Below are 503718 nucleotides of genomic sequence, written 5' to 3' on the forward strand. Positions count from 1 at the left end.
TACTTTTTTACTTTTTTAATGTTTATTTTTGAGAGAGAGGGAGAGACAGAGCATGAGCAGGGGAGGGGCAGAGAGAGAGAGGGAGACACAGAATCCGAAGTAGGCTCCAGGCTCTGAGCTGTCAGCACAGAGCCTGACGCGGGACTCATAGGAACCGCGAGATCATGACCTGAGCCAAAGTCGGACATTCAGCAGACTGAGCCACACAGGCACCCCTTTAAGTTTTATTTTTATTTTTGAGAGATAGAGAGAGGGAGAGCACAGGGGAAGGGCAGAGAAAGAGGGAGACAGAGGATCCGAAGCGGACTCTGTGCTGACAGCAGAGAGCCGGGTTTGGGCTCAAACTTGTGAACCGTGAGATCATGAGACTTGAGAGGAAGTTGGATGCTTAACCGAGACACCCAGGCATCCTAAGAATGCATTTTTTAAATGTAAGCAAAGTTCAGAGGCAGATTTAAATTCAGTGTATTTGCTTGACATACAATTTCACTTACTAATGTTAATCATGAGAATGCCCATCAGAAATCATACAGTGATGACTCTTAAAGCAGATGCCTTTCCTCTCAGAGTGGACAAACTACAGATGCATTCTGTAGGTTTGTGGGTCTGAATGCATGGGTTCCGGAGGCCACACAGAGGGTCTGACTCTCAGCTCAGCTGACCATGGATTGTGAGGCATCTGAGAAGGTGCCTGGCCTCCCTGCTCCTCCACTTTCCCATCAGTAAAACAGTACAAGAGTGTTTGTGTGCAGGGAGCTAATAAAATTAAATGAGATCACTGGTAATATGCTCAGTGCTCAGTCATTGACAGCTAAGATCATGTGTAATGCTAAAAAGGGGAGGATAGTAAATGCTCGCCTCCCTCTAGGGTTATATTATTTATCAGGAGAAATAGCTTTGTATGCAGTTCTTGTATCAGGGTTAGAAACAGATATGTACTAGATAGATTGAAACTAGAAAAATAACACAATTGCCATATTTTTTCTTTTTTTTTCAATATATGAAGTTTATTGTCAAATTGGTTTCCATACAACACCCAGTGCTCATCCCAAAAGGTGCCCTCCTCAATACCCATCACCCACCCTCCCCTCCCTCCCACCCCCCATCAACCCTCAGTTTTTAAGAGTCTCTTATGCTTTGGCTCTCTCCCACTCTAACCTCTTTTTTTTTCCTTACCTTCCCCCATGGGTTTCTGTTAAGTTTCTCAGGATCCACATAAGAGTGAACACATATGGTATCTTTCTCTGTATGGCTTATTTCACTTAGCATAACATTCTCCAGTTCCATCCATGTTGCTACGAAGGGCCATATTTCATTCTTTCTCATTGTCACATAGTACTCCATTGTGTATATAAACCACAATTTCTTTATCCATTCATCAGTTGATGGACATTTAGGCTCTTTCCATAATTTGGCTATTGTTGAGAGTGCTGCTATAAACATTGGGGTACAAGTGCCCCTATGCATCAGTACTCCTGTATTTCTTGGGTAAATTCCTAGCAGTGCTATTGCTGGGTCATAGGGTAGGTCTATTTTTAATTTTTTGAGGAACCTCCACACTACCACATTTTTTTCTATCCTGAGGGTTATTTGTTAGGGACTCTGATGAGGCCAATTAGAGACACAAACTGTTGGGTTGAGAACATGGTCATAGACCAGGCACAGCTCAGTGGAGCAGCCCCTTGGCAGCAGGACCTCAGTGTATCAGTCCACTCCATTTTTTTTTTTAAATTTTTTTTCAACATTTTTATTTATTTTTGGGACAGAGAGAGACAGAGCATGAACGGAGGAGGGGCAGAGAGAGAGGGAGACACAGAATCGGAAACAGGCTCCAGGCTCTGAGCCATCAGCCCAGAGCCTGACGTGGGGCTCGAACTCACGGACCGCGAGATCGTGACCTGGCTGAAGTCGGACACTTAACCGACTGCGCCACCCAGGCGCCCCAGTCCACTCCATTTTTAACTGCATTTGCCTCTCTGAAGTTATAGCATGAGACCCAGTGCCAGTGTCCTTTGATCCAGTCTTCCTCAACTTCCCTTAGGAGAAGGGAAGCATTCCCTTAGGAGAAGGAATGCTCAACCAGCATTCACAGATTGTGGAGCTGCAACCATGCAACTGCCCCAAAGAATCTGAGACCTGCCCCATGAGTTCACTCCAGACATGGCACAATTTGTGTGGAGCATTTGTGAATCTGTCCCTGGGGCTGCTGTATGTATGCAGTGAGTGTCAACCTGAGTTGCACATTAGGTCATCTGGGATGCTTCCACCTCAGACCCCTTGTTTTAGAAGCTCAGGCAAGGAACCAGTGTTGGGACCTTGGGAAGCTTCCATGTGATTCCAGTGTATGGCACGGTGCAAAATCAGTGAGTGAGCAGACAGGTCCCAGGTCCCAAGGGTACTGTGGATCACACCTCCCTTACAGCCCACAGGTGGGGCTGGAGAAGGAGTAGAGCCACAGACCTGTCGAAGCCTGCCTCCTCCAAACCCTCTAATGCACTTCAAAAGAGCAAATGGCCAGAACCTCCACATTGTGGGCACCAAACCTGTGGGTTTTCAGTTTCCATTGACCTGTCTGGCCTTCCTTGTTGAGGTAACACTGAAGATGTGAGGAAAAATATTCCAGCAGAGGTCCCTACAAGGCCTCAGATCAACCTATTGATAATCAGTGAGCCTATCAAGCTTTTACTAAGCATGAACTACATTCCAGGCACTGGGTGTTCCCCTGATGAAGAGGGTGGCAGACAGAGAAACAAAAGGGGACACAGATAACTTCTGGGGCAGGGTGGACTGGGTAAGCCTAGGCAGGGGAGGTGGGCTGCAGGGGCACCAGCTTCCAGAGGAAGGGTGGGATCATTGGGGCCTCTGTAGCTCTTTGCATATGAGGGTCAGTCACCCTTTCCAAAGCAAGGCAGAGTGATTCTGGCTGGATCTGGGCCTGAGAGGCCAGGGGTAGGGCTGGCATTCCTGGAAGGTCCTTGCTGGGGAAGTCAGCTCAGTGGTGTCTGCCACCACTATTCACTGAATCATGAATGTCAGGGGCCAGGCTTCCACTCATTAAGTCGAGGCCAAACACTTGGAGGTGGGGGTGGGCATGCTGCCCACACCACCCATAGCAACCAGCATCCATTTTGACTGAAGAGGAGAAATGGTGAACTATTTTTTGCACTGCAAAAAGTTATGGGATAATAATTGGACTGTCTGTTTTGGAAAATGCAACCATTGTTGAGGAGATCTTCATCTGAAGGCAGGAGACAAGGAAATTTGCATTATTTACTGGTGAGCTGTGAGCCAGCTCTTGCGCTGCTGTTAGCTGTGCCTCATACTCCCTGCCCTCTTTCGAAGCTTGGGGGCTCCTGTAGCGGCCAGCCATGGTTTTCACTTGCAGGACAGCTTCGCCTCATTTCTGCTGCCTTGATGTGGTAATGAAAGCCTTATCCCTGAGCTGTCTTGGGGGCGGGCCCTGGGGCGACCAAGCAGTAGATACAAGCTGCAGGCTGCCACCCCCAGATGCAGACATCAGGCATCTTCTCTCCTAAGGAGGGGCCAGGGTCTCTATGCACACAGCGGCCAGAGCCTGTGAGCCTAATTCTTCACATCTGATGAGTTTCTGTTCTAGGCCTGAATTTCTGTTCAGCCCCAACTGGGGGTTCCATGGTCCTTGTTCTGAGAAGAATCAGAAGGGCCTGGGAGGCCTCTCCTGCATGAGGCACTTTGCAAAGATTGTTCCACTTCATCCTTAAACTTAAGAATAGGTCTGCTGTATCTGCCATATCCATGTTTTCTAGATGAACAACCTATGACCTGAGATCTCATTGTCAGTAGGGACTCAGCACTTGAACCTCACTCTAACCTAGGAAACACCTGTGAAGTGAGCTCTGAAGGCCAAACCATGCAGGCTGGGAGCCCCTGCATGATAGGGATGCTGGGAGGCCAAGTGGGATCAGCAGCCTGTGGCCCAGAGTCTGCATCCCAAGATGCTTGTCATCCTCTGCAGGGGAGGAGGAGGTGTCCAGTGGGAAGCAGGGAGGCCACCTGCAGCCTGGCTCAGATGATTGCTTCCACGTCCGTGAGCCTTAGGGGAGGTCTGTAAATCAGAATTTCAGCTAGAGATCTTGGAGCTGAGGGTGTGGAGCATGAACAGGTGGATTAACCAAAGTATACCTTGCCCTGAGTAGGGATGTCTCTGCTGCCAATGGCCACATGGAGGTGCTGGGAATGTGGGCCTCTTGGGGGACTCCAGTCTTCCCAAGTCCCACAGTGAGGATGTGGGCATGAGATCAGCACTGCGGGAGAGGATGGGAAGGCTGTGCCATGCTGCTAGTTGCTCCTGTCATCCCGGGAGTGGTCATCTCCACTTGGGCTTGCTGGCGAGGGCGTGGCAGCTCACCAAGTGCAGGCAGTTAGCAGTGGGCAGTGTGAATCCCCACTCCACACCCACGGAGGAGGCCCCAGCATTGTCCCTGTGCCTGCTGACTGCATCAGCCCCCTTCTCTCAGCCGCTGCCTCCAAATCTTTAATTCTACATTTAAATGGTCTGAGGCATACAGTATGCAGTCACAGTTTGTGCCAAGCTCACAGTCACTGGCTGGTAGATGCTGCCGAGTTTCCATTAAGGCTGCTTCCTAAACTTAGAGAACATCTCCTGCCTCAAGCCACCACACTGAGCCAAATGCCAAGGCTGAGCACAGATCTTAGCCCAGGGGCACAGGCATTCAGTCTTGGAGGCTACAGGTGATTTACAGGGTGCACGTCATCCTTGGACTCACATTCTGCCACCAGGCAGAGCACTGGGTGCGGGAACTGCCCAGAAGTGGTCAGATCTACATCCTGGGTCTCTCTGGGAGAAGGTGTATGTAAGAGGGAGGGGAACTGAGAACTGGGGAGGAAAGGTGGTGCCTTGTCACAAGACTGGAGAGGAGGAGGTCAGCTGAAGAGGTTACAGCAGCATTTCTGCAAGCAGCCGGGTTCAGGCTGCCTAGGGCTCAGGGTGGGAGTAGACCTCCTCCTCCCACAGGCCCATGGCCTGCATTGCAACTTCACACAATGCAGCAAAACTGAAAGAGGACTTCTGGATGCCAATTGGTCCCATGGTGACCAGAAGTGGAAAGTGTGGGGAAGAAAGTGCCAGTCCTGCTGTGACCACGCACAAGTCCACTGTGGGATGCCCATGCTTGTCCACTCTGGCTGGGAGTGCAGATTCTGGGCCTGGATGGGAAGTATGAAGTATGTTCAATGTCCAAGGCCTGTGGGTAGAGGGAGCTGTACATCATGGGGAAAGGCCCACCTTGAAGGACAGGTCCTGTGACCTGCACCTTCCCCCCCAGCTACCTGGCTGGCCTGGATACAGGCTGGTCTCCAGACATAGGCATTTGTCCTGAACGTAATCATTATAGTTCCCTGAGTGTTGGCCTTTCACCAAGGAGGTCAGAGCTGTTTTCAAGTCTTAATTCACTGAAATTGGGGGTGGCAGGGATGGATGGGCGGCTGTGGGCAGCTGACACACCCAGAGCTACCTCTTCTTATTAGCTCTGGTTGGTGCTTTATAACATGACTCTCTGAGTCCAAGGAAGATGCTCTGTACTTACCAGCTCAGAGCTGCATTGAGGCTCTGCATCTGGAACCAAGTTATGAATCATAATAAGATTCTAGGAAGAGCCAGCCCAATACATGGGAATTCCCAGGGAGTTACATAAGCTCAGAATCTAGCCCAGGGAGCTTGATGCAGAGTTTAAGTTTCAAACCAAATCTCAGAGCCCTGAAAGTATTTGATGGAGGAGACAGAAACCGGGCTGGCTGCCTTCCTGAGGGACATGGGGACATGTCTATTTGAAGGCCCTTTTCTTGTTCTTTTTCCAGGTAGAGCTGAGAACTCTGACGGGGGGGACAAAGATATCCTGGGATAAGCAGGCCCACCAGCCCTGAGGCTGCCAGGGCCTCAGATGGGCTGCCAGCATCCAGGCATCCTTGGGCACCCGGGGTGGGGAGGAAGTGACCACAGGATGGGCTGTGAGTACAGGCTTGATCTGCTAATGATGCCTCCTTCCCTATACCTCCAACCACATCCTTTGCAGCTCTGGGCTGGCCCTGGGCAGGGGAGGGGCACAGACTACAACCTCCATGGTTGCCCTGCCTCTCCTCCTACTACATGATCCTCTTTCTGCTAATCTTCATCTAATACAGGAGTGGTGAAAGGAGATAGGGCTGTGTGTGTGTGTGTGTGTGTGTGTGTGTGTGTGTGTTGGGCAGATGTAAACAAAATAAGGCTTCGTTCTGAGATGGGGCAATGGTGTAAGAAAGTTACTGCTTTCTTTTGGGCAGTAACTCAAGGGAAAAAGAGTGGAAGACACGGACAGCCGGCCAGGGGAGGAGGGATGTCTCAAAAGCGTCTCCCAGAAAGGGAGTTTCCATGGGACATCTGTCCAAATGTCCCCTTCCACCTCTAGTTTTCTGTGCATTAAGTGGCCTCTAGGCTCCCTTACTGGGGTGACAGAAAAACTTCTGAACACAGAGGTGCAGCCAATGGGAGGCACAGCCTGGTGGCATCACCAAAGCTGGTTGCCATGGCAATGGCTGCAGTAAGTGGTAGACCTAGAGGATGCAAGGTGAGGCCCAGAGGACTATTTAGCTTTCAAGAAGCGGACAGCCACCCTGGTTGCTGAGGAAAAGAGACAAGGGTGGGACGGGCAGGGGTCTTGTCAATAGGTGGGTCTCAGGGGCATCCATGGGTACATGTCCTCAGAGAGAGGCACACCTTGGGAGCTGGAGAGTCAGAGAGTGTGAGCCTGAAGGATCCCTAGGTGTCCACCTTGCTCACCACTTCCTGCAGGGCTGGCTCCTCAATATCTCTCAATCGACCTCTGCATACTCACACATGGCCCAGCACACCTACTCCTGCCTCACCTCAGCACAGCCCTACAGTCAAGGATTCTCAGAAAACACTTGACATGGAGATAAAGAGACACACAGCAGAGGATAAGGAGACCTGGTAGGGTGATTGTAACAGACCAGGAGAGAGGCTGTGCAGAGGTGATACAAAAAATCCTTAGAGACCAGGCACAGTGCCCTGACCCCACACCATGCTGTGTATGCCTGGTGGGAGTGGCGGCTGTGGGTTAGAAGGCATAAGTGCCAGCGGAACGTGGAGATTGGCTGGACTTTAGGACGAGGAGGAAGGATGTGTGGAGGGCAGCCCCTGGACCCTGCCTTGACCCCACTACCTGAGACTGGGTTGTGCAGGGTGCCTGTGCCATGGAGAGAGGACATGTCCCGCCAGCAGTCAAATCCTGCAGTGAGGTTCAGAAGAGGGGACAAGTGTGAGAGCCCCTTAGTCACAGGAGCCCTTCAGATAGCAAAAGCACACAAGGCCATGATGAATACAACAGGGAGAGAGGAGCTAGGGGAACCCAGGGACCCTTGGCAGAGAGTTTCACAGCCAGAGCCAAAGGGAGAGAGAGTTTCCAGAACAAGGGGGGCACCTGACAGAGCCAAATGAGCAGAGCAGACTGAAGGAAGGCAGGGCAACTCCACCTAGAACCGGTCCGTATGTTGAGACTCACATCACCCCACTTTATTATCATAGGAGATGGGGCTTTCTGGAGGCACAGGGTGGGCACGGGCTCTCACACAGCCAGGAGGTGGGGATGTGCAGAAGGCATCCTCTCTGTTTCTGCAGGGCTTGGCAGCAGTAAGGCCAAAGTGGCCATGGGCACTAGTTCATAAATCAGCCTCAGACTGAGGCTGTGTTGCCTAGAATAGGCCTACTTCTTCTTTTGCCCTTGGCACCTGGAGACCCAAAACCTGACCTATGCCCTCAGAAAGGCCTTCCCTGGAAGCCTCGGGGAACCTCATACCTAGTGTTCTATGGCACAAGTGGTCACAAGACCTCTGCGTGGAAAGCCAAGACCTAAGGGGATGAGGGTTCAACCTCTGCTTCTCTCTCCCGTGTCACCCCTTAGCTGGGCTGACTGACTTGGGATGTTGTCCTGCTTTCTAGACAGAGTACTGACATGCAGATGGACAGCCAGTGTCCATGTGGGCTGTGTGCTCTGAAGAGTGTGCTCTGAAGAGCAGCTGGAGCCCAGTGCTCCCTCAGGGCATCCGATGGAGTGAGAGGGTACAAGTATGAAGTAGGAGCCAACGGGAGTCCTCCAGGCTCTTTGAAGAAAGCAGGGTGGGCTTCTTGGAGGAGGGTGGAGGGCCCACCTCTGCAGACAGCTGCTCACCTCCAGGGCCTCACTCTGGTCTCCAAGGCGATGATGGGATGACTGTGCCTTGCGCTAGCCTGACAGTAGGGCAGAAATGCTGTGAGCAGGGGATTCTTCCAGCATATATGAATCTCTCTGGCCACTCTCCTTATCTGAGGCGAAGGGAAGCAGGCATCCACATACAAAGTGGCAATTAGGATGTTTGGTCAATTCAACAAAAGACAAACAGCCAATGAGGAGTCCTGGCCCCAGCCTCACCCAGAGTCACAATGTGGAGGCAGATGTGGGTCTAGAACTGGGCCCCTGACCCCCAGGCTTCCTCACTTCTGTCTTCTCTCCCCTAAGGGCCCTACTTCCATGTGGGTGCCTTAGCCTTGTGTCAGTCCTGAGCCCCAGCAGAGCGGTGGCTGGCCTGAACTTCTTTAGGCATGGGGAGCGGTTTCTCTCAGGCTGGTTGTAAGGATACCACTCCCAGGCCACTAAGCACCAGCCTGTGGGCCTGAACAGAGGCACACCTGCAGTGGGGAGGAATTTTCAATGCCACCCAAGTGGGGTCCCATGACCCATGGGTCATTTGGGGCTCTGACACCAGAGACCGCAGAGGGACAGCTGAAAGCCCACTGTGACTGTGGGGCACATCATTCTCCAGCCCCGAGTCAGGCTTCAGAAAGCAAAGAGACACATGTGAAGGTCTCCAGTTAATGCTTGTGTGTTGTTACAGTACATGGGAAGTCAGATGGGAAGGCTGCCAACTGCCACTCAGCCAGGTCTCTCTGGGTTTAGAATGTGGTCTTTGGAGCCAGACTGCCCGGGTTTGAACCACAGCAGCACTGCTTTGCCACAGCCTCAACAGAGTTGTTTGCTCTCTGCCTCAGTTTTCCCACCTGTGAAACGGTCATGTAACAGTTCCTGCCACATAAGGCTGACGTGGGGACAAAAATGAGAAAATGTGTCTAAAGCACTCTATGTGGGCCCAGCTGAGCAAGCACTTGTACTTCATATGCACTCACTGTCACCACGGACGAGGACACAGAATTCTAGGACCCAGGTGTCCACACCGCTGCGTCAAACCTTTCTCCACCTTTGTTCTTGTGTGCTTCCCTGACGGCCACCATCTCCGTCTTGCATTCAGTGTCCCCCAGAGGGAAACTTCTTGGTGGTTTGCAAGTATTGAGCACCTGCTTGGCTTGTCTGTGGACAGAACTTTGGCCCCTGCTATTGCCAGAAGGGCCCAGCTCCCGGTCAGACGGGCTGGGGTTGGGTTGGTGAGAGGTGTCACATGGCACACAGCAGTGCGACCACTGTGTATGCTTTGCTAGCTGCTTTGCTCAGAAGGGGCTGTGGGAAGTCAGAGCCTCTGTCCTGGCCAGGAATAGCAATGAAGCCTCGGATCACCATCGGCATCTGAGCCAAAGCATGACCCAGATGAGGCGCAGGTGAGAGGCAGAGGCTGCAGGATGGAGTCTGGCCTCTCATTTCAGCAAACGCCCTCCCCGGTGTTTGAGCCCCTTGGGGCTGCTAACCAGGGGATACTGATGGACTATGATAGCTGGGATGATTAATGTCATGTGTCACCTCGACCGGGTGAAAGGATGCCCAAATAGCTGATAAAATCTTATTTCTGGTTGTGTCTGTGAGGGTGTTTCTGGAAGAGATTAGCATTTGAATCAGTAGATGAGTAAAGTAGATGTACTCTCACCAGTGTGGGTGGGTGTCATCCAATCTGTTGAGATTGAAGAGAACAAAGAGGCAAAGAAAGCGTGAATTCTCTTTCTTCTTGACCTGGACATTTATCTTCTCTTGCCCTCAGACACTGGAGCTCCTGGTTCTCAGGCCTTCAGACTCAGGCTGAATTACACCACAGACTTTCCTGGTTTTCCAACTTGCAGACAGCAGATCACAGGACTTCTCAGCCTCCATAATTGTGTGAGCCAATTCCTGTAATAAACCTCCCCTTATATGTCTATATATACCCTGCTGGCTTTGTTTCTTTGACTAATACATAGGCCCATTAGTTGGGAAGCTTCCCAGGCATCCTCCCTTCTCTCCCCACCATCCCCCACCCCTGCCACCTCCACTAGTTTTCTTCACAGTCTTGTAAAGAAATAACTGCAAATAGAAGAGTTACCTCAGAATGGTCTCCTTCTGGAACATATGGACAGCCTCCTCCCTCCTCGGCCTCCACCATGGCTCGGCTTATTCAAGAGGCCTTTCTGGTTTGCCCGTTTCTTTCTATGTCATTGCCTCCACCCTATGCAAGGACACCACCACACCACCACCTCTTTCCTGGAACTTTGCTGTAGCTTCTTCCCTGCCTTCCCCACATTCATATGATCCACTCACTACCTTGCCCACAGAGGGAGCTTTAAAGCACAGATATGATTGTGCCACACTCCTTACAACTCTTCAAAGGGAGTAATCTTGCCTTTGGCCTAGAAGGCTCACCTCTGCTTGCCTGCCCATTCTCATCTCAGTCCCTCCTCTGCCCCCCACTCCTCTCCTCTCTCCTGCCTCACTCGTCTCTCTCTCCTCCCCTCCCCACAGCTTAGCTAAGCTCTTTCCTGCACCTCTGGGTACTTGTATATGCTGGCCATCCACCTGAACAGTCTTCCCTCTCTCTAAAAGACACCTGCCATGCTGCTCCCCCTGCAACTAGATGCACTTCTCCTTGTGATCCCTCTGTACTTTGTACAGAGCTTATAATTTTTTGTCTATTGCCTAATTGTTTAATTTTGACTATTTCATAACAACATGATCTCCATGAGCATAGGCACTGTTACAGGCTGAGTTGTGTCCCCCCTCCCAAATTCATATGGGAGAGAGAATCCTTAAAGAGGTAATTAAGTTAAAATGAGTTTGTGAGGGTGGGCCATACTCCAGTATGACTGTGTCCTTATAAAAAGAGGAAATTTGGACATACACACACAGAGGAAGACCATGTGAAGGCACAGGGAGAAGGTGGCCATCTACAAGCCAAGGAGAGAGGTCACAGGAGAAACCACCCTGCTGACACCTAAGACCTCCAGCCTCCAGAATGGTGAGGAAATAAATGTGTAAGCCACCCACTCTGCAGTAGTCTGTATGGCAGCCCTAGCAAATTAACACAGGCATCGTGGGTTTGTTCACTGTTTCCATAGTACCAAACAGTATTTTCTGACTGACGCACCAGGGCTCCACCAGGCAGAAATTCCAGGGATGCTTGGCATCTTGCGCAGGATTGTCTTACCTCCATTCTTCTCTGTGATGCTGGTGCCTGGCACAAGGAATCTTAGGAAACAGCCATTGAAAAAATGAGTACAAGTGGGAGGGATGGAGAGTAGGGGCACATATGTAGAGCAAATGTCCTGAAATGGCTGTGACAAAATGGGCCACATCCTCAGATTTCTATTGGCAGAAATGTGCTTACCCCCTTTACAGGCAGTAGGGAGCTCCTTCCTGGCTATCTTGGCATTGCTCATTCTTGCCAAGAATCTGCAGACAGGAAGCAGCTTGAATCTCATCCTTGAGTGTGCTGGATCCCTCTGACATGTGCTAACAATGCCTGTTCTCAGGCACAGGGATTTACATGTTTCTAGTCACTCCCTCAATGCTGGCCTTCCTCTTCAGATTGTAAACTCCATCCTTCATATACCCTTCCTCAGGCTGGAGGTGCAGCCTGGCACCTGTGAATGCTCCATTGACATGCATGTCCCAGTGAATGGATGGATGAAGACTGGAACCAGCAAAGGTACACAGATGGATGAACTTCCTCCATGACACTTCCTTTCTGCATCTGGTTCTACTTTTTAGGGCATTGAAGGATGTGACTTCCTCCAAACTAAGAATTTTAGTCCATACTTATGTCCAACTCTGTTGATATTTCCTATTGTACTTTCTTGAGATCTGGTATTTACATCTCACCTTCAGAAATATGGTGCCCTCTGATGGTCCATTTTCTCAGATTTTGCTGGGCTGTTTCTAGGGCCAGTGTCCTGGGGGTTGGGAGAGATGTAGCCCTGTGGAGTGGGCACCTGCTGGTTTGGGTTGGCCAGTCACAATCTCCTTCAATTTTGCCACCAGCACTATAGGGGTGTCTTCTTGCCTCCATCTTTAATCCATGGGGTTTGGCTGGGTGAGAGTTCAGGGACAGCCTTTATCTCAGGTCCCACCAGTTAGCAAATTCCTGCCCTCTGTTCACAATGGCTGAGTCAGGGAGATAAGCATGGGCCCACAATGAACCTGTGGGGTCAAGCCCAGGATTTTGTCTGGGGCCACTGAGAATAAGAAGCTCTCTTTCTGCAAGAGTGGCTAAGGTATTAGTAATCCCAAACCTGAGGGTGGTGTAGAGAGAGCCTGCTGAGAAGGGAGTAAACATGGAGAACAAGACAGCCAAGAGATACCCAAGAACAGCATATGAGAACCTGGATCCAGTTGTACCTGAAGTAAAATATACCTAAACTAGTTTCTTAATGGATATATGATTGGCATTTTGGGCATGAAATTCTACACATTGTAAGATGTTCACCATCCCCAGTTCCCACCAGCAAAATGAAGGAAGTTTCCCTAGTCATTAAAACAACCAGAACAACCCCCATTACTTTCATTTATCCCAGATGGCTGCCCTTGGCTTTTCAGTTACTTGAGTCAAGAATTTCCCCCTTTTTATTTATTCCAGTGGGTTTTCTGACATTTTCAAATAATGACTGACAGTCTGTCAACATTTTTGGGTGTCAGGGATTTAATCCTCAGCATACCAGTTGATCTTGATGTAGCCTGTCAGAGCACAGGACTAGTTCTGAGGAGCCAATGGCTAGCACAGGCAACCAGCAACATGGACAAATGAAAAATTGCCCAATTCTGGTTCTGGAAAATGGCACTGAGGGATAGACCACAGCATATCAGGGCCAGCCTTGGATGTTGGGGCAACATCTTGACCTGAATCAGGACACCTCTAGCTCACAAGCCCAAGAGGGACTCCCTTGTAGGCAGCCAAACATGGCCTCCTTTGGGAGATTAAGATAACCACTTACAAGGGCAATATCAAGTGAAAATGAGAACTCCCAACATGTTCAAATCAATAAGGATCATTACAAGATCCATAAAGATGGTGACAGGGTCTGTGAGGCCAAGCCAGTGGTGGAAGGCTGGCCTGAAGGAGAAGGGATTCAGGCCTTAGCATTTTTCTGAGCACCACAAGCTTTATGAGGGATTGCTGTGTCCTGCCTCTGCATGTTGGGTCTAAGCAAGAGAGAAGCACTTATCTCAGCATTAGAAGGGACCTCGAGATGCTCTAGTCCTTCCTTGTCTCTAGTATGGGCCTAGGGTGTGTTTTCTTAGGCACAGTTTAGAGTAACCAATAACCATCAATGACTCCCACACCTATAGGACAGAGCACAGACTTCTCCCAGCATTCAAGCCAGAGTCAACCATGGCTCCCCCATGTCCTAGTGTGTGGTCTTACAGCAGGCATCAGGCCTTGTGTTGCCTCTGATTCTCCATCTATAAATAGTACAATAGCAGCACTCACTTGATAGCAGAGTAAGTGTTGGCTGCTACAACCATCATTTTTAGAATTTCTGCTGCATTCAAGAAAGAGTCAGAGTATTGGATGTCAGAAGTCCTGGCTCTGCCACTCATTTAACTCAGAGCTAATAATATAATTTCTTAGAGTCTTAATTTCTTCATTTATGAAATGGGACTAAGGATCATACCTCAATGAGATGTTGTAAATAAAAGATTTTGAGTAGTATGTCAGTCCTTCTGTTTGGAAGGGCCCCAGGCCCTGGCCTCCCCTACCCTCTAAAAAGCACAGTTTAGGGGCACCTGGGTGGCGCAGTCGGTTAAGCGTCCGACTTCAGCCAGGTCACGATCTCGCGGTCCGTGAGTTCGAGCCCCGCGTCGGGCTCTGGGCTGATGGCTCAGAGCCTGGAGCCTGTTTCCGATTCTGTGTCTCCCTCTCTCTCTGCCCCTCCCCCGTTCATGCTCTGTCTCTCTCTGTCCCAAAAATAAATAAATGTTGAAAAAAAAATTTAAAAAGCACAGTTTAGGGAGAGATTCACAGAGAGGTCTCTAAGGGGCTTGGCTTCCTCTCCCATGAATCTTCACACAACTCTGGGCACCTCTACCAGATTAGCCCATCTTGTTACTGGCCAGTTTTCTGCTGAGGGCTGGCTGCTCAGTCCCTATCGCTTGCTCTGCAGCAGCCAGTATGTCTCTTCATGCAGACATTTATTTTTTATTTTTTTATATGAAATTTATTGTCAAATTGGTTTCTATACAACACCCAGTGCTCATCCCAACAGGTGCCCTCCTCAATGCCCATCACCCACTTCCCCTCCTTCCCACCCCCCATCAACCCTCAGTTTATTCTCAGTCTTTAAGAGTCTCTTATGATTTGCCTCCCTCCCTCTCTAACTTTTTCCCCCCTTCCCCTCCCCCATGGTATTCTGCAAGTTTCTCAGGATCCACATATGAGTGAAAACATATGGTATCTGTCTTTCTCTGTATGACTTATTTCACTTTGCATAACACTTTCCAGTTCCATCCATGTTGCTACAAAAGGCCATATTTCATTCTTTCTCATTGCCGAGTAGTATTCCATTGTATATATAAGATATAAAATATATCTTTATTATATACATATATATAATATGTATGGTGGGCATATTATATATATATATATAATATATATATATATATATATATATACCCCACTCATAACCTGTGCTCATTTAATTTTTATAGAAGAGTAAAATGGCTCCTTGCTAAGCTTTCTTCCAGCTCAGGTATATATGTGATAGTCAAAGAATACGGGTGGGTGTCTTGGTTAAGAAGTCAGTGAAAGCCTATTTCAGGAAGTGCCCTGTCATGTTTTAGGCTGGTGGGGCAGCCTTCTACCAGGCATTGGTCCGTCTGGCTGATTTAGGACAGGCCCACTTTTCTAGAGGTCAGTGGTCTCCTGAAGCCACTCCTGCTGGTGGATTCCAGGCACTTTTCTCCTTGTGCTTCAGAGAACAGCTCCCCACAGCCTGGGTACTCTGAGGGCCAGACAGACAAGGGCAGGGCCATGAATATGCTGGGCTTGGAGGCCAATTCTAGGCACTTCTGGAATTGATGGACTTGAATAACCACCAACACAAAATGCTTTCCCACAAGATAGGAAGTTGAGTCATCTGCAGAAAGTCACTCTACCTTCCAGGCAAATGAGCCACTGGAGGGGAGCTAGAGGTCCTGCACACCCACCAGCCTGTGGCTCAATACTTACTGTCTAGCCAGTGGATCTCCGGCATGTGTTGCAGATAGCTGTCTGGACAACCCTGGTCTCCTTAATGGCCCACCACCCTGCATTCTGCACATAGAAGCTCTCTGAGGTGGTGGAGGTGTAAGCCAATGGAATGGCCAGCAGAGGGATGCAGGGTGACACCTTCCCTGTTATGCTCCTATCCACTTGGGCATTTCTGCTCAGACCCTCTCAGCTTCTGCCCCAACCTCACTGCTCCCATCATCCAGACAAAAGACCTCTCCATGTTCATTTTTATTTAAAGACTCAGAAACACAGGTATCATAGTTTGTCATCACTGTCAAATTCATCCAAAATCACACACTGACATTTGTAACAAAAACATTGGTGTGTGTGTGTGTGTGTGTGTGTGTGTGAACTGTGCAAAGTACAAAGAACTTCTCAGCCAGGAAGCTGAGCTTGTTTGGGGTGCCAGAGTCTGGAATTCATAATGAGGCTGCCAGGGAAGTGCCTGCCCACTGTCTCCCCACTCTGCTTCTGTGGCCCTTTGGTGGACCAGTTGTCCTCATCCACTGACCTTGCTCAATGGTGCCTATGAACTCTACTGCATTCCTCAAAGCAAGTCACCTTGGCTGCCAAATGCCACTGATAACCAAGATGTGTAAGTTGCTGGGCCAGGGTAGACAGTGAGGGTTCAGGTAAGGTGTTGGTTTCATCTTAGTAGCCAAAATGAGTTTGTCCATTAGGGCAAGATATCCCAAAGGGTCTAATTCTGCTCTTGCCCTTGTCTGTGGGCCAAATGGTCATGAAGGCTGATGGATTTGGCTGAATATGTTTGAAAACAGCCCAAAGCACCAGGGCTGGTTGTGTACTTCCCTGCTCTCTGGGAGCCCCACCCGAAAGGATGTCCTGGTGATGGCTGGCCTATGGCATCCCTTCCTTCCCAAAGTCATACCAATACCTGACCCAACTCTGACACAAGAAGGTCCAGTTGATGCCTTGCAAAGGCACTGGATACTCGCCCAGCTCTCTGTTGTGAGGGGTGCTGGGCCCTGGTGGGGGGCTGCCTCACCCACAGTCACTAGGCTGTTTATCAATTCCTACCTACCACGAGCATTGTGTGGGTGGTGGCTGAGAGAGGAAAGAAGGTCCAAGTTAGTCTATTCTGTTGCTTGGTAACTGCCTTCGTTAAAAAAAAAAAATAAAAACGCTTTCCTTATTATCTGGGGATGTGAGTTAGTTCTGGTCTCACTGAGGAACACGTGTCTCCCTCAGTGTGTTAATCCATGCACATTTTTGGTGATGGCATGATTTTAAACAAGCACATGATTTTTGTGCATGGCAGACAACTAATTTGGCACCAATGGCAAATGGATACCTTCTGGTTGTCATTAACTCATGTAGGGCTCCCTGGGTTTAAGTTGGATTTCATCTTTCTTTGATTCAGAACAAATTTCTCAAGTCTATTAAATCTATGATTATCTGGAGAGAGGAGAAGAGCTTTTGTCTAGGTGTGATCCCACCGTCATGGTAGCCACCTGGCAGTAACAAATAGCCAAGTCACATCCCCAAATAGGAGCTCTGAAAATAAGTGTTTTTTATTTCAAAGGCATTCCACCAGGCAAGGGAATGTGTTTCTGGATTTTGTTGCATCCTTGAAAACCAGGGAGATCCTATGTTACCAAAGGCTAATTTAGTCAGCCTAATTTAAACTTGAGTCGCTTTATAAAAATAAAGAGAGAGGGAGTTTATGAATTGTGACTCTGAACTGACAAGAATGTATTCTTAAGGTGTGAATCTCTTGAGAACAAGACTGCCTGCATGACAGGACTTCTCCAGTCTGTTTCTATGGCAGGTCTGGGCTGCTGGGCTCATGAAGAGGCCTCAATGGACTCCACCCAGGGCAAGGTCCCAGGATCAAAGGTATTCTTCATCCTGTCTCTTCTCCCAGCTCCCTTGAATTCTTCAAATCTGCAGCAATGCCTCAAATCCCTTGTTCTCCTCATTGTACTTCCAGTCTCTAGACCAATATTTGTACTGCCTGATAGGGACACATTTATTAAAAAAAAAAAAAAAGACAAACCCATCATAGGGTGGGAAATCTGAATTGTGGTTAAAAACTACACATTTCAGTAGTGAGAAATCATACTTTGATAATGCTAATTGTAGTCATTTTCTCTAAAGCAATAAAAGAAAAATTCTGCCTTCCTAGGCTGGGGTTGACCTTCATGTTCTTTTTACTGCCACACAAAAGGCAATTATAGTGACCCTTACTTGAAATGCTTCCAGTTCTTGAATAATAATTACCACTGTCTAGACATAGCATGGGGCTTTGGTAAAGGTTTAAAGAAATTGGCTTTTTCTAAACTCCCTCCAACCACTTAAATGGATTCCCTCTTATCCACAGAATAGTAGCCAACACTGATATTGAGTGCGTGGACTTTTCAGTTTTCCAAAATTCACATGGTACATATAAAAATTCTGCCCACTTGATTATCATCTCAGACATTTTTTCTTTCAAGCTCAACCAAGTCATTATTGGTTTTACAAAAAGGCAGCACCAGATGTATGAAAAATAGGCAATGTATGACCTATTAGAAATATAGAAAGTCTAACAGCTTTACTTTAAAAAGATGTTGTAAGAAAGAAGCAATGCAAAGGGACAGTGGCGGCAAAACGAAACATGTGGCTTATAATACGATGGGCAGGAAACAAAGCCAAGTGCGATCTTGCGCCTCCAACAGGAGCTGCATGCTGGGCTTCCCCAGGGACTCTGGGGACCCAGCAAAGGCCCTGGGCCAGGAACACCCTTGCTGAGTGGCCAGGTGGCAGGTGACTGAGGTATATAGAGAGGTGATGGAGCAATCTGGACCCCCCCCCCCCAAGAAGCCCAGGGCAACCCATAAAGACAATCTTCAAACGCCCTGGGCGCCATGCCCACCGCCCAACCCCCACAGCCCTTCTGCAGCTTTCGGCCTTGCATAGGCAGCAAACAAGAATGCTGCAGCTTAGCAGTAAGTCACAGAGCAAATCAACCCGCATCAGCAGCTTCTCTTTTCAAAGATATTTCTTTACAGTTTACGCAGAGGGAAGCATTTTGTCAGAGAACAACCCCAGGGTGTGCTCTTGGTTGGGGGTTATGGGCTCCCACCCCCATCCAGGGTGGCCATGTCAGGAGCCTTGAAAGGGACCTGGGACCCTCAGGACAGCCTTGACTTCCCTTGTTGTGCCCTGGGGATCCCAGGGAGCCTTCATGCCTGGGGAGTGGGGTGTGGAGAGTGTGTCCTCAGAAGCTCTCTACGAAGCTTCCCGGGAAGAGACCGGTGCGGCCATTCCTCTGCAGGGTCCCCTTGTACCAGCCGTCCTCACGCTTCTTGTGCACAAAGACAATGTCACCTTCCTTCAGCTCGATCTCTGCCTCGCTCTGGGGAGGGTAAGAGACCACCACGCGGTACCTGGTGGGGGGGGAAACAGATACCACATTGGGTGAGTCTGACCCTAGGCTGGAGGATGACACCCCAGGGCCTGCTTGCAAGGTCTCTCTCTTTGTTCTTCCTTTCCTTTTCCCCATCTGGTGTAATTATTATAATTTGGGGTTACTTCCCCCACTTTTAAAAATTTCTACTTTGATTTTAATTTTTACACCACCTTTTCATTTTTTAATTAAAATTAAAAAATAATTTCCCCTCCGTGTCCTTTTGGAGCCCGATCTATGCAGCTGGAACATTTTTGCCTGAGAGACAGTCTCTCCCTCCAGCCCATTTTGGACAGTGGCCTCCTCTGAGGTGGGGCCTGGGACAGCCACTTCAGTCCTGGGGCAGGCACTGGGGTATGGGCGGGACACTTAGTTGTGTCCTCAGTTCTGTCCTGTCCTGGCTGCATGATGCCAGGCTAGTTGTCCTGACCTCCGGAGTGTCAGCTTCTTTGTCTGAGGAATAGGGAGGGTGGGGGACGCCTCTTAAATGGATGTCCCACACGATGTGTGAAAGTGTTCTGGACCTTGTATGGTAAAATGGTCACTCTTTTTAAATGTGCTCCAAAAATCTTACCTTAGCACCTGAACTGGATGAAATCACATCATAAATGAAGCCCAATTTTTTACACATCTCATTTCCGAAAAACCTGGGTGCTTCCCTGCAGCCTCTGAGGCCTCTGTGGAACCTCATTTCAGACCAACATGACATAAAATCCAACTGGAGACATAATTGTTCCCATAGGGGACTCAAAGTGGAGCTGTGGGCCTGAGCTCTAACTTAGCACAGACCCCTGAACACCCCTCATGGCTACGGCAGGTCCAGGGCATGGGTGGGGGCACTGGGTGCTGCCACGCACAGCTCCCTGAATCTGAGACAAATCTGACCCTCTGGCTGGCAGCTGGCTGGGGATCCAGAGCCCCAGGATCAAGCACACATCCCACACCACACACCTGTCCACCGGGCCTCAGAGGAAGGTTAAAAAGAAGTTGTGCTCACTCTGAGGGTCAATGTTCTAAAACACCACCAAAGACAAACCAGCATGTGCCCTGATGCCCATGTTCCTCGCTGCTGCTCAGCCTGTCTGGAATCTTCTGTCCCCACCCTCCAGCCAGCTGTGCCTCCCTGCCCCCTCAGGGAACTCCTCAGGGGCAGGTGTGCTCAACACTAGACTGGGCCTGCACCTCAATGCTGAGGGGGAGGAGGGAGGAGCTGAGAGGGACATGCCCACCCCACTGGGCACGTGAAGTGAAGCTTCTCTGCAATGTCCAAGTCCTAACTGTGGGTGGGTTTTATAGCCGGGAGGATGCAACCACTCTCAATCCCTGAAAACCCCTAGCTGGAAGTCGCTCCAGAGCCTACATCTGGAGAGTTACACCCACATCTGGAGGGTTCCTCTCTGGTCATGGAGGCTGCCCCACTTAGGACCCCTGCTGGACCCTTGCTCCACTCCAGGTTCTCTGCAGTCAGCAACCACACAGTGAAAACATAGGCAGACCACAGCCTTCCTCTGCTCAGAACAGAAGCCAAAGTTGGGGAAAGGCTTCTATGTTCTCTTTGCTCTCTGAGCACATGTGCACTCCTCAATCTCCCCCAGCTCAGGACTCCCTTGCCCGGGCTGCTCTTGCCTGCCACTTCCCTGATGCTCTCTCTGGAGCAATCTCGCCTTCCACAAGCCAGCTGGGCCCTATTCACCATGCTTAGTGCTTAGCACAGGTCTCCCACACTAGCATGCAAGCCCCCAGAGCAGCAATTGTTACCCTGTGCTCCCTGCAGTGTGCCCAGTGCCTAGGACAAGACTTGCACACAGGAGCACTATTCATACATGCAGGAGGGCACCTGGAGGCCGGGGGGTGGTGCTGTCAGTCAGGTGGAGCTGCTGGGGAGCCAGAGTAACCGGGCAGGCGGAGGCGCAAAGGTGTCAGTGGCTGGTGGCAGCTGGCGCAGAGAGGTCCAGTGGTGCCTGTATCTGGGCCTGCAGCTCCATAGCAACCACCCAGCAAACAATGCCTCCCCCCAGCCCACAGTGTACACTTCAGCTCCTGCTGTCAGCCACTGGCCATAGGAGGGGAACGTTGGCCAGACTAATGGCCCAGGAGCAGGATGACCAGCAGGCCTTAAGGGACTGGGTCATCCATCCATGCATAGGAGATGAACCTGGGAGGAACCACATACTGGGTGGTTGGCAATGCTGGGACTCAGAGGTCCAGGGCCTGACCTGGACTAGAAAGGCCACCCCCAGGAGGCACTGTCCTGCTGCTCCCCTCTTCCCTGGCAGTGCCTGGCTGTGGTCCTGGCCCACTGGCTGGGGCAAGAAGGTGGGGTATTCCTTTTCCCTCAGTCTTCCTTGGGCTGTCGGCTGTGAAGGCCTGTCCCCTGGGTCGTGCCTCCCCCATAAGCCACAGCCATACACATGGCCTCTGAAAGAGATCATCCAGGTGTCCCAAGCAGCTGGCTGTCCTGAGGATCCTCAAGGGGCTCTAAATGTGAAGCCTCTGACCTGTACATTCTGCTTTTGGAAAACCAGGACATTATAACCAAAAGAGTTCCTATGTCAGCATTTCTTCAAATGTGGCCGTAGACTTCAGGGCCTCTAGGTCAGAATCCTGGCTCTGTGCCAGACCTACTTGATGAAACTGTGGGAATGGGGCCAGGAGTGTGGATTTTCAGCAAGTTCTGTGGGTGAATGTTTAACTTGCTATTGTTTGAGAATTAAGGTGAAAGCTCTAGGCAAGTCTTCGTTCTTCAACCACCTGCTCAGAGGGGTTGGGGTGCTGGCCCATTGGGGTTAGGACAGGGAAGCCATGGTTTGGGGCATCTGGGATTGGTGCTGTGAAGGCTGAGGAGACAATGCACAGGCAGAGAAGACCCAGGCTCCACTCTGGGGAGCTCACGGTCCCAGTTTATTCCAGGCTGTTCAGACCAGGGGGGAGAGAGAAAGGTGACTCCTGAGTCTGACTTAGCAGGCAAGCAGGGTTCCTACTGCTTAGGGACCAGTGCTGGCCAGGCATGCTGAGTGCTTTGGAAGGGCTGCAGGTTTAGGAGGGTTGGGCCAGTTCTCATAACTCTCTAGGCTCTAGATGCTGGCTTTGGGGGTATAAAGGAGAGAGAAAATACAGTATGCCTCTCGCTTTCCTCTCAGCCCAGAATCTCTGCAAACGGCTGCGTGCTGGCCACTCCCCGATGACAGATGGCCTTGAGGAGGTAGGAATAGTCTGTAAAATAAGTTCCCATATGTCCGGCACTCAGGCCGTGTGTGCAGCTACAGAGACCAGCACCAGCCCTATCTGTGGCTCTCTGCCACCCTCCACCTTTTCTCCAAACACCTGCCTCCTTCTCTTCCCCAAGGATGAGAAGGCAAAGAGTGAGATGATTTCTCAGACTTCAAACACAAGTTTTGGCTTTTGCCTCAACTGCCAGATGTGAAGCAAACAAGCAACTCTGAAAATGTAATTTGCTAGGAAAAAAAAAAAGTAATTTGGTGCTTCTGAGTAATTCAATGATTTAATGAGCCCAGATGGATGATGTGGGCCTAATGTATAAGAGTCGAGCATTTAACGTTCTTGTCCAGATCATTCCAAGACTCTGAGCTATTTTTCCTGCTGCATGAAAGTAATTGATACTCCCTGTTATAGACACAAAGGGCCAAATGAACAGTTAAGGACAGCAGCTACTCCTGTGTTATGACTGTGGCGTCATAAATTATAAGAGACTGCCTTGTGCTGAGCTAAGGTTAGGTCAACCACAACTAATTTTCAGACATAAGATTCAGGAAATCAAAAGGCTCAAAATCAGAATGAATTCTTACCACTGCATATTGCAATTAGCTTTATGTGTGAGGTTTGGCATGTCCTCCTCCTGTGTCATCTGCTCTCCTCCTGACAACAGGGGTCACCGGGAGGCCCTCTGAGTGGCAGGCTTTTCAGAGCATTTGCTTCAGTGCCTACTGAGGGCGAGTGACCCTCGAGATGGTGGATGTGATCATCACAGAGCAGTTTCCCTCTAGGAACTTGGAAATAAGAGTATGCCTAAACCCCAAACACTAAGCTATAATATCAGCACATGTATTAGGTGCTTGTTGCTGTTATAACAAATTTCCACAAACTTAGTGGCATAATTTCTTATCTTACAGTTAAGTCAGACATCCAATGTAGTCACCCAGAGTGCATTCCTTTTGAAGGCTCTGGGAGTAATGCACTCCCCTGCTTTTTGCAGCTCTTAGAAGCTGTCTACATTCCTGGCCAAAGGCCCCTTCCTCCATCTTCAGAGCCAGCAATGGCCAGTTGAGTCCTCACACTGCATCACTTTGACCCTCTCTGCTGCCTTCCTCTTCTCCTTAGAGGGACTCTGTGATCACACTGGGCCCGCCTGGATAATCCAGGATAATCTCTCCATTTTAGAGTCAGCTGGTTAGCAACTTCTATCATGCCTGCAGCCTTCATTCCTCTAGGCCATGTAAGTCCCCCATGTAAGTCACAGTTTGGGGGATCAGGGCACAGACATCTTTGGGAAGCCATTGTTCTGCCTACCATGACACATAATAGATCAAAAAAACTTAAATCCTAACAAAGCCAAACAACTCACAGGCCAGTAAGAGGTGAGGATAAATAGACTGAGTGTGTGAACATATGGGAGAAAAGATTGTGCCAATAAAAAGTAGAGGAAGGGGTGCCAGGCAACATTGGGGGCACCACCATCTTATTATTGTATATGTCATACCATTTCATATAATCATATATGTCATTTAATATGTTATTATTGCTCTTATTATGAATTCATAATTTCCCAGGTATTGATCTATGCATTTTACAAATATTATAACTATCAGATAGGTATTAATATCCCCACTTTGTATATGGGGAACTGGGACTCGAAGAAATGAAGATGCCTATTTGGGTGAAATGGATGATAAGAGGTAAGTGTGCCGATATTTCAGAGCCACTCTGCAACTTCTCCGAGGTTCAAGAGAGCCAGGAGGCAGGCATCCAGAGGATGGGTGCAGGGCGGCTGGCCCAAGAACTCAGCCAGACCTGCCCAGGGTCAGCATATCCCTGCTGGGGAGATGGGACGTTAGACAGTACTACTGGATCCCATAACTATACTGCTGTTATGAGTTCCCCAAGTAACCTCCAGAAATGTGGCTCCCTGCACATTGTCCATAGGGCATAACATGTCCAGATGGTCCAAGGATTAGGTTCCCGAGGAAGGGTTAGTAATCGGCACTCTGGTTTACACATCAGGCCTGTGAGTTTGGCTGTTATAGATTTCCTGAGAGCTGAACCTGCCTCTAGTGAGCTGACGTGCAGGCCTGGCCAACCAGACCTGGGGGAGTTCTCCATGGTTCACTCCTCTGGGCGGCCCAAACTTCCTTCCTCTGGGAACAGTTAGGAGAGACGCTCCCAGTGTCTTCCTGAATCCTCAGGAGGGAAATTGTTACATCCCAGGGAGTTTGTACATAGGAGACACTCAGAACATGCAAGAGGCAGCCTTGTAGCACCCAGAGCCTAGCCACTCCAGGTGAGAGATGCCCCTTCCTCAGTGAGCTAGTGGTGGAAGCCTTGAATCTGAGCCCCACCTGCCCTTTGCTGCTCTCCCCCCTTCAAACCTTAAAGTGGCCTTGCACACGGCAGGCACTCTGCAGATACGTGGCTTGCAAGTGAGTGCCCAGGGCCTCCATAGCAGGGATTCCTGTAACAGCTGCTCCCCTCCAGCTGTGAGCTAAGTTTTATTCACAAGCCTGCAGGGCCCAAGGCCAAGCACTTTCTGGAGCTGTCCCAGCCTGAAGACTAAGCCTTTCCACTGTTACACCCTTGCTCCAACATGCTGGGGCTTCCTAGGACACAAGGCAGCCTAGGGACTGCACGGGGCGAGAGAAGGGGGCATTTGGGGGCTCATTAGGCAGCAGTTTCATTTCAGGCTGTATTTTGAAAACTCTCATCACTAATGAGCTTCACAGAGTGCTGGGGACAAGCAGGGTGCCAAAAGTCTCTGGGTACAATAAGCCCTGATTAGATGGAATATTCACAGAATGAGAGTAATTCTCTGATCTTTTTAGTTAATCATGACTTCCATGGTTTAGTAGAACAGGGTATTTTAAGACCTTTTATTAAGGAGTCTGGAAGTTGAGGGATCTAGGGAGAACAGAAACTTAGGGGAGACATGAGAACAGCTTTGAAATATCTCGGCCTATCTTTCTCAGGAGCCACCAACTTTGTTACCTGGGGCAGAGGGACTGGGAACCACATTAAGAAATCATAGGCATCTGGGGGTTGGTCTTATGGAAGGATGAAGGTTCTGACATGAAAGAGCTGCCCAAAGTTGGAGGAGGCTCCTTGGAGGGAAATGGAGAAAGAAAGAGAACATGTGTGTCTGTGTGTGTGTCTGTGTGTGTGCCTGTGTGTGTGTGTGTGTGTGTGTGTGTGGTGTTTGTGTGAGATGTGAGGTGTCTGTGGTATATGGTGTGTGTGAAGTGTGTGTGTGGTGTGTATGTGTGTGTGGTGTGTGTGTGTATGGTATATGGTGTGTGTGCATGTGTGGTGTGGTATGTGTTTGGTGTGTGAGTATGGTATTTGTGTGAGATGTATGTTAAGTGTGTATGTGGTATGTGTGTGTGTGTGGTGTGTATATGTGTGTGGTGTGGTATGAGGTGTGTGGTGAATGTGTGATATGTGGTATGCGTGGTGTCTGTGTGGTATTTCTGTGAGATGTGTGGTATATGTTGTGCATGTGTGTATGTCTGAGGATGTGCGTGTGTGTGGTATGTGCTATATGTGCACATGTGGTGTGGTGTCGTGTTTGCTGTGTGTGGGGTGTGGTATGGGTGTGGTGGTGGGGGGGTGTGTATGTGTGTATGTGTGATGTGAGGTAAGGTGTGAATCCAGTCTCCTCAGGGCCTGGGGGTTTGCTGTGGGGAACGCACCTCACAGTAATGGATCCTGCTGTGACGGAGTTTGGACAGCAAGTATATCTTGCACCAACAAGGGGGTGGTGATCAATTGCTGAGGATCCAGAGGCAGATGCTGATATCCTGGCAAGGCTGTGATATGGTCCATACTGTTTTAAAGCCAGAGACACCCAGATCCCTTTGTGGGCAAGTTGCACCTTGGGCAGCTGCTGACCATGCTCCTCAAAGTGGTTCAGAGACCAGGCTCTGTGGCTGGAAAGCCTTGAATTCAATCTCTGGCTTGGCTAATTACTTTTAGCTGTGTGATCTCGAGCAAGTTACTTAGCCTTTCAAGAAGATGAGGATACTAAATTCGTAGGGTTGTTACAAGAATCACCTGAGGTAACACACACAAGGCACCTAGAACAATGCCAGCAGATGCTAAGCTGCATACACAGCATGGCCATTCTGGGTGTTTATGGCCCAAGTCCATACTGATTGTTGAGTGTCTGAATCTCCCCCTGCACAGAGCACAGAGCTTTCATTCTAAAAACAGGTGTAAATATGGACTGACATGACAACTGCTTGTCGGAAATACGTAACCAGCTCATGTTGTCCCTCCGCTGCCCGTGGAGACTGTTCTCTCAGTGGCGCTGGATCTCAACACCACAGCATCAACCCAGCCCTGAAGCCCATCATCTGGGTATGCCTTGGCAAAGTGGACTGCAGCTTATTTGTGTGGTCTGAGAGCTAAGAATGCTGTTACAATTTTAAATGGTTGAAAAAGAAATCAAAATAAGAAAAATATTTCATGACACAAGAAAATTAAATGAAATTAAAATTTTGGTGTCCATAAGTAGAGTTTTACTGGAGTGCCCACGCCCATTGCTTCCATATTGTCTATGGCTGCCTTCATGCCGGCACAGCAGAGGTGAGAGTTGTGACAGAGACCTGCAGTGTCTGCAGAATTTACTATCTAGGCCTTGACAGAAAAGGCGTGTCACCCCCCATTTAGACAGAACTTAACTAGCCCTGCATTGGCACTGGGGGTTAGTGGATGCGCAGGACAGTGGTGCCCTTCTCAGGCTTCAGCACTGGGGTCCATGGGGAGGAGCTGGCCATCAGGCAGTGAGTCCGAGGTGAGGGAGGATTCAGACAGAAATGCCAGGACTGTTTCCTGAGGAGACTGCTCGCATGTTTACTATTTAAGCAGCGTTCCAACAAAGAAGGCACATGGAAGGGAAAGTACTTCTGTGCTATCCAGATTGGACACCATCACCTCTCACTGGAGTGCCTTCAGCCCTTATCTGAAGCTCTCTAAGGACTAACTCAAATGGGCCCATCAGCTGAGCAAGATGCCAGCCTCTGACCCCTTATAAAAGTCAAGCACGTGAGGGCCCTCAGTGGACTCAGTTTACTGCTCTGTATAACTCTAGGCTGAACTCTATGAAATTTCTGGTTTTGGTAAAAAAAAAAATGAATGTTGTCACTTTTGTATGGTTTAACCCAACAGACTATATACCTTGAGGCCAATTTGGGGGTAATGTTTTATAATTCTAACATGTCAGAGTGGGTTGAGCCTCAAGAAAAGCTGCCTCTGGGGTGGGGTACACAGGCCATGGGACTCAGTCCAGGGGTCCACTCCAGGTTTCCCACAGGGTTGAGGGGAGACAGTCCTCTCACTAGCATCATTGCTCACTCTCTGGGCTCAGTGCCCCATCAGTTCTGCCAAGTTTCCTGATGAATCCCTTGCAAATCCCAAACTCAGGACCCATATGGATTCAGAACATGAAATAGGCTCCTCTTCATTCCCAAATGCTTTTTATCTTTTTTTTAATGTTTATTTTTTATTTTTAAGGGAGACAGAGAGAGAAAGAGCAAGCGAGCAGGGGAGGGGCAGAGAGAGAGAGGGAGACACTGAACCCGAAGCAGGCTTCAGGCTCAGACATGTCAGCAGAGAGCCCGAGGTGGGGCTCGAACTCATGAACTGCGAGATCATGACCTGAGCTAAAGTCAGATGCTCAACCAACTGAGCCACCCAGGCGCCCCCCGCTAATGCCTTTTATCTGATGCTCACCATTCAAGCTCAGGAACTGAGTAGATGTGGGTAAGAGGGACATTTGGTAAATTTAATCCTCAGAAAATCCCTATTGTCACTGCTCCCCCAAAATGACTCCAATCTCAGAGACCAGCCCATACCAAGGCCCCAGAAGATACGAGCCCACCCTCCCTGCCCTTACCTCTCCCTGGACAAAGGCTTGGGCTCCGGACGGATGGCAGCCATGGAGAGAGGCGCTTGCCTGGAGGGAGATGAGGAGAAGTTCAGATCCAAGGAGCCTGCCTTTCTGTGCAGTGGCTCCATCCCCACTGCACCCTGCATCTCGCTCTCTATGGGGCAGGACCCTGCCCTGCCATGGATGGACAGTGAGGATACTTCGGGTCCCACGGCACCCTGGAGTGAGGTGTCCACTGCCACCAGGGCATCGTGGGTTGGAGAAATGGATGGTGGGGAGCGAGATTTCTTCTTGGTAGACGCCCCAGCAAGAAGCTTCAGCAGCCCACTTTTCTTCTCTTTCTGGAAAGACACACAGAATTGAAATCCAGTGGGTTAATACTCCTAAATGCCCTTGTTGGAGGAGGGAAGTATAATCTTGTTTGGAAACTTTAAACATAATCTTGTTAAGCAGGTTAGAGGAAGAAAACAAAGCTAAGACTGAAAGGTTTTCCAACTCTTGTTTTCTTTCCTTTCCCCAAATCTGGTGCAAGTGCCCAGAACAGACCCAGGAGGCCCTGGGGCAGACCAGAAGGTGCTATTCCCAGGAGAGGGTGCTGTTCCCAGGAGAGAGTGCTGCAGGAATAGGGAGGTGGGGGGGCGGGGGGGCCCTCCCGACAACACACCTCCTCACCATCACAGGACCGTCCCAGACTGGTAAGACTCTAAGGAGCCAGGAGTCAACATCATTTGTCTCTCTTTACCTGGGAGAAGTGTGTAATTATTTTACATCAGGCTGAGATTAGCTTCCTCAACCCACACCGGGTTTATAGAAGCAAAGGTCATGTATCCTAGACACAGCTTCATTGGGAAACTGGGCAACACTGTATTCAAACTTTTCTGGCACAAAATTATTTATACCACACAAGAAACCTGCAGTGTGTGTGTGCGCGCGAGCACATGTGTGCATCACATATATTCCCCAAGAAAGCCATTTGAAGGCAGGGAGGACCCGAGCTGAGGTCTCAGAGCTGAAGCAGCCCCCCATGGGGGCAACTTCTCCTCATGCCCTGAATTCTGTCAATGGGAAACACCCTGATAAAACTGCTTCACTCAGCAGGTGGCTTCCTTATCTTAAGAGAGCTATTACAGGATATGACAACATTCAGGTCGTGGCTCCTTACATACAAAACTAATGAGATAATCAGAAGAATCTGCCCTTATAATCATGAGGCTATCGATATGCTCCCCTACTAGGATGTGTAGACACCTCTCCTGCTCCATAGTTCACTCCCAGTTCTCATGGAGGACTCCCCACCACACACCCCACACCAGTGGCAGGCACGACCAGTATAGGGTCTTCATCAGAGGCCCCATTTAGTACTCTCTTGGCCCTGAAGGAGCTTCTCTCCTTAGTCTCACATCCTGGGAGCTCAAAGCAGACTCTCAATATGTAAATGAGAGCCAGGTTGGGGTGGCAACACAGACCTGGAGAAAGAAAAGATCCAGGCAGTGTCCTTGGGTGGCCTGGACCAGCCACCATGTTTGCTCTGAATTCTGCATATCACTGTCAGTGAAGGAGCACCTCAGCCTCCCTCAGCATGTGCTGATTACACTGAAGCACATAAGGAAACATGATAAACATTGCTATCTAGAGAGTTGTTTGTGAAAGAGAAAGTGTGTACATGCAGAGGTGCTTTTAGAACAACACGCTTGCCTTGGAATCTGACCATTTTTATGGCTTTAATAGAGTTCAGTTTTTTAATGTTCAATGGAAATTAGGTGGCAGGGCACATGGCGTAAAACAATGGCAGCACACGGAAGTCTGAAAGTATAGCCACTGAGTCAGTGATGCCTATCAAAGAGTCTGCTTTGGTCACAGGGCTCAGTAGACCCTGAGGTGGACAGAAGGCAGACATCCTCTTCTCACCTTCCTGTCTGCAGGGTTAGAGGCTACTGGGGGATGATTTCAGCATCACCACACTGATGCTGAAATCTTCTTAAAATTCACATATTAGGGATATGCATATCCTTAAGCTAAGTCAATAACACTTTAGTATGAACAAGTCCATGTTTTTTTTTCCTCTACTGTTAGCACTGATATTGACAGAAAGAAGGGAAGTAGATGTTCTGAAGACTGTACATAGTGAGGAATTTCTGGCATGGGTGATCCCAAGGCTGGTGGGGAGCAGGTTGGTGTGGGGTAATGCAGCAAAGGGCAACCCTCTCTGTTTATGTTTCCTAGCTCTGTCCTGCTTCAACATCCATAAAGGAGTTCTGTGACACACTTAGGAGAGTTTCACTAGTTTGGCCACGAGGGGGCACCACATATCTGGCTCAGAGGGATCCCTGTCTCCCAAGTAGCTGGGGCTCCTGAGGCCACTGCCATTGAGAGGTGCTGGTGGGTGGCAGTGTGTGTCTGGTTCCTCATGATGACAGTCTCCTAACCTGAGACCATGAAGGGGAGGGCACTAGAGGTAGGAGGACACAGTGTAGGCGTGAGGGGTGGTGTCTGATGGTTCACGGCCCTCTGGGGGCTCCGGAAGGATGAGCCTGCCCAGTGAGTCTAGGGAGCCATGTGTACACCCAAACTAAACACCCAGATGCACAGAATGCAGGTCGAATATCACAAAAGCTACATGCTATCAAATTCTCAAATTCCAGTTATTAATCCAATGGGATGGTGAAGCTGGAGACTGTACAACTTCAAGAACTGTATACATACATAAGCATATGCACTTACATAAAATTATGCATGGCATGAAATGGATCTGCAGCCCAGCCAAAGCCCTGAGGGGACAGGAGCCACTGCCTGGCATAGTCTGTAGTCCCTGAAGGGCTGTGGGTTGACCTGCCTTTGCTGCTGCCATCTTGGGCTGGGCCTAGCTCATAGAGATCAATAGGAAAGGGTGCAGGCCAGCCCTGGCATCAGGCCATGTAGTCTTCTGGAACCAGAGTGTGAAGCCTGGACACTCGGCCAGCAAACATGTGTGGAGCAATTTGACAGCGCAGGGACCGCCCCTCTGGGCCATGATGCTGGAGTGTCGGCTGGTCCTGCCAACAATCCATAAGTCAGGGTGCACGTGCCCAGTGGGGGAGCACCTGTGTGCAAGATGTGGCCAGTGTCCCAGTCAAAGGGGCTCCATGTGGGAAAGCGTTTTCAGAGTGACTGTCCCCATGCCCCTGGGACAAGTGTTGGCTGCACCATATCCACCTACCTCACCTATATTCAGAGCTAGTGTCCCTGGCCTCTTCTACATATGAATTAAAGGTGGAAGGAGATAGAATGAGGACGTGCCCAGGGCAGGTAGGGAGCCTCCTGTTAGAAGTTTCAGGGGTAAAGGGCGCCTGGGTGGCTCAGTCAGCTGAGTGTCTGACTTCGGCTCAGGTCATGATCTCATGGTTTGTGGGTTTGAGCCCCACGTCGGGCTCTGTGCTGACAGCTCAGAGCCTGGAGCCTGCTTCGGATTCTGTGTCTCCCTCTCTCTCTGTCCCTCTCGACTAGTGCTCTGTCTCTGTCTCTCAAAAATTAAATAAATGTAAAAAAAAAAAAAAAAGAAGTTTCAGGAGTGAAACCATGGCCCTTCTTGGGACATCCCAGCAGGTTAAAAAGATAAAAGGAACTGACCAGGGCCCAGTTGTCAGCCAGCATGACAGCTCTTGTGGTCCATATGGTGGTGTCCTGCCTCATGAGCAAAGAAAAGGTCTGATCAACAAACACTCTGTTGCAAGACACAGGACAGAAAGCCCTGGAGCCACAGGCTGTGCCACAGTAGGGTGTGTTGTGAGGGGAAGATAAAGCCACTGGTCTGCTTAGCATGTTTGCATGGAAATCCAGCCTTAGCTGTGGTTTGGAAAGAGGTGCATGAATGTGATGGATAATTTTCCTGTCTCAGTTTTCCAGGATTAAGTATGACTGATCACTTTCTTAATTTGACTTTGGCAAATACTTATGTCATGACTGGAATACCCTCTCCTTTGCTGTCCATGATAGAATTCTGCTAATGCCTTCAGGATCCAGTTACTAAACGTTGCTGTGAAATTTGGTGAACTATCATGCACACAGAATTCATGGAATATGGATGTAGATATTCCAAGCCCTTCCCCTGGTGGCTGCCCTATTCTGGGTGATGTATGTTAGAATCAGCTAATGGGCACTTTGAAGGTGGTGGGAAAAGGCTCACCAATCAATATAGGGGCAACACCATTGGACAATAAGAGGTTTTAGAGGATACAATTTTGGGTTAATGTGGGCTAAAAGTTTATCAAAGAACGATGGGTTTGTTGGGGTTTCTCCAGGGACCAGGACTAAATTAGGGACTTTTATGAGCCCAGTGAGATGCAGAGAATGGTATCCCCTTTATATTTTTGGAGCTCATTTTAGGTATGTTTTAGAGGAGTCACTGCTTTCCTACACAACTTTCTGTCAGCATTCTGCTGTCTCCATCTGTGGCCTAAGTTCCCCTCTCCTGAGGAGGGTCACTTTCCATCCCTAGGTTGCTCTGAATGGCCATGGTGCAGCCATTTCAGCCTTGTGGGGGTCCTCCAGTCTGAACTGTGGGAACAAAATGCCTGCCTCCCTCTCATCTTCTGTCTTCTCCCCAAATGAGTGATAAGCTACTTACTGCTTGTCCTCTGTGAGGCCGTTCACAGCTCCCCATGCAGACAACCTGCCCTTGCTGCCTGCCTCCTCTTCCTCTGTCAATGGAACAGGATAGGAGCACAGGGGCAGCCCAGGCTGGTGCATGAATACCTAGCTCTGAGTCCTGATTCCACCGACACCAAGTTGTTAAGATGACAAATGGAAGAGTGCTTTTTAAACTATGAATGCATGTTACAAATACTTGATTGTGTGGCTGTTTTTATGACGTGTTTATATGATGTGCTATTTTTAGGTTTTTGCAAAACACCTACAACCTAGTTAGCTCACAGTACATTTTTGTTAAAGGAATAAAATCCATTTCACTTCCACCTGAGGCAGTTGTGTCACTGTTAACCCTCAGATTGCCTTGAGAGATCTCCACAGGCCAACACAGGGTCTCTTGGCTCTCCAACTTTAGGCACAAAGAACCAACCAGAGAGTTGGATAGAATGTAAATGTTAGCCCCACTCTCAAAGATTCTAATTCAGCAGGTCTGATATGGGGGCAAAAAAAGTGATTCTGATCCAGAACCCAGGAAGGGATCAATTATAAGCCAACGGTCATGTGTCAACCTGTTAATGATTTCAGAAGACTACAGATAGTGCTGTAAAAACCCAGATAAGGGACCAGCTGCATGGGAAGGTGACAAAACAAGGAAATAGGTTCACTGAGCACCTACTAAATTCCCAGTCCAGGGGACTTGCATGGGTTTTAAAGCTGTGTTTTGGAATATTGGTGTGGATTTATGTGCTGATTCTGATCTGAGGGTCTGAGCTGTCCACCAGCTCCCAGGTGGGGTCGGCCTCCCCAGTTGTACTTTGAGTGGCAAGGGCTAGTGAATGAGTAGAGGTTCAGCAAGCAAGGCAGGTCACATCAGGCAGAGGCTCAAGCCAAGGACTGCAGGCACCAGATGAGGCTATTACAGAAGTGCTGGCTCTCAAGATACACAAGTACTTTTGAAAAGCCTCCCTCAGCATATAAACAGAGCACAGTCATGTTAGAGAAGAGCTTATGAGTTACATTAAAAAATGTATGTGTGATGCAGTGCCTGGGTGGCTCAGTCAGTTAAGCATCCAACTTTGGCTCAGGTCATGATCTCATGGTTGGTGAGTTCGAGCCCTGCATTGGGCTCTATGCTGACAGCCAGGAGCCTGGAGCCTGCTTCAGATTCTGTGTCTCCTTCTCTCTCTTTCCCTCCCCTGCTCATGTTCTGTCTCTGTCTCTCTCTCAAAAATAAACATTAAAAAAAATTGTGTGTACACACACACACATATATATATACACACACACACTAAAATAAAGTCATATCTTACTTTAAAAGAACCATTTGGTAACCTAATATTAAAAAAAGAGACATATTTGAAGGTGTTCCTTCATTATAGGAAAACTATAAAACATTTTACATAATAGAATAATAGTTTTTCTGTTATGATAAAAATAGGGGTCTCCCTAGGGGCCTTAATTGTTTTATAGAACATCAATGTAAAAACTTGGCAAAAGGAAAAAGAAATCTAAAGCTTAAATTAAGAACTGCTGGGAGTTAAGAGTCAACCAAAATTATGGAAAATTCTCTGTGAAATTATAAGAAGCCAAGGGCTTTTATAAATTTGATTTATAAATGTGATGTTAAAATTTTCAGAGATACAATTCATTTCATTAGAATGAAGTAAATATGTAAACGTGACCTATTGTGCCACATTTTTTTTTAATCAGGTTGTCTCCTTTGTTAATGTATGCTAAAGAAGGTGGCCACAGTTCCTCTCAAACAGACTTACCTTCTTAACTCTTTTTTGCTTAGGGCAACATTTACAATCACTGGTCGGGCACACACAGAACACTGGACTACATACGGTGGGTAGCACATAGACTCAGAATTGATTGCTTAGCTCTGATAATCTGGAAAAACCTCAGCCTGAAAAATCCCCAAATGTTTGTGCCCGTGGATGAGTATATGCTCTGTTCAAAGTCAAAGGGGCAGTTGAGAACTCTTTACCTTTGAGAACAAAAGATCAAACATAATCACACATTTTCACTCTGCATTTGCATGAACTGAGATCCAGGCAACAATGGTCATAGGTCATGGGTCATGTTCAGATCTTGTGTCAACACTCAGTGATCTGGGAGCATCTGAAGACTCTCTGAGAAAAGCATAGAGATATTCCTCCAGACTGTTAATATCAGTTATTAACAGGGATGATCAGGCATAGGAAGGAGGATCTGGGCTTTTGTGAGACACTTTCATATTTGAGTCATTAAGTCAAATGTGTATTTCTTTTTAGTTTAAGAGGGGGAACATAATAAAGGCAAAAACTGCAACCTATTGCTTTGAACATAATAGTTCACATCTAGTGATGTGATGAACCAGAGAGAATTTTTGTTATTAGCTTATGGAGAAGATTGTCCTATAAGACGGAACAGTAGGGGTGGCCTCGAGGCTTGGGCAGATTGGATATAATGATGGGGGTGGACTGATGGGTGATTTGGTCTGGCTGAGGGATCAGAAGGTGTGAGGCAGATCTCGCCAAAAGGAGGGGTGAGGTGTGCCTGTGAGATGAGAAAGGAAGCGGGACAGCACATTTTGGTGGCTGAGAGGGCCAGCTGAGGGGTCTAAAGTCAGCTTGGCAGACACTGGGAGCTGCACGAAGCAGGGGAGTGAGTGACTCTGGATTGGCAAGGTAAACAGTTTGCGGTCATGGGTAAGGGGACTGAGTGGGGACCGTGGGGCAACAGACAGTGATGGTGACAGTCACAGGGCATTTAAAGGGAAGGTGATGCCAACTCCTACCAGCTGGAGACAGGAGGTGGGGGATATGTGCCCTGCAGCAGTGAACCTGCTCTGTGTGAGCATGTCCCTGGCAAACTCTGGCTCACACAACAGATAAAGAAAGCAAAATGAGTTTAGGAAGATGGTCAAATAATTCTCAGATGCTACATCAACCTATGGGCAGTCAGGAAAATCATGTGGCCTCTGGGAAGGCCAGAGCTCAGAGAAGTGGGGGTGTCAATCCTCACAGCTGTTACAATGACCTGAAGCTGTCTGTACATTTAGGAAGGAGCTGGTGAGACTAAAGCATGGTCAGAGGCCTGATGCGCATGGATTTGTCATGACAAATAGTGCGGGGCCTTCAAGGAGCCTCTAGATAGTCAAACAAGGAACACGGTGCATCCTTATCTTAATATATTGAGATGGGCTCCTAGGTAGCAAGTTATACTCAGAAGTCTTTTGATTAGAATTTTATGTTTGGAAAGTTTCCTATTGGAGATGGGGAAAGGGTAGTTAAAAGCTATGCCCTGTTAAAATTTTGATGGGGAAAAGCACATCTCAGGTTATGCCTGAACACACAGTTACTGTAAGAGCAGAGAAGGGTTTTTAACAATGTAAATATGCAATGTGTCTTCATAAAGGGAAGAGGAATTAAAGATCTATCATAAATAAAGTGGAAGAAGTTAACAAGCTAATTAAAAGAGACATAAAAATTGTGTATTTAGCTATCGGCTATTTTAAACATTAAAACACATCTTCAAAAATGCTGCCCTCACAAAAGACCAAAGATGAAAATTGATTCACGAAAATAACGAAGAAGGGAAACAGCAGATAACAGCATGCCAACCTAATTGTGCTTTCTCCAGCTTTTGTTTTTGATGGGAGGGATGCCTGCTGCAGCATGCTGCTTCTCTTGCCCTTCCTGAGGATTGAAACCATTAAGTGAAGCCTTAGTTCAGTGCTCTGCATGTGGCACTATGCTAGGCACTCTGAAAAGGGAGCTGAATGGACAGAAGAAAAAGCAGGGGTTGGATTTGTGTCCTTCGAAGCAGAGCCACAGGCATTGTGATCACAGCAATTTGTCAGACTCAGAAACAGAAGAAGAATACTCAAGAGCTGGGCCTGGCAAGTGGTTTTAGGTGACCAGCCAAGTTCAATGCAGCAGGAAAGAAAGAGTTCCTGAAGTGGAGGATACTGTCTCCCTGAGGAACTTCAAGCAGATATTCAGCCACATCATGACAGCCTTGGAGACAGATAGAGCTGGGTGTCACTGTCATTTATCAGTTGACTGATCTTGAACAAGTCACTTAACTGCTCATATGCAAAATGGACAACATAATTACATATATAACTAATTACACTGCAAATTCTTTCTCGAGAACTCACTATGAACCAGGCACTGTTCTAAGTCTTGGACATAATTAGCTCTTAGGTTCTTAAAACAGCTCAATAGAAAAACATAGTCTCTGAGATTCTAAACCACAGATGCAGGGTAATCAACCAGAAAGTTGCACAATCTGGATTTGAACCCAGGACTCGATTCCAAATTTTAATGCCAGCTGTAACTGCTTTGCCCTGAGAACTAATCCCAATATGGCACCAATAAGTGGGAGGCACCCTGCAATACACTGTTGAGGTTTTTGTGTGTTTAAGTCACTTCACAGAAGGGCACTGAAGTACACACATAGAGCGATGATTACAGAACTCTAATGAGGGCTGCATCATGATGAAATACAGGGTTGCCAGTTACCCACCACCCTTGTGACACAGGCAACGCTTTGCTCTCCTGGGCTGCTTCTTCAGGATGGGATATTGACAATACCCTCAGCACTGATAGGAGGACTGAATGAGGACAGCAGGTAAAGCACCTAGCAGAGCGCCCTGCACATAGTAGGCTTTCAACAAGGAATGGCTGTTATGAATCTCAGCTATGGTGGTGGTATATGCCAGCACTGTTCATGCATTCATCTGGCCCTCAGCCAGCATTCATTTCCTGGTAGCATGGGCTGAGGTCAGAGGAATGACGACAGCACATCCGGTTATGCACCCACAAAGGAAGATCAAATAGGACTGAAGTGCCAGCTACATGTCTCAGATCCTCCGGAAGCCTCTTGTGCAACGATAGGCTGAGAATACCCTCTCAGTCCCTGAAACAGCGCACCCAGGCTCCAAACATGAAGGAACCCCCTGGTCTCTGGTCTAGGGCAGGAATGCTGCAAGCAACAAAACCACACTAACCATGTTGTTTTTCCTTGTTTTTTTCACACTCAGCTCACTTGGTGCAAAGCACAAGGTACCCTTTCCAGCTCCCAGCAGAGTAAATAAATACAGTGACAATAAGGTGGGGACTAGAGCTATGAACCCACCTCGGTTGGGCCCCTTGTTACCCTGAACCTGACCTGTCCAGGGCACTGACATTCCTCATCTCCCATTGAGAAAGGCCCTCTCTTGGGCTCCTCCACCCTGTATTATGGCTTCTTTTCCTGCCTTTCTGCACAGCTGCTGGATTCTTCCCACCAGCACCACGCCTTCCCCCCCACACCCCCCTACCCTGCCCCTCTCCTCAGGTGCAAACGCTCCTAGACTCGGTTTCTTGCTTCACTCCTTAATGTTCTCTTGCTGGAAGCTTTGACACAGGATTGGCTCTTGAATTCTCTCTTCTGCGGTGAAAGTATCTCTAGTGCCAAAGTCTCAAGTGAGCTCTAGGTCTTTTATCTGCAACTTCATCTAGACATTCTTTTAAGACTGAAATCACATGAATAAAACCATCAAAAGATGCCTGAAGTTCTGAGCTGGAGAACTGGGGAGCCTCCCTCTGCCCAGCCCTGATTAGAGAGAGCCAGAGGTGATCATGTCCCCCATGCCTGTGCCCAGTTGAGTGGCCAAGTGACCCGAGGGGACTGAGGGGCAAAGATGGAGGGAGTGAGTCTGAGAGAGGTGCTGGGAGCTTGTGCTCTCAGCACAGTGTACAAGCTGGTACCCTGGCACTGTGCCATTTGTCCCTGTCCTCCTCTACAGAGGGCAGCAGCCTGAGGGCACCCCAGCTACTCAGGACTGTCATGTCCACACTTGGATGGGGGCTGTTTTTCCAAACTTGCAAATGAAGGCAGCCTGTGCTCATCCTCCCCCAACCTCTTCATTCATCACTCGTTCATGTGGCAGGTCCTGCCCCTTTTCACAGGTCTGACTCTCACTCTCTTATCTCCTTCTCATCAGATTGGCAATGACACCAGCATCCCCACAACTTGTTTTATTGAGCAGGACAGAAAGCCAAGCAAATGAACAAGGAGAGCACTGACCATATGCCTGGTGTTTTGTATACTATTTCAATTTTAATGTACCTTAGTTGGCTCAAGCTTCCATAAAAAATACCAAAGACTGGGTGGTTTAAACAGCAGAAACTTATTTTCTCATAGTCTAGATGCTGGAAGCCCATGATCGGGGTGCCAACATGGGCAGGTTCTTGGTGAGGGTTCTTATCCTGGCTGTGGATGGCACCTTCTTGCTGATTCCTTATGTGGCCTTTCCTCACTGCAGGTGCAATGCCTCTTCTTATAAGGCCACTAATCCCATCATGGGGTCTCACCCTCATGACCTCATCTAATAATTACCTCCCCAAGGTCTCATCTCCAAATGCCACTGCACTGGGGGTTCATCATATGAATTTGGGTGGCAGCGGACACAGGTGTTCAGTTCATAACATTCTGCTCTTACCGCCCCCCCCAAATTCACATCCTTCTCATGTACAAAGTTCATTCATTCCATCCCAATGACCCCAAAGTCTTAATTAATTCAGGCTTCCACTCCAAAGTCTAAAGTCCAAAGTTTTATCTCAATAATCATCAAAATCAGACACAAGTGAGAGTGGAGCTGTGGTTCTTCTCTGACTGGGAGCCTGTGAAGCCAGACACACCATGGGCCTCCAAAGCACAGTGGTGGCACAGCCCTAAAGTAGACATTCCCATTCCAAATGGGAGTAATGGGGAGAAGGGGCAATAGGTCCCAAGCAAGTCCAAAACTTAGTAAGACAAACCCCACTGGATCCTGAAGTTTGAGAATAATCCTGTTTGGTTAGTGCCTCTCTGGTAGACCTACCTCCAAGGCTTCAGTCAGAAGCTACCTGCATGTTGGAACTGAGGTGGTGGCCCCAAAGATCTCTGAATCACCTTAGGGGTTCTTCCTCCCTTTCCTCAAAGAATAGCACATATTTGCAGCCTGAGAGCTCCATGGTCCGGGCTTGTAGGATCTAAGAAGTCCTAGAGCCACCCTTCATTCCATCCTGCTTGCTCTGTCCCCATTTGTTCAAAGTGGCAGTGTCCTTGCTGATAGTCCCATCTCCACTCCTGGCCTCTGTGGAGACTGCTGGTCACTTCCCTGAGTCACAGGCATCATCTCTTCATCAAATTATTGTTCAGCCTCACCCTTGCATTCTCCTCAGAACATGCTCTCTCATGTTTCTGCAATATGGATAGACTAAGAATTTTCCAAATATCCAAGTTCTGGTTCTTTTTTGGTTAACAATTCCTTCTTCAGTTTATTCTTTCCTCTTACATTTTGCTGTAAGCAGTCAGGAACCAGGCCTTCAAAACTTTGCTTAATCTCCTCCACTAACTATTCAACAATATCATGGCTTGAAAGTCCTATCTTCTATAGAACATGAGAACACAGTTCAGCTAAATTCTTTGCCACTTTAAAACAAGAAATGGACTCCTTCCAGTTTCCAATAACATGTTCCTCATTTCCATATGAGACCCAAAATGCACTTCCTTAACATTCATATTTCCATCAGCGTTCTGTTCATGATTATTTACGAACTAAGAAAATAGAAGCTCGTTCTCTCCTGCTTTCCTCTCTTCTTTCTGAACCCTTACCAGAACTGCCTGTAATGTCCATTAAGCAGGTACCTCAAAACTCTCCCAGGCTCAGCCCACTGCCTGGTTCCACTGCTGCACCCACATTTTTAGGTATTTGTAAGAGCACCATCCCACTTCCTGGTACCAAAATCTGTGTGGGTTTGCTCAGGTTGTCCATAACAAAATACCATACACAGGGTGACTTAAGTAACACAAACTTATTTTCTCATAGTCTGAAAGCTGAAGGCCCAAGGTCAGACTACCAGCATGGTGAGGACTCCCTTCCAGGCTTGTAGACAGCGCCTCCTCTCGTGTGCTCATGTGGCTTTTCCACAGGCTCTTTCTCCATGTGGAGAGAGAGATCTCTCTCTCTTCCTCTTCTTCTAGGGCCACTGACCCCATCATGAGGGTCCCACCTTCAAGACCTCATCTAATCCCAATTACCCACCAAGAGCTCCATCTCACACTGAGGGATAGTGCTTTAACTTATGAATTTTAGGGGGACATAAACATTCAATCTAAAACAGTCCTCTACACAGTAGCTGTGTAAGGGTCATAGTCACCTCATTTACAGATGAGGAAATTCAAGTTCAGAGAGATGAAGTGGGTGGGATTAGGCTTTGGATCCAGGTTTCCATGTTGAATCCCAGGCCTTCTCTACCTGTCATACCACCTGCCATTCCCATTGCACTTGGTGAATGAGTAAACGGAGGGAGGGTTTATTGTTCCTTCATTCCTGATATCACCATGGCCTCTGTCCTGGGCCTTCCCATCCCTGATCTGCCCCAGCCACCAGGGCCTGGCTAAAGTTCTGGAGTATTACTCAGTGTCCGATGATAACCAGTCTTTACATACTGCCCCTGAACACACCTCCAGGGATGAACTGGCCTGAACAACCCCACAGGTCCTGCAGCTCCATGAACCAGCCTCCACACAGTGAAACTATCTGAGTAACAGATATTGGGTGCCATCCCTAGATCTAATACAGCAGATCTGGGTGGGTCAGCTGAGTCACATCACAGGGACAGAGCACTGGCATCCCCAGTTCCTCTCCTTGCTATTCTCTTTCTTCTCACCCTACTGCCACCAAAGCCTTCCCCAGGGTCCCAGGCTCAGCTCAGGACAGCACTCCACTGAGGTGCTGAACAAGGAGGATCAGAGCCTGGTGGGCTATGGCGGCCTCACTTTAACCTTTTTCATTGTGGTCCCATGACACTGTCACTCCACACAGTAGGTGAAGCCGGGGTCATGGCACCCTGGGCAGGTGCAGTCCACCAATGGTGGGTGCTGAGTGAAAGAGGGATGTGCATGGCTTGGAAAACATGGAGTAGGTTTGTTGGGTGTGCACTGGGAAATTACGGGTCATAGGGAACTGGGATGCTCATTCTGAAGCTAAGATACCAGACTAAGACTGAACAAAGTAGGGGAAAATAAGCAAGGCAGGATGGCAGCAAAGAGCAGGATGCAGACTACCTGGCTTTACTCCAGCTCCTACTACTTACCAACGATAACACCTTGAACAAGCAACCTAAATTTTCTGTGCCTCAGAAATGGGGTAACAGTAGTACCTACCACAGAGAGTTGTTATAGGGACCAAATGAAACCATATAAGCTAGATGCCTGATACCTGAGAGATGCACATTTGCCTGTGGTCACCATCACCACCACTGTCAATATGGTTACTACATGGATGTTTGGTACCATGCAGATACTGGACACAATACCTTCTTTCTGCAAGAATAAGTCTTGGTATGAATGATCCTTAAGTGTCACTCCATAGCTGCTGTTTACTATGTTGGAAAAGAAAATATCACCTCTCAGCCAAAGGAACAGTGCAGGATCTAGTCTTCTAAAGCAATGGTATTCACAGGTAGCAATGCTGAAGTCACCCTTCCTATAGGTTGTGATGACATGTTTGGCCCAAGCTACAGGGGGTATCAGGTTCTCAAAGCAGTCCATGCCCGTCTTCCTAATATTAAGAAACTGATGATCTATTTCAACTGAAAAATGAGGAGGCAGGGGAGCATGTGTAGGTGCCCAGCACTAACAGGTGGCAGGCTTGGATGGGGCCATAGAGTTTGGTAGGACTCCCAGCACCCCAGGCCACTGCCTCCTCTGCCAGTGACATCACTGGGAGCTGGAAAGCAATACTCTATGGGATGACATATTCAACAGAATTTATTTTTGCACTTAATTAAAAAGTAGTAGGGGAGCATGTGGGTGGCTCAGTCAGTTGAGCATCCAACTTCAGCTCAGGTCATGATCTTGTGGTTCATGACTTCAAGCCCCACATTGGGCTTGCTGCTCTCAGCCTGTTAGTGCATAGCCTTCTTTGGATCTTCTGTCCCTCTCTCTCTACCCCTCCCCTGCTTGTCTTCCATCAAAAACAAACATTAAAAAAAAGTAATGAGCTGGAGGTAGCTACAACAGACACGTAATTTTCTGGCTGAATGCAAGGAAAGAATGAGAGGTCACAGAGCTAGATCTTGGGTGATATAACAGATTGAATTTTGTAAATATGGCCACAACACTGTCTCTCCTCCCACCCACCTTCCTTGCAAAGTGACTTCAATACTCCCCTTGATAAAGTGATAGGAGTCATGTCTCATTCCCATGTGTTGGAGACCTTGTGATAGCCTCCACTGACAGAGCACACTGGAAAGGTCACTTATGATCCAAGACATGAAGATGTCATGCACTCAGTCTCAGAACCCAGCCGCCATGCTGCAAAGAAGCCCAAGCTCTCCCACATACAGAAACCATGGGAAGGCCACAGCTGGTGTTTGAAGAACAGCCTCACAGAGGTTCCATTCAACTGCCAGCATCAACTGCCAAACATTTGAGCAAGCAGGCCTGCAGGTGGCTCTGGTCCCAGCCAGTACACCCTTCACAACCTTCATACACTCAGCTGAGGTCCCAGATGTGGGGGAGTAGAGACAGCCTTATGGGTGTGACGTGCCGAAGGTCCTGACCCACAGAACATGAGACAAGAATATCAAAGTGTTGTTTTACACCATAGAGTTTTGGGGTGATTTGCTATGTAGCAAGAGTAACTGGGGCAGATTTCACTTTGACCTGTCATGAGATTTCCTAGTCCAGACCACGCCTAAACAATAAAAGTGTTGGCACTGCTATCATTGGGTATAAAGATCTCACACATGAACTACACACACACACACACACACACACACACACACACACACACACAGACACACACACACACACACTGCATTTGTGATAAACAAGTATGGGATGAAAAGACTAAAACATATCCCAGCAGACTTCTTTGGAAAATGTTATAGAAATATTGGAAACATGTACAATTGAAGGCTAACCAGGCATCCAAATAATAGATGAGAAGAATTTTGTCAGGAAAGATGCCAAGATCTGAACTTCAATATATTTTTACTGGAAATATCAAGAGCTCTAGATAACCTAATACAGTCAAACCAAATAGCAGGGTCATAAAAACCAACAAGATGGGGTGTTCAGAAGTTCGGATTTCCAAGCATAACTAAGAATTTGGGTAGAAGGGTTTTACCCAGAGGATGCATTGTTTTAGACAGCCCACAGAATTCAATTCATGCAAGTGTGAATATATTAAATAGGTGACTTTACAGAAGCCAAGAAAGAGAGAAGAAATAAAAAATAGATAGAAGGTGAAACTTAACAAGATTGTGAGGGCATAAAAGCATTTAAATTGCTTGCCCAAAATTCTGCCTCCAACCTGGCAGCTCATTTTCCTCTGTAAAGACACTGCTCAGCTTTCTTAGAGCCCTTGGTGGGCCCTTTTGTCACTGTCAGTGGACAGGATGCTTAGGGGACCTTTTCCCCAAGGGACTCTCTAAACCTTATAATCACTCAAGTGGTATTTCATTAGCTGGGTGGGGAGTGTGAGGAGGCAGACATGCAGGGACCTTGCAGCAGGGGAGAGATCTCCTTTGTGCAGGTCTACACTGAAGAGAGGATTCTATGGAGCTATGAGCTAATCACTTCAAATCCCTATCTACTGCTGGGAGATACCTCAAGTAGGGGGTAGCTCTCTCCTACCCACACATATCTGGTTGGGAGAAGGACTCTCTGATCTATTGCACCCCTTTTAGGGACTTCAGGATTCGGTGACATGCAGCTGACTGCATATGGCTTGTTGTTTCTTCTTTGGAGAGCAGAGATGACATGGTCTTTGGAGGTGAAGGCTGTGCCTTTGTAGAGATGTGAGGAGAAATTTTCTCTTCTCTGGGTCAGTTTCTAACAGTCATCATCTGATGTAAGATTTATACAACCAGAGAGTCCTCTGCTCAGGGGGAAGGAAGTGTAAGCTTCAAAAATTTCCAGTGTTCACCAAGGTTATGGCCATTCAGGGTCAATGTCTCCATAATCACCTGTTGAGGCTCATGAAGAGGCCAAGGGCACTTTAAGAGAGCATCCAAAAGACCAGTATCTCTTAGTCCTTGACATAGTAGATCCCAGCTTGACAAGAAAGTTCAAATGTTTTGTATATCACATCTCATTGTAAGACCTGTTTGAAGAGTGTAAGATGGTCTGAGTATGGGTACCTCATCTTGGGGCTGTGGCACAATTAAAGGCTCACATGAACGTGATCTTCACATGCATGTGATATTTGATCTTCACCCAATCCCAAGAGGCACTGTGCCAGCACCGCTGGTGTCCCTTATGAATGTCACACTGTAGGACGTTAGCAGGTCTGGTGTGGGCAAAGCAAAGGAAACAACAGGCTTCTTGACTAGGCTAGGATATTCTTGAGCCTTCACTGTGCTAATAAGTTAAATTTTTAAAAATTTAATTTTATCTTGATAATAACACTTAACACTGTACCCTCTTAACTTAAAATTTTAAGTATCCAGTACAGAACTGTGTACAACATAATATTGATGACCACAGGTACAAGGTTGTACAGGAGATGTCCAGAATGAATTCATCCTGCTTAATGGGAATGTTATCATCAGGCATATGTTTCAGTTAACCATGATGAATAAGTTTTAATAAGCTAAATATTACTGCAGTAATGTTTTTGATAGGCCTAAGACTCTTGAAAATGAAGAAAGGATTCTGAAGATTTGGAAAGATAATGAGTTGCCAGGACAATATCAACATAACCAAGGGGGCAGAGCCAGGCCTGGGCCCCAGTAGTCCAACCCTTGATTTGTGGTTCTAGGCACACTGCTAGTTTATATACCAGTGGTTCTCAACTAGGGAATATTCTGTTCCACAGGAGACATGGGAGAAATTTCTGGTTGTCACAACTGGGGTACATCATGCTACTGGGATCTAGTGGGTAGAAACCAGGGGTGCTGCTCAACACCCACAATGCACATGAAAGTCCCCACAATAAAGAATTGTCTGGCGCAAAGAATGTGAAGGCTGCAAAGCCTTTGTTGATATGGCAGGTGGCAGGCTCTCCCTGAGGGTCTATCCCTGTCCCTTGCTGACAGCCATTGTGGGAGAATGAATGCAGACGCTGGCTGTGGTCTGGCTGTACCCTGGTTGCCACTCAGCATCACACTCCTCTCCGTGCTTTGGCTCTGAGATCCAGGCAGCTGCAGGAACTGAGCTTGGACCAGCTCTTGGGAGGAAGCAGGGCCAGCTGCCATGTTGTGTGGGTTTGCTTTGGGGAGCTAGGAGGTGGAGGGATGATGAGGAGTGTGTTTGGTAGACAGGATGATCCACAAGCACTTGGAGATTCACAGATAACACTGAAAGGTACTATTTCAGCTTCTGTGATCTGGGGAGGGGGTTGCTGCCCTTCTTGGTGCTCAAGTGGGCAGGGTGAAACTGGCTCCTGGAAGGCTGCTAAATTCTCCAGCCAAGAGGGCACACTTATGCTCCCATATTAAAGCATTAGGGATGGCAGACCTCCAGAACCATCAGTATTGCCCCCAGTATGCTGTGATGCAAAGAAGTATCTGTGGCATTTTGGACAGTGGACAGGGCCTGGCCCTGATGCTGCCCAAGGAAGGCCAATAAGAAGCTTCCTTGCCTCCTGGCTTCCATGTGTGGCCCCCTTCCAGCAGGTGGCCCATGGTTCTGAAGACAATATACACACACACACAGGTGTGGCTGTGAGCCTTGGTGCTATTCTGACTGTAACTCCACCCCCAGGCTGATGTGGGCCTCACACATTACTGCCACGTGTTCCCAGAGGGTTGTGCCCTATTCTTGGTCATGCCCATGTTTCCCTTCAACAGGGTGCCACGTCCATAGTGGAAAGGGCCCCCTTCCTCTCCCAGACCTCTGCTGGGACATCAGTAGGCAAACATCTGTGGTCAGAGCATGTTTGTAGCCAAAGAGCACACAGAAGACCAAGGGCTTTCTTTTTTCAACTGATCTGACCCATAACTATCAAAGTCATAACTCAATCTCTTCTTAATCTGAAAGAACAGATACAGAGAGCTGGACCCATACCCACTTCCCCAGGGAGAGGTCACAGGCCTGCACCTGTGTGCATACACGCATGTGTTCTTGTGCAACTGTGCATCCAACCTCCCTGGCACCTGTACCTTCTGAACACCTGCCAGTTCTGAAAAATGCCACCCCAAGCACCTCGTTCTATGTCTCAAGTGTCTTAAGTGCAAGCCATGACCCCAAAACCAAGGTGATGAGGCCAAACAGGCATGGAACATTTCTCCCAGTGCCACAGCCCACTCCATGACCATGGTCTCCTGCACCTTTGAAGGAAAGAGAGTATCTACATGGACTTTCTGACCCTAAGTGGGGGCTGCATTCATGTGTGGGGATGTGTCACTCTAGGAGTAAGGACAACTCTGCTGATGAGAGGGAGCAGCACAAGAGAGCAGGTAGGAGACACAGCAGGAGAGAGACTGCAGGAGGACAAGGCTGCACGGATATCCAGTGGGAGCCTCTTAGACAGGCTCATTCCAGCTCACCCTGGGGCAGGGTCAGCAGTGAGAGGGGGCCATGGTTGGGGGGAGCAGGCAAGGTAGGGGGTACATGGACAGGCCTGGAAGCTGCAGCAGGATGTGGGCATTCCCCTCCCTCCCCCACCATGAGCCCTATTCATGCTTTTAGGCTCCATTTAGAAAACATCTCTCCTCTGAAAGTCTGATGAGCACTTTCAGAAGAGTTTATTGCTCTGCCCTGTCACATGTCTCTTGTTTAAGGCCCTCTTTGGCCTCTATACTCACTGCTTTTAACTCCCCCTACAAAGAACCACAAGGGCACAAAGCTCATCATATTCACCCTGTGTCCAGTGCCGAATGCTGGCGGTGCCCCCAGAGCACCCCATATCTGGAATGTGGAGCCAGCCTGCACTTGATAAGCGGCCACAGGCCCAGTGTGCAGTTGCTCTCATGGCCAAAGGGGAGGCCCAGGCATAGGCAGGGCCAAGTCCTTGGGGGAACCTGGATGCAGAACAGGGACCAGACCAGACCTCTGGGTAGCACTCATACTTCCAGGCAAGCAGTTGTTCTCCTGAGGCAAACTATTGCAGAGTGGAGACGGAGTTCACTGGGTTTAATATAGTTAAATGAGGGAGGGACACAATGCTGAGGCTGCAGTTCTTTACAGATTCTTCTGGACTCAGTACCTGAGAAGCTGCAGCAACGTGTGACCCTGAGCCTTTGACACCTCATCCAATGCCATAATCTCTTCACAGAAGTAGGAAGGGACCTTTAACTCAGTAGAATTTATAGCGTCACATTCCTTTCTTTAAAATTGCTTTAGGAGATCAGGCCAAAAGGCAGATGGGCAGGGACAGGAAACTGGAACAGCCCTGCTTGCTCTAGGACATCTAGGCTATGCTGTGGTTTTGTCCTGTTAGGACAGCTTTGCCTCACATTTGGATTTCCAACAGGCCTCTGGCTCATTTTCTACAGAACCATTACAGAACTATCAAAATTATTAGATTACATAAAATGAATTTGGATGAGATCTCTGTAAAATCTGGCATCCTTCTGAAAGATTTCTGGAATGGAACAAGAAAGATGAAACACTTTATTATTTACTCAGGTATGCCAAGCTCATGTGCTTTCTGAATTGTTTTTAAACAAAACAGAGGGATAGAAATAACTTTGCCCAGCCTGAAAGGCAGCAGCAGGGTGGTCAGTTATGTGTGGAAGTAGCAGCATGCTTCATCAAGGGGATGCAGGGTTTCTAAGGCTCAGTTATGAGTCAAAGCTATTACTGCCATTAGTGCTGACCATTGGCGACAGCATCCTGGCACTGACAGGCAAGCTCTACAGGATGATCTGAATTTCCTTCCTGTATCTGTGTGCTTCTTAAGACAGACTGCTTCCAGGAAATGTGAGATGCACACCCTGTCAGGGACTACCCTCAGAGATGCAGATGAGGAAGGGCTCAGAGGCCTGCTGGCAGGAGTCCTCTCCTGCTACCTCCCTGACACTACCCTGCCACTGCCCCACTGGGAGCAGCCAGGCCCTGGCCAGGCAGAACCTCCCTGAGCAGGGGCCCAAATCTGGGCTCTCTTCCACGTCCAGTCTTCAGTTGGCAAAAGCTACTAACTTCCTCTAAGGAGCCACTGTCATGAGGCCATGTGTGGCTGTTATTATTACACTAAAATGATTAGAAAAGGAAATCTGGGAGAAGCTGGCAGAATGCAGGTGTACTCAGTTCTACAAGTCCATCTGTCCTGGGGGCCCACCGCTCTGCTCTTGCCTGAATTACTGGTCTCATTGTGGAAGAAAATGGCTCACCTCCCAGACCAACTGTCCACACAGGCGTAACTTCCGGAGAGTTGCCAAGCTTCTACTTCACCTGTGGCTGAGGAGTCTTAGCAAAGGAGAATGTGGGAACAGTTTAGTAAGAAGTGCTTCATGCGGAAGGGCAGGATTAAGTTAGTCATGCACTGTGGGTTAGTTTATCTTCTGATTTAACTCTGGGCACTGTTTCCTATTGTGGATGTGGAAGCTGAGGTGGAGTGGGGGGTGGGGAGTCTGTGGAAAAAGAAGACCCATCCCAGCATGTGTCCTGGAACAGGTGACTCAGACAGCAGCACTGCCCCCACAAAGTTCCAAGCATTGGCCTCCAAGCACCACCAGGGTGGATGAGGAAGGTAGTCAAAGACCCTGGCCCTACACGGGCTAATTCTAGGATGGGTGCTGTTACTACCCCACCTCAAGTGTTTTCTTATAATCAGCAAAGAGGAGTGAAATAATATCCTTTACTTGCTCTGAGCTTCTTATTAGAATAAAGACTTCTCTGCAAAGGGTGTCCCTAAGCTACAGCCTATGGAGCAGGGGAGACAGCTCAGAGCCTCCTCTTCCAGCCATTTTGCCTACATGTCTGCCCTCCCGCCCTACAGATGGGGGCTCTGCTCTGGGTTTCCATGGAGCCCCGTACGTGCACTATCAGATCAGTCCACACAGCTCGGTGAGGCTGCCTGTGCAAAGGTATGTCTCCTCTAGACTCCCTTGTTCAGCTCTGGGCCTGGAGCAAAGAGCCAGGGCTCATGGCAGCATAGCTCCACAAGTAGTTTGTTGTCGATGGATGAAAAAATAAATGAATGGCCCGAGGGCAACTGCACTAAAGGTGGGCAGTGTCTCCCCAGATTTGTAATGAGGAAAACAGTGAATTCTGGAGCCACATATTGATAAGGTGTTTTCTAGGGATTTCTTGTGGGGATTCAGCAAAGCTCTGGAAAAAGTGATCTTACAGATGGGATGTGACTAGGTGAGAGTCAATTGAAAACACATTCCTGGGTTCACAGCTCCTATCCTTGGAGCTGGAGAGGGCTTTGCAGGGCTCCCTTTCAAATCCTCCATTCACTGATGAGGAGGTAAGTCATCCCAAAGGAAGCATATTTTGTTTTCTGTGGTAAGGTCCCTGGATTTTTTGATGAAGGGAAGTCATTAGCCTGTCAGACATGGCCCTCCCATGCCAGATGAGACAGGAAGACTCCTAATGTGTGAGAATGTGGATTTGCCTTGACTAACTAGAAGACAGTTCTGAAGACTGCCTATTGCCAGCAAGGGCTCAGCTACAATAACCACCTAATATGGGACTCTCTAACATTAAAATTAACAGCATTAAGTAAGTTCACCTAGCAGAATAATTCATATATCTGCTCACGGGTTCATTCTGATGCTTACACTTCCACAAAATGCTTTCAGAACTCTTGTTGTCTAGGCACAGATACTCCATGGAAACACAAATGAGACTGTCTACAGTCACAGTGGACAAGTGTCTGTCCCCAAATTCACACATAAGCAACTGCTGGAGGCCGTTCAGATGTGCTTCTGAGTAAAGGCACAGGTCACTCCTGATCTGCTCTCTGAGCCCCCCGAGCAAGGGGCATATAAGACAAATTGCCAGTAGTTTTAGAATGCCTTGAAAGTTACATGCATCTGGTAGTTCAGGAGGCCACCCCTAAGGGGGAAGAAAGTGCCAAGATCACAGCCATAGAGGGTTAGGGTCACCAGAGGAAACAGCTTTGAATTCTGTTTCTTTGTTATTTTGTGAGGTAATCTTTTGTGCTCTCTGCTTTCCAGGCAGGTGGTAACATTTTCCTTCCTGGCCCCTTCGGGATTGGGTGGGGCCACGTGTCTAGTTCTGAGCAATGAGTTGTGGGAAAATTTGTGAGCAAATGTGATGCATGTCACTTCTGGGCTGAAACACTTAATTGCTCGCGGGAGACCTTCCAGGCATCTCTTTCCCTCTTTTAGCAGCCAGCAACTGCGGTGGTGGCAGATCCATCAGCCCTAGTCCTGAGACTGGGGGGACCTGGATTAGTGATTCTAGCCAAATGGCAAAGCAGACGAGGTTTGCACGAGAAATGATCTGCTGTTGAGAAAGCTCATGTTTTGGATTTGTTCCATCACATGGTGGATACAAAGACAGACTGTATAATGGTCAGATGAGGAAGGGACGTGGTATATCATATTAGATGCACTGTTTCTGAAACAGATATGAAAATCACGCTCACTCTTCTGGCTCTAAAATGTGTACTTTCACAAAAATACACTAAGTTCTGTTTTTAAATGGAGTGCTGTCTTAACTCTTTTTTAATAACTTGGATAAATTTTGACATATACATACACCTGTGAAACATCACCACAATCAAGGTAACATGTGCTCCCATTACCCCTAAATGTTTGCTCATGCCCCTCTCTAGTCCTTTGTTTGCTTAGCCCCTGGCCCCAGGAAACCGCTGATCTGCTTTCTGTCACTAAAAATTAGTTTGCATTTTTTAAACTTTTATATAAATGAAATGGTCCAATATGTGTTTTTTTCTATCTTGCTTCTTTAATGATCTTGTGATTCATCTATATCACTGTGTGTATCAATAGCTCATTTGTTTTTATTGCTGATTTAATATCCACTGTATGGCTGCACCAAGTTGTTCCCCTATTCAGCAGTTGATTGACATTCAGGTTGATTCCAGTTTAGAGTTGTTAAAAATAAAGCTGCTATGAATGCTCATGTAGTAGTCTTTGTAAAGCCCATGTTTCCATCTCTCTTGAGTAAATACCTAGGGGTAGAATGGCTGGGTACCATTTTATATTTCCACCAGCAGCAGATGAGAGTTCCCTGTCTAATCCTTGAAATACCCTGCCTCTCTCTCCCTCACTTACTGAAAATGAATACTTATGTACACACACACACACACACACACACACACACACACACGAGTTAGTTTCTACCTAAACATAAGTCCTGTAGAAAAAATTCTAGCCTTGTCTTCATTACAAAATAACTTTCTAGTCTCTATGGTCAAGCCACTTACCTTGCTACCTCTCTTCTCTCCATCTTTAACAGTAATGTAATATTTACATCCCATAGCAGAACAAAAAGAGTCTATCCTGTTCCACACTGCCTTCATATTTCTCTGAGACCTTTACCTACTTGCATCACTGCCTACCTCCCCCAGTGGACCCACTGATCTTTCGAAAAGCATACATAAGACTGTAACCCTCTCAAGTTCAAAATCACCAAAGTACTCAGTCCTGAATTTCCATTAGGATCCAGATTCCCCACTGTGGTTCATGAGGTCTCCTTAGATAGCCTACTGATCTCCTGTACCACTGTTACCTCCCATTCACCTGGTTCTGGCCACACTAGTCTTTCTGGCCTTCTTCAAATATGCCACACTCGTCCTCAGGTCCCTGGTTCTTGCAGTCTCCTGGTCTAAACACACTCTTCTCCCTTGCCTGGCTGCCTCCTTTCTTAACGTAGGCTTCTGTCTAAAACACCATACCCCTCCCCTGTTACCCAGCTTATTTCTCGTCATTCTGCTTAAAGGACCTGTAAGGATATTTATTAATTCTTTTCTTACATGTTTATCTTTCCCCCGCCACGACGTCAACTCCAGAAGGGCAATGACCTTGCTTGCCTTGTTCACCACTGGGTCCTGATGCCCAGAAACACACCTGAGACATAGTACTCACGAAACAATTCTGGGATAAATAAATGTCTAGGTTGCGAGGTCCACTGCGTTAGGATCGTTTTGTGATCCGTATTTGTTTAATCTAGATTTTGAACAGTCTTTAGTTAGAAACTTCCGTACACCCCTATCAGTAACTGACAGACCCAGCATGCAGAAAATCAGTAAGGACACAGTTGAATTCAACACCATCATCCATCAACTGGATCTAATGGATATCTATAGACTACTTCATCCAACAACAGCAGAATATACATTCCTTTTAAGCTCACATGGAACATTCACCAAAATAGATCACATTCTGGGCTCTAAAACACACGTGAACAAACTTAAAATAAAAATCATACAATGTCTGCTCTCAGACCACAATGAAATTAAAGTAGAAATTAATAACAGAAAGATAACTGGAAAATCCCCAAATACTTGGAGATTAAGCAACTCACTTCTAAACAAAACACAGGTCAAAGAAATCCCAAGAGAAATTTAAAAATATTTTCATTAAATGAAAATTAAATTATAACTTATCAAAATTTGTGGGATTTAGTGACAGCAGGGCTTAGAGGGAAATTTATAGCATTGATTGCACATATTAGAAAAGAAGATCTAAAATCTAGGTGCACCTAGGTGGCTCAGTCATTTAAACATCTGACTCTTGATTTTGGCTCAGGTCATGATCTCATTGTCAGGAGATCAAACCCTGTGTTGGGCTCCGTGCTGAGCACGGAGCCTACTTAAGGTTCTCTCCCTCCATCTTCCTCTTTCCCTCACCTGCTTGCACACATGCAAGTGTGCTCAGGCTCTCTCAAGAAATAAAAATAAATAAAATAAAAATTGAAAATAAAATCAATGATCTAAGCTTCTACCTTAGGAAACTAGAAAAAGAAGAACAAATTGAATTCAAAGTAAGCAGAAGAAAAGAAATTAAAAAAATATAGAGCAGAAATCAGTGAAATTGAAAATAGGAAATTGATAAGCCCCTGGCTGAGCAAACTAAGAAAAGAAGAGAAGACACAAAATACTAATGTCAGAAATGAAAGAGGGGATATCACTACAGATCCTGTGGACATTACAAAGTAATAAGGAAATATTATGAATCCTTTTATGCTTACAAGCGATGAACCAACTCCTTAAAAGACACAATATGCTAAAACTTACCCAAGAAGAAACAGATAATCTGAATAGGCCTACACCTATTAAAGTGATTGAATCATTCATTGGTAACCTTCCAAAACAGAAAGCACCAGCCCAGATGGGCTCATTGGTGAATTCTGCCAAACATTTAAGGAAGCACTATATCAATTCACTACCATTTCTTCCAGAAGATAGACGCAGAGGGGATATTTCCCAAGGGGATATTTTCACATTCTTCAAGACCAGCATTATCCAAATAACAAAACTAGATTTAAAAATATACAAGAAAACTATAGGCCAATATTTCTGATGATCATTTATGTAAAAATTCTCAACAAAATATTAGTCAATAGAATATAACAAGGTATAAAAAGAATTATATACCATGACCAAGTGGGATTTATCCCAGGTATGCAAGGCTGGCTCAACATTAAAAAATCAGTTAATGCAGGATGCTGGGTGGCTCAGTGGGTTAAGTGTCTGACTTCAGCTCAGGTCATGGTCTTGTGGCTCTGGAGTTTGAGCCCTGCATCAGGCTCTCTGCTGTCAGCACAGAGCCTGCTTCAGATCCTCTGTTCCCCTCTATCTCTGACCCTCCCCCGCTGGTTTGTTCTCTCTCTCTCTCTCTGTCTCAAAATAAATAAATAAACTTAAAAAAATCAATTAATGCAATCCATCACATCAACAGGCTAAAGAAAAAAAATCACATGATCATATCGATAGATGCAGAAAAAAAAACATTTGACAAAATCTAATACCTATCAGGATTAAAACTCTTAGAAAACTAGGAATAGAGGGGAATTTATTCAACCTGAAAAAAGCACATTTACCAAAGTACCTTACCTGTTAGCTGTAAGTACAATGTTAGCATTATATGCTGAGAAACTATAAGCGTTTCTGCTGAGATCAGGAACAAAGTGAGAATGGAAGGGTGTCTTCTCTTACCACTCTTCTTCCACATCAAACTGGAAGTCCAAGCTAATGCAGTAAGATGAGACCAGGAAATGGGAGGTATACAGATTGAGAAGGAAGTAATAAAACTGTATTGTTCACTGATGACATGATTATCTACATAGAAAAATTGAAAGAATTGACAGAAAAACTCCTGGAACTAAGAGGCAGGTTTGCAGGATCCTACGTTAATTCCTTTCCTATATACCAGCACTGAACAACTGAAATTTTAAATTAAAAGCACCATACATTTACAGTAGCACCTCCCAAAATGAAATACCTAGGTATAAATCTAACAAAATATGTACAAGGTCTATGAGGACAACTACAAAATTCTGATGAATGAAATCAAAGAACTAAATAATTGGAGATATATCCATGTTCACAAATAGGAAAACTCAGTATTGCCAAGATGTCAATTCTTCCCAACTTCACATATAGATTCAACACAGTCCTGACCAATATTCCAGAAAGTTATTTTGTGCATATTGACATATTCTAAAGTTTATATAAAGAAGCAAAAGATCCAGAATATCCAACACAATATTGAAGAAGAAAATTGTTGGAGGACCGATACTACCAATGTCAAGACTTACTGTAAAGCTACAGTAATCAAGATAAATTGTTGGCAAGAGAACAGACAAATATATCAGTGGAACAGAATACAGAGCCCCAAAATAGACCCATATAAATATAGCCCACTGACCTCTGACAAAGTAACAAATGTAGTACAATGGAGAAAACATGGTCTTTTCAACCAATGGTGCTGGAACAACTGGACATCCATGTGCCAGAAAAAAAATAATAATCCAGACAAAGCATTATGCTTCAGAAAAATTAACTCAAAATGGATTACAGACTTACATGTGAAGGACAAAACTACACAACTAGAAGATAACATAAGAGAGAATCAAGATGACCTTCAGTTTGGTGATGACTTTTTTGATACAACACTCAACGCATGATTCACGCAAGAAATAATTGAGAAGTTGAATTTCATTAAAATTAAAAACTTCTGCTCTGCAAAAGACACTGAAGAGAAAGAGAAGACAAGCTGCAAACTGGGAGAAAATATTTGCAAAAGACAAATATGATAAAGGGCTGTTATCTAAAATATACAAAGAACACTTAAAACTCAACAGTAAGAAAACAAGTAACCTGATTAAAAAGTGGGCAAAAGATCTGACCACTTCACCAAAGAAAATATACAGAAGTCAAATAAACATATGAAGATATGTTCAACATCCTAAGTTATCATGGTATTGTAAATTAAAATGATAAGAGGATACCACTACACACCTATTAGAATGGTGAAAATCCAAAACACTGATGACACCAGGTGATGGTGAGAATGTGGAGCAACAGAAACTCTCACTTATGGCTTGGTGGGAATGTAAAATGGTTCAGTCTGCTTTGTTTTTGTTTTCTGTTTTTAAGTTTATTAAGTTTTTAATTTTAATTCCAGTATAGTTAACATAGTGTTATATGAGTTTCAGGTGTAAAAATAGTGATTCAATAATTCTATACATCATTCAGCACATTATTTATAATACCCAAATTATGGAAGCAGCCCAAGTGTCCATTGAAGGATGAATGGATACAGAAGATGTGGTATGTATATATAATGGCACAGCCACTCTGAAAGATAGTTTTGACAGTTTACAAAACTAAACATGTTCTTACCATATGATCCAGCAATCACACCCCTTGGTATTTACCCAAATGAGTTGAAAACTTATGTCCACACAAAACCTGCACATGGTGTTTACAGCAGCTTCATTTGTAATTGCCAAAACTTGGAAGCAATCAAGAATCCCTCAGTAGGTGAATGGATAAAAAACTGTGGTACATCCATACAATGAAATCTTATTCTAAAATGAGCTATCAAGCCATAGTAAGACACAGAGGAACCTTAAATGTGTATTACTAAGTGAAAGAAGCCAGTCTGAAAAATGTCACATAGTATATGATTCCAACTATATAACATTCTGAAAAAAGCAAAACCATGGAGACAGTAGAAGAATCAGCGGTTGCCATGGCTTGGGGGAGGAGGGATGAGTAGGTGGAGCACAGAGGATTTTTAGGGCAGTGAAACTATTCTATATGGTAGATACATGTCTATACATTTGTCTAGACCCAAAGAATGTACAGCACCAAGAGCAAAACTTAGCGTAAACTATGGACTTTGGGTGATTATGATGTGTCCATCTAGATTCAACAGTTGTAACAAAGGGACCATCTGGGGAGGGTATTGATAATTGAGGATGTACATGGGTGTAATGGGAAATATTTGTACCACCTGTTCAATTTTGCTGTGAACCTAAAACAGATGTACAAAATAAAGTCTATTAAAAAAATATTTGGGAGGGTGACTTATAATACCAGAGGGGCTATTTTTAGAAGAGGAAATGGACTGTGAGGTGGCAGAACTACACCCATGGATCAACTCCACAAGATGTGTATTTATGTATGTGAGTGCATATATATGTATGTATGTTTATGTTACTGCATGTACAAGTGTGTGCATGTGCACACATGTGCACATGTGTAACTGCGTGTGCATGTGTGTTAGTGTGTTTGTGTGTGTGCATGTGTACATATCTGTGTGCATGTAGGTGTCCATATATGTGTGTATATTTACATGCATGTGAATGTGTGTATGCATGTGCATATATTGTGTATTTATATCTGCGAAAAGTGTTTGGACTCTGTAGATTGTGACTCAACAAGAAGATGGGGTTTTTAGCAACAGGTCAGTTCAGTCATAGAACAGGTTTCTTCCTTCAATAGTAAGTACCCTGTTCCTAGAGGTGTTTTAGCAGAACCCGAGTGATCCCTCTTAAGTAATTTGCAGATAGGATTGCTGGGTTAGTTAGGGCTGGTGGGTCCTTTTAACTCAGATGACACATAAGCTCCCTTCTAGTGCTAAGTCTGTGAACCTGGGGCACTTCTACACGAGGCTGTCTGTATCTGCTCTTAGTGACCTCTTTCCAGGAACACTTTATACAGGTTTCTTTTCCTGAGAGAAGACTGTGAATGTTCACTTCCTGCCTTATCTATGTTCACCTCCAGCTCTGAGAATCCTGAAAGCCCAGCTCAGGGAATCAGAGAGTGCTGAGGGAGCCCAGGGGCCCCAATCTGGGAACAAGAAGCTGTCTAGGCTGAGAAATGGACAATTTTCTTGCATCTCTCAAGTAACCCTTTGGGCATCCTTGTTAATGATCTTTGTATTTTCCTAATATAAATATTTGAAGCAGTGTCTCTCTAAGGTACTGAGTGGTTTAAACAGCTTGATCGCCGTGGAAACCAATAGTGACACCATCCTTTTCTGTAAGCCCTGGGAAATTTATGGCTTCCTCCCCATTGCTTCCTAAGTATAGATTTGTTACCAAGTTACACAATAATCAGAAATCTGAAGTGATTTATATCTCCCTGCCCCCACAGGATGCATTTTACTTTACTTGTAGCTTCACATAATAAGTTTAAGCCCTAGTTCCCAAATCACTCAGTGATGACTCTGTGTAGAGCTATAAATAAGAAATAGCTGTTATCAACATATTCATTGTGAAATCTTGGAAAATAAAGCACCAGCCTTGGCAACATCTTTCATACTTTTATTTAAATAATACTATCCTTGGACATTTTTAGTAATGGTTCACCTAATCAGTTAATAGTTTTCCACTGCTATTAACAGTTATGGATACTTTTGGGTGTCAACTTGGCTAGACTCTAGTGTAAATAGCTGTTAGGTAAAATGCTAACACAATGTTGCCATGAAAGTATTTGTGAATGGGGTTAACATTTACAATCATTTGACTCTAAATGAAGGAGGTTACCCTCCATAATGTAGATGGGCCTCATCCATTCAGCTGAGGGCTTTTAAGAGAAAAAACTGAGGTTTTCTGGGGAGGAAGAAATTCTGCCTCAAGGCTGAAGCATCAGCTCTTCCCAAACTTACAGTCTGTTGGCCTGTTCAAAAGATTGCAGACATGCCAGTTCCCACAATCACGAGCCAACTCCTTTGGTTCTAATTCTCTGGAGAACCCTGAATGACAGAGATTTTGGTACCAAGAGTGGTGTTAGAGGAATAGAATCTTAAATATGACTTTTCTGAGTTAGTTCTGTGTTTTCTAGAATTGGTTCTTTAATCTGACATATTCAAAGCCCTATGACTCTATTTCAGTGGTAAAGAGGATAGTGACCGACCATCCATGGTATGATGTGCCAACAGAGATACACAAAATATCACCATTGGACACTCCTAACAAATACTTTTAAAAGGCAAGGTTCTGGGTGATAATGTATATGATACCTTAGAAAATTGTTGTCAAACTCATGATTTTAATACGATTGGCCAATTACTCTTAACTGGCCTTGCTCTTAACTGCTCTTAACTGGCTGGACAAATGAGTCTAGGATTTCAAATTCCTAGGTCAAGCGACACATAGATAACCTGACAGTTTCTATGTCTGCCCTGAAAGGAACCCTGATCCCCTGTAGCCCCAGAGCTGAGATTTCTGTAGCCCCAGAGTTTCATCCTGTGAGTGACTGAATTACTGTGCAGATTGAATGCCCAACTTTACAGTATGTCCACTGTTAAAGTGAGGACATTGAATGGAAAGGAATGGGATCCTGAAAATTGGAACAGGAACACATGGTTAGATTCTGATAAAGCTTGGGACACTGAACCCCTAAATTCTTCCAAGTCTTCTCTGCCAGTAGAAGAGCCCTTCCAGTCCTGAGGAGGTTAACCTTCCTTTCACTGAGGAGTCCATTACAGCTTCCCCTGAGGCAGTTGCCTTGCAAGAAGACACTGCTGATCCTCAGAACCCACCTCTACCACCTCTCTTTACTTCTAGACTTATAACGACACTCAAGTCTGAGAAGGCCCCAAAGACTGAGGTGCTAAGTTTGATCGATGAGGAAGTATGCTACACTCTGACAGAACTGCATGAGTTTTACAATTTATACAGAAATAAATCTGAGGAATATGTGTGGGGATTCATATTAAGGGTGTAGGATAATGGTGAAAGAAACATAAAATTAATGCTGAATTTATTCATGTGGGACAACTGAACAGAAGTTCTGGACTTAATATTGTAGCCCATGGCATTAGAAAGGGCTCTAACAGTTTGGTTGGCTGGCTGAAACATGGACCAAAAGATGGCAAACAGTAAATTAGGTTGAAATGCCTCCTGCCTTGATATAATGTAGAGAAAGGTACCTAAAAGTTTAAGGAGACTGGAGTGTTGAGTGGATTTGTCATGTAAGACCTGCTCACCCATCCCAGGATGACACACCTTCCACACCCACTGTGAGGAACATATTTGTGATAAAAGCTTCAGGATTCTCGAAGAACTCTGGCCACTTTTCCACATTGACCAAACCTTACAGTGAGAAGTATGGCACAGAATTAGGAAGCCTGATCAATGGGATGACATGGATCCTGAGTGGGCAGAAGCCATGTGGCAGCACTTAACTGACAAAAACAAGATGGCCATCGTTGCCATGATGGATGGTGGAGTCCAATCATCAGTCAGAATAGTCTGACTTGCACAGACCTGTGGCAAGATCATGGATGGCAGTAGCCCCAGCAGAGGAGGAGCAGGAAAATCTACTAAATCCTGACTTGAGATGTATAAACAGAAGTGTTCTGAAGTTTAACTAGAGTCATGACTTCTCTATCAATTCCCAGACTGAGGGTTTGGAGACCCAGAACTCCTTCAATGAAGGGCAAGTTGGGTCTTCTTGAGGAAGAACCCCACTATGCTGTGACTCTTTCTCCCAGATCTCACCGAAAGGACCTTTTCACCAGGATAATCATGCACTGGGGAAAAGGAGACAATCAGACCTGTTAGGGACTATTAGACACTGGCTCTGAACAGACATTGGCTCCAGGAGACCCCAAGTATCACTGTGGTCCCCCAGTCAGAGTAGGGGCTTATGGAGGTCTGGTGATCGATGGAGTTTTAGCTCAAGTCTGTCTTATAGTGAGTCCAGTGGGTCCTCAAACCTGTCCTGTGGTTATTTCCCCAGTTCTGGAGTGCATAATAGAAATACACATACTCAGCAGCTGGCAGAATCCATCCACATGTTTGTTCCTGACCTGTAGAGTGAGGGCTATTATGGTGGGAAAGGCCAAGTGGAAGCCCCTAGAACTGCCTCCACCCAGGAAAAGAGTAAACCTGGAGCAACACCACATTCCTGGAGACACTGCAGAGATTAATGTCACCATGAAGGACCGGAGGGATGCAGTCCCACTACATCCCCATTCAACTCTCCTATTTGGCCTGTGCTGAAGACAGATGGAGCTTGGAGAATGACATGGATTTTTGTCAAGTTCAATCAGGTATTAACTCTAATTGCAGCTGCTGTACCAGATGTGGTCTCCTTGCCTGAGCATATTAATGCATTGCTGGTACCTGGTATGCAGCTATTGACCATGCCAATGCTTTTTCCTCCATATCTGTTCATAGAGACCACCAGCACTTTTGCTTTCAGTGGGCAAGGCTGGCAATACACCTTCACTGTCCTACCTCTGGGGTACATCAGCTCTCCAGCTCTATGTCATAATTGATCACCTTTCTGTTTCACAAGATATCACATGGATCAATTACATTGGTGATATTATGCTGATTGGAACTATTGAGCACTAGGCTTATTGGATATTAGACATATTGGCAAGATGTTTGCATGTCACATGGTGTGAAATAAATCCAACAAAAATTCAGTGGCCTTCTACTTCAGTGAAACTGCTAGGGGCCCAATAGTGCAGGGCATGTTGAGAAACCCTTCTAAAGTAAAGGATAAGTTGTTGCACCTAGCCCTTCCCACAACCAAGAGTCCCAGTGCTTAGGATGCCTCTTTGGATTTGTTGGCAGCATATTCCCCACTTAGGTGTGCTACTCCAGCCCATTTACTGTGTGATCTGACAAAGCTGCTAGTTTTGAGTGGGGTCCAGAACAAGAGAAGGCTCTACAGCAGGTCCAGACTACTGTGCAAGCTGCTCTGCCACTTGGGCCATGTGATCCAGCAGATCCAATGGTACTTGGAGTGGCAGTGGCAGAGAGGGATGCTGTTCAGAGCATCTGATGGGCTCCTACAGGTGAAATACAGCCCTTAGGATTTTGGAGTGAAGCCTTGCCAAGCTCTTCAAATAACTACTCATCTTGAGAAACAACTCTTGGCCTGTTATTGTGTCTTAGTAGAGACTGAACACTTAACCCTGAGCTGCCAAGTTATCACGTGGCCTGAGCTGCCCATCAGGAATTGGGTGTTACCTGACCCACCAAATTATAAAACTGGGTGTGCACAGCAGCACTCCATCATCAGATGGAGGTGGTATATACATGAACAAGCCCAAGCAGGCCCTTAGGCACGAGTAAGTTACATGAAGTGGCTCCAATACCCATGGTCTGGCTCCTGCTACATGGTCTTCTCTCTCCCAGCCTGCACCTGTGGCCTCACAGGGAGTTCCTATGATCAGTCGACAGAGGAAGAGAAGACTCAGTTCTGTAAGATATGCAGGCTCCATGTAAGCGTGGACAGTTGTGTGCTGTAGCCCCTTTATGGGGCATCCTTGAAGGACAGTGGTGAAGAGAAATCCTTCCAGTGGGCAGAATTTTGAGAAGTGCATCCAATTGCTCATTTTGCTTGGAAGGAGAGATAGCTAGAGGTGTTACTGTGTACTGATTCATAGGCTATAGTTAATGGTTTGGCTGGATGGTGATGACTTAGAAGAAACATGATTAGAAAATTGGTGACAAGGGGATCTGGGAAAGTGGTAAATGGATAGAGCTCTATGAATGGGCAAAAAATGTGAAAAGAATGTGTGTCCTGTGTGAATGTTCACCAAAGGCTGACCTCAGCAGAGGAGGATTTTAATGACCCATTCTCTGGATACCAGTCATCCTCTTTCCCTAGCCAGCCCTGTCAAATGACTATTGTTATAGGGTGGAGGTCATGTATGGGTCCAGTATTGTGGACTTCCGCTCATCAGGGACAACTTGGTTATAGGCACTGCAAATGCCCATTCTGCCAGCAGTAGAGATCAGCACTGAGCTCCTGATATGGAACCATTCTCTGGAGTGAACAGCCAGCTACCTGGTTACGATACTGGTTACAGGGTTACGATACTGGTCTCCTTCCATCATGAGATGGGCAGCATTTTGTCCCTACTGAAACACTTATTCTGAATATGGACTTGCCTTCCCTGCATGCAATTCTGCCCAAACTACTATCTGTGGATTTCAGAATGGCTTATCCGTCATTGTCATATTCCACACAGCGATTGCTTCTGATCAAGGAACTCACTTCACAACAAAGGAAGTGTGGCAACAGGTCCAGACTCATGGAATTCACTGGTCTCACTTTGTTCCTATCTTAAAGAAGTTGGCTTGACAGAATGGCCTTCTGAAGATCCAGTTACAATACCAGCTGGGTGGCAATACCTTGCAGGTTTGGGGGCAAGGTTCTCCAGGAGGCTGTATGTGCTCCAAGTCAGCACCCAATTGATGGTGCTGTTTCTCCTATAGCCGGGAATCAGGAGGGTGGAAATAGGAATGGCACCATACGCTGTTACACCTGGAGGCCCACTAGCAAAAGTTTCTATTTTTGTCCCCATGACTCTATGCTGTGTGGGCCTAGAGGTCTTAGATTCTAAGGTAGGAGTGCTTCCATCACGAGGCACAACAACAATCCTATTGAACTGGAAGTTAAGACTCCCATTTGACCATTTTGGACTCCTCATGACTGAATAAACAGGCAAAGAAAGTAGTTATTTTACTGGCTTCAGTGACTGATCCTTACTGTAACTATTTCAGTCAGATGTAGGGTTTAGTTTAGGGAAAACTGGGCTGTACTGCACAATAGAGGTGTATCTCTTAGTATTACAATGTCCTGTGACTATGGTCAATGGAAAGCTACAACAACCCAGTTCAGTCAGTACTGCTAAGAGCCCAGACCCTTCAGGAATGAATATTTGGGTCACCCTACAGATAAGGAATGACAACTTACTGAGGTGCTTGCTGAAGGCAAAGGGAATATGGGGTGCATCATGGAAGAAGGTAGTTATAAATACCAGATATGACCAGTTACAGAAACAATGACTGTAATAGTCATGAGCATTTTCTCTGTTTTGTTTTGAATATGTTTGTGTGTGTGTGTGTGTGTGTATAATCTTTTTCTTCCCTCTCTTATACCCTTATCATATAAGTTGTACTGACTTCATATTATAGTATTCAAATATTTTTAACTTTATATCACAGTATTTAAGTTACAGGATATCAAGGAGAAAAGTGAACATTGCCTAAGGACTTTACATCCTCTTCTGGGGTAAGGGCTAGTGCATTTTCAGTTGTATACAGGATAGATGTATCATATTAGGCAGAAGCATAACTTCACTGTTGTATTTATTTGGATACTAAGTATGGTTTACAGAGATGGCTACAAGTGCCAAGTTGAGGGAGGGTGAATAGTAATGGTTAGTTCTAAGTGTCAACTTGGTTGGCTACATTGCCCAGTGGTTTAGTCAAGCACTAGTCCATACATTGCTGTGAAAATATGTTGTAGATGTGATCACCAGTTGACTTTAAGTAAAAGAGATTAATTAGACTATGTGCCTGGATATATGGGTGGGCCTCTTGTAATCCACTGAAGGCCTTAAGAGTAATCTGAGGCTTCCTAGGGAAGAAAAATTTATGCCTCAAGACTACAGAATCAACTCTTGCCTGAGTTTTCAGCCTGTGGCATTCCCCACAGGTGGGCTTGCCAGCCTCCACATTCAACATGTGAGCCAATTACTAAAACAAATATTTATAGCTATATTTCATATTGGTTCTATTCCTCTAGGGAATTCTGACTGATACAAACCAATAATTAATATTTTAATAGCAGAAGATATTATTCCCATCTTAATATTAAGCAAACTGAAGTCTAAGGGATTTGTCTAGGGTGATACAAAGTGAAGGAGAGAACTAAGAGTCTGAAGGCAGTTGATGCAAGCCAGTAATCTAGCCATTACTGCTGGTATTACAAAGATCAGAAAGCAGTAACGTTTTCATTAAGTTGACCCATTAGGTCTGCTTGAGATGGACAGAAAGACTGTGAATCTTCTAAAAAGATTAATGAACTTCATTCTCATGCTATATGCAGATGTGTCTTGTAATTTATTAAGATATGGCCTGGAAATAAGCACATAAAACACCAGGTAAACAAAAATCAAGTCTGCCCCAAGAGTCACTTTACCCCAGAGGGAAAAAATGGTATAAAGTTGTCTTATCTGGAAGTGATGGCACAATTCCCTCGCCTCTACCACCACTGTCTGTGTGGGAGCACCAACAAAACCAAATAAAATCACAGCAAACAAAATGATGACACCAGCACTCTGTTCTTTCTCATCATTGCTCTCAGTTATGTGACAAGATGGAAAAGCACTCACAAGTTCTCTAGAATATTAGAGATGCCCCATCAAGCTGACACTGTCTACCTTCTGGGAAGGGCATCCTATTGCGTCTACTCTGTAAGCACTACCTTCTGGTGTGGCTTATGGGGTATGTGTATATGTTTTACTTTTTAACTGATTCCATCAGCTGAGTTTTTCCCTAGGCAGGGAAGACTATGAAAAAAACACCTTGTCTTTATGAGCAATATGAAGATATGTCATGAAGAGGGAGGCGATAATAATGGTAGAATTTTGTACGGTAGAATACAAACTTGCTATGGGAATCAAGTGCGTTCCATGGCTCTCGGCCACTTGCACGCCTACAATCTACATCGCTGACCTTGCTGCCACAGTCATCTCTTTGTGTCTGGGAGGGCTACATCATGTGCCACTAGAGTGTAAAATCCCCCAACAATCTTAATGAGTTATGGTGAACTTTGCCCTCTGGGGAGAATGACAGAACCCCCGTGGCTATTACTGGTAATCACAAATTCTTTTCCATTGCTAGTTTATTACAATTTTAAAAACGAATTTTGGTTTCATGCTTTGCAGTTGACATTGTTTAGGCTAAATGTCAGGTACAAAATTGACACCTAAGAAAACCCTTTATATCTATGTTTCTCAGTGGTCACAGGAAAAATAAACCAGAAAATGGAACCTCCAGTGGCTGAGGAGATGAATAATTACCATTTTACTAATAGATTACACCAATCAATTGAGGTTCATTTTGGAGCAGCCTACATCTCTCCATTTGGCAATGTTAAGTGTCTTTTTTTCTAAAACTGCAAAATCAAATGCCCTTTTCATCTTTTATCAGAAGCGCCAGGGATACAAGTTTTACATCTATATCTATCTCATAATTCTTACGGAATCTGACCATCAATTATACCAAATTCTTATTAATCATTTACAATATTTTTATTCCAAATACTAGGCTGAGCATTTGTGAAATTAACTAATTTACTCCTCCCCAAAAGTCAGGGTGGTAGGTGCTATCATCCTCATTTTACAGATGAGGAAATGGAGGCACAGAAAGGTGAGGGAACTTGCTCAAGGTCACATGATTGATATATAGAAGGGCCCTGATTCACACTTGACAGCTGTGCCCCAGGCACACCCTCTGTGCTCATTAATCAGTCTGTGCATTCTTTCATGCCCACATACCCTGGGGTCCCAATAGGAGAAGCTGTCCAATAGAGGCAGAGGAGAGGAAGTGGCCCTCTCCTGAACACCAAGGGGCTGGCTTTATTCCCACTGATGATGAGGTGCATGGCCTTGTGCAGGCCACCTGGCTACCTGGACTTCCATGTCCACATCTGTGCCCTGCAAGGGTCCCCAGTGCCCCACTAAGAAGACACCTGGAAGTGCACTGGATTGAGTCTCACCTCAGAACAAAAGCTGGGGGTTTCTATGGGAAAGTTGGGGGAATGGCCTGGCCCTGTGGTGCCTTCCTGGGAGACAGCCAACCCCCAAGAAGGCCTCAGGCTTCCTCTGAGCTCTCCAAGACCAGGGTGAGGCCACTGTCCTGTCCCACCTGGGGGCCTGTGCCCTGATGCGCATGAGGAAGAAGTTGTCATCTTGTCAAGTTGCCCTTGTCATCAGGGAAGTGACACTCTAGCAGCATGCCCTCTTCCAAAAATAAGTTTCTTATAAAACTTCAGAGTGTTTTGACAGCTGGGGTTCATGCTTTCAGGATGCGTTCATTTTCAGCCTAAAGATTACTCATAAGCTACATGCCAGCTTTCCTCATCCCACAGAAGGCAGCCAAACCCCAGGGAAAAGAGGAGAAGGTCTGAAGTTGTTGGGGCTCTAGTTGCCCACAGCAGTCAGAAAGGGACTCCCTGCCCAGCCAGAGTGCCAATGCCAGTGCAAGGGTGATCAGAGCTGCCCAGCATGAGAGTCCCTAGAAGGAAGTGCGTTCCCATAGCCCAGAGCCGACCAACTGACCACCAGACTCATCAGTGACTCATTTTTGAGGCAGCCAAGGTCCCCAAAGCCCATGATGATGTGCCACATGGGTCTGTGGGCCCAGCCATGCTTCATGAGTCACCCTCTTCCCCTGTGGCCACACCTGAGACACAGCACTGCTCTGAGGGTCTCTGCATATTGGGGCCTGACCTGTAAGCAAGCCAGGTGCTACTCTTTCCCTATCAGTGGGAGAACCAGGCCTACAGTGCAATTCAGATCTGGTGAGGTCAGCCCCCTACCCCCACCTCTGATAAGTGTCAACTGACGCAGCAGGACACCTCCTCACCACTGGCTTGGTTGCTGGGGCCCATGCAGCTAGTGTGTGACAGCAGGAGAGCCTCTGCCTATCTCAAAATTGAAAACACACTGGCAGCAACTGATATGTTGGTTATGGAGATTACAGCAGCCCCCCTTCCAGTCTGCATTTCAGAAACAGTACAAGTAAAGGCTTGCTTATTGCAGTAAGCCTAATGGAGAGAAAGTGATTCATAAACCAGTGATTCTTCAATTTAGAAAAAACTGCCTGGTTGTTCTAAAGAGCTTCACCCTCAAGATTTCCTTTATATTTCATATTCCTGGGTTTTCATTGAAAATATAACTGTAACCCTATGTAATATATGTCTTATTATCAGCATATATATATATATATATATATATATACACACACATATATATGCTTTTAAATGAGTGGGATATAGATAATAAAGAACAAGTTCAAAGTTCATCTGCAACACACTTCCCATACTGGCTCTGCTACTGGCCAGGCCTAGCTGCCGCTGTTATCGGTCATCCTGTCAGATTTGCTGTTCCTTTCAGACCAGCTCCCCAAAGCCTTAATTAGAAAGGTCATGCTATCCATCTGGATTTGACCAAGTGGTTCACTGTCACATGGGCTCTGGCTGCAGTTGAGTCCAGTGTGGAAAACAAGGCAGAGCCTCACACTCCCCTTTCCTGGGCAGACCCTACAGCCTCCTCCCATAGCTACCCCTGTCCTCTCACTGTGGGACTCCTGGACAAGCCCAAACCACCCGAGGCCTCGGCCTCATGAGACTGGAGAGACCACCACAAGTCAGCACAACAGAGCCTGGCAGAACTGACACAGGGGTCGGGAAACCAGAGTCCTTGGACTGGCTGCACTACTGATGCCATGTAACACCTGGTGAGCCTCTCAACATCCCTGAGCCTCAGCAGCATAATCAAAAAAGAGGAGTTTAATGAAAAGATCTTTAGAGTCTCTTTCTGGTTCTAATATTCTATTACTGTGTGGAACTGAAGCTGTTTCATCCATATGCAGAAAGTTAACTTTCTTCTGACCTATAAAGTAAAGAATTTCATATAGTCATGGGAATGAAAACTCATTGGAAACAGTTTTCCCAATTACTTTTAGTTTACAAATATCCCTTTAGTCTACAAATATCACCAGAGGCTTTCTAGAAGGAAGGTACTCTTCAGGGTCTGTTGATCAGGGCTCTGAGACTTTTTGGAAATGTCAGGACTCAGCACACAACAACCACCATTTTCCCCCAAATATACTGATTCCTACCGTGTGCTATGCATGCTGATCTAGTCTATTCTATTTCATTCTGTGCATTCTATTTGATATAAAAAAAATGTTCATCCAAATCCACTAAATTGGTTTGGTGATTCATGAGTGGGTCACTTTTGAACATGTGGTTTGAAAAATACTGCTGTAGCCAGTGATCACAAAGGTATGCTGACACCAAGGATAGTATTAAATGGACATATGGCACCAGTTAGAGGGGCTGTCACAAAGTGGGATTCAGTTACCTGAGTAGGAAGAAGAAGACTGAGGGGCTCACAACTCAGAGAAGGGAAGGAACACAGCTAACCTCCTTTGATTAAATCTTAAACCCTATCTTCTTGCCTAATACCAGACTCCTCAATATGCTGAGCAGTGCCTAACTGATCTCAAGGCCCTTCCAGAGCTGTCTTGCTATCTCCCACCTGCTCCTGGGCTCCTCACCCTTGGACCACATCCCTCAGATTAGAAGGTCCTTCTACCTGTCAGGCAGAACTCCTCCAGGAAGCTTCCCTGTCCCCAGACCTATCATACTCTTTTGCAGTTGTCTGTTTCCCAGTCTGCATCTTGGTACTAGACTCAGTGTTCCTTCAGGCTGGGGTGGAATCTTCCTTTGCTATAGACCCTCAGGACCCAGCACTCTGGCTGGGCCACACAAATCTTCCTTGTAATACACCAAAGAGAGAGGGGTGAATACACCGAAGAGAGAGGGGTGAGTGAGTGACTTCTAGCCAGGTGGCCAGGGAAAGCTTCATGGCTTCAGGAGGGCCACAATCTTCCACTTACTTCCTCAGTACATCATTGCTGCTAGTCACTGACTGTGCCTCTATGCCTCCAGATAGATGACTTTCCCCCAGAGTCAACCCGTAGGGATAACTGATCCATATCATCTGGTGCCAAGTGTTCATGAGGCCTCAGAAATAGAAAACAGTCATGGATGGACATGATAGGTGATATTTGATGGTTGTTTCAACCACAAAAAGGGATTTTTTTAAATTAAAAGGGGTTAACTTAAATATTATACATCATTCTTAAAATTCTCCCAAGATTTTCTTTCCACTCTGTGATCTGTGGGCACCAAAAGATGACTCCTCAAGTTGTATCCAGTCCCTTCTTCAGAAATACTAGACCCAGGTCTTTGGATGGGAAGACCTCCAATGACACTCCCCAGATGATCGTAACCTTTATGACTTCCATATGCTAGGGTCTTTCTCATGTCTTGGGGTCTTCTCTGTGTCCTAAGGTTTCCCCCATGGCCTGGCTGCCTCTACTGTTTCCAATCTGGGAGAGTAGGAAGGAATCCATCCATCTTGGGGTACCCTGTGATTTCACAGTATACATCCTTCTCAGGTCTTCTTGGAGGGGGGACACTCTTCATGCAGGGCCATCCCTGGTAGATCTGTCCCATGGCAGAACAGATCCCTGGTCAGCCCAAATGGCCCAAGGTGCTTGGAAGAGTTCCTAGTGCTGTCCAGACCTCTGAATGAATCCTTAGATCAGAACTCCCTCATCTCAGGCCTGTCCTCTATCTACCCTTTGACTCAAGTGTCAGGGAGCACTCCAGTCTTTAGCACTGTGGGCTCCAGGGCTGTGGCATAAGGGCACACTGCTGGACTGGGCACCACTGGAGGAAGTGGGAAGCTCTCCAGGAGGATGGAGCTGCTGTTATATGGCAGCCCAGCCACAGTACAGCCCCTGTAGGAAGCCATAATACCAGGAAGATGGTCAGGAAGAGGCTCTGAGAGAGAGGCTGGAGGATGCACACTGTGACAAAAGCCCTGGGCCCAGAGAGGAACTCTGGCTCAGGATCCAGTCTATAGAAAGAGTCCCCACCCTGGCAGCACTTGAGTCTCTCTAGAGGCCTCAACTCAACAGTAGGCCAAGCAGGGCTGATGTGCAAGGCCTGCCTGCAGCAGGGCTGAGAAGCCCAATCCCAGAGGGTAGAACTAGCAAAGGGCCAGCTGCCCAAGGATCTCTGCACAGCAGTCAGCACACACGAGCCAGGTTCGGGGCCTCTTTGTACCCTACATGTGGGGACACCTGGGAATAAATCTCCCATGTTCCTAGGAGAGAATCACCCTGCCCCTATCTCAGGCACCAGGAGCCCCATAAGCCATGGTGTTCTCTCTTGTGCACATGCTTGGAAGGGCCTGGATCGAATTCCAGAACAACTCAGCACTGTGAAAACATGTAGGTGCTATGGTCTCTGTGGACAGCAGGGCTAGGAGCTCCATCTTTTTCAAAGGAAAATTCACTAACAGAAACAACCTGGAGAATACTGCAAATTACTCTTAAAAAATCCTTTCACCATAATTAGACATATGCACATCTGTGATGGGGTTACCCCAGAAACAGACCTGAGGCCAAGTGTTGTGTTTTCAAAGTTGGTGACATCTGCTCAGTTGTGGCCCTGGCGGGGGAGGGGGTGCAGCACGAGGGTGCCAGGCCCTAGCCCCAGCACACTTGACCAGCTTGGAGCACACCAGACAGGTTCAGGTGAACAGCCACTGTCTTGGCTCTTCCACTAGAAACCACAACTGTGGATTTTTGCTCTTTACTATAAAATAGGAGAAATTCAACTGGGAATACAGAAGGGATTTTTTTTCAGACCAGTGTTTTTTTTGTTTTTTTTTTGTGTTTTTTTTTTTGCTTTGAGAGGTGAGAAATGAAAATCACACATGACATGTGGAAGAACAATATATAGTATTTCTCTACCAGGGTTTGATGCTGACGATTGCTGCTGTACCTACGAACATATGCTCACTTAAGCCCACAAAGTCCATTTCACTTCCTACTTGGGAGCACAGCATGAACAGCACCCCCATGCTGTGAGTCGTCTGTGCCCAGCCCTGAGCCTAGCTGGATACAGGCTGGTGTAGGCCAGTGCATTTCTGCTGCCAGAGCTAAGTGGACATATCTGCTGCATTTCTTCTGGGAGTGGGGCTTCCTTCAAAGGTACCTTTCATCAAGAGGGTCCCTCTGGGTGTCTCCTGGACTCACTCTTGTTTGCTGATGGCGAAGAATTGTTAGTAGAGAGTAAACCTTGAGTGAAGATAAAATACCTGATAAATGTCTAACAGGCTGGGAATGTGGAGAGTAGGTCGAGCGCTGGTTTTCCTTAGCAACATGCTTAGGAGGTCAAGACGGCAAACAGTATCTTTCTCAGTGTAGATTCCTACTAGTTTGGCTCTACTGTCATGAGTCAGACTTAAGTTAGCCCTTTGTTTTGCAAACCAGACAGAGAGAATTTTTTGTCAAAGAACCAGAAATGTTTACAGAACTATTATTGTCCTTCCCTTTCCAAGTCCATCCCCTGTTTAAGGCCTGGAGGATAGAGTCTTCCAGGGAGAGTGTTCAAGTAAGAGGGTGGGCTTGTACACCTACTTCTGCCTCCTGATGAGACCCAGCTACCTCTCCTAACCAGGCTGCAAGGTGGAAGGGAGCAGGCCAAGACCTAAGGGATTTGCAAACAGACATGGACGCAAAACACAGAACAACCATTTCTCTTCATGCCTGGGAACTCTGTTGATCTCAAGGGGACTTGAGCTTTGCTGGCTGAAAGCACAGCAGCAGTGGCTGTTACTGAGACCTCTTCCATACTTCTGAGTGTGAGAATAACACTCCTCCGGACCTGATGAGACAGGCGGTAAGGAGGCCTGAGCACTGATCTGGTGGCCCCGAGGAGTCTGGTGTGCACATATCTGAGAGGTATCCGGGCTCCTGCCAAACATAGCAGGTGAGCTGGTGGGCATGCCTTTGGGGCACTCTGGGCATGTGGACTGGACAGTCAACACTGGTTTTGGTACTGTCCCCAAAGGACAGGAAAGGCTGTCCTTGCCTTGAATATACCCTCTAGTGTTGTGGGGCTCACCAAAACCCTGGCAAGCACACTTTAGTCAAAAGACTAGTTTTATATAGAAAGGTTTTAAAAGAACTACACAATGTGGTGAAGCCAGGAGGGAATGAGAATAAATCATTCATACAGCAAGGCCAATGAAGAGAATAGTTTCCAGCTGAAGGTGTGGGTCTGAACTGTCTAATACAGCAATGGGCAGTGCAGTGGCCCATAAGCACTGGAGATGTCTCACTGGATTTCAAAAACTGAATGTGAAAAATGGCAAATACCTCATCAAAAATATTTTAGTATAAATTACATGTTGAAATGATATTATTTTTGGATATTGGCTTTAATAGATCATACCATTAAAATGAATTTTGCCTTTCAATTTTATTGGCCACTAGAAGATTTTAAATTAGATATGTGACTTGATTTATAGTTTCGTCAGGCAGCACTGATTTGAAATCTGGATTCTAATCTTGGTTAATCCAGTGTCTAGCTGGGTAGCAACAGCAAGCTCATTGGACTTGGATTTCTTTTGTGAAATAAGCTCAATATTCTTCACAGTTAAAAGAATAGCTGAGGGACACCTGGGTGGCTCAGTTGATTGGGCGTCTGACTTTGGCCCATGGATACAAGTCCTGAATCAGACTCTGTGCTGACAGCTCAGAGCCTGGAGACTGATTTTCATTCTGTCTCCCTCTCTCTCTGCTTCTCCCTCCTGCCCTCCCCCCACCCCCCCAAAATAAATAAACATTAAAAAATTTTTTTTAAATAGCTGAAAATGCTGTCTACACCAACTATGAGACCAGCATCCCCCTCTTGTTTCTCCATAGAAAACAAGTCTGTCCCATGTGGTTGAACAGGCTGTGGATTGCATAGAGATCATACGTTGAAGGGAGGGGGTGCTGTTCACAGTGCATATAAGTAGATTTGTATATTTAATATAATAATAACCTGGTACTTGGCAATAAATATCTTGTTCTAACAAAATGAATATATTACAGTGATTTTCCAACAGATAGAGCAAAGGCATCTTGAGGAAGTGATATCTTTTCTATAGTTGGGCCTGCGTCAGTCCTACCAGAACCTGAGGCCAGCCTGAATTCCACTCCAAGGACAGCTGCTCTGCTGGTATGACCTCCATCTCTGTCATAGGCCTGATGCATCCGAGGGCAGGAACCTGGCGCCCTAATCCAAGCCTTCATTTTACAAAATGTCATTGGTGTCTGGTGCCAAAGAGCTACAATAACCAGCTGGGCCATGGCCAGGGCTTGCCCATGATGGGCCACTTACCTTCTCATTTTTTTTCTCATCTGGTCTGCATCCTGTGTTGGTGGGGCTGGATGTCGACAGGCCACTGACAGGCCCCCCTCCAGCCTCCCCGTTGAGGTTGGCGGCATTGACATTGGGAGGTGTGACGGCTGACGCTGCAGACGTAAGCGGGATGGCCGGCCGGGGGCACTGGGCCCCGATGACCGTCTGCACCTGGGGCTGGTGGATGTGCTGTGGGGACACCACGGAGTGGGGCCTGAGGCTGGCGGTGGGCAGGCGGGACGGGGAGTTCTGGGTGCGCAGGGGCGACACGGTGGCTGTTGGTCGGTCCTGAGCCTGGGCTGAGGAGTGGGCAGCTGGAGCACGGGATTGGAAAGAGAGTGGGGTTGGAAGGTTAGTTTGCAACTGCAATGCAATCGCAGCAGACTCTTTCCTTGGGCTCGTCTTCCCAGGGCTCACCACCTCTCTCTGTGGTCTCTCCAGACCTGGCCACACTCCACGGGTAGAGAGACTAAGGCTGAGCAATGGGGAAAACACATCCCATCTTCCCAAAGCCCTGCCATGGCACAAAACAGCCTGCCTGCAGGAGGAGTGAGAACATCTTTTCCAAGGTTGCCACAAGCATGGGCATGTTCCCAGTCTCCTATAAAGCCATCTACATGGTTTTCTCTGCTGCGATGAACTAAGACACTCAGAAGGTTTTTTAAAAATGCCCTTGTTAAAATGTTCGTGAAAGTAAAGCATGACAGAATCCTGAAGAAGCCCCAAGATGCCCCAGAACTCTTAGATACCACTGCATATAAGGTGATCATTGCCAAGAGCACAATTCTGATTCATCTCCACCCCAGAACTATAACCCAGTCTTTTGTGCACACTTGGTACTTGACTTGGCTGAGCTACAGCCAAGTGTGTGAGGCAGCTTTAGCTGGTGACAGGCACATCAGAAAGGCAGCTGCAGCCTTGGGGAGAACCATCACTCTGCCCCCTTCAATCTGCCTGAGCTTGTTGCCTTGCCTATACATGGAAGGAACAGTTTATAGATTCACACATGAGGAACCACACAATGACAAATCTGCCCCCTACTGCCAGCAAAAATGCCTCCTAAGGATGTTAGGGGTCTAAAGGCATAACATTTGTAAAACTTTGCCATTTGAAAACATAAAGTCCCTTCTAAACACAACACCAAATTAAAATTAATCCTGCTGTAGCCTGTGCTAGTGATTTTGAAGAACTGTCTCCTTACTAATTACAGAAGAAACCTACAGGAGGACAGAATGAGCCACACCAGAGGAACGGTGACTTGTGGGCTGGGCTGGTGATCCAAAGGGAGACACAGGTTGTGGCAGCCAACACCACTTCTCACCATGGGTCCCATGCAACATCATGCAAGTCAGATTCAGTCATTTTTGCACTGTCGCCCAGAGAACAATTACACATCACACTGTCCTTATTTTCTACCATCAGAATTCGTGGCATTCATGGTTTTAGCAACATGAAAAAACACATGCGATAAAACAATATTCTCAGTGCCCAAATATGCCTTGAATAGATAATCTACTCATAAATCCTAACAGTGCTTCCCTGGCATATGAAGTAACTCAGCTCGACAAATGACAGCCCTCCACATGCAAGCCAGGCCTCTTCCTTCTGACAGCACTGCGTGGGAAAAGTGGGTGAGATCTGATTATGTGATCCCGGGTTCTTCACCGGGAGATCCCAGAGGACTCTCACCGTGTCCTCTGTTTCTAGGAGGTAAAATATATAAAGACTGATTTATGGTTTTAAAAGTATTCAGGGTTTGGGGTGGGTTTAAATCCTCATTCAACATGGCCCCACATTTCAAAAGACCAACTTAGGTAACTATGCAGATCGATGAAGCCACTGGGGTCACTTAATCAGCCTGAGGTAACCCGTGACTTGGACAATGCTCCTGGGGCCATTTGTCTGCCTCTCCCCAGCTGTCTGAACTCTCCTTCACCCCAGCCCCCTGGCCTTGGAATGAGAAGTGGTGGCTTGGCGAGGAAAGAACAATCACTTGGGCCCGAAAGACTGCAGGGGCTGCTCTAGATTCTTCTACCAAGTCCCACACAACTCCCCTCCACCTCTGGCTTGCTTCCACATGCCTGCCACATTGCCCTGCCAAACCCAATGTAAGAGGACAGGGTGTTCCAGAAAGTTCTAAGCCTGTCTGCCAGGCAATCTCTTTGACACCCTTCCCAGTTCTCTCCCTTGTTCCTCTTCTCAGCCACTCCAGCCTCCTGGCTGCTCCCTCCAACACAGGCTCTCTGTCACCTCAGAGACTGCTGTATATACCACTCTCTTCTCCCCCAGAGAGCCACATGGCCCCTTGGTTGCTTCGGGCTGCTTCTGATCACCTCAGACACCGCCTTCCCATGGAAACCTGTCCTTGCGAACCCACCAAAAAGTGCAGGCTGCCACTCTGTGATCCCAGACCCACTTCCCCTGCTTTAATTTCCCTTTCCTCCCATGGCACTATCTGCTCTTAACAGTTTGTATGATGCACTCTTCATTATGTGTTCACTGCCCATTGCCTGTCTCCCCCCACTACAAGGTAAGCTTCACGAAGGTGGGACATTTGCTGTGTAGTTCACTGATATTTTCCAAACAGCTGGATTGGTGCCCAGAATGCAGTAGATGCTTGATAAATTTCTTAAATGAATGAACAAGTTTTTGAGAAAAGAGAACCTCAGCTAAAACATCTCTACAGATTTCACAGAATTGAACCACTGGAGAAGAAAAAAAAAAAAAAAAACTCCATGAGAAAGAGGAGCATGACTCATCACACTGGCTCATAGAAGAAAGTAGGGTTTCATTCATGATCAGTGGGATTTAACCTCAATTTTACCCACCCTGTGTCACCCAACCTCAGACTGACCTAGACTGCTATCTCTCTAGTCATCCTACTAGTTAGCAATGTCAAAGCAACCTGTACAACAGAGGCAAGCAGCTTGAGAAAATGCTATTATTGCACAATCTCTGTTAGTCTTTGCCTCTCCTCTTTAAAGCTTTGGCAGGCTCCAGCAATTCTGGAGTGCCTAAATCCCATTGGGCCTCACTCAGTTCACTGCTATGTCATCCTGTAGGTGATTTAAAAAGAGTAGTTGAATGAATAAATGACCTATCTTACCATCAACATTGTCCATTTCTTATTCTCAAGTTTATCATTTCCAACTTCATGGATGAAATAGAACACTGGCAACTCCCCAAACTTCAGCCCAGCCTCTCTCTCAACTCATCCACATCTATACCCACCTCGCCTTCTAATCTCAAGGATATATGGTCCCAACAGGTCTACCCATTCATGCTCATCTCAGTCCTTTCTCCTGGCTCATCCCCTTCTTGCTTGTATTAAATTTATTAACTTTCCTCCTGTAATTTAATAAGCAAGTTACAGCTCTAATTTCAAAAATAGTCCTTCTACTAGCCAGTACCTCCTTTTCCTGTTTTTCTTTATACCTAGTGTCCTTGCATAGTGTCTGCTTTGGTTCCTACTTTTCACTCATTTCTTTGCATGATCTGTATTTGCTCTCATGGAAGTTTTCATCTCTGCTTTGTGTTCTGGATAAATTCCCATGTATGCCTTCCAGTGTCACTAATTCCATCTTTGACTGTGTCTACACTTGTTCTTTCTTACTTTTACTCATTCTTTTGTATGATTTGTATTTGCTGTCATGGAAGTTTTCGTCTCTGCTCTGTGTTCTAGTGTCACTACTATCCATCTTTGACTGTGTCCAATCTAGAAATTATGTCACCTATAAGGATTTTGTATTTTAAATATATATTTTTTCCCTTTCCAAAATTTCAAGTTTTTTTTTCATATTCATCAGTTTCAGATTCATAGCTATCCATCTAATTTTTCCCCTTCATACACCCTGTTTTTTCTTTGTTTTTTTGGGGGGGGGATGGTTAGATGTTATTCTTTATTTTTCCTTTTAGAGGATCTTAAATATACTGATATCAAAGACTTTTTCAGATTTCTTTCTCATTTCTCTCCTATTTCTTCAGTTTATTGGCTATCTTTTATGTTTTTTTTGGGGGGGGATGGTTAGATGTTATTCTTTATTTTTCCTTTTAGAGGATCTTAAATATACTGGTATCAAAGACTTTTTCAGATTTCTTTCTCATTTCTCTCCCATTTCTTCAGTTTATTGGCTATCTTTTATGCATTAGTGTTCCCCCTGTGCTTTGAGACTTCAGTATGCACACTCGTCTTGTGTATGACATTCTTATTGCTATTTTTTCCTCAGTCTGAAGCTTCTGAATGGTACTCTGGGACCTCCCCCTCAGAACCAGCTGTAACAGGATGGTTTGAACTCTGGTCCTGTAGGAATGGTGCAGATCTTGTCTTCAGGCCAGAGCCAAACTCAGCTCTATGCCCAAGTAGCACTCTCTATTCTCTCCCATACCCCAGAGAGTAGTTCAGTAGTAACCATTCTCGAAGAAGAGACTGTAGCTGTTCAAACAATTGCACCTAGCTCTGATCCCCTGATACTCACTCACCAGGGACTTCCTGTCTATTTTCTCCTGCAGGAGTTGAAAGTTAGCCAACACTGCCTGCTTTTCACTCCAGTTAGCCAATGCTTCAATCCCACTTAATATTGTGTGTTCCATTTTGTTTAGATCCATAAAATTCATTTGTAAAAAATTAAAAAAAACCCATTTCTGTGTTTAAAATAGAGAGAATAGGGGATTTCCACATGAACTCACTCTCCTATACTATCCAGGAGTCCTTCATTCACTTCTCAGTCTACTAAAATATGGTTTCTTACCTTCATTCCATCAAATATTATCTGAACAAGATCAATTATGACTCCACCTGGCAGCAAATTTAATGGACACTTTTCTGTTTTCAGAAAAAAGTATCCAATGATCTAGTGGCTTACTTTTATACCAGTATCACACTAACTTGGTTACTATCGTTTTATAATATGTCTTGAAATCAGTGTGGCCTTCCAACTTTGTTGTTCTTTTCAAGGCTGTTTTGGCTATTCTAGGTCCTTTGTATGCCTGTGTGAATTTGAAAAACAGATTACCAATTTCTACAAAAAAGTTGAGTGAGATCATGATTAGTATTCCATTGAATCTATAGGTCAAATTTTTGAAGAATAATTACTTTGACAAATTAAGTCCTCTCACTCATAAATGAAGTATATTTCTCTGCTTATTTCAGTCTTATTCAATTTCTTTCAGCAATATTTCGTAGTTTTCAGCAGACAGGATGTCCTCTTCTCTTATCAGATGTATCCCTAACTAACTTATATTTTTCATGTTATTAAAATTGCTGTCATTTTTTAAAACATCAATTTGCAATTATTCACTGGTACTATGTAAACATAAAATTGATTTTTGTATATTAATCTTGTTTCCTGGAACCTTGCTGAACTAATTTATTAGCTCTAAAGAAAGCTTTTTGTGTGAGTGTGGGTTCCCCAGGGTTTTCTATATACAAGATCATGTTATCAGCAAATAGACATAATTTTCTCCCTTCTTTCTGATCTACATGCTTTTTATAGTTTTGTCTTGACTAACTGCTCTGACTAGAACATACAGTACAATATTGAATAGAAATGACAAGAGTGGATATCCTTGTTTAATCTTGATCTCAGAGGGAAAGTTTTTAGTCTCTCGCCATTAAGTCTGAGGTTAGCTATGGTTTTCATGGATGCCCTTTATCAGGTCAAGAAGCTCAGTTCTATTTTCTCATTTTCTGACAGTTTTTAATCAGGAATGAGCATTAGATTTAAAAAAAAAACCCACATCTATTAAACTGACCATGTTATTTTTATTCTTTAGTTTGTTAATACAGTAAATTATATTGATCATTAAATGTTAATAAAAACTTGAATTCCTAGGAGAAACTCTACTTGGTCCTGATACATTATCTATTTGATTGCTTAAATTTTATTTAGTGTTTTTACATCTATATTTATGAGTGATATTGGTCTGTAGTTTTATTTTCTTTTAATGTCTTTGTCTGATTTGGGTATGAGGGTAAAGTTGGCCTTACAGAAAAAGTTAGGAAATGTTCTCCCTTCTTTTCAATTTTCTGGAAGTTTCCATAGAATGAATTGTATTTTTTCCCTTAACCATTAGACATAACTTAACAATGAAGCTACTAAGGCCTGGAGATTTCTTTGTGGAAAGTTTTTAACTAACTCAATTTCTTTAATAAATACAGGCCCATTAAGGTCATTTACTTTTTTAAGTTTGTTAATTTATGTTTTTTAAGAAATTTATCCATTTTGTCTAATTTGTTGAGTTTATTGGCGTAATTTTTTATAAGCCCTTATTATTCCGTAAAATCTGAAGTGATGTGACTTCTATTATTCCTGGTATTGATAATCTGTGTATCCTCTCTTTATTCTTTATCCCTCTGGCTAGATGTTTACCAGTTTTATTACTGATCTTTTCAATGAACCAAATTTTGTTTCATTGACTTTCTCAACTGTTTTTACATTTTCTATTTCATTTATTTCCACACTGATTATTTCTGGTTCTTTTATGGTTTCTTTGCTCTTTTTATTCTAGTTTCTTAAAGTAAAACTGAGGAGATTGATTTGAGATATTTTTTTTTCCTAACATAGGTGTTTAGTGCTACAAATTTTCTCTTAAGTACTGCTTCAGTGGCATTCCACAAATTTTGATATGCTGTGTTTTCATTTTCATTCATTTCAAAATGTTTTCCAATATCACTTTTGATTCCTTCTTTCATCCATGGGTTACTTTTAAGTGTGCCATTTAGTTTCAAATATTTGGGGATATCATTGTGTTATTAATTTCTAATTCATCTGTATTTTGGTCAGGGAATGTATTATGAAACCTGAATTCTTTTAAATTTAGAGATTTAAATATTATGGCCCAGAATGTGGTACATCTTGGTAAATATTCTGTGTGCACTTTAAAAGAATGTGTGTTTGGCTGTTGTTAGTGTAGTACTCCATAAATGTTAATTAAGTCAAGTTGGTTATAGCTTGCTATAGTGTTCTGTATTCTTACCAATATTGTCTACTTGTTCTGTCAATTATCAAGGGAAGTATTGAAATCTCTGACTATAATTGCAGATTTGTCTATTTCTCCTTGCATCTTTATCAGTAATTGCTTATACATTCTGAAGTTCTGTTATTTGGACATAAGCACTTAGTCCTCTTAATGAACTGACCCCTTTATCATTATGGAATTGCCTTTTATTTTAGTAATAATATTCTTTGTTATAAATTCTACCATGATATTAATATAAGCATTTCAGACTTATTTTTAGTAGTATTAGCATGGTACATAGATCTCATTATTCATAGATGCTATATGTGCAAATTCATCTACCAGCTAAAATTGATTTGTAACCCCCAAATCAGTACCTGTGGTGCTTTTGTAGTCATTTGCAGACATGCATATACTAGCAAAAATTTTGAGTCACATTTTCCCTGCTGAAGTGCAACAGGATGAGGCTCTGCCCAGGGACAGAGATGGGAGGGAGCAGGGCAGTGCAGTGCAAGAAGCTCTGGCTCTGGGACTAACTGGACATGTTTGAATCCTGCTTATCACCTGTTAGTGGGGTGGCCTCAGGCAGTTCACCTCTGAACCTGATTTTCTCTTTTGTAAAATAAATAGAATCTACCAGAATGACTTTTTAAAAATATTTAAGATTATAATCTTTGTGAGATATACACACATATATGCATTTCACTTAGGAGCAATGGTTCAGGATTCACTAATAGAGTGTCCATGGAAAATTTATAAAGTATAGCTACTGTGAATAATGAAAATCAACTGTTTTTCTTGATCCTTTTACTTTTTATTGTTTTACTTATTTGTGTTTATGTATTTAAGTATTAAAATATGTTTTCTGTTCACAGCATATGGTTAGGTTTTGTTTTTGTTTTGTTTTTTAAAGAATACTTGACAATCTCTGCATTCTATTTAAAGTTGCTTAGACCATTTACATTTATTTATATGATCAGGTTTAAACCTACACTTTACTAAATGTTTGCCATTTTACCCATGCATCTTTATTTCTTTTCCTCTCTTTTTGTGTCTTCTTTTGAATTAATTGGAAGTTTTTGTGGTTCCATTTTACCTCCTTTGTCAGTTTATTTGCTGCAACTCTGTTTTGATATTTAGTGCTTGCTTACATCTTTAATTTATTATAGTCTTCCTACAAGTGATTCCATAACTCTTCACACATAGTATAAAAACATACTTATCATAGTATAATAGTATATAATAGTTTAGTATAATAGTATATTCCTCCATTCTGGTACCTTTAACATTATACATTTTACTTTTACATGTGTTTTAAATCCTTCACTGCATTGTTTTTATTTTTGTTTAAACAGTCTGTTATAGTTTAAAGGTATTTAAATAATGAGAAAAAACATATATTTATATATACAGTTTCCATTTCTTGTGTCCTTCACTCCCTTCCTACATTCACTCCCTTCACTGTATTTCCATCTGATACCATTTTCCTTCTTCCTCAAGAATTTTGCCTAGCATTTGTCATAGTGTGGGTCTGTTGGTAATGAAATCTTTTAGCTTTACTATGTGTGAATAATTATTTTGCTTTCATTTTGAAAGAAACTTCCCTGGGTATAGAATGCTAACTTGGCAGATATATTTCTTTCAGTACTTCTTTCAGTTACTACACTATTTTCTCACTTAAGTGTTCCCAACAAGAAGTATATAGTCATCCTTATTCTTTCCTACTTTATGTAATGTAGCTTTTTTTCCCCCTTGTTGCTTTTTAAGATTTTATCACAGATTTTGAACAATATGATTATCATTTTCCTTGGTGTAGTTTTCCCCATGTTTCTTGTGCTCAAGGCCCACCAGCTATCTTTGATCTGTGAATTTGCAGTTTAAATCAAATTTAGAATAATTTTATCTTTTATTTCTTCAAATAATCTTTCTATCTCACCCCTTTCTCCTTTACTTTGGAGATTACACATACATAAAGCCACTTGAAGTTGTCACTGCTCTATGATGCTCATTTTTAAAGTTTCTCTTTTATGTTTGTTTTTCATTTTTCATGTTTTTATTGCTATACCTTCAAGTTCATTAATATTTTTTTCAGCAATGTCTAATCTGCCACTAATTTTATTCACTGTATTCTTGATCTCACTGTAGTTTTTATATATAGAAGTTTGACTTGGGTCTTTAAGATATCTTCTAAGCGTCTACTTAATTTTCTGAGCACGTTATAATCTATGAGCACATAATAATAAATGCAATTATAATATCTGTTTTAATCTCTGCTAATTCTAATATCTGGGTCAGTTCTGATTGGTTTATCTTGTCATTGTGGGTCATACTTCCATCTGTGTGCCTAAGAATTTTTTATTGGTATCAGATGTTGTTATTTTTATGTTGAGAGCTGGGTATTTTTGCAGTCTTAAAGATACTCTTGATCTTAGTCCTGCAACACTGTTAAATTAATTGGAAACAGTCTGATCTTTTTGAGTTTGCTTTTAAGACTAGTTGGGTGGAACTAGAGCAGTGCTTAGTCTAGGGACTGGGGCAAGGTCCTTCTGCATAGATGACTCAATACCCCGCAAACTGTTTTTCCATCTGGCTTGTGGAGCAGGCACTATTTCCAGTACTTTGTGAATGCTGGACACTGATAGCACTGATCCTTGCTCTCATAGTTTCCCTGGCTTTGTATAGTTTCTTCACATGCATATGCTGATTACTTCTCAGCAAACTACTCAAGAGGACACACCCTGCATCCTTTGAGGTTTTCTTCCTATGCAGCCCTCTCTCCTCTCTAGGTTTTGACCTTCAAACTCCAACCACCTTCATCATCCAGACTCTCACTCCACATCCTCACTTCAGGAAGCCCTCTGGGCTCCATGTTGTTACCACTCCCTGTGCCACAGTCTGGAACTTCTCTCCAGGCAATAAGCTGGGGCACACCTCATGTCCCATTATCATGGATGATTTTCCAATGTCTGACATCTTGCAAACGGTTGTTCTTATAAATTGTTTCTGGTAGAAGGGCAAATCCTGTCCTCACTACATTAGGTCGGTCATAAGCAGAAGTTTAGCTTTATCCTTTAGATACAAAACTTTGATTCTATCTATTATTTAAAACCCTCTAATGTGCCCCAATGGCCTTAGCATAAAAACTGAAATTCCATGATATGTTCTAAAGGAATCTCCATGATCTTCCTCTGCTTACCTTTCAGCTCTGTCACAGGCACTCATCCTCTTTCTTTGTCCTTCCACACACTTCCACCTCACCTCACCCCCTGCTTCATGCTAAGCTCTACCTAGCTTTAAGATCTAAAATTAAATTTTGCCTCCTCAGAGAAAATGTCACTAACACCCTAGTCTTCTCCTTCCATGCCTTTTGTTTTAGTCACATCAAAACAAATAAAGTTACCCAAAATAGAAACTCCGGTATTTCTCATTGCCATGTCTTTGTCCTTGCTAGAATTCTATTTGTGCTTTGTCTGCTCAGATAGTTCCTATTTGTACTTTAAGAATCAAGGCAGGATCACCACCTCTTGAAAACTTTCCATTCTCTCATTTTCCTCCCCAGTCTGAATTACATATCTCCCCCCATGCTTTCTTAATACCCTCTGGATACCTCCACTACAGTGCTTTTCAAACTCTATGGAAAGAATTTGTTTCCTTGCCCTTCTAACTGGGTGTAAAAATAGGGTCTATAGGTTCTTCTCTGTACTCCCAGAGCCTAGCAGAGTGCCTTGCATGTATCTACCTCTCTTTCATCTTTTTGTTTGTTGGTTGGTTGGTTTTTTGTTTTTGTTTTTGTTTTTGTTTTTGTTTTTTTTTGCTAATGAATAAATGGCTGTACAAGGCTCTTGCCCCTGCTAAACACTGATATGAGGTTGTGTGGACACTGGCACTTTACAGGGAGAGCTCTGCCCTTGGAAAAAAGAGTCACATTAATCAAGCAGAACAAATCATATTGGATGCTATGGCCAATGCAATTAAGCCTTTGTCAAACTGCCTGACTTTGGCTCAAGATGAGAACATTGATGAAACGCCTCTCAACTGCCTGGGTTGGGGTCTGCTGAAATGGGCAATTACTGCAGTGAACAATCCATTACTTGTACTGCCAACAGTGTGCTTTTTCTCTCTAAATGCAGAATGAAGTGGAAAATGCTATGGAAACTCAGTGGCATTTAATTTACTGATATGATGTGGTAGGAGCCATTCTTTAACCTGACTGTAACAGCAATAGTGTGGGGATAAGTATGAGGTTGGAATGCATTGAGGAAACCGTTCTAAACATCCTGTGCCTCACTTTTCCCGTATGTAAAATTAGTCTGATGGAAGAGAATGCTTGTCACACCATGGTGGTTACTATGGTGATCAATGACTGAGATGCAACATTGTACTGCCCCTAGCCATGCCAATTTCTTTCAATTCTGCTTGTTATTCCATAGAGGGAGAAATGACTGGCAGGTCTCATTTTATTCTTTAAATTGGGAAAGTTGCTAGCAAGGCATGGCTTAGAAAGGACATCATACTGGGGCACCTAGGCAACTCAGTTGGTTGGGTGTGTGACTCTTAATTTTGGTTCAGGTCATGATCTCGCAGTTGTGAGTTCGAGCCTGGTGTAGGGCTCTGCGCTGACAGCATGGAGCTTGCTTGGGATTTTCTCTCCCTTGCTCTCTGCCCCTCCCCCTCCACACTCTCTTTCTCCCCTTCTCTCTCTAAAATAAATAAATAAACGTAAAAAAGAAAGACCATCATACTGGCATTTTGTGCAAATAACCCTGGGCTGCCGTGCTAGGATATTCATTCTCAGTGAGGAACAGGGCTCCTCAACCTCTCTATATTGTGGTGCACATAGAAACATGTGTAGTGCACACTGGGGTTAGTGGATGAGATGCTTATAGCCAGAAGGGACATGGCCTGGGACTTTAGCTGCCCCAGGTCCTGCCCGGGTGCTCCAAGGCTCAAGGAGGTCAGAATCTTGGTATACTTTTGACCTGTCTGGCACATCAGTTAGGAAGTTCTGCTGTGGGCTCAGTCAACCACTGCGCCACTACAGTGGCTGTGTCTCTAGCTAGAGGCTACCAATAAACACCATCAGATGAACTTAAACCATTCTATGAGTATACTTGCTTGGGAGGTAATTGTTGGGGGCAAGAGGGCTGGCACCAGATAATATTGCTGCAGAGCTCCTTTAGTATAAAGACAACTAGTTATTCACCATGGGGCAGAGTTGTAAAAACAGAACTTATCTTGGTTAACTTAAGCAAACTCTTAAGCACTTACAGAGTCTCTGGGATGGCAGAGTCAGTCTTGGAGGCTCAATAGCCAAGGCAGTGCCAACCCCACCCACGAGGCTCCCTTGGTGCAGATCTCATTGCTGCTGGAAATAAACACTATCCAGAATGAGGCTGTACACTGGACACCAGATTTCCACCTTATACTTACTGATGACTGGGCTCTGGGCACCATAAATCTACCCTGCACCCACCGATGACTGGCACTGGACACTAGAAGTCTACTCAGCACCCACTGATGACAGGGCACTAGACACCAGATGTCCACCCTCCTGCCCCTGAAAAGCTGGATGTTTTCACCACTATCTTCTCTCTTAAAAAGGATCCACACAGCCCCTCATGTTTGTGGCTTCTGAATGTAAGTCACATGCAAGCATGACTACCCCAGGATTTTGGTCATATGTCTGCCCCTTATCTACAAGGTGAGCTGGACTGGCAGGGCCAGCCTTCTACCATGATGAGGTGGGATTCATACACGAGATAAAAGCCCCATGTAATGATGCTGATCCAAATCAGCCTGTGGGTCACAGTGTGCCAGCATCCACTGCACTTTGCAAAACTACATGTCATTGTCTTCCACCATAAGCCAGTCCCTTCTGGTTTCTTCTAGACCAGGGCATGTCATCGTCATTCTCCCAGTCACTAGTCCAGAAACTTGGTAGCTGGACTTGGTTCCTTCTTCTGCCTGAGCATCAGCCCATTTCCAAGTCATAACCATACTGACTCCTAAATGTCTTGTCATTTGCTTCAATTCTGCATCTCCCTGTGACCTCTCACCTGAGGACAGCAACACCTTTCTAGTGGCTCCCAGCCTCAGGCTGCCCCACACCAGCTCTTCCTCCCTACCATGCCTGGTAATATTTGGTCAAGTTCCATCCCTCTCATGTAAAAGCTCTTGGGGGGTCCCCACTGCCTTCATGAGAAAATTCAATCCCCTGGATCCTTTGGTAATAATTTATATTTACTTTTTGGACCCTCATACATTGAATACTCTATTAACATTCTTATTCTCTAACAGAAGAATAAAAGTAGCTACAGGTACTGAATACACACTAGATATGCCATGCTAGACAATCCTCATTGTCCCTGGAGGTAGGTGCCATTTTACAGAGGAAGAAACTGAGGCAAGCAATCATAATGGCAGCCCAGCATTCAAACACAGATCTCAATCTCAAGCCTTAAATCAGACATGTGTTTACTCTGTCTTCACTGAACTGCTTGCAGCTGGTTGCACAAGATGTGCTCTCTGTCACTTCTGTTCACTTGACTATTCCTTTCTTCCTGCTTCAAATGGCACCCTTCTTTGTTTCCCTACCCAAGTGTTACTTTGCTGCCTCCTCTGAGGATCTTTTCCCAGTCTCCCACCTTGTCATCACCAAGTGTGCATGCTGAACCCTCCATCAGCACCCAAATCCTTCCTAGCACCACTATTCCCTGATGGTCCATGAGAGCTGAGAGCAGGGACAGCATCCTGTTCTGTCAGTGGGCATGCTGAACGAATCAGACTGTCCTGTAAAACACTCAGTAGTGCATATCTCATTCTAGGATTGTAGCATGGTCTTGATAGCTCTTGCTGCCACACACAAGCCCGGACTGGCACCAGTACGGGAACGTGCAGGCCAACTTCCCCAAAGAGTAAGCAGGTTGGTGGGTGGACAGCCACCCTCTTGTTCCGTTAGCCTTCCCACCCTCTTGTTCTATTAGCCATGACTCGGAAGAAAATATGGCCCCTGCTGTGCTAAGTATTATCCCCACTTTACCACTTGAGAAGATGCCTCCTAGAGCACTTTTAATGGGCCATCTCCTGGCTGGCTAGATTCTAAAAAATCATGTATTTTATTGCTCCAAAGAATTTACATATTTCGTCCTTTAAGCCTTACTTTGAGAGGAAGATAGATGGTTTCTGAGAGAGTAAAACTGGGGTGGAGCAGGAATTCTGTGTCATTTAAATGAAAAGTCAGAGTTACACTCTCTCATCCTGGGTTCCTTCACTGCACAGTGAAGGGAAGGTGACTGGGGTGGGCTCCAGTTCCTAATGGCTCAGTGCTAAGCTTCCAAGCAAGAGTGTTTACCTTCTTTCTGCCTATAAGATCCACCTCATAACTTTTTCTTCATCTCACACCATACTAAGATTTTCCTTAAATGATGTCAGCCTGGCTATTGATAAAGTTGGCATGAAGGTGAAGGGTCAGTGACCATCACTGCTTCTAGCTTCAAAGCATTTCAGAAAAAGGGCACTCTGGCTCTGCATGGTAAGAAGCTGCCTAGCTGGAAAGCCCCCGATCAGGTGTCCTGCACGTGGAAGGCCCGTGCAGCTGGCCCAGCCACCTCATAGGGGCCGTCCAAAGGTGCCAGTGCTCATCTTATTAGTTCATGCACTCCTCTTGCTACAATGAAATGTATAAATATTTGTGAACTCTCTAACCCATTTTTTTTTTGCCAGGACAGGGTAATATAAGTCAATACTACATTTCCTAAAGATTAGCAGAAGCTTAGGATTATGATAAGCAAATACGACTTGTCCCATGTTGGACTGCTTAAAACCTAGGTCGTAATGTTCTTTACAAGAACCACTTGTCAAATTTTCCCGCAGAGTGAGGTCTCAGGAGCCTGGCACGTACCTGTGGGGACGGTGCCCCGGGCTTGGCTGGTGGCCGGCTGGGCTGTGTGCCGCAGACAACTGCCCACTGGGGGGGCGACCGCCTGGTGCTGGGCCTGGGGTGTGGTGAGGGGAAGGGCCGGCCTCGTGGCAGTGGCTGGGCTGCTCAGGCTTCCACCACCTGGGTGGATGGTTGTGGCCATCCCTTTGGCCAGTGGAGACCCTCCAACAACATTATTCCGGGGTGTCCCAGCCCCTCCTACCGGAGCCCTGAGGAAATAAAGCAGAATCCAGTCAGGTGAAGTCACAGATGAAACCACACAATATAGGCCATCAATAAAGGCCCACTCATACCTCCTGGCTGTGAGAGGTGAAGCCACATAGCCCAGGGCACAAACACTAAAACAATGCTGAGATAATCCCCTAAGCGATGCCCAGAGCTCAAACTTGGCAGTGGGGGACCCTTTGTAAAACCTTCATGGGGGTTCACTTTCAATATAAATAGTTAAGAAACAGCAAAAGAACCCTAAGAACCAGTGATGATCCCAATCAATCAAATATTTTGTACCAGAACTACTGCCTTGATTCATTTTAGTAAACAGCTGTGTCTGTCCCCAAATACATCCAGAAAGAGTGACTGAGCTGGCCACAGCCAAGGCTTGGACACATCTGGCATGTGGTGGGATGGCAAGGACCCATCTCCCTCTGGACATGGCCACTTTCTTGTTTCTGCTGGCTTCTGGGAAAGAGCACAGACAAACCACATCCTTCTGAGAGATGTCAGGGAACTTGCAGTTTCATACCAGAAATAGATGCCCTTTCACCTCAGTTTCCAGATGAAATGAGTTTCCAGTGTTTAAGAAATACAAGAGAAACACAGCCACTCTGAAAATGGGCTTTAGCCCTTTGACCTCTGAGTACTTGCACCAAACTCACGCACTGGCAGTGAGCGTGAAAGATATGGCAGAATCTGGGAACTCGGAAGCTGCTCTGGGTTCAGTTTCAGGGATCAAATGTCTTCCATTTGTTTAAGATCTGGGTAAACTCCCCTTATGTCCTCTCAGAGTCTCATTCGTGAGGGTCAGAACAGGCACTGCCAGGCCCGTCACCAGGTGGGGGTGCTTCACTCCTTGAGGCTCAGTACCACTGGGCCATGACTTCGGTCAGGGATGGGCTGAGCCACCACTAAGTCAGGGCTTCCGTGAGAAGAAAGGCCTCCTGGAAAAGGACTCAGCTGTCCAGGGACCGACAGCACCTTTCTTTCTTAGCCCCTATAGCTGCCATGAAATTAGCCTCTAGCAAGGAACTCCGTCAGTGAGCCAGTCAAAGCCACAAATTTTTTTTTAAAATTCACATCAGCTACCTGTTGAACTCACTTTTACCCTAGGGTAAAAACTGTAAAAATTGAATAAAGTGGGCTCACAAATTATGGGTCTTTCCAAGAAGGGCCATCAGATGATGTGACAAGCAAGCCTATGTCATGGCCAGCACTGCTCCTCTGGGTGCCCTGGAAAGTATGAATCAGTCTAGTGATCAGTGCAAGGTCTAGGCATTATTTGATTATTTTAATGGCAGTCTTTTCCCCGAGAGAGAAGGAATCCAGGGCTGTGCCCAGGAACGGTTTCCACAACTGAGATTGACAAATGAAATCAACAGTGGACCCCTTATCTTAATGGAAAAATCTCAGACAACTCCAGGTAACCTCTTGAGCAAAATTTTTAATTCCATTATCTGTTTTATAAAAATGATATAACAGGAAATCTGTAAATGACAGGAAAGCACAAGAAGAAAAGTTTGAATTACTCTTAATACCATCACTCAATAACAACTGTTAGCTTTTGAGAATATGTTTTTCCCTTGTGTATATACATAGGTGTGTGAGTTTTATGTATACCAGGTTTATGTGTGTGACACACACACGCGCACACACACACACACACACACACACACACACACACCAGTTGTACAGACAGTGTATTCACAGGCACAGGTACATGTGTGCACACACACACAAGATCTCATTCTCCTGGGGACCTTCCAATTTCACTTTGTGCTGCTGCCCTGAGTCCAGCTCATTCTGCTGGCATCTTCTCCCCTCACAACCAGTGCCTGCTGAAGGAATGACAAGCAAAACCTAATTCGTAAGGTGAAAAGCTGGCCATGTAGAACCCTTGCTCAAGGGGAGTTCTGAGCTCACGGGGCAAAACCTTGTGGGCAGGGGCACCCTTGCTGACTTCTGGACTGTGTTTTTGGCTTGCCCAGACCACAGCATGATTTTCAGGCAGTAACCAGCTGGAGGGGAATGTGGGTAGTGTGTTCCCCCCTCTCCCAGGCAGTGACACCTGCCTCACCTGGAGACGGGCGTCACGTAGTTTCCTGGGAACACCCCAGACACTCCAGTCCTCAGGGATGTCCCCTTGAACCAGCCGTCCTGACACTTCTCTAGGACGCGGTACATCTCGCCCTTTCGCAGCTCCAGCTCGTCGTTCTTCTGGGGCTTGTAAGCATAGAGCGCCAAGTACCTATGGGCAGAAGAGTAGGGCCAAGGATAAATGATGGCTGGGAGGGGTGGTTATAGGCCATCTTGTATCACCTGGGTCACATGTGGGCTCATCTTTGGATGAACCCAAACTGAAAAAGGACTAGCTGATGCCTGCGGGGGCTTGTGCACACCGTGCCCAACCTACTCTTTGTGATAAACCATGGTCAGGGAAGGCGGTGTACTCAGCACTGCTACTGCACACTTAGAGAACCAGGTCCTGAGAGGTACATGCAGGAAGGAGACAGACTTTGCCTCTTGTGCCTAAAACCCAGGTCACCCCACAGCCCTGCAGTGGCTGACCTGGGCAGGCAGGTATGTGATACCACCTTCCAGTCCTACAGCTCAGTGAGCCTCCATGACTCATCCAAGGCTGAGGGATACACCAGAGGATGTGCCAGAACAAGACCACAGGTCTTTGGGTCCCAATTTTTTCTTCTATTCTGCATACTATTTCTAAAGCCTAATGTTCTGAGCAGGAGAAAACTAAGAATGAAGCAGTTAAGTCTTGGGCTGGGTTCCCTCATTTCATCTAACTGGGTCCTGGCTTAACCTGCCTGGTCCATTCAATCAGTCTGAGCTGGAAGATACCTCAAAGGTCCTTTTAGTGAGGAGAGGAATGAAAAGGAGAAGCAGAGGGTGTACAACAGGGCAAGATGGCAGAGAGAGCTGAGTCCAACCAGGAGAGAGCTGAGCTGCCCTGGAAGAACCTGGATAGACAGAAGCAAGCAGAGAAGGCAGTGAGACGGGGGAGGGAGGGAAACAACTGAGGCACAAGGCATGCGAAGGGGTGAGAGGTGAGTCAAAGAGGGAAGTAGAAACTGGAGTCAAACAACTTCTATTAACAGAGTTTCCAAACCAGCTAGTCCAGCCCTTGGGGGGTGAAGGAGCCATCTAAACAGGGCACTGTGGGCGGCCTAGACAAAGGTAGCTTTGATAGGGTGGGGGGACTTTCTCTTTGCTCTTTAATCTATCTTTGAAGCCCCTGGGTCCAGGATGACTTCCATGTGCCACCTGCACTGTTCATCTGCTCAGTGGAGTTTGAAGCTATGGGGGGGGGGGGCAGGGGACACCTGCCCAATTGTGAGCTGGCCCTGCCAGAGAGAGGATAGACTCCAGGTGAGTGTGTAAGGTTCATGTTGGCACAGCAGCCCAAGGACCAGGACCTGCACTTGCCCACACCTGGCTCAGTGAGTGATGTCCATTATCACCCAACCTCCACAGCAGGAGTTGGATACACACCCGATTTAAAAAAGAAAGCAATGTTACCAAGTGTGACAAACACTCCATGAACCATATGAACTGCCTGGTAGTGATGTTTGTGATCTTAGGGGACTGGACCTCAAATAATTGAAATTTAATTGTCTTTAGGGAAGGAGCCGATTATCCTTCCCTCAATATTTGAGGATCCCCATGTCATTTAGTGGAACAAAGACTTTGAATTCACTTCTTAGCACAAAAGGGGAGTTGAAATGAAAAAAAAAAGAAAAATGAAGAAAAATTTTAGATTATGAGCTTCAAGCTATCCTGATTAAGACTTTTAAGTCAGAAAAGTCTTCTTTCAAAATTCCATTTTTATCTTAGAGAAACACAGACATGGGTCCGGTGAAATAATAAAAGCAGGAAAATGAGCAACCTAGAGGTGAACATGGCTAAACACTGCTGGTCCACTGAGCGGGGACACCAGTGCCTTCCCCACTGCTGGAATCACGTCCTCTGGCACAGGACACACTGAGAAACAGTGTCACTGCAGTTAGTTTGCAAACATAGACAGACTTGGATTTTATGCCACATCATGCCCCTTCACAGGGCAGGTCTGGATTCTTAACAGTGGGAAGTCAATATTCCTTTCATGGTTTCATGTATTCTACTCAATAAATGCTCAGTGACACAGACACCCCTTGGATGCTAACAATGGGCAGTACAAAGGATGTCATTTCCAGGGATGCCATCACCCCCAAGGGAATGACACACCCTCCCCTTCAAAACACAGCTCTAAACTCTAAATTGTCCCTCACAAACTCTAATGGTATCTTATTTCTAAGTAGCTCATATCTGTGCCTAAGAACAGTGGTGCAGAGCTCCACCCCCACCACAGGCTTGTGGGCCACTGGCTAAGGAAGGACAGGGCAGAAGCACAGAGAACTGGCATCTTTCAGGTGCCAACCTCTCCCAGGGCCTTGCCTAAGCCCCACATGAACTCTGAGGCTGGGATTACCCCTTATTTCACAGTTGAGGAAACTAAGGTTGAGAATCTGTGTTTCAGCAACAAGTTAGAAGCAGATGGGGCTCTGTGGCCACAGGGACAGGGCAAGGCATTGTGAGAGGCTGTGGAGGAGGCTGGCAGGCCCTGCTGAGGTCGGCCTGAAGGTGAGGCTGAGTTCCGGGGTCAGGGAGCCCGTGTGGTCCCCTGCATCAGGAGGTGCTGCACTGGTTTGCACCAGGGCACTGATGCATTTGCTCTCCTCATCTTTACTTCAAATTTGTGTTGTTGATGAGTAATATCTCCTCTGGTCTCAATACTTCAAGTCTGGCCTCTAGGTGTGCGTTGCTGGGGGAACTGGAATGCAAATAAATCTGACTTCACCTTGAAAAATCTCTGCCCCTCCCACTTATATTTCCTTTGGGTGCCTCAGAGAGAAAACCAGAAGCAGATGGCTCTGTGGGTCATTTTGCTGCATGTGTGTCTGCAGATCTGGCATGTGGCTCGTGCTGGGGAGGGGCGCTGGCCTAGGGTGGGGGAATATGTCATTCAGCATCTGCTTTCTTTAGGAATGACCCAAGAAAAAGCATGAATGGATCACACTTGAACAGAGGATGGCCCAGCCCACTGTCAGCCTGATGCCTGCAGACCTCCTGGTCCCTGCTTTATGCACCAGACAGCCACAGCAGTGCTACCTTGTCACTCCCTCTCCACCCATGTCCCCTCTGCTGCACTCAGCCAGAATTGCATTGCTGACAGTCTCTGAGCAAGCTGGACGGCACCTTCTGTGCTCAGAGCTGCAGGCTGGTACTCATGGAGCCTGCCGGGGCCTCGCATGCCTGGCATGAAATAGGCAGCACCTGCATGGTCCTCTTCCTCATGGTTCCCAGGGCCCCATTCTCCTTATTCCTTCAAAAGGCCTCTTCAGCTCAAAACAAGCTTCCACAGGTGGCTCGGTCATCTCAAAAACACATATAGATCAGACAGGGGCTGCTGCTTGCGGCCCCAATTTCACCTCTGTGGATTCACATACAAAAGCTGGTACTAGCATTAAAATTTTTTAAAAAAGGGGGTGCCTGGGTGGCTTAGTTGGTTAAGTGGCCAACTTTGGCTCAGGTCATGATCTCACAGTCTGTGGGTTCGAGCCCCGTGTTGGGTTCTGTGCTGACACCTCAGAGCCTGGAGCCTGCTTCAGATTCTGTGTTTTTCTCTCTCTCTCCCCCTCCCACCTGTCTCTCTCTCTCAAAAATGAATAAAACATTAAAAAATATTTTTTAAAGCTGGTACTAAAAATAAGGCAATAGTAGGAAATTTGGTTTTTTCTTCCCCACTGTCTTGTAGACTACATGGGGCTTTCAAGCTGTAAGGTGCCCCCTCCACCAGCCTGAAGCAGTCCTGCAAGTGTGAGTCTGGGATAGAGGGTCAGGCCCCATGCCCCCTCCCTGGGTGCCCTTGCATGGATGGTGTACACACAGAAGCGGCTGACTGCTGTGGCCTGGCATCATGCTTTTACAAGCAGCCTATGGGATATTTCCGAGGACACCAATCACTCACCCATATTACTTGCTCATTTCTACAGCAAGATGTTCACTTGTGTTAATTATCTACACAGTTCTTTTCAGCTCTAAGCAAGGAGTGAACTGAAGTATTTTAGTGCCTTCATTAATTTCACACCCTTTCTCCTCTATATGATGGTTTGCTCATGTTTCTTCTAGAATAAGTAAAAGATTCTTTTCAATTATTCCCGTTGAAGTGTTTGCTCCTGTTCTCCTGGATACCAGGGTCACACTAGCTGACATGTGCCCACACATTGATGGTTCCATTCAATGGATGTCTACTGAATGATAGCTAGGTGCAGCCAGGTGGTAGAGAAGCCTGCCCCAGGAGCACCCACTCTGGGGAAGGGGGAGACAACACAGGTGCATGTCAGGGTCTGCACAGGATGTTACGGGGTCTGGGAGGGCACTACCCAGCCTCAGAAAGCCAAGTAAGTCTTCCTGAAGGAGGTGGCAGCTGAGCTGGAGGGGTGAGCTGATGCAGGGCTGTGGACAGAGCTGACTCCCTGGGTGCAGATGTTCAGAGGGAGAGAATGGGGAGCACTTGGGGAACTGTCATGAGGCCATGAAGTGGCCAGCCCCTCACCCAGGCCTTCCAGTGGTCCTGATTTCCCAAGAACCGCAGGCAGCTGGCACTCCATTGGATGAGGTATCGGCTACAGCCCAGAAGGAAGGAGCTGGGAGTGGCTTGGCTGCCAGTCCTGTGTGGGAGCTGGCATCCTTCCCACACTGAGCTCACAGAAAACTGGTCTGCAGAGGCATTTGTGCAGTGACCCACAAAAGGAAGTCCTGGACCAGCAGCAAAAGCATCACCTAGGGACTTGTTAGAGAGGTACATTCTGGGGCCTCACTCCAGAGCTACTAGGGTAAGACCCAGCAATCTGTTTCAATAAGCCCTCCAGCTACTTCTGCTACATTCTGAAGTTAAAGACCCACCTATGTACTGTGTCTGGTGATGTCCAGTCAAGATCTACACTCAAGGGCTATGGTACCATCTCCCAGAGTGGGCCAGGCTGCTGATGGCTCACCATAATGGTCCTCAGTGGGAATTTCCCAGCCATGTGCAGCTGCACTAGAGACTGTGTCTCTCCCAGGGGTCACCTGAAGCCCACATGGGCTCGCTTCATCTTGGGAAAACTAAGGTCTATTCAGGCTCTAGAGTTGCCCTGAGGATCACCAGGCTTCCCTTCCAGCACAGCTCAGCCCCCGCTTCCTCACAGGCATGGCTCCTGAGAGCAGCCATCAATGGGCCTTAGCCTCAGAGTCTGCTTCCAGGAAATCCAATCCAGACAAGGCCGCTGCTGCTTGGGGACCCTACATCCCCCTGGGCTTAAGGCCAGCTCATAGGGGCAGGTCTTTCTGTCCACTGCAGGTGGCCCTGCCGGCACCTTTGCAAATCTCCAACTCTGCCCGCCAAGCCTTCTACTCTGCTCTAGAGAATTCTCTCAAGATGGTTCTTGTGCTTTTCCCACATACGTTGCTCACCATTCGATAGTGCTGCTCACCCTCAGGCAGGGCTGCAGGCAGGGGCACCTTATCCATACCCTGAGGGCAGGTGCTGTGACTATCTGGAATCACTGTCTGAAAGACTGAGCACTGCCATAGAAGGCTGGTTGGTGGGTTCACCCCTTCCAGGCCTTTGCCCCCACTTCAGCAGGGACTTAGGTTACCAGATCCTGGTGTATTAAATTCACACTAATCAAGCCCATCACAGATTGAAGCCCAGAACCACCCTCTGTATTACAGATTTGTGGTGGGGCCTGGTCTGGTCACCAGTTCCTTTACCAACATTACGGAACATGGTGGCTGTGTAGTCATTAGAAGGTAGGCTCAGCGACTTCTCGACACTCAGGACAAATAGGTGGGTCCCAAGGAGAATTATGCCTATGAGATTGCATCCACCACAAACGGATCTGGTGGGGACAGCTTTGACCCCCCCCCCCCACCACCAGGTACAAGGTGCCTCCTGCTGTCTGTTGTCCCTTTGGGTTTCCTTTCTCCAGTCTGCAGGCAACCCCCAGTCCCTCTGCTCCACCCCTTGGTCTTTCTCTGGCCCCCACAACAAGACTCCCAGACCTCACAGGTGGCATGCAGATTGTCACACACTTCAAGAGGCTCTTGGTTTTCTCCCAGGGATGAACTGCACCCATCTGTCTGTGGAAGTTTCATTCCCAGATGGCAAGCTGCACTCAGGACCCTGAGTGAGGCTCTCAGAACCCACTGCCATGCTCTGGGGTAAGGCAGATAGACAGAGGGCCTATTCATGTCTTAGGGCAGAGCAGAGATGGAAGGAGAGGGAGGTCACTCCATGCTCTGCACCACATTAAAAAGCCCTCCACAATATGGAAGATCTGTGCATGGTTGAAACCTCCAGTCTGTATTCACAACTCTTGGGGAGTAATATTCTTGGACGGTATTAATAACCTTTTGGGTCTCAAAGACAGAGCAGCTTTCTTGGCGGCTGATCTGATGTGTAAGAGCTGAGGGCTTTAGGCCAATACCAGAAGCACTCTGTACCCATGATGAGGAAGGTTTTGGTCATCAGAACACGTCCAAAATTATAGGGAGCCTGTGTGCCAGGCATTCATCTGGGGGTACACCTGGGGCTTGTTCTTGAAGAGCTCACTGTGTCCTGCCTCTCATTTAGGCAACCACATTAGGGAATAAGAGTCTCCTGTGGATACCAGTCAACTTCCTCAGGGACAGGGCCCTGCATCTAGTTCTTCAGAAAAAGCAAGGCTATTACTACCCATCCTGTCCTATATGCTTCTTTGCTCCCAGGTTTGAGTGGAAGCCACTGGAGCTTATCTAGGACAGCAGGTCAGAAGAAGAGCATGTCTTCTGTCTAGTGCTGGTGAAAACTTGAATTTCGGCCAAAGACACCTAAATGTAGCTGATTAATCTACATTCCCCTCAGGACACTAGGTACAAAATAGGTACATCTTAATGTCCTTTTGTTTAGTTGGTTGTTAATGATGCAATCAGAGCAGTGGGCAGATAAAGGGAGATGTTCAAGGATTTCCAATGTGCCACCAAGTAAAGACAAACATTTTGATTGGGTGTAAAGAGGTAGCTGAACATGTTCCAGTATATTTACACCTTTAGGAGACCTTTTGGAGCTCAGCAACTTGCTTTTTTCAAAAGGCTTTTTTTTTGGCTTGGAATACCTTTTGTTCTGCAATAATGTAGGTTCTAAGTGTCCCTTTGACCTTCGTCGGATCTGTGGAACGTTCTATTTCACCACATTGTTTGCCAAATTCATATTCTCCACCTCAAAAGATTCATTCGAGTAACTGAGCTCATTGCCAAATAAAAGAGTAGAAGGCAGTCTAATTTTTCAGAACTATTTAAATGGGGAATTTTTTAAACTGCACGTATCTCTTAAGAGCTGTAATTTAACAAGAGCAAATCTTCTAAACAAGATAAGCATCTTGCTTCCTGGCAATGATTCATCTGGTTATATTTGAGGATGATATGCAGCTGTTATGATATAAGCTACCATAACTGTAGGGCAGTTGTGGCTGTTCAAATATTGAGTTACTTCTGAACACGTGGTGACTAGCTACTTCCCCATGCTCACAAGACCACCCGCAGCTCTGGCCCCCTCCACCCTCCAGAGCCCTCCCCCCCCCCAATACACACCTTCTCATGGGCCTCCAGGGTCTTCTCCGTGCTATGGCTGGTCCTTTCCTGATTGGCCTGTGCCATCAAATATTTTGAATATCACCCTGCTTATAAATGTCCTGGAGACACTGACATGAAAGAACCAGCTAGACTTTGTTTTCCATACTCTCTTATCAGCAGTGTTACTGATGCACATAACTAGACTGATTGGCTGGTAACAATTTAGAAAACCTATGGAAACCACATGTTTATATGCTAGCAGAGGTGGGAGGGAGGTGCTGAAGGCACAGGACCCCAAAAACATAAATGGCAGCTCACACGTTGAGGGGCAGCTGGACTTTGGGAGCTGTGCCTTGCTGTTCAGCCGCTGGGGCGGGTCCGGCCGAGGAGGAGGAGTCCTGGAAACACACAAGAGACAGGAGTGAGTTGACAGGAGGCTCCTGCCTCAAGAAAGAGAAAAGCATGATCAGGCTGGAGTCCAGAGTCACCTGTTCTCCCCTCACTGGCCTGACCCTCCAGCCTCTAAAATTCTCAGGTTCCACTTGCCTGGGTTGTTTGTCAATAACTTTTTTTTCAGCTCATTGAAGGGAGCTTAGCAGCCACTGACACTCTTCCAGAAGCAGCTTCCAAGTGCCTTCCGGGAGCGGCTTGGAAAGTCACTCTTCCAGCCTGCATCTGGGTTGGGCAGCATCGCACTGTGTTTAACATGGAAGAAGGCAGTGGAGGGAGGCCTGTTTTTATTCTTAGAACTTGAATTACTTGTTCTTGTGTTTGTCCAAGAAAACCCAGACAAAATGTTTCATGTGACAAAGCATGAGCTTATTTAAAAGCTGCTTTCCCAGGAGAAGATTAACCCCTAAGGAAAACTGATCCTTTGGCAGTGACAGGGGACAGGCATCAGGAGAACAAGCATCTCCCACATCAGACTCCAGGACCTCAAGGCTCCAAGGGTTTATTATGTGGGGATATGGCTGGAGGGGTGGTCCACTTTGAGATGCTTCCTGTTTAGCCTGTGGTGCATGTTAAACCCACCGAGGGAAGGAGTTAAGGGCCAAAAGAGGGATCCGGGCCACAAAATGATCTTGCTGAGGTGATTTCTGCACAGAGAATCCTACAGACCTAGCCATAGGGGCAATACTGTCCCAAGCCCCTCATCACTCACCTTGCCCCTCCTGCCCCAGCCCTCCCCAGGGAAGCATGCTTCTTCCTGGTCAGAGGTATCAGATGCCACAGGGAGTTAAACAACATACCCCCAAAAGAAATGCCCAAGCTGTAGCCCCTGATATCTGTGAAGGTGACCTTGTTTGGAATAAAGGTCTTTGCAAATATAGTATAAGGTAGGGGTCCTGAGATGAAATGACCTTTTATTACAGTGGGCCCTAATTCCAGTGACGAGTGTCCTTATAAGAGACAGAAGAGGAGAAGAGAGACACCCAGAGGGGAAGCAAGGCCATGTGAAGACAAGCTGATAGCAGAGTGATGTAAGGAATCCAGGCAGCTGCCAGAAGCTGGGAGAGATTCTCCTTCAGTCTCCAGAAGCAACCAATCCTTGCAACACCTTAATTTTGACCTTCTGACCTCAGAACTGACAGAGAATAACTTCATGTTGCTTTGAGCCACATGTACCACTTTGTGGTACAGTTACAGCAGTCCCAGGAAACTGACACAGATGGGGATGCCTAGGGGTATCTGGAGGAGGGTGGCATCTATGCCCCTCAAAGTCAAGAGAGCCAGGGCTCTCCTCCCTTCCTTGAGGGTCCCCTCTAGGCTTCCCACCAAGGGACAGGACAGGGATCCTAGAGGAAACTGGATGCAGATGAACAGGGAGCCAGGCAGGCTTGAGAAGAACCCTCAGGAGCTGCTAGTGCCTTGGCAGAGGCAGGCGGGGAAGCAGGACACAGGGGGGCTGCCCACGGCTCTGGCTGGCAATGATGGACATGTCACCACGTGTGGTCCTCGGATGGGTGAAGGTCACTAGAAGCGGAAATTACAAAAATGGAATGAGAGATGCACCTGGAACACATTCCAGGAAGGCAGAACAACCCTACCAGTCAAGTGACCACCACGTCCCTTGCATGCTTGCATGGAGGGGTGAGGGGAGCATTTCTCCTCAACCCCCTGACCAGTTCTGACCTTGCTCAGCTCTGTGTGCTCCCGGCGACCTGTCGCTACCCCTCTAGGCAGTCAGCTTCCCTCCTCTAGCAGGGACCAGGAAAGGTGCCAGAGACCACACCACATCTGCAACCTCTAACAAGGCAGAAAGGCTACTTCTTGTTTGGACAACGGGGTGCCTGGCAGAATGAAAACATGTAGGCAGGAGCAGACCTTTCCTTGTGTCTCCCAGGTAACTCCAGGTCTCAAAGGACTTCCTATTCCTGCAAGAGGGAACTTGGATTTTCAAAGACAGCCCCTCTACAGATTGTGTCCCTGTGGCTGACCCATAGACCGGCGTTTCCAGAGTGATGTATGGGAGCCAGGCTGAACAGAGGGAGACTTCTGCCTGCTCATCACACCTGCCCTCCCTTGGAAGGGAGACAGAGACCATCAAGGCTCAGGATTGTTTCCCTTTGGGATAGTTGTCAGTGGAGTTCACTGCAGCTGGCCAGACCGTCCTCCACAGAGCTTCAGGCAGGAGCCAGAGAGTGCCCTCCATGGGTGTGGCCACCCGGCTCCAGGCACCCTCAGAGTATGGAGGACCCACAGCTCTCCTTGTATGGTCACGGGAGAAAGGTTAGGGCCCTTCACTCACTCACTGTAGCAGGTGTGGGGCAGGAGTGGCACCACATCGGAGGTAGTTGGCAGATGTTGGTATACATGTCCAGCGGGCAGCTCATCAACTGAGCAAGGTCACAACTGGTGAGTCAATGGGGAATGCCCCCCTTGCCCCTCATGCAGGCAGGGCAGTGTGTGACAGGCAGTCAAGTTGTAGAGTTGTTTTGCCCGGGTGGGTCATGTTCTAGGTGCTCACTGACCTCTGCTGATCACCCAACTTGTCAGGACTGGCTCAGGGCACAAACATGCGCTCTGACCCCAGTGTGGGGTTCACTGTGGGGGATAAGCATTGCACATGTCACTATAGATGTGGGGGTCCCAGAAAATGCAGCAACATACTGCAGGGATGTCACCTGGGGGCCAGAGAGGGCTTTATAAGCAGTAGACAGGCCTGTTTGGTGAGGTGGTGAGGGTTGGCAGGTGAGGAAGGAGCACAGAGGCCTGCCCAGCAAAGGCTGAGAGAAGCAAGCTTGGCATGCTTGAAACACTGGACAGAAAGGAAAGGCTGGGATGACAAGGGGGAAGCACCCAAGTGCTATAGAGCCAGGCCATTCATGGCCCCCTGGGCCACTATGTGAATTCTGGTCTTTGCCTTGAGGGCAGAGATGCCCTGGAAGGTGATGGGAGGAGGGTGGTGAGAGCAGACCTGCACTTTACAGGGGGACCACAATGTCTCAGCCATGCAGAATGCTGCCGAAAGGCCAAGTCAGTTGAAGGGCAGGAGGATCCCTTCAACATGGGGATGTAGGCATGCACATTGTGTTTATAGGGCTGGTGGCTGGTGCTGCTGGGTGACCCAGGTGGTTCATGCTCCCTGCCCCCACTTCCCAGGACACACACAAATGATATGGGTGTGTGCAGGATTCACATTCCCTGCAGCCCTCTGCCCTAGGCCCAAGCAGGTTGACCCTTGATCACTCCCTGCTATCCTGTTGTGTCATAAAGCAAATCCTGCTTGGCTGTGGCCCTTGTGACATGGCCGTGCAGTGTGGATGTCCTGAGTGGGGCTGCCCAGCTTACAAATTGGGGAAAGCAACTGGATGGGATAAGGAGCTTGTGGGCCAGAGCACTTCCTACACAGCCCCCCCGTCCTAATTTGGGCTTATGGACAAAGCTCAGTTCTGCAGAGGGAGGTGGGGGGGTGAGGGAGGAAGCCTGGTGACCCAGCAGTTTCCTGTTGGTAATGAATACAAAAACATCTGAACGAGGCAGAATGAAGGCACAGACAAGGATCTCACAGCCATGTTTTTTATAATATGTAAAACCTGAACTATGAAGCAGCTCAAATGTCCCTCCGTAGAGGCTTTGGTGGCAGATGATGGCATGGGCCCCACAGAGCCATATGATGGGAGGATGTGTAGGGTCCATCAAAAGATGCATGTACTGGGGCACCTGGGTGGTTCAATTGGTTAAGCGTTGACTCTTGGTTTCAGCTCAGATTATGATATTGCGGTTTATGATCTGAGCCTGACAATGAGGTCTGTGCTGACAGCATGGAGCCTGCTTGGGATTCTCTCTCTCTCTCTCTCTCTCTCTCTCTCTCTCTCTCTCTCTCTCTCTCACCATCCTCTGCTTGCTGTGCTCTATCTCTCTGTCTCAAAATAAAGATTAATTTTTTTAATGTTTATTATTTTTCAGACAGAGAGATACAGAGAGCAAGTGGGGTAGGGGCAGAGAGAGAGAGAGAGAGAGAAACACAGAATCTGAAGCAGGCTCCAGGCTCTGAGCTGTAAGCACAGAGTCCGATGCAGAGCTCGAACCCACAAACCTGATCATGACCTGAGTCATGCTTAACCGACTGAGCCACCCAGGTGCCCTGAAATAAATAAACATTAAAAACAAGATGCATGTATTTCCTTGAAAAAAGGTCTGGAAATTTATATATCAAATGATAATACTGGTAATTAGGGTATTTGGAATTTGGGGTAATTTTTTTAAAATCTGTAAGTTCAAGTTTTTCATTTTAATATCAATAAGTGGCCATGATTTTCTGATACATTTTCTGATACATATAAAAAGAATAACAGGGCTGGCTTAAGATCACACTCTGGTTGATGGTGATTCCATGCTTTCCTGGATTCCACACATGCCATCTTTGTAGCGATGCCAGGAGCCTTCAGATCCGCAGGGTGACCCTTCAAATTGCCCACCAGGTGACTATTGGCAGCAGCGCGTAGGCAGAGGGCATCTGCTGGGCAGCAGGAGCCACAAGGACACAAGGTAACTGACTTAGAGCCCAAACCCATGACCCTGCTTTCATCAACATGCCTCCTGTCCAAATAAACTCTCCTGAAACAGCTAAACCAGTCTAAACCAGCCCCTCACATGCAAAGCACTGCTGACCCAAAGTGGGGACAGCTCTGAGTCTTGCTGTGCCTGTAAAACAACCTGCCTGGGGTCTCTACTGCCCAGTGTCCTTAAGGCACTCAAGCCAAAATCCAGCAGAAGGCAATAATGTCTGTGGCCAGGAGAGATGGAGAAGATTGACTTCCACCTGCTGGGCAGTGGGAAAGGCTGGCTGGGACTGTGGGCTGGGCCAGAGCTTGTGGCCTTGGGACTCCAGACCCCATCTTTGCTGGCATCTGCCAGCTCCTCTGGACCACACACAGGACACTCCATATGGCAGAGTGTCAAGAGGCCCAGGGAGACTATGGGGCTGCCCAGGCATGTGAAGCTACCTGAGATGCAGGACTGCACCTAAATAAAGCTGGAGGGGAAAGGCCTTCTGACAGCTTTGCTGGAAACCTGGCCTCCAGGTGAAACTTGGTATGTCTGATGCTACAAAGAAAATACATGGGATTGCACAGCAAAACATTACGTGGAGCTGGAATGGAGGTGTAGAGAGAGGTAACCCTTGTGAAAGTGTTTTTTCCCAAAGGTCAAGATGGAGAATAGCCAACACTGATGCTCTGCAGAGTGTGTGTTCCCATCTTGCTCCTCTATGCAGTGCAGCGCAGGGCCCAAGGCAAAGGCCTTTCGGGACATCTGCTGAGTAGTGGCTACACCAGGCAGGGATCTACCCTCAGGAACCTAAAAACCGAAAAGTGTGACTTTCTGATGAAGACGGGGTATTCACCCATCCTGCTCTGAATCAGGCCTTTGTTTTTGTTACTATCAGTAGGAGGTGATGAGAAATGTTGCTGGTGGCAGCAGGTGGACAGGGTGACCCCATTAACAGCCCAGCTGTGCACAACTGAGGACCACATGCCCAGCTGAGGAGAGCATAACCGATGAGATCGTGGTGCCTCTTGAGGAGCCCTGAGGGGTAGCCAGGGAGCTGCTAACCCCTGGGCAGGTATCACAGCATGAAAGGTGCTCTCCTTTAAGTGATTTTGATTAAAAATTCATGAGTACAATGCATCCCACCAGGTTCCGTATCATTAGCATCCTGCCAAGGCCTAGGAGGCACTGTGCTGATGAAGGCACTGCTACACCCTTACTGCATCACTCCCAGAACACACGGAACAAGCAGAGTTTAGTTTGAGGTAGATCTAACGCAACACTAGGGTGTCTTGTGCCCCTTGCCCTCTAGCTCTGACCATGCTGGATGGGGCTTTCTGGGCCTTAGGACTGGGGCCTGTTTCCTCCTGCCGAGAGCCATGTTGCTGATAACTGCTTTGATTTTTCATGGCTTAATTTTAAATGATTCTGGGCCTTAAGGGATTAGTGAAGCCTTGGCAGGAGTGAGAGAAATCAGGCAGGGATAAAAATAAGGAAGGAGAAGCAGCGACAGCCACTTTCAGATAAAAATAATTGGGAATGAGGCCCTCAAACAGATATTCTCCCTGTCTCCGAGGTCAGCAGGTGGACATCTCTGCCCTGACTTCATAGCCCAGCCCAGCCCTGTGTACCATGGAGCTGCACCACTGGTCTGTCACAAAGAAGGTCTTTGACTCTGATAAAGCAGGTTCATATCATACTCTTTTTGGATGACTCTATATCAGACAAAAGCTGGGGTTCATCCCAGGCAGGTGAGCACACATCGATCTGGGGGAGCCAGCCAACAAGAGGATCCTTGGAGCCACTGACCCTACAGAATTTATGACTCCAGAAATCCCTTTGGACCTAATGTTCAAAAATACAGTCCACAAGCTTTTAACAGGAGGCAAGTATATGTGGGGTCAGCTGGCTGGGTCAGAGGTCAGAGGTGATGCCCCATCAAATAAAACTGACCACAGTATTAGCAAACAGGGGGATAGCATGCCAAGGAGCCTAGTAATGCTGCTCCCTGGTGCCACTCATACCCACTGCCCTCCAAGGACATGCATGGGTCAGGAGGCTGCAGCACAGGCAGGCTATGTAATCCTACGATCAAGGCAAACTGCCTTTGATCTTCCAGGCCTCCTTTTCCCACCTATAAAAGACAGAGCCACCAAGACAGCACGGGTGAGTGGTTCATACACCCCTGGAGTGGGCTATCACTTCTTGTGGTGGCCTGTATATCTCTTCATAGTATTCTGGCCTCTGCTGGTGGGAAGCCCAGCGTCAGTTTCTGGCTGCAGTGTGGAGGCCATGGACCCCTGATTCCAAATTGTCAGGTTGTTACCAGACACCAGAGGCCCAGAGGTGCATTTTAATGGGGCCCCTGAGTGGTACTGGAAAACAGGCCATTTTATTTTCCTGCTGGGATTAGTAAGAGGGAAAAAGGGGGTCTGTGGTTGGCAGGCTGTATGGGGGCTCCAAGGCACTTTCCTGGATACACTGGCACAGACTAATACCCTGAGAAAAACATCTCCTTGTTTTAATTTTTAATATGAGTCCAGAAAACACTGTCATCACCCCAAGGAGCAGTGAAATGAGCATGTTTTATTCATCACACACTACCACTCTGTAACACAGAGTGTAAATCATACTCTTAGGAACGTGCTGCCTAAAGAAAACTTTAGAATGAAACATTTTGGCCTGATTCTTCTGCTTGTCTCAAAAAAGAACCATAAACAGCTTGCAGGGCCAGAGGGTCCAGGGATGCCTCCCACACCCTGGCCCAGGGGATTTGGGCTGGGGGGCCCAGCAGGGCTGGGAAGGGCAGGGGCCTGGGCTGGATGTGCTCGTGCTGATAGCTTGAGGTCAAGGGCCAAGGAGCTTGAACAAGATGGTCTGTCCCAGGAGAGAGAACGGGCCATGCTTTGTGCCCACATAACCTTCACTGCTCTCTTGTCGGCACTCAGGAAAGCTGGCTGACTGCCCAGAATGGAGTCCTCAAGGAGGCCTCCATTCAACTCGAATACTGCCCCCTACCCATTCTCCTCCCTGCAGGAACTTGGATTTGCTCACCAGCATCTGACCCTAGCATCTGAGCTACTGACTCCAGGTCTTCATGAACAGGCCCCTCACTTAGTCTCCATGGTCTTCTCAGGGGTTGACAGACTCACCTGCCGCTCAAATCTGGCTATCCCCTTCTTTTGTAAATAAAGTGTTAATGGCATCCAACCACACCACCCATTTGCTGCTTTCACCCACAAGGGCCTAAGTGAGGAGCTGTGACAGAGATCACATTGCCCACAAAGTCTAAAATATTTATTATCTATCTGGCCCTTTACTGAAAAGAGTTTGCCAACCCCTGCTGTAGGTGTCTATAGTGAAAGGATGAACTTCCAGCGTCTGCTCTCATCTTACTGGATCAAAAAGCCACAGCTGTGCCAAAACCTCTTAACAAGGCATCCCCAGAACATTCTTAACCAGAATGGCCAAAAAAGAGGGGTAGGATATTGGAGAACAGTATCCGCAAAGTGGCTCTAGGTTAGGAGATAAAAATCAGCTTGCTTGATGGTCTCAACTGCAGGAAGGTGCCAGGAGCTCCTGTGGACCACCCCGCCCCCCACTTCTTTGTGTGAGCCTGTAAGACCCAAGGCATCTTCATCCGGCTTTGCACAAAACGTATATTAGTCATATCCCAACAACCTATCTGTTCTGCCTTCAAACAGAAGGTGCCTCCAATACAGTGAGAAGCTGCAAGAGGGACAAGCTTTGAGAAACTCTTCTCCTCAACTCTAATTCCGTGTTTCTGTCCATCAACCATGCTTCTGAAAGCCCCCTTCACAGAGGCTCCACACCAGGCACTAAGGGTGCAAAAGGGGCAAACAGACCTGTCTTAGTGAAACTCACAGGCTGTGGTAACATTTTGAGAGCTGGTGGCTCTCCTGGCCCAGTTGTACAAGCTTAAGGGACAAGCGGGAGGGCTGATCAGGGAAGGCTGCAAGAGTTTCCCACTCCTCACTGCATCCAGATGATGACTGGGGAGTGGGGGCAGGGAAAGGGCAGCAGGGTATGCTCTGGCAAGTGGCTGTGGCTGGCTAGGGCAGGGGGTAGGTACCTAGGAGATCAGGGGCAGGTGGCAAAGTTCTGAACCTCCTCATGGCCCTCCTACCAAGAAACAATGTACCTTTGTGCCTGAGCCTTGATGGAAAGTGGAAGACCCAGGAGGATGCCAACCTCAGTGATCCTTGGTGACCATTCTTGCCTCCTTTCCTCGTTTCCTTCCAGAAGCAAAGCCACCCTTCTTCTTCTGATCTGCCATGGCCCTTCCTTTGTGCTCATCTATGGAGCTTCCTACTTTCTACCTTCCATGGCATGGATCTATGTTCTTGTCTCCTGATGGCTGTGTGGGTCCTAGAGGCTGGGGTCTATGAGGAAACCCTTTTTATATCTGCCACAGGCTGCTGTTTTTGTTGCTCTTATTTGTTTGCTTATTTTTGAGAGAGAGAGAGAGAGAGAGAGAGAGAGAGAGAGAGAGAGAATCTTAAGCAGGCTACATTCTCAGTACAGAGCCCAACACAGGGCTCCATCCCACAGCCCTGGCTGAGATCATGACCTCAGCCAAAATCAAGAGGTGGTCACCCAGGTGCCCCCACAGGCTGCTGCTTTAACAAAAGCTCACCAAACTTGAGAGGCTGGATGGAGGGAACCAGTAGCTCACCTGCATTTCTGGGCCAGCACATGCCCACCCAGAGCCCCTGGGTGCTTACCAGGTGCCAAGGTGACACCAGAGACCTTCCCTGATGTGTCCCTCCCTCATCCACCAGCAGATGGTCCAAGGCACAGAAAGAAACTGTGGATATGGAAGCTTCTGTCTTGTCATAGCAGCAAAAGAAACATGGTTGGCACTTGATACCACAGATGAAGAGCCTGGAAGCTGATGAAAACAGCCAGGCCACAGTTCTCTGTCCCTACCTTGAAGGCACAGCTGGTAAGTCAGGGACACACAGCAATTCCCAGATTTGCAAAAGAAAGCACTCCTTGCACAAGGTCCTCAGGATGGGATTTTTTATTTCATCCCATCTTCACTTGGTACTGTTTTTTTTCTTGGCTCCTTCTAAAAGCATGGAGTTAAATCTGTAACTTTCTGAAAATGCTAACAATAAGCATGAGCGCTCTGCCCTGCAGGTGAGTGACAGAGCCTGGGGGCTGCAAGGCCATTAGCACAGAGCCACCATCACTTCCATCAGTGCTGCCCCCTGAGCTTCTTCCCCGTCAGAGCTGTGTCCCGTGGTAGAGATAAGATCCAGCCTGTAAGAGCAGCTTTGCGGAGAACCCCTGGTGCGTGCCCCTCTGATGGCAGGTGGTAGCGGGGGGGGGGGGGGGGGGGGCGGATCTTAAAGATGCCCTGGAAGCTTCCAAGTGGAGTTCTCCTAATTACTTCTCAGATGCAGGAAGACACTCGAGGGGTGTTCCCTTTTGATGTTTTCCCTGAATGTCAAATACATCCCCTTCCATTGATTTCGAAGGGCATTTTCCTAATCTCAAGGGTTTCTGTTTGCTTATGGGAAGTTGATTTGTAAGCCATCGGGCTCTGACACCACACATGGGGTCTGATGAAGGAATCTATTCTTGGCTCAATGGGGTTAGCCTGAGTGTGACGCTGGCCCCTTCACAGAGAGCGCCCAGAACTGGAGAGCCCTTCCCAAACGTGGAGTGCTCCATCCCACAGAACCAGTGTGCACCACACGGACAGTCCAACAACCACCAGCATCAAAACGTGGCCTGCGGGCTTTATAAGTGTCAGCCCCTCCTGTTGTCCAGTTCTGCCTCTTCAAGCCTCCCAGCCCCTGTGGTAAGCAGTTAAACACTCACAAACAGATACACTGCTGGGCTCAGTGGTGTCATGGGGCTGTTCACCTCTCCACCCCACAGGTACCCACTGGACTCCACCTCCCCATCCTCTGCAAGTAGAGCAGGGCCGCTGCGAATTTCCCTCCCCTGCCACAGTGATGAGACACTCTAGACCATAGGTCAGCAAACGTGTTCTGTACTGGGCCAGAAAAAGTCATATAATCTCTGTTACAGCAACACAGCTCCTCTGTGTGGCTTGAAACCAGCTACAGATGATGTGTGATTGAGCAGGGGGCGCCATGTTCTACAGAAAACTTTATTTACCAGTTTTGGCCTGTGGGTGTCTGCTGGTGTCCCGGGAAGAGAAGAGAGCGCCATGGGTCAGCTAGACACGCAGAGTGGGTGGGAAGTAAGCCTCCGAGGGTTTGGGGCTGCTTGTTACCGTAGCATGACCTGGTTCACACTGGCTGATACCGGGCCACTCCAGAGCTATGTGAGCCCTTGGAGGTCCCTCAGGCAGTCTGGTGGTGACTTTACTCACTTACTTGGATTCCTGTTTGGTTTATGAGGGAATAGTTCTAAAATGTGACTAATCACCTCCTAATGTGATCCAATGATCTCTATGAGCAAATAATTGGATTTTAAAAATTGGAGTTGGCCTGAATAGCTTCCTTTCTGTCCTCTCCTCTGATAACCCTCCCTCTCCCAGCAGAAAGGAGACACATGAGTGCTGCTTCATTATTCACGAGGAACTGAGCTGACCCTCTGACCTCTCCAAATGGCAGGGAGAAATAATTCATAAAGGGTGCAAATGTGAGCAGGGCAGGCCATCTGAGGCTCAGCCGACCACGTACCCCTGGGAGTCCCTCAGCTGGTCACCTTGCAGCTGTACCTCTCTGCAGCTGACATGGATCGTGAGCCTTCAGGGAGCTGGTAGCAGTGGTGGGGAGGGGGGCACATGGCATTTCTGGCATTACATTAAGTGTGAAAGATCGCTCAGTATACAGTGCAGCTGGCACAGGCCCTATGCCCACCCAAGGAAAAACCATATGGGTATGAACTCTGCTACAGGCCAGGTACCACGATACAGAAGTGAATGACAACCAGTCCCCACCCTAAAAGACTTGAAGCTAAGGGGAGCAGCCATATACACAAATGAAGGCCACAACTTCCATGATAAATGTATGCAAAAGTCCTGCAGGCACAGAGGAAATGATTGGGGGAAGGTGTCCTGGAGCCACGGGAAGCTATGGAGGGGAAGTGACTGTTTCAGATGGCTACAAAGGGTGAGCAGGAATTTCCCATCCAGGGCTGTGTCTGGGTGTTGTGTTGGGGGCAGGATGAGAGGGGAAGAGGGTGAGCAGGAAGCAGACAGGACGGGCATAGGTATCAGTCTTGGTGGGGGGTGAGCCTGAGCTTGCCAGTGTGTGGTGCACAGGCTGCAGGTCTGGGCAGCCAGCATGGGAGTGGACAGTTAACTGAGCAGGGGAGGCTGGAAAGACAATCTGGGGCTAAGTCTGAATGGCTCTGCAGGCCAAGCTAAGAACTTGGAGTTTATCCTAAGGCAATGCACAGTCTCCAGAAGCATTTGTGGAAAGATCAGCCCAATTACATATGGATTCCAGAGGGAATCCCAGAAGCAGGGAGTTAGGAATCAGTTGATGCCAAGTTGGTGAGGGCTCAGAGAAGCCTGAACCAAGGCAGAGTGGGTGCCATGGAGAGAAGGACCCCAGTGGTGGGGCTGGGACTGCTGGGCTTGCCCGACATCCACGTGCTTCTCCACATGTCCCAGCCTCTTGAAGTTAATCTGGGGCTGAGTGTCCAGTTCTAGTGAATGAACTGAGAGGGGAGGTGATGAGTATTATCTCCAGGCTGAGGCAGTTAAGTGCACAAGGGCTTCCTCTCTAGGCCCCTCTTCCTGCTGGAGGCCATGTGCTGTAGAAGACACAGCTACAAGAGGAAGCAGGCTGGACACCATGAGCATGCCATTCAGGAGGGCCGCCTGACCCACTGCACAAATGCATGATAAATGCTCCCTGGGTTAAACCACACCAGCATCAGGAATTGTTTGTAACAGTGGATGGTCTACTTCATCCTGACTAATGGCATGAGAGAAATACTTCAGAATTGGAGCTGACACCTCCTTGGATGGCAGAGGTGACAGGGAGAGCAGAGTTTGGAGGACACAGGGTCTTAGCTTCAGGAATTTGGAGAAGAGAACAAAGAGAAGGAAATAGGTGTGAGGACAGAAGAGAATAGTTATTCTCTCCTGACATGGATTGATATGGAGTACCTCTCCAGGGGAAGCTGGCAGGTAGCAGGAGGAAAGAATCTATAGTTGAATAAGGTCTGGGGAGGCAGAGTTTAAACAGTTTGGGGGTTAGCTGTTGGCTGGATGAGAACCCCCGGGTATGTGTGTGGGACAGGAAGAAAAGGCCAGGGGAGCACTGATGTTCACATGGGAGTTGGAGGAAGAGGGTCCAAGGGTGAGCAAAGTGCTCAGAATTTCAAGAAGGGTCCCAGAAGCAAAGTGAAGAGAGGCTCAGGAGGGGAGTATTGCCCACAGTGTCCGAAGCTGCTGGATGCCAGCTGGGGATGTGGCACAGGGACATAGGACCTGCTGGTGGTCTTGCAGGCCACAGGCTGGGTGTGGGCAGCAGGGGTGGAGGTAGAGGTCAGACTGCAGAGCTGAGTGCATCCACTGTGAGATGGAAGAAGTGTGTTCCCAGAGGAGGGAAGAATGAGAGGCATTTAGAGGAGATAGCCATGCTCCTTCCCTTAATGGTTTCAACGTACTGATTCTATAGGTCAGTTGGGGAATCTGAAGCCTAGCATCCTTGTTATTTAGGCCATTCTTTTGTTTTGGGTCTGAAGGAAGCATTTATATCAGGTGGCCATCCATCCCTATGCAAGATCCTATGATAATTTTTTGCTAGACATAAGCCTGCATTTCCTGAACTGGAGCTAACCACAGTGGTCTTAGACAATTGAAGGCAGGAAGAAATAAATGCATTACTTGTAATGATAATAACGACAAATAAGAGTCAACAAGGCCGCCAACAGTCACTGAGAGAAGACCAGCAGGAAGGAGAAGGGCCGACCCTCTTCTACCTTACCTGCTGCGGCCATAGCCTGGCTCTGCACCTCCAGGAGGGGGAGGGCCGGGTACAGGCAGTCACCTGGACACTATCCTTCCAGTCCCTGCTTGCTGTGCCTCGTCCCTGTGCCCCAGCTCTCCAGAACTAACCTCTGGGGCCGAGTCTAGAGCCTCAGGATTCCCACATGGTTCACAGAAACCTCACGAGAAGGCTGCTGTCTGACAGCACACTTCACGGTGAGAAAGGTGCACAAATTCCAGAACCTCCCACGTTCCAACCCTCCTATCAAGTTCCAGACTGGGGGAGGATGTGGAATTGGTGCCTTTCAACTTGGGCCAGAGTCAAAACATTCTTCCTGTTCTACTTGAGGACTCCCTCCTCTGACCTGACCTGACCCTACATAACCACTAGGTTTCTCTTTTTCTTCTCATCATGGCCTTTTCTGCCTTTACAGGGTCAGCATCAAAATAACCTCAGCCACAAGTCTCTTTTTGTAAAGGGCCAGAGAGTCCACACTTCAGGCTCTGGGCTATTTGTTCCTCTCCTTTTCCTGTCCATCCTCTTCATTTCCTTTTTGAAAACAATCCTTAAAAACATGCAGATTATTCTTAGCGCCAGAGCCATACAGAAGCAGCCCTACCAGGCACAGTTTGCCAGCCTCGGGCCCAGTACAGCATCCTGCAGAGCTTTAAAGATCTCCAGGGGCAACATGACACCTTTTTTGGCCTTCCCTCCACCAGCATAGGAGTATGCATCCCCTGTCTGTTGCTGTGACAGCACACTGGGCCCTCGTCTTGGCTTTGAGAAGGGAAGAAAGTTCCTCAAACTCCAGGGAAACACTGCCTCTCTGGGTGGGGCATCTGAATGAGGCCCTTGAGCAGACCTGAGCCCACCTGGCCTGGGGGCCTAGTGTGGCTCCCAGGCCCCAGTGACTTACATAGCATCCCTGCACAGTGACTGTTACACAGTATCCCTGTACATAGACCTGGCCAACCCTCCCTCTCTGACTCAGGGGTGGGTCCCGGATTGGAAGGTTTTAAAAGCCTCCTCAGGTGGCATGGCACACACCAAATAGGAATCCAGGCAACCAGGGTCCATAGCTCTGTCCCATAGCAAAGCCTCACAGCCTCCTTTATGTCTTCTCCACTGTCCCCCTCAGGAGCAGGGACCTGGCCTTCCCTGCTGATGGGCCTCTGGTACTGCACACAGGTCCTGCACAGAGACGACCATACCACATTTTCTGTAGAAAGCCTCCAGACACCACCCTCTGCAGCTCAGTGAAGGGAAATATTGTGGGGTGACCAGCTATCCTTCTGTGCCTGGATGGTCCTGGTTTTAGCACTTAAGTCCTGTGTCCTGGGAATCCTGCAGCACCATGTGCAATGGGACGCTGGTCACCCTGTATAGACTTAGGGTCCAGGTCTAGGCATGGCCTGTGACACATCCTGGAGTGTGAGAAAAGGGCTGTTGCTGGTGTCTGAGGTCCTGGTTCTTCTCGCTGCACGCAGTGGGCCAGGAAGCTCTCAAGTCCCCAGACCCAGGCCACACCCCAGACCAGCCACCTCAATGCTGTGGGGCCAGGGCTGTGCTGGGGGCACGTTCAGACCTCTGGGTGACAGTGACTGGAACATATTTCACCAGATTCTGGGAGGGATGCTTGGTTTCTCTGGTGGGTTCACGACACAAGGGACCACACCCTGCCTGGTCTGGTTGTCACTGGGGACAGACCACTGAGCGGCTGACAGTCGGGGGGACATAGGCTCATGGGGATGCTAATCAAGCCCAGACTTCCTAGAAAGGAGGTTTGGCTGCAGGCAGTCTTGGCGTCACCCACCCTTTCATCTACCTGTGGCCTCCCAGCACCTCCAGGGTCCAGCAAAGTACACAGCACAGGGAGAATTTCAGAGCAGAGCAATGGCCAGAATACATGAGGCCGGGAGCCCTGGGAGCCCTATCTGATGTCTTGGGGCTGGTGATCCATTCCACGATTCTCTGAGAAGCAGGGAGAACCACCACAGCCAATAACATGCCCACTGAGAAAAGGCAATCTGGTGCTCTCATTTTACCCTCTCAACACCTGCACCATTGCTCCATTTAATACACGAGAAAACTGAGGCTCTGGGAGAAGAGATGGGACAGCTTTTCTAGGGTCAAGAGGACAGTGTTGAACCTGGCTCTCTCTAGTGGCAGCTCTCTAGGCTCAGAGAGGTTCAGCAACTCTCCTAGGTGCACAGCTAGTGAGCAGGGCCCCTGGTCCTCCCCCTGAAATGTCACCCTAGACTGCATGACACCAGGTCCCAGGCTGAAAGAGAAAGGGGAGGAGAGAGGTGGACAGCCTTTATAGAGCACCAGCCGCTCTCAGCAGGGACTGCCTGGCATTTTCCCTCTTCATCTCCTTGGGCCTGAGGTCAGCCCCATACATTTACAGAAGGGAAAGCTGAGGGGTTACGTGATGTCCATGTCCTAGACTCATGTCCATGCCAGTCCCGATGGGAGCTGGGGTGCAGTGAGGGCTGTCAGAGGAGCACAGCACTGAGATATTACTTATGCCCTCTGGGCCTCAGTTTCCGCACATGTGACTGAAAATAATTCAATCTCACTGGCTCTCCTGATGGTGGCATGTGCCATGAAGCCCAGTCAAGGGAGGTGAGATCAGTACAGAGGAGGAGGTAAGGATGGAACAGGGCTGCCAGGGGGTGTGGAAGTGAGCCCCAGACCACACACACCCCGGACATCACTCCACGGACAGCCATGCACCTTGTACTCTGCTGGGACCCCATAGCTTCAGGCTTAATGGTGCTCACCACATTCCGTCTCAAAAGCAGGGAAACAGCTACCATATTTTAGAGCCATTTCTATAGAAACCACAGCCCCCACACTTCCGTTCCACTTTAAAAAGGAACACAAAAGGGAGAGAAAAGAGTCAGTGATGTTGGCAAGCCCCAACTCAGCTACTGAGGTGCTCCCTTGTCCATGTATCTCACCTCTTCAGAGCATATCACCCACACTGATGTGTGTGTGTGTGTGTGTGTGTGTGTGTGTGTGTGTGTGTGTGTTTGCATTTGGTTCATTTTCCTCCACAGGTTTAGAATCAAGTCAATTATACAAAGAGCAGAGCAGTCATCTCACATTGGGTGGCCCCTTCTCATCTGAGTTACTTCTACACAAGGTAGCATGTCACCTTGGGAGCCTGTCTTGCAGACGCACTCAGCTGGAGCTGCTGACCCAAGGCCACACATGCCAGCCTGCCTGGAAGCAGGGACATAGGTCCAGCCGCCCCTTGTCCATCCAGTTGGCTGCTCTTCCAGGACACACAGGCTTGATGCTACAAACTTTCTATACAACACTGTGCCGTGTTCAACCAGGGTTTAATAATTGCTGTTTGACAACAGCTACTCTTGTTCTCCAGAAGAAAATTCTCTGGGACCCATGACCTAAAGTCATAAAACCTCTGCTCTTGCAGCCCAAGAAGCCCTGGGTGTGCAGGTGAGGGGTGCATACATGTGGGCAGAACTGGCCTGGGTTCTTGATGACCAGCCTTTGTTCTACTCACAGGGGCTAAGAGTTCATCTTGTCAGTAAAGACAGTCTATGCCACAACCTGGATGGCATATTGAGTCTGGAGGGGCCTGAGGGGTCTGGGACCTGACTGGACGCCTGCTGGGGCCAGCACTGCTCTAGGTCCCTGGGCACCAAGGAGTCCAGGTGCTCCTGCTCTGCCATCCTGGAGCCCATCCCCTTATGCCAGCCTGGCACGTGGAGGCCTCTGTTTGTGGATGGAGACATACCCGCAATGATGCTGGATTTCTCCAGGTGCATGATCACAAAGCTCAAGTCTGCTCCCCAAGCACAGAACTCTGGGACTGGGTCCACCTCCTAGAGTGTGCCTGGCATGGTGGGGAGGAGGTGCCATGTGGAGCTGTGGCCATCTGCAGGATCTGCGCCTAGCACACTACAGCAGCCTGAGTGGTCCTCAGGTGGACCAGGGATGGCTGTCCTGGTGTGACCCATGAGGCCAGCAAAGCCATACCGAGCCTGGAAGGCAGCAGGGTAGGTGGCAGAGTGGGGGTTGGTCTCTGGGTGCAGCTGACCGAGGACAGCAGGCTGGTGCCTGCAAGTCACAGTATGTGGTGGCTCACCCTTAACCCATAGCTGCTCAGTGCTACCCCTTATGTGGGATGGGAGTTAAGTTAATTTGGGATGGGAGATAGGTGGAAACTGCTTTGCTTGACCTCTCACCCTTTCCAACGATCTTTATGAAGGTCTAGAGCCTGCCCACGACTTTTACTTCAAGTGTAACTGTTGGAAAATGAGACCCAGGGTCCCAGCCCTCTCTATCAATAAGTGAATTCGGCACCTAAGTCCTTGTGGAACAATGCCAAACACAAATTCTAAAAAATCTGTTCCCTTCCTGCCCTGGGACCTGTCTATAGTAGACTGCAGAGTCCGGGAACTTTCCCTCTGCTCCTGTTAACTGACAAGCTGTGAACAGGAGGGCTGAGAGCAGGTAAGGATAAAGGAAAGGTAGAGAGAACACCAAACCCTGCACTCAGGCATGCAGAGCCCATGTTGTGGGGCAGGAGGAAAGTGCCAGAGAGCTCTGCTGACATCCATTCAGAACCTCCAGGGAACACTGGGGAAGCCTGAGCCTTGGACTTATTGCCCATGAATTACAGGACATAGAGACCAGGATGTATGTAGAGACTAGTATGTAGGGTATGAGACAAGCACTGGCCTGATGGATTGAGAGTAAGTCCCTCCCCTTGCCTTTATCTTACTAGTGTAATGAGACCAGGGACAAATCTAGAAATAGAAGGTATCTGTAAAAGTAAGAAGAATGTAACCAAATAATATAGTTAATTCTGATTCTGAGGTCTGTTGAAAGGGAACAAGGTTAGCAAGTGTTAGAGATGCCAAAAAGATACTAGCACTGAAAATAAACTAAAACCAGACCTACTGCAAGACACAATCAGATGGCACTGAATGCACACTGACAAAGGATAACTTTGAGTAATGCGCCAATGTTAATCAAAGGCCATGTCACGGGCCATTGAGAAGCACCTCACACACCTTCTAGATCATCTTCCAGACACTGAGTACCATTCATATGTTTACCAAAGCTTAGGAGGTCCCTGAGGCCAGGCGGGAAGAAGGAAGCCATGATGACCCCAAAGGGCACTGCTGCCACTGTCTTCCTCATGCTGGTTTGGGGATGGGATACGGAGCATACAGCTGACGATGAAGTCATCAGACCTCAGGGCTAGACACCTGGCACCTCCCTGTCCATGCACCGAGGACGTTACCTGGGCAGGAGCACTGCAGGACAGATGAGCCAGGTCACCAATCCTGGCTGCAGCCCGGGGATCGCTGGAGCTGATCAAGACCGGAGCACTAATTTCCATGGAGTGCCTGTGGCTGGTGGCCTGGGAGGACTTGTGTGTCACACTGAGCGCAGTGAAGGAGTGGCGCTTCTTGGCATTCTTCTTGCTGTCCACACGCCGCTGAAAGGCACTGACTGCCCCAGTGCTGCTTAACGTGGGTCCTGGGGCCACACTGGCTGCCGCGCCAGGGTCAGAGGGCAAGGAGGCATGGCAGCCAGATGCAGCAGCTGGGCACGGCTTGTCCATCTCAATGAGCTGCTTGGCTGAGTCATTGAGCTAGGTGAGAAAGACAGAGGAAGGCTTCATTAAATAGAAGTCACACACTTGGTCCTGCTCTCCATGCTCTCAGCCTGTGTCCCTAGTTCAACCCGACAACATATTCATAATCACATAGATCTTTCCAACAGGGCATTCCTGTGAATGGTGCCAGAAACAAACAGAGGCTGCAGGTTACATCTACAGATTTTATTGAGAAGGTTTCTGGAGCAGCTGTCTTTGTCTGCCCCTATGTAGCCCCAACCCTCTCCCAGGCTGCCCATTTCTGGGGTGTGAGGTGCAGATTTGCAGAGGGCATGGGACAGAGGGAGAAGAAGAAGGAACACAGCCATGCACCCCACACTCCCTACGGCAACAGGTTCCAGCCTGCCTTGCACAGTTCTGGCCAGGCTGGCAGGAAAATGCAAGGTGTATGACCAGAATGCACTTCTTAACTGCTGGTGACTGTGCATGGATGCTCTTTGCAGTACCTCCACCGCAGTACCTCTTTGCAGCCTCCACTCAGGCTGTCAAGACCCAGAGCTGATGTGACTCCCAGTGCATGAGGAGGCAATACTATATTGTTTTCCGCAATTCCGTAAGGTACTGCTCCTTCCCTTATCTCCTGACCTGTTCCATAAAATAGAAGGGGCTTTTACAGGGAAGAGTTTGCCTTTGACAAAGTTGGATCCTGGGTGGTGCTCATCAGGAAAGGTGGGACGGGCTGGAGTCCATGAGCAGCCGGTGGTAACTGGGAGTCAGCACTCCATGCCGGCTAACACAGGGCTGTGCTGTGGCACCGGAGCCCAGAGGGGCCCTGTGCTCATGGTGGCCTGGGGATCTCAGGTCAGTTACCCTCTATGAGCCAAATTGACCCCGGACTCCACACTTGGAGGAAGTTTTTCATTCCAGGTGTACAATGGAGCTCTTCCTTCTTGGTCTGCACTTGGCTCAAACTAAAGTTGTACTAATGGGGGAGCATGCACTGATGGAAAGAATGAAGGATGGGGAGCGGGTTACTGTGTATACAGAGTGGCCAGGAAGAAGGTATGACATGAGAGAATCAGCTTGGGAGCATCTCCACAAGGTGGGTTAAATAAGTATCATTACCTAATGCCTGTAAAATCCCATTCCTTTTTCCTCATCTTTTCATATGTGGCATAAGAAATTGAGCCAATGCCAACTAGCCCTCTGGGGAACCTACGGTCGGGAAGTGCAGAGTAAGTCATAAAGGAACACAAGCCTTTGCTTTTTGCTTGCTCCTTAGCAAACAGAAACAGCTACAGGTGTCATGGGCTTGGGCAGGCCTGACACACAGCTTCTGCTAGCACGATGCAGCTCTGCTGGTGCTGGGGAGCAGCAGCCACAGAGACACCTACACCAGTGGGCATGGGTGCCCTAGTCCAGCTTCTTGACCATGAGGCAGCAGCACACGGCTGGATCCTGGCTGCGGCTGAGAGCAGAGAGGACAGAGCTCCTGCTGGCTTTCCAAGGCCAGCTGGGGCTTCATCCCTGCCTGCTCAGTCCTTTCTCTCCACATATCATATTCCAAATTTCCAGCCTATAGACATTAGCTGTGTGTAATTCCTAGGGGCAAAGGCCCTGAGGACAGTCACTGCCAAGCTCCAGTCTGCTTTCTGAATGTGTTCCAAGCACACCTCTCTGGCCTGACATAGAACGGGTAGAAATAGCCAGGAGCCTGCTGTGTTCTTGCAGGTGGACAGTGATGTCCCCAGCCCATCCATTTCTTCTTAATGGTCTCAAAGGTGAAAAGGTCCCACCACTCTGAAGAAGTTTTCATAAAATTTACTTCAAGATCTGGGCCTTGGCCAGGGTTTTTTCTGTGTGACCACTGAGGCAAGCACAGGCGTGCCTGTCCCTGAGAGATGGGCAAGGAGAGGTCTCCAGTGGCTCATGAGGTGTGGGCAGGGGTTGAGGGAAGGATGCTTTCATGGGCAAGCTATCCCCGGGCAGGCCAGTGCTGACCGGTGGCGTAGTGCCCTGGATGTGCTCCTGCACGTTGCCCTTGTCACTGCAATAAAACTAGAAAAGAGAATTAGAAAAGGAGAAAGGAGGATCAGAAAGAAAAATGTGCAGCGTCAGACCATCCAGAAGGCTGAGTGGGACCCACCACCCCCTGGGATTTGAGATGCCGGCAGCAGGGTGTCCCCACAGTTCTGCCACAATGCAGTGGGGGTAGGCTTCAGATGTCAGCCATGCACAGGAGGTACAGATAACATTCCCACAACAGACAGAATGTCAGGGGTCAGTGGGGCTGAGCTGACCAAAAAGCCTTAGGGTCTTGGAGCCCAGAGTTTCAGGGTGTCCAGGCAGAGCAAGCCACCCCATGCTAGGCCCAGTAGGTCTCACATGAGTGCCATGGGGACAGAGGTCGCCCTAGAGTCGATATCCTAGTTAGGGCCTGGGACAGGACTTGGCTTGGTCAGGACTGTCCACCAAGTCTTTCACTAGGGATGGACTATGACATAGGGTGTCCAAGGGAGGGGCCACAAAGGCAGAGATAAGGAACACTGAAAGAGGAAGGGGTACACCAAAGACAAATCTCCCTTCTCCACATTTTGGTCCAGCTCTGCTGCCCCGAGGGAGGGAGCTCCCAGAGTCTAAATGGCACCCCATGTGCCCCCCTGCCTCATGCACTGGCAGGGCACAGCCTCCCCTGCACCAGGGCCACTTCCCAGGCTGAATGGACTTCAGAGGGAGAGAGTCTCCTGCCTGAGAGGTCAGGGGAGGAGGCAGAACACAGGGCCCTCTTGGAACATGAACACAGCTGCAAAACAGGTGGGGGACAGAGAAGGTTGCAGTGAAGCCAAAGTAAAGAACCTGGAGTGCGCAGAGTTCAGTGCTCATGGTAAGGCGCAATCTGAGGTGCCAGTTTAGGGAAGAGGTGAGTCAGCAGAGGCCACTGGGGCAACCCACAGGGAAGAATAGAACTGAGCAGGGTCTTGGTGGCTGCATAGGGCTCAGATAGGAGTGGGGGCAGGGGAGGGAATGGGAAGAGCACATCCAGGAAATCCACAAAGGTGGGAGGTCCTCAAAGGCAGGGGGAGGCAAACTGGAACCAGCTGTGGATCTGCACGTCCCTGGTGCAGGAGCCACACACATGTCATAGGCTGAGCCTGGAATGTGGGCTGGATCAAGGGGAGGGAGGGCCATGCCAGAAAGACAGGCCATGCCTGTTCCCACCTGCCATGAAGTCTGACTTCAGGCCTGGGTTAGGAAACCCCCAGCCCTGGGATGGCGGAGGAAATCACTAGGCTCTCCCTCAGCACACACTACTAGGGTTTGCAGCTGATAGCATCTTGATGAGTTAAAAAAAAAAAAAAAGCCCCACTGAATTTAAACAGTCAGAGCAGGGGATGCTTCATGTCCACAATGCCGAGTAGATCACACAAGCAGCAGCGGTGGATGTCCAGCTGCCTACAGACAGCCCAGGAACAGGGCCGCAGGCCTGTCAGCATTTCCATTACGAATACCTGCCTTTCAGAGGGAGGTTTTGAAAAACTCACTGTAGGCCCCAAAATGTGTGATCTAAATCCAGGATTATTTCCTTTGAAATGTTTCTTCCAACCAGGCTCAGCTGTTTTTGCTCTATTTTATGACTTTATTCATTTGCTTCCTCAACGGTGTTAGCTCACAGAACAAACCAGTGGCTGCTGCCTTCCATGGCCCTCCATGGCCCTCCATGGGGTTGGCCTCCTGGAGTCCAGCGTTCTGCACCCATGCTGAAGGGCCAAGAGGAACACAGAGAAGCAGGAAGTACCAGAGACAATGACTTTCATTTACCAGCATCAGAGCACAGCCTCAACGCTTTCTGCCGTGTGTCTCCATGTAGCATGTTATTATGCAGACATAACGGCACCAATAATGCCCAAGGCTGGGCTAAAATAACTCTGTTCTTCCCCAGAGCAGCTGATCTGGAGTGTCTCACTTAGCTGCCCCATGATTCTGCTGAGTATTAGAAACTCCAGGATATCCGGGCACTGACAGAGCAGGTGGGTGCATGTCCTAAACACACAGAGCCATGATGTGAGGTGATGTCACAGCCAGCAGCACCACAGGGGCTGGCCCTGGCAGTACCCTGCTCACCAGCAGCCGTATGGCTCATCCCAATGCTGGCCGGTCCTCAAGACGTCTGCCTAGCAGTCTGCTCACAGCCAACCATGCTGCCCTCCTTCTTGATGGCGACTAGGGTGTGGGGGTAGCATGCCTCTCTCACTCATGCCCACCGTGGGCACTGAAAGGGAGGGCCGATAAATGTCCATCAAAGAGGGGTTCTTAGTAAGCTGAAGGAGCAGGGAGGGCTACTTCCAAGTGGTGAGTTCTCCACACATCACCAGCAGCCTTAGGGTCCCTGACATCTCTGCAGTAGGCAAGGGACGTACCAATGAAAGACCCTCCTGATGAAGAGAGACAGTTCAGATTTATCTTCTTTACTGAATCTTTGCTTTTGTGACAAGTGGCTTCTTTTTGGATCCATATATACATAGGATTAACCAGTACTTGGCCACCCTCAACTGGACAGCCTGGCTTACAAGGCTTAGACAGTGCAGTGGCCAGTAGACTGTGCACTGGCAGAGGCCACACTGATTGCTGCAGCTGGGTGACCCGGTCCAGGAGGCGAAGCTCAGTGTTGGGGGGAGCTGCCATCATCTTCCCAATAAGCTCCAATTAGTCATGTCACGAGGTGCTCAGGTGCTAGTGCCACCAATGCCACCAATGCCACCAATGCCATCCCAGTCCACATGGGGCCATTATTGCAGGACACCCTCACCTGCCAGCATCTGCCCGGGACAGCAGCTCCTGCATCAAACCCCTTAGGTGCAGCCATGATTTCCCATTTCCTCAGACTCCCAAGTGGGGGCAGTGTCTGCTGGCCTGCCTGTACCCTCCACACTGCAAGAAATCGATGGCTCTGCCCTCCCCTGAGCAGGTGCTGCGGCCTGCCTTGTCAACCTGTAGGATCCCGTCTGGTTACTGGGGGTCCTAGGGGAGGGCCAAGGAGGGGGTGAACACTGAAGCCAGCCCCCTCGCTCCCCCGCACAATCAGAATGCTATAACACTCTGTGAGTGGCTGTGAAGGGTGGTGTGTGGGGACAATGAGTGCTTCCTGGGATTGTGCCCAAAGATTGCTCCCTGCTCCCTTCCGAGCCCCCCACTCCAAGATGCTCATCTGGAAATGAAAGAGCTCTGCTTCTCCATCTGCATGTGGCTGGTCACCTCATCTATTTCTCCAACCTACAGAGACAGGAATACACAGGCATAGACTGCACTGTTTTCATCCATACCCCCCCCAATTGGTGATTAGCCAATGTACCCAATAATTCCCATTTTGACTGGTTTTGGATGGGAATAGAAGATATCTCCAAATTCCATACAAAATGGAAACAAAGTAGTGGCACCAACACGTGTAAGCCTTGATGGGTCTGCTCACGTATCATGAGGACAGTCACTGGCACCTGGAAAAGAGGGCACCCATGGCAGGCCTGCCCCTTCCTGCTCTGCAGGAGGCCCTCTACAGGAGCCAGCCCAAAATCCAAACGCTTAACCACCACACACATTTCCTCTTCATGGAGTCCAGTCTTGAGGGTGGGACATACCAGTCAGCCGCACCCCCATCACAGACTGTACATCCTCTTGTGGCTTAGGACCCTCTTCCCAGGATGCTTCCTCACCAACTTTGTCAGCTCAGATGTGGTCTTTCTCTATACCACTCTTCCCTCCAGCCACAGAAACACCTGCAAATGTAAGAACTGAAGGGTCTCTTCTTTCCATTGTTCAAAAAATTCCATAGGAAGGCCTCTTAGAGTCAGTGGTAGAATTCTAGCTGCATGTGAATTTGGGGACCAGGTTAAGTAAAAAAGGCTCTCACCGGCAGGCTTACATGAGCCCTGAGGGCCCTTTGGTGAGTCCAAGACTAGCAATGGACTTTGGCACTTGGTCCAGGAAAGTGCCAGAGATGGGGGCCTGGGCACAGCATGGTTACCCAGAAATCACCAGTTCTAATCAAGAGGACTTTATACTGAAGTATACTGTGGGAAGTATTTTTTTTTTTTAAAGAGAGAATAGGATTGGAAAACCAGACATACAAGCTGATATCAGATGTAACATGAAAGGAAGGACAATGGGTGAAGGGTTCCCTGCTCAAGCAAAAGAACAGAGAAAACCCTCCATCCTAACCCAGAGGTAGGAAGTACAGCCTCAACACATTGACAGCATGGAGCGAGGGGCTTGTGATGAAGACCTGAGGGAGGAAAGTGTCTTCCCTCTCTCAGAAATCCAGGAAACCAAAGAGGTGATCATGCTGGAAGGCAGCCATCACAATTTAAAACAAAGGCCACCAATCAATGCATGCACACAACAGATAGCTTCTGAGCACCTGCCTGTCCTGAGCTCCTAGGTGCCGGGATGCTGTAGGGAACAAGAGAGGCTGCTCTGATAAAGCTTATACTTCAGTGTGGGGTGAATAACCGGGGCGGGGGGGGGGTGCTTTTTAAAGATGCGCATTTTGGTTCGATAGATCTGGGATGGCACCCAAGTTTCTGCATGTCTACAAACTCCCAGGAGATATCGCTGTTGCTCTCACCAGACCCTCTTTGACTAGAACACAGACTGCTTTGCAACCTTGGCTTCACAATGAAGCACTCTCCCCACAAAAGAGCCACATGGCCAGAAACAGCAGCTTTTGCTTGGCATTTGCCTTTAATGCACTGCTCCCACCCCTGGTGGGCTCAGTAGACCATAGGTCACCATGCCTGGTAGTTGGCCTATTATTCCTGAGAGCTTCACAAACTCAGGAGTGGATGAAGAATGGCCTTTACGCACCCGAAACTTCTGTTAGGAAAAATCTCAGGAGCCTCCTGCTTCACTGAGGTGGGCAGGCAGAGATGGCCGGCTGCATTTTGATCTGTGCTTATTTGTAAAACACTCCATTCTTTACGAGGCTAAATCATCAGTAGGGGCAGGTGAGAACAGAATGGTTTCTTTTCAGCTCTGGCACACCTCACCCTCCTCCCCAAAGGCTGTGTCTGGAATACAGCTCGGGCCTTTGATGAGAAAGGCTGCCAAAATGAGGGCTCTCGACCATTGACTGAGCAGGTCAAAGCAAGAGGCCTGGTGATGACCACCAGCCAAGCACATCCAAGACCCACCTTCATCTCCACAAGGCTCGTCTCACCCTTGTATCCACCATCCAAGGTCGACACGGCCATTTTACAGATGAGAAAACTAAGGCTCCAAATAAAAGTTTAAGTGTCTTGTTCTGAATCACACAGTTAACAAGCAGCAGGATCACAATTGCTCACACCCTTTCTAACACAGCTCACTGGATCTTCCATCGTTCACTTTTTACTACAGAGTGTGGGGATGCTTTTCTGGTATGGATACATCCTTGGGTTAAAAAATTGTTATAGTTATTGAGGTGTATCTATGCATTTGGCCATTAGAGGAGGTTGGGTTCATTTTAGAGATTCAAATGGTTCTTTAAAAACCAGAACTTTTTGGGAGCATGGAAATTAGGTCGGGCAAATTCTCATACTAGGAGGACCCCAGCTGCAGTCATCAAAGGTGGGAGGATATTTCTGTTCCCTTCCTATTTATTTCAAATGGGCAGTGACTTCACAGGCCTGTTAACAATGCCGAACTTTTTTACCGGGAACATTGAACTCTAGACATCTGTAATACCATGTGCCAACACTCTGGACAGACATTCTCCCATATGCTGAACAATATCTGTTGTGCACCTGCTACAGGAGAGGCTTATTTACCCTGAAGGGGGTCCCCATCCTTAGAATTAAACATAAGAATTAGACATAGAATTAGACATAAGAATTAAACATAGAATTAGAATTAGAATAAGTGCTGTGGTTATGTGCTGGAAGCCATTATCCCTGTGTGTGACCCACACGCATAGGGCAGCTGCCTCTTTTCTATCCTCTTCTCTCATGTTCCCTTCCTAAGATGGCTGAGGTGGACAGGTGAGGCTGTAGTTGCCAAAGTCGGCTGGTGAACTGAAGCCATTATTCAGACAACTGAGGTTTAAAACAAGAAATATGCAGCAACTAAGACAAAGGTGTAGACAATGGCCTCATCTTGCATATAAAAACTGAGCACAGGCAAGGATTTTGAAAGACATGATCCTAAGAATTAATGTGAAAGGTGGGGAATGGTGTTAATTTCAACATCCCATTATCACAGACTGGATAAAAGCCAGGGCACTTCCTGTGAGTGGTGGACTACACCATTCTGCCAGTTCCTGGGAAAGCTTGTAGAGCAGGGGCTGTTTCACATGCCTCCATGGGCTAGCAGCTCAGGGTACGGGCAGCTGGGCTAACTGAGGACTGTTTTGGCAAATCTGCCCCACCCCTTGCCCTCTCGCAGACCATAGTGACATTCACTTTGTAACCCTCTGTGGCTGCTATGCTGCCCTGACAGCACCTTCCTGAGGTCAGAGGGGCCCCTGGTCCTCTACAGACACCTGCAACATGGCGGTAAGCCCAGGCAATAACCTCACTGCCACTACCATGCCCATGTGCACCTCCCAAGTTGCCCCGAGATAGAAAATCAGTGTGTCCCTACTTGGTGAGCGGGTCCCTCCACTGCACAGAAACTACACACCCCACTCCTTCCCCCTCAGCCTCTGCCCCAAGTTGTCATCCTTTCCTTCTTGGGCGCTCACCCCAATTACCACAGGGAATGAGGCTTCCCCTTCTTTGAATTCAGCCTCTTAATAGTGGGTTATGTTTCCTGCCTGTGCCAGCAATTACACTCTTGATTTGGTAGCAAAGCCCCCACAAAAAGGAAGATTCCAAGAAGAGTCTGATAAATTAAAGTAAGAAAACGAAACTTCACTCATTCGTTAAGAATGTGCAAAACTCAGAAAAAAACTCATAAGCAGCTAACAGTTATGAAAGCACCTTAGTAGTGTATGTCCTGTAAGCAAAAGGACCATTTATTGGAAGTTTTGTGATCAGTGTAGGGACTCCGTCATAATTCTTTCTGAAGATAAAACTTAAAAGGAAAAAAAAATGGTTGTTTTCCAACTGAGAAGGGGAACACAAAGGCACCATTTATTCTCTGTTTTCTGCAAGAAGCCCCCACGGGGACGTCTCTCTGCTGGGATGGTGGCAAGACCTCTAACTGTCCCAGCAGGGGCACATATGGCCTCCTGCAGAGATGCTCCAGTTGCAGGAGAGCGCCCTGCCTGGGGTGTGCTTACACATGCCTTTCTGACCATTTTAGACCAGCACCGGAGTAAATAATCTCACAGAAGTCACAGATCTGAGGCAGCTAAGAAAGGAGGAGGAGGGAACTATAAAGAGATGGGGCTGGTCCAGAATTCAGAAGGCAGGTGGCAGCTTCACTAATGGGTCCCAGGGCCAGGCCAGCAGAGTGACCCAGTCAAGGGCCCTGTAACCTTTATCCCCAGCAGTAAAGAATTTCTGGGCACACAGCTCCAGTAAATTACATCTATTTTCTAGTCTACCACTATATTATATACACCATAAAACATACACATAATAGAAACTGAAATTTATAACTCAAAAAATTTAAATAATAAATTTGAAAAAAGTTCTAATATTTCCTTTCCTTACAGAGCTTCATGTGCCCTACTTTGAAGATCTCTCGCTAAGAGTAGTGGTTTTTAAACTATCAATTCAGTGGACCCTGATCAGTGTTTTTTAAAAGATGAATCAGATTAAAAGAGAAAATACCAGAATGCATCACATGCACTAAGGGTAAAAGTAGTTCCAGGACACATTGGTTTAGTTTCAACATACACACCACTGTATACTCCAGGTCAGGATGTAAAATGCATTTCTCATTGTGAGTCACAATCTAAAAACATTGAAAGCCACTGGCATCAAGGGGAACAGAGAACTATCTCCCCATCAAGAAATAAAAGTCCTCCTTCCCCCATCTGCACAGGTTGAAGGTGTGGTGTGGCACCCAGGACTGCCACATGGTGCTCTCTATGGACATCCAGAGAGCCTTTCTGGGGGCACCCCAGGCACCACAGGCTTCCTGCAGAGGACACAGGTTTAGAAACACCGCTTGCCTCTGAATCCATCCAACCCTTTCTAGTCCCCTCTGGCAACACGCATCCTTGAACACACACACCAGCTGTGCATGGGTTTATGGCCACAAGGGAGGCACTGATGGCCCTATCTGACAGAGCTTGGGTGCCTATGCATCCAAAGTGGGGCCCTGCCCTACATGGAACATCTCTGGGACTGGAAATCAACTCCCAAGGGCAAAAAACAGAATCTATGTGGCCAGGAGATCCAGGATACTGCAGCAAGCTCCCAGTGTGGCAAGGGACTGAGAAATGGAAGACGGGCCAGGCCATCACTGAATTATTCTGCTGCAGCCTTTACATTCTGACTGCTACTTCCTCACCACTTTAAATTTTTTTTTAATGTTTATTTATTTTTGAGAGAGAGAGAGAGAGAGAGCACGAGCAGGGGAGGGGCAGAGAGAGAGGGAGACACAGAATCCAAAGCAAGATCTAGGCTCTGAGCTGTAAGCACAGAGCCCGAAGTGGGGCTCAAACCCACATACCATGAGATCATGATCTGAGCCGAAGTCAGCCGCTCAACCGACTGAGCCACCTAGGTGCCCCTCCTCACCAATTTTAAACAGGCTTCAACCATTTACAAAGCCTCCAGATAGCATGTATCTCCTCCCCCACCCTCCCTCTCTTTCTGTCTCTGTCCTTCTCTCTCTCTCTCTCTCTCTCTCTCTCTCTCTCTCTCTCTCTCTCGATCTCAGGGCAATCTCTGTAACAAGACCATCAAGATCTGAGAGCCGATACAGAGTTTTGAGATTTAGAGACTACTTCTTCCTCTTGTAAACATTCATCTCACTTAACAGATGGTTAATGAGCTTTGTGCCAGGCACGCAATAGGTGCTCAACAAACACCTAATCAATGAAAGTATACAGCTAACATGAGCATTTGTATGCAATAACGTCTACTTATTGAGTATGATCTAAATGCTGTGTTCTGCACTTTGACCTATGTCCTTATCAACCCCTCTGGGGAGGTAAAATTCATACCCCACTTTGCACATGCCCACCTAGTGGCTAAGAGAAGAGGGAGTGCTGGAGCTAGCACGCCAAACATTCTTGTGAACCCGGAGCCTGAGCTCCCAGTTACAGCCCACTTGGTTCACATCAGTCACCCACTGGCTGTCATGTGTGAGCTGTACACAGCAACATGTGGCTGGGGAAGCTTTTTCACGGAAAGAACTTTCCTTAGGGATATATTTCACAGTCACAAAAGGGGTATAAGAATATTTGGAATTAATAAATGCAAACTGAATGAAAGATCAATTAGAGAAAGACTGGTATAAGTGAGGAAGGAACTTAATTTCAATGGTTACAGGCAGTGGCCAAAAGTGACATGAGTATTTGAAGGTAGGGGAGAGGCACAGGCAGGAATACAAACACACGTGTGTGTTTTTGTGCTGTGTGCACAGGGCCTCAAGTCAGTGCTCATGTCATAGGGATTTCAGGCCAAATGGGAGTGAGAATTGTGACCTGAAGCCTCTGTAGATTCCTGAACAGGGAACGGATAGCTCTGTGGAGCTGGTACAGAAGTTTTGAGGGAGATCTGGGCAGGGCTGTTGGAGACTCCTGGGTCAGTAGGCAGTGGGGGACATGCCTAGATGGACTGACTGGGGGAGGAGAGACACCCAAGCCACCTGGGTTTGGTGCTACATAAGAAGGGGATCTGATTACTGAGCACACATGTATTAGACGCCTGCTGCATGAGGGGGGTTTTGCTTGGCATCAGTGAAAAAAAACAGATAAAACCCCTGCCTTCACGGAGACCCAGCCAATAAACAAGTAAACACATAGGTATATTTAGTATGTCGGATGGTGAGGAGTATATGGAGAAAGAAATAGGAGAGAAGGCATGGTGGGTGGGGAGGGTGAAGAAAACCTCCGATATAACACCTGAAGGAGGATAGTAATGTTGACACTGAGGGGAAATGTGATGGGCATGGGAACCGCAGGTGCAAAGGCCCTGTGGTGGGAGTGGGGCTGGAGTGTCTGAGGAGGAAGACGGAAGCCAGGATGACTGGAGCAGCCTTATGGGTAGAAATGAGGTCAGAGATGACAAGGATCAGTGGGGCAGTCCTGGCTCTCCTCTGAGTGAAATGGGGGAGGTCTAAAGCAGCAGAGAGACATCTGATATGCATGCAACAGGATCCCCTGACTACTGGGCTGACAGCAGACTATAGGGCCAACGGGCTTTGAAGCTATTGCCACAACATCAGTGGAAAATTCTCACAATTTAATGAAAAAAGTAAGATGGAAATACTGATATAGCATAATCCCAGACTTGTTCACAATATATGTAAATTTATACATAGAAAAGAATAAAGGAAATAAAATAATATGCTAACAACATTTCATTTTTTTCCTACACACATATTTATATTTACTGGTAGGATTATAGGGGATCTTAATTTCCTTGCTTCTATCTTTCTGAATTTCCCTGTTTTGAACAATAGCCTGGTATTATTTTTATAATCACAAAGTGATTAAAAACAAAACAAAAGAGAAGATTAGGCTGGATTATTGATCAACCTATGGTGAGATTTCATGAGTTGTGGCACTATTACATTTTTTCCATTTTGTAAAAAATGGGCAAGGTACCATAAAAGACTTAGGTGCTTTTTAGTTGAGTGAGATGCAATATTTCTTAGGAGCAGGACATTTCAGGGAAGGGCTAGCAAAGGTTCCCTCCTCCTTGATGGCTTGGCTTCCAGCCCTATCTGCGTGGTGTCTTGGTATGGGAACACAGACCTGGCTGTCACACTACACAGCCTTTAGGGAGCTTCTTCTGGCAGTATTCCCGTGGGAGTCTGCCAAGAGGGCATCAACAGGTGGAAAGGAATCAAAATGAAAGGAAAATGGAAACCTAGAGAGGTTAAACAGAGGATGGAGCAGAGGCCAGCAAACCAGCCCCATAGGCCAAGTCCAGCTACTGCTTGCTGCTGTATGTAGTTTGGGGACACAGTCACACCAGCTTACCTGTTGTTTCTGACTGCTTCTGCCTTACAAATTAGAGTTGAGAAAAAAATGTGCCAACGCTGCACTGGGATGGCACACTTGCCTGGCCTCTGCTCCTGTCTCCTCCCCATCTGACTTCTGGGAAGGCAGGTCTGACACAGCATTTAACTTTTTAACAGACATAAAATTTGAAGGATGAAACCCCATCATCCAGTTCTAGCAACCACCACCATTCTGCTGTTCCTGTTTCTTGTGAGGCCTGCCCCCTCTCCTGATTTTCTGGAGTATTTTAAAGCAAATTGCAGAAACCATGTAATTTCATCTGTGACTGCTCAGTGTGCGTCTCTAGCAGATGGAGATATCCAGTGTCACTGGTCCATCTGCAGGGACTAGGTGGAGGTACTCTGTTCTGAAGCTGTAGGCTCTGGGGGTGGGAGCAGCAATTCTAGGCAGGGGTGTTGGCTTTTCAGTCTCCACGCTGGTGGGTGGAGGTCCCAAGGTCTAGCTTGGAGGCCGAGGAACTAGCAGGTTCCCTTACCTCCAGATCTGATCTATGTTCTTACATTGAGATTTAGCTATAATGAAGTTAACCTTTCAACTTCCATCTCTCAGACACTCATCTTTTTCTCAGCTGGATCCAAGAACAGGAGGCGAACACTTACTATGACAGAAAAACCCAATGATAACACAACAAATTCTCCCCAAAATTTATATATTTAAGAACACGTTAACATATGAACTGTGTTACCAATTCAGCAGTGAGAAATGCAAACAAGGGCAGAGTTTCAACTAAGCATTCATCCCCCTTCTGAACACGAAAAGGTTTATAGAAGCGTTAATTGACCCCCTGGGGATTATTCTTCCGTACCTGATGCTGGGCCTGGCTTCTTGATTGGTGAGCATGCACCCAGCTCCCAGCCTGCTCAGGACAGGGCTCCTGCACAGGGAGTAAGCTGGGAAGGCTGGGGTGCCTCCAGTGCAGCGCTGGGATTGGAGCCGCCTGCTCTGCAGGTGACTGACTGGTGCAGTCCCCCAAGGGCCTGTGCTACCCTGCTGCTCCCACATTAAAGTATTGACCTTAGATTCTGTTAACCCTTTTCTGAAAGCTTGAGTGTTCCAGACAACAGATAATCCAGTCCATGGATACCCATTCTCCAAATGACTATCTTCCTTTACTCCGAATGAAAGAGAAGACTATTCCAAATAATTTTTTAAGGCACTGAAGTTGTTTTTCCTTATTCATATGATAGGACTGAAACACAATACACTAACAGTAACACAATTTTGCAATAAGACCTTGTCTGCTTCCTCTTCCTGCTCTCTACACAGGGGGGTCTAACAATAATGTGAAAGGTAATGTTATTTTCTAACTCCTAGGTCTCACTCTGTGCCAGCCAGTGCTGTATGCACTTTACTTATATTACTGACTTAATCCTCACCAGAGCCCAGTGAGGTAGGCAAGTGTATTATGCCCAGTGAAGGCATTATGCTCAGTGTATTATGCCCAGAATACAGTGTATTATGGTGAGTGTATTATACCCAGAATACAGATGAGGAAACTAGAGGCCAAGGAGGGGGAAGTTTGGTAGGTGACAGAGTGGGGCTGAGCCCAGTGGATTGGTGCTGTGACTCTGCTTGATGCCAAGGCAGGAAGGGGCAGCAGGGCAGTGAGCAGGGCAGGGGTGAGGCCCGGTGGGTCTGCATCCTGTGGTGAGGAGTCTGGATTGATTCTAAGAGTTACAGGCTCCACAGGAGGCCTATCAGGAGTAAGGCCACCCAACTTACCTTGGGGATGGTTCTGGTCACTGTGTGAGATGACTCTTAGAGACATCACCTTAGAGTGCAGACTGTCTGGGAGAGGGTGAGAGGTAGCATTCCATGTACTAAGGGGCCCAAGAGCCCATGGGGTCTAACCATTGCAACTTAAAACCTTTTAGTTGAGAAGGTTCTTTCTACATTCATGTTACACTAACAAAGCTTCCTAGATCAAAGCAGGGATGGGCTTGTGAATGACAAGGACATGGTCAGGGAGAGTCAGTGGACTTGGGGATAAAGGTTGTGTGTAATGAGCAGCAGGAGGGTCTAGGGGAGAGATGGACCCAAACTCAGACTCACCTACTCACAGCAAACAGCAACATCCTCAAAGTGGCCTCTGAGACCCTGTAAAATCTGCCTCCCACTGCCTGCTCCACCTCACCCTACTTGGACTGGTCTGTCACTCTGGCCACCGCTACCCCTCAGTCATGAGCCAGCTTAGGCCACCACCTGGAACCTGAACTGCTCACTCAGAGATCGCTTCCTCACTGGGGCCTTCCAAACATGCTAATTAAAATTACAGACCCCTCTACCTCACTTCGCTCCCCTCCTTTGTCAGCTTTATTTTTCTCCATAGAGAATATACTACCCTCTAGAATTTGTTTTTCTCTACTATTTGTCTTCTCCCGCTACAATGTGGGTTTCAAGACGTTTCTCTTCTGCGGTGCTATCAGCTGCATCTCCAGGGCCTGGCACATGGCAGGTGCTCCATGAATACATGAATGAATGAAGGGATGGGTGAATGAGGAAACAAATGGTGGTTTGAAAGGTATAATCCACACAGCGCCATAGTAGTCAAAACATGCCATTTCAGCCAAGGGCTAAGACATGCTCACAGAAACCTAATGCAGAAGGAACAAACAAATCTCCAGCTCTTGACAACCACTCTGGCATTGGCAGGTGTATCTCTATTTTACAGGTGAAGTCGCCCAAACTGAACGTGGCTGCATTCGCTCTCCTTGGAGACACCGGCCAGTGTACTTCTCCCAGCAGGGCAGTGGCACACAGGATAGGCTGTCTTCATCTACGAGGGGCGAGCCCGGAGTACAAGTGTTTATGGAAACTTGGACACCTCTAGGATCTCATTAAGATGGTTTCCCAAAAAGGCCAACATAGCTCTGCAGTGTGCTGAGGGTCTATGGGCAGGGAGGCAGGCAGGAAAATCACTGAAAACAGAGACATCTGGGAAAGTGTGGTCAACAAACCAAGTCTTTGTCCCTGCTTGCAACAGAAGGAGAGTCCTCAGTAGCTTCAAACTGTAATTCTTAATTGCTCTCACTTTGAATATTTGAAAGAAATAAAAGTAACAGAGAATAGCTTTGAGTTTCTCTGAGTAAGTCAAGCAGAAATAAGATGAAGCCAGAATTAGCCACATTTTCTCATTTTGTAATAATCGGTTGAATTGCGGTAGCTATAGAAAGTCTCTCAATATGCACATGCACCGTTTGAGCATTCTACCTGAATCTTAAAAATGTCTAGGCCACCAAAAACTTTATATCCCTTCTTTTCCAAACAGGAAACGATAATAAAAGGTAAGAGGAAAGAGCTGTATAACGACATGTGAGGTATTTTCCAACTGGCATACAGGGTCAATTTTGGTAATAATTCATTGTCAAATTTCTGAACTAATGGTGAGGCAGCAGCTTGGACCAGCCGGGCAGATCTCTCCACTAAAGCTTGGTCAACTCTGGGAGGAAGACGCCGGAGTCCCCCGATGACCCCAGTGACTCCAGATGGATGTGTTTGCTTCCAGCTGTACAACCAGACATGCTGTTCCTTCTGCACTAAACACAGGTCCTGAACCTCAGCCAAGAAATATTCCACTGTCACCTTATTAACACCCAGAGTTAAATCTCTCCACAGCTAAATATGCTTTCACCATCACATCTGAAAAATAGCTACCACCACCATGGCCTGCCCAAGGGGAAGAGGGGGCTTCATAAGCAGGACTCTGCCTGGGTGGGTGGCTCCCCCATTGATGGCCAAGGCCCACCCTTAGGACTAAGTGGAATCTAACAAAACAAAGTTTCCTCCCTAAGTTCTATCTTAGACTTGGGCCCACGCAGACCTGCTGCATAAAGCTCTCTGGGACTGCGACCTGGAGTGTTCAGATGATTCTAATGTTCACTGAAGTTTCTGAGCCACTGGCCCAGGCTACCCCAAATGGAAAGGGAGAAATGAAGAGACAGGAAAGGAATGTGAAAAGCCGAGGAAAGGCAGCGTATTGTAGCATGGTGGAGGAAGGGCAGGCGGGAGTGGACAGTTCAGGACAGCCTGTGGGGAGCAGTGCGAGGCATCTATCTCCCTGAGTAACAGGAAGATGAAGACAGAAGCAGTCTGAGGTCACAAAGGGCTCAGTGGAGGGTGCTCCAGTTTGGTGAAAAGAGAACCCATCCTTCACCTACTCCATACGCTGGATCATGACTGCCCATGGGAGTGACATGTGAGGGGAAAGAAGAAGAGCAGGGGGAGCCAGAGGCAGAAATGGCCATGCAAGTACATGGTGGGCACGTTTTGTTTCCCACTGGACAAACTTGAGGCTAGGACACAGGTGAGAGGCTTGGACACAGCGGGCATGAATGCCAGTTCTTTGCCAATGTCACCTGCATTTTCAGCTGATCCTAGATGGAGACATTTTTAGTCCCTACTTGTCTCTTGAAGATGGAAAATCATGTAAGCCTTTTCTTGCTTTCTTCTTGGCCTGCTAGCAGCTGCACCTCTCAGTCTTGGGCAAGACAGTGAGGCTCCTCCTTATCCCCATAGACCCTCTGGGTGAGACCAGTGAGCGAGGACAGGTGGTTTCCCAGGGACCTCATAAGTCCTACGTTCTGAAAGCATCCCAGCCAAGATCTTTCCAGAATTGGCCTATTTTGTGCCATCAAATGTCAAGACCAAGATGGGAAAAAATTATGCATTATAGGGTTTGCCTTCTTACATTTGTAGTTAGGGATAAAACAACAACAACAAACCCAGAAATTATGGAATGTACAATAGTGTATTACAAAGATGTTAACTTTCCAAGTAATTAAAGCAGGGTGAGTTGGTATCTATGCACTTTTCCATTTTTGTTGGGGGAAAAATCCCAATGATCACACATATATGTGCATGCATCATGCCTTGGGATGCAGATGCTGGCAGGAAAACATGGAGACCCAGATAGTGGCTGGGCCAAATGCACGAAACTAAAGTCTTACTTTCCTATGGAATTGTCTCATTTCTTTATGTGATTCCTCCAGCAGTAAAGTAAGGGAAACTGGTGAAGGCAAGGCACATTGCCTGTTCTCCTGATGGGTCCAGGACTTTGCCTCCCAGACCACTTTGCTCAGATGCAAAGAAAACACAGGATGCCAGGAGCTGTCCTGCCTGGCTCCTGCCCAGTCCCATCTGCTCCCCCCTCCCTCAGCTTGCTCAGCCAGTGCTCTCTTTGGTGACTAGAGTTGCCTGTTAAGTGCATTAAGTTTTCATGAAGGCACTGTCCACATCTGGACACAGAAATGCAGGCAAAACTTGGTAGTCAAGTCAAGACATGGGGGGATCCCCACTGCTGCCAGCTGCCCACTGCTGTGGAAGCTTGTAAGAAATGGGCCAGGCAAAAAGAAAAAATAAAACAAACTTTAAACAAAATGGCACCCCCTCCATTCAATGGCAGAAATCTCTGAGAAGTTTCTTTCCTGTGCCCTTCCTGAGGTCTTTTTTTCTACATTGCTTCTGATGCAGTGAGCTCAGGTATCCTGAGCTTCCCTCAGGGCAAGCAGGGGCACATTAGAAGGGAGGAAATAGAGGGAGAGCACGTGACAGTGTTTGGAACTTGGTCATCACCAATATCCATAGTACATAATTGCCTCAAAGGCTTTCCACCAGTTCCTCATCTCTCTAAAAAGTCCTTGATTACTTATTCTTGGCACTGGAGTTGGGGACAAGCAGCACAGGAGACCACAGCTGACCTGCAGCTTTCCTGTTCTGCCAAAAATACCCCCTGTGGTTCTAACTTTCTCATCCCTATTTACTTTTCCCCAAATTTTACTGAGATACAGTTGACATATAACACTGTACTAGTTTATGGTGTATAGCATAATGACTTGTCACCCTTATTTCAAAATTCCTGAACCATCACAGGTTAACACTCATTTAGCCAAGATGGGATAATATAGACCTGACATGCTGAGAACAGATCTATGAAACATAGCTTTCAGACATGGGGGGGGGGTGGGCATCAGCAGCTCAGGGCAGTAACTGATGAGAGAGGTGAAGCCTGCCACCTGAAGCCTCAGGTTCCCCTGGAATTGAGAAGATGGAGTTTGGGTTCTGGGGAGGCCACAGTAACTGGTATCTGTGGGCTCAAGTCCTAGAAAGGAGAGATCTGCACAGCTCCACCCACAAAGTCTACAGCTGAGTATTGATGAGAACATTCATAGGAAGAAATTACCCAGAGCTGGGGAAAGAACCACCAAAAGGGGAAGACAGAACAATACCTGAGGCTCACACAAAGCTGGGAACAGTTTGCATTCCCACTTTTGAGAATGAAAACCTCTTAAATCATGGGGCATGGATGGAGAAGATTATAGCTTTGGAAGTGGGGATAATTAGCTCTACATTAGAGGTGCCCTAGTCCTTCGGAACAAAGCTTAAAAGCAAGGCTCAAAAGCATCAAACTGTTTGTAAGTGACCTAGTGACATCCCAGAACAAAGCTTAAGAATATCTGTAGGAACAAAAAAACATCTAGCACCGGAAAAGGCAAAATTCACAAAGTTGGTACCCAATTAAAAATATCAGGCATGCAAAGAAGCAGGAAAATGCAATCTATAAATCTAATTTATAAATATTTAGAGAGGAGAAAAATCAGTTAGTAGAAATAGAACCAGAAACAACACAAAACATGGGATTTATAGATGAGCATGTCGGAATATTTACTATGATTATACTTCTAAGCATGGGTGGGTAGAGATACAGAGGACATAAGAAAAACTCCAATTAAACTACTAGAGATGGAAACACAGTGTCTGAGATAAACTCCCCAAGACACTCCAACCGGCCACCCAAATGCCCCGAAGTCAGGGGGGGTAAGCTGCTTCTATCTGTCTGTGCTTCTCACTTGCCAGTTCCCTTCACTGAGCCTGCTTTTCATCTCCTTCCACAGACAGCAGGAATTCCAGCAGCATGCTTCAAACAAAATCTCTCTGCAGGAAAGAATGGGTGAGGTTTGGTAAAATGTGCTGCATACACAAGATGTGCCACCTCTGTGGAAAGTTCTGGGGTCAGGCCCGCCCACCAGCCCCCACAGCAGCAGACCTGGCTCTGAGGGAGGCTCTGAGGGCAGGAGAGCCGTGGGTAAAGAGCTGCAGCCACATGAAGTCACCTCATTGGCTTTGCAGTGAAACATGAAGACACAGCTGCACGTCATTGGTTTTAAAAGTGCACCAGGGTGCAATGTTACTAAAGCCTTATAAGGCTACTAACCTGGTGCTTGGGGCGGGGAGGTTCCTGGGTCCCCTGTGAGTACCTGGCATCAGCATCACTACTTCCAGACCCCACCTGTCTGCACACAGTGAGCTTCTAACAGCCCTGACAGTAACCCGTGGGGAAAGAGAAGCCAAGTCAGGGAGACAAAATCCATCTCTATGTTAGCACCAGGACGTTTCTGCCAACACTGCATACAAGTTAGCAGAGCTGATTTGTAGGCTGTAAAGAATGATAAAGGAAAATAAATAAAAGCAGGTAGATGATACCCTTTATCCAGGAGACCCCTTAGGCTGGGAGCCACTGCCCCCACTCACTGGGCTGCTGAGAATGTGGGGAATGGCCAGCTGAGTCCTCGGCAACTGTCAAGAACCTTCCACCTTCTCCAGAGGCCTCTGTCTCCCTGAAAAGTGCTTAGACACAGATGCCAGTGGCTGTAGAACCATTTGTTTCATTTGTGTGATGTGGAACCGCCCACATGGGGCTCCCACCTATTACCTCATTGGATCCTCCTGACAGGACTTTCTGATGTGGTGCCATCCACATTGTGAGGCAGGGGGGATGTTCAATGCAAAAGCTTCAAACAGAGGGATAAAGCCCATGTAAGCCTCTGCTTCCAAAGCCCTTACCTGGAGCACCAGGCCTTCCAACTCCATGCCCCACATTCCCAGATGGGAGGGAGGGGCAGGTCAAGCGGGTGCAGGAAATGAGAAGCCCCCTTTTCCCTCTCACTGTCCATATTACTTCCTGACATGTTGGCTTTCCCTCTGAGGAGAGGAGGGAGTCCATAGAAGGAGAAGGGGGCCATAGAGACCAGGACTGATGACTAAGAATGAGACCCCCAACCAGAAACACAGCTGCAAATCTGCCCACCCAGGATCCCACATATAGTGCAGGGTCTGTGGAGGGTGCTGAAGGGGAGAAAGAGGTCCTTGAGCCCCTGTCTATGCTGCTTTCCCCAAGAACCTGGGTGTGGGCATTCCCTTAGAAGCCATATACACTCCTCATCTTCACCCCTGAAAACACACTGCCTGCCCCAGTCAAGGAGGCTGGAAAACCAAGACAAATTTGATGAAATCATGAGCAATCTTTTCTTTGCATCAGTAGGTGGCAAATCCAATGGGTAGAAGGGCTGCCCACAACTTCAGAACAGTACAGAGCATGTACAATTAAAAACCTCAGATGGGGTGCCTGGGTGGCTCAGTCGGTTAAGCATCCGACTTCGGCTCAGGTCATGATCTCGCAGTCCATGAGTTCGAGCCCCGCGTCAGGCTCTGTGCTGACAGCTCAGAGCCTGGAGCCTGCTTCAAATTCTGTGTCTCCCTCTTGCTCTGACCCTCCCCCGTTCATGCTGTCTCTCCCTGTCTCAAAAATAAATAAACGTTAAAAAAATTAAAAAAAAAAACAACTCAGAATTATTTTGTTCCCAATGAAAGCTGTCAGTTGTGCCAATGAGTTATTACCAAATGTTTTAATACCATATTTAGAGATGGAGGTTCAAAATAATATTCTCTTTTTGTAAAATCTGAAGTGACAAGGAGACAAGTGTGTTACATGAGCAAGACGAGCTGAGTTCAACATTGTAATCAACTGAAGCTTAGAAGCAAACTGTCTAACAACGTACACTGTAATTATTGTGCTGAAGACAAGGACTCCCAAATGGGAAACAGTTGTCATTAGTAACTACCACTGCAGTTTTTGGTACTTCATTTATTTGGCTAACTCAAGATTTTCATTTCTGCCTCCACCAGTTTTCCAGGATCTAGAAACAGCATCACATCGACAGTTTTCCCTAACATCACATAGGATTCTTTCAACACCAGGACTGGGGCTTATGGGTCCTGACACCAACAGAGGGCTGGGGTCTGGTTCCTCAAAGTCAGAATTCTCTGGGCTCCCGCTGGTCCTGGGATGAGGTTGCCCCCCACCTCACTTTCCAGAGCCTGGCCCCATTCCCCCATCTCTCGCACGGTCCAGAATACAGCTCCCCTGGGATGTGCCTGCAGACGCTCCAGGCCTCCAGTGCCCCAAGGACATGGGGCTCCTTCCCTCAGGTTGGTGAGGACCAGGCACAGTTGTGGGAGGTTATGAAGGATTCACCTGGGAGCAGAAGGGCAGGAAACAGGACAGGGCTGTGCTGTCCTAGAACAGCAGGAGCCAGAGGACAGATCCACCATGTGCCCATGCTTCGGCTCCAGGCTTGAGAAACAGGCTTCCTGCAGAAGCCACTCTGGGGTACATACAGCTAAGTGTGGGGTGTTGAATGACAGAGCTGTCTTTGATGCATTTGGGGTGTCAGAGGTAAATTAAATGGACTTCAGCATGTGCTCAACTTTCGAATTTCATCTTTCAGCCCCTCAGACCTGTTTGGACCTGGGCTTCCTCCCATCATTACCCATAGCCCAGGAACCTTCTCTCTCCTGAGCCATCTCTTCTTTCCAAACTGTCCTCCCAGGTCACCATCCAGCTCCACAGCCAGTGGCCAGCACCTTCAGCCTCCAGCAGTGCCCCAAAGCCCAGCACTCATGTCCCACTAGCACCCCCATATGGCTGGGTCCCCAAACCAGGAGTCCTTTGCCCACCTTTCACATCCTCCCTCAGCTCTTGCATCTCTTCCACACACCCCCACCATCTTCCCTGGCAAAGTCCCACATGGCCTCCGTTCTCAAGTCCTGAACTTTGTCATTCACAACAAATAATGTGCCAAGTGGCTGAGACCAGAACAACTCGGCATAAACTCTGAACATCCGCCCAGGCCTCAGTGTGCCTCAGAACCTTTCCCATTCACTTCCTCCTCCCTCTGAAGGGTGGGTTTCTCTCCTGTCCATCAAGGTGGGCCCTTATCCTCTCCTGTCTCTGTCTCTGTCTCTTCTCTAGGTGCCAATTAGCAATTACCCCCTGCTATCCCTTGGGTTTTATTGTTCCCCTCTCCTACCCTCCCCTGAGGGTGCCCCATCCAATATACCGCTGAGCAGCATTCCTTTGACTCTGATAACTGCTTAAGATGTGCCCCTTTCCTGGTTTTTCACCAGAGACCTCATGTCTCTGCCCACTCGTCCCTCCTGGTTTATCTTTGTTCGACCACACAACTGAATGCCTTCACAGGTTGGTGGGCAAGAGATGCTTCCACAGAGGAGAGATTTTCCTTAGGGACTTTCCTCTGAACATGGCCTGTCATTTCCTGTCATTGCCTTCTTAGTGTTAATGAAACATGCACAGGACAAAACTAAAAATCACCATAAATGGGCAGGCCCTCCTGTTTGGAGGATCTACTTTTTCCCCCACCTCCTGGGTCCCCAGTGGCTTGTGGTCAGGCAGCTGTGTGACTGAGTCCTGGCCACAGCCTGTGGGTGGTGGTCTGATGTCCACTGCCAGGCCCAGCTCATGAAATTCCCACTTTAGCCTCACTCCCACGTGTTAAAGATGGTAGAGCCCCATTGGCTGGGTCTCCCTGGTGCCTATGAGAGCCTGGCTGACCAGAACAGCCAGATGTGACCCTCTACTGCAGTTAAGCCCTAGGATCTCAGGGTTCACCTGTCACAGCAGGTACTGACACCTCAACTAATATGCTCAAATCCCTCCTCTCAGCTTCTTCCCTTCCTGAACCACACCTTGCTTTCAGACACCCCCTCCTCTAGACTCAAACCCCCAAGGATCTATCTGCTCCTTTCACCTATGGAATGTGGGGGTAAAGGATGTTCCCAGGTAAAGGCACAGGAAAGGCACCTGCGAGTGTCAGAGTCAACCTGCACCCTTTCAGGTTGTGGCCAAAGGCAGCCACTGTCCTTCCACGTGAGTCAAATAAATTACCATCAAGAACACAGGAAAGCCCGCTTCAATGGGCTTGCTTACCCATGCCTCCAAGGGACCCTAGGGCCATCTCCTTACCTACAGGTTTACATGTAACAGCACAAAACAAGGAAATGCATTAAAATGTATATGTTAAATAAAGGTTGACATATGACATATAAGAGGGAAGGAAAGACTTCCCTTCCAACCCAAAAGTTCCGTCAGCCTGCAGGAAGACGAAATAGTTCTTCCCTGGCATCTGTGGCCAGCGTCTGGGCCTGGGTGTGCTCAGTGCTCCCTCTACCAGATGTCACCACCTGTCCATAGGACAAACAGCCATCACCTGTGCATCTGCTTAGTTGATACAGCACAGAGCACATGAGACCCAGTTTTCAGGGGTGGGTGGCTCACCCTCCCACTGAAACCTGCAACTGCACCTTATCTGAGTGTCAAGAGATCTGGGGATGCGAAGGGGAAGGAGATGGATGGAATCCTGCCTACCAGGTGCTCTCCAGCTGAGTGCATGTCAACGGTTCCTATACCTGGGTGAGCGAAGAACCTGGTGGGAATAAGGAGGAAGCCCTTACCCCAGCAGGGGCAGAGGCCTCTCACAGAGGGGTGGTGTGGGAGCTAGCCAAGACAGTGTGGGGCTCAGCCTCAGGAGCTATGAGAGTGAAGACTGGAAGTGAGACAAAGTGGTGACCATCCTTCCTCAACTGTGTCCTCAGCCTGGTGGGAGTTGGGCCCACGCAGCCATGGAGTCCAGGGCAAGTGGGACAGGCAATGGCACGCAGCTGTGAGGGGACAAGTGTGTGTGTTCCGCACACCCTGCAGTCCGTTGAAGGAAGTCAGACCCAGAAAAGGCACATAGCTATGAAGGGAAGTGCTGGTCAGCCTGGGACAGCACCAATAAAGGGAGATCTGGGCAACTTCCAAAATCCAGGAACAAGGCAACCACATTCTTCCTGGTGCTTCCAGACAGCCAGCCCCCATGACAAGCCCCCTCTAAACATCACGTGGTTTGTCCTGAAAGTTAAAAACCAGTCCAGTCCTATTTTCCCCCATGCCCTACCTCTCGGTTGTGCCTCCAAATTCCCCAAACAGCCTCTGGCTCTGGATAATCACTGCATGTTTCTGGATCCAGAAAATGGCTCCTGGCTAATTTTCATGCTGATCTCCTGATAAGCTGTCACTCCCACAGTCATACATTTATTAAGCACCCACTGTGTGCACTTTGCTAAGAGCTAGGGATATTAAAAAGGAACAAAAAGAGGTCCCTGACTTAAAGGATCCCAGTCCTTTAAGGATTGCAGGGGACTGAAGAAGTTTAAGAAATGCTGGAAGCCCTGTGCCTTGACATAAACAGGGTCTTAGGGCTCAGGGAATGGCTCCATGGAGTGAGTGCCATTTGAGTTGGGTTTCAAAGGATGAAGAAGAGCTCTATGGGTCCTTGCACAGAGGCCCTGAGCTAGGAAAGGCACCGTCAAAGTTTGGGTGGCTGGAATCTCCGGTGCCTAGAGACAGCCTGGTGCCACCATGCTAGGTGGAAGTTGCAAAGTCCAGTCTCGGCATCTCACGGCAGGTTTGGAGATCACTACCCTGGAGACCACTGAGCCCAGGCTGGGAAGGAAGGAGGAGGGTGGGGGCTGGGGCAGAGGGTAGGGCAGGGTGGATTTGAGAGAAACGCTGTTCAGATATGGTGTGGAGGACAGACTAGTGATGGGGAGGCTGGTGTCAGGCACAGGACCAGACATGCCCCGAACTAGGGGAGGACTCTGCTCTTGGACCCTTCCCAGCCTATACTCATTCCCACAGTGGCCCATCTACATGCCAAAGACACCAAATTAGCATCTCCAACACAGACCTCTGTCTTGAACTTGACCCCTGCATACCTGTTGCCTATCTGATAAGCCACTCAGATGTTTAACAGATACCCCAGGCCCAACCTTCTGTGAACTGGCCTCTTGGTCTCCATGTACCCCAGCCCACTTCACCCTTCACGTCCATGGTGATTTCATTCCTCCAGCTGCTCAGGCCAAAACTGGATGTTTTACACTTCGCAGCCTCACATCGGCACTTCCTGCTGGTTCTACTAGCTACAGCAGCTGATGCTTTTTGCCACCTCTGTGACTACCACCGTGGCCTGTGCTGGCAATAGCTTCACAATCTATTTCCATTCTTGCCACACATGCTCCCATCCCCCTATACTCAATCGATGCTCAACAGTGGTGCCAAAGTGATTCACATAAAACTTATGTCAGATCATCAAGCTCAAAAGTTCTTCACCGGTTTCCTATTTCACGTAAAACAAAAGCCAATTTTATTAAATAGGCCTTCAAGGGCCTATGTGATCTGACCCTCTTCACCTTACCTTATCTCCTACTACTTACCCCCTTGCCCACTGGGTTCCAGCCACTCAGCCTTTCCTGCTGTTCCTCAAGCAGGCCTGGCACATTCCTGCCTCAGGAACTTTGCACTGGCTGTCCCCTCTGTCTAGAATGCTCACCCAACACTCCTCTCTCCCGTTTTATTTTTTTCTCCATTTCAGTTATCATTTTCTGAGGCGTTTATATAATGGACTTGCATATTATCTGCCCCCCACACCAGAAAGTGAGTTCCATAAGAGAGTTTCATAAAGACAGGAATATTTTGTTTGCTGATATGTTGAGTGGCGAGAGCAGTTGTCTGACAAGCACTAATGGTGTGTTATACTTTAAATTATACTATATATTTGTTATACTTGAGAAGGATTTTCAGAGATAGAACTGCTGAGAACTGACTGCAGAGTGGATTGGGAAGTGAGGGAGAAAAGGGGACCAGAGAGAACCCGGGCTTGGTTTGGGAAACTGAGTGGTACCATCCAGTGTGGTGGGTAGCAGAGGGTCTGAGACAGGAGTGGGGTCTGTCTCAGGGGGTCTGAGACAGGTGATGCCAGAGGGACACGAGACCTGAGGGGCTGGAGGTCTTAGCGCCCCATCAGCCAGTTGCAGACCTGAGGCAAATCTCAGGGCAGTGGCGGCCTGGAAAGCCTACCTGGGAGCCACAGGCCCAGGCTGTTCTTGAGGAGCTTCCTGGAACCTTCCCTGGTGACACCACCCACATGGTCTCCAGGGGAAAAGAAGCCACAGACCTGGCTCACCCACAGCCATGCCTGCCACAGCCCATGGAGGGCACACGGTGGCCATACCTGAGAATGGGCTCTCAGAAGAGAGACTGCTGCACACGTGTGAAAATTCCTACCAGGCCTCCATTCCTTTCAACTGGGCCCTGTGAGAATGTCTGCCCATGCACCCAAGACCTCATATCCCCTCAGAGGTATCTCATGCCCATATCCCATGGGCCAGCTTCAGGGTAAACTGTGCTTTACTGCCACTGAAATTCTATTTTGCTTCTATACCCAAAGCATGGAGTTGACTAGCCACAGAGAGGGAACCTAGAAACTCTTGGATCTCCACACCTAGCAAGGAGAGGAGAGAGGGGCTGAGTGACTCATGTCTATGGTAAACCTGGGGCACCAGCCAGGACATCATGGTACCTTGTATTCCCACAGCCATGGTCACAGAAGGTAGGAGAAAACCACCCAGCTCTTTCTTTCTGGGTCTTGGGGTTATCTTATGAGACAGACCCACTGGTGCAACTGCTCTCTCTGAATTAGCAGACCCTTGTGGACCCAGCAGCTCTGCCAGTTATTCTGTGCCCCTACTTGCACTCCCCATTTCTAAGTCTGGCAGAGGCAGCCTGACACACGGCTCACCGCATGCTTCACCCTCTGCCGTCTCAGGCAGATTCTATTTGTGTGCAGATGTACACACATGCCCGCTCAGCTAAGCAAGAGCTTTCAGGTTATTTGATGTTCATAAGAGTTTTCCCTGAATTTTGTTTTTTCAGAAGAGCCCTCAGGCATTTCACAGCCCCAAGCCATGCCTCCTTTGGGAATGTAAAAACTCCCCTCCCCTTCAGTGTATGCCTGCCCACACCAGGGAAGAGTCAAGGCAGGGGTCAGGCAGCTGAGCCCCAGTGCCCCAGTGCATGGTACCATTTAATCAGGCTTAACATTTCTTATCAGCTGAATAGGGAGGATGGCTGTAATACCACTGAAAAGCTATGCAAATATAAGCAGTCAATGGAATCGATGATAGCACCTAGGAATAATTAGTTACACATCTAATCACCCACTGGTCAATGCCATGAGGTGAGAGCTTCCCTTGGAGAACCTGCTACTCATCTCTTCTCCCATGCCAAATCCAAAGGCAGCAAAGAGGCTCCCTCCTCTGTCCAGAACAGCACCCTGGGCAGTGTGTGCTGGCTGTTGGGACAGGCGTTGCACACCCTCTTCCTTCTCTGCCTGTCCTCACGCCACAGACTCAGGCCCATCTTCAGCACAGAATGGCCACCCTTCACCCTCCTCACCGTGGATAGTTAAGGGAAGTTGGAAGGGATTCCCCCCACCTTGCCCCAGAACCTTCCCCACTTGCTGCCAGAGGAGGTGAAGCATCTGTTTCTGTGTGCACATGTAGGGTGGGGCATACGAGCGAGCATGAGGGTGGACCCCCCCCACCTGAGACCATGTCACCTGGGAAGCCAACCACACAACACCAACCATGAAGAGCGGCTAGTAAGTTTAGACATCGTACTCAGCAGAAGTAAAGCGCCATCACATTATCTGGTAATTCTGGAAGTCTTTGTCAGTTAACTGCTGGTGATGCAGGTCTCCCCCTCATTCTGCCTCGACAACTGATTTTCAGAGTGCGAAGGCAGAACCTGACACTTGTGCTCACTGCATGTTCATTCTTTTCAACTGTGTCTGCAGCTTATTATAGATGTTGGGTCTTAGCGCCAGTCCCACGGACAGGCTTTCCTCACAGACAAGCATCACAGGCAGATTACCTAATGTTCCTTCTATGTCTCCACGCAAACCCCCCACTGAGGCAGAACACAGTCCTGTGTCCTGTCTCGGTGTCTCTCCAGACTGAAGCTGATTCCCAGGAATGCACTTCAAGAATAGCCTTCTAGGGGCACCTGGGTGGCTCAGTCAGTTGAGCTTCTGACTTCAGCTCAGGTCACGATCTCACAGTCTGTGAGTTGGAGCCCCGTGTCGGGCTCTGTGCTGACAGCTCAGAGCCTGGAGCCTGCTTTGGATTCTGTGTCTCCCTCTCTCTCTGCTCCTCCCCTGCTCAAGCTCTGTTTCTCTCGGTCTCAAAAATAAATAAAAACATTAAAATTTTTTTTAAATAAAATAAAATAAAATAAAATAAAATAAAATAAAAGAATAGCTTTCTAGCAAGCAACCTCTCCTATCATGCAGCATGGGAATATCTGCACCACTTGTCTTGTTGACCAGGGTGGGGCTGTTGTACCTGCACAGAAATAGGGGCACACCTACCTTCAAAAAGCTCCCACCCCTGCTGAGGAGTGAAAATGAGCACTTGTGAGAAAACTCTCAGAAATATGAGGCCAAATATGGTCAATGCTCAGGAATGACACAGAGATCTTCAGTAAACACATGAATGGACCAATGTGCAATTATTCATTCAACAAACAATAGCAGAGCAACAACACAGATGGCCCTTGCCAACCTACCTAATGCCAGGTCTGGTCTGTGCACTCTGTTATTGTTCTTGAAGCCTTGAAACTATCCCCATGAGGTCCATGTTATTGCCCTCAGATGAGCAAGGAAACAGGCTCAGAAATGTTAAGAAATATGCCAAAATTCACATGTCTAATGCATGGTGTTGAGCCCAGTGGGGTCTACCTCTGAAGCCCATGATGCTCTGAGCTGCCTTGAGTCCCAGTCACGTCCTGCCACTAGGGTTGCCATGGCCCGTGAGAAATAGGCCCTGCTCTACAGGGATGACCTGAGGTCCATACTAAGGGCAAATGCCAAGCATGCCATCTTGGAGCCTATGGAAAAGGAGAATGCAGGATCCCCATTTGGGGTACTCATGCTGCAGGGTGGAACAGCAAAGCCAGACCCAGCCATGCCAGGATGTGAGAAGGGCAGAGTGCCACGTGTGTTCCTACAGTACATTTACCTACAGCAGGCAATGCTGAGCCCCCACCTAGAGGAGGAGGGTCCCCCTGGGCCTGAGGAACTCTCTGAGATTGAACCATTCTGAAAAATGAAAATGATGACAATTATTCTGCCTCCTCAAGGACTTGAGGCACATAAGGAAGGCCACGTCACTGTCATGTTTTGGGGTTTATTCCCCAAGGGCAAGAGCAATGTCAGCTCCTCTCTCTGTCCTGGATAGACACCAGTGAGAGTGCCCTGCCCAGCAGTCATCCTAACAAAGAGGCAGGTGTCTGACATGTGCTGTTGTCCCGGTGTGAAGATGGCTGCTGGACAGTGATTGTTCATGGAACAAAGGGGGAGAAAAGAACATGGAGGCAGGTTCAAGATGCAGGACCAGTGGCGGGGAAAGTAGGAAGAGGAGCTGGAAAGGCATCAAGGAGGTCAAAGTTGGGGAAGGGAAGTCGCACAGGAGTGGTGAGGAGTTGAGGGTGAAGGAGCCAGGTGCAGGCAGTCAGTGCCTGAGACCAGCGGGCCCAGGTCACCAATGGGGATACAGTGGCAGCCAGGCCTCTGGGCACTATGGGGAGTGTGGGTGACAGGGTTATTTCTGCAGTACACCAGAGGTATAGATATTTCCAAAGACAGGACCACCTTCTCAGAAGACAGGCTGCCAGTAGCTCAAGGCCAGGCCAGCTGCACCCGGGTTTTATACCATCCATCCCACTGTGCCTACTTGGCAAGCCCAGGGTGAAGAAACAGTCCTGGTTAAGAGAAGACTGTATAATCTACAGAGCAAAAGTGCTCGTTCACTTATTACAGATCCATCTGGGTCAAGCATGAGGGCAGGAACTGCCCCAATAGGAAGCTCAGGTTCAAACCCTGCAGAAGACTGGAGTTCCAATCACTCAGATCTCAAAGGCCTGCTCAGCCTCCTGGAGAGAAGACAGCCTGAACTCTGCAAGCCCTGGAATCTACCTCCAAGGCTATGATGGGGCCAGAGCCACTCAAGTACTTTAAAAGGGAATTGATATAGAAACAGTGAAACACCATCTCAGGAAATATCCATTTGGGGCATCTTGTCTTCACTGGTTGCTGAGTGAGAAGCCAGGAGTCTGTTCCAGAGCAGTTCAGGGGTGTTGTGGCTGGGGCTCCTTAGGGACATGGTGAGGGGATAGGCTCTGCACAGGCCACAGTGCTGTCCAGAAAGGAGCACGACCCAGAGGAGCAAGTCCCCTGCCCATGGCTACTCCAGGCATGCTCTGCTACTGCTCCTGGGAAGAGCCTAGCACTGGAGCCTCAAGGGACCTCAGGGCATCCTATCTGAGGAAACACACAAAGGAGTAAGACAGCCATGTTCAGAGTAGAGGCAGGACTGTCACTGGAGGTGTGGGGCATGGAGGGCTTCTGAGCCAGAAGGATGCAGGAGCCTACCTATGTCCTCAAGGGAGAAGTATTTGAAAGCGTGTCTCTTGTGGCTGGGCCTCAGGAAGTCTGCCCTTTGAGTAAGTCTTTGGAACTAAGGAGAACACTCAGAGAGCCCCACTGATTGGTTTCCCAGTCCTGAGCCCAAGCTCTCAACCTCCCTGACAATGCCTGAGCCCTTCCAGAGGGTGGAAGCTGCTGGGGCTAACCTGGCCTTCTGCAGGGGGTGCCAGTGTGACCTGCCTTGGGGCTCCTTATGAGGTTTTATCTTAGTTTCTTAAACCGTGCTTTAAAGAAAAATGCACAAATGTTAACTGTGCGTCACTCTACGGCTGCACATAACTGTTAACCTCCTGAGATGAAGATTTCAAACACCTCCACATCCCAGAGGCCTCCTTCTCCCTGCTTCCCATAAGTCTCCCCACAGAGGCCCAGCTGCTCTGCTTTCTGTCACCCTGGAGTAGTTCTACCTGCTTTTGAACTTCCTAAAAGCAAAAATCATATGTACTCTTTTGTGTCTGGCTTCTTTCAAAAGATCTGTCTGTGAGATTCAGCCATGCTTTTAAATGCAGTAGTCTTTTGTTCATTTTCTCTGCTGGATAGTATTCCATCATATGGACATACCATCCTTCATTTATCCATCCCACTGCTGAGGGACATCTGCATTGTTTCCAGTTTGGGGCCATCATAACAAAGTTTCTGTAAGCATTTCTGCATATGTTTTTGAGCATCCTTAGAAGTCTGCCTGGGGAAAAATAGTTCCACTGCTACAGATGTCTGAGAGGCCAAGTTTTTCACTGCTAGACTGCACTATAAGTGTTACTCATGCATCAGGTTCTTTGATCTTAAGCTGCAGGATAAAGAAGAACATCCCCCTGAAAACTGAAGCGAATGCACAAATGGAAGCTTACAAGGTGTTTGGGGAATTTTGACTCTTAGAGTGTACTAGGGAGAGGTGTGGATGTGTGTGTGAGAGTGTGTGTCAAAGTGTGTATGAGTCCATGTATATTTGAGTGTGGGCTCTGTGTGTGTGTGTGTGTGTGTGTGTGTGTGTACGTGTGTGGGCTTACTGTTATTGCATAAGATGGCCTCAGAATCTCCTGGGCAGTCTATTCAAAATTAACGTGAGAGAACCACTAGTCCAGAGCATTTAGGGAAAGGAGAGGAAATGACCAGAGATGAGGCTAGCAAAACATCTAGCCTTTGCAGGCTATGAATCATGAATGCCTTACAATAGCATTTGAACTTTATCCTATATGAAAAAGGAATCAGCAGATGTGTTTAACAAACACCTAGTGGCACCCACACACAGCTCAGTAGGTGTGGCAAAGCTAGATGTGCCACCTACCAGCACATGGAGCCCCACAACAGGCTGAGTGAACTACAGTTTGCTAGTGGGGGGCATTCAGGGGCAGGGCAGTGAAGGGCTAAGTCTAGAGCAACCGGCCTGTGCTCATGTTCCACTTAGCAGCTGGGAGAACTTTCTGTCTCTATTGGCTCATCTGTAAAGTGGGGACATTCCTGGCTTTCATATGCCTAGGGTGTTGAGAAAATTAAATGAGAAAGTACTTAGAAGTGTTTCGCATGCAGCGAGCACGCAGTATGCATTAGCTGAAAGAACTGTATGGATAACTGCAGTGATTAATAGATGAAGGGTATGTTGGCTCATGGGCGTACACACGTGACTTGTACTGACAAACAGCACACTCGCACATGATGGGCAAATACTCCTGCACATACACAAATAGCCCACAGCAAACAGGGGTTTCCAGGGCAAACATTCTAAGATGCTCCCGGCTCAGCCACTGCCCATAACTTATGCACTGGAAACAAAGTGTTCCTTAGTTACGGAAAGGAGACAGGAAATTAACAGGCCCCAAATCATCTCTGCTTTAAGGACTCCCAGTTGGACAAGCTGCCCAGTCACGCGAGTCCTATGAGGACCACAAACGGCCCACCAGAGCCAGCATTCTTCAGCTATGTTTGCAGTGACAGGGGAATGCTGTCTTCTCCTCTGGGGCTGGGGAGACCCTCCTTCCCTGCCCACACAGTAAGACAGTCTGCAGCCAGGCCTGGGACACACAACCTGAGGGACTGAGACAATTCTCATAGCACTGGCACAGAAGTCCAATGCAGTCCCCATCTTCTTCTCTTGGGAAAGGGGTCCTAGGCCAGGAGTCCACCCCCACAACCCCACCTGTCTAGTGAAACAGACAGCAGGGTGGAAGAGGAAGTGTATCTGAGAGCATGACCTTACCTCCACATACAGCAGGGGGAAGATCCCAATCTTGTCTCCCAGCATGCCTTCTGCCCAGTTGTCATCCACTCTTCTGATGACAGTCAGGATCTCATCCTGGGGTCGCCGCACACATGCACGTGGACACGCAACAAAACACACACAACAAAAATGGAGACCAGTCAGTACTGCTGAAGCTCAGAAAAGATCCTAAGCAAGGATGCAAAGAATGGTTTATTATCCATTCTGGGATCTGACATATGAAAACAGTCTGCCCTTACATCTTCACCCAGGACCTCCCTCTTTCTCTCTTATATATTGATTATAGTTGCAAAAATCTGCAAATGGAAGAGCTTGGCAATTTATAATATAGCTAGTATTTTAAAATTCATGTTCCTATTATTTATTTACTGAAATAAAATTATTTTGAATAAAAATAAATTCAGCGAAGTATAAAGCTTTTTAAGTTTCTGGCACCATCCATGAACAAAAAATGACTGAATACAGTTCCGTTTATTTAGAGTCGTGTACAAAAAGCTTTGGATAACCCTCTTAAATTCTTTGGCAATGCAGACAATGCCAAGTATAGATGCACAAAGTGGAAACAGATGGAAAGAGAAAGGAAGAGGCATGAAGCACAGAGGAAGAGGAGCTTTCTGGGAAGACTGGCAGACTAGTAGTTGTGAGGAAGGACATGACCAGGGTGGCTTCACAGGTGCCAGGAGCTACAGGGACAAATGACAGGGGGTGCAGAGAAGAGGGTGAGAGAAAGAAAGCATGGAGCAGTGATGAAGAGCAAAAGGTGGAAGCCATCAGGAAAGAAGACTGGGGAAAAGAGACAACATGGGCAGCGGCTAGCGTCAAGAAGGCCGGACAGGGATGCCACAGGCAAAACTGGCACCTACACCAAGGATCTGTGGTCAGCTTCTGTTCCCTTTCCAATATCCATCCTTCCTTCAATACATAGGATATATAATAGAACACTCCACAGACTGTTGGCCTAACCACCCTCTCCCCCTGCCCCTCCACATCAAACCTCCCTGTCATTTGTCTCTCAACAATCTGCTAGGAGACCAGCTGGACTATCTGGGACTTGTGCTAAGGAGATGATGGCCAGCCTAATGGGGTAACCCCTACTGAATCTGAAGGTACCATCTGCCTTTCCAATGAGTCTTCAATATTTTAATGTGAAGCAATAATACAGGACTTGTAGGCTTCTCTCAGGTCAGAGGGACATTTTAGGCCAGTACACTTCATGGAATTACCAGAAAAGCTGGCTTCCCTATAAGCTAAGGGACCACACAGTTTTGGGATATTCATCTAGGTCAAGGTGGAGTGATCTAATGTGAATGGAATGTGCCTTTCATGGAACACAGATAGGGGAAAAGCAAGGATAAGTGTCTGTCATGGGACACTCCCCCATGGTCTGTTCGAAACCTCTCCTCACCTAGGGTTATAGAGTAGAGTCTAAGAGTGATCATACCCCTCATTTTCTCTCTCCTCATTCCCAAATAACAGCTTTGAAAAATTCCAAATAACAAAATGATCTGTGACTTTAGAATATTTTTTCTCCTAACTTATACAAGCCAGAATAATGCAATAAGGGAATTATATCATTGCACGTGTTTCAGGGTAGTTGGTTCTCAGGCTACAGAATGGTATTAATAAGGGAAGAATGTATGGGATTTCCTGGTAACCATTAGGGACAAAGTGGCCACCTGGCTTGAGGAGAGATGTACAGAGAGTGCCCCTAAAATCCCATGCCTTGCTCACCTTACAAATTCACAACCAAGAGAGTCATGAGCCTGTGATGAACTCAACTCAGATTCAGCCAAAGGGAGGCTCCTAATACTTTGCTGATCATGCAAAGGGAAAGGTAATTGAAGGCTTCATACATGTCAGAGCTTTTGCAACAACAAAATAACACACAAAAAAAGACATTTCATTTTTTAAAATTAAAAAGAAGATAATACCAGGTTAATTTTTGTTTTTTTAAAAAAGAAAATACTGTATTATCCATACTATTACTTAGAACTGGTCTAGAAATTGGAGCCAAAGACATAAAAGAATATAAAACAGAAAACATAAATACTAGAAAGGTATGCAATTCTTTACCTAGAAAAAACAGTATCAACTAAAAATTAGAATAAGTAAATTTGAGAAATACTGCTAATTTTAAAATAAATACATAAAAATCATTGGTTCACTTATCTACCAGGAATAGTAAGTTAGAAAATGTGATTAAAATTGGCTATTTTAAAAAAAGTTTTCTGATACACTACATATGCCAAAATTAATTACATAAATATTAAAAATTTAAATGTTAGAAAAAAGTCTTGAATGCCCAAGAGGAAATATGAATAGATGTGTAATCTTGAGCTGGGGAAGTTCTTTTGAAGTATGATAACAAAAATTTGGCTACAGAAAAATGAAATCCTCTATGATAAAAACAGCAAAAACAAAAACGAAAATAAGCTAGCAAAATACTTGGAGGATATATGACAAAGACTTAATATTAATATTATATAAAGACTTAAATACACAATAGAACAAAAAGACAAATGTCTTAAAAGAAAAATAGGCTAAGAGCAATACATCTCACAAAAAAAGAAAAGCAAATTGCCATTAAACATATTTTAAAAAGTTGGGGCGCCTGGGTGGCTCAGTCGGTTAAGCGGCCAACTTCAGCTCAGGTCACGATCTCCCGGTCCGTGAGTTCAAGCCCCACGTCAGGCTCTGGGCTGATGGCTCAGAGCCTGGAGCCTGCTTCCGATTCTGTGTCTCCCTCTCTCTCTGCCCCTCCCCCGTTCATGCTCTGTCTCTCTCTGTCTCAAAAATAAATAAAACTTTAAAAAAATTTTTTTTAAAAATAAAAAGTTATACCTCACAAATAAAAAAATACAACTGTAAACAACAAGAGCTCTCTCTTTCTTCTTTGTTCTATTTTGCTTATCAAATTAGCAAACAAAGAACATAAAGCCAACTCACAGTGCTGGTCAGCATGCACGGAATAGGCACTTAATTATTTTGGGTGGAGATATACATTTATGGCAGGCAGTTTGGCAATTTCTAAGATCAAAGCCTGCATACCCACTGATCTAACTCTACCCTAGGAAAATCAGAGATGTGCAAAAAGATTTAGCTTTGAGAATGTTCATTATAGTGTTTGTTCAATTAGATAGAAACTAAAGATAAATGTACAGCAAAAGAGGTTTGGTTAAATAAATTATGGTATTGTGCTCCAATACTATTCCCAACTCCAGCACTCTCTAGCCATCCTGTCCTACCTAAGGAGGAAAGGGGAAAATGGAGACACACATACAGAGTTCACAATCTAGAAGTACAGCCTCCTGAAAGGACTGAGACCCTATAATAGGATCATAGGACTATACACTGCTTCCCTTTTCCCCAAACCATACCAAAACATAACTAAAGGCCAATTTATAGCAATTCCTTTTACCTGGTACATCATGTCTGGCTATCAAAAAAAAATTACTACATATGCCAAAGGCAAAACAAAACAAAAATCAAAAATATAGTTTGAAGAGACAGAGTAGGCATCAGAACCAGACTCAGGCATAGAGGGATGCTGGAACTAATTAATACACTAAAGGCTCTAATGGATTAAGCAGACAGAAGGTAAGAACAGAGAACAGATGGGCAATGTAAGTAGAGAGATAGAAAGTCTAAGAAAGAACCAAAAAGTAATGCTAGAGTACAAAGACACCATCATAGAAATGAAAAATAATTTGATAGGCTAATTAGTACTCTGAACATGGCTGAGGAAGGAATCTCTGACCTTAAGGATTTCTATAGAAACCTCCAAAACTGAAAAGCAAAGAGAACAAAGACTGAGGGAAAAAAAAGAACAGGATATTCAAGGGCTGTAAGATAACTACAGAACTACAAAAGGTGTAACATATGTATAATGGGAATATCAGATGAAGAAGAAAGAAAGGAACAGAAGAAATATTTGACACAATAACAACTGAGAATTTCTCTAAATTAATGTCAGACATCAAACCACAGATGCAGGAAGTTCAGACAACACTAAGATAAATGCCGAAAAATAAATAAATAAATAAATAAAAAACTACCTACGCATATCAAACTGCTGAAAATCAAAGATAAAAAAACAGTGAAAGAGACCAGAGGGAGAAAATATCATACTTACAGAGGAGCAAAAATAAGAATCACACCTGACTTCTCAAAAACCATGCCAGCAAGAAGAGAGTGGAGTGAAATATGCCAAGTATGGAGAGGAAAAAAAAAAAACAAAATCCACCAGCCTAGAATTAAGTATACTGAAAAATTATCCTTCAATAATGAGGGAGAAATAAAGACTTTCTCAGACAAACAAAAACTGAGGGAATTTATTGCCAGTGGACCTGCCCTTGTGAGAAGTTCTTTAGAGAAAAGTATGTAGGTCAAAAACTGAAATCTATATAAAGAAAAGAACATGGGTGAAGAAATAACTGAAGGTAAAATAAAACTTTTATTTTTCTTATTCCTAATTTATCTAACTGAATAGTTTGTTCAAAATCAAAATAGCAACACTGTATTTGATTACATATGCTTATGTACATATGTGTGTGTGTGTGTGTGTGTGTATATCATGTATATACTTATGTATAAATGAAAGGAATGACAGAATGATATAAGGGACAGGAGAGAAGAGTTATGATTATTTTGTTATTACAGAGTATTCATACTACCTGTGAAATAGTGTGATATTTTTTGAAAGTTTTTTTATTTTCTTAAAATATTTTTAATGTTTCTTTTAGAGAGAGAGAGAGAGCACGTGAACATGGGGGAGGGGCAGAGAGAGAGGGAGACATAGAGTCTGAAGCAGGTTCCAGGCTCTGAGCTGTCAGCACAGAGCCCAATGCAGGGCTTAAACTCATGAACCATGAGATCATGATCTGAGCTGAAGTCAGACCGACTGAGGCACCCAGGTGCCCCTGAAAGTGAACATGATTAATTGAAAATATATATTGCAAACTCTAGGGCAACTACTAACAATTTTTTTAAGGTATAATTGACATGCTAAGAAAGGAGAGAAAATAGAATCAATTAAATCCACAGAAAGGAAAAAAAATAGAAGACAAAAATAGGAACAAAAATCAAAGGCAACAAATAGAAAACAGAAATAAATATGGTAAAAATTATTTCAAAAATATCAAATAATCACTCTGAAAGTCAATGGTTTAAATTCACAAACTGAAAGATAAAGATTATCACAGTGGATCAAAATGCAAGACCCAACTAGATGTTGTTTACAATAAACCCAGTTTAAATATAAAGATACATGTGAATTAAAGGTAAATGTATGGAGAAAGATATACCATGATAATACTAATCAAAAGAAAGTGGGAATAGCTACATTAATTTTGAACAAAGCATAATTCAGAGCAAGTACTGTTGTTTGGGATAAAGAAGGGGATTACATAATGAGAAAGGAGTCAATTCTCCAAGAAGACATAACAAACCTTAATGTATATGCATTTAACAACAGAAAGTCAAAATATATCAGGCAAGACTAACTTAACTGCAAGGAGAAATAGATAAATCCGCTATTATATTTGGAGACTTCAATGTCCCTCTATCAGAAATGGACATATCCAGCAGGCAGAAAAATCACTAAAGACATAGTTGAAGGCAACAACACCTATCAATCAACTGAATATAATAGACATCTATAAACTACTTCATCTAAGAACAGTAAAAAATACATTCTTCTCAAGCTCACATGGAGCATTCACCAAGATAGATCACATTTGGGGCCATAAAATATACCTTAACAAAGTTAAAAGAATAGAAACCATACAATGTTGGTTCTCAGACCACAGTGGAATTAAACTAGAATCAATAACAGAAAGGTAACTGGAAAATCACAAAATACTTGGGAATTAAACAATACAATACTAAATAACACTTGGTTCAAAGAAAAAGTATCAGGGGAAATTTAAAATTTTTTTTAAATAAATGAAAATAAAAACGCAACTTGTCAAAATTGTGGGCTGAGGGAAATTTATAACATTGAATGCATATATCAGAAAAAAAGAAAGATCTAAAATCAATAATCGAACCTTCCACCTTAGAAAACTAGAACAAGAAAAAGCAAATTCAATCCAAAGCAAGTAAAAGAAAAGAAATTATAGATATTAGAACAGAAATCAATGAAATTAAAAATAGGAAATCAATAAATTAAATCAACAAAACCAAGAGCTGGTTATTTGAAAAGATCAATAAAATTGATAAACCTCTAACCAGGCTAATAAAAAAAGAGAGGAGACACAAACTATTAATATCAATAATGAAAGAGAGGACATTATTATAGATCCTCGACATTAAAGGGATAATAAAGTAATATTATGAACAATTCCATGCCCACAAATTTGATAACCTAAATGAAATGAACTAATTCCTTTAATGACATAATCTGCTAAAATTTATACAAGAAATAGACAATCTGAATAGGCCTGTATCTTTTAAAGAAATTGAATCAATAATTAATAAATTTCCAAAACAGAAAGCACCAGGCCCAGATGAAGTGACTAGTGAATTCTCCCAAAAATTTAAAGAAGAAATTATACCAAATTATCTACTAATCTCTTCCAGAAGTAGAAGCATAAGGGGCTACTTCCTAATTCATTTTATGAAGCTACCGTTACACTAATACTGAAACCAGACAAAGACACCACAGGTAAAGAAAACCACAGATCAATATTTCTCATAAGCGTAGATGCAAAAATCCTCAACAAAATATTAGTAAACTGAATCCAATGAAGTATAAAAAGAATTATGCAGCATGACCATGGGATTTATCCTAGATATGCAACTCTGGTTCAACATTCAAAAATCAATTAATGCAATTCATCACATAAACAAGCTAAAGAAGAAAAATCACATCTTCACATCAATAGATGCAGAAAAAGCATTTGACAAAATCAAACACTGATTCATAATAAGAAAAATAGCTCTCAGCAAGTTAGGAATGGAGTGAAATTTTCCTCAGCTTCTGAAGAACATTTACAAAAAACCTACAGCTGACATCACAGTGGTGAGAAACAAGAAGCTTTCCCACAAAGTTCAGGTATAAGGCAAAATATTTTCCCCCTCACCACGGCCTTTCAATATCATACTGGAAATCCTACCTAATGCAATAAGATATGAAGGGCATACAAATTGGGAAGGAAGAAATAAAGCTGTCTTAGTTCACAGATGATATAATTGTCTAAGTAAAAAATTTGAAAGAATCAACAAAAAAACCCTCTTGGAACTAATAAGCAATTATAGCAAGGTTGCAGGATAGAAGATTAATATACAAAAATTAAACACTTTTCTACATACTAGTAACAAGTGGAATTTGACACTAAAAACACAACACTATTTACATTAGCACCTAAAAAAATGAAATGCTAAGGTATAAATCTAACAAAATACCTACAAGAGCTATATGAGGAAAACTGTAAAACTCTGATGAATAAAATTAAATAACAAAATAGATGTTCCATGTTCATGGATAGGAAGACTCAACACTGTCAAGATGTCAGTTTTTCTCAACTTCTAGATTTAATGCAATTCCATTCAAAATCTCAGCAAGTTATTTTGTGGATATTGACAAGCTAATTCTAAAATTCATATGAAAAAGCAAAAGACCCAAATAGCCAACACAATTTGAAAGAGAAGAACAAAGATTGACACTATACAACTTCAAGACTTACTTAAAGCTATAGTACTGAAGACAGGGTGGTATTGGTAACAGAATAAAAAAGTAGATCAGTGGAACATAATACAGCATCCAGAATTAGACTGACATAAATACAGTCAACAGATCTTTGACAAAGGAACAAGACAACATAATGGAGAAAAGACAGTCTTTTCAACAAATGGTGCTGAAACAATTGGACACTTGCATGTGAAAAATGAATCTAGACACAGACCTTACACACTTCACAAAAATTAACTCAAAATGAACCACAGAATAAACGTAAAACACAAAAATATAAAACGCTTAGAAGATAACATAGGAGAATATCCAAATGACCTTGGGGTTTGGTGATGAGTTTTTGGATACAACATCAAAGACCAGACTCTGGAAGAATTGATAAGCTGGGCATCATTAAAATTAAAAATTTATGTTCTGCAAAATACACTGTGAAGAGAATAAAAAATAAGACATGGACTCATGAAAATATTTCCAAAGTACATATCTGATAAAGGACTATTATTCAAAAAATACAAAGAACTCTTAAAACTCAACAATAAGAAAACAAGGGCACCTGGCTGGCTCAGTTGGTAGAGCATATGACACTTGATCTCAGGGTTGTGAGTTCAAGCCCCACACTGGGTGTGGAGCCTACTCAAAAACATAAGAAAACAAACAATCCAATTTAAAAATGGACCAAAGACCTAACAGACACTTCACCAAAGAAGATATAAGATGGCAAATACAAATATGAAAAAATGCTCCATGTCAAATGTCACTAGGGCAATGCAAATTAAAACAACAACGAGATGTCACTACACACCTATGAGAATGGCCAAAATCCAGAACACTGACAACACCAAATGCTGACAAGGATGTGGATTAACATGAATAGTCATTCACGGCTGATGGGAGAACAAAATCATACAGCCACTTCAGAAGACAGTTTGGTGGTTTCTTACAGAACTAAACATACTCTTACCTTAAAATCCAGCAGTATTTACCCAAAGGAGTTGAAAACTTATGTCCATACAAAAACTTGCATAAGATATTTATAGCAGCTTATTCATAATTGCTAACAGTTGGAAATAGTCAAGTGATGTCCTTCAGTAGGTGAATGGATAAATAAACTGGTACATAAAGACAACAGAGTATTATCCAGTGCTAAAAAGAAGTGAGTTACGTAGCAGTGAAAGGACACAGAAGAAATGTAAGTCCATATTATTATGTGAAAGAAGCCAATCTGAAAAATTTACATATTAAGTGATTCCAACTATGTGACATTGTGGAAAAGGCAAAACTATGGAGACAATAAAAAGATCAATAGTTGCCAAGGATTGGGGAGTAGGGAGGAAAGGGGTGAATAGGTGGAGTACAGAAGATTTTTAGGGTAGTGAAAATACTCTATTTGATACCATAATGATAGATACATGTCATTATAAATTTGTCCAAACCCACAGAATGTACAACCCCAAGAGTTAACCCTAATGTAAACTATGGACTCTGGGTGATTATGATGTATCAGTAGAGGTTCATTAACGGGAACACATGTACCTCTCTGGTGAAAGATGCTGATAGTGGAGAAGGCAGTCCATGTGTGAGGCTAGGGTTGTATGGGAAATCTCTGTATCTTCTGCTCAGTTCAGGAGTAAAACTAAAATTGCTCTACAAATTAAGTCTATTAAAAAAAAAAACAAACTAATAGCACCACAGAGAAATGAACATGAACAAACTATAGCACCCTACAACACTACAGATGGAGTGTACAAATGTAATGTTGAGAGAACACAAAACTGGACTCAAAAATATACTCTGCATGTTTCATTTATTTGACTTTCAAGAACAGACATGACTCATCCATGATGTTAGGGCCATGGGAAGAGGGAAGGACTGGGATGCCAATATCCCACCATCTCTCCACTAGGTAGTGAGTATAAGGATTTTCTTTCCAACCATCAAGCTGCACAATTTTGATTAGTGGACTTACTGTTGCAATATGCTTTATTTAGGTTAAAAGGTTTTTTTTAAGTATAGACAAGTTACAACACACCTTGAGTACTGCATTTGGTCTTAACACATCCCTAAAGGGACTTCACATACTGAGGAAGCCAACCATTATGTGAACACTCTGAAATCAAGTCACAGAAAGCCAGAGAAGAAAGTGGGATCACTGAGCCTGAGACATGAGAAAGCTGGGTGGGGGGCATGGTTACTGTCTTCCAGCTTTGGCATCATTACCACACTGAAAAGCTGGACTCATTTTGAGTCACCTGGGAGGGTAGAATACACACCAAGGGCTCCAAGTTACTGAGAAGCCAACACAGCTCCACATAAGGGAGAGCTATTCCCAAATGAGTGCCCTCTCTCTGGCCAGGGGCTTTGTCATCATTCCAAGTGTTACACAGTGCCAACCTGTTTCTCATGTGGCTACCAATATGCAAGCATCCCCTAAGAGCCAGGCATGAGGAAGAAGCTGACCCTTCCCAAGAAAAGATCGGCACTTGGTGGAGGAGGTCTGCTTATAAAGAGATGGACAGTATCCAATAAAATGTACATACAGTGAAATCCCAGCATAATGCAGTAAGTGGGGTCAAAATCCAACTCTGTCAGTGTGCTACTGTGAGGTTAGTGGAACCTGCATAGCCCCATTTTCCCATCAGATGCCAATTCAATGTAGTCCCAGCTCTGGTTTGGTGGTACCTTGTGGCAGGTCTCTGACCTGGCTCAAATATTGATGTGGCTGGGTGGGGGGCGGGGGGGGGTGCAATTCTTGGTCCTGCAGCTGGCTGGGATTTCATGGCAGTGGAAGGATCCATAACACTCTTATTTAGCTGGCATAAATCTTGTTGGGGATACTGGGCTGGGAGAATAGAGGGTTCAGGGAGCCAGTCACTCTCCGTACACACAAAAAACTAAAACTTTGCCTAGGAGTGCTGAGAAAGGTTTCCCACAGCTCTGCCTCTAAACCAAACTCTCACGATGGAGACAACCTCCAAAGAGTAACATATGAGTGCTGGACAATGAGAAAATTCACTCTAGCATGCCAGAGCTACCAGCACGAGATCGGGTGTGTTTTGGAAACAGAAATAACTTCTCTTGCCACCAATGCAGGACGAGGGTAACAATGACCATTTTTTCATGCGTAGATCACATCAGGTCTCTGATTTACTGTCATATTTCAAAAAGCTGGAGCCAGTGCTTTAGGAAGGACAAGAAAAGGGTGAAATCCCTGCTCTGTGGCCTCTTTGGAATATAGAGAATTACTCCATCCTTAAACACTACAAGGGCTTTTCATAGGACAATGGCAAGACTGATCTACATGGTTTGGACCTGAGTTTTCATTTGCTGTTTTGTAAAGAATGGCATCCCCTGCATGTCACACTCAATGTGGTGGGATGCTGGTGGCCTCAGAACAAAGCCATGCTGAGTGGGATGCACAAGGAACCACTGTGTGCTTGGTCTCCATAGTGCTGTGCTCTATGTCATAGGTCAGAAAACCTTTCTAAGGGCCATATCACCAATATTTCAGGATTTTGAGACTGTACTGTGTCTGTCACACATTCAACCCCTCTGTTTTGGAATGAAAGCAGCCAGAGACAACATGTAAATGAGGGAGTCTGGTTGTGTGGCAATACAACTTTATTTACACAAACGGCAGCAGGTGGGTAGGATTTGACCTGCAAGCACTGGTTTATCAACCCTTGTTCGATGTAGATGAGTAAACGAAATCTATACCATTGATAGTCAGGAGGGGCAGACAAGTTTTGGGCCAATATGGCAGCATCTGAGGATTTTAAGGAGAAAAAGTTGTTCCCACCACATCATTTCACTTTCAGATTCATGACTCAATTTCATTTACATGTTTCGTGTGAGGTGCTTATTACTTGCTGTGGGGCACTGTACTTCCACATGCTGTTTTCACTCTTCTCTCTAAGTTTCCAAGCTTTAAAAATACACCAAATGCCATTTTCATACGACAGTGGCTCTCCTTTGCATTCAGGCGGTCTCGGGGTGGTCCTAAATGATGTCAAGGCTGGGCTATGAACATAACATAATTATTAAAAAAGTATATCACTTTTCTTCCCAAGGCTCAGGGGGTAATACATATGTAAAGGATTCAGGTACCATGGTAGTCATGCCATCTAAAAGGGGCCTTCAAACTGCATTTCTACTTCATTTACCTAATTTGCCCAAAGTCTGCTATCTATAGGCATAGGGGCTCTGTTAAGAACAGAAGCTGTGTAGCAGAGCAGGGAGAGTGGTATGCCTGTGTCCACACAGAAGCCCTCTGGATGCCACTGAAGGTGACTGGCTGAGCACATTGTCCTTCAATACTGTTTCAGAAATACAACTCCATAAATGTCATAGCTTACACATCAGGGGCTCAGCCTGAAATATCATGTCCACTGAAAACCTTAGAGAGTTCCTTCAGCAAGTCTGGATAAACCAACCTCTGAGGACCTAATATTTTCCTCTCCTAAATAACCAGTGTGGCAACAACACATATAAAGCAGCTAGAAACATCCTGAAGGGCCATGAATAGCAAGCAGGTACTTCTGGAGTGCCACTCGAGTGCTTCCACTCTCCTTTCACTCACACTCAAAGTGGTTTCTGAGAAGCAGTGTGAGCCAGACCAGAGGGAGCCCTTCCTTTCATCCTTTCACCGCTGGCTGCCTGCTCAGCCGGCCACGGGCATAGCCACCTCTCACCGCAGCATGACTGGGGACCCTGTCATTGAGTCCTTCCCTGTCAGAACGCAAGCCAGCCATAGATAGGGTGCCAAAATCACTGCTTCTCAGAAAAAATGGAAATTAAAAAGGGAAAAGTTCAAAAACTCCCTCAGCCTTTCGTTGTAGAAATAATACAAAATTGTTCCTCTGGGCAGTTCTAGGTGAGGCTCTTAACAGACTCATTGCTGCCATTAACCCCCTGATGTGCTGTTGAGGACTTAGGGAGCCATGATGTTCCAGAAGTCAGGGGGCCTTCTCCCATTGTCCCGTCTTGCTCACCCCATCTCAATTCCAGAGGCTGCCAGCGGCCTGGAACCACTCACAGAAAGGCAAAGCTCCAGGACAGAGATGCACACTTCGAGGAAGTCTGGCCTGCAGCCACAGGGTGGGCCCAGGTGGAAGTGGAGAGGCCAGAGGTCAGATGTCACACCCTCCTCAGTGCTTGCAGCTCTCCCCATCATGCACCACCCCACACACATGCACACACATCCCGGGCACAGACACTACATGCACACACACGCACACCACACCCACATACATCAGGGGCACACATACCACATGCACACATACACACTCTCTCCAGCAGGGCAGAGGCTCAGGTGCTGTGATGATCCCTCTCCTGGTCTTCCCACTATGGGCTGTGAGCATTTGAAGGTGGGACTCTGTTCCCACACATTGGCCCACCCGGAACACAATCTAGTGTCAATAAACATCTGATGAATGAATGAATGGACCAAGGAGGCTGGACAAAAATAAATTTATACTATCCATAGCAAGTACAGCTTACCTCTTGCTCAGGCCAAGCCAGAGTGCTTGTACTCAGCCTGTCAAATATGTATTCAAAGTCCTATGTGCCCTTCACTGTCCCAAGATGGGGATAGGCAGTTAGTAAATGCAGGATGGCTACCCTCAGGGAGCCTGCACTCCAGCCAGGAGACCATGAGACAGACAACTGTCTGTAGTATATACACACTACCTTGTCAGGAGGAGAAAATGGGGGTGTGGAGTAGTAGTTGAGGGCACTCCATCAGCAGGGGCCACTCTGAGGGATGTGATGACAGGTCGGGAGGGCATTCAGGCCATGGGGAGAGCTACAGAGGCCCTGGGGGAGCCAGCAGGATCAGATGGAGGGACAGGGGCTGGGAGGTCAGCATGGCTGGGAGTGGAGTGAGCCAGAGGCAGACTGGAACTAAGTCTGGGAAGGAGGTGGGCACTGGGTCAGGTAGGATCTTGCAGGCAGTATAGACTCTGATGTTGGCTCTGAGGAGACTAGAAGCCAAGGGGGTTTCTGAGCAGAGGTGGGGTACATACACTCCAGCCACTGAGGGTACAAAAGTTGGGGGTGCCCACAGTGAGCCAGATAGGGCATACTGGTTGGGAGGCTAGTCCTGAGGGAAGAGCTCACATTTTGCAGGGGTCTGAAGATATCTCCTGACAAAGCTTCAGACACACCCCATGTTCCACCTCAAATATATAAGATTCCCTGTCAGTTTCTCTGACCCCTGCCTGGATGTCCAAACAAGGGCTTGGGCAAGGACATCCCTCAGCAGCTCCTAGGCTGCCACTGCCCTCCTAGCCACCTCCTCCATATGCAGGTTTGGTCCCCTTAGTAAAGGGGCCTCCTCTACCCAGGTGGAGCTGACATTCAGAGGTGACTATAGGGCTACTGCTCAACCGGAAGGAGGGAGCCAGGAGCCATGAAGGTAACGGACATTGTTTGGTAACTTCTGAGGAAGGGTGCACGGAGGCTCATCCCATTTAGCTTCCTGAGTCTTTCTAGCCCTGAAAGCTTTTCAGATTGCCCCTCAGGAGAAAGCAGATATGCCAAGGCCCAGGTGCCCAGCAATGGGGACAGCAGTCTTGACCCAGGGCCGAGATTTCACACCCCCTTGAGATTGAGCCACCAAAATATAAGTGTCTAACCCACTAGACAAATTCTCAGCTTTCCAAGTAGTGTGTGTCTTAGGGTGTTTTTTTTTCCTGTGCGCATTCTGGGCTAACATAGAAAGTGATAAGTATCTGACCAAACTTCACCTTTTCCTGAAACGGGAGTAAGCAGAGCACAGAAAGCAAATATTTATCGAATGCCTATTTTGAGCTCAGTTCTCTAATGCCTTTGCTCATTGAATCCTATTATCAACTCCACTGTACAGTTAAAAAAGGAGACTCACAGACTAAGCAAATGTCCCAAAGCTACCATGTAATAATAAAAAAGTGTTATGATTTGTATCCTTGTTTACCTGACTTTACAGCCCAAACTTTCTACACTTAATTTTTATCTAAGCCTATCTCCTGTATCAGAAGAACACAGTTTAGGATTAATGCTGGCTTCATTCTCATAAAAGAGAAGTCCCACACTTTTGGGAAGTGATGATTAAATATTCAGCAGAATAAGATCATACGGAAGGGTCTTGTGGTGACCTCAACAGTGTGGCAGTGTTTTACACAACTCTTTGCCAACTCAGAGCATCCCTGAGGCCCTGGAGGAGGGTGTGAGGTGAGGCATGGAAGGGAACTGTTCCCTTGTCCACTGTCCTGTGGCCTCATGTGGCCACACCCACATGGGGTTTGGTCCAACACAGAGAACCTCAAGTTCCCACTGTAAGCCGGGTGCAAAAGTGACTCTGGGGTCAGCCAGGCACCACCTGAGAAAATCTCACGGCCTCTCAGAATTCCTGAGCATTACAGAGTGAATTCACCAAAGGGCAGCCCCAGGCCCTTTACATCCAGCACAGCTCCCTGGTAGGGTGAGGAAAATGTTCTCATGTAAACTGGAATTTACATAGCATAGTCAGGGCTCCATGCATATTTGCTGAATTTTGCAGTTGACTGAAAATAAGGTAATATGGAGTAAGCTTCCATAAAAAGAAAGGAGTTCAAGGTCCCCTCTTGTCTGCTGCCCTAAGCTTAGCTCTTTACTTAGATCACTTAGCCCTCAGCAGCCCCCTATAGGTATCTGTGTCCTGGCCCTGAAGATGAAGTGGCCCAGCAAGGTTGAGTGTTTTCTTAAGGTCACACGTGGGATCCCTAATTGCACCAAGGGTGCACCAGGTGTGGGATCCCTGCACCCAGCTTGCCTCCCCAGCAAACCCATTCCCTCTCTGTGCACGTGGAAGGCAGCACGCATTAAAGCCTCACGTGAGAGCTTGGAAGAGAGCAGCCAGCAGAGCTTCGCTGGGCACAGTGCACTTCTTTCCTTTAGTCTCTATTTGCACGTGCCCAGCTTTTTGGAGTGAGACTACTAAGAAGTTATCAAATATGCTTTTTATAGCTGATTTACAAAAGGTAATTATTCATTTTCTTCTTAAATGAAACAAGGACTTTGGTTTTAGAATGACTTTAATTAATGCAATTTTAACAGGACTGTTCAAAAGCCAACGCCGAGGGTGAAAATCTTTTGATCCAGCTGCTTCCTGCCTTTTAAAACCCAACCAATCCCATCACAATGATGCTTTTGAAAGGTAAGCTAGCACCATCCATGGATTTTAGAGACCCCACTTTCTTTGCTGACTGCAGAGGGGAACACACACAAACAACAAAGCATTCCACGCAGGCAAAACCAAACTGGTCTGAAGCAGCGACGCCAAGCCCAGAGGACGCCAAGCCCTGAGTTACTTGAGGTGTGATATGAACGGAGGCTGTCAGAAATGGAACCAGCATCCTGGGCATGGGAAAAAATGAGCTGGTCATATGCACATGGAAGGAAAATGTCAGGCAAGCAGCGTGGGTAAGAGGAAATATGAACTGAGTAGAAGAGAGTCATGATTCATCACCCATGTCCTTTGGAGGCTTTGTCTGAAGATGTTTAGAGGTGAGAGCTGCAAATAGAACAGGTACTTGGTAGGCGTGGTTGTGCCCTAATCCAAGTAGGAGGGCAAAAGTGGGGGCTCCTGAAAAGGTTATGTGAACATAGTAGGGGGTGGATGTCACAGAACAATTTTCGTTGGGAGTCACGCCTGGGTATCTTTAACTGTCCACCTTAATCCACAGGATTCAAGGGATAAAAGCTCATGAAAAACACCCTGAGTGCTTCGTACTTGGCTTCCTGTGGGACCAGCATCACATTACGTAGCCAGAGACCCCCAGACCCTCTTGTTCCTAGCACCTTTGCTCCTCAATCTCAACTCAAATATCATCTCCCCAGAAGCCCTCACAGCAGCTACCTCAACAGTGATGCCTGCTCACACCCCAGACACAATCATCATAACTAAGAACAGTGCCAACCACAGAATGAGTCTAAGGAGGCCTGAGTTCTAATTTTCCCCATGAGGACTACACTTTACTATTTCTTTTGAAATACCAAACATTAAGCTCTATCATTGAATATTTTGGAGACTTCACTAAATACCTAGTTGGGCTCCTGGGTTACCAGCATTGCTCTCTGAGGCTGACTTTTGAACACTTATTTCTTGACTTGCTACTGCCTGCCTCTTCCACTACACTTGAGGCTCTAGAGGGCAGCGGGTCTGTCTGTGTCCCCTGCGTATAGCACAGTGCCCTGCAGAGTTGGAGGCTGACACATCTTGTTGATAGGTGGGCAAATGCCTATCCTCTTGTGCAGTGGGCTCTGGTATTCACCCTGGAGTCAAGTGTCCCAGGCAGAGGCTCATTGAACACAGCAAGTTATGATGGTGGTGTGAAGGTAGGCCTTTGCTCACATCAAAGGAGGCTGGGGGCTTTAGGGCTCTGCAGAGGTCAATGCAAATTGACCTCTCCTAGCTCAAATAGCCTCCTCTAATGTTATTCTGTAAGGATGGCTGTGTCTGTCCCTGGAGCAAGCTGAGCTCAGAGAAGCCTAGAGCTGTAACAGAGTCTGTCTCCTTAGCAAAGCCCAACCAGAACCCAAGAGGTTGAGGGGGGTCCCTACTCGTGGTCACTAGTGAGAGTACAGAGCATCACAGGCCTCCAGGGCATTCTCCTCCTTGGGCACGTTGTCCAGAGTCCACTGGGCAGAGAAGTGAGCAAAGCAGGGGCTCTGTCTGCCATTGCACTCCAGACAGCCTGCCACTCTAGGTCTCAGACTGAGATGGATGGAGAGGGAGAGAAGGGGGGAGAGGGGGAAAAAGGTCTGGATACAGCTTCCCAGGAAGCTGCATCAGCCAGATGACAATCAGAATTAACATTAGAACACCTTGATGAAAGAAAGGAAGAAAGAGTTGAATCCGTGAATGAAAAATAGATTATTCACTGTCAGTCTGAACAATGGAACAAGACATAAATAGCAGCCATGCACAGGACATGCCAATTTTGCTCAAAAATGGTGTGCACAGCACTCCAGCAGCCCTCCAGAGAGCTCAGTACCACAGCCAAGTTCTGTACCAAGCAGATGGGGAGAAAGAAAATAACAATGGCCTCTCAGAAGTGGGAAGGACGTGGGCTTTAAAGTCAAAGATTCATAGTTCTAGCTGCTGTTTACAACTGTGTACACACTCACAAGGTTAGGGTGGAGGGAGGGAAGCAGGACAGATGGGAAACAGAACACAGAAAGCAGAAGGAGAGGCCCAGGCCACCATCCTCAGGTGAGTGACATTCAGCCTCATGGAGCTTTGGTTCCAACATCAGCAAGATTGGCTCCAACCACCTTGCAGTTGAGATACAGCATGAGTGTGTTGGGAAAGCTGTAAAGAGCAACTGCTATTACTGACATTGGGTAGAAATAAGTGCTTCAGGAGTTCCTGCCTTGCCCAGCACAGAGAGGAGTATGTGTAAGAGTGAAAACAAGAAAGGAGGCATGCCCACAGATGAGAATGGAGCTTGTCAGTTGTGGTTGGGAAGGGAACATCAAGGTGTAGAGGGCCCCACCTCAGGTCTCTCTATGCTTTACAACCTCAGAGGCCAGGGATGACTAACAACCAGGCCCCTCCGCATCTCACTGGGCTCTGCTAGGACAATCCTGCTGGTAAATGCTATTTAGTTTGTCACCAACCAGAGTCCCTCTCTCCAAGACAATCCTGGCCCTAAGCACACCTGCTCACCTGCCCTCTGGTGCTCCAGAGGATGCAGCTGTGGCATGCTGGTTTCCGGGTCCTACCACCACGTTCCTGTGAGCCAAAAGGGATCTCTGCAGCAGCCTTCCTTGATAAGCCTCCTCTCCCAGGGCCTGCAAGTCCTGGAGAGACTTCATGCCTTTGTACCTGAGTTGTCACTGAGACACCATGACTCAGGTGACAGAGGGTCCTGTGTCTGTTACCCAGAGAGCCCCCTGTCAGCTCTCAGATGGAGCTACCTATCAGGCTGCATGCCATCTCTTTCCACTGAACAAAAACTCAGGAAGTAGGAACAACTGTTCTCCCCACTTACAGAGGCACAGCAGAGAGAGTGTGTCTCGGGAAGGAGCCAGAATTCAAATCAGCAGAAAGGTGGGAATTGAGAAGGGTGGGTGGCAGTGTTCACAGAGACCTCCCTTACCTTGGTGAAGGTCAAACAGTCCTTGTCCTGGTCTCTGTCCTTCATCTCGAAATCATAAAGTGCTTTGCCCTGGGGCGGGGTCTGTGGCAAGGGCCGGATGCACTGGATGTAGCTGGCCGGCAGGAAGCCATGAGCCCCGTGCAGCTCCCCATGGTACCAGTGCTCATCCACCCTGCGCCGCAGGATGATGATGTCGCCCTTGCTGAACTTGAGGTCGCCGGGTTCTTTCCCCTCATAACTGTAGAGAGCTTTCCCATAGGGAAGCTGGGAAAGAGTCTGAAAGCAAAACATAGCATCTGGTTACTCAACGTGGCCTTCCTGCTGCCAGGTTAGATCTGCCTAGGTTAGGAGCTCCCATGCAGTGTGGACACATATAGAATGCTCTAGAGTGGGAAGTACTTCAAAGGAACAGATGCCCTGTATGGGAATACTCAAGCCCATGGTCCTGCCAAGACAAGATGGTCCCTGTAATGGCAGTCCCCCCTCAAATAGTACACATGAGAGGGGGGCCTTCCACAGGAACTAACTCACTCTGCCAAAAAGAACTCTGAAGGAGGAGCTAAATTGTCATGAATTACAGGTGAGGGAACTGAGGCAGAGAGAGAGAGAAGGTAACTGGCTCAAAACCTCACCTCCGTAAGGGTTGCAGAATTCCCACTCAGGTGGCTGGCTCTGGAATATTCTCATCTACTACTCTATGTTGAACTGTCCTCCACTGAGTGCTATTTCTAGCTGCCAGACTTCCAACAATTATTGTCCAATAAGATTTTCCAGACTGCACCTCTGAACCTTCACAACTCAGAATATGTGTCAAGGGGGTTCCCGGGTCAAGGGGACGGACCCACACTGACTGTGGGACTTTCCCACTCACAGCCTTACAACCAATGGCATACACCTGTGATGTCAAGCCCAGAGGGACAGTCTGGCCATGGAAGGTGGAGGCCAACCCTGGGACATTGGTCCCTAATGCACTAGAAGTTCTAACAAGTGGTCCCTGGCTGTCACAAACATCCCTGCCCCGGCCCTATACACACACCAATGACAAATAGCTTTTTGATGCATATGGCAGTCTGGTCCAGAAGTACAATTTCAAGACCATAAAACAGTATCTTCTTAATGTCAAGGGATGTTCTTGTCATCCTGTCAAAGATGAACCAACCATTTCAAAAGTGATCTGCCATCTTTGGCCTTAAATGGTGAGTTACAGGCTCTGAAGCCAAAATGAATTTGTGGCAATCTTCTGCTTCTCTGAAATAAGGAGTCAGTCAAACTACCCTGAAACTTGAACTCGATGTCACCATCCACTTCCTGGGGTCTTCCAACTTAACCGGACTTGTCTCATAAAGACCAGTGACTGCCCTTCTGTGTGGGCAGGCAACACCCATCAACTGAGTAAGCTCTTCCAGAAGCCAAGTCTCTGCCAGAGGAAAACCAAAGGAAAACCCACCACTGTCCCTGTGTCAATACCCAACAATTTCCCTGACAGAAGCTGCATTTTCTTACCAGGGCTGTCTATGCCAAGGATTTCTTTAGTATTCGAATCAATCAATAGAACCACAAAAGCCTGAAGCAGTAGTACATCGAAAAGCTCTTTGTAGGGGACTTAATAGCATGTTGGCAACTCAATCACTCTGCATTTATGTTTCAGCAATGTCAAATGACAGCAGTTAAGAGAGAACCTGCTGGCAAATTGACAAACAGCCACCACTAACCAATTAAACAGTAACACCAGAGGATTTTTCGTTGCAGAACTCAATGAGGGGAAAAAAAAATCAGTTTGCTTCCAATAATACTCATCCTGGCTAGCTTTGTACTCTAAGCACAATAGCCCATAACAGGCCCCGATTTCACAGGGCTGAAGCAAAGGGGTGATTTGCAGCACAAGTACTGTGATGAGACAAGAATGGAAAGGGCTACTGGCTGTGAATCACCAGAAGAACTTCACTGCCACACAAAGGCCAGTCATCCCCTGGCCCAGGGGTCATCAACTGGGGAGAGTTTTGTCCCCCCGGGAACATGTGGCAACATGTAAAGACATTTTTGGTTGTCACAACTGGGAGGTGGGGTGCTATTGGCATCTAATGTGTAGAGGCCAGAGAGGAGGCTAAACGTCCTACAAGCACAGGGCAGCCCCGACAGCAAATAATTACCCCTACCAGAATCCCTGCCGCAACCCGTGAGGTTAAATTTACAAAAAGACAGAGTAGCTTTCTTGTTCTATTTAAACTTAGTCCATCACAACTTTAAAAGTTAAATATTACATTGATTTCCATGACAGGAGTCTGTTCACTATTGAGCACATGGAGAAGCTGAGATACCCACTGAGAGGTAAGAGGTGTTAAGGGGGCAGTAAGGAGAGAACCCACAGTCACACTTGAAAATGGGCCTCAGTTCAGTGCAGAAAAGAAACCTTCACTTTGCCGCAGACTCTGTTTCCTTTCACCACCACCCCCCGCCCCCCCTCCCCGCCGACTAAGAGGGCAGTGCTCAAAAGCAGTATTTGGAGAGCCACACACACTGAGGTTGCTGGTCATTTTTGCTACTCGTGATAATGAAGAAGAGCAAGAACGGCCAGATTCACACTTTTGTTTCTATGGGCTGTACCTCCATCTGTGCACCGCCATGCTGTTTGAACATGCGCAGCTCCCCGTCCTCCCATGCACAGGGGACGCCAGCATCCACACTCTGGCCCACTTAAGACCAGCTCTACCACTCAGTTGAAACAAACACTGCTCATGCATGCTGTGCAATCCTGGCCCCGACCTGCCTGGGGTGCACGGAAGGGCCTGAGAGTAGTGACAAGAACCTGAGGCTGTTCTCACCTAGGTGGCCTGGCTCCAGGCCTGGTGTTTGTGAGTAGTGTGTCTTTTTGGCTGTGTAAGGAATGTACTGCTGATGTCCAGGGGCCCTGGTCTCTCAAGGACTCTCTAAAATCGGCATGTCCCCATCCATCCGGGCACTGTGACCCCAGACCTCCTGGGCCCAATGCCTTTCACGGCCCAGATCTACCTGCCTCTCTCTGTACTTTCAACTTCTCTTCCAAGTTCCAAGGGAACTTAGTTCCAATCTAATTGCTTACTTGACTTCTCAAAATGGACATCCCATGGCTGTCCCTGGAGCCTACACTCCCTGCATTCCTCACTCTGGTCAGGGACTGCTGGCCCACTGCCAGTCCTGTACCCTGCCCCCCCCCCCACCGTGCCCATCTTCTCCCTTTAGGGAGAAGGACTTTAGCACTAGTCCTCAAGTTCTACTGACCCCACTGGAAGGCTCTCAGGGAGGCACCAGGCATGCCTCTACCCCCATGGCTGGGTCCTTCCTCTCTCTCACCTACACCACTGCAAACCTCCAGCAGCAAGTCCCTGGCCTCAGGCAGGCTAGATGCCCAAACAGAGCTGATCCTGTCACCCTGGGGCTCATGAGCTTTCAGGGGCTACCTACTACCCAGAGGAAGGGGCACCAAGCTCCTCGGCATAGTATTCAGGATGCCCCAACACTGGCCTCAACACAGCTTCCAGCCACAGCTCCCGATGCTCTTCCCCACTCCCTGTGCCAGCCACGGGGCCAGCATCCTTGCACACAAACAGCACATGCTTCTGGAACCTCTGGAGCTTCTCTCTCCTTGGATCCAGGCTCTCCCTCCCAAACCCAGAGGCAGCAGGCTGTGCTCTCCAATGTCTGGGAGCCTCTACTCCATCACACCCCTAGCCCCTATTAAACCGAGGCCTCAGGATAGGAAAGTTCCTGGCACATGGCAGGTATCCCATGCATGTCTGTTCATTTAACTAGGCTCAGTTTATTCCTGAGATAGGGACTGGATGAGGACCAGAAGTGGGGAAAGTCAGAAATGACAGACAGATCTGACATGGCACCACTTGTAAACCAGCATGCCTCACAGAGATCCAGGATAAGGGTGCCGATCCCAGCTCTGCGCAGAGGAGCAAAAGAACAGTTGTTCTAGTGGGTGAATCAGGGAAACAGAGGGGCCAGAGGCATCTGAAGCCACAGAAGCAGGGCAGGAGTGGTCTACACACATCCTCACCATGGCTGCAGTGGAGGCCCAGTCAGGACCAACCACCTGATGACCTGAGGTCAGATCACGGGGCTCAGAGCACACAGCACAGCCTGGCTGGCTCAGCCATGCTCCGGTGTGCACCCATGGGTAGGCAAGGAGAGGGAGAGGGGAAAGAGAGAGCCATACAGAAGGGAAGTGGGAGAGAGAGCCCATCTAAGAATCCCCTCTCCAGGCTGCCAAAGATCAGCACCTAAGGGAGCAAAACTGAGACACAGGACACATTTCTGAGGGCAACAATAAAAGTCAGGGATGGTACCAAGAGGAGGTTTATTCAGGGGGACAGAGCAGCAGGAACCTGCTGGTTCTCACTGTTAGGACTCTCAGACCTCCAAGGCGCCTTTCATCTTCAAAGCTCTTTATAAGATTAACTAATTAGTCCATGACAGGGCCTGGAGGCAGCACCCGCGAGGACTCTCCCAGGCCAAGGAAATTGAGTGGGTTTCTGTGTGGCCATTTCCTCTCTGCTCCTTATAACCTTTCAACTGTGTGCTTCCCTTTGGAGGAATCCTATTCAAACGTTGTCACTGAGCCAGCATTCTATGGGCTCAAGACATTAAGGAAAAGAAATAAAAGGAAAATGGAAATGCATCTGGGATGCCTACAGGATAATTAACACCAGCAACCCCTGCAAGGCATTAATAATAATTAAAACTTATAATGTCAATTTCATGGCTCATTACTCAGATGTAGCACACAAATCTTACTGTGGGCTTAATGCTCTACCCTGTGGAGACATGGGTGCTCACACATGCACAGCAGCACCATCTCCATCTTTTATGGAGATCACCGCAGCAGCAGGCTTTGACAAATGTGCCTCCATTACACCACGTTGCTGACTAGGCTCTAAGTCACGCTGGCTTCCCTGGGAGTGGGGCCTGGAGCATAGGAGGAGGGCAGTGTGGCAGGGAGGGCCAGGTCTTTCTCTTCCAGATTCCAGCAAGCTGGGGTGAAGAATGTGGACAAACAACTCATCTGTGTTTTTTAGACTCTAAGGACTAAACCATTCTCTCTTATTCAGAGCTTCCCAGGCAACACTTGTGGTTAGCACAGGTTCTAATTACATGTTACCAGTGGAGGGCCCCCTGGACTATCAGACCCATGAGGACAGATACTGTGCCTGTTTTTGTTCAGATGCTGCATCCCTGACCTCTAGCCTGATATACATCACATGCTCAAAAGACCTACTGAACGAATGAACATATGGACCAATCAAACCAACTCCCTAGGATTGGGCCTGGGCTAAGCCCCTGGCTGGAAGAGCTTCCCCTGCACATTATTTTTCCCAGGATATGAGGTTCAGGGTCCACATAGTCAAAAATCCTATTGCTAGGAGTGGCTGGGCCCAGATAAATGGGGAAAATCCCAATGACTACTCTAAGAGGAGAGCATTACAACTGGAGGAACCAGGCCAAGCAAAGGCATAGAGTTGGACACAGACACAGTTGTTGGACACAGACACAGAGCTGGAGTTGGGCACAGTTGGACACAGACATGGGCCTGGCTCACACAGACATGGCAAAGTTGACAGTCATTGGGGAAATACATCCTGGCATGTTGTAGGGTTGGTGAGTGGGCCATAGGGGAGGCTGCCTGACCATAAATGTGCCAAGCCTCGCAGGGCCTACAAAGGTGGCAAAGAAAGCTAATTACACCCCAATATCCACTTGCTCCTTCTTCTGGACAGTGAAAATACTCCAAGTTTCAACTGGGGTCAAGGTCACCCAGCTAAACACTTCATTTCCCAGCCTCACGTGTATATAGCCATGGCCATGTGTCATAACAGTCATCAGAATGCATGTGAAAGTAACTTGTGCAATTCTGGACCCCATTTCATAATGACATTTGAGAAGAAATCCTAATTCCTGTTTCTCCCTTCCATAGCCTGAATGGCAGAGGGGTGGAGATGAGCCAGCTTTTTCCACTCCAAGGTCCCACTCAGAGCAAAAGGAGGAACCTGCTCCTTGAATGACCATGTAAAACAGATCTCTGTACTGTGACGTGAGGAAAAGGAACTGTACCCTACTTAAGCCACCATATTGGGGGAGCTCGGCCTGTATCCTGACTAATTCAGAGGATCAGAGGTGTGACTTACGATTTCAACAGCTTATAAGCAGTTTTCAAGGCAAAGTGTTTATTCTGTACCACTGTAGAAGTTACCATTCATGTATTTCCTATTAGAACATAGACACTCTCAGGTTTGGAATTACTTGAAAAGCCATGATTTCCTTGGCCTTATCAGGTATTAAATCCTGAAACAGAATGTCCCCACCTTCTAGTTCACAAATTAAATTTGTGATAGAGATGTCACTACATCACACGTCAACCAGGACATTCCGGGTTTTATTTTAAAGCAATTCAAGTTCCTTTTTCCATTTTTATCATCACAAGCTTGGCATTGCGTCCTGTACTTTTGTTCCTTTCACTCTGCTATTCTGATGATTTTTTTCTTTCTGGTATTTGCATACTCGTGCTTCCAAGAATTTATGGAACACTGCAACGTGCTAGACCCTGCAGCAGGTTACGGACAAGTAAGACACATCCCTTTATTCAGAGGGTCACCAAACAGGGCAACCAAAGAGAAATGCACAGTTTGTTCCCAGGTACAGGTGGGGTGAGGACACCCCTCAGCAGTTACCATGTGATGCAGACATAAACTCTCCACTGCCAAGAACAGCCTTGAGCCGCTTCATGTTCAGCACACGTTTCATGTTTCAGCAAGATTAGTGAGGATTAAAAAGAAATTGTATCTCTCTCTCTCTCTCTCTCTTTTTTTTTTGTTTTTTTCTTTTACTTTTCCAAGAATTTGTCAAAGACCCCTTCTCAAGTTTGTGTGTATATTGCATTTTGGCAGTCAATTCGCTAATGTTAGTGGTAATTTGCTAGAAGGTGGTAGGGCTTAACTTCTCATTCTGAGCTATTAGGAGAAGTGAAATTTAAGGAAGGCCACATTCTGCCTGAGTGACACCTGGTGACTTTGGGTGGATGAAATCATTTGTATGCAGAAGGTGTGAAGCCCCTGGGGTTCCTCCAGATGAATGGTGCTACATAAAGCAATGCTGTGCTTATGCCATTAAAGGGATGTGGCTCTTTGAACCTCTTCTCAAATTAGCTGATATAACTTTGTAATAAAACCACCATGGCATAAGAAATAAAACTTTTCCATAACAGCCCACTCCTCTTCAAAGAAGTTACGCTTAAAAAACTTCCGTCACCCTTCTGAGGGTCTGAAGCCACTTCTAAGCTACTTGCGTATGTTACTCTGGAAAAAACGAGAGACACCAGGATCAAATAAAGTGCAGTAGAGAGAAGGTAGGATCCAGATTAAGGTCTTCTGAAAGCAGACTAAGAAACCAGTCACATAAAACGTTGCTCCTAACAATGACATAGCTCAGTTAGGTTTTTTTGTTTTTTTCTATTTGGGGAGATTTATAGCCAACATTAATGAAAATACTGAGAGTGAAGATAATTCTGGGGAAGCTGTATGTACACATGTGTGTGCACACACACTGACATGCTCACAGGCAGGGCCTTGGCTCAGCATTCACACTGAGGAAGGTTTCAGACAGTTAGCTTGCTCCCAAGTGATAGAGAGTCCCATGTGTGATGATCAGATCTCCTAGCATTCTCCTCCCTGTCCTCAGGGAATACACAGCACCAGCAGCTCATTTTTTACTACTCACATGAAGAGGAATAAAGAGTACCCCCAGCATCACCAAAACATGAGTGCCTCTGCTGGCCCCCAGGACAAGATCACCACTGGTGCCCACTGGGCCGGCTCACGTGGGTGCCAGGGAGCTTCCTACCATCTGTCAGCACAGGCTAGGGGAGTCGAGCATGCGTGCCTGCGTGTGTGCCCTTTCTCCCTTCAAGACCCATGCATTCTTTGAAGTCTGAGCAGCTTCTGACCATGCACACCTGCATTTCTGAACACCAGGTTTTTCAAAGTTGGCTGGTTTTACAGAGTTTCCATAGGAATGCTACAATGTGCTGTTGCATTCTAGTCGAACAACGGCTTCACAAAGTTCTGTTTCATCAGCAATCTCTGCTTCACAAAGTTCTGTTTCATCAGCAATCTCTCTATTTCTGTTTTGCAAAGATAAAGACACCCTCCGTGAAGCTCCTCAGGAATGCTTGTGCTGTCCAACCCCAGATTATCTACATTCTGGCAGGGGTGAGGGAGCATTGATTGCTCTTTAACATATGCTTCAGCCCCCCTAACTGTGCCCCTCAGAGGGCCTTGGACACACAGTGACTGAGCTATCCCCACATGGGGTCCTGGACTACCTCCTCACTCTGGAGAGGAGGAAAGAAAGGAGCAGTGGGACATGAAGGTTGGGAATGAAAACCAGAAGGTTCTATGAAAGGGAGAGCAAAGAGACCTGAAGACCAAGGTCCCTGGCCAGAATTCCATGGGTTCTCTGGTCCAGTGTTGTGTGTGCCATCAGGCAGACAGCCACACAAGAAGACTCCCAGGAGCTGCAAAGGAGGCCACCACCAAGAGGTATGGCCGGGAAGGGGACAAGGAATGGCCTCCTTTCACTAAAATCAAAATGCACATGCCCAGAGTCTCCTCGAGTGCAGAAACAGCCTGCCCTCCCACTTGGCTGGGAGAGGCAAAATGTAACTGTGTAAATGGCCTGGCCAGCCAGCTGAAGGGCAGGGAGCAAGGCCCCCTGTGGGAGGAGACAGGCTTACTGTGCCCCCTTGGTTTCCAAATTGCTCTGGCCCAGCACCCAGCATGATCCCTCAGACAACAGTGTACGCCCCAGTCCCCAACCTCCAAAGCTGCCATGCCAGTCTGCTCTCCTTTATTTCCATAACACATTTCCACTCAAGAGCTTGCAAAGGTTCAAAGGCTAACAAAATGAGGTTCTCAACCCCTGTGAGAAGCCTGTTGTACACACATGTACCTACGTTCTGTCCGACATCTCCCAACTCTCCGTGGACCTCCTCCCCTGCCTGCTCGCCGCCCCTGCCACCCGCGAGCCAGGCCCTCTCCTCACCATCTGCCTCTGCGACCTCATGGTGCTCTAGAGGTCCTGCCGCTCTGGGAGCTGTGACAGCCCATTTGTCTGTGCTTCATTCTATGACCTACCCAAAGTGTGAAGAATGCCCTGTAACATCTGGTTCATAAAGGAAATCAAAAGTAATTCTGTTCTGACAATCATGAAAACATGAGATAATTAGATTGCCTGGAGAAGTTTTAACCCTAGGCTTGGCAGTCTTATATCTAGGCTAGGCAGTCTTGTATCTAGTAAGTATTGTAGGTATTTGTTTAGAGACTAGAACACCTAGTTCAGTCTCCTGAGACCCCCTTTCACACTATGTACAGAAAGAGGCATGTTTGGATAGCATGCATGTATGTACGCAAGCACATCCACAGGTATACACACTCAAACTGTTCCTCAAACATAAACCGCCCACTGCATACCTGGGTTTCTTGCTCTGAAGTCAGAGAGGAGAAAGGGAAGGTGAACATCTAATATTAGCATAGATTAGGAGCTGGCACACCATGGCCCTGGGGCCAAATCTATCCTGCCTGCTGCCTTTGTAAATCAAGCTTTATGGGGATGTGGCCACACCCATCCATTTACAACAGCAGAGCTGAGTAGTTCTAACAGTCCCTATGGGTCACAAAGCCAAAAGCATTTGCTATCTGGCCCTTTACAGAAAAAGCCTGCAGCCCCCTGGAATGGAACTTCAAAGCTAGCAATGGCCCAAGGTCAGATGCTTGCATGGTTTCCACTAATTCCAGGGAAAAGGTGTGGGCAGCTGCAAGTCCCCTCTGTGTAGCAGGGAATGAGCTACATTTAAGAGTGGCATTGACATTTCCACGGTCAAAGCAGTGATTTGGGAGTTGGGGACAGCTCTGGCTTGGTGGTGGCCTTGTGCTGTGCCTTTTGACAAAGCGCCCCCATATGCAGGGCCTCATTTTCCCATACACCAGAGATAATCAAATCTGTCCTTCTAAACTTCCTAGTAATGTCAAGAGAATAAAATTGATGGCATGTAACGAATTTTTGGTTTCTTAATGAAGAAGGTGCTATAAAAATGATTATCGTAGACTGTTTGCTGAGGCAAACAAATGTTCCAGGATCCCGGATGCTGGTGCTAGAAAAGGCACCAATAACGACCCCTAAATGTAGACTGGAAGTAGTATCAGATGGAGGTGGTGAGGACAACGCCCTGCCTGGCACCTGTGCACACACTGGGTGAAAGTAAAACGGGCAAACGTCTAGGTGTCCTCCTCAGGTGTGACATCCTCTCTTTCCCTTCTCATGGGTCTCTGGACACTGCTCAGGGTCCCAGGAGTCCCTTCCACCTTGATTCCAAAGGGATGTTCTTCATCCTGACATCCACAGTTCCTGCTACCCCTTCATCATAAGGACTGGCCGCTTTCCCCTGAGCTTTTGGGATGTCGTGTGCTGCTTCCTGAACTCTCCCAGTGTGTCCAGCCAATTCCTCACAGCCACCCTACAGGTTGGTATTATATTGCTGACACTCTACAGATGGGAAACAGGCACAATGGAATTCAGTAATTTGCCCAAAGTCCCAGCTGTGCTAGGAAACAGCACACCAGGGTTGGAACCCCAACAGTCTGACTTCCAAAGCCAAGCATCAACCCACCACTTACGCCACCTTCTAAAAATAATGTGACCATTTATTTAGTGGCTACTCCATGCCAGACACTCCAGGTAACTTGATTATTGCTCACAGGAACCTTGTGAAGTAGGAATTGTTATTGCCATTTTATAACTGAGGAAAACTCAGAAAGGCAAGGATGTTCCTCAGTGTCATGGGACCCACTTCCAGCTCATAACCCCAGCCTGCCTCCTCATGCTCCTAAAGCAGGAGAGGAGACCTCATGGGAGCCAATGATTACCTGGAAGGAAACGTGGAAGGAAAAGGAAAGGGGTGGACTGATTATCCATGAGGCCAGAAGGGTTCATATCTTTACATTTCACCAATTTGGAGAAGCACTCATTTTCCCATTTTCTGGCAAGACCACATCAATAATCCTCACTGATGTCAAAATGTTCCTAGAAGCATTCTGGACAATGGTTACCTACAGGAGCACGTGGCTGAGTCCTGCAGCATGCCCTGGCATGAGGACTATGGTCTGTACCTTGAAAAGTGGTCTCTGTCTGGCAGCTTCCCAGACAGGGAATATAATCCTTCCCAGGGAATGAAGGGGTCACTGCCTGCAACCCTAGCCCCTCCACTCCAGCCACTGTTGGGGCCTGAATCCCAGGATGTCCTGGCCAGTGCTATGTCTGACATATTACACCAAGGTTCCTAAGAGAAAGACACTAACCAAAGTCACCTTTATGGGTCAAAAGGGCTTCACACTGTGTACCAGGATCTCCAACTACCTCAGAAGGTCAGGAGGTCAGGAAGGAAAGCAAAGGCTTCAACATCTGTTGTTTTTCAGAAGGAAAATAGGGGTAGATGGTTCCTTGCAGGTTCTTATTTCAACCAAAACTAACCATCACATCACCTTTAAATATTTTTTTACACATTATTGTTTTAATGCTACCCTCCTCCACAAAAAAAAAAAAAAAAAAAAAAGAAAAAGTAATACAAGCAAGTAAGGGAAAAATAGGTATTTGTAAATATCCATGCAGAAAAATTAGTTTCCCTAAGAATCCAGCTTTATTTAAGGGCAAAGAGTTAGAGTCCTCAACCCTCGAGGGGTTTGAAGGTGGCTGTGCTGCAATGTACTTGACTGTCACACACTGGATGCCCTGTGCCTCAGTGTCCTCATCTGTAAAATGGGTATCATCAAGTACTTCTCTCCAAGGGACCTTGTGAGAATAAATAAGGTAACAGCTATCAGTCCCTCATACCAACACCCAGAACCTGGTTTGTACCACAGTTTCCATTTGTGTTAAATAACTTCCCAATGATAACACTATCAGAAAGGAGCATATCGCCTGTTTGTTCAGATGTCCACATCAGAACATCACATGCCACAGATACAGGAACATTTTGTGAAAACAAAGACCTGAGCAAAACAAACTTGACCATGATACTACATTAGTCAGTTATAAAAAGAAAAGTTGTCCCATTGACAGAAGGATGAGTGCCATGCTCCACGAGGCCCCACACATCCCCTTGGCAGCGTTTAAGGGCAGCACCTCAAGAACCATTCCTGCTTTCCTTCTCCCCATCCTTCACTACCACGTGAGTAGCACATTTTGCCATGTGGGAGGTGGGGGCCACGATGCCAGGCGGCATGGCCCCTGGCCACAGGGAAGTCACAGGGCAGATGGGGGCAGGGCCAGAAGGGAGACAAACACACCAAACTCCCTGTGGGCTCTGAGCCTGGGGTCCTAGGCAGGGCGGGTCTGGTCTTCTTGTGAGCAGAAGGGGGTCACAAGACCACTGGGGGTCCTCTCACTACAGATAGGCCCTGAGGTTCTTAGAAATCTTTACATTGTGCGGCCAACCTCAGAAAAAAAACATCCCATAGACCCTTTTGTAGATTTTCTCTGCCCTCTATAAATGCTTCAGGCACTTAGATATATGATAGAAAAGTATGTAAACTTCAAGCCCTGAATTAACATTTTGAACGTTAACATTTTGAAAAATAGGGTTTGTTATTAGGTTTTAAAAAATTAAGCATGAATCAAAGGATAGCTAATGGTTTGGGCTTAATTCACATATATATTGAATCTGCCTGCTTTATACTAATTCTGCAATTTGTGATCTACACAGGATAGAGGTCTGGGTGTGCGGGGCTCAGACCACAGTGTGTCCTGGGACAGGCAGACGCTGGGGCAGAATTCCTCACTGCAGCCACGTAGGCTGAGCCTTGATGAACGTGGCTGGAGCCAGAGGGGATCCCTTGGTTATTTCCATGTTGACTTACAGAAATAATTAACTACAGATATTTATTTACAAAATGCTGGGCTAACTTTGTAATGGAAATCACCACAAAATTAGATGTCAGAGTCACTTTTATAGACTTCAGGTGAACTTCATAAATCAATGATTAATGCAAATACTCTCACTAAGGAGAAGCAAACAAATGGTCTCCAGAGTCACTGCCATAGTGTGTGTTTAAGCGTGGCGGACCACTGCCAGGGCTGGCATCCTCCCCTCACGCAGGGGCTGGTTCATGCAACAGCAGCTTGCAAACTACAAGGGAGGTGCACAGCCAGCCCTTTGCATTTGTTAGCCGTGTACTTGAGGGAGAAATGTACTGGCGGCAGCTTTGCTCTGAAATGTATGCTGGAGAATCACCCCGTTACTACCTATTCTATCTATGAGAAACTCTTTCTTGAAGCCTTCATGCTTTAGTGTGATTTTGTAAACCCATTTTAAAGTGCAAACAGGGTCTCTAGTCATCCTCTCACCCCACCTAAAAAGACCATCTCTCCAGCATGGAACCTCTTTGCCCACATAAGGGAGGGTCTTTCTCCTGCTGGCCGGCTTCCTGGCCGAGTAGTGATTTCTGGCCTGCCTGAAATGCTCAATATTTTACTAAAATATTAAAAAGCTTACTTGGCCTGCCTGAATTTTCAAAAAATAGGAGGAGGAACACCATCTACGCTAAACATTTTCTGATAGGTAGTGAACAAAACATAACAAGTCCCTGCCCTTATGGAGTTTATGTTCCAGCAAAGGGACAAGCAAGGAAATAGTAAGCAAAATTGAGAGATTAGAAAGTTAAGTGCTAAGGGGCAAACAAATCAGGGAAAGGGACAAGAAAATGTGGGAAGGGGGCAGGTAGAAATCTTAGAGGGGTGTCACTGAGAAGGTAACCCTGGGCAGCCCTGAGTTGGGGGCACGGGGCCTTGGAAGGGTGAGAGGGAGCCAGGGGAGGCCATGCAGCTCCAGGAGTTCCAGGGGGTCCCTGAATGAGATGGGTGCAGTCAGGAGCTTTGCATTTGCAAACTGAGGCACAGGAAGAGGATAAAGAGGGACACAGAAATTTCCTTCTTACAGGGAACATTGTAGGAAGAGATGAGCTGTTTGTTTGGGGCAGGTGAGAGGCTGCACCTAGCCCCTATAGCTCCAGCTTCAAGACAGTCAAGTCCAGCATTCTGGATCAGGCTGAGGGACAGAGTGACGCCAAAGGCTGGCAGAGATGGCATTCTCACTGCCATGAGGCTGTAGAACATCGTGATGAGTCTGCACTGAGAACACACAAGTTTTACTTCTGAAGCAAGTAGTGGTGTAATTATTATTATTCTGTGCAGAAACAAAACCGTAACTTGAATGATAAACAAGTATATGAGCCATCAGTGCTGTGATACAAACCATGTTCCCCAAGCCCCAAATCGGGAAACATGGCCTGGGAGGGCATAAAAAATAACTAAACACAGAACTTCCAAAGAAAATCCAGCCTAAAACACAGAAAAGAGAACAGGGACCAAGAGACTTCTCAATAAAAATGCTGGGCTCGCCAAACATGTAGTCAGTCTGCCTGCTTTCCAAGCACTCTGCCTCCAAAGTGCTACCTAGAAGCAGGTGGCATAGAACATTCTGACTGAGGCAGCAAAGAGAAATGAGTGGGAAAAAGTGGCCTTCTTGTTGCTTCGTCGTTTTGGTCCTGCTGGATTCCCTGCCTCTTTCACTGGAACTGTGGCTGCCTCACGGGCCCTTGCCACCATTGGGAAGGGGTGGGGTGGGTGTTGCACACACATCCCCTACTCATTCTCTGCACCAGCTGCTACCCTTCCTCCAGACAATCAAGTCTTTACCCCTATTTTCCTGGAAAAGTCATCTAAGGGCAAAGTCAGACAGGAAACTATCAGACCCACAGAGCAGCCTTCTTTAACATCAGGAGGCCTCAAGGGGCAGGGGCAGGGGGGACAGACGTATCTGAACAACGAAGTGGTCTTTAAAAGTTCAGTGTACAAATGAAGAGTTGGCTGAGATTTAAATGAGTGGCTGGACTTTTTGAAAATCTTAGAAACATGCTCCTATCTTTAAAATTTAACAAATTTACTACCCTTCAGAAGTTATTCTAAGAGGCTACAATTATTAATTCATTTATTCTACATAACATTAATAGTTGAATATTGTAACTGTCTCCATTTTATAGATGAGGAAACTGAGTCACAAAAAAATTAAGAAACTTGCTCAAGGTCACATAGCCAGGCTTTATCCTCTATGCCAAGAATCAGCAAACTTCTTCTATAAAAAGCCAGATAGTAAATATTTTAGGTTTGCAGGCCAGAGGGTCTCCTGACAAAGCTACTCCATTCTGCCATTGTAGCATGAAAGCGGCCCTAGATTCCATAGATTATACCTCAGTGAATGAGTGTGGTTATGTTCCAATAAAACTTTATTTACAAAAACAGGCAAAGGGTGTCTTTGGTCTTCAGGCTGGGATTTGCTGCTCAAAATACATTTTCTCACTTTGTGTCCAACAAAATGTGATCACTCTCAAATTGTCCTCAAGTCTGTGTTAATGGAGAATCAGGCTCTGTTTTATTTTGTGTTTTTTGAAAGCAAAATAACAACGGATTGACTTTCTTAAAATCTGATGCCCAAACTGATGTATCAAATTGGTCACTTACAGTTTCTTAGACATTTCAATGATACAAGACATGTCCAATGAGGAGAAGCCAGGGATTTTTAAAGGTAAAATTAATCACCCTAACTTGAATTTTCAACTGCAGGCAGGAGAATGCCTGAATTGGACAAACATAGGCAATGCTATCATTTTCCTCAGGGTTACAGGCCTGGCACTGGCTGCCAGCGAGACTAAGCTCTAAACAATGTTCAACTCAGGAAATGAGTGCAGGAGTTTAGAACTGTGGTATTCTAGAAAAAGCTCCAGGGCCAGTGCCCAAGCTCTGCGGCCATTCCCCAATTCCTGGAAGGGTCAAACCTACAGGAAATCAAAGTGGAGGGGACTTTGTCCAGGCCGTGTTTCTGGCACACTCACCCTCCAAAGGGCCCCAGGCCAGGGTGCAGCCTGACCCCACCTGCTGCTGGGATAAAGGACCCAGGCTGCACTTGTTTCTGTAAGCTGTGGTGATATGTACTGCCAAGGCTTTGCTTTCACACTTTATTTCCATTTCATTGGAATAGCTCAAAAGAACCCATCAGTTCCTGATCATTTATTCTGCATAGCAAGAAATACTTCAATACATTTGTAAGGACACAATTAGCATACCGTGTAAATTCAAGAGCATGGTCCTGAGTCCTATCCACCTACACTAGTGCTGGAGCTGCTGCACACAGACCTGAGTCTGTAAGAACTGCTCAGCCCCCACCTCCCATCTGGCAGATGCAAGTACATCCCGCCCACTGTGGGCAGCCCCAGCATCCTCTGCACCACAAGGAGAGTTAAGCGGGGCATCCTGACAGAACTAAAGGCAGAATAGTGTGTCCTGGAGGAGCAGAGTGGAGGGGCCCTTGTGGCCCAGTGTGCAGCCCAGGCAAGAGAAGGCCCTGTCCCTCTGTCCCACCACATGGTCTTGGAAACAGGCAGCAGTGAGAGGCAGTGTCAGGGAACTTCATGTCTCTATGGCCTCACTCAGGCTGCAGCCAGCAGCACACGTCACAGCTGTCAGGGTTCTGCTGCAGGCTGAGGGAAGGGCCGATTCCAAGAAACCAGCCCTGGCTACAGTTCTCACCTTCATTACCTGCTGCGAAAATAGTACCAGGAGCACAGGTGCCCACAGGAAAGAGCTGGGGCAGCGGATGGAAGACAGATGACAGGGCAGAGGCCAGCAGGGGCCAACTTGGCCAGACACTAGCAGCCTGAGGTAGAGCACAAGGCCACAGCTGCTTTCCTCTTAGAAGTGAACAGCCTCTCCTCCTGCAGCTTACAGTCAGCCTTGGCCAGTCTACATGCAAACAGACGTACCAAAGAGACTGGCAAAAATCATGCAGTCTTCTCATCATAGAGGAAGTGGAAAGTCAGAGTCCTGGGCTGCCACTGGGCTCAGCTGGCACCCATGGCTAAGTGTGGATGGCATGCACAGAAAGACCTGCAAGCAGTCCCGGCCCTGTTCTCCAGGCAGGCCAGGTCCTTCAGGGCCAGGTGTCCACAAGGCCCATGGGAGAGCCACGGCCCCTCCCACACAGTCCCAACCAAAGGCTCACGAACCATTATTAATACAATTCATTTGCCTACCCACTATTTCCTGGCCCCCTAATATGTCCAGACACAGTTCTAGGAACTGCTAATATGTTAGAAACAAAACAGACAAAAATCATCTATGCCCTGAGGGAACATACATTTTAGACAGGGAAAGAGATGTATGTAAAATAAATCATTACCTATATGCAGCACATTGAAGTCGGTAGGTATTATGGAGGAAAAACATCCAGAAGAGAATGGGAAGTGTCAGTGGGGCTTGGAGTTTGCAATTTTAAATTCAGTCCAGATTCTGGGGGAAGCGCCCCAGGAGAGGAGGACACAGGCAATGCCTGGGTGATGTTCCTGGCCTAGAAAAATTCCTCTGCTCACACTCAAATCAGTTTCTTCCTGACGCAAAAAGAGGAGAGAGAAGAGGGGCAGAGGGGAGGAGGCAGGGAAAAAGGCTGGGAAGCTGCTAACTGATGACAAATGAGCTCTTTGGATGGCTAATTCCTGAGTCTTGCTCTGGCACACAGCCCTGTGGGGCAGAGGGAAGATCTGTGCATAGCATCAGGGGATGTCAGCTTCATAAACACTAGCACTCCTGATGCTCCAGGAAACAGAGATCCAGGCACAGAGCATGGAGAGAAGGAAGAAACTATCCTCTGGTCATCAGGATACAGAGCATCTTCTTGTGCTCAAGAGAAAAGCTGAGGAGCCCTTTTTGGATTTTGGTCCAAAGTCAACACAGATGCTACAAGGATTCCAAATGCCTGGCTTTTCACACAAGGCTTAGAACCGGCTAATACATGGCATGACCTCTATTCAGCACATATTTACCAGGCACTCCTTTATAACACACGATGCAAGCAACACAGAGACAAGTGACTGAAAGACCCTAAAAAGAAATTCACAGTACCTTCACACAGAGCCTATTTGTTGATGGGAAGCAGGGTGAGATCACAAACACACACACACACACACGCACACACACACACACACACCCCTCTCAGGAGGGGCTGGGGAGTGATGGTGTCTATTTGCCATTCTGAGTACACAATCTGAAATATCTACCTTTATCCATCCATTGTTCCATCCATCCCTCCATCCATCCATCCATCCAGGGACTAGGTGAGATAGTAGAGATATAACAGTTTAAGGACTGACATACTCCCCATTCTCACAAAGTTTGTGAGGAAGATGGAATACTTATGTAGATTAATGATATACATAACATAATGACTTTAAAGAATCTACAAGATAAAAGTCTTGGATACTTCTGAGACATGCCACATAGGAGGCAAAAAAAAAAAAAGAGAGGTAAGTGACAGAGATAGGCATGAGAAGTTTACCATTTTTCTTTAGCTTTGCAACAACACTTGAAATGCAAACCAAAATTGAGGAAAAGGCAACATTCTTCTTTCTGTGGGCCACTAAGTTTGGCAGACTTACCACACACATTCCATTATGACAGAAGCTGGGCACAAAACATTCTTTCCAGCACTTTCCCTCAGAGTACCTCCTCAGCTGCCCCAGAGTGGGAGAAGACAGATAGCCTATACATATATCACATATGCAACTTTTTAATTTTTTTAACCATTTGCTTCATGTAGATGAAATTACATATTTCTTAAGGGCCAGGAATGTTGTCTTCTCATGGCCTCCCTTTATCAATGCCTGGCTCAAACACTAGAGATCCAAGAACCCATTGGAAAATGTTATGGTTTATCTAGACCCAAAGTTAAAAGGCTCTCCAGAGAGACTTTTGGAAACCATTCATTTCATATAACTTTCTTCTTTGTCACACTCTATATAGTGCAAAACTGCCTAAAGATGTCAAACAGGTGGGTTGAAGGTGGGGGCTGGGCCCATGTATGGTAAGAAAAAGTACCTATTGCCTAGTTTGTGTCAGGCTCCTACAATTTATTTCACTTTCCTTTCTGCTGTCTTGCATCTCAGCTCTAAATCAAGCTGAGCACAGTCCTCGTGTAGGCCTTGGAGAGGTGTAAACATCTCTGCTGAAGCTTCCTGTGCTGGGCTTGGCCTGTCAGCTAGGACTAGGCTGAATGGGCCATCCATCTCAGAAACATGCCAGAGGAAGGCTGGGCTGTGGGGGGAGGGGACAGGCACAGGTTCTAGTCATGACCTCAAACCCTTTGTTTTTACTCCCAGGGCAAAGAATCTAATGATTTACATCCATTGGAAGAGTCTTAGTGAAGATCCCTTCCTGCAGATCAACCTTATTCTTTGGGTCCAGAAGTGTTCCTCATGGGGACCTGTTCTCCATGCCAAAGCCCTTTTATCAGGAGTTCACCTTTCAGAAATCTCCAGGATGGTTCTCAGATGGAAAAATTTAGAGACAATCCACAAAGCGTGGTCAGTGACTGGACCTAGAAGTTAGCGGCACAGAGGGGACTGAGCAGGGTGAAATGCCAACAAATTGTGGGCAGGCAGCATTATGAGAAAAGCTAGAAAAACAGTGAAAGGAACACGTTTTCAGGGGGAAAGGGAGGTAAAGGAAGAGGACAAGTCTGGCCACAAGAAATGTGGTTGCTTGTACTGTCTCTGTGGACATGTGACCAAACCCCCAGGGAGACAACAGAGACCAGTAAGGATGTGGGAGGAAGGAGGGGCACATTCTTATCATGACCACTCCATTAACATCCTGGAGCAGGCTCAGGTCACCATCCCTGGGTCAGAGGGTAGAGACAGGAACAGTGAGCTCACATGTTTGATGTTCCCACATTCCAACTCTGGATGGCATTTAGTGCTCATGTCAACGACTGTCACCTCCCTGCCACCAGAGTGGTCATGCGTTTCTCTGGTTCACACACACACAGATTTGGGGATGAGAATTATGCTGCCAGATCAGAGGACAATGTACAACCAATAACCTAAATAGACAATAGTCATACACCAAAATCTATTTCTGGACTTCCATTTCTATCAATACCACCATCTAAGCATCCTGGATAACCCTCCAAACTGAAAAACTAAAATGCTAGATTAAAAAGAACAAAGACCATCTTTAAAATGAATTGCTGATCAAAAAGAATGAAATCTTGCCATTTGCAACTATGTGGATGGAACTAGAGGGTATTATGCCAAGCAAAATTAGTCAAAGACAAATATCATATGACTTCACTAATATGAAGACTTTAAGATACAAAACAGATAAACATAAGGTAAGGGGAGCAAAAATAATATAAAAACAGGGAAGGGGCAAAACATAAGAGACTCTTACATATGGAGAACAGAGGGTTACTGGAGGGGTTGTGCAAGGGGGGATGGGCTAAATGGGTAAGGGGAATTAAGGAATCTACTCCTGAAATCATTGTTGCACTATATGTTAACTAACTTGGATGCAAATTTAAAAAATAAAAAATAAATTTAAAAAATGCATTGCTGAAATTGGAGGTTCACCTCCTAGGAACTGTTCTTGGAAAAAACAAACAAGTAAAGAAACAAATCAAATCAAATCAGTTTACAGGAAACACAGGGGATACAGGAACATGATACATAATAGCACAAGGATGTAACCAGCAAAGTCAAGACCATGGAAGTTCCACAGGACAGACAACTAGGTTTCTTCAATATCAGTGGCATGAAGAGGCAGTGGGAACTGTTGGGGGAAAAGGACCAGAAGAGAATATCCAGTGCACATGTGGATTTTGTTAGGATGTCCTTGGAACCACAGTAGAGGGGACGGCCATCTTGCCAGCGCAACCCAATGAAAAGCCCCTAGCGGCGAACCAGAACGAATTGAAGGTCAACCAATCACCAGCGACAGCACGACCTGACGTGAAAAAGGCCCACCTGGACCTAAATGCGGAACCGCTGCAGCTTAAAAACCCTACCCCACCACACCCAGGCGTGACTTCCATGACTCCTCTCTCTCTCTCTCCCCTTGAGTCACGGAACCTCGCCCAAGAGCTTAGTTCCCAATAAAGCCTTTGACTGATAAAATTTTAGTTCTTGACTCTTACCTTTACCCTAGCCTACGCCTGACCCTAACAGATTTATTTCAGAAAAACAGTGAAGCCATTTTAGAGACTATCTGGGAAATTTGCACATGGACGATTTTAAGGAATTATTGTTAATTCTGAAAAGATATGATGATGGGGGTGGGAGGGGGAGGGGAAAGTGGGTGATGGGCATTGAGGAGGGCACCTTTTGGGATGAGCACTGGATGTTGTATGGAAACCAATCTGACAATAAATTTCATTAAAAAAAGATACTATGATGATATTGTAGTTACGTGTTTTTTAAGACTTCAGGGCACCTGGGTAGCTCAGTCAGTTAACCATCAACCTCTTAACTTCAGCTCAGGTCATGATCTCACGGTTGGTGAGATTGAGTCCTGTTCTGGGTTCAGTGCAGAGCCTACTTGGGATTCTCTCTCTCCTCTCTCTCTACCCCTCCCCCGTTCTCTCTCTCTCTCCCAAAAATAAATAAATAAATAAACACTAAAATAAAAGACTTCATCTGCTGGAGAAACATACTGATGTATTTACAGGTGAAGTGATATAATGCTTGAAATTAGCTTTGAAAGATTGCACACACATACAACACACAAACTGGAGGGAGATATGAAACAAGATGAGCAAACGCTGATAAACTATGGATGCTGGATATATGGGGTCGTTCTACTAGACCCTCCACTATTGTGTATGTTTGAAAGTATCTACAATAACAAGAGAAAGAAATACATGGCTGAGCTGACACAAAGAAGGATTATGCAAAGGTCAAGAGTGAACCCCGGAACCCCGGGAAGAGAGCACCAAAGCCGTTTTACTGCGAGGTTTCTGCTGAACTGTTTTGATGCTGGAGAGCGGTAGGCTGTGAAGTCTTGGCTCCACTCACAGCGGGATGTCTACTCAGAGCTACCTAAGAAAGTTTGGCTAATAGGCGCCCCCCTTAGTAGAAGCAAGAATGAAAAACACGCCAGCTGCACTGAAAGCTCTGATCTCCTAAAAACAAGATTTGCCAGCTGACTCCATCAATGTATAAAAAAAACATAACACGTCATGTCTAATCTGGGTATTCCAGGCATATAAGATTGGTTTAAAATTAGAAAAATTACTCATTTGTCACACTGAAGATTGAAAGGCAAAAACCATTCCATCTCAAAAGTTTTTTAAAAAAAATCATTTAACAAAATTCAAATTTGACTTTTCATTTAAAAATAACCTCTGAATAAACTGAATCAGAGAAAAACGTCCTTAACCTGATAAAGAATATCAACAAAACCACCACAACAAACCCCAAGCTGAGTGGGGAAATCTTGAATACGGTACCTCAAAGATCAGGAACAAGGCAAGTATGCTGTTTACATCACTCCTATTCAACACTGCACTGGGGATGCCATCAGACAAAAGAGAAAGGGGGAAAGATTGGAAAGGAAGAAATGAAACTACAATCATTTGTAGATGGTATGATCGATCATCTATGTAAAACCCAAAATTACTACCCAGAAATGATTAGAATTAATAAGATTTGCAAGGTTTTTGGATACCACCACCAAAATATAAAAGTCAACTGTTTTTCTTTTTTCTCTTTTTTACGTTTTCTTATTTATTTTGAGAGACAGACAGAGGGGGTGGGTAGGGGCAGAGAGAGAGTAAGAGAGGAGAATACCAAGCGGGCTGTCAGCGCAGAGCCCAATGAGGGGCTCAAACTCATGAACTGTGAGATCATGACCTGAGCCGAAACCAAGAGACAGACACTTAAATGACTGAGCCACGCAGGTGCCCCATCAACTTTTTCTATACATAATCAACAAGCAGTTAGAGCACAGAATTTCTAAAAATACTTTATATTTTTCTTGCTGTTATAAATTGTACTAGTAATAAATTTAACAAAAAATGTGCATTCCCTTCATGGAGAGTATTATGAAATTTTACTGAAAGACATTAAAGATAAACAAATTGAGAGTAGTACTATGTTTTTGAGTAGAAAGTTTCAGAAAAGCTGCAATTTTGTCTCTAATGTATAGTTCAAATGTATTTCTAATGTAAATCTCAACAATTTTGACGTACTTGGCAAGATTCAAAATATATAGAGACAGCAAAGCCCCTTGTCCGACTAGATATCAAGGCTTTAAATAAGTTATAGTAATTATGAACATATAATGGAATCAGGAATAGACAAATGGATGGAAGGAATGGCCCCGGTCCAGAAAAAGCACCACACAAAGATGACCTGATTTATGAGCACGGGTACTACAGATCATGCAGAGGAAGCCTAAGCTATTTAATAAATGGTGTTGGCAAAACTGGATTACCTATGTAGGGGAAAAAATGGTCCTCTACCTCATGCCATATAAAAAATTATTTCTAGACGAATTAAAGTCTTCAATATGAAAAGCAAGTCTGTGAAACTTTTAGAAGTTAATGTTAAGCCTCCAGGGTAGGAAAAGATGTTTTTAAATAAGACCCAAAACATTCACCATAAAAGAAAATGTGCTCACGGGTGCCTGGGTGGCTCAGTCGGTCAAGCGTCCAACTTCGGCTCAGGCGTGATCTCACAGTTCATGGGTTCGAGCCCCACATCAGGCTCTGTGCTGACAGATCAGAGCCTGAAGCCTGCTTTGGATGCTGTGTCTCCCTCTTTCTCTGGCCCTCCTGTTCTCATGCTCTCTCTCAAAAATAAATAAACATTAACATTTTTTTTAATTTAAAAAGAAAATGTGTTCAGTTCAACAACATCAAAATTTTAGAAAACATCTATTCATCAAAGGACACTAAAAAGAAAGGAAACAGCCAATCCACAAACTGGAAGAAGATATTTACAACACATTCCAAAGCAAGGTATTTGCACTGAGAACAGATAAATAACTCAGCAGCCACACTGTGGTTAAGAGCAAACTCATGCCAGGTTCAGTTCCTGCCCTGCTCTTACCAGCTGGGGCCTGAGTAAGACACTGCATCTGCCCTGCAGACTCCTTACTTGCGAGGCAGATGTCACGGTAGTAACACCTATTCCACTGGGAAGGATAAAAACAGATTATATATCCAAAACTACTTAGAACAGTGGCAACAGGGTAAACACTAGATAAATATAACCTACCTTCAAGGAAAAGAGAAGTAACTCCAACAGGCATTATATAAAAACAAACACAAATGGCCCATAAACATATGAAAACATAACAGCACTGGTAATCAGAGATTTGTAAATTACATGTCATTTGACATCCACTAGACTGGCAAAAATGAAAAAGTCTAACAGCAAGTGTTGGCAAGGGGTAGAAAGGAGTGTCTGCCACCAATCCAAGTGGGAGTGAAGAAGTGCTCTCTTGCCTGGCTACCAGTTCCAAAGAAACCAGCCCTGTGTTCTCTAGAGAAAGGATGCACTTCTATGTATGCATCAAAAAACCAGAAGCAACAAAAATGCCCAACAACTGTAAAGTGGGCAATGTGTGATACACTCAAATCATGGAGCACTATCCTGTAGAAAGATGAGTGAACGAGATCTGCAGGTGTCGACATAGCTGATTCTTTGCTGGGTGGAAGAAGCAAGTCACAGAAGAACACGCAATGATTCTAAGAATATCACATTCAGCACCAGGCAAAGCTACTTAAAACTAAAGAAACTATTCAGAAACACATACACACATATTCTTAAACACTTCTGCCACCATAAGAAAAGCAAAGGTGACAGTAAAAGAACAGGAAAAGCCACCTGAAGAGCCCCCAAGTCTCAATGTTTATCAACTGGGTGGGAGACACACTGATGCATGTTATATTATCACTCCTTAAACTGTGTCCACCTTCACAGACTTCCATGCATATATTTCACAATAAAAATATTGTTAAAATGAAGTATAAAGACTATTCATTTCTAGTCTAAGTGCCACACACACTTCAACCTTCCATGAGCTTCTCATCAGGAGTGATTTGCAATGAAAGCCTACAAGGTTCATGTTCAAATCAGTGTTCAAATCCTGAATGTTACTTCAGGAACAGAAGTAACAAGGAGGGAGGGCAGTGGGAACCAGAAGCCTATACACTGCTCTGGGCCAGCAGCATGCGACACACTCAGAGGGGGTCACTGGAGGAACAGGTGGAAATATCTGGCCTGCAAACCAGATTAGTGGGGACACGGGATAAAGGCTGTTTATAAATATTCTAATTAAAGTGTCATCATATAAAAGATTGGGACAAACTACATTGTAGAGAGTGGCCTGCAGGATAGAGCCCAGACCACCTAGGTGGATGTTACAGGCAGACTAGGAATCCTTATTGAAAACAAACTTCTAGTAGCCAGAGTGGAGAATACAATGGGCTGCCTCTGGAAGGAGTGAGTTCTAGGATCCAATCCAATATGGAAGAGACAATTGGGGATTTATAAAGGGGACTGGGCCACTGGGGGCTGGGGGCAGAGGAGACTAAGAAAGTAAACAGAGTAGGAGATCCCTGAGATCCCTTTCAGGCTCTGTGCAAACTGACCCACCCTCACTCCTGTGATACCAGCTTCAGGGATGGAGTAGGGTGCTGAACTCAGGAAAATTAAAGACTAGTGTGTTGTTTCCGAACACTGCAGAGGAAATATGGCCAAGAACCCCCACACTGACCTCCAGAGCCTGGTAAGAGTCATCACATCCCTCTTTCTAGCCTTTAGAAAAAACAAAACACAAAACCCACAAACACATTCTTAAAACATTTCTTAATGCAAGCCAAAGGCCTGTCCCAGAATAGCCATTTCCTTGCCAAGGTTGTGGGACTACATTTTTCTGAATGAGTCATTACTGTTTAGGAATGGAAGAGGAGAGAGTTTGGGGAACTGACATCTCACTGTTGCTTCCAGGAGATGGTGTGCCAACATGCACGCATGTACAGACACTGCATTAGTTCAAACACACTGCATACTAAGGGAAGAAGAGGGCTGTTCCTCAGAATTAGAAGCAGATTTGCATCAGGCTCTGTTCCCATCTGTACATTCATCCTCTCCTAGTATCACTGGTGCACACACAGCATTGTAATTTTCACCTACGTTGCTACCAGAAGGCATCAACAGCTTCTCCGCAAGGAATTCCAGGCTAAAAAACCAACTTTGCTTCCCTAAAAGACCATCTCCAAAGGACTAATTAGCACTTTACAAATATTAGTCGATGATCAAATATTATTAGACGATCAACATGGCTTTCCTTCCAAAGGTAAGTGGTGACTGCAACCTCCATTATTATTTTAAAATCTAAAAGATTAATCAAAACCAGTTCACACCCTCAAAGATGGCTATAACCATAAAGGCAGGCAACAGGAAATGTCGTCAAGGATGTGGAAAAACCAGAACTCTCATACTTTTCTGGTGGTGAAACGGTATAGCCACTCTGAACAAGGCTGGCGATGCCTCGAATCATTAAACAGAGCTACCAGATGACCCAGTAATTCTACTCCTAGATCTGTGAAAACCTGTCCCCATCAACTTGCACATGAATATTCACAGCAAAACCACCCACAACAGTCAAAAAGTAAGAAAACCCAAATGCCTGTCCACTGGTGAATGGATAAACAAATGTGGTATAACCACATGATGCATTATTATTATTCGACTATAAACAAATGAAGTGAGCTATGTCACAACCAGGATGGACTTTAAAAATACTATGTTAAGTGAAAGAAATCAGACCACATATCATCTAATCTCATTTATATGAAATGTACAGAATACACAACTTCACAGAGACAGAAAACAGATTAGTGGTTTCCAGGAGCTGAGGGGACAGGGAACAGGAAGCGTCTGCTGCTGGGCATGGGGTTTCCTTTTGAAGTGACAAAAATGTTCTGGAATCAGCAGTGGTAGTTATACTAAAGACTACTTAAAAACATTAAGATACAAACTTAAAAAAAAAAAAAACCAAAAGGTTAGCACTCTGAGATATTTGGGGACCTAAGAGAACAACAATCACTACCTTGTATAAAACAGGTTAACAGTTTGGAGCAACGTCTTCATGTCCACTATCTCTTTCAAATTTTACCACCACTTGTAGGAGGGTGGGAGCCCAGCCCAGACATCATGGTTCTTGTCACTTCCTCTGGTTCCTGCTAGAAGCACGTAAGAACACCCACAGGTAAACCACATGGGCATACAGGGTTCACTAGCCCCTGGTGCAGAAGCACATGAAGTCAGGTCACACTGGAGACCACTACATTGGGGGCTTCAATTTTTTGCCCACCCACCACAACTTATGATATTCTTCCTGGAGAGAGAGGCGGGGCTACAAATTATTAGCAGGGAATACACATGGATAGTTTATTTTTTTTTTAAATCTCACTGAACATCCTTTAGGGTGACAATCCTGATGGCCCCCTGGCTCTTCTTCCCACTTCAGAAGCACACACTTCCCCATTCCTCCCCTGGCATTGAGCATGGAAGCTAAGGCCTCTCTCCGGAGTGCATTCTGTGAGCTCAAGCACGGCCAGCAGAAGCAGCAAGATCTCTGCAAGTTCCCTCCTGTCTGTGCTGTAACATTTTAATGAAACAACCCCGGGGGTAAGATGATAAAGACACTGACATGGTACAAGAAAATCCCTCTGCAACACAGCTTAACAGCCGTGCCCACATCCCACACTTAGCTTTTTTATGATGTCTGCCTACTCTCATTAAATTCCAATCTAGCCAGGGAAAAGTCACCTCTTGGCCTCATCTTAACATTACAAGAGTTGTGCATGGAACTTTAATTGATGGCAATAAAGCTGTCTGCCCATATCCTAATGTGGTGAGATACATAGACACCAAAAGCCCGATTTCCAAGCTGGAGAAGGGTCCTCATTTGAATTCTTATCTGTTGAAAAGCCAAAGAATGAGCTGACAGTCTACCCCTTAATGAATTAGAAATCACTTATGTGGGTACCCTTTGTGCTCAGTTAATACATCCTTTTTAAAAGGTTATTTCTGCACTGGATTCGTCCTTTCACATTCGACTGGAGGCTACTGCAGATTTATTCATTCAGCAAATTTATTCTTGCAGTAGCTCTCAAAAATCAGCACACACTATTATACAGCACAGGCTCCATTTGTGAAATTATTTATAGCCTTATTTAGAAAGCTAAGCTTCCTTAAGACTGACAATTTTATTGGCTGACTTAAGCGCAACTCCAAGGCAAGGAGCGCTTGCACTTCTTTGCTCAGGATCCTGGGCTCTTGCCATACCTTTCAAGGCCAAGGTTGCCCTTGGGAGCCACTTCACAGGTTTGGCTTTGCCTATGCCTGGTCTGGCTGCCATCAGACTAGGTAGGTTTACGGAGGAGGATGTGGATTTAGGACTTCAACAGTTAACGCAAAATACACAAAGTTCTGCTACAAAGGGAGAAAGGGTTGCTATTATTTGGGAATTCCAGGCTGTTAGAATCCATGCCAGGTATTCTGTCTACCTATCTGTCCTTCTCTCCCTCACCCTTTACCTTCTCTTCCTTCTCCTCACATTCTCTCCCTCTGCCCTTCACTCACTTCCCTTCTTTCCTTTCCCTGCCTTCCAGTTGTCAAGGTGATAAAAACAAAGAAACAAACAAACAAACAACAACAACAAAAAGACCATGAGCCATCCATTCCTTGAAATGTGGTATTTGCTTCAATACTGAATTATCAGGACTGATCATCTTCAGAGCTGAGACCTGCCAGAAAATGGCAGAAGTCCTTCACAGAAGTCCTGAAGTCCTGACCACACCAGGGCATTAGGTAAACTATGGTAATCCACTGGACTTTGACCAGAACTTTGAGATTCTCATGGCCAATCTTTGATGTCCACATGTGACCGACCCCTTACTCACACATTTCTTCCAGCATTCATGATGGTAGTTGGAAGTAGACCCTCTCCCCTCTAGAAATCTGTCTTTCCTTGAGTTGCATGGCAGGGGGCCAAGGTTGACATCTGTTACACATTTATTCATATTTACCATATCTGTGCTGCCACAAGAGGGTTTTATCTAGACAAGACTTCTAAATTGGCTTGGCAACGTTTAATCCTCTATTGATTAGTCTTATGTCCTATAATCCATCCAGTCATTGAAGAGTGTTTGTCAAATTTCTATTTTAATAAAAACTCCAATAACAACATTTCCCTTCCTTTGTTAAATGGAAACAAAGCATAATCTAATTTTTAAAATACTGTAAGCAGATAATCAAAATTTGACAACTATATGCCCTGACTCAACTTATTTCCACTTCAAATGTTTCTAATCCATGCTGGCTTTGGCAATGAATGATGTTCTGGAGACAGGAAGAGGCAATTTGAATGCCACATTTGCTCTACCAATTTACTAAATTAAGTGGCAAGATAGTGAAGGCGTGGCTTTTCGATGAGAACAATCTAATTACACATGAATCCAAGGATATAAGGTTGGAGTTCCATTAGTTTTTAAATATTTATTTATTTATTTTTGAGAGAGAGAGAGAGAGAGAGAGAGAGAGCATAAGAAGGAGAGGGGCAGAGAGAGAGGGAGACAAAGGATCTGAAGTGGGCTCTGTGCTGACAGCAGTGAGCCCAATGCAGAGCTCGAACTCACGACGTGAGATCATGACCTGAGTCAAAGACACTTAACCAACTGAGCCATCCAGGCACCCCTGGAGTTCCATTTTTGACTGCATGCCTCAAAGAATGCAGAGAACAGCAGAAAAACATTTGAGAGATATGTTCATGCACCTCAGCATCTTGTGTGTTCACATGTCTTTCTTTCATGAATACAATTTCTTATTATTAATACTTGGTCATATTCATTAAATTGCTATAACTTCTCGTTAATAGCTGCCATTCTTGGGAAACAATCATAGATGCATTACATACATCCTAATCCTCATTTTTTATACCCCAGCAAAGCAGGTAATATTATCCTCATTTTACAGATCAAAGGTTCAGCAATATTGAGAAAACTGTATACGGTCAAAGAGGACAGGGATTTAAATCCAAGTCTGGCACTAAACTCCATGGTCATTGGTCATCCCACTGGATCATTCTGCCCCTCTACACATGCTCAGCAGAGTACCGTGCCTAGAGAGCTTGATTTTCCTCCAGAAATAAATTAATTTGCATGGCACTGCTTACTCACCTGTAGCATCTGCCTCTATGTTGACATTTTATAGGAGTGGAATACCAATAATCGCATATGAACAATACTTTTGTATATTGTGCATCAAAGAGCTAGAATCAATAACTGATTCTGGTGATATAGTAAGCAGAGAGTTTAGATATTCTGATTAGGTTGGGACAGGACTAAAGTGCTCCCAGAAAACAAATGCGGATCTGATAGGTAGAATAACCTCCTTTTTATAGCATGTAAACTGGCCTTGGATTCAAAAATGCAGGGGAAGCTGTGACTCATTGCTGAGAATGTGAGTAACATGGTCCTGCAGCTGGAGCTGTTCTACCAGCAGGAAAGATAGCCTTGTGCTCCCTGTGGTTATACCTGACATCTCACATGCTGCCTCTCCAGTCCAGGAGGACACTAGCAGCTATGCAGAAAACAGGAAGGAAATCTCTCCTCTGGGTTGTCACGTGGCCCCTCCCCATAGGACCAGCCCTCCAGAGATAGCCACACACGCAGGGGCCAGCACGATGGACAATGGTGAGGAAAACTGGGCAAAGAGAACAGTCACCTTCATTCCACAAACATACTCTGCAGGCTTATGGTTGCATGCATTCCAGTCCTCACCAAAATCCCATATAAGAGAGGCAATGGCACAGTGCTGGCAGTGTCTATGAAGACACGACCACAGGGAAAGCTTGAAGGGAGGGTGACACAGGCAAACAACAGCCTGAGAAATCAAAGATGCCTTCACAGAGCAGGGGATATGTGAAGTTTTGAAAGATGAGTAGAGATCTGCCAGGTAGAGGGGAAGGGGGAACATGGAAGAAAGAGCTTGGCCATCAAGCACAAATAGGGAATGAGAGGCAGAGATGCAAAGATGACTTAAGGGGTAGTCCTCAGGTCTGAAGGAATTATGTCATAAAGTGCGACCAGGTAATGCAAAACAACTCATTTGAAAACAATCCCAAGGCTATTTTATTTAATTGTGCAGGGTGGAGAGGCCATGTTTAGCAATCAGAGTACCTATGAACTCCAAGCTAGCAGCCAGAGCACACTGCTTTTCCCCTCCTTCCAGCTTGCTGGGAGTGGGAGGTGCTAGCCACCTGAAATTCCAGTTAGCACAAACATCCTTTCCCCATCCCAGAGGCTTGGTTCCACTGAAAATTTATATGGGCAGAGCCCCACTGAAAATTCAAAATGGAAGGTGCTCAGAGTACCTGGGTGGCTCAGCTGGTTAAGTGTCCAACTCTTGATTTTGGCTCAGGTCACAATCTCACAGTTCGTGAGTTTGAGCCCCACATCTGGCTCCATGCTGACAGCACAGAGCCTGCTTAGGACTCTCTCTCTCCCTCTCTCTGCCTGTCTCCCATTCATGACTTTCTCTCTCTCTCTCTCTCTCTCTCTCTCTCTCTCTCTCTCTCTCTCTTTCTCTCTCCCTCTCTCACCCTCTCTCAAAATAAAAATAAAACACTTAAAATGGAAGCTGCTCAAGTTGGGACCTGTCATTGCCCTCTTTAACCCTTAATATACATCAGAGGAGATTTCTACATCCTAAATGCAAGGAAAATGGGACCAATGTGATTACTAGCTCTTGCTCTCCCAAGGGGACAGAAATGCCTCCTTTGCCTGGCTGGAAAAAGCTTGAAGGTGGACGAGGGGAGGAAGGATCTGGCTGGAATGTCTGGGACAGAGGAACAGGCCAGGCCCAGAAGCAAGCCAGCCACATCATTTGGCTCTGGCCAGTCTTCCCCAAGTCGACACATTTTAAAAAGAGGGGAGGGGGATAAAGCTAATGTTTAAAACCAACAGGCACAATAAGAGAAGATCAGGGTGGAGAGGAACTTTCTGCCCTAGAACAAGCCCATGGGGTTGCTTTTTTGCCATGTGGGCTCCTTCCATTTGGGCGTGGGAAACATGTATTTTTCTAACCAATAAGTTGCAGGAGAGGAAAAGCAAAGTGCTTGTAAATGCAAGCTCTAGGCCCTGGACATTTAAAGGGGAGCACTGGGTGTTCTGTGGGTCTCTGCTGGGCCTGCAGGCAGACACAGTGAGGACCATTTGTCTCTTTCCACCCACTGCCTTCACTGGCTCAGGAGAAGGGGAAATAAATGTAGAATTTGTATCAGGATGCCATAGGGACCAATTCTTTCTCAATTCCAAATAACGCAACAAGCTTAACCCTTGGGCCTTGCAAAAGTGTACTGCTGTCACTATTTAAAATCTATAGGATGACAGCCAAGAGTGAGGTACAGGAGAAGGAACCAAGACACACCCTCAGGCAGGGTGGGGAGCTCCTGATCTGCATTCAACCAGGAGTGGTCACTGTGCCTGCTGGACTAGGCAGGGCAGACACCACAGACCTGGCACCGCTCATAGAACAGAGACACAACTCACTCTCCCAGCTTTCATCCAAGCCAGATGAATGCTTTTGATCTGTTCTGGAACAGAGACTTTAAATAAGGATGTCCTCAGAGAAGTTCTGAAGCAAAATTTCACTGCATATTTAATCCATTTGGATGTCAGTTGGGTTTGATTCCAGAATCCTCCCTCTTTCTTCTCAGGCCACTCTGCCTTTGAGAGAGGGGTGGTCTCAGGCCAGGCTAATGGGGGCTCACCTATTATACTCTGTCTTGAGGTGGGATGGTAGCATGCACAAGCACCAGCACCTGAGCATCCCCTGGCAGCTGTCCAGGGCAGCACCAGTTTCTGACCAGAGCAGATTCAGTTCCCACTTCCTGGGGACCCCAATCTCCCCAACCAAGCTAAAGAAACAAATGCTGCTCCCTGAATGCTGTCATGCATATAACTCCCACTAGAGTCTGGCAATAGGCACCTTGTCTTTGAACCAATACACCCCACAAGAGCAAGATCCGGTTGTCTGACATCTTTATGCCACCAATTCCAAAACACAGAGCTCAAAAGTGCTGCGATTCAATCACTGACAAATGAGTATTTTGAGAGCAATCCTGACTTCCTCCCCCCTTAACACAATTCTCTCTTAATCAACTGGCACTCAGTGGTACTCCTTCTTCGTAGATGGCATGTGCAATAAACTGGCAAAGAGCAAACATTCAGGAGGGATTTTCAGTGTCTGGGAGGTATGAAGCCAGTCACGCTAGGAGGAACAGCCGAATGGAAATACTCCCAAACATCTGGGGCTGCGCTTCAAATTTCAAAGTGATTCTTCTGCTTGCACAACTTTACAATCTTGGCATTTGCCAAATGCTTATGTTTTGCTTAATCTGAAATTAGGCAAGGATTTCAGCTCTCACTCTCGGTATCACTTGAATGGTTTTTCCGTGTAAAGGGAGCTTTATTGTATACCGAAATTCAGCCTGCTCATGGTTTAGTAAGACAGAAGGCAACTAAGGGTCATTAGCAGCCTCATTCTTCTCCACTTTGCAGTATCTGACTTCCCGTCAAACGCAGGTCTGCCCCTTGCCTGTGCCTTTGGTCAGTAAAGGCAGAAAAGCTGCCCAAGACCCCTCAGTTCTCAAGCTGAATGAGACACTGCTGGCCACACTCATCTTTCCTTTTGACCCGGACTCCATCTAGTTGCCTCCCTGAGGAATCTAAACCCCAGACAGATGAGGTCCTTAAGTCCTAGCACGTACTGCCCAGTTAGTGCCAGGATACCAGGAAGGCAGGCATAAGCAGAGTGCGTGCTTCAAAAGGTTTCTTCTCAAAAGGCAGGCATCCCTCTTATTTTAATACTGTGGTATAAAAATAAGAACTAATACTATGCAACTAAAGTCATTCAAACATGGGTCAGTTCTCTTTTCTCAGGGACAAGAGCTGACAGAAGCCAAAGAGGACTTTCTAACTGTCCTATACTTTAGAAATAGCATCAGAACATGGGGAGAAAAGCCTGGCAGAAACTGGACCAAAACTGAGTCCTTATTGTGACCTGGGCCAGCCACTTGCCAAACCACACCATGCCATGTTCTGACCCAGTTAGCTGGGGAAGTCGGGGGGAGTGGGGCTGGGGTGCCCTCCCTAGGACTAAATCAGACAGCTTCCTCACTGAGGTTCAACAGGTGAAGAGGGAGAGATGAGGACCCTCCTCCCTTTGCCCCTTCTCCCCTGGAATTAACTCTCCAGGACTGGGAACAGAGTCAGGGTCAATGGTGCTGACCCTGGGCAAGACCTGATACAAAACCACTGTCAGCTGGTGAACAAGAACTGCCACTCCATGAGTTCACCTCGCCAGAAAGCACATCCAAGTGCCCCTGTGGTCTCATGAGACCAATACTATAGAAATAGAGGATTAAAACTTACGGCCCCCCAAAACTTGAACACTGATGTATATAGTAGCTTTATTCATAACTGCCCAAATTTGGAAGCACCTTTGGTAGATGAATGGATAAACATGCCGACAACGGAAAATTATCCAGCGTTAAAAAGAAACAGAGCCACAAAAGTATACGAAGAAACCATAAATGCATATTGCTAAGTGAAAAAAGCCAATCTGAAAAGGCTATATACAGTATGACGATACAGTATGATACAGTATCATACTACAGGACACTTGGAAAAAGTGAAAATAGAGAACAGTAAAAAGATCAGTGGTTTCCAGGGGCTTGAGGGATCAATAGGAGGATTTTTAGAGCAGTGGAAGTATTCTATATGATACTACAATGATGGAAACAGGTCATCATACATTTGTCCAAACCCATAACATGTACAACACCAAGAACCCTAATGTAAATCCTGGATGTTGGGTGACAGTGATGTGTCAATGCAGGTTCACTGATTGTAAGAAATGTACCTTCCTGGTGGGAGATGTTGATAGTGGGGGAGGGTCATGTGGGGTGGGGGTGCAGGTAATGGGAAATCTTTGTACCTTCCTTTCGATTTTGTTGTGAACCTAAAACTGCCCTGTAAAACAAAGTCGATTTTTTAAAAAAGCAAAAGGTGTGGAGTCTCTAAGGTAGGCGACAAGTTCTCAGCATGCCAAGGACTGTTGCTAAAGACCACCTGTGTAGCAATGGTCACAGTGACATCGACACCCATTGGTTGCTCACCTGCTACAGGCAGGGGACCAGCATCTGAAGAACCACCAAGCACTGACCTCTCCACCAGATGGAGGCACAGAACCAGCCATTATCACATGGGAATTTCCCCAGTGCCAGCCTCAGTTCTGAATCCAGAAAAATGTGAGCTTCACCCTTTCCTCCCCATCCTCTTCATGTCCACTACACCCTCAGAGAGAAGCCCCACAGTGATGATCACTGCTTAGCTGTGAAGAACTGCTGTGAGGGATGAAGACCAAGAAGCAAGACACTGATGGACCCTTAGCCAAGCCCTCAAGTTCAACAAAACCAGCTCTGGACACCTCCTAAAGTTCCATCTTGTCCTTTCTCCTTTGAAGTCTTCATTTTTTTCTGCTTTAGAACTGCATGCTGGAAAATTATTTTTTAATCGCATCAAATCCCTAGGTATTAAAAATCTTTGCAATGTAGGCAAAAAATCTGATATATTTGCATAAAATCTCATACAGACCAAAAAAACCCCCCAAAACCTTCAAATACATCTCAAACGGTTTCCCATTCTCTAGTGTGACATGGGAGCAGAGATATACCTGCTTTGGTACTGGCTGATGCTCTGGTGGCTGGTGGCTTGGTACTTAGATCAAGTCCTGACATGAAAAAGTGAACAGCCTTCCAGGATGAGTGTGTCTGCACCAACAGAGGCTCCTCTGTGCCAATGCAGCCCAAAGCTCTTAGCTCTCTACCTCCCCAAAGGCCACAAGAGCCACATACAATGAAATGGAAGAGCACACAGATGAGCTCTGGATGGGAGAACAGCAACTAAGACAGGAGGAGCCCCTGCAGACCATGACCTGGCAAGCGTGTTCTCGTGGGTAACAGTTTCTGACATCTGTGAGACACGTACTCACTGTCCCCTCTGCTCACAGGAAAAACTGACCACTGTTTTGCATGTTTTCATCCCCAGATACTTTCTTGCTGCCTCGTAGCATAAGTGAGTGTCTTCTATAGGTAGAAACTATCATTTTCCTCAAACTGCCCTACTGTGATAGAGGGTTATTTTGCTTTGCTTTTAATCACAAGGAGAATTTTAAGAGTCAAGGGACAAAGAATTGACCTTGCTGAGTCAATTGTTTGATGAGTATTACTCAGTTAACAGCCCAAATTTGGGGCTGGACCCAGGGCCCTTCTGCCTTATTATGGAGAGACAGACAGCCCTGTGGGACTTTGGGGTTCACACTTAGCAAAGGGAATCCTAAAGAATAAATCATAACACAAAACCTTTTGCCAATAACACTCAGTCCAGTAAAGTCTGTGGCCTTTGTCTTCATTATTCTACAGCAGTGCTGCCTCAATGGACCTGTCTGCATCAGTAAGTACCCTCTGTGTTTGCACTGTCCAATATGGCAGCCATCGCCAAGTGTGATTGGGGGCTACCTTACTGGACAGCACACCTCTGGAATGGGTGCTGGCAGTTCTAAAACTAAAGGCTTAACTGGAAATAACAGTCACACAGGGTGATGCTGTAACTTTCTCACAGTCACCAGTGGTGTTTTAGCTTTGTTCTATGTCCTACCAACACCAACAGGTCTGTGATGGGCCTGTCTAATATACTGGTAGTCCTATTCACGGACTGATTCTCCTATTCATGGGCAAAAATTTGATGCCAGTACAGTTATACCCCACATTAAACAAAACCAAGCTGGCAAAAGAATTTACAGAGTAAGAATCTGGCTGGTGAAGACGATTATTCACTTTTTAAGAAATTCATCAAATGATTCATTAAGGAGTATTTGCCTTACGCATGTAAAGAAGGAGTAATTTACAAATTTATACACAGCCTTTAAAGACCAAGCAAAGTGACAGACACATGCAAATGAAGGTGGAGACATTATTCATGAGGTGGCAGGAATAATAACAGTGAATAAGTTAGCAGTTATATTCACAGGCTAGAGAAATTCCTCCCTGTAGGGAGGTAAAGGCAGAGGTCAGGCCTTGAGGGCTGACCCACTTTCCCAGTAGGGCCCTGTCCTCTAACCTCCTTCATTGCTCACCTGGCTACACCAAAGCATTATCATTGTCATTTTTAAAAGATCCATGGGATCTATCTCTTCAAAAGATCCATTCTTTGGAATCCTGAGCCACTAGGATAATTGAGGATTCATCAATTTATCTAGTTCAGGAAAAATAAATTCTTCTAAACTGTATTCCAAATACTGCTCCCTTAAATAGGCTGCCTTCCACATATATGACCCAGTGTCACTTTTGAGCCCCTGTCCTTAGTTTCCTGTTATATAGCCCAGTGTCACCTATGCCTCCTCCCACCACCTCACAGCCACATTCAGTAAATGCTCAGGCCTGCTGCCTTCTGTCACTGTGGTATTCCCAAAGCCACACTGGCCCAGGTGCTCAGGAGCCCCCTGCTCCCCACAGCCTCTTCCCTCTCCTGCTGTGCCACTGCTCAGGTGGTTCTGGAACTCTTTCTGGTCACCTTCTGCCCTGCTCCAAAACCACACTGTCTCTCTCACACACTACAAAACAAAGTCCAATTACCTCAGTTTACATATGATGCCCCAGAGCACCTTTCTAAATGTCTTCTCCCCCATCATTCTTCAGACCCCTTTGCTCTAGCTAAGCCTACATCAAATGCTCCCAGAATGCCAAGCCCCTTTCCTCTGCTCACCTGCCACTTCTTCTGGGGTGGTGGACTCTCCATCTCTACAAATAAACTCCAATCAGCTTTCAGGCCTTAAGGCAAACACCAACACCCAGAGAAAGGTGTCTATTCTGTGAGCGGGGAGAATCAATTTCTGTCCACTAGCCTCCCAGAATATTTCCTTCCCACCTTTCCTGAGGATGCTAAACTTAAGAGGCAGCTGGAGCTAGCTGTAGTGAGCCCTTCTGCCAGCTGGAGCCCCAGGGCTTCAACACACAGCTAAGTACATAGCCTTTCTGGGCTTCTGTTTTCTCTTTGGCAAAGGATGATAATAATGACACTTATGTCATCAGGCTATTGTGAGGGCTACCAGATACACTAAGCATCAAGGGTGGAGAGCAGTGTGGCATGTGGTAAGCACTCAGGTGTGACCTTTGGTTTCGTCTTGTATCAGTGTCTCCAATGAACACATCTTAAAATCTGACACTTCAGCTGTAGTTCTCATCCCTTGGCTGTGCACCATGATCAACTGTATTAACAACAAATGCAGCAGGAAATAGATGCCAGGCTCTGCCCTTGAGATGTGTATTTAGTTAATTTGGGATAAGGCCTGGGCATCGTCAAGAGAAAGAGAGATCCTGATACCACACCAGGGGTGAGGATGTTGGCACAAACAAGTTCCCTAACCCTTCTTCAGATCCCTCTGTTCTTCAGAGCCCAGTCCTTGCACACAGAGGAGGCTGATGAACACAGGACACATATCCCCTACTGGGGTATGTGCTTGAGTTGGGATCCTTGCCTTTTGCCTCTTAATGCTATAAACATGCCCACCCATAGCACCTGGTCTCTATTCTTCTTCCACTTTACTAAAAAAAAAAAAGCCAAGAGCTATTGTGGAAAACAATGGGGCAGTTCCTCTATAAGAGAGGATTACCATATGACACAGTGATTCCACTCTTTGGTATATACCTCAAAGAATTCAAAACAGGTATTCAAGCCAATACTCATATAGGAATGTTCAGTGAAGCTCTATTCACAATGGCCAAAAGGCGGGAGTAGCCCAAATGTCCATCAGTGGATGAATGGATAAACAAAATGTGTATATGTACAATGGAATATTAGCCTTAAAAAGGAATGAAATTCTAATGCATGCTACAACATGGATGAATCTTGAAGATATTATGCAAAGTGAAAGAAGCCAGACACCAAAGGACAAATACTGCATGACTCTGCTTATTTCAGGTAATCAGAGTGGTGGAATTCATAGAGACAGAAAGCAAATGAGAGGTTGCCAGAGGCTGGAGGGGGGAGGACTGGGGATGGACAAGTTAATGGGAAGAGAGCTCCTTTGGCTTCTGAAAGACTCTGAAACTAGACAGAGGTGATGTATGCACAGTACTGCAAATGTGCTACATGCCATTGAAATGTATGCCTTAAAATGGGTGAAATGGTGAATTTTATATTATGTGTATTTTACCCTAATAAAAAAAATCATAAAAATCCAAGATCTGAACTTGTCAGAATTATTACAGAGGTACAAGCAACTTTGAATGAGCACCCTGTCCACAAGAAAAGGGAACAAGACTTAGAACCTGAGCTGTGCTATATTTTCATCCCTTAGGCTTTTTATGTTTCATTTCTTTGTAAGGTATTTTGATATTGAACTAACCAAATTGCCAGTTCTGGATAGGTGATATATTTCCAAACCAAAAACACAAAAAGAAACCAAGAAACACTTACCCCAGTGTTCCCCTGGTTGACAGTTCCCTTCTGGAGCAGGCACTTATGATGCCCAGGTCAGCTCAACAAATAGCACTAACAGCGCTGGACTCTTCTGGCCTGGACTCACAATTGCAAGGTGGTGATTTGGATAACCTTGTGACTTATAGAAAATACCAACTCTAAAGTCTATGTGACTGTGTCCCATCCACTAGAAGATCATGTAACTGTGGGTAGGGAGGAATGAGGAAACTCAATTAAATTTAAAAAATAATAATAAGTAACAGGACAGGTCACTTTCTAAGGAAAGTTCACTGGTTGTGCCATATGATTAGACGTGATGTGACTCATTCATCACTTGGAATCAGTGCTATTTTCAAAGTGAAGCCAAAGAAAAACACAACCACCACCAGGGTACATCAATCAGAAAGGTATTTCCATACACTTGATCCCTAATAATCAAGTACTAAATCATCCTTCAACCATCCATTGCATTTAGGATAAAAATGCATCTGTTCCAAATGATAGCACAGAGCACACAAGAGAGCTGAGCAGAGGAGCGACATCCTGCTTGCCCTCAAAATTATACCTTTCCTAACTTCACCTGGCAGAATGCTCCTGAAATGATTTTAGCAGAATATCTCCAATGTCATACATTACAACATGGATCTAAGAGTTAAATCAATTTGGCTACCTAAAAGCTCAATTTGTGAAAATGTACTTATGTATATTCAATTTCCAAATACACATCTCCCAGCGATGGAAACCAAATGTGAACATTATTTGATGAATGGAATGACAGACACAAATATTTTTCTATTTCTAGCCACTATGAGAGAGAGAAAGAACTGTTGATTACACAGAGAATCAAGAAATGCACATTAAAAGTCCTCCGTTTATAAACTAAAAATGTATTGCAATAACCATGGGTGCCTTTAGCTATGTTACCTAAGCCATACATACCAAGCAGCAAACAACTGAGCAAAAAACTCCTCTGTGACAAAATCACAAAGCTATTGGGGGGTGTGGCATGTATGCCACACACACACACACACACACACACACACACACACACACACACACACAAGCCAAGCTTCAGTGCTCTCACTATCTATTCAAAACACATACCAACTGTGGCAATCCAGGTGGAAAGACTATTAACCAATCTATCAAACAGCCCTGTGGTTTTTAAGTTCCTTCCTGAACCATCCCCTAAAGGAGTCCCCAAACAACAAGAAACATGATCCTGCCATTTCAACTTGGATTTGTCTTACATAATGTCCTAGGTCATGGAGTACACTTGGAGTCAACTGACTGATAACTGTGAAGTCATCCTGGGTACTTAAATCACAGTGGGCCATGGTCAATGCATGTAGCTTCCTGCTTGGAGAATACCACCAGCTACAGTACCAGGTCAGAGAACACACCCATGGAGCAGGTCAAGCATGCACGGACAGAGGCCTCCTCCCTCCCCAGGGAATGGGAAGCAGAGGCATCTAATGGCACTGCAAACCACAGTGCATCATTGCAGCAGGTTCTTCCTGTCACAAAGGTCCTGGCCCTGGTTAGGGAGACAGGGCCTGGAGCCTTACCTGGAGAAATGCACCTCCGTGCACAGTAACACCTGCTTATCTCATGATGCATCATGTCATCAGGGTGCTACAAAGGGGGTCTGAGTGGCAAGCATAGTCCCTTCATCTTGCCACCTTTAGTATGAAGGCCTCTCATGACAGAGAGGGGAACCCAGTGAAAAACAGTTTCCTGCCAGCCTCTCTAAAAGCATTTTTCCTGAAACCACCTTAATTTGGCTCTGCCCTCATGCCCTCTGCTGTGTGCGCAACCTGTCCTCAAAGCCCAGCAACGGAGGAGTCAAAGGGCTCTGCCAAGTGCTGTTGGAGCACAGGTTTCTCAAGGCAGGACAGACGGTCCTGTGAGGGACTGGATGGCACAAGAGCCTGAGCAGTATCTCAAGGCTGCTACAAGCCCCTGTGCAGGGACACCCTCCCTGTGTCCCTTGGCCCAGCCTCTATCCTTACACTCCTCAGGGACTGAGCTTTGCTGATTCTGCATCTCTTCTGAGAGATGGTCCACTCCTTCCTTTCATGGATCCTGCCAAGTACAGCTTTCTCTGTAAGCAATATATAGATGATGTGATATCTGCTTCCTGTTGATGTTAGATGAGTCAGCCAGAGCGTGAGGGCAGATAACACCCCTAACACATCCCACTGTGGCTGAGAGGAGCCCATCAGAGTCGCTCCTGAAGTCGCAATGAACTCTGAAATGCCTGGATCAGTGAGAGCCCAATAAATACTGCACCCATGAATAAGGCAGCTGGGGAAGGAGCCCAAAGGGGCTGCACTCAGTGAAGCACCAGGCACGAGAGGGACTTCTGTGTGGGTTTCCTTCCATTCTGTCTGCCACTTGTCTCCCTTATGGCTCCGGGCACCCTGGCCTCTGAGACCACTTCCAGCAAGTGGCTTCTCAGGGGCACTGCCTGGACGCACATGTCCCTCCTTCAGGCTGTGGCTGCAAGCTGCTGCGCAGAAAGGAATGGAGAGTGACAGCCTGCTCTGGAATTGATGAGACCCTGTGTACAAACTGGGTGAGAGTCAGGAAGGCCTGCCAAGGCATTCTGCTCTCATCCATCTTCAGTCAACTGTAATAGCAGGAGGAGCTGAGGAGTACCACGAAGAGTATATTCGGACAATCTGAAGGACATTCTCGGGGGACCAACATCTGTTCTACTGTAGCTGCCACCAGCCTACTTCTAGCCATCAGTACCCATGGACCCCTGCAGCAGCTTCCTTAGTGGCCTCCCAGCTCTGCGCCATACAGAAATGACACGCAGGGAATCCCACACAACAGTACCGTCTCAACACCAGATGCAACACATCTGCTGGAAAATACCCCCAGGATATCATCACAGGGACACAGAAAGGAGGACCAGCGTCTGGAGCATGGCCTACTGCATCCCTTGCCTTAAACCAAAAGCAACTGAGGGAATGCCAACACACACTTCCCTGTGAGAAGGCAAAGGCCGGTGGACAAAGGAGTGGGCTCCCAGCATGAAGCACCTGTGCAGGTGTTTTCTGGTCGGCATGGCCTGTCGGTTCCGGGTCTAGGAAGTGCCACAGCAAAGAAGTTGGACTTAACTCGTCATGGCTCTGGCCACCCTGCCCAGTGGTAGGGTGGGTACAGAGCTGGAGGAGGCTGGTATTCCTGGACAGTCCCGCCCAGGCCTCTTGGACCCAGGAGCACTTGTCACTGAGTGTTGTGCTCACCTAGCTAGTTCCAGGGGGATGTGTGGAAGGTTGGCTCCTAAGGAAACACAGCTCTGTTTCAGCACCATCCTTGATGCAATTTTTTCTTTCCTTTGCCTTTTAACAGCTCATTTGACTGCTTTTAGTTATAACAATGCAAGGTGCTTTGTTTTTCTTTTAGGGGGTTGCTTATTTTTTGATACGAAGCATGATGCCTTTAAGAAACATCCTGTGCAGTTCTTGTTTTCTTGGCTCCTGCTGCCAGAGCTCAGCACACTCACTCATATGGGCAGTGGGAGTCTGCCTACGAGACCACTGGAACCTTTGCCCACACTCATGCCCCCACTCCTGGTACAGACCACCCTCTCTCTGCTCTCGCCTTCCCTGCTCTTCATTTCAGCCCAGACCCCACCTCTGCTTCAGGACCCTCCCCATGGCCTTGCTGACACAGCTGGCCACAGCTCTGTGCTTTCTCTAGGGCCCTTCTTGGGCCACAGGCCCCAGAAGCCCCATTTGCCCTTCCTTCCTAGAGGTTGGCTGTGCTCCCTGACACCCAGGTACCTTCTTCTCTTCCTTTCAATTTTATTGAGATATAATTGACACCCAGAACTATGCAAGTTTAAGATATATAGCATAGTGGCTGGGCTGACACATACTGAGAAATGATTGCCATGATAAATTTGGTTAATGCCCACCACCTCATAGAGATACAAAAAGAAAAAAATGCTTTTTTTTCCTTACAATGAGAACTCAGGGATTTATTCTCTTAACAATTTTTCTGTGTATCACACAGCAGTGTGGACACTGTCCTCATACTGTACAGTACATCTCTAGGACTAATTTATCTCATAACTGGAAGTTTGTACCTTTTGACCACCTTCATCCACCGCCCCCTACCCCACCTCAGGTGACTACAAATCTGATCTCATTTTCTATGAGTTTGGTTTGTTTTTGTTTTTAGATTCCACATGTAAGTGAGATCATACAGTATTTGTCTTTCTCTGACTTATCTCACTTAGCAAAATGCCCTCAAGGTCCATCCATGTTATTGCCTATGGCAGGATTTCCTTCTTTATGGGTGAATAGTATTCCTCCCCCCTCTCTCTCTGTGTGTGTGTGTGTGTGTGTGTGTGTGTGTGTGCGCATGACATCTTCTTTATCCATTTATCCATTGATGGACACAGGTTGGTTCCATATCTGCTATTGTAAACAATGCTGCAATGAACATGGAGGTGCATATATCTTTCAAGTTAGTGTTTTCATTTCCTCCGGAAAAATATGCAGAAGCAGAAATGCTAGATCGCATGGTGGCTCAATTTTTAATTTTTTGAGGAACCTCCATACTGTTTCCCATAGTGGTTGCACCAATTTACATTACTAGCAACAGTGCACACATGTTCCCTTTTCTCCACATTCTCACCAACACTTACTTCTTATCTTTTTGATCCTAGCTATTCTGACATTTGTAACGTGATATCTCATTGTGGTTTTTATATTCCTCTGATGGGTGAGTGATATTGAGCACATTTTCACATACCTATTGGTCATCTGTGTGTCTCCTTTGGAAAAGTGTCTATTCAGGTACTTTTCCCATTTTAAGGGATTATTAATGTTTTGATATAGAGTCTGATGAGTTCTCTATATATTTTGGATATTAACTCATTATCAGATATATGATTTGCAAATACTTTCTCCTACTGCATAAGTTGTCTTTTCACTTTGTTAAGGTTTTGTTGTGCTTTTTAGTTTGATATGGGCCCACTTGTTTATGTTTGATTTTGCTGCTTAGGCTTTAGGTCTCACATCCAAAAAATCATACCAAGACCCATTCAAGGAGTTCTTTTCCTATGTTTTCTTCTAGGAGTTTTATGGTGTCAGATCTTACATTTAAGTCTTTAATCCATTTGGAGTTAATGTTTGTGAGTAATAAAAGAACGGACCGAGTTTAGTTTAATATGTGAATAAACATTTTCCCAGCACCATCTATAAGGGGACTGTTTTTTGTCCACTGAGTATTCAAGCCTCCTTTGTCAAATATCAGTTGACTGGATGTGCATGAGTGTGTTTCAGCCAGGTGCCGTATTCTAAACCTCTACACTGGACAGAGCCACATGATGGAATACAGCCTGTTGTAAGTAACTTTCCCTGATGATTCCACCTTAATTTTTATCTTGACATTTCAGGGCAGGAAACCTTGTGTTTTATAGGTTACAAAAGGAAATATATATTTCTGTGGTTCTTAAATTATGAAAACGTTTGTTGGCTTATGAACATTGTCCCGCCTCTATGAGGAGATGAGGAGGAAAGTGCAGGTGCGGGGAAGGCAGTGTCCCTTGTGACAGGCAGTAGACAGAAAAGGCACTGCCCCCTCTCGTGAGATTCTACAATGAACCTTGGGAAATAGGCTTCCACTTTAATAGAAATCACTGAGTTTAAGAGCAAGAAGCAGTCAAAGGTTAAAACCAGCTGAAGAACAGATATATTAAAGCATCACAACTCTGGGAACTAATCCAGGAGAAGATCGGCATGACCCCAATGGTGGATTCCTTCCAAAGAGATCAGAATTATCAAAACAATAAAAAGTATCTTAGGTGCAATTTCACTGCATGGACCCAGATAACATTCAGGTGGAGAATCACGCAAGGCCTGGGAAGTCCTCAAGTAACCAGACATGTTGATAAATTAATTAATGAACACATTAAGTGTTCCTTTTTATAAGTTGAAGGACTGAAACCAGCCAGGCAGCTTTCGGTTCTGACCCATCACTTCACTAACTTCACTCTGTGCCTTCTCAAGCTGTCTCTAAACTTCCCACTGTCGTTCTCCTAAGACTGTTGTCCAGCGGCTGCTCTTCCCAGGGGGTCTGCACCACTCACAGCCACCACAGGGGATGGGAGCAGGTGCGTGGACCACTGCTAACATTTGCTCTCAGGCCGCACCTGCCACCATCCTCCCCAGTTCAGCTGCCCACTCACCCACTCGCTGGCAGCAGGGTGCTCCTCAATGCTTTCCAAGGTGGCTCTACCTGCCACTGTCACCAAGCATGGGGCTGATCAGGGGTGACAAAATGCCTCCCTTGGAGAGGGCAAGCTGCTTAAAAAGAAACATGGAAATTTAGGCTAGAGTTCGGCCCTTCACATGGGCTGGGTTGGCGTTACCTGTTCTGTTAATCCCGGTATCCTCTGGGCTCTGGCTCAGGAAGCAGAGCCCTCCCACGAGGGACAGGTTTTCCTTGGCTGCTACTGATTCAAAGCACTCAAATACAACTCAATACTAGTTTTCTGGTTTGCTTACCCACACTGAGCTGATTCAAGGGCTCGTGTCTGCTCTCCTTACATAATCCTGCCTCCATGTTGGGGGATCGTGGTGGCCGCAGACTGCTACTGAGCACGGCCGCCATTACTGTGAAGCAGATTTTAGGTCTGTTCTACATCCATTACCTTCTGCTCTGAAAATAAGCTCCTCCAATGGCTGATGACAAGCGGCCAGGGCTGACCACACACAGAGAGGCCAGCTGATCCAGGAGGGTCTGTACACTGGTTGACCAGACCGTCAACTCTACATGGCCAGATTCAAAGAGATGGGCTGCACCACGCCTTTCACCAACCAGGGCAGCACTGGACAGAGACCTTGTGAAGTGACAGAAATGTGCCACATCTGTGCTGTCCATGATGGTGGTCACTAGCTCTTAAGCACTTGAGAAGTGGCTAGTGTGACTGAGAAACTGAATTTTACCTGATATTAATTACTCTAAATTCAAATCTGAATAGCCCTAAACTGTGTTGGGCAGTGCAGCTCTAAAGAATGTCAACTCATGAAACAGAAGGCTGTTCTGGTTAGCAGGGGTGGTGAGAACTTCAGTTAACTTGTCTCTGGAAGCCTCTCTTGGTGCCTCTTACACCCCATGGCTAGGAGAAAGGAGACTGGGGACACCACAGAGAGGGGACAGGAGGCCCCTGGCTGACAACGTGGGCAGTCTCAGAGCCAGGCCTCTTGAGCCTGAGCATTTGGCTCGGCTCACCTCCCTGACAGCTCGCTGGATCTGTCCCCCTTCACTCATGCCACATGAGCTGGGCTCTCTTCCTTGAAGCTCATGAAGGGAACATAAAGCACCTCAGGATCACCAAACCAAGCCTACTGGGCTACCACATCCTAGGCCTGAAAATATTCTCACTTAAAAAAAAGTTTCATTTTTTAGTGTTCAGCACTCTATGAGTCTACACAGAGATCATCTTAACTAAAAATGTAGTTTGAGCTGGAGGAGGAAAGCCTTGCCCTAAAATAGAACAGTGCTCACCCTCGATCAAACCGAATGTGAAGCTCCACTTAATCCTGCCGGAGACAGGCGCTTCCTCCACATGGTGCTCCACGTGTTCGCTCAGCCGCGCACCTGGAGGGGAGGCGCTTCACCAAAGACCCAGGAACCATCCTGTCAGAACTGGCAAGCCTATCCCAAATCTCCTCAGAAAAATTAAGGTAACTTTTTAAAAAAAAAATTTTTTTTTCAACGTTTATTTATTTTTGGGACAGAGAGAGACAGAGCATGAACGGGGGAGGGGCAGAGAGAGAGGGAGACACAGAATCGGAAACAGGCTCCAGGCTCTGAGCCATCAGCCCAGAGCCCGACGCGGGACTCGAACTCACGGACTGCGAGATCGTGACCTGGCTGAAGTCGGACGCTTAACCGACTGCGCCACCCAGGCGCCCCTTTTTTTTTTTTTTTAATTTTTTTTTTCAACGTTTATTTATTTTTGGGACAGAAAGAGACAGAGCATGATTAAGGTAACTTTTTAAAGCTTAAGGAAATCAGATAATTCAGTAGCAAATTTAATATCAAGATAATTAGAATTTTCCCTCCCCCCCCCCCCAGATTGCCCCCATTTCACTAATTTCAGCCTCTGAGGGGAAGGTGAAATCTGGTGAGTGAAGAAAAGGAATCTAAGAGTCCTGTGTGATGATTCATCTCTGGGATGAATCTTGCAGGCCAGGCTGTGAGGGAACTAGCTGTGGCTGCCTCCTCGCACCCGGCATCTTCAATGCAATGAGCACAAAGGCCTGAAGTCCCATAAGGGGAGACTATTTGGGCCCTCTGCCACCCCAGCATGGCTGCACACGCCCCAGCTCCCACACTGTGACATGTGTGGCCCTCTGTCCTTCCCAGCCTCACAGTTCACCTGTCTTCTCTCTGCCATGTGGGCCCTGGTGTTGCCATCTACTGCTGTCCTCAACCCCAGGGGGGACCATAGGGCTGAGCAGCAAGGTCACAAACCACCCCTCGACAGGGAGCATGAGTGACAGACACAAGTTTGCTCCTTCAAGCCACTTGAGATTTCAGTTGTGTAACTGTAGCCCAACCCGTCCCATCCTGACTGACACATCACAGATAGATTTGCATTGGTCATAAAAGTTGCAAAAAAACCCCCAGAATTCAGATATGCCAAACCAACATATATAGCAACCTAAAGCATCATAGCCCCAAACTGCAAGTGTCCCCATGTGGGTTCCTGGGTACCATGGACAGCTTTGGGGACCCACGTTCAGGTGAGCAATTGAAGAAAATACTAATAAACTCACTACTGCCTCTCTGCTCTTGATAGGTGGGGAGGGGAGAAGATAGTCATTAGAACCTTCAGACACTAAAACCTCTGGGAAGAAAACACAGAATGGGCCATCTGTGTGGATTCCTGACAGGACTTGGAGGCACTAAGGACAACCTACTCAGGGTCAGAGTGAGGGACAGGCTGAGCGCTGGAAGGAGCAACACATTTCAGCCTCTAGAGAGTTAGCAGTGATTTGGAGGCATACCCTCGAGAACAAATCTGTTTGGTCCAAACTTGTCAAGCCTTCTGGAGAGGCAAGACAGGGCCAGAATGAGGACAGGGAGATGATGTTTGTGGGGCCACCTCTCCTAGGAGGATGGGCTGTGATGTGAAAGGACAGCTTTACAAAGACACTTAAATCACTATCCTCCTCATAAACAATCCAGCTCAGTTAAACACTAGATAGTACTTCTGTGCAGAGAAGCGGCGTGGCCTGTGCTTGGCCCAAGTTGGGGGACACTTGGGCCACGGGAGCACCTGGGGATGGTGGACATGCAGATGGTAGACTCGCTGTGGAGGCAGCTCGTCTAGTTGCTCTGGGCACGCCTTCATCCAGATGTGTCCTCACACTATCACTCTGCAGAGCTGTCCTCTCCTGAAGTGAACCGTCCCTGCACACTCGAGATGAGACAAAGGAGCCAGCAGCCCCTGTGGACAAGGGAGACACTGAGTGTGTGCTCGCTCACATGCTTGCATGCACACACACCCTACACATATAAATACACCTACAATATACACTCTAAACACACACCACACACATACAGACACACAAACTCTACACATCACACACATGCACAGACACCGCACATGCACAGACACACTGCATACACTGCACACACATATGCACAAGACAAGTGTGTATAGAGATGCAAATGTTCCGTGATTCCCAAAGACCTGGTCTGTGCAGAGGACCAGGACAATCCCCCTCTTGATTGCCTCCTGTCTTTAGACAAACTTACGGTCTGACACATAAGCTGGCATTCTCACAAGTACGGAGGTAGCAATTATTATTTATTGAGAATTGACCACACTGGGCACTGCATACGCAACCTTGCATAATTCTGCCACCTCTGAAGTATTTGTTCTCCCCTGTACAGAGGAGGAAGCTGAACCTGACACAGGGTTGGGAAGATGCCAGCATCCCTAAAGTGGCAGGTGGCTGAGCCAGCAGTGGACCGGGTCTGACCCTCGTAATCGACCACCACCCAGGACCCCCGATGGGCTGTGAGACCAGGGCACTCACTCTGCCTCTTTGGGGTTGTTCCAGCTTAGCAGGAGCCCGAGAGGGTCAGGGGAACTGTGGGCTGGTGGGCCGTGCTCTCACGTCTGACAAAAGAGCTGTGGAAGCCTGCATTCTCCTTGTAGACCAGAGTCATTCAGCTTTAAGACAGAAGGCACAGGAGGAAGAGGCAGATGAATAAAGAAAGAATGACTTCCTACTGGACCGTTACCCATCATGCCCTGGCCATCCACTGTGGAGAGGGATGCCTGGCATCCCTGGACCATTGCATCTCAGTCTTTTCCTCACTCAAGGACCAATGTGGTGCAAAACCCACGTTAACACCTCTGGAGTATACCTCATGGTCCCTATTGTCCCCCGTCCCTGGTGTGCATGGACTTGGGCACCTGTGCCCACCATCAAAATCTTCATCCCTCCCACATTCTTGCCCCGTGGAATAGCTATCATCAGACATGGTGCAAGCTTTCATTCACTTACTCATTTGCTCACCAACTATGCACTATAGGCCACAGTACTTTCCGGTTTCCAAATTACAGAAGAAAGGACAAAATGAATGAACAGAACAAATCCTTCCTGCTTTAAGCTTTATCATTTTATTCCTCTCTTAGTTGGCTCTGCACATCCTACTTGTCATTCAGCAGTTCTGAATTTTCATTTCAGGCTTTTTAATTGAATGTTCAGCCTGGCTGTACATGCTGAGTTTTGTAAGCATTTTAATCAATAAATAAATTAGCCTGCACCACGGCCACATCCTCCATCTGGTGCTGACAACAGAGCAGAGAGTGAGCAAAGAAAAGCCTTGGTTGTGGATTCTCTCTCTCTCTCTCTCTTTTTATCCCTCTATTTAGAATATTCTAGACAGAACTAGCTTTGAGAGTCATCAAGTATAGGGCAAAAGAGAGGCCTTATAATTTAAGGTTTCCTGTGAGCTCCCATGAGAGAAATTAGGGAATGAAAAACAATTTCACCCCCTAGTGATTCTTGGAGGTTCCCCTGGGGAGCAATTTTCCCATCCTGGGGGAAAAAGGTCAAAGGCCTAGGGGTAACTCATGGGGACGTCCCCTTGCTTCAAAAGGCCCCAGAAGCCAGGGCCAGCAGACTTTCCTCAGGGTGGTCTTCCAGTCAATCACTCAGGTATGTGTTGAGGACTTGATGTGCCAAGTACCATTCCTGAATATGAGGTTACAGCAGCAACCAAAGTGGGAAAATATCCCTGTTCTCCAGGGCCTCAAATTTGAGTGCAAAAAGACAGGCAGTAACAAAATATACAAATAAAATACAGAGAAGGCTAAATGTTAAGAAGTCCTCTAGGGAACAAATAATAAAGGGAGGGGAACAGGAAGTACTTGGGGAAGGCAAGACTGCAGTTTTAAGTAGAGTCATCAGTCAGGGAAGGCTTCACTGAGAGGGTGACATGGCAGTGGGAACAGCCTGTGCAAATATCCTGAGGTTGGAGCCTGTCTGGTGAGTGACAGGAGGGGAGAAAGTGATAGCAGAGGAACTGGTAGTGGGGTGAGTGGTCAGGGCCTTAGAGGCCATCATGGGCTCTCAGTTGTGCCCAGTGATGGGAGGCACTGGGGAGTTTTGAGTCTGGGACTAGCAGAGTCTGACTTCTATTTTAACAGGATCACTCTGGCTACTGTGTGGGAAGAGATGTAGGGGCAAGGGAAGGAGTAAGAGAGACTCAGGGGGTGGTCCTGTCATCAGCGAAGAGGAGACAGAGGCCTGCATGAGACGAGGTAGGAGGGAACAGCTGCTTTGTGTGGAGAGTGAACGGGTACACAGAAGCAGAGTAAGGGGCAGACCGGGCCAAAGATGTCCCCGCGGGCACCAGCAATAGCTTGCTTCATGGGAGACAGCTGCAGCATGTGATGGAGCTCCTGCAAGAAGCATGTGACTAACTTCCCTGCTCTACCACCTGGGGATTGTCCTCTGCCAGGCCAGGCAAAGTGCAGGGATCATCATCCTGTAGGAAAGGGGCCCACAGATCCCCCACCTACCCTGTCCTCCACCATGGGAGATCCTCCTTGTGGGACCCACAGGCCATGGGGTCTGGGGCAGCCACCACTGCTGGCCATGCAGAAACCCAACCGAATGCAAGACCCCCCCCCCCGAGACAAACAGTTCCCCTCCCACCTCCTTCTAACCCCCATTTATCCCCTGCTCCTTAGAAAAATGGCTAAGACTGTGTGTGCGTGCCCCGCCTTCTATCTTTGCTCCTCTCCTTCTATTTGATGACTTCTTTACACTGACTTCTACCATCTCATACCTCCTGTCCTTCCCCTGATGCTGCCCATGACACCCTACCCATCTCTGGTTCCTTCCCCTACAGACAGATCTAACAGGACAGTCCCTCTCTATCCAGCAGAGGATGCTCCTGATGGACACATTCTCACACAACACCACACACTAGTGTGGCTGTTGGTCAGCTCAGGGTTACACCTGGATGCCAGAGGGGGGACAAGGGACGGTTCAACATGCCTCCTTGTTCAGGTGCCCATGGAGGTTCTGATCAGCCAGGTGGCAGAATCTCACCTCTTTCCCATCTCCTCTTTCCTGGGCTTCCTCTCAACTGCTTTAGCAAAAGGCATCCTCAAAGAACACAAGTAGAGATTAGTCTTTTCTGTTATTTACAGCATTTGTAGCAAAGATATCAATGAAAGACTAATAAATCAATAGCAACTTCTTCCCAGGGAATCAGCTCCTTAGACCCATTTCCTGACCACCCACCCCATGCAGGTTCCTTCCATGTTTATCATTCTTCCTTGCTCACTTTTTCCAAGGCACTTAGCACAATTTGTAGATGTGCATTCAGGTATTTACATCCTGGTTGTGTGTCCCACCTGAACCTGGAGCTCCCTGAGAGCAGAATCCAATCGGAGTCACTTACCACCATGTACTCAGGGCTGCCCCTAGTTCCTGGCATACAGTAGGGGCTCAGTAAGTGAGTTACATAAACGAGTGAGGAAATGGACAGATAGCTAGATCTTTGGAGTGAGCCCCCACATCTAGCTCATCTGTACTATACCTAAATATTGTGTGTGTTCAACAAACATTAGCTAAAATATCAACTGAGAAACTGCTGTGTCCACTACCAAACATACCCTCCTCCCCTCCCCATTCTCTCCTTACTAAGTCCTCTTTCTAACTCATTGAGCACCTCTTCTGAGCACACCTACACACTGGGCTCTGTGCCAGGGGTTTGCTGAGGCCCCAGCTGAGCCAGCACCTCCTCCAGGTGGGCTTCCTTCAGAGCAGTCCTCCCCTTGGGTCAGTCGTGATGCCTATGTCAGTGGGTGTGGTCCTGCTCCTCCAGCAGCCTGTCTTCTTTCCAGACAAGTCCCCAGACCACATGTAGATGCTCAAACATCCAATAATCAGGTAAAGGAAGGCAAGGAAAGAGGAAAATTTCTGAGAAGCTCTCCAATAACTGGAGCAGAATGTCCTAGCCAGAAACTTTACCTAACACACAGACTCCTCCTCTGAAATGACAGAAGAGACTTCTGGCCAGAGCAACCTTATCTCATGGAGGGTCCTGGGAAACAATCACAGAGCACAAACAGTTTCCTGCTCATGGGTCAGAAGGAAGGCTCCATGATCACTTTTCAAGCAGTGGACAGGCCATGATGAGAAGGGACACAACACGACCAGCTGCTAGGCCAAGCCGCAGCCCCTAGATGCTAGATGCCTCATGCAGGAATGCTCCTAAAGGGCACAAATGAGGGTGTGGACCATTGGTAAAAAATCAGGGCTTTATAAGGCAAGGAAATGTGGGCAAGGAGTGAATGTGGACCATCCTTCTTGTTCTCCTGCCTCCTGGTCTGAAAATAAACCGCAAACATTCTGCCTCAATGTCGGCAATGGAGTATTTTCTTCATATTGATTCCATGCAGGTGATTTCAAGAAATCCTGATGGCCAAGCAGGGATGCTAGGACAAGACACTTATTCTTTGGCATAACTTACTGCCATGTTGACAGGACACTGTCCCAAGGATGGCTCAATGAGTCTGAAAACCTGGATTTAACTTGACAAAGGGGCTCCCAGGCTGGCATGATCTTTATGACCTTTGTCTCCTAGTGGTCAGTGGGCTCGTCAAGGATGCACTTGACCTGGGGGGGAGTTGACTCCACCTAGGCAGTGGAGGGGGGGGTGGCTGTAAGCGTGACTGAAGAGGTGGCCCCCCTTCTGTTACTGGCCAGCCCTCCTGCTCTCTGGTGGTCTGGACTGTCAGTGACTGGCAACACACTGAATACCCAGATCAGTCATCAGTCAAGAAAAGGTAGACCAGGGCCACAGCTCCTTCCCCAGATTTTGGTGGCCTCTGGCTACACATGAGTGGATACTTCATGTCCTACAAGGACATGGAACAAGGAGACTGAAGACAGTGGTTGGTATGTGGACCTGCATATTTGCGTTGCAGTGCTGGGTACTTTTCAAAGGAGGATTTTCCTCACCCTTCCCTATCTCTGCTGTGCCACCCTGAGGCAGTGCAATTGTGGGTGTGTCTCACGGTGTGCAGCCATCCAGGAGGCCTGAAGAACACTGCCTCATGCTTTTGCCACAAAGCAGGAGCCTCCCAGACATGCTGAGGTGTGGGTCTTCTTTCTCCCCACCCTTCTTTGCTTGTGCCTCAGCTAAAGTCTGGGCTTCCTGCCTGTTACTATGGGTCAGACACATTCCCTGTAAACACCCTGTGGCCATCAAGTAAGCCAGGCAGGGGTGTCTGCCTTCTGTATACTGTCTCAACAAGACAGGTATGAAGATAGAAAATTAGCAAAAGAGAAAAGAAAAAAAATGGATTTGCAAGAAAAAATGTCCAAAATAGAAGTTAGGAATTACTACTTAAAACAAAAGGATATTATTATTTCAAGTAGAGAAAAAAAATGGAACAAACTCAAATGTCTAATAGGTCAATGGTCACATCAATTATGAGAAATTTTGTAATGATTTATTTCACGGTTATTAAATATACCATTAAAAAAAACGTTTTAATGAAGTGAAGATATTCTAGCTAAATACAGCACTAAGTGAAAAGACAAGGATACAAAGCTTTGTGTTTAACATGATCCCAATCATGTTTGGAAAACACACACATATGCAGAACACCAAAATATTAACAAGGGTTTTCTCTGGATTACAGAAAGGGCAAGTTCCATATCCTTTTTTAACCGTTATTTTTATACACTTACACATCCCACATTTCCTGTCGTGAGCATAAATGTTTTTAGTTAGAAGGAAACATTTAAAAATGCACACTATTTTCAGACCAAAGAGACATCAAATATGACTCAGCTTTTGGCAGCTCCTGACAGAGCTGAGATGCAACGGTCACCTGAAACTGGTAACTTTGCCAAGCTGAGTTTCCCACTCTGAAGTCTGTGAATGAACCCTGGGAGCAGCTTGGAAGCGTGTGGGCCCTGTGCCCCACTGGAACAGGATTCAGCCTTCCCAAATCCCTCCAGTTTCTCCCCATCACACAGGGGCTGCCTCAACTCAGAAAACCACAGGGAGAGCAGCATCCTCCAAGAGCATCACCAGGACAGAAAGGGCTCTGTGGCATCTCACAAGCACTCCCCTGAGGCATGTGGCCCAAGAGCCACCTGGACCTGGGTCCCAAGCCCCACACTAGCATCCCTGTCACCTGACCCTGTGTGGCAGGGAGGCAGTCCCCCAGAAGTCAAGAATACAAAACATCATCCCCACTTGAATTTTGGGTAGACAGGCCTCATTCAACCAAAAGCAATAGAGGCAGCTGCATGCAGAACATTAAAACTCAAAACAACTTCCCTCCCCCTCAAGCATAATGCAAAAAAATAGAAATTTCCCTGCTTTTTCTTCCTCCTGACAGCCTTCTGTTGTTGCTTTTCTGGCATTTCTCCACATTATCTTGACAGCATTTTCAAGGGAGTTATGTTAAGTGGTACCCTACCTCGTGCCCCAGGCTCATGAGAAAAGTATCTCAACTTAAGTTCTGTTTGACCCACTCAGTGTCCAGTTCTGGACACTTCCCAGGTCAAGGGAATGAGGGTCCTGTCGCTACTAATGAGCACATGAAAATGTATGACTCTGAGCTGCTCCAGGCAGCTAGGTCATCACTCACTGTGCACCTACTATGCATGCAGCACTTGGCCAGGCACCCTCAGGAAACAGCGACAAAGCAGACAGCCACGCACACATGGCCCCCACTCTCAGCAAAGTCTCCATCTGGCCAAAGAGGCAGAAAATAAATACATAAAAAATAAAGCTGACATTTAAACCCTAAGCCAGTATGAAAAAATATGTTTCAAGCAGTTCTTAAAGGCTATCAACAGCACTATGTTGTGAAGGATTCTGAAGCCCAACCCTGAGACCAGGAAGGTGTGTGAGCAACCGCAGTGCCTCTGTGAAGACAGCCAGGGCAGAGACAGATTGGGCCAGGTATGTACCCTGCTCCCAAAGACCAGGCATGGAACAGGGAGAAAAGGAGTCAGAGGCTTTAAGTAGGAGTTAGGGCATTGGCTGATCTAGAAAAATGATAGGCTTTGGGAAAGTGAAGATATTTTAGTCAGAGAAGATATGCCCAGGCATGGTATATGCAAAAGATCAAGGGAAATGGACTGAGTACCACAGAATAAGGACATGAGAGCTAGGATGGGTAACAGAGGGTTCTGGGTAATGGAATCTAGAGTGTATGTGTGCGTGTGTATGGTGAGTGTGTACGTGAGTGTGTGTATGTGCATGTGTGTATGTGCGTGTATATGTGCATGTGTGTGAGGGAGGTGTGGGGGGAGCCTGAGTATTTTCTGGTACATACATGCCTGAATACACTAATTTCTTCTCCCACTCAATTAATGTAATAAATATTTATTGTGTGCCCAGATGCAATGCATTGGATTACTGGAAACAGAAGTTCTCCCTTCTGCCTTCCATGTTTCTCTTCATTACCAAAGAGAAAAAATAACATGATGAGTTCTGAAAATCTGAAGAAGATGAAGAAAGGATTTGGTTCATGCAGGACCACACAATTTTTGCCATCTACATTCCTGGCAGTCAAAATGTGGTCCATGGGTTGGGAGCATTGGTATCACCAGAGAGTTTCTTTGGTTAATGGTGACTCCCAGGCATCCCCCTGGGCCTAGAGAATTAGAATCTGCATTTTAACAAGATCCCTCCATGGTCAGTCAGCACATTAAATATCAGAAGCAATGATCCAGGTCAAAGAGCCCCAAAGGTTTAGAATCCAAATATTATAAACAAAGATGCAAGAAATCCCAGCAATCACCTAGTTCAACCCCACAATGTGCTAGACGAGGAACTGTGCTAATCTTAAAAAGGTAACAGGTTTTCCAATTTTCCCACTTTTTTAAGATTTCACTGTCACCAGTACGGGGCTAAAAAAAACCCCAAATCATCAACAACAGGTGTTTTTTCACGACCACATATCCTCCCTCAGCATTGATTCCCAAAAGTCAAGCGCCTGCAACTCTTCATCTTCCATGTTGTAATATGAAGACACCACATCTCTGCCAGCCAGAGAGGGAGAGTCACAGAGGGGATGAAAATTAACACAGCCTCTCACATGCCTCAAAATCAAAAACAAAGACATCTAAGCTCAAGGTAAAACATCCCCATGCTGCATCGTGATGACCATTATTCCTGACCTTTTTACACAGATCTCCAGTACACCTAATGTTTAGCCTAAGGCACTTGTAAGAGAGGTGCCTCCTGGACACATTTTTGCCAAACTGAGATATACATCAAGAAAATCTAAACTCCTAAACACACAACATTTCTCCATAGAATAGTACATGCAACACTTAGTCAAGTAACTATCTGGAATGGTTGTTTGTAAGACTCCTTTATGTACAACAAAGGATTTGAAATCCTACTCCAGTTGGGAGCAAATAATGAGAAGAATCATCTCCAGCCAGTTGGTGATAATGTGGCATTCATTACAACACTGTGCGCACAAAGAGCGTGCATTCCAAGTCATATGACAACAGAGAAAGGGCTCTTTTTTGCTGGAGAACAGAGGAAGGATGGAAGAAGAGATAGTTAATAATTTTCATTTGACAGCTTGGAAAATCCCAGTGCAGCTTTATAATGCCAGCTCCTCAGTTATAATTTAACACCCATTCCAAGAACAGTTGACAAACGAATGTTAGTGAGCAACACAATGCCATTTTCATTTGCCAGCCAGAATGATTTTTTTATGTCCTTGATAAGCCCACAAATAAATTTGTCAATTTATTCATAGCTGTGATTTGGAGTCAAGATGCATTCTCTTATGCTCTACAGACACTGGTACCGCTTTCTTTACGGTACCTCCATCTGTTTTTCCACCACATGGGCATAAAGATTTCCAGAAGCTACTAAATAAGAAAGTGATTTCAGTCATCCTGTAGTAGCTCTCTAGCCATCTGCCATCTCACCCCATGTGTTCCCCCATCGTGACAAACACTTTTGCCCCTATTCCACAGTCAAGGATCAGGGCCAGCAATCTCCTGGACTCTGGCAGGATCCCATCATACAAGAAGAAAAAAATGGTAGCAAAGGGTAAAAAGAAGTCAGCCTCCTTTGATGACCATGCCCTGCCTTGCAAAAATCCCAGTGTGCTGCCAGAAAACATCTAACAACCTTCAAGAGAAAAGGAGTGGGTGACTTTAGGCTTATACAACAAAAATTCTGTTCCGGGAGGTCACCCGGGGTGCCAAATAATGCAGGGAGGAAAAATTTCTTTAATGACATCTCTGTAGGCTCACATCCTTTCTGCCTTCATCCAATTTTATGAGCTGGCATATTCACATTAAAATGCCTCCTTTGTGAACTGGTCTTTAGACAAGAATACCTCCGAGTGTTCACGTGCCCTAATACATTAAGGACCACGGCAACCTCCTGGGCGCCGCAGCTCCCATAACTCTAATTGAAGGAACGCAAAAGCAATTACAGCTAATAACAGTCATCCTGATTTTTAACTTCCTTTCTGATAAGGTACAGGGATTTGGATTGCTTTGCCTTTTCTGAATGGTTGCAAGTGCCATGTGCCTAGGTTCTGCAAGTTCTTCCTGGAGACAGAAGCTCAAAGAATTTTCCTGGCAGCCTCCTCCTTTGGCCAACAAGGTAGCTTAGGGACACGAGGCTGATGAAATTGTATTAAGACTCATGACATTACAAAGGGATGACTCGACCAGCTGGCGGCAATCGGTCAAAGTGCCACAGGGTTGCCAGTGCCAAGTGCTGAACCCTTCATTCAGTTTGGTAGTTTCACCAGTCAGGTCCTGGGAGAAGAGATGACATGCTCAACTGAGTAACCAAGTGAGTTTATATTAGGAAAACTTCCAGGGGTGTGGGTAGGGGTTAGGACATTACATCTGAGATAGTGCAGCCCCCTAGCACTAGCAACACTGGCATGACTTTAGCAACATGGACCCAAGCAAGAAGGGGAGAGTGAAGTCTGCAGCGCCCCGACTGAAGAGCTCCATGCAGAAGGCCTCTGGACAGGAGCAGAGGCCTCTGTGGAAGGAGGCAGCAGGGGGTAAACATCCTGGGCCATGGTTCTTCCTCTTGCACATTCCTCCTATTGGACAAATCCAACCATCTGCCTGGGATGTGGTCCAGACAGCTCAGCCTCCTGAGCACACATGGGTGCAAGGGGGAGGGTGGCTCTGCAGGGCCAAGTGGAAGCCACCTGAGAATGGTACCCAAGACTGGTGCTCTCAGAAACTCGTAGACAGCCATTAGATGCCTGGGTACCCCAATTAAAAAGATTTTTGTGTTCTTCAGAAGCTTACAAATAAAGTGCCCATTTATATATAGCTATGGTTGGGAGTCAAGATGGTCTGCAGACACTGGTACTGCTTTTCTACCAGGGTATCAGGCATTGGGGGATGGCTATGATACCCAGCAGGCTTGGGAACAACCACAGCCTCCACAGGGGAGATCAAGTGGCTACTCGTGGGACCGCAGAAGGAACCAGTCCCTTGGAGAAATTTTTACAATGCAAATTATGGATGCAAAGTTCTATGTCATGTGATCTCTAACAACCTGAGAGCCCTCCCATGAGGCGAGTGTCTCTGTCAAGACCTGAGGGTCACAGGTAAGTAAGTGAAACCCTGAGAGAGTAAACATGGATGTAGGCCAGGAGGCCTGAGGTTTGGGGAAGCAGGCAGCATGTATTTCATAGTGCTCCCAGTAGAAGGAGGCGACACAACTGGGATCTGGGCAGGATCAGAGAACTACTCATTCATCCCCTCAAACGCAGACCCACATCACTGGTGAAAGCCCTGGATGACAGATGGGCTTAGGGATTAAAAAATGTATAGGTTTTGGAAAGGTAGCATCACACCCTCCCCTATGTTACATAAATTCTCCCTGTAGGTCCTTCTCTGCAACATATTTCTACAGGGAAACATAGATATCACTAATTTATATGGACTCATGACAGCACACATCAGGGTTTGCAGTCAAATGAGTTTGTACCAAGCATAGAAGTAGGTTTTCAGTTTTTGGTGCTTTGGGATTTTAGCATTATAGAGAAGGACTTGTATGTAGAGGCTCCTTGCTTATTCTAATCACAAAGTCTCTTGGTTAAAGGGACTACAGAGAGCCAGCCCTCATGCTCAGTGCCCATACCGGTGGCCAGTCAAGTGGCTGAGTATTATGGGAAGCCTAGGCTCCGCTTGGCCCACGAACCCAAGCCGTGGTTCTAGGCTGGCACTCAGAGGCTGCCTGACTGCCTGACTTAGAGCAAACCACTGACCCTCTGTAGATTTTAGTTATTCCATCTGTACCATGAGATGATAAGAATATATCACCTTCTGCAGGATCGCTGAGAGATGGCAGGAGATGGTGCTAAAAGACCCAACTCCTTCGCCTTCTCCGGCCATTAGTCTCACAGATATCCCTAGTTGCAAGGAGAGCTATGGGTCAAGGTAGGGTGCCATCCCCAATTCCTTCCAGGTAGATCAAAAACATCCTGGAGGTGCCTCGGTGGCTCAGTCAGTTAAGCATCCAACTCTCAGTTTTGGCTCAGGTCATGATCTCACAATTTGTGAGTTTGAGTCCCACATCAGGTCCACAGTGCAGAGCCTGATTGGGATTCTCTTTCTCTCTCTCTCTCCGTCCCTCCCACACTCCCTCTCTCTCAAAAATAAATAAACTTTAAAAAATCCCCCAATCAGATGGTTTAGTTCTCACAACTAAGTCTGTTTCACTCACATTTCCTCATTCAGAGTGACCAGGAAATATGTCCAGTCCTTTTGCCCATCCCTTACTCTAAGAACGCAAAGTGATGGCAGCAAGTGCTGCAAATTGCAAAGGCTGATGTGACCTTCCAGATCATATCAGGCCACCTATTCTGAAATACCAACATACCAGAGCCAGAAAAAAAAAACTGAGCTAAAACTGAAATAAAATCCTGGGATAAAGTTACTTTGAAAATCCACAGATACAGGCACCAGGCCTTCAGGGTTCCAAGCATCACATAATTTTCCTTTCTGCCACTGAATGACACTTGCTAGATGTCCACCTCCCAATGTCAGAAACGTTATTTTATTCGTAAGCATGAGGTCAAGTTTACAAACACCTTACTTGACTATCATGGTATATCTTAGCCAAACTATCCTGCAGGCCACAGAACCTCAGAACCCAGAGCACAAAAATGAAAAACTGGGCAAATAAGACCACAAGCCATGTGAGTGAAAAGAGAAACAGGAATGCAGTGGGGAAAAGCCCATAAAGGTGCATGGGTGAGAAAGCAGGGCTCATGCTCCATGCCATGCAGAGGTGTGGTCCCCATGAGCACACGTGAAGCCACTGGGGCCCAGACGAGGAGGGAGGAAACTGCCTCTAGTACTCAGACTCACACTGCTGGATTGAAGAGGACCGGCTTCCTTACACTGGCCCACAGGACCCTGACAGAGGCAACAACACACTTTCACAAACCAGAAATGGAGCCTCGTCTAGCAGAACTCTCAGACTGGACTGAGGAAGGCACACATCAGGCTCCAGGCTTGGCAGGGACACGCTCCAGGGCATGACCAGAATGAGGCTTAGCACCAGCTTGCTGTGCTCCTTCCAGCAGGCACTCACATATCCTGCATGGGTGGGCGCCCCACATGCACTGTTAACATGCCACTTCCAAGCACACTAACAAAAGGGCACCATGCAGACAGCAAACATACAGGAGAATCAATGGTTCATGCCTTAAGTCTAATTAAGACAAAACATTTTGTACTATTGCTTTGGAAAAGCATGCTATTGATTCACAGGCCGGCTTAATCCGGCTTTTAACACTTGATATTTTAGCAGCCCTTCCAGAGTTCCCAGGCAGCTCAGCTTTGCACTAAACGACACTCCCAGCACATGACCAAGATGGCATGTTCCTCAAACCAGAATGCCAGGGCCAGGCATCAATGAATGGCTTTCCCTTTAAAGCAGCTTTCCATGGGCAGCTCCTCCTCGCACACGGCACCCCTTTTCCCCAGGAGCTCTTTCATGGTTGGGGGTGGATGATGAACTGTTTCTGTGTCTCACTTTTACTCTGGGCAACGATAAGATAGGTGTGGCTTGGCTGTGGAGTGACAGCCCCTGGTGTGCAGCCACAGGCAGCATGTCCTGAAGAGGCAGTGGTTTCCTACACTGAGTGCATTTTTGATACTGTGAGCCAAAATGTCCTCATTGCTCTCCCAAAACCTGTCATCAGGAAGGAAGAACGTGAGCCCTGTGTGGATTTTTAAAATTCAGTATATTCAGGAACATTATCCCACATGGGGCAACAGATCATTTTCTCACACACGCGCACACACACACACACACACACACACACGCACACATTCCACAGAGACATGCTTTCTAACCACTCAGTAGAACTGCTCTCAGACATCAGCATGTAAGCGAGTCTGCTCAGCCTGGCCTGGGGGATAGAGTCTCAAAAAGTCACCAAAGCCTCAACAGGACCATTTGGCTCAAACAATTGGACATGGCCCCCAGTCCCCCCAAATCTTGCAGATGCCACTCCACACCCTTCTTCCGGCCAAAACCACCATTACTACTCCTTGGGGAACTTAAACACAAGGTTTTCTGCAGCAAAAATGTCTCATGAGGCTTCCCCAAAATTGGGTGGCATGAAGACCAGATTGCCAGGGAGCAATAGGAGGAAGGTTGGGCTCTATCTCCTGGGCCACATCTCCATCCACACTCCTTAGCAGCTGCCTTCAAGAATGAAGTCCTAGCCAGCAGACAGGAGCCCATCCCGCCAACCACCAAATTTCACTCATTTCATCTCCTACAACTTATTTCATACATTTGGTCACTACCAGTCCCTGAAATGCTCTAAGAATAAAAATGCCCTTCAGTGACACTCATTTTCATCAAGAGAATGAAGGTGCTTAAAAAAACCAACCTCACACAAACGATGTATTTCTGGAGAAGAAATTCAGAAGGGCACACCACAGAAGAGAACACAGGAGGCCCTGCAGCCCCTTTTCCCCAGGGCAGCCCCCCTCCACAAGACCTGTGGGCTCAGGACCCGACAGATCATGTTCTTCCAAGGTCCTTCATTATGACTAGAAATGGGAAGGCCGATTAGGAGTATCTGTGCCAATTTTCAAAGGGAGTTGTTACGTGAAATAACATCACAAATGCCACCCCCAGGTCTTCCTGTGTTGGCTGGAACAGCATGTGCACACAGCTGTCAGGGCAGAGAGGGGTCAGAAACACAGACACCAACATTGACATGGAATCTGAGGGTCACTGTCTATGTGCTGTAACTGCAAATACACATAAAAGAACCCTCTGCCCAAGACCCCTGACTGCTTAGCACCCAGCCTTAGTTTGGGGCCAAGAAAAACCAAGTTCAAATCACAAGTCCACCATTTAACAGCTGGACAACTATTTACAACTATTAACAACAATTCAGGACAGCTATTTAACACTCTAATTCTCAAATGCTTACCCTACAAAGGAGGGCAAATGTCCCCTCCTTCCAGGGTCGCTGCAAGCATTGAGAGGCACACTGTGGGACACCTCCCTTGCAACTGCCCTGCAACAGCCCCAACCGTGAGAAAAAAGCCAACACTCACCCGTCACCACCCTTCACCGCATACCCTATCTCATCCCCAGGAGGAAACCAGGCCTCACCGCTGTCTCCCAGAGGCCGCTGCTGGTAACAGGAGTACCCAGGCTCACTGGTATTTCTGAAGTGCAGCTCCTGCTCCCTGGGGGCTCAGTGCTGAGTAGAAGAGATGCACAGCCTCCCCTTCCACCCTGAGGGGAGGCCTGTATGTAGGATGCTGGCAACTGGCCACAGGGCTGGAGGAGGGGTGCCACCCTCCTCAGTGGCAGGGTCCAGCAAGGCTCCCCAAACAGTTGAGCTGGAACAGAGTGCCTTCCGATGGAGGGAAGGCTGAGGGCCCAAGCTCCCAAGTGGGAAGACCACTGTGTTGGGAATGGGAAGGCAGGGAGCAGAGCTAGGCCACAGTCCCTAGGTGTCTTCACAGAATGCACCAGCCACTTTGGGAAATCTTTTCAATAATCTTTCAGAATTTATCATCCAACTGCCTTCAGCCCTGCCACCTGTGAACCAGCCCTGGGCCAAACCTTGACATACGCTCTGTCTGTGAACACAGTTCTGTGTAATCTTCCCCCCCAACCCCTGCACAGAGTTATTCTTACCCCTTCTCTCAGAGGAGGATCCTGGGCTCAGTGAGATCACAGAACCCCCCAACAGCATCACCACTGACCACCAGGTCTCCACCACGCCTTCCCTGTGGCCCCTAATGAACCTGCCTGAGTCCCACTGGGACCTCCCATTCGGTGGCCCCTTCCAATGGGTCTGCCTCCAGCCTGCCCTCACCTCACAGTGCACTGACCCTAGAATACATGGAAATGCATGGCTGCGTCTTGATGCAGTTCTGCATCTTTCTCCTTTGGCCTTTCTGGCTACTAAATCATGAAACAAAAATGCAAAGCTAAAAAGTAAAAGAAAATAATCATCTGAATCCACTGCAGAGTAATTAATCCAAACATATGAGTGCACAGACATCTCCATGGTAAAGACAGGTGCTGGAGTGAGTTAAAGAGCTCCTGCACTATCTACTCAGCTGACAGTCCCCAGGCCCACATGGCAAGCCTACACCTTCCCAGCCCTCCCACTCAAGGTTCTGGTTCTAAAGTCCAGGGCAGCCCTGCTGCAGCGAACCCAGTGCCTTCCTGATGCGGTCACGCACTGGGAACCGTGGAACAGACTGGGAAGGCAGCTCACACACCCACTGGCATACACCCATGATTTGGCATCTCAGCAAAACCCGAGTCCACTGCTTCCCCCAGGTGGATTCTTCTGGTTAAGAAAGAGCAGACAACTTGTGCTATCAGTATGGCTAAATAATGTAATGTGATCTACACACCTACACAAAGTATCTCTCTCCCTTCATTAATATGTAAAGGAAAGATGAAGATTTAACCCTGATGAACACACGTGGCAATAAGATAAAATAAAAATAGCTGCTATCTGTCACCAATCAGAAATTGTTCTCTTGGGAAGGTAACAAAGAAAGAAAAACTGTACAAACAAGCAAGCAGACAAAAGCTTCTTCCCTCCCTGGGATGTAACACTATTGGAGATAGGCACCAGCCAGGACCTGGCGAGTCGGGTTCTCCTGGCATTCCCTCTGACACCCGCCAAGAAGCAGCATCTGGAACCCGAGCATTTCATCACCTCCAAGGCCACAGTGGCTTCTCCCAGGGCTCCTGCTCCCCACACTCACAATGCCAGCCACAGCCTTTCAGCTCCAGCCACATGGCCATCTCTAGGTTCTGCCCCCCCACCCCCGGAGGCAGGAAATGTCTACTTTACCCTACCTCCCAGGACGTTCTGTGTGCCTCCCTCCTCCACATCCCCACATGGCACTGTGCTCCACTACCAAATAGTGGGGGTGCTCCAGGATGGGTGGCGTGCTCCCCCACAGCCTCCCACGATCTGTGTACTTCCTCTACCCCAGTCCCAACCCTGTGAACTGTGTATCCCCTGCCATGGTCTTTGTACCACCCCCCCCAAGTCCCAACCCTGTGATCTGTGTACCTCCTGCCATGGTCTGCATATTCCCCTCAACCCCAGCACCCAACCCTATGTTCTCTGTGTGCCCCCCCCCCCGCCATGGTCTGTGTACTCCATAACCCCCAGGCCCAAACCTGTGGTCTCTGTGTCCCTGCCATGTTCTGTGTAATCCCCTTAACCCTAGTCCCCAATCCTGGGGTCAGGATGATTGGTATGCTCATCTGCACAGAATCACCTTGCAAGTTTGCTTTTTGAATCTGCAGCCATTCCATCATCATGGAAACCAGAGACAGAGTCTTTTGATTTAGCTCTATCCTGAATCCAAGAACTATGGAAAATTTGGCAGCTGCTCACTCAAAACACATTATGTTCAGATTAAATGTAGTACTTTTCAATGAGAAGACCTACAGCTTGATTAAAAAGGTTCCCATCCTTAATTCCCAGCAGTAAGACACCCATCATCATTCCTTCATACAAGTCCTGCTCCACCAGACAGCTGAGAAATGCATTTCCAGACTCAAATTCAAAAGAACTGCCCTGATGCACCTGGTGTTCATGTGCTTGACAGGGAGACCACAAGGAAGTCCATTCTGGGAATGCTACATCTGCGGAGCAGGGTAAAGCCATTCTCTCTCCTCACTTTTTTCATCCAAGCAATGGAATTCATGATAGAGAATGAAGTGGAGCAGGGAAGGGGCAGGAGGCATCTGAAATCACTCCCACCTAAACAAAACTCCAACAGAGGATTAGTGACAGCCCAGGACTGTATCAAGGTGGGAGTCCAGTTCTGACCACATGAGTGACAGCTGTACCCTTTCCTCTTACTCAATGATCTCCATCTCTGTCTCTCTGTCTCTCTCTGTATCTCTCCAGTGTAGCTCAGTAGTTAGGAGCATTAGGCTTTGCAGTTGCACAGAACACCTTTGTCCCTCCACTTCTGTGGGGTGCACCTCTCCACTCCTTGACATTGGGCTTTGGACTCAGGGCTCCACTGACTTGCTTTGGTTAAGGGGACACTGCACAGGTCTGTATTTGAAACTGCATCACCATTTCTACCTAGATGGCCCCATGTAAGTTCCTAATGTCCAGCACTTCAATTTCCCCATTTGCAATGAATAGAAGTTATCTATTTCCAAAGGCTTATTACACACAGTACAAGATAATTTATAATGGACATAGTACAGCTGGACACACAGTTGGTGCTCAATAAATGGAGAGAGAGAAGGGATTCTTGTACAAACAAAATCTGCAATACTCTCAAACCACAAATTCACAGCCCATTTGGGGAAAATCCCACTTCAAGTTATCCAGACACATACATCATGCAGGAACTCACCTTTGTTTTTTGTTTTTGTTTGATGTTTGTTTATTTTTGAAGGAGAGACAGAGTGTGAGCTGAAGTCAGAGGCTTAACCAACTGAGCCACCCAGGAGCCTAGGGACTCACCTTTTAATGCTAAATAGCAGGAAAGTTGTTCATACTTCCCTATTGTCTCAAAGTAATCTTTTGAGATTATTTGGCTGGTCTATTGGTGTGAAGTTTTTGAGCTTGAAAACTCTTTACATAAGGTTTTAGAGGATTGGGAAATTGGATACCTGCATTTCATTCCTACTGGGGCTAGCACTGGATCACAGTCAACCCCCGAATTGGTCAACAAGGACTCAGAAAGGGACTCTGCTTTTCCTTTCCCACTGCTGACTGTCCACTAGGCTGATGACTCTGCCTTACCACGAGTGTATGGCCATGGGGCACGGGCCAGTGGCAGGCAGGAACACTGCTCTCTACAGCCTTCCAGACACACTGCCACCAACCTTCTGTGGGACCTCAAGCAAGTCCTCCCCATGCCTGGGCCTCAGTTTTTCCTTGCATGTAAAATGAGATGGTTAACTGGGAGACCTCTGGGCTCCCTTTCTGTGCTAACATGCGAGGATTTTATGCTGAATTCTCAAGGACCAGTTACTTCGTGTTTCCTATGTCTTTTCTTCCCTCCACCAGCACAGATCATTAAAGTTAATTGTGGATGTCAGCTTTTTATGATTCTGACTGAGCACTGTGGCAAGAAAGAAGGAGTCTCCAAAAAGCACAGAAAAAGAACTATCTTGTATTCTGGGATAGAAAGAATAAGAAGCGGGGAGTCTGTTTAGCATTGTCAAGTACAAAATCTCTACCACTCCTACTCCAAAGAAGCACAGCCCAAGAAAAGCTGTGACCTCGGGAAACTGGATATAACTTCATTCAGGTTTCATTCAGCTTGCTGGTTCATTTGTTTGTTCGTTTTCTTTGCTTCTGTTTTTGATTATATTGTTTTCTTTTTCTCTTTTCTTTCTCTTTCTTTGGTACAGAAAGAGCAAATTTTCAAAAAAAAATTTATTCTATTTTATTTTCTTTATTTTATATTTTTTAATTTTTAACTTAACTTTTTTTCCTTTCCCTTTTTTGTCTTTTCTTTCAAGCCTCTCTCAATAAGCATACCAAAACACACCTAGAATCTTGCTTATTTTATTTGATTTTGCTTTGTTTTTTTATTTTTTAATTTTTATTTTTAATTTTATTTTTTTTTCTTCCTCCAAAATGACAAGCTAGAGGAATTCACCCCAAAAGAAAGAACAGGAAGTAATGATGGCCTGGCATTTAATCAACATAGATATAAGATGTCTGAACTAGAATTTAAAACCATGATTATAAGAATACTAGCTAGATGAAAACCTGTGACCTTGAGACTAGTTGTTTTTGGTGCCCTCTTACCTTTCACCCACCAGCTTCCCAGTGGCCCCCAGGGGCTCACACCCCAATTCCCACTACAGAGCAGGCTGTGCCACTCTCTCACACTATTAAGAGACCCCTAACCCTCCTCCTCAAAAGCAATTCCCCCATCCTCTCTCACTGGCCCTGGCTCTAAAGCTGCTGAAAATCAATCTGAGGAACCAAAGAACTGGCAAACAGGAATGTCTGTAATGTTTGGTGTCACTGCTCCTGAGTTTCAAAGGAAACATAAGAGGATAGGAGCTGTAGAAGTAGGAAATTCGAATAACAGAATTCCCCAAAAAAGTGTGGTGAGGACATTTCTGGGAAAAGGTGAGGGGGTGGGGAAGGAATGCATCTTATTTCCTTGAAGTCCCCCCCAAATAGGCGACTCTGTGTACTCCTCACTCCAGCCCTGGACACACAGACCATCAGTGAGGAGCAGTGATTTCTCCCCTGCCCAGAGCCTCAGGGCTCTCGCCAATATCAGAGTGAGGTGGAAAAAGACCCCCAAAGGCAGTGAGGCCAGAGACAGAGGTGTCCCACTGGGCAATGCGGCCTCCACAAGATCAGCAGCCTCACATCTTCATTACCCCTTTCTCAGCCACTAAAATCCTTGCATGGTTGTCTGCTTTGAAAAAGCAACAGAGATGGTATAAAGGATTAGAGGGAAATCACGTCCCTTCAGAAGTGAACAAATCTCTCAGCGAGCTAATTAGCACAGAATATCTAATCCTCTTCCCAAAATGCATGCATGGAATCTGGACCACAGTTCTCAGTCTCCTGCTCAATAGCACATGGATGACCTTCTGGGTGATAAAAGTATCTGCCACAAACTTAATGGCCATGCAGTCCTCAAGACCCCCTTTGTTTCTTTCATGCTTCACACCATGCAGATAAATCACTTCAAAGTCAAGCACGTGCCCACTGACTTTGGGATGAGGACATGTGCAAGCCGAGATGTTCAGTCTTCCCTTTATTGCTGAAAAGTACATGTTCATTCAGTGCCTGGATGGATTATTACACAGCAAACATTCTTTGCTCCCTCCACTTCTGTAGGGATGCACTTCCCAACCCCTTGGGTTTGGGCTTAGCCACATGGCTTGCTTTGGCTAAGGAGATACTAATGGACAAGATATAGGCAAAGACTTGAAATGGGTTTAAGCTAAGCATAGGTGGGCTTGCTTTCTTGAAGTCTTGCCTTCTGTCATGAGAATGTGGCTCAAGTGGCTGCAGGTCAAGAGAGGCGAAAGTCAAATGCAACAGAAACTAGACCCAACTACAGGCTGAAGTCAAGGCAAACATATGTCAACCAACATTCACAATGAATTAATGGTAAATGCTCACTGTTATATGCCAGGGACTCTTGGGGTAGATGTTATGCAGCATTATTGGGGCACTGGCTGATAGATTGTACCATATTCCTATATCACATGGTCAGCCTTCACCACTGTCAAATCGATGTGTCTTATTGTCAGTCATGGGCCTTTGTTCACTGGCACATTTACTTTAGTTGAGCAGAAAGTAATGAACATCAAGATAGAAGAAGAAATGCCATATTCTCTCAGAAGTATCATCACCACTACAAATTGAAGAGCCCCAGCTCGAAGCTTCTTGGGCCACACCTGTTATGGGTACTAATCTATTATTTACATGTGCCAGCCAGTAAGGTATCTACTGTGGACCCACAAAACATCTTCCACAAATGAATACAGATAAAATAGTCCAGGAAAATTACTGAAGTGGCTTTAAGCAAAAGAAATACACTCATCATTCATTTTTATGAGAAAAAAAGGCTAAGCTACTTGGCCACTGTTTCTCCATTTTTAAGATGTGAGACCATTAGGCAGAAGAATGCAGTTTCCCAAGTATTCATTTCCCCAAACCTAAGCATCCATCCACAGCTATGCTTGGGGTCAGTGATCCTGCTGCCACACAATAGATCTGAGGTTTCTCATGAATGAGAGGTGTCCCAAATGGGAGAGATGGAGTCCCAACCCCAGGATTGACTATTTAATTCAAAGTTAATTCTGAGCTGTCCTGCAGAGCAGTACAGGCAATAAATATTGACAGTAAATATAGTAAGTCTCAGGGAGGCACTTTCAAGTGAATCAACTGCCAGTACTTGGTATTCCGTGGACTGTTCAGAGGTGCAGGTAGCTGCTAAATGCCCTAACAGAAGTAGGGCTCTTCACAGAAGATAATAAATCTTATGAAATTACACAGTCATAGTAATTGAGAGCATGAAGCTTATTTCCATAACTGAGTCATGGGTCACATAAAAAAAATCTTAAATAAAATGACACTAGGGAAAAGAATCCATTCAAAATCCAATTAAGCCATTATCAGCAAACCTCAGTAATTCCAATCCCAGAGTCACATTTAGGTTATAGCACAGATGCCAGTGAAAAATTTAAAAATCCAAAATGGCAGCACCAACATGACTAAACTTCTGGGAATCCATTTCTAACAAAATAATGAAGACATACTGAAGGCCTAACCCCCCTATTCAAGTCCTATATGTTCTACAGAGCTGAGGGGCAGCCTGTGCAGAGCTGACTCCACATTTATTCCCAGAACCCAGAATGGTGCTTGGCACTTAATAGTTGCTCAGTGAGAGCCTGCTAAATTATGTCCATTTATTTGACATTCCTTTCAAGAAGAAGAGTGTTCTGAAGCTAAGTACTCCCCATCTTAAACTCCCCCCCAAACATGAAGGTTAGCCAAATGTTTCATACTTCATGTCTTCTGTCCTCATTTTCTTCTCCTGTCAATTTAGATTATTTTATCTTGCTTAACTGTTTTATTTTTTATAAGGCATCTTACATCTTTTCAGGAACAAGGTAGTATATATACAAATAAATCAAAACTGACTTCTCCAGATGCAAACAACAGAGGAAGTTGATACATCAGCAATACTAGAATAAAGGTGATTTTTTTTTTCAGGTGTTCTCTACCTGACTTAGACAATATGCTTAGGCCTGTCCAACTGAGCAAAGAACTCATAACATAATGATAGTAGTTGCATCACTGTTTCACGAAGTAGTAATCGTTTCATTGTATACACATAACACTACAAGTTTTCTTCAGTTGTGGCATCCATTTCACAGATAGAGAAGATAAAGTACTGAGTGACTGGAAGAAGCCCTTCTTCCATGTAGCATTGACAGGGCCAAGGCTTCAAGCTCTCCATGGGTACTGGAGGGCATTTATATTCTTTAGATAGGCCTGAACTCTGATAAAGTCTTACTCAGGCCACTGCCACTGGGCTTGCCTCCCAAACAGCTGCTGTGTTTATTGAGGGAAATATATCTGCCATCAATTCCATTCATGTCCCAAAGATGTAATCCCATATCAAACCTAATCATGACACTTTTCTAGCTAGAGCAAATTATTTTTTATTCTTGTAAGTTATGAGAGCTTTACCATCTCCAAGAATACTCATATTTGCACGTTTGGTGATGTGGAAATATGTTTGTGCTCACTCTGCCTTTAGTTGAATACCTGCTCCTGCAGAGCCAGACGTCAACTGTGGAGAACAATGGGCTTCCTCACTCTTACCCTTGGTAGGTTCAGCCAAAGGATGCCCTCAACCATCTCCAGGTCAGAATCACTCTAGTCTGAGGAGAGCAGACACCATGTGAATGAATGGTTGTTGAGTTACTTTCTGACAACCGACCATGAAACCCTCCCTAGAATGAAAACACAGGGCCCTGCCATCGGATGAAATGGGAGTATGTTTTGTCTTCCCACACCCGGCTGTAACTGGCGTGTGCAATAAATCCATTCCATAAATGAAGCCAAAGAATGTCAGATTGTAATGAATTTTCCTCTCCATAAACCTAGAGTGGACTTAAAAACCCAACCGACCTTGAAGGGAAAAGCCTAGATCCTATTACCAGTTCCCCCTGAACTCTTCAGACCTCTCCAACTGGTGCCTCGCTCCATAAACTATCATTAGCAAGGGAAGCAGGTAGGTGGCTCTGCTGGAGAGGAAGGGAGGCCAGCAAGAAATGGCATGTAGAATGAGGTTCTTTAAAAACAAATGCCTCAGCTAAACTTGGAAGTGACAACTATCCCACAAGGCAGGAGAGGAAAAAGATGGGTGTCAGGGGATGCAGGTACAATTTGAGTGGTTATCAATTGATTTACTTCTTTATTATTAAGATTTCTAGACACCTCCATCATTTGCAACAACCTACAGCCCCCAAATAAAGAGCACCCAAAATCTGTGAGAAAATCTGCTGCCCTATAGCTTATGGAGCCTGGAAAGTCTGAGAGGGCAGGGGCTGTTGACTTTCTCAGGAGCTCAGCCCCTTGAAGCCACTGGCCCAGAGTAGAGACCCTGCAACCCTCCTTAGATCACATTAACAAGCACTCAGGTAGACATCAGGGGCCAGGCATGGTTCTAAGCAACTTGCCAATATTATCATAAACACATAAAGTGAAATCTGGCCATCTGATTTCCCCTGGGATGCCCCAAGTCTCTCCTTCTTCTCAGGATCAGAAAAGAGGGCAGGGTGAATATGTATCTCATTTGGCAGCCCCTGGGGCCTCCCCATATTGCATTAAAGTATGTTAAACATATTCATGTTGATTATCCAAAGCTTCATGAAAGGTTAAACTCGGGCTCCTTGTTATTGCTGGCACAAGGCAGTCGAGCACAGAAAGCTTTTTTTTTTTTTTTTAAATAATGGATGTTGTTCTGAGTGGATGCTCAGACAGGATAATTTTATATTATTTGTAAAGGCTGAAGTCATATACAGAAGGTATTACGGTAATCTATAAATATTATCATGTAAGTGGTACTAAAGCTAGCTTTTTTTACTGATATGAAATTCATGTAACATAAAATTAACCATTTTTAAGTAAACAATTCAATGGCATTTAGCACAGTCCCAATGTTGTACAACCACCACCCCAGCTAGTTTCAAAACATTTTCATCATACCAAAATAAAACCCCATATTCATTAAGCAATTATTCTTTGTCCCCCCATCCTGCCCCATTCCCTGGCAACCACTGATCTGCTTTCTATTTCCATGGATCTATCTATTTTGGATATTTCACATAAAGTTGACCCTTGAACAACATGGGAGTTAGGGGAACTGATCCCCCACAACTTTTGACTCCCCAAAACTTAACCACTAATAGCCTACTATTGACCAGAAGCCTTACTGATAACAAACCATCAATTAACACGTATTTTGTATGTTATATGTATATATACTATATTCTTACAATAAAGTAAGCTAGAGAAAAGAAAATGATTATTTTTTAAAAATCATAAGAAGGAAAAAGTACACTTACAATACTGTGCTGTATTTATTTGAAAAAGATTTGAAGTGCCTGGGTGGCTCAGTTGGTTAAGCATCTAACTCTTGATTTCAGCTCAGGCCGTGATCTCATGGTTTGTGGGATCAACCCCCACGTCAGGCTCTGTACTGACAGCGCAGAGCCTGCCTGGGATTCTCTCTCCCTCTCTCTCTGCCCCTCCCCCACTTGTTCGCTCATGCATGCTCTCTCTCTCTCAAAATAAATAAACTTTCTTTTAATATTAAAAAAATGACCCACAGATATGTGGGCATGCACACAGTTCAAACTTGTGTTGTTCAAGGGTCAACTGTGCCAAATGGAATCATACAATGGGTAACATTTTGTGACTGGCTTTTTTCAAACATAATGTTTCAAGGTTCATATAAGTTGTAGCATGTATCAAGTACTTCACTTCTTTTCGTGGCTGAATAACATTCCATTGGATGTGCATTGGCTGAATAACATTCCATTGGATGTGCATTCCACAATTTGCTTATCCTTTCACTCATTGATGGACACTCTGGAGCCACTGTGATTAATGCTACTATATACATGAGTGGTCAAGCATGTGTTTGAGCACCTGTTTTCAATTATTTGAGGCATATATCTAGAACTAGCTTTCGATGCACAAAATACCCAATGTTATAATGTGTTCAGGACCAATAAGCTTGAAATCTCAAGTCATCAATGTTTGTTCCCAGGGATGGTGAATGTTCAGCTTTCCAATTAACTGAGTTCCTAGAAGGTTTCTAGAGCTACAAGATCACATTTGCTCCAGTACTTACTACAAGCAACGTGGCTCAACAAAACAACAAAGATAATAGTAATAGCAATAACGATAATAATGATAATTCTAATAACACACAGAAGGTAATAGCTCCTGATACTTACTGCTGAAGTCAAGTGCTATATATTCAGTACTGTACCTGTCATACTACTACCATTACTGTTGTGTATGGAACAAGTCATGTGGCCTAAACCCAGCCCTACCACCCCGACCACTCCAAAGCCCAGACTCTTAACTGTAGGCCACTTTTTCCATTTCACATCAAGCAACCCAACCAGAAGCAAGCAGTATCTATGTTGAGTACTTTCTGGATTTCAGTCACAGCCTACATTCCCCTGCCATCACAGGAAGGGAAATCTATGGCTTGGGGTATAACATCCTACTCTACAGTGTACTGGACCTTAGAAACACCCCCACCACCACAGAATTACATGTGTTTAACATCTGTCAGCATTATGAAACCATGAGCTCCAGATGAGCAGGGACCTGCCCCTGCCCCACTACCAAACCCCCAATACCTACACGATGCCTGGAACTCTGCATGCATTCACTGAGCATGTGCTGAAGGAGTGGAGCTGCATTAAGCTATTCCCCTATTGGCATATCCTGCGTATTCTTTACTCATTATATCCAACCTCATATACCTCTGAGAAGCAGACATGGGTCAATACATCCCCTTTATGACCTTGCTTCATCTCATCCAGGCTTCAGGACTTCTCTAGGGACACACTCCCCCTAGGCAGGTCCAGGAAAAACTCTGCCTCAGGGCCCTGTGCCCACCAGACCTTGCTGCTTACAGCAACACATGAACCTGGCCGTCCCCAGCCTGACAGGTGGTAAAACAAGCATGTAATAATCCTTAGAACAGGCCTATGACCTTGCGAATTAATGAGCAGTGCCTTCAATTCTCATACAGGTCATTTAAAAATCAGACCTAAGTCACGCCCCAGACAGTCATCCCAAACTAATTTTTCTTCAACCCTAAATACTCAGTAAACAACTTTGTTGGACACTGTATTATTCTCTATCCTATTGGTAAAACTAAAACCAATTTTTAAGTGGCCATTTTTTCCCTCTTTTGATTTCTTCTAGTAGTTTAATAGGGAACAAATGAACCCTCTGAGATTCCCTCACTGTGGAGGTTAGCATGTCCTGATTCGGGGGGACATTAAAGAACATTTGCTAGTGGAAGAAAGTGAGCCACAAAACCTGCGAACACCAAACCTGATGTCACACCATGTGCCACAGGATTTATTTTTATTGAGATGCATTCATTTGGGCTCCTGATCCCCTCACTTACCCACCTTCCCCAGCCAGTTTTATAACCACATGAGATCTTTGATACCCCACAAGAAGGTGGGAGCATGAACATCTGCCCCTTCCCAGACCACAAACAGCCAGGGCTGCACTGTCTCCATGACTACTACAGACTGATGGTCAAGGAGATTATCAGTGACTATATTTAGGTCTAAAAGCAGGTGTTTTTTACTCACTTGAGACAGGATTTTCAAAGGTACAAAAGCTACTTTCAGCCCAGACGCTCTCACTAAGAGAATGCAAACAAGCCTCCAGTGCTGGTGGTGAACAGGCAGGCAGAAGGTCTCCTCACTGGCCCCCACCCCATGGAACATGGACACCACAAAACCCATCAAGAGAGCTGACTGCGTGAGTGGGACCCTGCCATGAGTCTGGGCATAATCTGCTTCTGCGACATTCCTTCCAGCTCAATTATTCAGAAGCTCTTGTTTTTCAGAGGTGGCATTCCTCACAGGATGTGGAACCATCAGCTCCCAGAAGCAGGTTTTGATGCAGCAATTGCTAGAGATTTGGCCTAGAAAAGCAGGCAGCTGTCTAATAGGAAAAAGACGATCAGACAATCAGTGGGGAAAGGCTCAGGGAGGTCTGAACCTCAGCTAAGTCTCACCCCTCAGACGATCGCCACTTCCACTAACCCAGAAAGCTGGTCAGAGACAGATGGGGCTGCCCTGGCTAGTGGGTGGCATGGGGCATGGGTCAGGACAGCACCACAAGGTCACTCAGCCAGTCAGCACTCACCTATGCACCTGAAGGTTCCATGATCTGAACTGGATCAATTAGCACCCTGAAACAACAGGTAAGAAAGAGAATCCCAGGCTGAGAACACTTGTGGAGAGCCATTAGAATTTCACTTCCTCCTATGGACTAGCCCAGCCATTTCCAATAATCAAGTCACAGGATAAACATATTCTGTTCAGAAACATTTTATCTTAGGTGTCAATAATGATAGCACAGAAGTCTATGATGTCACACAGGCTTTGCTGTGCAAACAGGCAGTGAGTAGCAGTGGGGGAGAACTTGGGGTGAGAGCCTCAATGCAACCCCATAGCTAAACATCAAGCTACACTGGTGACTGAATCACACCCCCTCCAGGGAGTCCTGGCCAAGATGTGATTTTGACTACCAGTTTATAGTCAATTTCAAGGGTGTCCAAAGAGGTCTTTTCTCTGCTACTTTCGTGCTGGCTGGTAGCAAAATCTTCCACTGATTTCAGGGAAACAAGCAATATGGTCTGAATCAATTTTTTTTAAAAACTTTTTTAATGTTTATTTATTTTTGAAGGAGAGACAGAGCATGAGCATGGAGGGGCAGAGAGAGAGGGAGACACAGAATCCAAAGCAGGCTCCAGGCCCTGAGCTCTCAGCACAGAGCCTGATGTGAGGCTTAAACTCATGAGTCATGAGATCATGACCTGAGCCGAAGTTAGATGCTTAAGTGACTGAGCCACCCAGGCGTCCCTGAATCAATTTTTTTAAAGCTCATATCCAAAAAACCAACCACTAAATATTTTACTGTGTTTTTGAGCTTTTTATTTTATGTTTTCTTTGCACATCTATCCAGCTTTCCCATGAGAGGGGTTAAGTTTCTCTGAGGAAAGTATCGAAAACACAGAGAAGTCTACAAATATCACACAAGCAAGGCAGGAGGATCCCAGGGGCTGAGCAAGTCTTCTCTGGAGCAGCTCTTTCTTGGCTTCCTGTCACTTTTCCATTTCAAATCAACACACCTTGTTTTGTTGATTAGCAAACACTCCAGGAAGACAGGTGCCTGCTGTTTCTCAGCTCAGGCTCTCCTGCTTCTCCATGATCACTGGCTGGAAATTTCAGGTGGGAAGCAGTGAAGGGAAGATGGCCAGTCTGAGAGGAAATCATACTCAGGACGGTGGCAGGCATATAGTAAACATCCAATAAATGGTGACAAAAAAATTGAATAAAAATTAAAAAGAAATTGTGATCCAGGTATAAGATGAAATAAGCCACAGAAAGCCCAGCCTGCATCTTCTCCCCCTGCTCACTAGACAGGCACCAGATAGGGTTCATTGCGGATTACTTTGTCACACAGTCCTAACAAAGTTCTGTGGTTTGGTTTTCCCTGGGCAGGTATGCCGTGCCTGGCCCAGCATCCCCAGCGAGGGAGAGATAAAAGCTGTGCCTGGCCCAGCATCCCCAGCGAGGGAGAGATAAAAGCTAGTAACAGCAGGAGTTAAGTCAGTGAATCAGGGCTGATCCCCCAAGGAAGTTCCAGACACCATCCAGGGAGGCCTGGAGGCAGGCTAAGATGCTGACAGCTGCTTAGCACCCATTCTGCATCCCTGTGGAGCCCACACTTCCATGGTGTCCTGTGATTATTACGACCAGCTCTGACTTGCCGTCCTGGGCTTTGGTTGCCAATCACAGGCAGCCTCTGCTCATGAAAGTCACGAGGCTCTGAGTTCCAGGGGAGGCAGCAGAAGCAAGAGGAAAGTTTCCCTCTTGTGGCAACCAGAGGCTTTCTGGGCAGCCCTACAACCCCTGACCACCCCACAGAGTTGCCTGTCCCTCCACATGCAGCTTCCTGCTTTCTGAAGGATCACCCTTCCCATGCCCAGGAGATCCCAAGGCAACCAGAGACTCACCCTCAGGAGGACACATGTCAGGTGTTACAGCGTAACTTATACCCCCTCCACATCTTCCTTCTGACTAGCTACATGCTGTCCCAATTCGCCATCTGAAATCCAAACCACATACACCTTGGCAGGGAGGTGATGGCAGGGGTAGAAGAGGAGGCTTGGCCCCTCTTCCCCCTGGCAAGGAACTGAACACACTGGGGGGAAATGTCTGCTATGCTCACAGCATTTACTTCATTCAGTGTTGGGCAGATCTGATCTTTGAGGCACTTCAATTTGTAACCTATTAAGTATTTCATCACGTTCTCTTCTCTAGTGCTTCATTAATTTTCTGTACTGCCAAGAATTCTCTCTCTATGCAGCTGGCTTATGAGTCCCAGTTACATTTTGCTTTTTTGCCATGAGACAGTGGGACTTAACCAGATTTCTTGAGTCTTGGTCCCAATTCTTAAAATGTGCAAGTATTTTGGCAACTATATTTCTCTGGTGCTTAGAATCAGAAGCAAGGGGGAGCTGGCTTTTCCAAGGGTTAACATGAGGAAATTGTAGAGCATAGCCACCCAAAAAGAAACCCCAGAATGACGTGCTCAATACAGCTGTGAAGATATATCAACATTTTGTTGGAGGACTTCCCTCTATTCCACCAAGGGAGTGGCAAGGTTATCCAATTTGCTGCCATCATTCTTGATTTGTGATAGTCATTCTATATCACTTCCAAAAAATTATGAATGAGAACTCAGAAACCCAATTCCATCCCCAGTAGCCTCTCCCAAGACCCAAGTTAAAGAGAATCCATTGTTTGACCCCTCTGGCCTGCCTCTGAGGCACACACTTCCAACAGCCTCATTTCAAAACCCCAAATATGGCTTCTATGCCATGTGTTTATATAAGATAACAGCATCATGGAGTAAGGAAAAAAAGCTGTTGCCTGGAGATGGAGTGCTTGATAATTATCATCACCAACATCACAGCATGTTTAATGGCTTAAGAAGTCCTCATTGGACATTTGTCCAAAAAAAAAAATCCCAGAGGAAAAAAACCAACCCCATTTTACTACTGCATCAAAAAGAATAAAATATCTGGGAATAAAATTAACCAAAGAGGTAAAACTTCTGTATATTGAAAACTGTAAGACATTGATGAAAGAAACTGAAGAGGACACAAATAAATGGAAAGACACGTTGTGCTCATGGATTAGAAGAATTAATGTTACTGATTTATCCAAAGCAATCTACAGATTCAATGCAATCCATGTCAAAATTCCAATGGCATTTCCACAGATATAGAACAATTATAAATTTATGAAACCATAAAAGTCCTTGAATAGCCAAAGCAATTTTGAAAAGAGAAAGCTAGAGGCATCACATTTCCTGAGTTCAAACGATATTACAAAGCTATAGTAACCAAGACAGTATGGGATTGGCATAAAAACAGACATATACATCAGTGGAACAGAACAGTGAGCCCAGAAATAAATCCACCAATATAAGGTCAATTAATTTACAACAAAGGGGGCAAGAATATGCAATGGGGAAAGGACAGTCTCTTCAATAAATGGTGCTGCGAAAACTGGACAGTCACATGCAGGAGAATGAAACTGGACCACTTTCTTACACCATACACAGAAATAAATTCAGATTAAAGACCTAAATGTGAGACATGAAACCATAAAACTCCTAGAAGAAAGTATGGGGTAAAGCTCCTTGACATCAGTCTTGGCAGTGAGTTTTTGGATTTGACACCAAAGGCAAGGGCAACAAAAGCAAAAATAACTGAGTAAAAAATAATAAATAAAAGAAGGAAAAGAAAGAGAAGATCATTTCAACAATCAGGACTCAGGAATCTCGATTCCATATAAAAATTGTTTAGGGAAGATGAATCATCCCAGCCTGTTACTCTTCCTCTTTCTTTTTTAACATCATAAAAATCAGCAAGAGTGAATATTGAAGGAAGTCTTTCCTGGAGGGCCAACACTTGAGCTTCCCCCCACTTGCTGTTCCCTCCCCATCGTCCTTTGCACTATCCAGCTCCCCCACAGCGGTAGCCAGCACTGAAAGCCAGAGGAAGCAGGGTTCTGCTGACAGGGAGCGAAGACACTCAAAAAAGGAAAGCACAAAAGTCAGATTTTTCATCTTTCTCTTAGAAACACTGATTTTGTCTTTATAAAGAGGAGCCTCGCAGCAAAAGGTATTCTCCTGGTGGGGGCAGTGGGTGTCTCTTTTTTGGTCATCTGTTTCTTCCCTCTACGTACCCAGGACTTTTACAAGCTACACAGTTTTTAACTTTTGGGTTTGTCTGGGTTTTCTTCAAGCTGGTCATGTTTGTGTTTGGCTCCTGCCCTCTTCCTTAATGGGTGACCCCCTCCCATAAATCTAACAGGAAGCCCTGTCTGCTTCCTTGACATGTATTTCCTATTTGGAGGTAGGGAGATTCCTTTAAAAAATAACAAATCCCAGTGCATACAGGGAACATCACCCATAGGAAGGGACTCAGCTCAACCACCTTCCTGACAGATCACCTTCCTGACTTCCTGTCGACTAGTGAGTGGCCCCCATCAGACTTGGGAAGAATTCAGGATGATTTCATTAATAATACATTCCACTATTAATTGATGCTGTTGCTAAGAGAGTAGATCTTAAAAGTTATCACAAGGGAAAAACATTGTAATCAGGTGAGGTGATGAATATTAACTACACTCATTGGGATAATCATTTCACAATAATACATACACCAAATCATTATGTTGTACATCTTAAACATACACAATGCTATATATCCAGTATATCTCAATAAAACTGGAAAAAATATTGATCAATGCTTTTATCCATGTCTGCCCATAGACAGTATGATTTTATTATTTTTAAGTTTCTTTTTTTTTTTTTGATAGAGAGAGAGAAAGACAGAGAGAGAGAGAGAATGGGCAGGGGAAGGGTAGAGAGAAAGGGGGACAGAGGATCCAAAGCAGGCTCTGTGCTGACAGCAGAGAGCCCAACGTAGGGCTCTAACTCACGCACTGTGAGATCATGACCTGAGCTGAAATCAGATGTTTAACCAAGTGACCCACCCAGGCACCCCTGATTTTATTCTTAAGTCTTATAAATATTTTGTAGTTTTGCAAATTAAAAATTGATGTTTACACACATTTGTAGACAAATTGGATCACTCACAGTAACCTTTACCGCTCAGCGGATATAAATCACCCGTCCTTAGCAGTGTGGCTACCTGCAGCATTGGTCTTTAGCTCTGAATATTTGGAGGATGATTAAATAATGTGGGATAAATCTCACAGTGGCTCTCATACATGTGCTCACACATTCACTATTCTTTCTTGTTTTTTTTTAATTGAATAAATCACAATTTAGTTGTCCATTCTACTTTTAATGTACATATTGGTATGTTGTTAATAAAGCAAGCTTCAGGCCACATCGCCACTCAGTAACCAAGGGAAGGAAATGCCTGAAACAAAACCCTCCTAAATCTATTTCTACATTGGCTCCTCAGCTACCTTTTTGAGTGTGAAGGACGCAGAGGCTGTGCCTGCCCTACCTGGAGCAGTGCCATTCATGCAGCCTCAATGTTGGGCACACAGGCACCCTACCCGTCCCCAGTAGTTTAGGGGCCTCACTCGATTTGGGAAAGTGACCAGAGCTGAAGACAGAGAGGAAGGACAGATTAAAGATGCATCCAAGGAAGCATTTCCAAATGTAGGTGTCACTTGTCATGTCCTGTAGTCAGGAACAAGTCTCTTCAAGTCAGAGGATTCTCTAGCTTCAAGCTGCACCTTGGTCTCATGCACTAGAAGGATCTCCTATGACACATGCACACACAGGCTGATGCATGCGCACACACACAAAAGCATGCTTCTGCACTCTGGGACCTGGCAGGTCACTTTTACTTTTTTCAATACTCACAAATATTTTAAACTGAACACATGTGGAACTGGGAGAGATCTGTGGCCCAGCTCCATGGTTTCCACCCTGTCACCCACCTGCTGATATTCCTCACGACCCTCCAGATACCACAGACTAATGCTTATATGCATCAATCTACTGTATTAAATAATTTTTCATTTTTATTGATGAAAAACCTACAGCTGCTCATCATAACTTCTGACTATAACCAGATAACATGTGGCTAAAAATTCAACCCGAAGCGAAGGAACCTTCTGTGTCAGGGTCAGCCGCCTCACTGCAGCAAATGCAGACTTCCCTGGCCCCCATGTACATCATAAAGGAGAGTAGGCACCCTCACCGCCTTTAATGGGACCTGGGCTTTCAGGGACCCTGGGCCAGGCCACTGGCCTCAAATAACTTCTCATTTCACAGAGGAAGCACCCAAGTCCCTGCACTGGGACATCTCTGCCATTACAAGGTACAGGGTATGGGGCTCAACGTGAGTATCTGGCTGATACTTAGAATTATAATGTTTGCTTCCACCATCTCACTTTTAGAGATTTTATTTATGTGAAGAGAAAGAGTGATTAGGGAAAGTCCACTTTTCTCCAATTTTGCTGTATTTTGTTGGCTTTTCAAGTGATTGCTTTTGGGCAGCTGGTAAGCACTTCTGTTAGCTGCCATAGGTCCTTGCCTCCATTTCTTTCTGCCTGGAGACTTTAAATCCTAACACATAGCCCCTCTCCACCCCTTCTTTCCACCAACAATACTCAGAGCTTTCTTAACTCATACTTTTCAAAAACAAGAAAACATAAGCAACCCCATTTCAAAAAGCCACAGGAGCCACAGTCCAAGCAGCCAAGCCCCTCTCCAAGGAACAGGCCTTCTTGCCAAACTGCATGGCACCTGAAGTGCAAAACATGACACTATCCACGGTGCAACCACCCCCCCTTAAATAAACCCTAGATTTCTTGCATGAATGATTTTTCCAGGAAGGGAGTGTGAGATATTTAGAAACATACTGCCAAATGGTAAGTGGAGAAACTATGCATTAGATCTAGAAAGCCCAAAGAGGGTAAGGTTGGGTTGCTCCAGCCCAGGCTGTATGGCTCTCAGCAAGCTCCTCAACTTCCCTGTGCCTCAGTTTCTCATCCACAGAGTGGGGTAATAATGCTGACCTGGGGAGGCTGGGAAGGGCACTGGACATGTCAGGCACAGAAAGCACATAGGAGGCACCCGGCACCCGCAGGCTCATTGTGCATGCCTGCATCATCTCCTTTATAAAATTCACCACCAACAAGACTCCTGACTTCCCACTGGCAGCCTGAGCACCCTGGGTTCTAAATTCTACATTGAGAGCTTATAACTAAGTGTAGCATTGGCCTTGAGACTTCATTCATTAAACAAATTCACCCATCGTTTATCTACTGAGCCTCAACTAAGTGTGGAGCCTGAGGGAGAGGCACCAGGCTTCCTAGTCTCAGCCTCTGGGAGCCTGAGCTGTAATTTCTCCCCAGGCTGACTAAAGCCCCAAGTGAAGTATGAATGACTAGTGTGAGTGACTAGCAGAAAGGTTCAGTCTCAGGTTAAGTGAGCACCCACCAAACAAGGGAGTCTGGGAATGTCCCAGTGCTTTTGCCTACACCCATCAGTTCCGAGGCAGGCAGCAAGCAGCTCGTCTCAATGTCTGAGATGATGTCTGGGTGGGCACTCGGGGGCTCACCAAGCCCATCTCCACTGGGAAGAGGGAAGGCAGTGGAAGGGCTGGGATGGAAGTGGGGCTGGCTGAGGTCATGAGAGGGCAAGGGCTGTGGGGGATGCTGTTTGCACTCCAGGCCCTGCAAGCAGAGGCTCCATGGACTGGCCATAACCTCTGCCCAGGAGGCCCACCCTTCTCCCGTTTCAAACCACCCCCTCCCATGTCCACTGCCTACTATCTCAGGACAGGGCCTCACCCAACAGTGACCACTGACACTGAAGAAATGGCGAAAAGAGGCACAACTCTAACAATGAAAGCCTGGCGATTCTGATGATAACTCAGGCACCTGAGATGCAGGGAGCAGAATTCAGCAAGGGTGTTTTGTCAAGTGCCACAGCATGTGCCAAGGGAGTTGGTGCCAGGGTGCTGAACAGAGTGGGGTGTGTGTGCACATGTGTGTGCAATGGATTGTGTGTGGTATGTGAATATGTGTGGTGTGGTGTGTGTGTGTGTGTGCACATGTGTGTGATAGTTTGTGATGTGCGAACATGTGTGGTGTGAATGTGCACATGTGTGCGATGAACTGTGTGTGTGAATATGTGTGGTGTGTGGTGTGTGTGTATACACACGTGTGTGATTGTGTGTTGTGTGTGACTATGTGTGATGTGTATTTGTATTGGTGTATATGTGTGTGTGTGGTGTATGTGGTGTGTGTGCACACATGTGTGTGATAGTCTGTGTGTGATGTGTGAATACATGTGGTGTGTGGTGTGTATTTGTGTGTAGTGTGTATGGTGTGTATACATGTGTGTGGTGTGTGTATATATGTGTATATGTGTGTGTGGTGTGTATACATATGTGTGGTATATGTGTGTGATATGCGGTATGTTTTTGTGTGTGTGTGGTGTATATATGTGTGTGTGTATGGTGCATGTGTGGTGTGTATATGTGTGTGGTGTGGGGGTGTGTGTGTGGTATGTGGTGTGTATATACGTTTATGTGTGTGTGGTACGGGTATATGTGATGCGGAGTGTGTGTGTGTGTGTGTGTGTGTGTGTGTGTGTGTGTGTGATGATGTGATGTGTGTGTCTGCCCATGCCTGATGATTTCTGTGATGTCCAAGAGGACAGAAGAAAGGCACAGGTGGAACTGTGACATGTGGGTCCCCTAGTGTAGGCAATGACATTTGTCCTCTTGGCCACTCAAGAGATGGTGCAGCTATGGAAAGCCTGCATGCATCCACCAGCAAGCTGCTGGGGGTAACTTCCAGATCTACAAGAAGATTCCTATCTATGCTAAAAGACTGGGGAAACAAAACCTAGGATTAATCTATTTCAAGCTAGTTTTTCCTGACAAGAACTGCCCAAAACTCCACTCATAACTCAAAGTAGGTGACAGTTGGAAAGCCAGGGCATGTGGCAGCCACCATGGAACACTGTAAAACCCCATGCTTGCTGGTGCCATCTCTAAGTGACCCAGGGACACTGCATTGAGGACAAGGCCACAAGGCCACTTTGGACACTGGCACCAGATGTCTTGTCAGAAGGGGTAGAGGTGAGGTCCATTCTGCCGGACCAGGTGGGCGCTGGTCTGGGCACTCAGCAGTCTCTGCAGAGGGTTTCCAAATGCAGTGGTGGGGGCCCTGCTGTCTTAGGGAAGAGGACCAAAGGCTCCCTGCAGGACAGTCACACCCATTCCTAGAAAAAGCACAGGCTCTGAATCAGGGACTGTGATCTGACACTTCTGAGCAGGGATGCCACCTCCCTGGGCATCAGCATCCTGGCAATGGAGGTCAGTGACCATGCCACTTCACAGATAAGAACACCTAGGACAAGGCCGGACACGAAGCAGTAAGCCCACAAACACCACTCAGTCATCAGCATCACCTTCCTGTTTCTCCCCCAAGATGGGCCCTGACCTCTAAAAACAGGCTGAGTGAAATCAGGGTTCTGGGTGGGGTTTGTTTTTGTCCTAAGTTGGTGGGCTTGGGTATACATACATGTAAGTTTCGGGATCTGGGCTGGATGACCACACCACACACTGGAGCACAGCATGTCTCCCAAATGTCAACAAGGAGGGAAGAATGAGCTCTCAGGATACCAGTGAAGTCTAGGGATCACCGAAGGTCTCCTCCTGCACTGCAGCTCTACCTGCTAGCTCTTAGCACATAGCAAACAGGCCAAGTGAGCAAGCCCACACAGGAGAAATCTGCAAAGTGATGAGCCTGGAGGGTAAGGGGAGAAGGTCTGACAACCCAGTCCAGACAACATCCGGTGCTACAGGTAAGAGGCAAGGGTTTGCCACATGCTACAAACACATGCAGACCATGTCCATGCCTCTGAATGTCATGCTGGGTTGAGGAAGACAGTGAATATTTAATCTGAACAGCCCTGGGTGCTAGAGTTCTACTTACTGCCAGAGTGACCACAGAGGCAATCTACCTGCAGCCATGACGAGTGGGAGGACAATGAACTTCTCTTTTCTGGAGAATCTTCTCCCTGCTTCAGTGGGGAGCTGACCTGAGTTATCTCAGAAAGCAGAAATATCCAGTCCACTCACCAGGATAGGGCCAAGGTATGTCTCAATTGGGCCAAAAGCACATTTTCTAGTATGTCAAAGCCATTTCTAGCTAACAAGCTCTAGTTCTTTCTCTTGGCTCCTGGAATCTTGGTGGGCTTTTTACATGAGGCATTCTGATAGCAAATAAACTCTTAAAAAATATACCTATTCATGTATAAAAATTGAGTCTCTAACAAAATCATCTGGGTCTACTGATACTGACTGCTTACTCCATGCTATGGGCACCAGATCACTGGAAAGCCTAGTGGGACACATAGGGATAATGTCGAGGGAGACAGGGAGCACTCACAGACTCAGGGGACAGCTGTGTTGAGGCAGATGGAGGAGCACTAACAGACTCAGAGGATGCATGTCACAGACCATGTGAGGCTCCTAAATCCTCCTGACCAGGTCCTGACATGGCACAGCTGACAGCCCCTTCTAGCACAATCTCCTCCCTGGGAAGCTTTCCAGGGAGAATGAACTAAGTCTATCAACCCACTTTGTTCAGGCAGTGAAAACCTTGAGCAAAGTCTACTTAGCTCCTCATATAAAAAAAATAGAGAGAGAATGAATCTTTCCATGCTTCAGCACTTTAACCCACAAGAGGCTTTTTTTTAAGTCTCCATATTCCAGCCATTTAATTACTCTTTACAAATCTCTGCAGTGATGAGACATGAATCAGCCTCAGATCCCAGGCTGCAAGGGAAGGACCTAGATAGGTTCACCCGTCTACAGAGAGTGGGGAGCCATAAGAAGCCACTGGGGCATCAAAGCAGGGTGTGATGACTGACCTCCGAGCTTCTGCAATCAGGCTTGGCTGACCCATGTGCTGTGAGGAGCTCCTGGTCCTCATTATAATGCCTATCTGGTGCTTCTGAATAATGGTCATCTGAGACACTGATCCCTCACATTTACAAAACCCATTAGGCAAGCAGTTTCCCTGTAAGTTTTCAAGCCTCAGATATCTAAATGCAGAATCTTAATGATGATGGTCTTCTTTAAATAAGACTTTGTTTAAAAAATACAACTGTAACCTCAGCAGGAAAGACCTTAGCACTGTGGCCTTTCCTCACCGAGGTCCAGAGGCTCCTTAGGCTTGTGCATTCTTGTTAGCCTGTCAGGGAGGATCCCTGGCTCACTTCCTCCTGCTCTTGCTGTGCTCTGCCCTGCTGGGGGACCTGGTTCTTATAGCCCTGTGGCCTTTTCTCCTGATCGAATAGAATAAAATGCTGCATACTCATTGAAGGATTTTTAATACACGTCACGTGTCAGAATGTCTCTTGTGTCAGTACAGCCCGGAGAATATAACAAAGAAAGTGCAAACCCAGTGGCCCTTTGAGGCCTCAGTTTCTCCACTGTAAGTAAAGGGTTAGAGGATCTGGTCTTCAGGGTGCTCCCAGCTCCCAGACACTGTATGAGTCCATAAGCAAGGCCTGGGAATGCCTGCCATTTAACTGATTCTCAATGACCCACACTACTTAAACAAGACTAGTAACTACTAAATGCACAAAATAACATGCACTTTTATAAAAAGGGGATTTCTTATCCTCCGCAGGCAGGGCTGTGATAGAATCACAGTAGTATTTGGGAGATCTCAACATGTAAAGGGCAACAGTTTCTTTGCCCTCAAGGCAACTAAAATCTAGGGAAGAAATGGGAGGGGAATACTTGAGAACTTTGAACAGTCTTGGAGTAAACAAGGTTTTTAAATAGATGTTACAAGGACATATATTTTCACTGGCAAGTGAACTTCCCAGTTAGTTAGTGTCACAGGTACTCAGGAAGAAATAGTTACAAATTAGTGTGTTGTCCAGACAGAGTTTACAGATGGAATTATTAGAGCTTGGAGTTCTGTTTTATTTCTTATCCCATAATGCTCTAAGGGAAATACACCTTAGTTCTGTCCAGAGTCCCTGTACCACCACACACTGAATCCAGCACTTGGGCAGAGTGCTATCTTGCTGGGCTCCTTCCCCCTTCTGTAGGATGGGTATCATCCATCCGCCTCCCATGGAGATGTCTAAAGATGCAACAGAGTGATGCTATAGAACTGTTCCGAAACGTGGGGTAACTGTGTGAGGAGGACAGTCACTAGTTCTCACCCTAGACAGGAAGCTCTCAACTCCTGGTCCTACATGAGGGTAGACAGATGGACCATGACCAGTGGCCTCACCCAGGACTTCACTTACTTCACCCAGCATTTAACTTACTGCAGTCTTTGCTCTGCTCAGGAAGCTCAAAGAGAAACACACTGTGCATCTGTCACAGACAGAGAAAACCAGAGGCCCCCGGCCACTCTCTGGGTGTTCCTTGAAAGCCAGGTGGGCTACCTCACAAGACATCTGTGCAGGGTCACTATGGGGTGGGGCACAAGCCCACAGGCCCCTTCCTGAATCCAAGCCCAGCCATACACTAATAGGTGTCATTCATTGCCCAGGCCTGCTCTTGCACCTCTCCTATGCCTGCCACACTGAAGCTGGCCTGAGCTCCAGGTGGAGGACTGACTCCATCCAGTGATACATGTTTTTCCTGTTATAGCATCACCCACCCACAGTGGACTGCCCCCTTCCTCACAGCGGTTTCCAGCAGTATAAGTCTGTGTGATGTAGCGTGGATTTCAGTCAATGGGCGTAAAGCCAAACAACACAGACATGACTTCCTCAGGCTGAATGGACAGAAACCCTCCATCTGTGGGGGATGCACACACATCCACACAGCCAGTCTGAGTGACCTGCATCTCTAAACAAAATAGGGAAGGAAGGAAGCACGAGGATTTTGTCATGCGTGATGAGCAAAGGTATGTTACAAAGGGGCTTCCTGCCCACTCAGCAGGGTCCTAACTTGACTTGCTCAGCCGGGGTGGGGGTTCACCAGCGCATACACTGTCAAAGGCCAGATAAGACTTCTCGCAATCCCACTCACTTCTACCTGAATATCCCTCTCCTTTTGTAAGCATCTGCTGGTGTTGTCCTGCTTTCCAGCTGCTTGCTGTGGCTAGGAGGCAGCAGGGATTATAGGTACGTGCCTTGGCCAAATGAAGACCCTTCCTGATGCATTTTACTGTGCTCTGCTTCCACTACAATGAAAACAAACGAAATGCCATCTTCACAACTGATGAGCACTCCTGCTGCCTGCTGTTCAGCAAAATGCTAGCATGCAGGCTTCCCTGAGCCCAGAAAGGGGACAATCACTTCTTTTCACCTCTTCATCAGTGCTTTGTTCTACACGGCAGGAAGAACCATCAGCAAGGGGTTCTGTCCCTCTATCTACAGCACTCCAAATGAAAGACTGCTCCCTGGGCTTGACTCCCAGATCTGTGTAACAGAGCAGAGAATGTCTGAAGGCCTGCATGGTGCAGTGCCCCACACTGTACAAGGCTACTGGGCACGTGTAAGCCATCCCAGGCCAAGTCCTATGCTGTTGCCCTCCTCCCTGTTCCCTACCCTATGGATGGCTGCGAGCAGCTTCTCCCATGTGCTTCCTTTGTCCCTAAATGACCCATCAGTTCTCCTATGGGTCAGAACGTTACGTGCAAGATGTCCTTGTACCCACTTCACAGATGAAAATACCAAGCTCTAAATGTTAAAAAAAAATTTTTTAAGGGGAGGGCACCTGGATGGCTCAGTCTGTCAAGCATCAGACTTCGGCTTAGGTCATGATTTCATGGTTTGTGAGTTTGAGCCCGGTTCGGGCTCTGTGCTGACAGCTCAGAGCCTGGACCCTGCTTCAGATTCTGTGTCTCCCTCTCTCTCTACCCCTCCCCACTCACACTCTGTCTCCCTCTCTCTCTCAAAAATAAATAAACATTAAAAAAAAAAAACACAAAAAAAACCACGGAGCTCAACTGCAAGAGCACGGAGCTGAGGCTAAGCCCAGATACGCAGGTTCAGAGGCTGGCACTCTTCCACCCACAGTCCCTACCAGGCCCCTGAGCCAATGAAAGCTGGCACCATCTGCTCTGCCTGGGTTGCTCTCTGTTCCCAGAGGGCATGGACCTGGAACCAGTGCCTCCTGGGGGCACCTGGGCCCAGGGCTCTGCCCTCAGAGGCAGAGCAATAATGACCCACACAAGGCTCCATGGGGCAGTGTGAAGAATAAAGGAACTTGCCTGAAAGTGCCTTCTGAACTTCATAGCATCAGACACATGTGAGTGGTGACAGCAGGATACCCGCTCCTTCCCTCCCAGGAGCCCACAGAAGCTCTTCTGGTTCTGACTCCCCCAGACAACACAGGGGAGTTTATCTTTCCAGCTTCCTAGAGAAGCACAAGGCTCTGTGCTGCCCACTCTCTCCTCAGAGCCTGTGGGAGGAGGATCAGAGCTGCCTGCGGCACTGGCCCTTCGGGTGGGTGTGCCTATTCCTGCACCCTTCCACTGTCACAGCCTGGCTGCGGCTGCCTCAGAGTTCTGTCTCATGACCTGCCATCCCGGGCTGTGTGGGATGGCTTACCCACCAGCTGCCCTGCCCATTACTAGATCCCACCTGGTCCCACAGCATACTGACCCTTCACCTGGGCCCCTCAATGGGGCCCACTCAGCCCCCTGACCAAGGTCACATACCCTCTCATTCTCCACACCTGGCATTCCAGCCAAGGGTCAGCAGAGACTGTGCACCAGCCCTGGAGTTCAGGCGACAGTTTGCATGGTTTTTCCACCAGGGACAAGGCTAAGTGACAGGGTTGTCAAGCCTAGTTAGTGCACTGCAAGTTTATAAATAACCACCAGGGAAGCCGCAGGAATGCATTTACTACCAAGATGTGCTGACAATTTAGAAAATGAAAAGACCCTAAAGAACCCCTCTGCTTTAGGCTGAGGTCAACATTGCAAGCATCTCTCTACCAAAAAAACATTCAGGGTACCACTTGCGAAGGATCTCTCTGGCTGGGGTAGGTGGGGGAGAGAATATAAGCAGAGAAAGCTCTCAAGGCATCCAAGAACACAGGTGCCTCAGCCTGGGTCCCTGCTCCTCTTGGTATATCACAAACAGGGCTCAGACAGTGCCCACTGCCCTCCGTCCCTCAGCCTGATGATGCCCAAATACTAGAAGCACACAGAGCCAGGCATGTAGCCCTAACACAGGCATCAAGGGGGGCCCCATTTTGATACATAGCCCCTTCGACAGGCACCTATTTGAACCCTCCATGTAACAAAAGTGAAATGAACAAAATCAAAGAAAAAAATTCTTCTGTAGGCAGAAAGAGCAAGTATAGAAATCCTTCTATTTTAATTTAGCTCATATTCTCCTCCCTGCCACCAACTTCTCCCACATAAAGCGCCTCTGAAACATGGTAACTCCAGGGCATTGTGAGAAAAAGTGCTCTGTGAACACTCTCTTAGGATATCGTAGCTTGGCCAATGTATCACTGTGTCATACTGCACAGGGGAATCATAACAGAGAACCCACAGGAACCCCAGCCTGCCCTCTTTGTGGGTTTTTAAGACTCCCCGCAACACAAACACAGCTCTGAGTGGTGGTCCCAGAGGGTGTCAGAGCCAGGCCTCTGTCTGCAGGCTCTGAACCAGCCACAACATTATCTCAGGGCCCAAGAGCCTCCTCTGTCAGACCCCAGAGGCTATAGAAGCCCAAACACACTATTTGAGAATTGAGCCTTATGAATCCCCTGACCCAGCTTTTGTGATTTAGCTTGAACTGCATGGGTATGTCGCGGCTATCATTTACGATCTGGCAGCAGGTGTGTATCAAAAATCTCATGATGAAGTCACATGAAAACCAGATCCCCTGCTAGCCCAAAGCTGTCTCCCCCTTCTGAAAGCTGCCTTTACCCGAAGGTGGATGCAGAGCCATCCTCCCCTGGCCACCCAGGTAGAGAGGGCATGGTGAGCATGGGATGGACAGAATCAGGGAAAGCAGTGTCCTCAAAGACAGTCTCTCTGCAATTTGTTCTTAAAGGCAAAACCCCAACCACAGGATATGGTGGTTGAATAGCACAGCCAATTAGCTCTATGAGAGCAGCTCCCCACAGGCAGTCAGAGCTCAGAAGATGCCTTCACCAACCCCCAGCCCAGTCCAGGCCACCAAGCCTGGTCATGTGCCTATTCTGACCTGGGAGTACCCATACTAAGAGCAGCAAACAGCAGACAGCTTGCTGGTTTAAATCACTGTGCACAGTCTTGCATTTGGACAAACCAGGACCTTCTGACAGTCACAGCTCAGCCACCACAGCTTAGCCAGAGTACGGCTCCCAGAGGCAGGAGGCAACCAGCTGCATCAGAACAGGATCACATGTGGTGGTCTGCTCCACATCCCAACACAGGAAACTAGCCTACAGGAATCGCCATGACTGCAGAGACAGCTAGTCACCTGTGCTGGACAGGACTACCAGTGAGGACTGGAGTGGTGACACCATGCCTGTGTCCCTCAGCAGCACACGGTTCTCGCCAGCTCATAGAGTCAGCCTGGCCTTGACAGCAGTGAGCTGAGGGCAGGAGGAAGGTTCCCCAATACCCCAGAAGGAATAGAAAGCCTTCAGGCTCTCAGTTTCCAGAGACCCTCACTGAAACCTTGGTTCACTAGATTTAGCACTCCTCTTGACTTGTCAGCTTCTTGCTCTTGAAAATTTGAGCACAATCTCCTCTGGTTGTCATACTGACCTGCCCAAATAATATCCCTTCAGTAAACATTCATTTCACCCCCTGCAAAGGATGCCTGGAAGTCTTGGCACTATGTATTTGTTTCTAGGGGTCATTAAGGTAAATTTATCCTTATATAAGTATAGGTTGACAGCTAAAGTCTTACTAGCCAGCAGCTCCTTGGTGTTTCTAACAGTTGAGCCAAATCAGCACCAGGCTCTTTCCCTTTCCCTCAATCTGAAAGTCTTTATAAGAAGCCCGTTTCCAAAGGGCAAGCAGATTCCTGGGGTCCAGGGACAGCAAGGCTGCTTGAGCCACAAAAGAGAAAGTACTCACATGTATGTGTGTGTGCACAAGCATGGTGCCAACCAAAGGGGGAAAAGTCTCCCAAAATGGTTGGCACAAAAGCCAAGGTGATGGGCTTCACGTTGGGCCTGGGGGCAGCCCTGACCCTGGTTTCAGGATGCAGCATGCCGTTGTTTATGGGGACTCATCTGGGAAAAGGGGTTTCCAATACAATCTCCACCTGAACTGCGTCTCTGTCTCCTTTACATAAAACATATTCTTAGTCTGGGTTTCTGCACTTGGGTTACTTGTTTTTTTGGGAAACTGAGATAGGGGAAGCTCTAGCTGTGTAATTCAGGAAATGGATAACATGCCAGAAACTTTGCACAGAGTACACACCATGCATGGAGAACGAGAGAGAACTTTCTTTAGGAAGCTAGTGGCAGGCAGAACCATCCTGGCCCCAGACAACTCAAGGAAGAAAGTAACACTAGCTTTGCTCCCCTCAGGCCACCCCTCCCCGACTGCCCCCGGCAAACCACCTCCGGCCCAGACATAGGCTGGTCCTGCCCCCTCCCTGCGGGCACTGCACAGACACAGGGCAGCTGCCCTTACAGGGAGGCCTCGAGGCTGCTTCCTTTCTTTCTTCTTGTGAAGCCCACAGAGTTGAAAAGCAGACAGTTGATTTATTATTTCCTTGTCACATGATGGACTGAATGACTTGATTTAGCCTCTCCAAAAAGGATTTATCTTTGTGCCCACGTGGCACACACACAAAAAAACAACTCCTGGCCCAATGGGCATTTTCCCAGGATGTGAACAGAGACTTTGGAGTGGACAAGAGGGATTCTGGTGATGTTGAGGCTGCCACTAAGTGGATGGGCACATTCCGAGAGGACTCAGGTGCAGTGGAGGTCAAGCCGGGCAGTGTGAAGGGAAGAGGTAGTTTAAAACCTTCCCACCAAGAAGAGCTGCTGGTTCCCTGCAAGGCTCCATCCATCTCCCTTCATGAATACGCATAAAAATACAGTCAGTGGATGGCAGCTGGTCTCTGGGGCAATGGGACACAAGAGATGCCACTGTCTGTCTTCCGGCACCTAAGGTACCTTGAAATAAAATCCTCCTTTGCTGTTTTCTCTAGTGGTTCACTCATCAACAGCTTGAAGTTTTCCCTTTCACTGAATAAAGTTTAACTCCATCCAGAGAAAATGAGAAAAAGAAAAAACTATTTAGGAGATAAAATTTAGGCCGTCAAGACTAAGAAGAAAGTAACAATAAAAACCAAGGCACAATCCTCTAAACAAATTCTCTAGAAGCTCTCAAAGTCCCAACACACCCAGATCCAAGGGGTCCCTGGGCTACCCACACCCAGGGACCTGGCAGCGCCTGCACCGTAAAGTATCTGCGCTTCAGATACTTTCCTGTTTCGCTAAGGGAGCCCTTTCCTCCACATTTAAATAAATCATGAGCCTGAATCACTTACGTTCCTTCCAGCGATGACAGTGCAACGTCTGCATCCCTAATGAGATTAAAATCCCATTAAATTGGCACGTCAGAATGCCTTCGGAGCTCACCTCAGGACTCCTGCAGCAGCAGCAGCGGCCGCCTGGATTCCTGGAATTATGCTGAGCCAGCACTGGTGGGGCAATGGGCTCCACGGAACTGGCAGTGTCTTCACAGTGTAGTGTCAACCTACTTTTTCTCTCATTCTCAGCTCAGGGAACATGCATTGAGGACGCGGGTGCTCTGCAAAGGCACTGAGGCCACAGCAGCACGGGCCACACCCTCAGTCTCTCCAGAGCAGCGTTTATAGGCTTGTGAGAAAGCCGGGTGTGAAACAATATGCACTCACATTTGTGATCAGGAGAGAGAGGGTGGACAGAGAGTATGTGTGTTTGTGCACAAGCACACACAGCAAAGGGTAAAGGGTATATACCATTGGTTGCAGCAAGAAAATAAAGATGTTCTCTCCCTTCCTACCACTATGCCTCGATTCACTGGCCTGGAGCAGGGATAATTAAAGAGACAAGAAGAAAAACCAATTTAGTTGGCTTATTTCTCTGAAAACCTCTGCTATTAAAAGCACAAGCAACAGGCAGCTTGCTCCATGTTATTATGTTCATTAAATCAGTAAGGCACACCCCAACTGGGATTCTGGACCCAGCCACAGACAGTACTTACTGAAAGCTACTATGAGGGCCTTCTACACTTCTGACCATTCCTTTGCTTAAAACAACTCAGAAAGTTCTCTCCAACAGTTCCTAAAAGTTGCCCAAATTCTTAGGTACATTTCATTTGACATCTCGTATTTATAGAGGTTATGGCATGTCTGATAAGAACTGTCGAGTTTATTTTGATAGGTATTTGCTAATTTTGTATCTTCTGTGGCTGATGATTTCTAGTTAGTTGACTAGAAATTGTAAATGTGTTCACAGCTTCACAGATATTTATATTGAGTACTAACATGAAAACAACCCGGAGATTCATTGCTAATGGCAAACTTGACAAAAATGAATATGCCCAATGCCCTCTGTTCTTAGAACAGCTTTACCCAAGTTTCATTCAATAAATGAGAAGCTGTCTACTGGGATCCTGGTACGGTGACCTCACTGAGAAACACCAAAATGGAATGAACACACCATTCTGTGGCCTCAACTTGCTGCCTACATTTGATAAGGTAAGAGAAACCCCACACACGAAGAAAGAACTACATGTGTGCACACACACATAATGGCACAGGCACACCGGCCTCTCCTTTAGCCTTGTGAGGACTGTGAGCTTGCACAACTCCTCATAAAGAACCCCCCTCTCCTGCTTAGGTCACAACTCTGACTCAGGGTCAAAAGTGCCATCTAAGCTCTGATGTAAATGATACTTACAGAGCCCCACACGGATGTTCAATATCCTTCCGGAGCACTTTTCTGGATTTTGAGACCAGAATGGGGTATGTGGTGAGTGCTGCCTGGCTGGGCCTGACCACAAGAATTATGACACAGAGAAAAAATACTGCCCTGGAGAGGCAGTGCCTCCCAAATCCCAGAGGAGACCCAATCCATTCGCTGAAGCTGAATGTCCCTGAACCCCTGCCATGTACCTGGCAAATTCCTGGAAATCTAAGCTTCCATCATAGAAGATGCTCCATCTCACAGGAGAAGCAGCACATAAATAGACAATCACACACTGGGGGGCGGGGGGGGGGGTGCTGCTGAGACAGGGAGAAGCAAATCCCAGAAGAAAAGAGACAAAGACAATGATTATTGACCTGGCCTTCTTCTCATGGGGTCAAGGAATAGGTCATGACTTCTCTACCTGTGCCCTTACCTATTAACCAGAGTTTAAGGTGCAGTCTTGCTAAAGCCTCATTCTAGATGGAAATGGGCACTGTCATTCATGGTGTCCAGAGATTGTTAACGCGGCTACACTGAGACACACATTTTGCTACCATCACAGCAAGTTTATTGCTGTGGTGACAGTGAGACCCATAACAGCATCTGCTGGGCTCAAGCCATGGAGGGGAAGCAACAAGACTTTTTAATATTAGAAACAAGGACTAACAATTCTAGATCAGTGCACAATCAGTGCACTTCTTACAATTTGACTTCTAGGGTCCTAACATAAAGAAACTAGATCCCAAAGATTAGTGATGGGGAATTTTTGAAGTATGTCCATATTCAAGTGGAGATCAAAGAAGCCAAACTGAAGAGCTCTGGACTGACAGTGAACTATGGATTGAACAAAAAAAGTTCCTTTTAAAAGGGCCGTATTGAAGATTATCATTCTGACTTTGAGGAACTATGGTGATTGGCTATAGAAGGAATCACACAAAAAATTCCTTAAATAAAAATGTATTGGCTTAAAAAAAAAAGATTCAGTCTTGCTAAACACAGGTGTGCATTAGACCAATGTCAAAGGCAAAGCTGAACAAGGCTGTGGCATTTACATACAACATGTCATGCACAGTTGTGAGTGCTTTACCCTATTCATTCATTTAACCCACCCACTGGCCTACTGAGGAAGGAACCACCCACACTGTACAGATGAGGAAAGTAAGGCACAGAGAGGGCGAGTAACTTCCCCTGGATTGTGCAGGTAGAACACCGCAGCACTGGCCCCTGGCTCTGTGCTCTATACCATTATGCTGCTATGTGTTAAAACTAGAAAACAGATCAACTGTCTCAGGTCAGAGATATGAGGTACTACAGTGAGGGTAGGGAAGGCTATAAAATGTAAGCAGAAGAAAAATTTTATTTCCTTCGTCTGTTCTGTAAAGTACCTTTGTTGGGAGGGTCAGGGAGGCAGTCATGCTGGCTTCCATTTGCCCAGGAGCATTCTTATGCAAGGCATCCCTTTCTCAAGACAAATCTAGGATAACTGGAATGTGAACAGTTGCCCCCCCCACTCCAAGTTGTGCAGTGCACAAGCTGCACAACATCATAGGGCAGATCTAGGAACTGTTAAGACAGAAATTAAACAATATAATCGTTTTAGAATGAAGAAAATGCATCATAAGAAAAAATGCTCATATATGTATTCCCTAGTCTCTACTCCCTGAATATTTCCTTAAATTATGTATTATATATCTTTATATGTCAACCTATATAGCAACATTTTCCTCTAAATAAAAGAGAAATAATGATCTCCATTTGACCTGGTGGTTTTATAACCACCTGTTCTATGTCCTATTTTCCAAACAGTCCTTTCCAAAATGACACATATACAACTAAGTTTTATCAAAACTCTAAGCACAGCCCCAAGTGCAATCTAAACCAAGAGACTACTAAATTAAGTGAGAAAAATCAGAATATGCTGCTTTAAAATCGTGGCTGTAACATGAAAACCATGAACGTAGGCAATGCGACTATGCTGCCTATGTGACAAAATGAGCAGCATTAGGAACTGTCAGCGTTGGGCAACAAGGAAAGCCCTCACCAGCCCGTTTTGGAGCAACACACACCCTCCAGAGGCCAACTCCACACAGCCAGTCCCGGGGCCCTGCTTTCTGAATATTTCCACCTCCAGCAGGAACGATTTGTGTTAGGGGGCAAAAAAAATAATCAAAGAAGGAAATTAAGCAAGTTAAGCACATTTAAAGGCTAGAGATGTGGGCATGAATCCAAACCAATGAATTTTACTTTCTGAAATTTGTGAAGAAGAGGGTGACCAACTAGCCTCCAACTTGCCTGGTATGTTCCCAGGGTTTAGCACCCATGTCCCAGGAAACTCCTCAGGTCCAGGCAAACTGGGACAGTGAGGCATCTCTAAAAAAGATACAACTGAAGCCTTTCAAGAAGACAAAGCACTTGTGGGGATGAGGAAATCATTTCATTCGTAAACATCAAATTCAATAAATTTGGAGAGTTTGCACTTATCTACTCCTCTGAAAAAATAAACTCTGGTTCTGTTGGACCCTGTAAAAGTTCTAGATTAAGCCCAAACAGTCTTTTTTGTTATAATGGTGAAATATTTATCTTGTGTTTGGGGTATCTTTCGTTTGGGGAGTATTTTTGCTTTAAATAAGCAAAACATGGGGAAGAGAACTCAAAGTCTAGAATATTTTTTAAGTTTATTTATTTTTGAGAGAGAGATCAAGCGAGCAAGGGAGGGGCAGAGAAAGAGAAAGAGAATCCTGAGCAGGCTCTCCACTGATAGCCCCGAAATGGGGCTCAAGCCATGAGATCATGTGATCATGACCTAAGCCAAAATCAAGAGTCAGACACTTGACCGACTGAGCCACCCAGGAGCCCCTCAAAGTCTAAAATTTTAATATCCATCCTTTTATACATCAATGTATTTTTTCAAAATATTTAGAAACTTTGTACTTTTCTGAGTAAAATATCAAATTGTCTTAAAAGATAATTTTAGGAAGAAAACCAAGTTATGTAGAGTACAATATGTATATTACTAAATACACAAGGTTAATTTAGAGAATCTAAAAAGAGAATTTCAAAAAGAGTTGCACTTATTTAAGTTTATTACAAGTAACTGATTTGAGTTTTTGTCCTACCTAACCAATACTAATTTCCCCCCGGGTCTTTAATATTCCTAAAAATCCTAAATCTCCATGTAGGCAGCTTTTTAAAATAGCTGATTACTAAGTTATAACAGATACAGAAGTTAAATTACTAAGTTTTAGGAGTTTGATTCTAGTTCCTCCTTTGAGATAAATAACCTTTCTGTATTTACCTTACACTGTAATGTTTTCCAAATTTAGCCCAGAAAACATGCCATTATTATTATTTTGTTGATCTTGTTTATTAAAGGAATTTCTATTGATCCAAAATTAGTACAGATAACTATCAAAGAATTAGTATCCAGACTATATGAAGAACTCCTACCAGTAATATAAAAGACCAACATCCTAAAGAAATACAGGAAGTAGGTACTATGGTGGGTTGTGTAATAATGTCCTCCAACAGGATTCATGTCTCCCTGGATCCAGGCCCTTGGAAAATTCTCTTCCAAACTGAACTTAGCCTTGGTGGCTTGCTTTGGCCAATGAGACAGCAACACTATAATGCAATCAGATGTTTAAAAAGTGCACAATGGCATCTGCCCTCTCTTGCAGTTTATTAGAACCTATCATTCACCACATGAAAAGCCCAACTCAGCCTTCTGCAGGATAAGAAACCACATGGAGAGTCCCCAGACATTCCCGCTATGCTGGTAATCTCAACCAACACACGGGATTGTTGGCTAAATGAAATGGATGTTATTCTAAGCTTCTACATTCTGGGGGTGTTTGTCATGCAGTAAACGCTAACTAATATGGGAAGACATATACAAAAGATGTTCACTCTCACTGATCATCAGGAAAATGCACACACTGAAATACTGTTTCATACCCACTAGGCTGGCAAAAATTAATAACCTGAGAATACCAAGTGTTGTTGAAAATATGGAACACCAGTAACTGTCACCTCTGGCTTCTGGGAACATAGATTGGCACAATTTTCTTGACAAAAAATTATTTGGTATTATCTATCATTGATAAAAATGCATGGACTCTATAGCCTAGCAATTCTGCTACTAGGGATATTTCTACAGAAATCCTTGCATGTGTGCATTAGGAGGTAAATATAAGTATGTTTATGTCAGTACTGGCCATAATGGCACCCAACAACTCAAATGCCATCAATGGTAGAATGGGTGCATGAATTGTATTCTCCATACAATGGAATTGTATGTAGCAGTGAATAGGAAAAATCTATGGCAACATATATCTAAACCACAGTGCTTAAAAGAAGTCACAAAATAGGTACCGTATGAATCCATATGTACAAAATTAACCAATAGGTAAAATTAAACTATACCTAGTTGAGGGATAGATGCAAACACACATTGTCATTAACACCATTTAGGACAGTGGTTACCTCTGGGGCAGAAGGGGCGAAATGAGACCTCTGGGTTGTAGGATACTCCACTTGGTTCTGGTTGCTGAGTACATGAGTGTTCATTTTAGTAGCATCTGAGAAGTTGTGCACATGTTTTTTTCATTTATCATAAAATATCTTTATTTTGCCTTCATTTTTGACACATATGATATATGACATATAGACATAAACCATCCATCAGGTGATTTGGTGGTTTCTGATACAGTCACAGATATGCATCACCATCACCACAGGCAATTCTAGAACATTTTTCATCATCTCAAAAAGAATCCCTATACTCTGTAACTTCCCAACCCTCATCCCAAGCCCTAAGAAACCAGTAGTTTACTTTCTGTCCCTAATCTAGATACTTCATACAAACAGGATAATATAATATAGTCTTCTGCAACTGGTTTCTTTTCACTTAGCATAATGTTTAGATGTTCTTTTGTTCCATGCTATATTTCACAATTAAAAACATTTTCAATACCTACAAGGAATAATGAAAAGCTCAGTTTGCTAATATGAAAAATAAGAGCACACCAAGAAGGGCAGCTTGGAGGAAACACTGTCTAAACAGCCAGTCTGTCAGAATGGATGAGCCAGCACACTCGTGCACAAGTTTACAAAGGGAAGAGGTTGCCGGGCACACCTGGACCAGGACAGGCAACCCTGAAGCATGACTATCCTGCACCTGTCTAATCGGGAAGAGGCTGGTTCTGCACAGAACCATTCCTAACACTGACACCCCCAGAAGTGTCCCTGTGGGAAGGGACAGGGCGGTGACATGGTGGGTGGTAAGCTACAGAGGTCATCTGGGAGCTCAGTCTGCCCTGCAAGGTCACTGGTGTTACCTAGCAAGTACACTTATTTGGAGACTAATGGAGGGTACGGGGAGGGGGCTGTGGAGCTTCTGTGGGAGAGAGCTTCTGAAGCTCTCCAAAGCCATCCTTAGCACACCATTGGCTACTGGAATTGAAAGCAACAACCTCCACACTTAAACCTGGGTGCACCGGTTTGTGGGTGTGACCTCATTCTGATCTCTGTCTCACTGCTCACTCAGCCCCTGCAAACCCAAATTTAAGTCTATGTCTCTGGAAAATATCCATACACTCATATTTGAGACCCCCATCACTAAATATGAGAAAATGAAAAATTAAAGCAGTACTACTGTTGAATGCAGTTGTGATTCCAGGTAATGTGTCACATTATCTTAAACAGTGGGAAGTCTAACTAGAAAGAAGTTAACCAACTCCCTGTAATGCAGGTCCTCCTCTCCCACTGAGCACCCTTCCTCACTCACAGTCTTGTGGCAGTGTTCCCCTGGAGCCAGAAGTCAGGGAGGGTTGGGACATCCACCTGACACCAATGTCCTCTCCCTCAAGCACTTGTCACACACATTCATCACATGGAACAGGCCTCCCAGCACTGCTCATCACCACAATGCAAAGTTGAAGACCAGAGCCCACGGTGAATGTTCACAGCTCACCCCAGAACACCCCAGAGGCGATTCCAGGTTTATATATCACCTCCACTCTCACATCCTCACTGCCTCCCTGGTCATCTATGTGAAAGCATCCAGCTTTAAGACAAGTCAAAGTAATGCCACCTGTCACGTTATGCTGTACAATGTCAGGTGAGACCCTTGCAGGCTGATGGGGAAGGAAGAGAGGAGGGCACCATGGATGTGGGACATCTATACATACCAGCCACCCAACTAGCCATGTTATTCTTTGGTCTACTCCCCCTCACAACCACCCTGCAAAGTAGGCACCATCTCACTTTACAGATGAGGAAACAGAAGCTCAAAGAAGTAAAGTAGCTGGCTCGGTGTTATCCCAGCCAGAGGTAGAAAATGGATTTGAACCTAGGTGTCCTGATTTCAAAACTGCTTCAACACACTTTTGGTGAAGAAGCCACTTTGTGAATCAGCAACTTACATTATAGGAAGATATTTTTTGTTCCTTCAAAAGATTTCCTGAGCCCAGTAAGTAATGCCCAGTATTATGTTAGGTGTTCTAGATTCCAAGTCCAAGACTCTTCAACCTCAGGGAGTTTACAAACTCCATAAAAGATGTTAAGGGTCCCTTGAGGCAATTTCAGCTGGAAAATCTGAAGGCCAAGGAAATACAGCAAAAACAATGATTTATGATGAATTTCCTGAGTTGTAATTATTAGGATATTTATTGCAGCCAACTTCTTAAGAAAATCTTAATGATTCTGGTCTCAGTTCAAGGGATAAAAAGCAAACATGAAAAAAGAAAAAACATGAAGATAATTTATAGATACTCTTAAATTTGTCTTCTTCAAAGCCCAATTCCCTATAATAACAAGTCAGGTTAGAAGTGCGGCTTGTCCAAAGAAAATAAAAATTAATTTACTTTTAATTTCCAGTTGACACTTGGAAAGGAAAATGACCGATTCACATAGGAAGGACTGTGTACAAGTTACCTAGTCAGACTCTCAGGGTCTGCACATCCAGACTTAAATAACCACAAGGCAACAAAAATTACATCTGAGCACCCAAAGGGGAGTCAAGTGATGGTGGAGGCCAATGCTGGCCATCTGTTGAAGACAGAAAAAAGTAACTACAGGCATGGGCCTCACTCTGACCATGGCTCTGCTCCCATCTTTAAATCTAAAAGCCTCAGAGTAGCAACCAGCTGACCCTCAGAGAGACAGGGTCTGTGGTGCTATAGGAGCATGGAGACCATGAAGTACAAAGTACACCATGAAGTACACAGGCGTGCCTGGGCAATGGGAGCTTTCTGCAAGAGGCACCAGAGACCCTCCTTCTGCTCTGCTGACAGCTGGGCAGAGGAGTCCCCTGGCAGTGGGTCCCTCAGAAGAAGGCTGCCCAGAACAACATGACTGAACATTTCCAGGGGATGCCGTATAACATCAAGAAGAGCAAGAATTCTTCTCACCTCCTTAGTGACACCAGGCACCAAGGGCAAGCCCAAGTCCAACTGCTTCAACTGTCACACCATATGGAATGAGACCCCACTGGTGACAGGCCACAGTGTGAAAGGTGTGTGAGACCTCACCTGGCTTTGGCAAAGAGGGTTGTTCTCAGCACCAGCATCAACCCCCCTCCCTCAGGATGCCAGTAACAGGGAGGGACTTGTCCAGGGCCACAGGCTGATTCAAGGGCCCGGACATCAGGGCTTTTTGCACGTCTTTGACTTCAGGTTCTTGAGGCTGTGATTTCTAGGGCTACAGATAATACCATTCCCAGATTTCCTCCCTGAATCTGCCTAACAGAAATTCTGATAAGATCTTCTCTTATACCTGGCATTTTGGGGTTTCCCTCATTCTGCCAGTTTATTCCCAGAGGAATTAGTAGGTAGAACAGCTCCCATCTTAAAAATATAGTTACAGCTTAGGGCCCTATAAATTTAATCTGCAATCTCACATTTGGCATTTGTTTTGGGGTATTTCCAACACATCAGGAACACAGAATTGCATTCATAGATAGAAACTAGTATCAATGGCTTTGCCTAAAGACTTAATATCACATTTATTTTCTTAGTACTACCAGAGGTTTATATATTATGACAAATCAGCTGTATGCCACTTTGCTGGGCTGTTCCTAAATGCAAAATGTGCACATTTTCCTGAGAAAGCTTTTGCGTAATCCTCTGTTGTGATTCATGTGTGCTTCCTAAATGTTTTATGCCCCCCTTTACATTTTATCTCTAGCTCAGATTAGAATCTATCGTTTTGCAGTCCATAAATAGTATATCCTTCAAACAGTACAAGGAAAACAGAAAAATAGCTAAAAAGGATTCACCAAATTTTCAGTTAAAGGAAACTATTGTTTCCATTAGAATTAAAGGCAGCCTAGGACCAACAGAATAGAAAATAACCACTCTACAATTATCCATTGCAGTGTTTAATGATCATTGCTGGAAATGGAAGCTTTTGCATATGAACAAATGAGGTGGACAAGGGACAAACAGAAATACCAACCACCCATGGCTGTTATGCTGTGTAGGTACTTGGTACCAATTTGACTGCAGTTCCAATCCTTTACTCACTTGCTCACTCATCCATCGCTCACTCACTCAATCACCCAGTCACTCACTCACCCATTCACTCATCCACTCACTCACTCAGTCACTCACTCACCCATTCACACACTCATCCATCCACTCACTCACTTGGTCACTTATGTATTCAATCACTCATGATTTACTCACTCATCCATTCACTCATTCACTCACTCATTTATTCACAGATCCATTCACTCATCCATTCAACATTTCTCAAATGTCTCATAGGTTCATTGAACTGTGACAAGGCTAAGTTTCATAGGCAAGATGCAGATGGAAAATAAACAGTCATTGCCCCCAGGTGATCTATAGCTAATAAGGAGCCAGGCACACATGGCTAAAACACAATGAACAACAACAACAAAAAGTCACATGAAAAGTTACAAACAAGGTGCTATAGGAATACAGAAGGGCAATTAATTCTAACCAGTTCACTGTTGGAATCTGAGGTCTGTTTAATGGAAGAGATGGCATTTAAATTAGCTCCTTACAATTATGATTTTTGTCTGAAAAGTGGGGCAACAGGAAGGATGTAGCAAGCTCATCACACATTCTAGCTCCTCAATTCAGTTCCTGTGGGCTTCCACCTTCTCCTTTCCGCTGGGACCATCCTTAGGAAACTGCAACATGCAGTGACCACTCTTTGTGTCTTCATCTCATTCTTTCACGTGTGACCACTCTTCCCTTCCCAGCCACATTCCTCTCCTGACTGGGGTGAGTGTACCTCCTCCTGGCTTTTCTCTTGATCCAGTGGCTGTTTCCTGAATGCCCTCCCACATCAACATGTTGAAGTGTAAAAGACTCTGCCTGTATTTGTACCATTCTCTCTAATGACTCTCTAGCCCGTAGCTTTAAATACTGTCTCTGTGAAAGATGATAAGTTATAGCACAAAGAGGTGTGAGGCTGAGAGTGAGAAAAGGGGTCCTTTAACAATGATGATGGAACAATAGGTGTAGATCAGGAGTGTCCTAAGAAAACAGGAACACGTTATCGCTCTTTCTAAATGCCATTGATTGACTCCAACAATCTGTCTTTAGCTTGTATAACCCACTGACTACTTGACATCTCTCCTTTGATGCCTAACAGGTACCTTCAATTTCACAGGTTCCAATTAGAAATCTTTATACTCCCTTTGGATATTTAGCAGTCTTTGCAGCTTTGGTAAATAATATTAATACTCATCCAGTTGCTGAAGCCAAAACTCTAGGAATTATCCTTGATTCACCTCTCCCTCGTGCCAAATATCCAATGCATCAAGACCTGTTGATCATTCTTCCAAACAAACCCTATGTCTGTTCTTTTATTTTCATCTCTACTACCACAACCTAGTCTAAATCATTATCATTTCTTGCCTGTGATACTGTAATCACCTATACCTGGTCATCTGCCTCCCAACTTGGCTTCCTCAATCTTTTCCCTTAGCAGCAGCCAGCAAGATCTTTCTAAAGCAAACCAGATCGCACATTGTTGTGATTAAAGCCTTTCCATGACTTCCCAGTGCACTGAGAACATGATCCAAACTCCTTCCCTGGACTGTACAACCATTCAGACTGCTGTGTGGTTTCTGAAAATGCCAAGGTCATCCCTACCTTAGCATCCTGGCACCAGGTGTCCCCACTCCACAATCTTTGATCTTTGCCTAGCTGGCTCCTTGTCATCACTCAGATTTTCAGACATTGGCTGAGACTGAATCCCTTCAAGGATGTTCCCCAGCACCAAACATGAAAGTCATCATTTTGTCATTCTCCACTCTCCTTTCCTATAGTATTAACTATTTGCATGTCATCTGTCCCACATTTAGTTTTTTTCTTTTTTTTCCCCCTACAATTCAAATATAATTAGCAATGTTATATTAGTTTAAGGCATACAATATAGTGATTCCACAATTCTGTGTATCACTCAGTACTCACCAAGATAAGTGTACCCTTAATCCCCTTCACCTATTTAACCCATTCCCCCCACCTCTCCTCTGGTAACCATCAGTTTGTTCTCTATAGTTAAGAGTCTGTTTTTGGTTTGTGTCTTTTTTGGTTTATTCCTTTGTTTCTTAAATTTCACATGTGAGTGAAATCATATGGTATTTGCCTTTGACTGACTTATTTCACTTAGCATTATACCCTCTAGATCCATCCATGTTGTTGCAAATAGCAAGATTTCCTTATTTTTCATGACTAAATAGTATCCCTGTGTGTGTGTGTGTATGTGTGTGTGTGTGTACTTACATATCACATCTTCTTTATCCATTCATCCATATATGGATACTTGAGTTGCTTCCATATCTTGGCTATTGTAAATAATGTTGCAATATACATGGGAGTGTATATATCCTTTCAAACTAGTGTTTGCACTTTCTTTGGATAGAATTACTTCTAATTCTATTCCAATTTTTTAGGAAAACTTCACGCTATTTTCCACAGTGGCTTCACCAATTTTCATTCCTACCACAAGGGCTTCTTTTTCTACAAATCCTTAACAACAGTTATTATTTCTTGTGTTTTTTTTTTATTTTAACCATTCTGATAGGTGTAAAGTGATATCTCACTGAGGTTTTAATTTGCATTTCCCTGATGATTAGTGATGTTGAGCATCTTTTCATGTGTCTGTTAACCATCTGTATGTCTTCTTTAGAAAAATGTCGATTCAGGTCCTCTGTCAATTTTTTTTAATTGGATTATTTTGGGGGGGGTGTTGGTGTTCAGTTTTGTAAGTTCTTTATACATTTTGGATATTAACCCTTTAACAGATATATCATTTGAAAATATCTTATCCCATTCAGTAGGTTGCCTTTTTGTTTTGTTGATGATTTCCTTCACCATGAAGAATCCTAAAATTTGTAAGATCCTGAACAGCCAATGCAATCTTGAGAAAGAAGAACAAAGCTGAAAGTATCAGAGTCCCAGATTTCAAGATACACTACAAAGCTATAGTACTCAAAACAGTATGGTACTGGCACAAAAATACACCCTGAGCTGAATGAAACAGAATAGAGAGCCCAGAAATAAACCCATGCTTTTGTGGTCAATTAATCTATGACAAAGGAGGAAAGACTATACAATTGGGTGAAAAGATAGTCTCTTCAACAGATGATGCTGGTAAAATAGGACAGCTACATGCAAAAAAATGAAACTACACCACTTTCTTACACCACACACAAAAATAAACTCAAAATGGATAAAAGACCTCAGTGTGAGACCCAAAGCCATAAAAATCCTAGAAGACTGTGCAGGCAATAATCTCTCTGATATCAGCTGTAGACATATTTTCCTAGAAAAAAGGAAAAATTAAACTACTGGGCTAAACCAAAATAAAAAGCTTCACCACATCTGGGTTATTTTTTTATTAATGTTTCATGTTTGTCAACCTCCCCCACTGGAAGATAAACCTTGTGAGAATAGGGACATTTTCTTTGTGATGCATGGAGTAACAACAGCATCCAGCAGACCCTTTGTACTTGCTGGTAAGTGGGTGAATGGAAAGGGACAGAGCACAAGAGAGCTCAGAGGTTCCAAGTGTACCACAAGAGCCATGAGGAGCCATGATGGGCACATGATTCTGGCTCTACCCACACCCTGCCAGCTTTTGAGGGTGGCCTTGGGCCTCTGGGCTGGCAGTCCCTAACTACCACTGGTGCCCATGCATCCCCAAGAAGCTTCCATCAGCCCTCACTAGACACCTGTAGGAGGTGATAACCTTCTTCCAAATACTCTTCCTGAAATACAATGTCTTACCTCTTCTCTCATGGTTATAGCTTGGCTCTGACTGGGTAACTAGGCCATCGTCACACAGGTATACAAACAGTCCACATTTTCCTTGTAATAAATCATGACTCTCTGAAGCCAGTTTCTATAGCAGGACCATATACTGAGAATCACAGAACCATGTCATAAAAGTCTGACCCAGCCTCACACAGGGACAGGATTCCCTTTCGCTGTAATTCCTGATTTCCTAATGCTGTCCTGTAAAATTTTCTGATGCCTGTTCCCTCTCTGAGACCAGACAATGTGAAGCAGAGACAAAGCCACTACTGACCTCTATGAGCCGCAGAGTCAGAGCCACAATAAGCACACTGCATCCCTGTCTGAGGGCAACAATGATGGAAGAAGATGAGCCCCCAGGTTTGGTCTCAATGACTGAGCAACAGAGCAGGGAATAAGGGCTTGAGAAACATGTCCTGACTGCATGCCCAAGCTGGCCACTGATGTGGATTATACCAGTTTCTTCTTCATTATAAGGGAGGCACAACCCCAGCGGGTGAAGTCAAAACAGGAGGTTGATTTGGGTTGATCAAATTCTCAGCTAGACCAGCACCAAGACAGGGTGGCCGGTGCAAAAACAGACTTCCTCACTTGGAGTTATTTTCACTCACTGCTGTTTTCCCAGTGCCTGGTACTGGGGATCTGTAGGTCTAGTGGTGTTGCTGATATCCAAGAGTCAGGACCCCAGAAACTTATACGCACCATGCACGTGATTCCCCAAAGTACAGCAAGACACCAGATAGAAGAGGAGTTCCCAGCCTTGCTTCCAGCAGACTCACTGGGGAACTTAAAGACCCCTCAAATCCAGCTTCCACCAAACCAAAGACACCAAAATCACTGGGATGGAACTCAGGCCTGGGATTTCTGAAGCTCTCTCAGGTAAATTCAATGTTCTGCCAAGGTTGAGAAGTCTGGGAGAAAGGGATATACAAGACAGGAAAGCAACACAGAGGAAACAGGAACTGATTCTGCCTAGAACAGATTATGACCAGGGGGAATGGAAGGAAAGAGAATTGATGTTAAAAGGAAAGAGACTAATGAACACTGGTGTTCAGACCCAAGCAGAATATAAAAACACCTGACAAGACTAGAGATACACACACATACAGATAAAAGAAAGCTGGAAGATACCAAAGCCTAAGGTGAGTATCAGAGGATGGGGCAGAGTACTGATAAATACTACAGACAGAGAGTGTGGTCACATGGGCCACAGATGTGACGAAACAAGATGGGTAAAAACCTGAGCTCTGAGGTATACCTGTGAGGTGAGGAAGGAGAGGGAGGAAAAACATTTTTTAAATCTGAGTTTCTGATTTAAAAAATTGTTATGCAAACTCATTGTAAGAATTTTCAAAAGATAAAAAGGAAAAAAAAAGACAATCCTTCTGCATAGCAGAGGAAATCATCAACAAAATGAAGAGGCAAGTTAATGGGAGAAAATATTTGCAAATCATGTATCTGATAAGGAGTTAATATCTAAAATATATAAGGAACTCATGCAACTCAATAACAACTATGTGTGTGTGTGTGTGTGTGTGTGTGTGTGTGTGTGTGTGTATACACACACACAATTAAAAAATGGTCAGAGGATGTGACTAGACATTTTTTCAAAGAAGAAATACAAATGGCCAACAGGTCCAACGAAAAGCCCTCAACATCACTCATCATCAGGAAAATGCAAATCTAAACCATAATGAGATACCACCTCACACCTGTTAGAATAGAAGTATCAAAAAGAAAAGAGACAACAAGTTCTAGCAAGGATATGGAGAAAGGGGAACTCTCTCATACTGTTGGTGGGAATCAAAACAGTGCAGCCACTGTGGAAAACAGTATGGAGATTCCTTTAAAAAATAAAAATAGAACTACCTACAATCCAGGAATTCCATTTCTGGGTATATATTCAAAGGAAATGAAATAACTATGTCAAAGAGATATCTGCACTCCATATTTACTGCAGCATTATTCACAATAGCCAAGATATGGAATCAACCTAAATGTCTATAAACAGATAAGTGGATAAAGATGATAATGTGTACATACAATGCAATACTATTCAACCATGAGAAAGAAGGAAATTCTGTTGTTTTTCACAACACAGATGAATCTTGTGGACACTTTGCCAAGTGAAATAAGCCAGACAGAGGGGATGCACCTGGCTGGCTCAACTGGTAGCATGCAACTGGTAGCATGCAACGCTTGATCTCCGGGTTGTAAGTTCAAGCCCCATGTTGGGTGTAGAGAGTACTTATGGAAAGAGCCTAAATGTCCATCAACTGATGAATGGATAAAGAAGATGTGGTTTATATATACAATGGAATACTACTTGGCAATGAGAAAGAATGAAATGTGGCCATTTGTAGCAGCATGGATGGAACTGGAGAGTATTATGCTAAGTGAAATAAGTCAGTCAGAGAAGGACAGATACCATATGTTTTTACTCTTATGTGGATCCTGAGAAACTTAACAGAAGACCAAGGGGGAGAGAAAGGGGGAGGGGAAAGCTACAGAGAAGGAAGGAGGCAAACCATAGGAGACTCTTAAATACTGAGGACAAACTGAGGGTTGATGGGGGGTGGGGGAGAGGGGAAAGTGGGTGATGGGCATCGAGGAGGGCACCTGTTGGGATGAGCACACTGGGTGTTGTATGGAAACCAATTTGACAATAAATTTATATATATATATATGTATATATATATATACACACATATATATATAAATTTTATTTTATATAAAAATTTTATATAATTTTTAAATTTTAAATATAAAAATAAAAATTTATATTTTATATAAAATAAAAATAAAGGAAAATCTTTAAAAACTATGTTAAAAAAAAAAGCCTGACAGAGAAAGACAAATACAGCATATCATTTATATGTGGAATCTTAAAAGTCAAATTCATAGAAACAGAGCAGAAAAGTGGTTGCCGGGGCTGGGGAAGTGGAGGAAACAGGCAGAGGTCAGTTAAAAGATACAACCTTTCAGCTATATGGTGAATAATGTCTCCAGATTTAATACATAATAACATGGTGACTACAGTTGATTGCACCGTATTGTATAACTGCAATTTGCTAAGGGAACAGAAGCTAAACGTTCTCAGAAAAGAAATGATAGGGGCGCCTGGGTGGCGCAGTCGGCTAAGCATCCGACTTCAGCCAGGTCACGATCTCACGGTCCGTGAGTTCGAGCCCCGCGTCGGGCTCTGGGCTGATGGTTCAGAGCCTGGAGCCTGGTTCCGATTCTGTGTCTCCCTCTCTCTCTGCCCCTCCCCCGTTCATGCTCTGTCTCTCTCTGTCCCAAAAATAAATAAATGTTGAAAAAAAAATTTAAAAAAAAAAAAAAAAAGAAAAGAAAAGAAATGATAAATAATGTGAAGTGATGGATGTGTTAATTAACTAGATAGGGGAATCCTTTTCATAGAAAAAAAATTTTAGATAAAGAAATAAATTTATCAAAAAAGATACTCCTTCCAGTCTTTTTTCCCCATACATACACATGGCACTGAAAAAAGGGGGGAGGATCACACCACATAAAAAATTTTGTATCTTTTTTCTACTTTAAATGTTCCAATATCCTTCCATTCTTTATAATGGCTTTGTCATTGTGACAAAGTTCTTCACGAATGTATAAATGAAACACTGTTGTCACTGTTTTGTTTGCTTTGTGGTTAGATTCACAGGCTGGAATTTCCAGATCAAAGATAATCTGTGCCTTTTCTAGATTTAGACAAACTGCTTTTCAGAGTTTGCTTTCCAACGTGAGAAAGTGCAAGCTTGTCCCATTCTTTTCATCATTGCATATTAACTAATTTTATCAATCTGGTAGTCAATGAGGCCTCTCATTCCTAGATTTTATCTCTAAGGTCCCTTATTTTAAATATGTATTTTAGTAATTCTTCTGATGCTAGAGGTGAGATGGCGTCCCCAATTCAGCAGGTGCCCTTAGGAGTCCAGAAAGCTCTGTGGTCTTGCAACGTGAGAAAAAAGCCTCTAGGGTTTCGGGGAAGTGAAGGACAGCAGGAGAAAAGATGAACAAGTTTGGAGGTGAAGAGACGAAAGGCAAAAGCGCTCCCATCTGCAGGCCTCCTGGGTTTGTAGGATAATCCGTCATGCCAGCAGCAGGGGAGACTGGAGATATGGAAGGTTTGAAACCACGGCAGTGAAGGACCTATTTATCAATAAGCTAAAGTACTGAATGTAGTCTACCCCAGGGAGCTCTCCATGGATAAAACAGAACGAGGCCAGTGAGTGCAACCCTGATTTTGCTTGCAATGAAACTGAGGCATGCAGGTGTGAAGCGGCAAACCCAGTGCTCTTCCCCAGGAAGTGACCACGTCAGTGGAAAATCCACAGGTGCAGCCCTTCCACCATGTAATACAACAGCCCTGACTCGAATAAGCAAATTAAGAACAGGAATCTGGGCCAGAGGCTGGCAGCCCCTGAGGGACCAAGTGATTTATCCACCTTATTAGCCAGCAAGCCTTCGGAGAACAACCTGGTATCCCGCTTGCGAACAGCACTGCTAACCAGAGAACATTTCCGAAGTAAGTAATCACGGCCAGGCTCCCAGTGACCGAAAACCTCCTCACACCCTTCAGCACACACTTTTCTAAGCCTCAAAGGAAAACTATCAGAAATTCTGGAAGACGCTGTGAGAGGCCATCGCTTAGTTATGGACCTCTGGTGACGACAGGCAGGAAGGAAATTCTCCACCACAGATTCACAACCATCAGAACAGAGCTGCTGGTTCCCTCCACAGGCACTTCTGTGCAAGCTGGAGCCCTGGGCACAGCATCCTCTCCCCCTAAAATCTACTGTTCAGCTATTAATACTCCTGAATGTCATCACCCTTCGTTTGCCCCTACTTCCCCTCTTTTTCTGGGTGATCAAACCAGAGCCCCACAACCAGCCTCATGTTTGCAAACAAGGTGTCTGCACTTACCCTGCCAGATTTTGAAGTCAAATTAAAGTCTAAACTCAAAATCTCTTCAGAAAAGCAGGGTTCCTTTGTTCTGACAAATTCTTAACCGTTATTAATGGGGGGGGGGGAAGGCCCAGCTTTTTCAGTAGCAACATGTATCCTTACTCAGTTTAGTTTTGTGTGAGGAGAAAGAAACGACTACCTGGAAATGACCCATTGAAAACAACAAAATAAAAGCAGTCCCTTTAGCACCAGAAATGTGTAAACACTTCCCTTACAGAGGCTTCCAGGAAAACAAATACGCAAAAAAAACAAAGCCAGCACTCTGTCATCCACTCACCCTTTTACTGACCCCCAACCGCATGCAAAGCACCCTGCTCAGTGCCACATGCTGGAGAACAGCCTGGGTGTGAACCTCAAAGCACCCACAAGACTCAGAGTTCTGGGATGCTTGGAGAGGCAGGTGGTCCAGATCCTCATATATGCAAAACCATCCTACACTGAGCCCACACGAACACGCATGGAACTTGTTTACTCTGACTGCATTTCTCACTATTCTAGCTACCAGTAGCTTTTTATTCTCCACAAATGCGAAGAACAGGAAGCAGAAGAGTCACTGAAGGGGTACCCTCTCCAAGACTGCCCAATGCTTTTTGTTCTCAGAGCTGGCTGACCACCATCCAGCTCCAAGTCACCCTGGGGCTGCTGCCTTTGGGGCAGAGCCACCCTCACCAGACTGTTCTGGGCAATCAGAACGGAACCTCATCTATGGTAAGAGCAATGCCAGAAGGCTACTCAAGCAACTGTTGAGTGAGCCCATCCATAAGAAATCTCTGTTCTCTTTAGCCACATTCTGGGTTTAGATGCTCTGAAATAAAGGCATCAATGAAGCAAAAAATAACTCTTGTAGAAAAATCCCCCTCTCCATGTTTTCTATTTTGCAAAATAAGGGTGTCACAAAAAAATTGCCGACATGCTTCACAATAAGGGGAGCGTTCTGCTTTCTTGTGGGTAGCAAGGTCACTCCACATAGAAAAAAGTCAGGAAAACTGGCCTTCATTCCCTTACTGTATCTTTGGGCCCCCACCCTCAGATTATCTGTTGTGAGTGGGAGATTGATCCAGAACACGGCTGCCAGCCATCAGGGAGCTCACTTCTTCCTATCTTCCTTCCCTCCTCCTTCCCTCCTACCACGCACTGACGGACACATGTCCTCCTGGGAGACGTGCAGCCTGGGGTGACCCCCTCCAAGGGACCTCCTCTTCACTCACCCTTGTCCTCCCACGCATTGTTATATAATGAGGGCTGCCTCAAAAGGGAAAAGCGACAATTGTACAAAGTACTTTTCTATGACCATCATGCAAAATGACAAATTTCCAGCCACTGGGTAGAGAAACCCACATGCTAACTGCTTTTAAGTCAGAAATTCTCAGACCAATACTCTGCATGACGACAGATTTTGACACTACATTGCACAGCTGTCACTCAAAAGCTTAAAGATTAAGTTTTACTTTCATCATTATCAGAAAATACATAACAGTAAGAAAATGGTAAAATAAAGACCATAAGAAGTTTGTGTTAAAGCACCACCATGTATCTGTTAATGCCTTTGTTGGTAGTCTTCCAGCCTTCTCTCTGTGCATAGGTTTTTAAAATCTTTTAATATCTTAATATCAGTGTATATACCATTTGATATCCTGTTTCTTTTTAAGAACCAACACTTTTCTGTTGAATTAGTCTTAATAAAAATCAGTTTAAATTAGATGAGTAACACTAAACTAATTGCATACACAATCATTTATTTAGCAGTCCCCATACTGTTAATAAATAATATTGAGGTTGCTCTCCCTTTTCTGAAACTTCGTGTAAAACGTGTTTGGTTTTTATGTTTCTTTGTTTTGAGGATTATTTTCTTACAGTGGATCCCCGAGTGTAATCACTGGGTCAAAGACAGGGATGTCTGAAAGGCTTTCAATCCATCAGGCTGAGCTCCAAAAGGATTAGGTGACTGACCTTTCACCTCAGCCATACCAAGACTTGAATTTTTTTACATTCTTTGCTAATTTGACAGTTGAGAAATGGCATTTTATTGTTTTTTTAAGTATGTACCTCCTTACTTAGATCTTTCATTACTTAGAGCAAACATTTTTCCTTAAGTTTTCAGATTACCAAGATCAAATCTTTTCTAGCATTAATTACTGGCATTTCCTCTATTATGAATTATCTATGTAAATTCTTTGCTGTTTTATATGACAAGGCTTTGGTTGTTTTAAACAACTGCTTTTAACAAATTCCTCTTATATTAAAAATATTAACTCATTGAAATATACTGTAAATATTTTTCCCCCATATGTATTTTGTTCTTCTGTTTAACCAGGTTTTTTTTAATGTGTTTTTAATATTGTATGCAGTCAATGTGACAACACTATTTTCCTTTGTTGACTTGTCTCTGGTACCAGGTGTTGATTCTTCCCATCTTTCTATGGCCTGGGTTTATTTAACCCATGAATTAGAGGGGTTGTTCAACACTATTCCATTTCTCCTCTTGCCAAGACATGCATTTTGACTGAATTTCCCCAGGAAGTCGGCTATGGTTAAAATGTATTTGGGGGCTGCTTCTCCCCATCCGCTGGCTAGGTTCTGGCTTTACCACCTGAGCCCATAAGCACAGGTCATCCACAAGTTTTACAACCTGTCATAGTAACTGGTTTTGACCTTGTGTCCTAGTCCCTGAACTATATGGGCTGTGTCCCCAGGCTCCTGAATCTGGCCCACGTCATATTTTAGCTGTTTGGAGACTGGTCTCCAAACAGGACCCAGTGCCATGGGTGTCAGAAAGTAAAAATAAAGTAAGACAGGGAAGCATCAGTCAGGATTTCCTTTTCTTAACCCTGACCTTCAGGTTGCTTTAAATTTCCATTTGTATAGCTTCTTCTAGTGGTAGCACTGAATAGCCCTCTCCCTGCTTCTAAACAAAACAGACCCCTCGTGCCTCGTCATCTTCAACCAAGTGTATGCAAAGCACTAGAAATAATGAAATTTATCATTTATGTACTAATATTCATTGACTCATGAAGATTTTCTTTTCTGCTTCCTAATAAGCATGGCTCACAATCATGTGTCTGTGGTATATTTCAGGGAGGAGAGAGTGGGAGTAATGAACAATTTACACCAACAGTTGGAAAGCGGTGTTTTTCACTGGTGGTGCTTCCTGGTAACATCAGACAGCATTCCCAGAAGGCTTCGCTGGGAGAATTCATAGGTGCTGCCAAAAGTAGTACCTTCTGGGGCACTACCCCCCATCCCTGACTGCAGAAAACATCCAGGTACCTTTGGCCCAGGAGAGTTTGGTCATTAATATAAGGTCCAAAGTAACATTGTCATCAGGAGCAGTTTTAAATTCCAGAGGTTTCTTTTTGGCAGAGTGATTAACAGCTTGAAAAAAAAATGTCTCCCAGAAACAAATCATTAATCTTGGAGAAGTTTAAGGCTCAAGTAGGCTTAATGCATTTTATAGTAGGTCAAAGTGAAACCCCACTGCCTCCCAAAGTGAGGGCAGTGAACATAGGAGACTCTCCTCTGTGCAATTTAGTTTTGCAGGGTTAAAGTTTAATGAGGTTGCATAGGTGCAGGGACAGGGTGGGGGGACCCTCAGGTACAGGATGAATATGAAGATTGAACAAGAATGGAGGGTGATGCATAGTAACAAATCATATAAGTGCTATCACCAAGCTCACACTTCCCCCAGGGACACCTGGACTATAAAGATCTTAAATCTTTACAGTAGTAGACAAGTACACCCTCCCTCTCTCCCTCTACTGATCCCCCAAAACAGCAAAAGCAAAATAAACAACAGCCTTCCAGGCTCAGTGCCCATAGTGTCTCTCACATTGAGCTGTGGGCCCTCCTACCAGTCACTTCCAGCCTGTTTCCTCATGTCCAGGTGACCAAATGGCCCAGAGTGCCCACAGCCACCTGTCACCTTAGTATGAATCCTTATTTGTATGGTATGTACCAATCTACTCTTTATCAATCAGATAAAGAGTCAGAAGAGATTAGGGACTCTCAGACTGGAGTCTTTGGAGGCCCTTGGAGATTACTGGGGTGGATGAGAGAAGGGGGGAGTAGAGGGTGAAGAAAGGCTCCAGTCAGGGTCCTTGCTTGCTGCCCCACCCAAAACTGCCATCTCCCAGAACCACTCATAGTTTTTCTATGGTACATGTTGACTTGCCTTGTAAGCTTTCCCTTGAAGGAAAGTTTCTCTTGCTACAACGTGTTTGGAAACCACAGTCTACATAGTCCCCAAGAGAGCTCCCAACTCCCAAAAAGTGGCATTCTGCAGTCTGGTTTTAAAGCTCTGCTTCCTGAGGAAGGAGAAAATGGTGGCCAAAGGTGCCAGACACAAGCCCCAACAGCCCAAGAAACCATGGGATCAGGTGACAACAGGCACCACTGAAGGAAGGGCACTCGTCTAATGCCCCCAATACCTAAATACATTAGATAGAACAAAATCATTTTGCCTTGAGCCCTTTAGAATTTGAGGTGGTGTACAACACTATTCCATTTCTTGTTTTGGCAAAGGTCAAGTGCACATGGCATGTGTCACTTCAGGAGCCAGAATTCTTCTGCCATTTTCCCCTCTCATTAGCCTGTGCCACTGAGTGCAACAAATAAGAAGCAGAGCCCCTCACCTTCTGAGACACATAGCAAGAATGACAAACTTGTATTGTTTTTTTTTTAATTTTTTTTCAACATTTATTTATTTTTGGGACAGAGAGAGACAGAGCATGAACGGGGGAGGGGCAGAGAGAGAGGGAGACACAGAATCGGAAACAGGCTCCAGGCTCTGAGCCATCAGCCCAGAGCCCGACGCGGGGCTCGAACTCACGGACCGTGAGATCGTGACCTGGCTGAAGTCGGACGCTTAACTGACTGCGCCACCCAGGCGCCCCCAAACTTGTATTGTTTTAAACAGCTGAGCATAAGGGCTGTTTGTTACTAGAGCACATCCTGACCAATACAGAGATAGTTCACATAAAATAGAAGCAACTCATTGAAAAGAATCTATGTACTCTAGCACAGTGTTTCCTAAAATTGGTTCCAAAGAGCATTAGCTCCATAAGACATTTGTCATAAAATAAATTTAGCAAAACTACGTACTTCGCCCTACTTCGCCTCCCTCCTGAAGGGTCCTAAGTTTTAGATACTAAATGTACTGCAATAAAGAAGTAGTTTCAGTTTAATCTAAAGTTTTCCTACATGAATCTGCCCAGGGAATGTGAATTTCATGGCATTCCTACCAATAGCTTGAAAATCACAACTGTGGTCACTTCAGAAAAGCTTATAGATGAATACCAAGACTCAAGCTTATTCTCAGTAACTGGATGGTAACCAATTCAGAGATTTCAGCAGGCTGGTTACAATATTATTAATTCCATGGTATAGCTACTTTGGAAAACAATCTGGCAGTTTCTTATACAAATAACATATAGTCACTCTACGATCCAACATTTGTTCTCCTAAATGTTTGACTAAATGAAACGGAAACTTACAGTCACATGAAATCCTTTATGGGAATGTTTACAGTGACTTTATTAATAATTGCCAAAAAAAACTGGAAAGAAGACAAATGCCTTTAGTGTTGAGTAGACACACTACTGTAGTACATCCACATACAGGAATCTCAGCAGTAAAAAGGAAAAAAACTCCCAACAGACACAACAGCATGGACAAATCACAAATACGGCATGCTAAGTGAGAGAAGCCAGACTCAAAGAGTACATACCACCTGATCCCATTTATATGACATTCTGGAATATGCAAAACTACAGGAATAAAAACCCAGTCCATGATTGCCAGGGGCTGGAGGTAGAGTGAAGTAGGACAGCAAAGAGGCAGGATGGAATTGTTCAGAGTTCTGTATCTTGATTATGGTGGTAGTCCACTGCAATTACTTATCAAAACACAGCTCTGTCAACCAAAAAGTGTGAATCACAGACCTCCTGATTTCCATCACCTTTATTCCAATTTACTCATTTTTGCTTAGCCAGGATGATCCCAAATTTCTCTAAAATATATGGTTAATCACCTCATTCCAAGAAAAGGTATAGACAGGATAGAAAGAAAGGACTGCAACCCACAGTTGGCATCATTTTATGCATGATACTAAAGGCTCATATCTATCGAGTGTTAAGATGCTTGATGTTTCACGTTGCCTCTGTCAATCCTCACAAGTGTCCGTGAGATAGGTATAATTATCACCTAATTACAGACAGGTAAACTAGGGTTCAGAGAAATTAAGCAACTCACTCAGGTTACACAGGTAGTAAGTGGTAAACTAGTAACTTGAACTCGTATCCATACTTCCAGCTATTCGATATTATCTTCCAAGGGTAAAAAACATGATACTTCTAGGATGGCTACAAACCACAGGACAGATAATACTATGTGTTTGCAAGGATGTAGAAAAATTGGAACTCTCATACATTGCTGGGAGTAGGGGGTAGGATGTAAAATGATGCAGTCACTCTGAAAAACAGTGTGGCAGCCCCTCAAATGGCTAAACAGAGTTACCACATGGGCCAGCAATTTGACCCCTAGGGTTACACCCAAGAAATATGAAAACATAACTGCACACAGAAACTTATACATGAATATTCATAACAGAGTTAATCATAATAGTCAAAAAGTGAAAACAACTCAAATAGCTAAATGTCCAATGAATGGATGGATGAAATGTGAAACATTAATAGGGTAGAATAAGATTGGGCAATAAAAGGAATGAGTGTTCCAAAGTTCATTGTGGTGGTGGACACATAACTCTGAATATCCTGAAAGCCATTGGAGCATATACTGTAAGTGGGTGAAGAAGATGGTATGTGAATCATATCTCTATAAGGCTGTTCTTTAAAATTCATATACCTACCCCAGTTATAGTAAATGCTACATTTCCAAAACTGAATAAGAGAGGAACACGGAATAGAAGATCCAACAGAACAATAAATCCCAAATGCTCTGTAGCTGCCTTTAGAATGCATGGCAAAATTTAAATTAGAAGCAGACTAAAATTACTAATTATATTTTTACTCAGGCTAATGTTAAAATTAGCATGTAGTCCTGAGCCACATGTCAATGGAGAGTAGGGGGAAGCAGCCTAGTTAACTAGCAGGTGGAAAGAAGAAGCCCATCATAGAATAAACACAGAAGAAACCCCCAGTGGAAAAATCTATAAACAGATAATGATATTCACCCCTCAGTAGATGTTTCTGGAAACAGAATCCAAGCACTATCCATTAGAACATGGGTGAGACTTGGTCTGCACGAGAAGAGAACAGTTTCCTGCCTGACAAGACACAAATCTAAGGATGTCAATGCTAACGCAGCTGATAACTGCATTAACCTTCTCCTATGGGAGTTATTTTTTATTGTAACACACTTGTCAAAATGTCATCACATTAGCCTGCCTGTCCCACATCCGCCCACCGATCCCTCTCAGCCGTGGAAGAAAGAGCAGTAATTAGAGCAGGAAACAGCCCCTGGATGAATAATTGCTCCAGCCCGACAGTCCACCCGAGACTTCTACAAAGACGCTCTGAAGAGGCCACTCCTGGAGGGCAGGCAGGCGGTCATGCACACACAGGTGAGGCAAGCACCCAAGGCCTCTTCACGGTCATGGGTGGTGAGCAGTAATTGCATCCCAGAAACCAACTCTCCTGCTCCATCTGAACGCTGGCACTCAGGAACCGTGAGGATTAATTACACATAAGTAAGTGCGCTCCCGTTCAGGCGGTCAGCCTAACTCCTACCACAGATGAGTTTGACCTTTCCTGCCCTCCAGCATGTGCCCTCCCTCGGCCGAGATGGGAGAAGTCCCTGAGAGGGATGCTGAGTGGCCAGTGAATTCCCAGGAGAGTTAGAAATGAATGGATTTTTTTGTCTTCCTTAAAAATCAATATGCTTAATGGATAAACAAAATGTGTGGTATACACATATAGTGGAACATTATTCAGCCTCAACAGGGAACAACATTCTGACACATGCTACACGTGGATGACCCTTGCAGTCATTATGCTGAGTGAAATAAGCCAGTCACCAAAAGACCAATGTTGTATTATTTCACTTACATGAAATACCTAGATGTATTAGCCATGTCTGATTTTCTGTATTCTGATGTTCAGGGCCTTGATGACCCTGGAAAGACTGCCCCTCCCAGGGTCAGCTGATTTCTAGATAGAAGAAGATGCCCATGGATGTGCCTTCCAAACACAAACCAGCCAATCCAATGTCTGCATACCACCACCTCCTTTATCAGGCTCTCACACTCCAGGTTGCCATCCACCTGTGCTGATCACTCCAGGGCCAGGTCCCAGACAGCAAGGGACAGCCCCTGTGCCCCAGAGTCCCCTGAAATCACTCAGCTACCCAATCCTCCACCCGCTTACTCTGCCTCACCCCTTTCTTCCCGGGAATCCACAACAAAGTCTCTTTCTCCCAGTTTCCCTGTTCCCTCTGCCTCCTGACCGATCCTGGTGCTTCTGTGTGACCCCACATGGCATGGTGTGCCCCCCTTCTGAGAACTATCTACCTTTATAAAGGCAGTCATGTCCTGATCCACTGGCCTGACTGTACCTGAATAGTAATAAAGACTATATTAAAACACTTAGAACAGTCAAATTCATAGAGATGGAAAGTAGAATGATGGTTCCTGGAGCTAGGAGAGGGGGGATGGGGAGCTAGTGTTTAATGGGGAACGAGTTTCAGGTGAGGATGATGAGAACATTCTGGAGATGGGTGGTAGTGATGGCTACAACATGAATGTACTTAATACCACTGACTATACACTTAGAATACTATATATGTATACTGTACCACAATAAAATAAATAAATGGATAAACAAAAGGAATATGGTATGTACCCTTGATACAATTTGATGAAAAGGACACTTCACCACTGTGATTTTCCTCTCCCAAACCCACAACCCCAGTCTGATCATGAGAAAAACATCAAACAAACCCCAATTAAGGGACATTCTTCAGTACCCCTGACAAATGCTCCTCAAAACTGTCAAGATCATCAAAACCAGTGAGAGTCTGAGAAACTATCACAGCCTGGGGGAGCCTAAGGAGATGTGGAGATTAAACGTGCTTTAATACGGTGTCCCAGATGGCACCCTAGAACAGAAAAAGGACATTAGGGAAAAGATAAAGAAATCTGAATAAAGAATGGGTGTTAGTTAATAGTAACGTATCAACTGTACCATATTAATGTAAAGTATGAATAAGAGGGGACACGGGATGCAAGGTACATAACTATATTCATAACTATTCTAAAAGAAAGGATTTTTTAAGGAGAGAAGGGGTGGCATATGAAAATGGGACACACATCCCCACACATCCTTAGACTAACAGAGATGCTGCCTACAACACAATTTATTGCACCTGCTCATTAATGAGACAATAAAAGCCCTTAGGGAATAAACACGCAGAGTATAACACCTGCCACCAAGCACATTCCAGGGACTGTGAAGGCCGCTGATTGAATTTCTGACAGTATTATAAGCGAGTGGCACAATGTTTGCCAAACATTGCAAATACATAATGTGAAAAAAATTAACCATTAAAGACTGTCTGTATATATCAGGAAAGAGCCAAAGTATCACACTAGACACACACAGCAGTGTCCGGGTACTGCTTTCCTACAAAGAAAGGAAAGTGCTGAGCTGCTCCCACTTCTTACCACCCACGACGAATGCAACCTCCATGTATGTCCCTCCGAGCCAGGACAGCACCAAGGTATGATCAGTGTCTACTGAGCTGGGGCCTGGCAGGAAACTGGGGGCATCAGGAGTGACGGTGTCATCCATGGGAGCTTATAGGTAACTATGACCACAGACACTCAGACCAAAGGAAGAGTTCTCTGGAATTCAGAGAGAGGCACTAGGAGGGTGACCTACCCAGAAGGACAATCAGTCTGGACCTTGAAGAGCTGGGTACAATTCTGCTATGGGCAGAGGGGCCGATGATGTGAAAGGCAAGGAGGGCAGCCAGGGACAAGAGGAGGGCTGCCAGAGCACACCAAGCAGCCCAGGGTGCAACCACGCTGGCTCAAGGGGAAGCCTCCATATAGAGACACTCCCAAACAGTCAGTGGTTTCCCAAGGAAACAGGTATGGAGGAATGTCAGAAACCCAGTCAGACCCAGGAAATCCCACATTAAACAGTGTCTGATTTCTCCTACTACTTCCATCCTCAGCACTTCCATTTAATTTGGTTTTTACTTGACTTATGCCTCTTTTAAAGCCCTTAGTATGGTAAGTTCCTGGTGTGGACATACATGGTCTGTATGTCCCCCACCTGCCTGGCATTCACTCCCCTCTTTCCGGCAACAGTCACTGATTTTCTCTTGCACACCCACTCCTCCCCCACCTCTCTGACCACAAGGCCTGGGTGGAATCCCCTCAATTTCCAGAGGAAGCACAGGACCTAAACCTGAGCCAACTGCTGCCATAGTCACCAGCCCTCACAACCAACAAAGTGAATCTCACGTGTTCTGCAGATGCCGCCAGAAAAGATTCCAGAAAGGCTTCCAGAAAGAAGACAAAGACCCTACACCATCCTGCTCCCATGAAAATGACCCTGGAGCTACCCCATCATCACAAGGAGTTCCAGGAGAGGCCCAGTGCTGAAAAGAAATGAAGTCTAATGCATCACCTGGGCCATAAATCCAGCCCCAACAGACGCCGCCTACTTTCAGGACATTCAGTCCCTAAGCCACTACATCGCTTGCTTTCTTTCACCGTTTGGGTGGGTTCAAGGTAGGTTTTCTGTCTCTTCCAAGTGTAATAGGGATCGTGGTTCACTTCTATAACCAACTATTTCTTACCAGGCCCTCAGTTCCTTGATGCATCAAGCATGTTGTACACCTCTGAAGACGCCCAAAGAGCCACAGAATGCCCTCCATATGGTGAATCCTGCAAGTGCTGGGACTGCACTGAGCTGTGGCAAGGTGGGGGGAAGAGACATGAGAAGGAGCAGTGGTTCCAGAAGAAATGAGGAAAAGCTAAGAGAGACCATGACACAAAGTCATCCTAAAAAACAGAAAAGAACTGAACCATCAAAGGGCTTAGGAGAGGCCATTGCTCCAATCAGAACTACAAAGAACCAGGGAGACAGAAAACAGCTTCTATGTAGGAAAAGATGCTTCCTTCATGTCCTCCCAGAAATAAGAAGGTAGTTTGTTCAGAGTCAAAGACAATAAGACTACAGTTAGTTAGGCAGAAGAATTGGTTACGTCTGTTTTTCATGACGAAGTAATAACTCTAATATTAAAATCACATTTTGGTGATTCATTGTGGCTAGCTCCAACAGATTAGAATAGGGTCTCTTGAAAAATAAACTTGAAGATTACTTATAAATATTAAAGCTAAGTTAACGACAAATGCAGGGACCTGTTCCTGTCCCTCTCTGCAACATTTATAGGAAAGAAAGAGGTAAACATCTCGTTTTCTGAATTCAAGCATAAAGGTAATTTTGGCTGCTGCACTGGCTGGTGATGCAGAGGGGCTAAGAGCATCCCACATGGGATACCATCCTCTGGCCCCGGCTTTGAGGAAAAAACTCCACAGTGAGCATCTGCATTGACCTTGCTGGGCAGGTGGCTCGCAAGGCCCCTTCAGAGTGAGCCATTTGTGTAAGAACTGCCAGGAAATTGGTTAAAATTTCCTGTCTCTGAAACAGATCTGGGTGGAAGCCAGAAACCTATACTTTGAAATCACCCTCTGTCTTTCCAGGCCTGCCCACCCAGCTGAAGGTGCAGTGGGTTGAGGAGTACCCAGCTTGGCCACCAACAGTTTAGTAAACCTTTCATTATTACTATTCAAATAGAGCTCTTTCAATATCCATAGCCAAGAATGAGAAAGGACAGAATCCACAACTAGAAGAAGCTTTATGACCTCACTTCATGCCTGAGGAAATTGAGGCCACTGAAGTCACATGACTATCTTGGCATCACCCAGCTCAGTCAGGTGCTGGAGTAGGTGGCACAGAGGGAGAAGCCCCAAGCCAGGAATAAGAAAGCCCTAGCTCAGGGGTACCTGGGTGGCTCAGTCGGTTGAGCATCCAACTTCAGCTCAGGTCGTGATCTCACAGTTCATGGTTCAAACCCTATGTCGGGCTCTGTGCTGACAGCTCAGAGCCTGGAGCCTGCTTCGGATTCTGTGTGTGTGTCTCTCTCTGTTCCTTCCCCGCTCATGCTCTCTCTCTCTCCTTCAAAAATAAATAAAAGCATTAAAAAAAATTTTTTTATAAAAATAAAGCCCTAGCTCAGCCCCCGCCTTCTTGGAGATCTCATCTTTCCTTTGGATCCACAATAATCCTTTTAAGATCAGATTAAACACATTAAAAAGTTAGAGGAGAAAGATGTGACTCTCCCCTATTGGAGTAGCCATTACTCATATGTGGCTGTTTCAATTTCAGTGTTAATTGACTAAAAATAAATAGAATTAAAGTCTAATCCCTAAATCTCACTAGCCACATGTCACCAGCTCAACAGCCCTGAGTGGCTAGCAGCTTCTTTACTAGACAGAGCAGATACAGGACATTTCTATACTGACAATATGCACAAGCTTCCAAGAGGTGCTCTCAGTTCCCTTTTACATCTGAAGAAAATGTTAAAAGAAGTGAACTCAGCATGCAAATGAAAATCTGCATGCATCTTGACAAATCTTATTTAGCCAATATATGACATATAGATTTAGTATTACTAAAAATAATACCAAAAAGTGTGGTTTGCTAAGTAAAAATCTAATTTTAATATATATGATTAGCTATTCAAGCAAAGCTTACTGTTGCTAGCCATGCTCCCTCGATATGCCCACACACACTTTACTGGATCTGCCAAAGATGACCCAGAAATGAGAGACTGGGCCTCAGTTTCTCTTTGTGTAAAATGAGAGGTGTGGCCCTGTGCCAGCTCTAACTTTCTATCCCTTTGTGTGCCTAGCTGACACATTTCCCTTTTTGCACAAACACACACTAAGCACTTTATGCACCAGGAGAGACAACTGCACAATGCACACAACCACACAGAAAGGTGTCACACTGGATGGGCAGAGCTGTGGGAAGGAGGATGTGGAGAGGATTCAGAGGGCCTGTCTGACAGGCTCTGAGTGACTAACGCCTCCACACAGGCTCTTGCCCCTTGGAAGACTCTTGAGTGGAGTGAACAGCTGAGCACATGGCCATGTACCTCCAGGCTGTTGAGAGGAAAGACCCCTGACAGCTCATGTCCAGCTGCTGAGCTAGAAGCTGATCTGGGAAGGCCACCCCTCCCAAAGGGGACTGCCTGAAATAATTTGGGAACCAAAGCAGTTCCCAACTTAGGCAAAGCCAGCCTTCAGCAGCCCCCACAATGCTCTGATACCTGGTGAGTCTGGGAAACAAACCTACAAGGGCAGCTTACCAAGGGGGTGGAGGATGAACTGGGCCATTTGAGGGCTCTGAAGTCATAGCAATAACCAGCTACTTGTTTTTTGTTTTTTTGTTTTTTTGTTTTGTTTTGTTTTTTTACCAGCCACTTGTTCTAAAGGAATGGGTGACCGCACAGGGGATGGCAGAAGGGATGAAGCATTCATGACCCTTCTCAGCAACAGTCTGGTTTTAGCTAAGAAGGGAATAGCCATATCACCTGACCTCACTCCAGCCACTTCCTTCCAACCTGTTGTAGACAGAGAAGCACCAGGGCTGGTGGTACCAGCCTCTGCTGAGCAACAGAATCAGGACATCTGATGACCAGAGGGGTGGACAATGTTCAAGGACCCACCTGTCTTAAAGTGGATTATGGGCCATAATGGAGAAAACTGAATTAACTAAGCTCAATTAACACTGGATTGTCCAATATAGACTCCCAAAACCTCACATCCAGAGCAATTACACATAAAGCAATTACACATATTGACATGAAGTTTCACCTCACAATTTTTTTCTCTTCAAAATTAACAGTCTTTCTTTTCTATATAACATGCTTGTATAAACTTGCCTAGTGATCCTTCTCAGGAACAGGTGTACCACTCAGATTATGTCCTTTCTACTTAAGAAAAAATGCAATAGAATATATATAACATAAAATTTACCATTTTAACTGTTCAGTTCAGTGGCATTAAGTACATCTTCACCATTGTGTAACAATCAACACTGTTTCTAGAATTCTCTCATCCTTCCACACGGAAGCTCTGTCCTCATCAACACTAACTTCCCATTCCCCCTCCTCCGCACCCCTGGGAACATCTATTCTACTTTTTCCATAAATCTGACTACTCTATGTACCTCATATAAGTGGAAGAATATAACACTTGTCCTTTGGTGCCTGGCTTATTTCACTTCGCATAATGTCCCATAATTTTCATCCAGGTTGTAACCTGTGTCAGAATTTCCTCCTTTTGAAGGTTGAGTAATATTCCATTGCTGGACACCTGGGTTGCTTCCACATTTTAGCTACTGTGAATAATGCTGCTGTGAACATGGGTGTACAAATATCTTTTCAAGACCCTGCTTTCCATTCTTCCTGGCATATACCCAGAAGTGGGATTGCTGGATCCTATGGTAACTCTGGGTTTAATTTTTTTAAGGAAACTTCCTGCTGTTTTACACAGCATGAGTACATTTTCCATTCCCACCACAACATACAATTGTTCCAATCTCTCCACATCCTCGCCAATGATTGTCGTTTTCTGTTTTTTGTTTTGTTTTGTTTTGTTTTTTTTATAGTAGCCATCCTAATGGATATGAGGTGGCTTCTCTCTGTGGTTTGGTCTGAATTTCTGTAAGGATTAGTGATGTTGAGCACCTTCGCATGTGCTTACCAGCCATCTGTATGTCTTGTTTGGAGAGCTGCCTGCTTAAATCCTTTGCCCATTTTTGAATTGGGTTGATTTTTGTTGTTGTTCTTGTGGTCACATGAGTTCTTTACATATTCTGGATATTAATCTCTTATCAAATAGAAGATCTGTCACTATTTCTCCCATTGTGTGGTCTGTCTTCTCAGTTTCTGAATAGTCTCCTTTGATGCACAAAATTTTTAACTTTGACAAAGTCCAACTTCCCTATTTTTTCTTTTTCTTTTTTTTAATACAATTTATTGTCAAATTGGCTAACATACAGTGTGTACAGTGTGCTCTTGGTTTTAGAGGTAGATTTCCATGATTCATCACTTACATATAACACACAGTGCTCACCCCAACAAATGCCCTCCTCAATGCCCATCACCCATTTTCCCCTCTCACCCACATCAATCCTCAGTTTGTTCTCTGTATTTAAGAGTCTTTTATGGTTTGCTTCCCTCCCTCTCTGTTTGTAACTTTTTTTCCCCTTTCCTTCCCCCATGGTCTTCTGTTAAGTTTCTCAAGTTCCACATATGAGTGAAATCATATGGTATCTGTCCTTCTCTGACTGCTTTCACTTAGCATAATACTCTTCAGTTCCATCCATGTTGCTGCAAATGGCAGGATTTCATTCTTTCTCGTTGCCAAGTAGTATTCCATTGTACATGTAAATGACACCTTCTTTATCCATTCATCAGTTGATGGACATTTGGGCTCTTTACATAATTTGGCTATTGTTGAAAGCACTGCTATAAACATTGGGGTACACGTGCCCCTATGAATTAGCACTCTGTGAGTGGAATGTTGCAAAGACTACAAAAGACAAGAGACATCACCACAAGCATGATACATACAGATAACACAATGACACTAAATCCATATCTTTCAATAATAATGCTGAATGTAAATGGGCTAAATGCTCCAGTCAAAAGACACAAGATATCAGAATGGATAAAAATATAAGACCCATCTATAACAGACCCATTTTAGACCTGAGGACACCTTCAGATTGAAAGTGAGGGGATGGAGAATCATTTATCATGTTACTGGAACTCAAAAAAAAGCTGGAGTAGCCATACTGAAATCAGACAAACTAGATTTTAAACTAAAGGCTGTAATAAGAGATGAAGAAAGGCATTGTATCATAATTATGGGATCTATCCATCAAGAAGAGCTAACAACTATGTTTGTGCACCCAATTTGTAAGCATCCAAATATATAAAACAATTAATCACAAATATAAGCAATCTTATTGATAAGAATTCAGTAACTGCAGGTGACTTTAATTAGTGGAGTATTAAACTCCACTTACAGTAATGGACAGATCATCTAGACAGAAAATCAATAAAGAAACAATGGCTCTGAATGATTCACTGGACCAGATGGATTTGACAGATATATTCAGAACTTTTCATCCAAAAGCAGCAGATACACATTCTTCTCCAGTGCACATGGTACATCCTCCAAGACAGATCACATACTGGGTCAAAAAATAGCCTTCAATAAATATAAAAGAATGAGATCATGCCACACACATTTTCAGATTACAATGCTATGAAACTTGAAATCAACCACAGGAAAAAGTTTGGAAAACCTCCAAATGCATGCAGGTTAAAGAACATCCTACTATAAGAATGAATGGGTCAACTATTCAATTAAATAAGAAATTAAAAAATATATGTAAACAAATGAAAATGAAAACATGACAGTCCAAACCCTTTGGGATGCAGCAAAGGCATCCTAAGAGGAAAATACATTGCCATCCAGGCCTATCTCAAGAAACAAGAAAAATCCCAAATACAAAATCTAACAGCATACCTAAAGGAACTAGAATCAGAACAGCAAAGAGACCACAAGGCCAGCAGAAGAAATGAAATAATAAAGAAAATCAGAGCAGAAATAAACAATGTTTTTTCTTTTATTGTGCAGGCAAGAAGACTTTCAGCTGTGTTTTCTTCTAAGGGTTTTATAAAACATTTATGTTTAGATTTTGCTCTTACGTTTAGGTCATGAACCCATTTTGAGTTAAATTTTGTATATGGTATTAGGTAAGGGTCCAGATTCTTTCTTTTGCATGTGGACATCCAGTTTCCCCCACCACATTTGTTGAAAAGATGGTCCTTTCCTCATTGAATGGTCTTCATACCCAGCCAGAAATCTGTTAACCATATATGTGAGGGTTTATTCCTAATTTCTCTGCTCCATTCCCTTGGTCTATGTCTACCCTGATGCCAGTACCACAGTGTTTTGATTATTCTAACTTTGTAGTACATTTTTAAATCAGGAAGTCTGTCCACCAACTTTGTTCTTCTTTTCAAGATTGTTTTGGCTATTTGGGATTGCTAGATATTCCATGTGAATTTTAGAATTTTTTTTTTCTATTTCTGTAGAAAACAGCATTGGGATAATGATAGAGACTGCACTAAAATCATAGATTGCTTTGGGGAGTATTGTGATCATAACAGAATTAAGTCTTCCAATCCATGAACACAGGATTTCTTTCCATCCATCTATGTCAGAAATGTTTTGTAGTTTTCAGTGTAGAAGTCTTTTTCCTCCTTGGTTAAATTTATTCCTGAGTATTTTATTCCTTTGGATTGTATTGTATATGGAATTGTTTTTTTATTCTCTTTTCATACTGTTCTTTGCAAGCATATAGAAATACAACTGAATTTTGAGTGTTGGTTTTACATCCTGCAACTCTGCTGAATTTATTTATTGGCTCTAAAACCATTTTTGAGAATTCTTTATAGTTTACTACATAAGATCATGCCACTTGCAAACAGAAATAATTTTCCTTCTTCCTTTCCAGCTTGGGTGCCTCTTATTTCTTTTTCTTGCCTAATTTCTCTGGCTAGAACTTCCACTACTATGTTGAATAGAAATGGCTGTCCTTTCTACTTTTGGAATATTAAAATGTTCATTATTTTATTAAATAACAGAAAAAAATTTTTAATGTTTTCCTTGGTAAAATGAAGATGTGGAAACTATGTAGTCACAGAAAATGTTTTTGGAAATGATGCTGAGCCCAAAACAAATACTGATCAAAAACGAAAGTCTGGCAAGAATTCTGCTGAATACCTTCAAGGTAGCTCCCTTGCAAGCCCTGATTCTCCAGGCATTGGTGCCCCCTACACCCCCTGATGCAGGTGAGGCATGGGACAAGAAAGACTGAGACTTCCCAAGGCCAATAAAGTTGGCCACCAGTTGAGGGTGAGTTGAAAAGCATTCAAATCAAGGTCAGTTAAGTGGGGACTTGAACACCAAATAGCACTCCAACAAAGAAAGAAGGGTCAGTTCCCATAAATGACATAATCCCAGAAAAGCAAGGAAAAGAAACACAACAGTCCATAAGCTTAGATGCTAGCAGAGAAGGCAGAGCTCCCACCTGATTCTGGAACAATAAACAAGGTGGAAGCACATGAGTGCTCTGAAGAGGCTGGCACACGGCCTCCTCCTCACCCAGAAGAATGGACATAGTGACCGGTTATTCTCCCTCACCTGCCCCTTTGTCACTTGGGTACCCATGGATCACAAAGAACTCTGGGAGCCTTGTGCCTTGCTCTCTCCATCCTCACCCCTCTCATGTATGCCACATATTGAAAAAAAAATGAGATCAGGAACAGACAGCAGTGGCAAGCAAGAAAGGCTTGGAGGGCAAAAAGGTGGCAACAGGAAGAGGAAAGTGCTGAGTACAGGAGGAGCCATGAGGAATCCAACCACTAAGGCCAAGATAGAAGCCCTGTGATCCACAGGGAGAGAGACTCTAGAATAGAAAGATCACTGAACCAGAAGCCTGGCTCCCAGCCAAGCAGCTTCCTGATCTCTGCCTTCTCATATCCACAGGGGCCAACATCCAGCCCATCCAGTCCACCCACAGCGTGTTCTGAGGATAAATAAGGCAATACACATGCAACAGCTTGAGAACTCTGATGCACTCTACAACACAGTGTTGCTCCTGAACAGCCATGGACCCTACCCAGTACCATCTCCTTAGATGTTCTACACTCTTTCTCCTCAAGTACCCAGGTGAGGCTGGAAGAAATCCTGCCTACTGTGGTTCAGTGAGAGAAGCCCTGGCCTGGAATCAGAGGCCTGGGTGGCATTGGGGGGGCGGGGGGCCAGGGCGTCTTTTTCCAACTCTGTATGGATTCAGCTGGTGACCCTGGGGAGAGCCCTTGCTGCCTTGCTGCTCAGTCCCACCATCTGTAAAGGAGAGAGAAGTCTAGATCTGTGGTCCCCATCTAGGGGAAGGGACAAAACACATGGTAATGTCAATACAAGTGGAAGGGGAGTGACAGGCACAAAGGAAAAAAGGTGCTTCACACCAGTGGCTTTCAGAGGGTGCTCCCTAGGTCAGCAGCACCAGTGTCCCCCTGGGAACTTGTTAGAAATGCAGGTTCTAAGAAGGCCCTTCCCACACCTAGACCTGATGCATTAGAAACTCAGGGGTGGTTCTATTTTTAATTTTTTAAGGAACTTCCATACTATTTTCCAGTAATTGCACTACTAAGAATTTATCCAAAGAATTCAAAAATGCTGATTTGAAGGTTCACATGTACCCCAATGTCTATAGCAGCACTATCAATATTAGCCAAATTATGCAAAGAGCCCAAATGTCCATCAACTGATGAATGGATAAAGAAGATGTGGTATATACATATATACAGTGGAATACACATATATACAGTGGAATACTACTTGGCTATTAAAAAGAATGAAATCTTGCCATTTGCAACAACGTGTATGGAACTGGAAGGTATTATGCTAAATAAAATAAGTCAGTCAGAGAAAGACAGATGCCATATGTGGTGATGTGATTCCACATCACTCATATGTGGAATCTGAGAAACTCAACAGATGAACATAAGAAAGGGAAGGAAAAATAATGTTTATAGCAGCACTATCAACAATAGCCAAATTATGGAAAGAGCCCAAATATCCATCAACTGATGAACAGATAAGGAAGATGTGGTATATATCTACAATGGAATACTACTCAGTGATGAAAAAGAATGAAGTCTTGCCATTTGCAACAACGTGGATGGAACTGGAGGGTATTATGCTAAGTGAAATAAATCAGTCAGAGAGAGGAAGATATATGTTTTCACTCATATGTGGAATTTGAGAAACTTAACAGAAGACCATGGGGGAAGGGAAGGGAAAAAAATAGTAACAGAGAGGGAGGCAAACCATAAGAGATCTTAAATACAGAGAACAAACTGAGGATTGATGGGGGGCAGGGAAAATGGGTGATGGGCATTGAGGAGGGCATTTGTTGGGATGAGCACTGGGTGTTGTATGTAAACGATGAATCACGGGAATCTACTCCTAAAGTGAAGAGTACACTGAATATACTGTATGTTAGCTAACTTGACAATAAATTATATATATTTTAAAAAATCCTACAGAAAAGGGTTTAATGAACCCCCATGTATATTTATCTCCTAGACTAAACAAGTTTAAAAATTTTTTCATGAAGTAAAAACAAAACAAAACAAACAAAAAACAGAGAGGGATGCAAACCATAAGAGACTCTTAAATACAGAGAACAAACTGAGAGTTGCTGCAGGGGAGGTGGATGGGTGGATGGGCTAGATGGATGACGGGCATTAAGGAGGGCAATTTTGGGATGAGCACTGGGTGTCATATGTAAGAGATGAATCACTGGGTTCTACTCCTGAAGCCAAGATACACTGTTTGCTGACTAACTTGAATATAAATAACAACAAAAAAGAAGCAGCAGCAGCTCAGGGATAGGAAATAGCAATCTGCACTTTCACAAGCCCCAGGTGATCCTGATGCATTTATAAGATTGAGAAGTGGTACTCCAAACTCTCCTTCTCTCTCTCTCTCTCTCTCTCTCTCTTTCTCTGTCTCTCTCTCTCTCTCTCTCTCTCTCTCTCTCTCTCTCTCTCACACACACACACACACACACACACACACACACGCACACACACGTTCTGGTTCTGGTTCTGACTTGCAAGTATAAAAACAAGCTTCATGACCTCAGGTTAAGGGTTCTGGTTCTGGGGTCAAATCTCTGCTCTGTGCTTCAAACTGTGACTTCCTGGATAGGGTGCTTAACATTTCTGAACCCCAACTTTCTCAACTATGAAATAGGGACAATCCATCCCCTACATCTTAGGATTGTTATGAAGGAGAAGCCATGCCCATGAAGGATGTAGAACAAAGTCTTCAGAACCACTTGCCATCCTATAACTCCTCTGTGTCCATCTCCTCCACGTAACTGGGAATCACACATCTCTGTGGCCAACGCCATGGGCTCACGTAGGATTAAAATAGAAATGTCCCTTCTGCCCCGAGCACAGGCGCATGTCCTCCTATCATGGGAGATGGTACATCTCAGCCTGATGGACATGCAATTCCTTGGGAGTGTCACCTCCCCCCGCCCCTGCTTCTCTTTGGCCACTAAGCTCTAAACTCGGGGAATTCAGAAAATGTGTTGAATGTTAACTTCTCTGGGTTCATGGGGCTCTCTTAGCCCTGTTCTCTCTTTTGATCTATTCTCCATCTTTATTTTTCTAATTGTATTAATAATGGGTTGTTGTTGTTGTTGCTTAATGAATCACTTCAAATTTAATTGTAGCCAGGCAGAGGAGCATCAAATAAACAGCAAATGAATGTAGTAAAGCCCTAGTGAGCAGCTCTTTTTTTTTTTTTCTTCACTCAGAGAAAAGATGCCAAAGCAAGGCTCCACAACAGGGTAGGAAAACACCACCACCCTCCACTGCATGGTACAAGTCTGCACCCAAACTGCAGGTTGGTGTTGTTGCTTTTTGACTAAGAGAGGGGAGGTGATAAGGGTCTCTGTCTTGCCCAGAAGATGAAAAGGTCTATTGTTTGATTTTGTGGTCAGAGGCGCCAGGAACACACACCTTTCATCTGCTCCCCTGTTTCTGCCTAGTAAGCAGCACCATGTAGGCTCATACAGCATAAAGGAAGTGGAAATTGAAACCCAGTTTTGTTAAGCATAACATTTTCACTCAGAGGCTATTTCTAGAACATTCCATCCAGCAACCCAGAAGCTCATATTTCAAATCAAACGAAGGACAACTTCTGGTGAAGTAGAAGAAATCCACACCTTCCTTTCAGCCACAAAAACAAGGCCAGGAAAGCCAAGAAGTTCCAAATATTGAAACATCCTTTCTTATGCCATGTCATATAAATCAGCCCTGATTAAAACTAGGTTTGGTCACACATCTTAGAAAAAATCATGGGGCGCCTGGGTGGTGCAGTCGGTTAAGTGTCCGACTTCAGCCAGGTCACGATCTCGCGGTCCGTGAGTTCAAGCCCCGCGTCAGGCTCTGGGCTAATGGCTTGGAGCCTGGAGCCTGTTTCCGATTCTGTGTCTCCCTCTCTCTCTGCCCCTCCCCCGTTCATGCTCTATCTCTCTCTGTCCCAAAAATAAATACAAACGTTGAAAAAAAAATTAAAAAAAAAAAAAAGAAAAACTCTTGTGAGGCCAGGCAGGAGTTTCTTTTTTTTATTTATTTATTATTTTTTTATAGGGCAGAAAGGGGATTAAAATAGTTTTCTGTCTCAACTCCGTTTCTAAAACCCTCTAGCCTGACTCCTGTGGCCACCTTCACCATGGCCTACCCTGAGTGTGTACCTCATTCTCTGCAAAGTCTGCAGGCCCAGGGGAAGGCAGGGGACAGGAGCAATAGCAGAAGCCCTGGAGGAGAAGGGCCGAGCATGCGTTCCTGGTTGACCTGTCTCGGGAGGCCTCCAGGAGTCAGGCAGCTCCTCTTGTGAGGGGCCAGGAAGAGATGCCCTGGTGGGATGCAGATGGGGCAGCCTGAGGGCAAGTTCAACTCCCCCACTGTGACCAAAGGACAGCACAGAGTTCCTTCTGGAGTAATCTGGCCAGCTCAGTGCTGCCTGTGTGCTGGGCTTGGTCCATCCAAGCACCGCTCCTCCCTGAAGGCCTCCCTGATGCTGCCATTTCCAGTAAGAACTGCATTCCATGTTTCCTTTTCAATTGTATTTTCCTCTCCTTATATGAAGCTTCAAAGATAGAAATTAGGCAAGCCATAAATAAATGAGCCAGGGAAGGAAGTTCTCACACAATCACATCTGTGCAACAGCCTGGCCTGTCTGATAGCACACCAGTGAGAAAGTCAGAACAGGCCACAGAGACAGCAAGCACAAAGGCCAAATGTGCCCTCGCCAACCCTCTGTCCACATTAATCATGCACATGACAGTTTGCAAAGGGCTCAGTGTGCCCTGTGGAACCGTGCCTCACTGTAGTTTGACAAAGGCTGGATGAGGCAAAGGAACTCTGGCTGGCCAAGAACCCATAAATGTGGCCAAGAACCCACAGACGTGGCCAGGCCACGTCCAAGCCTATGCAAGGAAAACAGAGGTGGGACACTGACATTTCTCCTCATTTAGGACTGGAAGAACAGGGGAAGAAAATGTGTGTTGGGATGAAGGGTGGGTCTGGAGTGGTGGGGAAAGGGGCAGGAGCCTGGGAAGTCTGCCTTTCGACAGCTGATTACCAGCCTATGATACTTAAGATTTATTCTTGCAGCTCAGCCAGCTGTTTTTAAGCTCTGTCAGAGGTCTTTAGCTTACAGATAAAACTTTTAGAGACTTTTGGTGGGTTGGGTCATGGTGAGAGGCACCAAAATAGCCCTGGAATGGCTTTGAAGGGATAGTTGGGGTCCTGGCTCCACTAGAAGGCAGCCCAAATCAAGGGGCATTTGCAGCCTGTTTGCTGAAGGTGCACCTGTCAGGGTTTCCAAAGAATGACCAAGGCATCATGCCCTAATTCCTCACAACACATGATCTCTGTCCATGGGAGACCAGGGCATGGGGGTCCAATGAAAGGATGAATGTTTTTAGTGATAACAGTACACATTTGCCCCAGTCAAGAAGGGGGTTTCCCAAGGCTCCCTTGCAGTCTCTTGGGACATAGAGAAGACTCAGGAGATGTCTTGAACTGCAAATTCAAAGGTACTGGCAAGGAAAAGGCATAGTTCTCATCTAAATTGCTATACAAGCACATCCCTGGAACTCCCTGACCAGCTGAAAGCCACTGCTGGCTTTCTTCCAAACACAAGTCTTTTCTCTTAAAACCATGGGTTGCACTTCTTGCCCATGGCCATCAGCAATGACATAAATGGCCCTGCTAGGGCACATCTTTGTCACCCTCAGATGCAGGGTCCAATCCATGACCCAGATGTGCAGATAGTGCAATGTAGGCTCAGGGCTTTACAAGACTGTGACACTCAGGCCCTCCACAGCTCGTGCTAACAAGTGGCCCCAGTCTGCCCCACCACCATACCCGGGCTGACATTAACTAAACACAGTAGTGAGGGGCACCTGGGTGGCTCAGTCAGTTAAGAGTCCGACTCTTGATTTCCACTCAGCTCATTATCTCATGGTTCGTGGGATCGAGCCCCACATAGGGCCCTGCTCTAACAGGGTGGAGCCTGTTTGAGATTCTCTCTCTTCCTCTCTCTCTGTCCCTCCCCTGCTCTCTCTTTCTCTCTCAAAATAAATAAATAAACATTTTAAAAAATCAGTAGGGAGAATAATCTGTGTTTATTACTATGTCATAGTCATTTGGTGTTAAGGAATAGCCCTTCTTTCCCAGAGGCTGTGGAACATCCGGTTCCCTTGCTGGTAACTCCTGTGTTAGTCCTTCTCATGCCCATTCTGGTGGACTGATCATGTCTATCAAACATGCCTGGTACAGTGAATCAAAGGCAAAAACCTGCCCTGAGGCTGGGCACCCTAAAGATGGCTAGCCAGGAGGACTTCCTCCTATCCTAAGACCGGGAGTGAACCTATTTCTCAATCCTGGCCCTGAACCCTGAGCTGAAGAAGGAAAACAGCCAAACACAGTTAGGTCAGGCCAAGGAACATCTCACAAGCACCAGGCCTGGAGGATGGGCAGTAACCCCAGAGGAGCAAATTAAGAGCTGTCAGCTGGTGATGTTCACATGGGAGCTTGAGCTGTCACCTCCCTCGTGTATGCTAACTGCAGCCACAACCCTGTACCTATGGATAAGGACACGTAAGTTCTCTGAGGGCATTTTATGCTAAAAATAATAACAAAGCATACTCAAAAGCTTCCATGAAAGACAAAACTGTATTAAAAGAGTTATTGCTCTAAGAATGCAGTCTATGAAAATATTTTTACAAGAGCAAGACTGGGCAGACAAATGGATAAACAAAATATGATCTATCCATACAATGGAATATTATCCAGCCTTAAAAAGGGAGGAAATTCTGACATGTGCTACAACATGGGGGAACCTTGAGGACATTATACTGAGATAAGCCAGACCCAAAAGGGCAAACACTGTGATTCCACTTGTGTGAGGTCCTAGAGTCATGAGATTCATAGAGACTTCTGCAGTAGGATGGTGGGCACCAGGGGTTGCAGGAGCAGGGAGGGGACTTGGTGTGTAATGGGCACAGAGTTTCAGTTTTGCAAGATGAAAAAGTCCTGAAGGACGGCAGTGATGGTTGCACAATGACATGGATGTACTTAACGCCACTGAGCTCACAATTAAGAATGCTTAAAATGGTATAATCTATGTGTATTTTATTAAAAATATGTATTGCCATGCCAATTTAAGTCAAGTTCTAGAAGGTGATCAGATAAGCATGTGACTCTGCAGTCTGACCCGCCTTTGCCACCATGAGGACATCAGACTTGAGTGGGGTGGGGAGATGCGGGATGAGGGAAGGTCCCCAGGGATGTGCATGGGTGGCTCCCTGCAGCCCTACAGTCATACAAATAGCTCCAGTGTGAGAACCCTGGGCACTCACCTTCAGGCTTTGGGGTTCCTTTCCCAAGAGGGAAAGAGCACAGGGTTCTGCAGCTCCCCAACCAGACGTCAGGATGTCCTCCAGTGATTTATTCCCTGGGATTCAGGTTCCTCCTCTGCAAAGTGGATCTGATCACTTTAACACAGAAGGCTGCTTTGAGTATTGAATTCAATAAGACAATGAGGCCTGTGAACACTGTGCCCTGGTGTTTCTCAGGCTGGGAACTAGGTTTCCTAAAATCCCCTTTCCTATGTTTCAGAGCTAGAGTTGGCCAAGGAGGAATTTGCTCAGGACCTGGAAGGGGGCAGTGAGGCAGCAGGGGCTACGCTTTTTGGATCACATGCGATCCCAGGCAGGTGCTGCAGGGCCAGGTGGCTCCCATCTTGCTCTCCCCTCCATGCTGCAGCCAGGTCTGGGCTCTCCCTTGAAGGCTGACATGCTCACCGCTCAGATTAACTACCTAGTTTCATCTTCTAACCCTCTCCTCCTCAGTGACTGTGTATGATCATGTGTATGGTCATGAAACACAAGTCAGGGAAGTTAAGGAGTCTGGGAACTCAGCACTCAGCCACCAACTCAAATGCCCACATGACCTCCCGTGGCCCTGTCAAGGCAGGAGCCAAGCACACATCTGCAGCTTTGAGTGGACCCCATAAGGCATGTTCCTCAGGATTCCTAACATCCCACCTCCCATATCAGAAAAAGGAAATGGGACAAACTAGAACAACCTGTGCACAAATTCTAGCTCACCACTTCACCCTTAGACACGACTGTGTGCGATGTCTCCTGTGAGGTCAAAGCGGTAAGGACATGGCACAGGGTAAGACTCCAGAAGCGGCATCCCAAAAACCAGTATCACAGGCAAGAACAAATCTCCACTGCTGGGACCCTGGCGTCAGTGACCAAGAATCTCATCCAAGAAGCTTCTCACCAGAGGCAGGGAGCAAGTGCCTGAGACAGGTGGCTCTCCACAGAGCACACGCTCCCAGGCGGCTCTCCACAGAGCACACGCTATCAGGAAACACGCAGTTTAAATGGGCTCATTTTCCTCCTGCTGCTCTTCTGAAGGTTTAAAGTGGTTTGTGAAGAGGTCGGCTAAACTGCATATTTTACAGATCATGTAGCTTCATTGATCTTCGTCAAAATATTTCTTCTTGATAGAGCAACTCCCTTTCCCTGTGTTAAAATGACTGTTGTGATTTTAACCAAGAAAACAGTTGTGTAATGAAGACTCATTCTCCCTTCTTCTCCCAGGACCCAAAGCTGCCTTCTCCCCCTCCCATCCCCTCCATGCCTGGCATTAGGAAGGGGCTGAACTACAGACTTGTTATCACAAAAGTGACAAATGCTTGGGAAGACAGAGAGACAGAGAGACAGAGACACATGAAATGCTTTAGCACCGTAAATTGTGACACAGATGGAACTTCATAATCTCAGCTGAAACTTGAATGCTGCTCATTTTTTAAAGGCCAGAATTACTAGATTTAGAAGTATAAAAGTTGTTTCCCAGATTATTTGATATCTCACTCTGCCACTAAGGAGACGTGTGACTGGAGTGACTCAGTCCCTGCTGGAACAGGCAACCCTGCCTGGTCCGCAGCTCTACCTGAGGGCACTTCTGCCCCCACACCATATCTCTGTGGCTCCCCCACTAGGCCTTCCACTTCCCAAGCCTCCCTGCTCACCTCTCCGCCCTCCACAGCCTCAGCCCCCTGATACCCACAGACGTTGTTGCCTTGGCAGATGAGGAAGTAAGATGAGGGGGGCAGTGGCTGGCTCAAGGTCATGCACTTGAGTAGCCAGACCCCAGCTTTCTGATGGTGGAGTTCACAGAAGGGCTGACGGTGTCAGCTAGAAGGTCAGGCTGATACATTCTTCCAGAGGAAGTCAATAGTCTGATGTGTTTGAAAAGGGTTCCTATCTTGTCACTTCATGTCAACAGAATGCCTAATCCTGTCTTACTGCTCATTCCTGTAGCACCTGGCAGCCTGGACCTTACTCCTATCTCTCAATGTCTCTGCTCCTTGGTGTTCAGAGCCTTGACCTCTCCAGGCTCTTGCCTCACCCTTGTGGCCCCTGGGCTCCTCCTCCATTCAGCCATCATGGTGGGTGCTCCCAGAAGGAGTACACGAGTCCGTCTGCCTAGTTCCTCCATCATGTACCTTAGGTGCCCCATCCCCTCCTGTGGTTTTAACTATATACCATGTGTTGAGAGCTCTATTTCCAGTCTATGTCTTAGCCTGCTTTGTCCAACCACCTGCTGATGTTAGATGTAGCACAGGTACAAGCCTGTACATCTAAGACAGATCATAGAAAACATGATCTTTCTCCTCTCTCCAAACTTGATCACCTGCCTATTGTCCCTATTTCATTTACTCAAACCAAAAACATGGAGCTCATTTCAGACTCTCCCCCTCCCCTGGTCCCCACATTCAATTCAACCATCAAACCTTGCCTCAGAGACTGACCTCAAACCCCCTCAAGGGGTTACTCAAGCAGACTTTTCTGTGTTCTGTTACTATCACCTGACTGGCTTACTAAAATAACTTCCTAACTGGATGCATGGTCCCTAACCATGCCTCCCTGCCATCTACCACACTGTATCCACAGTGATCATGTCCTGTTGCTCTTTAAAACCATACCATGGTTTTCCACTCAAGGAAAAGGATAAAGTCAGACTTCATGTGGTACATGAAGCTCCCACTGACCTGATCCTGACTGCCTATCTATACTCACAGTCTGCAGTCTTGACATCACTCTAAGGGGCCTGCTGTAGCCAACATAGCTGGCACCTACCTGACACCCATACCTCCCCACCAAACCCCATCTTTCTTGCTTTAAGAGCCTGTGCCGGAGACAGAGGCTGAAAATGCCCAGAACTCACTTTCCCAGACTCCCTTGCAGATCTTATGGCCACATTCCCACCAGTGAGATGCAAGGGGATGATTTTCTTCCCTTATAAATGGAGAACACCTCAAGGAGCTCTGGCCCTTCCATACTATCATTGGACTCTGTCATTGAAGGACATGATGCCTGAACTGTATCAGCCATCTTCCACTATGAGAGACACACTGTGTGTGGTAAGTAGGGCAGACAGGTAGGAAAAGCCTGCATCCTTGATGACCTCTTTGGACCCAGGGCTAACCCTGGGACCACTCACTCCAAGAGTTATTGACAAATGAGATTATGGGTTTCCCTATGATTTAAACCACCTTCAGTTGGGTTCCTGTTACTTGTAGCCAGGAGCATCCAAATGATGCATCTACCTGACTACGTCATTAGATTTTTCTGAACTTTCCCCCCAGACTGCATCCTCTACCTACTCAGAAGGTCATTCCTACCTGCTTAACTCTCAGAGCAGGGCCTCCTCCAGGGATCCTGGGAAGATGTCTGTCATATCATTTGTCACATCATATTCCAACCACCTCTCTTTCCCACCAGACAGAAGCTCCCTTGTGTCTGGTCCTCCCTTATTCTTTCAGTGCCCATCCTGGGACAGTGGTTGTGCCACACAAACTCAACAGCTTCCATCTCATTTCTCCAACTAGACAGTAAAGCAACATCAGGCCTTCCTTGGTGCTATAATTAAGCCCCACAATCTGCCACAGTGAATAGAATGGATTTGTTTTTAGACTTTTATACTGTTTTTCCTTGTCAGGGACCTAAATGAAATGCTGTACAATTTGGGATTGATAATTAGCTATGACCAATCAGAGCAGTTTCCTCACTTAGGGCACTGGTATTAAGATTTAACTGTAAGCCAATTGACCTTCCTTAGCCTTTTCTGGGGAGCCTGTTTCATGGGATTGGACAGACAGGAATAAAAGAAAGGAGGGAGAGAATTCCAAATGACACACCAGTGGCTGGGACCCTGACAAGTCATCTAGAAGCCAAACAAAACCATACCCCACCCAGGACCATGATTCTGAGCCATCATCAGGCAAACCATACCCACCAACCCGTTCATCAAACGCAGAAATGCCCTTGAAGCTTGAACAGCTTCCTGGAATTCTGGAGCTAGCCCAGCTGTGCCAAAACAAGTGCTCACTGAATTGCTTATTGAATCCAATAGAATCTGCATTCAGGTTTCTAAGAAGAGGTGATAGAAGGGTGGGTAACTGGGAAGGAATATCATTTTCTCTGCATCTTTAATGTTCTCCATGGCCATGGTGCGCTAAGCTCACCTCTCCCAATCCACAATGGCCCCTTTGCTCTCCTGATGCCTGATTTCCTGATAAACCCCATGCACAGGCTGGTTCCTCCCCTCCCTCTACATGTTCCCCTCTGTGTTTTACTTCAACAAGGCCCATACTATTTCCTCTCCATATTTCTACCCTCTTCAGGGCTTCGCTCTGCCTTCACTGCTGTTTGTAACACCTCTAGATTTAGCATCATCTGTGAATTTCATTAAATTGCTGTTTACTGATACTTCCAGCATCATTAATAAAGATGTTAAACAAAACCCAGGCTTGTAACCAACGCCTGCTGCAATGGTGGGACACCCTCTTCCCACTTTCCATCCTGCCATTTAGCATGGCTGCCTCCTTGCTTTTTATCTCTGCCAGTGAGCCACCCCCAACCAGCTTTCAGACCGAGTGGCAGGGCTCAACTCTCCTTTAATTGAGCTTAATTCTGCAAGTAATGTTTTCTCCAGAGGCCCCACAGATATGCATAAATGGGTGTGTTAACCAAAGTAGATGCATTCTTTACAGAAGACCAGAGCCAGGCAAAATTGACCCAAGGGCCATCAGCAATACCCACATTCTGAGAGGGGACAGACCTGAACAGAGGCCTCATGCACACCCGCACATGTAGCCGAGGGAGCCTGGAAGGGTACCCTGGTAGGTAAGGACATCAGTAACTCCACCACATGAAAATAGGGTTTTTCTCTTTTCAATTAAAAAGAAACCTTCTTACCTGAATTTGTAAATTTTTTTTTTAATTTAAAATACTATGTTTTATAGTGACTTATGTTTTAAAAGCAGGGACAGTAAAAAGCTCTGTAGCATTTCTCCCTACCTGACCAAGAGAACCTAAGCAGGAAACCCAACTTCCTCCCCTTGACTGCCCCCATGGAGGAAGTTCACCAGACACCACCTCCCCAGTTTGTACAGCCCACCCAGGTACCTCCCTGAGTTGGGACAGGCTGGGTCCATAATCTCCTGCCCATGCCTGCAGGTGTTGGGAAAACTCTAACTGCCCTGCCCAGATCATTTGCTCCAGGCTCAGATGCCATTCCAATTGTTCAGTTCATGTCACTCCAGACAACCCTGTCCTCCAGGGATTTGGGCTCCAGTACCTACCATGCCACTCATCAGCTGGGCAACTTTGAAAATAGAATATGGCCTCTCTGGGCTCAAATTCCGCACACAAGAATGAAGAGCTGAGAAGACCAGTAGTTCCCCACTTTGGACTTTAACGGACCAGTTACATTAAAAATCTTGAAATATTACTTCTAGGTTTATACTCAAAAACATAAAAGCAGAAACTCAAACATATACTTGTACACCCATGTTCACAGCAGCATAATTCACAGAAGTAAAAGGTGGAAACATCCCAAATGCCCATCGATGGATGAACAGACATGTAAAATGTGGTCTATACATACAATGGAATATCATTCAGCCTTTGAAAGGAAGGATATTCTGACACATGCTACAACATATGGTATGATTCCACTTATGTGAGCACTCAAATCCATAGAGACAAAGTAGAACAGAGGTTACCAGGGGGCTAGGTGAAGGAGAGAATGAGGAACAACTGTTAACTGGGTACAGGGTTTTTGTCTGGGATGATGAAAAAATTCTGGAAATGGATCACGGTAGTGGTTGCACAATACCATCAATGTTAATGCCACTGAATTACCCACTTAAATATGGCTAACATGGTAAATTTTGTGTTATGCATATTTTGCCACAATAAAAATAACAAATGAACTCATAAAAGAAAGACCATTTTAACATGCAAAAGGCTAGTGGACAGAAAGCTCTAAAGGAAGGAAAATCTGTCCTAGTAAAGCAGGCACCTTTACTCAGATAATGTGACACAGAGGCTGTACATAGACATGCACACCTCACACTGTTCTCATTCCCCCCTCATCCCCAGGGCCAAGGCCAGAGCCACTGGCAGTGGCTCAGGTAAGCCAATTGTACCCATCTCTCCTCAACTCAGTGATGTCATGTTGGTGGCTTGGAATCAGTCGTTATAGAAGTATTTATGACCCCAAATTGGCATATTCTATCAGGGCTTTTTTCCAGAGAAATGACCATTAATCATTTTCCAGCACACCCCTGCAGCCAAGAGTAGTTGGTCATGGTTGCCAAAGTCACCTGCGCATGACCTGGCCTGAGGGAGCTTCAGAATCTGATGACCTTTTGGTTTTCTTATAGCCCAGAAATACCTTATGACTCTGCAGGATATCAGACCATCAGGCCAAAGCTACACAAGTACAATGGCAGCCAGGCCACAGTGCAGAGGGAACAAGACAGAACTGCTGTGTCTTCTTCATGTCCCTTTGCATAAATTGCTCACTGAAGGCCCAACATGGATCATCTTTAGAATGAGCAGATGGTTAAATAAACACAGAACCAACCCCAGACCAGCACACTGAGAACACTGGCTGTGCCCACAAAAAGACCTTGTCCAACGTGGAGCATTTGGGAATAGATGGGCAAAGTTTGTGGGTTTGGTGTGGGGCACCCACAACAAATGTCAGATCCATCTACTCTGGGTGCATCCCTATCATTGCTGGATCTCTATGGGAGCCTCTCTGCCAAACGCATTTCTGTCAGGTGAACTAGATCCCTAAGACCTTCTCCACCCACACTGGCCCTCTTTAAGGATCTTCTCCAGCAGATCAGTAAAACAAAAGTTACTGGGAAGAGATAATTACCCTGAATTTCCCTATTGCTGGAGTTGGTTGCGCATTTCACCCTTGAGACATCAGTCAAACGTGTGTATGACCTAGGCAAGTATCCCTGTACCTCATTTCCTGTGACAGGTCTATTCAACATTGGCATATTCCCAGAAAAACAGTATAGAGGCTAGAAAAATAACTAAGTGTCCTGGTTATCCATTGCTGCATAAGAAATGAGCCCAAAACTCAGTGTTGTAAAACAACAGTCAGTTTTGCCTACAAACATGAAACTTGAACAGGGTTTGTCAGGAATAGTGCATGCCTGCTCCACATGAGAACAGCCTTACAGATCAGTTAGAGCCAGAGAATCTGCCTGTGGGAAGCCCACTTGAGGGGCAGGCACGTGGTGCTGGCTGTTGGAACTTAGCTAGGACCATCAGCGGGGGGCCTTGGCTCCTCCCTACATGGGCCTTTCTCCAGGGCTGCTTGGGCTTCCTCACAGGATGGCCGAGTTCCAAGGGTGAGTGTTCCAAGGGACAAAGTGCAAGCTGCTGGTCTCTGAAGGCTAGACCCAGAAATTGGCACAGAGTCACTTCTACTATAATCTATGGGCCAAGCTGCCACACAGAGTCTAGGTTCAAGTGGAGGGAATATGTCCTCACTTCTGGATGGCCAGAGTGCCCACAAATGTGTATCCATCTTGAACCCACCACCTCTAGATGTGAGCCAAAACCTCAGCTCTGTGAGAGGAGTCACTTAGGAACCACAGGATAGTCACATCATGTCTTAGCAGAGCTTACACTTAGGGTGCAAGTTCCATGAAGGCTGATTAAGTGGCCAGCTCAGGGCCTGGCACTGGCATTTGGTAAGTGTTTGCTGTACTGTTAAATTTAACAAGTCCCGTGCTTTGTCTTTCCAATAACATCAGAATTCTAAAACCGGGGGTAGGGGTGGGAGGGAGAAGGAGAGGAGATTACCAACTGCATATGAGCCAAAGAAAGAATTCCCAATTAGAGCAAAACTAATCTGAAATGCAGGGGGAAATGAGGATAGAGGGAAACAACCATGTGTCAGTTTGTTAAACTGGCCCCCAACAATATGAGATATGGGTTAATAAAAAAGCAAACAGAAAGAAAATGGTGCCATTTAAATGGATCAAGATCAGTTATTAACCAGACTAAAGTTGATTTCAGCTACTTGAAAAATTACATGCTCAGTGTAGTCCCAGGTAAGTCTTACTATGTAAGTGTTTTACCTGCAAGCGAGATAGCTTTCTAAATTCTATAGGTGGCCCGTTACATCATGCAGCAGCTGCACCCCTGCAAACAACTTTAGGGCTCCACTGCATCTTTATTGTTCACAACTTCAATATCCTAATAAAAGACAAACAGCATTTTTTCCTTACAGAAACACTGTTTTACTGTAAAATTGCATGACACACATCTTTCCAAAGTTAGATGGCTCTGCTGCATAACATTATTACATATATAATTACCTACATCACAAATATTTTCAAAATTGAAACTGCTAAGCTTTCTTGCTGTCTTTTTCTTATGCTGTCTCCATAGCAACCTGCCTCCCCTCCCCCAGAGACAAAGAGAACACAGAAGACATCTTTAAATTGGCATAAATTAGAGACAAATTCTTTATTTAATCAGATACACAGCTTACTCTAATGATTACCATACACCAGAATCATCCAGAAATAATAATTGTAGCTCATAAAACGAACCTCTGTAAACAGACCTCTGTGTTTACACTCGATGACAGCATAATTATAAAACACGGCACCCAGTCTTCTCTCACCATTGCACCCTTGTCCCCCCGTTTACCATGTGCTGTAACCCCCCACAGCCACAGCACCCCTCCTTCTTAGAGAAGCACATGCAGCCCCGCAGCCTTTCTCCCAGTGCTGCAGGACAGGCCCTGCCTCGGGTGCTTGAGTGCTCCTGGACGACTCTCCCCTCCCACGAAGGCAGAGCCTAGCCACGCACAGGTGTGCCAAGGTTGATTTCAGCTATGAAACAGACTTACTAACCCAAACCCAAGCTGGGCAGAAAGGTGTCAAGAATGCTCTCAATTAACTTTGGTACTGGTACAGGGACAGACCTGCAAGAGTTAAGGGATCCTTGGTCTCCCCTGCCATAAACCCTGTCATTGGTGACATGTTGGGGACCAACCCTGGACACAGAGTGTCATCTCCAGGCAGGGAGAGCCCGCTGCCCTCCCATTCATGTACTTCAGCTCATGAAATTCCCAGAGAGTGACCGCAGAGCCCCAAGAGAAACCTCAGAGTCCAGGTGACAGTTCCCTTGGCAGTCCCAGCTCCTGGCCAGCCTTCAAACACTTTTTTAAAATAAATATGATCAGCTCAGTATTGCATGAAGCTGAGAGAAACACATCTACTTTTTTCTTTTAAGTAAACAAATAATGCATAACCTTCCGTTGGTTTCTATGGAAAAAAAGGAAGGAGAAAGAGAACACTTCAGCTCGAGGGTCTGACAGTGTCAGACACACACATACATAGAGCTTTCACCTGCCCCAGGAAACTCTGCTGAGGGAGCAATGTGGAAACAGGCGGCCTCACTAGCAGCAAGCAAGGCAACCTGCCCCGAAACACCAGCTGTGAAGAGAGCGCATTCTGTGGAAGGGTCGGCCACCAGCCAACTGCTCCAAGAAACTCACGGCAGACACGCGGCCGCTCTCGCCCACGTCTGAGAAACGTGCCCTTCTCCACCCCCGAAAGTTATTTTTGTTGTGAGTCACATAAGTTGCTCTACTTTAAAAGTTAGGTTTTGCAAATCATTTCATTGGAACACAATAAAGCCTTACTTTGGCCCCATTTCCAATTTGGAGAAAATACAGGCAATTAAGAAACAAGTTAACGACCAGAACACAAATCCAGAATGTGGGACATTTCACAAAATAACTACTGGCCTGGTGTCTTCAAAAGGTCAATGTCTTGGAAAACAAAGTTGGGGAGACTGTTCTAGACAGTGGTTCTCAAACAAGGGCAATCTACCTGTTGGCAGACACTGGGCAATGTCTGGAGATGGTTCTGGCTGTCACAACAGAGGTAGGTGGGGTAAACAGCATCTCACAGACAGAAGGGGAGAGTTACCTGCCCCACATCCAGCTACCACTTCACATCAGGAAACCTTAGATGATGGAAGGCCCCTGGAGCACCCAAAACACAATCACCAGAGAATTCCCCTATCAATCTCTCTTTTAAAGGGCTTCAGGACCCTCCCTCCACTAGACCTGAAAGCAGGTGATGCTCCAGTCTCACGGGGCTGTGACGGGATGGGACACTCGGAGCAGCCTTGCGGATGCTCAGACCAGGACAGGGGCTTGCAATCCGTGGAAGGGTTCAGGGTGACCCTGTGTGGTCCAGCATAAGGGAGGAGGGGGGCTGTGTTCTTCCCTTTGCTCTGCCTACCAGATGTGAACGTCTCCCTTTATTCTATCCCATGAGAGCGGGCAAGAGGAGGTGGTGGCCACATTCTCTGACTGACCATAAGCTGACGGGCCAAGGTGGCCTCGCAGGGAATGTCTGCATGCCTGTTGTGAGCCTCGCAGTAACAAACCTAGCCAAGCCTCAAGGCAGATCTAAATGTGGTCCACAGTCATTGCTTGTGTCCCCCATTTTCTTTGGATGTATAGCCAACGACTTTCATTTAAACAGCTGCCTCTCAACCAATGTTCCTTTCTGACTCCGTGTACCCTGGTATTGATGTCAAACGTGTTAGACAAATCAGTGGGATGTTGCTAGCTTAGCAGCACAGGACAGAATTCTCCTAGGAGGGCATTACTTTCCCAAATAAGGAACATGAAAACATCTGCTGAGCATTTATGGCAGTTTTCCAAGGCACCAGCATCTCCACCTCTGTTTACACCTATCCCCACCGTGGCTGTGCCCTCTGAGTGGTGTGTGAGCCTGCCTAGCAGTGTTCAGCTGCTCAGAGGTTCTGCAGGGTGAGCCGAGGAGTAAGGTGAATGGGTCCACTCACTCATAAGATCCACATGGAGAGGGGCTTGGGCTGCTACTCTGCCAGTCCCACCTACCTCCCAGGTCTGTCTGTCCTCAGTGCCATCCCTCACTCCCCTCTACCATCTGTCTCCAACAGCAGAGGCAACAGAGCTGGCAGGGCTGCATCAGCCACATGGCCCCAAACAAGTCACAGGGGTTCCCAGACTATGAGGGTCCACAGGCTCCCCATGGCAAACAGAAAACCCTACGGCGTGTCAACATGTGGAGAGAGGCACAGACAGGGAAATGGCTTTTCTCCTCCTCTTTGCTCTGGGCCCTAATGGACCTGCTTATGCAGCAGATATATGGGGATGAGAAGGGATTGGGATGGTGGTGTGACCAACAGGCCAGGCTGTCAGGGAGGTGCTTCCCACTTTCCAGGGTAACCACCCCAGTCCCTTTAAAGAGAGAGGCTTTGGGGCGCCTGGGTGGCTTGGTCGGTTAAGCGTCCGACATCGGCTCAGGTCATGATCTCACGGTCCGTGAGTTCAAGTCCCGCGTCGGCCTCTGTGCTGACAGCTCAGAGCCAGGAGCCTGTTTCAGATTCTGTGTCTCCCTCTCTCTCTGCTCCTCCCCTGTTCATGCTCTGTCTCTCTCTGTCTCAAAAATAAATAACGTTAAAAAAAATAAAAAAAAAAAAAAGAGAGAGGCTTCTTCTCGGCCTTGGCACTGGTGACATTTCTCTGTGGTGGGATCTGTCGTGTGCACTGGAGGACGCTGAGCTGCAGCCCCCTTAGCTATCTCCAGACATTGCCCACTGTCCTGGCAGGGCACATACTGAGAGCCTGCCCCATCCCCACCATGAGGCAGCCCATCCTGCCCCCTCTTCCCTGCACACCCCTAGCTCACTGAGTTTTATTTTTAGGTTATTTGTCACATGGACGTTTAAAGTAATCCCTGTATTGCACTGTTGAGAATTTGTTCTTTAGGGACATAAATTTTACTGCCATGTGCACTTACTGCAGCTATAATCTCACAGGGTTTAGATCGTGGGTTTATTTTTTCATTTACAACACATGCAGTCAATGTCATTTACAGTCCCTGAGGCTACTGATGTGACTGTCCCTGGCATCCAGAAGGGACCTCCAAGTGTGCTGGTCTGCACTCCCGAGCACCTCCTGGGAGGAGAGGTGCCCCCTACCATGGCCTAACTGCCAGGAAAACTAACAGGAGGTGTCACTAAACCCATCAGTGGGGCAGCCACACTAGAGGCCTGTCCCTTGCTCACCACAGGCCCAATTCCATGATCAACTTCCTCTACCTTTTAGATCCCCAATAACTGAGGCTGCCACCAGGAGCTGCCTACATCACCTGTGAGACCCAGTGCAAAATACAAGGGCAGGTGCTCTGTGCACACAGGAGGCAAAGCCTTTTCCTTTCTTCTGCGATCACTCTCCTACTGGTCACAGTGTTTTTTATATGCGTTTTCATGCTGACTCCTCAGGCAGGAGATCCAGGCAGGGCCAGTGCAGAGCCTTGAGGATGCCCAGCAATCTTTGGACTCTAGGTGGGGGCCCTGTCCCATGGTGACACCACCAGGGAGTGACTGTCCTGAGGAAGCCAGACCACACAGGAGCCTAGGCACCAAGTCCCAACATGCTCACTGTCCCATCACACCTCACAAAACACAGACTTAAAGATAATATTGTTAAGAATATGAACACAGTGACCACAAAATATTATGCCCCAAGCTCAGGGTCCCCTTGAGAGCCTGTCACTGCTTCTCCATGCAATCTGCTGCTCATGCACCAACCACAGGTAACCTGCTTCAGGAGTATCTATGAGTATGTAGGCTTCTGAGTCCCACGTCACTTTCACAAACAGGATCTCCTTTGCTCCCAGAAGGAAGAGAGCTTCATCGTCTCCCATTTATTGATGAAAAAATTCAGGGTCCATGAAATTGCACCATCTGCCTGAGGACAAAAAGCTTGCAGGTGGTAAAGACAAGACTGGCCAGCCCCTTCCAAACCCCCTTCACTCTACACCCGTCCAGGACTCCCTCGGGTCAGGCAGAACAGCAGTGGCCCCTAGGATTCTACAATGGATGGGTGGGAGGTGCACCAGACCACTGCACAGGTTCAAACCCTATCTCTACCTTGGGCATGTTCTTTACTATGCCTCGTGCTCTCACCCACAAAAAAGGAAAACAGTTACACCCACCCACAGAGCTATGGCCAAGGCTAAAAGAATTGATACAAATCCAGGCCCGCATGTGGAAGCCCTGGGGGGTGAATGGAAGCTGTTATACTACTCAGCAGGTAACCCCAGCGTCTCCACACCTGTGCCCAGGATGTCAGTCTGGGTTCACTTGAGCCTCTGTGCAGGAACATCCCCTCCCCTCCAAGACTGCAGCCCCACGAGTCAGGAATCAGACTGAAAATGGCAGCATGGTCCACCACACCTGGCCCTGGTTTCCTGGCTTCCTTGGCCTCAGTGGACCTGGGACCAGGGCAAACCTTGCACACACCAGGAGCTACTGAAGTCATTGTGCCCAGACCTGAGCTGTGCAGTTTGGAGGACAGCCTGTGATCACAAAATAGCAGTACCCCTGCAGCCGCGAGGCCAGGTCCCATTGTCCAAATCCAGTGTCACTGCCTGAGCCACCCTACAGGCAGACAAGCCAGCACCTTCTCTGCACATGTTCAAGCAGCTAGTCCTAGATACTTTCCAAACAGACTAGAGGGGAATGTCTGCTTCCCTTTCCCCACAAAGGTGGCCCCTGGGGAGAAGCAGGGTGCAGGAGCCATGCTCAGGGCCAAAGACTGAACGCCAGGGATAAAATGACAGTGAATGTCAGGGACAGGACCCGGGCCACATTGAAACTGCCAGGTTAAGGGAGGAGGATATCCTAGTTGAGCCAGCCCCAGCAAGCCAGGGAGACAAGGGGCACAGACAGGGTGAGATGGTACCCAAGCTGAGGGACAGTCTCTACCATCACCCCCTCTCAGAGGTACCCTGTGATGGTCTCAGTGACTGACCATCCCAAATGCCACTTGACACAGCTCCTAGGGATTCCAGAAGGCCAACTCTGCCTTGACTGACCAGCTGTGTGACCATGAGTGACCTTGAGTTAGACTGTACCCCTCTTGACCTCTGCTCCTCATCCCACAAAAGAGGCTTTGAACAAAATGGCCTGAAGATGCCACCCTTAGGATAACATAGATTCCCACTACTGAGTAACACACACACACCTATGGATCAGCAAATGAAACCTGTCTGTGTAAGTTTCTAGGGTAAGTTTCCAGAAGTCCCACAAGATGGACAGGTCACCCAGCCCTTTTCACTGTGAGACAGCATGAGGTAACAAGGCCAGTCAACACCCAGAGGGGGAAGAAGAATTAGAGAAACCTTCCAAATACTTGGACTTACTCCATTCCAGAATCCAGTGATGACAAAAGGCAGGTATTTTAAATTGGAAGAGTAATTGTAAAAGGCCAATAGCCCACAGGAGGCCCAAAAGCTATTTTTAAACACCTTATCAGAAGTCCAGGTCAAATAAGCACCAAAAAACCCACAAAAATAGTAAGTCTTCAGAAAAATAAAATGCAAAGGCTGAGCTATCTGGCACATAGTCAGAGGCTGCCTGCGGGGAAAGAGGCATCTTTCCAGAAAACGACCTAAAAATAGCTCCAATGAGAGAAATCTCACCACGTATGCCAACGTTAGGTGCAAATGGGAACTTAATTAAACAGGTCTCCGAAGAATGTGGGTTTCCCAAATAAAACAGACAGCTCTTTAAATGCCCAGGCCAGGAAGGGGTGGGGATGCCCAGTGGCTGGGCACTGGGAGCCAACAGCAAACACTGTAGTCTTGCAGGACTAGGGTCATCCTTGGGGACAGGGGACACTGCCCAGTTCCTGTGTCCCCTCTTCCTCACTGACACCCCTCCTGCCTTGCTCCCTCAGCATGGCGGTGGGGGAGGAGAATACCTACAGCCTGGCACACACCCCCACTTACAGACACTCTCCTCACCTCTCTGCCTCCTGAGCACTGGAGGGAGTGGGCAGATGAAGACATCTGTTATTTACCTATTCCTGTCTCCAGTGAGCTTCCCCCACTTCAGAGAGAACCAAATGTGTCTTCTTGTTAACCATCTGCCAGCTGCAAATACACTTGTAAAATGCTTTCCTTCAAAATATTAGGGTTCCTTTCAAAAATCACCTTTTTCCTTTTCACCTCTCCAGCTTCTGAAGAGCTGCCTGTCTGCCAATCTGCAGGTGGGGATTCCTGAGGTGGGCCACATCTTGCCCCCTGCCGTCTCATTCCACGGGCTCCTCTTCTTTCTCACTCTCTTGGACTTTTACTCCTTTTCTTTTCCAACCAGCATTTTTAAAAAATGGATGTTTAAGCAAGAAATTCTCTGTTTAGCATCAAGAGCTCTGTGAGCTCCTGTTCTCATTGTCCTGACTTCCATAGTCTGGGCACTCAATACTGGGAAGTAATTCCTGCATACCAGGCAGTCCTTAGTGTGGAGAGGAGAAAGTACATCACCTGTCCTAATGATACCTAAATTCCAGTATTTACCTAGTCTTTTTTTTAAGTTTATTTATTTATTTTTGAGAGAGAGAGAGAGAGAAACAGAAAGAGCAAGTGGGAGAGGGGAAGAGAGAGAGGGAAAGAATCCCAAGCAGGCTCCACACTGTCAGCGCAAAGCCAGATGTGCGGCTTAAACTCACAAACCGTGAGATCATGACCTTAGCCCAAAACCAAGAGTTGGACACTTAACTGACTGAGCCAACCAGGCGCCCCTCCAGTATTTACCAAGCACACACTGTTTCCATGTGTGAAAGATACACAGCACGTGCCTGTGTGTGCAGGCATTGCCTCATCCAGCACAGCCTACTCCTGAGTGAATGCTTTACACCCTTAAATTGGGGCCCTTCACTAGGTGCTGGATCAAATGGCTGTCCTCTTCCTCGGACTCCCACAGACCCAGGCATATCAGTGGGCCTTTCCATTATACGTAGCTGTGACACACCTGCCATCAGCCAGCTGACAGCTCAGCCAAGAACTATGGCTGGCAGGGAAGTGAGGTGGCACCAGAATGGACCACTGGGAAACAAGAGTGCCTGCCCCTCACAAACCAGGAGGGGATGTCAGGGTGTACAGCCAGCAGGTGGAGGGCTCATGGAAGACCTATCACGGAGTTGCAGTTCACAACTACCATATCGGCCAGCGGTCCCAAGAGTCAGGGAAGGTGGGTAGGGGTGCATGCAAGGGAGATCATAGCTTTTGAAAATCCTCCTGGAGGTGAGACATGCAGGAATGAGCATCTCCTGTTTTATACATCCACCTGTGATTTGCAGCTGAATGATGCCAAGTTCCCAAACGTGCTTTGTGATAACAGCACTTGAGTCACACTTTAGGGATTCCACAGACCATTAGCAAGAGTGTGGAGAAGTCTGAGGGCAGTTCATCAACAGCAGCTGTCCATGAATCGAGTGTCCTGTGGAATTTTTATTAGAATATCCTGACATGCAGATCTGGCATATTGTGTACATACACAGGCAGAACAACCTGTTCTAAAGCTCTTGGTGTTTACTTTTAGGAATCAGTCATTCATCTGATGCACCAGAAGAACATGGTCTTTGGACTCTACACTGCCATCATTGTTCACTGGCCAGGAAACCTTGGGAAAGTCTTGTGATCTGCCAAACCCTGAGTCTGACCCAGGTTTAGTGAGGAAGCTGTGTAGGAAACGTTCTTTCCAAGGGACTCAGAATTACGCCAATATTTTCCCTTTGTCAGCTAGTTTCATATGAGAAAAAGAATGATTTGGTTCTCAAAATGTAGAGTGTATGTTCACTTTTCTATACAATCATTAAAAATAAATGTAGAGAGGGGCGCCTGGGTGGCGCAGTCGGTTAAGCATCCGACTTCAGCCAGGTCACGATCTCGCGGTCCGTGAGTTCGAGCCCCGCGTCAGGCTCTGGGCTGATGGCTCAGAGCCTGGAGCCTGTTTCGGATTCTGTGTCTCCCTCTCTCTCTGCCCCTCCCCCGTTCATGCTGTGTCTCTCTCTGTCCCAAAAAAAATAAATAAACGTTGAAAAAAATTTAAAAAAATAATAATAAATGTAGAGATAGAAACAACCCAAATTCCATCAACTGATGAATGGATAAACAAAATGTGGTGTGTCCAGGCAATGGAATATTATACTTAAAAAGGGATCAAGTAGTGATTCCTGCTACAATGGATGAGCCTCACAAACATTACAATGAGTGAAAGAAGCCAGTCAAAAAAGGCCATTCACTTGAAAGCCCAGAAGAAGGAAATGTCACTCAGGGCTGGGGGTGGGCAATGGGGGTGTGGGGTGGAGTGGCAATACAGGGCAACGCAGAGCAATACAGGGCATCTTCTTGAGGTGATAAACATGTTTTATATCGATGGTGTTGATGGTTGCACATACCTGTATCCATATTAAAACCACTGAATTGTACACTTTGAATGTGTGAGTTTCACAGCTGTCCCGCTTTCCTTTTGGTGTCAAGAAAAGATTTTTCCATCCACTTTTCTAAGAACACTCCCTCCACTTCTCCCTTCAAGTGTCACTGTCACTGTCCTTCCTCCTACCCTGTCCATGGCACACGGGGACCTCCTCCCCTTGCATCTGCAACCTCACCCTACTTTCTCCCCACTCATTTACATATTATCTATGGCTGCTTTCCTGCTACCACCACAAAGCTTAGACTATATGTGGCCTGCAAAGCTTAAAATATTTACTATCTGGTCTTTTATAGAAAAGACTTGCTGACTCCTGTATCAAATCAATTATTACAATTAACTGGAGATATCTCCCCCACAAAAAAAGTTTGCTTCCAATAGGCAAAATATCACAATACTCTATATTTTTCATTATGTATAGCATAGTACTTTGTGTACCATTAAGCATTTAATCAAATGTTTTCCGAATTGAAACTCTAAGAAATGATTAATTTGAGCCTCGGTCTTGCATGTTACACCTGTTGGTTAGCCCATTCCATGGGTGCCAGGTCATTTGACTAAAAACGGAAGGGAGACACCAGACACGTAGTGAATAGTTTTGTTTTGTTTTGTTTTGTTTTTAACAATTTGCGGGTGATTTTAAGTGCACACAGGCTGTGGGAATAAAATGAGAGGAAAAATTCACACTAAGTCACCACAACATAATTAGGCGCGATGGGAGTTTGGTAATTTACTCATCCCCATTAGCAATCTGTTCTCTCAGGTGTTACACAACTCCACAGGAAAAAGAATCAACATTTTGGAAGTTTACAACCCATCAGCCACAACCTATAAAAATAAGATGCCATTCTGATTGTAATAGAGGGAAAGAAGATTTTCATCACGGTTTTTGTTAAAGCTCACATACACAGAATTATCCCACCTGATTATAGGAAAGTTGGACGCAACAACACTTACAATGTCTAGAAGCACTTGGAAGTCTCCTCTCCTGTTTAGTTCTGTGAACTTCCTTTATCATAAGCAATGGATAAATTTGTGAAGGAAACATTCTGGTGTCATTTCACACAGCCACAGTTTGCTACCAACTTCACAGAGGCATCCATTATGCAGTTACGTGCAGAGAGAACGAACAGTCTCCAGCCTGACGCCAACTACTGAATGCACGAAGACCGTGGTCTTTTGTCACTGTCATCTTGACAACTCTGACAACCTTTGCAAAGCAGGTATCACTTTAGGGGAATTCATAAAAGAACCGCTAGAAGGTCCAGATCAGTAGCTCACGGTGATGCAAACATAAAAGCAATTTTTACTGGGCTTTTAATTTCAACTTTGATTCTTTAATAAGATATCAAATTGATATATTTCCAAGGTATATGCTTGTGATAAGCCAGGAAGTCATTTTGTAGGGGTGTATAAAAAATGGAGAATAGTGACATAAATAATATAAGGCTTTTTTTATTTTGTTAAATAAAATTCTTTCGGGGGAAAGTTATAATCTGACCAAGATGGTCATTTTTCTCTAGGAGGTACGACACAGAAAGTCAAAAGGGTTGAACACATAAACTGCCTATGGGGTGATAAGGTATCAGCTTGAGCCTGATGATTAAAAGCACAGTTACCACCATGGCACTCCACAACCAGGTAACTCCAGACAGATCACTCCTGGCTGGCCTCACACCACGTCACTTGAGGCTTCTATATTGCCATGGGGTATCGGAAGCAGCATTTTCCATCCCAGAAGAAACACAACACTGTCAGTGAGGCCACAGAGTCCACCAGGAGCTTCTGCCAGCAGGGACATGGAAGCTCTGTGAGCCCAAGAAGCTGTCAGTCGGGCCATTCAGGCCTCTGAGTCACTGCCCGCACGTGCCCTCATGTCCAGTCTTGGGGAAAGCTGGAGGCTGCGGGTATAGAGCTGCTCCTTCCTTTGGAAGAAGCTTCTATTTTTCAGACTGGAAAGAGCACTTAAAATAAATATATTTTCAGATTCTTTTATTAAATAAAACAGTGCTAGAATAAATATCAGCTGCCATACAGTGCCCCAGAAAAGCAAATAGTTCTTCTCTTTCAATTATACTTAAAGCAGCAGCCTAGAAAGTAGAAACCACTTTTATTCTATTCATGGATATCAATAAATAATTAAATTGTAATATTTTGCTTTTGCAGTAGTGTGTCTCAGGATGTCCCAAGAGTCATGTGGACAATGGCACCATATGATGTTGATGGAGAAAAACTCAAGCGGCCCCACACACTTCATGCTTAATCGTGCCCTTGGAAGTTCAGGACAAGAAGGACTTCCTACTCACCACACAAACTTGTCTGACTCTCCCTTCCAGAGGCAGCCATGGTGACAGGAGCAGCCATGGTGACAGGGGCTGCTGTCTCTCTGGACCTGGTCTTTCACCTACATAATGAGCCAAATCCAGGGAGAGCACAGGCCCTGAGCAAAGTGTCATATGCTGTCCAGCCCCGATGTGTAGACAGTGTGACCTTCATGTCTTAGCCATGCTCCAGATCAGATGGTTTTTCTTTTCTGTTTCCAGATCTTATAGAAAGAAGAGCAGAGAGATCACCTGCCACAGGTTAGGACCCTGTGATGCTGGCAGCAGGGAAGCCTTGCTGGGTCCAGGGAGCAGGTCTGGTTCTCAGAAGTCCCCTCCACTGTTGTAAATCACATACTGTTTTCCCATTCATCAGAGCTCTAAGGGAACATGTGACTGCAAGCAGAGACCCCTCATTGCCCTCCTGGGGAAGGTGAAATGAGTGGAGGGAATCCCCCCATGTTGCACACCCACTGCAAAGGGCACATGTGTACACATATATTTACATGTATTTAGCCTCAAGCACCATCTTGAGTTTTTTTCTAGACAATGTCCATTTTCAAAAGTCTAGAGCAAAACGATTTGCTAATTCAGACTAAATAGAAGCAACTCAATGAGTTAAATCAGAACGATGAGATTTTTTAATTGACAAGACCTGGAATTTCAAGTAGATTTTTAAAATTTAACCTCTAAGATAAAAGGTAAACTGATGCCTTTGGGAATAATTTGCCATAATGACAAAGAAGTGGCACACATTGAAGGGACTGAGGTCTTGTCTGTCTTCTTCATTTTGCAGCTCTGAAGCCCAGCACAGAGTGTGGCCATGGTGTTTAGTAAATTGTGCTCACCAACCTTACAGCCTGGGCCAGTGCTCACAGACAGCAGGGGCCCAGGGCCAGGGCGCACTCTGCCTGTGGGAGCCACACTGACTTGCCATGTCCATAAACAGGGGAGGCAGGTCAGCGGCCTCAAGTCTCCCATCCAGCTCCAATATTCTTTTATGTTATAAAATAAGTAGACCCACAGAATCACACATTTACTAAAAATAAAACTAAACTCTGGCCCAATAGCTGGCATGGCAAGATAGATGCTAAATTAGTAGGCTGAATATAATGCAAGTAATATTGGACAGGGCCCTTTCTCTCCCACACCCTCCCAAATCCTTACAAACGTGCAGTAGGAAAGTGTTCGCTTCAAAGTCATAGGTAGGTTCCTTTATTAGGGGAAGAGCTAATAAGATAGGTCTCCTACAGTGACATCATAGGATTCTCTATCCCAAAGTAAAACTCCATTCAAAATTAACTTTTTATTCATTTGGTGGCAAGGAGATATTTGTTTTAGCAGTTGTTGGAAATGTTAAACACAAATGAGCTCTAAATCAGTCTGAGTGAATGACCCTATGTACTCTTCATATACAATTTGAACTTGCACAGAGCAGTCTAGCAAATTCATTTGGTGGCAAAGAGCATACACTCTAATGCCTCACTCTCTGGGTTCAAATCCTGGCTCTACCTCTTAGTGTTGTGTGACCTCACCTAAGTTACTCAACCTTTCTGTGCCACAGAGTCCTCATCGGTACAGTGGAGGTGTACCTCCCTCTAGGGTTATTGTGAGGATCATGTGAATTATCCCATGCAAACACTAAGAAGGCAGTACACACTCCAGTTACCACCATCTTGGTCCCAGCAAGGCAAAAATGTCTCAGTAATGACATTTTCAAACAATAGGAAAATTACTGAAAGGCACATGCCAAGCATGCAGAGACACTGTCTGCCCTCACTCTGGGAATGTAAAACACAGGCGATGACACCGGGTTACGTGTACAAAACAGCCATCCAGTGACTAAGGGGATAGAAACCACACTAAGAATGGCATGAAATGTGCTCATAACAGCCAAGGCTAGGCCACCGCTGGCTGACCAAAGGGGAATGGAGCCAGCCCTAACAGAACCAGGGGAAACAATGACTAACAGCAGAACAACAGACCATGTCTACACTGATGAGTTACTTGCCCGCTTCTAGGGACACAAGAATGTCTTTAAGGAGGTGACACTGTCTCCCCATTTCTTCTAATGCTGTACAGGTTAATTCTAACACTATTAATGTACCAATTTAATCAAATATCACAATATAAAATCCTGGATGAGTTTTGTCTAAAAGGTATCAAGTTCCCACTTCCTGTCCAGAACGCTTCTTTTTCACCTCGCTGTGTGCCTAGTGAACTAAGTGAACCAGGACTGTCCTCCACTATCCTGGGCAGGGCCTGGCTCAGGGTTCTTTGCAGTCCCTGGGGGTGGGAAAACCAACTCCTGCCCAGAGACACTGAGGACTCCGCCCCCCCCCCCCCCCACCACTCTGTGAGAGTCACCAAACATCTCCTGGTGACATCTGTACTTCTCAACATGTTCTGTTACTCAAGTAAATGTGATGTCCTCCATTTATTTTGTTACATTAATTTGCCTCTTCAGATTAAGTATTTAAAACAAGACTTTTTATTTAAGTTCCCTGAAGAAAACAAACACAGCTGTCTTCACTCTTCTTTGAAGCTCTAACAATCCAATTTTCTATTGTTTAAAAAAAATCCACACACACTGAACTCATCTTACGTGGGATTTTATTCACATCAATTCAGAAAGAACCATTTACCTGCAGCATGTCCCTGTCAAATCATTCTGGTCAATACACAGAAAAATAATCACCCTTCAAGTCCCAATGGGAGAACTTTCAGCAATCAGAAAAAAACATCTCTGATGAAATTCACAGTGTCTACCAATGCACATATTCTACTCTGGTCACATTTTATTATCTTGATGGCAAAATTCAGACTCAAACAGAGGAAATGGAAGAACACAAACAACGATAAGGGGGTTCCATATTTTAACCACAGACTGGTGCAGCTGCAATATAGGTATAACATACTACTCAGAGGAACCCACAATTTTTTTCATGTTTTCTTCATGGAAATAAGTGGAAAATGTAAACATTTTTTTACACTCTGTTGGTTGAGGAAGTCACTTACTCTTAATGACAAATACCAACTTCTGTGCAGTGTTCTGGACAACGACTCAACAGTCTCATTGGGCTTGGCAGATGCTTTCTTATCATGGCACAACTCCTAAACTCAGCAAACCCAACCAGCAAGCACTGCTGGGGCCAAAACCCACATATTCAGTGGGTTTTCTCTCAGAAGGAGGTGTACCTCCAGGCAACAAGGATGGGGATCCAGCCTAGTGTGGGATGTGGGTTTAGAGGCTTGCTCGCTCTCTCTAAGGAAGCTTGTGAAGGTACAGGAGCACCCCAGGATGGGGCGGAGGCGAACAAAAAACCTGGGGAGGAGGGAGCCTGAGGCTGAGCCATGGTTTAGAGCCCACTCCCTCCCACCTTGGCCCAGACCAGACATGACTGGAGCCCTGGGCTGGGGCCAGCACTTCCCCTAGGGGACCACTGCCGGGGGCACAGGTGCACCAGCTACGTCTGCCTTCATCCCTTGAAAAACTGCCATTCTGTGTTTCATCCTGCGAGGAAACTACAGGCATTTCTGCAAAAAATGTCTATTTTTAACAACAGGGATATGAATTTGCTTGTTGGAGAAGGTGGAGCTGGGGTGGGGGGACAGAGTTTAAAAATGGTTAGACCAATCCAAGAGTCTCTCAGAACTCCCAAAGGAGAGAGAAGACATTCAAAACACCCTAGAGGGAGATCTGGATCTACCCAAGCACCATAGCCAGGTGCCAGCCAAGGCAGGCCTGCTCAGCAGCGCGCCGAAGCATGAGAGAGAAGGTGCTCTCAAAGCCTGGGACATCACCGTGCAGGCTCAAATACACACACCACACTCAGGGAGAGACTGTGGCACCCAGGCCAGCACCCAGCACTCAACACACATTGTGCCATTTAACCTCACTAAAGACTGCTACATATCCATTCTATAGCTGAGAAAAACTGAGCTTTCTAAATACTGAGGCACTCACCTACAGTCAGGAGCTGAGATTCCAGAGCCCACTGTCCCAGAGACAATGTGGCCCTCTGGGACAGCAGTGACTTAGTATGGGCCCTTGGTTCCACTCCTTATTATCTATAAGGCCTTGGACAAGTAATTTAACTTCTCTGGGTCTTACCTCCTTATCTGTAAAGTAGATAAATTATTCCTGACCTGACAGACCTCTTGTAAGGATCAAAGACTCCATGTAGAAAAGTACTGGGAGGCTGCATAAGTTTTGTTTTTGTTTCAAGGGGTGAACTGTGCATTTTCACAAAGAAAATGAGTGAGCAGACAGGCAGGAAAGGAAGACATTAATTTCTAGATTCTTCTATTAAAAAAAAAAAGGTAAGACTAAATTGGGAAGAGCTAGTGTAGGACTCAAATGTTCTTATGCTGGTTTACACACAAAAGGCACAGCCTTCAAAAGGCCCTTGAAATCTCTCCAGGCTTCAATTTCCTATCTTTAATGTGTGGGTGTTGAACTGTACCACATGTGCCTAGATACAGGGCAAAGCTGTGTTTCCAGAATCACTGGGGCAGCAAGTGAGGAACCAGCCCCTCCTGGACTTCCTATGCAGACTCACACATTGGAAAGCACTCTACCAATTAACTTTGTTAGCAAAACCAAAGAAATATTTGGAGGAAACACACAAGCCTGAGACTAACTCAGTCAACAGGAGTCTCAGGATGTGCTTTTTGTGAATCACACTATAAGGGACAAAGTTAACACAGAGTCAGTAATTAATGTGAAAGGAATGGCCCACATTCCAAGTGCTATCTGATATTATCAACAATCATTTAAAGATCACTTTAAAAAGAAAAATAGAAGCTAACAGTTCCAGTGTTGGGTGAATCAGTCATCGTGGCTCAGAATAAAAAGGATTAGAGAGTATGTTCCAAATTGAGTGGACAATACAGAAAGGTTGTATGTATGAGGTACAAGGAGTTCAAGTGTGGTATGCAGGGTGTGAGGTTCATGGGGTGTCTCTGCTCACCATGTCAGTGCCCTACCCTCTCCCCAACCAACCAGTCCTTGCATCTGTGCTCAGCTCTCCCTGAAGTGAGGACATTCACCTGGGTTTTCTTGCTGCTAATGTCTCTGCCCTTCTCCCACCCTACCCTGCACCTCCATTTTGAAAAGCTGGGAAGAGGACAGACATATACTAGCTGCCTACTATGGGCCAGATGCTGGGCGAGTGCTTTCGGGTGACTCATCTCACTGAAGGCCCACGACAGCTCTGTAGGATAGTAACTTGTTCAAACCCACACAGGAAGTAAGTGATAGAACAGGTATTCAAACCCAGGTCTCCCCAAACCCAAATATTCCCCTCAGCGAAATCTAGAGCTATACTGTCCAACACAGCCATCAGCCTTAGCTATTGCACACATGAAATGTGACTGTTTGAATTGAGATATGAAGGGTAAAATATAAAATAGATTGAAGATTTAATTCAAAAGAGGAATGTAAAATGTCACATTACTAATTTTTATGTTGATTACAAGCTGAAATAACAGTCTGGATATATTGGGTTAAGTACAGTATATTATTAAAGTTAATTTCACCTGTTTCTTTTCACTTTTTTCTTTAATGGTACTAGCAAATTTAAAATTATGTCTATAACTCACATTTGTGGCTTACATAGAATTTCTTTTGGGAAACACTGATCTAGAACACTAGAATGAAAAGTCTCAAGCCTCTGGAAAGTACCATCCTGGTATAAGAGCCACAACACAAGGAATAGCCAGGAGTCTGATACCAGATGAGATTAGAAGTTCTTGACAAATGATAGAATCGGAGCTTCAGCTCTCTATATTGTACTGTCACTTTGTTTTGTTTTGTTTTTTAAATTTCCCAGAAGCTTTGTGTGGATGCAGTTTTATAAATAAATTAAATAAAATCATTTGAAAAAATCAAAGAAAATGTGTCCCACAAGTCAGTCCTGTTTAAGGATGACGTGCTCTGAAACCAGAACATCTGGTTTAAGGGCATCTGCCATAATAAAGCCACCAGCGGCAAAAATTCATGGGAAATTTTTCAATTATTTTCTGAAACATGAGAATGAAAAAATATTTTTTTTTAACGTTTATTTATTTTTGGGACAGAGAGAGACAGAGCATGAACGGGGGAGGGGCAGAGAGAGAGGGAGACACAGAATCGGAAACAGGTTCCAGGCTCCGAGCCATCAGCCCAGAGCCTGACGCGGGGCTCGAACTCACGGACCGCGAGATCGTGACCTGGCTGAAGTCGGACGCTTAACCGACTGCGCCACCCAGGCGCCCCGAAAAAATATTTTTAAAGTGATATAATTACATGTGTTTTTAGTATGTATAATTAAATAAGCTAAATATTAGAAGTGTATATTTAAGCATTCCATTTATACTCCCAGAAATTAAAATGTCCAAGTTGGCCTGATATTCTTTTTAACTCTCACATAGAAAAAACAGGACATCATTTCAATTGAAACTCACTTTATATTTAGATAAGCACGGTAGTTGACAAAAGAATCTATCAGCAGCCTAGACTCAGGACATTAGAATTTAACTGAAACCATCATTTATCCATTCATTGAACCCCTTACTCACTGGTCCATCCAACAAACATATGTGTGCAACTTCCACATGCCTTCCATGTCCCAAGCACAACAGGGAGAGAGACACCTGGCTATGGGAGATGAAGACTGTAGACAGCTTTGTGAAACTTCTTCAGGCTCCAACAGGTATAGCATTATTTTTAAACACTATTCTGTTTAAAGCATATACATGTTTATCACATAAAGAATTTTTTTACTAATCCAAAATCAGGATCTTTTTCCCCATGAGCAGGGAGTGAATATCACTGAACTAGTTAATGGTTCCCATCACTGCCAAGCACGGAGGCCTGGGGAGGCCCACTCAAGTCCCTTACAGATGTGGCAGTACAGCTGCACTAAGATCGGAAAGGAAAACAGAGAATATACCAGCAATGTAAGCTTAACACCTACCCAGACATCAAAGAAAGGGGTGCAGATCATGGAGCAATGGTCTTCAGAAAGTGGCATGGAGGAAGCATGCCCAGAGATGCAAAGAAGTCAACAACAAAAACAAAAGCAGGGAGGGGTAGAATCCTCTGGCTGGAGGAGGAAGAGGTGTGGGGAGCATATGAACCAAGGGGTGGGAGGCCCGAGTGCCTAGTGAGGAGTTTGGACTTGATGTGTTCCGCAACAGGCATCTACTATGGGTTCTTAAGGCAGAGAAGAAGTAAAAGCAGGTTTGATGACAAGGAATCTGGTAAAAAGTATGTAGTACAAGACAGACTGGAGGAGAATGGGGCTGCAGGTTTCTAGGTTTCTCATGCTGATGGTGGTGATATATGTATATATGTGTGTGTTTAGCAATGGACTCCTTTCTTTGCACAAAATTTTACATAGCTAAACGCAGCACAGCATTTGGGATTGGAAGCTGAACAGAAAAAGCGCATGAGCAGAAAACTGGTGAAATCTGAATACAGTCTGTAATTTAGTTAATAGTAATGCACCCATGTTAATTTCTTAGTTTTGACAAATGTGCCATTGTAATGTAAGATGTTAACATTAGGGGAGACTGGGTGATGGGTAATTGGGAATTCTCTGTACTGTTTTTTCAATTTTTCTATAAATCTAAAATTATTCCAAAATAACAAGTTTTATTTGAAAAAATTTGACACGGAAGTCCAGAATTAAAAACATATGATCTGGAAGAGCCTGCCCACTCCACTCCTCCCTCTCACTTCTTCTGCCTGCCTACGTCTACAGAGGGTCCTTCACTGAGTAGCCCAAACCATTAGGGGGTGCCTTGCCAAAAAGGTACAAATACAGGGATAAGTGGGCTTAGAACTTTGTCAACCTCAGAAACCCAGTCAGAGTAAACCTACCGCAGGCCCTAAATGTTCTCCACATGTACCCTGCATTCCCTTCCCTGTGAGTCGGCTCTGAACTCAGCCCCAGAGGCCCACATGACTGCCCTGTCAGCTGACTGGACAGGGAAGTCACCTGATCCTAGAGGAGCCAGTTTTTTGGCTGGATAATGGCCTACATGAGCCTGGAGCCCATTGTGAAATTATTCCAGGGCCAATATAATGGTCTCTTTTGGGAATGGGAATCACGAAACAGAACAAGGATAGCCACAGACACCATCTGCCAAGTCAAGAAAGGCAGCATGAGCTAGAGGAAGAGAGAAACAAAGACTGTGAGCAGGAAGGGGAGGAAACAGAACAGAGATGTGAAGTGGTCAGTGGTGGAACAGGAAGAGAGGAAAGATGGCAGGTGGGGCACAGCCCAGCCATATGACTGGCACAACAGAGAACCTCACATCCAGTGGGTCAGTTGCCCCCTCAGCCGGTTCTCCTGTGGTTCCACCCCTTCTGAGGCCTGGTACTCAGCTGTGCAATAAGCTTACAATAAGGGGAACCTTACAATAAGCTCCCACCACTTGAGGCCTTTGAGTCTGTTTTCTTGCAACCAAAGGAGTCTTAAAAAAAAAAAATGCCTTTGGGCCAAAACAATCCAGCCTCTGGCTTTAATGCCCTACTTCTTAATTTTCAGTGATTTTTTTTTGTTCCCTTATTTTCCTCCTACAAGGAACACTTTGAGGGTAGGAGACAGTGCGGTTCAGGCAAGAAGGCCCTAGGCTGGCAGCGAAGAGCTCCTGGGACTCCCCCAGCTCCAGAAGCATGACCCCAGGAAAGTCATGGCCTCTAGGATTCTGCTTCTTCATCTATTGCAGGTAGAGTTTTTTGTCTGTTTTTTCAAGTTTATTCATTTATTTTTAGAGAGAACCATGAGATCGTGACATGAGCAGAAATCAAGAGTCGATCGCTTAACCAACTGAGCTACCCAGGCACCCCAACTACAAGAAGGTATTAATCTTGGTCTCAGCCACTCTAAAAGGCTCCTGACCACTATCCTTGACATCATCCTCTTACACCTTGACCATTGCTTCTAGAATCAGAGAATGAAAAGGGCTGCTTGATGGAATAGGAAGTAGAATCTCATTTTGATTGTCTAGATTTCTACAGAGCTATGAGATATCTGTTTTCTTGGTCAGAAACACTGTACATCCTACCCACTTTCAGGTGTCAAGGCAACTGAGATTCTTCTGAGGCTCAGTCAAAGAATGTGAATCCCATTTTACTTACAGACTCTCACTCTGGTTAAGCACACACATACACACACAATAATATTATAATCTAAAAGAAAAAACACATTTCTTTCCTTCAAAATCTCCATACACACACAAAAATTAAACTTTAATATTTTACACTTAAAAGAAAGTCCATAACCACTTTCTCAGGAGGTTTCCATGAAGTCACTACTTAATTCATTTATTAATTCAGTGAAAACGTACATATTCATTTCACTCTAACACAATTATTTTGCTCATTAAACATTTTGTGCTGCCAGAGACACCTATGAAATCTAATAAGCAGTTTCCCGAACTACACAACATGCCAATTAAAAATGTTAATTATATCTAAATGAACAGCAGAAGAAATTTAACAAAGTGAATTCCAGGGAGGGAAAAGAGAAGAATATGATGTTAGCCAAGAGCCAGGCAGTTAGCTCTGCTTTTCTCTTCTACCATGGACTCTTTTGATTTTATAAAATGCCATATTTGAGCTCAATAATCTTGGGCCAAAATGTTAACATAATACATAGCAATGTTGGGACTAATCTCTGAGTAATATACTTAGAGAATGTAAACTATCCAAATATAACGTGTCTAGAGCATCTGCTACAGATGATGTAGGGCTCACGCTGAGCCACAGTGCACTGTTACAGCACAGAGGCAAATCAGAGAGGACCCACCCTTATTTCTCCAGCATGTCCAGTATACATCAGGCCTACCAGAGGCACTATGTATTCATTTGGGCCCTTCAAAATTAAATAGAGAACATATGTAAAAGAGCTTTAAAAATTAAAGCAACAAGGAAGATAAAAAAAAGTTCCTACTATGTTCTTGGAGAAGTTTCAGAACATGACTTTGCAATTTATGACTTTGAAGGTATTTTGCTTGGTAGAATGGTGTCTCCTATCTTTTTCTCACCCAAAGTAAGAACTATTAGACTTGCACAAGTACTAGACTTGTAGTATAACAGGACAGATTGGGATTACATATAGGAAGTGAACGTGTCTTTGGTTTTAGGATGTGCTTGTTTCCTTTGCTTATACCTTAACATAGAAACATACTTGAACGATTAGGAGAAAAGATTTAGGTCATTAGGCCTTCCAGCTTTCTGATTAGTTAGATGCTTTGGGAGACAGACAAATCAAATGAGACTCCTGCTCCCTGGAAACTTCCAATTTAGGATGCTTTGGGAGACAGACAAACCAAATGAGACTCCTGCTCCCTGGAAACTTCCAATTTAGTACTGAAATCCCACCTCAAGGGGGGAAGATGGATTAAACAAACAAGCTTACTTGCTCTTGACCTACAAGTCATCAGGCAGTCAGCCAAAACAAATCAAACAAATTGCTTTGTCTAATAAATAGGCTTTGATATTCCTTACATCTAAAATCTGCCAGAGGATCAAGTGGAAGGAAGCTCCTATAATTTGCCTCTGGAGTATTCCTACTTTAAGTTATCTGAAGAATTTTTAGATTCCTTTACAAAAGCAGAATCTCAGAGTCGTCTAGACATCCAACCATCTCCCTCCCACCCACCACACACACCATGTCATCCTGCCAGATCACTCCCTCCAAATTCCTCCAGATCACTGACTCAAACCTTGTGGGGATCATGCACCCCCATGGGAACCTGATGGCCATGCTCTTCAGGAAAAGAAAAGCCCTGCAGTCCATCATAACATTGGCTTTACACATGGCACCAAAGGGTCATTCATATCCCCTTCCAAGCCCATTCACAGGCCCTCACGGGAGCCACAGGTCCCAAGTTAAGAAATCCCTGCCCCTGAGCACTGGGTGTTGTATGGAAACCAATTTGACAATAAATTTCATATATTAAAAATAAAATAAAATAAAGTCGACCAAAAAAAAAAAAAAAAAAAAGAAATCCCTGCCCCAAACTATTTCATGTGTTTACGTGAGAAAATAGTGTCTCCTAGTCTGACCCCAGGGCTGGGTGTATCTTTCAAGAAAGACCTGTCTTTTAAAGTAATCTCACCATCACTGACAAATAGGTCACTAGGTGGGTGACCTTTTCTAGTAAACAGAGCTCGTCCTCTCAGATCTTGGAACAGTTAAAAGTCACTGCCCCTAGGTCATAGGGCAAGTGGGGGACAAAACTAGGAGAAGCCTGATCACCCGACCCCAGTGGAGGGCTCTCTCTACAACACTGTGGTCAGGTCCTCATTCATCTCTTTTCCCACTGCCACCACCTTAGTGGAGGCCAGCATGTCTCATGGAGAATACAAAGTCTCTTAAGTGACCTCCGCCAGCCTTACCCCCGACAAATCCATCCACACCCTCCAGCCACAGAGATCTGTCTCCTCTAAATACACATCATCTCTGCTGAAAGCCAGTCAACAACTTCTGCCTACACAGCAGCCCCCCTCCTTGCTTCTATGCCCTTGATGCCTTTTAATCCAGAAAATGTGAACAACTATTGGTCCCCTAAAAACATAACATGCAAAAAAACCACAGAAAACAAAAAACAAACATAACAGAAAACAAAAAACAAACATTTGCAGATGGTGTTCTTTCTACTTGGAGTATCTCTTTCATTGCCATTCATCTGTCTTCTTTCAAAACACCTCCATCCAGCCCTCTCTGAAATGACCTTTCAATTAATTGGCCTCCTTCTCTGCACTTTTATATATTTTATGAACCTCTATAATTACCACTTAACTCAAGCATTACAAAATAATTACTGCACAGTCTGTTCTTCTCCCACTAGGTTGTATATTGGTTATTACCCTTTGAATTCTCAGTATTTATCACTGTGCCAAGCAAAGAGCAGGCACAGAGGAAATGCAGGTAAACTAAGTGAATTTTTCCAAAAGCAAAAGGAAATAGGCCCCAAGTAAAGACAGAGGGTGTCTCATGGACATACATACAGAGTATCATGTGGACTGTGTGGATCTTTTCTCCTTGCTCTTTGATTTGCTTCAATGTAAGTGATCCATACAAATAAAGTATTACCCATAAAGTGTTCAAAGAACTCCCAGAAAAAAATAAATCAGCACTTATCCAATATTAATTAAAATGCAAAACTAAAATACATGTTAAAAAAAAACGCATCTACTGGCATGACAGCTTGAAGTTAGTAAAAAATGAATTATTCCCTACTTCAGGATATCTTTCTATTAATCCCATAGGTCACACTGTTCAAAATTACTTACTTTAGTCATGCCCTCATACTGATTCTGGAGATCCTCAGGTTTCTCCTCAGATCTCATTTTAAACCAAAGCAATAACATACGATTTTGGATTTGCTGCTTATTGGGCATAGCCAGAGAACTAGCTTTGTTAAGGGAAGCTATGAGCTCACCCTTGTTTGCTGTCAGTAGACACTTGTTGAGTAAATGAACAAGCAGATGTGTAATCCACCTGCCAATCCACAATCCTTCCTGATTAGCAGACAACTGCCAGAAAGTCTGTATTTACTTTCAGGGTGCCTGACTTCACCAGCATTTACTTTTCAGTAAGCTAACCCCTTTTATTTCTGTGACGAAGGATGAAATACAGATCCCTCAGAGATTGCATCAAGATAAAGCTATGCAAAGATTAGAGCACTGAAAGGAGTTAGGAGGAATGATAAAATGGAAGCACCAGGGGAAGCAATAGGGAAGTTCTGACCTCCCACTGGCTCTGGAGCTGATGATTCAGATTTCCAGTCTGGATACTGAGTAGGTCCCTGGCTTCAACAGGATCAAATACAACCAGAACTACATGCAGACACGAATGCATTTCTCAGCAGCATCTCAAAATACTTTTAAGTATGGGTTTTCATTGCCAGACTCAATGCGAGGCTGCTCATGGAAGGCTAAAGACAACCGCACAATAGATTATTTTTCAAAGAAATAGAGAGCACCTCCCAAATATATTATTTTTTAGGCAACTGGAAAGAATCTCCCCCAATAGATGGCATCACTGTTGAACAAGTCCAAAAGATAATCCAAAATATATAGAAAGAAGAACTTGCCAGCGCTCTTGCCAGTCCTGAAACATGCCCTCTAAGCCCTCAGCTCATGTCTCCACAATACAGCAGTCCCCAACCCTGCCTCGGAAGGTGCCATTGAAATCCCCCATCTCAATTCTTGAACCCCATCTTGCAATCATTTTATCTTCCAAATAAACTGCATTTATTAACCATTCATCTACCAGTTTCTTACCAAACCTATACAATTCCCAAACCAAGGCTTCTGCCCTCTGGATATGAATAGAGTGGCCACAACTGAGGGAATTTCAGACGCCATGTGACAGAGTAGAAAGACTGCAGTTCTGAGTTGTAGGGCTCACTGGCCCTTCACCAGCACTTCTGAGCTTCAGCACTGCTCCGTCCCCACCCACACCCCAGCTACAAAGTAGAGGTATTAGCTACCAACTGCAGTGAGATGAAATGAAAAATATCCAACACCCTGACTGCCACAAAGGAAGCATATCCAAAAAAATTGTTCCTTTTCTACTTCTGCCAAGACAATACAACTTGATCTTTCCCTCTGTGTGTGCTGGCCTGTCCCAGATAACTGTCCAATGTCCACTCAGTCTTGGGAACACTAACATGGTTTGGGGAACTTGCCGGCATCCAGCACCTTTTGGCTGGGAGGCTATGCTGTGTGCTTGGCCTTCCTATGCTGGGGGCACCTGGGGCCACTGCACATGTGGGAACAGTCGTGAGGACACTGAAGGAGCAGCCTACCAGACTGCACTGCTTGGCCGGCTACCGAGATTTCATCTGAATTCAGCCCAAACAGTATTTTCCACTGCAGATTCCAGTCTCCAGTACTTAGTGCCCACGGCCTGAACTTGACATCTGCTTTAAAGGGCATAAGAGTTGGCACACACCAGACTCCACATTCCTAATGAGAACATTCCAGATGAAGTAACATAGCAAAAGAGCTGCGTTTTAACATCCACTCCCAAGGACAACAGTAGCTTTCCAGCCTCATCTCATGCCTTTGGTGGAGGGGAGACCAAACTGAGATCATCCCAAATGGCACAGATAAGCTAGCACTAGTCTCTGTTCTCTCCTGGACAGTTATACCCCAAAAGTAGACTTCTCTTCCTTGCATTTATGGTCCTTGTCACAGGTCTCCTGTTAACATTCACCATCTTGTGAGTTTTAACAGGCATCAACACACTGACCTGAAAGGTCGGGATAGTAAACACTTGCCCCTTCACAGGACACACAGTCTTTGTTGCAACCACTCACCACTGCTGTTGCAGCCCCAAAGCAGCCATAGACAATGTGTAAACAAGGAGGCATGGCTGTGTTCCAGTAATAATAACCTTTATTTCCAGAAACAGGAAGCTGGCCAATAGGTCGTAGTTTGCCAAGCCCTGGTCTTAAATATTTTCTGTGAGTATGTCCTTAAGTGCAAAGGAAATAAGGAACGATGGCTTCTGTCCAAATTATCCCAAACCAGAATAACCCACCTCTATCTGAAATAGTAACATAGCAAACACCCGGGTCAAGGATAGCGTGGTTGGTTGTTGAAAGGGCCCAAGAGCTAGAATCCAAAGTAGAGAACCCAGGTGTGGGCTCTGCTCCCTCCCATCTGAATTATGCGTTTGAATTTGGCAATCTTTAAGATTCTTTCCAACTCTACAATTCTGTAATTTTAACACCTATGACTCAGTCTATATTCAATGTACATGAAGAAAATTAGTCTAAAACTCTAAAAGAATATAAATTCTTTAATCTGAGTAAAAAAATTATATAAGCTCACTATGAAAACTTAAATTTAAAAAAAGGATAAAGAAGAAAGTTAAATTCCCCTTAAGCCCCACCACCCAGAGATGACTGGCATTGGCATTTTGGTGAGTCTTGTCCCTGTCTGCATAAAGAGACACACAAGGTTACAATATGGCAAGCACAGTAGCCATAAATAACAATTACATCTACAGCCAATTACTTTGAAGCAATTACTTTGAACTTGCATATTCTTTTTGGAAAAGAAATACTGGCCTCACCTAAACAATCCTCTTCTGTAATATACACCATGAGGTTAAGTGCTGAGATCAAACTAAGGAGGCCACTTCAGCAATCCACGATCTGAGAGTGGTCAGCACCCCTCCCCAGACCCTCACCTGGGCAGATGTGTCGTGTGTTACCACTTCAAGTCATAGGAAGGAAAAGGAAGAGCCCAGCACAGGGGACGGCCACACCAGTTGCGGACAACTGCCACCGTGTCCACACTCCCCAGCAAGGAGTGCAGCTGACTAACATCAACACAGGTGGTAAGGCAGAGACATGGAACAATCAAATTATTTAGAATAACATCTCCAGGAAGGAAGGGAGAGAGGGAGGGAGAGAGGGAGGGGACAAGCTACACAATTAAAGGATATTTTTCATTCACCAGAGAGGATAATGTTTGATACTGAAATAAATATTTTTTTAATATTTTTAAGTTCTAAGCACAGCCACAGAAAAGGGGAGACCACCACAGACAGGGAGAAAGGGAAGTTAAGGTAAAGTACATAAAGAACAGAGGGGTCTGAAGCATTGTGTTGCTTATTTAAACCCAGGAGAAGTCTGAGAGGTGTTTTTCAGGAATGTGCATGCCCAGCGCTGAAGATGGTAGTCTGAGCGGTCTTTCCTGCAGATGAGATGTTCAGTGACTCAATACATCAGCAGCTGTGCTCAAGAAACTTGGATGTCTGTGAGGCTTGCCACTTGGCGCTAATTTCCAGCTTACTCATCAGCACATTCCAGATGGCTTTGATGGAGAGAAACGCTCTCCATCCTGCTTTGCCTCTGGGTCATTTCATTGGAAATGCCGTGCATATCAAGTTTTCTTCTTGCTCCAAAGCAAGCAACTAAACAGGCCATCAGGAAGCCCACAGTCCTGGACATTGCCTTTGACTGGAAAACAGGGGCAACTCAGCTCAAAATCACACTGGAAAGAAACAGCTTTACCACAACCAAAGGAAGGATTTATGATTCAGTTCTCTGCACGTTCATGTATTTTATGGGAACACAAAATGAGGTTTTCACAAATGAATCCTTATAAAACATGAACAGAATGCCTTCATTTCATGAAAGAGATGCCAGCTCAGAGCAAGCAATCCACTCTTTTCCTCCCAGTTTGGGAGTGTGTTTAGGTCTCATGTGCCTGGAGGGCCATGTGAAGGGCAGGGGCCCGAGCTGGGTGGGCATTCTGAGGGTGGAGCTCTGGAAGGCATCACCAGGACCAAACTCCAGAGACCCAGGCAAAACAAGCCTGGAAAGCCCTGGATGTCATTCCCCAACCAGAAATGTCTCCAATGCGGTTCTGCACAGATAAGAGACAGCAAGAAGGAAATGACACCATCTGTTCTGTGTTCTGATGCCCTTCACTGTCCCACCACAGGTGTGAGTGGCCTCATGGTGCCTGGGATCCCAAGTGCTAAGCACCTTTATAAGACAGGCAGATAGACACAGAAGGAAGGGAAGGGAAGGGAAGGGAAGGGAAGGGAAGGGAAGGGAAGGGAAAGGAGGAGAGGGAAGGGAAAGGAGGGGAGGGGAGGGAAGGGAAGGAGAAAGGGAAGGGAGGAAGAGAGGGAGGAAGGGAGAGAGGGAGGGAGAGAGGGAGGGAGAGAGGGAGGAAGGGAGAGAGGGAGGGAGGGAGGGCGGGAGGGAGGGAGGAATGAAGGAAGGAAGGAAGGAAGGAAGGAAGGAAGGAAGGAAGGAAGGAAGGAAGGAAGGAGCAAAAGCATGGAGCATGGGGAAATCATCTTTGGTAGGGAAGAGTATTTTAAGCCAACATCCACCTCATTTTCTCTGCACATGCACAGTAACTAACAGCAAAGTGCATCGTTTTGTTTGAAGATGACAAAAACTCTGAATTCTTAACAGACTGTAGACAAGACACAGATATGGCAAAGAGATAAAAGGACATTCAACCAGACAAATATGCAACCAAAAAAATCTGATGTACTGTTTAAAGTCCGTAAATTACTCAAGAAAAGATAAGTCAAACAGCAGGTATGCTACATGAAAGTAGGACTTCAGTGAACCAAGGCAGGATACAGACTCCCTCCCTCCCACGCTTGGACACACTTCAGTTGAAAAACCTCCCTCCAACCAGGCTTAGTGCTCTTGGGGAGCACATCCTGTATAGCTGGGCACTTCTGAGCCCAGAGCCAAGTGGGGCTTACAGCAGGCAGGGGGCACTGTCCAATGACACAGTGTGCATCCCCTTACTCCTCTCTGAACTGCAGAAAGTGACCCCAGCTAGCCCCATGAGAGAAAGAACATGCAGTCTTTCTTCCCATTTGGAAATCGCCCTGAGCAACTGAATTCCAGCATCCTGAGGGCAGCCTACTTTCCCCTCAGGGCTTGGCACATAATTAGTGCTCAACAAATACTGGTTTAGAGAACAAAGAACTCTCTCAGATTTGGAATCCTCAGAAAATACCACACCACTCATCTACAGAAAAGGAAGTAAGAGCCAACCATGGTAACGTGGGGATAAAATTACACTTGTTAGTGGCAAGCCCCATCCTGGATTCCAGGTATTCTGAATTGAGTCCCATCTGCCTTACCATGCTGCCACTCCTGGACCACACTCTAGAACACCTTATATCCTAAGCAGACTTTCAAAGACATGTCAACTGTAGTTTCTGGTAAAGTGTTTTGTCCAAAATGCCATGATTATCAAAGTAATAATAGCTATGGGCTATACAAAAATAAAGACTTAAGTTCACTATCGTCAGGTAATCAGGATGTGACATTTATTTCATTATCAGTTAATGCAATACAGTCTCTGAGTTAAAGAAATTCACATATTTCTGCTACTTAAATAAAGTCACAGAAACAATGAAATTCCCTCTATATTCAGACATGTTACCTGAGTCTGTTATCCCTACAGAGAGCTACCCTACTTGCAAAGGGATGGTCAGTTTGTTCAGCACAAAGTAATTTTATGCATCAGTCTGGACTCCTTCAAGGAAGCAGGAAAGAAAATGGACCAATGAACAAGTTAGCACAGAGCAGGCAAGAAATGCTTATGTCCTCCTTCCCTGTGACTAATGCTCTCCTCCTCAGGAAGCTGGGTCGTGTTGATCTTCACCTTCGTCACTATCATGACCATCATCATCCTCATAACATAGAGTAAGAGAGCAGCATTTCATGAATTTCTGAAGACTCAGAAATTAATTTCAAACCACCAGGGGAAGGCTCTACAAACTTAACAAAATAATATACCTACCTCCCAGCAAGTACAAATGCATCCCAAATGGTGTTAAATTCTGGGAGACAGACAAGCATTGTCCCATAGTTGATTTTTTAAAGTTTTTATTTAAATTACAGTTAGTTAACATACAGTGTAGTATTAGTTTCAGGTGTACAATACAGTGACTCAACACTTCCATACATCACCCCATGCTCATCACAACTGTCCTCCTTAACATCCATCACCTATTTAACCCATCCCCATACACACCTCCCCTCTGGTAACCATCAGTGTGCTCTCTATAGTTAAGAGTCCATTCCTTGGTTTGCCACTCTTTTTTTTTTCTGCCTTTGCTTCTTGAATTCCACATATGAGTGAGATCATATTGTATTTATCTTTCTCTGACTAACTTATTTCACTTAGCATATTCTCTACCTCCATCCATGTCATTGCAAATGGCAAGATTTCATTCTTTTTAATGGCTGAGCAATATTTTATACACACACACACACACACACACACACACACACACACACACACACACACGTATCTTCTTCTCCATTCATTGGTCAATAGACATTTGGGCTGTTTCCATATTTTGGCTACTGTAGATAATGCTTCTATAAACATTGGGGTGCATGTATCCCTTTGAATTAGTGTTTTTGTATTCTTTGGGCAAATACCTAGTATTACAATGGACTGTAGGGTAGTTATAACTTTTTGTAGGAACTCCACCATTTTCCACAGTGTCTACACCAGTTTGCATTTCCACCAACTGTGCAAGATGGTTCCCCTTTCCCACATCCTCGCCAACACCTGTTGTTTTTCCTGTGTTGTACATTTTAGCCATCCTGACAAGTGTGAGGTGGTGTCTCATTGTGGTTTTGATCTGTATTTCCCTGATGATGAGTGATATTGAGCATCTTTTCATGTGTATGTTGGCCATCTGGATGTCTTTTTTGGAAAAAAATGTCTATTCATGCCCACAGCTGATTTTTAATCACAAAGGAAGTTACAACTCAGTATCATTAGATAGTGTATTTGCAGAGATCCTAGTAATATTGCTCCATGGAAAAGGCTGCCTCCTTTAATGAATCCTCAGCTACCAGGTATCAAAGAAGCAGCCCTTGTGACTCTAAGAGAGTCCCTTTACGCAAACCTATGAGCTGCCTTTCTCCTAGGCACTCAAAACCTGCTTTTCCTTTGAGGAAGAGAGGAAGCCGGGGGTCAGGAAGGAGCCAGGCAGCTACAGCAAAGGGCCACAAGCATGCTTGCAAAGACCATTCTCAATGAGGTCTTAACACTGGGAAGACAGAGCTGTCCCTACCAGGCCTACTTTCTATCAGGAAGCAGGCCACCAGTAGGGTTTACAGCCCTAATGGCCTCTCACCAAGTCCATCCCAGGAGGCATCACAGCAGGCTGAAAGGAAAGGGACTCACTGCTCCTCTCCTGGATGACAGAAACCAGCAAAAAAAGCAAAAAGGCACCCACTGAATGGGAGGAGATATTTGCAAATCATATATCTATATGGGGTTAATATTCAAAACATATAAAAATCTCATTCAACTCAATAGCAAAACAAAAATCCAATTAAAAAATGGGCAGAGGACCTGAATAGATATTTTTCCAAAGAAGACATACAGATGGCCAACAGACACGAAAAGATGCTCAACACTGTTCATCATTAGGGAAATGCAAATCAAACCACAATGAGATATCACTTTATACCTGTCAGAATGGTTAGTATCAAAAAGACAAGAAATAATGGGTGTTGGTGAGGATGTGGAGAAAAGGGAACGCATGTGCACTGTTGGTGGGAATGCAAACTGGTGCAGTCACTCTGGAAAACAGTATGGAGGTTCCACAAAAAGTTAAAAATATATCTACCAGCAACTATAGTTCTGGGCATATCCCCAAGGGAGATGAAGTCACTACCCCCAAAGAGCTATCTGCACCCCCATGTTCATCACAGCATTTACAATAACCAAGACATGGAAACAACCTACGTGTCCATCAATGGATGGTACATATACACACAGACGTGTGCACACACACACACACACACACACACACACACAATGGAATATTACTCACACATACAAAAGAAGGAAACCCTACCACTGATGACAATATGGATGGAGCTAGAGGGCATTAAGTGACTGATGATATAAGTTAGAGAGAGAAAGACATATACCATATGATTTTACTAACTCTAAGGAAAAAAAACAAGCTCACAGATACAGAGAACAGATTGGTGGCTCCCAGAGGCAGGTGCTGGGGTTGGGGGTAGGAGAAATGGAAGAAGGGGGTCAAGGAGAAGAGAAGGGAACTGCTTGAACCCCCTGGTTTCGATTCAGCCACAGTTCATGTCTGGAGAGCACAGACAGACACCCATCCTTGCTGGAGGGTAAGAACTAAGTATATCTTCATAAGGATCTATAATCAACTGTTACCTATAAGGATTTAATGTGAAAATCATGCCAAAGCCCACCTATGTAGTCAGGACCTACTTGCATGGCTTCCACAGGCTTCTTAATAAATTATAAACTTAACCTAGAAGTCTGGAAATAATTTTTGCCTCTTTATTCTAACAGTATGAACAGGGAAAACCTAAAGATAAAGTGGGTTTCTCAAGGGCAGAGGCATGCCCAGCCCCAGGAGTGACACCTCAAGGCCAAACAGGAGTTTCAGTGGACAGCCGTCTCTCATCACCCCCAAGTGATCCTTGCTTTGCCCATTCTTCCCACCTTTCTCATTAGGTACATGAGAAACCGTGAGGTCTGCTTCTGTTTCCAAATGCATAGTGTCTTCCCCCATTAAAGCATCACTGCTTGAAGGGAAAGGCTCCCTCTAATGACTCACCCTGAATGTGGAGTTGAGAATTTAATGACCCAGATGAGCACAGTTTTGCAAGATCACAACCACTTGTGCCCAGCTCAGGCAGGCAGTCTGGGCAACAGCATGGTCCAGAGATTCTCATAAGCCTATCCAGATACACCTGCACCACACCAGGGCCCTACCTGGCCCACCCCCTGTGTCAGGGTGTCAGGCCCGCTCAGCTCACAGTGGACAGCTACAAGCTACAAGAAGTCAGGAGAAGGTGACAGTCAAGCATAAGGATTTAATTCAGGTGGTCCCCCTCTGAAAAGGGACCCCTCCCTCTCCTGTCCATCTGCAAAGCCCTCAAATCAACTAGTATTATCAAGCTTACAGTTACGTCACTCTTCATAGCTGGCTCCAAATAAGGCAGGACAACCGTGGACTGGCTCTTCCCAGCACTGTGCTCTGAGATCAACCGCCAAAAGGCCAGAATCAAAGTGAGAATAGGAATGTCATCTCCCGACAGCCAGACCCTCCAGCAGATGGTGAAAACGTGTAGTTTTGATCCCTCCAGAAAAGCTCTGAATTTGTAACCCGGTGATGAAATGTTTGCAAATCAGAGCATTCATCGCTGTTTGGACTCCCAGAAAGCAGAAGTTTTAAGCCTAACAAGAAGGTACTTTAAGCATAACCAAAGGCCTACCTTATTTGGGTTTGTAAGATGATTTCATTTTAGGAAATCAAAGTCTCACAGAGTCCCTACACAGAACAGACTTCTCTCCAAAGTCACATTTTAGAGGGATCACCTTGTACAATGTGTTCATCCATTTAATGAATGATAGATGCAAGAAATATAAAAATGAACAAAGCCACAGCCCCTTGCCTCATGACACTTATGCTCAACTGGGAAATTTGGACACAAAATGATACAGATGTGCAGTGACAGTCCAACGGGAAGTCCAGAGTATGACAAAAGGAAAAACATGAACAAGATGGAGAGCTCTTGTACCCACTATCACCTGTAATCAACAGCCATCAAGTTTCTACAATATTCTTTTCATTTTTTAAAAGATTTTATTTGTAAGTAATCTCTACACCCAACATGAGGCTCAAACTTACAACCCCAAGACAAAGAAGCGCATGCTTTACCAACTGAGTCAGCCAGGTGCCCCAAGTTTCCACAATATTCTTTAATCAAATATAGGCCAAGATTATAGAGAGCTACTAATTCAACTCCTATTATAGGCTACCAGTGCTGAGAAGCCACCGTGTATTAATGTCTGTACCACATCTCCTGCCCCTGTGGTTTCTCTTAAATTTCTAAATAAATGGGCAGCCATGTTTTGGACTAAAATGCCACTTCTCTCCTTTTTACAAGGCCACACTGTTCTAGAAAAAGTGGAAGAATAAAATCCCATATGGCAGGGACCATATCATAAAGGAATACTCAGTACTACTCCTATACCAATTCTGCTAATAATTCACCTCTGGGTTGCCACACCTCCATAGGAAGGTGGCATTGCACTTCTGACACTGCTCAACTATCCAGCTTGCTGGGGGCCATATCCAGGAATGGGTATTTTATAAGAAGGCAGAGCATATGTTATGTTGAATGTAAAAACAGTGATGTTATTTTTATTTAAGTAGTAAGCCTTACACATACGTTATAGCCTCCAAAATAATCTTTTGAAAATCACATATGGGGGACAGAGTTTTATAATTAATTGTAGTTTCATACTTACAATTTTAATATGTTAAAAGTGAAAGCTAGAGTCATATCATACCAGAACCCATAACAATTGCCAATAAGATGAACGGGGAGAAAAGACATTCCATATTGTTTTCAGGAAGAATTTATGGGTCATTTTTTCTTTATCTCATGCTCCCTAAATTCTCTGTACTCAGAATATTTCCCCTTCATTTCCTCCACTGGAATTCCCTCAAAGTAACTGAATGATTTTTTTTTCCTGAATAATCTTTTCTTATTGACTCTACTACAACTTAGCAAGGGGGCAGTGTCTCTGTGTACAAAGGTGTAACACCACAAACAAAATCAACAGATATAGGAAAGGGTGTATATCTTCAAACAGTAGAACTCAGGACAAAGACAACCACGTAAAGGTGTTCACGTGGCTTCTTTGTGGCTGGCCCAAGCTTACCCACACAGCCTGCAAGGGTATTTATCTATAGAATGAGCAGGAAACTGGCAGAAATGGGAAAATGAATAACCCAATAGTGGGGGGAAAAAAGAGGGAAGGAAGACAGAGCTAAAGTCAGATACCTGAAACATAAAATTAGCCATTGGGCATTTCTCAAACAGGGCACAGGTGTCCAGCCAAGGGGACACGTGAAAACATGAATGTCTACACGAAGCCACAAATACACTGAACTGTGCTTAAGCAAACATATTTAGCTCACTCATGCCAAGTGAGCACTCCTGTGTGCCCAAAAAGGGAAGAATCTAAGGGGGCAGTCCCAGCAGGAAAAAAATCCCCAGCCTGTGGTATCTCTGGGGCAAGAGAGACTGCCATATGGGCTCCAGGTGTGATGTGTCTATGCCAGGGGGGACAGTCTGAAGAAGGGCTGCTGTGAGGTTGGTCAGCAACTTCTCTGTCAAGATCCAGAAACCAAATATTCCAGGCTCCATGGGCCCCATGCCCCTGTCACTATTCCTCCACTCGCTGCTCGCTGTAGCGGGAAAGCAGCCTCAGACAGTGAACAAGGGGGCATGGTGGTGTCCAATTCCCATGGGCTGGGATCTGCCTCCACACCCTGCTTTAAAGCATGCTCCTTCCACCTGAGTCTTGCTTTTCTTCCAACAGTGGCAATGTGGTGCACTGAGCCCACCATCCTCTTTCCTGCCAATGATCCCTATTTGAGTCAGGAAGGAGCAGGGAGGGTATGTGGAAATGCGGGGCTGTAGACAGGTAGTCCCACTAGCAGTTCCTCTGCCCTCCAAAATGAAAGTAAAGATCTGTTTCTCGACCCTCATGGTAAAGATCTGTTTTTAGAATTAGCACTGTCTTACTCCACTTTTGTGGTTGATGGTTTTACTTGAATTTGGCAGGCTGTGGACCTATTGCTGGGTATCTTTATCTAAAGGGGAGGGGAACCCCAGGAAAAACCAACCCAGTAGGCAAACACAAAATTCAGTCAAGGCTTATTGCCAACAGGAATGGAAAGTGATCCCCTGGAGGACACTGGCCACCTTCCTTTATATTCCACTGAAGAGGTTTTGAAAAGAAAAACAATTACAACCTCTCCAATGGTTATTTACAACCTCCCGAATGGTTATTTTCATTCGCAAGGCCCAGTTGTGGTGTAGTGACTGACCATCGTCTGTCAACCCCTCTGAAATCTTAAAGTAACCTGCAGCATCTAGAATAGGGAGAAGAAGGTAGAAACCTAGGTCCTGGCATAGCAGGGTGCTGTAGCCAGCTTTTACCAGCTCAAGGGCTAACAGTTAAATTTTGGAGGTTTCACAAGCCAGTGAACATCACGTTGGTAATTTGAAACTGACCACGGTGGGAGCATTGATACCTTAAAAACTGGCAAATGCTACATGTCAGTGAACTTTCCTTCTTGCTCCCAGAGGCCCAGTTTTTAAACCTTTACCAGCACACCACTGTCGGGGAGAGTCCTAGAAAAGGAAGCTGGGGACGTAGAAGCAGGAATACTTAATAGCACATTGGGAACCAGACAGGTTTGGCCACAGAGTCTGCAGAAACAAATCAGAAGCAGGGGTAGGGGCATAGGAGTCATCCCAGACCAAGAATTTCTAGGGGTTTTAACATGACTGGGAGAAGAGAGAGCCCCTCAACCACCCAAAGCCAGTGACGCTCACCTTGAGGCAAATATATAGACACAGACATCACATAGCAAAGCAAACAAAAGGCCCAGGGAAGGAAAGACACTGAGAAGTAACATGTCCAGATCACGAAATTGAAATCAGTCCCAGCCCATCCATCAAACTCTAAGTGCATTCTCTCATTCATACTTGGTCCAACCACAAAGAGTTGGTAATAGACCAGAGAGATCATGGAAAACACATTGTGTAGGAGGAAGAGGAACAATTACTGAGCCATTTCCTGCTCACAGGGAGCTACCAGCTGTGCATCCAACAGCACCATGATATCAGTTACTAACTATGGAGCAGCAAGACTTCCAAGCCTCAAACACCTGTTCTCTGGACATCTAGGAAGAGCCTCATCTGCCCTCTCATGACCCTAAACAGTCCACCTGCAACTTCTGTTCTCCCAACACTGTAATCACCTGTTTCATTAGAGAAGAAACCAAACATGGTACCCTACAGCTGACACACTACACCCCAGAATTAACTGTGTCTGAGCAACAGCCGTACTCTCATTCCTGCTTCCAGGGTGAGCTGGGCTCTCAGGCTGCATGAGCCCCCTCGGTGGGGCTGTGTGCCACCCGGCTGCCAAGGTCGCTACTACAATCTCCTCCACTTCAGCCTCCTATTTGATGGGATGAGCCCTGGTCTATCACTATAAATACCCTGGGCTTTTTTCCCTTGAAATCTAGGAAGCCTGTTACTTTAAGAGAAGCTGTAAACCTCTAAGCCAGGTGACAACCTCAGCCATCTTAAAAGCTGGCAGCTAAGAGGCTCTCACAACTAAGCAAAGGTAAGGAAGAGGCTGCTGTTTCTAGTGTCATCTGTGGTCTCTGGCCCTGTGACAAGGAATGAACTGTTCATCTCATGTCAAAGGCTAGAGGAGCCATCACTGGGGAGTGCAAGAGCAGCCCTGGCTTTGTGGGCACCTGTAAGCTGTCAGAGCAACTTCCTGCACCATACCTCATAGGGATTTTAACAGCAATGCTGAGATGTTCTGTGTTCACAGAAGGTGAGCTTGTCTTCAGTGAGAAGCCGATGAAGATCATCCCAAGGCACAAACGTCAGTGAGCTCCAGGGCACAGGCCCTCCATTATCTCTGGAGTCCACTGTTCAGCCAAAGACATCTGTGACAGAAAACAAGAGATGTCCTTCTGCAGCCGCTATCTCTGCCAGCCAGCAGAATCCTGAACCAGCACAGTCCCTCCGTACCTTGGGGATACACCCAGAGAGACAACTGGGCAGGGGCAGTAATTCTGTGACACCTTGTCCACATGAGGCACTGCTGGTGTGCAGTGCACTGGACCCCCTCCTCAAACCACCCCAGGAAGCTTCATGCTCGCACTGGACAGAAAGGAATCTGAGGCTCAGCACAGTGGCCTCTCACTCCTAGGTCACACAGATGAGCCTGAAGCCAGTCTCGGCCCGGCACTCCTCCCTTGCTAACTCCTGCTAACCCTTGGAAGAGCAGCCAAGACTCACGCATACCAAACACCGTGGGCTCATGCCTGGCTCAGAAGCAAGAATCTCTGTGCCTTTCAATCACCCCACGTGACTGAACTGCTACATTATGGCTCAAAGAACCAGTCTCACTGGGTTGACTGTGATTTTATGCAAAGAAAGCGAAGAGCGCAACAGGAAGACTCAAAGAGCTTCTCTTCTAAGGAAAATCCATCACTTTGGGCTCACAGCACCTGCCCTCTTGCTCTCCCCAAGTTCCAAGCCAAGTCTGAACCTGGGATTCATTTCTCCCTTCAGCCTTGGGGCGAGGTTGAGGCTCTTGTCACCACCTTACACTGGACAGCTGCCACCATGGGCCCTCTGCAGCCCTGTCCACCTCCTGGGGGCCCCTGTAATATCTCCTGCAGCCACACCTCAGCAGCCCCTCCCAGCCTACAGGTCAAGTCCACACTCCTGGGCCAGCCCCTGAGGTCCATCCAGACCTGGATTCTAGAGCCAGGCAGACGACAGGGAGAGTGTCTCTGAGTCAAGGACAGGGAGTCTGAACCCCAGCTCCACCACTCTGAGTTCATTTTCATTGGAAAATCAGGGCTCACAAGTATACTTAGCTCACAGAGTTACTGTGAGAATTAAATGGGATGAAACTGGTGAATCTGACCACCACTGGATGGTGTGAGGAGAAGTGGCTGAGGCTGGGACCCAGGCCGCCCCCACACGCATAGCTGAAGAACAGGGGAGCGATGGGCAACTTCCCCCATTATTGCTTTACATGTAACAAAAGGAGCTGCAAGCAGTAGCTGTAGGAGCCTACTTCACTGAGACCATCCGTGTGACCCAGGGAGGCCCCCTCATCACCTCGATTCCTGACCCAGTGCTGCAGGGCAACTTCATGGGCTTCACTCTTGGGTCACAATCACATTTCAGCCCCTCACCAGCTATGGGACCTTCGACAAATCACATTACCTGTTGTGAATTCTGCTGCCAGTCAGTAAAATGGGGGCCCTGCCTCATGATTTTATGGATGACACACAGACTTGTAGTCTGTAGAATAAAATGAGTCAGAGTGAAATATGTAAATATCCATAACCATTAATATAATTTCCTCTGGTCATATTACAACCCAGGAAATCCATTTTAAGAGATCTCATCCCAACTGGCAAGAAGGTCCAAGAATGCCACATTCAGTCAGCACGAGGCTGCCTGTATTTACCAAAGAGACTCCTGGAGTCCTTCCCAGGGTCAGAGATACCAATCTTTCCATGTAAGGGAAGCAAGCCGAAGTAATATGCAACTTCTGTGCGATCTGAGGGAGAAATCAACCTTTATTCACCTTTCTTTGGTAGTCCTTAAATAAATGACAGGACATGAACCAAAAAGAAAGCAGAAGTGCCTCCTTCAACCATTACCAAGAAATCAGAAGCTTCTCCTCTGCTCCCTCAGTTCAGCGTAGGGCTAGTTTTAAACTCATAATCAGGTAAGCTCCAACAACCTTTTGCATTATTTTTTTAAACTCAAAATTCATTCTTTAATGTCCATACTTAGTGATTCTCCATGGAATCACTCAAAGGTCCTGAAATAAATGCTTTAGGTGGGCACTTGCTCCCGCTGAAAACCCTTATCCAGGATGAGAAGTATCAACAACCCAGGCCTGGGGACACTACAACAACCAGGAAAACATGACACGGATACCTGATCTTGGTAAGAGCGTATGTGAGCCCCCATCTATGACTCATGGGGTTAATTCCATGCCCAGTGCCAAGCTCACTGAGTTAACAAGCTTGGTTCTGATCTGCTAAGGTGGGTAATTAGAGAGTATAGAAATTGGGAGGATGGCTAGCTGCCAGCAGTTTTTAAAGTGACAGCAAAGGTGGAGAGAGGACCTTGCTTTCAACAATATGGCCCATTTGTACACGAGTGAAACAGGCCCACAGGGTGGGTCGGGAGCCCCCTCCCCTGAGGTGGCCCTGAATCACAGGACAGCTCAGTAATGACATGCAGAATGACCCCAAGTCACCAAGCAAACCTAAACTAATCCAATATACTTGGGACAGTAAACACAGCAATTTTAGAAAGATGTCCAACAAAATAGCCCAAACAAAGCCCTGACCTGGGAGAGTAAGTATGTACTCAATTTTATATTATTTATACACATCAATACATGTAATATTATACATATTGGCAGGGCCTACTTCTTCTAAAGTACTGCTGGAAGCCATATGAAAGTTCAATGTTACAACTCAGGATTGAATTACAGGCCAGATCCTCTGCTTGAAATAAATCATAAATAACTAAATATTTTTCATCAAAGCAAAGATACAACTTCAAAATTCCAACATCATTAAAACAGTAACCACTGTCTCATACCACAAGTACCATAAAATAGGCATAAATACAAAATACACATTGAATAGGATACTACCTAACATTAGCACAGCAATTTGCAATTTATAAAACACCTTACACAGCACGTTTGACAGTCACCCTGACCTCCAGAGGGCAGGAGCTCCAGTGTGCCATACAGCAGCAATGAAACATTCTCTGTCCTATTTCATGAATCCAACAGAAAAAAAATGGCTGGAGTCATTCCAGGCTGAAGTCATTAAAGGTGACAACTGAAATGGAAAATGTAAAACCATCTTCAGGGATGAGAGCAAGAACTCCGATAGCTCAATTTGGGGAACGGCCTCCAAAAACACCTCCTCTGAGACTCCCAAGCAACAACCCAAACCCACCTGGGCCCATGCTGACCCTGTCCAAACACTAGGCAGCTCAACCACAAGCCAAAACTATCCATCTGGAATCTAGGAAAGCTAAGAGAAGGAGACAGTGTACCCCTGGAGCCTGCTACCTCTAATTGAGATGTCCTGCCATGACCTAGGGCCAATTCTAATGTTGAGAGAAAGCTCTGGTTTCCCACCAATGAAGAATTCAAGCTGCCTGAGGAAGCCTTCACAAAGGCTCTTCGAGACCTTTGAGAAGGGCTGATGGTCCCATCCCAGGAACCATGCTCAGGACCACCTCTACTTCAACTACTAGAGGTCAAAGGCACCATGAGTGAAATGCTTTACACCTCATCTATACCATCTGCCCCAAGTAATCCCCAAAGCCACCTGCAGCAGGACAACACACAATCCTCCCAAGATCAGGAAAGGTTGGGGCACTCCCTCCCCTGGTCCCAGCATTTCCTGAACTCAGGCTCATCTGGTCACCCAGATAAGCACAGCAATAATTAAAAGCTCCATGTGAGACCCACACCACCCTCACGACCCACACCAGCAAGCTCTCTCAAGCCAGACCATCAGTCACGCCCCATGCAGGGAAGACATTCTGAAATCAAATGGAGACAAGACTGACACTCTAGAAGCAGCATTAAACCTATGAGATCAAAGTGTGAGAACCACAGCATATTGTAATATCTGTACTTTGATGTGTCAACATGGAAGGCTTGGGTCTGCTGGTCTGTACCCTGAATCCTCGGAATCACGGATAGGGCCCCTTCACCTGAACCACAGTCATATCATGAAGCTCCTTATAATTTGAACAAGGAGCCAGAATTTCACTTTGTATAGGGCCCCATCAATGATGTAGTGGTACAGACTACGAAGGTCCCAGAGTGCCAGAGATGGTTGGGTGGATCTGTAAGATGGGTCTGCAGGAAATCCCAGCTCAGTCAACAGAGAAACACGTGGCAAGAGTACATCCTCTGCCACACCAAGTCACAACTTAGTCCCAATGCACCAGAAGCAAAGTCACATGGATTAACTTTCACTAGGACATGCCCATCCTTCACAGTGGCTTCCACACACAGAGAGATAGCACCTAATGGCCCAGTCTGCAGGAGGCAGGCAGGTCAAGTCCTGGCACTCTGGGCCTGGTGTAGTGTCCATCTACTCCTGACCTTACGATTCCCCCTCAGGGAATCATAGCAAATTTTCTGCCTCTTTAATAACCCCCCTTATCTCCTTCTCAACAGAGCCGATCTGTCCAACAAAACACAAATTAAAAAATCACTGAGAAGATAGAGAAAAAACATACAATTCAGCTTTCAGTAATGCTTTCTCAGTTACTGCATAAGCACCCACAATACCTTTGAGGATGGATTTAATTTCTCTTATCAAAAGGAATGTGCCCCTCAACCTCACCCACAGGCAAAGTTGAGGGCTAATGCTATCATGCACACATTTTGACCGAGGTTAGTTCTAGTGAAATATTTGCCTCAACACTGTGTTTTGCTCTGCTGGGAACAGGCTTCACAACAAAAGCTTCACAGTTACTGTCTATGGACCAGGTCCATTTCTTCCTATCGGAATCTGCTTCCCAGAGGGGCTCAGACTCAGCTGCAATCATCACATCAGTGGCTTTAGGTTTCAGGGCTACCGTTACCAGGGAAGATTTCATTCCAGAAATGGAAGCTTTAAACACGGCACCGGGACTCTACTGGAGGGAAGGGGAAGGTGTGCTAAGATTTACTCTTCTTATTTGAAGGACAAGGTGTTTCAACTATGGGCAACAAAACTCTGACAGGCTGCTCCATGGGGGAGAGTGAGCAGCACACCCCACCAGCCTAGTGAGGACACTAGGGGACACCCCAGGTTCCCACCCATGCCCACTCCAGATGGAATCCGTTAACTGAATTTCCAATGCAATGCTAACTCTTTATTAAGTAATGCCATTTAAAGAGAATGATAACCCCCACAGCCTTAAACAGAAATATGATAATACACAATATAAATTTAAAAATGCAAAAATCCAATTTCCATGTAGTGAACTCTGAAACATTCCACAGTTTCCATTATTCTAGCTTTCATTCTAAATGCTATAATGCCACTGTTGGCACATCAGGTCCCCAGAACAAGGCTATTATACACTTGTTCCTCACTTGAAATATGAGCCCAGAATTATTTACTCAATGCACTGTGCATGTCAGCTAACAAAAGCACTGCATGAAGGATCTGACAAATGCACAGGGAAAGTGCAGGTCACCCCCACACACATTCCCCAAAACCATAAAGATATAACAGGTTGATGGAGAAGGGAAAAATATCCACCTCCTCGTATGCTACTGCCTGTCACCCCAGAAAATGGACAGGCTGGCAGGTGACAGCTTTGTAATCACTTAATCCTAAAACCCTGAGCACTCTTTCTATGAAGGAATGTAAATCAAGATACTGAACTCCACTCCCCCCAAAAGGGGCCGGAAGAAAAACAAAATTAGACTCCATGTCCATCAAGCCCACTGAAAAGAGACTGCTGATGAGGAGACATGTCAGAGAAGTAATAACTTCCCGTTGGGAAATTTAAATAATCAGCTGGGTCTGAAAAATGTGCACATTCTGGGTTTCAGAGCAATTTCTCAGTGTGCCTTTTATAAGCTCTCCAGGCTGTTATTACATTAGCTTCAACCCAAAAATTCCTGCAGTAGTTTGCAGATTCTATCACTACAACAATTCAAGTATCAGAAGAAACTTCAGATTGTTGCCTATAAACCCTCTGAAAGTACATTACATGGGTACAAATCGGTTAGAGTCAGAAAAAAGCATGTCGGCATCAGAACCTCTATTATGGTACCTGGAGTGTTCAAAGCTGTTCAAGCCCAGCTGTCCGACACAGTGCCACCAGCCACGTGTGGCTACTGAGCACTTGAAAGGGGGTGGGTCAGAATTAAGATGTGCTGTAAGTGTGAAATAAACACCAGGCTTCAAACAAAGCTTTGAAAAAAGAATGTGAAATATCTCATTAATCATATGTATAGCGGTTAACGCTTGCATGCCAATCTTTTGGACATAGTGGATTAAATAAGATACAGTTTTAAAACTAATTTCATCTGCTTCTTACCTTTTGTAATGTGACTGCTAGAAATTTTCAAATTACACATGTGGCTCACATTTTTTTCTATGGACAGCACTGTTTTGGAGTATGAAATTAAGAATTCAAGCCATCAAAAGACTTTATTTGAACACATGTTAATCCATTAGCTTTCTGTAAATGTTTTTGAGACATGTAAGCGCAGATGTCCAGGAGAAAAAAATTCTGTATTCAGTCTGTCTCCATGGCCACAAATGTGGAGCCCCACAAACATCTGGGACTGATTCTAACACTCAATCCAGAGAGGAGGAGACTCAGATGGTAGAGAGAAGCTACCTTTGCAAGAAAATTGAACAAAAAGACAGTATCCACACCTCACTGTAGGTCACTATGTACACATTTTCCATAATGTTCATTTCACTGTGTGAATCAAGAACAATTCAAACATAGCAAGAACGCAAGGACTCCACCTCCCCAAATACAAGGCAGGTATATCCCTTTGAAAGCCTCTTCCTGCACTGAGCCCTAAAAGCATGGCTGACCTTCACCAGCATTTCAGCAACAGAAAAGATAGAATCTTCCTGTTCCCATCCCCTCCCCCATTATTCCTCTTTTTATACATGCTCTTTGTATTCAGCTATGAAATTCTCCCACTGACTTGCATCTTTACATATTTGTATGCATTTTTGTACAATACGGTAAAATATAGCACAAAATATTTTAATTTCCCCACAGTCCAGGTAGCTGGTAAGGAAAAAATAATATGAACTTGGAGGCAATCAGAACTGATTCTAATCCCAGCTCACACCTTGGTTTCCTGCTCTGTGAAATGAGGCTTACGGCACCAATCCAACAAGAATGCACATCCCAGAGCAAAAGCCAGAGTCTGCCTGGGTTCAGACTCCAGCCCCCACCCACCAGCAGTGTGACCAGGTGTTCAACTTCTCTGGGCCTCACTTTCCCCATCTACAAAATGCAGGTAATCAGAGTACCTAGTTCACTTAGTGAATTAACGAGTTGAATTCATTGCTTCTGCACAAAATTAGTTTTCTAAAGAATTACTTTTTAAGTGAATTAATGAGCAGAAGAATGCTAGGCTCATAAGTAAAATGGCTCTAATTGCCATCATGTCAAGACCAAAATCCCCAGCATGGGCTTCCACATTCACCTCCAACCTTATCTCAAGCTGATCCCATGACCCCACTGTGCCCCCAACCACTTCCTTTCAGTTCCCCATTTGCTCCAACCACCTTAGGACTCTAGGCCACATGCCTGCTGTTCCCTCTGCTGGAACACTCTTCCTCCCTCTTCACCTGGCCTGGTCCAACTGCTCATCTTTACAGCACAGATCTGGCAGGATTCTCCAGTTCTTTGCTCTTACACTCTTTTACACTTCTCTGTAGGTTGGGAATGGCCTTCCAGGAAACTTTTCCAGGCCTTCTGTGGTTTAGACCAGTACTGATCAACCCTGACATCAGCATCATCTGGGGACCTTTGACAAGCCAAACTGATGCAGGCTGTGCCCATACCAATCATATCAGGACGTCTGGGCTGGGCCCATACTTCAGTGTTTGGGCAAGTTCCCCAAGGGATTTCAACACGTAGCCCAAATCAAGAACTACTGGATCGACAAAGGAACACAGCTGCAGTATTTTTTAAAGGATTGTTTCAATATTCCAATGGGATTTTACAAAACCATCTATCAACTGCAAAGAGAACTTATGATTTTGTTAAATCTAAGTTAATCCAATTAGAGTACAGGAATACCTGCATTACCAAACATCTCCACTGTATCTGAGATTTTTCAATTAGCATTTTAGTCAGTCCCTGGAAAGCACTCCCATAACACCAACCAATTGGAAGATCAGGGGGTCAGAAACTTTATCTTGCTGTCTGTGATGTCACCAGCATGTGGAACTGTGCCCAACATACACAGGTGCCACATGGAACCTGTGACATGCTGTACAGTCCTCCACCCACCAGACTGCAGAGGACAGGAACACAGGCCAAGGAGCACACCTGGCACAGAGATAGGCACTGAGTGGCTTAGCAGCACTTGCTCATTTGAACAAATGAGCTCACCTGTGGCTTCTCTTCTCCCTGTGCCCCAACACGCTGGTTGTCCTCTCACTGTGGGAGAGGCCCCCGCCTTCATTTGAAGACATTCATTTGTGGTTTATGAAATACTGCGGTAACCTTTGAGATGCAAAGCGGTTTAGAAGTGCAAATGACTTTCAATATGAATATTAATAGTAGCGTTATTAATAACTGAAGTTGTCTGCCAGACACTTGACTCTTGATTAAAGGAAGTGGGAGCCAAAGCCAAGCCAGAAACATCTCAGCTCAGAGCCAAAGGATCTGTGCTAAGAGCATAGATCCCTGCAGGACCCAAGGATATTCAAAAAGTCTGACTAGAGGAGTTTACATAAAGTAAGGTGGGTGCTGCTACTCCCATGTCAGGTCACACTTTCCCGTGTCTTCTGTTCACTGCAGTGTGAGCTCCACAGGTAGAGCTTGGCTGGGCTTGCTGCTCTCCCCAGAGCCTGTGAGGCCCAGTGTCTGGCCTGTGCATGATGCCCCAGCAAAGTTTTTGGATTAAGAAAAGAACAAATGAGTAAATGAGAGAAAGGAGAGAAGGAGGAAGCTCAAACCCAAAGCTTACATGGGCTCTGCCTATACCACTAAGAACAAAAACCAGAACTTTTTCTTTTGCTAAGATCACCAATCAGAACTATTCCACAAGCTATTAATTCACTTTTTTTTAACACTATGGTCACTGTAACTACAAGTATTTGAGATACCAGCTGTCCTGACAAACAAGCAGCCTGTCTATAACCAAGTCTTAGTAACTTCATGATTCGAATACATCCACATTATGCTCTTAAGTCATGAATGTACTTTTCAGCATTAGAAAATTATCCCTTTCACATCTTTAAATATTGTGGTTTCTGCCTGACTAATGCCATCTTTAATTATACATCATCGAGTATTTTACTGTGATCTAATGGGGTCTATTACTCATCAGAATGGCCCCAGTCAGCAATCATATTCCCCAGAGCCAACTATTCAACCCTTCTTTCATTTTTCAAACGTACCAGCCTGCATGTGCACAAATTTATACACAGATTGAGCCATAGCATCTTATCAATTTGTCCAAAAGACAAAACTATCCCAGAAGGAACTCACACTATATTGGCTTCCTAGTGAGTTCTGGCACAGTAACACTATGACCACTGATGGTGCTCTGACCTCACCCTGGGCACAGCCACACCTCCCTGTCCACCCCAGGCACACTCTACACAGGGGCACAAACAGAAGAGAAATGGGTACTCTTCAAGGTAAGCATTGTGCCTAAGTCCTACAGCAAGCAGGTGGTAGACACAGGATCCCACCCTCAGTGGCCACACACAACAGGAGGCCAGGAGAAGATACACACAACAAGACCTGGCTAGGCCACACAGCATGTTGGGGCTCTTTCCTCACCTTGACTCCCACAGTCACCAACGACAATCCATCCAAATGACCTTTTCATTATACAATATATTTTGAGGGGCCAAGTGATCTTAAGCAAACCTAAAGATCAGAAGTCAGCTAGTCCCAAACTTTCATTCAAAGGGATGAATTGCCAATCAAATTAATAATTTTAAATGCATAATTTAAAAAAAAGTATAAATGTGTATGCACCGTTTTTATTTTTTTAATATGAAATTTATTGTCAAATTGGTTTCCATACAACACCCAGTGCTCATCCCAAAAGGTGCCCTCCTCAATACCCATCACCCACCCTCCTGTCCCTCCCACCCCCCCATCTACCCTCAGTTTGTTCTCAGTTTTTAAGAGTCTCTTATGCTTTGGCTCTCTCCCTCTCTAACCTTTTTTTTTCTTCCCCTCCCCCATGGACTTATGTTAAGTTTCTCAGGATCCACATAAGAGTGAAAACATACGTTTTCTCTGTATAACTTTCTCTGTATGACTTATTTCATTTAGCATAACACTCTCCAGTTCCATCCACGTTGCTACAAAAGGCCATATTTCATTCTTTCTCATTGCCACGTAGTATTCCATTGTGTATATAAACCACAATTTCTTTATCCATTTGTCAGTTGATGGACATTTAGGCTCTGTATGTACAGTTTTTATATGTTAACGTTTACACATGTACATATACATGTATTCATGTATGTTGACATGTATTAGTTATCGAGTAAAAAATGAACAGGTCTGGCTCAAGTTTCAGACATTTTACCTAAACAGCTGGTGATTAACTTCTGTATACTTACAAGAGAGACTCAAATTACTAAACCAAGTGCCCTAACACCCAGAAGCAAAAAAAAAAAAAAAAAATAGAACTAGAAAGGTCACTTGATAGACAATTAACAAATAAATCATTTTGAAAGACCTGGAATCAATGATAAGCCATGAGACCTTGATGTGTCCCTTTTGAATAATTGAGGAGGCATCTTTTCATAGACCATTTATAACACTATGTTTAGAATCCCATTTAGTGCTCTGAGATAATTCATTCAAGTGTTGGCTTCTTATCAGACTTGTTGACCAAGCAGCAGATGGAAACAATAAATACACACAGATCTAGTGTGTGTGTACTGTGCCAACAGCACATGGAAGTGGCCATTCAGGAACTGCCTTCACTTGGCCCTAGTGACAGTGAGGCTGCTTGTCAATGCACAGATCCAATATTGGCCTGAGAGGTGTTCGGGTCATGCTGATGTACTCTCAGAGTGCGCAGCACAGTCTCCCCACGTTTATTCCCTTCTAACAAACTCCCAGTAGCCACTGGCAGTTGTGATTCCAAGAAACAGGTATTCTTGCCATTGCTCCCAGGCACCTCTAGGAAGGTGCCAGCCAACATCTCTCTCCTTAGAAGAAAAAGAAAACTCATTCTGTGACTCACTCCAGGGTTATGGGGGCTGGGGGCAGGGGAGAAGGAATAGAGACAGAGAGGGGAAGAGCTTGTCTGAATAGCTGTGAGGGAGGGAAGAGTTTTTGCTGAGGAGAAAGCCCCAGAGGCCATTGAATTGGAGGTGAGGCCCCAGGGAAGGCACCAAGAGGAGAGGAGATAAAGCATTAACCACTAGCAGGGCTTACTAACAGGCCATTGAGACTGGAGGGGAAGGTGGGGAGCAGGCAGGGCAGAGGGCTCTCTGGAACACGGAGGATGGCGGAGGGATCAGGGAAGCTCTGACAGGGAGGATGGTGGCATCAAGGACTGTAAACACAGAAGGCTGCTCTGCATGATGGGGCTGGCAGTGAGGTTTCATGAAGCCTCTCAGTGCCCATTATCCTCAATAAACCCTCGGGTCAATGCCTTTCGGGAGATTCTCCACAGAGCATCCAGCAGGACCGTGGGAAGTGAATTAATTCTGTGGCAGCAGAGGCCCTGAGCCATAGAAGGCTTGAGAGAAGACACAGCCCCCCAAGACCTCCTGAGAGACAGGGAGGGAAATGCTGGGTCTCCTACTCACTTATAAAGGCTACCAGCCAACGTGTGACCCTCAAAAGGCCACAGTGAAGCTCCTATGGAGACATGCATGGCTTGTCCAGGGCTCAGACAGACATCAGAGGCTAAGCACACAGCAGGACCCATCTTCTGCCCTGCAGCCACCAACTCCTCTGCATGAGCATGGCCTCTGGATCCCCCTTCCCAGGGGCTGGTGGCTATGGGAGCATCCAGGTGGTGGTGGTGGTGGGAATGTGAGAAATGGCAGCTAACAAGAACATTACTTTACCTTGAACACCCTAAAATGTCTGACACTGGTGGATAATCCAGAACTAGACAAAAGGGATATCTAAAATTTTGGAAAGAAAGGATTGCAGAAAAGATACATAAATGTAGACTCTGCAGCGTCCCCCAACCCATGTCCCCCATGTCCTTCCTTAGGGTCCCAGCCCAATTTTGTTGGGGATTCACCCATTCTATCACTTTTTATTATGAAAACTCAAAGCTCAAGAATACTAATAGTAATAGCCCACATTTATTAAATTCCTACCATACCGCTAGTCCTTGTCTTCAAATGTTTCAGGTATGAACTCATTCAGCTTACAGTCCTTCGAGGTGCTAGATGCTTTTCTTGGTCCCCACCATACAGATGAGGACCCTGCAGCACATGGGTCACATCACATGCCCAATGGCTGGTTCACCAGCATGCTGCTAAGATATGTGGGGAGGAGAACGAGTCCAGACACCTTGGTCTCAAGGCTCCAGGCCTGCCCATGGCCCTGTGCAGCCCTCCACAGCTCCTCTATTCTTTCATGGCTTTTCTTTCAGAAGCATTGCCATCTAGTACCACACAAGAACCAACGACCCAACACCAAGACCACTACTGAAGTCCCACTCCTACACAGGGGGTTCAGACTCAATGCAAGATGTGGTCCTGACCCTGATCAAGTTATGATGAACCCTGATGAACATCTGCATGGGTGAAAAAACTCAAGACCTAAAAAATAACCAGAGAATAAATTCTAGAAGAGCTCTGGACATGCAATGAGAACACAGAAAAACGTGGCTTGGAGAAGTGCAAAGGGTCCCTCAGTAACGTGTGGTCAGCACCAGGGAGATGAAGAGGAGTAGCATAGGACAGCCCCCAGAACATCATGGTAGGGAGAGGACACATAAGGAAGCATACACGGACAATGTGATGACAGGCTTCTCCATAGTGTCCAAAGGACAAGGATGGAGGAAGGGGTGTCAGTCCTTCAGGGATAGACTACCTTCAATCAATGACAAAGAAGGTGCTGGGTCTTGTGTAAGCACAGAGAAAATGGGAGGAGAGACCTGGCTGTGCACAGATGAGAGAGCAGGCATGGGCTACAGGGCCATGGAGCTGTGGGTCAGGCAGAAACAAGACCACAGGACCTAGAACCTGGCCCCAAGGAAGAGTCAAGGGAGCTGTGACGACAAAACAGCATGTAGGGATAGTTGTTTCAGCCACGGGCACAAGCAGACTGGCAAGAGCAGCAGCAGGGAGTATGGCCACGAGGGAGCTGGCCCAGTGTAAGAGGAGCTGGGTTTGGTGCCCTCTGAGAAGCAGAAATGAAGTTAACTGTGCCTTCTGAGAAAGTAATGACAAAACTTGGTGACCCAGACAGAGCTGATTAAGGCAAATCAAAAAGGATCCCAACCCCTATAAGACAACAATATTAGGTCAGGCCCTCTGGGCTCAGCATCCATCATGAGCTTACTCAGACAGTCCTGCCATGAACCCAGAATGTGACCTGTGAGTCTGAGACTGAGAACCAGAGTGCAGAGAGCTGTCTGCCCTGAGGTGAGCCCTGCAGCTCCAGGAATAAGGATGGTAGGAGAGCCTGTTTTGACCATTTCCTTTACCCTGCATATCTCTTGGTTCTGAATCCTGTGTCACTTTCTCCTATGGTCACACTTTGCCAAATTTGGGTACCAGTGTGGTGCCTGAGTGGTTCAAATGGGCATGGAGAGGACTCTGTGCCAGGTAGGTGCCACACGCAGCAGACGGGCATAAAGATGGCCCAGCTTGGACCCCCAGCTCAGCAAGCATGAGGATCCCAGGGACGCATGGCACTCTTAACCCTCCCTGCCCCATTTATATTTCAGCCCAAAATAAACCCAAAAGACTAAGCTGCTCACACTTGCTATTTGAGTTGAAAAACAATTTTAAACAATCTTTCCAAAAGTTGGCTTCCAAGCATCAAATGCTGTCTCTGTCTCCCATATTCACCTCACCCAACCTTCTCCATCTTATAAATCTGCTGCCTGGGCCCCAGAGACTCAAAGAAAACTAGGGGTGGAAAAGGTAAACGTCAAGATGCTCCAGGAAAACAAAGTCTGCTTATTCTGTGACTTGAGGCAGTTTTTATCCAAACTACAGTCATCCATGCCTCATTGTCACAATATTTACTTAATGAGGTTCTTTAAGTTGACTCACTTTTGATTTAAATTTGTTTCCAAATAAGACTCCTTCTAGCTGCCAATTTTTTTTAGTGGACACCTTGACCTCATAGAAAGAATCACTAAAATAAACATCGACATCACCACCAAGCACTGCCTGGGACATCCTACAGCCATCATGGTGTGCCCCCCCCCACCCGTGTCCCCACCGAGAACACGACCACTCCTGTGGCACTTTCTCCTGCTCTGCCATACCAGGCCATTCTCCACCAGCCAGGATGCCACCTCTGAGTCCTCGACACTCCATTGTAACACCTCCTTGCTGCATCTGACAACATGACAATTGTCACCTTGAAAACAGACACACTTGAAAATTCCTCAACCTGACAGAAGATTTCCCACTTACATCTATAAAGTGAAAGCATTCCCAAATGACAGCCACCTTTCCCTCACAGTTGCTGACAAGCCACGGCACGTCCTTCACTCAGCAACGATCCACGATTACTTCTCAGGTAAGGCCAAACACCAACTATTGGAAAATAAACTGTAGCCAGACCACACTCCAGAATGAAGGCCACACTCCATGTGGTGTAATGAGGACAAAGACAGCTCTCATACACAAAAGGAAGGGGGGCTTCTGAAAATAGGACAAGCCCACAACAAAAGTCACATCTAAACCCTCCTTCAGGGGACACCACTGTCAGTCAGGTGAGGGGAAAGATTGCCCACTCATCTTCAGAGAAGCCCTTTGTACGGCAGCCCTCTCCTGCTGTGGTAAGCCAGTACACTCCACTCTGCTCAATGGCATCCAGCCCCCCACAGCTGTGTCTGATGAGCTGCAGAACCCATGGAGCAAGCTGGGGTGGGCCAGGGCTGTAAAGGTCACAGGAAACCCATTTGATTCTAAGCCTGAGGCGAAAACTCCATGGTTTTATATGAAAATCAGAGGAAGCATATTCTAGAATAACATTCATGTAAGTTTTTAAGAAGATAACACAAGACCTCAGATAAACACCTGTTGTTGGAAAGCACACAGCAGGAAGGGTGTGGAAGGGAAGGGGGCAGCTAGCAAAGAAATAGGGATACACAGGTTACCGAGTCTGAAGGTACAAGAGTCCACCCAGAGGGGACTTGGAACAGGCTGGCAATTCAGCACAGTGGGCTGGAATATACCACCTAGCAAGCAGCAGCTTTCCCATGAGGCAGCAGTGGGGTGGGGACCCTATAGGAGGCCAGAGCAAGACACCAGAGGTGCCCTTAGGGAACACATATGAGAAACCCCAGGAACTCAAGAAAGACCTGGTAGGGCCCAGGAGGCAGAGGTGACAAGGCAGAGAAAGTTCCCCATGTGGCTTTTCCAGGTAAAAGCAGGGAAGGTATGTGCGTGCTACTTTGGGAGTCTCAAAGAGAGAAGCTTCCAGCCCGCTACATGAGGCCACCTCTCAGGGTGGCATGACCTCGTTGGGTGTGCCCCACAGAGCATGGCCAGGAACATTCCCCACTGTGGACACCAAAACGTGTCTGTTCATCCAGAAGCAAAACTGCTGCCAACAGAACACCATGTGATGGTGAAGCAATCAAAAAGAAGGTGTCCTCGTTCCCAGGCACCAACCCTACACAGAACAGGACACCCTTGTCCTCAGCATGAGCACACCTGAGAGCCATAGTGGCCTGGAGGCACAGAAGAAGAGGAGCTCCTACCTTGCTGAGCTGCAACAACTGCTCTGGATGTCTCCTCTCGGCCTGCATGGCCCCTGTGAACTCTCCTCTCTCTCTCTCCAGGTCTGACCTCCCACGGATGCTTTCAGGAGTCCCATTCCCCAGAGCTGAGCAAATGAGCATTTTGCTGTCTCTGGAGAGATGCTGACTTAGAAGCCTACCCTCCTCCCAAGATGCACGGACATCCCCAAATGTTCCTGGGACCAGCACCCTAAATCCACAGCAGGCTTCTGTATGCACCTGTAAAGAACCTGTCAGGATGCACACTGGTGATCTCTGCAGCCCGAGGATCAGATCCACATCTGGTCCCAAGCATTCAGGAAGGAAGGCAAGTGCCAAAGGCTGAAAGGCATTCATGTCCCACCTTTGAGCCATTTCAGTGTTGAGGAGAACCTGTTAATCACTAACAAAGCCAGAGGAAGAGGAACAGAGACACCATGACTAACTGTTGCCTCTGGGAAGCCAGATGATCCAAACTTTAAAGGGCCAACAAAGCAGTAATTGTCAGGAAAACACGCAGCCCACAGAAAGGAACAGTGAAGAAAGAACACTGAAAACAGCTTGAGGAAATAAAAATGGAATCAGAAAATATATGGAAGAGACAAAAGATAGGGTGTGCAGAGGTTTGGGCTTCAGTAGGTTGGATTGCTGATGGACAGCTTTTCACCCGGATGAAGTTATCTGAGACCTGGATCACCATCTCGCATAGAGCAATCCCTTCCATATGGACATGTAAGCTGCCCACACCAACCCAGAAGCCACCCGATTCCCCAGTTTCCTCTGGGCAGGGAGCATTTGAAGTCCCCTTGGCCCCCAGGACCACCCACAGAGGGCCTGGCTGTCAGGGCTATTTTAGGGGTTGTTCAGTTTGTAAAAAACCTCAGATAGACAGCTCAGAGTTATATAAGAAAAGGTTTCTAAGCCCATGAGATTGTTACAACAAATAAGGCATTAGGTGGGAAACTGGTACACCAGGGGCCAGACTATAGGCACTGGGTGGTTAAATCTGATTCACTGATTAGCTTGGAGACACAGAGAAAATGCTACAATTAATATCAACCACACTTCACGGACAGGCTATTAACTCCATGTACAGTGCATATGCCTTTTGCTGGAACAATAAACAAAATTCTATGTCCCACAACATTTAAATTAAAACAGAAATTTTTTAATTTGCAAGAAATTGCTGAAATGTGTGGAAAATGGAAGAACGTCAGTATGGAAAAGGACCTTGAACAGAACAGTGATTCACAAGGAACAAATTGAAATAGGCAGCAGTGGCTGATGCCGGGACAGAGCATCATGCATCACGCACATTGGCTCCGGGCCCTTAGAGAGGACACTGTACTGGAAGGGCAGCAGTGGGGAGGCCTGGCCTGGCTTTAAATGGAAAGCCTTCCTCTGGCCTGTACTCTTTACCTCTGCCTTGTCATCTGAGTTTTAACATTGTATGGGTCACTACCTCTGGTCAATGAAGTACTCTGTTTCTTCGGAGCCACCGTATTTGAAACAAACAGCTTCCATCAACCCATGAATGCACATCACATACATCCAACACAGATGGTGCTGCCCCTGCTGCCTAGCCCCTCATCAGCTCCAGGGTCACGTGTCCAGGAAGGGGCCCGCTGTCTCTGGTGAAGGGCTCCGTACAAAACTGAAGAGTTTCAATCCACTGTCAAACAGTCTACTGATATCTGAAGTTGTGTCCCCCCTGGTAAGGTCCGACCACAGGGGTACAAGTCCTCCTCAGAATCCAAGCTCTGTCACCTCATTCGAGATGTTAACTCCAGGAAAACTGCTTCACAGAGCATATGTCAAAGCTTAATTTGTCAGATGGCAACTCCAGATAAATTTCCAAATCTATAAGAACCATAAAATACAAAATGCAGCCACAGAAGGCACAAGGCCACTGCTTCTCAGCAAAAGAAGAGCTGTCTCTTCTTTGGAAGCATCTACCTTTCATTCTGCACATCTGTAGACTACAAACTTGGTCCATACAATCACTGCTAGTGACAAAATTAACCCACAGGCATCATGAAGTTAGTAAATAAAGAGAGTCTCACTAGTTATCTGTTTTAAGGTGATGTGACTTAGCAAAGGCTGTGTGCCTGTGCCATTCTTGATGCCCTGCACACTTCATCTCGCACAAACACACCTGGCTTTAGCTACCTTTTGCCACTCTTGGGAAGGGGAAAATAGGTGTGGTTTTTCAGTTATGCAGAATTCAAAGTACAATTATAAAGAGTTAAGGAATTCAATGGTTTATCCATAAACAGTAAATATTTCTTAGAAACTTCTCAACCATTAGGGATAGGGTGATGCTGCAGTCTTGGGGGTTTATCCATCTAAGAAGGCACAGTAGCTGTTGGTGCCAAGATTCCTGTGCTGTTTTGAAAATGAGCTTGGTGTTCCATTTGCCGGTGAGATGAAAGCAAATTCTGTGCAACTTTCTGACCATCGATACAGTTTTTTACCCCAAGTATTACTGTAGTGCCTGGTACATAGTAGGTGCTCAAAAAAGTGTTCAGTAATGGGGGAGAGAATGCACATTCTCCTATTTCTTGAACTACTGTGACAGCCTTGCCACGAACCCCCAGTGCTGCTGGAGGCCTCCTTCCATCTGAGCACTGTTGAGAATAAGCTCTGGGCTCCAGAACAGTTACATCTGCTCCTGGTGCCAGTGTGTTCTTAAAATCTCTCACCACTTCTATTGACCTGAATTCCTGTAGCAAATCCTAATTCATTTAAACTCATATAAATTCACATGAGCATTATGCACACATTCCATTAAGCAGAAATGCAAATATCATAATATCTTCCTGTTTGCAGATAACCATCATATCCGTTAACAACGTAAACATGTGTGCCAGAGGAGCGAAACAACCCACCAAAGCAACTCCTCTCAGATGCTCTTTCAGGTCTCCCAAAGGGCAACTGCATCTCTAAATACCCATAAGCCATCAAGGGCCCAAAAAGGCAGCCATCTGTGAGCAGAATCCAAATTGTGCTACTACTTTATATGCTTTTTTATTCTAAGTTCCACTCAGTGGGAAAAGGGAGCCCCACACGGCAGCGTGCTAGCACAATGTTTAAACCATTCACCATTGCCAACACCTTCAGCCTGACACCTTATTCTTTTAAGGTTAATTAGAATTCCAATAGGATACCCATCGAGCATGCATTTCTAATTCATCAAATACGAAGATCTTCTGAGCAAGGCAAATCTGATAAAAACTGACCTTGGCCTCTGAAGACTGGTGCTATAGAGAGCATTTCCCCCTAACTAAATCTTGCCGATGTTTTCTTTCAAAAAGGTACCTCTAAAAAGAGCATGTTAACTGCAAAAAATCGAGATTAAATACAGATTGACCTGAAATACACACTTGAAACAAGTGCATAATTGAGACCCGATTTCGTCATGCTCCGGCAAACAAGCAGGCTCTCAACAGCCGGAACGAAGGAACAATTGGATATAATTCTGCTCAGCTCAACCGCACCGAGCAGCCTAATTCCAGGCAGTTGTAGACAAGCTATTGTGTCCTACAGATTAAGGAGGTGTGCTCGGTTTTCAGGAGAGCCTGCCAACCAGCTATATCTGCAACTGGGTGGGATTATTCTCCCCTGCCACCTTTCCTAAAACAGATTATAGTTTGGGTTTTTTCTTCTTTTCACTTTCATGAAGCTTGTAAGGATCAGGAACACTACCTGTGATAACAAAGATAAAACTTAGAAGCAATTTAAAAGGTGAAACAAACAGATTCAAGCACTTGGCTTAGACGCCCACCAATGCTCAACAATCTAGTCACGGTGACAGGCCAACTTTGAATCTGAAGGCATAGCATCATATCAGACACACACACACACACACACACACACACACACACTTAGGATACCATATAAAAAGAATCTATTAGCAGGAAGTGGGCCTTGTGAAGTGTGCCTCATTGGTGATACATAATTTTAAGGTTTTTGTATCAGTAGCAGGCACTGAAATGACAGCCAATTATGTGTGCTAGGCACTGCAGGCACATCATCTTATTTATCTGATAAAGCAGACAGGATCCTCTCACTAATAAGAAGGCTCAGAAAAGCTAAACCTTTGCCCAGAGGCACATGGTGAGAAAGTGAGGAACGCAGGATAAATCCACCTGTGCCAGGGCTCCCCACCCCTGTGCTCTACCCCTGTCCTTCTTCCTCACAGGACTCCATGAAGCCCAGGGATCTGCCCTGTCTGCAGCCACATGCACAGGGAATGCAGTGGGCCTCAGTTCCAGGAGGAGAAGCTGATCCTGTGTGCCATGCTCCTGGCTGAGCTGTGGCTGGCCCAGGCACCAGCCTGGGATGCAACGCTGGAAGTGTGTGAGAGTGGTCTAGAGCAAACATAAGGGGAAGAAACCCTCCTTTATGTTATTAAGTCTTGTTGTGAGGATATGATGCCTGAGGCCACTGCAACTATCTTGAGACCCAGTTTGCAGAGAGGGGAAAGTGCTGGGATGGGACCAACATGGCAGCAGAGCAGAAGGATGGATGATTCTGCATCCCTAAGGAGAGAACGGAGCCACCCAGATGGCCATTACAAACCACTCAGATTCCAGATTTACTGTTTATGTCATTTACATAGGGCTGTTTGTGATGTTCTGATATGATGTTCTTTCCTCAGGACCACACACCACTCTGCACAGTTCCTGTTAACTGCCCATAAGACCCAGAGCCTGGGTTTATAAGATGACAGCCTCAAACTGGAAGAGCATTTGCAGCCAGGCAGCAGATGGATCTAAGAAGTGAGTGCTACTTAAGTTTGAGACCATGGTCTCTAATTAACTGGGTCTGTTACACAGCCAGAGGACTCCTCTAACCATGAAGCGGTTAGCCCGTCAGTCCAAAGCTCACCTTTCTAGTATGCTCCCATTCACTGTGTGTCTCTGAGCAAGGAAATCTTGGCACTTCTGCTTCCCCATCTCTGTAACTGGCTACCTCGCTGAGCTCTAGCACAGAACAGGTGAGATGCACTTCAATCGTCTGACTCAACCCCAGGAATGCACAGACACTCAGTGAACGCCTGGCACACAGCAGGTACTCAATGAATGGTAACTTTAGAATATTCACTAACTGGCCACAAACTGAAACACAACACTGCTGTAAGTCTCAAGGGTGTTGTTTCCACACCCAGCGGCCTGCTGAAAACAGGCCCGAAAAGGACTTCACTGTGACTCATCTGTCATGTCTCCAAAGGCTGGTGTCTGCACTTGTCACCACGGGGACCACAAGTCAACCACTTTTCTGCTGTCCTGTGAGCTGTCTGGCTTTTTTGTGAGGGCCTCCAGGCACTGGGACTTTTCCTCTGGAATCCTTATTACTTCCAAGACCAAACAACAAAAGCCCAATGATACAGCCGAGCAGAACAGAAAGGAATGGAGCCTGAGAACATATCCTGAATCCAACACTTCCTGGCTCTCTGACTTGGCCATTTTGCCCATATATCAATCCCTCTTGGTTAATTATGCCACCCATCACACCTCACAGGATCATGGAGAACTTTCTATAAATGACATATGCCAAAGTGCCCAGCACATGGTAGGCACTCAGTAATTGTTCAAATAGAAAATCTCAAGCATAAGCTGCCCAAATGCTAACGACTAAAGAACACGCTGACTTGCTTCCAGATACCACAGACACTCTCTGAATTGGCCTCCAGAGAGCTGACCAGCTGGACTGGTCAACTCCCCTTCTCCTCCATAGGACGGCCAAAGACACCCAACTCCTTGGAAGGCTCAGCTTGGCCCCCTGCTGGTCCAGGCCCTCACTCTTGCCCAGGGAGGTTTGTGCTTACCTGGAATTCATGGTCTTGAGTCCTAACCATGTTTATGCAAGCATACTGATAACAAAATGTTATACAAACAAAAGACGTTTTGCACAAAGGAAGTCACTGCTTGGAAAAACACAGTGACTCAGAAACACTCACCAAAGACGGACCACTTTAAAATCGTCAAATTGGGCATAAACAAAACCATACAACATTAAGTGGGAATTACTTAAAATCTAGAAGGTGCTCCACTCAGAATTCTTAGAAAGTCTCTTTGTTCTCCATTTGAAAATAACAAAAAGTAAACTGTGGCTATGGTTTAAGTCATCTCAGAACTCAAAGACAAGTCCTTAGCCCTGCATCCAAAAAAATGATGAACACATATATATGTTTTTAAAATAAAATGTTTAATAGATATCACTTGTATGATTCTCCAGTTTATTAGGGTTTTCCCACTACAGGGTCTCAGTCACACTGGCTGAGAGATACAGAATTCCAATTTAAACATATCCCGAAGTACTTCAAGATATACAATACAGACAAATCAGCTCCTAACGCCTATGTTTTATATCATCAAAAGCATTACCCAAATTTTCTACAGTTCTCTAATTTGTGAAAATGCTCTTCCTCTTCACCTTCATAGAGTTGTGGATCAATACTGATCCAGTGCCCTCAGGACCCTCCTGAGAGCAGAGGGCAGACTGGTTTCTAATCCCTTCATATCAGCTCTGTAAAAAGAGCCCATTCTCAGGGCACCTGGGTGGCTCAGTCGGTTAAGCAACTGACTCTTGATTTCTGTTCAAGTCATGATCTCATAGCCATGAGATCAAGCCCCACAGTAGAGCCCTACAACAAGCCCCCATCAGGTTCCACCCACTGGGCATGGAGCATGCTTAAGATCCTCTCTCTCTCCCTCTCCTCTCCCTTTCCCTTCCCCCCATCAAAAAAAAAAAGAGACAGAAGGGGAAGCCCATCTGGTCTGGTTCACCTGGAATGGTGATTGGCACAGTATAGGTCCACAGTAAATTCTGTGTGTGCCCAAATATAAGGCAAGGGGGTCCCCCCAAAAAGAAATCACTCAAAAAATTGGAATTGTCTCACATTTGGGTTCTTATGAAAGCATATTAAAAAGTACTCTTTAAATTACTCAATTTGGAACTGCAAAACCCTTTTAGGAAAACACATTTCCCTGAAACACCTGAATGAATGCTAACTGGGGGTATTACAGGGGTCACCTCACACAACCGTAAATACAAAGCAGAAACAAGTTAGGCCAAGAAACTTAGCACACATTGAGCAATTGCAGTAGTTGGACACTTCTGTTAAAACAGGACTTCTCAAAAGATCACTTTAAGAAGCAACACATAACAAGTATTTGCCAACAGGCAAATAAAGAAACCGTGAGTCCTAACCTTAGGCAGCGGGTACTTGTAACCTGGTATAAAATGTCCAGGGGTAGCATAACTACCTGATTCCTAAATGGCTCAGGTGTAAGCAGAGCGAGGAGGTTCTGCTAACCAGGCTAGAGGACTCCAAGTGACCCTACTGATAACCAAAACCCGGACAAAAAAGATGCAGGTGAAGAATGTGGAAAATTGTTTCATGAACTCCAAGGAGAACCAAACAAGAATCAATCCGGTTTATACGTGATGTATTCTCAACGTCTAACTGTATGTAAATACACAATTTAAGCAGACATTTGTTTATCTGCATATCTACAATGTTTACATATCCCAGTTGGCCCAAAAGGTTTGAGGAGCTTCTCACTAGGAAACTTGGAGACTGTCTTTTATTTACAGTCAGCCTGCTACTAAGGCATATATGGTCTTTGCTGAATAATAACCTAAGTGTCCATCTCTTAAGCAACATCCAGCATTTAGCTTTGCTATGAGGAGTCAAAGTAATTCCAATAGACAGTAAAGTACCAAAAGCCTACTTGCAAGTAATTTTTAGCTGAAGTCTTTGCCTGCCAAATGTATAGGGTTGTTTAAAGTGAAACACTATATGCAGGACTTCTGGCTGCCCAAGAAGACTCCCGTTGACTTAAACATCAGTGGGTAAAAAGCCAGAAGATACTATGATCTCCACCTCCATTCTCTGAAAATGATAAAATATAAGACTGGATTTCATTCAGACTCTTCCTGAAACCCAAACTTAGTCCTTATGACGTGGGCCTGTGAAGAAAGGGGTGAGGATTACACTCAGTTAACGCAACAAAAACAAAGATGCGGTGTTCTAAAGCTTCCTGAAGCTCAGAAAGCCATCATCAGTCTGATTACTACATATTCCTATAAATAAAGCCCACCAAAACCCCCAAAACCCAGCCAACAAAAAATTAACTCCCTGTTACTGTCATTGCTGAAAGTTATAAGCTCAACCTCTTTGACAATTTTTTTAATGCTACAAATGTCACAGAGTTCCAGGAGCTGCCTCTGGCCTTTCAAATGTCAGAAGTTACCTCCTAACCTCCTGATCAAACACAGTTCACATAAAAATGAGTTGGGAAGACATCTGTAAATATCGGCCCATCAAAAAATGTCCCAGTGTTTAACTAGAAACATCATTCCAAAAATCATTTAGTTCTCTTAGCAGGAGGAGGGTAACCTGCCCATTCTGCAAATAGACCTTTCAATATAATACCTTAGATGAAAACAGCAAGGACAGGAAGGAAAAGTTTGAAAATGTGGAACAAGCACACTCATAACTATATTTAATCACAATTAAAACCAAAGAAAAACTACTTAACTACTGTCCAGCAGTGATCCCAGGTATAAACATTCCTTGACTATTCTTGAATGCCCATTCTTCCTGATCCATAGGAGAAACACAGTTTGGCAAAGTATGGCATTTACCTCTAAAGCTCAACATCCAAGGGCTTAAATTCCTAACCTCAAAGATGTTGTAGTACTAATTCAGATGGTTAGAATTCTCCTAGTTTCCTGGTGTCATACATATTGGAAGAATTATTTCAATGACTTATGAGCCACCAGCTTCTTAAATGGTCAAAAGTAGAGAAATAAGGTTGTGTTTTCTAAAATGAATGATAATTGCAATAGATCAACAATGTGGTTTTTTACCTTTAAATGGTATTTTTCTATATTTAAAGAAAATACAAAACATGAATATCTTGCTTCTCACTTAAACCAGCATCCCATAGCTATCCTCCTGCCTCCATAAAAATAATAGTAGCAGAGCGTGTGAAATGACACCTTCTAAGTAGCTTCTGAAACCAAATCACTGAAGCCCCAAGATAAAATCTTTCACTAAAATAGAAACAGTGAAAAATGCTGTACAATGTAGTCGGAAAAAAAATAAAACCTCAAATAATGTCCCACCTGGGAGTGCAACTGTGCCTAAGAGCCCAAGAGAGGACCAGGGTTTCCCGACAGACCAAGTCCAAGAAGGGCTGGGCCAAACATGTCTTCCATTTCCAGGTTAACTTCCCTCCCATTACCTGAAGTTTGTAACTGATGTTCCTCCAACCCCAGTCAGACAATTCTCTCTGTCCAATCCCCCTTGCCAGATAGGCATGCATGGCCAGAACACAGGAACCACTAAGCATTAACTTTAGGGGCCCACAGAGGGTGTGCAGAGGGCCAGCCTGGGGGTCCAGGGTAAGAAGACTGTTTCTGGGGAGATGGGAGGGCCCAGCAAAGTTAAAGGGGGCGAGGGGGACAGGCCCTGCCAGCAGAGGGACTGGAGGGACTAGAGGTTAGCAGGGGACAGGAAGGTGTGCCCACCCTGGGGGAGGATGAGGTGTCACCACTTATGAACAGGTGGCAAGGTTCCCTAGGACAGCATGCTGTCACAGAGCAAGTGCAGGTGGTGCAAAAAGGGATTCCAAAGAGAGAGGATGGATGGACCATTGGTGCGGACAAGTGGTCCAGAGGGGTGGGAGAACGATGGGGGGGGGGGGGTGTCTAAGAGTTGGCAAGTAGGACTTGAAGGGTTACACTCACAGAGTCCCTGGAGGGAAACAAGGTAGAGAAAGAAGAGCAAGGCGAAGGCCACTGTGCAGCCACCTCTGGTGTCCCCTGCCCTTCATCACTGCCCTCTATTCTCACGCGGGCCCCTCCCCCCACACACACACACTGTGGCGCCACACCACGAAGCAGATACCCACCTTTGCCACGGGCGCACTCCTGCCGGTCGCTAGCTCACGCAGGCTGGCGGTGGCGCTGCCCGCCGCGGCAGAGAGAAACACCGGGGAGCCCGGGGCGCTGCCCGCCGCGCTGCCCCCTCCACCCGCGAGCGCGGAGGCCGCCCCTGACCCGGGGCCGGGGCGCGCGGGCGGGCTTCCGCCGGGGCTGGCACCTGCGCGGGGCCGCTGGCGAATGCCGTCCAGCAGGCGCACCAGCAGGATGTTGGCGGGCAGCTCGTCCACGCCGCAGCCGACCAGGATGCGGCACTCAGGGCAGCGCAGCTCGTGGCGCGAGCACACGATGCTCTCCAGACAGCGGCGGCAGAAGGTGTGCTGACACGGCAGCACCTTGGCCGTGGTGTCCAGCCGTTCCAGGCACACCGAGCACTCCAGCAGGTCCAGCAGCGACGACTCGTCCATGTCCTCGCCCGCCGCCGCGGCCGTGGCCGCCGCCCGCCGCCGCCGCCGCTCACCCGGCCTGTCGTCGTCGCCCTCGCTCTGCGCAGCAGCGGCGGCCGCCTTGGACGCGCACAGCCAGGACGCTCCGAGCAGCATGGGGGAGGCGCCGGCGGCGGCCGCGCGCAGCTGCCTAGGTCCCGGGGCCGGAGCGGGGCCCGCCGCAGGCAGCGGGCATCAGGATCGCGCCTGGGCGGCCGCCGAGGAACGGGGCTCCGCCAAGACTTCCTTCACCCCGACTGGCGGCCCGAGGCTCCGGCCGCGGCGATGCAAAGTAGCGCACCGACTGGCCTGCGCGGCAAAGACCGGAGTTCTGGGCCCCGGGAGTCAACTCCCCTCCAGCCGAGCCCACCCAGTCCTTCGGAACGCGGCGCCCGCGGCTGCGAGCTACACCTGTCCCGCCGCTTGCCCACACCGCCCCGCGCGGGGGGTCCAGGGACACCGCCAGGCACGACACTCAGCGGGCACTGCAATCGGAGTGACCGCCCGCTGCCCGGAGCCCGGCGGCAGGAAGTGCGGGGAGCGGCCGGTCGGGTCCCCGGGGAGGCCTGGGCGCAGCGTGCGCGCTCCCCCGCACAGCTGGTGAGCCGCACCGCCCCCGCGGCGCCTCCATGCGCCCTGGGCCTGCCCGCGAATCCCTGCCCCCAGCGGGTTCCGCCGGACCTTCCTCGTCCCCGGCCGCGAGCACGTGCGCAGGGAGCGCGCAGAGGCCACGGTCAGTGAGGGGCGCAGGAGTGGAGACGCTGCGTCCGCCGGACCTCCCTTAGACTAGGGCGCACGCCAACAACTAGTCCTGTCCCTTAGGGCACGTCTAGGGCTCCCAGGAACTCCGAGCGCGCCCTCCTGCGCAGGCTCGGCCCCGTCCCCTCCGGGAGCTCCGAGTCTTCCTTCTGGCTCTCCGCGAACCTCAGAGAGGGAGGTTTCCTCCCGACGCTGCGCGAAGGAAAGTTTGGGCGGTGTTATCCCGACTGCCTTCCTCGCCAGCGCCAGCAAGCAGCTTAGGAACAGAGCCAACACCCAGGCATCCTCTTTGACGACTCCCCGGAGCGCTCCCGGTCCGGTCCCCTTTCCAGGCGGCGCAGAAGTGACAAGCCCGGAGCTGCGGGTGTGGGTGCGGGGACGCCCCGCCAAGCAGCAGAGGAAGGCGCTCGGGTTGGCTGAGGCGCCCCGGGGCGGCTCAGACTCCTCCCGGAGGCAGCCCGCCCTCCCTGGAGTCGCTAGTCCGAGGCTGGCGCCGCTGCCCGCCGGACCCACACCCTCGCGCAGGGCACCCGGCTCCGCGCCGCGCCGCGCCCACTGCGGCGCAGTCTCGCGAACCCCGCTCCAATTTCTCCTCGGGAGACGCAGAGGAAGGGGAATTCGCGCTCTCCCTCCCGACGCCCCGGCTTCTGGGAGCGTCAGAGCAACGGAAGTACGTACGGAGGACCGGGAGCAGCAGGGAAGTTTGGCGGTGGGCTGGGGTCGACCGGGAAGATTCCCTGCAGTGCGCTGCCCCCTCGTGGCCGCTTTGGGTTCCCAGCGCGCTGTGTCCCCCATCTCTCCCAGGGCCAGCACAAACCATGGATCCTGAGCTGGAAGCTCTCACATAGCCAGATAGTTCTTGCCGAAGCTAACATCAGAATAGGCGCTGAGGGCTCGCCCATCAGTCAGGCTAACCTGTGGTTTGTGAAATTAAGTGTACCTTTTTTGACTTTTTAGGGAGAATGTAATATTTGTTGAGGCTTAAATGCCAAGAACGAGTCTATGCATTATTTTATTTAATCCTCTAAAGGGCCCTGTGAGATAATTATTTTAATTTCGTTTTACATGCGAGGGAGATAAGGTTTATAGTTATGAAACCATTGACGCTGAATTTTGTTAATTTTTGTGTTTCCAGAACTTAATACCTACTAAGATCACATTCCATTGGAATATAAATTCTTGATCAACTACATATTTTTCCATTATAATAGCCCCAGTGCCTGGAGCATTTCTTGGTACACAGTGGGTGCTCAATAAATATTTGTAGAATTAATAAAATAAAGGTCTCAGAATCATCACCTAGTGGTGTTTTAAACACCACACATCTTAACATCTCCGTTCCGGGTATCCTGAGCTCATACCAGGTCGCCAGTTCCTAGAAACTTTGCGACCTGCTTTGTAGATGTCTCTCAGTGGTGTGGATTTCAGTATGTATTATTCACATGAGCACTGGCAACTTTGTGAGGTGGACAGCATCTCTGAGCACCTGGCTAACAGGAACCTGGGAGCAGACTGCCCAGGAGGCCAGAGGGCAGGTCACAGTGCACAGAATGGCCTTCATGTTTTGACCCTCCCTCAGGAACAACAAAGGGGAATTTTCAAGAGGACCCAGAATGCTTGGTTCAAAAGCAGGGGTCGGGGCGCCTGGGTGGCTCAGTCGGTTAAGCGTCCGACTTCAGGCAGGTCACGATCTCGCGGTCCGTGAGTTCGAGCCCCACATCGGGCTCTGGGCTGATGGCTCAGAGCCTGGAGCCTGCTTCCGATTCTGTGTCTCCCTCTCTCTCTGCCCCTCCCCCGTTCATGCTCTGTCTCTCTCTGTCTCAAAAATAAATAAACGTTAAAAAAAATTAAAAAAAAAAAAGCAGGTGGCATGGACACAGGACACAAGGGGGAACAAGACGGGGAGCCCTCAGACACTAGAAGGGTTTGCAGAGAGCAGGAGCCACCTGTACTCAAATGCCCCAGGTGCATTTGGTAGCAAACAATAGAAATGAAGCCAGGTTTAAATGAGCAGGGTAGACTGAGAATTAGGAGCACCTCACAGGACCCCAGGCTAAGAGCTAGGCCAGCTTACTGCAGAAGTCCCACAGTGTGTCTTGCTCTTCACACTTCTCTATATGATGACATGCTCCTTCCCTCTCTTGTACCAGCTGCCTCCACTTCCCAACCCACAGGATAGGAGACACTGTCAAAGGTCCAGAAGCATTTCATCCAATGGCTTTAGCCACTCACCAAAGATACTCATCTGATGCTGTCAGGGGCTGGAAGTTTTAAAACCCTACCATCTAGCTTGGCCCAAGTGGTCACTTTCTGGAACAATGTGTGCTGGCCACAGGAGCAGGATCATCTAAAACCTGGCAGCACCCTCAGGAGTCACACAGAAGGAGAGGTGAGAATTTCCAGAACAAGTGGCATGCCAGACAGACCACAGACACATGTGCCAGGGGCCCAGAGCCACCCCTCTGTCCTCAGCTTCCCTCTCTATGGAGACCACACAAGAGCAAGCACAGGGCCACTGAGCCCCACCTTTCTCAGACCTCCTCTATTTCCACTCTACCTCTTCAGCTTCTGCCTTAACCAACTCCCACAGCAAACAGGTTGCAATCCCAAATGTACTTAGAGGCTGCACAGGGCATGGAAATTCATGAAGCGGCATGAAGTGGATGAAACGATAGAGCATGGTGGGGTCTGCACCTTGCAAAGTGCATAGCTGCTCCTCGGCTCCAGCCAATCACACATTGCCTCGAGGAAACAAGGGCCTAGTATTGCCAGATATTTCTACTTTTCAAGAGAAGTTGGAAGGCCTGCTTTTTATGGGACATCTCCTGATGTTCAACTGTTGGCAACAAAATAAGTTCTCAAAAAAACACTATATTAGCCAAACAAAATGAATGCATGGCCAAATTGGCCCATAGGCCACCAGTTTGCAGTTTGTGATTGAAGTAGCCAAGTAAAATGTACTACAGTGTAAAGGAATTTAAGGGTGTGAACTAAATAGTTGAAGTATTACAAATACAGTGTTATATTACTCAGTTAAATGTGCACATGTTCAATAAGGCAATTATATAAGTAAATGATTGAGAAGACCTGGCTTAACAGCCACTCACAGGAAAAGATCTTGGGAATTGAGTCGACCACAAGCATAATATGAGCCAACATGAGTCATCAGTGTAGTATGACCGCCTAGAAAAGTAATGAAATCTTATGATGTATTAATGGAAGTTAAAGGATGGAATATGGAAAGAAATAATCCCATCGTGCCTTGGGCTTGTCAGACCTCATTTGCAGAATTACTTTCAATTCTGGGAACCAAATATTAATGGCAGGTGGTAATTGGATCTAGAGGCCTCACCCATAAATTTAGGATGAAGGAAGAGAAGGTGTCTGTCCAAAGAAGAGAAAGCTCAGAGGAAACAGGATGGGTCACTGTATGTCAGGTTTCTGGCTGCCCAAGATCTGAACTCCTTCTTAGATTTGGGCGATTATCCACTTGGTGAAAGTCAGATATTTGTTTTTTCAGCCAGGGTGTAGGGATGTGGCTCAGGCTTTGCTGGTTGAGAGCTAACCGCCCCACCTCCCCCGCCCCCCCGCCCAACGCCCCATGCCCTGAGAGGTAGAAGGAAGGTGGCTGATGCGGCATCATGGAGTTCCAGCTGCAAGGGCAGGTGGGGGCAGATGGCAGGGGCAGGGCCAACCATGTTGTATGTTGAGGACAGAGTCAATTGTTGTCACCAGACCCATGCCAGGCATGATTGGCATGGAAAGCCTGGGCTGTGGCCTCCACTACTTTGCCAGTCTTCCTGGTGATCCTATGGATGTCCCAATTTTCCTTAATTAGTTCCTTTTTTTTATTATTAAATCAGCCAGAATCCATTTCTGTTGTTTATAACAAGGTATTGTAACAAATATGAATTATTTATTATCAATCAGAAACCAGTGAAGGCCCTCAATATGCAACAATTGTTACCATGCTGAAGAGCTTGGCCTTCATGCTGGAAAGGTATCAAAGTGAGCCATCTGGAGCGCTGCTCATTCATTCAATAAATAGTTTCTGTATGTGTTGTACATTAGGTGCTGTGTGAAAGCAGAGCCTGCGGACCAGTACAGGCAATGTGATGCAGTGAGGAGAGACTGTCTCTGGGCTCCTTCAGGCAAGTGACATCACTGCTGTGAACCTCAGTTACTTCTCCTATAAACTAAAAGCCAAAGCATCTCACCTCTTGGGGAACCTGGGTGGCTCAGTCAGTTAAGTGTCTGACTCTGGATTTCAGCTCAGCTCATGATCCCAAGGTTCATGAGTTTGATCCCTGTGGGATTCATTCATTCTCTCTCTCTCTCTCTCTCTCTCTCTCTCTCTCTCTGCCATTATCTCTCAGAATAAATGAGTAAACATTAAAAAAAATTCTAGGGGCGCCTGGGTGGCGCAGTCGGTTAAGCGTCCGACTTCAGCCAGGTCACGATCTCACGGTCCGTGAGTTCGAGCCCCGCGTCGGGCTCTGGGCTGATGGCTCAGAGCCTGGAGCCTGTTTCTGATTCTGTGTCTCCCTCTCTCTCTGCCCCTCCCCCGTTCATGCTCTGTCTCTCTCTGTCCCAAAAATAAATAAACGTTGAAAAAAAAAAAAAAAAAAATTCTAATCTCACCTCTTTAGAGGCTCTTGAAATCTCCACAATTGAATAAAATGTTAGAAGGAATATTTGTTTTGCCTTGTTATTAGGAAGAAAACTAAAGTGAATTAGAGTTACAGGGAGGCAGGTTTCAGCTAAACATAGAGAAAGACTTTCTAATAAGGTTGAGCTGTCCAACAACAGCATCAGCAGTCTTAGGAAGTAGGATCCCAAAAAGAAAGAATTCAGCCACAAATTATGTCTGTAAAGAATCTCATTAAAGCACCTCTGTTCAGCCCAGCACTACTTCCTTTGGGGGGCCCCCCATCCCTGGTCCACATGACCCTCATAGGTGGCTGCTCACTGCACCTGCACCCATGTCCCCAGCAGGCCCGGGGGCTAAGGCTGGTCAATCAGAATCATTCGCCCCTAGAGATGATTAGTCCAGGGTGGTCACATCACTCAGCAGGTCCTGAGATTTGGCATACATATAGATAATGATAGCTCTTGCTAGAGCAGGGATGGGAGTTCATAAAGGAAGCTGTGCCTAAAGCATCCATGTGCCATTATAATCTTGTGTTTGCTTAAGTCAGTTTGGGCTGGGTTTCTGTCACATGCAACCAAGTGAATTTCAACCAAACTACACCATCCTGTGGCTCTCCTGACCCCACCATTAACCTAAGTGCCCAAGTTTAAGACAGAAGCCAACCTTGGAGGCCTCCCCTAACCCAGTCTCTTATATGTACCTAGTCATGAATTTTTTTTCAGCTTCCTAACATCATAATGGATATGTATGCCCCCAAGTGCCTCCTATATCCCTGTTACTATCTCTAACTGTACCATGGCACTTCTGTCCACAGCCTCTCCTCTTTCCATCCACTGTGGAGTCTTCACTGTGGAACCAGCTTTGCTTCCTGATGCAAGAATGCTGCCTCCCCCTACCCCCCACTGGTTTTCCATAGGCTGTGACTCTTCATCTTCCAAGCTCTTTCCCAAACCCATATTTCCTTGCTCATGGGTATAACTTGTGCTGCATCGCTCTGCACCTGTAGAAACCCATCCATCTCACAGACCATTTCCTCCAGGAAGTCCTTCCTAATTGCCTCTCCTGTGAATCTGCTTGGCCCTTTTTTCCTGAATCTTTCATATTCTTCCCTACTTTTATACTTATTTTATAGCAATCTTGTAGCCCTACCAGCCCACAAACTCCTCAAGGGAAAATACTATGTTTTGCTGGTCATTAAGACCTGTCAAAAAATGTCCTGAGCAGTGTAGGCATTTAATATATACCTGCAGAGTTGGACTGAACTGAGTTTGAAAGGGCTGAACCAGTTGACCTCTAAATTCCCTCTCACTCCAAGACCGTATGAGATCATAACAAATGCTTTTCAGCATCTGAGATCTGGAACTTCTATTGTGCTTTCTTTTTATAAAAAGAAATGAATCCCTCAAAATTAATTTCATATAGTATGTGCTGTGTGGGTGAGCATGAAGTCATAACAGCAAGGCTCCTAATAGCTGTGGAACTCATGGCTTCTAGTACTTATAATGTCTGCATCTGTAATGCATGGAGAGAAGGCAAGCAGGAGCCACACCCAAACACACCGTCTGCAGGCCTGGGACCCTCCCAACAAACACCTTAGTTTTGACATCAGTTCTCCCTTCTCTGCAAAGCACATAGACTTCTCTCCATTCAAAATCTGCCCCTCCAAATCATTATCTATTGTTCTGATTTCCAGAGCAAGCCCTCTGGTATAATTAGCCCTGAGTCTATTATCCATCTATGCGAGCACCCATTCAGTTGGTAGAGCACTGTCCTACGCCCCAGAGAATCAGCAGGCTGATCATAATCCATCTTCAGGATATGAAGTCTATTTTTGAAGTCAGGCCCCCTACTGAAACATTTTATCATGAAGGACAATGGAAGAGTCAGCCAGGAGCGTTCCAGGGAGGAGGTGTTTCAGTCTCATGGATAGACTCAACTTGCCTGGGATGAAGGAGAGGAGACAACCCTCAAGGGAGAGAGAAGATCATCTATAAGGTCAAAGGTGGAGTGTGAGGAATCAAGAGGAAACCTCACTGGCAGAACAGGGAGCGATGGGTTTGGAGAGTATGTAGTCAAAGACACAGCATGAAAGCACTAGAAAGTCAAAGATTGGTTGGATCCTGAGGGCCCTGAAGAGCCATCAAGTGTCTCTCCCAGGGCATTGCAATGTTTAGAAAGTTGTGCAGCCCTGAAATGCAGTCATCTGGGGCAAGGAGAAATCTGAACCAGGGAGACACAAGATAGGAGCTCATTGGTTAACAGATGACGTAAGGTGCACCTCAACGTGAATGAACTAAATGCCTTTGAATACCTAAAATGGTTAAAATGGTAAGTTTTATGTTTAGCATAATTCACCATAATTTTAAAAATAGAGATAAAAAATAAAATAGCATGGAAGTAGGGGCCCAGGTGCTAAGGACCTTTGGCCCTACAGGAGGATGTGCAACAAACAGATGGAAATACAATAGCTAAACAAGTATGGTCACAGAATGAGAACCAGCTGTTGGCACAGCCCCACACTGACATTGAATCCATGTACTGCCTCCCTTTTACAGGCAAGGAAATTGAGGCAGAGAGAGGATAAGTAACTTGCCCAGGGTCCCACAGCTACCCAGTAGAAGAGTCAGGATTCGCATTCAAAGAGCAGAACTCCAGAATCTCTTTTATATCCACCCAACCCCTGGAGCTCATGAATAAGGCAAGAGCTGAAAATGCACACTTGAAATCAGCAGCTTCTAGGCAGCAGGAAGACCCGGGGGAGGGAGTGCTTTCATCCGTGGAGAAGAGGCGAGGAAAGCTTTCAGAGGGCAGAGCCCTGGGGAGCACTGCACTGCAGGGGAGGTGAGGAAAAGCAACAGAGAGGAACACAGACACTGAGTGGCCATGAGAGTCGGAAAAGAACTGGAAATGGCAGCGAGAGCAAGCGGTCACCCCACTAGTCAGCAAAGGAAAAAAGGCAGGTGTGAAGGTATTACTAACTGGAAACCAAGACTGAAACCTGCGATGTCAACCTGCAAGCTTCAGGAGAGCCACACACATCCACAACTGTCTCTAGTGCCTCCTCCATGCAGCCTGCTATGTCTCCCAGCTAGTGCTGTTGAGCCAAGATTGTGGGCTGCAGAGTCAAACAGGCATAAGGTCAAGCCTCTTTCTATCGCGACCAGTTCCCTGTCTGTGCAAGTTACCGAGGCTGCCCAAGCCTGCGTATTCAAAGTGAGATGAGTTCAACCTGCTGTATCATTTTGACAGGGGCTTCAGTAAGACAATGTTCATGGAGTGGAGGCTGTCAAGGCTCTGATCACATGTTCTCAACCCTCACTGCCCCAGTCCATTACTAAACTGGGGGTCTCTGCCCTTGGGAGATTTCTGTGACCACATGGAGTCTTCTCTGCTCAAGTGCATGTGACCAGCTCTAAATGCCAGGGTGACCCTCAGCAATGGCAGAGGACAGTTCTCTTGCCCCTTGGGAAGGACAGCCCTACACTGCCTCCCCCAAATCCCCCATGAGTTTAGCTTCGAGTGCCCACAGTGCAACCCTGTTGACTGACCTCCCCCTCTGTGTGTCACGCCCCTGCAGATCTTGTCCAGGACCCTCTCCTAAACATACCTCTTGCCTCCCATCCTTCCGTTGGGATCTGCTTCTGGGGAAAAACCCAAACCAAAGCAGTATACAATATACCGAGCAAAAGGTGGGCACTCAACAAACGTAAACCCTCTTCACCAAAAGCATGTTCCCCTCCATTTCCCTTCAAAAGTATATATTTAATCTTCATTTTGATTTTATCCCTCTCTCATGCCACACAGATGCTTTGTCTGCCTTTCCTGAATCGAAGCTCCTTGAGGATCTGGATTTAAGCTTGTATCCTCCCCCACAAGCAAGCACAGTAGGTACTCAGTAAACACTTGTTGAATACATACATAAAAATAAATGCCTCCTCTCACTGGGTAGATGCAGGAGGAAGAAGATCAAGAGGAATCATGGAGACCCTCCCCTGAAAAAGTGAGCCTGGAGGGGCCAATTTAAGGGGCCAGATAACAAGTTTTATTTTAGACACATTAGTTTGAGGTGCTGGCAGGCCAGGGAGGTGCAGATGTCTGGAAGTTAGGGATGTGATTCAGAGCTCCGGAGGGAGATAGAGTTGGGGATGTGAGTCTGGGAGTCATTTTCCTGGAGGTGATGGATGAAGCTTCAATGAAAAGAGCAAGCACGGTTTCTTCCTTGGAACCTGCAGGGAAGAGTTTTTCCCACTTCCTACATGGAGGACAAGGGAGGAACCTGCACCAGGGGGTCTCATCTATCACTCTCAGTTGCTCCTAACACTTTCCATCTGCAGATTCCAAAATGCTTCACAGATGTGATTTAGTGCTACACAAATGTTGCCCTTCCCATTACAGAGAGGGTGACAGGAACATTCTCAAGCTTGCAAAATACATGCCATGCATTTACTTCACTAGAGCAACCGTCCCAGGTCACTACGGTGTAAATGTCATTAGTCCATGTACAGGATATGTTATTGCTCCACAGAAGCTCACTTTTGTTTCTTAATGTTGAGATACCTGGATGCCTGCTTTGCCAGAATTTGAACTACTTTTTAGCCTGCATAAACTGCCCCATGTGAGTTGGCACTTTCTTGACTGTAGGTGAGGCAGCAAGGCACCTTCTGTACTGGGAAGAAATACTTGCAGGCTCCGACTGGTTATAGACAGGTGAGACAGGTATCTGCTGTATGTGGAAAGTCAGTAGGACTGTTTCTGCGACTTGACAAAAGCTATCCTCCCCACCCCACTTCCCCTGCCCCCCCCCCCCGCCATATCTCTAGGTATATAAAGCTGAGAGGTTGTCAGCCAGTTTCCATAGTCTCCTCAGCCCTTCATCAAGATACTGTTTTGACTGAATAGTGCTTTGGAAGGAGAAGCCACCCAGAGTGTAAGCAATCCCCCATCAAAAGAAGTGAAGGTGGTCTGATGACCTAGGTCTTGATGGTCATGGGTCAGCTAACCCAGCTGAGCTGGCTGAGGCTGGAAGATCCTCCCTACCAGCATCTTGGAGGGACAATGGGCGCATGTGTGAGGGTAACTCAAGAGGTGCCACCTGGGGAGGTGGCCCAAGGAGAGGGACTGGCTGCTGGAATGTCTCATGGTCATCCAGTTACAATTGCCCCTGTTCTGAAAGTGAGTGAGCCCAGACCCCAGACCTGGTGGATCATGCCAAGTGAGCATACACTGGGTTCCCCCTCTTCTCTCCCAAATGAGCAGAGGCAAGGCAACAGCATCCTGAAGGATGCCTGAAGCCAGCAGGGCCACCATGGGGAGCAGAGGCAGCGGGTGCTGGAGGCCTCAGGCAGGCACTTACAGCCTCCGGTTCTCCCACTGCATGTTTAGGAAACAGCCAGCCCCCTTTAGGCTGGTAATTCTTGGACAATGCAGAGGGAGGTCCTGAGACAAATTTTAATCTGCTCAGGTGGAGACTGAAGTGATTACCTGGAACATTAACATTTGAACACGAATTTGTTCAAACTGATGAAATAGATCATTCAATTAAATAAATATCTAAGGCAACAAACATTTTACTCTGATGAGGTATCGCCTTGTTACTGACTGTAGTTTCCATAGTACTGTGACAAAAATATTTCAAATTCTTTTTGGGAATTAAAAATAATCCTGCAGTTGTCTGTTTTCTTTCACAGTCTTCAAAAGAATTATAATAAATTCTCTTCTCCAATTTGGAGACATAACACACTTTATTTTAGTTTGGCTCAAGAACTTGGAAAGTACTTAAACTTATATGCATGGTACAGTTATTAAGCTAAAGCACTGCATTGGTAATATGTTCAATACAATAAAGAAAATCCCATATTTAAATTACAGCATAAGCAAAATGAGTAAAAATTGAATATAAAAAAAGCTTCCAGAATAATCATAGCATAATTGACATTGAATAATATTTAATATCTAAATTCATGTCTTGGCAGAAGTACATCCTAAATCATCCAAGGAGAAGTTGTCAATTATAAATAATACTGATGTGTTTTCTAGAAAAATGTGAATCTCTTTATGAAAGATACAGAGCTAAAGTAGAATAATCAATCTCATGAGAAAGAGTAATGGAATCTTTTCACAGATAAAATGATATTTGGCTTCTTCTCAGGAAAGGTTAGAATTCTATTGTGAATTTGCCAAGAGTTGTTTTTATTCTGAGCTGTGGTGAAATACATAGACCTTTCTAGAATAAAATGCATATTGAAAATTTACATGTGCCTCAATGGATGTCACTTCCAGAGACTCCAGGGCTGGCAAACCCTTCTTGGCATTTCCTCAGAGCCACCATCAAAAGAAAGATCTCAGACATTCCTTGAAAAGCCAGGTCATAGCCTCAGGTGTGCCTAGGATGATGCCTTCTAGGAAAAGCTTTGTAAAGGCAGCAAAGGTCACTCAGTTACAGAATCATAGAATCAAATTCAGAATGTCCCCTCATCCAGCCTTTATGCCTCATACCAACACCCCTGCAGCATGGTGGCCACTCACCTCTGCATGGTCATTGCCAATGACAGACAATATGCCAGCCTCAGTCCACAACCTGGAAAGTCCTCTCACGTACCTGGACTGCATTCACCAATAACTTTTACCTACTTTCCCTGATCTAAGAAACTTGAAATGAATGTGGTCCCTGACCACGTAACTCTAAAAATATTTGAAATTATGGCTTTTTTTTTCTTCTAATAAATCATCTAGCAGACCTGGTGTGAGCTCTGTTGGTGTGCTCACTCTTACCCAGAACAGAAGCAATGTTTGTAGGCCTTATCATAGGATGTCATAGTGAAATGTTCCAGTTATCCGTTGCCATGTAAAAAGCCACTCTGAAATTCAGAGGCTTAAAACAACGGCACCATTTATTCTGTTCACACATCTGTTGTTTGAGCAGGGCTCCACAGGAATAGTGTGTGTCTCCTCCATTCAGTTTGAAGGAGGGGACTAGAGCCAGAAGGCTCACATTCCTGGCTGTCAGTGCTGGTTGACTTTTGTGGGGGCTGTCAACCAGATACCTACATGCAGCCTCTCCATGTGGCCTGGGTCCCAAGGTGAGCATCCCCATAGAGCGAGGAGGTGGAAGCCTTGTCACCTCAGAAGTCATACAGATTGCTTCTGCACCCCATTCATGCAGACAGTCATAAGCAGTAGTCACAACAGTTAGCACAGGTTAAAGAGCTGGCAAAATACACTGCACCTCTTGATGGGAGAGTAACAAGATTTTAGAAGAACATATAAGACTTAAAATATTGCTATAGCCCTTTTACTGGGAAAATATCATCTCTCAAATACAATGGGTTTTCAACCTCATTCTAGAGATGGTTTATTCTGAAATCCTGAAGAAGACGAGAGAGACCCAGGGTAAATGCAGCGGGGGACAGAGTTCATATTTGAGGCTGTACATTTTACTGTTCTGGACTCTGGTTACTACCCTTTGGCACCGATCATAACTTGCTCTCATCCCATGCTGATATTCAACTGCTCAGAGGTGTAATGGGTATGCAGCACCACCCAGTGCTTTAGTGTTCCCACAGCACAGCTGTATTTCAACTGTTCATACAGATAAACCTTTGTAAATACAGATCTACATGTAAGTAATGGGACTTGTATCATTTTGTGTGGCTGAGCCGAGGCCAGTATGTGGAAGGTAGAGGGAAGGGGATGTTGATGTGTGATAAAGGATGGTAATCTATTCATTCAGAAATAGAGTGGACTGTGTTCTAAAGCAGGAAGTTTCTCAGCACAAAAATATTCAAGCAGTAACTGAATCATCATCTGTGCATTAGTTAGGGTAATGCCAGTTGCTGTTATAAACAAATCCCAAATGTTCCATGTCTTAACACAATACAAGCTTGTTTCTGACTCATGTCCAATGTGACCATCCCAGCTGGTAGGGGTGATGATGTGGGTGGTGATGCAGGACCCCACACCTTCCATCGTGCTGCTCTGCCCACTGCAGTGTTCGACCCCTCTGCCTCCAGCCTGAGGACTGTGCCTGACTGACACACAGCACCTCCACCTCCATCCCTAGGTGTGAGCTAGTCACCTGATCTCACCTGGTGCAAGAAGGTATGCATAGCTGCCTCCCAAGACAATTCCACACCATGGAAGAAGAAACCTGAGGTTTTAGTGACCAGCCAACTGGCTCTGACACAGATTGCAAATGGAACTCTTGCACTGGCCAAGAGATTGAGCCCATTAACCATCAAGGTCCCTATGACTCTAAGAGTCTATAATTCTCACAATAGTATATTTAAGTTTTAAGCATTGCCAATACAGGAGTGGAGAGGATATCTCTATCAGTTCCAGGTGTTATTTTGATGAATGATGATATTGATCAACCCTGTGGCTCTGGGGTAGGACTTGGACAGGAGCCCCCCCCCCCATCCCCTGGCCGTCTCTCCGTGCTATAGGTAAGTGATCCCAAGATTAAGGATACAGATATCTTGGAACTCTGCCCAGTTCCAACCATGGTAAATGCCACTCGCCAGTGTTAATGGTTCAGAGTCAATCAGACCTTATTGTAATTTCCAGCATCCTAACTCCATTGTCCCTGGAGCATTCCCACCCACTCACAGTTGTTGCTACTTGCCAGGAAGGCAAGCAATAAATCCTACTTACCAAGTATCCCAGGAGGATAGATACCAGGTGTTATTGGGCAAGTAGGATTTCATTTATAATCCACTTTATGCCTGTTGTACAAAAATGCCTGCATGTATTAGATTCCAACATCCCTATTGTACCTTCTAGACTTTGTTGCAAACAAGACTTGGAGAAACAGGAAGGCAGTTGAAGGGACCCTCCTGGGCTCTTTAGTCTCTGAGAGGAAAGATACTGTGTTGCTTAGCAGAAGTGGCTGGCTTCTATTTTCAGGGTCTATTCTGAACGTTTGTCATAGAGCCAAAGGGAAGGAGGACTGTGGGATTCATGTGCCCAGTTTTCCATATATGGGGTAGCAGAATTTAAGATCAAAGGTTCTTTTTATAATGATACGAACATAAGGACCATAGAAAAATATAAGAATCATTCCCAAGACTATTATCTTCAGGAAAAGAAAATTGATTCAATGTCTTTTTAAGTTCACCTAATTGCATCAGGATTAGTAGAGCTGAGCCTCTAATCTATTGATACAAGTTAAATATAATTTGCACTCACATTTATGAAGTCTTATTTTGGCTGCAAAGTAAGATGGGATACTAAGCATTCATGTCACGTAAATAGAAAACATATTTTTATTAATCAGCAATGAGTTGCATTTGAAGGAAGCAATTTAATTAAACTTGCAATACAATAAATAACTGGTCATTAGAAACCTATTAGTGCTCTTGGATTTCCTGTGTCTGTTTGCCTTTAAGTAATTGCTTGCCTATACTTACCTATGTTATCTATAATTAAATATAAAAGCCATTTTAAAACACCATTAAGGTCCTGAATTAAATTCACGTTAGCAGCAAAATTCAGAGTCAGAGCACCCATAGAGCTTCTGGGGCTCTGTGCCTGTATTACCCACAAGGGGTTACCCCACACGAGTGGCCCACGCTAAGGAAGATTGCTGGCAAAGAAAAGAGTCAGAGCAGTTCTCCACGCTTTTCACGGATAAAATGACAAACCTCCCCAGAAAGCTGTTCTCATTTTTCCAGAGCTCTCTTTCTGTTCATTCATTCATTCATTCCTTTGTTCATTCATTCCGTACACCTGCTGAGGACAGTCAGGCACCTGTTAAGGACACACCACCGATGACCCAGGACTCCTCCCTTCTAGTACCGGACACTGACTGCCCAGAACAAATCAGGCACTAAATAAACGTTTATTAAATACATTAAACAAGTGACAAAGTGATGCAAGTTTGAAAAGTAACAGTACACAGTAAGAATTGAGGGGCACTTATCCCAACAATATCCTAAACTGCCCAATTATGTCCCAATAAGAGGAGGCTGAAATTGCTAAAGCATGGCCCTCCGCAGCCCTTTCCTTCTTCCTGGCTGCTGGAGCTCAGCTCTGACCCTGAGGGCCCTCACTGAGGATCTTCCAGGCCAGGTCTTTGGGGTCTGTGATCCAGAGAGGAAATGGAGGTGGCAGGAGACAGGACAGGGGTGGGTGGGCAAGGACTCAGAGAGGGGCTCTGAGGAGTTGTGAAGGAGCTGTGGTGTACCAGTAGAGTGATCATACCCCTGGTTTGCCGGAGACACTCTCAGCCTATGTGTTTTCTTTCGGTGACTTTGCCCTGTGTTGACTTAGCTAAGCAGGAGCTCTGTTTCCCAGAATGTTTTTTCCTGGATGTTTCTCAGTTAAGGTCCGCACCAGACAGAGGTGTGCAAGGTTTGGAAGGCAGAGGCGAAGAAGCTGCTCTCTTCCTGATGCTGTGATGGTCAGTGGAAGGCCGGGTGCCACTGTGCCCTCACCTCGGTCGAGGAGCTGGCTGTGTCATTGGGGCAGCAGGCCGGCCCCTGCAGCCCCAGCCTGGAACATGGGCAGTGCTGTGCAGATGGGCACAGCTTCTCTTGCAGGCCAATCTTGTGGCTGAGGTTGGAGGTGGTGAGAGACAGGGGTGCAGTTCGTCCTTGCTCTCTCTCTCACGTGACTTTCGGCTTTCCTCCCGATTGCCTGTGTGACAAACCTCTGGCCAGCACCAGATGCTGCACCGTCAGCAGTCTCCCTTGTGGGTTCCCACAGTTACATAGGTGTGGCTCCTGCGGGGAACCACTCGTTCTCTATTACTCACTGTGGCTCTGCTTCTGCAACCGAACCCTGACCAGAACACGGGTGCCAGGGCTACTATTATAGCAGTGCACCTCCTGGAGTAGGTGATAACTATGTGTTCACCTAAATATAAATTGTTGGGAAAGGGGGGATTTCTATTTTCTTAATTAAGTTTTTATTTAAGTTCTAATACAGTTAACATATAGTGTTATGCTAGTTTCAGGTGTTCAACACTTCTACGCATCACCCAGTGCTCATCACAAGGGCACTCCCTAATCCCCGTCATCTGTTTCACCCATTCCCCCCCCCCCCCCGTAACTTCTGGCAACCATCAGTTTGTTCTCTGCAGTTAAAAGTCTGTTTCTTGATTGGTCTTTTTTCCTTTGCTCATTTTTTTTCTTAAATTCCATATAGGAATGAAATCATATGGTATTTGTGTTTCTCTGACTTACTTATTTCACTTAGCATAATGCTCTCTAGCTCCATCCGTGTCGTTTCAAGATGGCAAGATTCCATTCTTTTTTACAGCTGAATACGTAGATATATAGATAGATAGATAGATAGATAGATTTCACACCTTCTTTATCCAATTCATCTATCGATGGACACTTGGGCTGCTTCCATTGTTTGGCCATTATAAATAATGCTATGATAAACATTGGGGTGCATGTATCCCTTTGAATTAGTGTTTTTGTATTTGGGGGGTAAATACCTACCAGCACAATTACTGGATTATAGGGTGGTTCTATTTTTAATTTTTTGAGGAATCTCCACACTCTTTTCCAGAGTGGCTGCACCAGTTTGCGTTCCCACCAACAACGGAGAAAAGGGGGATTTTTAAACAATTGCTGCGGTTGGTGCAGATTAAATATCCCTGTCACAGATTTAAAGGTACAAGAAATTATGTTGAAATTTCTTTTTGTTACTGAGGCTGAGTTTCTCTGATCCACTCTTGTAAAGCCATGGCTTTACAAGTATAACCATGCAGAGGTAGGAACCATGAAGTAATGTTTGAATAAAGATAAAGGGAGACGTAGAATTGACCTCCAGCAGAAGACAACGTCGGGGCAGAGACACTGCACCACTTCCAGTGATCCTGGAAGTGAGACTGGAGGCTGGGCACCCACCACTGCTGGGCGCACCCAGATACCCCCAACGGTGCCTGGCTTCCTCCATTTTCTTCTTGTTCACTTTGTCCACCTGCCTCAGTTACAGACTGATGGTCTGGACCTGCGCTTGTCCCTGAGAGTACCACTCTAGCCTGCCATCCTCACTTTGTCCTATTCCCTCGGTAGTCACTCAGGTCTTTTTACACTCTAAAAGTCTCTGGCAGCTACAGAAAATGGAGAAGGCCCACAGAACACCTATAAACAGGAATAGTGGGGAAAGAAACTAAGGGATTAGCATTCTTTTTTCAGAAAAAGTGACTAATGTTGGAGGCTGAGTTGACCAACAAGAGAAGATGCTTCCCAAATAGGTAGTTTTGCATTTCCAGGTGAGCCACTGTGTTTGAGGACAATTTGGGAGGTTTGCTTAGACATGTTATGACCCAGCATGCTATCTTGTACAAGATATGATCTTATACCAAGGCACAGCACATAACCTCGAACCAAACCAATTGGCTCCTTTACATTCGTAGCTAGTGGTTCGTAGGTCCTTCATCTGTGAAATGGGGTAATTACTTCCTTCACGTACTTGTTGCAAAGACTAAAGTTAATGTATGCAAAGCACTTAGAACAGTGTCTGGCTGATGGTAAGCTTTCCATACATGTAACCATTATGTTTACTATTATGTTTGACTGTTATCATTTGTAGGGTCACACAGAGGCTAGGCTTGCCTCCAACCTCTCTCCTTCAGCAGGGAACAGACAGCTGAGAGGTGTGCCAGCAGGCCAGACAGCCCCGCACAGAGTGGCACAGTGCCCCCACAAGGCTGGTGCTCAATAAATGTTAGCCCCCTCTCCTTAGCCATGCAATGAGCTGCGGTATTCTTTTTCAAACTTGTTTCCTGCACCACAGATGACGCCTCTCCTGAGGATTTCATGACACTCTGTGCAGCTTATCCTCCTCTGTCAGTGCCCCACCCCCAATTCCTTTTTTTTAGACAAAACAGCTCATTAAATAATTTACCGGAATACTTTGTTCTCTTGCAAGTATTTAGTTGTTTGCATCATTCTGTGTTACTTACCATGTCTTCCAAAATGCAAGGTTCTTACCCAGCTAAGAGAGGAAGAATTCACCTGACAGGCCAAGGGGCCCTCTCTCCAGAGAGATTCTGCCAGGTGCATTTTGACAGGTGATGGGGTTTTGAGAAAATAGCTCTAGATCTTGAAGATGATTATTCCTAACTATGGTAGAGTTATGTCAAGGAAGAACAATTTTTAAGTGTTGTTCCCTCCTCATTAAGTTATCTAAGTATTTGGAGATTAAAAGCTAAGGAGAACTTGACAGATTTTCTTTTTTAGATACATTCTGAGATGCTTTTATTTCAGCTTGATTTTTTTCTTATTTTTTTTTTTCTTTCTGTAAGGGACATTCTTTTAGAAATACACTCTGTTACACATTGTGCCATTCTTGAAATTTTTTTTCCTACTACTCTCTACATACTTTAGATTTTTGTTATAATCCTTAGAAATGAGTCTAGAAGCTGAAGGTTGTCAGGCATCCAGCTGGAGGCTGGGGGATGGCCGACTAGGTGGTTCAGACACACAGTCTGAAAGCACCTGGTTAGTCATCTTTTGGATACAAAACTGGGCTCAGTTGATTCTAAGACAGTCTAGAGCGATAAACTGTGTTCTTAAATTTGCCAAAATTCCATCATCAGGCATCACCCTGCTCCTCCTTCTCTAGAGAAACATGTCCTTAGGACTTGCCTGAACTCCTGATTCATCTGTCCCTTCTCCTGTCATCTTGACCCTGTTTTTACAACAAAGGTCTCCTTTCTTCTCTTTTTTTCACACTTCTGCTTCTGTATTTTCTTGCTTATCATTTTAACGTTGTATCACACAGTAACTACATAAATGGTGTCGATGAATTACCCACATGTTATTGCCAGATCGTCAGTGCAATGGTCAAGAAAGCATTCTTGAGACGGTTGGTGCAACTTAGTAAGTTTATTTAAGTAGCATGACCTGTGGGCAGAAAGGGCTGCACTTTTCCTATTGTATGCTTAGTGCTCAAGGGAGAGGGGATGTGCAGGGAATATTTGATCATAAATGTCTTCTTGGAATTTCTTCTCATAAAACTACTTTCCCACGATTTCTCTGGTGCTTATCATTCAGTTTGATATTAACCACGATTGGTGAGATATACAGGTAGTCATGAGACCTTTAAGAATATAGTAACCAGCACATATTGGATCCTTGTGTAAATATGAAAGCTATATGTCAGCCTTGCAGGCTAATAGCAGAATATTTTTCTGCTTCTATCCCTCATCAATATGGGGTTCTTTTAAATCTTTATCAAAGGTAAAACAGGTACAAGTAGTGAATAGCAAAGGCGGCAGCAGCCCCACCCTCCCCCACACCCCCACACTCTGCTTGCAGGGCTCCTCCTGTGCTTCTGACAGGATTCTCCACCATTCTAGCCCACATCCCTATTCTCTTTCCTGACTGTGATCTGAAATAATAGCCAGGATTTGGCCCCTTTGCTTCACTCCACACCCACCTTCTCCTTTGCTGGAGCATTCCTCATTTTGTTTTAGTTCTTCTACTGGTTAGCTGGATGGCATTACACGATTGATTAAATCCCAGCTTGCATTCCCAACAGTGCTGACAATGTGGCCCAGCTCTAGCTTTTGTAAGCTGACGACTGTACAGCCTTACCTTTTTACTGTTGTCTTTGAACTGCGAGTTTCTAGTTCAGCTTCCTCCCCTTCTCTCCCGCCTCCACCCCTGGAATTCCTTATTGTCTCCCCCTTTCCTGCATTATTTGCCTTTATTTTTTTCAAGCACTGTATCACAAAATGCTTCCCATGTAATTTAACATAGCAACTAAACCTAATTAATTTAACATCATCAACAACGCGTAGTTGTCCTTTTAACAAAGAGAAACTCAAATTCTAATTTTTCTATCAGCTGACTTTTGATATTAAAATTCATTTGACTTAATTAAATTCATTCTATCTTAGCCAGTTTGACTACATATTAAAATTTTTTTCCAAAGATTCTTTTTCCATAAACACTCTACAACTTTCTTTTTTGCATTCAGATTTTTTCCTGTTTTTCCTCTTTCGCATTCTAAAATAACCAATGTTACTTTAGGACAGAATTACATTCTTTCCCTTCAACCAAAACATATCTCCATTCCTCATACTTTCTCCTACTTTCCTTGCATATGGAGATGGGTCACTTATTTTTAGTAGCTTCAATTAAGTTTATTAAAATTCGTAACCCTTAAAAACTTTAATTTCTGGTGAAAATTGAGAAATAAACAATTATGGACTGTCTCTTCTCTTAGCTTTCGGTAGATTGGAAGATTTATAAATGCTCCGTATAATCTGGAAATGCAAGCTTTCTTGTAGTGAATTTGTCGGTGTGACACAGGACGTGTTTACTAATAGACCCAAATATCTTTAGTTCCTCTGCAAAAGGAAGCCCGAAATAGATAAACCTATGGTCAGCAATTAATATTTCAATATTTTATATTATCTGCAAATGATCTAGATATTTAATGACTATCCATCATTTAATTTGACTTAGTAAAACTTTAAGGTTTCAGGTTATCAAAAAGACTTCAGAAAACGTTTTAAAAAGTTTGCCTAAAAGTTTTTATCCCACTTATATCTGTTTAGTTCACCTGTTTTCAACAATTATCTTTAAATTACTTATGAAAAATCTATTATACCAAGTTATTTTCTTGTTGAAAAATTTTGTAACATAGATCATATGAACTTACTTGACTAATAAACCCAGGAAGAATAAAAGTTGCATGCCAAAATTATATTCATTCTTGATAACATATATGCTTTAATTCAACCAACACATTTAAATTAGCTTTAATACCAAGTATTTTCCCAGATAATGTGAATCTGAAAGGCATTGGGTTAGTTCCTATTATATTTCTGAAAGTCTTAGGAAACTTAATTTATATAAATGCTTAATTTTCTTTAAGCCAATTAAATAGGACTCTTTAGCAAATCAATTTCAGCAATACCATCCAGAGGTAGAAAATATCACACATCTACACCAAATACATGTATTTTACAGTATACACATGCGCACACACACACACACACACACACACACACACACCTTATAGCTTCAATTCTATAATTTTAGCCATGAGATGGACATGATAATGCAAAACTCACTAGATTACAAGAGAGCAGTTCACCTATTCAGATGGCTAAAGCTTTTTCTTCTAATATTTATGGAGAAGATACTTAAGATTTTTCAGTCACCTAAGTTTCAAATAATCTTTCCCCCCTTTTATTTTCCTTCTGATAAGAATTACCTCCCTGAAGGTATTTCAGAGAAATAGCTTGGATAAGAATTCCTGGAGAAACCCAGGTAGAACATTTACATCTCAAAGGCACAGGGAAAGAATACAAGTTCCCACCAGAAAGACTCTAGTTTCCTAAGGCCAGAATTTTTACAAACCATATAAGCTTTTTGAGATTAATAGATGAAATTTGGGGGATGGGTAAAGAGGATGGTTGGACTTTTTATTGTTTCTGGAACTGCATTTCTGGTTTTGCAACAATTTTTAAGATAAGGACAGTTGCTTTTCATTCTTCAAAGATTTGGGTTGCAATCTAAATGGTTGATCCATCCATCCAACTACATTATCTTCAATGTTCTTTTCTATAACAGGGAGATTTTCTTTTTTTTTTAATTTTTTTTTAAATGTTTATTTATTTTTGGGACAGAGAGAGACAGAGCATGAATGGGGGAGGGGCAGAGAGAGAGGGAGACACAGAATCGGAAGCAGGCTCCAGGCTCTGAGCCATCAGCCCAGAGCCTGACGCGGGGCTCGAACTCACGGACCGCAAGATTGTGACCTGAGCTGAAGTCGGACGCTTAACCGACTGAGCCACCCAGGCGCCCCCACAGGGAGATTTTCTATTGAAGTGGAAATCAAAAGATGTCTATGTTCTGGATTTAGAGCTGCTTGTTTTCAGAATGCTTTAGTAAATCCTTTTACAAAGGCCTTAGAAGGTTTTCTTTCCCTCTGGGCACATCGTTCATTTTAGCTTGTGAGAGAAGACCTCAAAAAGAAGTTCTTATTAGGTTTTGAATATTAGCTTCCAATCTGGCCAACTTCTGGTCACAGAAGTACTTAAAAATAAGAACCTTAAATATCTTGCCAGGTTTCAGCCAGGACAAATAATAAATATTCCTGGTAGTATTAAACAACCCACTGGCTTCAAGAAGTATCCCCAAAGAGGGTTCAAAAGATATTTTGATTTCTTCTCTCAACCCGGTATTACAGACAGAGATCCAGGAAAGCTGACTCTGGTTAGAATTCTCACCTTAGCTGGCTGCTGCCAGTTTTCCCAGGATCCCATCTGCAGGTTCTGTTGTCTACCATAATTTGGCAAAGATTTAAATTACTTTGAATTTTTGGATTCCCTTGGCTATTTAAGGGAATAATGTAGCAGTTTACCAGAAAACCCTCAGTCTCATCAACTCTGGGAGACATCCACATGGAAGCCCACCTGGAGAGTAGATATGGGGGCATCTGTAAAGCCAATACCTTAGCAGGTGTTGTTAATAGTTTTGTCCCAAAGTCCTTTCAAAGTGGTCTGCTATGATCATGTGTTCAGTCAGAACAGTGACTTCCCATCCTATGGCCTTTAGTTTGACCTTTGACCAAGGAGTAAAAGACAACTGAAAAAGATTGTTTATATAGCCTTGGATGGTCTTATTTTAAAAGTTCAATGTTTAATAGTCTCTTCAGAATGGAAAGGCAATTCAGACAGAGGTTTACTAGAATGAGTATTATAAAGGACAGAGTGGAGCAGTAGGAGTCCCATCAGCCTTATAGTCTTTTATTTTAAGTACTACTTATAGCTCTAATTTTTTATTATCCTTTTATAACAAATATTTCCATGAAGCTATTTTGGAATCTTGAAGTCTTTTGGAGGCCTTTGTATACCAATTGAAGTAGGTATGTCATTCAATTTGTTTGATTTGGGAACCCTTGCTTTTAAGTATACTTTTTAAGTGATCTTATCAAATTAGAACATATTCCATAAAGGCCATTGTAACTCCAGCTTGTTTTTAGTATGATTTCACCATTTTGTAGATATCTACAACTGCTGGGGCACAGTTCTTATACATAAAATAAGCAGGTATGCCAGAAGGTGGCATACTTGAGTCTCCCATATTTAAGGAGCTCATTTCTTCTAGCTAAGATTTTGGGTCCCTAGGAGCCAAATTAATACCTAAAATGGATGTGTCACTGGGTGGGCATTGTATGAGGTGTTTTACAGTGTACCTTATTGCACAGAAATTTTCTTAAGGTTAGCAGGTGACTTGGTGTCAATCTAACCTGTTCTGTGACCAACTTATCCCAACACAGTAGTCTTTGAGTTAGGTGGTGAGTGCTGCAACAGATTTTTTAAAAATAGGCTCCACACCCAGTGTGGCTCAGACTCATGACCCTGAGATCAAAACCTGAGCTGAGATCAAGAGTTTGACTCTCAACCAACTGATCCACCCAGGCATCAACTGCTCCAGCAGCTTTTAACTGCTTGACCATGCACACCAATTTTGTGGCTTTTGCCTTCCAAGATGCACATTAACAATAGCCTTTACCTCATGTGCTTGTTAATACACCAGCAGTAACCAAGGAGATGTTACCACAGACTGGCCATTAGAAGGCCTTGTGTGCACCACCAGCAGTTCTTGAATCTGGGGAAGGATTCCAAACAAATGGCAAATTTCAGACTAAACCACAGGCATTCTGCTACTAACATGGAGCTGGGGACAGAACCAAGGACTTGGGTTCACAAATGTGGAGTTATGGTCTGAACTACCAGCAGTTCCCTACGCAGAACTGACTATAAAGCCAATTAGATCAGGAGCTTGATGCAAAGACAGAGGAGCTCAAAATTGAGAGGAAGTTACCCACATCCCTCAGAAATAGTGAGAAAGAGAATGAACTCAAAAGAGTTTGCAGGTACCATGCCTCTGTTTCTTGTTGTCCCTGAAGCTGTTGAAAGTCTTTGTTCCTGCTGCTGCCACCAGTCTGTTAAAAAACAAAGTTCAACTGAGGAAATTTGAAGATCTAGTTGGCCTTATTCAAAGATTCTTGAATCAGGGAGCATCCCACCTAGCAGAAAAGGTGTCCAAAGAACTGTGAAAAATGAAAGGCTTTTATAAGCATAAGGAAGCAGGACAATAAAGTTTCTAGTAAAAACTTGATTGTTTCAAACAAGGTCACCTTCCTATGAGGGATGGGATGGGTCTACAGGGTGGATTATCTCTATCGTGCTGACCAAGTAATTCCAGATTGACCAGTTAAAGGGTAGGTTCCTGGGAGAGGCTGAAACTGCAGCTAAGTTAGGTGTTAATTCTTGGTCTGCTGACATGGGACTTAGTACAGTGACTCCACCTGGGACCTCTTGTCTTTTTTCAATAGATACAGAAAGCTGGGAAGGGCATAGTTCCCACCTTTACAACAACAAAAACATAGGACAATCTAGAACTTCTCAATTTTTATTGAACCCCTTAAATATTTGAGGTTGCAAGGCAGCCAATGAACCTAAAATCTCAAAAAAGATATTTCCAAGGAGAGACAAACACTTGTTTACCTGGGGAAGATGCCACCCGACACTAGTGAGAAGAATTAGATTAAGATTCTTAATGCATCACTAAAGGCTGAACCGGGGCTGTTCAGTGCCACAGATTTAGGTGACACTGGATCTACTTAAAGGCTCTTCTCAATTTACCTCACAGTGTAGTAGCACAATGACCATGAGTGTTCTGAGGAAGGGATACTTGTAATGCTGACCATGGGTGACAAGACAGCAGCCACTGAGAGAAAGGCACAAAATCTGCCCAGATCCCTTTCCCCATCCCTTTACAGAACAAAAGCTTTGACTTCCAGGGATAGAGTTTGCTGCCCTTCTTGTACTGGTGAAACCCCATTGCAGCTGGGACAAGGGAACAGAAAAAGCCCCCAGCCCTGGTGGGTGGCAGGAATATGTTCTGGGCCCAGAACTACAACTGGGGTGGGCAGGACCACTGAAAAGACCACACCACTGAGACCCAGCAACACACTGCATGCCCGAGATAGAGTCTGAATCAAAATAGCAGAGACTTTCATCCTCCACGAGGCCAACAGGTATTGAGAGACAAGTAACAGCTCATGCAAGAACAGGCTGAGAGTGTGGGGAGATAATTTCTCTGAGGCTCAGTCCAAATGGAAGACCTAAAGCTAAAGGAGAAGACATTGATTTTTTAAAAACCCTTTGGCAAACCAGGCTCATCCTAAACACAGAATCACACTAAAGGAATTTTAAGTCTGTGGTGCACTAAAAGCAGCCACAGCAACAAGAAATCTCAAACCAAAATCAACTCCTGATTAGACTGACACACCCCCACATGAAAGGCTCAGTGCAAGGAAGGGTTTGTTTATATCAGGCATAAAATCTATGCACCTGTGTCTCTACTGGCTCATACAAATGTCAGGCTTTCAACAAAATATAAGGCATACAAAAATCAAGATAAAAGATGCATATTTCCAAGAGACAAAGAAGTTGATGTATATGACACAGATTTTGGAAGTATCAAACAAATAATTATAATAATTATGATCACTATGGTAAAAGAGCCAGTGGAAAAGTTGGAATATGCAATATTGGTGGCTAATTTCAGCAGAGATGAAAACTATCAGAATCAAATAGAAATGATAGAAATGAAAATCACCGTGACAGAGATGAAGAATACCTTCAGCAGGTTCATCACTAGACTCAACACAGCTGAGAAAGAATCCGTACAGAAGAGGACTATGGAGCAATATCAAATGGTCTAATATATATATATATATATATATATATATATATATATATATATATATAATAGGTTTCCAGAAGAAGAAGAGAGAGAATGGAGCAGGTAAAATTATTTTTTTTCAATATACGAAATTTATTGTCAAATTGGTTTCCATACAACACCCAGTGCTCATCCCAAAAAGTGCCCTCCTCAATACCCATCACACGCCCTCCCCTCCCTCCCACCCCCCATCAACCCTCAGTTTGTTCTCAGTTTTTAAGAGTCTCTTATGCTTTGGCTCTCTCCCACTCTAACCTCTTTTTTTTTTCCTTCCCCTCCTCCATGGGTTTCTGTTAAGTTTCTCAAGATCCACATAAGAGTGAAAACATATGGTATCTGTCTTTCACTGTATGGCTTATTTCACTTAGCATCACACTCTCCAGTTCCATCCACGTTGCTACAAAGGGCCATATTTCGTTCTTTCTCATTGCCATGTAGTACTCCATTGTGTATATAAACCACTATTTCTTTTTTTTTTAATTTTTTTTCAACGTTTTTTATCTTTTTTTGGGACAGAGCGAGACAGAGCATGAACGGGGGAGGGGCAGAGAGAGAAGGAGACACAGAATCGGAAACAGGCTCCAGGCTCCGAGCCATCAGCCCAGAGCCTGACGCGGGGCTCGAACTCATGGACCACGAGATCGTGACCTGGCTGAAGTCGGACGCTTAACCGACTGCGCCACCCAGGCGCCCCAATAAACCACTATTTCTTTATCCATTCATCAGTTGATGGACATTTAGGCTCTTTCCATAATTTGGCTACTGTTGAGAGTGCTGCTATAAACATTGGGGTACAAGTGCCCCTATGCATCAGTACTCCTGTATCCCTTGGGTAAATTCCTAGCAGTGCTACTGCTGGGTCATAGGGTAGGTCTATTTTTAATTTTCTGAGGAACCTCCACACTGCTTTCCAGAGTGGCTGCACCAATTTGCATTCCCACCAACAGTGCAAGAGGGTTCCTGTTTCTCCACATCCTCGCCAGCATCTATAGTCTCCTGACTTGTTCATTTTGGCCACTCTGACTGGCGTGAGATGATATCTGAGTGTGGTTTTGATTTGTATTTCCCTGATAAGGAGCGAGGTTGAGCATCTTTTCATGTGCCTGTTGGCCATCTGGATGTCTTCTTTAGAGAAGTGTCTATTCATGTTTTCTGCCCATTTCTTCACTGGGTTATTTGTTTTTCGGGTGTGGAGTTTGGTGAGCTCTTTATAGATTTTGGATACTAGCCCTTTGTCCGATGTGTCATTTGCAAATATCTTTTCCCATTCCGTTGGTTGCCTTTTAGTTTTGTTGGTTGTTTCCTTTGCTGTGCAGAAGCTTTTTATCTTCATAAGGTCCCAGTAATTCATTTTTGCTTTTAATTCCCTTGCCTTTGGGGATGTGTCGAGTAAGAGATTGCTACGGCTGAGGTCAGAGAGGTCTTTTCCTGCTTTCTCCTCTAGGGTTTTGATGGTTTCCTGTCTCATATTCAGGTCCTTTATCCATTTTGAGTTTATTTTTGTGAATGGTGTGAGAAAGTGGTCTAGTTTCAACCTTCTGCATGTTGCCGTCCAGTTCTCCCAGCACCATTTGTTAAAGAGACTGTCTTTTTTTCCACTGGATGTTCTTTACTGCTTTGTCAAAGATTAGTTGGCCATATGTTTGTGGGTCTAGTTCTGGGGTTTCTGTTCTATTCCATTGGTCTATGTGTCTGTTTTTGTGCCAATACCATGCTGTCTTGATGATTACAGCTTTGTAGTAGAGGCTAAAGTCTGGGATTGTGATGCCTCCTGCTTTGGTCTTCTTCAAAATTCCTTTGGCTATTCAGGGCCTTTTGTGGTTCCATATGAATTTTAGAATTGCTTGTTCTAGTTTCGAGAAGAATGCTGGTGCAATTTTGATTGGGATTGCATTGAATGTGTAGATAGCTTTGGGTAATATTGACATTTTGACAATATTTATTCTTCCAATCCATGAGCAGGGAATGTCTTTCCATTTCTTTATATCTTCTTCAATATCCTTCATAAGCTTTCTATAGTTTTCAGCATACAGATCTTTTACATATTTGGTTAGATTGATTCCTAGGTATTTTTCGCTTCTTGGTGCAATTGTGAATGGGATCAGTTTCTTTATTTCTCTTTCTGTTGCTTCACTGTTAGTGTATAAGAATGCAACTGATTTCTGTACATTGATTTTGTATCCTGCAACTTTCCTGAATTCATGTATCAGTTCTAGCAGACTTCTGGTGGAGTCTATCGGATTTTCCATGTATAATATCATGTCATCTGCAAAAAGCGAAAGCTTGACTTCATCTTTGCCAATTTTGATGCCTTTGATTTCCTTTTGTTTTCTGATCGCTGATGCTAGCACTTCCAACACTATGTTAAACAACAGCAGTGAGAGTGAGCATCCCTGTCGTGTTCCTGATCTCAGGGAAAAAGCTCTGAGTTTTTCCCCATTGAGGATGATGTTAGCTGTGGCCTTTTCATAAATGGCTTTTATGATGTTTAAGTATGTTTCTTCTATCCCGACTTTCTCAAGGGTTTTTATTAAGAAAGGGTGCTGGATTTTGTCAAAGGCCTTTTCTGCATCGATTGACAGGATCATATGGTTCTTATCTTTTCTTTTATTAATGTGATGCATCACGTTGATTGATTTGCAAATTTTGAACCAGCCCTGCATCCCAGGAATGAATCCCACTTGATCATGGTGAATAATTCTTTTTATATGCTGTTGAATTCGATTTGCTAGTATCTTATTGAGAATTTTTGCATCCATATTCATCAGGGATATTGGCCTGTAGTTCTCTTTTTTTACTGGGTCTCTGTCTGGTTTAGGAATCAAAGTCATACTGGCTTCATAGAATGAGTCTGGAAGTTTTCCTTCCCTTTCTATTTCTTGGAATAGCTTGAGAAGGATAGGTATTATCTCTGCTTTAAACGTCTGGTAGAACTCCCCTGGGAAGCCATCTGGTCCTGGACTCTTATTTGTTGGGAGATTTTTGATAACCGATTCAATTTCTTTGCTGGTTATGGGTCTGTTCAAGCTCTCTATTTCCTCCTGATTGAGTTTTGGAAGAGTGTGGGTGTTCAGGAATTTGTCCATTTCTTCCAGGTTGTCCAATTTGTTGGCATATAATTTTTCATAGTATTCCCTGATAATTGTTTGTATTTCTGAGGGATTGGTTGTAATAATTCCATTTTCATTCATGATTTTATCTATTTCAGTCATCTCCCTTTTCTTTTTGAGAAGCCTGGCTAGAGGTTTGTCAATTTTGTTTATTTTTTCAAAAAAATCAACTCTTGGTTTTGTTGATCTGCTCTACCGTTTTTTTAGATTCTATATTGTTTATTTCTGCTCTGATCTTTATTATTTCTCTTCTTCTGCTGGGTTTAGGCTGCCTTTGCTGTTCTGCTTCTAGTTCCTTTAGGTGTGCTGTTAGATTTTGTATTTGGGATTTTTCTTGTTTCTTGAGATAGGCCTGGATTGCGATGTATTTTCCTCTCAGGACTGCCTTTGCTGCATCCCAAAGTGTTTGGATTGTTGTATTTTCATTTTCGTTTGTTTCCATATATTTTTACATTCTTCTCTAATTGCCTGGTTGACCCACTCATTCTTTAGTAGGGTGTTCTTTAACCTCCATGCTTTTGGACGTTTTCCAGACTTTTTCCTGTGGCTGATTTCAAGCTTCATAGCATGGTGGTCTGAAAGTATGCATGGTATAATTTCAATTCTTGTATACTTATGAAGGGCTGTTTTGCGACCCAGTATATGATCTATCTTGGAGAAGGTCCCATGTGCACTCGAGAAGAAAGTATATTCTGTTGCTTTGGGATGCAGAGTTCTAAATATATCTGTCAAGTCCATCTGATCCAATGTTTCATTCAGGGCCCTTGTTTCTTTATTGACCATGTGTCTAGATGATCTATCCATTTCTGTAAGTGGAGTGTTAAAGTCCCCTGCAATTACCACATTCTTATCAATAAGGTTGCTTATGTTTGTAATTGTTTTATATATTTGGGGGCTCCGGTATTCGGTGCATACATATTTATAATTGTTAGCTCTTCCTGGTGGATAGACCCTGTAATTATTATATAATGCCCTTCTTCATCTCTTGTTACAGCCTTTAATTTAAAGTCTAGTTTGTCTGATATAAGTATGGCTACTCCAGCTTTCTTTTGGCTTCCAGTAGCATGATAAATAGTTCTCCATCCCCTCACTCTCAATCTAAAGGTGTCCTCAGGTCTAAAATGAGTCTCTTGTAGACAGCCAATAGATGGGTCTTGTTTTTTTATCCATTCTGATACCCTATGTCTTTTGGTTTGCGCATTTAATCCATTTACATTCGGTGTTATTATAGAAAGATACGGGTTTAGAGTCACTGTGATGCCTGTACGATTTATGCTTGTAGTGATGTCTCTGGGACTTTGTCTCACAGGATCCCCCTTAGGATCTCTTGTAGGGCTGGTTTAGTGGTGACAAATTCCTTCAGTTTTTGTTTGTTTGGGAAGACCTTTATCTCTCCTTCTATTCTAAATGACAGATTTGCTGCATAAAGGATTCTCGGCTGCATATTTTTTTCTGTTCAGCACATTGAAGATCTCGTGCCAATCCTTTCTGGCCTGCCAAGTTTCAAAAGAGAGATCAGTCACGAGTCTTATAGGTCTCCCTTTATATGATAAGGCACGTTTATCCCTTGCTGCTTTCAGAATTTTCTCTTTATCCTTGTATTTTGCCAGTTTCACTATGGTATGTCGTGCAGAAGATCAATTCAAGTTCCGTCTGAAGGGAGTTCTCTGTGCCTCTTGGATTTCAATGTCTTTTTCCTTTCCCAGATCCAGGAAGTTCTCAGCTATTATTTCTTCAAGTACCCCTTCAGCACCTTTCCCTCTCTCTTCCTCTTCTGGGATACCAATTATGCATATATTATTTCTTTTCAGTGTATCACTTAGTTCTCTAATTTTCCCCTCATACTCCTGGATTTTTTTATCTCTCTTTTTCTCAGCTTCCTCTTTTTCCATAACTTTATCTTCTAGTTCACCTATTCTCTCCTCTGCCTCTTCAATCCGAGCCGTCGTTGTTTCCATTTTGTTTTGCATTTCGTTTAAAGCATTTTTCAGCTCCTCCTGTCTGTTCCTTAGTCCCTTGATCTCTGTAGCAAGAGTTTCCCTGCTGTCCTCTATACTGTTTTCAAGCCCAGCGGTTAATTTTATGACTATTATTCTAAATTCACTTTCTGTTATATCATTTAAATCCTTTTTGATCAGTTCATTAGCTGTTGTTATTTCCTGGAGATTCTTCTGAGGGGAATTCTTCCGTTTGGTCATTTTGGATAGTCCCTGGAGTGGTGCGGACCTGCAGGGCACTTCCCCTGTGCTGTGGTGTGTAACTGGAGTTGGTGGGTGGAACCGCAGTCAGACCTGATGTCTGCCCCCAGCCCACCGCTGGGGCCACAGTCAGACTGGTGTGTGCCTTCTCTTCCCCTCTCCTAGGGGCAGGATTCACTGTGGGGTGGTGTGGCCCGTCTGGGCTACTTGCACACTGCCAGGCTTGTGGTGCTGGGGATCTGGCGTATTAGGTGGGGTGGGTAGGCAAGGTGCATGGGGGCAGGAGGGGCAGGCTTAGCTCGCTTCTCCTTAGGTGATCCACTTCAGGAGGGGCCGTGTGGCAGGGGGAGGGAGTCAGACCCGCTGCCGGAGTGGTGGCTCCGCAGAAGCACAGCGTTGGGTGTTTGGGCAGAGCAAGCAAGTTCCCTGGCAGGAACTGGTTCCCTTTGGGATTTTGGCTGAGGGATGGGCGAGGGAGATGGCGCTGGCGAGTGCCTTTGTTCCCCGCCATACAGCTCTGTTGTCCCGGGGCTCAGCAACTCTCTCTCCCTTTGTCCTCCAGCTTTCCCGCTTTCCAAGCAGAGCTGTTAATTTATGACTGCCCAGATGCTAAGTCGTGCTTGCTGTCAGAACACACTCCATCCGGCCCCTCTGCTTTTGCCAGCCAGACTCGGGGGCTCTGCTTGGCCAGTGGGCTGCCCCTCCCCCCGGCTCCCTCCCGCCAGTCCATGCAGCGTGCTCCGCCTCTCTACCCTTCCTACCCTCTTCCGTGGGCCTCTCATCTGCGCTTGGCTCCGGAGACTCCATTCTGCTAGTCTTCTGGTGGTTTTCTGGGTTAGTTAGGCAGTTGTAGGTGGAATCTAAGTGATCAGCAGGATGCGCGGTGAGCCCAGAGTCCTCCTACGCCGCCATCTTCCTGAACCTCGGTAAAATTATTTTTTAATAAAAGGCTGAGAATCTTCCTAAATAAATGACAGACACCAAATCACAAATTTAACAAGCTTTACCAAGTAAGATAAGTACCAACACACACATACACACACATGTGCACCCACACACCCCTAGGTATATCATATTCAAACCATTAAAAATCAAAGGCAAGGAGACTACCTTGAAGGTAGCCAGAGGGAAAATGTCATATTATATACAGAAGAATGAAGATTACAAGGGACTTCTTATCAGGAAACTATACAAACCAAAAGATAACAAGGTGACATCTTTTAAAGTTTTGTGTATAAGTCACAGGTTGACACTACACACAAAATAAATTTAAGATGGATTATAATTCTAAATATGAAATGCAAACAATAAATTTTCTGAAAGGATATCATCTTAACCTTGGAGTGAGCAAAGATTTCTTAAACATTATACAAACATTTTAACCACAAAAGATAAAAATGATAAAACGCATTTAAATTAGGAGCTTCCATTCAGTGTCAGGACTAGAGTCAGTTAAGGGAGGCATACACCTTGTGAACAAAGTATAATGGAGGGGGAAAACACTCAGTCATCCAGATGATTAATATATATTAATGCAATACATATTTTTAAAGTTTATTTTGAGAGAGAGAGAGAGAGCAGGGAAAGGGCAGAGAGAGAGGGAGAGAGGGAGAATGTCTAGCAGGCTCTGCACTGTCAGCACAGAGTCCAATGCAGGGCTTGAACTCACAAACCATGAGATCATGACCTGAGCCAAAATCAAGAGTCAGATGCTTAACTGACTGAGCCACTCACATGCCCCAAATGCAATATTTATTTTTAAAACTCAGAATTAATGCAAAGAGTCTGTGATAGACAAATCATCAAAATTTTTAGATAAAAACAGGATCTGAGTGGATTTCTGATTTCCAGTTACACATGGAAGGAGTTTGGAAGTTGCCACCCCATCCTAAAAATAAATAAAATCCCGAACATATTGAACAATCAACAAATCTTGCATGAAGAAGAGAATTGAGGACACAGGGGAAAATGCTGCCCCCAAATTGGAGAGACAGGTGAATACAGGGAGTCACATATTCCTGGAGCAGAGACTCGAGCAGAAACTATCATGGGAACCAGTGCCAGGTAGGAAAACCAGAACTGTAATTGATTAATTACCAGAGGCTCAGTGTGGACAAGTCTGAGTTAAAAACTCCAGGGATATCCAGTCACGGAAAGGCCCCACAATATTGTGAAACTTACCACCAGGAGTTTGACCAGGTTCTCACAGAAAATATCGGGGCGCCTGGGTGGCGCAGTCGGTTAAGCGTCCGACTTCAGCCAGGTCACGATCTCGCGCTCCGTGAGTTCGAGCCCCGCGTCAGGCTCTGGGCTGATGGCTCAGAGCCTGGAGCCTGTTTCTGATTCTGTGTCTCCCTCTCTCTCTGCCCCTCCCCCGTTCATGTTCTGTCTCTCTCTGTCCCAAAAATAAATAAACGTTGAGAAAGTATCAAAGTAATATCCCTTTGCGCCTCAGGCAGGAAGAGGGAAAATTGGAGCATTTTGAAAGAACCCAGAGCATTCTATTCTTCTTGACAAGTCCTACCCTCAAGAGAAAGTTGTTAACTGGAGCTTAACCTCCTGGGATATTATCAGAGTGTAATGATCCAGGGGAAGGGAAATACCCAAATCCAGCCCACTCTAGCCATCTCCCACCTAAAGAGAGAGAGGGAAAAAAAAAAACCTGAGAAACACTTGTGAAGTTCACAGTCTAGAAGCACAGGCTCCCTTAAAGACTAGGATTTAATCATAGGACTATAGAAAACTACTACCACTACCACCCCCCCACACACACACAGTTTACCACCACATTACTAAAGACCTCTTTATAGAAGTTCCTTTTACCTGATACATAATATCTAGCTATCAAGAACAAATTACAAAGAATACTAAAAGGCAAGATACACAATTTGAAAAGACAAAGTAAGCATCAGAATAAGATATAGTGGGGACATTGAAATTATCAAACTGGGAATTTAAAATAACTATGATTAGTATGCTAAGGCCCTAATGAATAAAGTGGACTGCATGCAAGAACAGATGAGTAGTAGAAGCAGAGTAATGAAAATCCTGAGAAATAACCAAAAATAAATGTTAGAGATTTAAAAAAACATTATAACAGAAATGAAGAATGCCTTTGACAGGCTCATTAGTAGACTTAACATGGCTGAGGAAATAATTTCTGATCTTAAATATATATCAATAGAAACCTCCCAACCATGAAAAACAAAGAGAACACTTAAAAAAAAAAAGAATATCCAAGGGATGAAATGTGTAACATACATGTAATAAGAATACCAGAAAGGAACAGAAGTAGTGATTGAAATAATAGCTGATAATTTCCCCAAGTTAATGTCAGACACCAAACCACAGATCCAGGAATCTCAGAGAACATCAGGTAAGATAATACCAGAAAAACTACATCTAGGCATATAATTTTCAAACCACAGAAAATCAAAGATAAAGAAAAAATCCAGAAGAAAGACAGATGAGGAAAAAACAATCAAAATCTCACCTGTAGAGAAACAAAGATAAGAATTATATCCAACTTCTCCCCAGAAACCATGCAAGCAAGAAGAGAGTGGAATAGAGTAATTAAGCCATTGCAAGGAAGAAAAACCACCAGCCTAGAATCTGTACCATGAGAAAACATTCTTCAAAAGTAAAAGAGAAATAGACTTTCTCAGACAGACAAAAATTAATGGAGCTTTTCGTCAGTGGACGTGCCTTGCAGTAAGTGTCAAGAGTTTTTTAGAGAGAAGGAAAATAATATATCAGAAACTTGGATATATGTAAGAAAGGAAGAACACTGAAGAAGGAGTAAATGAGGTAAAATAAAAGCTTGCTATTTTTCTTATTCTTAATCTAACAGATAACAATTTATTCAAAATAATAACAGTGTATCCAACTATGTATGCTTATGTATATATCATACATGTATATATATATAATATATATAGTATATATTATCTGTATATGCTGATGTATGCTTGTATGTAAGTGAAATGAATGACAGCAATGATAGAAAGGATGGGAGGGAAGAATTAAGATTATTTTGTCATTATAAGGTACCTGTAAAGCAGTGTTGTGTTATTTGAAAGAAGCCTTGGATTAGTTGTAAATGTGTGCTGCAAACTCTAGGGCAACCACTAAAAAAGGTAAAAAGAAAAGAAAGAAATATATAACAGATATGTTAAGGAGAGAAAATAGAATCATCTAAAATGCTTGATTAAAACCACAAAAGGCACAAAAAGAGTGGAAGATGAAAATAGGAACAAAGAACATGGGTAATAAATAGAAAACAGTAACAAGTACAGTAGAGATTAATCGAACTATATCAATAATCACTTTGAATGCCAGTGGTCTAAATGTATCATCAGACAGAGATTGTCAGAGCATATCAAAAAAGAAGACCCAACTAAATGTTGTCTATAAGAAACCCACTTTTAGTATAAAGACACATAGAAATTAAAAGTAAATAAATAGAGAAAAATACACCATGCTAACACTAATCAAAAAGCAGTAGTAGCTATACTAATTTCAGACACACCATATAACAATAGAGATCAATCATCCAAAAAGACATAATAATCCTTAATGTGTATGTACCTAATAACAGCATCAAAATACACAAGACAAAGTGATAGAACTGCAGGGAGAAAAAGATGAATCTACTGTTAGAGTTAAAGACTTCAGCATCCCTCTATCAAAAATGGACAGATACAGCACACAGAAAATCAGTAAGGACATACTTGAATTTAACAATATTATCAATCAATGGAATATGATGGACATCTAAAGACTACTTCATCTAAAAACGGCAATATACACATTCTTCTCAAGTTCATATGGAACACTTGCCATGACAGATCACATTCTGTGTCACGAAACACACCTTGACAAATTTAACAGAATAGAAATCATACATTATCTGTTTTCATACCACAATGAGATCAACTAGAAATCAGTAATAGAGAGAGAGGAGTCAACATGACAGAGAAGTAGGGGGACTCGAAGTTCCCTCATCCCTCAAACACAGCAGGATTGAAGACAGAAGACTGGGAATTCCAGGAATCCAGGCTACAGAGTGATAGAAACATCTCTAGGAGTACACGGGGACAACTCAGCCGTCCATAGGTGCATGATTGCGAATTGGGAGAGATAAAATGGGTAGCATAGGTATGGAGGGGAGGGATCCCCTTTTGTGGAGAGACAAAAGGAATAGAAAGAGAGGATGTGGAAGTGTATGGTTGGATTCAGACTAGAGAAAACTTCTCTGGACCACGGACCGAAGAACAGAAAAAAAAGAGGAAAAAACAATTTCTAACTTGATCCAGGGTTGTGGGCCTTCTCCAGACTGGGGACTGCTACTCTGTGCACCAGGGGAGGAGGGGAGCCAGCCCTGGGCTTGGTAGCGAGCTCAGAGGTGCAGAGAGAATAGTCCCCTCCCTTGAGTGCTGCAGGAAGAAGGTATATAGCCGTTCCAAGGACAAAAGACCCTGCAGGTGCACACCAGCCTGAGGCCTTTTGTTGGCTGGCTGGGCAGAGTGGCACTTCCCCAGAACTGGGGTGGATGGAACGCCAACCTTTAAGACATTGGCGTTTGAATCCCAGCTGAGCTTCTGGGAGATTCAGGCGATTGTGGAGCAGGACAACCTGGCCTGTTCGCACCCCCGTGGCACTTGAGGATGGCCTGAACAGAGTGGTCTGGGACACCTGGTCAGGGGAGGAGAGACTGGGGTATTGCTGTTTTTCTCCCCATCACCAACAATGTGGGGCTTCAGGATGCGGATAATGGGCCCACAGTGGAGGCGGGACATGCCTACACCAAAGCACAACCCTCCATACCTGGTTACTGCATATTTACTGGAGCAAGATTGACACTGACTGAACTTATTTTACATATTTTAATATATGTTTTATATATTTTTATTATATTAATATATTATATATTATATTAATATATATATAATTTTTTCTCTCTTTTCTTCCTCTTATTTCTTCCCTTCTCTATTCTGGTTGTTGGTTTGTTTAAGCAGACATTTTAATTTATTCTTTTAACACCTTTTCTGTATCTCCTTCTTTATTTTCATCTCTCTCTCTCTCTCTGGGTTAAGCTGTGTACTTTCTCTGATTCTCTGTCGGGTCAACTTTTTTTTTTTTTTCTTTTCTTTTTACTCACCCCGTAATTTCTCTCTTTGTATGGGATATGGCTTCTTCCACTACCACCACCCTTTTTAAATTTTTTTCCAGGTTTACTTCAACAAAAAAATCAAAGCACACCTGGTGGAAGGTCCAAACTACCACTTTGAGTAAGGAGATAAAGTAACCAGAGTCACAACAGAGAGCATGCAGCACACTCCAAAAACACCTCCTGAAGGGCTAGGCCCTGGACAGCGTTTGACCCCTTTTTAATATAATGCTCTCGGGTGCAGGTCACATAACAAGCTGTTAAAACACATTAAAGACAGGGGCGCCTGGGTGGCGCAGTCGGTTAAGCGTCCGACTTCAGCCAGGTCACGATCTCGCGGTCCGGGAGTTCAAGCCCCGCGTCAGGCTCTGGGCTGATGGCTCAGAGCCTGGAGCCTGTTTCCAATTCTGTGTCTCCCTCTCTCTCTCTGCCCCTCCCCCATTCATGCTCTGTCTCTCTCTGTCCCAAAAATAAATAAACGTTGAAAAAAAATTAAAAAAAAAACACATTAAAGACAGAAAACTAGACAAAATTATGAAATGGAAGGATTCTCCTCAAAAGAAATTCCAGGAATAAATGACAGCTATAAAATTGCTCAAAATCAGATGTAAACAATATATCTGATCAAGAACTTAGAATAATAGTCATAAGATTAAGACCTAGGCTTGAAAAAAAGCATAGAAGACAGCAAAGAATATTGCTGCAGAGATCAAGGAAGTAATAGTCACAATGAATTAAGAAATGTTGTAAATGAGGTGCAAAATAAACTAGATACAGTGAGAGTGAGAATTGAAGAGGCAGAGAGGATAATAAGTGAAATAGAAGACAAAATTATGGAAAATGATGAAGCTGAGTACAAGAGAGATAAGAAAATGTTAGATCACAAGGGGAGAATTAGAGAACTGATTCAATGAATGAATTATTATGTATCATAGGAGTGATAATATCTATATCATAGGAGTTCCAGAAGAAGAGAGAAAGGGGCAGAAGGTTTACTTCAACAAAAAATATAGCTGAGAACTTTCACAATCTGGGGAAGGAAGCAGACATCCAAATCCAGGAGGTACAGAGAACTCCCTTCAGATTCAACATGAATAGGTCATCACCACAGCATAGTATAGTGAAACTGGCAAAATACAAAATTAAAGAGAGAATTCTTAAAGCAGCTAGGGAAAAATGGGCCTTAACCTACAAGGGTAGACACATAAGGGTAGTAGCAGGCCTGTCCACTGACACTTAGCAGGCCAGAAGGGAGTGGAAGGAAATATTCAATGTGCTGAATAGGAAAAATATGCAGCCAAGAATCCTTTATCCAGCAAGGCTGTCATTCAGTATAGAGGGAGAGATAAAGGCTTTCCCAGAGAAACAAAAACTGAAGGAGTTCATGACCACTAAACCATCCCTGAAAGAGATCCTAAGGGGGAGTCTGTGAGTGGAATACTGCAAAGACTACAAAGGACCAGAAACACCATCACAAGCATGAAATCTACAGATAACACAGTAGCATTAAATCCATATCTTTCAGGGGTACCTGGGTGGCTCAATTGGTTAAACATCCAACTTTGGATCATGTCATGATCTCATGGTTTGTGGGTTTGAGGTCTGCATCGGGCTCTATGCTGACAGCTCAGAGCCTGGAGGCTGCTTCAGATTCTGTATCTCTCTCTCTCTCTGCCCCTCCCTTGCTCATGCTCTCTCTCTCTCTCTCTCTCTCTCTCTCTCTCTCTCAAAAATAAACAAACCTTAAAAAATTTTAAATTCATACCTTTCAATAATAACTCTGAATTAGGACTAAATGCCCCAATAAAAAGATATAGGGTATCAGAATGGATTAAAAACCAGGATCCATCTATATGCTATCCACAAGAGACTAATTTCAGACCTGAGAACCTTAAGATTGAAAGGGGTTGGAGATCCATCAATCATTCTACTGGAAGTCAAAAGAAAGCTGGAGTAGCTATACTTACATCAGACAAACTAGATTTTAAACTAAAGGCTGTAGCAAGAGAAAATGAAGGGCATTACATCATAATTACAGAGTCTATCCATCAAGAAGAGCTAACAATTGTAAATATTTATGCCCCCCAACTTGAAACACCCAAATATATAAATCAATTAATCATAAACATAAGCAATCTTATTGATAAGGATATGGTAATTGCAGGGGACATTTTTTAAATTTTTTAAATGTTTATTTTTTAGAGAGAGAGAGAGACAGAGACAGAGTGCAAGTGGGAGAGGGGCAGAGAGAGGAGACACAGAATCTGAAGCAGGCTCCAGGCTCTGAGCTGTCAGCGCAGAGCCCAACACAGGGCTTGAACCCATGAACTGTGAGATCATGACCTGAGCTGAAGTCCAGTGCTTAACTAACTGAGCCACCCAGGCACCCCTGCAGGGCACTTTAATACTCCACTTAAAACAATGGACAGATCATCTAGACAGAAAATCAATAAAGAAACAGTGGCCCTGAATGATACATTGGACCAGATGGACTTGACAGATATATTCAGAACTTCTCAACCAAAAGCATCAGTATACACATTCTTCTCAAGTGCACATGGAACATTCTCCAAGTTAGATCACATACTGGGTCACAAAACAGCCCTCAATAAATATAAAAGAATTGAGATCATACCATACATATTTTTAGATGACAATGCTATCAAACTTAAAATCAACCACAAGAAAAAATTTGGAAATCCTCCAAATGCATGGAGGTTAAAGAACATCCTACTAAAGAATGAATGGATAAATTAAAAAAATTTATGGAAGCAAATGAAAATGAAAACATGACAGTCCAAACACTTTGGGATGCAGCAAAGGCAGTCCTAAGAGGAAAATACATTGCAATCCAGTCCTATCTCAAGAAACAAGAAAAATCCCAAATACAAAATCTAACAGCACACCTAAAGGAATTAGAAGCAGAACAGCAAAGAAACCCCAAGGCCAGCAAAAGAAGAGAAATAATAAAGACTAGAGCAGAAATAAACTATATAGAATTAAAAAAACGCAGCAGAACACATCAATCTAAGAGCTATTTTTTGAAAAAATAAACAAAATTGATAAAACTCTAGCCAGACTTCTCAAAAAGAAAAGAGAGAGGACCCAAATAGATAAAATCATGAATGAAATTGGACTTATCACAACGAATCCCTCAGAAATACAACTATTGGGGCACCTGGGTGGCTCAGTCGGTTGAGTGTCCGACTTTGGCTCAGGTCATGATCTCACAGTCCATGAGATCGAGCCCATGTTGGGACTCTGTGTTGACAGCTCAGAGCCCAGAGCCCACTTTGGATTCTGTGTCTCCCTCTCCCTCTCTCTCTGCACCTCTCCTGCTCGCACTATGTCTGCCTCTTCTCTCTCAAAAATAAACATTAAAATTTTTTTAAAAGAAATACAAACAACTATCAGAGAATAGTATGAAAAATTGTATGCCAACAAACTGGACAACCTGGAAGAAATAGACAAATTCCTAGACACCCACACACTACCAAAACAAATGGGAAGAAATAGAAGATTTGAACGACACATAACCAGCAAAGAAATTGAATCAGTTACCAAAAATCTCCCAACAAATAAGAGTCCTGAGACAGATGGCTTCCCAGGAGAATTCTACCAGACATTTAAATCAGAGTTAATACCTATCCTACTCAAGTTGTTCCAAAAGATAGAAATGGAAGGAAAGCTTCCAGACTCAAGACAACATTACCTTGATTCCCAAACCAGTCAGAGATCCCAGTAAAAAGGAGAATTGTAGGCCAATATCTCTGATGAACACGGATGCAAAAATTCTCAACAAGATAGAGCAAATTGAATTCAACAGTATATTAAAAGAATTTTTCACCATGATCAAGTGGCATCCATTCCTGGGCTGCAGGGCTGGTTCAATATTCTCAAATCAATCAATATGATACATCACATTAATAGAAGAAAGGATAAGAACCATATGATCCTGTCAATAGATGCAGAAAAAGAATTTGACAAAATGCATCATCCTTTCTTAATAAAAACCCTCAAGACAGGATAGAAAAAACACACCTTAACATCATAAGAGCCATGTATGAAAAGCCCACAGCTAATATCATCCTCAATGGGGAAAAACTGAGAGCGTTCCTCCTGAGATCAGTGACACTACAGAGATACCCACTCTCACCACTGTCATTTTAACATAATGTTGGAAGTTCTAGCCTCAGCAATCAGACAACAAAATAAAAAGGCATCCAAATTGGTAAAGAAGTAAAACTTTCACTTTTCACAGATGACATGATACTCTATATGGAAAACCTGAAAGATTACACCAAAATCCTGCTAGAACTGATCCATGAATTCAGAAATGTTGCAGGATATATAATCAATGTACAGAAATCATTTGCATTTCTATGTACCATTAATGAAGCAACAGAAAGAGAAATCAAAAAATTAATTCCATTTATAATTGCACCAAGAACCACAAAATACCTATGAATAAACCTAACTAAAGAGGTAAAAGATCTGTATGCTGAAAACTATAGTTTCCTTGAAAACAAGGAAATTGAAGAAGACACAAAGAAATGGAAAACATTCCATGCTCATGGATTGGAAGAACAAATATTGTTAAAATGTCAATACTACCCAAAGCAATCTACACATTCAATGCAATCCCAATAAAAATTACACCAGAGCTAGAACAAACAATCCTAAAATTTATAGGAACCACAAAAGACCCTGAAAAGCCAAAGTAATGTTAAAAAGAACATCAAAGCAGGAGGCATCACAATCCCAGACATTAGCCTCTACTACAAACCTGTAATAATCATGACAATGTGGTATTGACACAAAAACAGACACATAGACCAATGGAATAGAATAGAGAACCCAGAAATGGACCCACAAATGTATGGCCAACTAACCTCTGAAAAAGCAGGAAAGAGTATCCAATGGAAAAAAGGCAGTCTTTTTAGCAAATGGTGCTGGGAGAACTAGACAGTGACATGAAGAAGAATGAAACTGGACCACCTTCTCACACCATACATGAAAATAAATAAACTCAAAATGGATGAAAGACCTAAATGTGAGACAGGAAACCATCAAAACCCTAGAAGAGAAAATAGGCAACAACCTCTTTGACCTCACCACAGCCACTTCGTACTCAACATGTCTCTGAAGGAAAGGGAAATAAAAGCAAAAATGAACTATTGGAACCTCACCAAGATAAAAAGCTTCTTCACTGCAAAAGAAACAATCAACAAAACTAAAAAGCAACCAATGGAATGGGAGAAGACGTTTGCAAATGAGATACCAGATAAAGTGGTAGTATCCAAAATCTATAAAGAATTTGCCAAACTCAACACCCAAAAAAAAAATAATCTGGTGAAGAAATGGGCAGAGGACATGAATAGATACTTTTCCAAAGAAGACATCCAGATGGCTAACAGACACATGAAAAGATGCTCAACATCACTCATCATCAGGGGAATACACATCCAAATTACATTGAGATATCACCTCACACTGGTCAGAGTGACTAAAATTAACAACTCAGGCAACAACAGATGTGGGCAAGGATGTGGAGAAATGGGAACCCTCTTGCACTGTTGGTGGGAATGCAAACTGGTGCAGCCATTCTGTAAAACAGTGTGGAGTTTCCTCAAAAAATTAAAAACAGAATTACCCTATGACCCAGCAATAGCATTACTAGGAATTTATCCAAAGGATAAAGAAGTGCTGATCCATAGGGGCATATGTACCCCAATGTTTATAGCAGTGCTATCAACAGTAGCCAAATTATGGAAAGAGCCCAAATGTCCATCAACTGATGAATGGATAAAGAAGATGTAGTTTATATATACAATGGAATACAACTTGGCAATGAGAAAGAATGAAATCTTGCCATTTGCAACAACATGGATGGAACTGGAGGGTATTATGCTAAGTGAAATAAGTCAGTCAGAGAAAGACAGGTATCATATGTTTTCATTCGTGTGGAATTTCAGAAACTTAACAGAAGATCATGGGGGAAGGGAAAAGGAAAAAATAGTTTCAAACAGAGAGGGAGGCAAACAATAAGAGACTCTTAAATACAGAGAACAAGCTGAGGGTTGATGGGGGAGGGTAGGGGAGTGGAGAAAATGGGTGATGGGCATTGAGGAAGGCACTTGTTGGGATGAGCACCAGGTGTTGTATGTAAGCAATGAATCATATGATTCTACTCTCAAAGCCTAGAACACCCTGTATACACTGCACGTTAGCTAACTTGACAATAAATTATATTTAAAAAATAAAATAAAAAATAAAAAACCTTTCAAAAATATGAATAAATAAATAAACTTAAAAAAAAGAAATCAATAACAGGAAGATAGCTGCAAAATCCCCAAATGCATAGATTAAACTACTCCACTTCAAGACTTACTATAGAGCTACAGTAAGTAATAGTGTGGTATTGGTGAAAGAATAGACAAATAGATCAATGAAATGGAAGAGACAGCCCAGAAATAGACCCATATGAATATAGTCAACTGATCTTTGACAGAGGAGAAAAGTCAATTCAATGGAAAAGAAAGATATGAACAGCCCCAACAAGTGTGCAGAGTGGCAAGTGAAGAATGCATTTCCCAGAACAGTGGAGTGGTGACAAGACCTGACACTTAAATCTTTGCTGCTCACAGGTGTTTTCTCCAACAGCATCACTGACATCGCCTGGCAGGCATCTGATGAAATCAAGGGTCTCCATCCTGGGAAATGCAGGAACAGAATCTGCACTTTACCTAGGTCACAGCAGAACCACTCAGTGTTCACAGAAGGCTGAGAAGCCAGAGACTGGCTTCAGCTGATCCTGACTCAGTGGGTCCCAGGGTCCATCACCTTCCAACATGGGGCCTCTGGCAAGTTTCCAACCTGGGCTTTGTCTATAAAATAGAATGACATCCTGCCTCCCAGAGGTGTTTGGAGAATTAAATGAGATCACATATTTAAAACAACTTTGCACAGCATCTTCCTGCATCTGAGAGTTCAGGAACCCTGTCAACAGTAGGAATGAACAACTGTGTTTAAAATTAAAATTTAAAACAGATACTTGCACATCCATGTTTGTAGCAGCATTATTCACAATAACCAAAGAATGGATGCACTCAAGTGTCCATTGACAGATGAATGGATAAACAAAATGTGATATATGCATACAATGGAATATTATTCAGCCTTAAAAAGAGAGGAAATTCTGATATGTGCTACAGCATGGGTGAACCTCGAGGACATGTACTAAGTGAAATAAGCCAGACACAAAAGGACAAACACTGTGTGATTCCACTTATACTTGGTAGTAGGGTTCGTCAAATTCAGATACTGGCTGCCAGGGGCTGGGTAGAGAAAGGAATGGAGAATTAGTGTTTGATGGGTATAGAGTTTCAGTTCAGGATGATGAGAAGGTCTGGGAGATGGATGGTGGTGATGGTTCCACCACAATGTGAATGTACTTAATGCCACTGAACTTTACACAAGAATGGGTTAAAAATAGTAAATTTTGTTATGTGTGCTTTACCACAATAAAAAAAAAAATGATGATCTGATCACTGACATGCCTACACTGTGGAGTGCAAAGCCAGGAGCAGAGCTGTTCAGCCCCAGGACCAGAACAGCTCTTCTCAGCTGAACTGGGGCTGCCTGAGGCAGCAAGGTCCTTCCTGGCAGTGAATGTCCTCTTTCTCCCGCCCACAGTCATGCCTGAGTTCACTGTGGTTCAGATGCTCCCACTGGACCATCTCAGCTGATGGAGATGCTACCACAGTTCTGAGGACAGTCAGAGACAGAGCTTCTGTCTAGTGGGAAACACTTGGAAAATCCCTGAATCCACCTTTTCCCCTTTTAAAATTGAGGACATTTTTTGGCCTTGAGCTATGTGGATTCTCTTATTCTTTTGAATGTCTTTACCCACCTGGCATGAGGCAGATGTGTGTGTTGTTTAACAAGACCCCAGGTGGTTGTTACATGCTCCCCAAGTGAAAACAACTACTTTATTATTGCCCAGAGGTGGCTGGCTCTGGTTCACGTATTGTCACTGGCAAATTTCTCCCAGAATGCTGGACTCTAACTTGCCTAGATCTGTAAAGGTAAATTTGCTCTGCAACTATCTTCTCTTCTACTTTAGGCTTCAATTTCCTCTCTAACAGTGACCCTTCTGTCTTTCATCATTTGGATATCAAGCCCCTGGATAAAGAAAGCTAACAAAACATGGGCAGGGTCCTGTTGTGTTCATACTGCTGTCTTCTGATGAGGAGCAGTGGGTCTTAGACATTCCTCCTCATCCTAAGAATGAGGGGAGCCTTGTATTTTCCTGAACAGTTATACAAGCCTCTGTTCATTCTAACCTTGAATCCCCCTGGCATGATTCTGATAAAATCTGGGTCACTCCACCGCCCCTCACCTCTGCAGGAAGCAGAAATGATAAGCCACACTCTTTTTAGACTCCCCCAGGGACAGCAATGTCACAGACAACCTCAGCCTGGTCTCAGGCCAACTCCTCTTGTAGAAAGCTCTAGGAATTTGAGGCACTAGGAGCTCTGCTCTGTCTGGTTTTTTATATCAATAACATCCCTTGCCTAAAGCAACAACATCTGTCTTGTGTTTCTCTGAAAGATTCACAGCTGCTATCAGGAAACTCAGTGAGTGCCACTGGCTTTGCAGGTGCCATTTTTCATTTTAAAGTATATCTTAGTTCTTCAGTCACCACATTTTTGCCACCCTCTGACCAATGTGAAGGCTTTCCTCAATGCTTTTAAGGTATCAACATCCCAGATGAGTTTGGTTGATATCAACCTGAAGTTAATTAGAACTCTAAAGAAATAAGGGCACACTGGCACCTAGCTAGTTCATAGTGTCCTCCATCAGAGAAAGAAGGAGAGTCTTTATGGGGTGACAGAAAAAGCCACAGGTTGGAACTTACTGGGGAGCAAAGCTGTACCAGGAACTTTACTACTAAAGGTCCACAAAGATCCACTTTGCAATCAGTCTGCAGTAGTTCTAGGCCACCTGGAGGGGAAGGAAGTGTGGCACAAAGCGTTAAGATCAGTGGAAAAAAAAGGTAAAACATGACATCACTGCAAACCACTAATCTTGCCAGTACTTTTGCTGTGAGGCTGAATTATCTACTGGACAAGGGTGGGGTTTTGGTTTGGGGTTTGGTTTTGGGGAGTGCGCAATAGTAGGCAGGAAAGAAAGAACACTGAGGAAATTGAAAATATTTTGGGAAAACTGCTGAGGAAGGGAGGCAGTGAGGCTGGTGAAAAGGAACGCCATGGTGAGCAGTGCTGATAGGAGAGTACAATGATTCAGCCACGATGGAAAACAGTAGGGCACTTCCTCAAAATATGCAACATAAATTACCAAATGATCCAGCAAATCCACTCCTGGGTATATACCCAAAATAACTGACGGCAGGATCTTGAAAATGTAATTATATACCCATGTTTGTACCAGCATTGTTCACAAGAGCCAAAAGATGGAAGCAACTCCTGTGTCCACTGATGGATGAATGGATAAACAAAACGTGATACACAAACACAATGGAATATTATTCAGCCTTGACAAGGGAGGAAGTCCCGACACATGCTACAACGTGGATGAAACTTGAGGACATGTACTAAGTGAAATAAGCCAGACACAAAAGGAAAAACACTGTATGATTCCACTTATAACGAAGTCCCTAGAGTTGTCACATTTCTAGAGACAGTAGAATGGTGGTTGTCAGGGACTGGGGATGAAAGTTAGTGGATGATGAGTACAGTTTCTGGTCGGATGATGAAAATAAGTTCTGGAGATGTGGTGGTGAAGATTGCATAGCAATATGAACTATATTCTTAAAAATGGTGAAAATGAGAAATTGTACATTATGTTTGTTTTATCAAAAGAAAACATTAATTTTATAAAGGACAGCCATGGAGCACTGGCAGCTGACTAAGGTTGGGAGTCATCAGCTCAGTTCAGATCTGATATCTGAAAAGAAATCTGAAGGCCTGTGCCCCTTGACAGGTGCAGCAGTCCTCCCCCAACTCACTCGTCTGTGCCTCCAGCTGTGTTCTATCCTCTGGGTGACACTCCAGTGGCTGAGTGGCCTGCAGTCCCAGTGCCTTTCAGTTTTCCTTGTCTTTGCTTTGTTCATGCTCTCCTCTCTGCCTGGAATTTCTGCCTGCTATGCAGACAATTCCCAGTCCTTTGCAATCCCCTTCTCGAGGAAGCCTCCCCCTTTAGCCCACTTGGGCCCAATCTGTATCTTGGCTGTGTCTACACCTGAAGGTTTGGGGTGTGTGTGTGTGTGTGTATTTGTCTCCCCTTGCATGAATTCAGGGGCAGGGCCTTATCCATCTTTGTACGCCTGGCACAAAGCACAGTAATAGTTCCACTGATACTTAGTGAGTGAACAATGAAATTACAAATGAGTAAAAATTCTCATTTCCAAATGAGTAAATTTAGACCCTTATGCACATCTATTTCTATTTCTTTCTCTTCCTACCCTCCTCCATGTGGGATGTATGATATGAGAGGCAAATCTGTTCCTTCTTCCCTATGACATTGTCGCTAAATCCTTCATTCCTCACTAATGCCTGTTGTGTGATTGGATCATCTGATCTCTGTGTTATATGGTTATACTAGAAACTCACTCTTCTCTGGGTATTTAGGAAGGTCATTCACCCCTGTTTACCCAAGACAGTCCAGTTTTAGCTTGTTGCTCCATGCTTATTGTTAATAGCACCACCTTTAACTCTCAAAAGGGTCCTAGTTTAGGTAATAAATTACATGGACACCCTACCACCATGTTGTCTAGCTTCATGCCATTGTGCCTCACTTCTTGATGAAGACTTCCCACCTCATTCACCCCTTAATTACCTCTGTAGTAAAGACAATATCCTCAAGGCTCAATTCACAGGTCATCATATCAGTCATGATTTTTAGTCCAAACAGAAGAATCCACTCTGTCCAGAGTCAAAGTAGAAAAATAATTCATTAAAGGGTTTCACACTGCTTTCAAATCTCCAGTAGGGCCAGACATACAGACCCTGAAGTTGGACAGCCAAGGATAATATCAACCATACCTGCTTCCTCCATCAGCAAAAATAATAAATAAATAATAAATAAATAAATATAAATAAATAATAAAAAATCACCGCAGCCAACACCTCTCAACACCTCTAAGACTTGCGGTTTCATTACAGGAGCTCTTCCTGGTCAACTCCAGAGAACTGATACCTCAGCCACCAGACTTGCAGAACAACAGTCAGAATGGGAATGCTTATGTAGATCTTATCATGTGCCAAGCATGGTTGTAAGTGCTTTCCGTGTATCCATGTAGTAGCTGATAACTCCTATGAGGTAGTGCTATTATTCCCATTCCATGACTGGAGAAACTGAGACATGGAGAGGTAAGGTAACTCTGACCCCACACTTCCTCCCTCTGGAAGATAGATGTCCCTGCCTGCAGCCCCCTCCTCATGTGGCTCACTTCTGAATCCGAGTTCAAGTCTCAATCTATATCTCATGGTCAGAACCTAGTCAGTCACTTCCCAGTACCTGCAGGAAGGTCTGCAGTTGCAAGACTTCAGGAAGATGGGACTCAGAATGAAGTGAGAGCACTCAAAGATGTTGGCAAAGGATGATTGTCAAATACTATCGTCACTTCTGTGATTCGTTCTTCAGCATCCCCAGCCTTGGTCGACACTGACCTTATACCAAAACAAGCTGACCCTCTACCTCAGACCCTGCACTTTGGAGTAACTTTCTCAAAATTTTCTGAGTCCCCTCTGGTGGCTGGGACCAGCTGTTCCATCTGGATATGTCACCCTGAGCCTAAGCCAAGACCCTTTGGGTGCTCTGCCTACCCTATGTGTGTGATTGACCAGATGCCCTGAGTATCCAGAACTGAGTGTCCAGTGCCAGGATGCATTCAGGGGAGTCTGGCCAGAGTGTGTTCCCTCTGGCCATCACAGTATGGGGATTGTGTGAGAATGGTACTGACCACCACCACTACAATGGTAGTGATGCACTGGTTTAGGGTGACACACTCACTTGGGGCATAAGATGAAGAATCTTCAAACACACTAACTATCCAATAAAAAAAATACATAAGTACCTCTTCCTACTCATTATTCTAAATCTTCATTCTTAAAACACCCCAAAATTTATAATACATTTTTAAATCAAGTTGCTCTTATAAACAAAGGCCCCACAACAAATACTTGCTCAAAGTCCCATGTACCCCAGAGGCAACCTCACCCTCAGTATTACCATAGCACTTTGCATTTGCTTCTGCTACAGCACATCTGGCAGCATTTGACACGTTTGAACACATTTCTCTTTGAGGCATTTTCTGTGGTCACCTTCCATGTTAACCCTCTATCTATCCTTCAAATGCTGGAGTGTTCCTCTGCTTGCTTCTGGGTCCTTTTTTTCTAAGTATCTCCCTCAGTTATTTTGTCCCCTTTTGTGGCTTTGAATACTAAATTACATGTTGAGCCCTACATCTTTATTTCTGGCCCTGAACCCTCCCCCAAAATCAAGACTTTTACCCAACTATCAACCTGATATCTCCACTTAGGTGTCTAACGGGCATTTACATGTCACACATTGAAGACAGAATCATTGCTTGCACACACATATACCTTGAACCCACTGCCCTTCTAGCTGTCCATATGTCTGCACCAGTTGAAGAAGCCAGAAACCCAGAGGACATCCTTGATCTCCCCTTTCCATTACAGTTTTTTATTATACCATCAATGAAAACTGCTCTCCACTTTCAATGCATGTCTCCAACCCACACTGCCTTCTCCCAACTACCACCATGGCCCAAGCCTGTCCCTCTCTTGCTGCTCTAATGTGACAGTCCCCACTAATCTCCCTGCCTCCTTCTCCATCTCCATAAACCATCCTATCAAAAGCCAGAGAGCTCTTTTCATAAGGAAAGTCAGATCATCTCATTCCTCTACTTAACATAACCGCATAATAGCCCCATTTCCCCTAAACAGCATAAAATTGACCTTGGCATGGCCTTCAATGCTTTTTTCTTCAGCCACTTCCTTCCTTTTCTCCCCTCATTCACTTTGCTCTGGGACCTCTGCCTACTTCCTACTGACTTTTTCCTATTTCAGAGCCTTTGAAATACAGTCCTCTCTCCCTGAGCACCCCTTGGCCAGCATGTTGCAGGCTGGCTCCCTTTCTTACCCAAGCCCCACTTCCAGCAAACATCACCTTTCCTGATTGTTCTTTTCCCTTCAGAACACTTATTACATTCTGGAGTTATGCTGTTTATTCATTTATTATCAATTATTTAGCTGTTTCTGGATTGTAAGCTTCATGAGGGCAGGGTACTTGTCTGTCTTGTTTTCCACAAGATTTCTGGGACTTAGAACACTGCCCAGTGCAAGAAAGAATTCAATAGGAAGAGTGACATCACGAAGATGGAGACAGATGTCTTTTCTGACTTTGCTCCCCTCAGAAGAATAACTAACAACTATTCATGGACAAAACACCACTGAAAGAACTTTAGTACACGAAGGTGATGCTGAAGCACCCCCTGCACCACAGAGACCAAGACAAACCACATTATAAGGGTAAGAGAGGCAGCTAGACACTGATAATGTTGCCCTTCCCCTAGGCCAGGGCAGCTCCATGCAGAGGGGTTTCCCCTGAACCTACAATGCCTGCAGTGTAGACATCCAGGTTCCCCAGTGTTATAGGTTGCTATTTCAGAGCCCCACTCTCACGTCACCCTATGAGGAATGCAGACGAATCTGTGGGAATCTTATTGTGATGGAGAAAGGGGAGGGGCATGCAACAACCAGGACCCAGACCTTGGCAGCCCAAAGTCCTACCTGCAACACCTAAGGAGTAGTCCAACAAACAGTTTTGCTCATCAGCAGAGCCAAGACGTTGGCTCAGTCTGGCCAGGGAACCCAGCGGGGTATAAGACTGCTTCTTCAGGTCCTCAGTTGAAAATTCTTGCTGGCTCCAGAACTGCTTTGACCCCCTACATTGTACCCAGGCAGAGGAGCTGAGTCATAGCCTAGCTCACTGTTGAGTGTAGCTCCCAGCCCTACCCAACCACAAAGCCTGGCTAGAACACCTGGAAATCTGTTTGGTCTAGTGACACTTGAGCAAAGAGTCCATCAGGCAGAGCTGATTATCTACAGAGCAAATACAGTGACCCATTTCGCCAGGCAATTTGGGGTGTAGGTCAGCCTGAATCACAGACTTGCTGGTGCCAATTCACTTTCTCCTCTCAGACAGGGAAACAAATTCATAGCCTTACCTATTACTGAACATAGACTTTAGCCTACCCAACTGGGGACTGTAACCAGAACACACAGGGAGCTGCATAGCACATCTGACAGCCCTGTTTACAGTGGCACTTAAACAGCGAGTGCAGCCTATGCCTTTTCCTACCCACAGAGTAAAACTGGTGGCCCCATCTGCCCAGGGAATTCAGTGAACAGTCTTTCCTCCTTTGGGTCCCTAAAATAACAAGCCATGCAGTCCCTAAGGTCTATTCTGCTGCCCCCCAGGACAGAGTAGCTAATTCATAGCCCCACATACTGCTGACTGTAGTACCCAGTCCTGAAAATCTAGTAAACCTGAGCAGAGTTCCCCAGCAACTGTGGAGCCCATCCTACAGCCTTGCTGGTGAGGGGAACCAGCAGTCTTACTCAAGTGTTCTCAGGCAGCACCACGTTCCCTACCTGCAACCTCAGAGGTTGGGCACTGGTCTTGCCTAAAAAAGAGACTCTGATGGTAGACCCTACTTTCCCAAGGATGTTACCAGCTGGCAGATCCAAAAACCCAAAGTGAGCTGACTGGTGAAGAACTGTCTTTGCCAAAGTGAACCTATAAAATCTGGAAGAGGAGACCACTTACTCAAATGCACAGATACCAATGTAAGGAATCAAGGATCACAAAAACTCAGGCAAACATGGCAGCATCAAAGGAAACTAACACGGCTCTAATAACTGACCATCAAGAAATAGAGATGTATGGGGCGCCTGGGTGGCGCAGTCAGTTAAGTGTCCGACTTCAGCCAGGTCACGATCTCGCGGTCCGTGAGTTCGAGCCCCGCGTCGGGCTCTGGGCTGATGGCTCAGAGCCTGGAGCCTGTTTCCGATTCTGTGTCTCCCTCTCTCTCTGCCCCTCCCCCATTCATGCTCTGTCTCTCTCTGTCCCAAAAATAAATAAACGTTGAAAAAAAATTAAAAAAAAAAAGAAATAGAGATGTATGAATTGTCAAATAATTAGGAATAATCCTTTTAAATAAGTTTAGTGAACTACAAAAAAGACATAAAACTAAACAAAATTAGATAAACAAAAAAGTAGACACCATCAAAACAAACAGAAATCCTAGAGCAGAAAAATACAATGGGGGAACTGAAGAATTCAATACAGAGCTTCAAAAGCAGAGGCAATCATGCAGAAGAAAGAATCAATGACCTAGGACTAGAAGTCCTACCTGTAGCAATCAGGCAAGAAAAAGAAATAAAAGGCATCAGAATGGGAAATGAACACGTAAAATTGTTTTTATTTGCAGATGACATGATCTCATATGTTGAAATCCTAAAGACTCCACAAAAAACCTGTTAGATCAAAGCAATAAATTCAGTAAAGTTACAGGATAAAAAATTAACATACAAAAATCAATAGTTTTTCTATACATTAACAACACATTATCAGAACAAGAAATAAAGAAAACAGTACCATTTATAATAACATCAAAAATAATAAAATACTTAGGAATAAATTTAATCAAAGAGGTAATATATATCCACACTGGAAATTGAAAGACACTGATGAAAGAAATCAAAGAAGACAGAGATAAATTGAAAGATATCCTGTGTTCATGCATTGGAAGAATTAATACTGATAAAATTTTCATACTACCCAAAGCCATCTATAGAGTAAAATCCATATCAAGGTTCCAATGGCACTCATTATAGAAGTAAAGATAGATAGATAGATAGATAGATAGATAGATAATTTTTTAAATATCCTAAAATTTATATGGCATCACAAAGATTCCAAGTAGCCAGAGAAATCCCAAGGAAAAAGAACAAAGCAGGAGGCATCACACTTCCTGATTTCAATCTGTGCTACAAAGCTATAATAATCAAAACAGTATGGTACTAGCATAATAAAAAGACACATAGACCAATAAAACAGAATAAGAGCCCAGAAATAAACCCATGAATATACAGTCAACTAATGTACAACAAGAGAGCCAAGAATACTAAATGTAGAAAATAGTCTCTTCAAGAAATAGTGCTGGAAAATTGGATATTCACATGCAAAGGTATTTTATACCACTCACAAAAAATAAATGTGAAATGGATTAAACACTTAAATTTAAGGCCAGAAGCCATAAAACCCCTTGAAGAAAACATAAGAAAAATGCTCCTTCACATGGGTCTTGGCAAAGATTTTTTGGATATGACATCTAGGGCACAAGCAACAAAATCAAGTGGGACTACATCAAACTAAAAAGCTTCTGCAAAAAAAGTGAGAAGGAGCCAAGATGACGTAACATCATGGAAGGTTTTTTTGCATCTCTAATCCCTGAAATGCAGCCAGATCAACACTAAACCATCCTGAACACGTAGAAAACTTATTTGAGGTTTAACACAACAATCTGCACAACCTGAACCACAGAACTTGGCAGGTATGTGGAGCAGAGAAATGAACTGGGGGAGAGAGAAGCCACGGAGGGCAGGGAGCTGTTTTTGCTCCCAGAGAGAGGATGGAGGTGGGGGGAGAGTATGGGGAATGCAACCCCTCCCCAAAAGCAGCTGGAGAGAACAAGTCAGAGTGGAAAAAGCTGCAAGAGACTGAGCATGTAGAAAGGAGAAAGGAGAGGGTTTAAATTCCATTAAGACTCTATAAACAGGGGCAGCACAGAGTCTGAAAATCTGGAGTGCAATACCTAGTGACTAGTGAGAAGGATGAATCCCCGGGAGCAGGGAGCGAGGTCTGAGGGATCCTCAGGCCACATGGGGAGAGGTGGTTCGCCTGCTAGAAGGACATTGAATAGAGGCTATTGTGTGGCCTCCCCACAGACAAAGGTCCCAGCAGACCCTGGGGAATGGCCACATTCACTGGTATTGGAATGAGAATGTTAAGGGTGAAGCCTGGCACCAGATGTGTGCTGTGATTTGCCATAATTCCTGAAATGCTGCTGCTACACAATCACGTGAACTTTTTCTGGGGTGGGATGGGGCCTGGCCACAGTCTCTGAACATCAGCAGTGGCACAGTCTTGTGAACATGCCTGGGGGTAGGCCAGCACCTAGCCATTAGTCAGCGAGACCCTCCCCCAGAGGGATATAACAGGTCAAAGCCACAGTCCCTCAGAACTGAAGAGTTGGGAAATATAGCCCCATCTGAGATAAAACTCAGGGGGGAGGTGGTGCCTGGAAGCCTGATGGCTTGGTCATGGACACTGTAGAAGCAGGGAGTGGACAGAAGCTGGAGACAAAGGGGTATTGATTGCTGGTCAGGGAGAGCACAGAATTCTTATTCTAGAGACTGGGTAGCTGAGTGATGCTATTTTCATCCCCTCCGGTCCATGCACATACACACCAACATGTGCCTTAGCAATCCACCCTGGTAAGCTAACCAGTGGCATCTAGTGAAGAATGGAGCTGTTACACTAAGCCCCACCCAGCTAGGCCAACTGTACTCTTGAGGAACCCACAAGTCTCCCTGCCTGCTTAGTTTACAGACTATAAAGTGCTTCATAGTTTGACTTCTAGGGGAAACTGGATATAATTTCAATTGTATTTGATTCTGTCCACTGGTCCATCTATTCAATTTTTTCTTTTCCTTTCTTATTCTTGAATACAGAAAGAGAAAAACTTTATTTTTATTTTCCATTTTTATTAACTTTCCATTTTATTTCCTTCACTCCAAAAGGAAAAAAAAAAAAAACAGGAAGAAATGACAGTCAGGGACTTAATCAACACAGATACAAGCCAGACGTCTGAACCAGATTTTAAAATCACGACAATAAGAATACTGGCTGGGGGTTGAAAATAGATTAGAATCTCTTTCTGCAGAGATAAAAGATGTAAAAGCTAGTCAGGATGAATTCAAAAATGCTATAACTGAGCTGCAATCTCGAATGGTGCAATGGCGGTAAGGATGGATGAAGCAGAGCAGCGAATCAGTGATATAGAGGGCAAATTTATGGAGGACAATGAAGCAGAAAAAAAGAGGGTGACTAAGGCAAAAGAATATTATATAAGAATTAAAGAACTCAGTGACTCATTAAAAAGGAATAGCATCAGAATCATAGAGGTCCCAGAAGATGAAGAGAGAGAAAAAGGGGTAGAAGGGTTATGTGAGCAAATCATAGCAGAAAACTTTCCTAACCTGGGGGAAGACACAGACATCAAAATCCAGGAAGCACATAGGACTCCCATTAGATTCAACAAAAACCGACCATCAACAAGGCATATCATAGTAAAATTCACAAAATACTCAGGCAAGGAAAGAATCATGAATTCAGCAAGGGAAAAAAATCCTTAACCTACAAGGGAAGACAGATCAGGGTCACAGCAGACCTATCCACAGAAACTTGGCAGGCCAGAAAGGAGTGGCAGGATATATTCAATGTGCTGAATTGAAAAAATATGCAGCCAAGAATTCTTTATCCAGCAAAGCTGTCATTCAAAATAGAAGGAGAAATTAAAAGTTTCCCAGACAAACAAAAATTAAAGGAGTTCATGACCTCTAAACCAGTCTAGCAAGAAATTTTAAGGGGGACTCTCTGAGGGGAGAAAAGAAAGAAAGAAAGAAAGAAAGAAAGAAAGAAAGAAAGAAAGAAGAAAGAAAGAAAGAAAGAAAGAAGAAAAAGACCAAAAGCAACAAAGACTAAAAGGACCAGAGAACACCACCAGAAGCTCCAACTCTACAGGCAACATAATGGCAATAAATTCATATCTTTCAGTACTCACTCTAAACATCAATGGACCAAATGCTCCAATCAAAAGACAGAGGGTAACAGAATGGATAAGAAAACAAGATACATCTATAAACTGTTTACAAGAGACCCATTTTAGACCTAAAGACACCTTAAGATTGAAAATAAGATGTTGGAGAACCATCTATCATGCTAATGGTCACCCCCCCCCCAAAAAAAGCCAGAGTAGCCATATTTACATCAGACAATTTATATTTTAAAATAAAGACTGTAACAAGAGATGAAGAAGGGCACTGTATCATAATTAAGGGGTCTATCCACCAAGAAGATCTAACAATTGTAAACATTTATGCATCAAATGTGGAAACACCCAAATATGTAAATCAATTAACCACAAACATAAAGAAACTCATTGATAATAATACCATAATAGTAGGGGACATCAACACCCCACTTACAACAATGGACAGATCATCTAAACAAAAAAATCAGGGAAACAATGGCTTTGAATGACATACTGGACCAGATGGACTTAACAGATATATTCAGAACATTTCATACTAAAGCAGAATACACATTCTTCTCCAGTGCACATAGAACATTCTCCAGAATAGATCACATACTAGGACACAAATCAGCCCTCAACAAGTACAAAAAGATCAAGATCATACCATGCATATTTTCAGACCACAATGCTATGAAACTCAAAATCAACCACAAGAAAACAAAATGTGGAAAGATAACAAATATTTGGAGACTAAAGAACATCCTACTAAAGAATGATTGGGCTAACCAAGAAGTTAAAGAGGAAATTGAAAAGTACATGGAAGTCAATGAAAATGATAATACCACAGCCTAAAACTTCTGGGACACAACAAAGGCAGTCATAAGAGTGAAGTATATAGCAATCCAGGCCTTCCTAAAGAAGGAAGGTCTCACATGCACAACCTAACTTTACACCATAAAGAGCTGGAAAAAAAAACAGCAAATAAGACCCAAAACCAGCAGAAGACAGGAAATAATAAAGATTAGAGCAGAAATCAATGCTATTAAAACCAAAAGAACAGTAGAACAAATTAATGAAACCAGGAGCTGTTTCTTTGAAAGAATTAACAAAACTGATAAACCCCTAGCCAGTTTGATCAAAAAGAAGAAGGAAAGGACCCAAATACATAAAACCAAGACTGAAAGAGGAGAGATCACAACCAACCCAGCACAAATACAAACAATAATAAGAGAATATTATCAGCAATTATATACCAATAAAATGGGCAATCTGGAAGAAACGGACAAATTCCTAGAAACATATAAACTACCAAACTGAAACAGGAAGAAATAGAAAATTTGAACAGACCCATATCCACTAAAGAATTAGAATTAGTAATCAAAAATCTCCCCAAAAAAACCCACAAGAGTTCAGGGCCAGATGGCTTTCCAAGAGAATTCTGCCAAACATTTAAAGGAGAGTTAACACCTATTCTTTTGAAGCTGTTCCAAAAAATAGAAATGGAAAGAAAGCTTCCAAACTCATTCTATGAAGCCAGCATTACCTTGGTTCCAAAACCAAAGACCCCACTAAAAGGGGGAACTACAGACCAATTAGCCTGAGGAACATGGATGCAAAAATCAACAACAGGAGACTAGCCAACCAGATCCAACAATACATTAAAAGAATTATTAACCACACCCAAGTGGGATTTACACCTGGAATTCAGGGCTGGTTCAATATCCACAAAACAATCAATGTGATACATCACATCAATAAAAGAATGGACAAGAACCACATGATCCTCTCGATAGATGCAGAGAAAGCATTTGACAAAATACAGCATCCTTTCTTGATGAAAATCTTCAAGAGTAGGAATAGAAGGATCATACCTCAAGATCATAAAAGTCCTATATGAAAGATCCACTGCTAATATCATCCTCAATGGGGAAAAAACTGAGAGCTTTCCCTTTGAGGTCAGGAACACAACAGGGATGTCCACTCTCACCACTGTTATTCAACATAGTATTGAAAGTCTTGGCCTCCACATTTAGACAACACAAAAGAATAAAAGCCATTCAAATCATCAAGGAGGAAGTCAAACTTTCACTCTTCACAGATGACGTGATACTCTATGTGGAAATCCCAAAAGATTCCACAAAAAAAACCTGCTAAAACATCAATTCAGCAGAGTCACAAGATATAGAATCAATGCACAGAAATCAGTCACATTCCTATACACCAATAATGAAAAAACAGAAAGAGAAATCAAGGAATCAATCCATTTATAATTGCTACCTAGGAATAAATTTAACCAAAGAAGTGAAAAATCTATACACTGAAAGCTATAGAAAGCTTATGAAAGAAATTGAAGAAGACACAACAAAATGGAAAAATATTCCATGCTCCTGGATTGGAAGAACAAATATTGTTAAAATGTTGATATATCCAAAGCAATCTACATATTCAATCCAATACCTATCAAAATACCAGCAACATTCTTCACAGAGCTAGAACAAACAATGATAAAATTTTATGGAATCATTAAAAAAAACCCAAATAACCAAAGCAATCTTGAAAAAGAAAACCAAAGCTGGAGGCATCACAATCCCAGACCTCAAGCTGCATTACAAAGCTGTAATCATAAAGACAGTATGCTACTGGCACAAAAACAGACAGATCAATGGAACAGAATAGAGAACCCAGAAATGGACCCACAAACATTTGGCCAACTAATCTTTGACAAAGCAAGAAAGAATATCCAATGGAATAAAGACAGTCTCTTCAGCAAATGGTGCTGGAAAACTGGAAAGCAACATGCAGAAGAATGAACCTGGGCCACTTTCTTACACCATCCACAAAAATAAACTCAAAATGGATGAAGCACCTAAACATAAGACACGAAGCCATGAAAATCCTCGAGGAGAAAGCAGGCAAAAACCTCTTTGACTTTGGCCACAGCAATTTCTTACTCAACACATCTCCAAAGGCAAGGGAAACAAAAAGAAAAATGAACTATTGGGACCTCATCCAAATAAAAAGCTTCTGCACAGTGAAGGAAATAATCAGCAAACTAAAAGGCAATCGATGGAATGGGAGAAGATATTTGCAAACGACATATCAGATAAAGGCTTAGTATCCAAAATCTATGAAGAACTTATCAAACTCAACACCCAAAATACAAATAATCCAGTGAAGAAATGGTCAAAAGACATGCATAAACATTTCTCCAAAGAAGACATGCAGATGGCCAACCAACACATGAAAAAATGCTCAACATCACTCATCATCAGGGAAATACAAATCAAAACCACAATGAGATACCACCTCACACCTGTCAGAATGGCTAACATGAACAACTTAGGCAACAACAGATGTTGGCAAGGATGTGAAGAAAGAGGATCTCTTTTGCACTGCTGGTGCGAATGCAAACTGGTGCAGCCACTCTGGAAAACAGGATGGAGGTTCCTCAAGAAATTAAAAATAGAACTACCCTATGACTTAGCAATTGCACTCCTAGGTATTTATCCAAGGGATACAGGTATGCTGTTTGAAGGGGCACATGCACCACAATGTTTATAGCAGCACTATCAACAATTGCCAAAGTACAGAAAGAGCCCAAATGTCCATCAGTGTATGAATAGATAAAGAAGATATGGTATATATATACAATGGAGTATTTCTCGGCAATCAAAAAGAATGAAATCATGCCATTTGCAATTACATGGATGGAACTAGAGGGTATTATGCTAAACGAAATTAGTCAGTCAGAAAAAGACAAATATTATATGACTTCACTCAGATGAGGAATTTAAGATACAAAACAGATGAACATAAGGGAAGGGAAGCAAAAATAATATAAAAACAGGGGGAGACAAAACATATGAGACTCAAATATAGAGAACAAACAGGGTTGCTGGAGGGGTTGTGGGAGTGGGGATGGGCTAAATGGGTAAGAGGCGTTAAGGAATTTGCAACAAGAGATATCACCTCACACCTGTCAGAATGGCTAAAATCCACAGCACAAGAAATAGGTGTTGGCGAGGGTGTAGAGAAAGGGAAACCTTCTTGAACTGGTGGGAATGCAAACTTGTGCAGCCACTCTGGAAAACCATATGGTGGTTACTCAAAAAAGTTAAAAATAGGACTACCATATGATCCAACAATTCCACTTCTGAGACCATAACCGAAGGAAACAAAAATACTATGTTGAAGAGATATCTGCATCCACATATTCATTGCAGCATTATTTACAATAGCCAAGACATGGAAATAACCTAAGTGTCCATGAATGGATAGAAAAAATGCGGTACACATATAAAACAGAATATTAATCAACTATAAAAAAGAAGGAAATCCTGCCATTTGTGATAACATGGATGGACCTTGAGGGCATTATGCTAAGTGAAATACTTCAAAGAGAGAAAGACAAACACTGTCTGATCTCACTTCCATGTAGAATCTTAAAAACAAATTCATGGAAGAAGAGATCAGACTTGTGGTTACCAGAGGTCGGTGGGGGTTGGGGGGACAGGGTTTGCATGAAGGTGGTCTATATATAAGCTATAAGATAAATAAGTACTAGAAATGTAATGTGTAGCATGGGGACTATAATACTGCTGTATGGTATTTATGAAAGTTTAAATATTTCTCATCATAAGAAAAAATTGTTTCCCTTTTTTTTAGATCTATATGAGATGATGGGTGTTAACTAAACTTACTGTGGGATCATTCTATAATATATGTAAATAAAATCATTACGTTGTACACCTTATACAGGGCTCTGTGAAAATTATATCTCAATAAAACTGGAAAAAAAGAATTCAATAAACAATTGTTGGATAAATAAGTGAACTAGTGGCTCACAGGAAGAATAATGACTCCTTGAAGGAGCCAAAAAAAAAAAAGGAAAAAAGAGGAAGAAATAAAGATGTGAATTATGTTACTAGGTAAATAATATTTACATTCATTTTATATCAAATTTTCTAATGGCTCTTTCAGGTTTAATCCCCACTGAAGCAGAGAGGTGAAACTCTGATCTGCACTCTGGAACGCAGCACGTTGTCTCTGGCCAGGCAATGCTGCTCGCTCTTTGATGTCTTGGGGCTTTAACCAAAGGCCCTTGGATGATCTGTCACGAGTGGCCATTCATTGTCAGCAGGGCAGAAGGCGTTCCCTAGGGCTTGCTCCTAACAGCTTCATGAAGGATGAAGGAAGCTGTAAGCTGGCTATTTCTTGTCTCCAAGACATGTTTGCCAACATTATTGCATGCTGGCATCTATGGCCCTGTGCCTTTTGATGTTTCATTCATAAGAAGAATGTGATCATATTGCAAGAACACATGTGTCCAAATCAAACATCTGGGGTCCCTGCACTCAAAGGCAGCCTTGACAACAACTAGAACTCCAGGCCCTTGATTTACAGTCCCCTCCTTTTATTTTATAATCTCCATTTTATTGGGTCTTTCTTTAATTATTTTCCCTTGGTGTATGTCTGAGAAACATTACTCAAGACAGAAAATTTATTAGTACTATTTTGAGCATATTGTCTGAATTTTAAAAGCAAAAGCTGCTCAGTAAAATATATGTGATATGTGTGTTTTAAAGGGCTGTCTCTTCTTTTTCTTCTTGCAAGATACCTAAAGAAGGAGTGCCATATGGGCAAAATAGAAACTCTCAAATTATGAAAAATGGGTTCTGAATAATAGGCTCCTCGCAACCAATATAAGATTGTCGGCCATGATAAAATCAATTGGTTTTTTTTTCCATTTTGCAGTAGGCACCACCTAACAGCAATCATTTAAAGGTCATTTAGTGTTTATAAGCATCTTGACATATTATCCTATTTACTCATCCCATCAGTTTGCCAGATAAAAAGAAAAACAAATTTTATTCCAATCTAATGGATGAGGAAATGATATCTCAGCAGGACTAAGTAACTTGCCCAGAGACACATAGCTCATAATGGCTGAGATGGGGCTCAGGCAGGGTTCTTTGAGTCTAGTCCAGCACCCTTTTCACCATGTCACACTGCCCAGGAGAAGTGCAGAGACTTTTCTGAAAACCTTAGGCATGGAACTATAAAACCATAAGAAGTGATAATAATCAAAACTAATATTTACCAAGTGCTGAGTATCTGCCTGTCTCTGACCACAAAACACATGTTGAGCATCTCTTATATCAACCCTGTTCTGGGTGCTAGAGATGTAACAGCTACCAAAATGGGGGAAAGAAACCCTTGCTCTTGTAGAGCTTGTGTTCTAGATCAGGATTTCTCAGCACAGGTGTGGCTGACACCTTGAGTAGATGTTTCTTTTGGGGGAAACACACAGGGCAACTCCTGTGCATCCCTGCTTCTACCTGACAGGTGCCAGTAACACCCTACTCCCAGTTATGACAACCCGAAATACCTCCAGACTTTGACAGATGTCCTGTGGTTGAGAACTGCTCTTCTGGAAGGAAAAGCGCATCAGTCAAAAAATGAGTAAGTGAAAGACATGGTATATTAGAGGTTAATATATACTGCGGATAATACTACATTACAGATAAAAATGAACCAGGTAAGGTGACACCTAATGAGTGGGTGGCATGGGTGGCAGTGGTCAAGTGAGGCCTTACTTGGAAGATGACACTGGAGCAAGGCTTGCAGGGGGAGAGTATTAGCAGGCAGGTGTCTGGGGACACAGTGTTCCAGGCAGAGGCCTGAAAGCAGCAAGTTGGGCAGGTGTGGCTGGAGGGGCATGGGGGCCCTCTGCCTCCACTGCAGGTGACATGGACAGCACTGCAGAGCATGGGCAAAGCAAGGACAGGCTCAGAAAACACCATGGGGACAAGGGTGGAAGCAGGGAGACGGCTGGGAGAGGCAACAGTTCACAGCAGAGCAGTAGGGAAGGAGGTGGGGAGAAGGCCGCTTCTGGATACATTTTGGAGCTGGAGCCAACAGGATTTGCTGACAGATTAGATATGGGTCATAGGGGAAAGTGGAGAATCAAGGAGGTTTCCAAGAATTTTTACCTGAACCACTGAAGGATCGCAGGGCTGGGTCTGGAGAGGAGTTCAGTTTGATTCCAAGGTGAGCAAGTGGTGTCTGTTACATGTTCGCAGTGTTTTGCACACATGTATGTGTGTATATATATATATATATATATATATATATATAAACTCACTTCTCAACACCCCTGGAGATGGATACTGTTCCATTCCCTCTTGACAATGAAAGCAGTGGTGTGGTGCTTTGTCCAGGGCACCTGCAGCTGGAAACTGGTGCCTGGCAGGCAGTCTCAATGACCAACCACACAGTCTCCATGCCACTGCCACCTCCCCTGAGGACCACTCCCAACAAAAAAGCCACTGAGAGGCAACACAGTGACTGATCTCTGGAAGCATTACTATCCATCATGTGTTTTAGGATGAGTAACTGCTTTAATTCTTCAAGCCTGAATAGATGGAGGGGCAAGAGTGGTTGACTCCCCCTAACCCTGATGCAGTAGCTTCTCCCAGGAAAGCATAGCCAGGGCCCAACCCAGTCCCAGCACCTGCATCCTCCTCATTGTGCATCCTTTGCTGAACTAGTCCACTGCGCTGGCTTCTCTGTGATCTCTGCATCCTTTCTATGCTTTTCTTTTTCTTTCTATGGTTTTCTTTTTCTTTCTGTATCCATTTTTATTTTTCCTCTCTGCTATATGTTGTTTTTCTTCAGAGACAGTTCCAAGGCTATGCTGGGATGAAATATCAGTTTTCCTAGTCTGCATCTGGAGCCCTTTGGAGAAGCTGGGACATCAGTATGTTGAAAGGAAATTATATCACTGGAACAACCCCATGTATAACTCTTCAGTTGCTCAGAACACCCTAGTCACCCCTCAGATTCAGAAAAGTCTGACCCACTGAGGGGACCTTGATGACTTTTGGGTGCTCTTTCTCCCCTCATCACCTAGTGACCCTCCTCCCATTCAGGCTCAGCTCTAGTATCACCTCCTGGTGCAAATCAGGCAGTCTTGGCCACAGGCTCCCATCCCTATGCTTCTCCACACCAGCCTGGGCATCTACCACATGGTGTCATGGTCTTATCCCCAGAGGCTGAACAGCAAGAGGGGTAGGAGAAATGGGACACATGGGACCTGGGTCTGGAAAGGTCATTGCACCAGTGTAAACAGTCTTCCCCTGAGGAATCAGAGCTGATCCCTTCAGGCAGCAGGAAACAAGTACATGTTTTCATATCAGATATCTGTTCTAGGGAGCCAGCTCCCATGACATTGGGGAAGGGGTGAGTGGGTGGGAGTGAGGAGAACAGTTAGAAACTGATCTGGAGGTCCATATGGGAGCTGGTGAGGATCAGCCAGATCCAGTGAGGGTGGGCAGCAGGGCTTGAACTGGGCAGGCCTTTACAAGGAAGCATCAAGCAAAAACTGGTGATAGAAGACTAGAGTAGACAAGACCACCTTAGGATGGAGAGTACCCTGGACCACTTCTCCCCTGCCACCTCAGTGTTCAGGAGTGTCCCTAGGCAGCATTCGTGCAGACATGAGGCAGCCTATCCAAACCCCTTCTGAGATGCAGAGGCCGCCACAAGGGCAGGCACTCCCCTTCCTGTACAGGGTCTCTGGATCTCTGCCACTTCCCACTCAAGTCCACACTTTCTCTTTGGAACTGCACAGGGTTGGACCATCTGGATTTTTAAACAGCCTCTATATCTCCACTAGATCTCCACTCTTCCAGGCCGAGTAGCACCAGTTTCTAACCCTTTACCAGCTACTCACCTCCCATTAGTCCCTGGCACCTAGGGCTGAATGTGATACAGCAGCTCTGGGCTAGCTGGGGAGGAACTCAGGGCTGACATCTATGATCTAAATGGGACACTGCAAGTGTGGGAGACACTGCAGCAAAAACCTAAGAGCAGACAGCCCCAAAGGCCCATCCCTCCACAGACACACACACACACACACACACACACACACACACACACACAAAACTGACAAAACTGGCAGAATCAACTCTATTAGAACTCTGGAAAAGAGTCCAAGAAAAGTGAAAGTAAGTGAATGCCAAATCAAGAAAAGGCTGACTTAGAATATTATAGAAATCTGTCAAATGCAAGCTGACCACAAGCTGAGGGACCAGAGACCTCTGAGATCATGCACAACAAGGAGTACAGTCCTTAACCAAAATGGCTCCTCTCACTGGCTTTGCTGGGAGCTGGGCTAGTGTTTGTGTGTGGTCCACTCTGCTCCTTGCAAATGGCCTAGTGGTAGACCAGGACTCCCAAGCCTGTGCATCCCAGTTCATGTATTGAATCTAATGGCTAGATATTATATTACACCCATTACATTCCCTTTTATTTATTAAGCCACAAGGCTCCTGTCTTTCAAAATCTTTTCAAGTTTTCATTTTATTATCCAGCTCATAGGCTATCTTGTCCATATTTGTGTTTTCTGTAATTTCCAAAGCATTTTGCTTATGTCTTCCTTAAAATTATAGATTAAAAATTATCAAGCAGGACTGGGTCAATAACGAGCCCCAGGAACATCATGCAAGGCCTCTGTTCCATTAACCCTGGTTCCGTGGGTACATTTATCCATCAACTACAACCCACCCAAGGTCTAACACCCTAGAAGGTTGTAATCAGAAAGTAAAATTAGTTTATTTTTGCTTGACTTAACTGTTTAAAAATCTACTCCAGAATTTTGCTTAAAATTGACTTGAGAGGTTTTTTAGTTTCTTTAATTTCTCTTTCTCCCCTCTTAGAAAACTGAGCCAGTCCTCCAGGCCCTCTCTTCTAGGAAGTCTGTGGGTTTGCCGAAAGTCCAGTCTGCAGGCAGAAGCTCCTCAGCACCAAAGGAGCTGTAGCATGAGAGCAGAAGCTCTCCCCCCATGGTGATTAAATCATAGAGAAGTGAGAGACTCTGTCTGGCTGGAGAAATGAGCAATGCAGGTCCTTCTCCTGGATGGGAAAAGGAGGAGACTAAGGAGGGGGGGATGCTCATCCCTCCTCCCCTATGTGTCCCGGTCATACCCGTCCCACAAGACCCTGCTCACTCAACACCCCTCACTCACTTCTCCAGCCAGAAGGGATCTTTCACTTGTTAAGGAACTTTCATAATATGTTCTCTGTATTTCTATTAGAGCACAGTGAACTCTCTACCTTGTGTTGAAAGCTCAGGTCATATTCAAAGGAAGACTGCATTGAGAGACTGGGCTCGAGTCCAAACTCTGCCACTTACCAGCTTTTAGTCTCTGTAAACTTCAGCCTCTTCATGTCTAAAATGGGAATACCATTTGTACCTGTTGTATAGAATTACCATAGGATTAAATGAGATAACACTTTTTAGCAAGTGCTTGACACTTAGAATTCACATTGTCTTTCCTCTTATAAACTTGGTGTGGAACTCCCAGAAACTACCCAACCACCTCGAATAGATATGATGGCTGGGGCTGGGGCATCATTTTGTAACCATGCAGCAACAAGCATGAGGAGAAGACCAAAAGAATTATGGTCAATAGTTATCACTGAACCCCTGAATCAAAGTCACAGCTTAATGTGAGAAAAACATTATTTGTTAAAAGATTCTAAACCAGTTTTTCTGCTACTTGCAGTCACTCTTTTAACCAGCCTGCCCTAACTCAAGCCACTAACTAGATATGATTTGTCTTAAGTCCACTTAAGAAAGTCAGAAGTTTGTAGTGCATATGTGGGGAATATGTGTCATGTGTGTGTGTGTGTGTGTGTGTGTGTGTGTGTGTACTCAGGTGCCTGCAGGAACATTCAAGCCGTTTGTTCACAAGCCAATTCCGTGCCTCATTACTGGGTAAGATCACTCAAGAGTCTTCTGCTTTGCATATGGAGGTAGCAAGCAGCAGGTGTTTCTGGCAGGGCAGTTGTGTGATGGGGGTCTTCCATGTGCTCCTTTCCTAAGCTGAAAGGAAGCTCCTTGCTGGCTGAAGGAGAGGCCACAGCAAAGGCCAGTGGGTGCAGGTGTAGGCTCCACAGTGTCAAGATGCCCTGGGCACACCTGAAGAAGGAAAGGAAAACCCAGGTACGGGGCAGTTGGTGAGGGAGAGAACCAGGAAATACTCAAAGATTCAACATGTAATTTGAAGCAGGATCAAAAGCCTGGGGAGTGGGTGGCTCCTGCTCACCTTCCCCAGCCCCTAGGGATATACAAGCACAGTTGGAAAACCTCCAGGTCTCACTCAGAACTTGGGGAACCAACAAACACAGTGGAGGGGAGGGATATGACAGTGTGGTCCCAGGAGAAGGGCACAGCTGGCTCTCAGGCTGGCATGGAGGTTGGTGGGAGCTGCAGACTCTGGCAGATGGACTAGGTGGGAAAGTGGCTGCCAGTATAGATGGGTAGGGTGACCGGAGAAAGTGGCTCCCTTCCTGTCGTCCTCCTGTCCTGAGATGGCAGGACCCAGCACTCCGACCCATCTGCCTGCCCTCCCTCTCCCAGTACAGGCTGGCACAGGGGCATTGTGGGTGGGGGGCTGTGGGGAGGAGGGAGCTGGCAGGGGCTCTTGTCTGCACAGGTGGTCACCCTGAGGCAGACAAATGCAAGAGGCTGCCAACACCCTTCCCCCACACCATCCCAGCACCCAGGATCTGAAAGCTTCTAGATTTTTCCCCCAGGGATGTGAGAGCAGTCTTGCAGTTGTTTAGGTACACAAGAGAGGGCAGTGTAAATGAGGGTTTGCTTCCCAGGAAGGTGGTGTGAAGCTGGACAACCCCCAGGTCCAGCGCCTCACCTTCTCCCAGCTTTTGTTAACTCATCTGCAAGCGGGTCAGATACCTCCAGCTGAATAGAGGTTGTGGGGCAGCAGTGGGAGGGCCTCATGGAACTTTCCAGAGTGCGGGAAACCTTTTGTTTTGATGTGGGTGGTTTTACTTAAGTACATACATATGTAAAAGTTCATCCAGCTATACATGTAAGATTATACGCTTCACTACATGTTCAAATAAGGCACTGCCTTAGAAATTAGTGGGACAGGCTGCCTCTGGTATGGTCTAACCTAAGTGGCCCAGGGCAATGTCCTCCAAAGACATTTACTCCACCCCATTCCCTCTCTCATTGGTGCTGAAAATTCTGTTACAAATGATTGCCTTGGGCTTAAAGCTCTGCCTTTGGGGCGCCTGGGTGGCGCAGTCGGTTGAGCGTCCGACTTCAGCCAGGTCACGATCTCGCGGTCCGTGAGTTCGAGCCCCGCGTCAGGCTCTGGGCTGATGGCTCAGAGCCTGGAGCCTGTTTCCGATTCTGTGTCTCCCTCTCTCTCTGCCCCTCCCCCGTTCATGCTCTGTCTCTCTCTGTCCCAAAAATAAATAAACGTTGAAAAAAAATTTAAAAAAAAAAAGCTCTGCCTTTAATCAGTACAGCAGAAAGAGCTACCTGTTTCCTTACCTCATCTGCACCTCACAGGGGAAATAGGGCTGGAGAGAGAGAACTGAATGTACACTTTTTCCACATCTTATCTTTGCCCAAAGCAGACTGTGTGTGAAGAGCTTTGCTCCTCCCTCTGGGAAAGAGAAAGGAACAGAAGAAGCAAGCCCCCTGCCTGGCCCCCAACAGGCCAGGACCTCAGGGAATTGAAGGCAGGGGGACCAGGTCAAGGGGATGACAATAGGGGTTCTGGTGCCCTAACAAGGGAGGGGAGGCAGGCTCAGGGACAGCCACATGGCCAGCTGGCCCCTGCTGTTGGGTGTATATATACTTCCAGTATGAGCTGCCCCCCATTTGATTCAACCAAGAGGAAACCAGCCCAAGAGCTCACCAAATCTCAACCTGTGGGCACCTAGGGTAAGTCAGCCACCCATATTTTGAGAATGTGGATTAACTACTTTTTAATATGTCAAATTATCTCCCCCCCAACATAATAAGAGTTGTATCCTTAGTGGAAAATTCATAATATCCAACATAACTATGAATTGAGCAATATTTTAAAATTATTTTGCATTTACCAGTCATAGCAATACCTACTTGTGTTGGAAAAATCATTCTACATAAGTGTGCAAGGCAAATGGCTTCAGTCTACAGCTACCCCCAGTGCTTCCCTGCTCTCACTGTCCAGCGGGGGGGGGGGGGGGGGGGGCACAGGCTCCACATAAATCCACCAAAGCAGCAAATGCACACCTGACCAGGATAAGAAAGACCACTGGAAGAGAGGGAAAACCAGCAATGACAAATGATGTAAAGCAAACTTCCCTGTGTGGAACAAGCCACTCGGCTTTCCCTTGGCATATATTTTTACAAACATACCCAGAATTTTCCAGATATGTTGTTTTAAGGGAAGATTCAGCCTAGGCTCAAGGAACCCTTTTGTGCACAAGTACACACACCCCAACAGACATTGCACCCCTCTCAGGGTCCCCAGAGCCTTGACCTTTACATCCTCTAGGCTCAATGTTCCTATAGGGCATCTGCCTCACCTGGAACCCAGAGGGGAAATACCAGGCACCCAGGGAAGCCCAACTCAAGTTATGCCTCGCTCCTAGTAAAGCAGTGGTGCTGGGCAGACCCCAGGGGGGATGACCGTGGTCAGGGAAGCTGGGCTGGAGTCCTGTGACTTGGGGCCGGGGCCCCAACTCGGCAGGCCTCAGTTTCCTCCTCTATGACATGAGGCCATAGAACTGGTGGTCTCTAAGATCACAACTGTGGTTCCCTGCTTTTACTATTTCAAAGCAGATAAGAAGAATCTCACCAATATCCCTAGAATGCCAAGGAAATTAAGGAAGCACTGAAGAAATGAGCTCAAAGTTCAGATGGAATGTGTGTTAGCAACTTTCCCTTAATGCAGGCTTGCAGGCAACAGCTGGGAAGGCTGCTGAGCCCTCAGCTCTGGCGAGAGAGCAATGAGCCCTGGGCAAGGCCCCAGAATGTCTTTGAGGACTTGAAGATGTTGACAAGTACTGTCCACATCACAGCCAAAAAGAGAGCCTACCCTCAAGATACATCTATATGTAAAAGAAGCCTCTTCATTTTGTGTGTATGTATATATATAAATATACATGTGTAAAAGAAGGAGAAAATAGGTTTCTTTATACCAAGTTCTTTGTACAAATGGAGAAAGTTTGAAAATCTGCCTACTGGAAGGATGCCCTCTAGCCTAAAAAAATCTATCAGTATTGACTTCCTTGGGGTGCCAGAACTATGAATAGTTCTTTTCTACCTCTTGGCTCCTTCCAAATTTTGTACAATGAGCATGTGAATTAACTAGGGGTGCAAATGTTACATTTCCACTTGAACTTGTAATCTCAGAGAAATTCATAAAGCATAAGAAAGTAGTTAAAGGCCCAAAAGAAAAACCATCCCCAGTGACACATGAGGGAAAATGAGGCCCAGAGAGGCAGATGGGTCCTCTTGGGACTGGCATCTCATCCTTGGTCTCTGCACATTTGCTCATTGAAGCAAGCCCAGGGAGAGCAGTTTGCACTCAGGGAAACAGCCCGACCCCACTACTTCCTGGCACGAAGACTAACTCACTGAATCTTTATAATTTAGAAAATGGAGCCTAGTTTAGTCACAAGGTTCTCAAGTGCAAGTAAGGGTGAGAGCAAAACAGGCTTGTCCAAGTACAGGCTGGGCTGTGGAGATGCCCAGCTGTGTCCATCTAGTTCTCTCCTGCAGGAGTTCCTCATTTAGTAAAGTGAGGAAACCATGGTACATGGAAGCTGGGTCAACATTCAGTTAAGATTTTTGCTTATGCCAAAGGCATTTATTCACCATGCAATCAATTCAAGGTGGAGCTAGACACATGTCTCCAGGAGACCCTGCCAAGGCGACAGGTGTATTCAGTTACTGACAGCTCAGTTTCATATATTTCTACATTTTCAGCTTCTAGATAAATGTATCAAGTTCTCCATTTTTAATCAGCTGTGACTGCAAAATATTTTAGGAATTTGGTCAGTGTGCCTCAAGAAGACATGTTATAAAGATGTCTAACTCCAGGTTGGAAATGGAATTCTCATTAGATGAGGCAGAGCTGGTCTGAAAAGGCAGCACCTGGGAGCCCGTGGTACTAGGGTCAGTTCTGACATCAGGCTTGTGGGACAGCAGAATGCCACCCTGTCATCCCTTGACTCTCTGGGGTGCTGGGGCTCTTGTCCCCCTCCCCTTCCCTACATTCCAGGCTTGAAGCCATAAATGCATTTCCCAAGGGCCCTCGGTGCAGTGCAGGCTCTACCAACAAGACACACTGCCATCAAGTGTAGGTTGCTCCAGGAACAGAGGCTCTCATCCTGTGGCATGGTAGCCGATGAGCAAGTTCAGCAGAGAAGGTGTTTGTGGTGCTGGATCTCACTTCCTAGCACCAGAGGACACATGGTTGCAGCCGTGGTTGGCAGGGGCCTGCAGCGTCCTGATCCCTGGAGAACAACCCTACTGTCTGATTTTAACCCTAATAGTTGGGTCAGTAGGCATGTAGCTTTCCGGTCTCTAGGACATCTGGCAAATTTTCAGGCCCCTAATTCCTTGGAACAGTAGAGTGTCTTCTGTTTCCTGAACTACATCTTGATTGAAACCTGCTCAAAGTTCTGAGCTGTGGATGAGGGTGTCTTAACTCCCTTCCCACCCTTTGGAACAAGGAAGCCCATGGCTCCTTTGTCTGCAGTGTGCATCTCCTATTTCCCCCTCTCTACCTGCCACTGTGTGCCTCATGCCTCTGACTACTTGCATGCCTCTGTGTTCTGCTTGTCTCCCTTCTCCATCCTCCCAGCTATGAAGGCAGCTTTCTGCTCCCAGCCATCTGTGTTCACTGTGCTGGCAGCAGAAGCAAAAGTGACCCTGAATGAGACCAGACTTTCTCTGGGTCCTGCTTCAGACTATTCCCCTTGGCTTCCTGAGACATCACCCCTTTCACCTCCTGGAGCACTGCCTTAGGGAAGGACCCTGCTTCTCTTTCCCTCCCCTCCCCCACCCCAATCAGTTCCACCCTTCTGACTCTGCGAAAGCCCTAAGTATTTATCATAATTACCCAGGCTATAAAAAGGATCCGCAGCACATCCTGATAGGATGCTCCCGTTCTGACAGGTCAGTGAGCACCAGCATCCTGGCACAACCCGGAGCCAGAATTGCCCGTGTTTAATGAACCGCATCACAGAAATGGTGAGGTGAGAGCAGAATAATGGAGGCCCTGGGAGAGCAGGGCAAGGAAGACCGGCTTGGGACAGAATCGGTAAATAAGCACTACATTTATGCAAATATCTCAGGCCAGCTGCATAATCTCCTCTGTGCTTTTCAGGGGTCTATAAATATCTTAGGAAAATGAGACAAAAACATGAGCTTCCCTATGTCACTTTCCTAAAGGCTGTGGGGCACTGTTCCCAGGGTAAATTCACTGCCCTGGGGAGGGGCCCTGAGAGGGAGGACAGTAAGGGCCCAGAGGGCTCATGGGGCTCTTTGTTGATGAGTACTCCCCACCCCTGATGCTCCCACCTGCCAGGCAGCACTGTGGGCAAAAACAGGCCTCACTACCTCTGCCACCAGCACATAGTCAAGCCATGGCTTCCCGGCCACCACCCAGTGACCCTCTAACCACTGGGGCTCCAAAGTGTCTCCAGTTTAAGCCTGGGTAGAAAATTCTCTTCCTTGCACAGCACAGCCCCTCTACACTGCAGAGGCCTCTCCTTGCATACAAGCATTTGATATACATAGTGAGTAACTGCTGACATAGATCACCATCTTCTTCCTTGAAAAGCTGTTGAGGACCTAGTTGGAGGAAGGCTAGAGAACAGGCATACAGCCGGACAGCCCCGGGTGTGAGGGCACGCAGAGGATGCAGTAACCTCTCAAGGCCAGCATGGAGAGATGCAGGTGTCTGTTCTCAAGTCCCATTTGGGGCTTAGAAGGAATTCATCAGTGAGAACCGAGCAACTAATAGGAGACTTTGAAGAGACCTCAACTTCCCTCATGGTGGACTGGCCACTGATGACCAAGGCCCACCACTGAAGGGGGCTCTTCCACAAAGTCTAGAAGCGATATGCCTTGTAGGGGTCTGAAGGTGGCTTTGCCTTCAGCTCTGCCATCTGCTCACGGCTCTCTGGTACATTATCATTACTGGGTGGCGATTCTCCTACCACAAATGTCAGAGTCAAGGTCGATATTGCCATCCATCACTAAGAACCATTAGAAACAATTTGAAGTATCACACTGTCATTTATATCACTGAAAATACAGAAACGCAATTTCTCCTTACATAATTCATACAGTGCCATAGATCAATTTAATAAACATGCTGACCAGTTTCTTGAAAAATAAATGGCTCTAGTTTCAAGTATTAAAGTGGTAGATTTATGGGGGACACTGATGGTGGATTTAAGAGGACTAATTAGGTCATATCATACATAATCATGGTCTCTGAAACGAACACTGTAGGAACAGAAATTGACATCTGCAAATGTATTTCCTGAAACTATGGGAACCCTAGGTATTCAAAAATTCATTTCAGAAGATAACTGGGTAATAGCAAAGACACATGAGGATATGCTTGATTTTTAATCAAAGATGAGAAATAGATTAAGCCCAAGAGACTGAATGACAGGAACACAGCAATTTTCTCTTTTCTTCTCCTCAGGCTCTTCCCTCCTACAAGTGACTTTTAAGGATACTATTGAGCTCTATTAACCATCTATAACCTGACTGTAAGTCTTCCCTTTGGTTGGACTCCAGAGGGCCACACAATATGCTTCTTGGGAATATTCATTTATTTTATCCAAAGGATATTTAATGAGCACCTATTGTGTGCCAGGCATCGTGCCTGGCATAGTAGAGGGTTGCAGGACACCTGTGTTGAACAAGACACTCGCCTTCATGGGACTTAGAGACCAAAAGAACAAATTATTCTGAGAACCAATTATCTTTAAACACTGCACCTAAGAATGAAGCATCCTAAACCCTCCCAACTTATACAAAACAACGCAGATGACTTAACCTGGCTGAAGAGTCAGTGCAGAGGTTGGTCAACAAATGTTATCACCCAGAAGAATGCTTTAAGCTCTGCCTATAGGGTAGGAAGAAGAAATATGAAGAATAGAAGCCAAGGCCCCACTTTCAAAGAGTCTACCATTGAGCAACTTGAGAGCAAAACCATAGGAAATAAATAATCACAACAGATGGTACTAGAGCAGTCACAAGGATTACTGCAAAGGCACGAAGAATACTAGGAGGACTCTTAAGAAAATTAAAAGGCAATATATGAACTTGAATAACTGTCCTTATTTCAATAATAATAAAATAAGCAACCCAATCCTTAAAAATGGGAAAAAGGTTTGAATAGACACTTCACAAAAGAACATATATGAATGGCTAATAAGCCCATGAAAAGATTCTGAGTCTCATTAGCCACTGTGGAAATGCAAATTAAAACCACCATGAGATACCATTTCACACTCACTGACAGGGTCAATACTGAAAAGACTGACCGTACCAAGTGTCATAGGTTTCTAGGGAAAATGCAAAATGGGAAAAGTGCTCTGAAAAAGAGTTCAGCAGTATTATATTCAATTAAATATATATCCATTCTATGAACAAGCAATTCTCCTATTTATCCAATAGAAAAGAAAACATCTGTCCACTTAAAACCTGATAAAAAAGAATTTTCATGCATAGCAGCTTTACTCATAATAGCAAGAAGCTGGAAATCACTCAGAGGTCCACCAACAGGTGAACAGACAATCACATGAGGGTATGTATATTCAGCAGAGGACTACTTAGCAATGAAAAGAAATACTGACACACGACTGTGTATTCCATGTGTATGACATTCTAGCTTCTTGTGATAGAAGCTGGAGCAATGGGTGCCTACAGGGGTTGTGGAGGGCCTAGGAAGGGAGAGGAGGGAACACACTGGGTGATGGAAGCGTTCCATGTCTTGACTGGAGTGGAAGTTACACAGGTGTGTGTATTTATCCAAACTCATCCAGCCAAACTCTTAAGATCTGTGTGTTTTATTTTATGTAAATTATACTCAGTTGAAAAAGGAAGATGTTAAGGATGACAGGGAGTGGGCAAGTCTGCATAGAAGCCCGGTATCCCCTGGGGAGAGGAGGGAGGAGCAACTTCTTCCTTTTGAAGTTTCAACTTGAGTAGACATTTCTAATAGACTGTCTCCGTTAAGAGCAATGGCAGGAGAAGAGGCAAAGGGCCTCCAGAAAGGAGGGAAGGGGATGTCTGCCCTGGTGATCCTGGCATGACCCCAAACTCAGAGAGGAGGAGAAGCTGATTTGGGGCAGGGCACAAAAGTTTGACCTCTGGGTACAGAGTAAAATGAGGGTCCGCCAGGCTGGATGTGCTGAGATCCCTGCTGGGGCTCTGCTGGGGGTACTTGGAACCATGAGAAAAATCAAGGGTGACTGGGAAGAAGAAGGGGTTCCCAAATGTCCATCTTAGGTTGGCTCTGAAATAGAATGATGGTTGACTCCATGACAGAAGTAAAGAATTGTTTTGTGCAATCTAGGAGTTAATCAGATAGTCTTCTTGTAGTATAACCCTTGACCAATACACCCCTGCTTTCCAAATGGATTCTTGTATACCACAGTTATGTATTATTTATTTAAATATGACTGAAATGGATTTAGCATCTATTACGTGCCAGGCTCTGTGCTGGGCACTGAGATCCTGCAGTGAGCATAATAGATGAATCCTTGCACTAATGATGGGAGATAAATGAAGTAGCTAAAGTCTCAGGTGGAGATAAGGGACAAGGAAGAAAATGAAGCAAGGTGTAAGAAGGGAACTATGGATTACAGTGTATAAAGTGGGTCAAGGAAAGCTTCCTGTAAGATGGCATGGAGCAGTCATCCCAGGGAGCAAACATGTCAGGCTGGGGTGAGTGTGTACATGCTGTTTGAAGTGACAGAAGTGGAATGGAGCAGGATGGGTAAAGTGCAGCACAGGTGGCCAGGTGAAGGGCCATGGGACTGATGCTGAGTGTGGTGGGGATGCCATGCATTCTGACCCAAGGAGTGAATAGAGCTGATCCTGTAAGGTATGATCTGCCTGCTGTTTCAACAGCAAACCGTAGGAAGGTAGGATGCTTCTCACTTTGGGGAATTTTCACTTCCTGACTGCCTGTCAGCAGCAAGTCCTTCCCCCAAGAGCAGCAGACCCACGAGGGCATGGCTATTCTCCCTGTCCCTTTCTGCAAGCACTGACCTGAGTCAGCGACCACAGCTGGGTGCTCAGCATGAACAAGCATACAAGTGTTGGGACCTGCCCCCACAGCCCAGAATTTCCATCACTTCTTCTAAAGCAGACAGTAGTTTCTGAGCAGCAATTTCTGGTCCAGTCCATGAGTGGGAGCCCACACCTTGAGGTTGTACTTCATGAGGCAGAGGAGCAACTAGGACCCTAGCCCAGGGCAACTCTTGGCACAGTGGAAACTACCAGACTGCCCAGGGGTGTCCCCAGCGCTGACGCCAGTGTGCCTTATGGGATCACCTGGGGTGTGCCCAGGGACAGTCAGGGCCTACAGCAGGGGAGTAAGCACAGACTTAACCACCAGCATGCTCTGGTTGAGAAAACTCTAATGAGCTTATTCCCGTTAGCTTTCTGCTACTTAGAATGAGCATTAAATGAAATATTTCACAAAGAACCTAGAGAAAACCTGGGGGAAACTGGTACTCTAGGGCCATCAGCAGACAGCACAATGGATGAACAAAGGTGCATCTTTGTTACCTTTGTTACCTAGTCCCAGTTTCCTGGGGCCAGGTGACCAACCAGACACCCAGCCCAGCTGAGGAGGCCTCTCCTCCCTGCCCCACCCCATTTCCTGTTGGTACAGTTACAGATAAGCACCTGTAAGAAGCTGCACTCAGTTTTGTTGCCTGTGGGCACAGAAACTACAAGGAAGCTAAAACAAGCACATCAAAATGCCTTTTAAAAAGTTGGGGAATGTATGTGTTTTACCATTTTTGTCCCAGAAACACTTAGAATTAAGAATTGGTTTGTTTGCTGCTTTAGAAAATCAAACTATATGAAGTCAAAGCTTACCTCAAAAAAGGAAACGTGATTTCCCAAAATTATAAATACATGAATATGTTGAACCCTTGCTTAAGGCACTGATATAAACTGTGAATTAAACTTAAGTTTGCAGGACTGACATTTCTTAGGAAACTGGAGAATTCCTGGAGCATTAGAAAACCAATGTTAGCCATTACTATTAAAATTTGTGATTACTTTTGGTGATTAAGTGTCAAGACTGAAACAAACAAGAAAAGAATAAACACTCATTTAATTCAATTATTTACGTATTCAGTTGCCATTTATCAAGCACCTACTATTTGACAAGTGCCCCAAAGCTTCTGGAAAGATTAAGGACTTGCACAATCTGTTAGAAAGTGGCTTGGACTGGAAATGAACTCTAGCCTTCAACCAGCAATGGAATCCTGAGCCTGGAGGACCCCCTCCTTGGGATGCTAAAATGTTAAATAATAACCAGGCTAGGGCAGTAACTGAGCCTCACATTAACCAATTTGGTCCAGTGAGAACCATTCACAAAGCATTTCACCCTGAAGTTTGTTTGTATCTTCTTGAGCTGTCCTGAAACAATCCAGAAATTTTAGTTTCAAAAAAATAATAATAATTTAGAAAATCACATAGTTTTCTTGAGCAACAATAATGAAACCAAAGGATGTTGGTGACTTCACTGTTTTTTTTTTAATTTGAAAAAAACACATTCTTTCATACAACTTACCCCTCTCTCTGTCTCTTATGTTATGCTTTCTTAAGGGTGATATACCAGATATTGGTTTGACCCAAGGAAAAATTTTAAAACAAACCTACTGCATACTTTTTTTGGCACACTATGTAGCTCTCTAGTATAGCTTGAATACCGGAATGAGTTCTGATGCATCTTAAACAGGCACAGGGATGTGGAGAAATTCTCCTCTGGGACAAAAACTGTTTTTATTGGATAAATATTTTGACCAACCATTTGGGACCTTGATGGGGAAGAGGGCAGATATTTGATAGGGAAATAGAAGGCATTGCAGAGCCCAAGTCTTTGTGAACAAACAAGAGCCATTATCATTTTGGAATTAATGTGGAAACTGTTCTCTTACCAAAACCCAGGATGAGACTTCTTGTAAGGGCAGACAAGAAAGATGCAAAACAACTGTTTTGCAAATTTGGCAAAAGCAGTAGCCAGCTTTTGCCAAATTGTACAGTTTCAGAGCAGACAGAACTAAGACACAAACCAAATAAGTAAAGAGATACCACCCCCAGCAGGCCTTTTGCAGAGAGAGGGTAGGCAGAGTTAATCTTCTTAGAGCCTATGCTGTTGAAAACAGATAGTTACAGAAATTTGTTAAGATGTTCTATTTTAAGTCCTCCTATTGAGCAACTGGAGATAGAGAAACTGAAAGTTATCTCTGCAATTGGTGTGGAAAGTCCTGATATAACAAAGCAAGAATCCCACAGCAGATGGCATGGAATAAAAGCAGAGTGAGGTACACAGGAGACAGACGACAGGAAAACCAGGGCAGAGAAAATGTGATTTACTCATACCTGGCTAAATTAATTGTATGCTGTCTAGTAAGAAGGGATGGGGAGTTAATTCCAAAACTAAACTATATCTGATTTGTAGAAATTATACGTTTATACAAACTATATACATCCTAAGTGTGCTGTAAACTGTATATTGTCTCCTTTACAGTGTAGATTCAATTCTTTATAGCTAATATTTTTGTCTTTCAAAAAAATTTAAGAACTTCAAACATTTTCTAGTATTCTAAAAAGACATATTGAGTGCAAAAGACTCATTGAACTCAAATGGTAATTATAATCAAGCATTAGGTGCCTAGAGAGGGACTATCAGATATACAGCCCCTTAAAAACCTTAAAATCCTTGGGAATGCAAGCTGGTGCAGCCACTCTGGAAAACAGGATGGAGGTTCCTCAAAAAACTAAAAATAGAACTACCCTAGACTCAGCAATTGCACTACTAAGCATTTATCCACAGGACACAGGCGTGCTGTTTTGAAGGGACACATGCACCCCCATGTTTATAGCAGCACTGTCAGCAATAGCCAAAGTATGGAAAAGGCCCAAATGTCCATCGAAGGATGAATGGATAAAGAAGATGTGGTATATATATACAATGGAGTATTACTCGGCAATCAAAAAGAATGAAATCTTGCCATTTGTAACTACACAGATGGAACTGGAGGGTATTATGCTAAGTGAAATTAGTCAAAGACAAAAATCATATGATTTTTTTTGAGAAAGACAAAAATCATATGATTTCACTCATATGAGGACTTTAGTAGACAAAACAGATGAACATAAGGGAAGGGAAACAAAAATAATATAAAAACAGGGAGGGGGACAAAACAAAAGAGACTCATAAATATGGAGAACAAACTGAGGGTTATGGGAGGGGTTGTGGGAGGGGGAATGGGCTAAATGGGTAAGGGGCATTAAGGAATCTACTCCTGAAATCGTTGTTTCACTATATACTAACTAATTTGGATGTAAATTTTAAAAACTAAAAAATAAAATTAAAAAACAACTTAAAATCTCAGGTTTTAAGCAATGGGTGTACAGCCCATAATAGTGTTGTCAAAGAAAAATATAATGTGAGCCATGTATGTGCATTAACAAGATAAAAAGTAAAACAAACAAAAAAAATGTAAAATTTAAAAGATAAAAAAGGTGTGCCTGGTTGGCTCAGTCGGTTGAGCATCCAACTTGACTCAGGTCATGATCTCACGGTCTGTGAGTTTGAGCCCCATGACAGGCTCTGTGCTGACAGCTCAGGGCCTGGGGCATGCTTCGTATTCTGTGTCTCCCTCTCTCTGTGCCCCACCCCTGCTTGCGCTCTCTCTGTCTCTCAAAAATGAACAAACGTTAAAAAAATATATAAAAGATAAAAAGAAATAGGTAAAATTAATTTTAATATGTTTTATTTAATTCAATATATCCAAAATATTATTTCAACATGTAATCAATTGTAAAAACAATTGAGATATGTTACAATTTTTTAATATTCTGAAATCCAGTCCATATCTTGTACTTACAGTACATCTCAGTTTAGACTAGCCATATTGCAAGGTCCCAAGAACCACCATGGCTAGTAGCTGTAGATCAGACCACCCAGGTGCATAGCATGCTCACACACACACACACACACACACGTTGAATAGAGAACAGAGGAGAAAAAACACTATGATCAAAGTGTGTTGGGGGCGTCTGGGTGGCTTGGTCTGTTAAGCTTCCGACTTCGGCTCCAGTCATGATATCACGGTCCGTGAGTTCGAGCCCCGCATCGGGCTCTGTGCTGACAGCTCAGAGCCTGGAACCTGTTTCAGATTCTGTGTCTCCCTCTCTCTCTGCCCCTCCCCTGTTTATGCTCTGTCTCTCTCTGTCTCAAAAATAAATAAACGTTAAAAAAATTTTTTTTAAATGTTTTAAAAAAGTGTGTTGGTCGGCACTGATGCTGTTGGTTTTATTGTTTAAAATGAAGCATAGCTCCAAAGAGGGAAAAGCTAAATTTCTTATGATGTTTTTCTGGCAACAGTTTTGCACTGGCATGATCCATAGATTTTATTTAAAGCTCTTTAAATTCCCACGTTCCATAAAATCTTAACCAAAAAGGAAAGCAATTTGTCAAAAGTGAGGGACTAACTTGAGTGCCTGCATAATAAGTGTCCCATGTCCCTTGATAGAAATAAATATGGAAAGCAGTTTATTCCGATCATAGGTCTTATTAAATCAAAAAGGAAGAGTTTCTTAGCTACATCTCTATTCTCAGATACCAAGAGAAGTACCCACCTAAAATAAAACTGGCCTGCAGGTGTATTAACAACCCCCAGAGGGATTCTTTAGATGCAGCGAGGAGGTCGTCTCTTGGAGAGGTTTCTCTGAACAGGACAAGCAAAGAAAAGCTCGCTGTGAATGATCTATGGACCCAAAGGAGAAAATTGGCAGTATAAGAAAAACATACACTAAAAATACACCTAAGCACACCTCCCAGAAGCATGCTCAACAAAACAGTGCTAGGGAGAAAATGGTGAGTGAGGAACAACAGGAGGGAGAAAAAGGAGGCTAGTCTCCAACCGCAAAGAAAGATGGCATCTGTGCTTGGCTTGCTGTCAATTCTGGGAGTGTCCGTGGCCTGCACAGGCTCCTGGGTTCCAGCCACTCCAGCATGAGCTCAGGGAGGAAAGACATTCCTGCTCCCCATGTAGTTAAAAACACCTTTGTTTGAAATCCTTGCCTTCTGGGTACTTTAGGAAAAGCTTTTCTTTCTTTTCCATCTTATTCCCAAAGAGCACATTTAATACTGTAAACGTAATGAGTCTCTAAAGAGGAGATAAAGGGAAAACTGTGAACGATCCAAAAATGAAAACCATCATACCAATTTGGTAATGCCATCTCTTTTAAACCAAAGGAACAAAAAGTTCAGTTTTTTCTGTTCATTCACTCTCTTTGGCAGTGTTTTCAGGGTCCAGATACAAGAACATATTACGCATAAGATAGGCCTCTTGCTCCTGCTTCCCACAAGGAAAGTTAAGGTATGGGATGATTTAGCAGGAGGCTGTCGGGGACTATAGAGATGTCTACAGAATACAGAACAGCATCCTCCAAAGAGTCACACTCCAAAAAGTATTGGTTTCACTTTCTATAGTAATTAAAAGAAAAATGGAAGAGGAATATAAATGGTCTCAAAAGAGCAGACACTGGAGGCTTCGTGTGAATTTCCTGCAATTCAATTACCATGATGGAGACTCTGTGCAGGCCTTTTGTTGTTGTGCCCAAGGAAGGTCAGTGGGCTGCATTTCAGGGTCTCAGCTGCTGTTTTATGACAAATATAATGTACATGAAGACTTGGGGGCCCATGTGTCTGCAGCTGCTGTGAGCTAATTTTCCAGGATAGCGTCAAATAATTGCCAACGATGATTAAATTTAGTGTCCCCATGATATTATAAGTTATGTCTTTTGGGAAAGAGTCTGAGCCTAATATTTAATACCAGAGATATGATTAAGCACTGAAAAGTAAATAAATAAATCATGCCTAGCAAGGAAGAGCAAAATTATTCAGATACAGCTATTATATTTGCAGACAAAATTAATGGCTCAAATACTTAGAAAAATTAGATTACACAGAATTTGTAAATATTCTTTATCAATTTTTTTTTCCATGTGACTTCCCCAATATTCAGAGATCTGAAAATTTCTCTTGCACGTCAGTGAGTTTTGAATGCTGGTGAGGATAATGCTGTGTCCTCAGAAATAATGACAGGAGAGGTGGGCAAACTTATGGTACAACTCATATGTCCACTACCAGGACTAAATTCTGGGTGGACAGGGTGGACAATGGCCAGCACCATGTGCTGGGAAGCTCCCTTCAGCTGTGGTGGAGAATCTGTTTGCAGCCCTGCCCTGAGCTAGCTGTGTGATTTGGGATGAAGATTTTATTTGTTCCTGTTGTTCATTCTTTGAGTCCGCTATGCCTCAGATTCTTTGTAATCTGGAGACAATCGTGCCCATCCCACAAAGTTACTGGGACAGATCTCCCCTTGTGGGAACTTAATGGTAGAGTACACCTCATTCCTTTTTTTTTAATGTTTATTTATTTTTGAGAGAGAGATACGAGTTCGAGCAGGGGAGGGGCAGAGAGAAGGGGAAACAATATCTGAAGCAGGCTCCAGACTTTGAGCTGTTAGAACAGAGCCCAAAGTGGGGCTCGAACTCACAAACCATGAGATCATGGCCTGAGCCAAAGTCAGACAACCAACTGAGCCACCCACATGCCTTTTACCTCACTACGTCATCAGGAGTTCCCCACTAAAATGGAAAAGTCAGTAAATAAAAAGGCCCCTGTAGTCCCCGGAAGGTCACGGAAGAGTTGTGCATTAACTAGTTCCTGATTGTTGGCCCTAAGCATGAATTCATTCTTTAGAACAACCAGTCCCTGGCACAGAAGTGGGGTGCCAGGTCTCTGGCCAAGCACAGGTGGGGACAATGGGGCAGGCAGGGGTGCTGCCTCAAGAATGGCTGGTCTGGGCAGAGCCACAGGAAGGGTGTGAGAATGCTTCAGGCAGAGAGCAGGGATCATGTGGCCTGGGGAGGACCAGGGACATCTGGAGGGGAGATGGGGCACTAAGGTGTCAGAGAGGCAGTCCCATTGGCCCCAAGCAAGGGGCTGCACACAGGTGTCAAAGACAGGCTTTCTTCACCCCAGGCGCTGCCTTACTCCTTCTTCCCTCTTACCTGCAGTCCACTGGTGGTGTCACTACTGCTCCCAGACCCACCCCCCAACCCCATCCCCATAACAGCCCAGATGGAACTCTGGAGCCATGGCCCAGAGAGACTACCACTTGCTCAGCAAGGAAGGAGTGAAAGAGATGCTGCTTGTCTCTCTCTCATCTAAGTGGACATAGACTTACAATTTGCACTGTTTTTCTTTGCTTTGGAAAATAAATAGCTGTACATGTTCATAGAATTTTCACCCATTCAAACACAAATAAAAATAGTAAAAAAAATAAAAAATAAAAATCACCTATTATTTCACTGCCAAAACCTAACACCATTTTGGATTTTCTTTCCTATAACTGTGCTCATCCTATCAGTGGGGATGGAGGTGAAGGTATCCCAGGAGGAGACACTTAAAAATTCCCATTTGACATAGTACACTTGCTTCGGTAGAAAGCGGTGTCTTTCAGGTTCCCTCAAACTCTCTGGAAGTAGTTGTGTCTTCTGTGTTTCCAGGTTTCTTCCTCCTCCTCTGTTTCCAGGCCAAGAGAGTTGAAAGCTAAAAGTCACCATAAACACACCCATGGCAGAGCGTGTGGCCAGCAGAAGTCTTCCAGAATGTCAAATGTTGGGAAGGGGAAGGCCCAGACCAGATCAACCCAGGCTTCCAGTTCTCCCTCACACTGCCAGACTTCTACCAGTCCCCATTCTCCAACACCTCCTTTCCAAAGGACCGTGCTTGTACCCCATCCCCGAGAGGGAGCACCCCACTCACGTGGACCATGGCCTACAGGCCTTCAAGGGGCAGGCACTGTTTCTTCCAGAACAGGCTCCACCAGGGCTTGCAGGAAGATTCTCTGTTCAGCCCCCAAACTTTGATTCAGGCACGTGACTCCCCTGGGGTCACAACCCTCTCGGCTAATGGGAAAAGGTTGTAGAAAAACAATGAAGCATAAACTGGTTTAATGTTTTCAAAATATCATTCCCATTGGAAATGAAACCGGGTGTGTGGTAACCTTTCTTTATTTTAACAATATACTTCAAACATCATCAAGAGACGGCTCTACACCTACCTCCTCTTGGCCCTTCTGCTCCATCCCTGACTACCCTCCTATCTCTTCTTCACCCCTTAAACTCTCCAGATATTTATCACTACACTCCTTCTTGTTTATCCGGGCTTCCTCAGGTATCCCTGAGATTTAGAACAAGACTATCAATCAGAGGCTCACACAAGGGGACTCCCTAACTCCCCCACACTCACACCTTCAAGCATGTTAGCTGGTAACAGAGCAGGGAAATTTTTGGAATAAAAACTGGAGATAGAACTATCCCCACGGTTTACTCATGGTTTACTGGTTTACTGTATCTAATACAGTAAATCCCTTTCGTTTGAAAACGATGGTAGTGTCACTTACTTGTACAAAAGAAAGCACCCTTTTATACGACTGAAATATTCAGGGATGATTTTCATTGAAAAAGTAGCAGCTTGCTTTGCAGATGTAGACCGGGCCTTAATTGTACTAATAACTCCCAAACGTGAGTTGAATAGACATGGAGTCTGATATACTTCTGTTCTCCAGCCCCTGTCTTCTCTGCTTTCCCATCCCCACCCCCCAACTGGCCCAAATACTTAAAAGCAGGACTTAGAATGGAAAAGATCTGGGGCAACTAACTCACTGGTTGAACGTCTAGGTCTTGATTTGGGCTCAGGTCATGATCTCAGGGTTGTGGGCTCCTGTATAGGGCCCCACATCAGCCCAACACTCAGGGTGGAGCCTTCTTGGGATTCTCTCTCTCTCTCTCTCTCTCTCTCTCTCTCTCTCTCCCCCCCCCCCCCCGCACTCACTCTTGCACGCACTCTCTCTCTCTCTCTCAAAAAAAAAAAGAACTATATGAAACCTCATATGTTATATTCTTCCACTTTATAGTTTAGTGGTGGTGTGAAATTTTATCTTAACAAAATGAATCAGATAAAGACAGTCCCATAATACAGTTTTTAATTGAAATTGGTGATTTATCTCATTAATTTTATTTTTAAAAATTTTATTCTAATTAAACAATAATGAGAGGTAACATCATGGGTTTTCTCTTTAATAATTTATTTGGAGATAAAATAATTTTATTTTTTAATACTATGTTTCAAATGATACAAAGGTTCTTAAGGCACAATTCGAATTTTTATTCCTAGAGCTAAAAACCACTTTTGATTTCTCCTTCTTGATTATTCCTCTCACTGATTAGACGGTAAGCTGTGTGAGGATTCTACTCCAAAAATGCCCTCACATACTCTTTACTCGAGGCTTGCCTCTTGGTGCCGTGGCCCTACCCTGGCTGGACTTCACCACCATTCAACCCTGTGACTGTGATGGTTACCTAACCAGTGGCCCAGCTGCCCCCATCTTTCTAATGACCTCTCTAGAACATTCCAGGGGTTAAGACCAGGTAAATATTCACTATAGGATGAAATCCAACTTCTTTAGCATAGTGTCTTGGTCTCCTGATAGTCTTCCAACTGTATCAAGAATTCATCAAATTCATATTCCAGTTTCTGTTTTCTAATGCCAAGCTTAAGGTAATATTTAAATAACTGTGCTTGTGGATGCTTATAAAATACTTTCATGTCATAAAATCATTATCTTTACAGACATGCTGTAATGCAAACATAGGATTTTACTGTAATTCAAAGGTAATCTACAGTAAAGTTTACTCTTGTATTAACTATTGTTTAAAAATTTTGAAAGTTGGCAAAGCAAGTTAACAATGTAAATAAAACTTCAAGAAATAATCACTTAAATGAATAAATGCCATAAAGTAATTCAGAAACCAAAATTTACATACAAATGACTCACTAATTATAAATCATTCTTGGCTGTTCATTAATTCAGGAAGCCTCCCACACTATCCCTGTCTGGTTAGGCTACCCATTTCCAGGCCTCCTACAGATCCTGTGGGCCAACTTACCTTTGTAGTGGCAGTTCGTAGTTAGGGTCATTTTTAGTCTTCATACAGATTAGAAAAAAGTGACCCTTCTGGGTGGAGAAACCTGCATGGGTGAGTTTGGCCAGATGAGCATGGTCTAAATTCCAGTTTCCACTCACTTCCTTGGCCAAGAGCCCTTGTGGATTTAACATTAGACACAACTGAATGTAGTGGCCTTGCTCCTATCACTGGGTCTGGCTGAGTACAGGTACTTAATAAATATTGGTTGAATTATAATAAAATTATTTTCCTTGATTTTCTTTACTCAGTAACATGCATTTAGTATGTAGACCAAAAAATTTGGGACAGTTATTTTGAACTGATTCCTGATTCTGTATGTATCTTAAGCACTTGTATACATATAAATAACCATGTTTCAAATATATGTGTAATTACCATATACAAATAATAAAACAAATAAACAAAATTCATTTTTAAAGTTTACTAAACATAGTAGAATGTGATCATTTGGTATAGTCATACATTCTAAAAGTAATGTAAATTTATTGACTATAAAAGTTGTCATTAGGATTTCTATTTTTGGTAGACTAGGATCAATCTTTCCTCTTGGAACTCTTATAAAAGCTAAATAATCTTTTTTAAAAATCTGTTTGTGGACATCAAAAACTAACAACATAAGCAAGAACTGTAAGGTAAGATCCAAGAAAATGCTGACATCCATACCAGCAAGCCTAGCCCCTGAAACTAGTCCAGCCTCTTGCCCTAGTGTTGTTGGCTAAAATGGAGACTGGTGAGAGACTGGTGGTGGTGTTTGTGACAGCCCCCCACGTTCAGGGAGACAAACACGGGAGCCCAGGACTTTCCAAGCATTGGGATCTGGCAAGCCCCTAGAGTTTTGACATGAGGCCCAGCTATAATAAGACTGGAAGCAATCCAGCTTTCACACAGACCACACTACCACTTCATGTCCCCTGGGTGGCTCAGAAACAACTCAGTGCTTGCAGTTGGATCAGGAAAATCTTAGATTGTTAGTGTCCCAGGAGCTTGACAAAAGAAAGAAAAATAAAGCTCTTGGGAAGAAGATAAGGTCAAGGCTGAAATTGTTTCTACCAAAAAACAAACAAACAAAAAAAGTTCAAATACAATGTTCATCATAAAATCTAAAATAACCAGACACAGGAGGGGATATGACGTCAAAAACAAGAGACAATAGCGGCTCCTCGGTGGCTCAGTTGGTTAAGCCTCAGATTCTTGGTTTTGACTCAGGTTTCGATCTCACAGTTCGTGAGATGGAGCCCCACAGTGGGCTCTGTGCTGACATCATGGAGCTTGCTTGAAATTCTCTCTCTCCTTCTCTCTCTCTTTGCCCCTCCCTCATTCTCTCTCTCTCTCAAAATAACTAAATAAACGTTAAAAAAAATAAGAGATAATAGAAGCATAGAGACTCTATGTATTGAAATATGAAAATAAAACATTAAAATAAACATGAGATAGGGACCCTAGAACTTAAAGTAACTGAAGTCAACATAAATAACTTAAATATAAATAAAAAATTAATGATTGAGTTCAACACAAGAAGTGACACCACTGAGAAAAGAATTGGTTAACTGAAGACAGATGAAAAGAAATTATCCATAAAGAAGCATGGATATAAAGAAAAGGGTAGAAAACAAAAACTGTCAAAACAGAAAGGATCATAAAGGATATGGAAGATACAGGATCCAGAAGAACAGGAGAGAAAGAATAAACAGAAACAATACTGGAAGAGATAATACCTGAGAATATGTTAAAACTGATGGAAGGTGTCAATGCTACATATTCAAGAAGCCCAAATATGACATACATACAAATACAAAATAATAATACAACTGCAGAAAACAAAGTCAAAGAGAAAAATTTTAAAACAGCCAGAGACACAAGATAGGTTGTGTTCAATTACTTACAATCAGAAGACTTCTCAACAGAAACTATGAAGTCCAAAATATAACAAAATGATATCTTTTTTTTAATATGAAATTTATTGTCAAATTGGTTTCCATACAACATCCAGTGTTCATCCCAACAGGTGCCCTCCTCAATGCCCATCACCCACTTTCCCCTCCCTCCCACCCCCATTAACCTTTAGTTTATTCTCAGTCTTTAAGAGTCTCTTATAGTTTTCCTCCCTCCCTCTCTAACCTTTTTTCCACTTGCCCTCCCCCATGGTCTTCTGTTAAGTTTCTCAGGATCCACATAAGAGTGAAAGCATATGGCATGTGTCTTTCTCTGTATGACTTATTTCACTTAGCATAACACTGTCCAGTTCCATCCACGTTGCTACAAAAGGCCATATTTCATTCTTTCTCATTGCCAAGTAGTATTCCATTGTATATATAAACCACAACTTCTTTAGCCATTCATCAGTTGATAGACATTTAGGCTCTTTCCATAATTTGGCTATTGTTGAGAGTGCTGCTATAAACATTGGGGTACAAGTGCCCTTATGCATCAGCACTTATATCTTGAGTGTACTGGGGCAAAGTAACCATCTTCCCAGAGCTCTATTCTCAGAAACTAGACAAAGAAAGATCTTGTTTAATGAAGATAGTTTTCAGCTAATTTTATAACTAGACACGGACATTACAAGAAAGTAAAAGAGCTAATTTCTCTCATGAACATAGATGTAGAAACCTGAAATCATATAGAATCAAACTATATATAAAAACTATATATATAACATAATATTTATACATATTTATATATACATAACATATATACATATACATATATACATATATTTATACATAACATAATAACTATATATAAAACATAATATTTATTCCATATGCATTTATTCCAGCAATATAGGATTCGTTTAACATTAGAATAACCGTTGTAATTCAAAACATCAACAGATTAAAAGAGAACAAATAGAAAACTCAATATGCAGAAAATGTATTTGATAAAAGTCAACCTCCATAAACGATATATTAAGAAAAACTCTTAAGCTAGAAACAGAGCATTTCATTCAAATAAAGGGTAACTACACGAAGGTGTACACTGAACATCATACCTAAGAGTGAGATGTGGGAAGTTTTTCTTTTGAAGTAGGGATTAAGACAAGAATGTCCTCTATCAGTGTTTCTTCTCAACACTGTTCTGGAGGTCTTAGCCAGATAGATCAGTAAAGCCAAAAGAAAAAAGGAAGGAGGGAGGGAAAAAGAGAGGAAGGAGGGAGACTACCATTATCTATGGATGATATCACTGTATAATTTTAAAATGCAAAAGAAGTATAAATAAGCTATTAGGATCAAGAACTGAGGTTAGCAAGATTGCTGGTTATATACAAATCAGTACTTTAAAAATTTGGGGCGCCTGGGTGGCACAGTCGGTTAAGCGTCCAACTTCAGCCAGGTCACGATCTCGCGGTCCGTGAGTTCGAGCCCCGAGTCGGGCTCTGGGCTGATGGCTCGAGCCTGGAGCCCGTTTCCGATTCTGTGTCTCCCTCTCTCTCTGCCCCTCCCCCGTTCATGCTCTGTCTCCCCCTCTCTCTCTGCCCCTCCCCCGTTCATGCTCTGTCTCTCTCTGTCCCAAAAATAAATAAACGTTGAAAAAAAATTTAAAAAAAAATGAAAAAATCAATTGCATTTCTATATACAGGTAAATAATCAAATAATGAAATTTGAGATACAAGGTATGAGATATAACAGCAAGAGTCCTGAGATATTTAATAGCATCAAAAAATGGGAAAAGAGCAAGAAATGCCCAACACCTCCAGACAGAAAATTAAAAGTCATTAATAAATAAATTAAAGATCTAAGTAAATGGAAAAAGATACCATGTCTATCACCCATTTTCCATGGGTGGAAAATTCAATATTATAAAGATATAAGTTCTCCTCCAGTTGATATAGATTCACTGCAAACCTTACAAAAATTCCAACAGGTTTTGTGTATGTGTACTTTTTCAAGCTGATTCTAAAATTTATATAAATATGCAAATCATTGAGAAGAGTGAAGACACTCTTTCAAAAAGAAAAATGAACAAGGTCAGAGAGTTTACTTTGTTGGATATCAAGACTTATTATAAAGCTGAAGATAATTAAGAGATAAGAATAGAAAGATAAAACCAATGAAACAGAATGGAGACCCCAGAAACACATCATGCATATACGGACAGTTGATTTATGACAAAGATGTAGAAAAAGGGGGCAAAGAATGGTCTTTCAAATAAATTGTTCTGGAAATGGGGAAAAAATAAAACCTGTCCCCTACTTCATACGCCAGATTGATTCCAGTTGTATTACAGACCTAACTATGAAATAACAAGTAGTAAAGTCTTTACAAAATAATATGGAAAAGTACTTCATGTTTTGGGGTTAGGGAAAATTGGATTGAGGAAACAAAAGTACTAACTTAAGAAAAAGATTGACACACTGGACTACATTGAAATTATGAATTTCTACTTATTAAGTGATGCCTTAGGATAGTAAATATACAAATTATAGAAGACATTTGTAATATATACTACTGCATATGGCTCATACTCAGGATATATTTATAAATGCCTACAAATTATTAAGAAAAAGATAAATATACCAATAGACAAAATAGGAAAAAGACTTAAATAGGCATTTAACAAAAAAGGAAATAAAAATAATCAATAAACCTATGAAAAGGTGCTCAATATGTTAGGGTTCTCCAGAGAAACAGAACTAATAGGCAATCTATTTATCTATCTATTTATCTATCTATCTATCTATCATCTATTGAGAGAGACAGAGAGAAAGAAAGTCTGAAATCTGCAAGGAAGGCCGGAAGCTTGGACTTCCCAAAAAGAGTTAATGTTGCAGCCTTGAGTCTGAAAGCAGTCTGGAGGCAGAATTCCCTCTTTACAGAAAACCTCAGTTTTTGCTTTTCGTACCTTCAACTAATTGGATGAGGCCCAGCCACATCATGCAGGATGATCTGATTCACTACAGGTCTATTCATTTAAATGTTAGTGACATCTAAAAAACATGTTCACGGCAACACCTAGACTGAGAGTCAGGTTTGACCAAACAACTGGGTACCATAGCCTTGCCTGTTTAACACATGAAACTAACCATCATATTCAACCTCCTTAACAATAGAAAAATGCAAATTGAAACTACAATAAGATACCACCACACATGTACCAGAATGGCTAAAATTAAAAAGACAAACCCTACCAAATGTTAGAATGTGGAGAAATGGAGACTTTCACGTGCTGCTCTTGATGTGAAAGTACAACCACTTTAGAAAACTCTTACAGGTAGTCTTAACCTATAACCACTCCTCAGTATTTACCCAAAGAAGTACATACACATACTCATGAGAAGACACACACAAAATTGTTCACACCAACATTACTCAAAGCAGGCAAGAATTGCAAGCAACCAATTGTCCATAAAGAGAAGAATGAATAAATTATGGTCTGCTATTCCACAGACTTTTATACAAGTGAAAGTGGAAGAACTACACATGCAACATCTTAGGTGGATCTTATAAATCTACTGTGTGGAGTGAACGAAACACAATATGATATAATATATCTTATATGATTCCAATCACATGAAGTTGTAAAAATCTCTAATATTTAAGTATGCACAAGTAGATGGGAAAAGAATAAAGACAAGGGTGTGGTTACTACAGAAGTTAGCCGATATTAATGTAAATGGAGGGGTTCTAAAACTATATTTTGAAAAATATTATATAAATGGAATCATACAGTATGTAGCATTTTGGGGTTACCTATTTACACTCAGAATAATTGCCTGGAGATACATCCAAATTGATGTGTGTGTCAACAGTTCACTTCTTTTTGTTCCTGAACAGTATTTTATGATACAGATTGTGCTAAACCATTTGCCCATTGAAGGGTATCTCTGTTTGCAATTTTGACTACTACAAGTAAAGCTTTTATGAATACTCATATACAGGTTTTTGTGTGAATGTGAATCTTCATTTGTCTGGGATAAATGCCCCAGAGTGCAATTGCTGGGTCATGTGGGAATTGCCTGTTTACTTTCATATGAAAGTCCTAACCGATTTTCCAGAGTAGCTGTATCATTTCCTATTCCAACCAGCAATATGTGGATGATCCAGTTTCCCTACACCCACATCAGCAATTAGTGTCATCCCATTTGTCTTTAGCCATGTAGAGGTATCTCATTGTGGTTCAATTTGCATGTACCTAAAGGCTACAAATGTTGAACACCTTTTCGTGGGCTTATTTGCAATCTGTATTTCCTCTTCCTTGAAATGGTTGCTTATGTTTTTTGCTTATTTTCTAATTGGATTGTTTGTTGACTCTTAAGTTTTAAGATTTCTTTGTTCTAGATCCTAGTCCTTTGTCAGAAGTGTTATCTGTAAATATTTCACTCAGTTTGTAGTTTGCCTTTTGATCCTCTCCGCAAGGTCTTTCACAGAGCACAAGTTTTTAATTTTGATTAGTCCAATTCATAAATATTTCCTTTACATCTAAGTCTGTGATCCATTTTGAGCTACTTTTTATGTAAAGTATGAGGTTTAGGTCAAGGTTTATTTTTGCCTATGGAAGTCCAGTTTCCCCAAAACCATTAGTTGAAAAGGCAACCCTTCCTCCATTATACTGCTTTTGTACCTTTGACAAAAATCAGCTGAGCATATGTGTGTGGGTCTATCTTCTGGGTTGTCTGTTCTGTTGCGTTGATCTATGTGTCTGTCATGCTGCCAGTACCACACTCTTGACTTCTGTAACTAGATAGTAAGATAAACTGACTTCTCTCACATTATTCTTCTTTTTCAAAATTGTTTTAGCTATTCTATTCCCTGTGCCTTTCCATATAAATTTTGGGATAAATTTCTCTATGTCTACAAAACTATTTGCTGGGATTCTAATTAAAATTGCATTCAACTTACTGATCAATTGGAGAATTGGCATCTTTATTATATCGAGCAGTGTAACACATGAACATGGTGTACCTCCATTTATTAGGTATTCTTGGTTTCTTTCATTGACATTCCATAATTTCAGCATGTACATTCTGTGCATATTTGTTCGATTTGTGCCTAAGCCTGACATTTTCTTTGGAACTATTGTAAATAGTATTGAGTTTTTAATTTTGGTTTTTAAATATTCATTATTAGTATACAGAGATGCCATTGGTTTTTGCATGTGGCTCTTGTATCCTAGTACCTTGCTGACCTCACTTCTTCGTTCTAGGAATATTTTTTTATAAATTCCTTGGGACTTTTTATGTAAACAACCATGTCATTGGCAAATCAGAGCAGTTTTATCTCTTCCTTTGCAAGTGTCATGTGTTTTATTTCTTTTTTGTGCCTTATTTCAAGGCTAGATTTTTCAGTACTATGCTGAATTAAGTGTGGTGACAGCAGACACCCTTGTATTTGTCCCAGTCCTGGGAGGGGGGGGAAGTGTTCAGTCTTTCAACATTAAGTATAATGTTATCTGTAGGTTTTTTGAAGCTCCCTCTATTCCTGGTTTGCTGAGAGCTTTTGTCGTGAATTAGTGTAGGATTGTATCAGATTTTTTTATGCATCAGTTGATATAATCATACACTTTTAATTTAGTATGTCAATGTGAAAATTACATTGATTGACTTTTGAATATTGAACTAGCCTTGCATACCTGGAATAAATCCCACTTTGTCTTGTTGCAGTATTCTTTTCTATTATTCTATTTTGTGGATTTTTTTTTGTTTATTCTTTTGTACTATCTTTCTCTGGTTTTGATATCAGGGTAATACTAGTCTCATAAAGTAAGTTGAGGAATGTTCTCTCTTTGATTTTCTGAGATGGATTGTGTAAAATTGGTGTTAATTCTCCTTAAAATATTTTCATCTGGAGATTTCCTTTTTAAGAGATTTTTACTTACAATTTCAATTTATTTAATGGTTATAGAACTATTCAGTTGTCTATTTCATACTGTTTGAGTTTAGTCATTTGGTTTTCTAGGAATTGACCCACTTCTTCTAAGCTGGTGACAAATTCTTTATGGTTTCCTTCATCTGAGAATCACTGATTTCCCCTTCATTCCTGAAGGATATTTTTTGCTGAACACAAGCTTTATGGTTAACGATTCTTTTCTTTCAATACCTGAAAAATGTGTGCCTCTTTTACTTATGGCCTCCATGGTTTTAAATGAGAGATCTACTGTCATTTGAAGAAATGTTCTCTTAAGTAAGGCATAGTTTTTCTGATTCTTTCATTATATTTTTCTTCATTTTTAGTTTTCATACATGTAATTTTGTATTTTTAAATACTATCCTTCATAAATTTCTGTGTCCTTGAAATCTGGAAAAAGATCATTTTTTTATGAATCAAATTTTTCTTCGATTTTTCCTCTCAAATTTTTATTTAAATTCAAGTTAGTTAACATATAGTGTAATATTTGATACTAGCTTTTAATCAGATGTCATTTGCAAATATCTTCTCCCATTCCATAGGTTTCCTTTTAGTTTTGTTGATTATTTACTTCACTGTGCAGAAGCTTTTTATCTTGATGAAATCCTAATAGTTTTGCTTTTGTTTCCCTTGCTTCCAGTGACGTGTCTAGTAAGAAGTTATTCCAGCTGAGGTCAAAGAGGTGGCTGTCTGTGTTCTCTCCTGGGATTTTGATGGTTTCTTGTCTCACATTTAGATCTTTCATCCATTTGAATTTATTTTTGTGTATGGTCATACATGTAATTTTGATGTTAAGGAGTTTATGATTTCTTTCTGTTTATCCTGTTTGGATTTTCTCTGCCAGAGGATGGAGGGTCAGCTCCCAGCTCCCAGCTCAGGTGTCCACACCACTGGAGTGTGGAGTAGAAGTACCTCAGCCAACTTCTGTTGGTAGAACAGGGGCAGGTGGGACTGGACCTTCCCTGTTCAGTTCACTAGTGCTTTGTTGGAGTATGTGAATATTGCCAAAAAGATTTCCTTTTGTTTTCAGGCCACCCTTTTCCCTGTCCTTTGACCAGGGAAACATGCTTTTCTTAGAGCCTTTTTGTCTGTGCCTGTCAGTGATTTCTGGTTGGAGGCTTCTGCAGTGCCCTGTCTATGATATGTGGGAGTGATCAAGAAACCTGAGAAAGTCAGTATCATGTAATTCTTTACATCCTGAGATCTCTAGGCTTTCTGCCTTCTTCTTTCCACCTTTCAGAGTCTTTCTTTGCTTGTTTGTTTTGTTATATCCAGGGCTTTGGGGGTGTATGAAGAAGAGCTTGTGAGGAATGGGACCAGTCCATTTGGGAAGAACCAGAAGTCAACACTCATATTTTAATGCACTTTCCTTTATACTAGTTAGTTATATTTCACTGTTACAAGTGGTGAAAAGGTGAGAAAGAATATGACTATCATACCTAAAAAGGCTGAGGCCCCCTGATGTTACAAATTATTCCGTGTTCTCACACATAACAAAACTGCAATTCTTACGAGTAACAGACATGTGCCAACCCAAGCCAGCTCCTCTGGAGAGTCTGATTTAGGGAAGTTATTTGGCAAAGAAACTCCACAAAGACTTAGGCTGACAGCCTTTAACAAGTTTCAGACTCACCTAACTGTATTCTCACCCCATCGTCTGCCTTCTTTAAATGTTCCTCTTTACTTTTCTGTCATTTTCTCCATGCCTTTTCGTTTGTATACCCTCTTCTCATGGTTAGGCTTCTGAGCAATCATTAACCATTACTGTTTATTGGCTGTTAACAATGTGATCTGTACAGAGCAGAGGTTTCACCTAAGCCCCTGCTCGTTTTGAGAATGATTCCTCAGTTGCTTAAGATGGGCCAAAAGGGGTGCCTGGGTGGCTCAGTCAGTTGAGTGTCCGACTTCAGCTCAGGTCATGACCTCACAGTTCATGAGTTTGAGCCCCATGACAGGCTCTGTGCTGACAGCTCAGAGCCTGGAGCCTGCTTCAGATTCTGTGTCTCCCTCTCTCTCTGTCCCTCCCCTGCTCGCTCTCTCTCTCTCTCTCTCTCTCTCTCAAAAGTAAGTAAACATTAAAAGAATTAAAAAAAAAAAGATGGCCCAAGAATGAGCCCAAGTAACCACAGTGGTCAGTTCCTCCCAGAAGGCCCTGACATGTCAAACAAGCTACTTACAATGTATTTGGGAGGACAGTGTGGCAGGGTTGAGGGCCATCTGGCCTGACTCTGGCTCAGTGAAATACACGAAGCTGGGCAGGGGAGAAATGTTGAGAATGTGCTTACCAAGCTCAAGCAAGCATACTTCCTTTTGCTCTGCTGGAACCTCACCCTGTCTGCTGGCTTGTTGCTTTCTTCACCCTTCTTCCTCCAGACCCTCTTTTCATGAGCCTCCTGCTTGGCCCCCCCCAGTGTTCCAGGTCCCCCTTCCCTGTGTCCTTGTTCCCTGGACTCCAATCTCTTTCTCCTTTGCAGTTCACCCCCTCTAGAGACAGAGAACAGGAAACAACTCCCATGGGACATGGCTCTAGGCCTCCACCTGCATCTGCCTTCTAGGGTAGACCTGAACCAGAGGTGGCAGGGCCATAGTGCCTGATCCCCCACAGTGGTTCTGTTTTGCAAGGAGAGCCTTGGAAATGGAATAATCAAAATCTCAGCTCACAGAAGTGAGCTAGGCTGCATTAAAAATTAAAATGGATAGGTCTCATCCACAGTGTATGGCATCTACATGATTCCATCCTAGGGAAGTCACTCCTAGAGAAGGAAGCGCCTGGTTGATGAATGACTAAATGTGAGAGGTCATGGTTGAATTCATTGAACAGAAAAAAATAGAGGCCTGATGGCCAACCTAAAGAAGGTGTGTTTCCCACAGCCCATGTCACATGCTCAGCTTCTAAGAGCTCAGAGAGGATTTATATCTCACCCTTCCACGACATAGGTCAAATATGAACCCTCTTTTTGGATCAAGGGAAAAGTAACTCCTGGCCACATATGGTGCAGCTTTGGCTCCAAATTTCATGTGTAGAGCTCCCCCTGAAGCCCACAGAATTAGCAGTTTCCATCATGGAATTAGGTAGATTGCTAATTAGCACATGCACCTGCAACCAGAGGGAAATTAATTTTCCATTCTGACCTGTGATTTCTAATCAATGTTACCTTTAATCAAATGCTTGATGATCACAATTTGAGTTTCATTTAAACCACCTGCCTGAGACAGAGGTAGGAGGTGGCCCAAGGATGGCAGCCCAGAAGACAGCTCCTGTCGGCTGGGCTTTTGGTCTCAGCCAGAAAAAATGGCATCACAGGGAGGAAGGACAGAGAAATAAAAGAATGCATTATATGGGATAAAAGTCATGGGATCTACAGAAGAGCCCCACATCCATGTGGTTGATTTCACTGCAAGTAAGTTTTACATGACAGGGGGCTGCAGACAGCAGGCACAATGTTGGCTTGAAGACATGGTGCTTGGAGGAGCTACGGATGGGCTCTTGAGTTCTAATCCTATCCTTCTGTCTTATTTTACCTTTCTACAAAAGGGGGTCATGGGCAGAAAAAGAGCTACACAGAAGCTCACTTTGGAAAATCTCTTGAAATGGGATCAGCAAGATTGATGTGCAAGCAATTAATAACTTTAAAAGTAAAAGCAATCTCAGGAGATCTTTGACTTTTTAACAAAATGAGGGAAATGTGGCCAGCATTCAAAACAGAATAGTGGTAATTATATGTAGAAAGAAGTCCCTAATGAACCTGAAAACAAAGCTTTAAAGAAAGAGAAAGAACATCAGCTCCAAATACTGTTTATGTAACCTCAGGGGGGTTGAACAACCAAGAACTTACAGTGCCTGAAACACGGTGAGCAAATGAGATGGAGGGCAGCTGAGCGTTAAGAAATAGAGTTTTTGGCACAAGGTCAAAGAGAGTGAACGGATGTGGTAGGGCTGAGGAAGAGGGAGGGAACTGGGGGTGAGCACAGCTTTCATGTTTGAAAGAAAGCAAAAATAAAAGCTTGGTTGCTGAAGAAAACCCATAGAGGGAGGAGGGTTCTGTTAACTGGGGGCGTGAAGGGCGGCTTTGCCCCATGTTTCCGGACGTCTTCCCCAAGGGCCTGGAGCCCAGGCACCACGCCAACAGCACTGAGGCAATGCTCCTTTTCAGCCACCTGGTATCACTCAGCTGAGCCGGCTGTGAGCTGTGGTGGAAACTACCAGAAAAGCATGGCAGTCTGGAACTATGCATCCCTCCTCTATGTTTACTGAGTGCTGGACCAGGCCAGATCTTGGAGCCAGTCAAGTGAACACAGAGGAGGCCTGCCCCATGCACTCAGAGCCAAGCCAACTGAGGCAGAAGTACTGGGACCCACAACAGTCAATTACTGTGGTTGAATAATCACAATAATTATTTAGATGTGAACATCCTCACAAAGGGCTTCCACACACTTTAGCTCTCTGGTCACCAGTGACCCCGTGAGACAAATGACACAGATCCTACTAATGACAGCATATGTCTAACATATTAGTGCACATACTAGTTATTAGTATGCATACTGTTTTTTAAACCATTTTACAAAGGAGAAAATCAAGTCTTGGGAAAGTTTCAAAATTGTCGAGGGGAAGAATGTGGATAACACCTTGGGTATACAAACCAAATGGCCCAGGAATCTGAGCATACTGGAACCTCAGGATGGTCCTACATGCTCATGGAAAATCCTTATGTGAGCCTTATCCTTTCCCTGCTTCATTGCCTGTCTAGCCATCCCTCTCCTCCTCAGGGACCCCTCTCCTTCAGCAGATGTGCCTATTTCACTCACTCACTCATTCATTCAGCTAATATTTATTGCTTACCTACCATGCACTAGGCATTGTGTTAGGTGCTATTACCACATACCTCTTAACTTAAAAATAACTTTTCCAATGACATAAAAAGACCTGCTTTATTTATGTGAAATCCACTTAAGATAGAAATTTAAGGAATTTTAAGTAGTGTACTATAATTTTGTTAAAGAGGGGATAGAGCTGCCTGGGGGAAAATGTTGAAGCAAAAGAACTAAAATACAGGGCCCTCTGAGGAAGGAGCACTGAACCAATCTGTTGTGGACATGTGGTTTGAGATTAAGGCTGGACACACAGGCTGCAGATCAGTCTGAGAAGCCCTTGAATCCAGGCCGATTTGGAACTATTTGCACAGGCAGGACATTCCAGGGCAGCAAATGAAAGGCAGAGGCAGAATAATTCTCTTTAAAGAAAGATGTCTAGGGGTACCTGGGTGGCTCAGTCAGTTAAGCCTCCAATTCCTTTTTTTTTATTGTTTTTAAGTTTATATATTTATTTATTTTGAGAGAGAAAGTACTAGAAGGGCAGGGGAGCGGCAGAGAAAGAGAAAGAGAGAGAATCCCAAGCAGGCTCCACACTGCCAGCACAGAACTTGATGCAGTGCTTGAACCCAAAAACTGTGAGATCATGACCTGAGCCAAAGCCAGAAACCCAACCCACTGAACCACCTAAGTGCCCCTCTAGTTCTTGATCTCAGCTCAGATCATGATCTCACTGTTTGGTTCGAGTTGGCGCCCCATGTCAGGTTCTGCACAAATGGCCTGGAGCCTGCTTGGGATTCTGTCTCTCCCTCTCTCTCTGCCCCTCCCCTTCTCTTCTCTCTCTCTCTCAATAAAACTTTTAAGAAAACAAAGAAAGATGTCTAGGGGATAGGAAATCTAAGACACCTGCGCACACTCAAGCACTCAACCAAGGCTTCCTGAGTGAGCAAATGAATGAATGAATCAATGAGTACAGAGACGGCAACCAGCATCCTTGTCAAGAGGGTTGTCAGTGTCTCTTTGGCAGGAACAGTCTGCCTGTGAGCAAAAGAAAAGGCTGCCCATGAAGGCTATGATGTCACTGCATCAGGCTAGGATGCCCCCACATTCATCAGTCATGTGATGGTCACAGCAGACCTGCACACACGGCTGGAGATAGGCCTACAGAGGGAAGGAGAGACGTGATGGGAACACGGTTGTCATGGGGCTCTCGGTGAAGAAAGGAGGGGAGACACATGCAGGGGAGAGCATGCCTGAGGCAGTCTGCTTCCCACCCCACACCTCAGATCACCCTTGCTCTGCTTATGGGGTTGGTGCCATGAAGTTAGACCCACAAGGATAGACCTGCTACAGAATTTCCTCTTTAAACTGTCTGGAGTGGCCAGTTTTTCTCTTGCAAAAGGAGGGTCACGCACTGAGCTGCTTTCTTCATAGGAGTGTCTGAGGTCCCCCTCAGTGACATTTCAGGGAAGAAGCTACATCTGTGGGAGGTAGCACCACCATTATTCACATTCACGCACACGTTTTCCCACCTGTAATAAAAGTCACCCACCACTTCCTCATTCTGACAAAGTTTCACCCACTTAAAAACTCTCCCCCATTGTCCCTCTCTGGATGCCTCCTGAACTTTATGAAGCAAGAGTCACAGAAGGCAACCAGGAGGCACAGAGAGAGCTGGTAGGGGCCCCAGAACGCACAACCACATGGGGACAGAGGCAGGGAAGGACTTCATGGGACTAAGTATTAACATGAAGGGCTGAAGGGTCCTTTGTACACCTAAAACTAATACAATGTTATATGTAAATTATGTCTCTGTGAAAAGAGGGGGTCCAGATGTCCTATTACCAATAATAACTATATGACCTTAAACCTTCCTTTTGGAATAAATAAAACAATCGCACTAAAGCAGTATTACCCAAATGATTTCACATCTTTACTCCATTTACCCTCACACACACTGGGAGTCACACATAGTTCTCAAGGACCCTGAGACCCCTCTGGGTGACAGAAGCAAAGGTTGGACAGAAATGACCTCTAACATCTATCTTGATGCTTTAGGCTCAGGGCCAAAGATTCTGTATATTTGTGTAGAGAAAAGTGGGCAGAATTGCACTTTTCTATTTTAGCTATTCATTTGAAAGCATTGTCAACTGCCAATGCTGATACCCTTCAATGCTTGTGGTATAAAAAGTTTAGAGAGCTTTTTATCCTGGACAGTTGGGGTCAAGGTGCTTGGGCTACGGAAGAAGACAATGGAGAAGGGGCTCAGAAGCATTGAAAGGTTGACTCACTGAACCCCATGCCTTTACTCCAGCATGCCAGTCACAACTAAGTCACTGGCATGGAAACATGCCATCCATCCACTGGGAGAGCAGGGGCAGGTGAGGAACACTTTTTGGTACAGTGCTGGAAGGGCCAGCATCCTTTTAACAGGGCTAAATTGACATACATTTTATTATGGCTCAGGGTTGACTTCACACTTTCTGTTAGCCACGAGGCTCAGGCATCAATGATAACTTATCAATATTCAGCAATGCATTTTTAAATGTTACCAGGAAGTCCTTGAGCTCAGACAGTTGGCTCTTCCTTGCATCTGCAGGACATATATTTTAATCTAGAGAACAGAAGTCGGTGTTCCCTTGCAGGAGTGCTCCATGAGTGGCAGCTCTAGAAGAGATGGAGCAGGTGGGGTCAGGCAAGGAAGTGTCATCTGGGGGGAGAAAGAAGGCGAATGGCAGGGAGGTGACCATGCGTGGTGGGAGAGCCAGCCTCACCTAACCTACCCATCTCCAGAGGCCACGGGGCCCTAGCAAACCTGGGCCTTATTCCTGGCCTTACTCTTGCTTTGGATTCCCTGGTGGAGTAACAAACAACATTTGCACAGCACCATTTCATTCAAGATGCTCATCCACATTGATCTCCCAGTAACCCCGTGAGGTTTACCACCATTGACAGGAAGGCAACCGAGGCTAGGAAGGAGGAGGTGGGGCAGGCTTACATCCCCAACCTCTTAGTTTAAGGCTCCCTGAGCTTCCTCAGTTTCACACTGCCTTCAAAGGAGGAAAATTACTCTTGTCTTAAAAATTCAACCTTTCCTTGGGGCTTCAACAGCTCCCCCTTGAAGACCCTGCCAAGAAACAGGATGTCCAGGCTCTGGGTGGGGTCCAGGAGTGCCCTTCAGTGCCCCAAAAGGGAGCACGTCCAGCAGTGTGAGTAACACACAGGGAACAGTTAAGAAACTATGCAGAAGCAGGTGTTAAATAAAAATATTGCAACTACAGAAGGCACGCATGAAGATAACAATGGATATAAAAACAGAAATACATGTGCTTTGATATGACTAGTTCTGATTTTTTTCTTGACATTAAATTGTTTTTAATGATTTTTTTAAGTAATTGGCAGCTCTGAACTAGGAGCTATCATGAAATAGGAATGAGAGGGGCCATTCTGACCTTCCTCCCAGCCTAAAGGGCTCTGAGTTTTAAGGATATATTTCTCCCACTTAACTGCACGATTTATCCAGTCATTCATGGCCCCTCAGAGCTGGGAGATCATGATGGCTAGCCAGTCTTCTTTCCCCTTGCCTCAAAGGGAAGAGGGCACCAAGGGGACAGTCAATACCTCAGACATGCAAAAATTAGCCATTGAGAAAAATATGCTTTCTTCCACGTACTGAATCCTTCTCAACTGTTTCCCCAGCCTGGGAAAGGCCTTGTACAGACTTACCTCCCTCTCTTCTGCTCAGCTCTGGACTGGCATGCACTTGGAGTATCCCCACCAAAGCAGGAATGTGGCCTGGGGCTGGAACATGACAATCAGGGTCTTCGGGGGGTGGAGGGGGTTCACTGACAATTATGCCTAGACAGGAGGCATCCACTGGGACTGTCCCAGATAGACTGTGAGAAGCTAGAAACCTTGGAATTAACCATGTGGCCACCGAATCTCAGCATAAAGCTCTAACTGGGTGACTTTCACATTTTTTTATAATGTTACCAAAGCATAATATAGAAATGCTATAGACTAAATGTTTGTGTCCTTCCAAAGTTCACATGTGGAAACCTAATCCCCAGGGTGATGGTGTTTGGAGATAGGATGTTTGAGAGGTATGTAGGTGATGAATGTGGCATCCTCATGATGGGACTAGGACCCCTATAAGAAGAGACATGGAAGAGCTTGCTTCCTCTCTCTGCCACAGAGGACATAAGGAGAAGAAGGCCATCTGGAAAAGGCTCTCACCAGAAATAAATCAGCCAGCACCTTGATCTTAGACCTCCAGCCCCCAGAACTGGAGAAATCAATTTTTGTTGCTTAAGCCACCCAGTCAATGGTGTTTTGTTGCAGCAAAAATTTTGTTATAGCAAAATTCCCTGGCACCATCTATTCTAGAATCTACCTGCAAATTTTTGAAGTTTCTGAGAGTAGCTATGAAAAAATTCAAAGAGATTAAGGACTATTAGCCAATGTCACCAGCTTCTTATAGCCTTAAACTGACAAACATTATTTGTAAGATACAGTTTATAAATTGCCCCAATTTTATCTTCTTGAATAAGTGTGTAGAGAAATTTTTATGATAACATTTATCTTATCTTCTTGAAACCACAAACTGTTTTACCCAGAAGTAAAAGCAGTGGTCACAAAACATAGGCACACTATCTTGAAAGAGAGATGAGAATCACTAGGTAGAAACAGAATTCTAACAGTGGTACCCTCAGACATCAGCAAAATAGTGGCAGGAATGTCTGGCAGCAAAAAGCTATTTTTTTAAAAAAATTTTTTTGAATGTTTATTTTATTTTTGAGACAGGGAGAGACAGCATGAACAGGGGAGGGTCAGAGAGAGAGGGAGACACAGAATCTGAAACAGGCTCCAGGCTCTGAGCTGTCAGCACAGAGCAGCAAAAAGCTATTTTAAATCTCATTTCAGGGACTTTATTTTTTCTTTTATTATTTTGTACATAACAATTTTCTGCAATGAACATGTTTTACTGTTGTAATTAGAAGAGAAATTTTTTAAAAACACTGTCTAGTTGTCCTGTTTTCTAGATTTCTTTGGTCACTGAGGTTTGAGGTCGCTCATTGTAAGGGACAGCAGTTCTATAAACTCTGTCAATCCTCGGGACATTGCTGCTAACTTAGAATAGTGCAGTAATTGGTGATTATGATATAATGATATTCCTGACTCATCATGAGAAGATGAATTACAGTATGTATTTTCTGCTTAGAAAAGCACAGAAGTATTTGTATACAGCATAAAGGTGGTCATGAAAAACAGTGACTTTTTAAAGATTTTACAATACAAAGATTTGAACCATTAATGATCTGGAAAATGCTTCTTGGTGAGCACTCACTCCACAGAGACACCTGGCCAACAGGTGATGCTGTGCATAGGTGAACATCATGGACACAATCTGTCTGATGCCCGAGAGCAGTCATTGCTTTTCCCCAGAGAATGCTCACAGACAAGGTGGTGCACCAGCACATGCCTCTGTTTTAAACCATTTATTTTTTCCTGACAAAAAGTCAGTCTGTAAAGGTCAGGGTGGGCAGGAACAGAACTTGCTGAGTATTCGGGTGTTTCATTTGGGAAAAGGAAAGAGGCAGAACTGAAAGTCCACTCTGATCGTAGTGTTGATGATTCCCAGAGGCAACCTTCAGCTATCAGCATCACCCCAGGGAGCTGCGGCTGGACTTCTTGTCCTCTTCCCCACTTCCTGCGGCAAGGCTGAAGGACAGAAGGGTGAAAGTGGAGGGGCACAGTGTGACCGGAGCCTGGCAGTGTCAGCAGAAGCACTGACTGGACCACTGGCCTCCTGATGTGGAGCACAGTGCCAATCAGTGGCAGATGCAGCAGGCAAGCTGGGGCCCACAGCTCGGTGCCACTGTTTCCAGAAAGCTTTTGAAACGTGCAAGCCTCTGTGCAGGCCAAACAGACGCTTGTGTAAGAGCCACATGCCTTGGTCGATCCTAAGGCAAACTCCTGCTTGGCCCCAGGGTCCATTTCAACATCCAGAGCACTTCTTAATCTCCAGAGAGGTGAAAGTCATGTCCTTACAAAGCCTCTTCTCATTAGGAAGGAGAGATCATCTTTAAAGTGACATCATTTGATTTCCAAACACCTACTTGGCTGCTTCTGCAGACCCTTTTTACTTTTTTTCTTGGCCCCTTTTTACTGAACCTTGGGGTGCCACCCTGCTGCTCAACTGTGCAGTAAAGGCTCCCAGTCCTTGGAGGGTCTGCACACAAGCACAATGCCTGGGTCATTGCTGGCAAATGATTAGCTACCAGAGAGGTCAACCGTCCTCACCTCTGCTTCCTCGTCTTCCACCCCTAACACACTCTTGCTGCATCCCCTTCCATCCATCTTCTCCTCAACATCCTCAGACCCATAAATCTCTGTCTGGTGCCTGGATGCATTTGCTAGCCAGAGCCCTTCTTTGCCATCATTTCTCACACAAAGACACTCAGGACTGTGTGTCGTTTATTACTCGACTAGCACTAACCAAATTGCCCCCATCCATAAATAGATCACGTGCATCTCCCTTATTCTGTCTTCTTCAGGACTCTGTGTCTCTGCCATAGATCCCTCTCCACCACTTCCCGGAATTGTCCCTTTTTCTGGAAAAGGGATTTGAAAAGATTTGGAATGGTTCCTGCTTTCAGAGGCAAGAAGCATGACCCATTTGGCTTTAAGGCCCCCTCTGAGACTGGGAGCCAGGCTGAGGGTGATGCTCCCTGTGTCTTCTCCCACCTTGACAATCGGGGTCTTCTGGGCTCTCACTGAACATTTCTGCCACCACATCCTCCCAAGAAGCAATCTATCCTCTCAATGCCCAGATTTCCACTTTGTGAATTTCTTCTTGTGGACTGCATAGTTTTTTTGGTATGCCTTAACTGTTAAAACTAAAAACACTCTCTGTTGTGGGTATTACTCATAAAGAAAGCCTGTCCAGGTCCAGGGATGTCGTTCAGTTGTGATATACTTTCTCTGCACCTGTAGCAGAGCTCACTGAATAACTGTGTCATTCACACTGGAATCTACAGCTCTGAGGGCTTTTCTTCTTTGCTTTCACTAAAAATAGCCCTAATCTCTGGAACCCTCCTCTGACCTCCTCGACTGAAGGCTGTCCAAATGTGAAGCTGTTACCAGGAAGTCTAACCCTGACCTCCTTCATTTGATCTCTGCCTGTTTCATAAACTGGGGGAAAGGTTATTACAGGCTTCTTGTGGTGGCTTGTCTTCTCCGATGTTCCCTTGAATGGCCAATCTGAACAGTGTGCTAGCAGCATCTCTGCTGTTTACTCTGTTGTGTTCACTGCCTACAGCTTCCTTTGTTGTTTTGCAAATGGTCCTTCATATGCTTCCATATCTTTCTAGCACATCATGCCTCCCTTCAGAAGCCCCTTCCCAGTATTCACAATGAAGAAGTCATGAAAGAAAATGAAAAAAATTACAAGTAGTGTCAAAACATGTCCCAAATGGTTCCCTGTTCAAACATCGTTGCTCCAATTGAACACACAGCCCCCAAATGACCCACTTTTGTTTCTTTACCACCTGTTTTTCCCTGCACTCTGTAAATACTCGCTTAGAGCAGGTGATCCTCAGAGCTCTGTCACTGGAGATAAAGACAGGGTCCATGCTGATTTAGGTGATTTCAGAACTATATTGATTATAAAGAACCAAACTCAGGAACCAAACTCAGGAACAAAACATAGAACCCCAGGCTTTTATTATCATGTGGCTGAATAAGCCAGATTCAGTCAGTTTATTCACCAGTTAAGAGGGAGATGGATGGATAGATAAATGAGTAGAGAGATTGATTCTTTTAAATCGGTATGAACCTAGGGGTGCCTGGGTGGCTCAGTCGGTTAGGCAACTGACTTTGGCTCAGGTCATGATCTCACGGTTTGTGAGTTCAAGCCCCGCTTTGGGCTCTGTGCTGACAGCTCAGAGCCTGGAGCCTGCTTCCAATTCTGTGTCTCTTTCTCTCTGCACTTCTCCTGCTCGTCCTCTGTTTTTCTCTGTCTCTCAAAAAATAAATAAATGTTAAAAAAAATTAGATAGGTATGAACCTAAGTAGAAATTGCATACTGGAAAAAATCAGTGAACCTAAAATCAAACCAGCACATCAAACTGCTGAACCAAAGTAAGAGCTATTGACTTGAGTCTGACCACAGAAAAGACTCTTCCAAGATAACCTGGATGCTATGTCCTTTCCCTGAGAGGAAGGATCTGACCTAGAATATATGTGTCTGTGACAACAATCACATGTTCTAAGTGCATTTTAAACTAAATTCCCTTTTACCTCTGCTCCATTGATATTGAAAGCATGCTATGTGTCGACACCATTCCAGTGCTAGGGTCCCAATCAATGGTGAGTGGGCAAAACCCTGCTATCCTTAGAGATAGTGATAGAGTTTATTGGGGGAAAAACTTAAGTAAGCAAATTCGTAACTCCATTTGTGGCAAGTGGTGTACATGCTTATAACAGGGGAGCTTGACTGGAGGGTCTGGAATAGTTCCTGTATCAAGTATGGGATCCAATATCAAGTACTCCTCCATGAAGTAACATCATAGCTGAGCCAGTTCCTAAAGGATAAGTTACAGTTAATAACTGTAAAGGCTGAAGAGTGGAGAGGTATGGTGCAGACAGAGGGGAAAGGATGTGCTGTGGTGGGTGGGAGGGGGGTGCAGGGTGTAGCTGGAATGGAGGGGGGGTGGCATGTATAGTAATGGTGCGTGGTGAGCGACCAGATCTAGATGGGCTTCCGAGGCAGAGAGGAAAATTGGCTCCCAGAGCAACAGGGAGTCTTTGGAAGGACTTCTTCAGGAGGGTGGGTGGGGAGAAGGGTGACATGAGTCTGTATTGGAAGAAGACCACTCTGGCTCAGGATGGGTATGGATTAATGGCCACAGTGCATGCAGGAGGCCAGTTAGCAGGTGGCAGGCTGTTCTGAGGGGCTAAGGCCTCCAGGAAGTAATTTTGCAGTTTTGCTCCTGATTCCTTCTATCCTCCTTTGAGAATCTCAATTCCTGGATCTGTTTGCTGGTGAAAGGTACTTTCTACCTTTGGAGAGAAGCTAATTGATACAATAATAAGGATAATTCTTTATCCTTGTAATAGCAGTCTTCATGTTAAGTCTCTGCATGGCAATATTTCACTTTAAGTTACAAACTGACAAGATGACCATCTTGATACAATCTAAATTACAATCTGCCATTTCTGACCTTTCATTGATTCTAATCCTGAAGCAGTCGTCTGATTTTAAGAAAACCATTACTAGTGCAAATGCTCCTTTCTAAACAACAAGCATCATTACCTTTATTTAATTAACGAAGCATCTGTGAGATGTGGAAGTCAGGGATGTATCTTCTTGCCATTTTAACTAAAATTCTCCTCACCTCAGTACCACTTCCCCCACCTCCAGCAAACTTCAGCGTGATTATCCTAAAGGCAAAGACAGCACACACATGATAATGGGAATGCCATGCTCAGTCCTAGAGAGACTAGATGTCTAGTCCCGGTGAGAAGGGTGTCTCACCCACTTCCAGATGGAGCAGACTCTGCCCCTGAGAACAGACCGTCGCCCTCTGGGTTTGTTTGCCACACCTCATGGATGGCTAACTGCACTACATATCTGACGGTCACATTTCCATTACCAAAATAGCCACTGGCCTCATCGGTCAGTTTTGCTCAATAAAATAATCACCATAGAAAAGGAATGGGAAAAACAAGCAACTAGGAAAGTAGCTTCAACCAAACTGGGTGAGGTAACATTTCAAAGGCCTTCCTTCATTTCTTTTTTTTTTTTTTTAATTTTTTTTCCCAACGTTTATTTATTTTTGGGACAGAGAGAGACAGAGCATGAACGGGGGAGGGGCAGAGAGAGAGGGAGACACAGAATCGGAAACAGGCTCCAGGCTCGAGCCATCAGCCCAGAGCCTGACGCGGGGCTTGAACTCCCGGACCGCGAGATCGTGACCTGGCTGAAGTCGGACGCTTAACCGACTGCGCCACCCAGGCGCCCCAGGCCTTCCTTCATTTCATACAAGAGTCTCTCTAAATCTGCCCAAGAGCTCCTGAGAAAAGAAGCAGGAGGTCGAAGAACCAGGCCAGCCAGCAGCAAGACAAGATACCACTGCCCCTGCTGTCCTGGGATTTGCAGGGTCTGTTGCTTCTAGGGAAAGCATGCTGGCTCTCATTCTCTCTCTCTCTCTCTCTCTCTCTCTCTCTTTCTCTTTTTCTCCCCACCTCAGAAGCTGACAGCAGGGATAGAGCATACTGAGATGTCAAGCCAGTGATTCCATGGAGCCTCAGGATTATACCAAAGAGGTTAAATCACTCAGCTGCCTCCACAGCATTAGAAAAATAGTGACAGACTCTGGGCATGGATGAATAGACAGCACTTCTAGAATCTGAATTCTCACTGGTCCTTCAGAGTAAGAGACTTTGGCAACCAGAGAAAGGCAGGGGCTTTGCCTAGGTGTGAATAAAAAGCAGTGCCCTTTCTATGCTGATTAAAGAAAAGAGAGAGAGAGACACAGAGAGAGAGAGACAGAGGAAGAATATAGTCAATATAGATACATGTTGATGAAAAAGAAAAGTTAGACTCTCTTTTAAAAAAAAGTTAGTGGGGCACCTGGGTGGCTTAGTTGCTTGCATGTCCAACTTCAGCTCGAGTCACAATTTGACAGTTCATGGGTTCAAGCCCCACGTCGAGCTCTGTGCTGACAGCTGGGAGCCTGGAGCCTGTTTCTGATTCTGTGTCTACTTCTCTCTCTGCCCTTCCGCTGCTCTCTCGCTCTCTCTCTCTTTCAAAAATAATAAACATAAAAAAAACTTATACTCTCACTCAGCAGGATCGGAACAGCCAGATCTTCATGCACCAAGCTTTGCAGTGAAATCCGGAGAACAGTTTCTCCTCTGAAGTCTACCTCTAAACCACCTTTCACACTTCAGCTTCCATGCCATTCATTATGTGTCATTTCTACAGTAGTTAACTAACTTTGAGTTAACTAATAGTTAACTTCCCCATTGTATGTGCCAGTGATCACCACAATTACACTGAATAAAAAGGCACCCCAAAACTCATTGGCTTAACATCATCACTTATTCTCACTTATGTATATTCAGATTGTCTGGGAGTCAACCAACCAGGAGTCAAGTGACCAGCTGGCCTTGGCTCTGAGCAGTGAGCTGGGCCCAGCTCTGTCCCACATGTCCATATGTGTTCCCCACAACTCCCTGAGTTCTCTTACTGTCCTTATTTGTCAAAGAGAGGATGGAGAACAGACCCTGAGGAACTTACCCAGGTCCATACCACACACATTGTTGGAGCTGGGGTTCAGAGCCCTGGTCTGGCTCTGCATCCTGCATCCTTCACCCCCATGCTGCACTGAACACTCTACAGAAGGTGTCTGAGAATGTGAGTGTGCAGGGAGAGGGACTCAAATACACTGGGTGCTGGAGAACTCTGTCAGAAATGATGCTGCTTGAAATAAGTTAGTCAGAGAAAGACAGATATATGATTTCACTCATGGAATTTAAGAAACAAAAAAATGAACATGGGGAAAGGAAGCAAAAGTAAGATAAAAAGAGAGGGAGGCAAATCATAAGAGACTCTCAAATATAGAGAACAAACTGAGGTTTGCTGGTGGGGTATAGTGTGGGGGGATGGTCTAAATGGGTGATGGGCATTAAGGAGGGCACTTGTTGGGATGAACACTGGGTGTTGTAAGTGATGGATCACTATTTCTGTTCCTGAAGTCACTATCACACTATATGTTAACTAACTTAGATTTAAATTAAAAAAGAAAAGTTGGGGGGGGTCACCTGGGTGGTTCAGTCGGTTAAGTGCCCGACTTTGGCTCAGGTCATGATCTCACAGTTTGTGAGTTTGAGCTCCGCGTCAGTCTCTGTGTTGACAGCTCAGAGCCTGGAGCCTGCTTCAGATTATGTGTCTCCCTCTCTTTCTGCCCCTCCCCCACTCATGTTCTTCTCTCTCTCAAAAATACATAAACATTTTAAAAATTAAAAAAAAATGCTGCTTCTAACTTGGTTCAGAGTCCTGGGAAATTATACAAAATACAAAGTTCACCTCTTTCTTGCACAAGTTTACCAAGGAGTCACAAACTCTTTCTAAAATAGAAACTGACTGAGGGACACGTTTCTATTTCATAAAACCATCCCAGTATTTGTTAAACAATGAATATTTTCTCTCTTATTTAATGATACAGACCATAGATGCTGGGAAAAGAGACCCAAACTCTAAGGGAAAAAGAGTCCAAACCACAGGGAGGCCATGCCTGGGGCACACAGGCTCAGAACACATTAACATCAGGTTTTTGAAGTGAGTTATTACCACATGGCCTTCAACATAGCATGAGTGTGTCTCCTTGTTTCCATTCAGGACCCTTGTTTCTATCTCTCAGTCTACATTTTGTGATGCAGCCACGTTGAAAAGAAAGGCTATATTTTCATGGGCAGAAGACATTTATCGTCTGTCAGAGGAAAATTATTCCAACAGCTTATTAAAAAAATAATTTATTTAAATTATTGTAGGTCTTGCTGGCCCATAAACAATGCATATCAAATTTTGTCCTTAAGACATGTGAATTCTGGCTGGCTTGTCGTATTGTCTAGTAAGCTCAGAATTGGAATAGCTCCATTGCTGTTCAAGAGTGGAGAACAAAATTACTGTAACTGACTTTCGAACATCAAACCTTACCTAGAAACAAGCCAGAAATGAGAGTAGGCAAAAGCCATTAAGAATGATTAGGAAGAGATTACCCTGCACTTTGCAATATAAACATGTTTGAATAGACATCTGTGTATGTCAAAGAATTGCTTTACCACCAACTTGCCAGAAGCACACACTATGTTTTTCTAATCATGTGTTTGTGCATTGTTAAATCATCTGTGACCCAAGCGTCCTGATACCTCCCATTAACTTCTCATGGTGGTCAGGTGTGCCTCTAAAGTGAACCACCCATTTTACAAGTAAGAAAAGTGCTTTCTTCAGGGCAACAAATCATTACACTGACAGTGATGCATAGAACCTCTTAAGCTATTATAATTACCTCTTTGACAAGATTCCATTAAAGTTTTCTAAAAGGAAGCAACAAAACCCCAAGCCACTTGCTCCTTCAGAAAAAGTCAGTTATAAAGTTAAAAGTTAATCACCAAGAAAACCTATGGCTCCCGTAGTGACAGTTTATGTATGAAAAAAATGCTAAACTGAAAAGTATATCACATCAAAGAAAGAAAGAAGAAAGAAAGAAAGAAAGAAAGAAAGAAAGAAAGAAAGAAAAAGAAAGAAAAGTGCTTTTTGTACTGATGATAAAAAGAAAGATATTTTTGTAAAAATCTGCTATAAATTTGATCTCACTTTTCAAGTATGAATTAGATGACTGATAGGACATGTCTGCAGAGATGAATCCCCTGGTTGATACTGAGCCGGGAAGAAAATGGATATCCTTATTGAGCTGCTTGCCCAAGGAAGGAGCTAGAAACTAATGGCATTAGAAGTAGAGAAAGTGTGTGAATCAGCCAGTGGACAAGAAAGTATCAGAGATACTTGGTTGGAGTATCGCAAACTGGGCCAAAAAAGTGTCAGGCAGGTACTAGCAAATTAATTCCTTTCATCCTTGCTGTAAGCAAAGAGCTACTAGAAACTTCTTCAATGATCACTGGCAGTTTAGAGAACAATCACCCGCCCCACCCTGGTATACAAAATTCCTCTTTTATAAAAAAAATTTTTAATCCTTATTTATTTGGGGGAGATAGAGAGACAGAGTGGGGGAGGAGCAAAGAGAGAGGGAGACATAGAACCTGAAGCAGGCTCCAGGCCCTGAGCTGTCAACAAGGAGCCCAACGTGAGGCTCGAACCCATAAAGCATGGAATCATGACCTGGGCTAAAGTTGGACGCTCAACTGACTGAGTCACCCAGATGCCTCCCAAATTTCTCTCTTTTGAGTGAATTAAAAAAAAATTTTTATAAAGAGAAGGACAGGGTTGCTTCTGTGTGTATTCAAGCAGAAAAGAATCAGATCACTGTATTAATGCCAGATCAGCACAGATGCCTCTTAGAACTAAGTCAGTACCTTGATGGGTCATGTTTGTGAATTACCTGGGAATGAAGACCCCTTGAATTCCAGGAAAAGGTGGTATCTATTAAAAATATTGACTTGAATACATACTTTTGCTCCCTCCCAGACCTCACCAAAATGGACAGAAAAAGGGATTTCCAAAAAGGCACAAGCCCTTCAGGACAGAGAGAATGAGAGGTTTGACAACCGTAAGACATGAGGGAGCTGCAGAGAGGGTAGGTTCACAGGAAGCTTCCCGGCACACCCCAAAACCGCATCCTTGGCGGCAAGAAAAGCCGGGTGCTGCTCACTCTACTCTGCATGACTCCCACATGATTGGAAGGTGGCAGCTCTGGTGACAGGGAAACCAGGGCAAAGGAGGGGCCAAACACAGGAGTTTGGAGTGTGATGTCCCATTCTGTGCAGTGTTGGAGAGAATAGTGAAGAAACTGAGTCCTCACCTTCTCCTTCATTCCTACTGCTCTGCAAGCCAAGGCAGGGCCAGGAGGTGAGGGGCAAGTGGAGGGAGGTAACAGAACAGCCCAGCTTTGTTCTGTGGAGGTTCCTATACCACAGGACACCAGGCACTGTGGAGAGAGCGTCTGTAAGGAGACAGGACGGTATGAATATTGACACACCAGGCAGCTCTTGTGCACTGGCAGTCAAGCTCATACCCTCCAGGAAAGAGCAAAATGCTTTTCGGACATAGAAAAATCTTAAGGATTCTGACAAGTCAACATCCTGTAAAATGCTGTGTCACCCTAAGGTAAAGTCTTATGTTGACAAATCTCTGAGCTTCTGATCAGATTTTTAATCTCCCATTCTTAAATATGAGCAGAATACAAAGATAACCAAGTAAAGCCTCAAATGTGAAATATACAGACAAAACCAGAAAAATCAAAATCACAAGAAAGTAACTTGAAAAGACACCAGTATTAATATCCGCCGAAGGATAAGAGAAGGCATAGCATTTAAGAGAAAAGAATAGAATCATTCACAAGCATGTACACACAATTTGTAAGGAACAATTAGACAACAAAGAGAGTTTTTGGAAATTAAGAAACGATAGCAGAGGGGCGCCTGGGTGGCGCAGTCGGTTAAGCGTCTGACTTCAGCAAGGTCACGATCTCACGGTCCATAGGTTCGAGCCCCGCGTCAGGCTCTGGGCTGATGGCTTGGAGCCTGTTTCCGATTCTGTGTCTCCCTGTCTCTCTGCTCCTCCCCCGTTCATGCTCTGTCTCTCTCTGTCCCAAAAATAAATAAATAAATAAAAAGTTGAAAAAAAAAAGAAACGATAGCAGAAATTAAAAACTCAATACATGCATTTGGAAGTAAAACTGAGGAAATTTGCCAAAAGGTAGAAGAGGAAAATGGGCAAAAATCAACCAACCAAACAAACAAAAGAGGAGAGGAAAAGGGGAAAAAATGGAAGCCTCAGTTCCTGAACACTCCAATATCCATGTGGTAGGAATTCCATAAAGAGAGAACAGAGAAAATGAAGGTAAGGAACTTGGTAATAAAATTAGAGCTCACTGAATGCCCAACACGCTGGATGAAACCTGAACTACATATCATCACAAAATTTCAGTTTGGGGAACAAAGATCCTGTAAGCTTCAGGAGAGGAAAACAAACAAAAAGAAAGATTATATACAAAGCCCAGAAATTAGCTGACTTTGAACTTCTCAACTTCAACACTGAATGCTAGAATGCTTAAACAACACAATTTCTAACACAAAGTTAAGAGTCAGAGGAGAATGGAGACATTGTCAGACACTGAATATCTGAAAACATTCACTGCCTTTGAATTCCTGGTGTGCTCTAAGTGCTTCTGATGACGTGATCAACAGAAACAAGAATATTAACCAATAAAGGGGATATTATGGCTTCTGGTAAACAAGATGTCTAAATCAAAAGGAAAAACAGCAAAAGAACTACCTGGATGATGAAGGCGATCCTAGGATGAAACAGCACACCAAGTATAGAGCATGACCAACCTAGACTGGAACAGGTTGGATTCCTTCAAGTTATCTGGCCTGCACGGGAGGAGGCCAAACTTTCACCCTTTGCACATGACACGATACTCTGTATGGAAAACCTAAAAGATTCCACCAAAAAACTTCTAGAACTGATTCATGAATTCAGCAAAGTTGCATGATATAAAATCAATGCACAGAAATCTGTTGCATTCCTATACACCAACAATGAAGCAACAGAAAGAGAAATCAAGGAATCAATCCCATTTACAATTGCACCAAAAACCATAAAATACCTAGGAATAAACATAACCAAAGAGATGAAAAATCTATACACTGAAAAGTATAGAAAGCTTATGAAAGAAATTGAAGAAGACACACAAAAAAAATGGAAAAATATTCCATGCTTCTGAATAAGAAAAACAAATATTGTTAAAATGTCAATACTACCCAAAACAATCTACATATTCAATGCAATACCTATCAAAATAACACCAGCATTCTTCACAGAGCTAGAACAAACAACCCTAAAATTTGTATGGAACCACAAAAGACCCTGAATAGCCAAAATAATCTTGAAAAAGAAAAACCAAAGCAGGAGGCATCACAATCCCACACTTCAAGCTGTATTACAAAGCTGTAATCACCAGTTATATAGTACCAGCACAAAAACAGATACTCAGATCAATGGAACAGAATAGAGAACCCAGAAATGGACCACAAATACATGGCCAACTAATCTTTGACAAAGCAAGAAAGACTATCCAAATGGAATAAAGACAGCCTCTTCAGCAAGTGGTGCTGGGAAAACTGGATAGCGACATGCAGAAAAATGAACCTGGACCACTTTCTTACACCATACATAAAAATAAACTCAAAATGGATGAAAGACCTAAATGTAAGACAGCAAGCCGTCAAAATCCTAGAGGAGAAAGCAGGCTAAAACCTCTTTGATCTTGGATGCAGCAACTTCTTACTCAACCCATCTCCAGAGGCAAGGGAAACAACTGCAAAAATGAACTACTGGGACCTCATCAAAATAAAAACCTTCTGCACAGCGAAGGAAACAATCAGCAAAACTAAAAGACAACCGATGGAATGGGAGAAGTTATTTGCAAATGACATATCAGATAAAGGGTTAGTATCCAAAGCCTATAAACAACTTATCAAACTGAACACCCCAAAAACAAATAATCCCGTGAAAAAAAATGGGCAAAAGACATGAATAGACACTTCTCCAAAGAAGACATCCAAATGGCCAACTGACACATGAAAAAATGCTCAACATCACTCATCAGGGAAATACAAATCAAAACCACAATGAGATACCACCTCACACCTGTCAGAATGGCTAACATGAACAACTCAGGCAATAACAGCTGTTGGAGAGGATGCGGAAAAAGAGGATCTCTTTTGCACTGCTGGTGCAAATGCAAACTGGTGCAGCCACTCTGGAAAACAGGATGGAGGTTCCTCAAAAAATTAAAAATAGACCTACCCTACGACCCAGCAATTGCACTACTAGATATTTATCAAAGGGATACAGGTATGCTGTTTTGAAGAGGCACATGCACCCCGATGTTTATAGCAGCACTATCAACCATAGCCAAAGTATGGAAAGAGCCCAAATGTCCATCGATGGATGAATGGATAAAGAAGATGTGGTGTATATATATACAATGGAGTATTACTCGGCAATCAAAAAGAATGAAATCTTGCCACTTGCAACTACATGGATGGAACTAGAGGGTATTATGCTAAGCGAAATTAGTCAGAGAAAGACAAATCTCATATGACTACATTCATATGAGGATTTTTTAACATTTTTAAAAATTTTATTTCTGAGACAGAGAGAGGCAGAGCATGAGTGGGGGAGGGGGAGAGACAGAAGGAAACACAGAATCTGAAGCAGACTCCAGGCTTTGAGCTGTCAGCATAGAGCCCGATGCGGGGCTGGAACTCACAAACCATGAGATCATGACCTGAGCTGAAGTCAGTCGCTCAACTGACTGAGCCATCCAGCGCCCCTCATATGAGGATTTTAAGACACAGAACAGATGAAGATAAGGGAAGGGAAGCAAAAATAATATAAAAACAGGGAGGGCAACAAAACATAAGAGACCCTTAAATGTGGAGAACAGAGGGTTATTGGAGGGGTTGTGGGAGTGGGGATGGATTAAATGGGTAAGGGGCATTAAGGAATTTACTCCTGAAATCATTGTTGCACTATATGCTAACTAATTTGGATGTAAAAATGTTCAACATCATTCCTCATCAGGGAAATACAAATCAAAACCACACTGAGATACCACCTCACGCTGGTCAGAGTGGCTAAAATGAACAAATCAGGAGACTATAGGTGCTGGAGAAGATGTGGAGAGACGGGCACCCTCTTGCACTGTTGGTGGGAATGCAAACTGGTGCAGCCACTCTGGAAAACAGTGTGGAGGTTCCCAAAAAATTAAAAATAGATCTACTTGTGACCTAGCAATAGCACTGCTAGGAATTTACCCCAGGGATACAGGAGTGCTGATGCAGAGGGGCACTTGTACCCCAATGTTTATAGCAGCTCTTTCAACAATTGCCAAATTATGGAAAGAGCCTAAATGTCCATCAACTGATGAATGGATAAATAAGATGTGGTATATATATATATATATATATATATATATATATATACACAGTGTAGTATTCTACTTGGCAATGAGAAATAATGAAATCTGGCCATTTGTAGCAACGTGGATGGAACTGGAAGGTATTACGCTAAGTGAAATAAGTCAGGCAGAGAAAGACAGATACCATATGTTTTCACTCATATGTGGATCCTGAGAAACTTAACAGAAGACCATGGGGGAAGGGATGGGGGAGGAAAGTTACAGAGAGGGAGGGAGACAAACTATAAGAGACGCTTAAATACTGAGAACAAACTGAGGGCTGATGAGGGTTGGGAGGTAGGGGAAAGTGAGTGATGGGCATTGAGGAGGGCACCTGTTAGGATGAGCACTGAGTGTTGTATGGAAACCAACTTGACAATAAATTATATAAATGAATGAATGAATGATTGAATGAAAGAAATCTGGCCTGCATTTGAACTGGGTCAACTTCACCGAGTTGGAACTCTGCTGTGAGCCAGCAGATGAGTGACAGTGTGTATGTGAGCAGTGGCAATTGGTGGCCTGCCCACCTTCCTAACATTCAAGTTAGGGCCTCTGCCCACTTTTTTATCCTCCAAATCTCATGCAAAATGTCACTTTAGCCATAGCTAATCTAGAATCACCTAGATGCTGGCTCACATGTGGCAACCAGGCCCATGCAACCCCACCTGCTGCTGGGTCTCCTCTTTTGGCTTCTCTGAATCCTAGACAAATTTTAGCTCCAGGGAAAGAAAAAGATGTGCCAGAAGAGAAAAGTAACCATAGTATTCTTTGTGGCTTAGTGGTAAACAGCATTTACATGCACATAATAATGTAATATAAATGCTGAATGCTAACCTCACCAGAGTTATAAGAAAGAAGAATTGAGGGATACTGCAGGGATGGGCAGTATGTATGTGTGTGGTAGGGCTGAGCTGGGGGGTATGGTGGTGAAAGATAGCTAAATGTTCAGGTGCGGAGAAAGCTATTAGTACCTAAAACTGAAGACACAAGGTGTATTCATATAAGCACCTTATTGGAAAATATGGTAGTAAACTGTAAAAAAAAAAAATCAGCTAAAAGAAAGTGATCGCCTCAAAGGATCAAAAGGCAGAGCACAAGGAATTGCTGCCTTCATAAGAAGACTTAAAGAACCAGTTTGCTCTGTAAACTATGTAAATGCACACATTAAAAAAAAATGTTTCAAATGGGAGTATCCATTTGCAATGTCCAGGCTTACAAGAATTGTTAAATACATTATGGTATATCCAGGTGACAGAACATTCAGTAGTCATTGAAACTATGTTTTCAAGAAATATATATAATGGCAATGGAAATGCTCAAATTTAGTTTAAAGAGGGCAATACGTATAAAGTTACATGTACCATGTGATCCCACTTATGAAATCAAATGATGTAGACTGAAAAAGTTGAAATAATTAATATGAAAATGTTAACTACAGCAATCTTGGGTGGTTAGCTTATAAACTTTTTAGGTTATTCTATATCGTCCAAATTATCTTTAACAAGCCCAGACTGCTCTTATAAGTGAAAGGAAAAAATAAGTTAAATTATTTTTAAGTTCTCATATAACAGAAATTCCACACAGAAATTAATTAGACTGTCTTTTTACCTCCCTATGGAAATTATAAAGTATTAGATATAAAAGAGAGGCATTGTACATGGAATTTTTCTCTTATTCACTTCTTAGCAGTTGCCAACCTCTTTATGGCACCACATTCTGACAGGGATGTGGATGAGGTCCCCAGGGTGCTGTCCCAGCTTCTAGTGACTGGCACGGGTTACTGGAAGGAGCCAAAGTACTGCTTCTGTTAAAACATGTTTTGTTAAAATACTGAATTTAAAACAAATTCAAAACAAAACAAATTTAAAACAAAAGCAGTTCAGTGTTTGGTGGGTACAATTTGGAAGTTAATTATAGTCCAGTCTCCATCTATGTTATTCTCTACCTGCACTTCATTCATTCAGTCCACAAACATGAATTGTGCATCTACTTTGTGCTTACAGACTCAGGGGATGGTTGACCAAAAAAGCCGGTTAAAGTGGGGAATCCATTTTAAAAAATATATAAACATAACCATTTTAACTTACACTACAAAAAGAGGAGATTTATTTGCCAATCTTTTGAATTCAGGCCAAGGCCTTTTCCTGAGTCTCGGTGGTCCTTTCTACAAAAGCCACATATGTAATGCATCAAATTTGATTTCCAGTTTGGGTTTCTTCAAAGCAGTTAGAGCTGAAAGACACCCTGAAGCAATCAGAGTGCAGAGTCCTCTATATTTTTATAATCCCCCCCCGACCTCTTTTCCCCAAAGTCATCTCACAAACACCATATTTGACAATCATTTTTGAATCAATTCAACTTCAAGTTATCCAAAGTAGTTAAATTAATTTTTATTTTTAAAAAATATTTTTTTTCAGAGTGTCTGGAGGCTCAGTTGGTTAAACATCCCACCTATGTTTTTGGCTCAGGTCATGATCTCATGGTTCTTGGCTGGAGCCCCATGTCCAGCTCTGCCCGAACACTGCAGAGCCTGCTTGGGATTCTCTCTCTCCCTCTCTCTGCCTCTCTCTCTCACCCTTTCTCTCAATATAAATAAACCTTTTTTAAAAATTTAAATTTTTAAATTAAAAATTTTTTATTTAAAATTTTTTTTGAGGATTAAGAGTATACTTATCATGATGAGCACTGAGTAATATATATAACTGTTAAATCACTATATTGTATATTGTACACCTGAAGCTAACATACCACTGTCTGTTAAGTATACCAGAATTTTAAAAATAATTTTAAAAATTCACTCATATTTCCATTTTACTCAACAGTTTATGTGACATCAATTAAATTGAAAGGTTTGAAGAATTCATGTAGCATGCATAACTTCCCTAAAAAGGTTTAGGAACAAATCCAACTAACACTTGATAAGCACACAAACTCCTGAGAGGAGTGCAAGTGCCTGGGGCATCCTAGACAGCAGCTGCAGCACGGGTGGTCAGTCTCCTGCACCCCTTTCAGTTAGTTTTGTAGAAAAGTGGGACACACTGTTCCAGCCAGTGGAGTGGAGGTCGGCTAAGGAGCTTCTGTTTTCACTTATTGCCGATAGCCACCAAGCTTTGTCTTCTGGACTTTGTTCTAAATGTAGACAGGACTTGCGACCCCGCATCCAAATGAGGTCATCCTTCAGGCGGCCAAGACACCCATGCATGCATTTTAACCAACCAACTTACACTGTGTTTGGACTTTTAATTAACAAAAAGAAAAAAAAGAAAAAAAAAAACTTCTGAGTACATCATCGCCTGCCATACTCCAAGCGTGCCCGCTTCTGCATAGGTGCGCATTCTGCACAAGTGCCCTCAGTCGGACCACGTGACAGACTGCTGGCCATTGGCAGTGAAAGCAACTCTAGACACTTCCGGCCTGCTGTGGGAACCTCCCAGGACCTGCTCACGTGACTTCTGTATGCCCCCCACCCCCTTCTCAGCTCTGCCAGATGCATGGGCGGTTGACCGTGCCTTAACTCCTGGCAGTGTGACCGGTTGTTAGAATGAGCCTGCGTCCAAGAGTGTGTCGTCCTAGAGTCCTCAGTCTGTTGGACGGTGACCAGAGTCACTTGGTGAAGCTTGGGGTCATTACAGCTGTGTTGGATGTAAAATACAGTAATAATGGTGGGAAGAGCATGGAGGAGTCAGCAAAGGCATGGGGCAGGTGATGTGGTGCTCGGGCTGGCCGTTGCCATATGGAACCTGATTTCTGGGAGGTGCAATGAACACTGGTGTAAGAGGTGCTTGTGAACACTGTGGTTTAATTTTGAGGACATGAGTACCTACAAAATGATCTTTTATGCCATAAGT

At 45.0% G+C, this 503718-nt stretch overlaps 1 protein-coding gene and 1 non-coding gene across 3 annotated transcripts; one reads left to right on the plus strand and one right to left on the minus strand.

Moving 5' to 3' along the window:
* Positions 1-15699: 15699 nt before the first annotated feature.
* On the minus strand, positions 15700-383241 carry SH3RF3 (SH3 domain containing ring finger 3). 2 transcript variants are annotated; one of them, XM_011281104.4, is made up of 10 exons: positions 381345-383238; positions 170745-171020; positions 151917-152012; positions 117791-118144; positions 98888-98967; positions 90999-91169; positions 88670-88917; positions 73792-74126; positions 28020-28354; positions 15700-18878 (listed from the first exon to the last, which is right to left on the minus strand). In XM_011281104.4, the coding sequence occupies exons 1-10, from the start codon at positions 381915-381917 to the stop codon at positions 18710-18712; spliced, it is 2637 nt and encodes an 878-aa protein (XP_011279406.4). In that variant the 5' UTR covers positions 381918-383238; the 3' UTR covers positions 15700-18709. The 2 variants fall into 2 exon arrangements, with proteins under 2 accessions (XP_011279406.4, XP_044909905.1); XM_045053970.1 differs by lacking the exons at positions 15700-18878; positions 28020-28354 and adding an exon at positions 71297-71666 and having other exon boundaries at positions 381345-383241.
* Positions 267533-267667, plus strand: LOC111559969. The gene has a single exon (XR_002741429.1). It is a non-coding gene; the product is annotated as a small nucleolar RNA SNORA1 (small nucleolar RNA).
* Positions 383242-503718: the final 120477 nt, after the last annotated feature.

This window comes from Felis catus, chromosome A3 (assembly GCF_018350175.1).
Source record: "Felis catus isolate Fca126 chromosome A3, F.catus_Fca126_mat1.0, whole genome shotgun sequence".
Lineage (NCBI taxonomy): Eukaryota > Metazoa > Chordata > Mammalia > Carnivora > Felidae > Felis > Felis catus.

Bases quoted from the DNA above. Each gene is read 5' to 3' on its own strand.
- SH3RF3 (XM_011281104.4), bottom strand. From the start codon at position 381,917: ATGCTGCTCGGAGCGTCCTGGCTGTGCGCGTCCAAGGCGGCCGCCGCT. The intron at 118,145-151,916 runs GTAAGGTCATGC...TTTCTCACCTAG, and splicing joins TCCCCCTGCTGTATGTGGAG to CTCAATGACTCAGCCAAGCA. The intron at 88,918-90,998 runs GTGAGGCAGGTG...TTATTTCCTCAG, and splicing joins TACGTGACGCCCGTCTCCAG to GGCTCCGGTAGGAGGGGCTG.